At 40.2% G+C, this 460,204-nt stretch overlaps 15 protein-coding genes and 2 long non-coding RNA genes across 26 annotated transcripts; 10 read left to right on the top strand and 7 right to left on the bottom strand.

The window, feature by feature from the left end:
• Positions 1–286: 286 nt before the first annotated feature.
• On the top strand, positions 287–248,307 carry LOC131104687 (cadherin-4-like). 2 transcript variants are annotated; one of them, XM_058052160.1, is made up of 17 exons: positions 287–359; positions 28,525–28,636; positions 117,446–117,469; positions 174,972–175,204; positions 186,431–186,628; positions 212,052–212,207; positions 216,809–216,953; positions 219,018–219,190; positions 222,352–222,489; positions 227,102–227,287; positions 230,526–230,782; positions 234,562–234,704; positions 238,204–238,443; positions 238,728–238,964; positions 240,014–240,153; positions 240,246–240,410; positions 243,210–248,307. In XM_058052160.1, the coding sequence occupies exons 1-17, from the start codon at positions 294–296 to the stop codon at positions 243,414–243,416; spliced, it is 2,820 nt and encodes a 939-aa protein (XP_057908143.1). In that variant the 5' UTR covers positions 287–293; the 3' UTR covers positions 243,417–248,307. The 2 variants fall into 2 exon arrangements, with proteins under 2 accessions (XP_057908143.1, XP_057908144.1); XM_058052161.1 differs by lacking the exon at positions 287–359 and adding an exon at positions 27,224–27,546 and having other exon boundaries at positions 243,210–248,306.
• Positions 248,308–258,525: 10,218 nt separating this feature from the next.
• Positions 258,526–261,728, top strand: LOC131104719 (uncharacterized). The gene is made up of 3 exons (XR_009119820.1): positions 258,526–258,691; positions 261,068–261,173; positions 261,254–261,728. It is a non-coding gene; the product is annotated as an uncharacterized LOC131104719 (long non-coding RNA).
• On the bottom strand, positions 259,866–268,532 carry LOC131104717 (transcription initiation factor TFIID subunit 4-like). Of its 3 annotated transcripts, none has more exons than XM_058052208.1 (16): positions 268,267–268,532; positions 267,539–268,126; positions 266,662–266,810; positions 265,686–265,802; positions 265,321–265,479; positions 265,112–265,234; positions 264,326–264,415; positions 263,421–263,654; positions 263,189–263,324; positions 262,852–262,963; positions 262,245–262,414; positions 262,007–262,137; positions 261,814–261,939; positions 261,662–261,718; positions 261,438–261,567; positions 259,866–261,361 (listed from the first exon to the last, which is right to left on the bottom strand). In XM_058052208.1, exons 1-16 carry the CDS (start codon positions 268,490–268,492, stop codon positions 261,282–261,284), a joined length of 2,628 nt encoding a protein of 875 aa, XP_057908191.1. In that variant the 5' UTR covers positions 268,493–268,532; the 3' UTR covers positions 259,866–261,281. The 3 variants fall into 3 exon arrangements, with proteins under 3 accessions (XP_057908191.1, XP_057908192.1, XP_057908190.1); XM_058052207.1 differs by having other exon boundaries at positions 259,869–261,361; positions 261,448–261,567; positions 268,267–268,531; XM_058052209.1 differs by lacking the exon at positions 263,421–263,654 and having other exon boundaries at positions 261,448–261,567.
• Positions 268,533–268,925: 393 nt separating this feature from the next.
• lsm14b (LSM family member 14B) lies at positions 268,926–271,141 on the top strand. The gene is made up of 8 exons (XM_058052210.1): positions 268,926–269,103; positions 269,181–269,341; positions 269,408–269,543; positions 269,612–269,806; positions 269,933–270,016; positions 270,087–270,248; positions 270,312–270,441; positions 270,527–271,141. The coding sequence occupies exons 1-8, from the start codon at positions 268,983–268,985 to the stop codon at positions 270,684–270,686; spliced, it is 1,149 nt and encodes a 382-aa protein (XP_057908193.1). The 5' UTR covers positions 268,926–268,982; the 3' UTR covers positions 270,687–271,141.
• Positions 271,142–272,923: 1,782 nt separating this feature from the next.
• LOC131104847 (calcium-responsive transactivator-like) lies at positions 272,924–283,289 on the top strand. Of its 2 annotated transcripts, XM_058052420.1 has the most exons (11): positions 272,924–273,068; positions 273,550–273,626; positions 273,710–273,794; positions 273,970–274,096; positions 275,300–275,554; positions 277,259–277,423; positions 278,119–278,220; positions 279,809–279,901; positions 279,972–280,088; positions 280,171–280,289; positions 280,986–283,289. In XM_058052420.1, exons 1-11 carry the CDS (start codon positions 273,000–273,002, stop codon positions 281,010–281,012), a joined length of 1,236 nt encoding a protein of 411 aa, XP_057908403.1. In that variant the 5' UTR covers positions 272,924–272,999; the 3' UTR covers positions 281,013–283,289. The 2 variants fall into 2 exon arrangements, with proteins under 2 accessions (XP_057908403.1, XP_057908402.1); XM_058052419.1 differs by lacking the exon at positions 275,300–275,554.
• Positions 283,290–283,786: 497 nt separating this feature from the next.
• On the top strand, positions 283,787–287,064 carry mtg2 (mitochondrial ribosome-associated GTPase 2). The gene is made up of 6 exons (XM_058051463.1): positions 283,787–284,169; positions 284,408–284,555; positions 284,630–284,745; positions 284,813–285,031; positions 285,099–285,237; positions 285,544–287,064. Exons 1-6 carry the CDS (start codon positions 283,966–283,968, stop codon positions 285,939–285,941), a joined length of 1,224 nt encoding a protein of 407 aa, XP_057907446.1. The 5' UTR covers positions 283,787–283,965; the 3' UTR covers positions 285,942–287,064.
• A 209-nt stretch (positions 287,065–287,273) lies between these two features.
• On the bottom strand, positions 287,274–296,477 carry LOC131104368 (cadherin-2-like). The gene is made up of 15 exons (XM_058051462.1): positions 296,423–296,477; positions 296,198–296,317; positions 295,177–295,323; positions 294,943–295,087; positions 294,067–294,236; positions 293,089–293,220; positions 292,830–293,012; positions 291,060–291,367; positions 290,843–290,985; positions 289,570–289,794; positions 289,238–289,453; positions 289,034–289,167; positions 288,723–288,794; positions 287,732–287,785; positions 287,274–287,616 (listed from the first exon to the last, which is right to left on the bottom strand). The coding sequence occupies exons 1-15, from the start codon at positions 296,456–296,458 to the stop codon at positions 287,296–287,298; spliced, it is 2,406 nt and encodes an 801-aa protein (XP_057907445.1). The 5' UTR covers positions 296,459–296,477; the 3' UTR covers positions 287,274–287,295.
• A 1,375-nt stretch (positions 296,478–297,852) lies between these two features.
• On the bottom strand, positions 297,853–306,769 carry LOC131104382 (cadherin-like protein 26). Its single transcript, XM_058051488.1, has 19 exons — positions 306,662–306,769; positions 305,144–305,203; positions 304,986–305,078; positions 304,741–304,899; positions 304,516–304,663; positions 303,207–303,376; positions 302,974–303,102; positions 302,701–302,886; positions 302,343–302,614; positions 301,779–301,921; positions 301,466–301,696; positions 301,175–301,393; positions 300,242–300,366; positions 300,054–300,134; positions 299,845–299,907; positions 299,666–299,740; positions 299,023–299,061; positions 298,504–298,575; positions 297,853–298,435 (listed from the first exon to the last, which is right to left on the bottom strand). The coding sequence occupies exons 1-19, from the start codon at positions 306,686–306,688 to the stop codon at positions 298,217–298,219; spliced, it is 2,511 nt and encodes an 836-aa protein (XP_057907471.1). The 5' UTR covers positions 306,689–306,769; the 3' UTR covers positions 297,853–298,216.
• Positions 306,770–309,311: 2,542 nt separating this feature from the next.
• LOC131104733 (dysbindin-like) lies at positions 309,312–323,540 on the bottom strand. The gene is made up of 5 exons (XM_058052231.1): positions 323,438–323,540; positions 317,992–318,021; positions 314,278–314,427; positions 314,002–314,151; positions 309,312–312,680 (listed from the first exon to the last, which is right to left on the bottom strand). The coding sequence occupies exons 1-5, from the start codon at positions 323,538–323,540 to the stop codon at positions 312,376–312,378; spliced, it is 738 nt and encodes a 245-aa protein (XP_057908214.1). The 3' UTR covers positions 309,312–312,375.
• Positions 323,541–341,476: 17,936 nt separating this feature from the next.
• zmp:0000000926 (ataxin-1-like) lies at positions 341,477–361,669 on the top strand. 2 transcript variants are annotated; one of them, XM_058051929.1, is made up of 3 exons: positions 341,477–341,663; positions 357,325–358,947; positions 359,966–361,669. In XM_058051929.1, the coding sequence occupies exons 2-3, from the start codon at positions 357,472–357,474 to the stop codon at positions 360,425–360,427; spliced, it is 1,938 nt and encodes a 645-aa protein (XP_057907912.1). In that variant the 5' UTR covers positions 341,477–341,663; positions 357,325–357,471; the 3' UTR covers positions 360,428–361,669. The 2 variants fall into 2 exon arrangements, with proteins under 2 accessions (XP_057907912.1, XP_057907913.1); XM_058051930.1 differs by lacking the exon at positions 341,477–341,663 and adding an exon at positions 352,198–352,630.
• Positions 361,505–366,694, bottom strand: irf10 (interferon regulatory factor 10). Its single transcript, XM_058051931.1, has 8 exons — positions 366,162–366,694; positions 365,109–365,304; positions 364,953–365,029; positions 364,739–364,787; positions 363,830–363,934; positions 363,372–363,758; positions 362,719–362,837; positions 361,505–362,592 (listed from the first exon to the last, which is right to left on the bottom strand). The coding sequence occupies exons 1-8, from the start codon at positions 366,330–366,332 to the stop codon at positions 362,464–362,466; spliced, it is 1,233 nt and encodes a 410-aa protein (XP_057907914.1). The 5' UTR covers positions 366,333–366,694; the 3' UTR covers positions 361,505–362,463.
• A 707-nt stretch (positions 366,695–367,401) lies between these two features.
• bmp7b (bone morphogenetic protein 7b) lies at positions 367,402–389,417 on the bottom strand. The gene is made up of 7 exons (XM_058052106.1): positions 388,783–389,417; positions 376,094–376,286; positions 374,392–374,540; positions 372,215–372,418; positions 369,374–369,450; positions 369,188–369,298; positions 367,402–368,012 (listed from the first exon to the last, which is right to left on the bottom strand). The coding sequence occupies exons 1-7, from the start codon at positions 389,180–389,182 to the stop codon at positions 367,863–367,865; spliced, it is 1,284 nt and encodes a 427-aa protein (XP_057908089.1). The 5' UTR covers positions 389,183–389,417; the 3' UTR covers positions 367,402–367,862.
• LOC131104666 (uncharacterized) lies at positions 374,026–376,571 on the top strand. The gene is made up of 3 exons (XR_009119816.1): positions 374,026–374,090; positions 374,370–374,530; positions 376,434–376,571. It is a non-coding gene; the product is annotated as an uncharacterized LOC131104666 (long non-coding RNA).
• A 6,176-nt stretch (positions 389,418–395,593) lies between the features above and the next one.
• On the top strand, positions 395,594–400,467 carry spo11 (SPO11 initiator of meiotic double stranded breaks). Of its 2 annotated transcripts, none has more exons than XM_058052223.1 (13): positions 395,594–395,718; positions 396,091–396,204; positions 397,016–397,104; positions 397,214–397,280; positions 397,370–397,478; positions 397,830–397,916; positions 398,269–398,305; positions 398,405–398,514; positions 398,637–398,736; positions 398,994–399,031; positions 399,292–399,368; positions 400,063–400,174; positions 400,320–400,467. In XM_058052223.1, exons 1-13 carry the CDS (start codon positions 395,609–395,611, stop codon positions 400,437–400,439), a joined length of 1,170 nt encoding a protein of 389 aa, XP_057908206.1. In that variant the 5' UTR covers positions 395,594–395,608; the 3' UTR covers positions 400,440–400,467. The 2 variants fall into 2 exon arrangements, with proteins under 2 accessions (XP_057908206.1, XP_057908205.1); XM_058052222.1 differs by having other exon boundaries at positions 395,603–395,718; positions 396,079–396,204.
• Positions 400,468–400,729: 262 nt separating this feature from the next.
• On the top strand, positions 400,730–406,085 carry LOC131104724 (5-aminolevulinate synthase, non-specific, mitochondrial-like). 4 transcript variants are annotated; one of them, XM_058052221.1, is made up of 11 exons: positions 400,730–400,846; positions 401,355–401,448; positions 401,626–401,790; positions 402,374–402,475; positions 402,560–402,779; positions 402,874–403,058; positions 403,394–403,573; positions 403,756–403,920; positions 404,007–404,275; positions 404,536–404,698; positions 404,981–406,085. In XM_058052221.1, the coding sequence occupies exons 1-11, from the start codon at positions 400,835–400,837 to the stop codon at positions 405,139–405,141; spliced, it is 1,716 nt and encodes a 571-aa protein (XP_057908204.1). In that variant the 5' UTR covers positions 400,730–400,834; the 3' UTR covers positions 405,142–406,085. The 4 variants fall into 4 exon arrangements, with proteins under 4 accessions (XP_057908204.1, XP_057908202.1, XP_057908201.1 ...); XM_058052219.1 differs by having other exon boundaries at positions 401,355–401,551; XM_058052218.1 differs by lacking the exon at positions 400,730–400,846 and adding an exon at positions 400,997–401,173 and having other exon boundaries at positions 401,355–401,551.
• Positions 406,086–409,868: 3,783 nt separating this feature from the next.
• On the top strand, positions 409,869–415,459 carry LOC131104230 (dual specificity protein phosphatase 7-like). The gene is made up of 3 exons (XM_058051202.1): positions 409,869–410,651; positions 411,295–411,723; positions 413,974–415,459. Exons 1-3 carry the CDS (start codon positions 410,279–410,281, stop codon positions 414,282–414,284), a joined length of 1,113 nt encoding a protein of 370 aa, XP_057907185.1. The 5' UTR covers positions 409,869–410,278; the 3' UTR covers positions 414,285–415,459.
• An 18,056-nt stretch (positions 415,460–433,515) lies between these two features.
• On the bottom strand, positions 433,516–439,802 carry tnnc1a (troponin C type 1a (slow)). The gene is made up of 6 exons (XM_058051287.1): positions 439,557–439,802; positions 438,483–438,513; positions 438,203–438,349; positions 435,325–435,439; positions 434,851–434,987; positions 433,516–434,115 (listed from the first exon to the last, which is right to left on the bottom strand). The coding sequence occupies exons 1-6, from the start codon at positions 439,578–439,580 to the stop codon at positions 434,084–434,086; spliced, it is 486 nt and encodes a 161-aa protein (XP_057907270.1). The 5' UTR covers positions 439,581–439,802; the 3' UTR covers positions 433,516–434,083.
• Positions 439,803–460,204: the final 20,402 nt, after the last annotated feature.

Genomic DNA, 460,204 nt, shown 5'->3' with positions numbered 1-460,204 from the left:
TAAATAACATGCCTTTAGTCACCTTTTAGTCCTGTTATACATTGTTTACATACACAAATGCAAGATGCTGCAGGGACTCGAGATGCTAACTTGCCAGCTAGCAATCCAACCAGTTAGCCTCAAACTTAATTCTTCTAAATATAAGAAGCCCAAAACTTACTGTTTATAGATTTTTAAAGTTTTTACTTGTTGCGTCTGTTGCCACGGTGATTAACGGTGACGGAGTGCAGGTGGGTAAAAGGGAGGTTCACTTGCGTGACTGAAAGTTCATTGGTCCGCGCGACGGGGTGGGAATGAATGAGCACCGGCGGGAACGAGCACCAGTTGGCAGGTCGACTTGTCGGGAGGGGACGCCACTGGTAAGCTGAAATTTATATCCATTTCTGATGCCGCTGTGCCGCTGCTGTGTATGTGCGTTATTTGCGTGTAGTCTTGTGTATTTGATGAAGGGTTAATGGAATCCATGTGGCGTTTGAATTGTCGCGCTTTCACCGTTCCGAAGATACTTCCTGTTTGTGGTGCTGGTTAGGTGTGTACCTACTGATTGGTTGCGCTTTCTGATCGCATTGCATGCTGGGTAATGTGGTCGCTTGTCTGTCATCATTAGTGGATTTCTATGTGCGGTGTTACTATATAAACTACAATACACGACAATACTTTACACTGACTGTGAAATTTGATGGGTTTACCTGGACTATCGAGATTAACTCTCACTTATATCTCACTTATAACTAGTAACATTTATAATAGACTGTGTGGTTTATGGATGTATATTTGTATAAAGCTAGTTTTGGGAGTTTGGTTTTTTTCATGTGGTTTTCGTCTTGTTGGAGACGTTTGCATTAGAAAGTATTGACTTTGCTGTACATTTTGTGCACAGGTATGTGAGTCCCTATATTATTTACTTTGTATAGAGTCTCTTCAGTCGCCTTTGAGGAGGAGGAGACGTGTGAATGAGAAAGTATTGACGTTGCTGTACATTTTTATATGTTGTGCACAGAAAATAAACGCCCCCTCTGGTTGGCGAGAGAATTGCAGCCTTCCATTCTCTTCATTCACAACCAAAGAACACAACGCAGAGCCAGCACAGACCTGCTACATATTTGTATACCATATACAATTTGATATTGTGCAATGTTATTAGTTTTGTTGTTACATCATGGTCTTTCTATTAAGTCATCATAAAACAGGCGTGCTACCTGCAATATAAGAATGTTGTTAAATTTCAGTTAGCAGGTAACAGTAACCTGCATTGACTGGCCACATTGACTATGCAAGGTACACTTTGCACAGGAGCACAAGAGCGACATCTAGCATTCTGCATGTATATGGCTGACATAAATATTACACCCCTCTCAATACATTGCAGTATGCGCTTTGCAATTTTAAACATGTTTCATAACTACAGGGTGCCTTTCTTTTTCCAAGACAGCCGTGCATCAGTCACTGACGGTACTTGCTTCAGGGGGTTTGGCTAGTGATATAAAGTCAGTTGGAAAACAGCTTGTAGTACTGAACGCGGTGCTTTTGAGAAAAAATACAGTCAACAAGGCTGACAGGTTATTGTTGTGTTTATTGCCATCATTCACCAACTTCACACAGCTCATATATGAAATAATTATTATATAATTAAAGAATAAAGTGCCAAGGATCACTGACACATATACACAGTACACATATAGCTGAATAAGTTCCCATCAATCGCAGACTCAAAATAATGTACAGCCTCAAGCCCCGCCCATTCTGGTTAAACCACACCCACTTCCGGTTAATGCCCTAACCACTCTGAGTATGGACACAGATACAAATAATTTAGAGAGATGAACATCTACAGATAGTGGTGTACTTGCTCATCCCTACTATTAATCATAAATTCCGGTGCGGTGTTATATAAGAAAAAAGGCAATAAGTTGTATGAGAAGTGAAAGGAAGTTCATGGGATTTGCAGAAAGTGTGCAATTATTTACAAACGTTTTCATACCACTGTAAAAGTATGTTACAGCCAATCTGCAGACAAAAGGAAGCGCTATGAGGATCGTGAGAGAGACTGCCTGGATTTATTTTGAGGCGCTGACATTTGCTTTTGTGTTTGGCATTTTTTTTTTACTGGTTATTTTATTGTTATATCTCTTTTTTTTAAATAATATACTTTTAATTGATATTTTATATCTTCTAAATAAAAGGTAAACTCACACTCAGGTGAGGTACAGTTTGCCATGCCAGTAAATGGAGACGAGGGTTGTGGCCGTCTTTACCCTCTGATAAAAGGACCAGTCTGAGAACTGATCGCTGTTATTATTTCAGACAAATCACACACCCATGGCAGAATATCACCAAAAGCTCATCTGTGTCATTTTAAACTATTCATGTTTTTTTTTTTTTTAAATCCATTCAATTTGACCAAGTAGATTTAGTGCCTAGTGCTTGTGTAAGCCTCTCATACACAGCAGGAGATCAGCAGAGGACAATTCGTGGGATGCATTGTTTTTAAATGAGAATGTTACCGACTGTGTTTTTTTTTAAAGTCGAGAGAAATGGTAATTAAAAATGTCTAAGAATGGAATGCACCATGCAGAGCATATAATATACTTTCTGACAAATGGAGAGTATATGCTACACTATCATACTCGATAGTAATAGACATCAATATGTCGTTGCTGAGAATTATTACTGTACTTACGGTCGAGTCATATCCTTAAATGGCTGGCTAAAAGCCTAACCACAGAGCCGTAAGGTTGTGTGCTAACTTTCAACAGGTTGGTAGCTTGCCTTTTTTTATGTAGATGTGTGCCCTATCGTCAACGTGGCATCTGCTGCAACAGTCAGCTGCCGTTGCAGTAATAAGTGAGCTTCCTCTTCCACGTCTCTCTGGCCATCCTTGATAAGGAATAAGGAGAAGGAAAAATGCGGTGTCATATTTATTCATCACCAGCTTCTCGATTCAACACTTCGCAGAGGAGATGCATGTACAGCCCACTGCACAGAAACCATGAAACGTGCATAATGCAGAATAGCTTTCTGGCTACTACCACAAAAAAAAAAGAGGGGAAAAAATAGAATAATTACTTTTACTCTGGCTTGTGTTATAGGCTTGGGCGGGAGAACAGTGATGGTGGAACTGCTGTTTTTCCACCTGTGTAATAAAGCAGATGAGAACCCCCCCTCTGTGTCGAGTTAATCATTTTCTCATCATAGCAGGAGAGCTGGAAGGGGCGAATAGAGAAATAGGAAATTGAGTAATGCTCAAAAGTAGAGAGAATATGAACAACACAAAAATGCTATAATAGAATTATAAGATGCAAGTAAAAGTACAGAAAAGGAAGAATACAGCCAATGAAACTGAAATGAGCAAAATGAAGTGTTGAATTATTCAATGTTTTTTTTATGTATTGGGCTATTTAGAGTATAGCACTACTTCATGGTCCTCACAAGGGTATAGTATGAGTCACATATTTCAGAGCCGTTTGGTGCCTTCGAGGTTCTTGGTACTCATTTCACTAAATTGTGTGGCTCTGGAGGGAGTGATTTGAAACCCGATCTGCATGTGGCAAAAAACTCACAACCAAGTAAGATCATTCATTCATTCATTTTCTACCGCTTTTTCCTCACGAGGGTCGCGGGGGGTGCTGGAGCCTATCCCAGCTGTCTTCGGGCGAGAGGCGGGGTACACCCTGGACTGGTCGCCAGCCAATCACAGGGCACATATAGACAAACAACCATTCACACTCACATTCATACCTATGGACAATTTGGAGTCGCCAATTAACCTAGCATGTTTTTGGAATGTGGGAGGAAACCGGAGTGCCAGGAGAAAACCCACGCATGCACGGGGAGAACATGCAAACTCCACACAGAGATGGCCGAGGTTGGAATTGAACCCTGGTCTCCTAGCTGTGAGGTCTGCGCGCTAACCACAAAACCCCTGTTTTCATGCCAATATTTTTTTTTTCTAACAACCGATTTTTTCTGTTAGAAATGAATAATCAATAAATCTGTGATATATTACTTAAAATACTCATATGTATTCAGTAAGCAGGATTTTTACATGATTATCATTACAGTTAAGATGTTATTATTTCCAACAACTGTACTTTTAAACATTCTTTCTATGTACTACACACTATAAGCATTCTGCGTTTTCTCTCGATGTATAACCACAGATTTGATTGTACTTTAGAAGTGGTGGTTTGGGTGCAGTAAAATACCAATTACCATCCAAATAATCAGCATTGTTTGCTCCTATTATCATGTCTCACAGCAGCAATGATTCAAACCCATCATTGAGAGTCTCAGGTGTCTTTAGTCCACTCTTCAGTTAGGATTTCTGATAAATGTCAAGATGGAGAACAATATGTGACGTTAATGGAACAAAAAAGACATCCTCGTGACCTGTGGAAATGTTGAGTGACGTTATTGTTTTTTGTTTTTTTAAAGCACTTCCTTTAATTAGGAGTTCAAATACAATGTGCAACATTTCCTGGCCCACGGTTTAATGTCCTCTAAAGTAATAAACCGGCAATTTATTAGAGCCGGCACAGCAGGGCTTCCTCAGAGAGAACTCCTCACCCAGTCGCTTGCAGTCTCTTTGTTTCTGTTAATTTCCCAACAGCCTCTATGGAAGATCCTTGCCCCAGTTTTTACTCTAATACGCATAGGATTATGTCAAGTTATTTTTATTTATACAGTGCCAGTTCACAACAGATGTTATCTCAATGCACATCACACATGGAGCAGGTCTAGAACGATGCTTCTCGTGAAGGTTGTGGGTTCGATCCTCTGCCGTGATCATGTCGAAGTATCCTTGGGTAAGATACCGAACCCCCAGTTGCTCCTGATGCTGCGTCGTCAGTAGGTAAATGTGCTAACAATGTCAAAGCGCATTGAGCGCCTTTTGGAGGTGGAAAAGCGCCATGCAAGTGAAAAACCATTTACCATATATGACCGTTTGTTTCTGGTGATCAAAGGCAGAGTTTGACTCTCAAATATTCACAAGCCAAGCTGTACATTATATCCTTTGCACCGACCCCCCCGACGGCCGCAAACTTTGATGTTTGTATATATTTTTTTGTATAAAGGTTAAATAAAATTGACTGTATTAGACAAAGATTTGTGTTATTATTTAAGTGTCGACTTTACCTCTATTATCAGCATTCTTATTACCTTCTGCTCGGCTAAAAAGTACTCTTAGCTACCCCTTTTTTTTCTTTTTTCCTTGTGGAATCTCTAACTTGTTGTTCAAGATGGTAGCGCCACCTAGAGTTTAAACTAAGAAGTACAAAACAGTTAAGTAAGTTAAGTCAAACCATCATCAATTATATTTTCATACTTAATTACGGGATAGGGCGGTGCGGCGGTCGAGTGGTTAGCGCACAGAACTCACAGCTAGGAGACCAGGGTTCAATTCCACCCTCGGCCATCTCTGTGTGGAGTTTGCATGTTCTCCCCGTGCATGCGTGGGTTTTCTCCGGGTACACCGGTTTCCTCCCACATTTCAAAAACATGCTAGGTTAATTGGCGACTCCAAATCGTCCATAGGTATGAATGTGAGTGTGAATGGTTGTTTGTCTATATGTGACTTGTGATTGGCTGGCCACCAGTCCAGGGTGTACCCCGCCTCTTGCCCAAAGACAGCTGGGATAGGCTCCAGCACCCCCGCGACCCTCATGAGGAAAAGCGGTAGAAAATGAATTACGGGATAGTTAAAAATTTATGATGGGCCGCATTTGGTCCGCAGGCCTTACGTTGGACACCCCTGCTGTCAAAAGTGTGTAAATTTAATGATTAAATATTTTTGCCAACTTTCTCCATAACATGTAATTTGCTGCCACAGAAACATGATCCATGTTTTTTTTTTTTTTTTTTCGTCTTTGTGGACCTATTTATTGATCAATACTTCCATTAATAATTTAAGTGGATCACGTCATACCTCAGATTTAATCTCTAGTAAATGCACCGGTGTTACAGATTATGTTTTGCTTTAGAAAAGAAGCGTTTTGACCTCACTCCCAGATGCCCCCAGGGTTACATCATTTGTATATGAACTCATTAAAACACACACATGCACACACATAGGCAATAAAGCTGAGTATATTGAACTAACCCATCTCTCATATTAAGCACACTCCCCCATATTGCTTTGGTAGCAGTACTTTAGTAATGTCCAGCCTTAATCCTGTGGGATAGAAGAGATTTTTCCCTACATTTTTGGGGTGTGATTCGTAATGCTTTACTGAGTTTACACCTTATCGCTTCTTTCTTTATGGCTGCAACATCACACTGACATGTTCTTAGTTCTTCCACCAATGGCATTTGAGTCATATGAATTATTACTTGTTAATGTGTTAATATCACTAAAACCACAAAGACATCAGTTATCACTTTTGTATAAGAAAGTGAAAGTTAAAGTAAAAACTTTTAAGTGAATAAGAGAAAGGAGGATAAGAAAGCCATCAGTATGTGAATAGTGGTGCCACTTGAGTAGCACAATGGGATCAGCTCTCATATGAATTTTTAATGCTCCCAACCAAGATGCAGTAATTACAAGTTGAACAGACTGGAGCACTCTTGCCGTTACCGTTTAGTGTCCTTTCTGTTCCCTATGCCTAGGTGTACTTGACTGAGGCCATATGAAGGCGGCGGATGGGTTGTGGAGGAAGCGAGCATGTTGTGCTGTGAAGCTGCACATTTGCCAGGAACGGAGCATTTGGACTCTTGCTTGTCAGTGTGTGCTGATTCTTCAGAAAGATAAGACAGTAAAAAGGCCAGTGTGTCAATTTATTGGGAAGATGCACTTTTGCAAATGTGTTGTCTGTCACTATATAAAGTTTGGAGGCAGATGGAATGTGTCCACAAAGGTACTTGGGGAAAACCAACAAGTTCAGTATTCTGCTTAGCAACAAAGCACATTATGGAGCTTCAAAGACGTATTGCTGACATCAAAGCTACTTCGCAGTTGCGTTGACCTCATCAGATCGGTTAAAAATACAATGGAACGTTATTATACAGTATCGTACATACATAGTCAAATTTAAATTTATGGTTTTCATTGTTACATTGTTGAGGTATAAAATAAATATTGGATACCATTTTGTATTAAATGTATTTATTTTCTTTTTACACTTTTATATTATATTATTCATTCATTCATTCATTTTCTACCGCTTTTCCTCACGAGGGTTGCGGGGGGTGCTGGCCTGGTGGCCAGCCAATCACAGGGCACATATAGGCAAACAACCATTCACACTCACATTCATACCTATGGACAATTTGGAGTCACCAATTAACCTAGCATGTTTTTGGAATGTGGGAGGAAACCGGAGTACCCGGAGAAAACCCACGCATGCACGGGGAGAACATGCAAACTCCACACAGAGATGGCCGAGGGTGGAATTGAACCATGGTCTCCTAGCTGTGAGGTCTGCGCGCTAACCACTCGACCTATATTATATTATATTATATTATATTATATTATATATTGGTATATTTTATCACCATAGATTGTGTGTTTACTTGGGCCAGGGAATAAAATAAATGTGAAATAAGTACAAACATCCTTTCCTTTCCTTTTATTGATGCAACACATCATTGGACAATTTTGCTTCAACTTCAAATTAAATTTTGACTCCCTTGCCAGGCTACCCATCTTACTTATGTGTATCTGTATCCATACTCGATGAGCGATATAAGAAATATAATTTTAAATCTTGGCAAATGGCAAATTATTTGTATTAGGGATGAGGTGGATACTTATATAATGCATTTTTTTCTGGATAGGAGTATAAAACCAATACATCTCACCATTATCCTTATTCGTGTTTATAGAAAATGCTCATTATGTATTCACTCTTCACACTCTGTGATTGGCCAGCTTTTGAGAAAAATACAGTCAGCAAGGCTGACACATTCTTGTGTACACGGTAGTACACATTCTCTTCACACATTTCATTCATATGTGAAATAATTATTCATTCATTCTACCGCTTATCCTCACGAGGGTCATGGGGGGTGCTGGAGCTTATCCCAGCTGTTTTCGGGCGAGAGGCGGGGTACACCCTGAACTGGTCGCCATATAGACAAACAACCATTCACACTCACATTCATACCTATGGACAATTTGGAGTCGCCAATTAACCTAGCATGTTTTTGGAATATGAGAGGAAACCGGAGTACCCGGAGAAAACCCACGCATGCACGGGGAGAACATGCAAACTCCACACAGAGATGGCCGAGGGTGGGACTGAATTCTGTGTGAGGCCTGCATGCTAACCACTCGTCCGACTAAGTGGGCCAATCATATGATATATATATATATTATTATTATTTTGGGAGTCCATCAGTGTATTACAAAAGTGCTTATCTATATGATCTGTAAGGTCTCCATCCATAAAAGCCTTCTTTCATCGGATTGGTCTGTTTTGTGAGAGCTTGCTGAGAAGTAGCATCCCAGCACTTTGAGTGCTTGAAACAGATGAGAGCAAAAGCTGTCATGAGCTTGACAGGTTGGAATCAGCCTGTTCAGTGCAGCCTGAAGCATTACTTTTACATATGTGTCAAGCTGATAATAGATCTCACTTAAGACCTCAATTTTCTTTCGCACAAACACATGCACAACCGCTTTCTTAAGAAATAATGAAATCAATAGAAACAGGTGTGTGAATAAAATACAAATTGTTCTTAGTGGGTGCACATGCTTTACCACGGCGATCCAATAGCCTACAGTCTCCAGCTTTCAAAAGTGATTTGTGCATCAACCATAAAATAACTGACCTGGTTGTCCACACATTCAACCTGATATACGGGGTTAAACTAGCTGTCAGGGTCACATGACAACACGGAGTCGAAGATTGTCCTCATCTGCTATTAACTGTCTGACCTCAGTACAGCTTGCCAGGTAGGCTGTCTTGCATCAATAAGTCTTCCTGATGCAGGTTCAGACATTTAAGTAGCAGAAGTCACAGACACCCAGCTGCGTTAACAATCCCTCCCAACAGGCTCACTGACCCGGGGGTCAGACAAAGTTTCAGGTTCCAGACAGGTTCATGGAACCACAAGCGCAACAAATGACCATTTTTCCTTTTTTGGAACTAGTTCTATAGTGCTTTGCTTTTCCATTGTCATGGTTCCATAATTGGTTCGAATTTCGGGGTCTTTTTTTTTTTTTGGTTCAACTCCAAAAGCTTGCTGGGCTGAGTGGACGAACCGTGCATAATAAGGTGGACAGGTTTACCTAAAAAAAAAGTGAGTGAATTATTCATTCATTCATTTTCTCCCGCTTTTCCTCAAGAGGGTTGCGGGGGTGCTGGAGCCTATCCCAGCTGTCCTCAGGCGAGAGGCGGGGGCCAATCACAGGGCACATATAGACAAACAACCATTCACACTCACATTCATACCTATGGACAATTTGGAGTCACCAATTAACGTAGCATGTTTTTGGAATGTGGGAGGAAACCGGAGTACCTGGAGAAAACCCACGCATGCATGGGGAGAACATGCAAACTCCACACAGAGATGGCCGAGGGTGGAATTGAACCCTGGTCTCCTAGCTGTGAGGTCTGCGCGCTAACCACTCGACCGCCATGCCGCCCCTGTGAGTGAATTATCTCTAATCTTATTACTTTGCATTGCAACTAGAACAGTGGAAAACACTATGAAAACATAGATACCAGAGGAAACCTGCTGTTTCTTGTCCATTTGGACATTTGAAGAAAGAGACGAAGATATTTGTAATGGCAAAGGACACTGCCGATGATGTAATGCATCAAGAGGCGAGATGGCTGCAACTGTATTTTTTTGCAGGCTTTTGAACAAATAAATAACAAACCTCAGCAATTAAAGAAATACTGCATAGACCAAAAAGACCCAGGTAGGACTGGCAGTGCCTTGTTTTGACGATCTTGACAAACTTTTCCTGTTATTTGCTGATCAGAGGCTAATCCCTGTGACGTAATGACACATCTCCTCAGGACTGTCCGAGTCAGTTCAGGTTGCACCTTTTCCAGATTATCATAGACAGACTTGACACTTTCTTGTTAAAGACACTTGCCTTAGCAAGTCTAGTTGCCTCTGGGTTTCAAGAGAGAGAGAGTGTAGGGTGCCGTTTTTAAGAAGCGTGTAAACCAATCGCTGCCGGCCTTTTTCTTTTTCAGCTCAAAACTGGTGGAAACTCCAGCAAATTAATACGCTTGCTTTCTCACTTCAGTTGGTAACAAACCAAAATAGATGTCAGCGAACCTCATAAGGTAGGCTTGCTTCTCAAGCTGCAGCTCCAAACTCTGTGCTAAAAAACCTGCCGTGGAGATTTATACCCAACCACAGTATTTGGGAGGGCTGACTGATGTTCAATTTCAGATGCAGTGAATGTCTTACAGCATCGAGCCAGTGTACGGTAGTTGATGTTATAATCCTTAGCTGTACTCCTGATTGATTTTTTTTTTTGCCATCTTCACTTGCTTGACTTCCCTCAGCATCACATCAGCTGCATTTTCCGTTTTTCTTTTATAATTCCCAAACATCTTTCCCTTGCTTGCTTCCTTCTCTCCTCTCCTTCTTTAAAAACACTGTTGAAAAATGCTACTTTACTATCACAACCACTACTAAGCGGACTTTCTGGCACCCTAGGGCCTAGTGTGAGTATGCCCTCTGTGACTGCTGTTAGTTATAGAACAGTGGGAACTTTTTGAGATTGTGAATATTTTGTTCGAAATAAGTGATTTCTAAATCACGACAACAGCGTAGTTTAAATGTTTTGTTTCTTCACATCCAGACGCTGTCAGAGAAAGTGTGAAAATACAGTCTGCATTTAACTTCCTTTAGCTGCCCAACAAAGTGGTTGCCTATATGGTACAACTATATGTATTATTCATAGAAATACAATATGTCTCAACACTTTTTTTTTTATATATTTACTGTTATTACTAAGCTGAGCAGGAACCAAGGGTGCAGGCAGAAACTCTACTCAATTCCAGATGATTGCATTTTCATCCAAAGAGAAGAAAAGAGGAAACATTCATTCATTTTCCACCACGTATCCTCACGAGTGTCGCAGGGGTGCTGGAGCCTATCCCAGATGTCTTCAGGCGAGAGGCGGGGTACAATCCTGGACTGGTCGCCGGCCAAATCACAGGGCACATAAAGACAAACAACCATTCACACTCACATTCATACCTATGGACAATTTGACAATTTTATGGCATGTTGCAGCCTCTTAATCCTCTTTCTCCACTATGATTACCCCATGTTTTATTTAATCCAGCACATTTACTGTAATGTAAGTAATTTACCATAATGCAAAATTGATAAATTGAACATCAAGCCAACTCTAATTTTTTCCCACCCATCCATGCTCAAGACTATATCAACAACCAAAAAAACCCAATAAAACAACAAAACGGAGCAGATACACTGCCTGGAACAAAAAATTCTGTCCTTGTGAATAAGTTCAATTTCAAGGACAGTACCTATTTAATTGACATACAATGATTAATATTATACATTTAGTTTCATACAGACATTGGGAGAACATGATGTATTACATTAATACTATGAAAAACATTCTGTTTTCTATGTGACTTTGTAAAAAGGTCACCTTTGCAAACAAATGCAAATTGACTCGACTCAATGCTTCTCTGCTGCTACAGAAATACCACAAAAACAAAATACAAATAGAGTAATGCTACAGCTGTCATCATTATACAGTACATGTAAGAAACAAAGCTGTCTCCTTTTGAATGCAGGCTTTGTGTTTTTTACGTTACCATGGGCCAAGTAGAGCTACCAACAATATGTAAATGACACATTCTCTAATCCTTGCAGAGACCCTTACGTCTTCTACATATAAACTTGACTTTTTTTTTTGACTGGCTTTGATATTAGCTATAATTGCATCCGAGAAAGTGATTTCCAGTGGAAGTCATGAATGATTTGCTGTTTGCAAAATACCCACAGTTTCTGCTACACAGATAATATTAACGTACCAAAGCAAGAAGCCAGGTTATAGTTATAAGCCAAATTACTCAACATGAATAAATTGTTATGTATTGAAAGGATATATTGGTCATATATAAGCATGCAAATGGTAAAAAATTATGGATGAGCCGGATACTCGTTATCAACTAGTATCTGTTACAGATAATGCAATAAACTTTATATTCTGTATCCTCTAGACTTCTTCTTCTCCTCCATTATCTTTCGGCTTTTCCTTTCAGGGGTCACCACAGCAAATAAATCTCCTCCATCCAACCCTGTCTTCTCACACTAACTACCCTCATGTCTCCCTTCATTACATCCTCTGGCCTCTCTGACTTTATCTCCAAGGCCTCTAACATTTAATGGCCCTTCTGATGTATGTGTTCCTGATCCTATCCATCCTGGTCACTCCCAATGAGAACCTCAACATCCTCATCTCTGCTACCTCCAGTTCTGCTTCCTGTCTTTTCCTCAGTGGCACTCTCTCTAGACCAAACAACATGGCTGGTCTCACCACAGTTTTGTATACCTTTCCTTTCATTTTAACTGAAACTCTTCTATCACAAATCACGCCTGACATTTTTCTCCACCCGTTCCATCCTGCCTGCACACGCTGTGTATCCTTTAGACTGTTATTTGAATATAGTTATACAAAGCCCAAATGGTAAGGAATGCAAGTCTCCCTTACTTAAGCCATTCATAATACTAGAGTGCTAATTAAAAGAGAAGGGCGAGAAGGGCCTTGCGAGTGGAATACATCACACTCAGTGGATGGGACAAGTATGCAATACACTTTCCCATGAGAAAGCAGACCAAATGGAGACTCCCAAGAGAAATCTGATCAAATCACCAATCAAGTCAGGATGTGCTTATCATGAGCAGCATGCCAGTCATAGAAGTTGAAAGAGGACCCCTGGAGATATCAAAGACTCCCCTTCCCTTGACCCGAGGGGCACTATAAGGACGGTTCTAGGTTGCACCTGAAAGCGGACAGGAATGGGACCGCTGCTACATTGACTGGCTCCGTGCTTGGCTCTGGGTTTTTGAGTTTTTTCTTGTCAGAATGGGGGTTCAGATCAGGGGATGTCGTCTATTGTTGCCCTTTGAGGCTTTTTTGAGATTGAGGGCTTTATAAATAAACTTGACTTGACTGTTTTTTCTACATAACTGGCCAGATAACTTATGTTGTAGATATAGGCAGTTAGGGTTTCCATACTCAAAATACTAAAGATGGAATTTTCATTTTCGATATCGGTCGATATTGGTATCGGATTTAATTAACTAAGGCACAACAGTCAACACTCAACTGTACGTAAGTAGCTGAGTGTTTTTACAAGTTGTTCTTACCTAAGAAGAAACATAGTCATGGTCATATTTAATGAAATTGTTTTTGCAAAATCATAAAACAGTAAGTTCCATGCTCCTGTGATGCACTCTGCTTAAATTTCTGAACCACCCATGGAGACCAGAAGACTAATCACACACCATGTAGTGCAGCCAATGTTCTAAATTTTGTTTGTGCTCTCGGAGGGTTTCTACTCCATAAACGAAGACCAACTTTGCTGTAGGTCTGTTCTTCTAATCCGAGGCAGGAAAAGCCAATGATTAAGGTCATGTGGGATCTGAATTCATGTGAGGGAGAACACCGTTAGCCTAATACATTATGGACTGCCACTACTGTTTCATCTCCAAGCCCAGTTACATGCAAGTTCAAGCAGGCACTTTGTCTTCATGCCCACTTGGCCAGATCTAGACTGGGAAATGGGTTAACTGCTTGCGCTGTAGAAAGAAGCGTGGGTCAAGTGGTGAATCCCCACATTGAAACTCCCGGCGGAATTCAGTTGCAACCTTCCAAGCAAATGCAATTTAACTGCGGAAGATGGCTAAGTATGAACCCCATAAGTGTACCTCTTTAAAGGGGAACGGGGACTTGTTCACTGGGAATAATTTAATAGTTTAGTGTGGCCTTAAACTAATCTATTTCCAACACCCAGATGGCATTTATATTGAGCTAATGCTCAATATAAATGCTGGAATAATTTACTCACTACTGTTAATCAATTCCCAGAACTGCACTGACTCTGGAAAAGACATAAAGAGAACCCCAAGCCAAATTACTACCTTGTCTTACCAAATAGTTTCTTTTGTTTAGAAATGAAAGCAAATCAAGTATCCTACCATCAGCTCAGAAACATAACGGTTATTATTTTATTTTATAGCAATGGCGGTGTATGTTTTTCATTAGGTTTGTCAAGATTAGATTTGTTTGTGAAGGGATACTCCTTGGGATTTGTTGTCTGTCTTAACGGCGTTATGGGCATCAGGGCGTGCTTTGGGCCATCTGCCCAAAGCTGTTGGCTCTTATGGGCGTGACTGAGCGACTACCCGGGGAGCAGGAAGTAGCTGCCTAAGTTGGAAACAAAATCTATCCTCTGACCTTTTTGGGTAGGCTTGCACGCAGGAGGGAGATGGGGGGAGATAAAGATGGGAGTTGAAAAGACAGAAGTCAGAGGGAAAGTAGAAAAAAAGAGGAACATAAAGTAGATGGAAAGGGGATGTGCGGCTGCGGATTTTTAACAGCCGTGTCCCTCCATCTCTGATCAAAGCATCCTATCAGCCTTCAGGGCATCTCTGCTGAGTGCCTCCCGTAGCTGCTAAAAATTCATCCTGCCGAGGAATAATTTTAACACCTCTCCTCTTGTAGTCCTCACATACAGTACTTGTCCAACCATCGCCAGCAGCACATGCATCATGCATATTGCTTCCGGAAGTACCTGCGCATTCACGACAGCTGGCAATGTCCAATATTATAGACACTAAAGTGGGTGATCTGAGGTCACCGTGGCAATGGTTGGGATACTTTTATGCTCACAAACATAATGTATGTACTACAGCTGCAGTCATTTTCTTATTCGATTCATCTGAAGCTTGTTTGATTCATTGAGGAATCATTTCGGACCAAAACCAGGGGTCGCGAGTACCCCAGGGATGAGCGAGTACCCTTCTATCTGTATCTGTTCACCCATCTAAATTATCTGTATGTGTACCCCTAAACCAGTAATGGTTGTGGTTTAACCAAAAACGGGTGGGGCTTAAATAGGTACATTATTTTAAGTCTGAAATTTACATGGATTGATCAAAAGTTGCTATATTTTTTGCTTATTTAGATATGCAGTATGTGTACTGTGTATACATTATACAGTATTATTATATACAGTATCAAGTCTTTAAACAACGTTTAGTTTTTTCCGAGTTAGTTCATGTTTTTTTGTTTTATTTTTCTAGTTTTATTTCATATTTTGTTTCGACATGGAATGGAAAAGTCTACTTTTATGCAGGGCTCCACAATAACGATGTACCGATGGCCCGGGGCAAGTCAAAACAAAATTCGGGCAAGTAAATCCAATCATTAATATTCCCGTCGGGCAAGTGCACTTTAGCATGCCGTACTGCCAAGAGTTTTTTTTTTTAAAGCGGTTCTTGTTGGGTGTTGGTAAAACACGGACTGCGTAATTCCGGTGGTAATTTGCAAACCAAACCTTGCAAATCTTGAAATGGACCAATCAGAATCGTTTATTTAGACCGCGGTCCGTAATCCACAATCCGCGTTTTACCCACACCCGTTCTTGTTTGCGATCAACCAAATAGCGATCGTTTAACGAACTACGAAAACATCTATCATGGCGTCCCTGCCAACATCGTCTAATTCTTCAACAACTTCTGAAGGAAAACACCAAAAAGTGATGAACCAGTGCCTCCTAAACAAGTATTTTATTAGCGGCAGCAAATCAAATGATGGCACAGGTGAGTGAATCATATTCCTGTGATTCCTGTGAAGTGGTCACAATGAAACACCACCCATTAGATCCAATACCAAGTGCTGATTTTGCACAAGCTGCAAAATCTAGCGGTTCAATTTCTCTGTGTATTTTTCTCACCTTTGCTTCACAAATTATTTTTTGACCATTGAGCATTTTTTTCTGGATAAAAACACTTTACTAGTACAAAAATGTGTCTATTCAATAATGTTTAATTGTGGTGCACAACTTATAAATATCACTGCTTACTATGACTACGATGTGTAAGGTAGCATGTCTGAAAATTTGTGGAGATGTATGTTAAATACATCTCCACAAATTTTTAGACATTCCTCCAAATACAATGCATCAGTACTATTATCTGATGAATTATCAGCATATATCGATATATGATATCATTATGGCACTTTTCATTTTACATGGGGCAAGTTCGGGCAAGTAGTTCTCACCTTAAGGATTCCCCACGGGCAAGTAATTTTTGTTTTTAACGTAGAGCCCTGTTATGGATAACTAATTCAAGAATATTTCCAATTTTTATAAGAAAAAATACAATACTATAAGAGCTGTCGATTAATTTGATAATATATTAATCATAGCTTCATTGAGTGAATGCTGCAACTGTGCCAATAAACAACACTTATACCAACACCTATTGTGCTTTTTTCCCACTTTTCTGACCTATAGCTGTCGTTAGAATGCTCTATTCTTGTTAAGCGATGCCAAAGTTTCAGATAAAGAGGTTTGTGAATTTGGAAGTGGGCCCTGAAAGAAGTTTGGCATGGCTCGGTTTCAGAGTTTTTTTCTAACTTTGCTCAGAGAGAGACAGATTTCCTTATGATTTTCTTATAGTAGTAAGTAAGCGGTTGTCTGTGTAGCATTATAGAGTGTGCATACAGGGAGCGTCTTACCTGCATTCATGCAAATTACAAGCGAACCGATGTATGGAGTTGCTAATAGCCTTTTTTTGCCACAATCGGTGAAAAATGTCTTATGTTAGCTCCACCGCACTAACGGTGCCTATGTTACCACTCTTTTCAAGTAGCTCTCTAAGGGTTTCATTCATTTATTATCAACTCCTATTCCAACAAAATTAGAAAGTGGGGTTCAGCAATAGTCAGTAGCGCTTGGGAGTCTTACCAATCATAGCAGAATGGGCATGCCCGGAGGCGGGCCGAAGGTGGAATGAGTAAAAACAGACGTTTTGCAATACACTACGCAGTAATAGGTGCAGATTTTGGAAGATCTAGAAAGCTTTGTGCGGGTTATCATGTGTAGCTGCTCTATAGGAGTCGACAACTCAATACAAAGGGCGGAAAATAAGCATAATAGGTCCCCTTTAATAACACGTAACAATAATTCTAACATGTAATTCTAACAATATGTACAAAAATGTGCCACAAAGCCTGCTAGAAAGCCAACATTAATTCCTGCAATGCTAGAATATGCGTCACTTTATCCAAAAACGATGGACTTATTAGGTGAAAAAAAACAGCAAAGGATCTTTATAACTCATAACAGAGGTGAATTTATGAGAGTCACACAATGCTACCTTCCCCTGCCCATTAAAAAAAAAAAAATTCAAAGAGTCACATTTACGGCTCAGTATTTTTCCGCTGTCTATGGGGTGTGTGAATATCCTCATATACTAAACTGTAGCTATCCAGCTGCATATCTCTCAATGGTGTGTCCTTCCAAAGTTGGGAACAATGATATTCTGCATTGCCGCAAGGTCTGAAATTTCCTGAGTTTTGCCTTGGCCATTGTTCCACAACTGTCAGCAAGTATTTTTCCATCATCAACCAATGAGCAAAAATGAGCAATACCACAGAATGTTTGGCACCAAGACAAGCAAAATCTAGTGACTGCATAATCTTGCAGGATGGGATATTCACTCACTGTGGGAATAGACATTGCAAAAAACATTCATTTTACATAAGTACATCAAGTAACAGAGTGTATAATTTAATGGCAGGGCTCCTGGCACATCAACACAAACCCATGTTAGAGTTTTTATTAAGAATGGCAACACTTTTACTCACTTTCATTTCTCCGAAAAAAAAAAAATGCCTTAATGGACTCGGAGTGAAGTGGAAAGAGGAATGCAAATAGCGAAACCCCAAACTGCGATCAAATCGCAGCAGAGAGCGAGACAAGCCTACCGATTTTAGTGTATGGGACATGCCTGGCATCTAGATGGCTAATGGAAGCATCATTATCCAGAGAGCAAGATGACAAGGCCCCTCAGAATATGCTTACAGATGACTTAGAGCGACACCGCCTGTCTCCCTGACTCTCGTTTACTGCCATTAGACCGAGGCAGCCTGCCTGTTTACGACTCCCTGGGCTGGAGTTTATTTGGCAATTTTGAATAGAGTAATATAAGATGACATAATGATCAACTCTGCACACAGCACAGTGGCAAGTCTGGATGGGAGTTTGGCAGATAGATGCCGTTTTGGAGATGGCCGGCACTCTGATTGCTTGCTGCTCTGACAAGCTCTGCTGACTGAACTTTATAACTAAACTCCTTCCTAGTTTTGTGTTGGGAGCATTGACTTTCAAATAGGCTACTCAGGAGATGTATGTTGTTCTCTCTTACACAGGTGACGACATATTGTTTGTGTCACGATGCAACTGAGAAGTGTGTATTTTTTTAAATATTCTTCAAAAAAGTTCAAAAGTCAGGGTCTACATTGACTTGAATAAATATAGGAATCTTCCCAAGTGCATTTTTGGAGAAATAGTCTTGAAATCATGAAACTTTACACTGTAAAAAATTGTAGTTAAGTTTTTGGTTGGGCTGCATGGTGGTGAGTGGTTAGTGTGCAGGGCACACAGAGAGGAAATCTGAGTTCAACTCCACCCTCGGCCATCTCTGTGTGGAGTTTGCATGTTCTCTCCACGCATGCGTGGGTTTTCTCCGGGCTTTCTCAAACATTCCAAAAACATGCTAGGTTAATTGGCAACTCCAAATTGTCCATAGGTATGAATTTGAGTGTGAATGGTTGTTTGTCTGTATGTGCCCTGTGATTGGCTGGCGACCAGTACCCCGCCTCTCGCTCGAAGACAGCTGGGAGAAAATGAATGAATGAGTTTTTGGTTGCAGCTGCAGTACTTCCTTCTGTACTGTACTTCCTGCCGTGGCTATTGTCTCCCTATCAATCCATTGTAATGACCCTTTAGGGTGTTATTATGCGTTTGTTATTGTGCTGTGTGTGTTGCTGTAAATGCCAGTGTTTAAATCCGGTGTCTGCTGCCAACTCGTCCGCATTTGTGCGCTGCATGACTTCATCGTGCCGCGCTTAAACGTTTTAGAACAAACACAGCTTGCTCATGAGCTTTTCAAACTTCATTTGTTGTTAGCTAGTGCTTCAGAGACAGAAAAAAAACGTCAAAGATTGTTTAATCATGAGAGGAGCACTCACTCTTGCTGTCACTGAAATGATCTTTTTAAAAATAGCTTTTTAACCAGTTGTACTATACATTTTAACATATTACCAATAACATTTACAACATCAACATCACACAAGTAAAATGTTTCGTCTAAACATTGTAAACATTAATATACATATGATTTTTAGGCTGGCCACTTGAAGATCTGACGTTGGGGAGACACTTTCAGGATTTACCAACTATCTGACCATCTTTTGTGGGACTCGGTTCAGGGTTGCCATGGCAATGACAGATTCCCAACATCCATTCGACCAAAGTCACCATTCTAAAGATACCCCTCCCCAATATGTAACACAATTTATGCTGACATGATAACAAACATCAAACATTTTAAAATCAATATTGGTTTAAGGGCAACTTGAGAGAACCTCTTGTTGCATTCTGGCACTATTTGAATGAAATTGGAAAACTTTTAAATGACTTGGTTGTTTATATATATAATAATATTTAATATCGAACCACTGCAATCATGCACATAAACACAGGGTTAGTCTGGGTTACTTGAGATTGGGTATCGTATTCAGCAGACAGTGGGCAAACTGCTCACCCACCTTTCTGCACAGGTTGTAATAATTGGTATTAGAATTTCAGATACATGGAGTGATCGATAAGTTGTGCAAATATTACAAACTATAAAAGGCTTCTGTCCTATAATAAACACTGAGCATTCCTTCATCCCTAACTCTCACACACCATCAGGGGTCTAAAATATGAAAACACACATTGATTAGTAGCAATGTTATTCAAATTATACAAACAACTATAATAGTAGTATACCTGTACTTACAAAGCTAGATTAAAAGAACTCAGTGGGATTGTCTCCAAGTAAGAAAACCCTCTTTCCATTAACTGCATGACAGAAAATGTGTAGATGATACATTAAAAGAAAAGCTGTCTCATACACCGATGCAGTCACTCGCAGACAAAGGTGTGTGCAAGCCATTCATTAACATGGACATGTACCCCCCAAGTGTATCAGTCCCCATCCCCCATACTAGCTACCAGCACAAAAAACACAACGTATGCTGGTCTATGCTGGTCTTTCCAGCAGGGAAGGAACCTAATTTATGCACTTATCATACATTGCTAAACTAAATAGCGAGTGTTTGGAATTATTGCGCACACCTATTGTAAGCATATGGAATACTACATATCATCACAATGGGCTCTATTTTCGTGCCGCAGGGTGGCGGAGCCTGGCGCACCCCGTGCAGTGGTAATTTTGCACAACCTATTTGTAATCTGAGATGGGCGTGGCGGAACACTAGGGCGAGGTGCCCACATTTTCAGTTTGGCGCAGTGAAAATTTCGTGACAAAACAGAACGCCAAAGGTGCGCCGAAAGCTCGCCAGCTCTGACCCGGTTTATTCTCGTACTATTTTTCTGGAGCAGCGTCTTTGAAAACCATGACAAAGTGAAGCCGCCGAATTTTAAGTGGGATGTGGCAAGGAATAAGTAATAAGTAATTAAAATAAAGTAAAGCACCCAACATTTTACAGATCAATGACACATAGTGTATATTATCTGTTATACCACAGAGCCATTTTTGCTACTTATAGAAGAAATCATACATTGCACATGCTGTAAATGTGACTACATTGCATTCATCATCATGTTAATATAACCCAACTACTTACCTAGACATACTTGGATGTCCCCACTCATAACCTAAATCAATCCACCCCAATGTCTACCATAAATGTGAGGAACTGAACCTCTTGACAGCCCCACCCAGTAGGGTCTCCAGAAAGGAGACAAGAAGGAACTGCAAAAAGAAAAAAAAATGTTGGGAAAAAAAACTGCATTTAAAGTATTGAATTTTCATGACATCTGATCCCTGCAACAGTCATGAGGTTGTCAGAACACCGTCCTTCCTCAGTGACAGCCAAACTGTCTTTGATAAGCACATCAAACTGCCAACCAGCTTCAAGATACTGCCTATTAAAAAAGAGGTTTGGCAGTGGGAGCACTTAACTCTACTGACTCACCTATGTGACCAAAGCAATGCAGACCTTTCTCACCATATGTGTTTAATATCGATTATATGAATACATACTATATATAGTATTATTTTGTTATTAGTTGCATGGTGCATTTTAGTGACCTAACAATCATTTTAAACTTTTTAAAAGATCAGGAGGTTTATGGAACAAAAAGTTAAGTGGTAAACCCAAAGAAATATCACCAGCCCAGAGCCTGAGGACATGATTGGCTGCCTGTCAAGACATGGAATGATCCTCGGCCCAAATCAAAGTTGTTACTGGTGCCGAGTTCAGTCCAATAATCTTCAGACAGCATCTGTGAAAGAGAATTAACCTGGCATGCATGTTTCTTTGGAATGTGGGAGGAATCCGGAGTACCCGGAGAAAACCCACGCATATGGAGAACATGCTAATTCCACACAGAGATGCCCCAAGCAGAGATTCGAACCCAAGATGTGGGGGTCCACTTTGATGTGCACATTAGAGAAAACTAAATCCAATCCAATGACCCATCACTTTGAGGGGCATGACGCAAAGACTACAGTGTTTTGAAGTTATGACAATATGAAAATAAACTGTAAACACACAAAATAAACAGTGGAAGCTGTGTTGAATGCTTTCTTTGTTTTGTATAAACATGATCTGATGTTAGTCAGTTCATATGCACCTCATTAGTGTAAACAGCATTGTCCTCACATAGTATAACTGAAATCAAATCAATATTATATTGATATGTACAATGAGCTGACGTCTGCATTGACACTCATGTGAACTTTAGAGTGTTATCTTTTTTTCCATCCAAAACTGAAGAATTAAGTTTCTCAACATGCTGCTTTCGGCGGCACGGCGGTTGAGTGGTTAGCGCGCAGACCTCACAGCTAGGAGACCCAAGTTCAATTCCACCCTCGGCCATCTCTGTGTGGAGTTTGCATGTTCTCGGTTAGGTTAATTGGCGACTCCAAATTGTCCATAGGTATGAATGTGAGTGTCAATGGTTGTTTGTCTATATGTGCCCTGTGATTGGCTGGCGACCAGTCCAGGGTGTACACCGCCTCTCTTGCCCCAAGACAGCTGGGATAGACTCCAGCACCCTCGCGACCCTCGTGAGGAGAAGCGGTAGAAAATGAATGAATGAAATAACAAAGTGGGCTGCACGGTGCAAAGTGGTTAGCGTGCAGGCCACACAGCTAGGAGACCCGAGTTTGATTCCACGCTTGGGCATCTCTGTGTGGAGTTTGCATGTTCTCCAGTTTCCTCCCACATTCCAAAAACATGCTAGGTTAATTGGCGACTCCAAATTGTCCATAGGTATGAATGTGAGTGTGAATGGTTGTTTGTCTATATGTGCCCTGTGATTGGCTGGCGACCAGTCCAGTGACTACCCCGCGTCTCGCCTGAAGACAGCTGGCATAGGCTCCAGCACCCCCGCGACCCTCGTGAGGAGAAGCGGTAGAAAATGAATGAATGAACATGCTGCTTTCATCATTTCCACTCATCTTTGTAAACGCTGCAACGCACCTCGACGGCAGGGCCAGGAGGTGGGTGGGGGCCTGGCGCAAGATCGATCGGGACCAAGTCGCCTCCGTTCATCGCCGACAGACGGGCGAAGCTGCACGGCTGTTACCTATACTTTCCATGATATACTCTGTTGCTGAATACCTCGCATTTTCATCCTCACCTCACCTGTGTGGGACATTGGACATTATGTTACATTTTCTGTAGCCTGGATGGTCACATGCGTACATGCACACAGTGGAAAATGTATTCAAAAATTGCTGGTTGGGGGTGGATGGAACTGTACATGGTTTTACTGTTTGTACTGCAGTCCAGTAACAAAAACAACATTGCAATTTTTGTGTATCCAATCACTCAGGCTGGTAAACCTATATTGTCCCTGTAAAATTAAGAAACCGTTGAAGTAAGAGAAGTAAATCATAGTAACAAAATTGTTCATCACTCTGTTATATTTAATTTACACCTTACCCAAATACTATGAATGTATTTCCTCTAAAGGACGACATTATATTCTAATCAGGTGGTGGTGAGGGCTCATGTTGTGGTCTAAAGGATGACATCTATTCATCACATATGTTTAGTTGGGAATACATCATGTTTGTTGACAAGTCCACCAGCCCCTTTAGGCATACTTAAAATATATTGATATCCACATGGACATTCATTAAATACATCTCATACGTCATTTTATTAGCACTAAAGTGCAAAGATCCGTAGAGCAGTGTCATTAACCAATTAATATATCCAGATTGAGAGCACATGTTAATACCAGTTATAAATGGGGCTATAAATTTTGATTTTTTGTTGACCCATCCATCCATCTCTTCCTCCTCCTTTCGGGAACATCGTCGCTCTATACAGCAAGTGCACCTAATTTCCTCCATTTGCTCCCATCATAATTAATGGTTCCAGGATGGTTTTATCAATGCCGCACTTACTGATTCGCTCATTTTTCTTGCATGGACAGATTTTTCAAAGGCCAGACAGACTGAGGGAGGTTTTATGAAGTGTTGAATCATTGTTCAGGACAACGAACAACCTGCCAAGTGTAAGATTAACTGCTGGCGTGCAGGTGGAAAGACACGTTTTGGGCGTAAGATTACAGTAGTACAGCGACATGGAAGAAGGGATGCAGGAATGTGATTGCAGGGTTGTCAGTTGAATTGCCTCTCACAGCAGAACTGGAGGTAGCAGAGATGCGGATGCTGAGGTTCTTGTTGGGAGTGACCAGGATGGATAGGATCAGGAACGAGTACATCAGAAGGACATTACATGTTAGAGGCCTTGGAGATAAAGTCAGAGAACCCAGATTAAGATGATTCGGACATGTCCAGAGGAGAGATACTGAATATATTGGTAGAAAATGCTGCATTTAGTAGTATATAGTATATAGTAGAGTAGTTGGATGGAGGAGATTGATTTGCTGTGGGGTCCCCTGAAGGAAAAAGTCCAAAGAGAAAGAAGAAGAAGCTGTGATTGATAAGAAAAGTAGTCAACCAGTTTTGACCAGCAAGTCATGGTTTGTACAGATAAACAAAACAGAAAGCAGAACTGGAGGTAGCAGAAATGAGGATGCTGAGGTTCTCATTGGGAGTGACCAGGATGGATAGGATCAGGAACGAGTACATCAGAGGGATATTACATGTTAGAAGCCTTGGAGCTAAAGTCAGAGAGGCCAGACTGAGGTGGTTGGGACATGTCCAAAGGCAAGATACTGAATATATTGGTAGAAAATGCTGCATTTAGTAGTATATAGTATATAGTAGAGTAGCTGGATGGAGGAGATTGATTTGCTGTGGGGACACCTGAAGGAAAAAGCCCAAAGAAAAAGAAGAAGAAGAAGCCGTGATTAATAAGAAAAGTAGTCAACCAGTTTCTCGTTGAGGTTCTCATTGGGAGTGACCAGGATGGATAGGATCAGGAACGAGTACATCACAGGGACATTACATGTTAGAAGCCTTGGAGATAAAGTCAGAGAGGCCAGATTGAGATGATTCAGACATGTCCAGAGTAGAGATGGTGAATATAAGAAGAAGAGGCATAGCAATATTGTGGTCTGACTGTACAGGTTCAACTTAAGTTTGCCACTAATCACCAGAATGACAAGGCTTGGGAGGGTATGATGCGGTCAGATGGAGCTCTGTGGCATCGACTTGATGTGTTTGGAAGCAGAGAAATGCGGAATATGACACCGAGAACACCATCCCTTCTGCCAAACATGTCAACAGAACCATTTTGCTTTAGGGCTGTTTCTCTCCCGAGTGTACAGGAAGACTTGGTTTAGAACCTTGTGGCCTCAGCCAGAAAACACTTGGAATGAGTCTTCTGTTTGGGAATGGAAATGACCAAAACAAACAGCCAAGGAAACAAGAGTGGTTCAAGTAAAAGTGCATTAAGATTCCAAGGGGGGGCCAGGCCAGTCTCTGAACTGCCTCAAACAAACCCGGGAAGGAGCTGAAACTTCTCGTTGACAAGCAACAGTTTTGAAACCTCTCCAGGATTCGAATAGTATTGGGAAGGTGAGCATTGAAATTCCTCTGGAAATGTGCACAAACCCTGGTGACCTCTGTGCTACCATCAATGGTTTCTCAAGCAAATTACTCTAAAGTCACATATGCATTAAAAAATATGGATTATTGATGTCTCTTAAGGGTGTAAACTTACAAAATCAGCAGGGTGTCAAGTAATTCTTTCCCCCAGTGCATTACAGATTGAGGGCCAAGCAGGCACATACAATATTTTGTCAACTTCAGCTAAAAAAAAAAAATCACTGAACAGTTTAAAATCATCCAATTATTAGCAAAATGACACTCTACTGCCTCTGACGTAATCTCTGAGAAGCTGCCGTTGGGGAGCGTTTTCCGTTAGTGTTGCCATAAAGTCAAATAAAAAATGAAACATGCACAGTTAATGTTGTTAATGTTCTGAAGTTGATCTTCTAAAATTGACGGCGGACGAGTGGTTAGCACGCAGTCCCCACAGCTAGGAGAACAGAGTTCAATTCCACCCTCGGCAATCTCTTTGTGGAGTTTGCATGTTCTCCCCGTGCATGTGTGGGTTTTCTCATATCATGATTTTTGGAGGCTGCACACAGGAGGAGTGGTTAGCACGCAGACCTCACAGCTACGAGAACAGAGTTCAATTCCACCCTCGGCCATCTCTGTGTGGAGTTTGCATGTTCTCCCCGTGCATGCGTGGGTTTTCACCGGTTTCCTCCCACATTCCAAAAACATGCTAGGTTAATTGGCGACTCCAAATCGTCCATAGGTATGAATGTGAGTGTGAATGGTTGTTTGTCTATATGTGCCCTGTGATTGGCTGGCGACCAGTCCAGACAGCTGGGATAGGCTCCAGCACATCCTGCGACCCTCGTGAGGATAAGCGGTAGAAAATGAATGAATGAATGTACAATGACGGTGAAAATTTCCAAGTTGTTGCGACTTCAGAAGGCGTATTTCCCCCCCCAAGATATTGGTTGCATTTTAAAACTGAACAAGAATCTAACATAAAGTTCCTCTGTCATGCATGTTTTGGAATCATTTTAGTTTTTGAATGTTCTCCTTTTTAAAATTTGTCTATCAATAGTTTTTTTCTAGTATAATAACTGTCCATCTAGACAGAAGAGGCAAAAATTCAATTGCAATTATAAGACATCTTCGACTATCATGTGAGTATAACATGGCCAGGTTTTCTGTAATCAAAATAGGGTCACTCTAATCATGGGTACATCGCCTTGAAGAAAGGATTACACACTCAGCTTGGGGTCCAACAGGTGCTATCCTAGATCAATTCGGATGCCAACAAACATAATGTACTGACTATTTCTGTGTATACCTATAACTCATATGGGTGTAGGTCATGGAAATGCCCCAATTGACTTTCACTTCACAGCATCTATTTAATATACACCATTTTAACTCACCATTCGATTGTTAAAATGCATTGTAGCATCCCTGACTATGCTCAATTTGTTTTAAAGCATTCATTCATTCATATTCTACCGCTTTTCCTCACGAGGGTCGCGGGGGTGCTGGAGCCTATCCCAGCTGTCTTCGGGCCAGAGGGCACGCAGGGCACATATAGACAAACAACCATTCACACTCACATTCATACCTATGGACAATTTGGAGTCGCCAATTAACCTAGCATGTTTTTGGAATGTGGGAGGAAACCGGAGTACCCGGAGAACATGCAAACTCCACACAGAGATGGCCGAGGGTGGGATTGAACCCTGGTCTCCTAGCTGTGAGGTCTGCGCGCTAACCACTCGCCCACTGTGCCGTCCTGTCTTAAAGCAGTGGTTCTCAATTATTATCTAAAATGCACATTCGGTTCTTCATTCATTTGTAAACCAAAAGGCTGTAAAAGTTTTGATGGAAAATGGATGAAAAAAAAAAAAAGGCTGTGCAAGGCTGGTGGAGTTCCGCTAAGTGCATGAGCGCATAAAGAGGGGTGGTGTGTGGGTGGGTGGGAGTGGGGGTTGTGAGTAGGCAGACGCTGACTGAGCCTCGGTGTGCGGAGTGGAGCACTCACCTGCACACCAGAGAGTCGCCTAAACTAGGAAGCAGCCGCTTCTCTCTCTCTCTCTGAGCGTCAAAATACGGAACATTGCAAGCACAGTCCAAGCCAGCAGAAGAGAGGAGAAGGTTGCACATTTCTCGGGAGAAGATTTTTTTTAGGGGGGTTGGCTCTGTCTTTTTCCTCTTTGTGGTTCCTCGACCAGACTGCTGTGGCTGTCGCTTCTATAGTCCGCCGCGATGAGGACCGACCTGGCTTTGGTCCTGACAACAGCTCTACTTCTTGACACATTCCGGGTGAGATTTGACAATCATTAGCTAAGCGTTTAATTCACGGAGTAGCGATTATAATTGCATTTGGTGCTGTTTGTAATGGTTAGAATCCAGGTTGTGATAAAGTCATGCGTTCTGGTGGAGTCAGTCAGTCGGTCCGGAGCGCGTATAATTGGCACTGATTTCGCATTTTTCATAAAAAATACAGTCTCCAGTCAGATTTGTTATGCATTTTACGCTGTAAAATAAGACACAAGATATGAGATGATGTTCTTTGAAACGACCCGCCCTTGGGGTTCTCATGTATGGGTTGCAACAATACAAGTAAAACGCGACACTACATGGAGAACCTTTCATTTGAGTTCAACTATTTTTGCAGAACTCCTGCAGAACACTTCAGCATATCATTTTAATTAATCGTGTTAACGCAGTGTTATCCAAACTGCGTAGCAAGTTGTTTTAAATTTTAAATCTTCCCCACCTTTTCATTTCCAATGCAGACTTTATGCATGTCAACTTCAAATGATGTCTTCCTACAGCTTTATTCTTTATACAGCTTTATACAGCTCTCAATCCAAACCAATGCCTAATTCATTCATGCAACATGCAAGCCACCAGTCAGCCTCGACGCTGAAATGTGACTGCGTACATTCAGTGGCCTGGGTCAGGTGGTTTCATTTGCAAACATTGAGTATTAAACGCTGGATATGTGTACTTCAAAACACATATACATATACAGTAGATTACAGTGTTGTCATTCTTTGAGTCACTTGAGATTATTTTCATGCATGAATGTATATTTGTGCATTAAAAAAATACACATTTCATCTTTGGATCACTTTGTTTTGCCTCTTTATCAAATGTGATTATTATAGAAAATGTGTATTTGCAGGATAAATTAGGTAACCATCACTGTGTATCGATTGTCGCTATTAAATATGTGGCTGCTTAAGTGGACCAGAAACCAAAAAAAAAACTAAATGATTTCTCTTCCTTCTACAGGGGAATAATGGTGACGATGTTTCTAAAGGTCCTTGCCAAGCCGGCTTCTCCCAAAGCTTCTACTCCGTCTTGATTCCAAGGGATGTACTGCAAGGCCAGGGCATACTTAAAGGTAAGGGGCGCTTCTAATTGGCGGTTAACTATTTTTGGAGTCAGGTCAAAAAGCTCCATCTCTTGCACTTGCATGAGCTCGAACAATTGCCTTTTAAAACCTGAGCTGTTCTTTTTTTCTGATTATTGAGATGGATGTGGAAAACGTGTAACGATGTATATCTTGGGTGGGATCAGATTCACTCACACAGTTAAAGTGGAGATCATGCTGTAAAACAAAACAGTGATACGTTTTCTCCACATTGATTAGTTAAACACTATACGTTGTCGCCATCACACCGCGACATCTTAACCGACTCTGTGTTTTTGCTCCAATTACACACCCAGTCCAGCAAGTTTTCGGGCCCGATAGTGCAGGAAATGGAATCGACATCCTGTGTCTAATCTGGCAGTGCTCCTGCCAATGTGGGCTAATTGCAATTCTCCATTGATCTCTTTGCTTTTTTTTTTTTTCTCCTCATTGCTCAGCTAAGCTGTATTGTTTAGCTGTGGGCGCACAATAGCTCTTTTGTGACTTGCTTGTGTCGTCGGCAGCTGCATAGTATATATTTCTCACTCCTTAGCTCTTTAGCTGGAAGAATTCTGGCTGGCATACAAGTTGTCTAGACTCTCGTGTGTGTGTGTGTGTGTGTGTGTGTGCAGAATGAGACTTATGTGCTACATTTCATGGTGGCAATGTTTGTGTGGAACGCAACATCATTGTGTCTTTAACTTCATTGTATTGTGGCCTGGCTGCAAATTAAATTGGATGACAGAAATACATAACTAGCACTCCTTGTGGCAGTGAAGTCTTTAGTCCAGCAGGGGGTGTCACAACAGTCACAAACTGTCACATATGAGTGGTGGCCGCTCCCTGTGCAGTTTGGTTTGAAGGAGATGAAATTGTCATTGCTAAGGAGGAGGAGTAGTAGTAGTGTCAGGAACTTCATTTAGCTCGTTAAGTAAGGGGTGCTCCTTTTTTAAAATCATGTAAAGATCTTTTTCCCCCCCTGAGCTCCACTTTTCAATAATGCAAGTTTATTGAATGTACATTGCAGACATTAACAAACGTCAAATAAGATGGATATTTTAATGTGCAAGTCTGAAATTTCCCCTTGTTGGACAAACAGGAGTCGCCAATCTGTCAATTGCAATGGACCAGTTGATATTTGGGATTTAACCGGTTGATCACAGTTGTAAATTCCCTAATTATATGTTTGGATTTAGTGCAGGCACTGTTCACTGCTGTTTTTTTTTATTTTTTAAGTCAGGCAACTTACAGGGCAGCTAACGGTCTTTCTTGGGTAGATTTTGTGAAGTTCCCGGATGAGACAAGGGTTTTTGGGCTCAAAAAAGTTGGTGCCATATGTGTTTTAATTCAGTGTTGTAAAAAAGAGCTCCATATAGGCAAAAATAGGCATTGTTGTTCTTTGGCGCTGCCTGTTCAGCTGTGGATTTGTGCATTTTTGTACAAATAAACTTATTATTAGCCTTGACATCACCCAAATTGATTGCACCATTAAAATAGTTTGAAGGTGGAATTACTATACATATATTTACAGTTTTTGTGACTAAATTTCAGTTGTGTGGAAGATGATAGCATTGGTCTCTCTCTGTCACTCTCTCTCAGGCACACACACACACACACACAGTCTGAGAACAGAGCTTCAGGGGCCAGATGTACAAACGTGCAAATGTACCATATGTGATATACATAGGCACACACTACAGACAGTTGATTTATAGTCCGTAATGGTGACACTGGAGGGCGGCGCAGAGATTCTCTGGGACGGCTTTAATAATAACATTGTTTAACCCAAAACCGTCAGATAAGTGCAGGAATGATGACATGCAACACACGCAAACACACACACACACACACATTTCCCATACATGGATGTACATGTGAGCCACTAAGGGAATAATGGGAAGGACAGAACTAGGACCTTGGCCAGGACGAGGAGGGTCCAGACACGCAGTCAATAACATTATTTATCATATAGTGTCACTCTGATGCTCCAAACTGGCTAAAATACAACAGTATGTATAATTAGAAGGGGTACCAAAGTGACAAGAAATCCTCAATGCAGACATTTTATATTCACATGACATTTTCAGTTGTATTTTTCATGCAAAAAGATCACTTTTATGCACAAATCACTTTCTAAACATTCTGTTGTTGTTTTTTTAAAGCATGAAGTCTACACACTGTATTGATGGGACTGATTGATTTAGCTCTCTTTTGTCTGGCAAAACTTCTAGACATAATGAATGCATAAACACGTACAAATGGCACTGCCTAATTTGTGTGCAAGGATTTTATCGTGTTTTTATGCGGGGTTGTATTCACATCCAACCCGGTAAAACCTGCACGGAATATTAATGGTTTTGTAAATTGTAAAGCAATCAAGTCTTTTTTACAAAAATGTCTCTGGAAAAGCTTTTGTATAAACAGCAGATTTAAAATGGTGAGATAATGGGTTTTTCAGGTGACAGTTGTAATCCACGTATATGCAGGACTGACAGTGCCTTTTGTACTCGGATTTCTTTATTTAAATTATGACTACTTCTTTGTTCAGGTCCGCACATACACTCCTTCGGTCTGACTTAAAATAGCTTTTCCACATTTTCCTACACATCTGCAATTTAATCTTACAGTACCCGTATGGTAAAGTCATCACTGTTAACAAAAAGCTCATATTGCAGTCTGCTTTTAACACTGACTTTTTGAAGACTTTCCTGCTTTCATAGTGTCATTTTCGGCAAGCCAGGTCTGCCCATAAATTATAGGGACTCTGTCCTTCTTCAGGTTTTCGAAATTTGACCAGGCATGAAAGAAGAGGGATAGATGGAAACTAAAGTGGCTTATTGTATATTTATATTAACCTGCACTGCTGCAAAAATGTTTAGTTATGAAACAAATTACGTGAAATGGGGCCAATTTTGAATAATTGGAGAATAAAATATATGATGTCATGATTTTTGGAGGCTGCACGCGGGGCTAGTGGTTAGCGCGCAGGCCTCACAGCTAAGAGACCCGAGTTCGATTCCACTCTCGGGCGTCTCTGTGTGGAGTTTGCATGTTCTCCCCGTGCATGCGTGGGTTTTCTCCGGGTACTCCAATTTCCTCCCACATTCCAAAAACATGCTAGGTTAATTGGCGACTCCAAATTGTCCATAGGTATGAATGTGAGTGTGAATGGTTGTTTGTCTATATGTGCCCTGTGATTGGCTGGAGACCAGTCCAGGGTGTACCCCGCCTCTCGCCCGAAGAAAGCTGGGATAGGCTCCAGTGAGGATAAGCGGTAGAAAATGAATGAATGAATCATTTTTGCAGGGTTGCAGCTATCGAATATTTTAGTAGTCAAGTATTCTACTGAACGTTTTGTGAGTGATCGTGGAATTATTTGAATAATCGTTGCAACTCTAGCTCAGACCAAGTGTCATATATGACAGCCAGCAAACAAATCTTTATCTTTCATGTCCCACTTTGTTGAACTTGGATTGTGTTTGTGTCTTTTGGAGGTTGTGTGTACAACACTCAGTGGGTGACATTTCGGTTCAGTATACCGGCCATCAGCTCTAAGGAATTGTGTACAGATCCTCTGAACATGAGACCATTCGTTATCATGCTGGGACATGAAGTGATGGTCTTAGATGAATGCCACAACAGCGGACCTCGGGATTTCATCACAGTATCTCTGTCCATTCAAAATGTCATCAATAAAATGGCTAACATATGCTGGCCTATACCATAACCCCACTCCCACCATGTGCTACTCGATTCACAACCATGAAACCCCCCCCCCCCCCCCCCCCCACGCTGTCTGCCATCTGCCCAGAACAGTGAAAACTGGTTATGGCGACGACGAACATGCAAATTAGCTTCCCTGAGATAATTTCTGACAGTTTGGGCAGAAATTTTTTGGATGCAAAGCGATTGTTGAAGGAGCTGTCGAGGTGGCTGAGCTCACATGATCATGGACATAAACCTGCTGGTTGTGGAGCTCCTCTGGTTACACATGGTCTGTGGTTGTGAGGCCGATTGTCTGTATTGGTAAATTCTCTGAAAAACTGCAACAGGTCTGGCGGACATTTTTGCAGTCAGCACACCAATTGTATACTCCCTCAAAACTTGCGACATGTGTGGTTTTGTGCTGTGTGATAAAACTGCCCATTTCGGTGTGGCCATGTGGTCACCCCTGTTGGATAATCATGCTATTTAATTGGCAGGTGTGAAATTTGATGGATTAAATTTATATACTTGAGAGGAATAAGTGTTTTGCGTATATAGTATATGTTTTAGATCTTGAAAAATGAAAGCAAAAGTGTTGTTTATATTTTTGTTCAATACATGCACACACTTTCACCTGAGAACAGGTTTAACGTAGATTAGTTTATTTTGCCTGTAGCAGAGCTCAAAATCAAACTCTAATTTGTTGATAGGAGCACTTTTTGAAGGAGTTTGAATAACGGAAGCCATTGTGCTGCAGGGATGGACAATGTATCAGCGTTCTCTTAGGCATCACCCTGAAAGAGAATTGCATTGTTTTGATTTCCTGCTTACCTTTTTGCCCTGAATCTCATGACACAAACTGCAGCTTTATTTCGGTCGATAGTAGCCCGGCGTGGAGATTAGATATTGTTGAAATACAGCCTTCTTTTTGCTACTTTCAGCTTCTGCTTAAATGTCGAACTTTGTCTTAAGTTGCAGATTTTGCCATCGTATTTTACAAATTCCTAAAAAGTCTTAGAGTGAGTGTTGTGTTTTTTGATAATCACTCCTATACAAACATTCATTCATTTTCTACCGCTTTTTCCTCACGAGGGTCGCGGGGGTGCTGGAGCCTATCCCAGCTGTCTTTGGGCGAGAGGCGGGGTACACCCTGGACTGGTCGCCAGCCAATCACAGGGCACATATAGACAAACAACCATTCACACTCACATTCATACCTATGGACAATTTGGAGTCACCAATTAACCTAGCATGTTTTTGGAATGTGGGAGGAAACCGGAGTACCCGGAGAAAACCCACGCATGCACGGGGAGAACATGCAAACTCCACACAGAGAAGGCCGACGGTGGAATTGAACCCTGGTCTCCTACCTGTGAGGTCCACCCTATACAAACAAACAAACAAAAATAACTCAAATTGTTCTTCGGCTGCCACCATGTGTTTAAATTACATGCTTTATGATAAATGTGTAAAAGTCACAGATGAATACCATCTAACTTTCATGAATATTAATTGTAGAAATGCACAAGGCTTTTGTTGGCTGTCTTTTGGAGCTGTGAAGTCACTAAATTGCTGCCTTATGCTCTTCGGCTAATCTGACCACAGGGAGTTGTTACAAATGAGCAGTTGACATATACCGTAAGATCAGTCACAATGTATAGTACTTGTGTAATAGTTTTAAAGAATGGTCCATGGGATTTCCAGACAGGCTCATTTAGATGATTTAGACACATGGTTTGCCATTTTATTTCCCTGTTAAGGTCTAGACATGAGTGATTTATGAGACTACCAGGGGCGTGTGGGTGGTTGGGTGAAAAAGGGTGGGTGATATGGGAGGTAGGTCTTGAGAGTTACACATGTAAGGAGATGATGGATGTGCATTTTCCTGCCAACATTTTTGAGAGGCAAAGCTCTAAGACAAATAGGAGCTAGATTGCATTGGCATCAGAGGATGTTTACCTCATACTGTATTTTTTTTTTTAAATAAAAAGTAAACCTGTGTTGGTTTGGCTGCTTGTTTACACAACAGCATTCTTGTGCATTAAAATACACACTTAAAAATCCAAGCTCTGAAAGACGAAGCTTTTGTAAAAAAAAAAACAACAAATAAAATGCATGTTTTTATTATTGATCTTCTACAGCAGGAGGCTGCTGTTTGACTCCTGTTTTCATGAAGTCAAGTTTTATTTGTGTGCATCTGCAAAAAACGTTGACCAGGAGCTGTGGATTGCTAAAATGAACCACAGACAGCTGGACGTCATCACGGCAATCTTTGTGCTGAATAGGGCAATGTTTAAATACATTCAGTTTCTGACCTTTAATAAAATATAAATAAAACATGAATGAGATTTAGCAAAATGTTAATTCTTGATACACATGGGTGTGAGGGATAAAATGATATCAACCTATAATACAATGTAAAATAAGAATAATTTAACAAGCCATTTCAGCAAATATGGTGCAGAGAGGAGTTAATACTCTACACCAGGAGATGGTGGACATCTCTAACTTTAATTTAAACTACATTTGCGGGTGTGGTGTTATTTTCCTTATTTAGGGGAATAGCGGGAATGTAAAAAAATAAACAGGGAGATGCAGCATAGCCAGTAATATCGATGGGCGTCCTCGACCGAAAAAAATAAAAAAATGCACTGCTAATTGATAGATTAGACCTGAGAATAATACAGTGACCGGGATGAATAATATACTTAGGCTGTTTCCCTTGCGACCCAACCTCGGATAAGTGGTAGAAGAATAATGGATGGATGGATGGACACCAAACATAGGACATTGAAAGGTTGAAGAAAGTCTTATTCTCTGATGATGAAAAAAAAAATGTAACCTTGACGGTCCTGATAGCGTCCAACGTTACTAGCATGACAAGGAGATGCCACCTGAGATGTTTTCTACACAGCACAGTGGAGGGGGACTGCTTTTTCCTTCAATGGCCTTCAGTGGAACAATGGAGTTTCAGATTGTGCAAGGGCGTCAAATGGCGGCTGGCCATTTTGCAGGGGGCATCCCTCATAATTGAAAGCTTCTTCCAAACGAATAACCTCACTCTTTTTGACCATTCTGCATATTCCCTTGATTTAAATCCAATCCAAATTTTCCGATTTGAATTTTGAAACTTAGAATTAGTTTCTCCATGGTGTGTTTGAACTCTGCATCCTCGTCATCTGGTCAGTACATTAAGAGACCCTCCTGCCTTTAGTGTGACAGGCCTTTGGGGGGGGGGGGTCCTACAAATGTGAAGGTTATGGCTCTCCTAAAGACATTAAACCTGCTTAAATGCTCTGCATGAACTTGCACCTAATGCACAGATGGTCCGTATGGACTGTGAAGGCTGTAAAATGACAAATGAACCCTAACAGCTTTCACTGTCCTTCATCCGAGTACTTACACACATGCACACACGATATATCAAGGTGGGATATTTTTGCTGGTGTTGTACTTTGTTGCTGCTCTTTCTATTGTTGTTAAAATGGTTGATGTTGACCATCCCCTCAGAAGGTTGGTTAGAAATGAAGGTAGAGTGAGGCGTTTTGGAAATGTCATTTTTTTCAGTCACAAGCCAAATTGAAAGCATACACTAATTGAACATACTATGTTTTAATTGCCATGTTGTTGGGTTAGTTTGTTCTATACTGTTCTGCAAAACCTGTTACCTTTCTATTACTTATTCTGGGAATCTTAATTTTAATGTAATTGTGAACCCATAAAGCAAACTTTACTGATGTATACCTCTACCTGGTCGAGAAACTGACCAGTAAATCTCAGACTCTGCAAGCATCTTTGCAAAGTACATGAAATCTTTGTGGTGCTCCAAAACCAATGTGCATTTCTCCCTTTGGGTTTTCTACTGCTCGTTTTGTCTTTGGCCTGAGCCCAAACAAATGCTGGCTTCGTCTTACTGCCCACTCGCCTCTTACATCTCCACTACCTTTGTTTAGCTATAGTAGCATTTTAATTACAGTCTAATTGATTCCACTGTGAAGAAATTTAATGCAATGATGAGTCAACCATTGCAGCTGCTGTCAGAAAACGCAGCAAAATTAGCAATTAATTGACGGATAAATATATCATTTGTGTTTTTATTTTCTTCTTAAGTTACTTTGCTTAATTAAGCCACTAACCTGTAAGGTTTTTTTTTAGGTGAAGAACTTAGGTCACATGATCAGTGCTGTCTCTGGTTGGAAGCTTTGTTTGGGTCCGCTCTGGTTAGCGTGTTTTTTTGGTTGACGTGTAGATTTTACGCCACAATTTGTCCCTCAGTTTGCGGGCATTCTTGGTTTGGTGCCCATCTTGTCATATTAATATAGTGGGTGTGTCCGCTTGACTGGCGAATGATCACATCGCCAGCCTTAAGTCCCACACACGGCAGACATGTTTGTTCTGAATGCTGCAGTGGGGGCGGAGCTGATCGGTGTTTAAAAGTAACTATCGCCAATGTCGGTTTTGGCCTTTTTTAACGATATCAGCCGATGCTGATCGATCGGAGCACCCATAGTACTAACCTTTACATACACTTTCAGAGCCAGATGACTTGACAGTTGACTTTTGATTGGAGGCACTGTTATTTGACTTTTGGTCAAATTCCATCTCTGGTCGTGCAGTACTTGTTTGCTTTGGATGCCTTTTAAAAACCACACAGGCCAGAATGCCTTTCTTATAGCTTGCTCGTCAGTCTATTGTTTTTTTTTTTTTTTTTTTAGCACATCAGACGGAGAGGCAAAGCGTGAGGGTAATAAAATGCCCTACTTTCTTCCTTTGGGCCTGGAAGACTATTGAGAAGCAGACGCAGAGAAGTTGTCTTGCTTCGAAGACTGAGAATGATCAAAAACCGAGTGAATCCGGTGGCCGCCGAGGGAACAGAATCCTATAAAGGAGCTGGAGAAAGGAGGGAAGGGGGTAAGAGGAGGAGAAGTGCCAGAGGGGTAGTCGAACTTAGAAGAGTCTCATGTCGAGGGTGGACCAGAATGAGCAGCTAAGCATGCTCTAATTTAAGATTTGGATGATAAGATGGGTTAATTCTGCACCATTCAGTGGTAATCAACAATTTAGTAAGCGTGCAAGTGTTTTTTCATGACTGGTCTTTTTTCGGTTTAAGCTCACAGTCGATCTAATTGCTCTTATTGCTCTGCTACAAACTGGACTTCCAGAAAGGCTATTCATTTAGCAATGTGCATCCAGTGGTTTACATACATGGATTTATGCATTCATATTTACCTGTCTGGAGGCTGATTATACTACACAGTGAAAGGAAATGATTACAAAGCGATGACATAATCCTGCTGTCAATCCCGTACCTCATTACCAAACAAACGAGGTGGTTCAAACTAGTGAATTGTAGATTGTGAATGCAGGAGAATTGAATGGGGACCAGCCAAGGGGTCGTTGGTGTAGAACAGGGGTCTCAAACTCAATTTACCTGGGGGCCACTGGAGCTAGGGTCTGGGCAAGGCTGGGCCGCATCAGATTTTCCAAAAAAAAAAAAAAAAAAACGCATTCATTAAAAACAGAAAAATATACAAACTTTTTCAGTGCTTTGGTTCCGATTTTCTACAATAAAAGCTCTGATAAAACATTCCACTGTTCTCAAATATCTTAATTTTTATTTTTCTGCACAAATTAAGATGAAAATAAAAAAATCAACAATAAAGAAAATCAATCAATCCATAATAAATAAATATAATAATAATAATAAAACGGCAAATAATAAAAACTTAAGAAACCACATACTAGTTGGTGGGTAGACAAATTATTTTTTTCAGATTAAAATTCACAAAGCATTATTAGAGCCCTGTAGACATGACAAAACACGACTATAGTCACATTTATACTTTTTTATTTACAACATATTGCGCAACTGCAGGGTCTTGAGACACATGCTAACTTGCAAACTAGAGAGCTAGCGACCTAAACGGTAGCCTTCAAGTTATTTCCTTTAAACTTAAATAGCCAAAAACTTACCACTTCCACATGGATAGGGAGGATAACTATTAACAGTTATTTAACCTTTAACATGAACATTAATCAAACGTAATAATTTTTTCTGGGTACATGATACCATACAGCATCCATATCAAATCCACATTAAACTTTCATATCAAGGCGGGGGCCTCAAACTAGTGTCCTGCGGGCCACATTCGGCCCACGGGCCGCATGTTTGAGACCCCTGGTGTAGAAGAAGAAAGAATCATAGCTGTATAAAATTGTGGAAAGAAGACCCAAAACAAAGAAATGCAGTGGAAGTGAAAAGTTTACCTAACCAGTTTTCTGCCTTGGGGGCTCTGTGGATAGTTTCCACCAAGCTTTCATATACAGCAGCCAAACGAGTGCATGCAAGGAGCACTTGCCATGTCAGTCACATCTCAAACCGTTGAACCTACTTGTAATTCCCTGATTAATTAAGAACAGAGATTTGTTAATTTAATTGTAGGTGTAGGGAGCTTTTTTTTCTTTTTGCTTTCTTCTGCCGCTCGCTCGCTCTCATCCTCTTGGCAGGCTAATATGCCCTGCGGCTTTGAGGAGTGGAAATGAAAGGTATAGCAGAAGAAGCCCTCAGATGGTTTATTAAGAATTGATTCAGCACATGGGCAAAAGAGAGATTCATGCTGAAGTGCCTCCCAGGCAGGCACCCTGGGTGAGAGGAAAAATTAAGAGATGAAGAGGGCGTTTGAGCGAAAGAGATTGTTGCGATACTGTCTGTCTTCGCTCAATGCATTTCAGGATCATTGGAACAATGATCATAGAAATAACGATAAAAAGCCACAGTATTTCAGTATGTGGAATCGAATTGAGCAAGTACTTAATGCACAAGGATGAGCGAATTTAATAAACAATACTAGCAGTTAATACAAAATGCAAAATACAATAATTTTTATCTCCATTATTATGTTTTATTTTTACGTGTTATAATACACTAACTAGAACCGTAACCATTTAACCATTGTTCTTAGATGTTTGTCACGCTCTGTGAGTTTCTTTCCATGCCCTCATTTTGTATTCACTTCCTGTGTTGTTCCAGGCTATAAATTCTTAGTTACACGCATCTAATTTGCTGTTGTGTATTTAATTCAGGTGCCCACTTCTCCCTGTGTTGGAGTTTTTGCTCTATGTTGTGGATTCATGTCGCTGCACAGCAGAAATGAATGAATATACAATTTTACCTGCATCGGGTCTCATCTCTTGCATCCTGGGGTCACACCTCAATGCCGCGATGCCAAGATGTGACGATGTTTGAACAAACGTAACTCGGAAAGTGATAGCAATGTAGAAAAGGGGATACCAATGTCTTTATTGCAAAAAACAAAACAGGCTACTGTCGGTTGATTCACAACAAAACAACATCAGCACATTTAACTCTTGACACCAGGGGTGGGCAAATGTTTTGACTTGTGGGCTGCATTGCTTTAACAAAATTTATGGGGGGTCAGACTATATATTGTACACGTAACAGTCCACCTGTAAGTATTGTATCTTTAAATATGTTGCGTCCCTTTTTTTCAGGAGCACTTTGTAAACAGCAGACCACTTCTACTTAAACCATCAAAAGGTTGACTCAAGCCATGATGCCGAGTTGTATGTTAAGTTTAAATTGAATACTTTGGAAAAGAACGGGTGAGCTGTATTCAAACACTTGGCGGACCGGATGTGGCCCCCGGGCCGTAGTTTGCGCACCCCTGCTCTACACTGAAGCAGTGTAGAGCAGTGCGAGTACACACACACACACACACACACTTCAAGGACGGTCAGAAATCACACAACTCATTCATTCATTCATTTTCTAATGTGAGTGTGAATGGTTGTTTGTCTATGTGTGCCCTGTGATTGGCTGGCGACCAGTCCAGGGTGTACCCCGCCTCTCGCCCGAAGACAGCTGGGATCACACAACTCTTTCCCACTAAATATACCGTAACTTCCAGGTCGGTACAGGTCAGTAGCATCTTAAAGGGTCTGCTCCTGACTTTGGAGTTAATTTAGTTATTGCTATATTGGATAATTGCATGACATACATACGCCCCAAGAACCACTTATATGTACAAAGTTGAAGAATGAGTAGTAATGGGTAATAGACAGGGGTGCTCCATAAAGGCACTCATTGAGAGGGTTGATAAACGACTTGGGCTCATCATGCTACAGCTCCTTACCTCAACAACCCCAGTTGTGTTTAATTCATGTTCAAGTACCGGTAAACTAGCTGACTATCCACCTGTGAGTGTAAATCTGATCCTGGCCACTTCTATCACCTCAAAGGATGTTCATTGGACAGCCCATTTTTGACTACACACAACATTTGAAATACAGTAAACCTCGGATATATCGGACTCGGATATATCGGAAATTCGCTCACAACGGACAGATAAAAAAGAACCAATTTTTCTGTAATGCATTTCCAATGAAAATTCATTGCATATATCGGATTTTTTATAACGGATTTCGCCCATTTCGGACAAAATCTCCAGTCCCGTTCCAATGCATTTCCGTTAAATTTCCCTCGCATATATCGGATGGCCGCATCGTGGCGCTCCGATTCGCCGAATCGTGACAGGCCGCTATACGACGTCATTTGCAGCGTTTGCAGCGTTGCCTGCGCGTCCAGGTACATTGGAAACATAGTCAAGGAAGTGCCTTTTTATAACGGATAAAATCCGATTTACGCATATACCGGATATAAATCCGATATATGCGTAAAACGGACATTTTCCGGTATACGCATATAACGGATTTCGCTTATATCGGACAAAACCAGTGGGAACAATTGAATCCGATATATCCGAGGTTTACTGTATCTGCATAAAAAGTTGAGTGCACCCGTTCAGATGGAATCAGCTTGTATGTGCAGTTTTCTAAGTCTGCAACTAAGTCATTTGCTCTGCAGATGCTGACAAATGAATGATGTGTCTGATTTGTTGGTGCGTATTAATTTCGGTAGTCGTTCCTTTCATTTGATTAGCTATTTGCTCTGTCTTGACAAATTGTGCTGTCCTTCTCTCACAGCCAGAGCACTAATCTATGACAAAAAGAAACAAACTAAATCCTTGCATGTGACTAACTGGCAGCTCTGCATGTGTGCATTTTGCACTCCGTGTGTGTGTGTTTGTATATTAAGTGCACATTGGAAGAAAAATAGCTGGAGTATTGCGGTGTGGGGAAAAAAAAAACAAGCAATGAAAGCTTACTTAACAGCCTTCCAGCTTTTCAGTGATAAACCACATTACTGATGATTAGCATTATTGATTGATTGAATGGTAGTATCACTGCTCTATCGATTTTTGCCAGCATCCACAGACTTTACCTTCATGTCCAGAGGCTAAAAATTTGGAACCACAATCAGTGCTCACTTCTTTCACTACATTTTTTTATAAAACCTTGCCCTTTGTGCTTGTGTGCTGTATTTAACCACCAAAAAATGCTCCGGCACATTAAACAAATTTCAAAACAGACTCTTGTGTTTGCATTCAAATGTCTTTGGAATTAATAAAAAAAAACAAAACAAAACACGCAGCTCCATTGCTCTCAGTACTTAAGAAAAAGTTTCAAATAGTTTAACTTTATCATAGATACTAGTTCTGCAATTCAATTCCTTAAGATTTGCTTGGAATAAATGAATAAATTAAATGAACCATTTTAACCTATTATGCTTTTTCCACTTTTATGATCTATAAATGTAGTTAGAATTTTGTATTCTTGTGTTAAATGATACCAAAGTTTCAGATAATGATGTCTGCGCATTTAGAAGTGACCCCTGAAAGAAGACTCAAAACGCTCAGGTTCAAAAGGCGTGGTAATACTGCCCCATTTGTGATGTCACAAAAGGGTGGACTTAGGAAGCACTTTGGGCATGTGACCAATCACAGCGAAGTGGGGGCGGACAATTTTGTGAGTAAGCACAAATCCAAGGAAATACATCTGGAATAGGTGCAGATTCTGCAAGATCTAAAACGTTTTTTTTGTGTAGCTACTCTATAGGAGACATGAGGTCATTTTGTTGCCTTTTTTTTGGCATCAAATAGGAAATAATACACCTACCATCAGACTAGCAAATCATTCTGTAGCTCTCATCGTTTCTTTTTGTTTTTTTTCTCCTTTCTCTCTTGTACTCATTCCACTTTCACCATTTCCAATTTATTGGACCTTTTCAGAGTAAAACTGCCATACAAGGCCAATCAAGGAGAGATTATACAATTTTATCATTTATATCTTGCATACTTATACTGATGCCTCATGCTGCAGTACCCTTGATGTGGTTTAATTGAAGTTTCAACCAGTTGTCTTTATTTTGCTACTATATAGAACAGGGGTGGGCAAACTTTTTGACTCGCGGGCCGCATTGATATGACAAAATTTACGGGGGGGGGGGCAGACTATATATTTTACACGTAACAGTCCACCTGGTATTATTGTATCTGTAAAATTGTCATGCAATCTGCTATTATTATTTATTATTTTATATTTATATTTAAATATTTAAAAAATAATAAAATATTATAATAATTACAATAAAATTAAAATAATAATTATTATATTATTATTATGTAAATATGCAAATATAACAATAATATTATATATAATTAATATAATAATTAGCATTAATAATTATAATGATCATAATAGTTCTAATAATAATTATAATAATCTAATAATAATAATAATAATAATAATAATAATAATAATAATAATAATAATAATAATAATAATAATAATAATAATAATAATAATAATAATAATAATTATTATTATTATTATTATTATTATTATGTGCTTGTGTCCCTTTTTTCAGGAGCACTTTGTAAACAACAGACCATGTCAAAAAACGAAATTGATAAAACCATCAAAAGGTTGGCTCAGGCCATGATGCCAGCTTGTATGTTGAGTTTAAATGAAATACTTTGGAAAGATTGGGCGGGCCGTATTCAAACACTTGGCGGGCCGGATGTGGCCCCCGGGCCGTAGTTTGCCCACCCCTGATATAGACAATTTTCTCCGTTAGTGCCAGGAATCACATATTTATGTAAATTGTTAATAAAATGTAAAAGTGCTTCACTTTATCAGACTCATTGAAGCAACGCTCAATGTAAAATAGTTTACACCTAGAAAGGATGTAAGGTTACAAACAAAATGTCCTCCATTTGTTATAGATGAACTTTTTGTTGTGTTGAAAAATCTGCATGACTGCAATTTATGTATTTCATGTATTGTTGGATGGTTTTTGGGGTTCTTGTACTAACAATAAAAAGGTTAATGGTCCTCTTCGAGACTGTCTTGGGACTGTCTCGCTTTCTCTCTGGTGGCTGCTTCTCAAAACTAAACTCCTGTCATTGAAAGGGGTTGTGAGGAGGCCACTAAAAGAGAATCACATTGTCATCCCATAATGAAGGGTAGACACTCATGACGTTCTGCCATCACTATGTTGAAGCACGACCTCCTCCTTCAGACCAACCATTTATTCTGTGTCCAGACTCATTTATTCCATCCCAAGGCTATATTGTGGAGGAAAAAAAAAACATTTCTAATGATGGCAAGACCCAGTGGGTTACGATGTATTCGATCTTTTATCTCCCGTGAGATGTCTACGCGTGACCTGGTCTTTGGCCCTTAGGGCTACCGCTGCCTATTGGAGCTGCAAGACTCATTTGACATCTCTCAGAGGTGTTCCTAAGCCCGATGGTAAAGCCAGGTATCAACATGTCCCACACTCATAACACTTTGGTCTCTGATAGCAGTGGAATACTTTTTAATGACCGCTCTCGCCATACTCCCGGTACATTGCAAGGTTTACACCAAGTGAACAGTGTTTAGTGCATTAGCTGCATCATATTCTTTAAGTGCTTAACTGATTTATTCTTGCTTTATAGATGTTTACCTTAGCGTCTGAGGTACAAGTACCTTGATGTCTTGAATAAGTATTGTATCCTAATGGTGTAAAAAAAAGGTGATAATTAATTAACATAATTAAATAGAATTTTTTTTTTACTTCGCTTAGGAGCGAGATATGTTATTTTGCTCTTGGAAATATCATTTTAATTAGTAGATGCGAATCAATTAAAAATCAAACCTGACATTTAGGATCTTGGAGGTGTTAAACACGGATTGCATTAATTCCCTGTGATGAGAGATGATTGGAGAGGGGTAACATTTGCGGCGGGAATCCGAAAACTACAAAGAGAACATCAGCTGGGTTCTGTTACCTGGGCTTCTTTTAGTTTAGTGGAAATTGGTTTATGTCATTCTGAGGCGTGATCACCGAGACCAGTGAATTGAGGTAGATGAGATTGAGATTGCTTTTAGTGTTAAATTGGATTTTGTGGATACATAAAGTGTGTTGTATTAAACTTAAATAAATTGTACGGCACCCTTCCATTCCATTTTACTCCACTTATTCGGGTGCGGGTCGCGGGAGAAGCAGTCTCAGTAGGGAAGCCGAGACTTTTCAGTGCCCGTGTACCTCCAGCTCCATGGGGATGACGCCGGCAGGGTGTCCTTGGTCTGCTCCAGGGACCTTCTCCAGGCTGGGTATGCCCTGAACACATACATGCTGTGACTTACAATAACATGTAACAATTACTGTCATGATGCTTTGGTGTGTCCGTGTGGAAGAGAATGAGATACAGTTTTTGATGTTGGTATTATACTGCTGATTGAACTGCTGTTGACGCTGATCATGTATGCTAAATAGTATGCTAATATGCTAAATAGAAATGTTTCTTGTCAGAGCATAAAGCCTGTTGACTGATGCCTTTAACCATATGAATACATCATCACTGAAATATAGAGTTTAAAATGACACCGCTACCATATTTCTTGTATCCTGAGTGGTAACAAGTGAACCTAGGACCATCTGTTCCGATCAGAGCACCTAATCTGTGATCCAGTTTGACTGTGGCATGTTGAGATGCGTCCCAGATACAGCATAAAACATCAGTGTAACCCAAGACATGCAGCACATCTCCCAGGCATGTACTCGGAAAAGTGTGAAGGCATTTTCTTCTTTTCTTTAATACTTTGTCTGCTGAAGGATCACACTGAATAAGATGCATTGAGAGCTCATGTCAGTTACAAATACGCACAAGTACTTCTCCGCCTTCATTTCAGAATCGAGAATAATAATGATAATAATAATAGCATATGTGGAGAACATAACACATTCCTCTTGCCTGGCCCAACATTGGTATTTGTTTCAGATCAGTGACATTGACAAATTTAGAATACCTTGGGCAGCAAAGGCAAATCCATCGCCAAGATGTAATAGGTCATTTCCCAAGAAAGCTGCCTTATCTGTCTGCCCTCCACCTTGGTCAGAGGTGAGAAGAAAAGGTGACAAGTTGAGCGGACCAGAGGAAGGAGGCGGTCTGACTGTTGGTTGCTGTCAAGGTCTGTCAAAGTATGCTATGGAATTGGGGATATATATATATATATGTATATATTTTTTTTAATAAAGTAAGGGCACATTTTTGAAGGACATACAGTATCTATTTTTATTGGACAGTAACATATTTTGATAAAGCACACGTTTTTTGCGACTCCAAATTGTCCATTGGTATGAATGTGAGTGTGAATGGTTGTTTGTCTATATGTGCCCTGTGATTGGCTGGCGACCAGTCCAGGGTGTAAGATAGCTGGGATAGGCTCCAGCGACCCTCGTGACGAAAAGCGGTAGAAAATGAATGAATGACTAACATATTTGGCATAATTGGAGAATAAAATATGATGTCATGATTTTTGGAGGCTGCACGCAGGACGAGTGGTTAGCGCGCAGGCCTCACAGCTAGGAGACCAGACTTCGATTCCACCCTCTGGTACCTCTGTGTGGAGTTTGCATGTTCTCCTCGTGCATGCGTGGGTTTTCTCCGGGTACTCCGGTTTCCTCCCACATTCCAAAAACATGCTAGGTTAATTGGAGACTCCAAATTGTCCATAGGTATGAATGTGAGTGTGAATGGTTGTTTGTCTATATGTGCCCTATGATTGGATGGCAACCAGTCCAGGGTGTACCCCGCCTCTCGACAGCTGGGATAGGCTCCAGCATACCCACGAGCCTTGGAAAATGAATGAATCCAGTTCTATCAAAATATGTTGCTGATTGATTAGATTAGCATTGCACAAGTGTACAAATTATGTCTGTTGAGTATGTAGCGTTTTCCAGAAAATACATATTTATAAGCTATCTTTCAAATTGGTGCAAACAAAAACCGACAAGAGCAAACAGATTATGCTAACTGTTCCCTGTTGAATTAAGTTTTTCCAGTTGAAAGCAGAGGATCAAATAGAAGAACAATCCAGACCATGTAAAACTATCTTTGCAAATATAAATAAATCACTCTATTTTTGCATGCCCCACACATCAAACGGGTCATACCTTCTGGCCATATTCAGATGTCCTCTGTTGTGATAATTTCCATATGCCTTCATCTCTCCATCTTGCTTATTATTTTTCTGTTTTCAAACGCTAGGCCTCTTTCACCGCCTGATCTCACCGGTCACGCCGACATGCCCATTGTAACTTTGTGCTGTGGAGGTGAAGTGTGTTTATACAGTACTTCTTGACATCAGAATCACTCTGACACGGTGACTTCCCCGCTATCCCTGGAAGCACTAGTTCCAGAAAGACAAATGTCTTCCTGCCAATCCAGTTGTATAGTGTGATCCCGCGAGAGAAGTGCGATGCCACTAGAAAATAACGTGTGACACAAGAGGATCCAAAGTGACGCCTTCATGAGAAGAATATTTGATGTTTTGAAAGGGTTTTCCTATTGATATGTTTTGTTGGTCCTCACTCATCCTCTGCGTGCTGTGACAGAACCACATCACAATGGGACACACAAAGAAGACAGCGGTCCATTAATACGAACGGAATTGATCTGCTCAGGCCTCTGTGGGGTTGCCTGTTTGCCAGTGATTGTAGTGTGCTCATTATCCATCTCTGCTCCAGGTAATTACTGGGTTGTTTTGATCGAAAAGCTTTTAATTAGTTGCTCATTAGCATTGTTTAATTAAACTCACCCCATGCCTTTTATAATGTGGTAGCGCTTCATCGGATGAAGTTGTTCGAAGTAAAACTCAAATTGAGCCATTACGGCTGGATCGGTGCAGCATGTGATTAGCTTAGGTAGACTACATAGATGGTGATCTTGTGAAGGTCTGTGTGGGTCCGTGATTCTCCTGAAAGGGGTACCAGAGGGGGTGCTGTCACATCGAGGGGAATGAGGCACAGACAGTGATTTGAAGCTATAACCATTCATTCATTTATTTTCTACCACTTATCTTCACGAGGGTCGTAGGGGTGCTGGAGCTGTCTTCGGGCGAGAGGCGGGGTACACCAATCACAGGGCACATATAGACAAACAACCATTCACACTCACATTCATACCTATGGACAATTTGGAGTCGCTAATTAACCTAGTATGTTTTTGGAATGTGGGAGGAAACCGGAGTACCCGGAGAAAACCCACGTATGCATGGAGTGGAATCGAACTGGGGTCTCATGTGTGGCCTGCATGCTAACCACTTGACCCCCGGGCAGCGGAAATAGTGTTTCATTCATTCATTTTCTACCACTTTTCCTCACGAGGGTCGCGGGGGTGCTGGAGCCTATCCCAACTGTCTTCGGGCGAGAGGCGGGGTACACCCTGGACTGGTCGCCAGCCAATCACAGGGCACATATAGACAAACAACCATTCACACTCACATTCATACCTGTGGACAATTTGGAGTCGCTAATTAACCTAGCATGTTTTTGGAATGTGGGAGGAAACCGGAGTACCCGGAAAAAACCCACATACGCGCGAGTGGAATCAAACTGGGGTCTCTTATATGTGTGGCCTGCACGCTAACCACTCGAACCCCGCGCAGAGGAAATAGTGTTTCATTCATTCATTCAATCATTTTCTACTGCTTTTCCTCATGAGGGTCGCGGGGGTGCTGGAGCCTATGCCAGCTGTCTTCGGGCGAGAGGCGGGGTACACCCTGGACTGGTCGCCAGCCAATCACAGGGCACATATAGACAAACAACCATTCACACTCACATTCATACCTATAGACAATTTGGAGTCGCTAATTAACCTAGCATGTTTTTGGAATGTGGGAGGAAACCGGAGTACCTGGAGAAAACCCACGTATGCATGGAGTGGAATCGAACCTGGGTCTCTTATATGTGTGGCCTGCACGCTAACCACTCGACCACCTCTAGTGTTTGTGGATTGCAATTTTGTGACATGCAAAATTGTGCTTGCTTTTGGTACCGCATTCAGGGGATTGACCCATATACAGGTACATCACATGATCTCCGGACTTTTAGAGGAGTAAACTCCCTCATGGAGGGAACTGGTGGCACAAAGGTTGGAAAAGAGTTCATGCAGAACTCTTTGTGCTTTGAGCCACAAGTGTTGTTGGACAGTTGCAGTCCGAGGAACTGAAGAGGGATTCGGGGGGTTATGAGACAGGCAGTGAAAGAGTAACATGAAGGGGGAAGAAAATGTTAAAGCCCAAAACGAAAGCCTATGTGACGGCTTTAGAAAAGCCAAGCTTCACAGTTGAGAAGCTGGACAATACACAGACAGGACAGCGAGAAGAATTCTAAATGGTCTGGCGAAGACTGATGCTTTGCTTTTTAAGTCTTTTTTTTTCTCGCTTTCTCTCCCCCCCCCTTGCACTCTGTTTCAGTCTATGGCTTATCTCCTCTGTCTTCTACTATGTTCTTGTCCTTTGTATTCCTCAGTGTCGCCTTGCATCTTTCATGCTGCCTTCCTCGCAGAGTCTCTCCTACATATTCAGTTTTTTTAGCTGAGCTTTCTTCTCAATATACTATTTTGTTCTGTGTCTTTCACATGTGTATTTTGTATGTGTTTGCGTGAGACGCCGCACACAGCTAGCCTTGATTACATATGCCTTTGTTTGTATACTGACTGCAACTAAGCACTCACCCTAGTTTTGTGTTCATGGCACGTTCTGATGGAGTGTGACTGTGAACAAAGTGCCAGTGTGTGAGGGTGGAATGAAAGCCCCCCCCCCCCCCCCAAGTGTCACAGCATACACCAGATCTGACACTCGGGGAGCCGGGAATCAGGACTTGACTCATGATTCGCGAAGGGCAGTGTCCAGATGCCCGAGTGGGGAGAAAAGTAACAGGGTTGCCATGACGCTGGGTGATGGCTTTTATCATTTTTTTTTTTTTGCATCACAATAGATCATCTTAATGGTGTCATTAGATCACTTGCTCACTGTGTCTTTCAAAGATCATTCTTACTTGCAGCCCCTATTTGCTATATGCGATACACATACACTATGCCCTTTTAATAAATAGCTTGATCTACTGTATTTATGTCATTCATTCATTCATTCATTCATTTTCTACCGCTTTTCCTCACGAGGGTCGCGGGGGTGCTGGAGCCTATCCCAGCTATCTTGGGGCGAGAGGCGGGGTACACCCTGGACTGGTCGCCAGCCAATCACAGGGCACATATAGACAAACAACCATTCACACTCACATTCATACCTATGGACAATTTGGAGTCGTCAATTAACCTAGCATGTTTTTGGAATGTGGGAGGAAACCGGAGTACCCGGAGAAAACCCACGCATGCACGGGTAGAACATGCAAACTCCACACAGAGATGCCCGAGGGTGGGATTGAACTCGGGTCTCCGAGCTGTGAGGTCTGCGTGCTAAACACTTGTACGCCGTGCAGACTACTAGTCATTTTTTACGCTTTTTCCTCACGAGGGTTGTGGGGGGTGCTGGAGCCTATCCCAGCTGTCTTGGGGCGAGAGGCGAGGTCCAGCCAATCACAGGGCACATTTTGACAAACAACCATTCACACTCACATTCATACCTATGGAGAATTTTTGAACCTAGCATGTTTTTGGAATGTGGGAGAAAACCCATGCATGGGGAGAACATGCAAACTCCACACAGAGATGCCCGAGGGTGGAATTGAACCCTGGTCTCCTAGCTGTGAGGTCTGCGCGCTAACCACTAGACCGCCGTGCCGCCCGTATTTATGTCATGTCATCTGGATTTCTGGATTTTTATGCATTTATGATTATCTGCGTGAGGAAGTTGCAAATTGTTGCGTCACCTGAAAAGCTGGCAAAAAAACACATGTGGTTTTGTTTGGCTACTTCAGTGTCCGTTTAAATAAAGAACAGATCAATTGTAGTCTCATCTGACCGCATTGTCTTAGTCATTCAGTGATTCATTGTCAAATGTCAGACAGGCCTGTACATTTGCCTTCTTGAGCAAGGAGATCTCCTGCAGGACCTCATTTCATTACAGCAAAGTGTCTTTACAAATGGCTTTCTCTGTGACTGTGGTACCAACCCCTTTGAGATCATTAATCTTCTCCTCTCTTGTAGTTGTGGAATGATCCCTCACCTTCCTCAAAATCATCCTTTTCCCCAAGAGGTGAAATCTCGCATGGAGCACCAGATTGAAGCAGACTGACTGTTTTTGTGATACTGCACCAATAGTGTTCTCTTTCTCACCAAGCTGATGGTGTTGTTGTCCATTCCAGTTTTGTGCAGAAGGTCAGAAGGTTGACAGCTCTTTGGTCTTGCCCATGGTAGTGCAGATGTTTTCCATGGATGATACATTGACAGGTGTCTTTTATCCACTTGACACATTTCTTGGGAGTACTTTTTTACATAGACTCATAATTGGTTCCAGACCGGACTGTTTTCTATACCACTTATCCTCACCAGTGTTGCAGGGGTATGCTGGAGCCTACCCCAGCTGACTTTGGGCAAGAGGCAGGGTACACCCTGGACTGTTCGCTAGCCAATGGTAGAGCACATATAGACAAGCAACCATTCAAACTCGCAATGCACAAAATATCGCCAATTAACCTAACATGTTGTAGGAAACCGGAGAACCCGAAGAAAACCCACACATGCCCAAGCAGCCACGTCTTCCCGATCTCCTGACCATGATGAGTTAATCCATGTGAAGTAGTTAGAACATTAAAAGAACCTTCTAGTCCCCTTAGCTTGGCGTGGGTTACGGCCACAACAGTAGCTCGTGTTAGGATTACTGTGTCAGTTATGAGATCATAAAACCTGCAATAAAAGCATGATGTTCTGATCATCAAATCTGGTGCTTGTGTGTCACATTACAACATTAGTAATGTCACTAACACCTTGTGACTATATTAGAATACTACATCAGTATTACAATGAGTTTTCTGAATGCCTTAAATTTTTATTTTTGTGCATTTTGCTAATTTTATGCTTGGAAATGCCTAAAATGATCATTTAGATTTGCTTGAATATGCTTCTAGAGACAGTAGCCACGTTTACATGAGATTTTCCTCTTTCCGAATAATGTACCAGAAAACGGTGTATACATGGAAAGGAATATTCCAATCTCCTGTCTACATGCACCGCTATAATCAAATATAGTCAATGGGGCATGCGCAGTAAAACGTAAACAACATCACGTGATTCATCGAAGATGGCGGACGAGAGTGTGATTATGCGCTGAAAGAACGCACCTTGACAACTTTCCGATTGAGTGATACCTCAATCGGATTGGGTAAAGGAATATTCCACCCCTGAGAATCCGATTATATATTCATTCAGATTGGCACTTTTCTTTCGGAATGAGGTGTATACAAAGGTTAGATTCATTCTGTTTGAGCAAATAACCCGAATGGAATTGGAATATTTGGGTGCATGTAAACGTGTCTAGTGTCACTGAGAAATTCAAAGCACAAAGTGGTAAAGAACGACTTTATAGGCTTTGTTTTGGCTTCCATATTCTTATGTGGAGTAGCTAAAGTTTTCATTACTTTGTGTTTATTATCTGTTTATTTCTGACTTTCAGAATACATCAACTCCGAGCAGCAACCACAAACAAATAGCATCAGTGTGGTATCTTTAGCTCTGGGCAAATAGATTTACACACTATGGTAATATATTGAATTATCTTGTATTATGCCTCGACTCCTCAGCTGAAAGATACACATGAACCCCCACATAGCAGCTGCCTGTCTCTTTCATACTTCTCCATACAATGCATTTATATGCATTAAGCTTCCATCCTCTCTCAGGTGAATTCAATCTCTGCACAATTAAATCGCTCACCAATCTCCTGCGGTGGCGTTTCCACTTCCACAGCAGAGTTTGACTTCACGTGGGAAAAGGGGCAAAGAGCATTGAACTCTGTGAATGCTCCCGCAGCACAAAACAAGGAATCTGATTTGGTGATTTCAAACTGGAAGTCTCATTGAGCCTCTGGGGAGTGTGGGAAAGCTGCAGACCCAAGCCACAAAAGGCATTTGTAAGTAAACCAAAAAAAAAAAAATAATAATAAAGGGAATCAATTCCAAAAAAAATTTTTTTTTTTTTAAACATTTGCAGTTTCACGTCTTCAAACATACCGTATGTGCTCATAGCCACAAAAAGCTGAGGGCATGCCAACGTGCTCCCACACAGACATCCAGTGAGGATACCCTGCACATCTGCTGCCTCTAATAGAGAGCCAAACACTCACTCTGGCACTCGTTTGCCAACACAGAGCGACACTGAGAGAATTACATCAAGAGAATAGAGGAAGAAACGCTACATATTGTAACGACGATACACCTTGGGAAGAAAAGCCAACACTTTACCAATCCTCATGTTGCTTGGCTTTTTGCTCTTCATGAAAGAACAGATCACAAATTGATTTTTCAGTGAGTAAAATCAACTTACCGGTATATTGTACTAATTGAATTTAAAGAAATGAGCTACCTGGTCTCTGTGAGTCGCTGCAGGCAACGCAAGGGGACTTGGAGTGGGAGAGGGGGGGCCTACATGGTTCAGTCAGCAGTTTCTTCTGAAAGGAGAATGAAAGATAAGCCAATTCAATACACCCCATATAGTTTTTCCCCATCTCAACGATTCCCTTCACATCTGTATGACTCCATCACTTCTTCCTTCCACTTGAATGCAGTCGGAATCGGGAGGACTTTGGGAACTGCGGCCGCATATCTGGATGTATGTATGTGTACTTGCTGGGTTAGATGATGGAGCAGGTTGCGCATCTTTCTTACACCATCAGCAGAGCTTTATTGGCTGTGGCAGAGACGCTTCTCAGCGATTTCTGTAGCATAAAGAGTTAAGATGGCCATGCTCTTGACTTCTGCTAACCCTATTACACCAGAGTGCAGCTTTTAGTGGGCTCCAACTTCACTTTTATTGGAAATCCTTTGCCGTTATAAAGCCTTTTAGCCTTTGGCTGGACTATTGCACTCATAAATCTAGTTCCTGGCCTTTGGGCAATTCCCGCATGTTTGGGTTATTGCAACATTACTTATCGACATTTGTATACGGACAGAATCTTATAATTGTGATAATGGTTGTTTCAATAACCTATAAGTTTCCTATAAGCTGAGGTAAAAAAAAAAAATGTGTACAGTACAGTGGCTTTATAGCACTATATTTTTATTTTATGCTGTATATATTGCCGGTCAGCCTAAAACAACTGAAAGCCAGACAGAAAAAAGTGAGGAAACAACCAGTGCCGGCTGTAATGCTTGTAATTTCCTCTTGAGCTGATCTCTAAATGCTTGTGCTTTGTCACTGCCACTACACCACCGAATAAATTCACTCTTTCACCTCGTCGTTCCTCCTCCCTCTTGCTCTCTAATTCATCTCATTTCCGCTTCGTGGTTGGTTCAATCCCCACCTCCTTTCAGTGAAGACTGCTCCGTATTCCAGGGCCGTTGTGTCGCCAGTGGAGAGTGATTGTGCCAGTGGCAGTGAGGTCAATTGGAAGAAATTGTGCTGCAGCCACCGTAGAGCCGAGGCGAGAAGGAACAAACTGGATATTAGGCCAATCCTTGTAGGCTAGTGTTTACACCAACGGCAACCCCCCCACACCCCCTTAACCCCGCCACCTCCACCCTGCACTGACATAGCCCTCAACACACATATACAGTCATGGGAGAAAAAAAAATTCTATAACGCTTATCCTCACCAGTGGTTGCCAGCCAATAACAAGGCACATATAGACAAACAACCATTCACACTCACATTCATACCTATGGACAATTTGGAGTCCTAATTAACCTAGCATGTTTTTGGAATGTGGGAGGAAACCGGAGTACCCGGACCCTCCTTGTATGGGCCAGTATATGTTGCGGGTACATGAAGTTCAGGATTAAACAGTGTCAATTTTAGCTCCTAGGGTTTTTTTTTGGAGAAACTCCTCTTGCAAGTCTTGCAAAAAAAAAAAAAAAGATAAGTTAATACAGGAGTAAAAGTCAGACCCAAACATTCTGTAATTTTTATTTTTATGTTATTTATTGTATGTTGTCTTTTATCTTGTATTTTATATAGTTTTTTTGTTGTTTTTTTTCGTTTTTCTTTAATCTTCTGTACAGCGACCTTGGGTGTCCTGAAAGGCGCTTTTAAATCAAATGTATTATTATTATTATTATTATTATTATTATTATTATTATTATTATTATTATTATTATTATTATTATTATTATTATTATTATTATTATTATTATTATTATTATTATTATTATTATTATTATTATTATTATTATTATTATTATGCTGAATATAGACTAATTATTAACTTGCTTAATAATTAAAAAAATTGCATATAGTACATGCTTTTGATAATGAAATACTATACACATATCGAGTCACATTCATGGATTGTAGAAAGTTGGCCATCTGTTCATCTGTTAAGGCAGCATCCTTTTTTTGAGCTGCCTTGCCATAAGACCTGGGTATAATGTGTAGCCCATTCACAATCCCATTGTTCACGAGTGTACTGGTCGTCCTTGTGTTATGGCGTTCCGTGTTACAATATTTTGTAGTTACGGACATGTTCTCATAAATTAATTAAAAGCGCACTTTTTGTCCGTAAACACTAGACTTGCTTGAGAACTTCTTACAACATACACAGACGATGCGTCCTTGCGCACGGCAAGGATGCAGTGTAAGCCTTATCTTGCGTGCTGTGAATTAACGCAGTATTTGCAGATCGTGGATAACATCACTTATTAATTATTATCACTTATTAATTAGCTTTTTGCACTTCATTATGCCTCCCAAGTATAAGGCAGGATCTTCTGGTGGAAATGTGCTCAGGAAAAGAAAAGCCATCACATTGGAAGTGAAAATGAACATCATAAAAAGCTTGTGACACAACAATATCGGCCGCACTTTTGGTCTTAATCATTCGACTGTTGTGACCATTATTAAGGATAAAGATGAAGACCTCCTACTTGGCAGCTCTTGTCCAAGGACTCTAACATGTAATGTCCCTCTGATGTACTCGTTCATGATCCTATCCGTCCTGGTCACTCCCAATATGAACCTCAGCATGCTCATCTCTGCAACCTCCAGTTCTGCTTCCTGTCTTTTCCTCAGTGGCACTGTCTCTAGACTAGGGGTCTCAAACTCAATTTAGCTGGGGGCCACTGGAGCTAGGGTCTGGGCAAGGCTGGGCCGCATCAGATTTTCCAAAAAAAAACAAAAAAAAAAACACATTTATTAAAAACAGAAAAATATACAAACTTTTTCAGTGCTTTGGTTCCGATTTTAAAGCTAAAAGCTCTGATAAAACATTCCACTGTTCTCAAATATCTTAATTTTTATATTTCTGCACAAAATAAGATGAAAAATAAATAAACAAATCAAGAATAAAGAAAATCAATCAATCCGTAATAATTAAATATAATAATAATAATAAAACAACAAATAATAAAAACTTAAGAAACCACATATAGTTGGTGGGTAGACAAATAATTTTTTTCTGATTAAAATGAACAAAGCATTATTAGAGCCCTGTAGACATGACAAAACACGACTATAGTCACATTTATACTCTTTATTTACAACAGATTGCGCAACTGCAGGGTCTTGAGACACATGCTAGCTCGCAAACTAGAGAGCTAATGACCTAAACCAGGGGTGTCAAACTCCCTTTGGTCTGCGGGCCGAATACAGCTTAATTTGAGATCAAGCGGGCCGGACCAGTAAACTCATTGCAAAATTACATAGAACTAACAATAAGCCCACTTTTTTCCTTTGTATTAGTCACTAATACTAATAATTTGTGCAAAGAATGAGTAAATTATCAAAATGTTTATTAACAGAATTTTCCTTTTACATTATGAACAATATATTATGAACAAGAGAATAACATAAGAACATAAATAAAGTATGTGCAATTTTATCAACACTTACACAGTTAAACATATATTTAAGTGTGTTGTACATAAAACTGATCACAGAATTAGTAACAATGTTTCAAAAACATTTATAGCAGCCTTGTGGAACTTAAAAACACTGTTTTTCAACATCTGGAAAGCAATTTGAACAAATGAATAACTTTCACTGGTGAGCGAAAAACTGCAAAATCTGTTTCGAGTTCGCTAAAAACCTGAAATCTTTTCTCAAACTCCATCAACAGCCCTGAAATCTTCTCTTTGTACCGTTTCACGTCAGAATTAACGCTTGCTGCGCACATATCTTTTAAACAGGGAAAATGCGCCCCCTCGCGGATAATACAAGATCTACAATCTTTAAATTAAATTCATATTTTTTTATACAATGCAGCTTTCTTCCCCGGGCCGTACCAAACCACCAGACGGGCCGGATCCGGCCCGCGGGCCGTATGTTTGACACCCCTGACCTAAACAGTAGTCTTCAAGTTATTTCTTTTAAATTTAAATAGCCAAAAACTTACCACTTCCACACGGACAGGGAGGATAACTATTAACAGTTATTTAACCTTTAACATGAACATTAATCAAACGTAATAATTTTTTCTGGGTACATGATACCATACAGCATCCATATCAAACTTGAGCGGGGCGCACTAACATTAAACTTTCATATCAAGGCGGCGGCCTCAAACTAGTGTCCTGCAGGCCACATTTGGCCCGCGGGCCGCCTGTTTGAGACCTCTGCTCTAAACCAAACAACACGGCTAGTCTCACCACAGTTTTGTATACCTTTCCTTTCATTTTAGCTGAAACTCTTCTATCACACATCACGCCTGATACCTTTCTCCACCCGTTCCAACCTGCCTTCACACGCTTCTTCACCTCCTTTTCACAATCTCCATTGTTCTGAACTGTTGACCCCACGTACTTAAAATTCTCCACCTTCTGTATCTCTTCACCCTGTAACCTCACTCTTCCACTTGGGTCCCTCTCATACACACACACATATACTCCGTCTTGCTGCGGCTAATCTTCATTCCTCTCCTTTCCAGCGCAAACCTCCACTCTTCTAGCATCTCCTCCACCTGTCCACATAAAATACAGTCAACAAATGACCCGTGGGGCTGTACTCATGTAAAGTGCTTTGGATCTCAGTGCTTCTTCAATTTATGTGCTTTCTTGCCAATTCCAGCATTACGTTTTTTTAGGTGCTCATCCATGTGGACCTTTGTTACTATCAGCGTATATCTATACGTCAGTGGTGTGGTTTGAAGTTTCCTGTTGATGAACTTGATGATGATGATGATGAGTTTGGTGTTGTTTCTGCTGTACAGTGAGCTGCAAGAATCAATGGTGTGGATGTCTATATCCATCTTCGTTGAATGTCGAAAAGTTAGAACATGTTGTTGACCTGGGTTTAATCTGAAGCCTCGTCACCATTCATTCCTTCATTCATTTTCCAGACAAACAACCATTCACACTCACATTCATACCTATGGACAATTTGGAGTGGCCAATTAACCTAGCATGTTTTTTTGAATGTGGGAGGAAACCGGAGTACCCGGAGAAAACCCACGCATGCACGGGGAGAACATGCAAACTCCACACAGAGATGGCCGAGGGTGGAATTGAACCCTGGTCCACTAACCAATCGACCGCCGTGCCGCCCGCCTCGTCACCATCACATCGTTCATTCTTGCATTTTGGTCAATGTCATCAATTGTGTTCCACAATTGCTTGTTGTATTTTTTCCTTTGCTTCATTATCTTTAAGCACAAAGCTCAAGGCGTAATTGTTTTTCTGTAGTACCTTGATTTGTTTGTGCCGCTCAGCATTTTCCTCCCTCAGGTGTTGAATGCCCTGCATTCTTCCTCCAATCTTTCTGCATTTCCTCTCTCGTTTACTCTAAGCATTTTGTTCTAGGTTTTTTACCCATATTCGACATTTTCTGTAGTTGTCGCCTTGTCCTGCGTCATGGGTGGGTCCACAGTTGAAAAGTAGCAAGCAACATTCCCACTAGCCTCCTGGAATGACTGGCATCAAGCATGCTTAAAGTAATTAACAAGAATGGACTCATTACTGAGTTTTTTTTTTAGGTATTTTTGATCATATATATATATTTTGATCAACTGATGGACAGCCTATTTCAGTTTTATGGATGTTTGCCATAAATTGCATACTACATTTTTTTTAATTTCTCTCTTCTTCTCTTTGTTTCTCATGTCTACTTAGGAGCCAACAGTGCAAAATGTAAATTCTTACAATTTTTTGTGTTAAAATTGTGATTCTGATATTGATAAAAAGAAATTGTGGCATCATCTATTGTAGCTTAAGTTGTGATCTGTACATAGTAATGGAGGTCGACACTGGCAAATTGTAGAAGAGACCTTTTTGCTGTTGTGATGTGTAATTAACAATGGCCTACAAAGATGTTGGTGTGAATTTTTAATATCGACAAAGTGGCTGAGCAAGCAGGCAGTGGTAAAACTACAGCTCATGTGTAATTCATTGTCCTTGACAGTGATTGGACTATCACGCTTCTATTCTCTTGCTTTTTTCTGCAACACCACTTTCAGCCCTTGAATCTATATTCACCATCCTGGTTAGGGATGATACGATCAGGGTTTTTATGCTGCTGATACACATCCCGATAATCCATGAGTGAAATCGGTGACCAATCACACACATGCAGTGTAAATGTTTAAATACACTACTGGCTACATTCGAGCTACTTTTGCAAAATGAAATGGCTAAGAGCTACTCATTTTGGTAACATTCATTTTTATAGCTTATTGTAAGCCAAACAAAGCCAATATGCTTGTTTTACCAGAACATGAACAATTAGTTTTGTATCTCACAATGCATTTATTTCTAGTCTTCTAACAATGTTAACCGATAAAGTGAATGAAAAGCAGGTTTTCCTGCCTCTGCTGGGTCCCTTCAGCCGCATCCTGCTGCCTTCTGAAGCACAGATGGAGCCCAACCCCCTCTTCTGTGCCCTCGGCCTCCCCGAGAGGAGACAAAATGCCGGCACTCGTCCGTAAATGAAAGTTCCTCCCGCACTAAAAGCGTTACATAGTTTCCACATGCTCCCAAATCCCAAATTTTGCCCACATTTGCAAGTAGAGTGGGTTGGGAGCGGGGCTTTATCCGCTGCCTGATGGATGATCACATCGCGGGCCTCAAACTCACCACAGTCTGCCAAGTGCTCACACCCAAAATGCTGCACAAGTGCCGATACCGATCGGATCAGAGCATCCCTAATCCTGGTATAGAGGAGAAACTAAGGTGGGCTGGTACGATTTATTTGTGGTAATTAAGGGTTTTAATGTACAGGGCGATGGAGTGCAGTGATGGTTATGGTCGGAACATACACAGGTTATTTGAATTATGGCCTTCATCTTCAGTCACTGCATCGGTGTGCTGATTGGTGTCCTTGATTTAACCTTAGCTGTTTGGAATCACGAAGCAACTGAAAGAAAGAATATCAGTCAGTTGTTGATCTAGGATCACATCGTCGTGCAGTGCTCCCCACTTCCTGTCCAACATCTTCCTAACTTCATCAGCATGCTGACAAATGTAATTTACACACATATTCAGATGATTTATCCTATTTCTTACTTATTTTCCCACTTACTTGCTGGAAAAAAAGGGGCACTGGTACTTCCTCTACAAAGTAAAATGCGACTGAGCAACATCACAACATCAGAGCCCGGGTATTACATGATTAGTTTCCACAAAGCTGCACACACATTGGGCACATGTAGCACGTGGAGAAAAAAGATTGATGGAGTGATTATAAAGGAACACTTGTGTTGACATTTATTAGTTGTTTTTTAGCTCAGATATTTTCTCATTTCCTTGCAGCATTGGGCTAAGGTGTTTTTTTTTCCGCGGCTGAAATTGATTGCCCTGTTACTCAGCATCTTTCTTTGACTCACACATACTGCCCCTCTCTCGCTCCTTCTCCTTTTTCTTTGTCTCTGGCCAGTTGGAAAGAGTAAATAACTATTGATCTTGGCCAAGTGTGGCTTGCTGAGCTGAGATGCTTTCGTGCTAATTGCCCCTTTTGTCTGCTGTCCCAAGTGTGTAGCCTTGGTTTTATTGGTGCAAAGTAGTGCTAAAACTTCAATTTTTCCCTTTTCACATACTGAATGTACGTAAATGTTGACAGCCTGTCATAGTGTTAGAATTCCCCCTTCTTGCTTTTGCATGTTGTAACGCTACTTAAAACCTCATTGAGATCTAAATACACAGTATATGTGTGTATATATTTAGAAAACACAGATGGTGGGTTGTAACCAAGGCTTTATTTAATGTTGTTGCATACTCTATAACCTGAATTTATCAATACACTATACAATTTGTACATTTTGGCAATCTAAGGCGATTTACAAAATATTTATTATGCATGAAAACCAAGTCTTGAGTTGAGGTTGTGCACTGAACAAATATAAACATTGCAAATTCGACTCATAGGCAGTTTGAAGACTGGGATTTTTAGCTTTAATTTCAAATGGAGTGCCAGTGTGACTGCATCATCATGGATCAATAACCCAAAATAAGCTAAAAGTACCAGAATTTAATGAAGAAGATGAGAAACACTCCTGAATTTAATTATGGTGTCCATATTGATCGCAGTGGAAAAGTCATGTCTTTGATGAAGGTAAAAGTAACCTTAAATATTCATTTATCCCTTTCATTTGTCAAAACATGTATGCACACAATTGCTAACCGCAGAATGCACAAGGAAAAAAAAAATTGCATTAATTTTCAATGTTCATCAAACAGCACCTTAACCGCGGTTCACACTAACCAAGGCTCTTCTATACTTGTTAAAAAATTATGAAATTAAAGATGGATTTCAAAGTCATACAATATAACAATATGCAACATAACATGGATACGTATGTTCAAAATAAAATTAAACAAAATATCTGTTCAAAATGGGATTCTAGTTTCCACATCCTTTAATAGATGAATTCACATCCAATTATAGTCGTTAGTATCCCAACAACATACAGATATCTTTGCAGACATTTCATGGGAATTACTAATGAGCTCATTTCTTTCATTAAATCAACGACAGGGACACATGTGTGCACTCTCATTGTGCCCACATGAAGCAATGTCATGTTTCAATATGCACCCTCCCTGCTTAACCATATGTGCTGAAGTCTGAACCAGCACTTAATGTAGTTTGACAGTGCGGCATGAAAGGTAGGCTTATTATGGAAGTGGTGGTTGCCAGCATAACTTTGGCAAGACAGTGACGTATTGGACCGTTTGGCACAGCCATTTTTCTCTCTGTGTGTGTGTGTGTGTGTGTGTGCCCTCCCAAACCCACGAGGGAAATTTGGGGTGACTAGAGAGATATCTTCCTAATTAGAATCCTCATTTCATTTTTAATCAGATGGTCCGGTGAGGTAACGTAGCTAAAATAACAGTTATTAGGAATGACATCCACTGTCCACAAGTATGATATGGATGACCTACAATAGGATACAATGGTTTTATTGCTTTACTCAAACTGTCCAAGTGACCAATACTCAATACTTTGGTCCTCATGTTTAAGAATGCTGCATTATTACTACACACATCCACTTATGTGCTGTAGATCAAATCCGTTTTCAAATGTTATTTTCCCGCCACCCACTTCACTCAGCGTATTACAGTAATATTATGAAGCAGTATGTGGGAGCCTGGAGTGAATGGAAGTGACACCCCACGCCCTCTTCTGGATTCCCTCCAGTGACCTCAGGCCACTTCCCAAGCGGAGTGGCAGCTCATCTGCAACTGTGCTGTCTGTGACTAGAGGGAAACTGTTTTTATATCCCAATCATAGAAAACCATGTAAATCTAAAATGATGGCAATGACAACTATAAAGAACAGGTGTTGGTGAGATGTATTTATGCATGTATGAAAACATCATGTATATCAGTACTGTAGGCAACTTCATAACAAACTGATCACTGATATGTTGCGCTAGTACTGCAAGTAACATTATGTGAAACATGCATAAATAATGGTTGTCAAACTGATACAGTCATAATAAATGCAGCCAACGTACATTCAGATATTTCTTTGTACGTGTTCCGTGCATGTTGAGTAAGTTGATTGTGTGTTGCCCGTATACGCCCAGACTGCATCAATTGCATGAAAACCGGGTATATAAAGCTGCAGGGGCGACTACAGCTTTGGTTATGTATCTGTATCTGGATTGTTTTTATCCGTGTATATATATATTTTTTTTACTCTGTTTGTCTGTATTATATTCCAATTACGTGACTAGATATGATGTACAGTATACGCCTGTGGCGCATCTGTGCATGTGCTGTGTGAGGTCACAGTTAGTGAATAAAGACGATCTGCTATGCTGGCGAAGACTATTCGTAAGCATCATTCAGGAAAAGAAACCCAATACATTACAAATATGAACTCATTGACTGCCAGGCATTCTTCTTTTAGACAAGAGAGCTCCATACTGTCAAGGGTTTTTGGCCATTTTTGATAAGTGTAAGAAACTTTAGATTCTCTTTTTTTCGTGTAGCCTTTTTGGGTCTTTAGACGTTGGCAGTAGAACATAGTGTGGTCTCTGGGAAAACACCTGATTTTGACAAAAAAAACCTAAGAAAATTTGTTTTTTCAGCATAGAAGACTGACGTCCATATTTGTTGTTGTCGTGATACCTCGAACGGGTTCTTTACTTCTATGAAACAACAAAAATAACACAGGAAAAAATGTATTTATAACAAAATCACTATATTTATTCACAAATTCTGACACAAAACATAACACATAACATAATTTATTTACAGATGTGTGCATGTGTAAACTTAAGGACACTCTCTGGACAACAGTCAATTCTAAACTTACAAATACAAGAACATATTGGTGTACTTAACATTAGTGCACACGTCAGATCATATATATTAATAGACTGCAAATATTGTCTCCCTCATCATTGCTCTCTGCTTGAACTTGTTGTCGACTTCAAAAATAGATACCATGTGAAGTGTAGCTGTTGGCATCGAGCCAATTGCATCATGATTCCTTACAAAGCTGGGAATATCTGGGTGCCGTAAGATTCGATTCGCTATGCATGGTTCATGGTATTGATAATATCTCCATGCGGCTACAGGGTGGAATATAAAAACACACAAAAAACAAAGGCGATACTTTTATAACTATTATTTTTACATTGACATTTAAATGTAGTTTGTGCACACCTTGCAGGTAAGAACAACTCAAAGTTGGATTCTAATGACATCGCCTGGCTATAGCGAAGCTTTTTTGGCAGGGCGGGCGTCTCTGTGGGCTTTCGGGGCACCGTCATGGTGATGCTGGCGTGGAGTTGATTTTTTCATTGCAGTGGACAGACCCCACATGATTGACGGCGTGCTAGTTTACAACACGTTTGCATCATGTCACACCTAGTATGGTTATCCTTTCATTCATTTTCTACCGCTTTTCCTCATGAGGGTCGCGGGGGGTGCTGGAGCCTATCCCGGCTGTCGGGCGAGAGGCGGGCGAGAGGCGGGGTACACCCTGGACTGGTCGCCAGCCAATCACACTGCACATACAGACAAACAACCATTCACACTCACATTCATGGACAATTTGGAGTCGCCAATTAACCTAGCATGTTTTTGGAATGTGGGAGGAAACCGGAGTACCCGGAGAAAACCCACGCATGCACGGGGAGAACATGCAAACTCCACACAGAGATGGCCAAGGGTGGAATTGAACCCTGTTCTCCTAGCTGTGAGGTCTGCGCGCTAACCACTAGACCACCATGCCGCCCCCCTAGTATGGTTAATTGTTTTTTTTTTTACAATTATTAATTATCGAATTTATTGGTATGACATCATAATTTCTCATATAGGCTTAATTTTTATCATGCACCCGTAGCAACTATACTTCTCATTGTTACAAGTAACCTTACTGCACCACACTTGTTTGTGCAAGTGGATATGAATGCACTTAGACAAGTGTCATGGCGGTCTTAAAGAGTCGCCTCTTGCTAAGTGGCAAAGTAGTAAATAAAGAGAGCTGCATCATGAAATCCCATCTGCTGTAAAGTGGAGCGCTGACTCTCACTTGTCAATCTGTTTGTACCTAGCTCTCAGCATTGGCACGTCTCCTCACATTATTGCTCACATCCTTGATCTTCACGCTGTGTCTGCTGTATTTAGCTTTTTGTTGGCATACACCCTGCCCTCATTGATTTAGCATAAAGGCTGATCTGTGTGACAAGTGGCTCTGTTGACACGGACGGCCATAATCGGACTACTTCCCTTGTACATTTCCATAATGGTGTTTGTTTATATTCCTTTCAGTAGCCACGTTTACATGAGGAGTTTTTCTCTTTCCGAATGGAATCTTTCCGAATGACCTTTCCGAAAGCAATAGTATCCATGGAAAGGAATATTCCAATCGCGTGTTTACATGCGCCGCTATAATCAATCAGAATAGTCAATGGGGCATGTGCAGTAAAACGTAAACACCAACATCACGTGATACCGACTTCCTTGAGTTTTTCTTTTACTTGTTAGAATAACTCCGTATTGCCAGTTTTTCGTTCATCCAGTCTTGAAATTTAGTTAGAATCAAAAACAAACTTTCCGCAGCAGTCCAGTGCCGATTGCTCGCCTCCATTTTTTTTTAAATCGAAGAACGTCTCCAGCTGCGTGTTATGTCATATCTCAGCATTCGCTGAAAGAACGCACCCGGGAACAGGAAAAGATAAAGTTCAATCTTGCTAATATTTTATAATTAAGCTCGGCACATGTTTTATATAGATATGTATTTTCTTTTTTTAATAAAACTGGACTTGTGAATGGCGTATAGAAGGGTTTAGATTCTGTTCCACAGATGGCGGTCATGCACACGAAAGCTGCTTGCCAACCGTAAATAAACAACAGAAGAAGAAAAACACCACGAAGAAGAACGCAGTCTGACAACTTTCCGATTGAGCGGGTACAAGATACTTCAATCGTATTGGGGAAAGGAATATTCCACCCCTGTATTTGCTCCGTTTGAGCAAATAACCCGAATGGAATTGGAATATTTGGGTCCATGTATACGTGGCTAATGTTTTTTTTTACATGTTACATGGGAGAGTATGATCATGCCGGCATCATATGTTTATGCACAACTTCTCCGAGAGATAGCCTAGCCAGCATCATTCCCATCACAAATATTAAATACACTATTGAATACTAAAGCAGAACAAATACAATAGATGGATAAGATGTCTCTGTGATTTGAACGATTTATTAGGGATGAGTGAGTAAACCTCTGTCTGTGTATGTTCACCCATCCAGCGTTGCACACGTTCATGCTTACATAAACAGTCTCGTGTCAAATGGCGTTGACAGATGAGTTATATTTTTCTCTTGCTCCAATAGCGTCTGCCTGAGCGTGCCTCGTAAACAGAGTAGGAGAGCTTAGGAAGCCTGCTCCTCTGTGACATCACAAAGGAACAGTTTTGCAACGCCGTCTGAAACCGAGTGTTTCATTCATTCATTATTTTTCTACCACTTTTTCCTCATGAGGGTCGCGGGGGTGCTGGAGCCTATCCCGGCTGTCTTCGAGCGAGAGGCGGGGTACACCCTGGACTGGTCGCCAGCCAATCACAGGGCACATATAGACAAACAACCATTCACACTCACATTCATACCTATGGACAATTTGGAGTCGCCAATTAACCTACCGGAGGAAACCGGAGTACCTGGAGAAAACCCACGCATGCACGGGGAGAACATGCAAACTCCACACAGAGATGGCCGAGGGTGGAATCGAACCCTGGTCCTCCTAGCTGTGAGGTCTGCGCGCTAACCACTCTAACGCCATGCCGCCCAAACCTAATATTTATAATGCTCAATTTTTGCCCATTTGTATTGAGTTATGGACTCCTATAGAGCAGCTACCCACAATAACCCGCACAGACAACTTTCTGGATATTTCAGAATCTGTCCCTTTTTACAGCTGTGGATTTCCAAAATGGTCTATATGTGTCCTGTGATTGGGTGGCGACCAGTCCAGGGTGTACCCCGCCTTTTGCCCGAAGACAGCTGGGATAGGCTCCTGCATGCCTGCGACCCTCGTGAGGAAAAGCAGTACAGAAAATAGATGGACATTCTGTTTTTAGTCTATTCCATCCACCACCTGCCTCCAGCCCCGCCCACTCCACTGTGATTGGTCACACTCCCAAGCCTCGCCGAAGACTTACAGAGTACTTCAGAACTCCATCTAGCTTATCCTCACTAGTTTTGTGGGTATGTTGGAGCCTATCCCAGCTGTCTTTAGGCGAGAGGCGGGGTACACCCTGGACTGGTTCGCCAGCCAATCACAAGGCACATATAGACAAAAAGTGTCAGGAGGATGTAGAATCTATGCCAAGACGGTGCATACTGCAACATATCTGCTATTTACCACAAATACCACTGGGGAAAATGAGAGAAGAGAAAAAGCAATGTGCAAATTCATTCAATTATGAGCCTTTTTAAGATCACTAGGGTAAAGATCACTGTTACATCAGATCCAATCTGCGCCATTGCAGGTTGAAGTCTTCCCAATTTTCTGCCGTTAATGTTATTTCCACGCCGATACAGACACATGATAGCCTCTTTGAGATGCTGCCTTTATAGATTTAAGCAAAAGTGCTTGTTTATCCAGGTGGTTAAATTCAAGATAGGATGAAATAATAAAAAAAATGTATTTTCTTTTCACGCTATGTGTTGGATAGCTACATAGATAGACCAACCTTTTCTTCTCTCCCACACAATCCTTTCTTTTGTCTTTGTTGGACATCCCTGAGGGAGTCAGTTGTCAGAGCGGGAGCAAACAGGAAGCGCTAATGAAGTATGCAGGGATGAGCACGGCCGCATGGTTCCTGCCAAGCACCTCCCGCTGTTTGACTCCATGAGGGAGGCGGGCCACTCGAGAGGACTAAAATAAGTGTGTTGAAAGAATAAAAAAAAAGTACAATTTTAAGCACCTTTTACAGTCATTTCTCGAAAATGTACTTACTGTGCAGTTGATCTTTAGTGTTAGCACCTCTTTTACAGTACTCTTAGTGGAGCGTTATAAAAACAGCTTTGAAAAATGTTTCTTATTAGTGTATCACTCACACAGTCGGCTCTCAGCTGTGGCCTTTTCTTGTTAAAATTGCCGGTCTTTTAGTGCTTACATATTTTGAACGCCAATTCAGAGAAGTGTGTTGTGGAGTCCAGACGTCACAGACTTCCTTGTTTCTGCCCAGTCCTCTCCATCTTGTATTAGAGTGCATTCATTTATCATTTTTGGTCTGGTAAAAACAAACTCTAGTCTGCAAATCAATCTCCTCCATCCAACCCTGTCTTCTGCATCTGTCTCTCTCACACCAATACTAATATATTCACTATCTCTCCTCTGGACAAACATCTCAGTCTGGCCTCAATGACTTTATCTCCAAGGCTTCTAACATGTAATGTCCCTCTACTCGTTCCTGATCCTATCCATCCTGGTCACTCCCAATGAAAACCTCAGCATCCTCATCTCTGCTACCTCCAATTCTGCTTCCTGTCTTTTCCTCAGTGGCACTGTCTTTAGAGCAGGGGTCTCAAACTCAGTTTCCCTGGCGGCCACTGGAGCTAGGGTCTGGGCAAGGTTGGGCCGCATCAGGTTTTCCAAAAAACAAACAAAAAAACGCATTTATTGAAAACTAGAAACTTTTTCAGTGCTTTGGTTCCGATTTTCTACAATAAAAACTCTGATAAAACATTCCACTGTTCTCAAATATCTTAATTTTAATTTTTTCTGCACAAAATAAGATGAAAAATAAATAAAAAAATCAAGAATAAAGAAAATCAATCAATCTGTAATAAATGAATATAATAATAATAATAATAATAATAAAACAGCAAATAATAAAAACTTAAGAAACCACATATAGTTGGTGGGTAGACAAATAATTTTTTTCAGATTAAAATGAACAAAGCATTATTAGAGCCCTGTAGACATGACAAAACACGACTATAGTCACATTTATACTTTTTTTTTTTTTTTACAACATATTGCACAACTGCAGGGTCTTGACACATGCTAACTCGCAAACTAGAGAGCTAGCGACCTAAACGGTAGCCTTCAAGTTATTTCCTTTAAACTTAAATAGCCAAAAACTTACCACTTCCACACGGATAGGGAGGATAACTATTAACAGTTATTTAACCTTTAACATGAACATTAATCAAACGTAATAATTGTTTCTGGGTACATGATACCATACAGCATCCATATCAAACTTTACACTTTCATATCAAGGCGGGGGCCTCAAACTAGTGTCCTGCGGGCCACATTTGGCCCGCGGGCCGCGTGTTTGAGACCCCTGCTCTAGACCACAGCATGGCTGGTCTCACCACAGTTTTGTATACCTTTCCTTTCATTTTAGCTGAAACTCTTCTACCACACATCACTCAAACGGAGGACAATAGTCAGCAATAGTATGAGGAAATCATGCTTTGCAGACGGTGTTGGTTGTTGGGGGGCTGAAATGCTATTTTTGTGGTGCTGCTTCCACGGCAGGGATGGTTGTATTGAACTCCCACGGTTTTGTGACACCATGGGGGCCTTGTGCACGGCAGGTTTTGCACCCCTGCTCCTTTGTTAGCAAACAACTGTTGTTGTGAAATCACCGAGAAGCAGATACCTGTCCAACTGTTGACCTCACTTAGCTCAGTCATCTTGTGATGTACAGAACGTAGTAGGTGAAAAACCACTACAGAAGTGTGGACTACACTACCAAGGTACATCCCATCTCTTCCAAACTGTAATATTATCTCACATATTGAGGCTTCCTCTGTCTTGGTTTGTTTTGTTTGTCACATAGGAGGACATGACTGAAAATTTAATATCAATATCAGTGTCGGGCTAGTAAATATAATCATGTGCACAGACACAAACTCAACAACGTAGATATAACAAGAGCATGAGTGGAAGTTCTGTCTCATTTCAGCAATGTGGGTCCTTCATTTCTTTTTCTTGACACGCCCATAGTGCATTCCCTCTCAAATGTTTCCTGTCAGCGTACAAAGGCTTCCCTGCAGTACAATGTGTGTATGTGTACTCTTATATGCATCAATGCATCCCTGTTTGTCGCCATGTCTTTGTCATGTGCCCAAACACTAAGAGCACAGACTGAGAACTTAATATATCCTTTTTTTTTTAACCCTTGTATTATGTTACTGGTTACTGGTTATCCTTTCTTTTTCTTCATGAAATTTTGTGACTTTTCCTCATCTAGGGTCATGAACACAAAAACCGAAACCGGTCAAATTGACCCGTAACATAATACAAGGTTAACTTGTTAGGTTATGCTAGCATGATAACAAATCATGCTAGTTATGCTAGCATGATTTGTTATGCTAGCATTAGCATTTGTTATGCTAGTTATGCTAGCATGATAACAAATCATGCTAGGTATGCTAGCATGATTTGTTATGCTAGCATTAGCATTTGTTATGCTAGTTATGCTAGCATGATAACAAATCATGCGAGTTATACTAGCATGATTTGTTAACAAATCATGCTAGTTAACCTTGTATTACGTTACGGGTCAATTTGATCTGTTTCAGTTTTTGTGTTCATGACCCTAGATGAGGAAAAGTCACAAAATTTCATGAAGAAAAAGAAAGGATAACCAGTACTTTGGTCAACACAAAAACTGAAACAGGTCAAATTGACCCGTAACATAATACAAGGGTTAAATGTGCAGTTTGGTTGCTGCACCATTCTCTGAAAAAAATGCATATTAGCAACATACAGTACATATGTATGCATATTATTTACAGTATATGTCTTCTCATGCCACTCACTCTTCTTCCTTCCGCCTCTCTTTTCCACATCCTAAATCTTTTTCCTCCGATTCTGCTCTCGATTCTGTGACAGATTCTTCCTGCACCCGATGACAGCACCCAACTATTTTTGTGTGATCGTGTTTGCGAACGCTTGCTGATGTAGCTCAAATTCCGTCAAGATGGGGGCAGGCTTAAGCAAAAAGCAAGCGCAACTTTTGGCGGGGTCAGTGGTTTTTCTGCTCACATACACATCATTTAGGTACTTTTATTTGAGAGATTAGTGACAGTAGAAGTGTTCAGAATGGGCAAGATGAAAGTCTTTCAAACTGTAGCTCGCGCTTCATTATGGACCCAGAACCGCTCCTCATCTTTGAGATAAATTATTCACAACATGGCCCAAATGAATATTATTCATAATCCCCTGTGCTTCCCTTTATCTCCCAACCCCTCTAACCTCTCGAACTCGCCATGATGAAGGATGCAGGGAAGGACTGCAGCAAGTATCCAGTGTCAGAACATTGAATAAAAGACAGTTTGGTATCAGCTCACTAATGAACAGTAAGTCTTTTAATATTGTAGCTTTAATGGATATCCTTTGGTGGCTTCACATAACATGTGTGCTTTAAAACTGATTTGCCTATGTCCTTGCTCTCAAAGCTCTCTGAGTCCCAAAGGCGTCCATATCAAAATAGCTGGTTTTAACTTTCTACTTCTGTGAAGTGACAGGACTACATACAGTTTTTGCCCCTGGTCCTTTGTCTGTATTTTTTTCTCTCTTTTTAATTTTCAGTGTTTGAACTGATGGGACGTTCGCAAACGAAACAGCTTTTAGAGCCAACTCTTTTAAGTGAACGACAGGAGCCGTCTCTTTGAAATAACATGCCGTCGTATTTTTCACATCCTTTTTTTTTTCTGTTGAAGCTACACGTGATTCGGGAAAATGAGCGGTGCCATATGTCGACACTAAACAGAAGGATGAGGGAGGGGTTAGATAAACAACGAGCTGGAAAAGGTGAGGAAAATGAGCAGCAGGAAACAAAACTGAGACACTTTGTGTTTTTGAATACCGATCCTCACTAAAGACCAGCAAAAACTCCAAACTCGGTGCTGCTTTTTTTTTTTTAGTTTTGCACATTTTAAAAGTTTTATTTTATTTTGTAACATTTTGTCGATGTGTCGTTTCACTGTAAATAGTTGGAAGTTTACAAATGATACTGTTTAAAATTATTACTCATTTGGATTCAGCCTATAAACTCAATTTTTAGTCTAATAGCTTCTCAAATAAGGCCTTCTGGATACACACTCACGTAGCACAATCAGAGTACTTTTTGTGTTTTATCTTTATTTTTTTTGGTTCAATTTATTCCACATTGAGCATGTAAGTATAGCGATATATACAATAAAAAAACTTCCCATCACTAGTTAGGAAAATAATCCTTTGTATTTAGATGACATGATGCAACACAAGTGAGCCGCAGTCACATCAATAAATGCCGATGAGACAGTCTTTGAAATTTGTTTTTATTTTTGCTTGAGTCTTGAGAAGTAGCGAGGAAATTGCGACACTTGGATCCAGAATCCTTGACAAACATTTGCTCAACTGGTTTCCTTGTTAGCCAATGTGTGCCTCCAAATATGATGGCTTTAACACTATGTGAAGATTATTTAGCAGTTACACTTGCTATTGTAATATTTCCAAGATGTTATTGGCAAATTGCTTCCAATGCCAGATGGACCACTTGAAGAGGCGTCATCCATTAGCTGACAGCTTTATATCAAAGCCAGAAGAATGCAATGTAGGTGTCTTGATGCATTTTTTTTCACAACCTTTTGTCTTCTTTTTTTTACTCTCTTTACTTTCATGTTGGCGAAGCCCAACAGCTTACTCAGCTTTTGGATGCACAGCTCAGCTTGTCACCTTGACAATTAAAATAGACATGACCTTTTTTGAACACATTATAGAGTCACTGGGAGCACTCCCTGCTTCCCAGCATGCTTTGCTGGACTGCTTTGTGGATAGTTGTAAATATTACATATTTAATGTTATCCTTGTATCAATAAAATGTAAAAAAAAAAACATTGAAATATTGAAAGGTTTTCCCATAATTGCAGGCACCATTGAATGTGTTGCACAGATGCAATGCATTACTTAGGGTGTTGTCATGTAATTCACTTTCACATGTAATTGATACATGTTTGTATATTGTTCAGCTACGCCTTTTGAGTGCTAAGTCGCTGTGTGATGAGTTTAATATTCTTTGTCATTGGACGGTCTACATAGTTCAGTGTTTAAAATATTTTTCAGTACGCCTCCATATAGTGCACTCTGCCCTTATGTTTGTTGAAAAAAAAAACATTAAAACCTTGAAAGGTTTATTAGCTGTATAATGCTAGCAGCTCCAGATTACCTTTTTTACTGGAAGAGGAGGCAAAATGGCTATTTGGTTGCCTGTTATACAGTTATATTGTACTTTTTTAATGTTAAAATTGAAAACTGATGGACATTAGTTTGTTCACAGCAAATGGCACTGTTGAAATCAATGAGCAATTTTGACCACTCATATGAGCTCATTTGCTCTGGAGACCCATAAGAGTGAGCCCTCAAGGACTATCAGTGCAAATGTATTCGCTGCACAGTCCATATTTACAGGCCAAGGTCTGACCGTTTAAAAGGGACCTGTTGTGCTTATTTTTGATGTTACTGCGATTGGCTTGTGGCCAGTTCAGGGTGTACCCCGCCTCTCACCCGAAGTCAGCATGGCCCCAGCATACACCCTAATTCAGATAAGGGGTATAGAAAATGGGTTTAATGGATGGATTGAGTTGTGGACTTCCATAAAGCAGCTACACATGATAACCCAAACAGAATGCTTTCTTGATCTTCCAGAATCTGCACCTATTCGAGCTGTATTTCCTTGGATTTCCAAAACAGTCTGTTTTAATTTATTCCACCCACCAATGATTGGTCGCACTCAGTTTGTACAGCTTAGAGGTAGTGCAGCTTGTACCCGGGAACGCCCATACAAGGAAGTCTGACTCCTTGTGACATCACAATGAGCCAGTGTAAAAAAAAAAAAAACTCTTTGAAACTGAGCGTTCAGAGTATCCCAAACTTCCTTCAGGGCTCACTTCCAAATGTGCAAACCCAATTATCTTGTTTAAAACGATAATACTAAATTTTTAGGTCATAAAAGTGGAAATAGCATAATAGATCTTTTAAAGGCTCATGAACGAGATTGTGGGGGTGATAAGGTAGAAGGTAGAAATAAAGACATAAAGACATAAAGGTATATGGAAGAGGGCAACAAAAGACGAGTCTAAATGATATTGACATACATTAGCTTCAGACCTGTGAAATTGCACTATCTGTAATTGAAATGGTGGCACATCAGCAGCGGCGATATTCAGTGTGCAATAACCTCTCCCATCACTCGCAAGCTCAACATTCTTATGTCTTTTCCCCTTTCCTTTAGCACAGTTCTCACCAACACATCTTTTTATTGTCTTTCTGTCTTTATCTCCCTCCCATGCTTTCTTTCCTTTCCTGTCCATTTGCCATCTCCAAATATCTTTACACTGCTGGTATCCCTCAGGCTCAGTGTTGAGCATCGCGTCTCAGCCTGACAGTTGTCGCCTGACTCGTAGGCTTTTCCCCTTTACGTTGCCTCTCTCTCTCCCATCCTCATTTCTTGCTGCATGCTAAGCCATAGCGACAGATAGCAGGGCTGTCAGCGAGGGAAAGAGCAGAATTAATTTGTTTAATTTCATATCGTTTCATTTAGCAACTAAACCAGCCGTGGCACAGGGTGTCAAAGCAGCCAATGAATTTTAAATGCTTCCTTTTTTTCCCCCCTCGATGAGGCAGTGGTCTGGCGGAGGTGACGATATGTCTGCATATTACCACCTTTCATGCAGCAGTCTTTTCTTTAGCTTTTTTCCCCATTCTTGGCAGCATTTTGGTCGTGAAGTAGTCATTGATCACACAATTTGGTAATACTTTACAATAACATACACAGAATTTCAGTAGTTAATGAGGAACAAACCTACCTAAACACACAAACACTTTAATTAGTTCCTCAGTAAATAATGTAAATTGATATGCCTTAGTTCCTCAGCAACTATCTTAAATTTATGCGCCCGAGTCGCTAGTTCATCATCCATCCATCCATCCATTTTCTGTACCGCATATCCTCACAAGGGTAGCTCCCGTCCTTTTATCAGTTGGCACCCTGGAACCTTTGGTTACATTCGCTTGATGTAGTCGTCATTCATTGGTCGACTTCCCTGATTATGACTGATTCGAGGTAGTCCGAGACCGGAGGTCTTTAATCATGTTGACCCTCCTTTGCATTATATTGTGTTGCAAATGTCTTTTTTTCTGATGGTAAGCCAAACTACTACTCTACATTGGTTGCTTGCCTGCTTCTTCTTCATTAGTATTTACAGCTATTTGTGAAGCGAGCATCTAAACTAGGAATCAAAATTGAAAATGTGAACAAATCCCAGGAGAATCGCAATGTCAGTTCCAGTTCCCACTGATGCTGGAGACTCTTAAAGTTAAATATGCGTGTTGGGCAACTCTTGATTGTGCTATGTGAGTGTATGTTTGTCCTACAGGTTGTGTATGTGTGTCCTTAAGGCCTCTATGAGTAGTTATTAGACTGAATCTAAAAGTGTAATAATCAAAACAATGTCTAACAAATGAATCAATTTGTCTAAATTTTATAGTTTAAGATTAATTTTTGTCAGCTCAATACACAATGTGTATTATGTAAAATATTTCACAAATGTGCTGAAATTATTACAGTGCATTCCACTGCAAAATTACATACAGCGCATATTCACATGTAATAGCCATAGAAATGAAAATCAGTTCACTGAATGTTCTGCACCAGGAAGTTCCTCACCATCCCTCCAGAGAGCTATTCCAAAAGCAATATCCAGTCTTTTTTCTCTGAATTTATACACAGCTTTCGACTGAGGCGCTCCATTTGCCCAATGGTCATAATAGCACTTTGGAATATGAAACAATAAAGGAGATCTACAGTATATACATGTATACATTTGGGATACACACTCTCTCTCTCTCTGGCTATGGCAATAGCATGATGTCCACAACTGACAGTTCCCTGATCAGGTCCATCTCTAGTGGAACGCTGTTGAGGAAATATGCACTCAATGCACTTGTTGTTCGGGGAAAGCGTGAAGATGGTGAGAGCGCTCAAGGACACTTCATGCAACCAAATAAGAGAAGCCTGGGGCTGCAGCCATTGTTTTGGAAAGCAAAGCTAGAGGACATTGATCTCCAAGGCCTTCTTCCAGATCGGCATGGCTGGAACACCTCACCAAGAAGGTGTCTCGGAGGCATCCAGATTAGATTTACCCGAGCCACCTTAACTGGCTCCTCTCGATATGACGGAGCAGTGGCTCTACTCTGATGACTGAGCTCCTCTCTTAGGAGGAGTCCGGTTTGAAATTCTATATGTTATAATCATATGGCAAGCATCCACGTGATTAATCTCACATCCTAGTAACTACAGGGCATAGTGTGTGTCTTGGTGGAGATGTTGACATTCAATATGAAATCACATCATTTTCATAATGAAAGCGGCGGACCAAATCAGCAGCATCAGCAACCATGTAAGTTGTTTAATCTGCTCTCCTGTCTTTGTAGTAATATTGATTTGTCCATAACAAGCTGAGCTTTGATTATAAGACCTCCATGCCTTTGATAGAGGGCTGTGGGGATTTCTGAAAATGCATGAAACATAAAAGCAATTTATGAAAGTTTATTAACTATAAATATTCCAGTACCAAGCACACGTGTGCTACTTTAATTAAAATCATACATCCCGGTGGAGTTGGGTTAGGTAAGCTCTTTTTTTAGTGTTTTCTTTAAAGCAGTTTACACAGTGTAATGCATGCAAAGGTTCCTACATGTCGTGTATTTAGCTCATTTGTAAAATTGATCACAAGATGGCTGATATAGCTGATGAGATCAACTTTCAACGATTATTTTTCAATATCAAGGCCATTGATTTTTTTTAAATATATCTAGCATTACCCCACTTGGGCATCTTGCCATGTTATTTGGTCTAGAGACAGTGTCACTGAGGAAAAAAACTTGAAGCAGAACTGGAGGTGGCAGAAATGAGGATGTTGAGGTTCTCATTGGGAGTGACCAGGATGGATAGGATCAGGAACAAGTACATCAGAGGGACATTATACATGTTAGAGGCCTTGAAGATAAAGTCAGAGAGGCCAGACTGAGATGGTTCGGACATGTCCAGAGGAGAGATAGTGAATATATTAGTAGAAGGATGCTGCGCTTAGAGCTGCCAGGTAGGAGGCGTAGAGGAAGCCCAAAGAGGAGGTTTATGGATGCATTGAAGGAGGACATGAGGGTAGTTGGTGTGAGAGAGACAGATGTAGAGGACGGGGTTGGATGGAGGAGATTAGGTTTGTGGGTTTCCTCCCACATTCCAAAAACATACTAGGTTAATTGGCGACTCCAAATTGTCCATAGGTATGAATGTGAGTGTGAATGGTTGTTTGTCTATATAATAATAATAATAATAATAATAATAATAATAAATTTTATTTGTATAGCGCTTTTCAAAATACTCAGACACTTAACAGAAGAAAGCAAGTAAACAGAATAGAAGACACACAAAAATACAACATTCATTGGTTAATACACAGTTAAAACATGAGTAAAAACGGGGCGGGGCACAGCATATGTGCCCTGTGATTGATAGCAAATTCTAGCAGTTCAATGCCAGGGTTTTTTTTTGTATTTCCAGAGAAAGTGGAGTTGAATGTATGTTTTCCTCTTTTGGGTTTGTGTACGTGTGTGAAGCACGCTGCTGGCGCTGTGCATATCAGTTGGCTCAATAGCTGAGGTTGGTGTCGGTTCTAATCTGGGACAAGGCAGGGATTCAAAGGTCAGCTTCTGCAGCGCTATTGCAAGAGATGGATATGTGCACAGTAGTGCACATGTTGACGTTGGAGACACAGATAAGCTCACATAGAGACACACTGAAAAGCCAGCACCAAAAAAAAAAAAAAAAAGATATTTATGAGGAACATGGCTTCTGCAAAAAGGTCACCTCATTGGGGATTTGCAGGTGTATGCAGCCTTAGCTATATGCTTTTGCGTGTGTATGTGTGTTAGAAGCACAAGACGGAAAGTGATGAAAGTTACTGTGTGTGCCTTTTGGAAACCGAGTGATATTCCTCATGGGAGCCAAGCAGACAATGTAGCAGTGAATTGAGGAGCGAAGCCAAGATGAGAACGAATAGCAAAGTAAGTGAGCCGAGAGAGTTGAGTGTGAATACCCTTAAAGTGCTCCATTTGGTGAGTCATTATTTTCACTAAAGCCGCTAAGAGCATTTTGCTCCCTAAAGGAGTCACTCCTCTTTCTTCCCATCCCTTTCTTCCAGAATGCTGATGTGTATCATTTAAATGTTTTCAGATGCTGCATATTCTGCTCAGGGGATGATATTTTCCAATCCACCTGAAATCTTTCCTCATAAATAATACAAAATGAAGAAATTAACATTCTACATCCAGTAATCCAGTACATGGCGTGCTGCCCCTCATATTTTTTGCTCATATTATTTGTGTTTTTTTGTGGAGCGGGCGGCTGATCTGATAGATTATGTCGTGGATTCAAATCACTGTATCGCTTACTTATGCATATCTGTCATGGCGATCATCGCGTTCTCTCTGCGCCACAGCCATACAATCAACTTTAGCAATGGGATAAAAGGAGAAGTAGAGACAATACACTTCAGTCAGTGCAGTCCTGAAAACCAACAAAGTCTTTCTCTTGCACATGAAAACAATATAGGTAACACACGTATGTTGAGGACACACACACACACACACACAATCCGCCTCCACCCACTCATTCATTCGTGGTTTAGAAGGTTACTATCCTCTCCTGCGCATTATTTCGATCTGTGGAAACAAACGCCTTCACTTCCCACTGGATTTTGAGATAAGCAGATTGGTTTGTCTTTTGGAGGAGACAAAAGGAGCTCAATCCACACAAAGGTTTATAAAATGGCAACGTCGCGGTGGGAGAGAAGCCTAACTGAGCTCGTCAGAGTGCCAAAGCCTACCTTTAATGCCGGGGAAATGTCACTTCCCGTATCAGCAATAAATTCTTACCAAGGTGCTTTCGTTATGGTTTTGTCCATGGAACTTTTATTTTATTTATTTTTTTACTAGAGGAATACTTTTTTTTTATCATTCCCAACACTTTAACCTCCATTCTTTCATTTGTGAACACAGTGCCAGCTTGTTTCTGCTTTGGTTCTTTTTCTGCTTTAACTTGGTATCATGTGTTTTGTTCCTCCGCCTCCCCATCTTTTTCTGCCTTCATCTCCGGGAAGTTCAGCCAAGACTTTGCGGGCTCCGGCAAGCGCTTGAAATGCTAATCAACATTGATCTGGATAGGGATATTAAAAAAAAAAAAAAAGTGGGCTGATTGCTGTCATGATGCTCAGTGTGGGGCTGATTCTGAGCGCCATAAATATTAATGGTGCTTTGCCCCGTTAAAAGATGGCATGTTACTGACAGTCCCATGATTACACGGCAGATCCAGTACACAGCAACACATATTAATGATTGGTTCAGAGGCACAAATACACACACACAAAAAAAATGAGAAGCTTAATTGGACGCAATTATGGTGCTAGTATTGTCACCAAGGTGACAGCATGGATTAGGCAGGGCATTGTTACCTTGAGCATTTTATTATACTGAAACACACTCACTAGTAAGAAAACCTAATATACAGTCATGTAAAAAAAAAAAAAAACTGCCTTAACCACCACCACTGCGTTTAGAAGGATCTCATTGGCTAAGGTGGACTGATGTGTATTGACACACATAGCGCCATGCAGATAATCGATGTTTCCCAACTGTTAGGCCGAATCCCGATTCTAAACCCTAATGACTTCCCCTTCATATTACCAATTCTGCTACCTTTTAAAACCTAGAGCGAAGGGGAAGAAGCTGCTAAGAAATGGGACACCAGTTGATTCTCATTATATCATAACCCTTCATGACTTGCTGGCTGTGACATAGGCAGATGAGGTAATAATGTTGGTAATAGGTAATAATGAGGTAATAATTATGTTCATAATAAATGTTTCCACCCCTCATCACATTGCTAAGTACTGTATATATGTCTCTGTTGCCACAGTGGAAGTATAAAAGTATAAAAAAAAACTGCCAAAAATGATGGACAAGGAAGTTAGAGTGACAGCTGCTAAGCCTGATGCAGTTGCCACATTGGTATCCATGGCACGAAATAAGGACGTGTGTCTTTTAAAAATGTTTACGTAAAAATACTACTTGTATATTTGAGCCGGAATTACTATAAAATGAATGAACTATTGAATTATGTTCAATATTTCAAGTTCCATGTATTTATTTTCTATGCCGCTTAACCTCACTAGGGTCGCCGGGGTATGCTGGAGCCTATCCCGGCTGTCTTCGGACGATAGGCGGGGTACACTGGTCGCCAGCCAATCACAGGGCACAAACAGAGTAACCATTCATACTCACATTCATACCTATGGGCAATTTGGAGTCGCCAATTGACATGCATGTTTTTGGAATGTGGGAGGAAATCGGAATAAACACATGTAAATTCCACACAGAGGTGTCCAATATTTCATGTTAATTAATATAATAAGGTTCATGTTTTTTATGCTCCCCTTCATTTTATGTCTGTGGACCGACCACACTTTGGCTTTACACCCCTTAGCACATACCATTTGATTCAGGGGCAAGGGGTGAGTTTCAGCCTTAGTGTTCTGAGTCAGTGAAACACTCTTCTTTGGAATTACCCGGTAGTTATGAGTTTGCAAAGTTGTTTTTATTTTTCCTTACTCATACATCTCACTGTTCTCTCTGTCTCCACCTCTCTTTTATCACTTTTATCGATACTAACTCTGGCCCAAGGCCTAATTGCTACAATCCAATTACTGTTTTTATGGTCTGTTAGCATGGAATTAGCTTGATGAAAATGTTTTGAGACGCTGTCCAAAGGCAACGATGTGATAAACAGATGTCGGCGATACTTCCACACTTTCTTTTGTACTATTTTTACAAAAAAAAACAACAAAAAAACGTGCTTTCAGCAGTTTGCTCCACAGCTGCGGGGTTACGATCTCAATCTTGGCTCAGGTTCTTCCAGTTTCCTGGGTCTAAAGGCCAAACCACTGAGTGAAGGAAACACATTTAAGAGGGGCACCCAAACACATTGTTTGACATCTCTTTGTTAGATAACACACAAGTCTACACGTAAGAAGGGGGTACACACACTCTTGTTAAGAGCTTGCTGTGTGTCATTGAGAGCTAAGATAACTAAGATACACAAAAACCAGCATCATTTCCATGCTGGTCGATGCTGTTTTGTTTTTTCACCACATCCTGTTTACTTGTAACAAAATAAGGGCGTCAAACAGTAACTTTGACGAACATTTAGGCAGTAAACAAAGTATACTAGTGTGAATGCAGTAGCTCAACTTGAATATCCAGCTAACATTAGCATGTGTGCAGTGCATGTAGCATCACACACACACACACATAAACAACAGAATACGTAATGGTAATGGTTGTATTTCATTTGAACATGCATCAGATTACAATTGAATGCATCACATAATCAGTTCACAGTTCCACATGTCCAAAAGGAGTAGGAAGAAGCAAAGCTTATTAAATCCTACCCCTCCATCTGGTACTTTTACAATCAGTAACTGTTACATTTGTTCACTTCCTGCTTTCCAATTTTTTTTTGTAATTTTTGTCACGTACTGAAGTACGAGGTGATATGAGCATCCAATGACATAATGTGTACCATAGTAAGTGTCAATATAGTGATATATATAGCACATCATGACTGGTTCAAGACTCTTCATCCTTGTATTTAGCAAACATCAACTGCTTGTATTGTTTCTTGAATTGGCTCATCGTTGTGCATTGTTTGAGGGTCTTCCTCAATCCATTCCATAGTTTGATTCCACATACTGAAATGCTATGGCTTTTTAACGTAGTCTTAGCATATAAGTGTTTCAAATTTAGTTCTTCCCTTAAATGTCTTTTCACAAGCTTTCCAAAAGTAAACATCGTGAGTACATGAAATGCACTCCCGTGGAAATAAACTTCATAACTTGGCAGGAATAACAACAGTACACCTGCCATCATCATGAAGTTCAACAGATCATTACTGAAGCAGAAGATTGCAGCAGCAAAAAATAAAAAAATAAAAATTTCCTGAAAGTATCCTCACTAAATGGGGATGATGTAAAGTATGGCTGCACAAAATATGAACATATTTCAAAAAATGTCTTTCAAGCATGACATGAAAAATACACTTAATATTGAGATAGACTGGATTAGTGCTGTTCTGTTCTATCTTGACGACAGAGGTCTGTCGCCCCGCTCATCAGATTAGCGGGGCTGCTGTCCGGCCCCCCTCTGTGCTACGTTCTAGATCTGGTGACATTTCAAACTCGCTTGGCGGCCTATTTTCTCAAAAGCGACTAGCGACTAATCTAGCTACTTTTTCCTGGCGTCATCGGATAGTTTACTGGTATTTGGGAACCTGAAAGTGAAAGTGAAATTATTGCATGTTGGTGGTTCATTAACTTGTAGTAAGAAGAATAGTATCCTTGTCATCGCCATGGCGGGTCAACTGTTAAATAATGACAGATGAGACGAGGCTCCTCACTGTCCACTTTGAGCTCTCTCATGTTAATGTCCTCTGATGCTCTGCTGGAAGAAGCATGTCCATGGATAAATCATTCTTGCAGTCATCGGTGAAGCTGTCAATCATACGGTGGAACAAATGTCTGTCTGCATCTTCTGCAATTCCATCTCATTCTCTGGCTGTCTGTCCCTTTTCCTTCACTCAGCATGTCGTCTTCTTCTTTGTCTGTCCGCTCTCTGTCTCTCAATCTCTGGTCATCTCTTGCCGTCAGTCTTTTAAGCTATGCTGTATAATCAGGATTTTACAGCTAATTGACACATTTCATTTAATGAAAGTCGGCATTTTTACCTGTGAGAATTGAGAGTCAAAATCACGTTGGCTTCTGAGAAGATTAGCCTTCTTCATTGGTGCCAGCATACAGTCTAGCCTGCATATATATATATATATATATATATATATATATATATATATATATATATATATATATATATATATACATATATACTACTCTGACCCCACACACCCCCAGCATGGACTGTTTTCTCGCCTGGCATTGGGGAGAAGGATCTGCAGCATCCGCTGTAGAACAACCAGGTTTAGAGACAGCTACTTCCCCCTGGCCATCAGACTGCTCAATGCCAAATAAGCCCCTCTACCTGCCCACACGCACAACCAAAACTTTAAATTATTGTCATTTATTCTAAATTATTTATATTATATGTACAAATTACTGTTTACGCTGTACATTGTTCATATTTTTTTTTCCTTTATTTGGGCAAATATATGAATCATTACAGTGCATTTCTTACATCAATCAAAATATAACTTTCCATTATTTACATTTGTATTCAACTATCTGATCCCAAGCCCAAAAGGAGTAGGCTGAAACAAAAGCTTATAAATGCCTACCCCTTTTTGCAAGATATAATCATGTTCATGCCACAGTCTTGTTTCCCCTGTTATTATTATCATTGTAATATTCATTCATTCATTCATTTTCTACCGCTTTTTCCTCACGAGGGTCGCGGGGGGTGCTGGAGCCTATCCCAGCTGTCTTCGGGCGTAAGGCGGGGTACACCCCGGACTGGTCGCCAGCCAATCACAGGGCACATATAGACAAACAACCATTCACACTCACATTCATACCTATGGACAATTTGGAGTGGCCAATTAACCTAGCATGTTTTTGGAATGTGGGAGGAAACCGGAGTACCCGGAGAAAACCCACGCATGCACGGGGAGAACATGCAAACTCCACACAGAGATGCCCGAGGGTGGAATTGAACCCTGGTCTCCTAGCTGTGAGGTCTGTGCGCTAACCCCTAGACCACCGTGCCGCCAGATTATTATTATTATCATTATCATTATTGTTATAATCTTTATCATTATTACCATCATTATAATCATCATTAATATTACCATTTCCATCATTATAGTTAAAAATTTTGTGATTTTTTATTTTTAATTATTTAATTTTACAGACTTCATTGCTTCTTGTAGAGTGCTGTATCATTTCATCTGTTATTTTCTGAAATCCGCAGTCTTTGTGTGTCAATTTATTATTTGATGTCATCTATTTATTCTCCGCATTATTATTTATTATTACAAGGGAGCCAGGCAACGACATTTCGTTGGCAATTTCACTGCTGTGATATTGTGCAATGACAATAAAGAAAGTCTATGTCTATGCTGTAATTTCTAACATTTTAGTATACAGTAGTAGTAAAGTACGCACCAGTGGAAGGCATTTCTTTTCTCACTCAAACCCCTGTACAATGTTGGGGAAATCAGGCTGCATTCAACCTGATTAGTGGACCAGCCGCCACACCTCATGTTCAGATTGCACCTTTAAATGACTAAAGGGGACTTATTATGTTTTTTCACGTTTCTGACATATACATGTTGTTAGAATATTGTGGTATTGGGTTAAGCAATGCCAAGTTTCAGATTCATTTGGAAGTGAGCCCTGAAAGACGTTTGGGATGGTTGCAAAACTGTTCCTTTGTGAGGAACGGGCTTTCTTATGGGCATGGCTGTCGGTGCTATACGCTCTCTGCTTCCCGCACCCTGAACATGAACATTAATGTGAAATAGCCGCCAAACTTTTGCTGAAGCCAGAAGCAGCGCACTCTGGCTGGGAAAGGTGCATTAATGTCGGGCATGCTGTGCGGAAAGAACCACAGCACTCATTGTCTAGAACACGGTAGCCCTGCAAAAAAATATGTAATGACCACATTTCCATTACCGATATTATGCCAAGATTGTCTACAGTTAGTAAATGCAGCACCCTAACATCCGGCTTCTGAGCTCACAACACCGGCGGTATCTCTGACAAAGTGTGTCCGACAATGAATGCTCCTACTCGGGCAGGCGAGGTGGACACAGAGTCGTTGCAACCTGGTTTTGCTGAGCTCCACGGCACCAGTTGTGCTTCTGACAAAGTGTGTCCGACAATGAGTGCTCAACCTCAGACAGGCGAGATTGGTAGATCACCAGCAGTGCCTACTCTTTGAGTTTATACACTACACCAGGGGTGGGCAAACTTTTTGACTCGCGGGCCGCATTGATATAACAAAATTTCCGGGGGGGGGGGGGGGGGGCAGACTATATATTTTACACGTAACAGTCCACCTGGTATTATTGTATCTGTAAAATTGTCATGCAATCTGCTATTATTATTTATTATTTTATATTTATATTTAAATATTTATTTATTATTTATTTATTATTATATTTAAATATTTATAATAATAAAATATTATAATAATTAAAATAAAATTAAAATAATAATTATTATATTATTATTATGTAAAATATGCAAATATAACAACATTATTATATATAATTAATATAATAATTAGCATTAATATAATAAATATAATAATCATAATAGTTATAATAATAATATAATAATTATTATTTTAATTTTTATTATTATGTGCTTGTGTCTCTTTTTTCAGGAGCACTTTGTAAACAACAGACCATGTCAAACAACGAAATTGATACAACCATCAAAAGGTTGGCTCAGGCCATGATGCCAGGTTGTATGTTGAGTTTAAATGAAATACTTTGGAAAGATTGGGCGGGCCGTATTCAAACCCTTGGCGGGCCGGATGTGGCCCCCGGGCCGTAGTTTGCCCACCCCTGCACTACACTACAGTCACAGCTGAGTGGGTGTACCAGGAGGTGGGCCTTGGGTGGAATCAATTAAAACAAACCATTTTGATGGGAAGCAAAAATCCAAGGAAATACAGCTGGAATTGGTGCAGCTTGTGGAAGGCGTTGAACGTTTTCTTGTGTGAACAGGCTTGGTTTTACTTAAATATCGGAAGTTTGTTTGCGAATTGGTAAAAATCAATGGTTCTCTATTGTTACTTTTAAAAGCGCTGTGAGAAAACTAATTAATGTCTTAATGTTGAAAGAGGAACTATTACCACTGTGCCTGTTGTTGACTGGCATTCCGGTACTCACACAAACATGTACACGTGTCAAGCAAAGCACAATTTCCTCACGACATCTTCTGAAATAGATTCCCAATAATTACTGCTGTCATCTTACATTGCTTTCCTCTTTATTTTCTCCGGGCTGTTGTAGGTTTAAGTGGCTGTTCTGTGGAACAAGACAAGCAGTGCTTCATAATGAAGTGTTTAATATTTGATGCCATTGGATTTCACAGCTAATAAAAGCTGTGTGTGCCTCCATTAGGCCTCCATCCTTACAGGAGAACAGTGCTGCACAGCTACGCAATGTAAATCAGTATTTGTCCGGTGCTACCTAACTGGGGCAAACCAAAAATATGTCATTATAAAATGACATACACATACACTATGCTGGAGTTTACAATTACAGATTCTAAATTATTCACACCAGAACGCTATACTGTTTTTGTGTCGGGCTGTTTGCGCCGACGGTTGGGGGCACCGTGTTATTTAGTCGGAGGCATGTCTTAGTGGATCGTGCTTAAGAAATGTTTGAGAATATTTCAGAGTACTGCGGCTTTTCCAGTGACATCTGTTTAAAAAGTAACAGACCTTCAAGTCGGGGAAAATAACAAAATTGATATTTAATACTGTATACAATAAATGTAATATATAATTCACACACACAACTGAACTAGAAACTGTTGTCACCTGATTTTGGTATTGCATTTTGTTCTTACTAATAAAACTGAATCAAACCAGGTATACTGGTACATACAACCGTTTTCTGAATGCATGTTATTCGCATTATATTACTTCATCCATTCCCAATAATGAAAAGGAGGCCAAATAATCCCATATCCATCATCACAATAATATCTAGGATTGCCTCACAATAAAGGCTCATTTGGGAGTCATCAATCAATCTTGCAGTTGAATCATATGGAAATGCCATGTGATGAAGATTGTACCATTATGACAATACTGGGGTGCCACGGATACAAAATTATTCTAAATTGTTTTAAACTTTAAACAGACCACCAATACTGTGCTAAATACACATTAATAAAATCCCCAAAGTGTGGCAACCTCTGCCAGCAGCTTCTTACATATTAACCAACATGCCGTATAATTTAAAATAGTATGGCTTTTGCGGCAACATAATTTTATAGCACCAATAAATTAGGCTAAAAAGTCATAGTTGTTTTTAAGCCATGTTGTTACTATATTGTGTCCTTTTTGATGTGTGATATGGCCACTTGCTGAAAAAGACAATTTTTTTTTCTGTGTCTCACAATGAATAAAGGTACTGTTGTTTACACTGCATGTTTATTTGAGGGTTTTTATCATTTTTCTTTGAAGTGGAAAAAAATTAGCAAATGTGATCTGTTCCCCATTATTTGTGCTCTCAAAAAATGATTGTTTGAATGGACAAAATGTAACAAATCAGCTGGCACTGTGGAAATCTTTAGTCGAAGACAGGCCTAAATCAGTAATAAAATAATCACCTATTCCTCCTATGAAGCCCTCTAAACAAACATCTACAAAATCTATAACATTGTATATACATGCTGTAAATACGTAATAACAGATAATAAGGAAAAAAGACACAGCTAATAATGCTTATAATGAGAATCACCTATTCCGCCTATATATGTAGCCATCTGAAAAAATCTCTAAAAATTAAATTTACCACCTCTAATGTAAGTGTGAGTACCGTAATAAATGTTGGTGGTTGTTGGCTTCTATTCATAGTTATGTACTTTTTAATAATATGCCATATCTTCACTGTGGTTTTGTAATATTGAAAATGAACAACATATGTTGGATTCATGTGAGATTGATGTACGATGTATTCACAAATACTGTTTTCTTCTTTTGCATGTCTTCACTCCCTTGTGTTGGTGTCCTCCAAACCAGGTAAGGCTCGCTTGTCTCTTATACCAGTAAGCTGCAAACTGGCAACCATTAAAAAAAAATAAATGCATGTCAATGCTTACAGTGTAAATTCTTGGTTTAATTTGGGCAGTATTAAATTCACTTTATGAATATATATATTTTATCTTGTTCTTCAACATCAAGAATCTGTCATTTTGCAAGTGGATGGACTATTCTAATAAGGCATTTACAGTATTTGTGCAGCGATCAGCTTGCAAGGACACACCTAAGATACACTTTAGTGACGACTGAAAGTCAAGTGTTTGTCCCTACATGTGCCTGCAATATCCACGGCCTAAAGCGGTCCCGCCAATCTTATTAAAGACATCAGATATGCAGCATAGAGGGCCTAATTTGAAGCTGGCCCTGAAGGCTAATATTCCCTGCATAGCAAGTAGGTCTTCCCCACCAATTATATTTATATTACAGAGCTGGAACAAGCTGCTGTTTGAGCTATTATTTTGAGAGGTGTTAAGGTTAAAAAAATATGCCTTGCAGTTACCGTACTCAGGGGCGACTAGTGAGGGAATAAGTCTTTTTCATGTTCACTCGCTTTTAAATTCTTCCCATCTTTTGGTGTTAAACATGAACTGCGACCCTAACCAGAAGTTAGATGATGCCTGTTTATTTCATCATAAAAGTGAAGGTTTTGGAACTTTATGTAATTACTTGTTACAATGCTGACCTTGCATAACCATGACCGTAACATTTAACTAGAATGAAGATGCGGGTTTCCAACCATTCCTTGATAGCCGGAATTGCACCATATTTAGAAAGAAAAGCACACATCCTGTATTGAGCTGACAAGGGACATACTTGGGAATCAAATATAGACAAAGACTACTGTTATCCTTTGTGGTTAATTAGTTCCAGATCCGACCATGATAAGTGAATTTTTGTGTACTAGGATTCATTCATTCATTTATTTTCTACCGTTTATCCTCACGAGGGTCGCGGGCGTGCTGGAGCCTATCCCAGCTGTTTTCGGGCGAGAGGCGGGGTACACCCTGGACTGGTCACCAGCCGATCACAGGGCACATATAGACAAACAACCATTCACACTCACATTCATACCTATGGACAATATGGAGTCATGAATTAAACTAGCATGTTTTTGGAATGTGGGAGGAAACCGGAGTACCCGGAGAACATGCAAATTCCATACAGAGATGCCCGAGGGTGGAATCGAACCATGATCTCCTAGCTGTGTGGCCGGCACGCTAACCATTCCTTTTTAACAAATCAAATATTTTTTGTAGTTTGATAGGAAACCTGTTTACAATCTTCTCAATGGGGTTTTTAACATCATTAGAGCCCTGTAGATATGAAATAACACCCCTATAGTACTATTTACAATCATATTACCAGTTTAGAATACTAGATATATACTAAATAGAGTATTTCAGTATATTTTCTGAATGTCTTATGTTTGTATTTTCGCTTAATTGCATTTTGGCCCGGGCTGCACGGTGGAAGAGTGGTTAGCGCATAGACCTGAGTTCAATTCCACCCTCGGCCATCTTTGTGTGGAGTTTGCATGTTCTCCCGGGGCATGCGTGGGTTTTATTCGGGGACTCAGTTTTCCTCCCACATTCCAAAATGTTCCATGCTAGGTTAATTGGCGACACCAAATTGTCCATAGGTATGAATGTGAGTGTGAATGGTTGTTTGTCTATATGTGCCCTGTGATTGGCACAAGCTCGCTTGAATACAGCTGGGATAGGCTCCAGCACCCCTCGCGACCCTTGTGAGGATAAGCGGTAAAAAATGATGAATGGATGAATGTGCTTGTACGCTTTTCTGCTAACAGGTATGCATTTCACCAGTTTCACTTTCTCTGCACCTAACGTGACATGCACCTCCTAGAAATCATTGAGCTGAACTGAACTGAGCTCAAATGTTTGAACACATAATACTTCCCTGTTGCGGTCATCTGTCATAACATATTATCCTGTTTTATGGGCATCCCATTTGTGGTCATGTTATCGGGCAGCCATGCAAATGGAGCCTGTTTTGACATTCACTATCAAACAATGATACCACAGAAGTGCTACTGCTCTTCTTTTCCTGAAAATGAACAGATTACAAAGCTGTCGTCTGTTGGCAAATATGCCTTTTTTTTTTTTTTTTCACAAGGTGCTCTTTTGACCAGAAATAAATTCAGACCTGATATACAAAAAGGAAACAGCCTGATGACACATTTCAGTCAAGAGAATCAATGAGACCTTCGCAGGCCAAAAGTGAAGAAGAATGAAAAGTATGTTCCACTACCTCAAACCACTCAAGCTTTGTCAAACAAGGTTGCCGCTTTATCATCACACCCACACGCATCATCAAGCACATGCTCAGCCTGATGAAAGAGGCAAGTCATCAAGGGGTAAACAGCTTGGTTTATGAATCGTGATGTACGTTTGTTCAATCGCACTTCCTCTACACTTGCTCTTTATCCTCCGCTAATATTTATATAGATTGGAGAGGCATAAAATATATTCATGTAAATTTATTTCATACGTATATACAATTAGAGAGGTGACACATCGTCTTTCCTTGGCACTTGAGTTTAATATTTAATACCGGTGCTTGGCTCCTGCATAACAAAGTATTTAAGCGAGCAATAGAATATGTTAATATGGAAATAGTTATTCAACAAAACGACTCCCTGGATAACAATGACGAAAGGGGGAGTTCAGTATGCTTTACTTTCTCTTTTTTTAACCCATGACTTATATTCTTATTCATGGTCATGCTACCTTTACTCACATTTTTTTTTTTTTACTTTTAACATAGCAAGCCAATCAGAGTTCTTTACATGCATATCAGTGCTGTCTGCTCAATATCATTTCCATCACTTGACTCAATTATATATGCTTCCACTGAATTAATGCAATCAATTTGCTTACTGTGTATGTTTGTTGCTATTCCGTCCTTTAACTGTCTTTTCAGAAAGAGACATAATTATTTCCTAACTTGGAGAATAGATGCTGTGATATTTTTTTGAATGCTTCTTTCATGTATTCTCCATCTGTGAACGGTTTCGTTCTTACAATCTCATGCGCAGCCACAACACGAGCAGCTGTAGTTGAGTTTGGAGTGTTCATCCACTTCCTGAAAGCATGTTTGCTCTTCTCAACCTTCCATAATAGTTTCAAAATTGCTGTCTTACATCCATCTGTTGTTTGGTGCTTTACTTGTTTTGTCTTTCAACGTTACACTTTGTGTTCAGTGTAGATGCAGTCATGGATTGTCGGATATTTCAAACTTTTTTTTCCCCGAAAAAGTATATTTCCTTCACTATGGGGCGTGGCTTGCCAATCACTGGCCTATATGATGACATAAAAGGTAGATCCAATGGACAATGCTGCCATTATGGTTTAATGTGCCTGGGTCAGTCACACATGTCAAATTGTGAATATCATTCAGTTGTGAGGAAATACAGTAAACCTCGGATATATCGGACTCGGATATATCGGAAATTCGCTCACAACGGACAGATAAAAAAGAACCAATTTTTCTGTAATGCATTTCCAATAAAAATTCATTGCATATATCGGATTTTTTATAACGGATTTCGCCTATTTCGGACAAAATCTCCAGTCCCGTTCCAATGCATTTCCATTAAATTTCCCTCGCATATATCGGATGGCCGCATCGTTATGCTAATCTTGTTGATGTCACTGGCTATTGTCTTTCTCCTGGCTCCAGATTTAGGACAAATATAAAAGTGAGTGACGTCAATAATACTAGCACAGCAGTGAATGAGATCTTAACCTCACTATTGGAAATAACGTAGGCCTGACCTGAATTAAAAATTTGTTACGCTCCGAGTCCAATAAAGTTAAATTCTCATTACCTTACGTCTCTTTTCATTGCCCAGTCCAGGTGCATTGGAAACATAGTCAAGGAAGTGCCTTTTTATAACGGATAAAATCCGATTTACGCATATACCGAATATAAATCCGATATATGCGTAAAACGGACATTTTCCGGTATACGCATATAACGGATTTCGCTTATATCGGACAAAACCAGTGGGAACAATTGAATCCGATATATCCGAGGTTTACTATATGTTGTGATTTATAAAAACAAACAAAAAAAAAATTAAAAACAAAACTGCCACCAATGTTTACTAATGCAGACACTATTTCAATTAATCATCAGAGCTTATCCCGGATTATTGAGGGCTTTCCGGTGGTGTGTAACAAATGCACACATGTAACCGTGTTTTCAGCATGGTGTGAGACAACAGTGTGATGATCTGCAGGGTTGTGTTTTTTTTTGACTTCCTGGGAAATGAATAATGAGATAATAAAGTTTCTTAAAGATAATGTTGCTGCTGACACATCACTATGTGTGCAATACACTGTAGAATTAAAATGCACCGTGCATGTCCGGGTACTTCATTATAGGCACACAAGGGACACGGTCTCACACACACAGGAAGGAAGGGCCAGCTACTTAATGCTTTCTAATGAAAGTATACATTAGTATTTGCTGAAAGGCATAAGGAGGTAATTAACCAAGCGTTCATGACAAATGGTAATAAAGCAGAAATTGGTTAGGGAGGAGGAAACACCGAGTTACCACCTATTGTTGCAATCTTTTATTATGTGTTATTACGTGTTTATTTTTAAGTACATATTATGTAGTGGGATTATATGTGTATACACTTAAACTGTGTTTTTGTCCACTATTAACACCATTACAATTAGGCAATGTCTGAACACTTTTAAATGAATATTTGTAATATTTACAGACTCAAAACAGCAGAGTGAAAGCAGTTTGAAATATGATGAGTCAGAAAAGCTAAGACCGCAGCTGTGAGTAGTTAAAACTAGCAGTTTATTCAAATATTCCAAATATGGGACATGGCGAAGAATGTGTTTACAACTTATTGCTTACTGGGTAAAATCGTGCTAAATGGTGTTTAGGATGCATAGTCCATATGTGACCGAAACACTTCCTCAGCACAATTACTAGTATACTGGAACCTCAGTTCGAGTACACTAAGTTCGAGTACCTTCTCCATGAATCTTATAATAGACTGCCTAATTTTAACTGTGTTTGTGATGTATTTTTATCACAAAATGTCCTTTTTAGCAGCCTATTATTATGCTAAACAAATGGAAAATGAAAACCAGTGGTGGGAGTGATTGGTCCCCGGCTTGGTCGCCCTTCTATGGCAACAGGTTTTTTTTGTTTTTTTTTTGGATGGCTGCAAAATAACTCAAAAATACAGCCGAAATAAGTTGCAATTGTCAGAGTTGTGATAAATGAGGTGAGAGACTGAATTTAGGAAGTAACTCATACCAAAACATGAAGGTTTCGACCATCTTCTCATCCTTCCTTGCTGCTCGTCAACATTATCTTTGAAGAATCAAGTCTTCAAACAAGGTCAAATTGTATTAGCATGCAAAACTATACAATTAAACAAAATAGAATGAAATTGAATAAACCCCCAAAAATATACTAGAAGGCATAATTTTACAAAAAAAAGCTGAAACCTTGTAAACATGTACTAATTAACAAAAACACATGCCGTTGCATTCCTAGCATTTTACTTCAGTCTCCGTCAGCATTTTCAAATGGCTTGATGCGAGTTTTCTCTCTTTGACATCCATGAAATATACAAATATGTTTGCATCACCTCTTTGCCAGGAGACCATGACTGCTGTTTAGCATTTGAACATGTCAGCAGGATGAAAACATCAATAAGTATAAAGCTCCAATATTTAAATATAGATAAAAAAAAAGACTGATGATATGAATAAACATAAAGCAAACATTTTCAGCAGAAAACTCCTTAACCTAACATTATACAGATATGTGTTGAATTGGATTCCAAAGCATTCATTCATTCATTTTCTACGGCTTATCCTCACAAGGGTCGCCAGCCAATCACAGTGCACATATAGACAAACAACCATTCACACTCACATTCATACCTATGGACAATTTGGAGTCGCTAATTAACCTAGCATGTTTTTGGAATGTGGGAGGAAACCGGAGTACCCGGAGAAAACCCACGCATGCACGGGGAGAACATGCAAAATCCACACAGAGATGGCCGAGGGTGGAATTGAACTTGGGTCTCCTAGCTGTGAGACCTGACACTGACATTATCAGCTTCTCCTCCATTTTGCATGCTCATCCAATCACCGGTCAAAACTCAGCCAGGATGCATTCACGTTCTCACAGAAAGTCTGAATTATAATCATCAGTAACTTGTCATGAATCCAACTAATCACCCACCGAAACAAATTAGCTTTAAGCTATATTGCATGGGACTTTGTAAGTCTTTATTTATTTACAACAGCCAGTGTTATAAATCTGCAACATTTCTCTCTCATATACCCGTCTTTCTTTTTGGCGAACAAAAATGAAAACGAAAATGGCAAAAAAAAAAAAAAATTAATAACAATTAATGGCAGAGCAGTGTGCCGAAGACATGTTTACAATGCCGTGTTTCTGGATTCTGCTCACCATCACGGCGGAATCAAAATAATCTATTCACCTCCTAAATTATATCAGACAGATACAAAACTGTCAATAACTCAAATATGTGAATTTTGTAGTGAATTGGCTCTATATAAATATAATAACTGTACCTGGACATATCATCCTCGTCTTAAGTTGACACTGATACTCAGATCATCCCACTCTGGGGGAGGGAGGGGTATGACGGACACCTAAGCGTAGTGTGATACCCCAGAGGAACAAGAGTTGAGATGAACCACTGAGGTGTAACTTGCAGGCCATAATTGTATTTTCGCACTAAATTGCCCACAGGAGTCGAATAGTGGCTGGCTGGGGATTAATTCAGTTTAACCTGATTTAAACCAAGTACATTTCAGCAGTTGATTAATCCTCACCCATGAGCTCTTGATTGTATATATCGAATTAGCTTTTAATATGATTGTCCCGTTTTTGGGGATGTAACCTTTTCACAGATTACATTGCTTATCTGAGGGAACAATTTAGAGGAAATGCGGGCAGGGAGGGAGACTGCAGGTTAAAATGCTTTAAAGAAAAATGTTTTAACCTATGTTTGTGTATGTTTGCTCATTTGCATACAGTCTGCTCAATTCAGTGTTGGTAATGGTAATGGTTTTATTTCATTTGAACATGCATCAGATTACAATTGAATGCATCACATAATCAGTTCACAGTTCCACATGTCCAAAAGGAGTAGGAAGAAGCAAAGCTTATTAAATCCTACCCCTCTATCTGGTACTTTTACAATCAGTAACTGTTACATTTGTTCACTTCCTGCTTTCTTAATATAAAGTTTTTTTATTTAATAAAAAAAATTGCTAATTTTAATTTTTAATTTTTAGTCACGTACCAAAGTACAAGGTGATATGACCATACAATTTATAACCATGCCAGACATAATCAGTACCATAGTAAGTATCAATATAGTGATATACGTATATAGCACATCATGACTGGTTCAAGACTCTTCATCCTTGTATTTAGCAAACATCAACTGCTTGTATTGTTTCTTGAATTGGCTCATCGTTGTGCATTGTTTGAGGTCCTTACTCAATCCATTCCATAGTTTGATTCCACATACTGAAATGCTATGGCTTTTTAACGTAGTCCTAGCATTGAAGTGTTTCAAATGTAGTTCTTCCCTGAGATCATATTTCTCCTCTCTTGTAGAGAAGTATTGGATGACATTTTTGAGGTAATTGGTTATTTTTAGCCTTATGCATTATTTTAGCTGTTTGAAGATTAACTGCATCAGCAAGTTTAAGTATTTGTGATTTTAGAAATAAGGAGTTAGTATGTTCTCTGTAGGCGGCATGATGAATTATCCTTACTGACCTTTTTTGCTGTACATTTAGCGAGTGAAGATTGCTTTTATAGTTATTACCCCATATTTCCACACAATAAGTAGGATATGGTAGAACCAGAGAGCAATAAAGAGTGTGGATTGAGAACAAAGTTTGCTTTGTTCAATATTGAAATATTTCTGGCCACCTTATATTGTATATTTGTAATATTGTTAGTAACATTGTGTGCAGACAACGCTTGTAAATGTAAAAAAAATGTCATTATCCCTCAAAATGGAAAAATCCATACTATGCACAGGCAGCACATCTCCACCATGTCATTTACTGTAGATACTTAGGTTTTTTATAATCATGCTAACTCGCCAACAACAAACACAATCCACTTGTATCGGGAAAATGACACACTGGTAACTTTTCTTACCAAGATGACAAAGCACACTACAGAGATACTTTAGTGCTCAGAAGTGTTCGATGAAGCACTGAAGAGGCGTCACTTGACAGGTGTGTCAGAGAGTGTAGATAGGTCTCGTCCCGGAGACGTCGGCTCTCATCTCTCACTCTTCTGAAGCATGATAAAGGGCCAATCTCCTCTACGCTCCTTATCTCCATACTCCTATCTCCACTATACAGACTTTGTATTTTTGCATCTTCACAGGCACCTCTCACCATGCGAGAGTATATCTCCTAGGCCAACGTTATCATGTAATACTTCATTCTAACAGCTTCTGGGACCCAGTGATGAGTTGAGGGTATAAGGGGTTGTCTGAAAACCACCAATTGGAAAGGCTTTTTTGTATGCCAGAGTCCCGTAAAAAAAAAAAAAAAAACACAAGGATGTTTGTTGTACTGCTTTGTTTTTCCATTACTTTAATGATACTCTCTGGCCTCTTTTCAAATTTATTTAGTACAATTTTGCACATCAAGTAATGCAAAATATTTTGGTTACATGGCAACGACAAAGCACTCACTCATTCACTGACTTTGCACATGCACAGTGATAATTGTGAAAGAAAGAAAATAGTCCAATTCGAATATTCGACAGGGGCTTGACTCTGAAGTTTTCTCTGAACACACTGCATAACAAAGCAATTATAATATTTGGTCTTTTCCACTATTCTGACCTATAAATGTTACATTTTCGTGTTAAATGATGCCAAAGTTTCAGATAATGAGGTTTGTGCATTTGTAAGTGAGCCTTCAAAGAAAGTTTGGGATGGCTCAAAACGTTCGGTTTCAGAAGGCGTGGTAAAACTGGCCCTCTGTGATGTCACAGAGGAGTGGACCTCCGTACATGGGGGGTGGCAGTAAACCAGATAAGTGCTCTGCCCTTTCACAAGCTCTGCTTTCCCCGCCCTTCCCCAAGCTCTACTCTGTTTACATTGCTAGCAATGGCTCGTAAGGGAAAGACATATTTGTGTACAATTCCTAAGGACGCCACCATCAGGCACAAGTGGTTCGAGTTCCTGACTTGTTACTTGGTCGTATCAAGTGTCCTAACTGTGTTTATTTAGTGTAAGTCATGGAGAAAAGTGCTTGGCTGTGTAGCATTATAGAATGTGCAAAGCAGACATTTTATTATAAACTCCTATACCGTTTTTCAACTCTTATAAAGTTAGCAGCACAAACCAGAAGTCCTATGCACTCAGGAATGTGACCAACCACAGCTGAGTGGGCGTGCCTGGAGGCAGGTTGTTGGTGGAATACATTAAAATAGACCACTTTTTTGGGAAGCACAAAATCCAAATAAATATAGCTGAATAGGTGCAGATTCTGGAAGAACTAGAAAGCTTGCTGTGCTGGTTGTTGTGTCGCTGCTCTCTAGGGGTCCACAATTTAATAAAATGGGCCAAAAATTTGCATAATAGGTCCCCTTTACTTTTTGGAATGGTGTCATGCTCATAATCCCCACACTGTATGAACCTACCCTCCAAGCCCCCCTCCTGCCAAAACCAAAAGTAGTGCTGCTGGGAAACAGGATGATGGAAGCAGGTGGAATTATCACAGCTCATTTGGCACTAATGTTTTGCTCCTTTTAATTAAACCGGGATTTACACTGTACATAAATGACACCAAATGTGTAACTAAGTAAATGTGTACCCCGCCTCTCGCCCCAAAGACAGCTGGGATAGGTTCCATCATACTCCCTAGTGAGGATAATGGATGGATGGTGTAACCTTTACGTCACCTCCAATCATGTACCCCATCAGACAACCTCTGCAAATGGATGTGCACCAAAATAACAACATGCTCCAGTGCTTGACATCTATCATTGTTGATCCTTTTTAGCCACACGTTTGTTTGCGTTGTGTCATTAAATATCCCTATTTGTCAATCTCACTTTGTATATTTGTAACTCACGATAAGCAGACTACACCTCACTCCACTTGTTTGCAGGTCAGGTCGTCCCCCACTCAGTATCAGGACACAGACTCGGCTCAAGGTGACTGTATGTGGAACACCTCTCAGGAGATCAGGAACACCTGCTTAGGCAGAAGGATGCACACATATATTCATGTCAACACAATGCCTCCCTCTCTAAAATGTCTGCCAACTCCACTCTACTAAAATGAGTGGACTCATTTGAGGAGATGAGAGTGGGCAGCGATAGGTGTGGTTAGATGAAATGGCTGCAGCTCGTGGACATTTTAAGCCAATCCCGGTGTGCTCCCTTTTCTACTTGAGGAACAACAGAACCAAAAAGATGTATGGTGTGTTCCCAATGTCTTATTAAAATTGTGAATCAATGATGCAAACATGCAAAACAATATTATATAAGATGTTTATCTATTAGATCAGGGGTCCTCCATGCTTTTGTCATTAAAATACTAATATTACGTATACTACAGCACCGCATGTTAATAATGGCGGGATAGGGTCATAGACTGCACCCGAGTTGTGATATTTCGTCTAAAAGTGCCTCCACAGGTTGTTTTCCTTTGGTGTTTACTTTGAGGCGTTGACTTTCGCACTATATTTTTTGAGTGAGGGATGTCAAAGGGGTTGCTAAAAGTCCAATTTCCGATGTCTTAAGTGTTTTTAAGAGTTGATAACACCATATTTGTTTAAATGCAAGCCATGTTCTACTGTTTGCTGCTTTATTGTGACTTGTTATTGCCCCCTGCAGAGCAGAGGTTAGATTGGATGGTTTACCTTATATGGGATGGGATGTGGCCCGCAAGCCACCCATTGATGATCACTAATCTAGACTCATACACAAGGGAGGGCAGACTTTAGTAAGCTTTTTTTTTTTTTTTTTTTTGGTTTGAGCAAGTTTGGTCCGTGATCTATATTTCCATATACCTTGATAAGGTCACGCTGAGTAATGATAACTAATTTATGTGATATTGATTTACTATTGGGTTTCCAGACGGTGCCCAGCAGGTGGCCTTGAGACATAATCAATTTATCAGCGACTTTAATCGACGAGGACCTCTGCAATAAAGACAGACATTGTGTCCTCAGGTAATGCAATTGGGTTGGCTCTGATGTACGTCTTAAACATTTGTGTGCGTCTCCGCCGTATGTCTTCATGTGGAGAAGAAATCGACACGTCTATTTAATAAAACCCAACATTTATAGTGTTGAATCAAGGGCACCGGTGATCCTCTCCTCCATTATCTTTATCTTTATTTATTTTTTTTTGTCCCTTTCTGTCCTCGCTCCCCATCTCCGCATTCACCCTCCATATCTTGTGTAGGTGATGAGTTATAGTGGTCACGGCGATGCAGCTGATAGACCAAGGTTAACTCAGCCGTGACCTACAAGATACTTTAGAGGACACAGAGGCTGTCATCCATCCTAACCACCTACATAAGCAAACCTTAATCTTATTGCACAATATCTATATTGTCCATGTTGTGATCATATTTAATTGTGATGTATAAGCATAATAGTAGATAAAAGAGGGGACTGACATCCTAAGACATAATCTAACTGTCTTTTAACTGTCAATTTCTTTTATGGTAGCATCATATATGTACAATAACGACTGATAATCACCAAATATTGAGTATTCGGTCACTTTAAAGCAGGGGTCTCAAACTCAATTTACCTGGGTTTTCCAATCAAACCCAGGTTTTCAGGTTTTCCAAAAAAAAACCCAAACATTTATTAAAAACAGAAAAACATATAAACTTTTTCAGTGCTTTGATTCTGATTTTCTACAATAAAAGCTCTGATAAAACATTCCACTGTTCTCAAATATCTTAATTTTTATTTTTATGCACAAAATAAGATGAAAAAGAAATAAACAAATCAAGAATAAAGAAAATCAATCAATCAGTAATAAATAAATATAATAATAATAATAATAAAACGGCAAATAATAAAAACTTAAGAAACCACATATAGTTGGTGGGTAGACAAATTATTTTTTTCAGATTAAAATTACCAAAGCGTTATTAGAGCCCTGTAGACATGACAAAACACGACTATAGTCACATTTATACTCTTTTTATTTACAACGTATTGCGCAACTGCAGGGTCTTGAGACACATGCTAACTCGCAAACTAGAGAGCTAGCGACCTAAACGGTAGCCTCCAAGTTATTTCCTTTAAACTTAAATAGCCAAAAACTTACCACTTCCACACTGATAGGGAGGATAACTATTAACAGTTATTTAACCTTTAACATGAACATTAATCAAACGTAATAATTTTCTCTGGGTAAATGATACCATACAGCATCCATATCAAACTTGCGCGGGCCGCACTGACATTAAACTTTCATATCAAGGCGGGGGCCTCAAAGTAGTGTCCTGCGGGCCACATTTGGCCCGCGGGCCGCGTGTTTGAGACCCGTGCTTTTAAAGGATCTGCCTTCCACTGTTAATATCAGCATCTTACTTCTGTCACACGTGCTTCTTTATCAGCCACAAGATAGCACGGCTGGTGAGCAGTGCCACTGGAAAAAGAACTATGTTCCACTTCCTTATCCGAGGCACCCAGGTGCGGCACTCTTCCACATCCGCTATCGGCAGGAAATTACACGCACCTTAAGCCCATTACCACATCAAAATGAACAGGCACAGAGGAGTGCAGTCTCCCCATTAGTGTCTTGCGGCAGGCAGTTGTGCTGCACCTGTTCCTACCCTAATTATTAATGGCAACTTCATTAGAATAGCATGTAATACTGCAGCATGTAGGTCAACTAGCAGTGTTGGTGTCGGTGAAAGTTACTGCATGCGCCATCAGTGCAATATTTTTTCATGAGCGAAGCTCTAAAAGGCCTATATCTCTACTATATTGATCACAAATCTGTCTGTTAGTGACCATTTGTGATTCATAATCTGTCCACTTCACAGATGTGGCATATCAAGATGGTGATGACACAACATGATTATTGCACAGGTGTGCTTTAGGTTGGCCACAATAAAAGGCTACTCCAAAATATGCAGTTTAACTGTATTGCAGGTGAATGAAAGGGGGGTCCGAAAACCAGTCAGTATCTTTTGTGACCATTATACACCAATCCAGAGCATCCCAAAATTCATTCATTCATTCATTCATTCATTCATTTTCTACCGCTTTTTCCTCACAAGGGTCGCGGGGGTGCTGGAGCCTATCCCAGCTGTCTTTGGGCGAGAGGCGAGGTACACCCTGGACTGGTCGCCAGCCAATCACAGGGCACATATAGACAAACAACCACTCACACTCACATTCATACCTATGGACAATTTGGAGTCACCAATTAACCTAGCATGTTTTTGGAATGTGGGAGGAAACCGGAGTACCCGGAGAAAACCCACGCATGCACGGGGAGAACATGCAAACTCCACACAGAGATGGCCGAGGGTGGAATCGAACCCTGGTCCTCCTAGCTGTGAGGTCTGCGCGCTAACCACTCGACCGCCGTGCCGCCCATCCCAAAATTCAGTATCTTGGAAAATTCAAATTCTACATAAAACCAATAAACATAAATGCCAAGCTTCTGAAATATATGTTCATTTCTATGCATTCAATACTTGGTTGGGCCTCCTTTAAATTATAAATGACTGTGTCAGTGTAGTGTGGCATGGAGGCAGTCAGCCTGTGGCAGTCCTGAGGTGTAATGGAAGCCCAGGTTACTTTGATGGCAGCCTCCATCTGCATTGTTAGGTCAGGGCCTTTGGTACCTTTTTGGCCGAAGAGCCAGCTGTCATGTTCTGCTGGGAAATGGAATCAGGTTCACCATAAACCTTGTCAGCAGGAAGTGTTTTTCAGGTTTTTCTGTTACCGCTAAAGAGAGTGAGATGTTTGTTCACAAAAAAACAAAAGTAATCGTCAATGGTAGAATAAGGTAAATTGCAACAAATGGGAGCTACTATTTACGAGTGGAACACGACTGATACAACCAAATGTGTCCCCGTCATTGTTAGAAAATAGAGATAAACACATGTCATTGTGTATTTTTCTTCAGATTCAGTAATGACACAATTCTTGTTTTTGTTTTTGACAGTGGTGCAGCTTTCAATGTGAAAGTAAACAGTTTATCTTCTTTAAACTGAAAAGAGTATTTTTTTAAGAACTAAAGAACATGTGGTAGTTTAATTTAAAGAGTGAAACTGTGGGAATTTTTTATTCTCAAAGAAGGAATCCTACTTGGTGGAAATTAACTTATCATGGTCGGGGGTGGAACCAATTAACCACGATAAGGGAGGGAACAGGAGGGAATTTTTATTAAGTTACACAAAATTACATATTGCTTTTTTTTACACCATGCAAAGCAGCTTTTGAGAATATGGGGCTTTTACTGCAATAAACCAAATACATCATACCATGCTGATTGTGGCATCATTTAAGGAAACACAGACATCACGTATGGGCTTTGGATGTGGTGAAAGTGGCTACAAACAACAATGACATTTGTGTGGCCGTTTCCACAGCAACAGTGTCACCACAACTTGACAACATGTCTCATTCTCCTGACTAACTTTTCGCTTTTCCCAGGCATATTTTTTCATCCTGGCATGACTTAGAATCCATCAATATATCGTAACATGTTCCTGTGTTACATGTTACTATGGAAATCGAATCAGGAAGTGCAGATAGTTCTTCATTGTAGACCGAGAGGCGGTTAACGCACATACACACATCTACACACAAGTGACATTCCTTGCTTTTGCAGGAAATAAATGGAAAATGTGATGGAGTGATATGCTTTATTGAACAAGCATTGCAATGCTTGACTGAAATGATTCAATTGGAACTAGCTTTTCAAGTGTGTGTGGATGTGGGCTGGTGTGTATTGGGGTGTATGAGTTTACCTTGTAGAGTCGGTCTGGTGAGGGGGGCGGTTGCTGCGTGTGACTGGCCAATCACAGATCATGAAGTGAATACATGATTATGGATAATAAGAGATATACACATTTCATGTTTGTACACTGAAAAGTATGCATTATTATAATGCATACTTGTTTATGATGCTCATCCCTAAATAAGCAAAGAACTGTTTGCGACTGACACATGACTAGTACACATATCTAGTACACACTGCTCGGCATGTATTTTTAACATCAGTCCATTTTAATTGGACACCAATCTGTATTTTTTTCTGCTCCTTTTTGCAGCAGAGTGGACGGTGACTGGAGTGTCATAGTACAGAAGTAGTCGGGCAATTTTTCTAATGACATTCGGAAATATTGGAAATGCTATTCAACATCAATAATAATGTCCATCACCAGCATGGTATACTCCGATCTCTGGATATGTACATTACATACAAACTACTACTTTTATGTATAAAAAACAACACATACAGCAGGGGTCTCAAACTCAATTTACTTCGGGGCCACTGGAGCTAGGGTCTGGGTGAGACTGGGCCGCATCAGGTTTTCCAAAAAAAAAAACAAAAAAAAAAAAAATGCATTTATTAAAAACAGAAAAATGAATAAACTTTGCTTTGGTTCCGATTTTCTACAATAAAAGCTCTGATAAAACATTCCACTGTTCTCAAATATCTTAATTTTTATTTTTCTACACAAAATAAGATGAAAAATAAACAAATCAAGAATAAAGAAAATCAATCAATCAGTAATAAATAAATATAATGATAATAACAACAAAACAGCAAATAATAAAAACTTAAGAAACCACATATAGTTGGTGGGTAGACAAATTTTTTTCAGATTAAAATGAACAAAGCATTATTAGAGCCCTGTAGACATGACAAAACACGACTATAGTCACATTTATACTCTTTTTATTTACAACATATTGCGCAACTGCAGGGTCTTGAGACACATGCTAACTCGCAAACTAGAGAGCTAGCGACCTAAACGGTAGCCTTCAAGTTATTTCCTTTAAACTTAAATAGCCAAAAACTTACCACTTCCACATGGATAGGGAGGATAACTACTAACAGTTATTTAACCTGTAACATGAACATTAATCAAATGTAATAATTTTTTCTGGGTACATGATACCATACAGCATCCATATCAAACTTGCGCGGGCCGCACTAACATTAAACTTTCATATCAAGGCAGGGGCCTCAAACTAGTGTCCTGCGGGCCACATTTGGCCCGTGGGCCGCATGTTTGAGACCCCTGACATACAGTATCAATAACTTTACTCTTTACATGCTTCTCATTTATTTTTTTTATGCTAATTCAAACAGCATTGAGTGGCACGCTGAAATTGTGCAAACCTTTAGTCCTCGTTCATTTAATGGAACTGTCTTTGTTTTCTCTATAGAGATGCATCAGCATCTTCCAGCAGGTCCGCAGGGCTCATTTAAGCAGCCTAGGGCCCATAATGCCTTGTTGCATCCACAAGCAATGTTTTCTGCTCATTATGATCTTAAAAGCTTTACACCATCCAGTATGCTCAGCTACAGCCACCTATGAATTCATTCTAGTCTAATCCATAATTATTGAGTCCTGAGGGGTGTAGGTGGAGGTTCTCCACTGTCTTATTACAAAAGAGTTCCAGTATGGAGGGTGGACAACATTTGAATAAAACAAACTTGCTGCAGCAACACTACACTCCATGTATTTCCGCTCGCAGAAGCTTCACAAAGTAATGCACAATTGAGAGGTTGCAGCATGTACTAGCAACATAATAACAGATTATTGTTGGTCAAGTTAGGTTGAGAGTTAGACATTCTGAGAAAAGACCACGATAAGAACAGTGACCTTGGCAACCGCATGCTCAGGTTAGACAGCTTGTTCTTATCTACAAGGAGACCTGCTGGAAGCCTGCCGTGTGACAGCAATGACGATCATTCTTTTCAGCCATGACCTCTCCCTTCACAATAATGCATCCCTACATCGCCTAGGTAGCATATGTACCGTACCCCCTCAATTAAAACAGCTTTGTGCTTGTTGTCATTGGCATAATCGTCTGTGATGCAACACTGTTAATGACAACGTTGTAATGGCTTTCAGCTATTATTGAACCGCCTCTTACCATTGCGGTTTTAATTCATGCAACTGCCATTTGCGTTAAAGCACAGTCTAAAATGTGCACGCAATAATTTAATTTTGTGAATAACATTAAATCTGTCTGATCGTTGAAGTGGTATCATATTTTATTTTGTGGCAACTAATTAGAAGTGCAATATATTTGTATATACTTCAGCATCTTGGCCAGTTGACTAGCGTCATTTTTCACTACACACAAATTTAAAGTTTTGGAATGTAAGAATGTATGAGTTTTGTTTTCTCTGGTTGTATTCTCTTGCACCTGTGTAACAAGGAGCACAAGGTCCTGCAAGATGTCCCAGATGACTAAATGTGTTCTCTGAGCTTTAACAGCTACTGTTTGTAGGCTGAGAGTTTGATAGAAAAAAAGGGGGGTATGATGGTTATAAAACAGCAGTGTCCAAAGTGTGTCCTGGGGACCATTTGCAGATTTTTTTTTTTTAAATTTAACCCGTTGCACGTTCCGACATTTTTAATGAGAAAAAAAAAGACAAAATCAGCCAAAATTTAAAAAAAAAAAACAGCAACAGTAATATTGGAAGAATAAAGTCAATATATAAAGAAAAAAAGTTGTCATTGAATTTTACCAGAATGACATTAAAATAATGTCATTTTATTTGCATAGTTAATGTGTTTTTAATCTTTAAAAAAAATTAAAGTTAGGGTTAGGGTTATAAAATAAGTAATAAAGTTGTAATTCTAAAGTACTAATAAAGTCATCATGACAACAAAACAATTACAAAGTTTAAATAGTTGATTTTTGTCAGCAGAAATTGAAATTAAAGCTACAATTTACAGAATAAAATAAAAATATTCAGACAAAAAAAGTTGCATTTTAACAAGAAATAAAAAGTCACAATTTTCAGAGAATGAACTTGTAATATGAGTACATTTTATTTTAATAGCATGGAGCTGAAAAACGATATAATCATTGTATAATATTTTATAATATTAATATTAATATTTTTATATTTTTTACAAGGTGTAATATGACAAACAAACAAAATAAAGTTGTAATAAATAAAATGTGTTAGGTTGGACAAAATGTTATGATGGGAAGAAAGTCAAAATAGTATGTTACAAAATTAACATTTATAAAGCTTATGTAAGAAGACAGTTGAATTATTTGGAAATTTCAGGGAAAAATGGGACGAAAAAAAGCAAAAATTTATCCAAAGACATCTGGGATAGGCTCCAGCATGCCCGCGACCGTCGTGAGGACAAGCGGTGCAGGAAATGGATGGATGCAATATGTTTTTTTCTCCTATATTACAAAGCTGAGTATAATTTTTTAACATATAACATCTCAGCACATCTTTGTTGCTTTACCAAATATCAAAGTGGCTTTTTCATCCTTTAATTTTTTTCAGTGTGTGGTCCTCCGTGGAAAATGTTTGGACACCGGTGCTCTAAACCGCCAACAAACTCTCACCCCATGGCAGCTGATAGTCGTCCTGCAAAAGTCCATGCAATGGTCACATGATCAACGCTCACAAGGAAATGATTACCTGCCATTGGCACAATGTTTTGATTAGCAACACGGGTGAAAATGTACTGCTGGATTTCTTACTGATTGAAGATGATTTTAGGGAGCAGATGTGTAATCTGCTGCTGTCGTCTGACTATAATTGTGAATATAAAACATTTTTACTGGGCTCACATAAAAAAAAAAAAAATCATTGATTGTGATTAGGATGTGTGATGTTGGCACAGACAATCACATATATTGTATGTCAGTCTCTTGGTAATCAATAATCAGTGTGGGAATTTAGCCGGTGTCCTTGTTGCACCACATAAAAGTTGATTTGACTTTGCCACCATGCTGACTTTAGAACTTTGCATGTGATTTGCACCCAATAACTTGGGAATTACATTTTTTGTGGGTTTGCTTTGTGGTGGCTCCGACTTGTCACCCTTCAATTTTAGCCATAGACACCCTACTAGGATGTGGGTGGGTGCTGGTCAGACATGGGGCCCACCAATTTTAATTGCCTTGATAGCTGTCACACATATTTTACGAATTTTGCAATCCACCAGATGGGGCAATGAGGCATGACATTGAAACTTTGCAATCAAAACACACAAACTACAAATCAAAGCCCATGGCCCTAAATTCATATAATTATTTAGAAATAATAACCAACTTAGTATGTCGCTCACAGTATGGCTTCTGGAGAGAAAAGCTTCAAAATCAGATCATAATGCTCTAAGAATGATTTTGTAGCATGTGACTAAATGGAAAAAGTTAGAAAATGTGCAATATAGCCTCTGGCCTTTTTCTGCCAAATGTTATTCATATTGTTGTTGAGTTTTTACCCAAACCCACTGCAGGTGAAAATGACAAGTCGTGTGTTGAATATTTTTTGTGGTTTGATATAATGTTAACAAATGCAGTAAATATTTAGTGCAGAATGCAACTTTTCACCCGAACACACTGTGGCACTTACAGCGTATAATACATGCCCTTTGGAAAAACATTATTGCTTAGATATTCATTTTTTATTGTTGCACACTGTTACAAAATGTACTTTTTACGAGGCGCTTCAGTTCATTGAGACTCTGACTTTTTCTCTAGCAACAGATGGCTGATGATTGTAAAGTCATTTATTTTGTTTCTCTCCACAAATTGTGCTATTGTTTCCAGCAAACCAAACATGAAAGTGAAAAATGTTAAGAATAACAATATGTTATGAAACCATTGTGATGATAAATATGATTTAAACAAGACCAGCACAACCACAATTGATTCCAGTGTGAATAAGATTCTTGCCAGCTTTTCTTTAAAAGGCTATTTGTTGATGACAAAGCAATAAAACTATTTAGACCAGGTCATGCCAAGTCCTAGACTCCAGTCCAGTTGACTACCGGGAGGCAGTTTGTTACCACTTCGGATATCTATCAATTACCACCAATTCTATGTACTACTACTATTACTTTACACTCCCCTGCACTCTGTGTGTATGCTTCCAAGCCCGCCTCCACCCACCAAGACAAAGAGAGCGTATAACTGACGAAAGGGCTTACTCCGTTCATGCCATTGTTCCATGGACCAAATGAGCCAAAGTACAGAAACCAAAACACAAATGAAAGCGAGAGACGGGGACACATACGTATGCACATGGCAATTATATTGAGATCGGAATTCTCAAGTTAATTTTCATTTTATTGTGTGATAATGGTGATTAATCATGATTAATTAACTTGAAGACTGTGACTAATCTGATTTTAAAATTGCAATCAATTTAATTACTGACTGGCTTTGAAGACATATTTACTGCTTCCTATAGTGGTAGCTCCACTATATTTGCCAGGCTCAAACATATCATAATAAATATCAAGGCAGGTTAATGATATCATCAGGTATGAAAAGAATAGAAACATAAATATACTTTATGTATTTTATATTTTAAAACTTCCCATGGACAACTGCTGTTTGGAGGTTCAAACGACAGTGTCTGATCTGTGGGTGCCCACTAAATTAAAACAGACCTTTTTGGCAGAAAACACAAATCAAAAGCAAATACAGCTGGAATAGGTGCAGATTCTGGAAGATCTATAATCTTCTGCACAGGTTATTGTGTGTAGCTGCTCTATAGAAGACCACAACAGGTCGTATAATTAGCATAATAGGTCCCCTTTAAGTAACGTTGATCACATATAGAATTACACCAGGCTTCTACTTGTGACTAATCTGATTTTAAAATTGCAATCAATTTAATTACTGACTGGCTTTAAAGACATACTTCCTATAGTGGTAGCTCCACAAACGTATCATAATAATAAATATCATGTGTTGCTTACAGTATGTGTCAACCACACGCCTGCCAAGAATGTCCCTACAATTGACGAGGTGATGAAGGGAGAAACAAATATGTAACATAAAGGCAGCTTAATGATGTTCAGGTATGAAAAGAATAGAGACACAAATATATTTTTATATGTTTTATATTTTAAAACTTCCCATGGACAACTGCTGTTTGGAGGTTCAAAAGACAGAGTGTCTGATCTGTGGGTGGCAGACAGAACTGATGGAAGACCACTCTAAAGTGAAGGTCATATCCAAAGCCCTGCCATTTTCCACTGGTAGAGGGAAGGATAAATAAAGCTTGTGTTGTTTTTGCTCTCCTTTCACTGTGGCTTTATTGATGGAGGGAAGGTGCAGATGGAAAGATGAATAGAGATGTGTAAGCAGGATTTAGCTTACTTTGCTCCCAAAATACATTTTACAATTTCAGATATAGTACCTATATGTTCCATTTTGTTGAATGTTTTTGCTTGATTCGTACTTTTTCTTAAGGATATGTGCCCTTGTAAACTATGAGCGACAACCTACAGTAAACCTCGGATATATCGGATTCAATTGTTCCCACTGGTTTTGTCCGATATAAGCGAAATCCGTTATATGCGTATACCGGAAAATGTCCGTTTTATGCATATATCGGATTTTTATCCGGTATATGCGTAAATCGGATTTTATCCATTATAAAAAGGCACTTCCTTGACTATGTTTCCAATGTACCTGGACGCGCAGGCAACGCTGCAAACGCTGCAAATGACGTCGTATAGCGGCCTGTCACGATTCGGCGAATCGGAGCGCCACGATGCGGCCATCCGATATATGCGAGGGAAATTTAATGGAAATGCATTGAAACAGGACTGGAGATTTTGTCCGAAATAGGTGAAATCCGTTATAAAAAATCAGATATATGCAATGAATTTTTATTGGAAATGCATTACAGAAAAATCGGTTCTTTTTTTATCTGTCCGTTGTGAGCGAATTTCCGATATATCCGAGTCTGATATATCCGAGGTTTACTGTATTTTCAAATCCATTTGAAGGAGATTTCAGAATATCATCGTGATTTTATTTTTTTGAAACAGATCGTTTCTGGGAGAGCACATTACAGGTGGGAAATAACAGTCCTGTTCTACTGAGCTTAAGAACTGCAGTCTGTTGCTGTCCCAGTGTCCAAGTAGTCTGGCTTGGACTCTGAGCCAATCTCCTGGCACCGGAAGGCGAGCGATAGCCAGGAGGTTCTAATGGGGTTGTTCCCTTGGGTAAGGCTGAACGCTCACAGTTAGACGACCTTGAGGACCAGGCTCTAATATCTGATCAAGAACCATCTGTTGAGGCGACCAGAGCCTAGGCAGGCTCCCAGTACTCCATCCTGCTGACTGACTTCTCCAAGGAGAGCCCAATGGAATATCAAGCTGTTAGTACTAGTCTTGATTCTGATCCCATTTTAAAATGCAACACAACCAAATTATCCTTACAAAGATGGGCACTACAGGCTGCAATTCCTCTTTAAAATTCCAGGAATGATTGAAGTGCTCTACCAAAACAAGACCCCCTTCTTTTTTATACATACTGTATATTTGGAGATGGTTGACAATGATGGTTGACAAGTTTGTGATGGCTCAAAACGCTCTGTTTCAAAAGGCGTGGTAAACCCGTTCCTTTTGTGATGTCACAGAGAGGCAGGCTTTCTTATATGGTTTATACAGTAAACCTCGGACATATCGGACTCGGATATATCGGAAATTTGCTCACAACGGACAGATAAAAAAGAACCGATTTTTCTGTAATGCATTTCCAATAAAAATTTATTGCATATATCAGATTTTTTATAACGGATTTCGCCTATTTCGGACAAAATCTCCAGTCCCGTTCCAATGCATTTCCATTAAATTTCCCACGCATATATCGGATGGCCGCATCGTGGCGCTCCGATTCGCCGAATCGTGACAGGCCGCTGTACGACGTCGTTTGCAGCGTTGCCTGCGCGTCCAGGTACATTGGAAACATAGTCAAGGAAGTGCCTTTTTATAACGGATAAAATCCGATTTACGCATATACCGGATATAAATCCGATATATGCGTAAAACGGACATTTTCCGGTATACGCATATAACGGATTTCGCTTATATCGGACAAAACCAGTGGGAACAATTGAATCCGATACATCCGAGGTTTACTGTAGTTAGGAAGCACTTTGGGTGTGTAACCAATCACAGCGGAGTGGGCATGCCCACTAAATTAAAACAGACCGTTTTGGCAGGAAACACAAATCAAAAGCAAATACAGCTGGAATAGGTGCAGATTCTGGAAGATCTATAATCTTCTGCACAGGTTATTGTGTGTCGCTGCTCTATAGAAGACCACAACAGGTCAGATAATTAGCATAATAAGTACCCTTTAAGTAACATTGATCACGTATAGAATTACACCAGTCTTCTACTTGGACGTTAACGCCACCGCAGATGTTCAACTCCGATGGAAATAAACAGACAAACGTCACAAACAAGTGATGCCGGGAAAGCAATTACAAAATGTTACATGTGTTTATTCCATGGCCTTTGACCTGTGCTTTGCATGTTGCACTTCGGGCAAGTACACCCTGGACTGGTCGCCAGCCAATCACAGGGCACATATAGACAAACAACCATTCACACTCACATTCATATCTATGGACAATTTGGAGTCGCCAATTAACCTAGCATGTTTTTGGAATATGGGAGGAAACCGGAGTACCCGGAGAAAACCCACGCATGCACGGGGAGAACATGCAAACTCCACACAGAGATGGCCGAGGGTGGAGTTGAACCCTGGTTCTCCTAGCTGTAAAGTCTGCACGCTAACCACTCGACCGCCGTGCCACTAAGACAATTTGATTTAGTTTTTTTTGTAAACAAAAATGCTCAAATGCATAGCAGAGTTAAAAGTATTCCAAAAGTGCACTTCACATGAAGTTTGACTCCCTCATACAGTTTCTCCTCCACATCGTGTCACACAGGGCCATCCGCCAGCCGTTGATAACAGTTGGCTAATGGGTAATGTGCCACACAAGACTGATGCTGCACTTGCTGTTTTCATTTTGCTGCTGTAATTAATCCAGCTGAACCCTCTGTGCTCACAAAATAAATGCTTTCCATTTTCATTAATAGACAACTCATTAGTACATAATGAGCAAGAAGGCAGCACTCCCTTTGCATAAGGTAGCATGTGAGCATACGCTGGTCTCCTCTGATAATTAAAACATACACCTTGTTTTCCTCCACGGAAAAAAAAAACAACGCAATGTACGTGTAGATGTGTACATAATAACTGCCTCAGAGTTGAAGAACATTTTTGAATTGTTGCTAACTTTTTGACAGGCCTAACTTTGGCACGCTGGGAACCTAAAGTCAATCTCATAATTTATTAAACACCGACAAGTCAAATGGTATTGACTTATTGCAGTGACAACCACCCTCTCTCTGTGTGCATGATGGTCTTCGCAGTTTGCATCACTACTGAAAGCTTCCCACTAGCAATGGCATCATCTTGTTGCTTTTGTTTCTGATTGATGGTTGTAGAGTTTTTATTCTCAAGAGTATTTAGTTTCAAAATAGTTTTAGTTCAGATTATGACTTTTAGCACCGCCAACTCTGAAAATGTATAAAGATCTATCTTCTGTAGTTTATGTGGGTAAAAGATAAACATTGACATTTAGAAAACCCAGTCTGAACAGTTTTCCCTTTTCTTGTTTAGTAATGCACTGATTGATCGGCCATCGATTAATATTGGCTGTTTTGATAATATTGGTGTACATGCAAAGTGTCTATTAGTGTCATTGTTTTTGTGTTGTTGTTTAATTCCTATTGGCCAGGACCATTTACAATTAACATACATAAACAAACAAATTACAAAAACTATACAATTCATTTATTTTCTACTGCTTATCCTCAGCTGGAGCTGGAGCCTATCCCAGCTGTCTTCGGACGAGGGGCGATGGACTGGTCGCCAGCCAATTACAGGGCACATATAGACAAACAACCATTCACTCTCACATTCATACCTATGGACAATTTGGAGTCGCCAATTAACCTAGCATGTTTTTGGAATGTGGGAGGAAACCGGAGTACCCGGAGAAAACCCACACATGCACAGGGAGAACATGCAAACTCTACACAGAGATGGAATTGAACTTGGGTCTCCTAGCTGTGCTAACCACTCCAACACCGTGCAGCCAAGTATACAGTTAATCCATGTAATCGTTATTGGTATTGTCCGATCTTACTTATAGATGATCAATATCGAAATGTGCGCCATAAAACCCTAATCGGATCATTCCTATTTTTTTACATTACATGCCTTTTCTGCAGAGTGCACTTAAGCAGAGCATGGACAGACCCATAAACATCAACTTCAATAAGCAGTAAGCAATCAAAAGTTAACATAATTCCACTCTATTTTCATGCAGAGAATTTGCAGCAAAGAGCGAGTAAATATGTATAAATGTAAATGTAATTCTGAGCACAACACATTTACAACACTCCAATCTCTCCTTACAGACAGGTCAAATAAACTTCCATTTCAAGCAGCGTTTTCCAGGGATGTGAAAAATAGAAGAAAAAAAAAAAAGGAACATATGCTACAGTATATCTAAGAAATACGCTTCCTCTCATCATTACCAGTGATAGTTCTTAATTATAACCATGATGAAATACAAGCCCTTCTTTTACAGGTTCCAGTTCTTCATTTAGATATGAAGTAGAGTAGAAAGAAAATGCATCGTTAGTGTTTGGTCTTTGCTGTTTTGATGTACTTATATGACAGATGGCGATCGTTAAAGTGCTGACACAAACTAATTCTGACCGATACGTTGTGTAGTCACTTAGTTTTGCAGAAAGTATTCTACACTTTGTTGTTTACAGGTGGCACTGGTGTCATGAAGAAGTTCCATCCATTACTAGACTGTGATGTTAGTCAACTTTTGAGCTAAGGAGTGACAGACAGACATAGTAATGAGACCACTATACTGCGTATTATTACTGTTCATTTTATAGTAGAAGAACCTTTCATATATTTAAGAATACCATATTTAACCTTCATGGGGCCGTGCATGCAGACAATGTTGATTTCCACTGAGCATGTTCTTCGGCTTTTTACTTCAGGGGTCGTCACAGCAAATCAATGTCCTCCATCCACCCCTGTCTTCTCACACCAACTACCCTCATGTCCTCTTTCACTACATCCATAAAGCTACTGTTTGGTCCTGCTCTACGCCTCCTACTTGGAAGCTCTAAACACAGCATCAGTCTACAGTAAACCTCGGATATATCGGACTCGGATATATCGGAAATTCGCTCACAACGGACAGATAAAAAAGAACCGATTTTTCTGTAATAAATTTCCAATAAAAATTCATTGCATATATCGGATTTTTTATAACGGATTTCGCCTATTTCGGACAAAATCTCCAGTCCCGTTCCAATGCATTTTCCATTAAATTTCCCTTGCATATATCGGATGGCCGCATCGTGGCGCTCCGATTCGCCGAATCGTGACAGGCTGCTATACGACGTCGTTTGCAGCGTTGCCTGCGCGTCCAGGTACATTGGAAACATAGTCAAGGAAGTGCCTTTTTATAACGGATAAAATCCGATTTACACATATACCGGATATAAATCCGATATATGCGCAAAATGGACATTTTCCGGTATACGCATATAACAGATTCCGCTTATATCGGACAAAACCAGTGGGAACAATTGAATCCGATATATCCGAGGTTTACTGTACCAATATATTCACGATCTCTCCTCTGGACATGTCCGAACCATCTCAGTCTGGCCTCTCTGACTTTATCTCCAAGGCCTATAACATATAATGTTCCCTCTGATCCTATCCATCCTGGTCACTCCCAATGAGAACCTCAGCATCCTCATCTCTGCTACCTCCAGTTCTGCTTTCTGTCTATTCCACAGTGTCACTGTCTGAGTGTAGTGACTCCAATGTCACTATGTGTTTTTCCTCCCTGTCAGCCATTAATTAATGATCCACCAACGTATTACTCCATTGCACAGTTGGGTACAGTGTTAATGATTTATGGCCTTGTGTACATAACCACGGAACAGCATATCATAACACCGTAAACTAACGACCGCCTGCTTTGTTTTCTTTTCATAATATATGCGACATCTCTACACACAGTGTGAGGCGGCCAGATTACGATGTAACACACAATGTATCTGTTGGCTGTTGTTCATGTATCGCAAGTGTCGTGGCTCACCTGCCGCAGTTGGCTTCCATACTGGTAGTAAAGGATCAATTTAGCAAATTCCCAATTCCCTCAATTGTCTGTAATCTCGTTCCATAAAGCGTAATGGTTTTCTGCCAACCATCAATAATGGTTTGCTTTACTTTTCATTTGGATCTTATTCATTCATCGCAAACTGTTTCTCTGTGGCTGCCTGTCAGTCAGCACCATTCTGACTTTGACTTTGATTAACCAAGCACTAAAACACACATTCTACTGCCGTGGGAATGAGTGCAATTACTGCAATTGTACGTTAACAATTTTTCATGTTCAGATGTGATACTTCCTTGTCTTTTGGCTTTCTGTGTGTCGGATCAGGATGGTTGTCATTGGGTAAAGTGATGTCATTTTAATGAGTAAAATGTCTGCATGAATATGCTTTAACAACATCTGATGAGCTCTCTGAACTAGCAAAATATCATTTGAGCTATGTTTGCTGCTTGACTTAATTACAGAAATCATATTAGGTCTGATTCATCTTTGACAAAATATCTGTGAGCTGAAGCAGAAAACACTCAGGAGATGTTTATGCGTCTTATTTTGTAAATTATGTAAAAACAAAGCACAAAAACACTTTTTTTTTTGTCCTTGGGCATGCTGAAACATTATTCAGCTTGCATGCATCCACGGGGATAGGGAAACCTGCGCTGGCATATGGCCTACTTTACATACTACTCCAAGCCACAGGAGTACTGCTGTGGCTGCACGGGCAAAATCAAAACGTCACTCACACATTCACTTGGAATTAGACTTTAACTCCATATATGCTGCTGATATTGCTGGGAATTGTGAATTATAACGACAATATGGCAAAGTCCTGTTGGCTAAGACTGCATAAGAAGACATTTTTCTAAGCAAACAGATAAGATATGCAACTTTGACTTTATGAGTTTTTTTAAGTCAGTGAGAGACTGAAAGCCTTCTGGTTTTAAGGGAACTGAACCAATATAGTATATATATATTTAATGCTAAGGTTGGCTGTGCTCTAATTATTTGCAGCCTGCTCTTAAGATTAGCTTAGGCATGCATAGCGTATGGAGAGTTACACAGCAGACAATCAAACTATGTACGAATCCACTGTAACACCTCATAAACCCACTGTGTCAAAAGCCCAAAACGTTGGGGCCCAATCCCACACCACAGTGCCTCGATAAACACAGACGTCTTGCTCACAATGGACGCCGTAGCTACTCTGACAATTAGGCAAAGCTCTGGATTATCACATGCTTAGGCTGGTACACCACAAATGTATTCCGATGTTCCTCTTCTGCTTTCATGTCTGTGGTCGTTTGGGCTTAGAGACAAACTGAGATATGTGTATATATATATATATTTTTTTTCTTTTTTTTTCTTTCAGACTGTTCAAGTTTTTTAACATACTTTTCCCCCAAGAACAATCTTGTTAGCTTCCAGCGCATGTTTACTTTAATATGCTGTTTGGAAAATGTTAAAAAACTTGAACAGTCTGGGAAAAAAAAATTATATGTATATATATATATATATATATATATATGTGTGTGTGTGTATATATATATATTATTTTTTGTTAAAAGTATGTTAAAAAACTTGAACAGTCTGGAAAAAAATAATATATATATATATAACATACTTTCCCCCCAAGAACAATCTTGTTAGACTTGAACAGTCTGGAAAAAAATAATATATATATATATATATTATTTTTTTCCAGACTGTTCAAGTTTTTTAACATACTTTAAAAATAATAAATAAAATAAAATAAAAAATAAATAAATAAATAAATAAATAATATATATATATATATATATATATATATATATATATATATATATATATATATATATATATATATATATATATATATATATATATATATATATATATATATATATATATATATATATATATATATATATATATATATATATATATATAATAATTTTTTCCAGCATGAATAAAACTTGAACAGTCTGGGAAAAAAATAAATATATATATAAAAATTATATATATATATATATATATATATATATATATATATATATATATATATATATATATATATATATATATATATATATATATATATATATATATATATATATATATATATATATATATATATATATATATATATATATATTTATTTATTTATTTATTTTTTCCAGACTGTTCAAGTTTTTTAACATACTTTTCCCCCAAGAACAATCTTGTTAGCTTCCAAACAGCATATTAAAGTAAACACATCTGCCTTTGTTGTACAAAATAAGTGTTCTTTTGTAGAAACGAAGCGGGGGCGCATTATTGCCCAACCCAAGTGCACATCCTGTGGGCCGAGAATGGATTTTAGGCTCTAAATAACAGCCTAAAATGTTTTATGAAAGTGTTTGATTTGCTCTGTCTCGGTGCTCCTCAGCAGTGTCCAAAGGTCCTCGGGGTGAATTGTTTAAGAGATTGAGGGGTTCCAGGGTCTGCCATCTTTTTTCACTTAAGGCAAATATTCCTTGTGTTTGCTCAAGTCTCCCCCTTGGTTGCTCCCTTTTGAACATAGAAAGGCTGTTAGGTGTTTTTGAATGTAGAGATCTCACCTTCTGGGGGATAATATTTATTATATGTATTCAGCTTTAATGAGAAATTTGTGTATAAAACCCTTTTTTTTTCGAAATCATGAATTACTAACTGTATTTTTATATGTGTGCAACTGTATGCGTCATTCATCTATGTCACTCTGTTCTATTTGCAGGCGCCAGTGTGTCAGCACAAAAAGGTAAGAGGGCCCTTACCTTTTAGTTTCCACTCCTTGCATTGTGTGTCTGTGTGAGATGAGATGTTGTAATGGTGACGTGATGATGTTTACAATGGTTAAACGGTAAAGCGAGAGTGCACTGTGATTTTGAAGAACACAATGATAATCATGAATCAAGAGTCAAGAATGAAAGGACCTAAATAGGGAAATATTGGACCAAGTGAGTCCTCTCACAGTTGCTATTTGACAAGAGAGCTAAGCAATATGAAGGTAAAAGTTAAATCCATGTGTTACATTTAGGGATGCTCCGATTTTATGCTTCCAATCCCGATCATCCATGAGTGAAATCGGTACCGACAAATCCAACCACTTCCCGGGCTATCCGCCCGCTTAATGGGTGCCACACACAGGTGGCAACAGGCAACTGTGGTTGGCGGGGCTCGTCGCGCCGCTTGGCGGCCCTGGCCGTGCACGTGGGAGGTGACGACTTTGATATCCCCAAATTCCCTCCACATCTGACTGCCAATCTAAACTGTAGACTGAGACTTGTACAATTGGGTCTGGATGTAGGTGAGTCGCTTGCGGGTGTGGCTGGTCGCAGTTGTTTGTTGCCTCCCACACAGACACACCTGTTGTGCAGGGTGCAAAACTGATACACAACAACAGGTAAGTCCCATATGGCAGACATCCTTGTTTTGGTTTTGTAAAGGGAAAATGAGCGGGAGACGGTCACCATAGGATGGATGCTGCAATGAGGGCGGAGCTAATTTGTGAAGGGAATCAGTGTTTAAAAACTCTAATAGGATACACCGATACCATGCTTTTTCACTGATATTGTCCAATACCAATTGATACCATGCTTTTTCACTGATATTGTCCATTACCAATCGATACCATGCTTTTCATTGATATTGTCCGATACCAATCAATACCATGCTTTTTCACGATATTGTCCGATACCAATCGATACAATTTGTCCGATACCAATCGATACCATGCTTTTTCACTGATATTGTCCATTACCAATTGATACCATGCTTTTCATTGATATTGTCCGATACCAATCAATACCATGCTTTTTCACGATATTGTCCGATACCAATCGATACAATGCTTTTTCACGGATATTGTCCGATACCAATCGATACCATGCTTTTTCACTGATATTGTCCAATACCTATCGATACCATGCTTTTTCACCGATATTGTTCGATACCATGCTTTTTCCAGTGATATTGTCTGATACCAATCGATACCATGCTTTTTCATTGATATTGTCCAAAACCAATCGATACCATGCTTTTTCATTGATATTGTCCAAAACCAATCGATACCATGCTTTTTCACTGATATTGTTCGATACCATGTTTTTTCCAGTGATATTGTCTGATACCAATCGATACCATGCTTTTTCACTGATATTGTCTGATACCAATCGATACCATGCTTTTTACACTGATATTGTCCGATACCAATCGATACCAAGCTTTTTCACTGATATTGTCCAATACCAATCGATACCAAGCTTTTTCACTGATATTGTCCGATACCAATCGATACCATGCTTTTTCACGGATATTGTCCAATACCAATCGATACCATGCTTTTTCACGGATATTGTCCAATACCAATCGATACCATGCTTTTTCACAGATATTGTCCGATACCAATCGATACCATGCTTTTTCAATGATATTGTCCGATACTAATCAGTGGCCGATTGAGCAGAGCACCACTATTTTCATATGTATGTATGTATGTATTTATTTATGTATGTATGTGTCTGTATATATTTTTTTAATTTTTTTTAATGGCCAAAAGTCATATTAATGAAGGTTGTTTCTTCAGAAACAGGGCAATGTACAGGCCCAATGCAATACTCACTGTATCACCTCAACACATATACCCACAATTCACTTCATATGCAGTATATACGATGACTAGGCGGTATACGACACTGTCACGAGGGTCCATAAACTTAAGTGATGTGTGCTGGCCGAGCCTCGCTCTCTGATGAATGTTGAAGGGCTGGCATAGCGTACATCATTCCGCCACTGCCACACTCACATATGTTTCTGAATGAGAGGAAGATAAATAAGGTCACAGAACCCTGACAGTGAAAGAGTGCTCACTTTAGTTGGCTTCTGTCGGCTATCAGGACCTGACATCACTTGCCCATTCAATATGTTCAAATTGCCCGCGGTTTGAGTCAGAAATATTTATAAGCACTCTCAGTGTGTCTCACATTGCTACTGCCGTGGAGAAAAAAAAATATCCTTGTGTTTGTGTCTATACATGACTGACAGATATGACTCTGATGGGGCTGTCTGGGCTTGAAGAGGCATGGGACCTTGGGGCAAAAAGTTTGGCCATAAACAAAGAGCTTTGACCATAGTCTGTATGCATTTGAATTTTATGTCTGCCAGAACATAACGAATGGAAAAAGTACAACTTTAGTGTCCACTGACATTTCTCAATCTAATATATATTCCATGTTACTGCAGTCTGAACATCCGGGTCATGTCGGGGAAAGGTACTCCTTGATGTACACAAAAGTTCTTCTTGTCATCTGAAAATTATTTAAAAAATATTTTGCCACACCAATCCCTGGTTCTCGGAACAGACATTTTCCCAACAAACTGTCATAGTCAAAATGATTGCCTTCTTCCTTCTTAATCTCCTACTGGAAATAATTTGCTTGAGAATATGTTGACACAGAGTGCTTCAAATTGCTACAAATTCTCCCGAATAGACCACAAATTGGGGACATGAAAGTTTTGTGTGCATGCACATCAATTCCCTGATGGGGAGGGAAACATTTTACACATGCTTAGTTTTTCAAGATATGATTTAAGTTATGCATGGCATAGGACAGAAAGTAGCTAATATTTATTCAATACGCTTTCATTATGTTCTTACCCATAAGGTGATAAAGCTCATTATAACATGGCTTTATTCATTCACTTTTCCAGCATCCCTGCTAGCCGCCCCCTTACACCCCCCCTCCTCCGTCCCCCCACATGAAGTATATTTATGGCACCTGTGCTGCAAAAACATTCTCTCTGAGACATCCCTCTAATTTCATTTTCAAAATGCCAGCAATAAATTTATCAAATGGACTGAATCGAATCGGAGTCACACGCGCAACCATCCGTCACGGGCTGTCCCCTCTGGGGGGGGGGATGTGGGCGTAGTTAAGCCAGCCAAAAAGCTCTGCTGGCAGCAGGAGAAGACAGAGTGTTGAGAGGGTTCCTGGTGAGAAGCAACGCAGATGAATGCACCGGAGGACAAGGATGCATGTGCATGTGCTTGAATGCATATGCATTTGTTAGCTGGAGCGGGCGTGCGGCTTCTAATGTGTTCAGGGAGGTCAGTGTTAATTCTCCAGCACGCTCTCGCTGGAATCTCAGTTAACCACTTTGAATGTTAGCGTGCCAGAAACGTAGAGAAGAATAATTGATTAGCCAGCAGCGCAAGTTAATTGATTGTTTTGCTCATTTTTTTTTTGCATTGGTAAATCCCTCTGAATTCAACCGACGCTTTGACGCTTTGAGCTTCAATCCTCTCCTGCCTCGGAAAAAAGTCTAGGTTCACACGCTCTATGCCCTCCCGTTGTCCTCCTGCTTCTCACTTTCTCATCCTCTATACTCCACTTTGACACTTTTGACGCTCTAAATGCTTTTGTCCCCCATGCTACTTTAGTTTCAGCCCCTCTTTGACTCCACCTTTTGCTTGGTTCCTCTTAGCATTCATCTCTGTGCAGGTTAAGCCAGGCATGAGTGAGGGTAAAGCAGCTTTGTGCTAACAGGGCTAATGAAGTCAGGCCCTGTAATTCTACTGATGGGAATCGGCGCCACTTGCTCTGTGAAGCCTGTCAGCTTTTAATAATCAGATAAACCGTGGCACGATGTTAAAATACAAAGGATGTTAAATGATTCTACATTTTTAATCAGATAATCACAGTTTTCAAATGAATTAATAATTAATTCAGCATCATCGTATGTACATTGTATTTTATTCACAGAAAGATACAGACGCTGTTAAACTTCTACTCCGCTATGTACATCTGTGTAATACTTGCTTTTATAGTCAGTATAGTTACTCCAGACCCCATTCACTGTGCAATATCTCATCAACCTCCATGTGCAATATTAAGGGCTCTAAATGCAATATACTAAGTTCTATGTGAAGTATTTCCATAATGCCTCATATTAACTCACTAGCAAGATCTCAGTGTATAGAATAGAATGTCAGAAAATTTAAAAGAGATACATTCACCATATTATGTATGGTTCTTCCGATGCAACTAGACAGCGAGATCTGTTTTCATTTATATAATCAGTAGTTCAAATGGAATGGCGATGTGTGATGTAACATAATGTTCCGACTTTCCGTTAGATGTGTTGTACAGTGTGACTAGAGACTATATCATTTTGGGCTCGTCTTAGGCAAACTTAGTCCAAGTTTGACCAACAGTGGTTATTCCTCAATTGGAATGGAATAGAATGAGATCTGACACAAGAAAACTATGGTAGCTCAGACCAAAAACAATGTTTCTTTTATTTTAATGTCCAACGATTCCAGAGGAATTTGAGGTTGGATTAATATTCAACAATTACGAGGGACTCTCCATTTCACGTGAAGTATATTATACATTTTATTGGAATCAGTATGGCATGTTCTTCGGCAGCTTTTTGGACTATTTTGATTACAATGGAACCTCAAATCTTAAATACCAAACTGTACGTCGTTTCAGCCAGCCTTAAAAAATAAAATTTAAAAGTATTATGCATGTGCAATATTAAGGGCTCTAAATGCAATATACTAAGTTCTATGTGAAGTATTTCCATAATGCCTCATATTAACTCTCTAACAAGATCTCAGTGTATAGACTGGTCATATATCTCATCTTGTTTCATATTATCTACATACTGTATTGTATATAACTCTGGGAAAAACTGTTGATTTTGTTAATACTTGGGTTGTTTATATTGTTTATTTTTCTATATTGTGTATTTTGTACTGCTTAAACTGATTCTGTACTCTTGCTGCTGTGCAATGCAAATTTCCCCACTGAGGGACGAATAAAGGCAAATCTTATCTTATCTTATCTTATCTTATCTTATGTTCCAATCAGGAAGTTCCATTTTGCCTTCTCTTCCAGTAAAAACAAATGTCAAAAGCGGAAAATTTACATTTTTTTTCAAACACTACCTTTTAGAAGTGCACTCCGTGTGTACGTCTTACTCAGTAGATCTCATATTTGTGTCAAATGAAAAGAAAATGTAGCCAACTTTAAGATAAAAAGTCCATCTGCGTTCACATATCAACACATCAGTATTGGCGTTTGTTTATGCCTGTGCTGAATTCTCATCAATAATCATTCTATTGATCCCAAAGAGAGGTATTTTTGGAATAATTCTGATAAAATGAACGTTTCCTTCATGTACTCTCCATCCGTGTTGCCGGCTTGACCATTTTGTCGCTAAAGCAGATTTTTCTGGTATTTCTAAATGTGAAAGCGAAAGCACATATTGTTCTGAGTGGTGAGCGGAGAGCCATCTGCAGCACACTATCGTGTGCTAGCGTGTCACAGGCTCGGAGCACATGGCTACAGCGCTCCTCTCATTAAAAACCATACCGCTATGCTCCTGTTAATTACATGCTTTGATTTTACTGTGCAGTGACTTGCTTTACACTCGACTCAAAACTCTCTCACCTTTTATCCACTTCAGCATGGTGAGATTCACTAGTCTGCATACAATAGCGGACTGCCCCTTCCCCTTGCTCATCTAATCAGCTGTCAGAATGCAGACTATATGCAGTCACGGATGTTTCACATTTCACATTAATTTCGAAAATGCACTTTTCCCCTACTAAAAAAAAAAAAAACACCTTGCTCAGCGAAGGGAGCCGCAACAAGGAGGCTGAAAAGCTGCATGCTGTTCCGAAGCCGTGGGTTGCCGACCTTTGGTTTAAGTTTTTTTCCAGGGGCTACGGATTCCTCCCACATTTCATTCATTCATTCATTTTCTACCGCTTTTTCCTCACGAGGGTAGTGGGGGGTGCTGGAGACTATCCCAGCTGTCTTCGGGTGAGAGGCGGGGTACACCCTGGACTGGTCGCCAGCCAATCACAGGGCACATATAGACAAACAACCATCCACACTCACATTCATACCTATGGATAATTTGGAGTCGCCAATTAACCTAGCATGTTTTTGGAATTTGGGAGCTATCCGGAGTACCTGTAAAAAACCACACAGAGATGGTGGAATTGAACTCGTGTCTCCTAGCCGTGAGGCCTGCATGCTAACCACTCGTCCGCCGTGCAGCCAACAAAAAAAACATTCATTCATTTTCTACTGCTTTTCCTCGCGAGGGTTGCTGAAGCCTATCCCAGCTGTCTTTGGGCAAGAGGCAGGGTACACACCGGACTGGTCACCAGCCAATCACAGGGCACATATAGACAAACAACCATTCACACTCACATTCATACCTATGGACAATTTGGAGTCGTCAATTAAACTAGCATGTTTTTGTAATGTGGGAGGTATTCGGAATACCTGGGGAAAACCACACAGAGATGATGGAATCGAACTTGTGTCTCCTAGCCGTGGGGCCTGCATGCTAACCACTCGACCGCCATGCAGCCAACAAAAAACATTAATTCATTTTCTACCGCTTTTCCTCACAAGGGTTGCTGGAGCCTATCCCAGCTGTCTTCGGCGAGAGGCGGGGTACACACCAGCCAATCACATGGCACATATAGACAAACAACCATTCACATTCACATTCATACCTATGGACAATTCGGAGTTGCTAATTAACCTAGCATGTTTTTGGAATGTGGGAGAAAACCCGCGCATGCACGGGGAGAACATGCAAATTCCGCACAGAGGGTGGAATTCAACCCTGGTCTCCTAGCTGTGAGGTCTGCACGCTAACCACTCGACCGCTGTACCGCCCCTCTCACATTTAAAAAAATAAAATAAAAATATTGGAGACTCTAAGTTGCCCACAGGTATGAATGTGAAGATCACGCAGCAATGCACCATCCTAAAATGTCTCTTTGGGAATGCCACTATGTCCCTAATGAAGCTTTGATTGAATGAGTATCCATCCATTCGTAACAGATAACAACTATTATCTTATTTTAAATCACAGATCAGGGGAACATTTAACAAACTCGCATGATGTATTCCATTGCAAATGGATGCATGTTCAAATAAAATGAAAACCATTACCACATCTTATCATTATGGCTCGAGTGAGAAGGATAAAGACTCTCATGAGAAACCTGGATAACAAATTACTTGCAAAGTTATACAACTTTCCAGTCAGCCTGTTTACTCTAGAGAGGCACATCGCACCCAGGATGCGAAGTAGGTCCAGATGGAATATCCTCTGCTAATTCTTCGTGCACAAACCACCAGCAGCCATTAATAATTCATGTGGAAATATTTGAAGAGTAAACACTGCACAGACCATTAAAATCTAAACTGGCACAATAGCACAAGGGCATGAATACAATATGCAGCTTAACTCCACATGCAGAAGGTCTGTAGCCACTACAGAAAGACGTTTGTGTCTCTATGGAAATGCGATGCTCATTAGGAGAAAGTAGAATTTACGCTGAGCCATTGCCACTATCACCTGGTGAATTACCATAGAATTGATGCTAAAGATAACAGTGGTGGGAGGTAATTAGTGTGACAGCTGGTGCAGAGATGTGTTGCATTTATTTGATTGATCTTCTCTGTCAGTGTTGTAGCTGATGCACTTCAGACAAATAGGGAACTTGCCTTATCCTTCAGCCAGTAAATGCTCGTAGCTTAAATGCTAAAGAGGATCACGCTCCGCAAGTCGGCACCTCCCCGGTCGTACCAGTCTTCCGAACATTCTCTTTTATTTACTCGGGCTTTCTTTCTTTGTTGTTTACTTTATACCGGGGCTTTCCTTTCTCATTTTTTTCATGTCCCGTTTCAAAGACTGTCTGTGATATTGAGGCTTGGTAGAGTTACTAGTTAAATGGTATGTTTGCATAGCTTTTAAGGAGTGTTATAACTTTTAACGTTTGTAATTTTCAATTATTTGCTCTCATCTGTGTTGATAATATGATGTTGCCGTTTTGAATCAACAATGGACGACTTCAGTTTTGTATTTAATTAAGAGGCTATCCATACGGAAACGTTTTACGAGAATGATGATGTCCCCGACGACATCACATGATGTGACCGGAAGTGAATATTATATCAGAATATTTGGTAATGGTAATAGTTTTATTTCATTTGAACATGCATCAGATTACAATTGAATGCATCACATAATCAGTTCACAGTTCCACATGTCCAAAAGGAGTAGGAAGAAGCAAAGCTTATTAAATCCTACCCCTCCATCTGGTACTTTTACAAACAGTAACTGTTACATTTGTTCACTTCCTGCTTTCCATAATACAGTTTAAGTTTGTTTTTTTTTTTTTTTTAATAATGCACCCCGTACCGAAGTACGCGGTGATATGACCATACAATGACATAATGGGTACCATAGTAAGTGTCAATATAGTGATATATATTACAATCAGTAACTGTTACATTTGTTCACTTCCTGCTTTCTTAATATAATTAACATATTTTTTTAAACTTTATTTTATTAATTTTAATTTTTTATATATTTTTATTTAGAGAGATGACTCACCTCAGTCGACATATCTTTGATATTTTCTTGTCTAATACTCCATAATAACTTAAGTAACTAAGCAATTCCACCTCTCATAAGTCATAAGATGGCTGACTTAGTTGCATATATTCATTCTTCTTCTATGGTTTTGGAGTGTCACGTGGTGTTGTCTGCATGCTTGTTCTGGCGCCACACATAGATGTGCATTGTGTATTACATCGTTTTCACTTAGTGATTCATTCCCGTCTGGATGTAACATTTTTACGGACAACAGTGTAAACGGGTTGCTTGTTGGGAAAAAAAAAAAAAAAAAAAGCCAGGACCTAAAACAACACGGAATCGGACCGACACAGATGTACCATAAGCTTCATGCCGTGATACACACAAATCAACCTCATCCATATGCAACACATGCAAGCTGCAATAGGATTAGATTGCTGTTTTTCTCACCATATGGATTTTTGTATGTCTTAAGACAGGAAGAAGTGAGACAAAAAAAGTGTTGGGGGGGGGGCATCTTAAGTGTCTTCCAGATGTTTACATTAGCGCACCCGCGTAAGTACAGACGTGTGACAGGGAAGGCGCATGTGATTGCACCTTCTACAGATTTAATGCTGTTTAATGCATTTCTACTCCGTGCTCCCAACCAGAGGAGGGCAATTAGAGCCATCAGGTGCCGTCTGGGGAGTTGAGCTGCTCTGAGAAACTGCACAAAGGTGACACAGAGGGATTAGACTGGCTCCATCCTCATCTAGATTTGCACTGCCTGCAGGTAGCCAGGATAAGGAGATTCTGGGAATGGGGCTGGATGTTTTTATCCCATTAAAAGGCTGTTATCAGTTTTCCTTGGGCGCTTTGATTTGAGGTAGAATCACTCCATTGTGTCTCCAAAGACGATGTCTGGTAACACACAAAAACTATTGGTCATATTTAGTGTACTGTAAGTACAGACGATTATTCTGGCAAGGTATTTAGTTTAGTATATCAGCAGTAAAATAATGTCTTTAAGTCGAACTAAGCCTTGTTACCACAGCAAGAATGACACAAGATTTTGTAAAAAAATAATTGAAAAGGTTAATATTATTCATTCATTCATTTTCTACCGCTTTTTCCTCACGAGGGTCGCGGGGTTGCTGGAGCCTATCCCAGCTGTCTTCGGGCGAGAGGCGGGGTACACACTGGACTGGTCGCCAGCCAATCACAGGGCACATATAGACAAACAACCATTCACACTCACATTCATACCTATGGACAATTTGGAGTGATCAATTAACCTAGCATGTTTTTGGAATGTGGGAGGGAAACCGGAGTACCCGGAGAAAACCCACGCATGCACGGGGAGAACATGCAGACTCCACACAGAGATGCCCGAGGGTGGAATTGAACCCTGGTCTCCTAGCTGTGAGGTCTGCGTGCTAACCACTAGTCCGCCGTGCCGCCCGGGTTAATATTAATATATTAATATTAATTAATATGAGTTAATAACAGTTTAATAGGGTGACACCATATTTTGATAAAGCTGTATAATCCTTTATGTTAAAGGGCACCTATTATGCTAATTTTTCTACACTTTGAATGGAGTTGTGGACTCCTACAGAGCAGCTACCACAATAACCACTTTCTAGATCTTCCAGAATCTGCACCTATTCATTTCCTTGGATTTGTGCAATAGGTGAAATAAATGTTTTAGTGAATTACATCCGTAATTACAGTTAATTGTATCAATACAAATTACAAGTCATCAACACTTATATGGAGTAACCGTATACTTATGAAAATGTAAAAAATAAACAAATGTAGGAAATAGTGGAGAGTCTAAACAGTTTCAGGCCATCCCACAGGGTGTTGTTATTGTGCGGTGTTCCTGCAGCCTTCCAGACTAATACTACACTTGTCAGTGATGTGTGACCATGCTTCAAGGTTTTTCTATAGCATGGAGGCCACAGATGTCACACCGTATTACAAAATAAGGCACCAAATACTGTATATGAACTTTCTCTTTCCCCTCGCCGTCAGATCCTTTCCGACCCCCGCCCCCCGACGCCCTGGGAAACAGATTCACAGAATCTGCTCCGTAGTGCAGGCACTCAGTAACTAATAACTTGGTGCTCAGGCACAGATAAAGAGCTCGATTCATTAAAGGGTTTGCTTTTTTTTCGCTACACGAGTGACACCTAGCCTCCTGGGAGCTGAGAGGTACGTGGTCGAGGCCGCAGCCTCGAGCCATGATGATTGTCTCCCTCTGTGCTGTTTGGAGAAGGAGCCTAAAATCGCATTTGTTCTAACAACCTGTACTCTTTCAGTAATTGGCGACTCCAAATTGTCCATAGGTATGAATGTGAGTGTGAATGGTTGTTTGTCTATATGTGCCCTGTGATTGGCTGGTGACCAGTCCAGGGTGTACCCCGCCTCTTACCCGAAGACAGATGGGATAGGCTCCAGCATATACCCGCAACCCTAGTGAGGATAAGCAGTAGAAAATTAATGGATGAATGGATGGATTTTACTCAATTCCCAAATCGAGTTATGGCGTGTTTTACAACCACATACAGCATCAATCTATTTTACAGAACTCGATTTTTAATGTTTGTTTTATAAGATTTCATCTGGTTATCGTCATTACCTCCTTACGCAAGTTAATTTATTTTATTCTTGTTTATGTTATTTTTTTAAAGAGTAAATCCACTTCTCAGTTCACCTGCATGATTTCCCTTTACCTTGGTTCCAAACCCCACTGTGATAAGTGAATAAATAAGAAATCCTTATTTATAAATTGAACATTTTTATAATTAGAGCATCAAAAACTTAGTTACTACCTTAATATGTTTTTTTTTAACACTTTTTGCACCTTCTAGATATGAACAACCACTCTATAGTTGTATATATTACGCAATATACTAGCCATAATAAGAGTAAATAAGCCATGTATTCCACGGGGAGCTGAGTGAGGGACACTGACATTGGGGGCTCAGACTTGAGGTGAATTACGGCCGCAACAGTGTTTTTATTAGGGATTTATATTAGGGATATTAGGCCTGTTGTGAGTTAATTCAAACCTGCAATAAAATCCTGTTGATCATGTCTGGCGCACATGTCTCACTGAACATTACTGACAACTGGTGACTAGCGTGGAATACTGCGTCTTCTGAATTACCATCACGGTGTGAAACCAATTAACCGTGATAAACGAGAAATGACTAAAATGTGAGGGATGAATTCACTTTGTGAGCTACTGTGTGTGGGAACAGAAAAGCGTAGCGCAGCTCCAGTATATTTCCTCGTCTTTCTCTTCCAGCCGTTTACTGTCATCTTGATTCATTCCTTGATTCCTTGTCCATCCTTCCTATGTCCATCTACCTTGTCCTGTTCTTCCAACTTCTCTACACTGGACCTATTACATCCCTGAGCACTAGGAGCCGCCGATGCGTGTAGCGATCAACAGTACTCATGGGTAATGTGTAGATCATTCCTCCTCTAGACAGGTATGTAATAGAGGCAGGAGGACCAGGGAGAAGAGGCACAGTGGGAGATCTCTTGAGGTATGAGAATCAATTTCATTGGGAATCACCGGAGCAAAGAAGCAGACTCACTTGCTGTGTCTCTGAGATGCTCTTCCCTCACATCCCCCCTTCCTTTTCTTACTGTCTTGTTCTCTCGCCTTGTCTTCATTCTACGTGTTTTACTATAACGCTCCGACTCTACTGCTTGTTCATTTTCATGAGACAAAGCTGCAGCTGCGAAGTCCATGCACAAATTACAACATAGAATCATTATTTCAAACAAATGCTTCACTTTTGCTTCACTTGCTAAATGTACTGCAAAAAAGGTCAGTAAGGATAATTCATAATGCCGCCTACAGAGAACATAACTCCTTATTTCTAAAATCACAAATACTTAAACTTACTGATATAGTTAATCTTCAAACAGCTAAAATAATGCATAAGGCTAAAAATAACCAATTACCTAAAAATGTCATGCAATACTTCTCTACAAGAGAGGAGAAATATGATCTCAGGGAAGAACTACATTTGAAACACTTATATGCTAGGACTACGTTAAAAAGCCATAGCATTTCAGTATGTGGAATCAAACTATGGAATGGATTGAGTAAGGACCTCAAACAATGCACAACGATGAGCCAATTCAAGAAACAATACAAGCAGTTGATGTTTGCTAAATACAAGGATGAAGAGTCTTGAACCAGTCATGATGTGCTATATATATCACTATATTGACACTTACTATGGTACCCATTATGTCATTGGATGGTCATATCACCTCGTACTTCGGTACGAGGTGCATTATTTAAAAAAAAAAAAAAACAAACCTTAAACTGTATTATGGAAAGCAGGAAGTGAACAAATCTAACAGTTACTTATTGTAAAAGTACCAGATGGAGGAGTAGGATTTAATAAGCTTTGCTTCTTCCTACTCCTTTTGGACATGTGGAACTGTGAACTGATTATGTGATGCATTCAATTGTAATCTGATGCATGTTCAAATGAAATCAAACCATTACCATTACTTTTAGTCCCTGTAGTAAAATTGCACTAGTGTGGTCAGAATATCCGTACATTTGTTTTTCCTAGTGCACACCGGGTCAACTGAGTAAAAAGAGAGGGAATCAGACAGATTATTCCCAATAGAACAAGAGCTACCAAAGCTTGGAGCTTTGCTTCATAAAACAACAGCAACATGCACACACGCTCTCCCAGTCACCTGTGAAATGAAGCTTTGGATAAAAGATTCTAACATGCATGCGATTGGTACCTGGAACAAAGATGTGCAGGTTAATGTCTTTAATGGGATGACCATTCAGCACAAGTTCTACTTCATAAAGCGGAATGAATGACTCTGGGCTAACACACAGCATTTTGACCTGGTACTCCAGAGGGAACTATGATGTTGGATTCAGTAAATATTACTCATCAATCGTGATCATGCACAGTCAGGCCCCAGTACTAATGTTCTGTGAATTGATTATGAAATGATGAGGTGGACTAAAATGTTGTTTTGGTTTTTTTTGATGAGTTTTATTATTGTTCTACACCAGTGGTTCCCAAACTTTACAGTCTCTTCAGAAATTTGACCTGAAGCCATGTACCCCCTGACTCCTCCACACATAAACCTTATTATATTAATCAACTTTAAATATTGAAGACAATTAATTGGTTCAATTATTTTATAGTCAGGGCGGCACGGTGGACGAGTAGTTAGCGCGCAGACCTCACAGCTAGGAGACCAGGGTTCAATTCCACCCTCTGTGTGGAGTTTGCATGTTCTCCCCGTGCATGTGTGGGTTTTCTCCAGGTACCCCGGTTTCCTCCCACATTCCAAAAACATGCTAGGTTAATTGGCGACTCCAAATTGTCCATACGTATGAATGTGAGTGTGAATGGTTGTTTGTCTATATGTGCCCTGTGATTGGCTGGCGACCATTCCAGGGTGTACCCTGCCTCTCACCCGAAGACAGCTGGGATAGGCTCCAGCACCCCCGGCGACCCTCGTGAGCAGTAGAAAATGAATGAATGAATGTTCAGTCTGAGTATGCAGGGCCGTTGACGGGGGGGGGGAATTGGTGTCTTGTCCCAGGCCTCGGGGGGGCAGAACTAGTCCCACATTAATCATTCTGTTAAGTTTCAAAATGTGTTGATTTTAAAGGAGAAAATTTGCCATATTTACAAAAAAAAAATGATTTCTGGTTCTTTTGCTTTTGTTGGTTGTGTGAATATCACCTACTTTGGGCTGCATATAGTGTGGGTTTGTTGGCTGTGATTTACAAGTGTCCCAAGTAGTTACGTGATGCACCCGAATGTACCATTTTAGAAAAAAACTGGAGCAGCATTGACAGCAGTTTGCTAATTTTGATCCTGCTCGTTGAGTATGAAGTATCCATTATCTGACTGGAATCTTTCCATGGTGCCCCAACCCTAAAATAACCACAGGTGACAGGTCTTCACCTGGGATTAACTGGAACACCAATATGAATGAAATCTTCAAGATGGAACACTCTTAATGCACAAAGTACTCATTCAAACATACTTTATTTGTTGATACGATGAACACAAAGCAAGGATCAACTTGCCGCTGCGTTTCCTTCCTTCTGCGGTTTCTTCACACTGTGAGGCGTTCAGGTGCACTCATTAGTTAGGTGCTAATTGTTTATTTTTATTCACATACCCCCTATGGCAAATGACGTACCACTTTGGTAACCACTGTTGCATTCAATGTCTGCTGCAGTTCGTTCGTCAGCCTGTATTATACCTTATTTAAAAAGGAACCAGAGAGATTATAATATTAAAGAAACTCGTGACTTTTGATGGGTGCAGCGATTGGAAATGATACATAACTCAGTAGCAAAGCCCTTAATTGGCACTATTAATATCAGCTAAAGTTTAACTATCTATTTATTAAAACTTAAACTTTTGTCTGAGACTTAATGCAAGAGACATTATGAATCTCAAGGGCAGAACGCTATAAAAAGCCCCAGATATAAATAGTTAATGATCTGCCCCTTCATCTACAAGATCTCGCCAAGAACTGCTAAAAAGGAAATGGCCCTAAGTCTAATATTAGGATGAAATTCAAACATTAAAGACAGGCGTGATCCATATTTCTGTAATGATCCACATCTCCTGCACTTTGCATCTACTCATCATAATTTGTGCAACTTGATTGGGATTACAAGATCTGTAATAAAAATTGATCGTCTGAAGTGTAAACATTCTCGACGAAGAAAGGGTGCAGTCATTCGTCATTTGCACAGCAGTCTGTTAATATTTTTAAAATGCAACCCTCTTGTCATATAATCAGTGAAAACCGTACCACAAAAATATTTTGGAGAGTCTCCATATACTGTAGTTTCCCCGGTTATTAGAATTAATCACGGTTCAAAAGCTCTGACACTTGCTTACTACACACTGGGTTACTTCGAGTTTATGTTTTTTTAGTTTTCCAAAACCTTTGAAGAAATATTCAGTGGCCACCATCAGCACGTACAATCTGAAATATCTTCAAACATACTGAGAAGGGATTAGAAGAGCAAATATTGAGTAGTAGATAGAACAAAGATTGGTGACTTCATTTGGGATCACACAGCATAATGTATTGCACTTGCACAGGAGTGAAAGTGAATGTAAGGAAAACTAAGTTAGTCCTGACCAAATAGGCTGCTGGTGGCTCGCAGGTTGCGTGATGTGCAGCGACCCTAAAAACTATCTTCTGACAGAAGAACTATTGGATTTGCTGATGTTATTTGATCTAATAGATGACTTCAATTGAATAGTTATAGCATCACAACAGAAATTGAACATTTATTTTTATATATTTATTTCTTGTCAAAAAAATATTTGGTACCCTGCCTCTTGCTCAAAGTCAGCTTGGATAGACTCCAGCATACACAGGCATATACCCTTGTGAGGATAAGTGGCATCGAAAGTAAATGAACTGATTTGGGAGAAATCACACATTACTGGCGACCAAAAAAAACCCCAACAAATTCTGCTTCTTTTTTCTTTTAATGTAAATGCTGTACTTTGTATGAATACAGATAATGTCCCGGTTTATTCATCACACAACCACTTACTTGAATTCAACTATTATTGTCCTTTGTTATCAATCATACTACTACTTATCTACCATTCAGAGACGCCTTAAAGTAACCTGTTTTCTTGTCAAACTTCGGACTTTTGGATCGGATTCGGGATCCAACACATATGGCTGTATGTTAAAAGCCGCCATTTAAAAAAAAAAAAAAAAAAGATCACCGTATAATAGCAACTCCTATAAAGTGGGATTCGGCAGCTATCCGGAAGTCCTCGTGAGCACTAGGGAGTGTGACCAACCACAGCAAAGTGTGCATGCCTGGAGGCGAGCCGCGGGAAGAATACATTAAAACAGATTGTTTTTCCAGGAAGCATGGAATCCAAAGAACTAGAGCTGAATAGGTGCAGATTCTGGAAGAATCATAAAGCTTTGTGTGCTGATTATTGTATGTAACTGCTCTATAGGAGTCCACAATTCAATACAAAGAGGCGAAAAATTAGCATAATAGGTCCCTTTTAAGCTTTGATTAAGGTCTTTTGGAAATGTGCCTGGTCGCAGCTTGTTATTGTTAGCATGGGAACCAGAACCGGAAGTTTTTGACCCCCCAGCTTTGTCGTTTTTCTATGTCATCATCATTGAAACATACACATATTACAATTTGCATCATACTCATCCACATCTTCCTGTTTGCCCCCCCACCACAGTGTAAAGTCATTTCCCACTACTCCCCACCCAGTGGTCCTCCATACCCATCTCAGGGCCTCAGCTGGAAAGTCTGAAATGAAGCTTGTATAATTAAATATTAACAGCCTGCTGATTAGGGAATCGAGAGCAAGGGTGGGAAGAGGGGCATGCCACTGAGTCGTGTGCCCTACTTCTTGCTGTTAATGTCCAGTGGGGAATTATTCATCAGCTAACCTGCACTGGCATCCAAGAAGGCACACGGGGTGGTAGAGAGCTGTGCCAGATTGTCACGGTGTGAGTGTGCTTGGGTCAATCAACAGTAAGAGCAGTTTTTTTTTTTTTTGTTTATATATTCTAAGGTGCAGGGAGGTTGTTTATTATTAATCAACCTGTCAAAGGCATGTCATTTTGGATCAGTGCTCCAAAGGTAGAGTGAGTAGTTTGTAAGTTTTGGCTACAGAAAAAATCCATCATTGCTGGGAGTGTTCCCACTCTTTGTAGCAGATGTCCCCCACCACCACCACTTAAATCCTGATCCTGAAAATACATAGTCTGCCCTGAATGGTGCCTGCACTAAATATAAATGTATAATTCTGAAATGTACAACTGCAATTTATTCCGATTCACGGGTTGGCAACCTCTGTTTTGTACGGGTGTCGCAAGATCTTGCAAGATTAAAAGCTGTCTTGCAAGAACAGGGCAGAAAGAAACCAATCAGACTGTGAACTATGGTATTGCTACTGTGAATATGGAAGTGGCAGTTATTGGAACCGCGCATTCAATACTTCACATACACCTTGCAAGCCAACCTACCTCAGTGTTGTTTTTTCGGCACACGGCCCGCAAGATCTTGCAAGATTATAAGCTGTCTTGCAAAACCAGAGCAGAAAGAAACCAATCAGACTGTGAACTATGGCATTGCTACTGTGAATATGGAAGTGGCAGTTATTGGAACCGCGCATTCAGTACTTCACATACACCTTGCAAGCCAACCTACCTCAGTGTTGTTTTTTTGGCGCGCGGCCCGCAAGATCTTGCAAGATTATAAGTTGTCTTGCAAGAACAGGGCAGAAAGAAACCAATCAGACTGTGAACTATGGTATTGCTACTGTGAATATGGAAGTGGCAGTTCAGAACCACGCATTCAGTACTTCACATACACCTTGCAAGCCAACCTACCTCAGTGTTGTTGTTTTGGCGCGCGGTCCGCATTTTCAACACCCCTTGCGTTATAGTTTTTAATCCATACTTGTAACCTCCAAAATCATGTCTGCCTCGATGACTCTTTTATAATTTACTCATGAATAACTCATTTTCACCAACACAGAAATTAGTGTTTGATGCCGGAGCATGATTAAAACAGGATTTCTTTTTTCCATTTTACAAGCGAGCGCTAATTTTAATCCTGCAGCTATTATCATATTTGTCTGCAGCTCTCTTGCAGCTTAACGTGCACTAATAGCAGAGGAAAATGTGTAAACTCTCCTAAGGGACAATACTTGTTCCAGTTCAGGTGTTTGTTGAGGCATTATCATGCACAAGTCCTCATAATCTCAATAATTAACCAGGAATTAAGCGATATCTGAGCAGCGCAGAATGTTCTTATTTTCTTCCATTTTTATCCCTGTATCATTGTAACAAAATATCATAATATTGGCAACTTTTTTGAAATATAAAACATTCTTAGACTGCAGTAATTGTGAGGTAGAGCCTGTGCGGGATTCGGCTTCCTCTGCCTGTGTGAGTGCACAAGCGCTCTCTGGTTTGGTCCACTCAGACTACTAGAGAGCGCTCCCCTGACACTTGATATAGTAAAGGCTTTGTGTGTGTGTGTTGGGGGGAGTGGGGGGGTGCATTTCTGAAAGAGGACACGACTACCAATCCCCCTCCCACAGCACCTTGTTTCCTATCTGTGAGATATCAATGTTCAGAATAAATGCATGGTGCAGATTTAGAAGGCTGTGAAGCAATTAGAGCGCTGGTGTGTCAGCTACAGTAAATAAGCTCCCTGCAGCCCCCAGGCGTGCTGCAATGGGAAGAGAAACTCAGAACAGACTTCAAAATTCAGCCGCTCGTGGAATTCAAATGGATGAACACCCACTAACCTTAACCCACCCTTCCTCTCCTTCTTGGATGAATCACAAGGCCCAGCAGAGGGAATGGGAAGTGGCCAGTGGCTATGTGTTGTTTTTTTTTGCATCGAGTGTGTGTGTGTGTGTGGATGTTTCCACCCAGCAAGGCTGATGGTCCCCTTGTTTCCTGCATTTTAGCTTTGTGAGCATGACTAACCAACTTGCATCCAACATACAGTATATGGTTTTGCTTCCAATATCTTCCTCAAAATCACTCTAAGTGTAGCTTGACATTGTGAAAATTATTATAACAACAAAATAATTCTTAAGTGAAAATTGATGAATTTGCACATCTGATCTAATACAGGGAAGAAACCTGGTGACCGTGAGTGTGGCTTTTCGGCTTGGTGCACAAGCCCCATTATCAATAATACACATTTATGCTTACAGTTCAGGCAAACATTCAGCTGTTTTATAGTCATAGCAGATGAAGCATCATGCAGAGATTAAGATTTGTTTCATTTTGTAACTTTCCAATTTACATCATTTCAGGGGACACACCGTGCACAGCAACTGAATATGCCTCACTGGATTTTTCCTGAGGGAACATACCCCCACCCCTCCACCCCCACCTCTTTTGCTCTTGTTTTGTTTTTTTATGTTTATATCACTTTCTTTTCATGTTATCATTTGTCACTGTAGGAGTTTGTTTTCTAAAAGTCTTCAGGGGAAATGTTGCCCTGGAGCAGTACTAATAGTGGCACGGTGAGGGGTCTGGGGGTACTGTGAGCAGCATTAGTGTCATTATTAGTAAATCATTTACACTTTTTTTCCTTTGTTTTGATACATACACACAGGGCCGTTGACAGCTTTGGCTGGGCCTGGGACAAAATAATCGGAGTGCATTAGGGGTGGTGGGGGTTCTTGACTCTATTTTCAAAGGCAAAAGAACCAGAGATCTTTTTTTTGTATGTAAATATGGCAAATTTTCTCTCTTAAATCAACACATTTTGAAATGAAACAGAATGATTAATAAGGGACTAGTTCTGCCCCCCCCCCCCCCCTCATTCCTGGGCCTGGGACAAGATAACAATTTGTCCCCCCCTGTCAACGGCCCTGCATACTCAGACTGAACATTCATTCATTCATTTTCTACTGCTTATCCTCATGAGGGTTGCGCGGGTGCTGGAGCCTATCCCAGCTATCTTCGGACAAGAAGTGGTGTACACCCTGGACTGGTCACCAGCCAATCACAGGGCACATATAGACAACCAACCATTCACACTCACATTCATACCTATGGACAATTTGGAGTCGCCAATTAACCTAGCATGTTTTTGGAATGTGGGAGGAACCCGAAGAAAACGCACGCAGGCAGAACATGCAAAATCCACACAGACATAGCCGATGGTGGAATCGAACTTGGGTCCCCTAGCTGTGAGGCCTTCATGCTAACCACCCGTCCACCGTGCTGGTCACAGACTGAACAGTCTCGTTTAAATGTTAAAGTGAGTTCATTAATTTAACCTGGGAATGTCTGCCGATGTTATCTCAACTCATATTATTTTAATAATCCTGTTATTGTATGCATGCAGTAACAACATGCTGGTACCATCAACTCTTGAAGTGGTGTGTACAGGTAAATAAATATATTATCGGGTTGTCAATAATATTTCAATTAAGGGAAGTGTGAAAACAATTTCTGTCCCTGAGGGGAGGCATGACAACAAAATAATTGCAAACCACTTGCCTTGAGAAAGAAAACACAAAGAGATAAAAACATTGGCAATGAAAGACAGGACTGAATGATCCCCCCCCCCCCCCCCCCCTCGCTACCACTGTGGCTTTAAAGAGTAAATGTAAAAAGACACCTTTATTCATGTCTAGGGCTTTGTGGAGATCCCAGTCACCCTTTGTTTTAGTGGTGCACAACGTCAGCCTTTAGTATGAACTAGATAGTAAAAGATAGTAAATTAGTATTAAACAGTATTGTACAGTGGTACTAACACAACACTAAGCGGGTCAAACTTTTGCATGTTTTTGCTGAAAATAAACTCTAATATCTACAGTACATCTTTTTCTCAATTGTTTATTTTAAATCATGTGGATTATCAGCAGCTCCTCTAATGATGCTGATTGGATGCTGGATGCTGATTGCAGAAAATGTGTTTGAATTTAGAAACAATATTATCAAGTCAAGTTTATGAATCACAAAAGAGCCTCAAAGGGCTTTATTGTATGTTTTGGTGTTAATGGCGTTGGCTCTGTAAATGACAGTGGTAATTGCAGTGGGAGAGCGAGGACTGGCCTGTTTGCTGCTGAGCTTGTAAAAGAATGGCTGAACATGCACCTGCCATCTCCAGAGGTGATCATTAAGGAGAAGTCTCAGTTCCCTCGTGGACACGCAATGAAAAGTGGCTAGTCTCATTTTGAACTGTTATTGCAAGCAGCAGCCAAAGTGTACTGACTTGCGAACGCTGTTAGCTATTGTCAGAATCTTAATAAAGTGTCACGTATGTTGATATTGGAAGGTTAAAAGTGTCATATCAGAAGTGAATGTTGCACATGCAATGAATGCACAGTACACACACATAATGGCCAAAGGTCATGATTTACATTTATTTACATTTGTTGTGTTTGATTTTGTCGTAATTTTATAAGGTCAGGCTGGCACAGAAATGATTTTCTTGGGTAATCTTGGTAGCAGTTATTATTGTTATTAAATTAACTGCCGGGCTGCACAGCAGTTGAGTGGTTAGCATGCAGACCTCACAGCTAGGAGACCAGGGTTCAATTCTCGGCCATCTCTGTGTGGAGTTTGCATGTTCTCCCCGTGCATGCGTGGGTTTTCTCCGGGTACTCGGGTTTCCTCCCACATTCCAAAAACATGCTAGGTTAATTGACAACTCCAAATTGTCCATAGGTATGAATGTGAGTGTGAATGGTTGTTTGTCTATATGTGCAATGTGATTGGCTGGCGACCAGTCCAGGGTGTACCCCGTCTCTCGCCAGAAGACAGCTGGGATAGGCTCCAGCACCCCCGCGACCCTTATGAGGAAAAGCGGTAGAAAATGAATGAATGAATGAATGAATGAAATTAACTGCCCCGAGAAAACAGGGGCATTGGAAAACTGAGGTTCCACTGTATTTAGAGGTAACCACCCCTGCCACTCCTGTTTTCTCAACCAGAGACCCTGCACATCGATGTAAATCCACTTATGTATATTTTTTTGTGATTCTATTTAATTGTAGAAAATCCTTTTCTTTGTCTTTTGGCTTTTCCCTTCAGGGGTCGTCACAGTAAATCAATCTCCTCCATCCAACTTCTTCTCTCACACCAACTACCCTCACGTCCTCCTACCTGGTAGCTCTAAACGCAGCATCCTTCTACCAATATATTCACTATCTCTCCTCTGGACATGTCCCCAACATCTCAGTCTGGCCTTCTTTGACTTTATCTCCAAGGCCTCTAACATGTAATGTCCCTCTGATGTACTCGTTCCTGATCCTATCCATCATGGTCACTCCCAATGAGAACCTCAGCATCCTCATCTGCTACCTGCTAGATGCAGAAAATAAGACTATCAAATCAAAACAGTAGTGGGTATGTGAACAGCTTGAAACCTTCCATTCATGGCCAGATAAATGAAATGCTCAAATTAGTCATCCAATCAGATTTGTGAACACCACCCGAACGTTCTCAGATCATAAAACGATCCATGTCCAATATGGGACATGAAACAGCCTAATAATATTGGCCTCGATTGGGGGTATATTTCCTTTTTCTGGGGAAAAGTTCCTATGGTAGAAAAGGCATTTTGATTGCTATTTAGAAAAAAAAATAACAAAGGTCAGATGAGTGGGCATCATTTCTTGACAGCTCTGTACCAGTCACAGTTTTACAATCTTCACACTTTTTGGATTATTTATCTTCTTTTGCTTTTGCTTTTCTGCAACAGTGTGCTATTTGTCCGATATTTCAGTGTTTGCTGTTGTCATAGGTCATATTGGTTCATTATTTTTGTTTCTCTCCACTGCAGTGGTCTACAACGTATTTTTTTGAGAGCTACTTTTACAAAATGAAAATGGCCAAGAATTACTCTTTTTTTTTTTAACATTTAATTTCTTAGCTTATTTCGACCAAAACAAAAATAACAAAATTTTATCAGAACATCAACATTCACAACTCGCATTTGGTGTTATTTAATGCATTTGCACTCTTGCGGGCGCCTCGTGTGGTCATGGAGGGGGCTACATTGTGCCCACCGGCACCTCATTGGTGACCCCTGCTCTACTGGTTGCTTTGCAGGGCCGACAGTGTCTCGGTTCTGCTTTCCCCGCCTCCATCTTGAATTGACTTTAGTCACATTCGATCGAATATGAACAGAAGTGGGACTTTTAACCTGTTCAACTAATTGGTCCACCAGTTCTTCTCATTTCAACTGACTTAAGTTTACTGTTCAGTGTGTTTGTAGTCTCTTACTGTCAATCATGCCCCCCGTCCCCCCCCCCGTCCCCGCCTCTCTCCTGAACTATTTTCTCCTCCTTAGTTGGTTCTGGTGTTACTAGCCTTTGGCCTGTGAAATGACCTCTTTGAAGGTTTGATAGAAAGACCCGTTAAAGGGGCTAAAAGGCCAAATGGTGGTATTTATCTCATCACATTTTATTTCTGTAACATGCTTGAATTTACTGTGATGTGCTTTTTTTCCCTACAAGAACATATTCCTATTGAATTATCTTCAAGACAATAAAATTACAAAGGCCTGTTTCACTGGGTGCACGGATCAAACACCTTCCATTGACTTCTTGTCTTTTCTCAAAGGAAATAAAATATCCAGAGATTTTTTTTTTTTATTTATTTTTTTTTTTTCAAGCGTGTTTGCTATTGATTTTCCTTCCCATTATGACTTCCTAAAGAACAACTGATCCAAGTCACTTTGTACCTCCTATGATCATTGTAAACACAACAAAAGAGAAGTAATGAGGCATACATATGGTACGTTAAATAACCATAACTGGTCATTCAGCCAACATGGAAACAAAAAGCAAACCATTGTGGTTCTATTTTTATATCTGCTAGAGATGGGTTAACCTGAAAATGTCATATCGACTAATGACTCGTTTTACTATGAAAGTTTAAAAGGAAGTCCATAAATTGTCCATAAAAGGCATATCTGATCTCAAGATATGGAATATTTTCCTGCTGAAATTAATCTGTTGGTAGAGTTACAGCTTCTTCGGGTTGTCTGCCACTCGTCCCTTCTTGCTTTGTTGTCAGCCCCTCACCCCCCCATCTGATTGAAGCCTTTGCCACTGTGCTTTGTGATTCATGACTGTGATTTCACTTTGTCTCAGGTGGGCCTGGCAGTAGGGAGTCTGTGAAGAACCGAATATGTGTCACTCGTTGCCCTCATGAGTAAAAAAACAACAACAAAACCCAAATAACATCAGAAATTGTGCATAAACCAGTATTGGAAATATTTGAATGACTTAAAACCCTGATACAGAGAATATATGAATGTTTTTTACCAACCTTTTTTAGCAACCAACTGTATTACCTCTGTCACCTTTTGCTGTGACAATGCGGTGTTCCCTAAGCCACTAAAAAAAAAAAAAACAGCTTTCACATGTTGCTGTTTGCTGTGGTTAAGTTAAATGTTGATTCTTTTCGACAGCATCATTATGGAAGAAGCCACATTGGCTGTATATTTGGCACCTGGCATGTGGCCCTGAGTAACGAAGGGAGTGTAACGTGCGAGGTTGCACATTGCTCAGTGCAGCGTGCCGATAAGCTGCCCAGCCTCATCATCTTTGGTGTAAAAGAAAAGATGTTCTGTCATTTCGGCATCACACAAACATACAGAAAGCGGTCTCTATCGGAAGGCACAAAATCTCTTCAAAAGTTCAAGTCTGCCATTTTAAATCAAGCAATGCTCAGAGCCCCTAACAGATTTTCTCTTCAAATCACATGAAGTCAAAACACATGATGATTTCACTTTGAGTAAAAACATCCATCCATTCATTCATTTTCTACTGTTTATCCTCACTCGGGTTTCAAGAGGCGGGGTACACCCTGGACTGGTCAGCAGCCAATCACAGGGCACATATAGACAAACAACCATTCACACTCACATTCATACCTATGGACAATTTGGAGTCGCTAATTAACCTAGCATGTTTTTATAATGTGGGTAGAAACCAGAGTCCCCGGAGAGAACCCACGCATGCACGGGGAGAACATGCAAACTCCACACAGACATGGCAGTGGGTGGAATTGAACTTGGGTCTCCTAGCTGTGAGGCCTGTGTGTAACCACTCGTCCACTGTGCAGCCCACAATCTGAACATTCATTCATTCATTTTCTACCGCTTTTTCCTCACAAGGGTCGAGGGGGTGCTGGAGCCTATCCCAGCTGTCTTTGGGCGAGAGGCGGGGTACACCCTGGACTGGTCGCCAGCCAATCACAGGGCACATATAGACAAACAACCATTCACACTCACATTCATACCTATGGACAATTTGGAGTCGCTAATTAACCTAGCATGTTTTTCTAATGTGGGAAGAAACCAGAGTCCCCGGAGAAAACCCACGCATGCACGGGGAGAACATGCAAACTCCACACAGACATGGCAGCGGGAGGAATCGAACTTGGGTCTCCTAGCTGTGAGGCCCGCGTGTAACCACTCACCACCGCGCAGCCCATAATCTGAACAGAGGTGAACATATAATTTGAAGAAAGGGGATATAGAACAACAAGAAAATAATTAAATTTAAGAGTTTACACAAAGAAAGTTGTGGAAACGATGCAAGAAAACAACTATAATTGAAGACAGAAGACTGGCACATGAGGAGGAGTAGAAAGTGATGGAATATGAGATGAAAATTGAAAATAGGGAGGAAAATGGGGCGGTGGTAGTCAGCATGATTAAAGGTAGAAGAAAAGGAGATAGCAGCTACTGTAGATACTGCAGATAGCAGCTGATATGAAGATAGGAGGAAAGTAAGTTAGAATGGGAAAGTAGAAAGATACAAATAAAGATAAGAAGGTGGTACATTGTAAGAGACGGCAATTAGAGGCTGAGGAATGAATAATGTTGAATGAAAGATGTGATGTTTGAAGACCGCAGAAAGCAAACATTCATAATTAAGAAATGGTAATTTCGTTTTTTTTTTGTTTTTTTTTTTTTTATGGAGGATTTTAGGTGTATGAGAACCACTCGGGAATTCAACCAAATCCCAAACTCACTCTTTGAAATCCCCTGTTCCCAAGACGATTGTTTCTGCTGAGGATAGCAGTCCGTATCAAACACTGGTGTTGACGTCCTGACACAGCTTGTATCTCAGGCCAATGTCTGTCAGTTCACTGAAAGGAAGCAGGAGACTTGGTGTCTCCTTTTAAGGCTTGTCTGTTTGACATTGGTTTCCTTCGCCGTCTGACTGGTTGGGGTTTTAGTGTGTGCTTCTGCCAAAATGTGTTCACAAGTGAACTGCAAAAAGTTAAAGGGTCTGTCTTGTGAACCCTGAAAGAGGTTTGGGACTGTTTGGGACTACTTATATGGGCATGCCCAGATAAGCTGTAAGCCGCAATTCTTATTGAATGTGTACACTGTTCTGTAGTTGTTAGGAATACAGTAATGTGAATAAAGTAATAAATGCTCTGTGATTGGCCAGCCACTTGTAGCCAGCCAGTTAGCTGTATTGTGTTTGTGTACTCGGTGGTCCCAAGACGCAGTACCTCCAACAGCGTGCTGTCTATCTTCAAAAACGTGTGATCCGTACTTGGTGAGTACAGCACCAGTGCGGATTTGGGAGCACTCACACATAACTTTGGGAAGATACTTCCATGAAGTATTTCCTTACTTATATGGGCATGCCCAGATAAGCGGTAAGCCTCAATTCTTATTGAATTTGTACACTGTTTTGTAGTTGTTAGGAATAAAGTAATAAATGCTCTGTGATTGGCCAGCCAGTTAGCTGTATTGTGTTTGTGTATACGCGGTGGTCCCAAAACGCAGTACCTCCAACAGCGTGCTGTCTATCTTCAAAAATGTGTACTCAATTTGGGGATCCGTACTTGGTGAGTACAGCACCAGTGCAGATTTGGGAGCAGTAACACATAATTTTGCACTTTTAGTGCCCAACTTCCGTGTTATATATTGAATATATCACAGTTGAAAGGTTATAAATTGATCCATCTTGAAAGATTACTACAGAGGAACCTTGATTAGATTAATTAATTAGTTGAAGAGTTAACCCAAACATATTTTATGACCTTAACCAAAAAAACACGCTAACCAAGGCAGTCACTAACCAAGGTTCCACTGTATTTATTTCAGCAATTTAAGTAGTTCTGTGTGGTTTTGTAACTAGTAGAATGAAAGTTCAATTAAATATCATAATATGTACATTTTTGAGTAGTCCTGTTTGAGTCGTGTTCTAATAGCAGACTAAAGCTCCTCCCAGCATCTGGCTTCAGTTCCTTAAAGACCCGACTAGTTTGCTAAGATGGGTTTCTTTTGACCCCTACTTTGAGCCAGCAATGTCTAATGGGAATGTTTAGCCTTGATATGGAACTGGCATCACTTCTTAGTTTTCATCTTCTTCAAAGGAAGAACTGGACCATTTTCAGAAATCTTTTGGATTAATATGACGTGGGAATTGGAATTAATTTTCTGGGTAATGTGAGACTTTTCACAGGGAGAGATGTCATTTCGATGGTCATTTATAAATACTGTATGTATCATAAATCGGACAATTTATATGAATTTGTTTCTGAAGAAACAGTTTAATTGTGTCAAGTGAGTTCAAGCCATGAATACAACAATAACTACAAATGAAGCTCTGTTTAAATAAGTATCAATTCTGGCTGCATTGTAGAGAAAAGGTGAGAAACTACCAGCATTGTCGGTCATGCCAACTATTGTTTACAATCAGTCAAGTTGGCATGAAGAGGTCCAACCCATGAATGCCCAGCCTCATTCTGGAAGCAAACGATTCCAAATTGAGCAACACAGATCTACATAATCACCGATGTGATACCTTTGCTGCACATGAAAAGGCTCTCTTGAATAAAGACCAAGAATGTCAGGAAATACTGGATTTATTGAAAGATTACTGGCTGGTGTGTTTGGTGTCTCTCCAAGTCTTGTTGGTGCAGAAATTTGCTCTTCCAATGCAGTACAGTAAATACAGAGAGTTGATAAAAGGTAATAATGAAAGAGCTAGAAGACCCAAGTTCAATTCCACCCTCGGCCATCAATGTGTGGAGTTTGCATGTTCGCCTCGTGCATGTGTGGGTTTTCTCCGGGTACTCCGGTTTCTTCCCACATTCCAAAAACATGCTAGGTTAATTGGCGACTCCAAATTGTCCATAGGTATGAATGTGAGTGTGAATGGTTGTTTGTCTATATGTGGCCTGAGATTGGCTGGCGACCAGTCCAGGGTGTACCCCGCCTCTCACCCGAAGACATCTGGGATAGGCTCCAGCATCAGCACCACGTGATGATAAGTGATAGAAAATGAATGTATCCGGCTCATCCCTAGTTCTCACCATGCATTACAATAGCATTACTGACACCTGGTGACCACTGCTGAATACTACATGTCATCAACGTTTTTGGGTGCGTCTTTTGAATGACGCATTATTAACGATTAACGTATTAGATTAACAATAACGTATTTAAATATGCGTATGACCGAACAATCAGCCTTATTCAATCATAAAGCAGCACAAGTTAGTAATGAATATAGTTTTGAAATATCATACAGTTTGAGGGACGACTGTAATTAAATTAATTAAGTTTGAGTCAAGGAGGCACGGCGGTCGAGTGGTCGAGCGCGCAGACCTCACAGCTAGGAGACCAGGGTTCAATTCTCGGCCATCTCTGTGTGGAGTTTGCATGTTCTCCCCGTGCATGTGTGGGTTTTTTCCGGGTACTCCGGTTTCCTCCCACATTCCAAAAACATGCTAGGTTAATTGGCGACTCCAAATTGTCCATAGGTATGAATGTGAGTGTGAATGGTTGTTTGTCTATATGTGCCCTGTGATTGGCTGGCGACCAGTCCAGGGTGTACCCCGCCTCTCGCCCAGCTGTGATAGGCTCCAGCACCCCTTGCGACCCTCGTGAGGAAAAAGCGGTAGAAAATGAATGAATGAAAGTTTAAGTCAAATTGTATTAAAATCTGTTTGTATGGATCCATGTCATAGTAATCTGCAAAGATGGAATCATTTAACTGGGTTCTTAGTATCAAATAATAAATGAAGACAATCCGGTCATCCGCCATATTTATTTTTCAGAGATTTGGCAACCCTAATTTTTTCCAAGATCTATTGAGTTTGTAAATGAGGTAGAACTGTGGTTATGGTTTTTGTGAAAGGTATTTAGAAATGGTCATAGAGAGAGGTGAAAGACACCAACAAAAAACAGGATAAAATCATTCACCTGCTCAAAGATTTCCGCAAAATATACACAATTTTTCTCAGATTAGGTTTAATCCTTGTGTTCATCTTGTGTATTTGTCACTTCTGGACGACACCTCATCTCCTCTAATCTCTCTGTAATTGCATTTTGAGGGACACAGACGTGTGCAAAACAGCGCACACACAAATATAAGTCGTTGCACCTGTCTGTGAAAATCCCTCTGCCAAAAGGGATATAGGAACAGAGCTGTTTTGTAAATCATATTGTGTGTGCTTTCTGTGGAGGGAATTCCAGCTGCAATGCACAGATGAATCCAGACAGGAAGAACTGTTATCCCCAACATCCAAGCCCCAAAGCCAGAATGGACTTAACCACTGCACACTGCACCCAAACAGAGAAATTCTTATAGATTTGAGCAGCCATTGAGATCTTTTTGTTCCTGCAGCCATATCCTTACACACACACACACACACACACACACAGACACACACACAGGCTTGTCCATCAAAGCGGTGTCATGTTTCTGGATGTCAGCATTCATCGGGCCAGGGCCAAGACAAAGACTCCTTGGAGGAATATGCCATGGCCTGTCAGCACACAGGGATCAGTCACTATTGATCTCAGCTCTACGTGACCCAAACCCACCTCCGCATCAGTACCGCCATGTCTTCTTCTATTAAAGCTGTCCTTGAAGAGAATAGAATGTCAGAAATTTTAAAAGAGATACATTCACCGTATTATGTATGGTTCTTCCGATGCAACTAGACAGTGAGATCTGTTTTCATTTATATAATCAGTACTTCAAATGGAATGGCGGTGTGTGATGTAACATAATTTTCCGACTTTCCGTTAGATGTGTTGTACAGTGTGAGTAGAGACTATATCATTTTGGGCTCCGTCTATGGCAAACTTAGTCCAGCTTTGACCAACAGTGGTTATTCCTCAATTGGAACGGAATATAATGAGATCTGACACAAGAAGACTATGGTAGCTCAGACCAAAAACAATGTTTCTTTTATTTTAATGTCCAACAATTCCAGAGGAATTTGAGGTTGGATTAATATTCAACAATTATAAGGGAATCTCCATTTCACGGGAAGTATATTATACATTTTATCGGAATCAGTATGCATGTTCCTCTGCAGCTTTTTGGACTATTTTGATTACAATGGAACCTCAAATCTTAAATACCAAACTGTACATTGTTTCAGCCAGGCTCAAAAAATAAAATTTTAGTATTATGCATGTGCAATATTAAGGGCTGTAAATGCAATATACTAAGTTCTATGTGAAGTATTTCCATAATGCCTCATATTAACTCAATAGCAAGATCTCAGTGTATAGACTGGTCATATAACTCTGGGAAAAAACTGTTGATTTTGTTAATACAGTAAACCTCGGATATATCGGATTCAATTGTTCCCACTGGTTTTGTCCGATATAAGCGAAATCCGTTATATGCGTTTTCCGGAAAATGTCTGTTTTACGCATATATCGGATTTATATCCGGTATATGCGTAAATCGGATTTTATCCGTTATAAAAAGGCACTTCCTTGACTATGTTTCCAATGTACCTGGACGCGCAGGCAACGCTGCAAACGCTGCAAATGACGTCGTATAGCGGCCTGTCACGATTCGGCGAATCAGAGCACCACGATGCGGCCATCCGATATATGCGAGGGAAATTTAATGGAAATGCATTGGAACGGGACTGGAGATTTTGTCCGAAATAGGCGAAATCCGTTATAAAAAATCCGATATATGCAATGAATTTTTATTGGAAATGCATTACAGAAAAATCGGTTCTTTTTTATCTGTCCGTTGTGAGCGAATTTCCAATATATCTGAGTCCGATATATCCGAGGTTTACTGTAATTGGGTTGTTTATATTGTTTATTTTTCTACATTGTGTATTTTGTACTGCTTAACTGATTCTGTACTCTTGCTGCTGTGCAATACAAATTTCCCCACTGAGGGACGAATAAAGACATATCTTATCTTATCTTATCTTTATATCTCCCAATACTACTGAATGTCGGTTTGTCGAGACAATCAAATAAAAACCCGAGTCATAAAACAACAGTCATCATTAAATATTTGTCACAGGCCATCAGCCTCCGGGACCAAATAGGTGGTAATAAATCAGTCGCAACATTTACAGCAACATTCACCTGCTTCCAGTTGAGTGAATTTACTCTGAAGTGGTCTGCGTGGAATTCCAGATGTGTCTGTTCATAAAACAGCCCATTTAAATTACATTTATGGCTGTGAGGGTTCATTTGGTGCCCAAATGAGTTTTGACTGTTCACTTTGGACCGACGTAAACTGTATTCGACCCCACCAGGTTGCCGTATTCTCCGCACCACAACACTAACATGAATATGACCCAGTTTGGATTTTAATAATTCCAACTGACTGCTGTGCTTGGTTTAGTCCGAACGATGTGATTTTCAATAACGATTCATCTTTTAAAGTCAATAAGTCTGTATATTCATTTATGTGTTAAATGAAGGGAAGCGCAAGAATCATACTTCATCGAAGCATGTTATATCTTTATACTTCATACATGACTTGATTGATTTTCTTGAAATTATCCGACACGTTTTTTTCTGCACAACATAACAATTTAGACCAGATTATAGCGATATTCACTGTGACTGTGAAAAAAAAAAAAAAAAAAAAGCTCATCTACTCGGTTTAATTAATTCTTGTTCATATATCGCAGTCAGACTGATCTAATCTCTATGTGGGGGGGGGGATTTGATGAGGGATCCTGCTGAGGTTGCTTTTGTCAGGTAGATGGTAATATACGGTGACAGCAAGAAAATTGTGATACAAATGGTCATGAGACAATAAACGTGCGTGGAGAAGCTCTCCCAGCAGACTTGGAGGGGCGGGGGGGTTGGGATGCCAGAAAGACTAACTGCTAGTGAATGGTTATGGCTGTCATTACAACGCCTCTGCATCTCCAACAAGGATTATTGTACAGAAAAGGATGACCCAGGAGACACTTCAATCTACCGTATGTGTGTGTGTGTGCATGCACATTAAGTATCTCCATCCAAGTGTGTTTTATGTGGCAGAATCAAAGCGTATGAGTGGCTGTGTGTTTTAATCTGTTTCTGAAGTGCTCTGTTTTCCAGCGAGCGCTCCCGGCGGTGTGTTTAAAAGCGACAGCGCAGGGAAGAAATCAAGCAAGAGTTGTGCGCTAAAAGTGCATGTCGTTTTCAATAAAGGATGACAGAGTTCACGGGTCTACAAGTGCATCGAGCTCCCTGTGCAGCCGTACACGGCACCATTATATGGCACACCGAGCACCTCTTCACAACAGTACGGGAACATTAGTACATTCAAGATGCTGATGTCGGAGAGGAGAGCAAACTGTGCACACTGCGGGTGTCATGGTTCACCTAATGCTTACCTGCATCGTAGAGGTTGTGTGCTTACTATGGTTGGTCTGTGAACAAAACATTTTAAAGACGGGAATTTACTGCCAAATATTGAGCAGAGGTGATCTTTGAGGTGAGGAGGTGATTTTGAGATGGAGAAAATCATTGCAATGTTTCTCTCTTTTTTCTCTTTCATTCATTTTCTACCGCTTTTTCCTCACGAGGGTCGCGGGAGGTGCTGGAGCCTATCCCAGCTGTCTTCGGGCGAGAGGCGGGGTACACCCTGGACTGGTCGCCAGCCAATCACAGGGCACATTTAGACAAACAACCATTCACACTCACATTCATACCTATGGACAATTTGGAGTCGCCAATTAACCTAGCATGTTTTTGGAATGTGGGAGGAAACTGGAGTACGGGGAGAACATGCAAACTCCACACAGAGATGGCCGAGGGTGGAATTGAACTCGGGTCTCCTAGCTGTGAGGCCTGCGCGCTAACCACTCAACCGTTGTGCAGCCCCAAATATCATATAGTATATCATAATATATTAATATTTATATTAAATAATGGCGTTAATTTTGCATCAACAGCAAAACTTAAAATCTTATTAGAGCTGCAGCAATTAATAGATTAATCAATGATGAATCATCCAATTAATTACAACTATTTTGGTAATTGATTTATTGTTTGACTTTGGAAAAAAGTGATGGACATTAATTAATACATTAATAGAAACAATTCAGGTTAAACAACCATAAAAATAATTGTTCTTATGTTTGTTCTTTGGTCTTTCTCTGTATATGTGAAGATATCATACAAATTCAGTACAATGCAGGCGTTTCTCAGTTTATGAATTTTGTGTTACAACTGCTCCTCTATTTACATGCTAGCGTGCTTGGAGGCGAGTTGTGTGTGGAAACACGAAATCCAAAGAAATACAGTTGAATAGGTGCAGATTCTGGAAGAACAAGAACACTTTATGTGCTGGTTATTGTGTGTAACTGCTCTATAGGAGTTCACAACTCAATACAAAGGGCCTAAAAATGAGCAGAAGTGAAACCAGACATTGCAAAACTGGTCAGAAAGGGAAGAAACACCGATCAACACAGGATGCATGCCCGGCGCAGTAATAATAATTGTATTACTGTATTTTACACGTCCGTCATATATTTAGTATAAGTCATAATAATGTATAATTTTCAAATTGCAGTAAAAAAAATGACTCGGAATGCGTTGGCCATAAAGCAAAGGATATCCTGTATATGCAAAAAAGAAGAAGAAGAATCGTGCATGTTTATTTACATTGTGCAGGTCCATAGTTAAAAACCAAACCAAATCCATATAAGTCATTCAAGCTGTCTTTTTCTTTTCCTAACCATATCACAACTGATTTTTATGCGTCACTCTTTGGTAGTTGTAAAAGTAAATGTGATGAACTGGAGGCAGGTGAAACAAGTTCTAAATGTTTCAACTGATGTATCAGCCCCAGATTTGATGGCCCATGAGAAATATTTAATGATGACTATTAATGTTTTATAACACACCCATTTATTTGATTGTCTTGATATAAACTATTAGGCATCCAGAAGCACTGCTGTGTTTTATTAGTATCTGGTATGCGAGTAAAACAACTCCATTATAAAAATGCAATGAAAAATGCTTACTTTATCCAAGATATCACACTCCGGTGAAGTATTGTAGTAGTAGTGGCAAGACACCGCATTGCATTTGCATCAAAGTAAATATTCAAATATTCATCCTGTAAAATAAGCCATGCATAGTGCCGTCACTATTTTTTCATATTTGTTTTTTTCTTCTCTCGGTCAATTATAATGGTCTGTGAGAAATGGTGATAATGGATTATTAAAATTCCCCAATGCTGAGAGACTTTTGTAGATGCACTGGCTTCTTTGCACCAATTATTGTTATTGTTGCTTATTTTTTTGCCCAGAAAAATGTCAGTCTAATCGTGTGTTAACTCGACAAGTAACATTCAAACTGTTTCTGATTAGTTTGATCCTGTTTTTTTTTTTTTTTTTCTGTCAGGTTGCTAGGCTAGATCATCTTCCACGATCCATCACTAGTGATAAATGCAAATTAAAGGGGACGGTTGTCGTTTCAAAAATGAGCTGAGCTTGTCAGATTGTTCATCTGATGGGATTAGCTCTGAAAGTTGTGATGCACTACGTGGTCACCTCTCGACTGACGTGAGTCAAACTCAGCTGTCTGTCAGCTGGAGTGTCAGTTACCTTTATTTGTAGTAACGTTTTGTAAAGATGCTCAAAAATAAAATAAAGGTGAAGAGTGAACACTTAAAGTAAACATCCTAGTTCCTAGCTCCTATCAACTCAGAGAAACCAAGCATGAGCATGCACGAGCTGTGCAGCTTTTTATCTGTTAAGGATAAGGAGACAGGAGTGTCTTTATCGGACCGAGACTGTGATCCATTTCACTTCCTGGAGCCCGTGCCTAATCTACTGTTGTTTACTGTGCAGCTCTGATAGCATCTGGAAGCAAACTTAATTGTTCTAGTGTTGCCCGTGATTCTTTTGGCCCCCGAGATGCGGTGCAAGGACAATTCAGGGATGAATGAGGGTACATCTCCTCATTTAATCTCTAGTCACAGTGTATAGATGAAGGCGAACAGACTGTCATTTAACGTCCATCTGCTTACCTGTCTTTGAAGATGAGCAGCAGATGGCTATATTATCTTTTTCAAACTAAAAAGGTGCAACTTCAGTGATATTATTATCCAAGATGTACAACATATAATGACCGGCTCATCAAAAATGGAAAGGACAGGAAAATATACCTGAAATAAGCAACAACTTTATAGGAATTGATGTCCAATTACCCAACAAAATGACAAGCAATTGCCATTAAAAAAAAAAAAAACTACAACTGTGCAGGTTATTGTGTGTAGCTGCTCTATCGGAGTCCACAACTCAACAACTGTAAGATTTCCCACACTAAGTATGAGTAGAGTTTGATTAAATTCTTCATAGGACCACTTTAATTTAGAGGTGGAATAGGTGCAAATTCTGGAAGATCTACAACATTTTCTGTGCAGGTTATTGTGTGTGGCTGCTCTATAGGAGTCCACAACTCAACAACAACTGTAAGATTCCCCACACTAAGTATGAGTAGAGTTTGATTAAATTCTTCATAGAACCACTTTAATTTAGAGGTGGAATAGGTGCAAATTCTGGAAGACCTAGAACATTTTCTGTGCAGGTTATTGTGTGTAGCTGCTCTATCGGAGTCCACAACTCAATACAAAGGGTGGAAAAATGAGCATAATACGTTCCCTTTAACATTCATATGGACATAAACAATGACAGCCTCCTCACTCACTTCACAATTAGATGCAACTGGGTTCTCTGAGGAAGTGTATAAAGCTACCAACCGTCATAATCGCATACTTGATCTCGTCCTGACATATGGCAGTACAGAAACAGCACTTGTTAAAATTACAAACGACTTCACCGCCTCAGACAAAGGGCTCGTTTCAATCTTACTTATTTTAGACCGCACAGCAGCATTTGACACAATTGATCGTCAAAATCTAATACAGAGATTAGACCATGCCCTTGAACTGCATTAAAATGGTTCCAGTCTTAGTTGTCTGATCGTCTGCAATTTGTATCCATTAGTAATAAAGAAACCAGACATGTGAAGGACTGGTGTTGTACAGCGTTTATACCAGGGGTCTCAAACTCAATTTACTTGGGGGCCACAGGAGCTAGGGTCTGGGTGAGACTGGCCGCATCAGGTTTTCCAAAAAAACAAAAACAAAACGCATTATTAAATGAATAAACTTTGCTTTGGTTTCGATTTTCTACAATAAAAGCTCTGATTCCACTGTTCTCAAATATCTTAATTTTTATTTTTCTGCACAAAATAAGATAAAAAAAATAAATAAACAAATCAAGAATAAAGAAAATCAATCAATCAATAATAAATAAATATAATAATAATAAAACGGCAAATAATAAAAACTTAAGAAACCACATATAGTTGGTGGGTAGACAAAATATTTTTTTCAGATTAAAATTAACAAAGCATTATTAGAGCCCTGTAGACATGACAAAACACGACTATAGTCACATTTATACTCTTTTTATTTACAACATATTGCGCAACTGCAGGGTCTTGAGACACATGCTAACTCGCAAACTAGAGAGCTAGCGACCTAAACGGTAGCCTCCAAGTTATTTCCTTTAAACTTAAATAGCCAAAAACTTACCACTTCCACACGGATAGGGAGGATAACTATTAACAGTTATTTAACCTTTAACATGAACATTAATCAAACGTAATAATTTTTTCTGGGTACATGATACCATACAGCATCCATATCAAACTTGCGCGGGCCGCACTAACATTAAACTTTCATATCAAGGCGGGGGCCTCAAACTAGTGTCCTGCGGGCCACATTTGGCCCGCGGGCCGCATGTTTGAGACCCCTGGTTTATACTGTATGTCCTGAGTTAATATCAATACAAAACACTCTGTTAACTTCCACTGCTAAGCAGGTGACATACAAAACTACGAAACTAACCATCGCTTCTCTTACTGGGCGTAGTTTTCTCCGTGAGCATGGTGATGAAGTCGTTCTGCCTGTGTGTTGTATTTTCACATTTTACATCCTGCAAAGTCATGGTTGTCTCATCCATGCTATAAAAGCTATTGTGATTCCACACTTGATGCTGCCGTATTTATCCTTTAATGTCAAGGCCGACATCGGGCGGCGTTGGTTTGTTATTTTTTATTCTTCTGACTTATTTTCTTCTTCTTTTCTGACTTTCTGCCTAATTTTCTTTCCTTGTCATGAGGACCTCCCCTGAGATGACATGTGAAATGGTAACTCACTGGGTTGTACGGTGGAAAACATTTGTAGGTAATTAAACTAATTAATGCACAAGACTAGACACACACTATAATAATAATGCTAATGATAATAACAATAATAATATTACAATGGGGCGGCACGGCGATCGAGTGGTTAGCGTGCAGACCTCACAGCTAGGAGACCAGGGTTCAATTCCACCCTCGGCCATCTCTGTGTGGAGTTTGCATGTTCTCCCCGTGCATGCGTGGGTTTTCTCCGGGTACTCCGGTTTCCTCCCACATTCCAAAAACATGCTAGGTTAATTAGCGACTCCAAATTGTCCATAGGTATGAATGTGAGTGTGAATGGTTGTTTGTCTATATGTGCCCTGTGATAGGGGGATAGGCTCCAGCAGCCCCGCGACCCTTGTGAGGAAAAGTGGTAGAAAATGAATGAATGAATATTACAATGATAATAATAACGGGAAAACAAGAATGTGGCATGAACTTGATTCTTGCAAAAAAGGGGTAGGCATTTATAAGCTTTTGCTTCAGCCTACTCCTTTTGGGCTTGTGATCAGATAGTTGAATACAAATGTAAATAATGTAAAGTTATATTTTGATTGATGTAAGAAATGCACTGTAATGTTTCATATATTTGCCCAAATAAAATAAAAAATAAAAAAAAATCCATCATCCGTAGTGTTAAATATCGCACTAGTTCGATACTGTATATTGATATTTCATCACACCCCTATTGCACACATCGATGCATTTTATCTGTAGATATACGTATACACACGTCGTACGTATACACATGCCATGTTGTAACCCCGTCACATCTCACCTCCATATTCAGGGTTGAACACGGTTACACTCGGGGGGGCATTGCTCGAGGGGTAGCAGGGGGAATTGTAAGTTGCTCCATCATCTCATTCACCTATCAGCATTTCTCTACCACTGTTTCACACTCTGAATAATGATGCAATGCACCCTCCATCTAATTACACCCCCTGCATACATACCCAAAGGCAGACTGTGTGTCTGCTCTTGTTCAGCACCACTTTGCATATTCTACTCTACATTCTCTCTACTGTTGCGTCTTGCTCCCATTGGCTGTTACGGCATGATTCTTAACATAAAGGGTTTATCATCATATATAACAGTTTTGTTTTAATAAATGGCACATGAAGTTAATGGACACAAGTGATGGGTCACATCTTTTTGACTTTACAGATCCAAACTTCCAAACCATCATATTCTTCCCCTCTTAAAAAAAAAAAAAAGGTGGGCCTTTTGTGGGCTCATTCTTAATTCATCATTCTCTCTTAGGTAAGTTTGAGTCAATCCCCTGGTGTGCTGCAGTGTCCTGAGGGTTCGTCAGTGACAGTTCTATTCTGACTCATCCCCAAATCGTCAGAGAGAACCCAGAAGATTTTATTTTGTCCTTACAGTAGCCGCAGCAGTCACAATTTGCTTGAGGACAATAAGAGAATTTATCTTCGTTTGGCTGCTTATTTTTTTCTGTGAGGTCACCATGGAAATGGGCATGACTAAAGTTATGATAAAGTTATTTTACGATTCAATTGATTCAAATGAAAAGGTTTGGGCATTTCTGGTAATTCTGAAGATTTTCCTTGGGATCATTACCATTATATCTTTCACACTTAACATATTCAGGAATTTCTGGTGATTTTCATCATAGAACGGACCTTTTCAATCTAGTCATGCAAACATCATAAAGAAGAATACATCAAACCCAGAGACCCGTGCATGACTTCACTCAGTCAGATATCCACAGTATTCACTTATCACCGTGTTAAATACAGTGAGATAAAAGTAATGCCTTGTTCTTCACCAGCCACAAAACAAATCATCCCTTCATGAGGATTATAATTTTGATGTATTATGCTTTCTGTCTGAGCCAAGATTGCTGTTATTAATCTCTTTGGGCCTTTATCAAATGTACTGCTCTCACTTGTGTCTCAGTCTCAGAATACATCCTGGCATGCAAACGGGGCCCAGGCAGAGAGCGATTCACTGTCAGGCTAAGTTAGCGTAATAGACGGAGAGAGAGAGAGGGAAGGGGGGGGAGGGGGGTGCACTGCAGGCCAGCTCATCAATTTAGCAGCGCTGTTAAGTAATGCAAAAGTTGCATGCGAGAACATCTTGCATCAGTGGTGTAAACATCGATATCCACACGATCTAAAAAGAGAGGACTTGTGTGTTGGGTGGCGAAGTTTGATACAGTCGATCTCCAACAATTTGTCTTTGCTTTTTTTTAAAGAAGTTAATATTGTAGCATTTATTTACAAGAGATGTAAATCTCTTTGTGGTAGGTGATTGGATACACAACTAGATACAGGAGTTAAGATGCGATTCAAAACCATTATATTTTAAAAAGAATGATTCAATACAGCTGCACGGTGAAGGAGTGGTTAGTGCGCAGGCCACACAGCTAGTACACCCGGGTTCAATTTCCCTCTCAGGTATCTCTGTGGGTTGTTTGGATGTTGCCTATGCATGAGTTTTCTCCGGGTACTCCGGTTTCCTCCCACATTCCAAAAACATGCTAGGTTAATTGGCGACTCCAAATTGTCCATAGGTATGAATGTGAGTGTGAATGGTTGTTTGTCTATATGTGCCCTGTGATTGGCTGGCGACCAGTCCAGAGTGTACCTCGCCTCTCACATGAAGACAACTGGGATAGGCTCCAGCACACCTGCGACCCTCGTGAGGATAAGCGGAAGAAAATGAATGACTGAATTAATGATTCAATACAGCTGCACGGTGGGGAGTGGTTAGTGCACAAGCCACACAGCTAGGACACCCCAGGTTTGATTCCCTCCTCTGGTATCTGTGGGTAGTTTGGATGTTGCCTATGCATGAGTTTTCTCCGGGTACTCCGGTTTCCTCCCACATTCCAAAAACATGCTACGTTAATTAGCGACTCCAAATTGTCCATAGGTATGAATGTGAGTGTGAATGGTTGTTTGTCTATATGTGCCCTGTGATTGGCTGGCGACCAGTCCAGGGTGTACCCCGCCTCTCACATGAAGACAGCTGGGATAGGCTCCAGCATGTCCGCGACCCTCGTGAGGATAAGCGGTCGAAAATGAATGAATGACTGCATGCGCCCAACTTTGACACTGATGATTTTTTAAATGAAATAATTCCCTCTATTTTCAAAGTTGATATGCATTTACATATAATTTCCTGAAGTTGTTTACAAATCGTTTAAGGTATAGAAAACTGTGTTGAGACCACGGACCGGTGTGATTTGGGTCTTTTTTTCACGAACCGGCAATGTGTGGCAGAAAAATACAACTATAAAATAACACGACGGGGCTAAAAGCAAATGTTAAGTGCAGCGAAAATATAACTCACCCGCTGAATCAGTGGGAGGCCTGAGCTTGAAACATTGAGACGAGATGGTCCCATCTTGGTGTGATGGGAGACTTAATCTTAGTCTTAATAAATTATTTATTATTTCTTGTTCTGTGGCACATTTGCTACAGGACAGGTACCGGTCCCCAGGCCAGGCGGTTGGGGACCTCTGGTCTAGAGACAGTGCCACTGAGGAAAAGACAGGAAGCAGAATTGGAGGTAGCAGAGATGAGGATGCTGAGGTTCTCATTGGGAGTGACCAGGATGGATAGGATCGGGAAGAAATACATCAGAAAGACATTACTTGTTGGAGGCCTATTGGTAGAAGGATGCTGCGTTTAGAGCTGATGGGTAGGAGACGTAGAGGAAGACCCAAGAGGAGATTATGGATGTAGTGAAGGAGGACATGAGAGTAGTTGGTGTGAGAGAGACAGATACAGGATTGGATGGATGACTACAGTGATTTGCATTAACAGGGAATACGTAATGTAATGTAAATATTACAGTTGAGTTTTCAGTCAACAGTGCCCTACTATCATGAAATATACCAAAATGTGATATGTTCTTGCAAGTTATTATTCATAAACTGAAACTTTTTTTTTTTTAAATATGCAAATTGGTTTGAAAATACCTTTATACATATACGTGACACTTTTTGGTACCCCTTTCAGGAGAATGACCCCATTCTAATTATCATGTCAGGGTTGCAGAGAAGAGTCGTGTGATCGAATGAAAAGCAGCAATTTACTGCATCAAGATGATGTAAATGTACAATGAATCTTAGGCCAAAGGAGGTCACGCATACAAGACGTGGCCGGAGGTTGTCTGACCCCCCCAACCGCCCAAAAAACGGGTCATTTGATCCACACCAGTCCAAGAAACTGTAACAGAACTAATGACGGACCCTCCTGACCCCTTAGCCTTCAGCGCTAAAAGTGAGAGCGAGTGACTCAAATAGTCAACAATGGTGAATTCTGCAAAACGTCTCCTTAATGAGCAAGTCTAATGAAGCAGCACCAGACTTTATTCTCTTATTGTGTTGTTTATCTGTTAGCGAAAGACTTGCTGAAACTCCCATTTTTTTTTTCTTTATTCCACCATCAGATATAAAGTGTCTATTATGCAAAAATATTACTCCATCATCTAATAAATGTTTGAATCTCACATTGTGCTCATCTGATCTAATGTCGGCATTTCCATTCCCGCTGTCACTGTTATTTTGCTCTGTTGTTACCGATCTAATTATCTGTTTTCAGAGCTTTTGAATGCATGATTTTCTCCCAGCTTTTTTGCGTTTATACCCCCCCCACTCCCCCCTCACCCCATCTCCTCTGTGCCTCCTGGTTGTCTGTACTATTAAGCATTGTCCTTGCCGCATGGTTGTAACAAAGCATCTGCCGTGTATCTACTGTGCAGCGTGAGCGTCAGCAACCGCAAATCACACTCCAGCAGGACCTAAAATAAATGAGGCTCAATCCAATCCATGCAGAACACTTTTCATATTTGAAATGTTTGTTTATCTCGTGTTAAACAGAAGTGATAATTAGTACTGATCATTTCTTTGATGGTTTCAATTGGTTAACAACGCACGCACTGTTTTTTTTTTTTTTTTCTCTTGACTCTTCTCTTTATTGTCTCTGATGCAGCGGAGGCCAGCTCACTAGAGTCTGCATATTAAAACAATATAACATAAATGTCTCCGACCTCAAATATATCTCATTAGCCGTTCCTGGAGGAAAAGTTTTTCACTTTGCTATAATTGCTTGCAGCTTCCTTTTACTCTATTATCTCTGTAGTATCTCTATACTGTAGATCTATAGATGAAAAGAGGTGGTTGAGGTCTGCTGCAGATGCCCACGGATGAGAGGAATGCATCCTACTAATATTAGCTTATATATGGCCTAGTGTACATTACTTTTGCTATTATCTTTCAGCAAAAACACACAGACAAAATTTTCCACCATAGAAGACAAAATGACATATTTATTTTATCCTCTTGCTCATTTCATTCATTTAATTTAATTAGTGTCATGTCTTGTTACTTTTTGTTATGCGTTTGTGGTCCTAACCTTGGAAGACAACAATCAATAGACATAAAACCATTCTTATCCAGGGTGCAGTGTTCTAACAGATGCACTACAAGTGTGCATCCCTTAAGTTGCTTCTGTAAGGTTGACCTGCTCAAGGTCCTTAAATGAATAGACCAGGGGTCTCAAACTCAATTTACCTGGGGGCCACTGGAGCTAGGGTCTGGGTAAGGCATCAGGTTTTCCCAAAAAAAAAAACGCATTTATTAAAAACGGAAAAATATACAAACTTTTTCAGTGCTTTGGTTCCGATTTTCTACAGGAAAAGCTCTGATAAAACATTCCACTGTTCTCAAATATCTTTTAATTTTCATTTTTCTGCACAAAATAAGATGAAAAATAAACAAATCAAGAATAAAGACAATCAATCAATCAGTAATAAATAAATATAATAATAATAATAAAACGGCAAATAGAAACCACATATACTTGGAGGGTAGACAAATTATTGTTTTCAGATTAAAATTAACAAAGCATTATTAGAGCCCTGTAGACATCACAAAACACGACTATAGTCACATTTTTTTATTTACAACATATTGCGCAAGAGCAGGGTCTTGAGACACATGCTAACTCGCAAACTGGAGAGCTAGCGACCTAAACGGTAGCCTTCAAGCTATTTCCTTTAAACTTAAATAGCCAAAAACTTACCACTTCCACACGGATAGGGAGGATAACTATTAACAGTTATTTAACCTTTAACATGAACATTAATCAAACGTAATAATTTTTTCTGGGTACATGATACCATACAGCATCCATATCAAAACTAACATTAAACTTTCATATCAAGGTCGGGGCCTCAAACTAGTGTCCTGCGGGCCACATTTGGCCCGCGGGCCGCATGTTTGAGACCCCTGGAATAGTCCTAATGTTTATATAGACCTATATAGACCTAACAATCGATAGATTAGGCAAACACGGTGGTTGTTACAATACCGTATATAGGAGGAACGGGCAGGAACAACGAGGCAAAGCACAGGGCAAGGCAGTCATCGTCCTTTTGGATCCAGCTGTGAAGTCTGAATCATTTCCTCTTTAATGGCAATCATAACTCATTGTGCAGTTGTAATGGGTTCTGCATTAACAGCGTGGGTGCTGACTGTGGCTCATCTGTGCCTAATGCACTATAGCTACAGGCTAAAAAGCTCTCATCAAACACTGTTCAACTACCACTTCCTCTCTCTAAACTGTACTGTGTACTTGATGCAATCCCACTTTTGCATACCAACTTTGAAAAGGTTCAGATACCTGCTTCACGGAGTATAACTGCGGCTCCTTTCTCTCTCTCCTGAGAGTGCAGTTACCTATATTTAGCCGTTAGAGGTTATATTTGCTCATTATTTTATGTGAGCAGTGCAGTCAAGTTTCACTTGTCAAGGAAGCACAGCATCTTCTGATGCTAATGAGGTGATCCTGTGGCCATGGCTATAGGCCACGTCCCGCTAAGGTGTCAGTCTGGCTGTAAAATGTTGTTCTTTCACTCTGCTTTGGGCATGCAAAGTCCAGGAATAGACTAAGCCTAGGTAAGGCTTTGCCACCAGGCAGTGCTGAGCGTGAGAGGCGGTGATCGTGTCAAAGATGTGACAGATAATGATGGACATGTTTGGATATAGATTCTGCTGTCGGGTACACAGATGGAGTTGAGACCATCACATTATTAAAACAAGCACAGAGGCGGCACTGAAGAAAAATATACTCATATTTTGGCCATTTTATGTATTGATTTAGTGAATGTAGGAGAAAACCTCTCTTTGTGGAGTTTGCATGTTCTCCCTGTGGATGCATGGGTTTTTCTCCGGGTACAAAAGGTCGTAATGAAGCCAGAAACCAACTGGAGTAGGCTCCAGCTTACCCATGACCCTAATGGGGACATGTGGTATAATAAATGAATGGATGGAAGTGTTTTGACCTTGCAATACTGCCTTTTATTTTAATTCAACACAATACAAATGTTATTGCAAGGGCTTATTTATGCACGCTTTTTACACGCAGACAGTCAATACCAACTCTGACCATGTTGCACCCACACTGGCACCGTCACCCACTTCATCCTCTCCCATGAATAAAGAACCACCTCTTCACTCTCGCCATGCTCGTTTGCCCGAAGCGTGGAAGGATTAGCTAAAGCGATTATCAGAAGCTTTTTGCAGTTTTGTTGAGATGAATCATGGTAATGCTCCTTCTGGAAAAGCTCTGTATGCGTTTCCGCACGCCTTTACTTGGTTTGCGGTTCTCAAAGTCATGTTTGTCAATGCTAACCGGAGATGTAGCAAAAATAGTAATCACCTAACATCACTGTTATGTACAAAGACACGCAGTATGCATCCACAGAGATGCAAGCTATTGTGATCATGCATATATGTTCTTTGAACCTGCCAAAGAAGTCAAAATTTAAAGTGACAGTGTGCATTAAAAATTTTATTTGCGCACTCATGCATCCAAAGACATTCATATGTCCTTCCCTCATCCAACACTTTCGCCGCTACGTCTCCCCAGTTTGCGTCAATAATGGCTGCATGTGACTGTGGCTGGCTGCTGGCAACACTGGGATCACCACCATTTTTCCTTGCCCCCCTTCATTGGTGCTCGTCTTGTTAGTGCTACTTCATGATGTGTAAAATGTGTTTACTTGTGCAAATGTATGTTTTTTTTTCCACTGTACTACTCTATGGGAGCTTAATCTGGAATTGTCTTTTTTTCCCTTCCTCTCTCCTCTTGTTGTCCCCCCCTCCTCCATTGCCCAATCATCCTGTCTTGTCTCCCCCTGTCTACTATATGTATGGACGGATGATTGCACAATTTTGCTTGTACCTCTGTATAAGTGACAAATAAAGGGCCTATTCATATTCCTTATTTTTTGCAGTGTTCAGTCACATCTAAAAACAAACAATGTCAGAATGTTTTTTGTTCTTTTTGTTTGCTACCACTGCAAAGAGTAGAATGCTGTCTGAGTATTGGGGATGTATAGTCTTGACATTGCAAATAATCTTTGTCCACTGCAAGAAAGTCCTTGATTATGATTGAGTACCGTTTTTTTTTTTAGCTATAAATATAAATAACTCATAATTTGGATGTGATGTAGTTTGCAACAAATAACTCCATCAGTTCTTTTTACTGCTATATGAACTTTTTCGGCTTGCTCTTTCCACTTCCAATTACACGTTGGTGCCGCTGCTGCAGATGGTGTGGTCTAATTGTGCAGTCGTTGTGCTGTTTTTCCAGCCTCCCACCCTCCACGCCATCTTCCAGGCTGAACAGATGATCACAGCCCCTGGTTTCTTTCCCTCGGTCCAAAAAGGCTCTGGAGGATGTTCTCATTAACAGGACTTGTCAGAGCAACCTGCTAGCTCTGCTAATTTATTTCCTTTGTAGACAGGGTGCAGCAAAACATGCATGCGAGTCATACCGGTGCACAGGTGCATACCGACTTGTACTCTTACTCAAATGCCGCTTGAGTCACATTTGGCCTCCACTCATACAAGGTAAACACCACATGTGGCTTCCACTCAAATAGCGCTCAAAGGCTTTTTTCCCTTACAAAGCACAAGAATGAGCAGCAATGAATGTTGTTAGCTCTACGTCACCAATGAATGATATATGTTAATTTGCTTACAAAACACATTTGCACATGTGCATTGGAGGATTTTACCTTGAAGAGAGTCTTTTCACTTCTGTTTGTGTTTTTTTCCACCCATGGGAGCCGCCTCCCTCCTTCGCTCCCTCCTTCCCTCACCAGCCAGCTTCTGTGATTCCCACTCCATGCTGGCTCTGTGAGTGTGTCACAGTGTGCTTTAGAAGGACTTAAAGGGTGTTGTTGAAATGTAGGTGTTACACTGACACTGCTGCCATATCAGTGTGCACCTTATCAGCTTCAAAGCATTCCTGTGCTACACTTTACACTGCCACTTTACTGCCACTGGAGACACAATTGGACCACACGTCCAGCAAGTGCATACAAACATCATGAAAACACTCTTTGGTCATTCTTTGAGCATTGCCCTGTTATTTTCCCCAAGCTTTCAAACGCACACTATAGTCTATAGTTTCAAAACTCATCATCCAATCGAAGACTTGGTGCTAACACATTTTAAAGAGACACCATGCACACATGACACACATGCCCTGAGGAAAATGTTAGTAATCATCTGTGACTAATGTTTCTCCTTCAGTTTGCTCGATGACACTATATTCTAGCTTAAAGGCTTAATAACACCTACGCAATCGTGTTTGAACTACATCTTGGAGGCACCCGTGCTCAGATGACCTCAAATCGTAGTATCGTACCACAGTTAGTAAGTTTGAAAATTTTAGAGTCTTACAGGAGCCATGAAATCTAAATGCCACAATATATAATTTTTACAAATATATAACTGTGCAGTAGGAAAAAAATATTTTAAAGCAGAAATTTGACATTTTCTAATTTATTTAATTTTCCTATTGACGGTTATGTGACAAAAAAAAGAAAAAAAAAAAGGTAAACCCGCAATCTCCTCCATCCAACTTCTTCTCTCACACCAACTACCCTCCTGTCCTCCTACCTGGTAGCTCTAAACCAGGGGCCTCAAACTCAATTTACCTGGGGGCCACTGGAGCTAGGGTCTGGGTGAGGCTGGGCCGCATCAGGTTAAAAATAAATATATATATATATATATATATAATATATATAGTATATTTATATATAAAATATATATATAATATATATATATAATGTAATAGTCTTCAATGCTTCTGCTATACCCTCCACTTTTTCAGTGCTTTGGTTCTTTGCAAAAGCTCTGATAAAACATTAAAATTATAATAAATTATTATAAATTAATTATAAATTAAATTATAAATTTTTTAAATAAATGTTTAATGTTAATTTTTATTTTTCAACACAAAATAAGATGGAAAAATAAATCAAAAAATAAATTAAACAAATTAAACTTTCATATCAAGGCGGGGGCCTCAAACTAGCATCCCCGTGAGTTTGAGACCCCTGCTCTAAACGCAGCATCCTTCTACCAATATATTCACTATCTCTCCTCTGGACATGTCCAAACCATCTCAGTCTGGCCTCTCTGACTTTATCTCCATGGCCTCTAACATGTAATGTCACTCTGATGTACTTGTTCCTGATCCTATCTATCCTGGTCACTCCCAATGACAACCTCCTAAATTCCAACACAGCAATATATCAGTTTGACTGGAAAAATAAAACAAAATTACAAAAACCCAAGAATCAAGAATCACCTGACATGTCAACTACAATATTCAAAACCCCTTCACATCATCCCATCATCACTCCCACTGGTTAAAAACTGATCAGGCACTATGCAGTAACATAAACCTTCCAGCACCATCCAATCCAAAAAGGACTTTCAGAACAGCTCACCACTGACAGCTTGGTGGAAAACATTCTTTGTCAAAGGCTGCACTTTTGTACTACCTACTCATTCACCACTCTGGGACAACCCAGACATCACAATAAATAGGAAACCGTTACATTTCATATGGCCATGAAAAGACTTGTACACAAGCAGAGCTGTTTTAAAGTCTATTCTCTGAGCAACAGGAAGCCGGTGCAGAGAGCTAAGTACCGGACTCGAGCAGCAGCATTCTGGATGCACTGAAGCTGTTGATGTTATTGATTTAATGTGACCGTTAAAGAGCATATAATTGCACATTTTTGACACCCCAGTGTGCCAACATCCCCCATCTTGGTTGGTCATGCTGCCTGATGGCCATCTTTCCAGGTAGAAAAGAATGTTGTACTACTAATCTATATCATCCATAGAGATTGTGTAATTACAGTACATGTGTTTTTCCGAGGTATAAAGGCTAGAGGGATTCCTCTGGCTTGTGCTCTGACCCCTATAATAGCAAAACCGGAACCTTTTCTAAAGTTTTGATAGAGAGATGTTGATTAGATTGGAGACCCATAGATTGTGTTTCCTCCAGCATTTGGGAAAAGCAATTTGGTGGTGTTTGCTTCCTTCCTTGGGGTAGCTCGGGGAAAAAAATAGATATGAAAATGATTTTATTTTCTTTTACAGCAAGCATATTTTGTGCTTGCAGGCAAACACTGGAAGAAAAGGCATACTTCACTTTTTTTTGTTTGTTTAGATGGCCTTTGCAAAGCTATGTTATTTTTTTTAATACATTATTGCTTCTCTTCTGTAAAATAATAGCTGTTGTCTAGCAATACAATGTTTGCTGTTGTGGTTGGCAGCTCATTTTTGAAGATGAAACACATTTTAATTATAGCTGTTTTAACCTTGGGGCTACACTGGAGGGTGGTCCGAACAAGGTTAGCAGAATTAGAATGCATGAAAGCCAAGCCAAAATTCGCCGAGCTTGACTCGGTGCAAACTGCTGACAACTACAGTCTTGCTCTGAGTGAACTGTATGCTCTCAAAACTAGCCACCGCAGTCTTTTTCTTGTCTCATTTAACTACGTATTAACATTGACTACACCATCAACAATGGGCCTGCAGACACCAAATCCACCCACGCACGCACGCACGCACGCAAACACACTGACTTCAGCATGGTGCTCCTTGCTGCATTACCCCCGCTTGGTCTGACTGTATCAGATCTCTGACTGCAGTATTGCAGTACATAGAGTTGTGAGTTGGATGAAAGAAACACAAGTTGAGGTTTTGTAGCGACACAACACAGTCGGGTAAGGCAAAAAGACCGGTGATTGTGGGTACAAGCGTGGGCTTCTTCAGACAAATACTATTTAACTATGTTAAATGTGTGTGTGTGTGTGTCTAAAGTACATAATCTTGCACTGCCCAGACAGTATTTGCAAAAAAAAAAGAGTTTGGGATATTAATTCTAGCTTTCATTCTGATGTTATGTCTTTCTCTTTTTTTCTACAAAGGCTTTTCTCTTAATGGAAGAGACTTAACACTACAATATGCAGTATTCTGTTCTGATATGTCTCTACTGTTCACCCCTAAAGCTAGTCCTAATTTCCAAAGAACTTGCTTTTGGCCGTTTTTTCTTATTCTACTATAGCTCTGTGTGTGGGTTTTTTTTCATTAGTATCTCAACAAAAGCACACAATGCAGATTTAAGGGAAGACAGATCACTCCCTGTGCCATGACATTGCATACGTATTTTCTAACATACTGTACATATAGTGTACCAATATATAATACAAAAAGTGTATTGTCATCTTACATTATTGTGTAATTTTCATACATGCGTTGCGCACACAGCAGTGTCATGCTACGGACCGCTGATGTGGCTGTGGCTTTTGTATTTGACAATTCAATTATTTCCTCTCTTCCCACATTATTAATTGAAAACCTGAATGAATCTCCGTTGCGGTCTGAAGGCCAGATGCAGGAGACTCCATCTTCTGTGCCCGGAGAGGAGATGCACAAAGGCGGTTTCGAGCGTGTCACACATCATACGGAGCCTGACGCAGCCCCGCACAAATGGAAAGTTCCTCCTGCACAAAAATTGCTACATAGTGTCTGCATGCTCCATCTGCCCATACTTGCAAGTATGGCGGGTTGGGACTGGGGCGTTGTAGCCGTTGGCTGACGGATGATCACATCGTGAACCTTAAAAACTCATCACACTCGGCCAAGTGTTCTGCCCCAAATGCCACACCAATCTAAAGATTTTCAAAGCGTCACCCCCGTTTAGACATTTTTGAGGCACTTTTTTGCAAGGTGCAAAACTTAGATCACTATCACAAAGACAGGAAGTCCCACACACGGCAGACATGCTTGTGGATGCTGCAGCTGGGGCGGAGCGTTTTAAAGAAAGTCGATTTAAAACTTGTTTTAAAACCTTGCCGATCGATTGTCTGTTAGTTCATGTGTTTATTAGTTGATGTGATGTAATAATAGTATTATTATTATTAATAGTATTATTATAGTATTACAGTAAACCTCGGATGTATCGGATTCGATTGTTCCCACTGGTTTTGTCCGATATAAGCGAAATCCGTTATATGCGTATACCGGAAAATGTCCGTTTTATCGGATTTATATCCGGTATATGCGTAAATCGGATTTTATCCGTTATAAAAAGGCACTTCCTTGACTATGTTTCCAATGTACCTGGACGCGCAGGCAACGCTGCAAACGCTGCAAATGATGTCGTATAGCGGCCTGTCACGATTCGGCGAAACGGAGCGCCACGATGCGGCCATCCGATATATGCGAGGGAAATTTAATGGAAATGCATTGGAACGGGACTGGAGATTTTGTCCGAAATAGGCGAAATCCGTTATAAAAAATCCGATATATGCAATGAATTTTTATTGGAAATGCATTACAGAAAAATTGGTTCTTTTTTATCTGTCCGTTGTGAGCGAATTTCCGATATATCCGAGTCCGATATATCCGAGGTTTACTGTATTATATATTATATATTATGATAGATAAGATAAGATAAGATATGCCTTTATTCGTCCCTCAGTGGGGAAATTTGCAAAATTAGCGAAATTAGTTTATTATTTATTATATATTATTATAGTAGTAATAGTAGTAATAATGTAACTAAATATCAAACCTGCCCATCTGGCAACAGCATAGTGACTGTATTGACTATTACTAAGGGCATATGCGCATAACATTCAGATAGACACAGATACGGAACTAATTTACAGTTGGAAGTTATTATTAGTATTTTTGTCTATTGTTGTATTTCCAGAAATATTAACTGAGAGAAAAAAAACTGCTCTACTTTGGTATACTCTCTAGATATTTGCACAAAGTTTGAATTTCTGACAGTATATGGTCCCTTTTGGGTTGTGTCACAAACTGGGAGCATGTTTGTGATGGGAGCAGGCCCATTATCTTTCAGTAGACTCCTCTCAGGGATGGAAGAATGAGCCACTCTCCATGATGGACTTCATCCAGCAACCCCTTTGATGAGCTACTAACATTGCTTTGAATGTCCTTCTATCACACATTTGTCCTCCCATCATAGTCACTGTAATGGATACTGGACCTGGCTATGTTTAGTCACCCACTGAGGGCCGAGCTTAATGTAGAACGCCGGTCTACTCTGATTAGACTTCCTGCTCCCTGTGGTGCCTCTAATCAGTAGCCATACCCATTTTTTTAAATTTTTTTTTGCGACCATCTCTTCAGCCTGCCCTCCGTTTCCATCACTTTGAGCATCATCGCTCCTTCATGTTACTTTTTGCTCTCTCCTCTCCCACCCCGTTCTATCCGTCCATCTGCCTCCATCTCTTGAGAGGTTGGCCCAATTAACCTGTTTTAACAGCATTCTGAGCACCCTATCCATTCTAGTGTAGCAGTGCTTGCATGAGCCAAAATCTAAATCCAATACCCATGCACTCATTTCCCACTCGGTTTCTCCCTCCCTTCTTCAACCGCATCCTTTGCTTTCACTAGCTATGGGTCTGATTGTGATAGTGATGATATGGTTTGCAAAGGGTTATATCTGATGCCTTAAATTGCATTTTGACAAGTAAAACAGCATCCATCCATCTGTGGGTGAACTGGAACCTCCCCTAGCTGACTTCGGGCGAGAGGCGGGGAATGTTTGTCAATCAATCAATCACACGTCATACAAAGACAAAAAACCTTTTACACTCACATAAACACCAACAGGCAGGGTTTCCAGTTAGCCTTTTCATGAATATTATACTGCCTCGGACAAGATGTATCTTAAGTTTTCGCACAAAAAACAAGCTACAGTAAACCTTGGATATATCGGACTCGGATATATTGGAAATTCGCTCACAACGGACAGATAAAAAAAAAAAAAAATTTATGTAATGCATTTCCAATAAAAATTCATTGCATATATCGGATTTTTTATAACGGATTTCGCCTATTTCGGACAAAATATCCAGTCCCGTTCCAATGCATTTCCATTAAATTTCCCTCGCATATATCGGATGGCCGCATCGTGGCGCTCCGATTCGCCGAATCGTGACAGGCCGCTATACGACGTCATTTGCAGCGTTTGCAGCGTTGCCTGCGCGTCCAGGTACATTGGAAACATAGTCAAGGAAGTGCCTTTTTATAACGGATAAAATCCGATTTACGCATATACCGGATATAAATCCGATATATGGATAAAACGGACATTTTCCGGTATACACATATAACGGATTTCGCTTATATCGGACAAAACCAGTGGGAACAATTGATATCCGAGGTTTACTGTACAATTAAAGACTGGAGCTTCATGAGCTATCCGTCAGTCAGATACAGCCATGGTTCTTTGAGTTGGGGTAGCCTTTAAGTGAGAAAAAAAAAAAAACACATCTCTGTCCATAACACTGCCTGTCGTAATGGGCTGTCCATTGCATTACTTTTTTTTTTGCAGTATTTTAGTGACTGAGCTTGAATACTGAGGCAGTAGATCAATGTACAACCTCGACCCTTTGCTTCCAAAGACGTTCAGGTGCAGCACAGTGCCTTTGGGCTTCCCTGTTCTGTTGTTTTCTCAGTCTTATCAAGTCTTTTTTTGCAGCATCGACCTGAGGTATGTTAGGGGGGCCTTTAGGTATCGGTGCAGAAGGCAACTTGGCATTGTCTATTTCGCTAATTGGTGGAAAAACGGTTTTGTTGTTGTCTGTTTTGTTGCTATTATTGGGGGTCTGGCCATACTTTATCATTAGAATCTTCAACCTGGTAATAATCCTGTAGATGTCAGTATCTTTACTTTAAAAAAACACATAGTTGCATTGCTCATGCATAGATTTTATTTTTTGTATTTTTTGGCTCATTGTGTTCAACTTTTAACAGATTTTAGAATATAAAAAAAATATATTGAAAATTTAAATGAGGATAAAAGCTTTGTACCTTCATGTCTGCGATATATTATACGTAGAATACAATGTGTCTCTTGGAATCAGGATACTGACTAACTCATGGAGTTATATTAACAACCATATAAAGCAAATAGACGGATGTATGTCCTTCAACTGAAGCCATTTTACGCTATCTGTGAGACATGTGAAAAGACTATGTGAAAAAGACAATGCAATATGTCTAGACATTAAAATCCCTGAGAGAGAATAGGGTGCCTTGAGGCAGATAAGGAGCAAGATTGGGAAGCCATTGTGGGCTCCAATCGTCTGTGACTCATCCCCCGCTTGAACTGAGTTAATTTCATTGCAGATCATAGAGATAATGCGCTGACATGAAGAGAATTTTGGTGTAATTGCAGTTCAATATATAGCAAAATAAGTGGGTGGTGATGTGGGTGGATGAAGATTTTTCTCATTTTATTTTGTATTTCACTGTTGCCACTGTTTTGAATCAATAGAGTGTGCATACAGGAAACATGCTTGAAAGAGTCAGGCACAATGTTAATTTACCTCCTACTAATTTACCCCAGAGGATGTTTATATTGTCTTATTTAAGGTTTCTACCTAATTGATGGATGGACCCAATTTGTTCAACAAGCCATTTTCTATGCTGCTTATCCTCATAAGGGTCACGGACATGCTGGAGTCTATCCCAGCTGTCTTCAGGCGAAAGGCGGGATACACCCTGGACTGGTTGCCAGCCAATCACAGGGCACATATAGACAAACAACCATTCACACTCACATTCATACCTATGGACAATTTGGAGTCGCTAATTAACCTAGCATGTTTTTGGAATGTGGGAGGAAACCGGAGTACCCGGAGAAAACCCACGCATGCAGATGCCAGGGTGGAATCGAACTCGGGTCTCCTAGCTGTGAGGCCTGCGTGCTAACCACTAGTCCGCCGTGCAATCACAGGGCTAAACGTTCAGAAAATAAGGAGCCAACACTTTTTAAGTCAGAAAGAAAGACACATCTGAATAGGTGTAGATTCTAGAAGATCTACAACAGTTTCTGTGTGGGTTATGGTGTGTGACTAGCGTCCACAAATCAATACAAAGGGCAGAAAAAATCCATACATTTTCTACCGCTTATCCTCATTAGGGTCAAGAGGCGGGGTACAACCTGGACTGGTTGCCAGCCAATCACAGGGCACATATAGACAAACAACCATTCACACTCACAATCATACCTATGGACAATTTGGAGTCGCTAATTAACCGGAAATTCCTCATTGTCCTGTGTCATGTCATAAATAAATTGTACTGTTTGACAGATGAATCATTTTTCATTTAATTGCTGTTGCTTCATCATGCATAGTAGAGTGTCAATCATACAGTAGAAAGTAGTATTAATTCCTCAGCAATGATGTGTACCTTGTTAAATTTAGCAACTCTATATGCTACGTTATACGATGCATTTGACAGCACAACGGCTGTGTTGGTAAAGGTGCCTTGCTGCGCACGACAGCTGAGAAGTTTATTTTTGAAGAACTCAACAGGCTTCCGTGTGTGTGCAATATGTGTTGTTTCTCTATAAGGCTTTTTAACTTAGTCGGCTTCATGCTGTCAGATGCTAATACGCTAAGGCGCAATTTTGATATGATGTCTGATGAAGATCATTCCCAATATTCGCCATGCGTTGTTTGCTGCACTAGTGCATCGTTTGCCACATTCGGGTGTTAGAATTCCAAGATGCAGAAGCCAACACAGAAGATGATGCGGCTCAGCGACTTTAACACAGAAAAGGCAAGAGACAAAAAAATCACCTGTCACTAAATAATATGGAGAAGAGCGGCACTATGATAAACATAGGTAAACAGGAAAGTACCAACAATAACATACAATATCCAAAGAGGCCAGAATCATCTGGTAGTTTTGGAAACAAGTGTCAACGCAACAAACCCGACTTGATAAGCTGCAGGCATGTATCAGAATGGTAGGGATGATGATGGAAAACAGGTGTGTTGCGTGGTGCTGCCTACAACCAGAACTCGAGTATCTAAAAGGAATATACACAGGCAGTATGCAGTAACACAATACAAGCTGTTGCACTTTCAAGTGTTTGTCCTCCTCGGCAGCCATGGTCCTCCATTGCTGAAGAGGTGAATATTGGCGACCACTGGAATCAATAAAAGAATGGTCTGCACAATAGGCTAACATTGATTCATTCATTTTCTAACACTTATCCTCACAAGGGTTGCGAGCGGTGCTGGAGTCTATCCCAGCTGTCTTTGGGCGGGAGGCGTGGTACACCCTGGACTGGTCGCCAGCCAATCACAGGGCACATATAGACAAACAACCATTCACACTCACATTCATACCTATGGACAATTTGGAGTCGCTAATAATGTGGGAGGAAAACGGAGTACCCGGAGAAAACCCACTCATGCACGGAGAGAACATGCAAACTCCACGCAGAGATGGCCGAGGGTGGAATTGAACTTGGGTCTCCTAGCTGTGAGGCCTGCACGCTAACCACTTGTCCGCCGTGCAGCCCAATAGACAAACATTCATTCATTCATTCATTCATTTTCGACTGCTTTTTCCTCACGAGGGTCACGGGGGTGCTGGAGCCTATCCCAGCTGTCTTCGGGCGAGAGGCGGGGTACACCCTGGACTGGTCGCCAGCCAATCACAGGGCACATATAGACAAACAACCATTCACACTCACATTCATATCTATGGACAATTTGGAGTTGCCAATTAACCTAGCATGTTTTTGGAATGTGGGAGGAAACCGGAGTACCCGGAGAAAACCCACGCATGCACAGAGAGAGAGAGAGAGAACATGCAAACTCCAAGCAGAGATGGCCGAGGGTGGAATTGAACTTGGGTCTCCTAGCTGTGAGGCCTGCACGCTAACCACTTGTCCGCCGTGCAGCCCAATAGACAAACAATTCCAATGAATTGAAACACTGGGAACCGGTTCTCAACAAGGACTATTTTTTGATTCATAGCCATAGTAACAGGACAACACTAAGCAGTAGTGGTTCTATCTATGGGCCATATGGGCAATTACTCTGGGCGGCAGATTCTCTAGGGGGTTCATGTGGATGAAACCAAGCAAGTTTTTGCAAGGGGGCGGGTGCCGCTGGACCTCAGCCTTCAGGTTAATCATAATTAAATCAAACTACTCTAATTATTGTTAACATTATGTCAAAAATGTGAAAAAAGGACGGAATTTTGAGTCAATATGGTTTAGGCTTGGCTGCTAGCTGAGTGACAATAGGAAATGATGATAATAGTGTTGTTAATTTGTGTCAACAAAACATTCAAGAAGTGACACTATGATCTGCATGAAGGCTGCACTGGCATCTTGAGCTTAAAATTAAAAGTCAAATGTTATCTATTTTAAGAATTGTGCTACACTGTATATATTAATTAAGACACAAACGTATGTTGGACATCCTCATGAATATTTTAATATTAGTGTGGGAAAAGAGCAAAACTGAATTTGTAAAATGCCAATTGGTGAAATAAAAATAGTGAAATAAAATCAAACATGGAATCGGTATATTTGTACAATAATTCTAACCTGTATGTGCATGTTTGTTATTATTCACCCCTTAAAAGAGCTGCTGAAAGAAAAAGTACCTTAAGTGTGTCTGTTCTCTTCTACAGTAAAGTTTGATGACTGCATGGGGAACAAAGCAGTGGTTTTTGAGAGCAGCGATCCCAACTTCAGCGTGCGGACAGATGGTTCCATCTTTGCCCAGGGAGAAGGAGCCTCCTTGGATGCGCCGGTCCAGTTTAAACTAACAGCAGTTGGTGCTCACTCTCATGTCTGGAAGACTGTGATCCAGCTGGCACTGATAGAACCCCCTATCAGCGAAAATCAACAAAATCAAAATGAGGTGAGCGGCAATTACCGAGCATGAGTATCCTTCCTTCAATTTTTAATTGTCAATCAACACATTCTTTCTCGTATAACATTTGTGCCAGCGGTGACGGTAACATGCAGGAATCAGGTCAAACCTCCTTGGGGTTTGAGGAAATGGGAGAGATTGAGAAGGAGGAAAGTGTGAGTAGCACACAGTTAAAAGTAATAGAATCATGCCGCCACAAGGGGAGAGTGCGATTGCCCCCAGCCATAAACTCTAACTGGAAATCATCCTGTGCTTTGGATACACCACAGGCACTTGACGTGTTCGTTTCTTCTCAAAAGCTGTCAGAGGTCAGGCAAAGGCTGGAGTCCAAGTTTGGAGTGCCCCGCATGCTCCGGCACCCAACAGCAGTAAAAGTGGCAGTTTAAGCCGTGGATAAAAGCTGTGTCGTGCCACCATTTAGTAACATCAGTGTTTCCCAAACATAAGGTCTTGTCCCAAGTCGGCTGTTTGTCCGAGGAAATATTGTAAGCTTTTCATTGATTACACACAAGGGTTGTCAGAGATTGAAATATGATTGTATATATTTTTTGTGTTGAGTAAAGCTGTCTCACGAGAAGAGAGCAGCCAGAAGTCCACCAGAATGTGAATTATGGCATCGGTACTTTGAATGATAATACAGTGGAACCTCGGTTTGCATGTTTTTTGGTTAATGTAAAAAATGTAAACAACAATTTAGTGTTCTTAATGTTTTTTTTTGGTTTTTTGTTAGGGCTGTCAAAGTAAAATTTCCCTTAATGGTGCTATTTTAATAATAATATGTAATAATATTGTAATAAGACATTTTATTTGTATAGCGCTTTTCAAAATACTCTTTCAAAAGACACTTTACAGAAAAATTGAGTTGAATAAAACAAGTAAACAGAGTAAAAGATACGTTAAAATACAACATTCATTCGTTTGTACACAGTTAAAACATGAGTAAAAGCGGGGTGGGGCACAGCAGTCAGGTATAAAAAGTTAGACATTAAAATGGAGAAGGCTCTCTTACCTTTTTATTTTATTTTTTATGCACATCCTGGTTTACCATCGGCTGACACCCTAGTTCAGTGTTCCTTACCTTTATTCATTCCCAAATAGTATCAGCATTTGGGACCAAATATGAGGTGAAAGAAAAATTGGGAAATTACAGTATAGTAGTCTATAGTAGTCTAGTGTAGGAGAAAGCTAGATGGTGCATTCAAAGACCGTAGAAAAGGTGCTAAGTCTCCTCTTGCATTACTGTGGGATTTCTAACTATATTATTTTTTCAATAGAAGAATGGCCCATACTTCAAAAAATTGATTTGATATCCCTTTACATAAAATTTGACGTAATTATTTACAAATTATTTAATTTACAAGATCTCGTGTCACAATATCTTACAAGATTAAAACACAAATGACCTTAAAAAGGTGGTTTGTGCTGTAAAACCGTCCAATGTAGCTGAATTACAACAGTTCTAGAAAGATGATATTGTTTGACGATTTGAAACATAAAAAAAAAAAGAAATCAGGAAGGTGGCAAACACGTTTTCACACCTCTGTAACACTGTTTTTGTTGCAGCTCTCAGATGATATTTCTCACTGCTCTGCACTAAAAGAAAACATGTACAAAATAAATAATAGAACCCTTGCAAACTGACAATTTCTGTAATTGTGGGAATATATTTGAATTCAGGCTCGGTAAGTGGATATTCAAAGAATGCTGTTCGGGATTTAACACTTATTGGCCTCAAAAAGGGGGGCATTAGGCAAATGAATTCCCAAATAGACAAAACGAGAAGCATGTTGGGACAACAGCCAGCACAGGGTCTACTAATGGGAGTGAGTGTTCCCACTGAGTCATCTAATGTAACAATCCTGAGGTAATGTGAACATTAGGTAAGTAAATTTAAGAGGGCCAGGTCAGATATGGGATTCTCATTGGGACCAATAGTCTACGTAACACGAGCGGTAGCAGACAGGAAGGCATAGCAACAATGGAAAAAAAACCTTACGTTTCGTTATGGAAATGGCACACTGTGTTGAATAATAACTTCCAGATGTCTGGGTAGCCAGGGGCTGGCTGATATCAAAGCGTGCAGGGTTTTGGGGGAGGCAGTGGCGTGGAGGGGAAGAGCTGGGACCACCGCCAGCTGGCTACGGCTGACGGCACCATGGCTGCGGGGGCCCCCATCAATTCCATACTCATGTCTCTTGTTCTTTTTAGCAATAGGCCACATAGTGTGTGTTCTACTTATTTTTGAAGTGCCGTTATTTAAAATCCTCGGTTGTTCCCTCGGATTCTAATTCTTGTACATACACTACAAATACATCTTAAATGTATCCTTGTGCCATGAAAAATAACTACACTTCTGATCAGTCGTGGCCATTTTAATTTATTTGATGCAATCTGATCGTAAAAATACAAAAAAAAACAATACTTCTTTCAGGAATGTCTGAGACTGTCATCAAAGAAAACCCTGATGCCAGTTTTGTTGCATAACAGTGCAGGCATCTTGTTACGGTGTGCGCGGTGGACCACAGAATGCAGAGACAGATGGCGCAACTTAAGAGTTATTTTAATTTCCTCCAGAGAAAAGTTAAAGCAGAGGTAAGAAACAAAAGGTCTAATACAAGGGTGCTGGTGGCAGCAGCTAGTTGTACACCAGGGAACAAACTAACAAATGTTCAAAAGGTCCTCTGACTAGGGAGGCAGGGACAGCTGGGATATACCTAAAGGGGGGGAGAGGCGGCTCAAGCAGTGCAGGAGGATACTAGAAACTGGCAGGTTAGCAGACGAATGGTCGCATGGGTCAGCTTCTGGTGCGAAAGGAGAAGAACCAGCGTCTCCCAGCTGCCTCCATTCAGCCTAAGTGGTTTGCAGGGTACTTAGGAGCGGGTGTTTCCAGCTGTCCCAGCTCCAGCCGAGTGCCCAACTGCAGGAGAAGAGAAAGCAGGAGAGCGAGCACCACAATGCACAACAGCAGGTGATCGTCACAGTACCCCCCCCCCCCCCTTAATGTACGGTAAAAGTAGTTGGTGAGTAGGCGTGGGTCAAGGATGAGAGATCACGAGAACCACAGACACTCCTCGGGGACCGTACCCCTCCCAGTCGAGCAGATACTGGAAACCACTGCCCCTTCTTCTCACATCCAAAACCGCCTTGACCGTGACTGCAGGGTGACCGTCGACAAGCTGAGGAGGAGGGGGAGGCACCTCAGGGCGGCTAAGAAGGCTGAGGGTGATGAGCTTGATGTAAATACAGGGTTCCACTTGAGGGAATCGGAATGCATAGCTTGATGGAAACACTGTTGGTGAGCCTTTTTTTGGGGGCCGACCAACCTCGGAGCCAGCTTTTTGGAAACCACGGCAAGGGGCAGCTCACTAGAGGACAGCCACAGCTTCAGTCCCACAGGTGGTATGCAACGAGTGTGCAACGGTGAATGGCCACATGTTGGTGGCCCACTCTCGTATTGCACTAGGCCAAGCATGCCCGGCAAAGGTGGGCTGACACCGATGGGACTGCGGGGTCGGACTCTTGGGACGGGAATATTAGTGGCTGAAAATTGTAAGCTTGTGGCAGAACTGATGAGGGAGTTGTGTGCGTACTCGATCCACAGGGGGTCTACTGCCCACGTAATGGGCTGTTGGCAGCACATGCACTGGATGGCTGCCTCCAGCTCCTAATTGGTCCATTCGGTATGTCCATTGCTCTGGGGGTGGTAGCCAAAGTTAAGCATGGGGGATGCGCCCAAGGGTCTTGCAAAAGCCCCCTACACACCTGAAGAAAACTGGGGGGCCCTGTCTGACGCCACTGATGTGGGGATGCCATGAAGGCATACCAGGCCATCAACTGAGGGCTGAGGGCATCTTAGGGAGTGTGACAGAGTGTGGAGAAGAAGATGTACCTTGATGGTGAGGATGGTGGTGTTGCAATTGGAGTTGCCAGTTACAAAGTCAAGGGCTATGCAGGACCATGGCCCGGACGGGATGGGCAGTGGGTAAAGGAGCCCAGCCGGAGCCTGGTTGGAAGCCCTGTCCGGGTGTAGCCCAAACAGGTGGCCACAAACTTATTGTCGTCTGCTGGGAGGGTGGGCCAGGAAAAGCGCTGGTTGAGGAGGAAGCTGGTGGAGTTCAGGCCAGGGTGCCACTCCAGCTTGGATCCATGAGTCCAGCGGAGCTTTGGGATAACGAACGAGAGTCAGGGTGGACACTCCAAGGGGGATGGGAATGGTGTAGGGGAGTATTATTGTCTTCCACTTGTCTCCCTCACGAGGCGCTATGGAGGTCGAGTTTGGTGAAGAATCTGGTGGAATGAAGTTGTGTGAAGCCGTGGTCCAAGAGGGGTAAGGGATATTTATCCTTTATAGAGATTTGATTGAGGACCCGATAATCAATACAGGGACGTAGTGATTTGTGTTTCTTCTCAACAAAGAAAAACCCTGCGGCAAGGTAGGAAGAGGGTCGGATGAAACCACCGAAGAAGAAATGTACTCCTCTAATGCCTTCATCTGCGGCTTAGATACATTGTATAGGCATGAGGAAGGTAAATCAGCCCCCATGAAGGAGGTCGATGTCCCAATCAAACGTTCGACAGGGCTCTATCCTTACTGAACACAGTCTTAAGGTCGTGATAGACAGGCGGTACACAATAAAGATCAATTATCTCTAGCTGGAGGCGGGGGGTGAGGAGGGTAGAGGAGGGCCAACTAAGAGCTGAACGTAGGCAATGAGTATGACAAACCACACTCCAGTTAAGGATAATGGAATGCGGCCAATCTCTGTGTGGGTTGTGCTAAAGAAGCCAGGTTAATCCGAGATCCACGGGTGCAAAGCGAGGGGGGATAATAACAAAACTCAGAAATTCAAATTATATTGCCAGATAGTCAGAGGCAGAGCAACCTTCTCTAGTAATTAATGCTAGCAAGGAGACAAATGTCTAGAGAGTTTTAGGTTTTTAGAGAGTCTGACCAGGACTTGATGAAAAAATGTATTTTGTGCCAAACGATGGTAATGACATGAGATGTGGACGTTGAGTGACGTGGGACTTTATCTTAGCCATGGAAAGGATGGGAAATTTTGTACACAATGTGTACAATAATCACTAACACACTAACACTTCCTGTCCGTCACCCATTCAGCTCCCCGAGCTCTGGAGCACAAGTCTTATTCATGTTCTCAGTGGCAAATTTTGTATGAGTTTGTGTACTATATTGGGTAATGCGAGTGTAAAAGTGACTATAGTGGTGTTACTTCAAGTCTAGAGGGCATGTTAAAAACTGTATTGGGAATTTTGTAAACTGTTTTTATATGCGCTTAACTATGAATATATTTCATTCATAAATAAGGACTCCTACTTCATGGAAATTCACTTATCACCAGTGGGTATGGGACCAAACAACAATAAACAAGGTATTACTGGTTTTAACTTATACATTGGGACTGTTAATCAATCAAAAATTTTATTATTATTATTATTTAATATCCATATACTTACTCAGGTTTCCTCCCACATTCCAAAAACATGCTAGGTTAATTGGCGACTCCAAATTGTCCATAGGTATGAATGTGAGTGTGAATGGTTGTTTGTCTATATGTGCCCTGTGATTGGCTGGTGACCAGTCCAGGGTGTACCCCGCCTCTCGCCCGAAGACAGCTAGGATAGGCTCCAGCACCCTTGCGACCCTCATGAGGAAAAGTGGTAGAAAATGAATTAATGAATGAATCTATATACTTTGTAACTTAAAATGATTTTTAGTAAGTGTGTGAGGTATATTGAAAAGACATGGGGAGTATTCTGGAGCTGAATCTCATAATTTCAACAGTCACTGTTGATGTATTTGAGCAACAGAAGGCTGATGGGGGGGTCATGACTGTTTCTGACAACCCTTCCCTCCACCCCTTGATTTCCATCCTCCAAAATGCAGCTTTCTACTCTGCCTGTTCTTAGTTCATAAAGTGAGGTGTCGACAACAATCCCCCAAGCCTTGCTTTTCCTGAACAAAAAGAATACATTTGTCCAGACCTGGCTTTCATCTGTCAGATCGTAGACTGCTGACAATGCCTGAATGCAAACAAGCATGTGCATGTTTTAGCAAACTTGTCAAAAAGTAGACCCGACTTGTAATATGTTTGTGCATGTTTGAATGACTAGGTTATCTTTTTTTATTAAAGCAGAGTGGTGTTTTTCTTTCTGAGCATGAAAAAAACTCCTTAAGTCATTTTGCATTCCCATAAATTAATTAGAAACAAAATTTTGGTCCTGAAAACACTCAAGAGGTAGTTACAGCACTTGCAGTGGATGAATACGCATCACAGACGCTGAAGATGCAGTGTAAATAGTAACGTCCCATGCTCTGCAGATGAATGCAGTGTTTGCCTCATTCGGCTATGCTGGAGCCTATCCCAGCTGTCTTAGGGCGAGAGGCGGTGTACACCCTGGACTGGTCAGCCAGTGTAGAGGGCTTATTATTCACTGAGAAAGGGGAACTGCCCTTTGGTCCATCATTCACAGTCCAAAGAAAGGAAAACTGACTTCACAAGTTTGCCCACAAACAACATACATACGTATGTGGTACACCAATGTGGTTTCACAATTATTAAAATCCTGCTATAAAAGTTGTTAGTTTTTTCTCCCATCAATTAATGATGCAGTAAATTTCCCCCAAAATAAAATGGGAAAAAATAATTGGAAGCAACAACTTGTAATAACTTGATAAAATGTTTTTTGGTTTTTTTTGTACGGATTCATTAAAGTCATTTCTATTGCATATCTGCAGTAATGAGAGATGTTCATTAAAAATTTCATCTGACCTACTTCCCATATTGATAGGAAAAAAATATTAGTTATTAGTCTACAGATAGACACACTTCTCCCAATACTGTATGCATTGTTATATATCACAAATGATAGAAAATAAAATACAAATTGATTGATATGCTTTAATAATACCTCTTATGCTAGAATACATTTGCCATGTGATATGATAAGGGATCTTTATGTCATGTTTTTTTAATGGTTGAAGACATATAACAGACAAATGGCATCCCTGCCCCTGGTCTGAATCCATGCCTCAACCTCAATAGTGTTTTTTTTGTTGTATTAATTTAAAATGATTGGTTGGGAAGATGAATAGTTTCATATTGATAGGACCTTGGTTTTGTCTGGCAACATCAAGTTGTGAACCAGTGGCTTGTCTTACAGTAAGTCAGCATTCATTCAAAATGCATTTGATTCCGTGTTTGCACCCGTAAAAGAAAAACAGCTTTGACTTCAGACCATCAAATTATGAATGAATCATGAAGTACAATTTTAATTAAGACTCATAATAAAGACATTTTCAGACATATGTATCTATTTGTTGATGAAGTAGTAGAAGTCATGGTTGTAAAGAGTAAATTAAATATATTATCAAACGATATTCAATATTCAGGTACATCCTGGACTGGTGTCCAGCCAATCACAGGGCACATATAGACAAACAACCATTCACACTCACATTCATACCTATGGACAATTTGAAGTCGCCAATTAACCTAGCATGTTTTTGGAATGTGGGAGGAAACCGGAGTACACAGGCATGCACGGGGAGAACATGCAAACTCCACACAGAGATGGCTGAGAGTGGAATTGAACCCTGGTCTCCTCGCTGTGAGGTCCGCTAACCACTCCACCGCCGTGCCGCATCAAACAATATAGCAGTATATAATATTTTATATGCATACAATAATAGCATTAGAGATGATTGGAGTCAATATTTTGACTCCATCCATCCATCCCATTCACACATATGGTCCATTTACCACCTCCAATTAACCAAACATGCATTTTTTTGGAGTGTGGGAGGAAACCAGAGTACCCATAGAAAAGCGATACACACACAAGGAGAACATTAAAATTTTGCATAGATACGGCCAAACAAAGATTCCAATCCTTGAGCTCCTGACTGTGATGCCAACACGCTAAGCATGAGACTGGAAATGGTTTAATGAAATTATCACTTTCCTATTCAAAGCTTCTCTCAAAGGGCACATTGAATGCTGATGAAACTAAACATGACGCAAAACACATCACAAACCACCCACTCGCACAAATACGTAACATATGGACGATTACTTGACACATCTTGAAGCAGCTTTAAAATCTTTTGTCTCCATCATCTTTGTAATGAAGCCAGCCTTGAAATTGTTATTTCTGCTGGCAAGATAGAAGACAATCCTCAGAGGGACCTTGACCAAACAAGAACAAACACAAAGCTAAAGAGAAAAAACACTTTTTGTAGATTTCATTGTACTGGACCCCTGACTTTTCAGTGTGTGCCAGAAGCCATTAACTTCTCTGAGCTTGTCTTTTCGTTTGTATTTTAGATTTATTCTCAAATGTCATGAATGTCTTGAATCGTACACAAAAGTACACAAGAATGGAGTACCCACGCTGTTCTCTACATATTTTGCATTCGGGTTCTCGACATATAATTGCATTGCAGAGCGTTCCTGATTATTCGCATTAATAGTGAGTATGTAATTTGTTAATTTTGGAGTCACTCCAAAACTCTTATCTTGCGTCTTGTGTGTTAAATTCAGACTTGTAGACAATGTATTTCTGTGCCAGTAGGGGGCATCAGTTCTATTTTCTTCCAATCGGCCCCAAAAAAAAAGAAAATACGAATTTGAAAGAATTTGCAGAAACAGCAAATTTTAGGTTGGGTTTTTTTTTTTTTGTTGAAACCACCCTATGTTCTACTTCCAGTTTATAAAGACACAAAAGGCTAGAAACAATAATGTCAAAAAATGTATTCACATAGTTTCACTGTTTATGTAGTCCTAAAAGTGAAATTTCCACAAAAATGCCCCAAAACTCTCGTCTATGCAGTAACGAGAGTTGTTTATTAAAAATTTCACCTGACCCACTTCCCATACTCATAGGAAAAAATATTAGTTATTAGTCTACACACTTGTATGCATTGTTATATATCACCCAGGTTAGAAAATAAAATACAAATTGATTGATATGCTTTAATAATACTGCTTATGCTCGAATACATTTGCTATGTGATATGATAAGGGATCTTGTTTTTTAATTGTATATTAATTTCAGACTTGTAGGCAATGTATTTCTGTGCCAGAAAACTCAATATTCTGTAGGTTTTGAAATTTCTGCAAAAATGCCCCAAAACTCTCGTCTATGAAAATGGCTTGCAGTCAATGAGTTGAAAGCCAACTAACAGGCATGTTATGTTATGAACACACATTACATTTACAGTTGTACTTAGTAATAGTGTAGTAGTAGTGTATCAATAACAACACAAGACTAAGTCACCAATGCATGGGATTCTTTGAGTACTTATTCAGTGGAATGCTACAGTACAGGGTAAACAGACAGGATACTGTAGTATTTTGTGAACTAAGATACCCAACATGAAGTCGCTCTAAACTTCCCTCCCTGTCAGCCGCCCTGCTGCAGCAGGCCTGGTACATAATGTCACTTGAAGGAGAGTCTGTCATCACCACGGTTACCACTCCACTGCTGTATATAAAATATAGAAATGCCTGGAGAAATGGAGCTTCTCTGTAGGCTATGGCGCTATTTGATCAGTAAAACACTGTGTATTGGAGCAAATCGGTCCTACACAGTACATTCCTGACACTCTCTGGCTTGACTTTACGGGACACTGACAATCCAGCAACCAACTCCAGGGTACAGTCTGGACTGGTCGCCAGCCAATCACAGGGCACATATAGACAAACAACCATTCACACTCACATTCATACCTATGGACAATTTGGAGTCGCCAATTAACCTAGCATGTTTTTGGAATGTGGGAGGAAACCGGAGTAAGTATATAGATATTAAATAATAATAATATAATAATAATACAATTTTTGTCCCAATGTAGAAGTTAAAACCAGTACCCGGAGAAAACCGGAGAACATGCAAACTCCACACAGAGATAGCCGAGGGTGGCATTGAACCCTGGTCTCTTAGCTGTGAGGTCTGCGCGCTAACCACTTGACCGCCATGCCGCCTCCCCTTTAATAATAATAATAATACATTTTATTTGTATAGCACTTTTCAGAGTACAAAGACGCTTTACAGTCGAAAAAAGAAATAAGTTGACTAAAAACAGAGTAAACGATGCATTAAAATACAATATCCAAACATTCATTCAAAGCTAAAACAAGGCTAAAAGCCTTTTGGTCAGGATTTGTATTTTTTAATTAGCTGTAGATGTCGACCAACAATGAAAAAAATTATCTGTCCGCCTTTTAGCGCCATCTCCATCCATGCCAAACATACAGCAAATAGTAAACATTAGGGCGGGAACGCAGGCGAACAAATGGAATATCAGAAACTGTTTGGTTGGAGTGTAGTCGTAGGTTTAGTAGGCAAACAAGGTTTTCTCATGTCTAACTAAGTTTGCCATTGTTCGGTATGAAGCGGTTATACAAATGTTTAATAGCTGGTGACATTAGATTTTATATAATGTAATAATGCAAACCATTGTCAAGCAACAGATTACAGTGAATCCATCTGGAGACAAAAAGACAAAGTGATTACTTGCAGCTCTTTCTCAACTCAACCGCTGCTGTTTTTTTTTTTTTTTTGCACTCATCAGTCCGCCGTCAGCTCAACACAGAGCAGTGCTTCAGGAATCCCTGTTATTGAGATCAGCTGTCAGGAACCACTGACTGGGAGAAAAACAATATCACTGCAAGCGAAGGGGCACTGGGGAGCATGTCAGCAAGGGATAGCTCGGGGAAGTCTGATTGAGACATAGAGCGCAGCACAAGTGATGCACCGCTTCAGCAGTGATGGTCAGGACTGGGATCCTTGACATATTTGTGCTGCCTTGTAATTCCTAAGATATGTTGATAAAATAGCTGCATACCTTGTCCCTGGCATTATCCATCTGATATAAACCTTTGGGCCATCATATATAATGCAGCCCCTGAGCGTGTACTCCGTCACTCAGAACACAGGCCAATGAAAATTTGACAGAGGCAATGCACGTATTTCACTGAATTTCTATCCATAGGTACACTAAGAAAGTTCTCCAATATCATGAACACTGATGCAATGTTTTCCAATCCTGGGATTTGTTGTGATTTTAATAGTTTTTCTTGTTTATTGGGGGATTTTATGGGGAAATAATTATTGTTAATGAGAAACAGCATTTTATTATAATAACCAGCAACAACTCTTAACAAATAATGTTTTGTTGTTGTCTTTAAGGTCACAAACAACAATGGCAAAGCCGCTGAGAGGACAAAGCAGAAGGAACCATTTCAAGCGCCGCCTCCCGTCATCATGTTTTCAGGCGGCAACCGGAATAACTCCAAGGGTCTACGAAGGCAAAAGCGGGATTGGGTGATCCCACCGATTAATGTTGCTGAAAATTCTCGCGGACCGTTCCCTCAGATGCTAGTCAGCGTAAGTCTTGCATTGCTGATTTGTTTTGATATTTTAGTTGGGGTTTCTGTAGTCCTGTACAAAATACCAATGGCTTGGAAAAACTGCTTTCCAGATGGTTATGTTGCACCGCTCTAATGCAGTGGTACCCAGGGGTACAATGAATGCACCATTGGATTATGTTCAATATCTCAAGTTAACTAACATAATCAGTTTTATGTTTTTTAATTGTGCAGGAGTAAGGGGTACACGAAGCGGGCATGTTTTATTTCATTTGAACATGCATCAGATTACAATTGAATGCATCCCATAATCAGTTCACAGTTCCACATGTCCAAAAGGAGTAGGAAGAAGCAAAGCTTATTAAATCCTACCCTTCCATCTGGTACTTTTACAATCAGTAACTGTTACATTTGTTCACTTCCTGCTTTCCACAATACAGTTTAAGGTTTTTTTTTTGTTTTTTTTTTGTACCGAAGTACGAGGTGATATGACCATCCAATGACATAATGGGTACCATAGTAAGTGTCAATATAGTGATATATATAGCACATCATGACTGGTTCAAGACTCTTCATCCTTGTATTTAGCAAACATCAACTGCTTGTATTGTTTCTTGAATTGGCTCATCGTTGTGCATTGTTTGAGGTCCTTACTCAATCCATTCCATAGTTTGATTCCACATACTGAAATGCTATGGCTTTTTAACGTAGTCCTAGCATATAAGTGTTTCAAATTTAGTTCTTCCCTGAGATCATATTTCTCTTCTCTTGTAGAGAAGTATTGGATGACATTTTTAGGTAATTGGTTATTTTTAGCCTTATGCATTATTTTCGCTGTTTGAAGATTAACTATATCAGCAAGTTTAAGTATTTGTGATTTTAGAAATAAGGAGTTAGTATGTTCTCTGTAGGCGGCATTATGAATTATCCTTACTGACCTTTTTTTCAAGTACATTTAGCAAGTGAAGATTGCTGTGTAAAAAGTTACAGAACCACTGCCCTAATGCATTATAGCTCCAAAAAGGTGTCAAAAATACTAATTATCACGTTTCTTTATTTTTTTCTAATTAATTCATTTCAAGACTCAAGATACTTTAGAAGAGTTTTTGAAATTCTCTTTCTAGTTTCTTTTCTACAGCATGAAGGATGGCTGACCCTGAACACAATCATAAATAAAAAGCCAAAGGACATTTATCTTGTAACGGCCCATTATTATTTTTTTGAAGAATTTGATCTTTTGGCATTCACAATGTAGCTCAGCATATTTCATTTTGATAAATAAATTGTGTAATGATTCGGAGGGCCCAGGCTAGGGAAAATGCATCAACCTGAATGCAAATGGATGCAAACACACTATGTACTGTATCTGTTTAAGAGAGAACGCTTCTGAGGATTCCAAGTTGTGTCTCTCTCTCTTGGCAAAGCTTGACGCTTGCGGTGTAATTCTTCAAAAAGACATCATTCCTTTTGACAGCTTCTTCATTCCTATCCTCGTATTTGCTTTACTATTTTGGAATCAACTTTTCCCTGTGTACAAAACACCCTCAGTTTGATCTCTTTTGTTTCATAAATCTTGCAAAAGACTGATTTGTTTATTGTTCATTAGAATTGGTTTGGAGCGAAAAAAGCAACAACTTCCACTCAAAAAGCGATGAGAATCAGAGCGTGTCTGCAGATGTTCAACGTTATGCAGCGTGGCGTTTAAGACATTAGGGCGAGACTGGCTAAGTCAGTTCTAAGAGGAAAGGATTGGGTGGAGTAGGGCATCAAAAGAATGTTTGGAGACGATAGCGTGCATTGATACACGGTCCGCTCTGTAAAGTAAATAGGTCCGTCAGGGGCTGGTGGACTGGTTGGTGAGAACAACGGGGAAGTGATGCGTGTTGATGCCTCTGTTGGGCCTGTGTCTCTCTTTAATGATGACTGGAGGGCAAGCAGGGCCATACTAAAAGATCTAGAGGTTTTAACAAGGAGACAGCTTTGGGAAGTGGATGGTGTACACATATTTTACTTCACATATTGTTTATTTGTTTGCGCCACTTTGGTGTTTCCCATTGAGAATTGGGGGCTGATTTTTTTCTTCTGGTTTTGTTTTCACTGTCAGACTACAAAGAAATCTTTACAAAGAAGGCAATCAGTTGTGTTTATGATGTGAAATATTGGTTAAAAAGAGTTTTTTTTTGTACTCCCCGTTTCTCTGGAACTCTGCCATCCCTTCCTGGTCTATGTGGTATGTGCTGCCTGCGCCCTAATGGCCTGTGAAGTCACTTTCTTCCCTAATGGGCCATTCTGTCATTGAGGGCTGCACTGAGTGACATGCAGACAGCCACCCTCCCACCATTTTCTCCTTGCCTCGACCCAGTTACAAAGGCAGGCATGGTGTCAGCAGCTCCTACTCGCACCTCTCTGCGGCACCAACACAGCGATGGATGAGCCAAGTGTCAGGACCCCCCCACTCACTGGCCTTTGAGCTTGCAACCTGATGCGACTCAGGGAAATTGGTAACTTCACTCATATTTTGAGCACAGGACCATTCAATCCACAAAGGTGGTGATGGGAGTCAAATTGTAGTTATTAATCTGTATGGATAGTTTTTTTTTTTTTTTATGGCCACTTATGAGTTTGTTTGCCTCCAGGCAGGCAAACAAACTAGTGTTGTGTAGGACAGTCATTCACCAATCACGACTAGGTCACAATAAAAACAACAACCCCATTATGACCACCCCCATGCACCTTTTTGCTATGGGTGGGGGTTGTCAAGGTTATTTTGTTTTTTAATTGCATAATATGTTTATGTCTTCATAGATTTACTCTACTTCATCATCACTATGGTCTTTACTTGGCATTCATTCATTTTCTACCGCTTATCCTCACGAGGGACTGGTCGCCAGCCAATCACAGTGCACATATAGACAAACAACCATTCACACTCACATTCATACCTATGGACAATTTGGAGTCGGTAATTAACCTAGCATGTTTTTGGAATGTGGGAGGAAACCGGAGTACCCGGAGAAAACCTACACATGCACACGGAGAACATGCATACTCCACACAGAGATGGGCGAGGGTGGAATCGAACCCGGGCCTCCTAGCTGCGAGGCCTGCGTGCTAACCACTTGTTGCCATGTAAAATTGTGCAATGTTGATGTTGCCGTTATTTTAGTCATTATAATTCTGTCTGATAGGTGCCAAAATTCAGTTACTGATTTAAATAATTGTCTTTCCATCATAATTGTGATGCTATTTATATGTCAATTGCCTCCTGAGACGTACGGCTTATATATTCATCAATTTGGTAGGCACCACTGTCTTTCCGTCTTTCATCACATATTCCCATAAAGTTAACATTGAGTCTCGCTATTTCCTTGGCTAGATTTTCACATTTTCCCGTGCATTCAAAGTTCCAATCTTTTAAGATTGTCCTCCTGGTACACAAATGAGTCACTTCGGTTACAGGCCTCCATTTCTGGTTTTAGGTGCTATTGACAGAGAGGGTCATGCTGCAGGGTTCTCAGCATGGTCCTTTTCATTCTGTGTTTTTTTTTTTTTTTTTTTTTTTTTTTTTTTTTCTGGTTGCTCTTATGACTAGCTGTGAGAAATTACACACTAGGGTCCAAACCTTTCTGGTAGTCGACTTATGTCCTTTTTCTTGCCAAGACAATGCTCAAGAGTGCTACACACTATGCCGCCGCTGCTATCCTGGCTATTGACCATGTTGGTTGCTCTGTCCCATTCACCTGGTCTGGTCCAGTCTTCATGCACTTGAAGAGGGCGGCATAGCTCGATCCAACTCCACTGAAGGAAGACTCCTCTCACTTACTTTAGCATGCCAGTCGAGGCAAGGCCAAAGGTGTGCACTACCTTCTGCTTGGAGCCACCAGTGAGAGATTTATGGGTGATTAGGAAATCCAAGCATTGCTTGCTTTGTACACGTACACAGTCAGATAATTTAGTTCATTCTAGGAGCTTTCCACTTGTCAGAGTAGTCAGCACAAGCGAGTTCAGATGGAAGGAGGAATGCCCTTTTAATTGATGGGCTATTTAAGAGATAAACCATGTGAAAATTGTAACTTACTTGTCTTCTCCTTACTTCTCCCCATTTTCTCTGTATTGGTTTCTAATTGTTCACAAGATTAATGAGTTTGTCCTCACACCAACTCCTCCTCCTTCGTTTCTTAGTCTATTGAAATGTTGTTGATACGCTCCTTGATAATAGCCTTTGGTTTTAGGAGAGACTATAATGAGAGCTCAAATTGGCTTTCAGTTTCAACTGAGTTGAAAATTCCAATAGATCATTTATCATGTTTTGTTTTGTTTTTCTGAAATAATTCAATACAAAACCAAATATTTTCTAGTTTGGAATAGTTGGATTAGTATTTGACAGGAGTAAGCTAGAAATAAATGAATGTTTTTCTAAAGAATAGTTTCAATTATGTGCTGCAAAGTGCACCCTGCAGTTTTCTTTTTAAGATATGTTAAATAAATGTCCATGTTTTGTACACTGTGCACAAAATAGAGACTTTCTATCAAATCATCTGCTATGGGTTGCAATGCGTCTGGTGATATTTACTGTGCTTGTGGCAAGCAAGCAATTTTCGGAGCAGAAATGAGACAACTTGTCCCTCTGTGAGGTGTTCTCCACTCACGTTTACTTGTGATTAATGACTCTTCTGCTTCACTGGCAGACACACACAGCAAAAGAACATAAAAAACAGACAGTGAATGTCTGAAACTAAAGAGGGAGAGGGAAAAAAATAATCCACATACTGTCACGCTTTGTGTGGCAGGTTGGACTTTCGGTTGGGTTGTCCCATGTTTCCATCACTTCCTGTTATTCTCTTATTTTGTAATTATTTCTGTTTTGTCTTGTTTTCTGCTGCCTTTGCTTCCCTTTTCTTATGCACCTGCTGCTAAGTTTAGTTCTATTTATTTTACTGGTGGCGTCTCCCTTTGTTGGAGCATCACTACTATCTGGTGCCTGTCATGCATGTTTTGTGCATATTGTGTGACACCCGCTTCTCCAAGGGGGTTATTTTCGTAGACCAGGCGCAGGCACAGCCCACGCCTCCATCCCTCCCATCGGCGCAAGTGGCAAAGAGGGAGGAGAGAAGGTGTGAGAGGGTTTAACACAACAGAGTGTAATCTTAACCAATCAAATGAACGCTGCCTTTAAATGTACAGTGCCCACTGGACTGTGCATCAAAAGCCACAGCGTCACCATGTAGACCACCTCTGTTCCTGACAGTCACATTTTATAAACACAGCAGCAGGCTAATCCAGGCATCATTTTTTTTAATTCACCTGCATTCATGCTCTCTCGTTGCCAAATAGGAGAACCTTATATTCTCGGAATCTCCTAATCTTCCTTGCATGTACTCCATCTTTTCAGATCACATTAAGAATAAAGATTGGGCCGGCTCTAATCTAGGGCAAAGGGGGCAACACCCCTCTAAATACATGGCTTGCGCAGCTCTCTCATCTCCATTGCCGGGCAGCAAATGTACATGCTGGTTTAGACGGTTACATTAAATAATGGTTGCTGTGATTGCTTATTCCATTTGAATGTGTCTAACACTCCTAACAACTAACAACCTGCCTGTGAGGTTTTGGTGGCGTGTGTGCCTGCCAGCCAATTTACCACTGCCCAGGGTGCACACCAAGAATAGACCAGAGGATCTGACGATCTTTCAGGGCGCCGCAATGTTTTGTCACGTAATTTTCACTGCACCGAGGTGACAATGTGGAAAATATTGAAATTATCACTGCATGGGGTCCTCCCTCCAGCCAGCCTGTGTAACTTTTGACTTGGTAACGTTTGGAATCTGTTCCTAGAGGTGGGGGTACTGTCATGCTCTGTGTAGCAGGTTGGACTTTCAATTGTTTGCTTGTGTTTCTGTCATTTCAGTTCCTGTTAGGTTCTTATTTTGTAATGCTTCCTGTTTTGTTCTTCCTTTTGTTCTGCGTTTTCTTCCTCCTTTAATTTCCTGTTCTACACACGTGCCGTTAATTTAATTCTCCTATTTAACTCTGGTGGTGGCTACCTTTGTTGGAGCATTACTAATGTACGGTGCCTTCCACACGTTTTGTGCATGTTGTGCTTCTGTGAGTTTCCTTCTTCTGCTCAGCTTTTTAAGGTTGTGACACATACAGTGCAAGTAAACCTGAGTTGTTTGGAGAATTTAAGAGGAGGATAAAGACGGAACCGAGAATTCAGTGAGAGCTAGGTTTGCCCCTGCTGAAATGTCGTAGAACACATACAGAATATTGAAACATTGAGCCTATCCCAGCTGTTTTCGGGCGAGAGGCGGGGTACACCCTGGACTGGTCGCCAGCCAATCACAGGGCACATATAGACAAACAACCATTCACACTCACATTCATACCTATGGATAATTTGGAGTCGCTAATTAACCTAGCATGTTTTTGGAATGTGGGAGGAAGCCGCAGTCTCCAAATGAAATGAAATACTGAAAGACATATTGATTATTTTTCAAGTGTTTGTTGTTCATATTCAATCAATCAAGTGACCTGAAACCGTATTCTGTTTGGTTATTGATGATGTTATTATGATATTATTCAAATAACAAGATAAACAAATCTGGCCACCATTTCAGTAGTGCTACTATTCAGTAGGTACCTTTTTTTTTTAGCTCTTGAAGATTATTATTTTTCTTAATGTCAAAGCCTGGCATATGTCATCAGTTATCAAAATACCAGTGAAAGAAAGGGTGCTATAGAGCAAATGTGCGCTCTCTGTGGGGGTAAGAGACAAGTCTGTATTAGAGTCTAATGAGTCCTCTTGGCATCTGCTGCTTGGACCCCCGACCAACACCAGGGCTATCACAGCCCCCTTCATTTTTCAACTTTCTGTTACTGAGACATAAGCACTCGCTCTCACACACAACACACACACACACACACACAAACACATGCTAAGTCACGTACAAAGAAAGCACAGGCATGAACAGACATAGTGAAATTACTTGTACTTGACAAGTAGCAAACAAAGGATCATATGCTGCATTGTTCCCTTTGTATATGTGGTTATTGGGGGTTTGGGGGGGGGGGGGGTGCTCACAGTTCTGCTTTATCTCGAAACAAAGAGAATACAAGGAAGAAAAACAGTAGGCTACTAACATTTTTCCCTCTTTGGGTCCATGGAAGACGCCACAGGCTGGTAAAGTATTTAAGAATCACAGTGTAGTAAAGTTCTCATTCACTGTAGTAAAGTGTTGCTGTTTGTTAGGCTTACTATTAACAATAAATCATTATTTATTCATTCATACATTCATTTTCAACCGCTTATCCTCGCGAGGGTCGCCTATCCCAGCTGTCTTCGGGCGAGAGGCGGGGTACACCCTGGACTGGTCGCCAGCCAATCACAGGACACATATAGACAAACAACCATTCACACTCACATTCATACCTATGGACAATTTGGAGTCCCGAATTAACCTAGCATGTTTTTGGAATGTGGGAGGAAACCGGAGTACCCGGAGAAAACCCACGCATGCACGGGGAGAACATGCAAACTCCACACAGAGATGGCCGAGGGTGGAATTGAACCCAGGTCTCCTCGCTGTGAGGTCTGCGCGCTAACCACACGACCGCCATGCAGCCCAGTAATCATTATTGTAAGAAAAAGAAATGGTTCACTTTCTAAGGGCATCCATGAGCGTGGGACAGATAAGACTCAAACAGTTGTGTCAGCATTTCTATTTCTTTTGCTTAGTAACACATGTTGGCAGGTTATAGTTCTTTGTTTGAGTTTGGCTCCTGGGGTATTTACTCCCTAGATTTCTTTTCCAAAACTCAGATGTGAGTTTTGTTCCAGCTCAAACAATCTTCGTTTGGAGACCATTTGGTTAAATATACAGTGTGATATTGATATGCTGATGGATTTAAGCAGCTTTGGATCCGAGGATCGTCTGTTCACTGCATTGGTCCAGACTGAAATAGCTTCACCTTTAACATCCCTATGATGATTTGCACAGGCCCAAACGGTTCCCAAGGAATTCATTTTCATGAGAAAAATGTTCGGTTAGGTTTTTGTTTCATATCCAAGTTTGGTTTATTGATATTCTTTTGATGATAACTTCAATGCCGACTGAACTTAGTTTTTCTCCGATGTTAAATTAAAGCCACACCAAAATGAATTGGGTTCTTGAAAACAATTGACAATTGAACAGTAATGCTGACAGTGGGTGTTAGAGAAAATAGACCACCACCAAAGCAAATATATATATCAATTTTCATTTAATTTAAGCAAATTATTCCCAACATTCCCATAGCAATATAAGAGTTTATATAAATCAACCAGTCCACTGTGGAAATATAAATAACCTCCAAAAAAACACTTACAGAAATACATAATAATGCCAATAAAAATAAAATGTCGTATTTTCCAGACTCAACATTACATTATTACATTACCGCGCAATAGAAGATAGCCAACCAGAATATGTGAGCATTAAACACCATCTGGTTCTCAGGTATGAAAACCACCTAAAAACGTCTCTTCCGAGATGAAAGCTGATAACCAGATGTGAACATGTGAGGGCACAAAGACAATCGTTCAGAAAGGTGAGAGTACTTTCCATGGTTAAACTTGCTAATGGAGTCTTTGTGATGGAAGAACATGTCCCATTCTGTCTTATTTGACGGGTCTTCTCATTAATGAAACATTTGACCATGAATGCCATTTGACCGTCTTTTGAATAGTGTGAGGCTTTTTAAGAGAAGAGGTGAGTGTAGTAGGACACATTAATATCTCAGACAAAGAGGTGTTTTAAGGACTGTTATGAAACATAAAGGGCCGTATGGGTTGTCTGACGGCACCATTGGAAATATTCTTCATATGTAAATCATGTATGAAATCATGACATTCCAAATCATTTGATCTACATATAGTGAAGTTCAGTGTGGCACTCTGGGTTGTAATTCCGTGGAGCGTGGTGCAGCCCACGCTATGGTAATTTTGTTCCGGTGCACCACCGTGCGCAGCCAATTTGGTAATTTGGTAGACTGGACTGCTCCGAGATGGGCGTGGTGCCGCACCAGGGGAGGAGTCCACATTTTCAGCTTACCGCAGTGACAATTTTGTGACAAAATAGCCATTCAAAGATGCAAAGAAAGCTTGCCAGATGCGACCTGGTCCATTTCGGAGCGCAGGCGAAGCGCAGCCTGTGTAATGTTAAACTGGCTGACAGGCGCACAGTGTAGACACGTCACCAAAATATGCCATGCACATTTCAGTGGAAAAAAACAAACAATGACAACGACCACTATTTAATGTACAGTAAACCTCGGATATATCGGACTCGGATATATCGGAAATTCGCTCACAACGGACAGATAAAAAAGAACCAATTTTTCTGTAATGCATTTCCAATAAAAATTCATTGCATATATCGGATTTTTTATAACGGATTTCGCCTATTTCGGACAAAATCTCCAGTCCCGTTCCAATGCATTTCCATTAAATTTCCCTCGCATATATCGGATGGCCACATCGTGGTGCTCTGATTCGCCGAATCGTGACAGGCCGCTATACGACATCATTTGCAGCGTTGCCTGCGCGTCCAGGTAACATAGTTAAGGAAGTGCCTTTTTATAACGGATAAAATCCGATTTACGCATATACTGGATATAAATCCGATATACAGTATACGAAAAACGGACATTTTCCAGTATACGCATATAACGGATTTCGCTTATATCGGACAAAACCAATGGTAACAATTGAATCCAATATATCCGAGGTTTACTGTACTACAAGCGTCTGTGTTAAACCCTCTCCTCCCTCTTTGCCACTTGGCGCCGGTGGGAGGAATGGAGGCGTGGGTGCGCGGAGCTGCGCTGCTCACAAAGTGCGTTGGCCACATCTCATTGGCGCTAATTCCGTAGTCAAAATTAGAGCCCTCTGTGTAACTGATTACATCATTAGTTCCTGTTTCACTTATTCACTTTTGTGTATTTCTGTTCTGGCACCATATGCTGCAACTTTGCTTTTCTCTTGAACGCTACCAGCGCACCTGTTTCTTGTTATTGTTATTAGCACAATATTGTAATTGAGTCATTTTTCCTTTTTGTTTTCCTTATTGTTGAGGCAAACTAACATTTTGTGAACACAAATCTGTACCTTTTGTTTTCCACATCACCTTTCAAGTTGTTGGGTCCTTTTTAGCATCCTTTAGTCAGTTATTAAGGCAGATTGTCATGGGCTCCTGAATGAGATGCCAACCCACTTCAAGAGGCAGTCCTCCAAGTGAATGGTCGGCTCTGCCCTGTTCCTGTGTATGTCTCTGTCAGGTTGTACCTCATCCTCCGATTCAGAATCTGAGCCTTCTGCAGAAGGTTGATATTCTTTTTGGTTGGCCCATCTTCAGATGTCTTCGGAGACCTCTTTGGGGAGCATTCCCTCAAGTGTGGTCTATGTTTCTTCTCTGTCTGACTTGGGCAGGAAATTACCACTGAGACCATGAACTGCGGTACCAATGAGGTTCTCATTGGGAGTGACCAGGATGGATAGGATCAGGATCGAGTACATCAGATGGACATTACATGTTAGAGGCCTTGGAGATAAAGTCAGAGAGGCCAGACTGAGATGGTTGGGACATGTCCAGAGTAGAGATAGTGAATATATTGGTAGAAGGATGCTGTGTTTAGAGCTGCTAGGTAGGAGGTGTAGAGGAAGACCAAAGAGGAGGTTTATGGATGTAGTGAAGGAGGACAGGAGGGTAGTTGGTGTGAGAAGACGTTGGGTTGGATGGAGGAGATAGAAGGGAAAAGCCAAAAGAAAAAGAAGATATGTAGCTGTTTTATGTGAATTTGTTGTTTTGGGAAAAAATATGAAGTCAGTGTGGTGTTTTATTTCTAGTCTACGTTTATTTGTATGCTTTTAAAGATAACTCCGAGGCTCATCAAGGTCGATGTTTTTATTTATTTTTTTATCCTACAAAAATGAATAGGCCCTGTAAAGCAATTGGCTATTGTGCACTAATGCTGACACTTCCAGACTCAGCAAACCAGGGCTAAATCCTCTGCAGCCTGTCTGCAATTAGTGAGATCAATATATTTACAGTATATTAATCAGCTTCAGTGAAGCGATTCTCTCGCAGGGTATTTAGGGGACTTGGATTATTAACTCAGTTGCAGATGTAATCATGGTGTTTTAATGTCTTGTTTAAAAAATGGGTGCAATGAAGTTAGCGGAAACATTTTTGTCAGGCGTAGTTACCTTTGGTTTATTACAGTATATTTCACATAGAGAACATTTTCCAGCCCTGGCTTTCTTTTGCATAAATCTAGCCCTTGAGTTGCTATCACAAATTTACTGAAACAAAATAAACAACAAAAAAAGACCTACATCAGCCACCCACTCATTCATATCTGCTCAGATGGTGCGCATGCATGCATATTTTGCCCAAATCCCCCTTCTAACACATTCACGTTCTCTGCTATGACATCAGGCAGCAGAAGGCAAGCTCCCTCCTGGGTTGAGTCGGTATGAAATTAAATAGTAAATCATCTCAGAAAAAGACATAAGAGTTATGTGTGAGTCAAGGGCAACAGTTCTGGGCTCTTTAATAGGAGATGAAGAGGACTTTATGAAGGAGATAAATAACAGCTTAACAAACAGCCTCTGTGTGGTTCCCCCGCTTGAGGTTGGCATCCAATGACCTCAAGGATCAGGCAAATGAAGGAGAGCCAGGAATCTCTATTTCTCTGAAGACATGAAAAAATAATGTGCAGAGAAATTGGAGGACAGATATTCAGAAGGGGACCTGCAGGGAGTGGGGACAAGTGATGAATTGTGGGGGTGGGGCGGCATGCAGAGCGGCAGTGAGGGTTGGTGATATGAGACAAGGCCGGTCAAATGTAGAGGACACGTTGACATACAGACAGATCTACAGAACAGTGGGAAACTGGAGGATATTAAAAAACAAACTAATAGAGTATGGAGGTGAAATTGTGTGGCTTATTCTCATTAGGGGTATGCTGGAGCCTATCCCAAAAGGCACGGTAGACCCTGGACTCACATTTATACCTATGGACAATTTAGCGTCTCCAATTAACATTCTGTTTTATTGGTTGAACTTGTTATGAGTACTCAGTAATGTGTTCTCAACTGTCATATTTAATATGGAGAATATGGAATATTGATTAACATAGGAGTCTTTTGGAATTATTTTAGACAATACAACTTATTAGATACATTCAGATTCAGATGACCCCCCCCCCACCCAAAAAAATATATATATATCCTAGATTCACTCCTGGCTAGTGCTAACTCAACAGTCCTGGCTTTTCATTATTAATTGTAATATTAATTATATTGCATTATATTAAAATGGTTATATTACAAGTAGCGTAGGAGACCCGAGTTCAATTCCACCCTCGGCCATCTCTGTGTGGAGTTTGCATGTTCTCCCCGTGCATACGTGGGTTTTCTCTGGGTACTCCGGTTTCCTCCCACATTCCAAAAAAACATGCTAGGTTAATTAGCGACTCCAAATTGTCCATAGGTATGAATGTGAGTGTGAATGGTTGTTTGTCTATATGTGCCCTGTGATTGGCTGGCGACCAGTCCACGGTGTACCCCGCCTCTCGCATGAAGACAGTTAGGATAGGCTCCAGCACCCCCGCGACCCTCGTGAGGAAAAGCGGTAGAAAATGAATGAATGAATTTACTACTACTATTACAACTGTAATTTATATAGTTATTTATTGTAACGATCATTGAGGACATATTGATATGGCATGTGACTTTAACACGCTGATGTTTTGGGGGTGTTCCCCTCAAAGTAGAAGATGAAAAACAGCATGTGCAATGAGGCATGGACTACAATAATCTAATTTGACCTCTTGCAAGTATAATGTTTACCGTCACTGACTATTTAGTCTTTACACACTGATAAAAAGCCTTTTAACTGCCTACATACAACCTTTTAGGTATCTCCCCTTGTACATCACCTGCAGCAAATAGAAAAAAAGACTTCCCTGTATGATTGAAAACGTCCCTTCCAAAAGAGAAACTTGTTAAAATGAACAATAAAGCAGCAAAATAAAAAGTTGTTGGTATTTTATTTATAACATGTCCTTTAACTTTAAGTATATCCGGCCAAGCCAGTACTCCCTGATGCTGTTTAACATTTTTATCTGCTCTTCATTTTCTGCGAAAAATAGCATTTCCCGTTAACACCCTATAAAAGTTTTCACATCCCACATTGTTCATAAAAACAGAATGACGCATGGCTCCTTGTGCTATGGCTGACATTGTGGCCCATGAGAAACAACGTTATGGTTCATCGGGGTTTCTTTATGAAGTCGGTATAGTTTATCTCCTCCTGTCTTTAAAAAAAAAAAAAAAAAAAGAAGTCACCTCTGCAAGGCTTCTGTGTATTATGATATGTGTCTATCAAAGTTTTTGGAAGAATTTACCTGTGATGCTTGTACGGCAGCCATACACACAATAGAGCGTCCTTTTTTTGGCAAAAAATTCACTGGCGTGACTCGGCAGGTACACAAGCATGGCTGAACGAACACACACACACACACTTCGTCACTCTTCCAAGGTTCATTTGTCAAGATGACAGCTGGACTCTCACTGAGATGGTTTGTGCCAAGCAGAATCCTATGCAAAAGCCTGCTTGAGTGGGGTCCAGAACATCCCTCAGAAACATATCCACACTCGCCAAAAGGTTGTGCTGCTTGGAGTGTGTACAGAGAGTATGTACAGTAAGTGTGTGTGTGTGTGTGTGTGTGTGTGCACAAGTGAGGAAGTTGATCTTTGGTTCCAGCATGTGTGGATGTGTTAACGGAGAAATAATACGTCCGGCCTCTTTACAGTTTGGCAAGGATCTGCCACATGTTGTCAGATTTTCAGACATTAAATGCACCTGCTGCATCATAACACCTTTACACCCTCCCTCTGCTACATTCATGTGCCCTTGGAAGTCTGTGTTATACCTATGAAGAGTGTTATTTGCTTGCCCTACTGCTTTTTTTATCAGCATATGATCTGCCTTGCTATGCATTTAAATAACCTTTTGCTTTCCTTCCTTTGTTGAGGTTTGCAAAAAAAAGGAGCTGATGGGCTGTAAATGCAAGAATATTTTTTTTTAAATAAAAGCACAAGAAAAACATTCTCATTTTGTTCACTTGGTTGCTAGACAACAGTGTTTTGGCTGCGTGCAATTGAATAGTTCTTGAATCTTTCTAAAACAGACACAAAACGCTGCAGCGTCGATTCTTGACACTCGACAACAGAGCCAAATCACTCTGGTTCTGTGTTTACCTTTCACTGGCTTGCAGATTGTTTTATAGTTGATTCTAAACTTGGGCAACTCATGGTACTACTATATATGATATATGATGATATATTTTTGTTTATAGAGCGCTTTTCAAAAACTCAAACACACCCAATCCAATACATATGTAGCAAAATAACAGTCGAAAGTCAGACCCAAAAAGCAGGTTAGTAGTTAAAAATAAGTTAAAAGACGAGAGAATTTCTAAATATGGACGTTTTAAAGACTAATACAGTAAACCTCGGATATATCGGACTCGGATATATCGGAAATTCGCTCAGAACGGACAGATAAAAAAGAACCGATTTTTCTGTAATGCATTTCCAATAAAATTCATTGCATATATCGGATTTTTTATAACGGATTTCGCCTATTTCGGACAAAATCTCCAGTCCCGTTCCAATGCATTTCCATTAAATTTCCCTCGCATATATCGGATGGCTGCATCGTGGCGCTCCGATTCGCCGAATCGTGACAGGCCGCTATACGACGTCATTTGCAGCGTTTGCAGCGTTTGCAGCGTTGCCTGCGCGTCCAGGTACATTGGAAACATAGTCAAGGAAGTGCCTTTTTATAATGGATAAAATCCGATTTACGCATATACCGGATATAAATCCGATATATGCGTAAAACGGACATTTTCCGGTATACGCATATAACGGATTTCGCTTATATCGGACAAAACCAGTGGGAACAATTGAATCCGATATATGCGAGGTTTAGTGTATGTTAAAAGCAATGGGGAATACGTGTGTTTTTAAGTTAGTCTTGAACGTGTCCCAAATGTGTGGCGACTGAGTTCCAAAAGGGAAGAGGCAGCAACAGAAAAGGATTGGTGGCTGGTTCTAGGAACAGTCAGGAGGTTTGTATCTGGGGAGCGGACGGGACGGGAACGGGTGTATCGATATCGATATCGGACGATACTTGTTTTAACACCCCGATCAGCTCTGCCCCAAATGCAGCATTCAGAACAACCATGTGTGACTTTTCTGTCTTGGTGAGAATGATATAAGTTTTGCACCCTGCAAAATGTGCCTCAAAAAAATGTCTCACCTGGGTGGCGCTTGGTTTTCAAGGCTCGTAATGATCATCAGTCACGCCCCCCATCCCAAACTGTTGTAGTTGAAAGTGTGGGCGAAATTGGTACGGATTTGGAAGCATAAAGGCACTATAGTATGTAGCACTTGTAGTGCAGGAGGAACTTTTGTTGTGTGCGGGTTTGCGTCAGGCTCCAGATGACGTGTGACGTGTGTACCCTCTGCAACCACTTCTGATTCCTTGAGCACGCATGTGGTAGGTGCACGTCATAACGAAATGTACTCGTTATGCTTGTTTGGGGTTTTTTTTCTTGGTTACGGAGTCGCCATAGCGGGTCTTTTTGACCCGCATACTGATTCGGCTTGAGCTCTTTATATTCCGGATGCCTTTCTTGATGAATACCGCTGATGCTAACTAGTGGAGATTCGAACCCGAGTCCAGAACGCTAACCACTACACCAAATGCATTGTCTGGCTTGTCCCTAATTCTAACTACATTTACAGGTCAGAAAAGTGGAAAAAAACATAATAGGTCCCCTTTAAAGTCCCTGGTGCTCTTTATTCTAATTACCTAGATTGGGTATGCTGGAAAGCAAGCTACAGTACCAGGGGGTCCTTGATTCTGTCCTTGTCCAAGCCTTTGGGAAGTCAGTCATACATCCATCACATCCCATATTTCACAATTTAATCAATGCACTAATGAAAAAGTGGCACAGAGCACAAACAAGGCGGATAAAAAAAAAAAACCCTCACACTCCCAGCCACAACTAAAGGGCGGGGTTGTTCTTTATCTGCCACTACAAATGCTGCCTTATTTTCATTTTCTGTGCCTGGGAGAAAGGAGATTCATTCCATTGTTACCTCCAGGGAGAATAGCACCTCTAATTTGCCATAAGCCTGCACTATTAAAGACCAGATGTCTTTCATGCAGCAATAACTGGAAAAGTCATTCACTGCTTAACTTCCATTTCTCCATGTTATTGTGAGTAATACGAAGGATGGTCTTTTAATACAGTCACATGCATCACCTCCGGCTATTATTAGGGTGGCACAAAGGCACAGTGAGCATACTCTCTCATGCACCAAGCTGCATGAATCTGAAAAATGTGTCTTTTTTTTTTTTTTGTTGCTTTTTTAAATGTCAAAATATTTCCTTCTGAATACGGCACAGCGCTGAGATAATTAAAGTCCTTGTTTGCGGTTGGCATTTCTTGATCTATATTCACGAATTAAATTGTATCAGACATTATCATATCAGATATTCCAATTGTGTGATGTATAAGATTTGTTTGCAATCATTGTTCAGCACAGTGAAAAAATACCAATTATACACACGCAATCTTCCCGTTAAATGTTTTTAAGTTTAATATATTGAAATTATTTATTATTGGTGAAAGGTAGAATTATGTAGTTCTTTGGATATTATTTATGTGATCGTCATAAAAGTTTGATGCACTCCTATAGCTATTTATTGTGATTTATTCTGATTGTGTTTGCTTGGGTTTGACACTTGGGTGGTGGCCCAAACATCCATTCACAAACAAAACATAGTTCTATTGAGAGTACACTGTACAGCAACAAAACAAGAGCCTGTCAGATGATGCACATATGCTGTATAAAAGGTCTCTCCTCCCATACAAGGGTGCTCTACAGAGCTTAGAAGCCTTTCTGTGACGCGTTGTCCCATATCTATATTTCATGCACCTGTCAGGCTTTACCGTCCTATTGGGGGAACATATTTGCCTGTTTGTTCCTGTCGGGATTCACATTCTTGGAGAAGGTTCCACAGTGTTAGGCTTTAGAGCTGTGAAAGGTCTGGCTTTTAAGCCCTTTATGGTTTTACTATCTGCAAGTGACAAATTGTCTCAGCTGTGCACTGGCGTCATTGGGTTCCAATTTCGGGGTGTAGCGCTGAGTGTTTTGTTGTTTTTCAGCGCCTCTGCCAGGCCCAATATTCAACATATCTTCTTCAACATGGTTTTCAGATTACATACTGTTCAGTTGTTCAGTATGCTGAGGTTCATATTGGGAGTGACCAGGATGGATAGGATCAGGGACGAGTACATCAGAGGGACATGTAAGGTCTGGCTTTTAGCCCTTTATGGTTTTACTATCTGCAAGTGACAAATTGTCTCAGCTGTGCACTGGCGTCATTGGGCTCCAATTTTGGGGCGTAGCGGTGAGTGTTTTGTTGTTTTTCAGCGCCTCTGCCAGGCCCAATATTCAACATATCTTCTTCAACATGGTTTGCAGGATACATAGTGTTCAGTTGTTCAGTATGCTGAGGTTCATATTGGGAGTGACCAGGATGGATAGGATCAGGAACGAGTACATCAGAGGGACATGTAAGGTCTGGCTTTTAGCCCTTTATGGTTTTACTATCTGCAAGTGACAAATTGTCTCAGCTGTGCACTGGCGTCATTGGGTTCCAATTTCGGGGTGTAGCGCTGAGTGTTTTGTTGTTTTTCAGCGCCTCTGCCAGGCCCAATATTCAACATATCTTCTTCAACATGGTTTTTAGGATACATAGTGTTCAGTTGTTCAGTATGCTGAGGTTCATATTGGGAGTGACCAGGATGGATAGGATCAGGGACGAGTACATCAGAGGGACATGTAAGGTCTGGCTTTTAGCCCTTTATGGTTTTACTATCTGCAAGTGACAAATTGTCTCAGCTGTGCACTGGTGTCATTGGGTTCCGATTTCGGGGTTTAGCGGTGAGTGTTTTGTTGTTTTTCAGCGCCTCTGCCAGGCCCAATATTCAACATATATTCTTCAACATGGTTTTCAGGATATATACTGTTCAGTTCTTCAGTATGCTGAGGTTCATATTGGGAGTGACCAGGATGGATAGGATCAGGAACGAGTACATCAGAGGGACATTACATGTTAGAGGCCAGACTGAGATGGTTGGGACATGTCTAGAGGAGAGATAGTGAATATATTGGTAGAAGGATGCTGCGTTTAGAGCCGCCAGGAGGTTTATGGATGTCGTGAAGGAGGACATGAGGGTAGTTGGTGTGAGAGAGAAGGAGATTGATTTGCTGTGGTGACCCTTGATGGGAAAATCCGAAAGAAAAAGAAGAAGATACTGTTAGTTGTTCATAAATGGGTGATATCTGATTTCAGATATTTGTTGTAGTTGAAGTAAACTGATGTTTAAACAATTCTGCTGTTTGCACATTTTATTCCATCCTTGGGTCCCTTCGACCCGGCCGGCTGGGGGTTCCTCCCTTTAATGTGGGGGTTCACCCGTCTGTCGGAGTGGGGGGGCCGGGTGCTGGTCCCCCGATGGCACGGCCTGCAGCTCTTCCCAGTGTGGACGGCCCCAAAGGTGGCGTTTCCTTGATCCTCAGTGCCATGCCATGTCTCCCTACTGTGTGTGATTGTGTGTGGGTGTGTGTGTGTGTCAAGTTGTGTTAATTGTGGTAATTGTTTTAATTCTGTAAAGCACTTTGTGTTGCATGTCTTTGCAGGAAAAGTGCTATACAAATAAAGTTGATTTGATTTGATTATTCGACGCACTTATAAACAAGATGCATGAGTACATACTGTATGATAGAATGGTCAGGTGTTCTTTGTTTCCACTTCCAGTGGGGTGATCATTTCTCCCTTGATTTAGTTAAGTGTAGCAGAGTGATAAAGATCAAGGCAGAGACAAGTTGTCAGTAATGAAGGCGACTGCTTTGATCAGCCAATAAATAGGTCATTTAAACAGGGTCTGCTATCTGATGCTGGTTGATTACAGTTATGACTCCGTCTCTTCCACTATTAAATCTTAGTTCATTATTGCTTGCTTGATTAATTAACCAAAACTGCTTTTGATTTGTTTTTATTTTGAGAATGATTTATCATGACATTTTATGAAAGTGTGTGACTGTCCTGAATGTGATATCTGAACTTTGACTACCCACTTTTTGGGGGGGGCAAATTGATGAAACACACACATATAATTGACTTTTTGAGGTTTCAGACTTTCCCACTGACAGGGTTCAACTAAGTATCTTGCACATATTTCCGTAGAATCTAAAAGGGCAGAATGACAGTGAGAACTGCTCATTATTGAAACGACATCCCGCTGCCACAATCTTCTGCGATAAAAGGAGGAGACCGATAAGGTGTTGAGACAGCCTGCTGATTCATTTTCTTTGACGTTAGTTATTTTAGCTGTGTCAAAAATAACGCCTTAATGGTGGTAACTGATTTTAAAAAAAAAATACATTAAGCTTTTTAGCAGTAATTAATGCATGCGCATCATGGCAAGCCACACTTCTCTGTTGACAGAGACAGAAGGCGAGTGCAGTGTCCCCAAAGTCTAGTACTCTTTTAGAACTTTATTCTAAACCGAAGCACGTCAACAACAGTGCAATACCAACACCATTTACATAGACGTTTAAGGACGTCTTTTGCTTACAGATCAAAGTCTTATGCATCTTGTGTGTGAAATTTAAACTTGTAGGCAATGTATCTCTGTCCCAGTAGGGGGCAATAGTTCTATTTTCCTCCAATCGGCAGCAAGAGCTTGGTTATGAAGAAGACAGAAGTCGGTGACCCGACAAAAATACAGTCAGCTTATACTGGCACAGCGTTTGTCTGGCTGTGGATCTGTCGTGATGGTGAAGAATAGGGGTGACGTTGGTGGCGCCGTTGTTTTTGTTAGTCTATAAATACTTTACACACACAGATACACACTGAATAAATGTAGATATTTAGTCATCAAAATATTTTGTTCCTGTGTTGTTTTTGTTGTTTGGTGGAAGTAAACAACTGTTCAGATGTTTGAGGTGTCACAAAACAAAAAATATGGACAGTCACCGTTTTGCTTGTTTGTCAAAATCAGGTGTTTTTTTTCCTGAAACTACCCTATGTTCTACTGCCGATTTATAAATACCCCAAAAGGCTAGAAACAAACTGTCTTGGCTGATGAAAGAAGAGAGTCTAGAGCAGGGGTCTCAAACTCTATTTACCTAGGGGCCACTGGAGCTCGGGTCTGGGCAAGGTTGGGTTTTCCAAAAAAAATTATTAAAAACAGAAAAATATACAAAGTTTTTCAGTGCTTTGGTTCCGATTTTCTACAATAAAAGCTCTGATAAAACATTCCACTGTTCTCAAATATCTTAATTATTATTTTTCTGCACAAAATAAGATGAAAAATAAATAAATCAAGAATAAAGAAAATCAATCAATCAGTAATAAATAAATGTAATAATAATAATAGAACGGCAAATAATAAAAACTTAAGAAACCACATATAGTTGGTGGGTAGACAAATTATTTTTTTCAGATTAAAATTCATTCATTCATTCATTTTCTACCGCTTTTCCTCACAAGGGTCGCGGGGGTGCTGGAGCCTATCCCAGCTGTCTTTGGGCGAGAGGCGGGGTCAGATTAAAATGAACAAAGCATTATTAGAGCCCTGTAGACATGACAAAACACGACTATAGTCACATTTATACTTTTTTTATTTACAACATATTGCGCAACTGCAGGGTCTTGAGACACATGCTAACTCGCAAACTAGAGAGCTAGCGACCTAAACGGTAGCCTTCAAGTTATTTCCTTTAAACTTAAATAGCCAAAAACTTACCACTTCCACACGGATAGGGAGGATAACTATTAACAGTTATTTAACCTTTAACATGAACATTAATCAAATGTAATAATTTTTTCTGGGTACATGATACCATACAGCATCCATATCAAACTTGCGCGGGCCACACTAACATTAAACTTTCATATCAAGGCGGGGGCCTCAAACTAGTGTCCTGTGGGCCACATTCGGCCCGCGGGCCGCGTGTTTGAAACCCCTGGTCTAGAGTTTCTTTACATACGTTCAATCCTTATGTAGTCCTAAAAGTAAATATTCTGTGGGTCTTGAAAGTTCAGCAAACATGCCACAAAACTGTCTTCTCTGAAAATGGCTGGCAATCATTGAGTTAATGTTATTTGCATTGCAGCCTCAGCAGCTCCACACAAAAGGGAAAGCTAATTGCCTTGAATGTCATTACAACCAACGTCCCAAACAGGGCGACTTAAGAGAACACCAAAATCAAAGGGGCAATACAATTTGTGGAAGCTATCGCTTCCTACTGGGGAGGATTTACTCCATGCCAAGGCCAACAGACTGAAGTCGTTTTATTTTCCATGCATGCTGTCTGTCCTCATGAAACCTGAAGCAAATCAAGGGAAAGTGAGCACAGCGTCGGGGAGAGACCAGTGGAAATAGACGGCGGGACGCTAAGGCTGAGTGAAAGAGTTGGAATGTACGAGAAAGAGACAAAGAAAAGGGGAGGAGAACGTAGGGAAGAAATATTTGGGCATGTAATAATGACTTCAAATGGGACACAATCCATAGCTGGAGTTCGCAGTCCGGCCTGTCCTTCATCCCCTGGTTGGTGGGGGTAATTTCCGTACATTTCAGGATCCGAGATTATAGAGTCTTTGAAGGAGTTGATGGTTGTTAATTATCAGTACTCGCAGGAGTCATTCTCATACATTTATGCACGAAAAGAAAAGTACCCTCATCACTTCCTTGAGGTTGGGAGTTGATGGTTCATGTTTGTTTGATCAGAGAGACACGCCTGCCTCATGTGTTCCTGTTGTAGGTTCCTGTTGGTGATGCTGACAGGTATTTTTACGACAGTACGGAAAGGTAGGATGACACCTGTCTAGTATGGTATGGCCTTCCCATGCCCTTATTAGTTGCTCTGGCTCTTTTTTTGCTCAGTAGACCAGCATTCCTGGCATGTCAGACAGGAGGCTAAATTGGTTCCTCAAGTGGTGAAAGATGGAGACAACTTTGGACAGACTCTTCTGACGCATTCAGACTCTTCACTGAAGTAGTCATTGAGCTGGAAAAAAAAATATCCAGTCGTTTTGTGTGTGTGTGTGTGTGTGTGTGTGTGTGTGTGTGTGTGTTGGCCTTCGCCATTTTGATATAATTGTAACTTTTTCTTTTTTGCCTTGTTTTAGCATGCTAAGGTCCTCCACATCCACTACCATATTTTACACCTGATGCATCCATCCATTTTCTGTACCGGGTCGCTGGAGCCTATCCCAGCTGTCTTCGGGCGAGAGACGGTGTGCACCATGGACTGGTAGCTAGCCAATCACAGGGCACATATAGACAAACAACCATTCACACTCACATTCATACCTATGGACAATTTGGAGTCGCCAATTAACCTATGTGGGAGGAAACCGGAATTCATTCACTTTCTGCCACTTATCCTCACGAGAGTCGCGGGGAGTGCTGGAGCCTATCCCAGCTGTCTTCGGGCAAGAGGCGGGGTACACCCTGCCAGCCAATCACAGGGCACATATAGACAAACAACCATTCGCCAACACACTCACATTCATACTTTTGGACAACTCAAAGTCACCTACTAACCTATGTAGGAGGAAACCGGAATACCCGCAAAAAACCCAGAGAACATGCAAACTCCACACAGAGCAGGGAATTGAATCCAGGTCTCCTAGCTGTGTGGCCTGCGTGCTAACCACTTGAAGGAACTTGCCTCACATTACCCACGAAGCATTGAGCTTTTTAAACGGGATCTATTATGCTCATATTCCGGCGGTATTGGAGTTATGGACTCCTATAGAGCTGCTACACAATATAATCCATACAGAAAGCTTTCTAGACCTTCCAGATCCTGCACCTCATTCTGTAGTATTACCATAGATTTCCTGCTTCCGACCAAAACGGTCTATTTAATTTATACACCCTAATCTCTCGATTGGCTACTATGAAATAAAGAGCTATTTGTTCGTCACGGATTCGTGCATGCTACAATATGCTATTTTATGACGTGGACATATGCGGGTTATCCGATATGGCTTATATATGTACAATTTTTTCCTCTAAATTTAGTGGTTGAGTGTGTTACCAATACATCGGAATTTCCAACACAACTATTTCATTCCCTCGTCTAATTTGTATTTCTGTTCACAACATGTTTGTATCCCCGGTCTGGCACCAGCCAGTCTTTGACAATCAACAATAAACGTGTCTTGATTTCTTCTCTTCCCCCTAAAGTGTTGACTTCTTTATTTAATTTTTTTTTTTGGAATCAGTGCAAACAGAATGGTCCCTGCGGCAACACTAATGGAGTCCTTGAGCATGCGGTAGCTTGGAATGTCATTTGGTGATGAATGTGTGTGTGTGTATGTCTGTGCAACAGTGTGTGTGCCCTTTTGGTGTGTCGTTTTACTGTGTGGGTCTTTTGTGAAGAGTATGCAGTGTCAGGTCTTGGAAACTGTAGTGTTGGAAGGACGCAATTATTAAGTCAGAAGCTCAGAACAACAATATTGTTTGTTGAACAATATAGATACTGTGCACATTGCATTAAATTTACTGTAATGCGATCTCTATGTGTTTTATTATAGTCTCTATAAATCAGAAAATCAAACCACATTCAAGCATGCTCAAGCGTACACTGTGAAATGTTTGAACAAATAGTAATAAAATCAAAGTACTTACTTCATAAAACAGTCTTGTCATACTGCTGTCATACGGCGGTAAACAATTGTAAAATATATGTGAAATAAAATTGGGATTATCAAACGTTTTATAAACTGCCGCCATCTTGGCGTGACGACATTTCGAGAACACATTCCGGCAACCGAATATAGTTAATCTTCAAACAGCTAAAATAATGCATAAGGCTAAAAACAACCAATTACCTAAAAATTTCATCCAGAAATAGGAAATATGAGAAACATGATCTCAGGGGAGAACTAAATTTGAAACATTTATATGCTAGGACTAAGTTAAAAAGCCATAGCATTTCAGTATGTGGAATCAAACTATGGAATGGATTGAGTAAGGACCTCAAACAATGCACAACGATGAGCCAATTCAAGAAACAATACAAGCAGTTGATGTTTGCTAAATACAAGGATGAAGAGTCTTGAACCAGTCATGATGTGCTATATATATCACTATATTGACACTTACTATGGTACACATTATGTCATTGTATGGTCATATCACCTCGTACTTAGGTACAAGGTACATTATTTAAAAAAAAAAATGGAAAGCAGGAAGTGAACAAATGTAACAGTTACTGATTGTAAAAGTACCAGATGGAGGGGTAGGATTTAATAAGCTTTGCTTCTTCCTACTCCTTTTGGACATGTGGAACTGTGAACTGATTATGTGATGCATTCAATTGTAATCTGATGCATGTTCAAATGAAATAAAACCATTACCATTACATGTCTCAAAAAGAAAGATCTGGCTCGTGACGAACACCAACAGGAGGGCCCACATTACACCTGTGTTCAAATCCCTTCACTGGCTCCCTGTTGTATACCGTGTCCAGTATAAAATGTTGGTGCTTACTTTCCGAGCCATCCATGATCAGGCCCCTGCATACCTTTGCCATCTTATAAAGCCCTACACTGGTTCCACGGACTTCCTTTAAAGCTTGAGGAGATAGATAATTCAAAGCAATGGAATGATTTTCCTCTCAACCTGCGTTCTTTCGACTCAGTGGATGCTTTTAAAAAAGGATCTAAAGACTTATTTGTTTAGACAAGCATTTTAACTTATACTGACTCATATTTGCTGATTGTATTTTATATATGTGCATGATGTTTTTATGTTGTTAAGTGCTTTGTGACTTTGTCTGTGGAAAGTGCTATAGAAATAAAGCTTACTTACTTTGTGCAGACTGTGAGCAATTGCTTATCTACCCCTGGCATGAAACTCCATACTATTATTCTAAGATTTGTGGAATAGAACGCGTAAAAAAATCTTTATTTACTCACTGAAAGTGACAGATGGACTGGAAGAGTAACAGCGATGGCTGTTTAGCTACCAACATTTTCCTGCAACCGGATTCAAACACAGATACAACAAAGGGAAAATTCACAAAAATAACACAATAATAACATTCACTCATATTGTGATGGGTACAATGTAACGGCACTATCTCCTTTCTCTCTAGTCTTCTTCCAGAGAGTCAAAAAGTGTCAATATTTCAACATTCGAGCAGACATTTAACACGTTTGATTTTTGATGGTGTCATGACCACTTTAAAGTCTTCCACTCAATAAATCTTGTTTGTTTTTTTCTTGCTGCAACAGATTCGTTCAGACCAGGATCAGGACATTTCCATCCGATACAGCATCACTGGGGTAGGAGCGGATCAACCACCTAACGAGGTCTTCAACATCGACCCCGTGCTTGGAAAGATGTTTGTCACCAAACCTTTGGATCGAGAACATCGGTCATCCTACCATGTGAGACTCTCTACATCTGTACACACACACCTTGAGCTTTAGATCTATGAAAATATTTAATTGCTCGTAAGAACTGCGATAGTAGATGGCTGAAACAAACGTTTTTTCATAGTTCGGCTGAATAATAAAGCCTTATTACTTTGCCCTGTGGTTGTCTTGTTCGGCTGTAAAGGGCAATCCAAGTATATGATAATACTTATTTTATATTTCTGATCCGATACTGAGTAAAAATCAGGCTGGTGTCGGTGATACCAATACAAATCTGTCTGGTAACTAAGATTAAGATTAAGATATGCCTTTATTCGTCCCTCAGTGGGGAAATTTGTATTGCACAGCAGCAAGAGTACAGAGTCAGTTAAGCAGTACAAAATACACAATATAGAAAAATAAACAAAAAACAAAAAAACTACTACTCTGGTCTGTAATTGCTCTAAATTGATGTGCCTTAGTTCATCACTATTATATCTAGTCTACTCATTAGTTCCTCACTACTGTATTTTTGTGTACCTTATTGTAAATTGAGACCTGAAAACAATCACATTCAAAATTCACACATCGATCGATATTTTGATTTGAGAAGTGATTTCAGAGCAGGAAGAGCTGGTATGTATGAGAAGTATCGCAATTTCATTATCGATCCGCACATCAATAGTTGTCAGGAGTGAGAGAAGCAAAATCAGATCCTGTCACATTTTCAAATATACCATTTTTTATCCTTCATGATGGTTGCCGATAATTTTTGATGCCACCGGTGTGATTCACTGTCTTGGAGTCCTGATGGAGATGAAACTGTAATAGTTAACTAAAAAAGAAGAAAAGGTGACCTTGTCCTTTCTCTCAGTGTTTCTTTACAGTCCGTCAATGCATTCATTCACCTACGTATTAACTCCGCTGTGCGCATGTAACTACTTGTTTTTTATTGAGCACGTTTGTTCTTAAGAGAAGCTCCAACCAATGAGTTGATTTGTTAAAACAGTTCATGTTTGTGTTTATTGTGTGTTAATCTCTGATAAAAGTTGCTGTTAGAACACCAGGGAGCATACATATTAAATATTATGAAACTTTAGTTTAATTAAATGTATTTGTTTAACAAATGCAACCATTTAACCGTGCAAAAAGATGCATTCCTCCAAGAATGCATGTTCCGTCACAACGTCGTCCCTTTGTCAAATAGAGAACACCACCCTCCATGCCCCCATGCATTTCAAGATAATAACTATAATGTGAACCCAGAATTACATTTCGCCTTCTTTAAACATAGCTGTAATCTCTAACTCCCGCTGCCATTGAATTAACAATGTGTGAGAGTACATGCGGAATGGTGGGAAGACAGTGGGGAGAGATAAAGGACCTGGCTCTCAGCAGGCGAGATGGGATGGCAGCGCACGGATATTGGGTGCAGGACAGATCAGACAATGCAGTGGAGAAAGTAAAGTCAAATTAACCTCCGGGAGACCTGGAGACGCAATTTCAGTGAAGGTGCAAAATGGAAGCAGATGGTGAGGAGGAGAGGATGGGCTCCAGTGGAGAGGATCTCCACCTCTCAGTCTAGTAGAAGGCATCGGAAGCTTCTGCTTATGTGCCGCATGCTGCAATGAGCCAGCAGGCGATTTCACTTATCTCATGTCTTGTCATCTCCAAAATGCTTATTCCCCCCCTCTCAGCCGAGCTGTGATGAAAGAGTACCTCAATCTTCCATACATGACCAAGGAATACAATGTTTTTATGTGTAAAGGTTTTCCAATTTATTCCCTCTCCCTCCAGGCTTTCTTTAACTGTAGTAGCTTTCATTCTCCTAGTTTGACATCCCTTTTGATAAATACCCCTTGCTTCAAATACAAAAATATACAACAGTGTGTAAAGTTCCCTTCAGGGACTATAAGCAGCACAGGAAAAAAAATATATATATAGTGGTTTCTCGTGTTCTGTATGGGCTGTTTTTTATACAGAAGAATATCAATAAAAAAATCTGCCCAATGATATCAACATTTCATTGCTTGCCGATCGGTATCGGCTGATCCCAATTAAAAAAGGACGGCATCGATATCGGCCACACTCGCCGCAGCATTCAAAACAAACATGTCAGCCGTGTGTGGGACTTCCTGTTTTTGTGAAATGTGCCTCAAAAATGTCTTTAGAATGTTTTAGAATGGTGTGGCATTTGGGGCCGGACACTTGGCAGGGTGTGATGATTATAGGTTATCACATGGTTTGTCTGATACTGGCACGCGGGGGCATGATACTGGGCCTGATACCAGACAAACCATGTGATGATCTTATTATCACATACTATTTAATATTTACTATTATACTAATATTTACTATACTATTTAGTATTTAACCGCTGACATGTTGACAGAGCACAGACGGCAGCAAAACAAACGCTGTGTGTTCACGCTCGTGCGCTGTTCTCTAATTGGTTGTTTCACGGGCACGATACCAGAGCAGCACGCTCTGAGTGGACAGCTACGGGGGGCTGATACTGGACATGGTTAAACTCTATATTTTATCAGTATCACTGCCCTGGACTTTGACACAGTATCATTTTGGCCTTTTCCCGTATCATTCATGGGCGGTTTCTAGGGTACAGGGCTAATTAATACTGTAGTATGTGATAACTGACCATACGTACGTCAAGGAGCAGAGCAGCAGCTATAAAACCACGGTCCCAAACCTCTGTACTTGCAAGGGTGGGCAAAATTTAGGCATGAGTACCACCTCAGTAAGAATTTGGGCGGGATGAGACAGATACTGTTACAGATAAATCCAGAAACAAGTACATTTCGTCATTATCCTTATTAATGTATAAAGAAAATACTCATTATGTATTCACTCTTCACGCTGAGGTGAGTTGTGATCCCAACATTTTGTTAAAATTCTGGTAAAACAACTGGCTTTGTTTGCCTTGAAATAAGCGATGAAAATAAAATGTTGCATAAATGAGTAGCTCTCTGCCATTTTCATTTAGTTTTCATTTCATTTCATTCAAGTAAAAAAAACCTTGGTGAGAACAGTGGCATGAATGAGTTTTACAGGAAACCAAAAAGGCACTTTCACTTGGGATGTAATAAAGTATCCGTATCCGGATTTTGGAAATAGTATGTATTACATAAGGCAGCCAGAAACAGGGAGAAGAGGTTGGGAGCAGATCCTGACATGAGTATTCAGTTCAGTTATAACATTATCACTGATCTTTAGGCGTCTACTTTCCAGAAAGTAAAATTTTGATACCATGTTTTGATTCTGGAAACAGCTTCATGTCCAAACTTTGTTGGAAATCCAAGTCAGTAATTCCATTGATCCAAGCACAGCTGAGGGGAATTTCTGATGAGCCGACTTTGTTTGTTATTCTGGGTTTCAAACAGGCAGAGCGCCGGTAGCCTTAAATGTGATCCTGAAAGACATGTTGCCCTGTAAAACAGACACAGCTTGCAGTAGAATAAAGTGTCTCCTGTTATACTTTACACTGAAATAACAACTACGGTAAGATATGAATTCAAAAGACATATTCCTGCAGGGGAATCACACATACTGTTTCCTATGATGCCATGTTTTCCATAAGTTTGTAATTTTGAAACTTTTAAAGGTAAGAATGTTAATATGCGAACTGTACTATAAGGAGCATTGCTATTAAAGGAAGTTAACAAGCTGAGTGTATAAAGTGTATATAAGTGTATATATAAGTGTATAAAAGTGCAATCCAAGCTTAAAGGTTCATTTTTTTATGATGCTCATGCCTTTGTATTGAGTTGTGGACTCCTATAGAGCAGCTGCACACAATAGCTTTCTACATCTTCCAGAATCTGTACCTATTCCAGCTGTATTTCTTTGGATTTCGTGCTTCTTGTGAAAACAGTCTGTTTTAATTTATTCCACCCACGGCCCCGCCTCCAGGCACGGCCACTCCCAAATGCTTAGGAGGACCTCCGTTGTTGTGGCGCTAGCGGCCGAACCCAACTTTATAGGAACCGATAAATAGTATCAGAGTTCTGAACTGATTTTTTTTTTTTAAACCTGAAGACAAAGTCTTGCAAGGGACTGGCTTGTGAATGTGCCCCCCCCCCCACCACCACCACCACCACCACCAACAGGAAGTGAAAATGAAAGCGATCAGGCATTCGAACTTCATACCATTCGCTATCTTCTTATTGAATGAGATGAGATGAGATGAAAAAAACAGGCTAATGGGTGGGTTTTCTCATATCTAAGAAAGTTATTAAAAAAAATATGGCAAATATGGGGGTGATCAACTGTATTCGCTGAGGCACTGGAGACAAGGGAGATGAAGTGTCTTGCCTGAGGACACACTGGAAGGGAGGAAGCAGGATTTGAACCACCAAAGCCACCAGTTTCTGGACGACCTGCTCGTGTCGTGCCTTTTTTTGTTAATAAAATACATTTCAAACAGACAGGCGATAATCGTGATTAAAACATTGCAATCACCTTTTGCAGTAACACAGTATGTCAGATAAATATTACAGTTACAATCGAAGTAATGTAATTCACTACTTTTCCTTTCCACAGGACAAATGCAACCAAACAATTTTTCAGCTCCTGCGTGAATAATAATGACTCATGATGATGTAACCTTTGTCTTCCAGCTCCGAGCACACGCTGTGGACATGAATGGGAACAAAGTGGAGAATCCCATTGATCTGTATATCTTTGTTATTGACATGAACGACAACAGGCCAGAGTTCAAGAACCAGGTCTACAATGGATCTGTGGATGAAGGCTCAAAACCAGGTACAGAGGCATTATGTATGATGTGAACAGTTTAAAGTGGACCTATTGTGCTCATTTCCGTGCCTTTGTATTGAGTTGTGTACTGAGAAGCAGCTACACACAATAACCCGCACAGAAAGCTTTCTAGATCTTCCAGAATCTGCACCTATTCCAGGTGTATTTTGTTGGATTTACAAAAGGATCTGTTTTAATTCATTCCACTCATGTTCTGTGGTTGGTCCCACACAGCTTGTATCTCTAACAGCTTTTACAGCTTGTACCCGGGCACACCCATATAAGGAAGTCGCCAGCTGGATGGAGCCTATGAAACCTTTATGAAACCAAACATTCAGAGCCATCTCAAACTTCTTTCAGTGCTCACTTCCAAATGCACAAACCTCATTATCTGCAACTTGGCATCGTTTAACACGATAATACGACATTCTTATTACATTTATAGGTCAGAAAAGTGTAAAAAGCTTCATAAGTTCACTTTAAATATCACATTTCATGAGCACATTTCATTACACTGATTAATCTTTGATGCAATAGACAATTTTACATGGAATTGATTATAGTCTGATTTGTTTCCCTCCCGTGCCTTTTATTTAGTTGACTGCAGCTAAACTATAAAAACCACTCCGAATGGAGACCGGAGTACCACAATTGGTTATTTTCTAACATGAACGTTTGTGTTTTATCCTTTTTGTTATTTTACACATATTAACTAGAAACTAGAATTTCACATATTAACTATAAGGTACTTATTTCAATTCTTATGTGAGTTATGTTTATCATAGAAGATGCAATTGTGGGTTTATGGAAGCCTACTTGTATTGTACAGGAGTTGGTCTTTTTCAAACATGAGTAAGCTCGTAAAAAAATGCGATCATTTAAGAAAGTTAGGAGCTGACTAACTTCAAAGTAGAGAAAAAAACACAGATTTAAGGCAATATATCATTAAACATTTGGCAACCCATAAGTAGGAAAATCCACCACTGCTACTGACGAATGTTTAGGGAAACTGTATGTCTGTGAAGTTTTTTAATTTATGATACTATGTCATGTACAGTCATTTCCGCAAAGTAGGATTCCTTATTTATGAATGCAATATTTTCCTATTTAGAGCATGATGGCTTTTTTGCGCAGATTTTTGTGATATGATACAAAAACTGAGCCGTTCGAAAACCGAGGTTTGACTTTATTTTGCTTCGTCACCAACCGCTATTGCTGTCTTTCAGTCTTGTCTCCCTACCCGATTTGCAGCAGACAATCCTCTATGGCATGTGTGACATTGAACAATGATGAACAATAATCATAAAACAGAGAGTTTCAGAATTTTTGCGCTCCAGTGGTTTCGGTGGAAGGCCAATTACAGACTTGAATTAGTTTGCAAATTAAAGAGTCATTATGGGGACCTAATCCTGTCAGGCGCAGTTTAGGACGCTCGTACAAAGGGCTTGCGTTAAACCCCTTAAGAGCGTGGATTAATGTAATTACCCTAGCCATGTGTGACACGTTCTTCATCTCCTTTTCCATCTATCGCTTTATCTCCGCAAGAACGGCATAAGGTGAAGGACTGATTGTCCCTCCACTTCAAACCACAGAGTTTGCAGTCCTATGCTGTTTTTTTCCCCTTCTTCTTTTCATCACTCACTCCATTCTTAATTCTTGCTGGGAGGCCCCACTGAGTGCTCCCTGTGGCCTCAGTGGGCCGTCATTTACAAATTGTTGCTTTGAAATGTAATGAAGTTTGAAATAGGAGCTGTGGTTACAATTATCCTCGGACAGGCGCCGTCACTACTGTGATATCACTATCACAACCAATTAGAAGTGACTTCGGGTGAGGGAGAGCAAGGAGGGAGAGATGGAGATTGGATGACGGGGGAGCAATTCTTCACAGTTGCGTGAGAGTTGTAGAGGAAGGAAAACAAACCTGCATAATTAAACGTTGCGCTGGTTTAGAGTTATTGTCTCTTATTCTACCGCCTGCCGGTTATTTATACTTTTGTCATACTGTGTTTATGTTTTATTTGGAATAGTTGTTCAACACAGATATGACAAAAAAATGTGTTTCTTCATCAGGAACGTATGTCATGCATCTTTCTGCTTTCGATGCTGATGACAACACAACGGCAAACGGAATGGTGCGCTATCGTATCCTGTCCCAGACGCCGCATAGCCCCATCCCAAATATGTTCACCATCAATAGTGAGACGGGGGATATTGTGACGGTGGCACCTGGTCTGGATCGAGAGGTAGGTCTACTAGAAGCATATACTTACCTATGTCGGTTGTTTTTTTTATTCACGTATCAACTAAGGCAGTTAGCGTAGCTTCAGAGGTATGCATAATCCACTTTGGTAACCTCCAATTTAAGATGAAGCTACTATGAATTTATTTTTTTATTTTTAATTTATATTTTTAGGATGCATTACAAAATGACTATAAAATTTTAATTCATCAGAATCTTGTATAAAAAGATACAAAACTTAACCAATATGATGAAATACCGACATTTATTTCTTGCTAAGCAAGTGGCTAACTTTTCTAATGGGATGCGCACATTGCTAGAAAAAATTCTACAAACTGTAATGTCTGTTATTGTGAAAGAAGTGAAATAAAAGATTTGAATATGTAGATAGTTTTATCACATTCTTGTTTACACAGTTAGACTGAAAACTCATTTAGCGCAAGTGACGTACGCAACAACACCAACATGCTAAACTAAGCTAACCCCGCTAGCTTCTATTCACTATTCACTCTGAATTGCCGCCAACCTTCGCTGGTGTTTATTGTCATTTTTTTGCTTTAATGTTTATAGTGAGAACGTTCTTTGTCCTCACCATGACAGGATTTTATTCATCTTATGTATCAAAGTTCGCCGCACAACTCAGCTTGTTGATGTTTATCATTTATACCGGTATTTTCCTATCAATGGAAGACTCTATAATGGGTATACCGGTATATAGAAAACATCGCCCAACCCTACAAATAATAAAAATAATAATAAATATTCGAAATATTTGATCAAACATAAAACATCAGTATGTATGAACATTAGGGACACAAACACAACATCTGTACTTTGACGACTAACCGGGCATGTGACAGGTAATGTCAGGACACTCACAAACACTTTTCACTTTTTTTTCTAAAATAAATGGCTTTCTTGAACGGTCATCTTGGTTTGTGGAGCCATAAACGTGACATGATCAAAAAATGTGTTTATTTTGGTGTCCTGGATGTGGCAGAGACATGGCTGCGAGACAGATCCTCCCCCCCTAACCTGTCAACACTGACAGACCTATTAACCACACATCATGCTGTGTCTCATGCACGTGCAGTCACGATAGAGTGGAAATATTGGAGAAAAAATGTCCTTGACACCTGTCTGCCAACCAAAAACATACATGTAATCACTACATCGGAGAAAGATGGAAAAGTAAGGAGTAACTAGAATAAATGACTTTAAAGATGGAAGGGTTTTCAAATAGCTGGAAAAGCAACACAAAGAAAAGAAATGTCCCCGCTGAACGTCTCAATCGTATTTTTACTCTGTTTATCTGTACACTGTTAATACGGCTAGTCATTGCTAATGTGGGATTAAACTTCTACCCCTAATACACAAGCGCTCTCTCGCTCACACACACAAACATTGAGAGTTATTTCTGCATGTCTGAGCATAGATGAAGGAGCTTATCTTTCTCAGATTACACTTTTCTCTAGTGTAATCGAGTCATCAACGATACAACATAAACAAATTGTTGGTTTATTCTTTTCCTTGAGTTCTATATTATTTCATATGCTATTATTATCATTATTATGGTATTATTATGGGCGGCACGGCGGTCGAGTGGTTAGCGCACAGACCTCACAGCGAGGAGACCAGGGTTCAATTCCACCCTCGGCTATCTCTGTGTGGAGTTTGCATGTTCTCCCCGTGCATGCGTGGGTTTTCTCCGGGTACTCCGGTTTCCTCCCACATTCCAAAAACATGCTAGGTTAATTGGCGACTCCAAATTGTCCATAGGTATGAATGTGAGTGTGAATGGTTGTTTGTCTATATGTGCCCTGTGATTGGATGGCGACCAGTCTAGGGTGTACCCCGCCTCTCGCCCGAAGACAGCTGGGATAGGCTCCAGCACCCCCCGCGACCCTCGTGAGGAAAAGCGGTAGAAAATGAATGAATGAATGAATGGTATTATTATATTCCAAATGACCGACATTAAACTTACTGCCGTGTTATCTTGATCCACTTAAGTCATTTGAAACTATGAAACTTTCTGTGCCTATTTTTTCCCCGATTTCTATGCATGTTGGGGTTGTTTGACAAAAAAAAAAACAAAAAACATAAAGCACAGGTTTCTATTTTTGATAATACCTTTCACCTGCAATGTATCCCCAACTATTTCTTACCCTCAACTTCCTTCGGAAATATCTTTATCTGTCTTCCAGACTCCCACACTGAATCTATTCTAAAGGTCTCCATGGGTCTGTTGTGGACCTTTAAAAGTATGTTGACAGTAATAGACCTCAGTCCTCTAGAGAAACTGGGTTTGCTGCAGCACTGTTGCAAATGCAGAGAGGTTCAGAGGAGCTCTACATAATAACTCCCTTGTCTAATTAGCGTGAGTGCTGTGTACATGTGTATACCGGCTGATGGGACAATCAAACACACACCACCTATTAATAAGAGAGATGTGTGTGTGTGTGTGTGTCTGCTCATGTACGTTTGCGAGTGCTGTTGTTTGTGCACGTGTGGTAATGAGAGCGTGCGCATGAAGTTGAGCATCACGTCGAGCATCAAGAGGAGAGGAACCAAGAGGCGCTGTCTAATCCTCCTGACGCGGTGTCATGGCCTAAATGGGATATTTACTCTGTAATTAGCAGGTTAGCAAGACACTGGGTATGTAATTGGGAATCTCAGTGACAAGACACATTATCCAGAGAGTCGGTGGTTGGGCCCCATCCTTCCCGTTGTCCATTATCCACACCATGGGACAACAGGAAAGGCAGATGAGGCGAAGAGAGGGGAGGGAAAAAAGTGGAAAAAAAAATGTTGGCAAGGAAGGGAGGGGGCTGCACAAATCACAAATATGCCCCAGTACAAAACTACAAGTGCCACATTTTTCATCTTCCAGGTAAGTGACATTGTGTCATTCAGGCGATGGAATAACATTTATCATTCCTAATTCTATCGCTTCTCAGATCGTCTATTAATCTCTGTCTGCTGTGTCATTGTCACCACATCTGTCCATCAGTGGCACAGAGTAGGTGAAGCTTGCGATAACAATGCTGCAGGAGCTCTCAGATAGCACAAAGACTTTCAAATATGTGCAATTTGCCATAACTAGTGGCAAATAGCTAAGATTTTTGGACATTAAAATAAAACCAAATACTTTTTTCCCTTTCACAGAAAGTGTCCCAGTATACTATAATCGTTCAAGCCACAGACATGGAGGGGAACCTGAATTTTGGCTTGTCCAACACAGCCACCGCCATCATCTCTGTCTCCGACATCAATGACAACCCCCCCATGCTGACCTCCAGAACAGTGAGTGGTTTCAATTTTTTTCAGATATGATGATGCCCAATTTGCATTTTCTGTGTAGTTGTTCACATTAGTCACATTACCAAAAAGACATGACATGAAAATGTGAACACAATGCATCCGGGAAGTGACATGCATCTCAGTCTTGGTATCTGCAGCAATGTCAAGGTGTCAGCATTTTCCTAACCAAATTTTGTATGGGCGATTAAGAACAAAGAGTTTCTTATATGCTACGTTACCACTCTGAGTTCATACACAGTAAGTCAGGGGTTTCCAGCCAGTAGCTCCTAAACACTTTTCAATTATCTCTCCAAAGACTTTATTCATTTATTATCAACTCCTATACTCTGTATATTAGAAATTAGGGTTCGTAGTTGGGTAGCACTTTGGGCGTGTGACCAATCACAGCGGAGGCAGGCCGTGGAAACACAAGAAAAAATACAGTTGAAATAGGTGCAGATTCTGGAAGATCTAGATTATTTTCTGTGCGGGTTATTGTGTGTAGCTGCTCTAAAGGAGTCCACAACTCAATACAAAGGGTCAAAAAATGAGCATTATAGATCCCCTTCAAGCTTCCAACATTGGTGTATGAGCATAGGTCATTAGGAATCTGACATAAACGTTCCTTAAGAACACACTTGAGTTGTACGTATTATGAACAAGAATATAGCAGAAGGACAATGGCAATGAATCAACAACAACTGGCTATCGCATGAATGTTTAAACTAAGACAACAGAGACTCTCAAGGAACAAACCTACTTTCTCTTGTAGAAAACACACCCACGCGCACCAGGAAATGACTAATCCATATCATTGATTTTCATCAGCAATAAACCCGGAGCTAGAAAAATGGTTAATGATTGTTGTCACGATAGTCATATTTAGAATAATGATTACATTAGAGAAGGTCGTTATAGGGTGTGAGGTAAAAATTAAAAGCCTAAACTAATGTACTGTAAGTAATGTATCATACCAGTGCAGGGGGTGGGTCAGTTCAGCAGTACCATAAATGAATTAATTAGCACAGCAGGAGATTTAGTGTTATTACAAAGTGTGCTGTACTTTATCATACTCCCTTAGTGGGCAGTAATCATTTATTTCTGCTAAATGTTCATGCCGGAGCAGGAGCTGGAAAGTGGAACCAATTGGATGTGTTGTTATTGATTGGATGTTACAAGTGTTGCCATCTCTAGCGTGAACTCTTTCTTGGCTCCTGGTGCGGGGAAGTGAGCAACAGGCCCGTGGGGCGCCGAGGCGCTGAGCTCGGCCGTATTAGGCGGCTCTTTGAGGTGGTAGCAGAGGTCTTAGCATTAGCATTTGGCATGCTGACAGACAGAAACTTGTATAAACGTCATGAACCGACTCGATGTGGACTCAGACGGTGGGTGGAGCTTGCACAATCATGTTTTCTCATAATGCCAAATAAGGTTCTGCCTTATGACTGGTTAGTATGCGTAAAGGATATGTTCCGAGCAAGTGTAGTATAAGATTAAAAGAATTTTAAAAAGCTGGCTGACTGGTGCAGACGCTTAAACAAAAGGTTGTAAGAAGAATGAAGCTACGAGCAAATGAACAATTATTCAATTTCAGGAGCAATTTTTTCAGCAAGTGTGATAAAGCACAGGCATTGTAAATCAGAGGCCCTTCATGTCTGGACACACTCCTTTCCCTGCATTAAGAGTCTCCTGTGACGGTGGTGTATTGATGTTGGTGGCCAGTAAAAGATTAGTGCTCTCCAACTTTCAGTTTAAGTGCATTTTCATCATTGCCAAACAGCAAAGTTATTGCTATCATGGTTATTGATGATAAAATTTAGTGGCGGTATCAGAGTCACCATGAGCAGAGCAATTCCACCCAATCACATCATAAATCACAGTGGTGGGTTGGCCAAAAAACATTTGGCTGAGAAGGCACGCCATTATGCAAATATTAAGTGTTTGCAATAAACCCCATAGGTGTTTTGGGTGTCCCAGAAATACACAGTTTGGGGATTTTTTTCACTTAATGTGTATGATTAATATTTAATCATGCTTATCAAAAGCTGACCTCTTTTTCATGGTGGAAAGGGTGGTGTTTGTGTATAAAGGCATGCACCACGGCATTTTTGTCTGTTGTTCAAACAAACGTGATCGAATATTTAAAATCTCTGACTATTTGTTCATGCAGTCTATCACAATCAGAGGTATGCCTCAGGATTTACCGCTAAAAATCAAATCGCAACACAACTGGTTATCAGCAGTAACCCAGATAAAGGTCCCGTTTGTTTCTTTAACAGCATTCTACAAAATTATGCATGTGCTGCAGGGTGGTATTATCCTGAAACAGCAAATCCCGGGAGCTGACGTGCCATTTGAGGTCTGTCGTCATACATATTGAATGATTTGAGGGTCTGTTTACAATTAGACAGATTCTGCAAAGATAGTGCTCATGATTATCTGTAGTTTAACTAATGATATGAATGGAATAATAAATGATAAAAGTCAAACACCAATAGGTTTGCCAAGTGGGGGATCAAACACACTGGTATTGAATGACGTAGTCTGTGTCAAGCTGTCAAACTGAAGCTTAGCTGAGAGGTTTTGCATTTTTTTTCCAATAATGACATGTTCAGCATCAATTTATTTATAATAATAAATAATAATTTTAATTTATAATAAAAAGCCAATCTGATATACCGATGTAGAACACGTAGAGATATCATTACATTTGTGAAGATTGCAGCAAAATGCAGTTAAAACTTTGTTGCTCTTAAGGACATTAAGCCCCACTAATACAAGGAGAGCAATGTTAATGATAATAATGAACTCACCATCTTCATTGAAATCGCAGGCGGGCTAATATTCCACTTACCATTCTAACTCGCGTTGTCTTAATGAAAGTGCTAAAACATCACACAGCAATGTAATATGAACAAGGAGAGCAATGTTAGAGGTCATAATGGACTCACCAACTTCATTGAAATCGCAGGCGGGCTAATATTCCACCTACCATTCTAACTCACGTTGTCTTAACAAAAGTGCTGAAACATCACCTAGCAATGTAATATGTAGATAAAAAACAGACAAGACTACTACCAAATAATGCAAAATAACCAACAACTACGTATGTGACCTTGAAACTATTAATAATCTATTCGCCATTTACAACAACAGTACAGCAAAGCACTCTGAGAAACAGGAAGAGATCCCGCGTTGAGCGCTGAGCGTACTACATCAACCTTGTATGTTCTCCATTTGTTTTGCATTTTCCTGGTTTCAGTTTCAAGTTGAGTCTGTACAGTACAGATAAATGAATACATATTATCACTTTCTCTAGTATTTCAAATCGGGGTGGCACTAAAAAATTCTGTCTTTTGGGGGGCATGACAGAAAATAATTGACAAACACTGCTATAAAAATATATGTGATGTTCCACATATCGGTATCGGTTGATATCGGAAAACAAGAAGAAAAAACTAGAAGGAAAACTAAGCTCAAGGTAGACAACAAACAGCCTAAGAAATAAGAAATAATCTGCAATTTATACACAGTGTGGATGACAGGGAAGACCAAAGAGCCCTGGTCATTGCTGTCTGCAAACAGACCTGATACTACTTGATTTTATTGAACTGGTTATCAGACGTCCGTGAAGAAAACATTGTTAAAAAAAACAACACGATTACACACATGTTCAGACTGCAGCCTACAACAGACTGCTACTGATCCCCATGTGGGCAGTGCTTTAGGACAACCGGAACCTGTGCATTGTCTTAAGAATGTCTCTGCACAGCTCTCCAGACGTAGGGCCCTAATCCACACTCAGCTGTTGGCTGTTTGCTGGTTGATGCGAAGGAATTATGACCCGTTCGAGTGTTTGGTCTGGGGCTTTGCTTTGATATCATACACTCATATAAGCGGGCTCAGTGTCTTCAACTATGTTTGTTAACCATGGTGACACGGTGACGCTGTGATGCTTCATGCCGGTTGACGCAAGAACATAAATCACAATCCGACCATGTGTGATCGCTTCTGAGTTGTAGGGTTGCTTCGTGGGGCCGCAGTTATAGCTGAGAGGCACACTCACCGCCGCCTCTGGTTCGTCTTTATCCCCTGAGCCTGTGTGACTTTGGTCAATCCCTACCATAACAGACATCTGACAGACAGCAGCTCACTCGTTGTCAGGCTTATCAGGACGTAGCACATGCGTTTGCACAGTGAGGGGACAGCTAAAAGCCACTCAAATACACTCAAACAGATGTTCGACCTCCTCCACTGGTGGTTTCGCTTTGTTTCCGCACTTTTTTTTTGTCTAAGGAACAGGACATTAGTGTGCATGAATGAGGGCTGGTGCAGAAAAAAAGCAGAAAACTTTCAGACAAGACTCCTGTGTGTGCATGTGCATTTCCCGTGTGCAATTGTGTTTACCGCTTGTTTGCAACTCAGCAGTACCGAAAGCAGGATCATTAAACTCACTATACCCGAAAAGCTACAAGGACGACTGCTTCACTTAAGATAAATGGAAGAGAAAAATAGGCTTTTTTGACGAAATTGCCACACTGCAACCGCTCAATACAAACCAAAAGAACATTTGTCAAAATAAATGATTTTGAAGTAACATTTGTCCCAATCTCTGCAGTTTTCCGGTGAGGTTCCTGAAAACCGTGTGGATGTAGTGGTGGCTAATCTGACGGTGATAGATGCCGACCAACCGCATTCCCCGAACTGGAACGCCATTTACAGGATCATCAGTGGAGATCCATCTGGCCACTTCACCATTCGCACTGACCCTGTAACCAATGATGGCATGGTGACGGTGGTAAAGGTAAGACAGTAGCCGCTTTCACTCTGCAGAGTCAGAGGTCATTATCACATCATTATTCTTTCTATTATTCCAAATGTCAAGCCACTTGTTAGCAAGGTATTCAATTGAATAGCAATTCAATGCAGAGTTGAGTAGACACAGACTGGAGTTTTTGCCTTTGGAATGACCCCTCTTGTCCAAAGTGAGGGAGTGGAAGTCTTTCTTAAAAACTCACACATTGACACCGGGGCTAGCAAGACCACTGTAGCAAATAAGGTATTGATTTCACAATTACAAAGGCAGCAGTTTTTATCCACTTATAATGAGCTACCTGCTGTAGAGAACAACAGCGACAGGAATGCTTTGTCATGTTGCTGTGTTCAGCCAACCGGCCGAAGGTTGTACTGGCTTGTTTACTGGCACATTTACCATAAAAGCAAACGGGCAGTGTAGTGTGTATTTGTGTGTTCTGTCTTATAGGCGTGTGTTCATCAAATATGAAGATTCTGCAGAAATAACTTCTTTACAAAGGACCGATCCCAGAAATCTCATCTCACATCAGCCAATAATGCTAAATAAATGATAGCATTTCCTGTGATTCCCCCATCACCTTGAGGAGTGCACGTTGGCATTTTGCTTCTCTTCATTATCTCTAGATGACTACCTTTTATAGTCCATCCCTCACCCTCCCTGATGTAAAATTCAACAGGCAGCCAAATAGCCGCCAGCTTCCATAGGGACCCGGGGGATGTTGTCAGGAAATCGTGAAATAAGAGATGGGACACCCCCTGGGAATGACAAGAACTAGACTGCCTCAACAAGTAAACAAAGAGTCTTAGATCAAGAAACGTAACGTGCAATGTTTCACATCAGACTGAATGCGATATCTAAAATCAAGATACTGGAAAAATCACTTATTTTTACCAGTGTGCTGCTTGCACATACATACACTTGAGATGCCACCGCAACCAGGTATCCACAATTCCCCATGGAGCACAAAGAGTTCTTCTGTAAACAAAGGCTAAGGTCTTAACCAAAACATGTCACATTTACACAGCTCTCAGTGGACACAATGAAAAGACATTCCCATTTCAGCATGCGGGTAATGGTTTTGCCAATAGAAGGACAAATGTGAAAATACTAATGCAACAGAAGCCTCTTGGTTTGGACTGAGTCATTAAGATATGTAAATAGTAGATGATGATCAACATGAAAAATGGGAACAAAAAGGAGGAATGAAGTGAGACAAAGATAAATTTTGGAGAGTGTCGTAATGAGCGGGTTAGAAGGTTGCCAACAATCAATTTTTGACAGAGGCAGAATGAATTACTGTGATTTCTGAGCCTTAGGGTATACTGGTATGTAAGAACGCACCCACTAAACTTGGGGAAAAAAAACATTTTAATATATATAGTATATAACCCGTAACTGTCTGCAAAGATAGTGCTCATGTTTATCTGTAGTGTCCACATGGTAATGGTAATGGTAATGGTAATTGGTTTTGTTTATTTGAACATGCATCAGATTACAATTGAGTGCATCACATAATCAGTTCACAGTTCCACATGTCCAAAAGGAGTAGGAAGAAGCAAAGCTTATTAAATCCTACCCCTCCATCTGGTACTTTTACAATCAGTAACTCTTACATTTGTTCACCTCCTGCTTTCCTAATAAGTTGTTGTTGTTTTTGTTTTTTTTGAACTTTTTGTAGTAACTGTCAATATAGTGACAGTGACATATATAATATATATGTATAGCACATCATGACTGGTTCAAGACTCTCCATCCTTGTATTTAGCAAACATCAACTGCTTGTATTGTTTCTTGACATGGGACATTTAGTACACAGAAAGATGTTACATTGAACGATTCTTTTAAACAGTGCAGAACAGTGCATCTAGCATGGCATACTGTACAAACATCGTACAAAAAGTAGCCTACCAGAAAAGTAATTAATCGCAGTCCTTCTACTGCAGCTAAAACCACTAAACTCATCTTCTGCACCACAACTGAACAGCTTCATAATTCCTTTGTCACACACTTTGTCAGTCTCCCTCTTTCGTCGTCGCTCTTGGAGTCACTTTTGTCTTGTGGCAAATTATTTATTGTCATTTACTCGAGATATCCTCTTCATCACGCAGTAGTCTTTCGAAACCCGCTGGTGATAGTGGACGGTTGGCAGTCCAAACAGAAGCTGTAGTAATTCTCCACTTGATCAAAACTACTTAAGATGTGACATGCTGCATAAGACTTCAAAATCTGATATTCGCGCCCACTTCACTCTTTCATGTAAATAGTTCCTGAAACTGCACTGCTGTTTTTTTTCCACTAATGCGGGTCCGAGTCGCAAGGGCAGCAGTCTCACTAGGTTTTCCCAGTCTTCCCAGTCTCCCAGGCCAGCTGTGAGACATAATCCCTCCAGCATGTCCGAGGTCTGCTGCAGTCTAAACATCATAGGAAATGTATTTTTTAGCCATAAAGCTCTAGCTGTATCACTGTACATGCCACAGGCTGGTGTGTAAAGTATAAGACGTCTTATACACCGGAAGAGGGGTGTTTTCTGACTCAATATATGCTTATGTTAATGTGGTTAAGCTATAAATGTACTTATGTGCACCATGGGGTCATACAATATGCGCTTCCATTTACTCGCTGCTAACATACACACAAACATTTAGATGTGTTGTCAACAAAGAGGTCTTATTAGTAATTTAAATATCACACACTCTACTGTATGTCCGCTGAAAGCACTCCATACAGATGCTGTATCTCATTAGCATCACCATCACACCCTGCAGAAAGAAGCCTTGGGGAAGTAATCATCACTCGCCTATTTAAAGATGCACCACTTTACTTACAATCTGCACATTGATCTTATTTTTATGTATTTGCTCACTGCTGGCTTTTCAACCTAAACATGTAGTCTTCATTAGGAACATACATAACTGTCACTCTTAGCTCATATAGAAGCTGTCTACCATAGCTCACACAAACACACACGCTCACAAAGGGTGTTGACAGGCTGTCTAGTTGATGTGACTACACGGGATGAGTCGGATACTCGTTATAAATGAGTATCCGTTACGGATAATGCATTTTTGCTAGATACAAGTATGAAACGAGTACATGATCATTTTCCGTATTCGTGTTTAAAGAAAATACTCATTATGTATTCACTCTTGACGCTCTGTGTTTGGGCAGTAAATTACGAACAGTATTTACTAAAAGTAATCCTCTACTCTCTCCACTCTTCTTCCAGCCGGTTGACTTTGAGATGAACAGAGCCTTCATGCTGACAGTGGTGGTGTCTAACCAGGCCCATTTGGCGAGTGGAATCCAGTCCTCCCTCCAGTCCACAGCAGGGGTAACCATATCTGTGCAGGACGTCAATGAATCCCCCTATTTTCCCACAAACCCGAAACACATCAGATTTGCCGAGGGTGTTCCTGCTGGCACAAGCCTGACGACCTTCTCAGCGTCAGATCCTGACCGACTACAAATGCAGCAGACAATCAGGTATGACATACGGTATATCCAATAGCTGGAATTATACAGATGTCATATTTGCTCTTTTCAAATGGATGACAATTACATTGAAAGACATTGCCAGACTGAGCCTTGACGTTTTGCTCGTATTACATCGTTATTAATAAAAATTTGCTAATGCTAGAAGTCCATTGGGCCGGTGCCAGTTCGCGACAAAGATTATGTGATTGGCACATAGTGGCACGCTGTGACGCAGAATTAATTTTCGCTCGGCATGTTGCCATGTTGCCGTTTTTCGGCGCCACGGCGAGCCACTACCCGCCAATCACATAATCTTTGGTGCGAACTGGCGCTGGCACAGTGGACTCCTAGCATCACATCTCCCTCATGCACTGACACCAGCCCAAAAAGCCTAGCTTTTGGTAATTTGGGGTCAGAATTCTACATGGGACTATATTTAAAGTAGCATCCATCACTCTAAAGCACTAAAGGAAGAAAAGTTTATGAGACAGTGGAGAACCCTAAGTAAGGAGGCTCTTAAGGTAAATAGTGAGTAATACCCTCTGGGCTAATTGGAGTTGCGTGTGTTCTGTAAGTTGCACAAAAAGTACATTGCAGGTACACACAAGTCATAGTTCAGCAAGTCCAGGAGCTGCCTTGCATTGATCTGCAGGGCTCACGTCTCTTTATAGAAACACCAAGGTTATGATCTACTGTATACCTTGCATAGTGCAGTGCAGCAAGTGTATTGGTTAGAACAATTCCATCTCTCAACTTAAACTCACATCCTTACTTTCATTTTGTCATTGTAATTAATTTCACGGCTATTGGAAGACGATGGGATGCTCAAGTCACCAGCTATGTGTGTTTACCCAAAGAAAGAGCAAAACACCGCAGTTAATATAACCTAAGTTAGCAAGATCACTTTGCCAGCAGAGAGCAATCAGTCACAGGGTTCCTAAAATGGAAGAATGTATAACATGTATAATATGACAAAAAGCTGTATGTGTTTGTTGGGATATACAAGGTGTCATGACACTTAAAGGTATAGTGTGAGAATGGTTGATGCAGTGAGACAGGAGGGATTCCAGCATGTCAGCTGACTCTGGGTCAAGGTTTGAACCTGACAGGTGCTTGTCAAAGGTGGGACAGGCTGTCAGCATCCTTTTGGGGATGGGAGGAAGGCAGTGTGGACAGGTCTAGGTGGGAGTGCACGTATGGGAGGAGGAAATGAAGGGGAAGCATCATGCATCACCTATCAGACACCCGACCTGTAAGGTCGAGACATGGGACCAGAGACACTGGCATAAATGATTACCCAAACCGCCTTGGCTAAGCTGGAGACATGCATTTTTCATCCTCAGGGTCGGGGGTTTGAAAAATAAATGTCATGCTTCTCCCCGCTGCTTGCTAAGATCACTAACCTGCCAGGCCTAATCATACATCCAGCTGCACACACACAACAGCCAAGTCCCGAATGAGGAAAACCTTCAGGTGGAGGGAAGCTCGGAAAAGCAATGACAATGAGACCAAATAAGGAAAATTAAGTGGATGGCAAATACATTTTTATACTTCCAAATAACACGGACAAGCTAAAGATTGTAGTGCAGGATTACTTCAAGACAATGACCTCCGGTTCCAGTTTTCAGTTGTGAACAGGCTGTTAACAGGCTGGTTTTTTAACCCGAGTTCAATTCCACCCTCGGCCATCTCTGTGTGGAGTTTGCATGTTCTCCCCGTGCATGCGTGCGTTTTCTCCGGGTACTCCGGTTTCTTCCCACATTCCAAAAACACGCTAGGTTAATTGACTCCAAATAGTCCATAGGTATGAATGTGAGTGTGAATGGTTGTTTGTCTATATGTGCCCTGTGATTGGCTGGGAACCAGTCCAGGGTGTATCCCGCCTCTAGCCCGAAGACAGCTGGGATAGGCTCCAGCGCGCCCGCGTCCCTCTTGGGGATAAACTGTAGAAAATGAATGAATGAATGTTACAAACACAGTTGGACTCACGCAGTTAATAAAACAAAAAGATGCGCACCATATTGTAAGATAACCAAATTATCGAGGCAAAAATTTCTGCATAAATTTTCTATGTAAACCAAAACATATTCTAACCAAGGTCCTGCTGTGTAATGTTGTATTTATGTGCTTTCCCGAGTTTTTACGTCATGTTTAATTTAAACTAGTTTATTCCCTTCAAGCATGTACTGTATACTTATTTTAATATATAATGACCACCACCTCCAGTGGCGATTGAATACCGAGACTACCCCCTTTGCGTATTTCAACAACAATACATTATATAAATACACAGCAGGGGCATAATGCAGCAAATAATTTATCAGTAAAAAAGTTCGACACTATGTCAAACCTCCGCTGGAAAGACAGACACCGGGCAAAATCCCGAAACATGCAGTTGGGGCTCAAATTGGTTTGTTCCTAATGAGGGTATTACAAGTACTGTAGATCATCCAACCGTGTTGGTACTTCCAGGTTACATCTCATTCAGGCCCTCTCTCGCCTCCCACCAACGGGCTCTTTCCCTTGTCTTACCCATTTATCCCCCCATCCTGCTGTGATGGATTCACAGTGTTCCTGCTGAGAATTTCACAGCCCGCCAGGTAGTGTCCGTGGGCTTTGCTGGCCTGTGTAAAAGCTTCCAGAGTGTGGGAATGTCATCGCTGTGATCCCTTTTGGAAACGTGCTGCTTCACCGAGGATCATTCCCACTGCCTGCTGGGACAATCCCATCTTCTTTGCTGCAGGATAGAGATTATGTTGTCCTGTCCACCCCCACTACTTCCCACCCCGCAATCATCCAAGCTTTCATTCTCTTCCATTTAAGAGGAAATACTTGCTTTATTTGATGTAGCATAAATACAGAAGTGGGGCACACAATGACACGGAGGACACCACAGTTCAATAAACACAACACAAGGTTGAGGTCAAATCCATTTCAATTTGAATGCATTTGAAAGCTGCAAGTGTGTGTCAAATTGAAGCATGGCATTTAGTAAATAAAATACAATTGATGCAGGAACCTTGTTGTGAAAGGCCAATATGCCCAATGTCCTCCACGACATGCCATAGTGAGATTGCAACCAAGAGAGGTGGAAGTTGATGAACTCCATCACTGAGGGAATGCAATGTGGATATGAAGGCACCAGCAGGTATAAAAAAAAAATGTATGAATACAGAAGTAGAGCAAGATGAGGTGAGGGGCGGCAGGTTGGGAGAGAGATCAGATAGAATTGGAAGTGTGGCATGTGCCAAAAGCAACAAATGAGAAACAGGAACAAGTGAGATCAGAGTAAGATAGGGTTGCAGTTGGGGGAGCGATCCTCTCTTCCTCCCCTTGTTCCTCATCCCAGGGGTCACTCTGTGAGCTCATATTCATGTTTGAAGATTGGTACCTGGATCTTAGCGTCCTGTCTTTGGGAATTTTTGCAAACACCCTAAAGAATGTACAGAGTGTGACTCTAGCAGACAGTTTAACCCTGTGATGATGTGAACCGCATGCAACAAAAGGATACACTGTCGGTTGCTGCAGTGCTTAACAAAAAAGGTAATTGACTTCAATGTCTAGTACATAGGAGTGAAAAATGGGGTGAAATTGACTGTAGACTGCAAGCTCTGAAGCAGAAGTCAATAAAGAATTAAACTCTGTGAAGGTTAGGGACTTGTGATTTAATATCGGTGTGTAAATGCAGACTATCTAGAAATGCACACACTCAAGAGAAAATGCATAATTGCTTTTAAAGCATGAAAAGTTACACTAATTTATCCATCAACTTGTGCCTGTGTCTTTAGGTACTCCAAGCTGAACGACCCGGCGGACTGGTTGTCAATCAACAGAACTAACGGTCAGATAGTGACCACGGCAATACTTGACAGGGAGTCTGTTTATGTCAAAAACAACATATATGAAGCCACGTTCCTGGCGACGGATAACGGTAAGAAGTTATCTTCAATAAATATACATTCCAATTTGTTACTTTAACTTGTATTATGAGTTTAAATGACCTAATACTGCACAATGAACACCCACCCTCGGGCATCACTGTGTGGAGTTTGCATGTTCTCCCCATGCATGCATGTTTTTTTTCTCCGGGTACTCCGGTTTCCTCCCACATTCCAAAAACATGCTAGGTTAATTGGCGACTCCAAATTGTCCATAGGTATGAATGTGAGTGTGAATGGTTGTTTGTCTATATGTGCCTTGTGATTGGCTGGCGACCAGTCCAGGGTGTACCCCGCCTCTCACCCGAAAACAGCTGGGATAGGCTCCAGCACCCCCGTGACCCTCGTGAGGAAAAAGCGGTACAAAATGAATGAATGAATGCACAATGAACACAATACATACACAAATTCACATGACCTCATTTCTGTTTTTGGCCATGACTGTATATTATATTTTCGGAAGCAACACCTTCATTTAGATGCTATACTGTTCCTCCTGGTGATCTCACACTCCTTCTCACCCTCACCCATGAACCAGATACACATTCAGTACAGGCACCAACTCACTTCTGACCCGAAGGAAACTATTCAGGGCATTCCTCAGCGGATAACCATGGCCTCAGACGCATATCATTTCTACACTGCAAACTGCCTCAGTGAATGCTTAACGTCTCAAGAATCCAAAGAGAACCACCAATCCTACACACAAATAGCAATGAGGGGGATCTTGAAGTGTAGTTGCACCCTTGGGAGTCTGTCTGTGTAGATCAACAACACAATTTATGATGAGGCCTAGCCCTGAAGGTGCCCCAGTGTTTACTGAGAGTGTTTTGAACATAGGAACGCCTCTCACATGGGTGATGTTATACTGCGATGGAAATGTATTTGGATTGAATTAAAACAATGTATGCATTTGGGTAGGCTTTGAGGAATTTGAGGACACTGGGTTATGTGCTGTGCAGACAGGGGAGGAGTTAGCGGAAATCTTGGATTCATGCAGCTGGTCGCACTGTTGATCCTCTCCTCTTCTCTCGCTTATCGTCCGTGCACGCCCGTCTTCTCTCTCCTTCCCTCTCGCGCAATCCATTTGGCATACATATCATTTGTTCTGCCTCAAAGTTCAACCGCAAGCTTAAACGAGCACAAACTCAATCACAGCAAACCAATATGTTTGCCCTTTTCTCAAATGGGAGTACAGTCGCCCCCCCACCCCCCTCCTCCTTTTTTTTTTTAATTGCTTTATCAGGGACAGGCAGCTGGCTGTTTACCTTAAGTTTTGCTCACTGTCAAACACTAGTTTATATTAAAGCTTATGCGTGTCTGAATGTGTCTCATTTGCAGCACTTATATAAAACATATCAGTCGGTGTGCTTGCAATGCCTGACAGTAGCAGATGTTATGAAGGGTAACCTGCTGCAAAGAGTCATGCACCTATTGTTTGGACTTCACAGGAAACTAATTTGCATATAGTTTCATCTTTCCTGATATTTTCCAACATTGTTTCTGGGTAAATACAACACAAAAAAACTCAGTCAGGGACCAGCCTGTCACAAGAGGTGCAGTCACATGATTATAGTGCAGAATTTGATTGATGTAAACTTTATTTTCTGTAACGTGACTAGTTTACTATGTGATAACAGACTGTGGCGAGCGTAAAAGATGAGCCGCCAGCACTTCAGGGTTATGTTCATGTTGACTTTGTGGGCGGCGCTGAAGTGCCAGCCGTCATAAGCAGGATTAGGGTAAGATGTGCTCAAATACTGAGTAGTAGTAGGAGGAGACATGGGGAGGTTGTGGCAGCCACATGCCAAATATCAAACAATCACGTAACCTCACACCTTTGACACACATTTCCTTCATTATGCTTTTGTTGATGTGCAAATATGTGACGTGCCAAACGTATTCTATATTCTATATTCACCGTGCCAATGCCGCTGTCACATAAAGCGCTGAATACAAATCCTTTTGAGGAACTTCCACAAACATAATTATTTATTTAGCTGGTTAAAACCCACATAATTCGCCTATCAACCGCAGCAAGCTGCTTCGCCTTGTCCCTCGTACATGGGATTAGCAAAGCAGCAGTATGGGAAATTGTGTGTGTGCATGCATGCGTGTGTGTGTTTGAAGGTAACAGTTTTGTTTTTTACTGCATTATACACTGCATATTAAGTATGTAGATGGCATATAATAAATGTGAAGGTAGCCACAGGTTGCTTACCATCTTAATATGCTAATTTAATTTAATTACTTGATGAATGTGACTTTTAAAGAAAAAGGTTACCAATTTGTAGGAGGTAGTGTCTTTGTCATTGGAGTGGTGAATATGGAACTTTACTTTTGTGGCCCATTCATCAGATGTTGGTTTTTCAGACATTTATTATAGAGGCAAACACTAACATACAATATAAAGTGTGTATCGCATGTGGGGGGGGGGTCTTTACACAGGCCATTATTGATTTATTATAAGCCAATAGGTATTGGAACATTGTTTTCTTGAGTAGTTTATCTTGCGTCCAATATGAAACTCTTTGTTGACAAATTCACATTCATTAAAGTAGTACCGTATTTTTCATTAAGAGGTAAAACACGTATAGAGTGTTCCTTTGCTTCTTGGTAGAATTATTTTCAGTGTACATATAGTAAATATAGATAGTGTAGATATAGTTTTTAGGTATAGTTTCCCAAACTACCCATCAATAAGTGAAATCCGCGATAGTAGCCATCTTTATAACACTCAAACAAGTTCAAACCTTCGTTAGCATTTTAACGAGGTTGGACACACAAAGTTAATAAGTGACTCACGCATATCTGGATCTGTTCCACTGTACTGTAGAGTTTTTGTATCCTCGTTAAAACAAGGCTCCTGTCGACACAGGACTTGTTGCTCAAATGACAATAGGGTGAAATAAGAATAAAAACTGATACATGTTCATTCCAGTTGTGTAAGATGTGAGATTAGAGTACTTTGTGCAATACAATCTAATACAAAAATGCATTCTTCAAAAGTGCATTGGCAGACAGGACGCCTTTATCATCGATATCGGCCATAGTCGGCATAAACACACACACACAGGCAAGGACTCATTTGATTGTGTTACAGTCATCGTTATTTTGCATCTTTATGTGAGTGGATGAGCTATGACCTGCGTCTGCATCGACAGTGATGCGTTTCATTTGCCTGCAAGGCTAAACGGGGACTTGGAGAGCACCACTGTCAAAAGTATTTCTGTCAAGGAGAAAAATTCTCCTCCCACTCTCCCAACATTATAATTGCTGGGGATTCTCAAGTCTTCTATTTTTTGTTATTTATTTATTTTTATTTTTTTTATGTGGCTATTTGGCTTCATTCCGTCAGCCTTCAACTGCTGAACCCAGTGAAACCACCCCCATCCCCCCTTTTCACAGCACACATCTTCTCTTGGCATCTTTTTCTCTTGACATGATATGGTTTTCTCTACACGCCCTCCCCCCCTTCTTTCTTGCTCCCAGGCTCTCCTGCAGCCAGCGGCACCGGCACACTGCAGATCTATCTGATAGATATTAACGACAACCCCCCAGCACTTACACCCAGGGAGTCTCAGATCTGTGAGCAGATGAACAAGAATGCCAACGGTGTCAATATCACTGCTGCTGACGCCGACATTGACTCCAACGCTGGGCCTTTTGTCTTCGAGCTGCCCACATATCCTTCAAGCATCAAACGCAACTGGACAATTACACGAATCAGCGGTGAGAGGAAATTACAAAAATATCTCCCATAATAGGCCAATATTCATACCTGTATTCTTATGAGCTCAATAAGATCATGAGCCTGAGTTTTGATTCACACTCTTAGAGGAATTTATTAAACATGAATAAGTATTGTTTGAGTATCAATGCAATTTTAGAAACAAAAGTCAATATAATGTAGTTTCACGCCACTGTATGCTACAACCAATCATAAACATATAGCATTCTTAAAAATGTCTTGTTTGGGATTTCATAATAATACTACTTCTCCTTTCTCTGCACAGGCAACTATGCCCGCCTGAGTCTGAGATACCAGGTCTATTTGGAGCCAGGCATGTATGAGGTCCCAATAACTGTGTCCGACTCGGGAAATCCGACCTTGTCCAACAGGTCGGTCATCAAAGTGAAAGTGTGTCCATGTGATCAAAATGGAGATTGTACTGCAGTGGGTGCTGTGGCAGCCACCGGCTTGGGAACCGGAGCCATCATCTCTATCCTGATCTGCATCATCATACTGCTCAGTGAGTATCATCTGTGCATAACACACAATACCTTGTGGTTCTTTACCATGTCATTAACACAACTATACACATTTAATATGAACAATTGATTGGTGAGGATTTGTGCTCCCTAGCTGCCTGGGGATGTCTAATCGTTAGGTGGCATTATTGACTTATGCAACCAATATATGTTTGCCTTACCTTACAATAATACATATACATTACTTTACTATATGTTATATGTTACAGTCACAGTTGTCAAAAGTAGTCTTAGAAAGTAGTCAATGGACATCAGAGATATGTGCATCATTTTGCACGTAGAAGTACCGAAGCTTATCTCTTGAGTGGTAACCTTTTCAGTACTGCTTGTATCTATACTGCAATACTGCAACATTCTTTGGAAGATAAAACTATATTGCAGAATAATAAGAAAACCCAACGTTTAGTACTTCCATACATTCATTCATTCATTTTCTTCCGCTTATCCTCGCGGGGGTGCTGGAGCCTATCCCAGCTGTCTTCAGGCAAGAGGCAGGGTACACCCTGGACTGGTCGTCAGCCAATCACAGGGCACATATAGACAAACAACCATTCACACTCACATTCATACCTATGGACAATTTGGAGTCGCCAATGAACCTAGCATGTTTTTGGAATGTGGGAGGAAACCATAGAAACCATAGAAAACCCACGCATGTACGGGGAGAACATGCAAAGTCCTCACAGAGATGGCAGAGGGTGGAATCGAACTCGGTCTCCTAGCTTTGTGGTCTACGCGCTAACCACTCTCCACCATGCAGCCTACTGCCATACAAGTTTGTCTAATTCCTAACCTTGTTGATGACTTTTTCTTCTATGTCAGAGCAAGAACGTTTTAGGTCTTATCGGCTAAAGCCAGTAAACTCGACAGTTTTCTAGTTGTAGTCATTAAAGTCATATGAGGCAGAGTCTAAATAACAAAAACTGAAGAGAAGAGCAAAGCGAGCACATGACCACAACAAAATAAGACATCTTATTGTGTTTCATACAGCTTTGGAATTCGTCCCATTTATGTTTGAGTGTCTTTGCAGGCATGGTACTGCTGTTTGTGGTGTGGATCAAGCGCAGAGAGAAGGAGAGGCACACCAAACAGCTGCTCATTGACCCGGAGGATGATGTCAGAGACAACATCCTGAAATACGACGAAGAAGGTGGGGGCGAAGAGGACCAGGTGAGATCCCAGGAGAAGAAACTCACACACATGATCTCTAATTTGACCTCTTGTACCCCTGATTACATCTGTGCCACCCTCTGGACTTGTAGGACTACGACCTGAGTCAGCTGCAGCAGCCTGACTCTTTGGAGCACATCATAAGCAAGCCTCCCGGTGTCCGCAGAGTGGATGAACGGCCCATCATCCCTGAATCCCAGTACCCGATCAGACCTGTGGTGCCCCACCCTGGAGACATCGGGGACTTTATCCATGAGGTGAACACACACTTGGACACGAGTGACATGTGTACATGATTATATTTCGATTGTTTCTCCTTCAGTAGGTTGGCTTTTCAATTGTCATTGGCCCCGACATTTAATACATGTGCCCACAGAAAGGACATTCATTTTATTTTACATCTGTATGTTGCTCTAATAGCACAGACTTTACATTTTCACGCGTGCAAACACAAACACACACACACACCTAAAATGTCGGCACTCTGATGTGAGAAAATGCTGATTGACAGACTTCTGACAGCATGTTCACACTTGAGAGGTGTTGGCAGCTGTTCAGCTTTGATCCATCCAACCTTGTCTCTCATTCACACACACACATACACACACCTGATCCCGTTCCAGCAGCCTAGTAAACACAAACACAACAAATACGCAGCATTCCTGCCACCCGCTTAGTCCCCAGGGATGGAGGCAGTTTCGATTTTTACATTTCTATCCGTTGCCTCTTCGTGTATTGAAGGGAAGTGGATGGAGACCCCGTCGTCTGGCCAACTTTTTTTTGTCAATGGTCCTCCTTTGTCATACATAATGTATGTCAATCCAATTAATCAGTTCGAGACACCTTCAGATATGAACAAAAAATACATAACATAGAGAATAATTGTAGATTTACATGCAAAATACATATAAATGACAAATCACTTTGAACTTTAGTGAGCATTTTTTGTGCACAACAACAAGGACGGTTGGAGTGTAGCTCTTTGTCTTCAACTGTCACCCTTGTGGCACAAAAAACTACCCATAGCGTCTGTTTCTAGTGTTTTACCTGGATGGATTGTGTCCATGCACAAAACAATGCAAAACAATGAATTACAAAGGAAATGGATAGTTGGGTGGCACCTCTCCAGCACTGTGTATGCCTGCCTTTTTTTTTTACATTTTCCAAACCAGACTCTGCTGGCCTTAATTCCGTCAACAGAATCACTTTTTTTTTTTTGCTAAATCCATACGTAGCAACTTGCCTTCCCACAAATGATGCTGTCCGAAACAATCACACCACAAGCAACACCAACTGTTTTGTTAACACCTTTACTGCTTTTGCAGTGTTTCTCACACTCACCACTCTAAACTTTAGAGAGACGGCACTGCTTTAACTTTATACTGTATTGCACGTAAAGGGTGTACTACAACAGTTGCACACAGTATTGTAAAGGTAACTGAGGTATTTTATGCTAGGAGCCCATTGGGCCGGCACCAGTTGGTGCCAGTTCGTGCCAAATATTATTTGATTTGCACGTAGTGGTTTGCTATGGCGGCAGAGCAAGCAATTCCAGTGGATTCCAATAGGTGGATTGTTTGCGCCATTTGGTTCCACTTGGTGGACACTTTGTGCCGATTGCTTGATGCAAGTGGGGTGATGAAAATTTTAAAAATTTAGAAATTTTCTTGCCACCAAACTTTTTGCCGCCGTTATGGGCCATCACAAGCCAGTTGGGAGGCAGTTTGAACCACTGCACGCCACTAGGCACCTTATTGGCGCCACAGCAAATTTGCATTGACGTGAACTGGCACCAACTGGCGCCGGCCCAGTGGACTCTTAGCATAACAAGAACTGAGAACTGAATTTTAACATAAATCAATCATACGAAAACTGGACTGTACTTATAAACAAGAGTTATGTTATGTTATGTGCTCTTGTACAAATCCTGAATACAAGGAACAAAACCACTATCAATTCAGTCAATGTAATTTGACATGGTTGCACGTGATGGAGCCGTCCATTTTTCTTTCTGTCAGCGATATCCTCAAACGTTTTTATCTTTTGTCAAGGTCAAAGATAGCAAAGATCCTTAAGATTAATGTAACAGCCCCTGTTTTCAACCTAAATTGGTAGGCAGGTTGGTGAATTGTAAGGTATTTTGTGACATTTAAAGTGAGCATTTAACCTATCCCTGAGTAATAGTGGGTTGGAAACATGTCACACGGACCAGATGCACAAGTTATAGCAGAATAAGTACTGACATAACAACACAAGATTGGTAATGGTAATGGTTTTATTTCATTTGAACATGCATCAGATTACAATTGAGTGCATCACATAATCAGTTCACAGTTCCATATGTCCAAAAGGAGTAGGAAGAAGCAAAGCTTATTAAATCCTAGGCTTCCATCTGGTACTTTTACAATCAGTAACTGTTACATTTGTTCACTTCCTGCTTTCCTAATACAGTTTTTATTTTTATTTTTTAACTGTTACATTTTTTATCTGTTACATTCACTTCCTGCTTTTACAATCAGTAACTGTTACATTTGTTCACTTCCTGCTTTCCTATTTTTATTTTTATTTTTATTTTTATTTTTATTTTTATTTTTATTTTTATTTTTATTTTTATTTTTATTTTTATTTTTATTTTTATTTTTATTTTTATTTTTATTTTTATTTTTAAACTGTTACATTTGTCCTGCTTTTACAATCAGTAACTGTTACATTTGTTCACTTCCTGCTTTCCTAATATGGTTTAAGGTTTTTTGTTGTTTTTTTAAATTGTATTTTTGTCACGTACCGAAGTACGAGGTGATATGACCATACAAATTGGTTATTTTTAGCCTTATGCATTATTTTAGCTGTTTGAAGATTAACTATATCAGCAAGTTTAACTATTTGTGATTTTAGAAATAAGGAATGGGGAGAACATGCAAACTGGAATCGAGGTTTCATTTACAGTGGAACATTTGTTTTTTTTTTCATAAAACATACTCAAACCGAGGGTGAACTGTTTATCAAATGATGTGGTTAAGCTGTAAACTGGCCGCTCATATTCTACCTGTGTATAGGGTCTCCGAGCAGCTGACAACGACCCCACAGCACCACCTTATGACTCTCTGCTGGTCTTTGACTATGAAGGCAGTGGCTCCACCGCTGGCTCGGTCAGTTCTCTCAACTCTTCCAGCACCGGAGAGCATGACTATGACTACCTCAACGACTGGGGACCCCGCTTCAAGAAGCTGGCAGACATGTACGGAGGTGGGGAGGAGGATTAAATCTCACATAAACACACACACTCACGCACTTGTCCTGTCAGCTGGCCTGCCATGCTAATGTCCAACCAACACCAGGGGTTGCAACAAGTTCACACTGACCAACCAACAATCCAACTACCTGCTCCAGAGGCCCGACGCCATCTGACTCAAGCGGAAGCTAAGAATTAGTATTTTCAAAATGTCATTGCATGTTTCAAGCCTGATGCTGGGTTCAGTTGCTTCTGTCCTTTTTCTTGTGACTTTGTTTTGTGTTTTTTTTTTTTCTTCACCCCACAACAAGTTTTTCCTTATTCCAGAAGGTTTTCACCTCCCTCTAGCTGTCAGCCCCTGTCTGCCTTTGCGCAGAAGCTTTAGATTTGAGCATCTTTATCTAGGGGGGTAACAAAAAGGAACAAGAACCCAGATATGACAGTCCCTCCTGTGCAGAGGGCCCTTGTTTATTCTCTCTTGAACTTGAATTACTTGGAATAGAAGCACTGTTGTTTAAAAAAAAAAAAAGTGCCTTCAGTGGTGCATATTTTAACAGACTCCCTCTAACTCAGGATTAGTTGCCATTTTCTGAGCGTATGCGCCTTCATTTGATCCCTGACCCTTTAACTCAGACCTTTTCCATCGTGCTGCAGGGCCGTGGTTTAGCTGCGGGAGGTTGCAGTGTTGCTTTCAGCTTTGACCATCTTAACGAGGGTGTGTTATGTAGACATGCTTTTCAATGGCCTACAGGGAAAAAATCAATAAATGTGCATTTTAGGATGGCAGCCGAGTTGAATGTGATTGCATAAATCACAAAAAAAAAAAAAAAAAAATTGAGATGGGACTGTCATGGAGAAGTGGCTTTGTTTTTTTTGTGTCTTCACTAGCAGCTGTGTTTGTTTTGAAGTCGAGTTTTTCGCACTTGTGGCAAGAGGCATGTTTGCCATCTCTTGCCTTTAAAGTCATTTAAGGTTTGCACGTTCATCCACATCCCCGAAGGGTGTGCCCATTTTACAAGTTTACTTCTTATAATATGATTTTTTTTGTAAATTCACCTGGAGCAGTGGTTTTTAACTGGTTCGGCTGCAGGACCCAACATCCCCCTTTAATGACATTTGTAATGGTTACGTAGCTGCCCAGAGGATGCTAACTTTTGAAAGTTTTGCAAGAATTATATCCCACCCTTTTTCAAAGCGCTGGCGGTGTCATTTTGACACTAACACCGTGTGCCAGCACAAAACAAGTTTCATGATCATTTCAGGAGCAATATGTTTTTTTTTTTATCCACAAATTCAAAATTTATTGGAACAAGAAGTTTTTGAGTACATAGGAGAATTGAATCAGAGCATTTGCACAGTAATAATAACAATTTCTGGGGCGGTACGGTGGTCCAGTGGTTAGCGCGCAGGGTTCAATTCCACCCTCGGCCATCTCCGTGTGGAGTTTGCATGTTCTCTCCGGGTACTCCGGGTTTCCTCCCACATTCCAAAAACATGCTAGGTTAATTAGCGACTCCAAATTGTCCATATATCCATATAAATGTGAGTGTGAATGGTTGTTTGTCTATATGTGCGCTGTGATTGGCTGGCGACCAGTCCAGGGTGTACCCCGCCTCTCGAAAGACAGCTGGGATAGGCTCCAGCACCCCCCGTGACCCCCGTGCTAAGAGACCAGGGTAGAAAATGAATGAATAAAATTTCTTTTGCAGACCACGCCTGTGCCTGAGCCAACAGGTCGAACCTGGTAGTCTGCACTGTGGGTGAAATTCCCCCTTTCTCCGTTGCATGTCCTTCCCCTTCCATTCAAGCTTAACCAAGTTCCCCATAATCATGGCAAGCGCCTCGTGGTAGCACCATTTTGAGGTGCATTCACGGACATTGGGTGATTACATAATTTTTTTTGACCCACTGAAAACTGCTCCGACCCACCAGTTAAGAATCACTGACCTAAAGTGATTTTTATACCAATAAATCCCTTGCTCTTTATGTTACTGAAAAATATATATACAAAAATATGAACGCAACACTTGTTTTGTTCTCTTATTCTCCATAATGATTCACAAAATGATTCCACTAATTGCAAGTCTAGACTCGGAAAGTCAGTTCACAGCGCCACACGTACTGTAGAGGTGCGCCTTGGTGCGCTTTGGTGCGCCTGACTGACTGGCAAACAAAATCCCAAAGACATTCCCGTGTGGACAGGGCCTTAGATCTTTGAGTTTGGCTCATGAAAAATTGGGAGTGTTGCACTTATATTTTTGTTGAGTGTATATTGTTCTTATTTTTTTTGCTTCTGGGTTTCTGTTTCTTGACAATATTTAAATATAAAAATGTTGGTGCTTACAGATATTGAGGGATTTGAGCCTCAGCCAGGGATTTCTCAGCCCTTCAATCTGTCTCTCGTCAGGCGCACTTGAACATTCATCTGAAAATGTTCCCCTGGATATTTTGGCTGCAAGTTCAAGAGTTTTTTACTCAAGAAGTTAGTGCAAGGAAAAGTTTGTTCTGAAGTTATGACACGTTATATATCAAAGTCGATTTGTCCAAGTGGCGCTTTAACAGATTATCTCAAAGACGAAGTTTTGTCGAGGCTTAATAAAAAGCAACTCTGCTTATGGACTCGTGTCATCATACTTCAGAGCGTACAGCCATCTTTAACTCGAATAAAGACTTCTAAATGTTTGTATAAATTATTCAAACTTATCTAGAAATAAGTGGAAAATATTTCCCTGTGGGTCGTCGGCTTAGAAAACTGTACTGATTATCTGTTTGTGATAAGAAACATAATAGAAGTTTTCCTCCCAATGCAAATGTCAAAGACTTTTAAAGACTAAATCTGTCCAAGATTGGAATACCATGTTCTAAGCAATGAGGTTAACAGGGTCAGAATCGAACGATTCAGAGACAAAACGGGTGCAAAATTGCACCTTTATAGTGCAGAAAAAAAGCGACAGCCGTGATTTTTCCCAACCGCTGTCAGCTTAAAGGGCAATCAGAGTCAAGGCAAGGAGGGACGTTTGCTATACCGGATTAGCTCTTATCTCTCCGGTTGCTCCTCCACCTCCTGAATATCCTCACAAAATAAACACAGCTGTTACGCTCGCTATCTGTGATTTGTGTCTGACACATAAATGTTGTATATACAGGAGCTTTTTTTTTTATATATATACGTTTGTCAACATGAATCACTTGGGACTGTGTGATTTTTTTTTTTTTTTTTTTCCTTCTCTCACTCACATCGACGGGGTCGATTTCACCACTAAAAAAAGCCATGGTGAAGAGAACTTTTGAGCACGCTCACACAGCCATAAGTTGTGTCGCCGTTCCACTTGGGTTTCTTCAGAGCAAAGAGTCAAGGCTCCGACCTTTGAAATTTGCTTGTACAGTCCAACAGACACACACATGCACACACACACACACACACTCCTCTTGGCCTTACTGTACATATATACCAGTTCTATTCCAGCGTTTCAAATTGACTGCAAAGGCCAAAGGGCCCCCTCGTAAGACGTAGTGTGACTTGCCAGAGGACAAAGTGTCTCCGAGCAGACAAACACGACAACATTTCGAATCTGACAGCGCTGTTATCATGTTGCTTGTTGACAAATTCTCTTAACCGTATTATTGGTGAAGTTATACAAGAGATAGCAAAACGACTGAAGAACGATTGCTCTCCTTAGTACTTCCTATTTCTGTGTGGACGATTTGCGACCATGGACAAACGTGACCCGTTTGCAGGAGTTATGGCTGCCACCACAATAAAGTTCTTCGGAGATCTCTTTGCTCAAGTACAAGTGTACATACTGTAGTATTTGCTCGCTAAACAGACCAAGTTTAATGTACGACTTGAGCTTTTTTTTGCATGTCTTTTTTTTTATAATTGCCAGATGAATTCTATTACAGTAACTATCCAAAATGTGACAACGTCTGGCAACCGGCATGATGAAATCCTGGCATTACCATATCCACGGTTTGAGATGAAAAAGTTATAATGTTGTAATAATAACATGCACAGGTATCTAAAGTCTAAGAAAAATAGCTTTTTGTAAATTGTCGACAGCACAAGCATTTTTGTATTGGTGTTTGTACCCATTTTGTAAAAAAAAAAAACAAAAAAAAAGAAGAAAAAAAATGGAAAAGAGAGATAATGTTGTTTCAAGCGTGTGTTTATAGTGCAACCTTGGGTTCCAAATACCGTACAGTACCTGCGTACCCGCGCAGTATGCAGATAAGCATTGTAAAATAGATACTGAAGTGGAGAATCATTTTCAGGACTGTGTGTTATAAATAAAGAATTCCCCTGCTTATAAGAAGTCTGCCTCGTCTTTGTATCTGTAGTTCCTCTCTCAAGTGTTGTTAAAATGTTAAAGGGGACATATTATGGAAAACAGACTTTTTTTAATTGCTTGTATAAACATAGTTGGGTCTCTGGAGTGTCTGCTCAACCGTCAAGTGTGTAATTACACAACCAAATTATTCAGTGACATGCAGCGAGGTTCATGGCATCTCTTTTTTTTTATACATTTCGTACATTTTGCTTTTTAAGAGGATGAGAAGAAATGTCAAATGAATCACTTCAGTTAAAAATGTTTTCAAATACTTTTTAATTCCATTTATTTATTTTTCAGGACCTGATGAATACTTGTGTGTTTACCTTTTACTTGTACGTATATGAAGTACTGATTTTTTTTTTTTTTAATAAAAGTCTGATCACATTTTGCTGAATTTAGGTATATAATCCTCCATCTTGGAGGTCATTAACGTTGACATGCGAAGTTTTCCTCTTTCTGAATGACTTTTCCGAAAACACGGTATACATGGTAAGGAATATTGCAATCTCTTGTCTACATGCGGCGCTATAATCAAACAGAATAGTTAATAGGGCATGCCCAGTAAAGCGTAAACATCAACATAACATGATAGTTTAGTTTGGATCAAAAACAAGCTTTCCGCAGCAGTCCAGTGCCGATTGCTGGCCTCTATTTTTAAAACTGAAGAACATCTCGAGCTCCGTGTTACGTCATATCTGAGCATGCACTGAGAGAACGCATCCGGGATAAATTTAAATAGGAAAAGAAAAAATTCAATCTTGCTAATATTTTATAATTAAACTCAGGACATGTTTTATATAGATATATATTTTATTTTTAAAGACAAACTGGACTTGTGAATAAAGTATAGAAGGGTTTAGATTCTGTTCCACAGATAATGGATAGTGTGCGGTAATGCACACAGAAAGCTGCTTGTCAACCGCCAATAAACAACAGAAGAAGAAGAACGTTGACAACTTTCCGTTTGAGCAGGTACAAGATACCTCAATATTCCACCCCTGTGAATCTGATTATACAGTAAACCTCGGATATATCGGATTCAATTGTTCCCACTGGTTTTGTCCGATATAAGCAAAATCCGTTATATGCGTATACCGGAAAATGTCCGTTTTACGCATATATCGGATTTATATCCGGTATATGCGTAAATCGGATTTTATCCGTTATAAAAAGGCACTTCCTTGACTATGTTTCCAATGTACCTGGACGCGCAGGCAACGCTGCAAACGCTGCAAATTACGTCGTATAGCGGCCTGTCACGGTTCGGTGAATCGGAGCGCCACGATGCGGCCATCCGATATATGCGAGGGAAATTTAATGGAAATGCATTGGAACGGGACTGGAGATTTTGTCCGAAATAGGCGAAATCCGTTATAAAAAATGCAATTAATTTTTATTGGAAATGCATTACAGAAAAATTGGTTCTTTTTTATCTGTCCATTGTGAGCGAATTTCCGATATATCCGAGTCCGATATATCCGAGGTTTACTGTATATTCATTCGGATTGGCACTTTTTTTTCTTAATGAGGTGTATACAAAGGTTAGATTCTTTCCATTTGAGCAAATAAACCGAATGCAATTGGAATATTTGGGTCCATGTAAACGTGGCTAGTCATTCATTTATGCAACAGCCTTAAAAAAAAATATCTTGCATTTGACTTGCTGTTCTCTAGCTGGTGTTGCTGCTGTTAAAATAACTGGCTTTTCCTCTCTATGGAAGAACGGCAGTGACAAGCACGTTCCAGTTCATGCACGCCTGTATCCCTTCAGGCGAGTATTGCAAGCGCCTTCCTATGAAGTTTCTATGTATTTTATTGTCTGTTTAGAGAATAATAATGGCGTCACGGTGTATAATAAATTGGCGACAGGGAGGACAGATGCCATGATCCAATTCTGATTTTCTGTATGTTTAAGTCTGTTTAATTTTAATTTAATTAAAGATCCACCATACCTTGTCCATTTTTACTACGTGGAACCATTATGATGTCCAAATGTCCGAACCAAATGCTATATTAAGCTGAGATGTTGTTGCACAGATTATCACACTTCCGATTCAGAGCAAAGTGGATTCATTTTGTTGACAAGTGATAGCCGTTGAAGGTGTGGCTCTAGATTTTCATCAAGAGGTCATAGGAATGGCATTTGTTTCTCCAAGGTTGAATTCTGTGATGTGTTGACTTCATGCTAATCCCCTTCCTCCCGTAGGACTACAAGTCATGTTGCGGTTTTCTAGGTGATACTTAGCACTTAGCTGATTTTTACACTCTATCACCCCTTTTAAAGTACACAGTCATGTTTTAGTCTCAATTTCCATTCATTCCATAATCTATCCTGATCATTTTGACCGTTCCCCTCCCTTCTTATGCAATGGAATATAATGGAATATAACATTTTAATGCGCTGTGCAAAAGGATTCCGGAAGACAGGCGTGAAACAAACATGTCAGCCCCCAGTAGAGCAAAGAAGAGGACAGTGTCAGCCAAGGATGAATTAAGTGGAGGGCCCCAGTGACTAGGTTTAAAAATGAAATTAAACAAGAATACCAAAAAAAAAAAACAGCAAAAAATGTGATTAAAAAAAATACATTGAAAAAAATTTAAAATATCCTATATCAGAGATGCAGGCTATTTTTTAAATTTAAATATAAATATAACATGAATATAACAAATGCTAGACACATTTGTGTCGGCTCGCCCATTTAAAAATATGACATATAATAATATGTCATGTAAAAAAGGCAATTGCTTTTTATTATGCATTAACTATGCAAGTCATGCTCACTGTGCCATTTCCTTGGCAACGTTGGGTGCCAACTCTGCAGGAAGAGAACAGGAAGAGTTGGCAGCATAGTTAGTCAGGAAAACACTCCAAAAAAACACCACAACAAGGATTATTAGGCAGGTGTATTTATAATGCAAATTTGCCGCTGGGTATTGCAGTGGATTGTGTGTATTATGATGACATCTTTAACTAAAAAAAATGTTTGTGTCATATTACAAAAATGAACTGGGAGTATTTTAAATGCGCTCGTGTATTTTTCTTGACATTTAATTCAACATATTTATTCAAGCTTGGCAACTTTGCCCTGAATGTAAAATCACAGTAAACATTTTAAATATAGATGAGGTGAAATGCATTATGCCAACAAGCTTCCTCACATGCAAATGTTCTTGCAACTACAAAAATTGCTTCGTTCCTGGAAAGTGGAAATGACTGCGATTTGGAGACATCCGAATTCTGTTATCACTGATTTAATGTGCAGATGCTTCAGTCACATGTTGCCAAATGTGTTTTTTTTTAACAGACATCAGACAGGATAATAATCAAAATCATGGCAGTTTATTTTTCAGTTGGGTCTGAAAGATTCTCTGCAAGATTCTCTGTGAGATAAATTAAAAATTGGTGTTACCTGATCCCCCTTGATCATTTTCTTAAAAGGGACCTATTATGCTCATTTTTCGGCGCTTTGTATTGATTTGTGGACTCCTATAGAGGAAATACACAAAGCTTTATAGATCTTCCAGAATCTGCACCTATTCAGCTGTATTTCTTTGGATTTGGTGGTTCCCGCAAAAGCACCCACAGCCTGCCTCCAGGCATGCCCACTCGGCCGTAGTTGGTCACACTAGCGAGTACTTAAAAGGGGGAAAAAAATGTAATTCCAAACTGAACTTCTAATGAAGGAACATAGTGTGGAACTGGTAAAAAAAAAAAAACACAAAAAAAAAACTTGGCATACATTTGCACAAGTAAACACATTTTTACACAACATGAACACAAGACTAGCGCTATAAAGTGTGGGGGTGGGGGGGCATTTGGGATATAACAGCGAAGGCATTGGATGAGGAGGTACGTGAGTCAGTTATTTCTGACTCATGAGTTATTTCTAGTCATTAATGAAATTAGCATGCATGATTTTTGGACTGGGGCTGCACGGCGGACGAGTGGTTAGCATGCAGGCCTCACAGCTCGGAGACCCGAGTTCAATTCCACCCTTGGCCATCTCTGTGTGGAGTTTGCATGTTCTCCCCGTGCATGCGTGGGTTTTCTCCGGGTACTCCGGTTTCCTCCCACATTCCAAAAACATGCTAGGTTAATTGGTGACTCCAAATTGTCCATAGGTATGAATGTGAGTGTGAATGGTTGTTTGTCTATATGTGCCCTGTGATTGGCTGGTGACCAGTCTGGTGTGTACCCCGCCTCTTGCCTGAAGACAGCTGGGATAGGCTCCAGCAACCCTTGTGAGGAAAAGCGGTAGAAAATGAATGAATGTTTTTTTTGTTACCTGCATGGCGTACGAGTGGTTAGCATGCAGGCCTCACGGCTAGGAGACACAAGTTTGATTCCACCATCACACTTCATTTAGCCAATATTCAGTTTTTATCATCCGAAGATGTTTATTTTAATAATGACATGAGCAAAATCAGTCTGTACAAACTTGTGATCTTGCTGCATAAACGAGGGGATGAATTTTATGGCAACATATTTGATGTTTGCATGAACAAGCTGTTGAAAGCGAAACGTGTGCAGTGAATCGTTGTTAAAATATTACAAAAGTATCGTGGCCGTGTTGACATTTCCTCTTCCCCCTGAGGATACCGCGAGGGAAATAACAGGGAATGGCCCAAGTCTGATTGGATCTTCATCTAATGGCGGCTTTGGTGGATGGCCGGATGTCCTCAGGACACAGACAACACCAACATTTGATATCATGGAAGGAAAATATGCCGAGTCCTCAAAATGTAATGCCTTTTACTCCACAGAACAACAACCAAATAGCTAGACATTGACTTTATTGTGTTACATCAATGTTGATTTTTTTTTTTCTCCACCTTAGGGGGGTGTTATGCAGATTGCCCGATGGCCTCACAGTGAACTCCTGGTTTAATCCTTCCAGGGAACAACAGCACCATCGAGGGGGAGCGAAGCTCTCAGGAGGACAAGTGGGTTCAAACGGTCAAAAGTAACACAAAACTACACAAGGAGACAAACTTGAAACTTTCGGACACCACAGCAACTGAATTTAAAAGGACCAGTAGAATGTGTGCTCTTGTGTTTCAAAAAGGCAAACAGAAGGTACGATTGGAAGCGATAATGTTCCCTTGCGGGTCAGTGAGACCACACCGCTGAGAAAACAGCTGCAGCCAACCGCATTATAGTAGGCGAGGGACAGAGATAAAGGAGTGAAGCTCTGGGCCCATAGAACGGTCGAAAATCAAATTTAGATTCCATTCTTACATCCAAATCATATTAGACTCTGCAGTTATTCACAGGGTAGCTATCTATCACTCACGTATACGCAACGTCAACATTGAGCCCGCCATCTGTCACGACTCGCCTCAGCAGGGCTGCTAGATGTGGTCCTGATGGAGCGGCTTTGACATCTTTTGAGTGCCCAAAAGACATTGTGTTCGGCAATGTTCAAATGTATACACGGTACTATTGGGGGAATTCAGTCTGCAGAATGAAATATAGTCAATAAATATTCTGTACAATGAAACGGGTAAATGCTCTTGAGGCCATGTATTTGTATAATGTTTAAAATATTCCTCTAATGCCACAAACAATCTCTGACCTACAGTACCGATTCTAGTATTTGTTGCACTAAATTGTATTAACTTATTCCCAATCCAATCCAATCCACTTTATTTATATAGCACATTTTATAAACAGAGTTTCCAAAGTGCTGCACAGACGAGTAAAAATAAAAAGTAATAATCCAAAACTAAAAGATCATTTAAGAAATAAAATAATAAAATAGATATTAAAATATTAAAAACAAGAAACAAAGCAATAAAAGTATAAAAAAATAAAACCAATTACAATAAAAACAAAGAACTAAAAGACACAGGACCATACGACTCACTCTGAGTTAAAAGCCAGAGAATAAAAGTGGGTTTTAAGACGAGACTTAAAGCTTTCGATATTGGGGGCCTTTTTTACTTGGGAGGGCAGAGAGTTCCATAGTTTGGGGCCGACCACAGAAAAGGCTCGGTCCCCCCTGGTCTTAAGTCTCGTCTTGGGCACCACAAGTTGGAGCTGGCCCTCGGACCTCAGTGATCGAGCTGTCAACAACAATACTGTATTGTATAAGGAAAAATACATATTCAATGCTAATCAGTGGTCTTCAAATGACTGAAGTACATTCAGTCTGCAGAATGAAATATAGTCAATAAATATTCTGTACAATGAAACGGGTAATGCTCTTGAGGCCATGTATTTGTATAATGTTTAAAATATTCCTCTAATGCCACAAACAATCTCTGACCTACAGTACCGATTCTAGTATTTGTTGCACTAAATTGTATTAACTTATTCCCAACCAGTCAATGACAATACTGTTTTGTATAAGGAAAAATACATATTCAATGCTAATCAGTGATGACTTTGCAGGTAGAGCGCACTGTCGTCTCCATCGCTATTTATATTTGATTCATGAGACCGCAATACAAGAGTTTTAGACTTAAATCAGGGCTCGACAATAACGATGTACCGATGGCCCGGGGCAAGTTAAAACAAAATTCGGGCAAGTAAATCTAATCAGTGATATTCCCGTCGGGCAAGTGCACTTTGGCATGCCATACTGCCAAGAGTTTTTTTTTTTAAGCGGTTCTTGTTGGGTGTTGGTAAAACACGGACTGCGTAATTCCGGTGGTAATTTGCAAACCAATCCTTGCAAATCTTGAAATGGAACAATCAGAATCGTTTATTTAGACCGCGGTCCGTAATCGACAGTCCGCGTTTTACCCACACCCTCTGTTCGCGATCAACCAATCAGCGATCGTTTGACTACGAAAACATCTGTCATGGCGGCGCTGCCAACATCGTCTAATACTGAAGGAAACAGCAAAAAGTGATGAAACTGTGCCTCCTAAAGAAGTATTTTATTAGCGGCAGCAAATCAAATGATGGCACAGGTGAGTGAATCACATTGCTGTGACAATTTGAAGTGGTCACAATGAAACACCACCCATTAGATCCAATACCAAGTGCTGATTTTGCACAAGCTACAAAATCTAGCGCTTCCATTTCTCTGTGTATTTTTCTCACCTTTGCTTCACAAATTATTGTTTGACCATTGAGCATTTTTTTCTGGATTAAAAACACTTTACTAGTACACAAATGTGTCTATTCAATAATGTTTCATTGTGGTGCACAACTTATAAATATCACTGCTTACTACGACTACGATATGTAAGGTAGTATGGTAGTACTCTCATTTCATCTTTATTTGAGATTCTCATGTAATTCTCAAAAATTACATGATATCATTATGGCAGTCTTTTCATTTTACATGGGGCAAGTTCGGGCAAGTAGTTCTCACCTTAAGGATTCCCTATGGGCAAGTCATATTGGTTTTTAATGTAGAGCCCTGCTTAAATGCTTTAAATATTAATCTGAACATGTAGGGCTGATTTTCAGGACAGTAGAAGAAGAATACTGAGTCAAGCGTTAAATAACTTTCATGGAAATCTATTGTAATTTTGTGTTCCGTTCCATTTTGTTTCATTCCCACTGAAGATGGAGCTTTGTGAGTCACAGAGACCCTTTGTTTCGTTTCCATGGGACTTATCTAATTTATTTCACTCTTCCTTTAGGTTGATTTAAGTTCCGTTTTTTTTTTTTTCAAACTCGGTTTTGCGAAACTGTTAGCAGCAACTCGTTGAACTGAGTTAATAAGTAAAAAAAACAAAGAATAAATATATGTTATACAGTAAACCTCGGATATATCGGACTCGGATATATCGGAAATTCGCTCACAACGGACAGATAAAAAAGAACTGATTTTTCTGTAATGCATTTCCAATAAAAATTCATTGCATATATCGGATTTTTTATAACGGATTTCGCCTATTTCGGACAAAATCTCCAGTCCCGTTCCAATGCATTTCCATTAAATTTCCCTCGCATATATCGGATGGCCGCATCGTGGCGCTCCGATTCGCCGAATCGTGACAGGCCGCTATACGACGTCATTTGCAGCATTTGCAGCGTTGCCTGCGCGTCCAGGTACATTGGAAACATAGTCAAGGAAGTGCCTTTTTATAACGGATAAAATCCGATTTACGCATATACCGGATATAAATCCGATATATGCGTAAAACGGACATTTTCCGGTATACGTATATAACGGATTTTGCTTATATCGGACAAAACCAGTGGGAACAATTGAATCCGATATATCCGAGGTTTCCTGTACATCCAAATTGGTTACTGCTACTGTATACTGATTGGAAGATTGACTACCAAAAACCAGGACACACCAGGAATTTCAACCATCATGCATGATGTCCCCAATTACACAGGACTTCAACTTGTCAAGTGTCAAAGCATTAACTCCATTCATTTGTTTTGCTTTTTCATTGGCTTTTTACTGCTATTAGGTAACACAAATTCAAAAAGCCGCCCACGCGGGAACCTGTCAGGACTCACAAAGTCACAAAGTGCCCTAATGCTGGTCAATTTCATGGCCCATCACTTTCTACGAAAAGGAATGGATGACCACGACAAGCAGATGAAACCAACGTCAACAAACCTGTAAAGTAAAACTTTGGGGATGATGCATTGACAGGAAGCGAAACAGCACCAAGGGTCAAACAAAAGTGAGTTGACACACTCTCACACTGTAATTGATTGAGGCTTAGAGAGTTGTGTATGCCTTCCAATTTGTAGACTCCATAAAAAGAGATGGGAGACAGTAATTATGTTTGTCATGATATACTGCGCACAGGAATTGGCGAGCTAATCAGAAAGGCAGACAGATGTAGCCTACAGATGCCATCAGACCTCTTGTCCGTTGTGATCAAATTAAAGCGGGTCATTGTAACAGGTAACAGCTGTTCATTGATAATTTGTTCAATTATGCACAGATAATATACGCGGAAGAGGATTCCCAGACCCCAAGGGCCTCGTCCCGCTTGTCCTTTTGTCTCCGGAATCAGCTACATAGTGAAATCGATATCTAACATATGGTCACGATGCAGAAAATATCAACATAGTTTTCGTGATTTTGTGGAGTGTTTGTCAAGACACGTTCATTTCACGATCGTTCGAATCTCAAATCAAAATATCAATACTTTTGATACTTCGGTCATTTGAAGTTATGTTTATGTTTTTATGTTTTAAGAGCTTGTCAACCAATTGGAAATTGCAGTCTGACTCAGTGTCATCTCGCAAAGAACACTTAACTCATCACACGGCAACACTCAAAAGGTGCAATAAGAAATATACAAACAAGTACCAATACAATTTTTTTATATTTTTATTATTTTAAATTTTTCCCATAATGCATTTAATCTGAGCAAAGCATTTATTTGGGGGGGCAAATTGGATGGATGGTGCTGCAACACTCCGGCAGGCATCAATGAGTGCTTCGCTCAGATGCAATGCATTATAGGAAAACTTTTAAAAATGTAATTTGTAACTCATATTAGCACTTGTTTGAATATTTATGAGGAACACGGCTGGAATAGGCTCCAGCATGCCCGCGACCCTAGTGAGGATAAGCGGTATAAAAAAATGGATGTATTGATGGACCTTTTGAGTGTTAGGTTGCTGTGTGATGACTTCAGTGTTCTTGGTTGTACATCAGAAATTATGTATGCACTGTGATTAACTGGTGACCAGTTCATGGTGTATACCGCCTGTCACTCAAGGTTAGCTAGGATAGGATAGGCTCCCGCTACTTGTGTCCCTGAACAGGATAATCTGCATAGAAAATGGATGGATAGATATGTGAAATTAGTACCAAGAGTATTTTGATATCTCTCTCCTGTGGGTGTAGACTGTGTAGCTGTACCTAATGATTTGTCCACCCACATATAGACTCCCACTATATTTTAACTTGGACTGTTAGTATCAGGCTATAAGCAAACATTCTCAGGTCTAATTCCTAATTCTAATTTCCTCAGGGTAGAAAAGTAGAAAATAGATGCCACTTGATTGGTGAACACAAATAATCGTTTGCTTTTTTAAGATAAATGAAACTGCAATAACGAATAACAAAATGCAAGACATTGCAAGACTTACCAGGGACTTAACGGGGTATGATTCATCATATTACAAAGCGACTAGACCACATTTGAAGCATATATCTCAATATATAAAATTTATTCATTCATCTTCATAGCTGTCACTCAGAGGCGTTATCCTGCAAGCAGCCAGCAGGCTCTCATTATGCAAACTCAAACAAGACTGCAGAATTGAGTTTGCTGTCCCAGAGTAGCATAAGCAAATATAGCCCGACAACTCATATCGGGGAGGGACTTAGAAGTTTGCTTCGGCCTGAACATTCACACAATGAAGACAACGGTTTGCACGCCCGAGAAATTTTGTCTGCAAAGAGAACAGAATAAACAAACTTCCTGATCCTCAAATCCAACAAATCTTAATCAATATGAATCTGAGATTTGGTCTGAGTTTGAAAGGAGGTGTCCATCTGTGTGCTTTGAATGAAAATGTAGTCCATGGAATCTAGTTTTTTTGTGCTTTTACAAGTAAAAAAAACCGGTTGAAGATATTTTCATTTGAAGATTTTGGACCTAGTGTTCATGTATAAGAGGATTAAAAAGATGCATCAAAGTGTTCCAGGTAACACAAGGGTCAATTCCAGTCTACAGTACACTGGACCGCAGTGTTTCAGTTGTGGAAAAAATGGTGCAACAGAGCCCTCCTGTGGAGATATTGTGTCCTGCACCTCGGCCCACTTTAAAATTTCCAAACCATCCATCCAGTTCCCCTTCTGGGCACTATCAGGTTTATCTCATTATTATGCAAAGCTTTTCATACAAGGTGTACTTTAGTATTATTATATTTATTACTATTATTATTAGACTGATTTTCTGTTGATTTAGACTTGAGTAGCATATATTTTCTTGCTAACTAGCTTCAATGTTGTTCGGTCCTGTTTAGCATTCGTCATAGCTTAGTTGTTAGCTTATTAGCCACGGTGGAGTCCGTGACAACAGTCAGTAGGTAAATCATAACAAAGCACTTACTACTGTCTTTCTTTTTTCCTCCCTCTGTTTTTTTTTCTTTTCTGCACCACTGGGATAACTCCCCTTCATCGTGTCTGTCATGTGTGGAACTAGGGGGCCGATAAAAAAAACAAACGTTGATTGACTCAGACAGTCGTGCTGGGGGGCCCCTCCCAAGGGGGTTTGCTACGTCGTTGTTTCATAATTGCATCGTAAATACCCATTGTTGTTGTTTCTGTGCAGTACATGTATTATCACTTGAGGTAAACGGTCTCTTAGGAGCCCCCTATTGGGGGGGCCCAGGTTTGCCTGTTGGCACGCCCCGTTTGAGGGTGCATACAGGTGCTCAGTTGGCTTCAGGTCTCTCTGTGTAAGCAGTTTTCCTTCGCCCGGATAATCCATCCACCTCACAGCTGTGGCATCTGAAGATGCTGATTAGACACCATGATTAATTCACACGTGTGCCGCTGCACACTCCAAAATTGTGCAGTTTTATCAAACACCACAATGCCACAGATGTTGTAAGTGTTGAGAGACCGTGCAATAGGCTTGCTGACTACAAGGAATGCTCACCACAGCTGTTGTCCTTGAAATTATAATCTTTGTAAAGAATTTAGCTGTACTATACATGCTAACGGCCTCACAATCACGTTTATCCAAGCATTTCCACGTAGAGTTTCCTCACCTACAAGATTGTCTGTGGCACTTTGGAGAGGTGTTCTCTTCCCGTTTTTCTTTGAACAGGGCATTCATGTCCTGTGGTTGAGCAGTTTTCTGATGTCAACATTGTAAATGTTTTTTCTACCGCTTATCCTCACGAGGGTCACAGAGGGTGCTGGAGCCTATCCCAACTGTCTTCGAGCGAGAGGCGGGGTACACCCTGGACTGGTCGCCAGCCAATCACAGGGCACATATAGACAAACAACCATTCACACTCACATTCATACCTATGGACAATTTGGAGTCGCCAATTAACCTAGCATGTTTTTGGAATGTGGGAGGAAACCGGAGTACCCGGAAAAAACTTGACTATCCAAACTGCTCATATAACCTAACACAACCCTACTATACTCCTGAGTGCTTTGAACACAATCAAATCGAGTTGGCAATATGTTTTTTGACACATTTAATTTCAATATCTTCTTTCAGTCCATTATAAAATTGCAATATATTTTTTAAATGTAGATATATACATATAAATGACTTTGTGCAAAATGTACACACATTAGTAAGGCACCATTGCAAATGTGACCTATGTGACTATAATTTAGTCATACAGTAAGAAAATATTTTTTAAAAATCCTTCATTCAAAATCAAAGATCAAGATTATTATGTGCAGTAAATATATATAAAAAATATTTATCAATTTAATAAAACATTCATCAAAGTGCATTTTTTGAATTTTAAAAATATTAAAATGCCAAAAACAGGAATTGATTTTATAAAACAAAAAATAATTGTAGGACAAAATCTTTTTCCTAATTTAAATTTGCATTTTGCCACAAATGTATTTACTAGCAACCATTTTGCATTAAAAATATCAGCATTATTTAAATGGACATTTAATGGACAACATTTGAGTGTTCTGCATCATGTAACAAAATAAAAAAAGAAAATATGGCAGTAGTTAGTACATTTGTATCTTTCAACAAGGCACCAAAGGTTTTGATATTAAGATAAGAGACCTGCTGGTATTGACACATTATAGAATCTTTAAGTTTGTATAGCCTCTTAAGTAACGCCACTTTTTTTGCCCATCATTCAAAATCATTATGTGAAACACATATTTCTTTCCCTTTTCCCTACAATGCTGTAATTGGGATATTAGCTTGTTTTCTTGTGTTATAATGCACAGAAAAGGGAAAGAAATATGTGAATGATGGGCAAAATAACATTAAAAAGTGCAATTACCCTTTAAGTAAATAAGTAAATTCATAAAAGCTAAAATGCATTTTTAATAATTATTCGATTAAGTTTTAAATCAAATGCAGCACGTGGCAATATAATAATAATTTTTTTTAAAAAGCACTGCTGACTTCTATTGACTATGGCTTAATGTGATTGAGGCAGCCCAGCAGACAACATCTCTGTAAAAAAAAGTTCAGACTCCAATTATGATGGCTGTTAAAAGCTTTAACATTTACAAAGTTCTGCCGCTCTGACACAGACTCAGTTAGAGTACCACTAAAAAGTACTCAGTTCTGCAAATAATTTTTTTTTCCCCATTTCTGTGCCACGTGGCTAAAGTGTGAGCGTGAGCTGAAGGGCATGCTAAAATCAGGGTGCTGCACTGATATTCAATCCATCTCTGAGAATTCAAAAGGCCAGCGCTGGAGGAGCTTTTTCAAATGTGCTGTCTCTTCAATGTTCCAGATAATTCTCCTCCCGCTGACAGACATCTCATTGTTCGGTAGCGGAGGATAAAAAGACAAGCAGCATAAAGGCGCCAGCGTCCAACTCACAGAGCTGACTAAGTAAGGTTAGTCATTTTGCTAAGTGTTATTTTAGGAAGCCTTTATAAAGCAGGCAGGAGTGGCCAGTGCCTCTTTCGTTCTCCAGGCAGAAGAGGAGGTCCCGAAGGTTAACTCTAGTAATGCGCTGCCGTGATAACTGTCTGGTTCCGACCCCGCTGGAACCTCCGTGTTGGCTGGAGACCGACCCTACGCCCTACGCAGCATGAAACAAACTTTTTTCAATCTTTAATTCCAAATGAGAAATATCAAGTCTATGACAAATTGTTTACCACAGAATACCTCTGCACTGGAACCCCTGAGAGGCGAGTCCATTTTTCGCTTTTTCCTGGGACCAATTGCTGCCAGGGCTGTTAGGTTGGCTTCTCGCTGCCTGATTTGCGCCAGCTCCTGCTGTTGCATCTGGATTACAAACAAGGAAGCATGTAGAGACAAATTCACCGTCATGCCACGGAAATAATGTTACATAGTTAAGATGTCAAATACTGTACAAAACCTCTTTGGCCTTCTGTTTCAGTCTGAGCTGCTCCGGGTCTTCTTGTCGTGACCGAGACTGCAGGAAGATGAAAGACATTTATTGTATTAGTTTTATCACTCGGTTAACACGGAGCTGGCCATTTTAACTAACAATCATTGTTTTTCAGTCACCTTGGCAGCCTTGAGGAGGATCTCCCTCTCCTGATCTTCTTTCTTCTGTTTCTCCATCTGATCCAGCTGCTCAAATAATTTGAGCTGGGCTCGCACATTGGTGACCTGCTCATGCCGCTGATCTTCCTGTGGGATGCATGCACAGTGAACGGTGGAAATCACACAGGTATGTTGTACACTCATTGATGATTACTTTGAAGGTTGAGTTCTTCTGCTGTGCCACTTGTGAGGCCTTTTCCACCAGCCTCTGTAGTCTGAACTGAGCAGCAAGGGAAATGTAGTTCACAACGTTCACACCCAATTCACTGACACCAAAATTCTTACCTGCCACAGAAGAAAGAATGAGCGATTTCCATAAAGGTGAGAATGAATCCACCTTTCAGAACCACAATGTGCCACAATTTATTTGTATGTGTGTGTGTGTGTCTCACTAATGTCCAGAGTTCTCTGAGTGAGCAAGGAGGTGGAGAGGAAGGCCTCGTCCTTACAAGATCGGGTCACAGCACCAACAAGCACTGAGTTAGTTGCTAGGATACGAGCACTCTCTTCTGACAGGTTTACTCCTGCCATGGATGCCACATCATTGATATCATCATCATCCCTGGAGGCAAAAAAAATGCATGATTAATATCCTATATTTTCCTCTATCCATCTTCTATGCTGTTTTTCCTCACTATGGCAGCGGTGATATGCTGGAGCCTACACCATTTGACTTAGGGCGCATATAGACAAACAACCATTCACATTCATACATATGGACAATTTGGAGTCGCCAATGAACCTAACATATATGTTAGAATGTGTAGAGAAATTAGAGTACCCGGAGAAAATGCACACATGGAGAGAACATGCCAACTCCACACAGCGACGCTTCCTATATTTCCCAGAAAAATAAATACTCTCGATATAAGTAGCACTGTGAAAAATCAGTGGAGGCGACCAAATTTAAGATAGTGGGCACAGTGCTCTGTGGAAATGGAGTGCAGCTTTCAGTTCAGTGTAGAGATGTCACAGCAAAATCGACCTGTTGTCACAGACCTGAAAGTTGCACCGCCTATTGTCTGCATCTTGTTCTTCTGAGCAGCTTGGAGAGGAGTTTGGCTGACAACTTGAACACAATTAGCTCCCTGAGTCTGCGTGACTGCAGAAACTAATAGAACAGAAATAGAGTGATACAGAGAATCCATAAGGTGGCACTAGCATTATCGGTAATGCTAGTGTCTCACTGTCAAATGTTATTTATTTTTAATGGTTGATTTGCAGTAGTTTGCATGAATATTAAAGTCATACATGGAATTAATTAACAGTGTGGTTAGAATAATTTCAAGCATAACTGTAGATATTAACTATAAGGTAAATTGCATTATTTGGACACCTGAATTGAGCTGCTTGACCACCGGTGGCTGTCCCAGAATGATGCGACTATGAGATGGTCCTCTGAGATTTATCACTGGTGACTGAGCCAACGTGACCTGAGACCTCCTCATTGTCCCTTGTTGCTGGGTTTCAATCTATGAACATTTAGAGAGATGTACATAAAATTAATATGTACCTTTTCCACATGAATGTGTGTGTGAATAGTTAATGAAAACAAACAGCAAAAATACCATTCGGGGTTTAATGTAAGGAGGTTGAGTGAGAGTGATAACAGTGGTTTTGTTTATAGGACTGCTGGTGACTGCTGTGACAGAGGCTGTGGAAGAGAGAGGGGGACGAAACACCACCGTCGCCAGGGCTGTAGAAGCCGCCGAGACAGGCTGAGTGCTTGGCCGAGGCTGGAGGCTCTGATGAATAAAAGCTTCTGAATTTGGGGTCATCTGGCGAAGAGCTGGGAGACTTCGCTAGAGTCAGTCACACAGCAGAAAAAGAGAGAGAAAATACTGTAAATTACAGCTTGCTATAGTTTTGATAATTCCTGACAAGAACAAACTGAAAAAAAAATTTTTTTTGAAAATGCATATCCTTTAATCAACTCAAAATTGTCCATAGGTATGAATGTGAGTGTGAATGGTTGTTTGTCTATATGTGCCCTGTGATTGGCTGGCGACCAGTCCAGGGTGTACCCCGCCTTTCGCCCGAAGACAGCTGGGATAGGCTCCAGCACCCCCGTGACCCTCGTCCGTTTCATATCTGTTGGAGTTGGGGATGGCCGATAATATCGGACACCGATAATCATCGGCCCGATGAAAAATCTGATATCGGTGCAATCGGTATCGGGATCTTCTCTATAGTGAAAACTAATATAGCGCATGCAGCACAAACATTGCATTTTCAGAGACTGTGCCGCTTAAATGTTCTGTGGTAAAGAAACAATACTCTACCTAAGCATCAGAGCCCTAGCTTTACATATTGCTTCCTGTTAGCTAGATAACTTTTCACCAAATTCTAAATTAATCCTCCCGTAACATTTCTAATTTTGTAAATTTGCAACATTAATCAAACAGCATAGCATCTTTTCATCAGGTTTGTCAAAAAGAGGTAGCATCCAAGTCAAACAAAAACAAATCCTCACCTTCAGGAATGGCACAAGGTATGGCTGCGGTGAAGAATTGAGCTCCTTGTACAATGTCGTGGTAAACTCTTCTGGCTCTATCTTTGCGTCCTGTTGTACAAAAGCAGAAAGGATCCATGTAAACTGAATTACCGTAAATTCCATTGTAAAAAACAGCTGGTCTGTGTATGTGCATAGAAATCAGACTCTGCGAATAGAAAAAAATCTAAACGGAGTGTAACACAGCGCCACACTTCCGGTTGCATGACCTAACTCCCTTTAAGTTTCGGGGTCATGCTGTCATTCCTCCTCCTGCTTCTTGTCACCATGGCTGGTGTGCTTAATTGTTTGCTCACGCTACATCAATCAAAACTACTACAACCAATTCCATTACTGGCTGTGCTAGAAACATCCACTCAGCAGTCCAATTTTTTTCCCCCACTGAACCTTTTTGTGGCATTCCAAACCTAATGACATTCCACATCTGATGACAACATGCATGATGGCGAGCTACCCACACACCGCATCGTGGTAAGAACAATCGAAGACTTCATGAACTGGATTATGGACATTAAGGACATTGTGCTTTTGACCCTGCACTGAGTTTAGTGGTACTTATAAGAAAAGGAGATGTTAGGAGCTTCAAAAAATATAATAAATTAGCCACACTACTATACAAGCCGCAGGATTCAAAGTTTTTTTTTTTTTTAAGTAGTGGCTCATAGACCGGAAATTACGGTAATAATAGACTGAAGAATCACTTGTGTTGTGTTGGACAGCGAAGTTAAGTATTCAAAGGGTTCATACCAGCAGATTCTTGATCAACTCTTGGACATTGGCAATCGTTTCAGAGGACTGTTTCTTACTGGATGCCAGTTTTATCAGCGTAGACAGAAAGTCTCTGCACTTTTTCACATTCTGCAGTGTCTCCTTGAAGGAAAAGAAATAATCAAATTATAGTCACTACAAGTCTGGATTAGCATAATTTATCATATTTCTTATTCAGACTCTCTTACAGCTGTTATTGCTGTTGGAGTGACAGAGTTCCCAGTGGCTCCCAAGGGCCCTGCAGGACTTTGTGCTAGTGCTGGAACTGCAGAAGCAGGCTGAACTGTTGTGGGGGTTCCTTGCAGTTGTTGCAAGGTGGTGGCATTTCCTCCTAGTGCGACTTTGTTCTGCACAAATTCATTGGCAGTAGATAGACAACAGTAGCTTAGTATTTTGTCTTTTTTTTACCAGAAACTGGAGACTTTTTTTGCAAGCTTGATGGTGAAAAAAGACCAGATGTCAGTACCATTCATGTCATTATTAGCAGAATGCATAACTGCACCTCGCTGCTTTGAGAATGTGCATGCTAACATTTGATGTGTGTCAAATATACCTGTAGCACCGGAGGTCTCTGCAGTGTTGAAGTCGACACAGCGGTTTTGGCAGCAGAGCCTTGTTTGATAATTGCAGTGGGCGTAACAGAACAGGCAAGCAGTGATGCACCTGGAGCCTGTACACCAGCAGGGAGGATATTTATTTAAAAATTCATTAATTAATAACAATTAATTGCATTATGGCGGCACGGCGGTCTGGTGGTTAGTGCGCAGACCTCACAGCTAGGAGACCAGGGTTCGGTCCCCGCCCTCGGCCATCTCTGTGTGGAGTTTGCATGTTCTCCCCGTGCATGCGTGGGTTTTCTCCGGGTACTCCGGTTTCCTCCCACATTCCAAAAACATGCTAGGTTAATTGGCCACTCCAAATTGTCCATAGGTATGAATGTGAGTGTGAATGGTTGTTTGTCTATATGTGCCCTGTGATTGGCTGGCGACCAGTCCAGGGTGTACCCCGCCTCTCGCCCGAAGACAGCTGGGATAGGCTCCAGCACCCCCCGCGACCCTCGTGAGGAAAAAGCAGTAGAAAATGAATGAATAATTGCATTATGTCCACAGTAACTCATAATTAATTGCACTTAATGACAGACTCTATAGTAAACCAGATCTATAATAAGTAGGGATGTAAATCTCTTTGTGGTAAACACTTACATAGGCAACTGCATCAAATCCTATGCAAGAGGATTTAAATTTTGGAAATATGAGCAATTATATTATTAAAAAACAAATATACATTTAAAAATCCCCCCGTTTTTGCATGTTTAATACAAGCAGCAATTTGTACCACTTTGTTTTACGGTCCTTGAACACACCTTCCAACTTGGCATATAGACTACTATACTGTATTATCCCTCTTTTTTGTTCAACTTATATTTGGTAATAAGTTATAGGTTTGAATTTTAGTTCAGGCTTTTCTATGTGGACTCTGCAGATACTCCCTGTGTTTGTGTAAGTTCTCTCTGCATGCAGCCCGAGTACCTGCTGAGATGTAGTCTGGCTGGAGCTACTGGGGACTGAGGGTCGTGGTGTGATGGCACTTAGGGACTGTGCCTGAGCTTGCATCTGAGCCAGGGTCTGTTGGTGAATCATCAGCAGTTGCCCACTTTCACTGCGAACCAAAACCATACCTGCAAGAGGTGAAAACAAGACAATTCATGATGCACATATGTATATCCTATTCAGCTCCATCATGACCAAATTTGGAGTTGCTTTAGTTTTGTATAAGATTTGACATAAGCTAAAGGTTAATAGACAAAAATTTGTCTCAAACTGATTTTATCAAAATGTACAAGTTATGATGAAATTGTTTTCCCTTACAGCCCTCGACATTAGCAATGCTTCTACACTATGCAGAGAAAACATGGTCTTATTCTCCCAATAGTCTAAGGCAGGGATATCCAGGGGGTCATTAGTGGCTTTTTTTTCTGGCTTGCAGCACAGTGGGCTCCAACACTATGGAATGCCGTACCCCCTCATATTACAGCGGCTACCTCAGTAGAAATGTTCCAAAAGCATGTGGCTGGATGTTGCCAGCAAGAGTGGTGAGCCACTCTTACGATTTACATATACGATTTATATCAACATACATGCAAACAAGACCTAAGTTGCATTTGAAAACAATCACTGACATGAAAAAATCAGATAGAGTTCACATATGAGCAAAAAAAAAATTTGAATTGACCTGCAATGTGAACATAGCCTATGCCAAAGTGCTCTCTAATCAGTATCTGGCAAACAATACAGAGTAAATACAGAAATTCATTACCTCTGGTCTCACTTTAATTTCAGTAATATAACTTAGTTATAAGTTATTTAACAATGCAGGCAAGTCAAAAATTAACTCACTGAAAGTTACCTGCAGGGATCTGGATGTTTTGGATATTTTGTTGTGACTGAGAGAGTCGAGGGTTCAACACCGGAGTGACTGCACTTGTAGTGGGTACAGTTTTCATCTGATTCTGTGTAACAATTGGGCTTCCGGTGAGGGCTGTTGACCCAACTGTGACACTTGAAACAGCTCCATGAGTGCCGCTCTGCAAGGCAGTTCTGTTTGTAAAGGAGGGAATTGCACATTGTGAGGTAGTGGGCGTTTCTGGTCTCACAAGCGTGACCGTGGCTGGACTGATCAAACTGGTAGAAGACGTTCTAATGATTGTAGTAGGTGTTGTGGATAAGGTTGTGGCGTTTCCCTTCGTAAGTCCATTGTTGACACATATGGATGTGGACTGTCGTTTCTGGACGCTGCTGTCAACCGGTGCGCCTCTGTCAGCATGACTGTTCACCAGAACGACACGCCCATTCATCGTCTGAGCAACTGTCATCCCGACTTTGCTTAAACTCGATGTAGAATCCAGTACAGCCAAGACAGACTTATTCTGTGTAGCTGTTGTCGTCTCGCTTGCTCTATCCACGCTGTTATTTGCACTTTCATGCACTTGTGTACCTACAACGGTCAAAACAAACAGACACAAGGAGTGTTTGAATGAGTTCCGAGACACACTCAAGTCTATTAAGTGTATTACATGGGCAAAACCGGAACAAAATTAACTAATGCTAGCTAAATGAACTACGGAAATAGCTTACCTGCTTTAGCAAGATCTGGTTGAGAAACTGTCATTTTGTTGCTTTCCACATTTGAAATACTACTCATAGTTGAGTTTCCTGTGTGATTAGGTGTTGAGACAACACCAGTCGTGGTGTTTACGTGACCTGCGTGAACTAGCGCTGACTCTGCTACATCGCTAATTACTTTTTTGTCCGCTTCTGTTTTGAAGAAAGCATCATCTTTCGATTCGGAACCCGCCGCCATCTTTGCCGAACTACACTAGTTCGTGGGACTCAAGTGCCGATTGGATACGGTCCTTGACGTAATCAGGGTACTAATTCTGATTGGTTACTTTCAGAAACGAAGGCGTGCCTGTGGTAACTGACAGCTCCAGAAGAAAACAAGTACAGACTAAGTATGTTGTCAGCGACCTCTAGTGGGGACGTACTTAATGTTTAGTAATTGAAACTCTGTTTCCGACACGACACAAGTGACTGTTTTGTTTGTGTTTTTGTAGCGCTCACTTTACATTAAAATCTGAAAAAGATCAACAACTGAAATTCGATTGCTTTTAGCCAATTTACAATTAGAATTCCAATTAATCATATGTTTCGTAGGCTAATTACGGGCGTGTCTGACAGGTGCGACGAAACAACGGTGGGCGTGGCATATCTTCACCGGTGGACACTTCAAAATGCAAGCGTCGAGCAAGGTAAGGATTATCTGTACACTGATGCATTTTACTTGATTAGACATGACTTCAACAAAGCCGTACATTGGCTGCAAAATTGGGTTGCTTTCTAAAGCACAAAATCGCTATGAGGGTATTTTGTATACAATTGACAAAGTGGACTCCACAGTTGTGCTGGCGAAAGGTGAGTTTTATAAAACTCAGCTCACATGGGAACTTTTAAGCTCAGTTTGGCTTACCGAGACGTTTTCTCCTGTTTAGTCAAATGTTATGGAACGGAAGGGCGACCTACTGACAGACCTACACCACCCAAAGATGATATCTACGAGTATATCACCTTCCGGGGAAGTGATATCAAAGATATCACATTGTGTGAGGCTCCAAGGCATCATGGCTTACCTGCAGATCCAGCAATAATTCAGGTAGTTTGATTAATGCAGTTAAATGACCAGATTATGTGGTATTATTTTTTTTCTTCTCATGTTAAGTCCCAGTCATCCAGCCCAGGACCATCAAGTGTCTATCCACCTTTTGGGCCATTTAGTCCAATACAACTACCTGCCATCAGCCAGCTTGCAGCCAGTTCCCTACTTAATCAACAGTATGCCGCAGCTCTTGGCCTAGGTACATAAGTGGCAAGTTTAACTTTTAACCAGTTGATATGTTTTAACAACCATTTATTCCTTATGTAGGTCATTTGCTTCCAGGCTTGCATGTTCATAGAGGCCCAATGGTGGAAAAGGCTGTTCAAACTCTCCGTGTGGAAGACTTCAGACAGAGAGGTTTGACTGCTCCACAGGAGCAGGACCAGCACTGGGAGAAGAGAAGGCCCTTCAGGACCAGAGGAGAAACAACTACTAATGCCAGAAGGGGCATTGTATCCAGCAGTAAGTGTGGAGATTAACAGCAATAAGGATTATTTCGTCCTAAATGTAGATGTATGAAGTGGCCCATTGTATAGTTCTTAAATGAATGCTGCCTTTTAAAGTGAGCATGCATATTTTATTTCAAAGTTAGGTCAGGCCCAGTGGTGCCAACTGCTCATCAGTCTTCTCAGCAGCAGAAAGATGAAAACAGGCCTCCTACCAGACGTCGAGGTAACAGTTCCTCAAATGGCAAAGAAATCCTACAACATGAATGAATGAATGAATGACCATTGAGTTGCAGGTCCCCGAAGACGCAGAAATCGTAGTAGGGGTCCACTGATGGTGGCGAAGTTTCCCTCAGCCACACTCAAGTTTGACACCGACTTTGATTTTGACTCCTCAAATGCACAGTTCAATAAGGAGGAGCTGGATCGGGAGGTGCAGGACAGGATGAATATGAAAGGTTGGTTTGTTCAGCACAAATGAATTGCAAGTAAAAACTTTAAATCTGCATGTTTGCCTACAGGTGCAAATAATACAGGAGAAAAAATAACAGATGGAGCACACCTGAATAAAGGCGATCATTTTGGACCAAAGTGTTACTACGACAAAGCAAAGTCCTTCTTTGATAATATCTCCTCTGATAAAAATCTTAGGTACTGTAAAGAGTACTATATCCATGACCCACTCACCACATGTATTATTTAATGCTTGTTTTGTTTTGTCTGCCACTCATTTTAGGCTAACATGGGCAGAGGAACGTAAACGTAATCTGGAGACCTTTGGGGTCCCTGGGCGGTTTCGCAGGGGCCAAGGCTTTCGAGGTGGATATCCTGGACAAAGAGGAGGAGGTGTAGCTCAGACTCGAATTCCATCCAGAAGCGGCAGTGGACAACTGTAAAGGTCAGGGTTACTGTATGAGGGTGCGCTCCCATACAGTACATACCTGAATAGTGATATTTTTGTAATAATTATGAAATGGGGCTTTCCCATTTAGTGTAAAAGTTACTTTATAATCATCTGTTTGAGGTGGTTATTTTACACCCACATTGCCATCTTTAATTTTCATTTGAAGTTAATGCCACTAATTTGCATAGGACTGTATAGTTGTCCAAGGTAGTTTTTTGTTTTCCTTTTTAAGAAAAGTGAATGTCTAAGTTTTCTGTGACTTGCAGATTATCCATTGTTAAAATGTTTGTATTGGCTCCGGTGCTAATGGTGAGTTGAACTGTTTTTTTCTGCATTAATTGTTTGGCAAAGCTGTAAATGGTGACCTAATTAACCTGCCCTTAGATGCTTGAGGCTATTTCACTTTATTTCAGTTATATTTCAGCCGTGAGTAAAAATGATGTAAATAAAGAGGAAACTGCTGATACAATTGTCGAATATCAATCAAAATCAAAAATGCAACCAAATGATAGCTCAACAAACCAGGCCGTAACTGCATACATGCGTATTTTAAGAAAATTAAAGAAGCAAATAACATGAACAACATACAACTCTAAATTGCTAACGTGAGTAGTGGTGTTGCTCATGGTCAACCAACATTGTGTGAATAGTGACACACACGAAATTGTTTCATCAACAGTGGTGTGCAAAAATGTTTCCCCCTAAACCAAATAACCTGGTTGGCCCACCCTTAGCAGCAACAACTGCAATCAAGAGTTTGTGATACCTTGCAGAATTCCTGTGATTCAACCACATTTTCCAGCATGAACTGCCTTTTTAAGGTCATGCCACAGCATCTCAATAGGATTCATGTCAGGAATTATTCAGGACTTTGACCAGTCCAAAAACTTGATTTAGTTTTTTTTTTTTTTTTTTTTTTTCAGCCATTCAGTGGTGGACTTGGTGGTGTGTTTTGGATCATTGTCCTGCTGCAGAAACTTGAAGTCACAAACAGTTGGCCGGACATTCTCCTTCAATATTTTGTGGTTGACAGCAGAATTCATGCTTCCATTAATCACACCAAGTCTTCCACGTCGTCCTCAGACCGTCATACTACTACCACCACATTTTACTGTTGGTATGATGTTCTTTTTATAGGGTTACTTTTACGCCAGATGTAATGGGACATGTATCTTCCCAAAGGTCTTGGGGATCATCAAGATATTTTCTGGCAAAATTCAGATAAGATTGTTCAGCAGTGGGTTATGTCTTGGAACTCTGGCATGCAGGCAGAGTCCTTTTATAGTAGAATCAAACCAGCAAACCTGGCCTGCAATTCTTTGGATGTTGTTGTGGGGTCTTTTGTGATCTCTTGGATTATTTGTTGCTCTGCTGGTTGGTCGGCCACTCCTGGGAAGGTTCACCACTGTTCTATGTTGTGGCCATTTGTGGAGAATGGCTCTCACTGTGGTTTGCTGGAGTCCCCAATAGTCTCGGTTATGTTTTAACAGGGGCCACACAGTCAGGAAATCGGGAAGACCTGGGTTTGATTCTCCGCTTGGCTTCTCTGTGTGGAGTTTGAATGTTCTCCTTGTGCGTGTTTGTGGATTTTCTCCCGGTACTCCGGTTTCCTCCCACATTCCAAAAAACGTGCATGCTAGGTTAATTGGCAACTCCAAATTGTCCATAGGTATGAATGTGAGTGTGAATGGTTGTTTGTCTATATGTGCCCTGTGATTGGCTGGTGACCAGTTCAGGGTGTACCCCGCCTCTCACCTGAAGTCAGCTGGGATGGGTTCCAGCATACCCCCTCCCTTAGTGAGGATAAGCAGCATAGAAAATGGATGGATGATTGGATGTTTTAACAGGGGGACGATTAGAATTCTATCTATATAATTCATCCATCCATCTATCTCACACGCACACACACACTTTTCTCAATACATCATCTCACATTTGAGATGCCGTCTAGTGAGAGACTGATTGGCTTCCTTCAATCATAGGATGGAGCGAAAGCGGTAGGCTGCATGCTGCCTGGACCATACCAAATGACGAGGTGGGTGTCTTATTTCGCATCAGCTTACATCTTAATATTTCTGTATTTATCTGTCATGTGCTTGCACACAATAGCCCCCAAAACACCTCTTCTTGTATTACATTGCAATAAATTAAATGTTTTGAAATTATATTTCCAAACGCGCGATCCCTGCAATGTAACATCCCCATTTCTCTACAGTGGTTAAACTAAAAGCCAAATACAGCGCTTCGTTGGGGATGATAAATTTTGTAATATAAAAGAGCGCGTTTTTGTTACCCATATGATAAAATGTCGATGTCGTTTTCTTCGGCGCGTCCCAGGAATAAAGGAGATGTGTCGCAGCAAGCGATCCAGAAGGTAACAAAATGATGCAACGTTTGTGTTCACTAGTCGGGACGTGATGGGAGTGTTCGCTCAGACACTGGAGAAAGTAGCCTGTGTTTATTATCAGGAGAAATGACAACTGCTATTTTATCGACATAATCCAGTGCCAATTAAATAGCTACCAATTTTTAAATTATTAACACATGCCAAACGCTTCATTCTTGCTTATTATTTGGCAGTTTTTACAAGTGCATGCAGGTGTTTTGTCATTTTTGAGCAGTTATTTTTCGAAAAATTTACAGACATTGCCTGTGCATTATGTGTTGTGGTTAAATACACATTTACCGTCAAAACCCTCACCTCCAATTACATTAATTTGATTATAATATCTGTCTTGGAGGCACACTTCCAATGATGTTCCAAATGACCAAAGTGCAGCTGTTAAAACAAGTTGAGGTCCTCATGTTTTATTTTACCCTGACATTTTTCCACAAAAGTTGTTTTCTCTCCAAAGATGCTGGATGAAAACCATCATTTAATACAATGTATCATGGACTACCAAAGTAAAGGCAAAGCGGCTGAATGCACACAGTAAGTGTTGCTTTTGTTCATGACTTATTTAAGTCATGTGAATGTCACACTGCAAATATTGGATTTGTTGTGCATTTTGGTAGATATCAGCAGATTCTGCACAGAAATCTTGTTTACCTGGCGACAATAGCGGATTCCAATCAGAATATGCAGTCCTTACTTCCTGCTGTGAGTATTTTTGAGTGTTTCAACAACCACATCCCTCACTTTTCATTTAGCTAAGAAAAACCTAATCGTAATCTAACTAATAAACATGGGACGTAAATGATATCCAATTGCATAGTTCTACTTTCAGAAGAAGAGAGTGAAAAATCATTGAATCATTTTGTCTTTCCATGTGCAGCCTCCCACTTCAAATATATCCATGGGTCCTGGAGGAATGAGTGGCGGACATACGCAAGGCAATCTCAATGACAACATGGGGCCAGGTTTGACGTCGACAGCGATGATGCAGGGTCAAATGAGCAATGGTGAGCTAGTAACGGCACGCTTTTCATGGACACTCACACAAGGCTTCATTCTGTTCAATGTGCTCGTCTGATCCTGACTTTGCTGCATGTCGGTTTATTGTAATGCTTTTATTCTTATATGTTGCATTCATATTTTTACACCAAATATTTTTTTTCAACCAACCATCACATACAGTACTTCAGAGGTTCTCAATTATTTTCTGTCACGCCCCCTCTGATTTGAAATACTTCTGAATAACAGAGAGAGCGATATGCCTTTATTAAGAGGAAATTTCAGATTTCCTTTTCATCTGTCCATAAATATGGACAGTATGATAAGCATACATTCGGCATACATTTGCACAAGTAAACACATTTCAAAAACATGAACACAAGCGGCCTGCACGGCGGTTAAGTGGTTAGCTCGCAGACCTCACAGCTAGGAGACCAGGGTTCAATTCCACCCTCAGCCATCTCCTGTGTGGAGTTTGCATGTCCTCCCCGTGCATGCGTGGGTTTTCTCCGGATACTCCGGTTTCCTCCCACATTCCAAAAACATGCTAGGTTAATTGGCGATTCCAAATTGTCCATTGGTATGAATGTGAGTGTGAATGGTTGTTTGTCTGTGATTGGCTGGCGACCAGTCCAGGGTGTACCCCGCCTGAAGACTGCTGGGATAGGCTCCAGCACCCCCCGCGACCCTTGTGAGGAAAAGTGGTAGAAAATGAATGAATGAAATTGTCCATAGGTATGAATGTTAGTGTGAATGGTTGTTTGTCTATATGTGCCTTGTGATTGGCTGGCGACCAGTCCAGGGTGTACCCCGCCTCTCGCCTGAAGACTGCTGGGATAGGCTCCAGCACCCCCGCGACCCTCGTGAGGAAACGCGTATATGTGTGTCTTTGGATGTGTGGTGCGTGGCAACAGGTCAGAGTGTCCTGCTACAGTAATCTTTGGGAGAAGTTGTTAGATCTGTGTTAGCCGTGGGGGGGTAGGCTGAACTACAGATTCTGTCATGCCCCCCCGGCAGTTAACTGCACCCACCAGAGGGGGCGCCCAACTATTTGATAAGCACTGAAGTACATCATTACCACAAAGATATTGCAACCTTACACGACCGTGCAAGCTTAAGATGAACTGAATGTGGTTCCCTGTTTAACCTGATGCCGTACCACAACGGTGTGTGTGTGCCGGGCACTTCTGACTATGAATATGTGTCATCAGGCCCGAGCCATGACCCCATGCAACACCAGTTTGCTCAGGTGCACCCGACTTTTCCCTCTGCGTCCCTCAACTTGCCTGCCAGCAGCTACAATAGCTTGGCCTCAGCCTCCGGCTACAACCCCACTGTGTCCTCTTCTCAGGGCAACATGAGCCAAGGCCCTGGGCCTGGCTATGGCTATGCCTCCTCTTCTTCCTCCACACCCTCCTCCTCTTCTTCTTCCTCTTGCAGCAATCTCAACATGCAGTCCAGCCAAGGTGAGCCGGGTATAGAGTTGCTGTATCACCAGGACACTCAGAAAAGAACAAAAATGTTAACATATAAGACTGAACTAAGAAGACACCCTTTTTGTTTTTTCAGTGGAAGTTGTTTTTTTCTGAGATTAATGAAATAGTAAAACATCCAGGTTTACTTCTTACTTCATTCTTTTGTGAGCAAGGGAATTCTTTAGTATGCTATAACCATTAATCAGGTTAATGAGGTTCATTGCTGGTAAGGCGCTTACTTCTTTGGAGTTGTTTTTTATGTTAATACAGATTGCTCATTAAGGTGATAAGGAAAAAAAAGAGAGTAATTCACTGATTTTCAAATACTTCATTCATTTTCTACTGCTTATCCTCACGAGGGTCACGGGGGTGCTGTCTTCGGGTGAGCGGTGGGGTACACCCTGGACTGGTCGCCAGCCAATCACAGGGCACATTTAGACAAACAACCATTCACACTCACATTCATACCTATGGACAATTTGGAGTCACCCGGAGAAACATGCAAATTTCACACAGAGATGGCCGAAGTTGGAATTGAACTTGGGTCTCCTAGCTGTGAGGCCTGCTTGCTAACCACTCGTCCGCCGTGCAGCCATTTTCAAATACTTCTTAATCTCTATTTATTTTATTACTGTAAGTGAAAAACATTTGTGTTCTTCCCTTTAATTTGTATATGTAAGTACATGCAGTACATGCAATATATCCTTTTCTAGGAAATCTCTGTTTCATTGTTGTAAAAGTCTGATCACCTCCTGGTGAGCCTGGGTATACAATCGAGAAGTCAAATGCATTCATTCATTTAGCAGAGCATTAATATATATTGCATTTGGCTTGGGACGCACGGTGGTTGAGTGGTTATCATGTTTGCCACATAGGAGATCGGATAGACTTGGGTTCAAATCTCTGCTTGAGTCTCTCTGTGTGGAGTTTGCATGTTCTGCTCGTGCGTTGGTTTTTAACATGCATGTTAGGTTAATTAGCGACTCCAAATTGTCCGTAGGTATGAATGTGAATGGTTGTTTGTCTATATGTGCCCTGCCATTGGCTGGCAACTAGTCCAAAGTCAGCTGTGATAGGCTCCAGCATACCCCGCAGTCCTAATGAGGATGATGGATGGATGCATTTGACTTGCCGAAAACAATCAAACAAACCGTTGACTTTTGACAAGCACCTTTCAGCTCACGCCCTTCAGGATGAAGCGAGTACTTCGAGCACCCACTGTATGACATTTCTCTGAGTTTTACTGTGCAATTAGCAAGAATAATGATGCCACACTGACAAGTATTAATATTTATTTTATGTTATAATTATTCTTTTCACTCTGCCTTCCTTGACTGCACGTCACTGCTGTTAATGGAGGCTCGCACGTTCAGTTCATCATCAAAATAACTTGCACTCGCCATTCATTCTCCAGGCTTTGCCTTTTCTTATTTCTGACCTTTGACCATGAGATGCAGCCTTCCTCTGCTTGTGATTATTTTTCAGATTGTTCATGCACCAACTTTTTGGGCTGTCACAATTTATTTTTTTTTTTGCTATGAGCACTTTTGGCTTTTTCCTCAGTTGTCCTGTTTTATATGTTGATTGATTCACTACTGCACTTCTTTTATGCTACCGAATGGTAATATATTGAATGCTTATGTACATATACTGATGTATGAGATTTCTCCACCAAAAATTCCACTTCCTTCCTAGTCTCCCTGCTACACCAACAAACTACAACGCCACTTTATTCCTCAACCGCCTCTGGAAGCCAACATTATCAGGGACAGCAGACTATGGGCATGATGGGTCAGGGCAGTCAAGGAAACAGTATGATGTCCCAGAGGCCCATGGGATCTTACCGCTCTGCACAGCCAGGTACTGTGATTCTCCTTATACTTTCATTTGTGAGTTGAGCTTGAGTTTGAGTACTCAAAAGACTCAAAGATAAATGGCTCATCAGTGTTTGCAACAGATGGATAGCTTTTCAAGTACTGTGTCTTAGAGAAATGAGGCCGCCCTGTAACTTTAAGAAGCAGACTGGCGACATATCACTTGTCACTTGAGGGTCATGTCTCTGTGCCTAATAATAGCGCCACGTTGTCCTATTACATCGTTTGATATGGGTAGAGGAGACTGAAGTCAGATATATTGAAAGGCTGGGATACTGTTTCCAAGGAAACAAGCGATGATTGCAAGACCTCATTCACATTGGTACTTTAATTTCCTTCGTGATACGGTGAAGGGTTTATGACTGTTTTCTCTCCGATGACTGGCTCTTCTGAAAGAGTTTGGTGAATAAACCTAAAGGAGAAAAAAGACGCAATGGAATCTGGAGTTTCCGCACACCACGACAGCAATGTTCAGATACTCCCTCATAAACTACTTTAATAAATCCTTATTTTTTTTAGGTTTGAAATTTGGATGATACAAATATTCAACAGCACAACCACATCATGTGAACACATCGTTATTACGCAGTATGACACACATACTTCAGTACTGTAGTCCTGGCACTACACCTTAAGTCTAAACATCTTTTTGACCAATCATGGTGTCACCTTTCTTTGCAGGATCTGCACAGCAGTACATGGGACAAGACGAGTTCTACGGAGAGCAGTATGGACACACTCAGAGCTCCAGCGAGCCCATAAACCAGCAGTATTACCCTGATGGTAATCTTGCACATTCATAAACTTCAAACACACAGCTCTCAAAAACACAAATCATAAATTTTCTACATGGTGCCATATTAAGCATCAGCACTTTATGACTCGTTGTCTTGTGGGAGAGAGGAAAACTGTGTCTGTGTCCATACTGTCCCCTTTGGTGTGCCGGAATTTCAGATTTCAGACAGCGTTGTAGAGGTGTTTTGGGTGTCCAAGCACACGTTTGGGTGTTTTGTATGTACAGTATAGTAATTTGTAAATTTCTCAGTAATTCAAGGTTGAAAGGAAAATATTTAAATGTGATGTGGTGGTGATTTTGCTTCTGTTTGTGAAAGTATGGTACTAGGCCTGTCACGATAATTGATAAATCGATTAATTGAAAAAAAAAATCATAATACAGTAAACCTCGGATATATCGGAAATTCGCTCACAACGGACAGATAAAAAAGAACCAATTTTTCTGTAATGCATTTCCAATAAAAATTCATTGCATATATCGGATTTTTTATAACGGATTTCGCCTATTTCGGACAAAATCTCCAGTCCCGTTCCAATGCATTTCCATGAAATTTCCCTCGCATATATCGGATGACCGCATCGTGGCGCTCCGATTCACCGAATCGTGACAGGCCGCTATACGACGTCATTTGCAGCGTTTGCAGCGTTGCCTGCGCGTCCAGGTACATTGGAAACATAGTCAAGGAAGTGCCTTTTTATAACGGATAAAATCCGATTTACGCATATACCGGATATAAATCCGATATATGCGTAAAACGGACATTTTCCGGTATACGCATATAACGGATTTCGCTTATATCGGACAAAACCAGTGGGAACAATTGAATCCGATATATCCGAGGTTTACTGTACTGCCGGCCTTGATAAATTGGCATATGCACGTATGCCTTTTTCGCGTCTTTTTTCCCAAACAGGACAAGAATTAACTGAGAGAATTAACCCTCCTGTTTGCTATTAAGCCTCTTTGTCCCAGTACGTAGACGCGGGGCTTCTAGTCATCCATACACAGACAAGAAGCAAATGAAGGCACAAAAGCGATGGTTGCTAAGTCGAATGGCACAGCCCCACGTGTGCAGTTTTCGTCTCGACAGTCAACATTTAAGGCGTTTGGTAGCGAATTAAATGTAAACGAAGCAGTGCAAAATGATGCGAGCTCACAGACACTGTCGTTCGCTGCATTGCAAAAGAAATACAACCTTTCAATACAGTTGAAAAGTTAATATTTCTGCAAATATTATAAATATTTGACAGACAGTACGACTTGCCTGAGAGAACCATACATGTGCATGTCACTGAACTGTACTGAATTGTACATTTACAATTATTGTAGCCTGTGTACCCTTGTGTACACATAGAGGTAATTGAAACAACAAACTTCATGGCTCCAAGCAATAATTCCATTCAATTGGAGGGATTTCAAAAACAGCTGACACAAACTGTCACAATTTTCCAAAAATCAAAATCAATTATTAACATTGCTCCAAAGCACAAACTAGTATTTTATTCTCTTAAACATATCAGGACAGGTTCTATCTATTAGCTGTTATTTGCATGTGTCCAACATTGTACCTGGCAGGTCACGGAGAGTATTCGTATCAGCAGTCGTCATATGGTGAGCAGGGTTATGAGAAGTCCTTTGATGAGTCTCCACAGCATTACTATGAAGGAGGTAAGAGTTATTATTATCCGTTCAACTGAGTGATTACCTAACGTGATTTTTTGTATATTGACATTTGCAGGAAACTCTCAGTACAGTCAGCAGCAGTCTCAATTTCAGCAAGGTTCTGGTCAGCAGCCTTTCAGCCAGCAGCAGTTCTCCTCTCAGCAAGGCTACAGTGGGCAGCCACAGGGATATGGTTTGGAGAAGCACATTTAGTATGCCTGCACAAGCCCAAATGCAAATTAATGAATACACTGATTTTGCCTTATACACTGTAGGATCTGGCCAGAGTGGATCCTCGCAGTATTCTCAGTATCAACAAGGTCAGTACGGGTCTTACCGCTCTTCCCAAGGAGGACCAGGAACACAGGCACAGAGGCCCTTTCACTATGAACAGGTATGGATTTTACAGAATTATTCATTCATAGTCATTTTTGTAGCACTGATTCTGTTCGTGGATCACATCTTTATCCTTTTTCTTTTTTATATACCGATATAGAGTCTTCCAATGATAAAAAAATGACTATGTAAATAAGCTGAGTTGCGTGTCTTTGCTAGATAAGATAAACCAAATGCTGCCATAGTGAGAAGGAACATTAATTTGGGGAAGTATTTACTTGGCGGACCACTCCCGTTATAAACAATAAACCGCCTCCTCCCGAACTAAACCGGTTGAAATGGCGATAGACCTCGGCGCTTGAATGGAAGCTAGCAGGGTTAGCTTAGTTTAGCATGTTAGTGTGGTTGCATGTGCGACTCGGGGTGGATGCGCATCTTCACTGCTTTTAATATAAGGAGTGTTTTTAATGCCTGATACACGTTTATAATTGTACTCAACTCTTTGTACAGTATACAATACTTGTTTGCCGTCTGAGTAAATAAAACTATCATAATATGCAGTAGTAATTGCATGGGTGACTACATCTTCGTTAATTACAAGCACAGGCATTACAGTTTGTTTAATATTTAGTAGAGGCTGACATCCCATTAGAAAGGTTTGCCAGATTGTTACCAATAAATTATGTGTATTCCGTTATATGGCTTAAAGTTTGTAATTGTCTCTCATCTTATATAAAATATTTTTACATTGCAGGGTCAGTATGGAAATTATCAGCAATAAGGTACCACATCGGTTTCCTGATCGATGGATTAAAGTATGAAAGCAGCTCCAGTAATGGGAATTTTCTTGGTAAAATTACATCAGATTAATTATTTTTTCATCAGTTTCACCAAAAACAGTAATGTTTTCCATGTTGCCTGGCTGCAGCAACTACATGGTGTGATTCTTCTTGTTGGATTAAAAAAAAAAAGTAAATTGAATGAAATTTAATCAGGCACTAAAAGCAACTACTAAGCCAGAGCAATTTGTTTTATTGTTGCCTTTGCTGCTATTTAATTGCCTTTTACTTGCCTTTACTCTTTCCACTGCTTTCATTGTATTTTTTTTAAGAAGATTATTTGTTTTGTTTGAAAAATAGACTTTTTCAATAATTAAAAAGCACACATCAGCCTTGAATTACTTTCAAGGCAGATGTGCCTTTTTTTGATTGATTTAAAATGCAAGCTTTGTGCTTTACTCTTTTGGAGACATTATTCACACAGTTGCCCATCACACATGATTAAAACATTTGATTGAAGACAAGGCACAGTCATCTAATGATATTTAATACAGTTACACATTTCAACATGTTTTGTCTGTAATTTTGTCTGTTTTTCAATGACAGTGGTTTATTTAATGTATTTTTTTTGGCGAATAGTAGCATGACTAAAGCAGTTCTTATAACACAATCCTCAGAAATCCAAAGCAACGCAGGAACTGAACTACACTCAACAAAAATATATATGTGGCACACCGGTGCAATAATCATACTGTTTAACCATCATTTTAATAGCCCACACCTATGATGTGGATGGATTCTGAATTCCCACTACCTCAGATTCAGACAGATTTATGAACAATATTTCAGAGAAATAGGCCTTGTGTTCATAGAAAAATGGTAGTAAAAACAAGTGTTGCGTTTCTATTTTTGTTGACTCAGTGATAGTGTAATACCCAAACACAATTCTGCCATGTGTTTATATTATTTTCCATAGAAAATGTTTTAAGTTATTAAGCATTAACCTTTTATTTAGATTACAAATTTTAGATCACAACTATCTTGAATAAGAATAGGTATTAACAGTTACACTGTACTGCTCCAGTAGGTTAAAATTACAAATCAGGAATAAGAATTGAAGTAAAGGTTTTATACTGTATTTGGTTATTTGTACACACTCGATTTGCTTGAAGTATTTATTCAAGCATGGCATTCGATCTACTGTATGTTTGTCTGTGAGCATATACGGCCATATACACAATGTATCCAGTGTATTCCTAACTATGAACCATATAAGGAAGTCCGCTCCTCTGTGATGTCACAAAGGAACGGTTTTAACCACGCCTTTTCAAACTGAGCGTTTTGAGCCATCCTAAACTTCTTTTAGGTTTCACTTCCAAATGCGCAAACCTCATTATCTGAAACTTTGGCATCATTTAACATGAGAATACAACATTCGAACTACATTTATAGGTCAGAAAAGTGGAAAAAGCGTAATAGGTCTTTCCTTTGTGTCGTATGGCCGCCGCATCGGAGCCGCGACTGATTCAGTGTGAGCCCAGGGTTATACAATATGTGTTTACAAGAGGCTTATTGACTAATTATTGTCGATAATTTCAGCTGGACCACATTCAGTATATGTGGTGATGGAGTAAACTTCAATGTTTCTGATGTACTTCAAATTGTCTTCTTCTTCACTCGGTTATATAGTTCAGGAATTACTGTTTGTGATATTTACATACATGTACGTTCTGAAATGTTGTTTTTTCAACCATATTAAAAGGTTGCATTTCTTTTACAATGTAGCGAGCGACACTGGCTATGAGCACGCACCATTTTGCGCTGTTTTGTTTATATTTACTTTACGGTACATATATCGGTGATACATCATAATCGGCCTGCCGATAAATGGGTCAGGCTCTAGTTTGCAGTATGTCCTTAAATGACGTTACCTCAGATGCATAATAGGACAGAGACATTGCTGTAATTTTGCATGCAGTATGATACATGTACTTACTGTACGTGTCATTTATACATACACAGCCATTAGACAGACGGACTGACTATGTTCCACAACAACAGTGACAATCACTTTGCAATACAATACATTTGTCTCAGTGTTTTACTGTTAATAGAACAACATCGTGTGTTGACAACACGTGTATGTGCGTTTGAATGAGAACGTTGGGAATGAAATGGAAAATTCTAATATGAATGTGACTTTGTTGTAAGCTTGCAATGCGTAGGATTTTTTGCTGTCTTTTATTACACTTGTTATATAAAATTATACTGATACCCGATGTGTCTGTTTGAATCCTGTTTTGACTGTCAGCAAGGTCAGTTCTTTGTATACAGTATGAAATCCTGTTAGTAATGTGTTCAGTGTAGGATGACCATATTTTGATTAAGGGAACTGAAAATTGGCTTATGATTTTAATAATTTTAGCGTATACCTCCTCTGTATGGATAGAAAATTATGTTACAAAATACAATCTATAACCAAAGATGTATTCTGATCGGCTTCAGGGAGATTATTCAACTAATTATTTCATCACTTTTCTAAAGAATGAACCAACACAGGACATGCTGGGAAAACAGAACATTTGGTCACCCTGGTTGAGTTCAATTGTTAGGTAGTGTACTTAAGACTATCAATGTCCACTACTGCTAAATTATCTCCCCAGAATTCTTCTTCTCGTTCTTTTCAGCGCCCATTTTAGATGTCATACCTCACACAATCCACAGGGTGGCAGTACACAATAAAAAAGACAGAATGGTGTAGGTCTCCTCTTGCTTTCCGTATGACGTCAATGCTCTTCCGGTGCGAGTACTGCTGTTAAAACATTTACTCTACAAGGCGAAACATTTAAATGTAATTTTCATTGTGAGAACTTAATACCACAGAGTTTTTTCTGTCATATGTGTGGTGATGCAAGCGATTGACACGTTGTTGCCGTTGTGTTGCTAAACGTCTCCATGCTAGCTACATTATCAAGAGTTCTGCTCCGGCTACCCGCTGACAGACCTTTAGGAGTCACGAGTCTTTTAGCAGGGAAGGAGCTCACCGTGGACGTTCGCTGTCAGCGTCCAGTGGCCTGGAAATATGTTAGCACCACCGCTCCACTGCAGGCTAAAGTACGAGCGAACCCAAAGAAAAAGGAATTTTCCGAAAAGAAACTGGTAAGTGTGACACGTTAATATACATATTTTCATGTATATGTCATGTTTTTTCAGATGTCTCGTGACCACAAATCCCTACACAACGACGTTAAACTTCATAAACTACAATAACTATCAATAATATTTGGCCTATATACAAAAATAATCATAACAATGTTTTTCTCAACCTCAAGTCGAACTGCTTTGTTTTGGTTTTGTGTTTGTGGTTTAAGTAACAGCACCATTTGTTTCTATCCAGACCCGCCACTTTGTAGACCACCGAAGTGTTCGGCTGGTGTCTGGTTCGGGCGGGAACGGGGCCTGCAGCTTTCACAGTGAGCCTAGGAAAGAGTGGGGTGGACCAGATGGAGGAAACGGTGGTGATGGAGGCTGCATCTTCATAAAGGGTGACAAGAGTAGTGTGTGTCAAAATGTGTATTAAACTATTTAAAAGCTAAATTCCTTATTTCTTTTCTCCCAGCTGATAGGTCTGTCAAGTCTCTGGTTCATGTTGGTCCTGTATACAGGGCGGAAGATGGGCAATCAGGAAGCAGCAAGAATTGTTATGGTCGCAATGGCCGCCCAACATTTATTTGTGTGAGTGCAGGCAATATTTCTTATAGTCCGACACTTGTTATTGTGAATAATTTGTATTCTGTGATAGGTTCCAACTGGCACTGTAGTGAAGGAGCAGGGCAGGATGCTGGTAGATCTTTCTGAGCATGGCCAAGAGTATTTGGCTGTGTTTGGAGGTTCTGGAGGGAAGGGGAACAGGTTCTTTCTATCTAATGAGAACCGAGCTCCAGTGACTGCAACCCAAGGAATTGAAGGTCAGGAGAGAGTTCTTCATCTAGAGTTGCGCACTATGGCCCACGCTGGACTGGTGAGTGGACGTTTCAGTTAGAAAGGCTTTGTGTAACAATTCATTGAAACATATTTAATCCATCTAGGTTGGGTTTCCAAATGCTGGAAAATCATCTCTACTGAGAGCCATCTCCAACGCCAGACCTGCTGTGGCCGCTTATCCTTTCACAACACTCAACCCCCATGTAGGAATTGTCAAGTACAGAGATCATGAGCAAGTTGCAGGTACAAGTGCAATGAGGAAAAAATATGACAATATATTGCAATCTATTTAATTTTGACTATGTTCTACCATGCATGTAGCCCTCACAGGGCTATATACTGATGTGGAACACAGACACGCATTCACATGGCAATATAATGAGCACGGCAAAACTATGCAGTTCATTTTCATTAATTGTGTGATTAATTCATATATTATCTTCCCAAGCCTAGTGCCTAGTTTATTCTGAACAAGCAAATTGAGATCTTGTGACACCCATATTAGTGGATCATGTTTTTATACATGTTTGTCTTATGGTTTTTATACAGTTGCTGACATCCCAGGCATCATTCAAGGAGCGCATCTAAACCGAGGCCTGGGCATCTCTTTCCTGCGGCACATTGAACGTTGCCGATTTCTCCTCTTTGTTGTGGACTTGTCCTCCCCAGAGCCCTGGACCCAGCTCCAGCACCTGCGGTATGAACTAGACCAATATGAACCCGGTCTCTCTCAACGACCTCATGCCATCGTTGCTAACAAAACAGACCTACCCGAAGCCCGGGAAAAGTTACAGACTTTGAAGAGCCGTGTGAGTCAGAGAATCATACCTGTGTCAGCTGTCACTGGGCATAACACAGAGGAGCTCATTCTACACCTTCGAGAGCTGTATGACAGCTATCTCCAAGGAGACGGTGACATGCAGGGAGGAAAGCCCACAAGATGGTAATGATAATGGTAAGAATAATATTTATACAACATGCTGAATGCTACATAAATGTATAAAACAGTTTTAAACATTTTTGCTGTGTGAATTAATGCCATTTAGAATCCATGGGTATTAGTGTAGTGACTCAGGGTCCCTGTGCAGTATGTTTACATGTAAACAATGGCAAAGTGCGCAACAAGCAAATTAAGAAGAATAGTGAACAAAACTACAAATAATGCAAATTACTGGTGTTAATTGGGGCCACAGTGGCTTAGGGGGTAGCGCAGGTTGTCCAGAAACTGAAAGCTTGGTGGTTCAATCTTCACTTTCTCCACCCGTTGTCGTTGTGTCCATGGGCAAGACACTCCACCCAAGCCCCCATGAATATTTGGTGGTGGTCAGATAAGGTCAGTTGATACAAAGAAAACCATGTTGACATACTGGCTCTTAATTAGAATTGTGTTAAGTGTGGCTAATGTTAGTATATTATAGTCATTATTATTGTTCTTCCTCACACTTGTGAGCAGTGCCTATAAAATGTTTTTGTGTTTTGTATGTATAAGTGTAGTAAATAGTTAAAATTCAAGATTGTAGTTACAATTTAAGCATATTTTCAGGAAAAGTCACATCAATATTTACTGTAGCCAAAGTACCCCTGGTTACCTAATTTTAAAAGTGAGTTTAATGATGCTTTAGGTTTATGTTATGTTTTGGCCTACATAATCGTCATTCCGTGCCACAAGAATTTGTAAAAGTCACACATATTATTGTTTGATATCAGTGAATTTTCCACTGATTCATTTTTTAAGGAATAGTGGAATAATACACCACCAAAACAGCAGGGTTCTCGAGCTTTATTTATACGATGTAATAACATCAATCACCACAAGGAGTCAGTGTTTCCTCAGGATTTAGATTAAGTCACTTGAACGTTTCTGTTAAGAAATAATGATTTAATTAAACGTGTTTAAGCTCCACAGTACCAACTATGTGAATAATACGTACGCCCTTGTACACGTTGTATATTTCAATCACACTATCCATGCTGCATTCATAACTTGTTAAAACCTGCAGTGACCTTATTAAAGAAACATTCAGGTTTTCTTTTTTACTACGGCGAAAAGTATAGGGCCATAAATAAAAGAGCAAACACTTAAATTGCCTTGACGAGCACACTAGTGTTGAAGAATTTTTCTGACAATAGATGACAATGTTGTTTATATACATATGTGTGTGCAGTAAATATGAAAATTAGATCTGTTCATTGATTAAACTAATTAATCATAATTAATTCAATTAATCTCACAAATATGCTTTTTATGTGTAAAAGTGGTAAACTATTCGATACCCAACTACAATGATCTTATATTGATATTTACAAATATAACGGAATGTTCTTATACTGCTCATTTTTGCCCTTTTGTGGAAATATGTTTCTTCCTGTTATGTTTATTGTTTTGGTTTGAAGGTTTTCCGTTGCACAAGATGTTGTGATGTTGGATATTGTGTTTCTATTGGGGATTTGGATTGAGTCTGGAGAGCTGAGTAGGAAATCCAGGTCCATGTCTGGGTCAAAGGGAATTTCAGGGATGGAAATGGCATCAAGCTCACTGCTCGTATCTAGGTCTCCTTCTTCAGCATAAACACGAGGAGCGCCATCATCCAGCTCTTCTCCTGTCTGTAAAGAGTACAGCATCTACAGTACGTAGGCAAAATATGTATATTTGTTATGGTTAGAACCTATTTTCAAAATGTGAAACACAATTACCTTCTTTGAAGAATTCTTAAAGAATTGATCAAACTGTTATTACCTCATTTATTGTTTTGCCCACATCTGGAGATGATACGCTTGGTCTCACCCAATTCTGTGAATAAGAAATTGTTCTAATTAATGACACAAGACCAAAAAGACACCTCATTTTCTGGGCTATATGGCTATAAGTCATTACGCCACACCTAACAAACTGTCACCTATGGTTATAAACTCCGTGTTGTGACCAAAAAAACGAGATTGTAGCTGGGTCTGCATTCTTTGAGCACTGAAATGAGGCACCGATAGCTACTTGGTTTTTCGGTCTGGTTACGACTATTCATGTCGGCACTGGTGCTTGTATGGAACAAGGATTTTTTTTTGGCAATTTTGCTTAGCACAGTACTGTCTAATGAGAACCGAGCTCCAGTGACTGCAACCCAAGGAAATGAAGGTCAGGAGAGAGTTCTTCATCTAGAGTTGCGCACTATGGCCCACGCTGGACTGGTGAGTGGACATTTCAGTTAGAAATGCTTTCTGTAACAATTTATTGAAACATATATTTAATCCATCTAGGTTGGGTTTCCAAATGCTGGAAAATCATCTCTACTGAGAGCCATCTCCAACGCCAGACCTGCTGTGCATGAGCAAGTTGCAGGTACAAGTACAATGAGGAAAAAAATATGACAGTATATCGCAATCTATTTAATTTTGACTATGTTCTACCATGCATGTAGCTCTCACATATATGGCTATAAGTCATTACGCCACACCTAACAAACCTATCAAACTGTCACCTATGGTTATAAACTCTGGGTTGTGACCAAAAAAACGAGATTGTAGCTGGGTCTGCATTCTTTGACCACTGAAATGAGGCACCGATAGCTACTTGGTTTTTCGGTCTGGTTATGACTATTCATGTCGGCACTGGTGCTTGTATGGAACAAGGATTTTTTGGCAATTTTGCTTAGCACAGTACTGTTTTATTTTGATGCTGCGCTGGAGTTTAAATGGGTTGTGCTGTGTATGTGTATCTCGAGCTTATTGCATACTTGTTCTGGTCCAGGTACAATTTCACTCATTAGTTCGCTTTTGTCTTCTTGGTGCAGCGGATCAAAGTGTACCTGTGAAAAAATTAAAACCAGTTTAGTTAACTTATATTTCAATTATTGTAATGAAGGATAACAATAATTAATCCCCCACTATTTAGAAATTCAATGTTAATAATAGAGCATAATAACTGGCAATAGTTCTGGGAATGTGACATTTCTACTTGATTATTTACCCTGATGTAGTTCCAAGAGTAAATATAGAAAATTATGTATAATAATTACACATATTTCACTGTCATAATTTTATTTACTTGGCAATCCCGGCCGAGGTTCTCTGTGTTACACTGCATTAGATGTCCCGAGCTGTCTGGTATGGCCAAACCTGCTGAGCTGCTGGTTTTGCCTTTTTTCTTTCTTGACCTCAGAAATGCTGTTAGTGGAATACCTATTTCATAAAAAGCACACAGAGTAAACCTAAGAAGAGAAGAAGACCATTAGATATTGTGTCACCTAACCTGTAAGAGGTACAAGGCATGACGATATGATTCCAGCATTTTTTCCTAGCGTGGGGCTTCCTGCACGACAATTTGGTCTGCTTTTGTCGAAGCAGTTACACACTGTAACTGACAGATTGTGGACAGCAGCTTTGCCCTGACGATCTGACACTTCCAGTAGCAACTCATGTCGTCCAGAAGCAACAATGCTATCTTTCAACAGGTAGACCGAGTAGCCTCGGGATGCAAACACACGAGATACAACGAAACTGCATCAGTTGTTCTCCTGGAGTTTCTCATGACAGAAATTCGACTTGGATGCTGACATCGCCTATGGTGGAATTAGTCCTCACCTTGCTTGGGGTCAATGTTCCACCTGCCTATAATATCTCCATTTAGTTTGAATTGGAAAGGCCCACCATATGGGCCTTCATCGGGGTCCAAAGCTGTAACATTGACCTTTGAGTGACCTTCAGATTGGCACATATCAATGTGATTTTCAGCCAGGGATGGAGCATTGTCATTCTCATCGCTAATGATTATGTTTAGCGTTGCAGTGCCTGTCATTGGAGGTACACCTGGAATGCAAAATAACATCACACATATGATGAATGAATATAAAAGCATCTACAGAATACAAAAACATTGCAGCCTTGAGTATTGTGCATTACCAATATTACCTATACACTAGTATACACTAGTATGAGAAAAACTGACCCATTTACTTCTTTATGAATCTTGGGTAGTTTTATCCACAACCTCGCTAAGCACATGTAGCAAGGCTTGATTGAGGGCGCTTTTCTGTTATATTCAATTACGTTTGGCCGTCCCGTGGGAGTTTTGGAGAGTGTTGTTTGAGGGAACCCTGGTCTTGGGGAAAATGCTTGTGCTGTTTTTTGTGATGCTGCAAAAGTATAAAATGTCCCTGGTTCTGCACCACTACAAGAAACTTGTACACTGCAATGGCTTTTTTTGGACTTGAACAAAAAAATACTGCCACACGGCCAACATCACACCTACTTCTTGCTATTGTTAGCATGTTAGCACACATCGTTGTTGACCTCAGATAATGATGTTTGCGCATTTGGAAGTGAGCCATGAAAGAAGTTTGGGATGGCTCTGAATGCTTGGTTTCAGAGAGTTTTTTTCTAACATCACAATTGTGACATCACAATGAGCAATGCTTCCTTATATGGGAATGTGCTGTTGACCAGACTCGAGGACTGCCCTCACCACAGCTCTGCTTCGCTCTGTTTGCAATTGTTAGCTTTGGTTTTAGATCTTTCTATGAGGCAAGATTAGGCAGAAGTGGTTGGAGTTTGTGATTCCTAGCAAGAGAAAAATATTTTAATATGTCTGTAAAACTGCATTTCACATTTGTGGAAATGAAGGGGCAATATCTGCCAAACTGTTGCTGAAACCAACAGTGAAGTGCGGAGTGGCCATGCAAATTTAAACAAACAAACAAACTGTTCGGGTTATTGTGTGTAGCTGCTCTATAGGAACACAATACAAAGGCCCAAACATTTTGCATAATAGGTTCCCTTTGAATTAGGGAACTAGGTTTGGCCCTACCCTCCCTGTAGATCAGATATGAATATCTAATGGGTGTTTTGAATGTCATACCATCATCAACAGCGCATACTGTGGCTTTGTAGACGTTGTCTTTCACATAGGGTGACTCTCTGTCAAGGATCTTGGATGTAGTTATTGCTCCTGTCAAGATGTCCACTGTCACCCAGTCAGCTGGATCCTCCCCTTTCATGTAGCTGAAGTACACGATATGTGTCTTAATTCAGACATCCTCACTTTCTTGTTGAACCTGAATATGCTCAAGACTTACAAAAATGTGTTGATCTTGCCGTAATCTGGATCTCTAGCTGTGAAGGTGTCCAGATACTGTCCTGCAGCAACATTCTCCCTCAGTGCAACCTGTTTGTTCGGCTCAACAAAAACGGGTGCCTCATTGACATCTTCCACCATCACATCCACGGCATATGTGGACTGACCAGTAGTCGTGGTGCCTCTATGAGTCTTCAATGTCCAAAGACTAGTGGTGCTTCGTCTCACCACTCTGCATGAAAAATATGGAATTTCATTCTCCACTGAGATGGTGATGCTCTTCAGGGAAACTTCTTCATAATCCAGAGGCTATAACAGAAGTAAAAACTAATTTTAAAGGATATTATAGACCACGGCACTTTTGGTGAGGGATACAGGAAGACAAAAAATTGTAATGGTGTTCCTCAGCAGTGTTTGATTGCTCCCAGGCTTACCGTAGAGTTGTAAAGTGTAATGGTAATGGTTTTATTTCATTTGAACATGCATCAGATTACAATTGAGTGCATCTCATAATCAGTTCACAGTTCCACATGTCCAAAAGGAGTAGGAAGAAGCAAAGCTTATTAAATCCTACCCCTCCATCTGGTACTTTTACAATTAGTAACTGTTACATTTGTTCACTTCCTGCTTTCCATAATACAGTTTAAGGGTTTTTTTTGTTTGTTTTAATAATGCACCTCGTATCGAAGTACAAGGTGATAATGTGTACCGTAGTAAGTGTCAATATAGTGATATATATAGCACATCATGACTGGTTCAAGACTCTTCATCCTTGTATTTAGCAAACATCAACTGCTTGTATTGTTTCTTGAATTGGCTCATCGTTGTGCATTGTTTGAGGTCCTTACTCAATCCATTCCATAGTTTGATTCCACATACTGAAATGCTATGGCTTTTTAACGTAGTCCTAGCATATAAGTGTTTCAAATGTAGTTCTTCCCTGAGATCATATTTCTCCTCTCTTGTAGAGAAGTATTGGATGATATTTTTAGGTAATTTGTTGTTTTTAGCCTTATGCATTATTTTAGCTGTTTGAAGATGAACTATATCAGCAAGTTTAAGTATTTGTGATTTTAGAAATAAGGAGTTAGTATGTTAGTAAGCTTAGTATGTTTACCTTACTGACCTTTTTTGCAGTACATTTAGCGAGTGAAGATTGCTTTTATAGTTATTAGCTCATATTTCCACACAATAAGTAAGATATGGTAGAACCAGAGAGCAATAAAGAGTGTGGAGTGATTTCTGCAAAGTTTGCAAATTTTGAACAAATTTTGTAGCGAGCTAATAAAATCAATTATTACAAAACTGAAAGATAGTCATAACTTTAAATAAATAACTACAAATAGTTAAATGACACATTATAAGTTGAACAACTGATAGAAAGCAGGACTGCTGCATTGGTAGTAGCATCATCAACGTTTAGTAGATGCAGGAATATTGTAAGCTCTGAAAAGGGGTGCATCTTGTTGAAATCTGACACCACAGCGCTGCTCCTGGCTCGTTTGCATACTAACAGTCATTGGATGATTTCTGAGGGGAGGGGAAAGGGGGTGGTGTGGGCTGTGAAGACATCCTCAGCACCGCCACGAAGATGAGAGATGAGGGGAGCTGTCTTGTGCGTTTTTGCCTCTAAAATATTGATTTGGGGGGGACGTTGCCCCCCCCCCCCCCCCCCCCCCCCGCTCAGTATAAAGACACAAACAGGAATACTATATGGAAGAAGTAATATTGCTGCACATTTTCATTTTGAGAGAGACAGGAAGTCAAATACCTTTTCCACATACAGTAACCCTTCATTTGTCTTCCAATCAGTAGTGATTCGAAAGTTCTTCTTTGTGTCTCGTTGGATGTGATATTTCGCCCTCCATGCCGCCGTACCTTTGCCGTCTTTGTCAGTAACTTGCAGACGTAAAATAAGAACATTTCTCAGCCCTTCTCTCACTTTTCCTGGACCCTGGAGTTCAGAACAAAGTTGATATTTGTTGTGTAGTGTTTACTGCAACTGAGTAATTCATATAGAAAGGGCTCACAGTTTGTCCTGTGATGACTGGAAGGTGATTGTTGTCATCTTCTATGTTGATTATGACAGTACTGGAACTGGAGAGCTGTTTTGGTTTGCCGTGATCTTTGGCCTCCACTATGATGGTGTATTTGTTTGCTTTCTGGAGGGATAAAATCACTTACTTTTCAAAGACAGCATGCCACCACAGCCAACATTCCTTCATTCATCCACTTTCTATAAGATGCATAGTATCTTGTTCTCAGTTAATTAAATGACTAATAGAAAGTGTTGTGCACACACTATAAATATGTATAGTTCACCTTCATGGTTCACCATTTCAATTTTTAATTAGTTCAAAGTTCATTCATTCATTTTCTTCCGCTTTTTCCTCACAAGGGTCGTGGGGGTGCTGGAGCCTATCCCAGCTGTCTTTGGGTGAGAGGCGCCAGCCAATCACAGGGCACATATAGACAAACAACCATTCACACTCACATTCATACCTATGGACAATTTGGAGTCGCCAATTAACCTAGCATGTTTTTGGAATGTGTGAGGAAACCGGAGTACCCGGAGAAAAAAAACCCACGCATGCATGTGGAGAACATGCAAACTCCACACAGAGATGGCTGAGGGTGGAATTGAACCCTGGTCTCCTAGCTGTGAGGTCTGCGCGCTAACCACTCGACCGCCGTGCCGCCCTAGTTCAAAATTCAGTTCATTAAAATTTTTTGGGTGAAAAGTGAGAATGAAAACCTGAACGCAATTTAATCTCCAAAAGAGGGGCACTGAAAAAACTGTTCTAGCGGAATTGTAGAACAATACTGAATATAAAGTGGTTTTCTTTATTCATGTTTTTCAATGAAAGTATTTTTTTTTAACTCACAACACTGCCAAAAGACATTAACACTTACAATCACACCTACAGCTTGATGTTAGCATGCATGTTATTGGAGATAATAGTCATAATATTAGTAACATTAATGATTGATACAATAACTCCACTTACATCATAGTCCAGACACCCTTTGAAGGAAAGGGTTGCAGTTTCATCATCAGATGTCTTAAAGTAGAACTCCACATCATGTGAGCTGGGAGTTACGGTGAGTATCCGTAAATCAAATTCTTTATTTTGATTGGTGTCCGCATCTACTGCCTTAATGGTAGTCAGTCCAGTGCCTGTGAACATGGGAAAATATCGATTTTTTTAATATATTAAAGTTTCCCTGTAAGCTAAATGTAAAGCAAAACAAAAGGAAGTGCACACAAGAACAGTGAAACCGTGTCATCAATCTTTTCCGGAAAGTCCGTCTCAAACCCAAACATTCTCAAACCAAATAATTTTTTCAAAATGAAATGAAAAATGAACAAAATGAATTTGTTGCAGACATCCAAAAATTAACACGTATAAATGAACTTTTAATCTAAACATAACACTAATACACACTTCATTTCTATACAATATTAGTGTTACATGCAGAAAACAAGTCAAATGTGTATATATATATATATATATGTATATAAAGTAGGTCTGTGAAAAATGCGTTAACGGTGGTAATTAATCAATTTAATTAATTATGTTAAATTTTTTTAGTGCAATTAATGCATCAGCACCAGAGCAAGCAGACAATTTTGACGGCAGGCGGAATTTGGAGCATCCCATGTTTAGCGATTACAGTTAGACTAAGACAATGTGTTGGTAACACAACAAAACTTGTGCCATATTGTACACGAATCGAAAAATGTACGTCAACAGAAGCAACAATTTTGCATACATTTTCCACATAAACTGAAAAACATGATATCAGGGGCCTTTAAGAACAGAGGTTCCACTGTATATCTGATTTTTTGAACAAAATGAACAAAGATAAGGTCATGAAATTACCTTGTGACGTTGACTCCTTTACAGTGATGGTATATATTTCACTGTCAAACACTGGTGAGTTGTCATTTGTATCCATAATCTGTATGTCAACACCAAGCTGTGTGTCCACTGCATTTGTGACCCTGTTTATTGCCTGAAATATTAGCTATAATGCAGAGACCAAATAATGAGAAACATTCACTTTGCACGCTCATTCAAATGCTTGCAGTGCAGCTTCTGTAAATCCATGCTAACCTTCAAGCTTTTGTGTTTTTCAAAGTCCACAGGACCATGAACTATAATTTCTCCAGTGTTTTCATCAATTTCTATTATGTCTCTCGGCTCCAAATCAACTCCTTGGCCATGTATCTTAAAACGGGCGTATTTTCTCCCCACTTGTACCTGTACAGAGCCAAACAACCATAGAAATTGTGATTACGTTCATACATATGTGCGTGCTTTTCATAAGCGAGCATTGTTGGATGGATATTTCAAATATACAACATAAGGTGGCCAGAAATATTTCAGTATTGAACAAAGCTAAACTTGTTCTCAATCAGATATCACTCCATACTCTTTATTGCTGGTTCTACCATATCTTACTTATTGTGTGGAAATATGGAGTAATAACTATAAAAACAATCTTAACTCGCTAAATGTACTGCAAAAAAGGTCAGTAAGGATAATTCAGAGAACATACTAACTCCTTATTTCTAAAATCACAAATACTTAAACTTGCTGATATAGTTAATTTCCAAACAGCTAAAATAATGCATAAGGCTAAAAATAACCAATTACCTAAAATGTCTTCCAGTACTTCTCTACAAGAGAGGAGAAATATGATCTCAGGGTAGAACTAAATTGGAAACACTTATATGCTAGGACTACGTTAAGAAGCCATAGCTTTTCAGTATGTGCAATCAAACTATGAAATGGATTGAGTAAGACCCTCAAACAATGCACAACGAGCCAATTCAAGAAACAATACAAGCAGTTAATGTTTGCTAAATACAAGTATGGATATATCACCTGGTACTTCGGTACAAGGTGCATTATTAAAAAAAAAAAAAAAACCTTAAACTGTATTGTGGAAAGCAGGAAGTGAACAAATGCAACAGTTACTGATTGTTAAAATTACCAGATGGAGGGGTAGGATTTAATAAGCTTTGCTTCTTCCTACTCCTTTTGGACATGTGGAACTGTGAACTGATTATGTGATGCACTCAATTGTAATCTGATGCATGTTCAAATTAAATAATACCATTACCATATTTACCTTGCCCAGGGTATATGGAAAAGGTCCATCATAGCCTTCATCAATCGTAAAGGACTCAATGATCCAGTTTCTTTTTTGTCGCTGCAAAATATCTGCACCATACACGTGCCTCCCCAAACACTGTAGAAACATATTTTACAGATATTTTTCTTGTCCAACATATTTTTGTGTTTCAGTTTCAGTATTTTTAGCTCTCCTGTCTTTAAGACTAAGAATCATTCTTACCAGCAGTGTAAAAATACTGAGGTGAACTTTATCCATAATAAATCCAGGTATGATGTTGTCATAAATGTTAATCCCTACACGAATAGAGTCTTAGTTCAACAAAGCTGCATGAGAGTGCAGCCGCATGCAAGGTAGGTTTAGGATGCCGAACACCTTGCGAGTGGGAGGATGGGCCTGGACAATGCAAACTCTGCATTCGTGAGACTACAGAGTAGACCATTTGTTTATTTTCCATATTCATAATTTCAAAGTTTTGAACACAGTTTTGAATACAGGGGTATTTTGTGGCAATAACGGATCTTTTTTTTAAAATGCATTTACTCTAAAGCAGCATAAATGAACTTAAATACAGTATTTTCGATGTTGCTTATCCTCACGAGGGTCATGGGTAGCGCTCAATTTTGCTACAAAGACTCAACAAGATTCTTGTTTGCATTTTACCTGAGAACTGGAGCACAAGTCGTGTGCTGGAAGACACAGCCATCCCAATGAGAGTGGACATTGTGTCGTTGTTGTTTCTATGCTGCTCTTGTACAGTCTTGATTTTCTTACTCAGCAGCGCTAATGCGTTTTCATACTTAAAAAAAAAAAAATACAAGTTCCTCTGTCTTTTCAGCTACATTACTCAATCCCAGTTTACATATGGATTAGTGAGAAAACAACTTTTACTGTTGTGTTGTCACAGCACGCAGTCGAAAAGCATGACACAGACTTCATTTTGACATGTAGCTTTTACACCTTGACAAAAGAAAGACAGCCGTTGATGTTATTTTTAAGTGATCGCGATTCGGGTCAGTTGCACTGAAATGATGTAGTTATTAAAAAAAAAAACATTGTGCCCTTCTCACATGGTGGTGTTCATCATGGCACCTCCAGGGCCTCACCCTCTTTTGAAATCCATAACATAATCCTTTGGTTGGGCTTGTTGCATGCCAGTGTCAAAGGGAATTACCTGCTCATGCTTTTTCTTTTGGCTTGCTGTGCTTAGTGTCACAGGTGAGCTGGAGCCTATCCCATCTGTCTTTGGGCAACAAGCGGGGTACACATCGGAATGGTGACCAGTTACTGGCAAGGCGCAAACAAACTCAAATTCCTGTTTAGCTAACATGCATGTTTTTGGGATGCAAGAGTACTCATTCAAAAATGCCCAAAAGGAGATTTGATTCCTCAATATCCTGACTTTAAGGCCAACATGTTAACCACTTGTCCACCCAAATAGTAGCCCAAATGAAGCACGATAAATTCAATCTACAAGCCAAAGCATAACTGATGGGAAGTTGTAGGGAATTCTTAATAATTACATAATTTTATAATTATAATAATTAATAATTATTCTTAATAATAATTAATAATCACCATCAAAAGGTCCCAACACTTGTTCATCAGTTTATTAAAAGGCGACTGAAATTCTTAATTACCATCATACTAATTTGATCTCTATCAGAATGTAAAACATGGTCAGAATACAAAAAAACAACCAAAAATACAAGAAATTTTAATTTCCTGAGAAATTCTCTGGCGCAAGACATTACAGTACAATTTAAACTGGTTTATTGTAGTATAAACATTTTAATTTGTAGAAGCAATACCCACTACTACTATTACTTAAACCTTTTGTCATGAACAAACAGGTTCATTTTAAAGTAATGGATACATTGTAACCAATTTAGTGTTTTCATTGCATAGTATACAATTAATAGAGGCATTCAATGCCAAAGGTCCAAAATTAAAAAAAAATTGTTTTAAATATGCTGTAACATGAGTCCATACTTCCGAGTCACTGTAATTTTCCATTTAAAGCTGGATGCCTTTTTCTTGTATTATCTGGTTGCAAATACAACCCAACTTCTTAAACTTTGGTCCCAAATCATCCAGAAAGTGGAAATCCTCTCCCAAATTGCTGAAAGACAGTTCATCCAGTGACTGACATTTACTCTCCTCTCCTTCGTAGGCATACTCATGGGGTTGGTATTGTGGGTGATCTGCATGGTTTCCGTCAATCATGTAGAGTCTCTGTGGGATTAAGGGGTCAAACTGCTGAGTGGTGTTTTGCATTTATGTGACACAAACATTCCTCTTACCCTGTTGAGGTGAGCTGAAATATTCTGACTGGACAGGAAGCTGTCTGATGTTTGAGACCTCGGTGAGCCTGCCTGCACAGAGAGATTGGACTGTGAGTTAGTAGTGTGTACAAATGTAGACAAATATAATGTTATTTGTAATTGCTGTAATTGGAATACTCCTGAATGAGTAAAACTAGATTTTCCAGTTGAGGTAGTTTTTTTTATAATTATAAATATAATTATAATAACAATATAAGAATAATACACTGCCTAGCCAAGTAGTACTTTTTTTAGAAAATTTGAGTGCTTGTTTTGAAAATGTCTTACAACATTTTTTGTTGTTTGTCGCCACATATCAAGCATATACTGTAGGTAAGCCTGCATTGGCATTGGTAGAGATGTTGCTGAGTACTCTGAACTATCTGCTTATAAGTTAAATCCTGGGAATAAACATTTTCTAGCCAGGTAGTGTATTTAGTTTTTTATATGCACTCTAGAAAACTACATTTTATTTTACGATATTTTCATTTTACATACCTGGTAGGTGTCAGTCTTGTTTGCAGCCCATGTAGAGTACTGAAATAAACGACATGAACATTGAGTCGTGTTGTGAATTGTGTCGCAATTCCAATGTTTTGTGTCACGTGTGGTACACACATGTTGGGTTTTTTCTATCTGTGATTTACTCATTTGACATCTAACCTCAATTATGATATTGTTCATACAATTATGGATGTGGTTCCCTAATTGGGGCTGCCTTTTTTTTCCAAAAATTAAGATTAAGATATGCCTTTATTCGTCCCTCAGTGGGGAAATTTGTATTGCACAGCAGCAAGAGTACAGAGTCAGTTAAGCAGTACAAAATACACAATATAGAAAAATAAACAATATAAACAACCCAAGTATTAACAAAATCAACAGTTTTTCCCAGAGTTATATACAATACAGTATGTAAATAATATGAAACGAGATGAGATATATGACCAGTCTATACACAGATCTTGTTAGAGAGTTAATATGAGGCATTATGGAAATACTTCACATAGAACTTAGTATATTGCATTTAAAGCCAGATATTACACAGTGAAAATGCTTACTTAATTGGGTAATAATGTTCATAGATACAGTCAGAAGTAATTCTCATTAAAGACTGCAATTGGAAACATGTAGTTATACTCACCATTGTATGTCCATTGTTGCTCTTAAAACTTTCTCGGTGGTATTGCTGACCCAAAGAGTCCATGACAGAGTTCATCTGTAAGTGACATATATGCATATATGTGTGGAAGAGGGATAGCATTGCAAATGAGTGCATTTAAAGCAAAAAAAAAATGACAGAAATATTATCTTGTTACTTACCAGAGTAAGCCCTGAATTGTAAGTATTAAAGTCTTCTGCCATTACTGGAGCCATCTTGGTTATCTAAAAATATAATTCAAGTAGAGACCAATGAAAATTATGACCATGTTTGGTGGTGTTGTACTATTTATTTTCTGTTTTTCTTAGTTTACCTTTTATCAGTCACCAAACTCACCACAAAATAACCGAGGTAGTATCAAGAGAAATACCTGCATGGCGCCCTGCTTTTGTCCATTTGCAAAAGTCATAGCCACATCCTTTGTTGGTGTCAGCAGCAAAGATGGCTCAGCCTAGTTATGAAAAAGTGCAATGCATGAGAAAATAAATTAAAATAGCTTTTTCCTTTACTAATTTTCATTCTTTGTAATTTGTGTAACCCCAACAAAGCCAAACACACCTTACATTCAGCACCACCTCCTTCTTGATTGTACTTAATTAACGTCTGGTGACCTTCATCGGGTTGGAGCTCGGACAAGTGCATGAACTTTTCCTTACACTCACACACCAAGAGGAATAACAGTACTGCAAACACACATATCAGACAGTATATATTTTAAGTATGCAGGTCAGCAGGGTACCTCTAAGTAATACTCATGACCCTCAACTCAACCGATGATACAGTATTTCCTGATTTCCTTAATGAGAGCGCTTTGCTGGGAGCAAGTGCAAACTATTACATTTTCATAATTTGTATTGCAAATATAGAGTGACAGAAGAGAACATAAAACATGCATGTCGGTCAAAAGAGGGACAACTTCTGTTGTCTTCTTCGATGAACTTCTTCGATGAATAGATACAAAAGATAATCCATGAAGCATATTTAGTATTCCCGATAGAGCAAAGATCAGTAACTCCCAGGCTACACGGTGGTCGAGTGGTTAGCGCGCAGACCTCACAGCTAGGAGACCCGAGTTCAATCCCACCCTCGGCTATCTCTATGTGGAGTTTGCATGTTCTCCCCGTGCATGGTTGGGTTTTTTCCGGTTTCCTCTCACATTCCAAAAACATGCTAGGTTAATTAGCGACTCCAAATTGTCCATAGGTATGAATGTGAGTGTGAATGGTTGTTTGTCTATATGTGCCCTGTGATTGGCTGGCCACCAGTCCAGGGTGTACCCCTGCCTCTCGCCCGAAGACAGCTGGGATAGGCTCCAGCACCCCCCCACCCCACCCTAACTCCCTTGCAACAGCAGCACAGTGAAACAACAATAAATATGTATAGTATTGATGCCGACTCACTTCCTGTAAGAACATAAAAAGTCAATACATAGATTTTTTTCTGCATTTTGTTCGTATTTGTCACAGAGTAGTTGAAGATGATGATCCTCACCTAAAAATAACAGCAATCCTGCTAAAATCAATCCAATGCCAGCCGGTCCCAGACTGGTTGAGAGTTCTTTACGGCGACACACATCTCCCTCTCCACAGTCACACACCATTACGACCACAGTGTCCTCTCCAGTTATGCCTTGCTGATCCTCAATCAGAAGGGGCACTGAGTAATTTCCATAAGGGAGGGTTTTCAGGCTAACTAGCCCAACTTCCTCACCTGAGAATAAACAGAAAAGCATGTGGGTTTTTGTTTTGGAGTAATTTCAATTTAAATGCAAGATATATTTACCGGCTGATGTATCCACTTTCCATCGCTGCAACTGGGTTGCATCATCGCTTTTCAGTGAGATGGTGAACGGCCCGCTGTACGGATGTCGATCCAGATCTTTTGGAGCAAGCATGACCTTGTTTAACTTGTTTCCGCACATGGTGACACTGTTGTTGACCAGCTTTGGATTGTTGTCGTTGATATCCTGGAGGTGAATAAGTATGGTGCCCGTGCTTGTGGCTGGAGGATCACCTTGTTATCCACAGCAAAGAAAAGACCACTATTTTTTATATATATATATTTTTATAATAAATAAATGGTAGTGGCGTCATACCATCATCAATTGCACCGATTAGTATTTTATAAATGTTGTCATGAACAAAGGGTGACTCTCTGTCCATCTTCTTCGTGGTTGTGACTTGCCCTGTTTTCTTGTCAATGGTCACCCAATCAGCTGCGTCTTCTAATATCGTAAACCTAGAAAACATGTAGTGCATTTCTACTTAATTGGAACAGTGTATTTACATTGTTATTGGTTTTAATAATTTTTTAAGTTATTACAATGAATTGTTAAAAGTTCCTTTTGTAAGCACTTTACTATGTCCAATTCATTTTGAATGATATTTAACACAGGATGTCCAAGTCCAATTAGCGGACACATATTGTTGTAATTCAGACATGCAGTATCGAAATAGGGCGGCACGGCGGTCTCGTGGTTTGCGCGCAGACCTCACAGCTAGGAGACCAGGGTTCAATTCCACCCTCGGCCATCTCTGTGTGGAGTTTGCATGCTAGGTTAATTGGCGACTCCAAATTGTCCATAGGTATGAATGTGAGTGTGAATGGTTGTTTGTCTATATGTGCCCTGTGATTGGCGTATGAGTATCGAAATACCCACCTAATTTTTGATACATCCGAGTCGACGTCATGAACCTTTGGCGTGTACAGCGGCCTTCCCGGTTCCTCCTCTTCTTTCTCAAAGATCTCAACTGGATCTTTTTCAAACTGAGGCGGGTCATTGACGTTTGTAACTTTCATTGTGACGTTAACTGAATGAGAACGATGTAAGCCTCTGCTCATAGTCGCTGCGTCTCCACAAACATATAAAGGTTCTTCATTCTCGACCCCAATTTGCAGGGTTGAAATAGTTGACCTCTCAAAATCATTCCCCTATGGGAACACAAACGCAAAGTCAGGTGTGGTGTAGTTGAGCTTTGTGATGAGTTCATGGCCCCCGACAAAATCAAAAAATTTACCTTGATGACGCTCACAATACCCTCGTTAGTCTCAGGGTCAGTTTCAATTTTGTAATTGTTTTCTTCATTTCCTTTAATGAAGAAGTACTTAGCTCGCCAGCCGGGGGTTTTAGGAGTGTCTTTGTCTTCGACTGCGAGCCTCAAAACATTTTCACGTGTGACCATTTCTTGAATTTCACCAATGTACTGCAACGGAAAAAAAAACATGGTCAATTCCTGGACTATTGTGCACACCAGAGACCAGAATGTGACCAAAAACTGTATAATGCTTGCCTTTTTTGCTATGAAAGTTGGTGGATGACTGTTGCTGTCAATAATGTTAAGCGTGATAACAGCGGTTGATGACAAGGATGGCTTTCCGTGATCTTTCGCTTCGAGTATTATCTCATATGTCTTTACTTTCTGAAACAGAAATAAAGGCAAACCATTATATATGGGATGTCATTTGGATAAATCCCCGAGCGCCTTGAAAATGCAGCTTTAAGTAGAAGATCAACGAGACTTACGTCATAGTCAAAACATCCTTTAAAAGTAAGCTGAGACATTTTGTCGTCAATCCGGTGCAAGTCAATTTTGGGCACTTGTGGGGATTGTGAAAAGATACTCAAGGTTACTGTGGAGTTTGGGGTGTCCGCTTCATCAGGGTCTGTAACCTCGATCTGAACTGGTAAGAAGCCTTGGTGGGATGTGACACACAGAGAAGTGGCAGTAAGGATTGGGAAAATGTTAAAATTAATAAAATAAATATTCAGTCAATTTAGTTTTTTTTTAAAAAGGAGATTCATTCATTAATTAATTCATTTTCAACCACTTATCCTCATGAGGGTCGTGGGGGTGCAGCCAATCACAGGGCACATATAGACAAACCACCATTCACACTCACATTCATACCTATGGACAATTTGGAGTCGCCAATTAACCCAGCATGTTTTTGGAATGTGGGAGGAAACCGGAGTACCCGGAAAAAAACCCACGCATGCACGGGGAGAACATGCAAAGATGACCGAGGCTGAAATCAAACTCGGGTCTCCCAGCTGTGTGCCCTGCGCACTAACCACTCACCCATCGTGCAGCCCAAAAGCATTAACAGCATTATATCATTCTTGTATTTAACCTTTTAAAAAATATATATATTCCCATATCTTCTAAGGCCTTAGTGCGTTTTGTATGCAGTGTAAGTGACTTAGTATTTAGTAAAAGGTCAATGATGTCCAAAGTGCAGCCCGGGGCCTTTTCCTGATCGGAACCCCTTTTTTTTTATTACCAGGCTGAACATTCTAAAAATATAATTTAAAAAGAAAAATAAATAAATACATTGAAAAATCTGCTATTATTTATTTAAAAAATATTTAATTAATTAATTAAGGTATTAAAGAAAAACATATTATTTTAGTCATAATAATGCGAAGCAAACAAATTTGTAAAAAAATATATATTTTTTTAAATTAGGTTAGGGAAAAAGTTCCAATATTATGTGAATATTGTCAAAGTATAACGTCCTAATACGGTATCTTAATATACTGTATTTCAGAGTTAAAAATAAATCAATCAATTACTATGATGTAATGTATTCTTTATGCTATGAGTTATGCTAAGTTTTGAAATCTACAGCTTTTTAAAATTTACCAGGTGAAATACCAGGTGTATTCGTCCAAAGTATCGGTATGGGTTTAATATCGCCGAAACCAGCCTGAATTTGACTCCATATCGAATCGGAAAGGAAATCGGTAGTATCACAAATTGTAGTTATGTTATGTTATGTTATCACAATCTTTATTGAGTGACTGCTGGTAAAAAAAAAAAAAAAAAACTCACCCTCCGGTGTGTTCTCCTTCACGTCCACACTCATTTGCGGATGAAGAAATTTTGGAGCATTGTCGTTAATGTCCTTTATTTTGACATTAAATGCCAATTCTCTGTCTATTGTTTTGCCTGTTTTTAAGTCCAAGATGTCAAACTCGATCTGTGGGGAGGAACATTTTATTGTTATCAAAGTGATAATTACAGATAAATCAAATATATGACGTAGTTTGGCCTCACATGAAATAAAGGATTCTTCTCTCTGTCAATGGTTTTATGGGCATAGACTTTTCCACTTTGTTGATCAACTGAGAACACACCCAGTGGCTCCTCAGTCACACCCATTCCACTTATAACATATTTATGATTATTGTGCTGATGCGTCTTATCATTGAACAGCTAAAAAAAAGAAATACAGTTGATTTGTTAGCTGCATGTTGTGACTAAGCCAACTGCTGATTTTGTCCAGAAGATGTTGATTTAACCTCAGATATTTCTTTGGGGAACGGCCCTTGGTCTTCCTCAACTACTTCAATAGTCGACAGAACCCACCTTCTTTTGGAACGCACCAAAAGCTCCTGTTGATGATAAATACCCCGTCGTTCTTCATTCAGGCTATTCATTCTGAAACTGAAAGAGTTACCCGCTTGGAGCGCTGGAGGTGGTTTCCTCGAGGAGAGGCTAATGTCGCTGTGACTAAAGCCTACGGAAAAAAACAGAAACAAGATCACTCGGATACCACTGAAACCCGTCAATGCTCAAACATCTGTCATCTGCAAAATCATTCATGCACATGATTTATGCAAAACAGGATATTTTACATGACATTTTTTCTCTCTTAATTCAGGAGAAATTGGGGTTCTAGATGAAGCTTAGAAATCCTACACAGTGGAACCTTGGTTAGCGTCATAAATCTGTCACAGAAGGTCTGGTTCTAACTGTATTCCAACCGAATACATTTTTCCATAATAAATGGTAATGGTTTTATTTCATTTGAACATGCATCAGATTACAATTGAGTGCATCCCATAATCAGTTCACAGTTCCACATGTCCAAAAGGAGTAGGAAGAAGCAAAGCTTATTAAATCCTACCCCTCCATCTGGTACTTTTACAATCAGTAACTGTTACATTTGTTCACTTCCTGCTTTCCATAATACAGTTTAAATTTTTTTTTTTGGATTTTTTTTATAGATGAACTATATCAGGAAGTTTAAGTATTTGTGATTTTAGAAATAAGGAGTTAGTATGTTCTCTGTAGTCGGCATTATGAATTATCCTTACTGACCTTTTTTGCAGTACAAATCATGTTAATCAAATTAACCCGTTTCAGAAGGCCAAAAATGTTAACACATTTTTATAGTTTTACAATTACATTTGTATTTGAAAAGCATATACAGTACAGTAAATACATATAAATGACAAATGAGAGTAATAAGTGAACATTTAACATCACTTTCACTTTCATTGAAGATCCACTCTGTATTTTGCCATGAGTTACATATTTCATGAATTTAACAGTGTTTCACCGTGGCTCCTGCGCCATTGTGCAGCAGTAACGAATAGGAAAAGCAGAGATTTGTGACATAATTGTGTTAGCAAAGAACGACAGAGTCCATCACTGAAGCCCTCTAGACATACAACAACAGTAAAATATACAAAACACCTCTTTACGTCCTTTTATGTTTACGCGACGGATAAGAATGTTACTTGTACTGCTCATAAATGTTTTATGATGGCGACAGCTTGCCACTGGAATGTATTATTTTTTTGGTGCAAAAATTTGGTTGTTGGTTGGTCGCTTATCTGCTGTCCTTAGAAAATGCTCTCAATTGTTATTATTTTATATTACTGAGTAAAACACATCCATTCATTAAGAAAGAACAGTGAAGTATTTTCTCCATAATCCACTGTGATTGTTTTTTTTAGGTTAATTGCAAAATTCACCTGTGCAGCCTTGGGTTAAATATTAACGTGCAAGTGTTGTGAAATTTGAATTCAACAATTACAGTCAATCAAAAGGCCATAGTCATGCAGCAGCTTAATAAGACCAACACTAAAAGTTCAGAATCGAATATCTTGACCATCATGTATAACACATGTGTTATATGCAGGATTGTACCCTATCATTAGAACTGGATGTATTTTAGAAAGAGACCCACCATCAGAAGAAGAGAAATGGTCCTCATCTTGTCTTCCCAGCTCTCAGCAGCTCTGTGCTTATACGAGTAGCTCCGATGCACAACACAGTCCACTCGGCCCTGAAGGCAGCAAGTTGCTTCACTTCATTGTATCAACAAAGGCGTGTTTGTTCGCATGCACAGTATTTGGAATACTATCTTTTTACCTATACTGAGATTTGAGGTTGTGATTTGGGCTTACGTATTTATATTTGCTACATGTGAGAGTGTTTAGTTCACGTGGTGTCGATTTTAATTAAGCTCTACTTATTGTATGTGATAAGAAAACACACTAGGCTTAGGTATCGGCCCTTTTTTTGACCCCGGTGCCATCTGCAACAAACAAAAATGATCATATTTACTAAGTCCAGACCTTCCGATATGTGGTAAGAAATTTTTAAAAAGTGAGTAGAATGACATCTTCATCATCTGGCAGGCAAATTTGGACAATAGTGAAACACGTGAAACTACTTCTGCTATACATCACAAATGGTTTGTCCCATTTGTCCCAGTTTTCCCATGGTCACATCCTCACGAGCGATAATGACGTTAATGCAGATTTACTCAATATATTAAGTTAATGGGAATGTCTGAATATTAGTAGTATTTTAATGACTCATAATTTTAGGGTTTGAAATTAATCTTCGCCATCACAAAATACACATATTTAGAGTGAGATTAAGTAAAACAATTTTTTTTAAATTTACTAGTTGATTTTAATTAACAGATTATTTTTTTAATTTAAATTTAAATTTTACAAAATTACATCAATTAAATTATTATTAGATTTATTGTTCTCAACTAAAAAAAACACTTTTGCAATATCCAGAGCTAACTTTTACATACCTGGGATATTTACTAAGAGGCTGAATTATTTTTTAGAGTGTACTGTCACAAATATTTCATCCCGACATTGGGGTTCGAACATCGCTCCATCACTCTCTCATGGTCTAAACTTGATTACAGTAGGAGAACGTGTTATTTAAGTTAACTATTGGCCAAGATTTTTTAAATTACTTTTGTTGAGACACAATGTATACAATAAATATGGCAGTTTTTGTGTAATGTACATTGCATATTACGTCGTTTATAATGATAATGTGTAATAATAATGTTAATGAGTATCAGTTGATATATCAACATCAGTATCAGTTGATATCGGAAGCATAAATGAAGTGCTGGACATTATCAATATATCAGATATTGGTAAGTGAGACAATATTGAGCATCTCTGGATCAATGCAATAATTGCAGTTGAATGATATTTGAGGCAAATGGCGGCCACACCAGATGTACCTCTGCATTGTTTATATCTTTCACCGTAATAATCAGTCAATTTATTTGTGTCCAGCTATAATATAACCTTCAAAGTAAAAATTGAAGTTTGTATTTTCTCTGTACTTTTACAAGTTCTGGGTACATTTATCTGGCAGACTTTAGAGTGCATGTAAGGACGCTGCTGTGCCAATACAAAGGCACAAGTAAACAGAAATGGATATGCAACTTTTCCCACTCCCACAGCCCAACCCATAACCTTACGTTTACTAACACTACTTTGGAATCAACTGTAAAGACAATGGCCCTCAGGCAATAAGATCAATAAGATCTACATTCCTGAATCTGAGTCTGAATAAACTACAAAACTGCAACTTCACGACTGGACCAAAATCTGTTGTCATTGAACACAATTAATACCCCCAGATGTTAAAAGTTACAGTATATATTCTGTACCCGAACTCATCCAAGATGGTCTGATGTCATATGAAAGTCTTAGCTGCAGGACTTTTGAAAAAAGTCTTGAATATCAGTGACAACATATCTTGATGATGATAAGATGGTCCTTTATATTTCAGGCTAAGGAAGGAAAAAAAAAGGTCTTAAGGCTAAAGCTCAGGTCTAAATTACCACGGGTTACCTCCATGGAGAGAACACAAACCACACACAAGCAACCCTGGCATACAATTAAATGCCGTGGGTGACAATTGATAGTAAAACTACACATTAGAAACTTGTTTAACCTGTACAACCAGAAATAGCAAGAAACAAAGTATACAAAAGCGAGGTAGACCATTACATTACAACATATCGCGTGATAGTCCATGATCCTTGAACATAAACATAACTACCTCTTGTAGCATGTGACTTGGAGAGTTAGCTTGGACATTGTAGCATACTCTGTCTACAGAGTACTCTGTCTGTACTCTAGTACTGTCTAGTACAGCAATGGTGGTCGGTGTATTTGGTACCTGGGCCTTCGGTGGGGAAGTGACCAGACAGAAATTTTCTTGGTAGGCAATGTGAGGGAATTTATGTTGTGTATTATATATATATATATATAATATACACACATACATTTTTTATATATGTATATATATATATATGCAAAAAATATGTATGTGTGTGTGTATATATATATAAAAATACATTAAAAAATAAATACAAAAAATACATACATAAAAAATATGTATGTGTGTATATTATATATATATATATAATATACACATACATATTTTTTATGTACATATATGTATAAAAATATATATACATAATAATATAAATATATATAATATATAAAATAAACTGTTGACCTTGTTAGCTTCCTTTGTTGCTAATGAACAATGAGCAACTAAAGTGACATGGAGAGCGGTCTGGAACCTGTAACGAATTGATGTGTTGAGACACTTTTATTGCAATTGTTGATCCGAAATTATTGAGAATCCTTCAGAAAAGGCTTAAGAAACATGACAAATTGCCAGGTGGCAACAGGTATGGCTCGTCACTTCCGTCAGGAACACAGAAAAGGAACGTGACAATACACTTAAAGACAATGTATATGAAGTGTTACCTACAATTTAGGTTTTGTGGCTTCAAGTGGGTTTAAATTTGGTGGAAACGGGCTCAAATGGCTTTTTTTTTTAATGCTGAAGATTGCCGACCCTGGAGTTAAGAGAATGACTACAGGAAAGAAGACAATATAATAATGCAAACTTAAATTGAGGTTTGGCCTTTTTAAAAATTCCATTCATTTTTTATTCATATTGATGTAACATGTTTATAGTACTATAAGAAACAACATACACATAACGTTTATGCTACCAAAAATTTGTGAAAAGGTTTCCAACTGTACTCGTCTTGAAATCCACAGGCGCACATATCGGCCTACTGTATAGTTCTTACACTCTTTATGACGTGACATCAAGTGTACCTTCAATAAATGCATGCAGTGCACCATTTGTGCCATATACAGTGGAACCTTGGTTAGCATCCGCCCCGGTTAGCATGCGTTCCGGTTAACATCCGATCGATAATCAATACTCCGATTAGGGTTTATGGTGCTCATTCTGATTCTGATACCGATATTCCATGAGTACACCGCGTATATCTCAGTGTTAGAAGAATCTATGTTCTTTTTAATTTAAGACAGCTGAAAAAAAATTGCCAAAATTTTGATAAGGAAGGTCAGAAACACTATTGAACAATCAAGAAAGAACATGTACCAAACTACAAGGGTTGCATATCCTATAATGTGATTGCATTAATTAGTTTGCATTAATACAGGTTTTAATAATGAGTGTGTCTATACTGCAGATGTTTACAATAAAATGAAAGTTAGCAAGTATACAGCTCTATTTACATGTATTTCATTCTGCATGTAAAATTAATAATTACTCTTAATAAAATGTGTTAGTTGGTGTCTGGAACAGACTAATTAGATTTACATGGTTTCTTAATGGAAAAATTGATACAGATTTTGTACGTTTCAGCTTTCGTTGGACCTTTTGAAAAAGGTTAATGTTCCACTATGGTATTACAATTGAAGACAAGAAACAGTTCAAGTTTTTTTTCCGATTTCTTTCCAACACGTCCGTCCATTATATTGATAAATGACAATGTATTATCAAGAAGTTTGCCAACTTCTCCAGTGCATTTCTATCCCACACCCACTCAAACTAACACACGCTTTGATTACACAGGCATATCTTTGTCTTTTAAAAATCCACTTCAAGTCATTTCACACAAGGAGGGAGAGGAACAACACATCCAGCTCAGTACTTAAAGTACATTAATAACAGGTGCCACTTTAGTTTGAGTCATGCAACACAAAGCTGTTGTGTAATTAAAGGAAATATTGTCACAGAAGGCATGCATTCACAGCTCCAGTTGTCGTTGCATTGCATTAATGTAAATAGCTTACACATGCACACAACAACAGGTTTTGTCAGCTACATGATTGTGTAAGGGGGTTTTAAACATGAAACAGATGCACAATATTTACTCAACATTAGTATACTCCTGGAAAGATGAGACATCTTTGAAATAATTCTAAGATTTTTGCAGTTTGATTTTACTCGGACTCTATATAACCACCATATATGTAATTTGGGTGACATTTAGAAAGTAATCCTAACTGTTTATTATAACAATATGTAAAACCGAAGCGGCAAAGTTTAATTTTTTCAGTGTTTTCGGTCTCACTTTACAATAAGGTACACAAAAATACAGTAGTTAGTGAGGAACTAATGAAGAACTAACGATGAACTAATGACTAAAGCAGTGTTTTTCAACCTTTTTTGAGCCACGGCACGTTTGTTACGTTGGAAAAATTTTGCGGCACACCAATAACCAACGTTATTTGCTTCTTTCAGCTTTTTCCCGATTACGGACTCGCCACAGCAGATCCTTTTGATCCGCATACTAATTTAACCAACAATGTTACAAAATGTCACCACTACCTCTCACGTGCATCACTAAGTCTATTAGAGGAACGAGGCAATATTACATTTCTCTGCCAGTCTTTACACCAATGACACGCGACAATGACATCATATTTGCAGAAAATTATTAATACGTGTTAATTAAAAAAGTAATATTGAATAATTCCTCACGGCACACCTGACGATTTCTCATGGCACACTTGTGTGCCGCGGCACAGTTGTTGAAAATCACTGGACTAAAGCATACAAATTTACAGTATTAATAAAGAACTAATGAAGAGCTAATGAATAGTGGTTAGGCTTAAGTAGGTTCGTTCCTCATTAACTACTGTCATTTTGTGTACCTTATTGTAAAGTGTTAGCGACTTTTCTAACACAGTATTTCTACTGCTGTTTAACGTTCAGCATGTAAAGGGATGTGCGTGAGAATAAAGTTGTTAACTTTTAGTACGTTGGAAATGTTTCAGCCAGAGCAACCCACAAAATGTTTGTCATGCTGGGCTTCAAACGACTTCAGACATTTGCATGAGGCACTTCCACATCGCTAAGGTACAACCCACTTATGAGTTTTTTTTTTTTTTTTTTTTGCATGAAATTTTATGGCTTTTCTGTTGTACTGAAAGAAAAATGTGCAAATTGATAATGCACTGCATTTTTTTTTTGTTTAACATGGCTGCTTTAGTACCTGCTCTGAAGACAAAGCAAGCAGGGGAGAGGTTTACCTCAGGCTCTAAGCAGCCGGAGCATTTAAGTGTGTGGGCGTTGGAGAAGTCCCAACGGTATAATTTGTGTTAAATGTCAGGAAACAAAGTGGAGCTTCACCTGACAGTTTTTTTTTCTAAAGAAAAGAACAAGTATATTTCTACATATAAATACACATACAAATATTCAAAGGACAAATAACAGCAGGTGAACCATGCTTGGGTTTCTCCACAAATGTGGAGAGACAGTAAGAGGAAGACGCCGCACTCTTTATTATCTTTATAATCTTTTTGAAGATTTAGTCAGAAGGCATCTTTGCTCCTCTTCCTCATCCTCTGTTTCTTCATCCCCGGTTTGGGGAACAGAGGTCAGCAGTTGGGTGTCGGCATGGACTTCCTCATCGTCTGACTGAATCACAGGCGTTTCGGCCCCAACCCCGCTAGTATCGCTTGAGCCTGATGATGTTGAGGACATGCGTGATTTCGACCCATTGTGGACTTCATTTTGCCGTTGCAAAGGTGGACACGCCCTGTAGACCACCTCGGCTTCTTCATCCACTTCATCTTCATCTTCGTCTTCCGCTTCTGTAAACAGAAGGCGCTCAAAATGCGTGTTCTTGTCTGGTTTTGTTTTTCTTTTGGTAACCTTCATTATTCAGTGGCCCCCGTGAACTGAGATGACAGCGAAAACACAAACGTATCTGCTCAACATCTTCTTTCCCTGCATGCAAAACTCATTTGTTTAAAAGGCTTGTTTTGAATAATTACAATTACAATAATTACATTAATATAACTATCATAAACCTGTGGTTTTGCCACAAAAATGTTCTGCGTCTTAAAACGATGGTTGTTAATTGGCTTGGCGACTTGTGGGACCCACCATTACTTTTTAAAGACAAGCGGACACACAAGCTGTAGACATTTTTTATCTAAAATATCTTATATTTAATGGAAAGACTTTAAATTGCACTTGTAATTTAAAGGGGGCCTAGTATGCTCATTTTCGGCCCTTTGTATTGAGTTATGGACCCCTATAGAGTAGCTACACACAATAACCCGCACAGAAAGCTTTCTAGATCTTCCAGGATCTGCACCTTACAGCCGTATTTTAATTCATTCGATCACTCAAGCCTGAAAATTGCACTCTTAAAAATGTATTTCCGTCTCAATGTAAGGAATTTATATTTATAAAAAAAAAATAAAATGAACCTGGTTGTGGGGATGGACCTACAGTAAACCTCGGATATATCGGAAATTCGCTCACAACGGACAGATAAAAAAGAACCGATTTTTCTGTAATGCATTTCCAATAAAAATTCATTGCATATATCAGATTTTTTATAACGGATTTCACCTATTTCGGACAAAATCTCCAGTCCCGTTCCAATGCATTTCCATTAAATTTCCCTCGCATATATCAGATGGCCGCATCATGGCGCTCCGATTCGCCGAATCGTGACAGGCCGCTATACGACGTCATTTGCAGCGTTTGCAGCGTTACCTGCGCGTCCAGGTACATTGGAAACATAGTCAAGGAAATGCCTTTTTATAACGGATAAAATCCAATTTACGCATACACCGGATATAAATCCGATATATTTTCCGGTATACGCATAGAACGGATTTCGCTTATATCGGACAAAACCAGTGGGAACAATTGAATCCGATATATCCGAGGTTTACTGTATTATGCTCATTTTCGGCCCTTTGTATTGAGTTGTGGACTCCTATAGAGTAGCTACACACAATAACCAGCACAGAAAGCTTTCTAGATCTTCCAGAATCTGCACCTATTACAGCCGTATTTTAATTTATTCGATCACTCAAGCCAGAAAATTGCACTCTTAAAAATTGATTTCCGTCTCAATGGAAGGAATTTATATTTATAAAAAAAAATAAAATGAACCTGGTTGTGGGGATGCAAGTACTCCCTCATCTGCTCCTGAACCTGAGTTGAGGAACACATCGAGGGCGTCTTGGTCAGAGATGTCCATCAGGTCCATCTGCTCCAGCACATCCACGTTCACTTCCATAGATGAGATACTTCCCATTGGGGCTGCATACACAAATTGGGCTATGAGTGATTGTGTACATTGTGATTTTTATCTACTGTATTTAAGCTGCAATATTGATCTGTAAATTATCCTATTAGGGCAGTGTCAGTGTCGCTACTGTCACTCACGTTTCCTGCTGTCTATCTGCAGGTGAGTTGAAGGCAGGTAGTTATCCACATCATGTTGGTAGACATCTTCAAAAAAGCGTTGTCTCTCCCTCAGCTTCAGATGCTGGGCAGAATTGTTGTCCAATACTCGCTGGGAATTGTCTGTCTCGGCTGAACAATAGGAACAAGTTTAGTTTCAGCTTATTTCCTAGAAGTTGCTAAAGTTGTATATAATTCTAATTACTGAGTGCTCAATGACAGTACTTCTAAAGAATGTAACAATCTTTAGAATCATCTATGTGTCAATCTTGTGAGTGACAGTTGCATCTCACCCCAGTGCACTTAAGTTTCCTTGGGACCTTGAAGAGTCTAAGTGGTATAGAAAAAGGATGGCTGGATAAACTCCTTGTATTACTGTGACCCCTAGTGGTAACTGTCAGATGTCAGTCATAATGAATGAGCAGATGAAAACAGCTCTTCTAATATGGCTCCATCATTTTGTAGGGCTATTTAATGGTAATGGTAATGGTAGTGGTTTTATTTCATTTGAACATGCATCAGATTACAATTGAGTGCATCCCATAATCAGTTCACAGTTCCACATGTCCAAAAGGAGTAGGAAGAAGCAAAGCTTATTAAATCCTACCCCTCCATCTGGTACTTTTACAATCCGTAACTGTTACATTTGTTCACTTCCTGCTTTCCATAATACAGTTTAAGGTTTTTTTGTTTTAATAATGCACCACGTATCGAAGTACAAGGTGATATGACCATACAATGACATAATGTGTACCGTAGTAAGTGTCAATATAGTGATATATATAGCACATCACGACTGGTTCAAGACTCTTCATCCTTGTATTTAGCAAACATCAACTGCTTGTATTGTTTCTTGAATTGGCTCATCGTTGTGCATTGTTTGAGGTCCTTACTCAATCCATTCCATAGTTTGATTCCACATACTGAAATGCTATGGCTTTTCAACGTAGTCCTAGCATATAAGTGTTTCAAATGTAGTTCTTCCCTGAGATCATATTTCTCCTCTCTTGTAGAGAAGTATTGGATGACATTTTTAGGTAATTGGTTATTTTTAGCCTTATGCATTATTTTAGCTGTTTGAAGATGAACTATATCAGCAAGTTTAAGTATTTGTGATTTTAGAAATAAGGAGTTAGTATGTTCTATGTAGGCGGCATTATGAATTATCCTTACTACCCAAAGAGATGTTAATGTAATAATTCAATTATTGTATACAACAGAAATATAGGTGGAGGTGGGTGTTTCCGTATAGTCTCGTATTTTCATGTAGCAGACATGTAATCTTGGTGGCATATGTGTTATGTTTATTGAATGATTGATGAGCAAATGACAAATCTTTAGTTTTTTGTTGTGAGGCAATTGTTTCACATTCAGTATTTTTGAGTTCCAACAATATTTTGACTTTAGTATAAATTGTACTTGATACTCAGTGCAAACAGGAGTATCCACTCCTGTTCGATGAGAAACAACCTTTCTCAAAGTTTATTTTTTTCCTTCATGAACGACTATCTTAGAAATAAGCTTACCGACATCCCTTTTTGAATGATTTCCATATGTGACGTCAGCGCATGATGCAGCATTTTCGCTTTGACTTTACATGACTTTTAACTTCAAATACGCTTTTTTGAGCCTGTGATGACAGCAACCTGACTTATTTATTATTATTTAAGATTTCTGATCATTACAAAAATCATCTTAATTAAGGAGTTTGATGTAAGGATGCATAACTTAATCAGGTGTTTGATTCCAGGTTCCTCAGTAGGTGCATTTTTTAACACTACCACAAAGATATTAGTATCAGTGTATCAACTGAGTGGAAGATCCCTTCTTAAATTCAATGACACTTGTGATCTGTGATAAAACCAATGGCTTCTATCCAGAAACTCCTTCTCTGTCCAAGCACACACTGACTCATAATAACCTAAGGCTTGCTCTTATGTAATGCTGCTACAGTCCTTCAACTGTGCATCCCTACAGTATATTGCAGTGCAAGACCTATTGCCTGGGCAGCCTCTACACGCATGCAGAAATACGACAAATACTTTTTTTTTTAACGTCAGTGCTGCACCACATTATGCAACCTGAGCGGTGCGTCGATGTCACAACAATGTAAATGTGGTGTCAGTGATTGGAAGTAAATGCTACAGTGGGTCTGCAGGACTCAGATAACCCTCATTCAGGGTAATACAACAATTTAATGCTAGATTAAAGACTCTCCTTTTTTTTCTCGTTTGCCAAATGTGCTCATTCATGCCTGTTTTATGATTATGTTGTCAGCGATTTCTAATGCAAAGGAATGTGGCTCAAGATGTAAACCTCTTGCACAAGGGATTATGTTTGATTCCAGGGGCTTACCTCTGTGCCTCATCCACTACTTTAATAAGTCACTCTGACATTATGTCTCTGCATTCCAGTTGTCCCCCCCCCCCCCCCCCCCCCTATTGGTTTCATCCTACTGTCTGTGGCTGTACTCTCTGTGATGACAACATTCAGCTACATGCGTCATTGGCTGCTGTGTGTCGTTTTAATGGCGCAGTCATAGATCAAGAGACCGGGAAGCCAAGAACAAATGTTGCTATTGAAGCAACCAGTCACATGGTATGGCTTTCAATCCCCTTGTGACAAGGGGAAAGAAATCCCATGATTGCCTGCTGAAGTGAGTATTGATGTAAGAGAGAGAAAGTACTTGCACTGCATGAGCAGTCACATCTGACAACCCATATATCTCCAACAACCTGCAGCTTGTATTTTTCCCTCGGGGGTTTTAGTGATGGTGTGACCCAGCTCTCAGCAGCATCTCATCATATTTAGGTATTACTGCTATTTAGCCAATCACTCACCTCTGTTGGTCGTGCAGCCACAGCAGTCCATCAAGCCTAAATCATTTATGTGTGAGATCACTGCACCGCAGCGAGCTCACCCGCCATGCTACCCCACACCACTTTTGCACCCCACGCTCCTAGCTGTAAACACACTGTTTGTTAATGATGCTGGTTGCTCCCGATACCCACGTCCTGCAGGAATTTCCACAACCACCAAGCACCATATTCACAGTCACATTGAACGTAAGTAACAGTAATCAATGTACCTCCCTATCGCTGTCTCTTTGTCTCAATGCCCAGGCCAGAACCCCACCAGCTCTGATTGAATCTTCAACCACGTGTGATCACATTGTGTATTCCCAGGCCACTTCCATCCATACACCCAAAGCCATTAGGGCTCTTTACTCGGGCATACATGCAATGATGACCTCCAGTATTCCCCCCACTGCTCCCTATTTGGATATGTCAAAAAAAAGGCCTCCACTGAAGTCACATGTAGTGCATAATTATCATGCACCAACTTACGAATCATATTTTGTTGACTTGACATTTTAACAGTGGTCATACCTTGCAGTCATATTCCAGGCCGTTGTTTGGACACCAAATTGGTATCAATGTTGCTCTATTTGAAAGATAAATTTGCTTGCTTGGTTTGTTTATTTGACATTCTTGTGACTGTTGAAATAAGAACACTTACATTTGGGACAGGAGGGAATATTATGTAAGAACCATGCAGTCCCTAATATACACAATGGAGCAAAGTGCAGAAGACATTCAAAGAGATTATTAGTGCTGGTATCAGGCACAAGAAAACCTTCATACCCTGATTAAATTTTGCATTAAAAAGTCTACGAAATATGAGTGTTTTACTTACATGCCAGGCGTTTGTTGTGGTTGGTTGACCCTGTAGATGACATGATCAAGTAATGGTGTGGGACAGATTGTCAAGGCTGCAGCACAGGATGCTGGTGCAAGTCAAGCATGTCATCTAGTCATTGCATCTCTTCAATTTGGCACCACTAGGATCCAGCATGTTGCTCTGCTCTGCCCTTTTTTGCTGCCCGTCCCTGACTCCCTCTCCCCCTTTGTGATCAACCCTGGTCGGTTCTTTCTAGGTTTCCCTGTCACTGCTTCACACTTGCATTCTCACTGCCTCTCTCGCTCACTCTCTGGAGCACACACACACAAACACATACTCGCCTTAGCTTGGTCTGTCAGATGAACTCAGCAGGGTTACTGGGAGCTGTGCAGCTTCGGGAAAGGCTGAGTGATAGTAGGAATTGTGGCCTGTACCAACTGGGAACAACAGGAGGGGTCGCAGGATCAGGAGCCTTTTTTAACATTTTTTAAAACATGACATTCCTACACTGCTAATCATATTTAGATTCTACTAAATCTTCATAAAATTATGTCTAAAATTATTTTTTCTGAATAGGGCTGAGCCCATCTTACTTTTATACATCTTATACAATACCAAAATTGCAGCCTTGCGTATCGTCCAACAAATCATACACACTTTTATTGTCTTAAATTCCGATCTTTAAGCTGCTCCGACTAAATTTAGAGGAAAAATTAGATTTGCACATATACGTATAAGCCGTACCGAACTACAAGCTGCCCACGTCCATGTCATAAAATTGCATATTGTGGCAGACACAAGTCTGTGAGGACCAGGCAGCTCTTTATTTGAAGGGAGCCAATCATGAGCTATGAAAAAAAACTCACAACAAGCTTGTTAATCACTTGTAAATTGCAGGAAGTCATTACCCACTATAGCAATCTTACCACTATCAACTTAACACTCAAAAGATAGCTAAGAAATATACAATACAAGAACCAAGTTTAAAATTAAGAAAAAAAAAACGGCTATTATAACATTTACGTAATATTGAGTACTAAGCTCCTGCTATTGTGGGTTGACAAGCTTTCATTGTTAGCTTGTGAAGAGCTACTGTTTCCTCACTGACTTGCAAACTGCACAGTTTTTTTAAAGGATTTGTCGTTGTTGTGAAGTGAAGGACATATCACAACAATTAAGCCATAAATTAGCTGCACTGCTATATAATCCATAATCCGCATCTCTTACTTATCAAACTGGATATCGGGTTGTATCTGTTTATGGTTCACAGCCCTATCAACAACGTTAGAGTATAAGATGTTGAATGAACCAGCCATGTATCTTGTTGCGCCCTAGACAGTGTTTGTCTGTAAGTATTTTATGCTTATTATTGCTATTAATCGTCTCAATATCAGCATAAAAATATGATATCAGTCGACATCAGTATCAGATTTTTGTTCCCCAAAAATGAAAACCGATAACCGAGGCTTGTGTTCCTGGACGCTGTGACTGTAGTGAGACATTTTAGTAAGTAAGACATAGCGACATAGATAGATACAAAAGCAAACTTTATACAGCAACAGTTGTTTGATTTAATATCGGATCAAAGAGGTACAGTAGCTGTGGTTATTTCACTTCTGTAATGGTGTTCTTGCATGGTGTGGGCAACCTTTTGATGATCTATTGCATTGCACTTTGTAGTCACAGCCAGGGCTTACACAAATTAAACTGTGTTAAATTGCAGCAGAAGCTCCATGGGTTGTAATTATTCAAAATTGTCCTTTTTTGTCGTTCTTTGCATGAGCTTATTAATTCAGTCATGGACGACAGTATACACATTGTAGTGTGTAATTAACATATGAATGGACATATTGGATGCACAGACAAAGTGTTTGAATCCCAACAAATACGCTCTTGCAAAGATCTGCAGCCACTGGTGCACATGGAGCGTTAATAAGCACTTACCATCATGCCCCCCCCTGCAGGCATCTTCCATGATAAGAGAGCTCTAACAGCCAATTATGTCACACTCCAACTGAAGGATGATCTGTTGTCCAACCACTAATGTCTAGAAATCTTTTTTTGCAGGCTAAGCCAATACCACATCATCAGTGGGTTGTTCTATTTCTATTCTGGCAGTGAGGTGAAGTCAATTTGAGGCTCTATGTCAGTTATAGGTTGGAAGAATTACCTTTTGTAATTCATGAGATTTAGATCAATATATACTTTAATAATTTCAGTTAGCAGCCAGAAATGTACAATGAACTATATCTGGTGACAAAATGTATCATCACCACTCCTGTCCAATAATAAGCATGATCATGTCCAATAAGAAAAGTACATGTAAAGCAACAGTGACACCTGCTGGTAAAAACTACGTGTCACAATATGAACTTTGCAAAAGTTGTGTACTGGATTGAACTTTTTTCAAGCACACAAAATACACTTTGAAAAATGTGTTCCACATTATTATGGAAGTGTGTTTCAACCATTGACTTGTCCGTAGTGTCTATTTTGGGAGCCGATACACACCACATTGAAATGTCACATTTCCAAAGTACATATACTTTGAGGTACTTTTAAGCAGAATAGACTCAGGTGAACAAAAGGGGATTTCCAAATGCTGTTTCACAGTGATGTTGTGTGTGTGCATGTGTGTGTGTGTGTGTGTGTGTGCATGCGCGCAAATGTTTATGCCGCTCTCTCAGCTTTGTCTCAACTGGCTTCCTCTTTGAAACTGTGTTATCTCAGTTTACTGCACTGTTGCGTGTGTGTTTTGAGTCATAAATACACACACAAGAGTGTGCCCGTATGCAAAGACGTGTACTGTTCACGGTCACTTTTTATACAGACGCCATGACCCCGATGACACGCGGTAAGCAGCTGCTTTAGTGACAATCAAGTCAAAGCACTCAAACTGTATTAAAAATATCATATTGTATTGCGTAGGGCCCGGCTGGGGGTCACCATGGCAACAGACATCAGAGTGCCACATGCACGAATATTGCACACCTGTCTGCCAGTGTTGCAGTTTGTGCATCTGCGTCTCTTTTCAACACAGTATCGTATCTTGGTTGTGTAGCGGAATGCAAGAGGCGACAGTGGCAATGCTTTTGTTCTCGGATAGAGGAGCACGTCAAGGTGTTAATTAGCCATTGTGAGATGGTAAAAAATTGCCAGGCATTTTGTCTTGTTAGCACCGGGACACACACTCAATCTTGTTCGTGCATCTCACAACCATTTATTTTGTACCAGTGTGATACTGACAGCTTCTTTAAAGGTCCTATTCAAATAACTTGTCTTGTGTATTAACCGAGCTACAGCTGTATTGTTATTGTAGCAATTATATTCATCTGGCGGGTGTAAAACAATGCTCGTCTAAGCATCGATCATTCGGAACAAACTGAATGGTGGTTGCTACTGGCTCTCAATTTTGCAAGGTGCTTGTTTGCTATCAGCATTTTTTACCTGAGGACCGGTGTACAAGTCTTGTGCTGGAAGATACAGCCATCTCGATGAGCGAGGTATCCACTCTTTTGTCTGTGAATGACGCTGAGACTAGCAGTTTGCGTCTGCCAGATAAAAATTGTTGTTCATGTTAGCTGCTATAATAATACAGTAAACCTCGGATATATCGGATTCAATTGTTCCCACTGGTTTTGTCCGATATAAGCGAAATCCGTTATATGCGTATACCGGAAAATGTCCATTTTACGCATATATCGGATTTATATCCGGTATATGCGTAAATCGGATTTTATCCGTTATAAAAAGGCACTTCCTTGACTATGTTTCCAATGTACCTGGACGCGCAGGCAACGCTGCAAACGCTGCAAATGACGTCGTATAGCGGCCTGTCACGATTCGGCGAATCGGAGCGCCATGATGCGGCCATCCGATATATGCGAGGGAAATTTAATGGAAATGCATTGGAACGGGACTGGAGATTTTGTCCGAAATAGGCGAAATCCGTTATAAAAAATCCGATATATGCAATGAATTTTTATTGGAAATGCATTACAGAAAAATCGGTTCTTTTTTATCTGTCCGTTGAGAGCGAATTTCCGATATATCCGAGTCCGATATATCCGAGGTTTACTGTAATATAACTTTTGTTTGATTAATACGCAAGTCAGGTATGTACTGTAAATGGAACATTGTTGACGTTTTTTAAGGTGTTTTGGGAGGGCTGTCGTGTCAAAATTTCCCTTTTCCCACTTTTTTTTCCCCAAATACTGATACTATGTGGGAATGCATGAAGGTAAGATTTGATGACCGTATTGAGTCCTAATGTTGCATATTTTTTGGGTACATAACATCTGGACCTGTGGATGGTGGCTCTGTAGAGATTTGACCTTCCCAGGCTGATTACAATAGCAGGATGTTATATCATCAATACCTTCTGGCTGACAACACTAAGCTCAATAACTGTAAAGAAGCATTGGGCATGCTGTGAGAGACAGTTGATATGATGTGTGTTTGCCATGTTATTATTTTCCTCTGTCTCCTTTGTAGAGAGTGACTGAGAGCGTCAGTTTCACTCATCACCGAACACCAAACTTGTGGAAAATTTAAAAGGAAAAAAAAAAAGTCAAGTAGGCGACTCCCTGCCTTGGGCTCGCAATGAGGCATGGCCGTCGTAGCCCCCGCCGGGTGGCTGCTCACAGCTAATACATTGCCAGGAGGCGTGTGCTCAGCCGGGGAGTAGGTGGCCCCAGGCCCACTCCAAACCCTAATTGAGAGTGCCAACACTGGCAGACATGTGGTTTCCCACTAGCTGTCCTTGGTGTGACAAGTGCTGACCGAAAGTGTTCGAGCTCCGCGGGTTTCTTGTTTGGCCAGATTGTTCCGTCACGAGGGGGTGGCGTGAGCCGGACTGGAACCCAAATGCAGAGACACTTTCAAAAGTAACAAAAAAATGTTTATTAACAAAGGGAATCCAAGAGAGAAAAAAATGGCGACACATGACAAAAACAGCGGGGCGGCACGGCGGTCTAGTGGTTAGCGCGCAGACTTCACAGCTAGGAGACCAGGGTTCAATTCCACCCTCGGCCATCTCTGTGTGGAGTTTGCATGCCTCCCACATTCCAAAAACATGCTAGGTTACTTGGCCACTCCAAATTGTCCATAGGTATAAATGTGAGTGTGAATGGTTGTTTGTCTATATGTGCCCTGTGATTGGCTGGCGACCAGTCCAGGGTGTACCCCGCCTCTTGCCCGAAGACAGCTGGGATAGGCTCCAGCACCCCCGTGACCCTCCTGAGGATAAGCGGTAGAAAATGAATGAATGAATGACAAAAATAGGAACCAAAAAATGGACTAAACAGAGTCCAAAAAGTACAACACAATACATTGCTAGCAAACGGCTAGCAGCTAACACGGCTAACACAGGGGGACAAAGCACTGTGGACAAAAGGTCACACAGACAAAAGGACAAGAAATAACAAAAACCGTAACACAAATCTAATGAGCTGGCACTTACAAGCCAGGAAGCTAGGACACGGAGGGCTAACATGTTGTCGAGAAAGCGGAGGGCATGTAGGACGAGGAAGTACAATCTGGCGACCAGGTACACCTGCTGCCATGCTTTTAGAAGGCCAGGCACGAGATTGGCAGCGAGAGTGAAGGCCCGCCTCCTGTCAGTCAGAGTTGCACTACCAAGAATAGACAGAAGGCGGCAGCAGAGCGCCAAAACAGCTAGCAACAAGCAGGGAGGCATTTTGCCTTTTTATTGTCCCACAATTTGCCATGGCAATATCTGTCTTTTATTTATTCATGCTATATGCCTGAAGAAGCTTGAAGACGAGTTTGCGCATTGTTTGTGCTCTGTTTACGCATAAGTTACGCACTTTTTACGCAATTCGTGACTGAAAACTCATTAAATGACCATGCTCTGTTTACATCACCACTACCTCCCGTGTCCTCAAAGCAGTCATGGCATTATTGGGGGGTCCTGCTGTGTCCCCTGTGATGCCATGCAACAGCAGGCATCAGTCCAAGCGTCATTAATTCCCCCATTTGCAAGGCACCTACAAGATGTTGAACTTGAGAGAAGATGGTCTCATTATATAAAAGAAGTTTTATATCTCTGCTGCAGAAAGAGAACGCCTAAAGAGCAAACTTTTCCACCAATTGGAAAAAAAAGAAAAAATGAAAGGATGAAAAATGAAAGGATGCGAGGGACATATTGATTTTTAATTGCAGTAACTAATTTATTTCATTAATTACATTAAATGTTTGTGTAATTAACCATGAGCAAGCACGCCTCTCTGTTTTGATAGCAGACAGCGTTCTCCACTGTGCTTTGAAGCATCCCCAAACAGTAAAACAGAGTCTTATGCTTGTTTTTTTGTTGTTTTTTTTAACTTAATTCTGACCGAACACGTCAACATCATATACTGTATGTATCTCGGATCACTTACACACATACACATATTATAAACACTTTATAACAACTGACTTTATATCACCAGCCATCACCTGAAACAAGGAGACAAAAACACACCATCAGTGACTGATGCACAATTGTGCCCGCTGTTAAAAACACATTTTATGAATAAAGTTTAAGATTTCAAAGTGCATACTGCAATGTATTGAGAGGGGAGTCAGATTTTATGACAGTCAAAAATGCAAAATGCTTGATGCCGCCTTCGTGCATATCTAATGTTGTGGTCAGTCAAAGCAGGTGCGATGCTTCTCTTCAACTTCTGGGTGGTTTGGGGGGGGTCCGGTAGTCTCTGGGTGGTGGGGCCCATGCTGCTGGTGGGTTGGGGTTGCTGCGCTGTGTTGGCTGCAATAATAAGTATAATCCTGCCGTGTCGTTTATCTTTGTGTTCATTAAATGCAGTCAAAATTGGCATATTTCAGACATAGTGATTTAATCATGATCAATTAATTCAAAAACTGATTAAGCTAGTTAGATTTTAAATTGTTTGACAACCATATATACAGTATATACCATATCTAACCATATGTATATAATTTTTTCAGCTTTTTGTCTTTACATTTTTACACTTTTACACTTTTTTGTATTTTCCCCTTTTTTTGTTTAATTTCAATTTCAGCTTTTTGTCTTTACATTTTTACACTTTTACACTTTTTTGTATTTTCCCCTTTTTTGTTTAATTTCAATTTCAGCTTTTTGTCTTTACATTTTTACACTTTTACACTTTTTTATATTTTCCACTTTTTTTTTGTTTAATTTCAATTTTACACTATGCGTGAGCTAATAAAAAAATAAGCTGCCGGTTCAAAAAGCTCCAAGGCCGTTTTATAGTAACATTTTGCCACCTAACTCTGGTGTCTTGCTGCTGTTGGTGTGGGCTCAATGTGAATAACAGAGTAAGGTACTTTGATCTTTTTTTTTTTTTAAGCAGAAAACACCTTGAAATGATTTGTTGGGTAGTACCGTCATTGGTTAAAATAAGATTTGTTGAAATGAATACAAAATTATCCAAGGGCATTGTGTGCGTGTGTGTTTGTCATGGTTCATGTTTTAAACACATTGGCGTTTGGATGGGGATGTTTCTTATGGCGGAGCATTTGTCGGCGTCCATATGTATGTGTGAATGTATGTATGAGTATGTGAGTCACGCACCACTATGCAGCCCCCCTGGGCTTCCACTTCTGATGCCCATCTCTCAGCTCCGGCATTGCACACTGAACCCAATGAACTCTCTTCTGTTTACACTCTCCCCCTCCTACCTCTCTTTCTCTCTCACACACACTCTCTCTCATGCTCGTCAGTTCTTTGCAGTGTTCTTCATCTCCCTCCATCTCCCTGCTGTACATTGCTCATTTCCATGCACTCACGCTCTTTTGTGTTCTTTTCTCTCACAATCTTCCTATTTTTGCTTTAAAAACCACGCCTGTGTTAATCTACCTCTGCAGTTCAAGACTTGTTCTGACTCAGACAGTCAATAACTCCACAATTTCAGACACTCAGGGACTCTTTCTGTGAAAAGGACTGTCTCATTTAGCTGTTAGATGAGGCTGGCGAATGAGGCAGACAAGAGAAGGAGGTGGCAGGAAGGAGGAGGAGAGAGAGAGAGAGAGAGACAGAAGAAAGCGGATGTTGGTGTGATCCAGTTGGAGACGCCATCCTCACTTTACATCCCTCAAATTCTCACTAGCGTGGCAGCCAATGCCACGATGGTCCTTCCAAAAAACACACACACACGTTCCATCAGGCAGCAAAAAGTTGAACAGCTTTTGTGTCATCAGCACACTGTTGCCCACACCAAGACCCGTCTGTTAGATGCATTTTCCAAAGGCAGAATGCTAACAATGTGGCTCTTTTATCTGTTTGTGTGCATGTCCGTGTCAACGAATCTCCCTGTTTTCATGAATGGAAACAAACCATGTGTGTGTGTGTGTGTGGAGATGGGATAGTGAGGGAAGGAAAAATCAGCTTCCGGGGAAAAGTGATAGATGTAACTTTACTCCGCTCTCCATCCAAAAACAGTAACGTCATCTTCAGAGTTCTGCTTGACTTGCACTTCTGTGTTGCATTGTGGGACAGAAACACGCTATTAATAATCCTGGCTTAGTGTGACCTGAGTGTGAGGGTGTGTGTGCGTGTTGGCTTGAAAGATCATCGAGCTGTGTAAAGACGGTAATGTGCATCACATGGCGTGCACCTCAAAAGTATTCCACCGATTCACCAGTACATTTTGTGTAGCTGTGTGTGTGTGTGTAAAGCTTGTGCACTCACTATAGAAGTCACAGGTTTCGTTTCCATGAAACAAACGTTAATCATGCATTAAAACAACATATTTATTGCTTTGACACGTTTCTGTAACTGGATCATAAATGATTCTTGTTGACTCAAGAATGCTAATGAGTCCATTTATCTCCATGCTGTTATGCCTTCTCTACCTCAGGCGGAACAGCTTCGATGGTTTCTTCTCTGGGTGGCACACATTGGAAGCACAGGGCCCTGCTCACGGATAGCAGCACAGATACACCGTGCGTGGGTAATCGGGGGATCAAACCAGCAGAGAGGAAAAAGCGCCTCCACTCCGTGTCTCATTCATAATTCACAGGCGCCAAATGAAGTTGGTACAGTGGGAGCAATCAATTATAGATGAGAGAAGGTAAGGGGGGGGGGGGGGGGGATCAAGGGGTATAAAGAGAGACCCACCTTGCATGCAGCAGAGCTTTAGCATGCCAATGAACTCAGGTGTTGGACGATCTCAGACCTTAAAGCAATGACACCAACAGCATGCATGCAACATGTAGCGTGGTAACTTTGCTGTCCCTTCATTACCTTGTATGCGTGTGTATGTATGCCCTTATGTTTTTTTTTTTTGTCTTTGGCTGACTGCACTGACTCACTCATAGCGAAAGTTGGTTTGGTCTTCTCACAAATGTCGAGAGACCTCCATCGCTTTCCCTCCGAAACCCGGATATAAAATTGTTTCAGATGCAGTGTTTCAGAATACTTTTTAATCTCTTCTCTGTTTGACTCACATAGGCCTTGTCTCTACGCTGCAGTACCTGGGACGCAAACCAGAGTAGATTCTAGGAATTAACGTTTAAAAAAGAAAAAAAAAAGTTTTTTCTTTTGATAATACTTGATAATAATTTATAGTCCCTGAAGAGACCAGAGGATTGTAGACGGAAGGTTTGGTATTAGTATTTTATTTAAGATTATATTTTATACACAAAGATTGAGTAATACAAGCAGTTGATGTTTGCTAAATACAGGGATGAAGAGTCATAATGTGCTATACATATCACTATATTGACACTTACTATGGTACCCATTATGTCATTGTATGGTCATATCACCTCGTACTTCAGTACGAGGTGCATTATTAAAAAAAAACAAAAAAAACTTAAACTGTATTATGGAAAGCAGGAAGTGAACAAATGTAACAGTTACTGATTGTAAAAGTACCAGATGGAGGGGTAGGATTTAATAAGCTTTGCTTCTTCCTACTCCTTTTGGACATGTGGAACTGTGAACTGATTATGTGATGCATTCAATTGTAATCTGATGCATGTTCAAATTAAATAAAACCATTACCATTACCTTTACAGATTCGAACCCAGACTGTGTGGCCTCCATGCTAACCACTCATCCACTCATCCATCATGAGCGGTACGTATTGTGATGCTAAAGTCCTCACAAAAAAAAGCTAATAACAATGTTCAATTTACATAACTGACTTGTATATTAATCAAGCTACAGTGATATTGTTATTGTAGTTGCTAACATGAAAAAAATTATACTATAATATATCTGGCGCACTAACATGACACCTCGCTCGCCGCTCCTCTCGGCGTCCCTCACAGATAGAACAGACAGAAAAGTGAATGTCTGGCACTCAAGGCTCAACAAGATGCTCGTTTTATGTCAACATTTATTACGTGAGGAATGGCTCACACGTCTCGTGCTGGAAGACACAGCCATCGTAATGAGAGCATATATTGTAAGTGTTGTTGATGGAAGTAGCGTTGAGCTCCTGGTCTCCTGGTCAATGCGCCGTGGAAAGAAGTTTCGGTAGTGTTTTAAATCATCAAAATACGCCAAGATTAAGTTTACGTATAACATGTTATCGTCAATGTACTTGTTAATGCATGATCGCGGCATTTATATCAAAGGATACAACATTGTTAGAGGTTGTTTTAGAGGTCTTCATAGTCCAAATAGGTAGAATAGAATAGAATTATTTGTCATTGTTATGTTACAATGAAATTCAAGTACCTCCTAATGATGTGCATTGTTAGCCAGCTCATACTAACTTGTTTCATTTACCTAGAATGCACAGAAAAGGGTAAAAAATTGTGGATGATGAGCAAATTTTCCCCCAAAAGAGCTTGTTTTATTTTAAATCAAAATGCTATATATTGTGTATATTTTTAGGGATACAGTTAAAATTCTAATGACAGTAATAATAAACATTATTATATTGTCAAGTGTCAATTAACAGATGTCAGTACTCGTTGTGTGAACTTCCCAGTGAATGAAATGTCATTCTCAATTTTTCAGACATCCCCAAACAAATAGCTCAGTGCAGCGGAGGGCATTGTGGGGTCTCGGTGGGTTCCACACAGGCTGTTTTTAATCAGCTCCCATCACTGTGATTGAAGAAAATGCTGTTGTGAATAATGCCTGTCAGAATCTTTGTCTCGATCTTGCTGTCGCCTGCTTATTTGTTAAATGTCAAATATTGGAAACAGCTCTTTTTGTGCCGTCTGTATTTAACGTTTATGCGTTACGTGTCTCTTTGTGTGTGTGTGTGTGTGTGTGTGTGTGTGGGCAGAGAGGCTGTTTGATGTGAGTCAGATCTAAACCCAGGCTGGTTTCGCTCACATGTGTGGGACGCATCCAGATGGCTCGGCAGGACTGCACAAATGTCACTCTGATAATGAGACGTCAGAGAACACAGGTAGTAGGTGTCCTGTGTGCTTGTACGACATAGAAACACACACACCCAAGAGTATACCAGGACACGCCAAAGGCTAACCAATATTCCCATGAAGACATTCCAGTAAATGAACCTGACTGAGTAAAATCAGGGAACGCTGTGGCTTGCTTGTCAAAGTTAAAATAACAACAAGAACCCGAGGCAAATAATATTCTTTTATTCTTAAAGCAACATAAAGGAACAGTTTCACCAGTAGGGAAAGCCCAAGAGCCAAAAAAACAAAACAAAACTGTAATTCATGGTTGTCAAACTTGTTTTCATTGACGGCCACATTGTAGTTATGCCTGCCACTTAGAACTATACAATATATAAGAATATGTATGAATATCAACCATACACAACCTATTACACAATTGCCCATGTATCTAATTATTATATTTTTACTAATAAAGTGAGGAATAAAATAATCACAGACATATTACAGTCATATTAAATTAAGAGAGTAATCCCAAATTTACCCGAATAAAAAATGAGTAGGTCGAAAAAATAAATAAAAATTATGGAATGGACATAAAATATATATTTTTAAATTCTGACAAATGTACAGTCCAAATAAAGAAATGAGGCTAGTGTAGATAATAATAATGAATTGCAGCATATCGTAGTAATCCCAAGCATGTACTATGATAATATGCTGCCTCTGGGCTATGAGCAGTAGAACGATGATTTCATAGGTGCCGTAATATGATACTAGTGTCTATAGTGATGCTACTACATTATTGCTCACACAATTACTTCTCATTCCCCCTTGAGTTTACCTTTGGTTCTTTTGTGGAAATGTACTGAGAAAACTAAAGGCTTGTCCGATAACGCCACACATATGGCACTCTTCATGAATTTATTAAGATGGGAATTTTAAAGGAGAAAGTGTACAAATTATGTATTCACTTAATATTTTTTTTCATACTACTGTCGTCTGCCAGTAAACAACTATAAGACACAAATTAAATTAAGTTGTGATTATGCTTCATGTGTTAAAGTGCCATGAGATAACCGCCGTTGTGATTTGGTGCTGTATAAATAAAGTTGAAAAAAAAGTTGAATATGAAGTACATGCAGCCTTTCCTTTTCCAGGACAAGTGCTGATACTTTGTTGTAAAAGTCTAATCACGCCTTGGTGAATTTGGACATAGAGGCCTCCATCTACCTTGGCAGTCAAATTCATTCACTTGAACATAAAAGAGCATAGAAATATATTGGATGTATTTTATCCTCTGTTAAAAAAAAATGCAGTCTTTTCTTCAATAGAAGGACATCAGTGGCAAGCGCCTTACAGCTCACATATGCCTGACCTCTTGAGGATGCGGTGGTACTGCAGTAATCTATGCAGAGACTGCAAGGTACGTAACAACATGTTAACATTGGTGCACATAAAATGTTTTTCAATGTTGTTTTGCGTGTCAAAAACAATTACGTTTTGTTGTCATGAGCACTTAATGAAAGCTGAATGGTGAATTCTAACCTCAGTATCATCATTCATTCATTCATTTTCTACCGATTTTCCTCACGAGGGTCGCGGGGCCTATCCCAGCTGTCTTCAGGTGAGAGGCGGGGTACACCCTGGACTGGTCGCCAGCCAATCACATATAGACAAACAACCATTCACACTCACATTCGTACCTATGGACAATTTGGAGTCACCAGTTAACCTAGCATGTTTTTGGAATGTGGGAGGAAACCGGAGTACCCGGAGAAAACCCACGCATGCACGGGGAGAACATGCAAACTCCACACAGAGATGGCCGAGGGTGGAATTGAACCCTAGTCTCCTAGCTGTGAGGTCTGCGCGCTAACCACTCGACCACCGTGCCGCCCTCAGTATCATCAATGAGATACAAATGTGAATGATTAACAGACTGACTAAAGTCAGTAATATTAATCCACTGACCTGTGCTAAATTACAACTTCACCTACAGTATTTCAGGGTCTTTCAGGTCACAGTTACCATGGGAACAGCAAAAGGGAAAAAAAAAAAAATCTCAGTTGCATCAAACAGTGACACCTTACGCTGTCACCGACAGACTTAGTTGAGTTGCACATCAAGTGTGAAAGCAGGAGTGAGAAGTTGTTGTTTATTTAATTTTCCCGACCAGTCACCAGAGTGGCCTGTCAACCCTTCTATTTATCTTCCTCCCACCTGCGTGCAAAAAACATTTCACACTTATGCTTGTAGAAATATTTCCTTTGTCTTCATCACACTATGGAGTTGGATCATGAACCGTAGCTGTTGTGTTGGAAAGAACGCGTGTGTGTAATACTTTGCCCTCATTTAGTTATTACACCGAGTCACCAACGTTCTCACCCTTCCAAATGACGTTGCTGCACCTGTTTGTCTATCATGCAAAAAAAAAAAAAAACACACTTAATAGGTCAGCTCACTCTCACTAATGCTCATCTACTGACAAAATTATGATCTAAAGCAAATGGCATGTTTATGTGTGTGTGTGTACATGTGCGTGCAGAGTGAGTGTTGCCGTTGCTGTATCAAACGTTGACCATTGCTGGCAGCAGATTTCCTCTGAGGTGATCTGTTACAGTGACAGGACAGCGAGTATTTTTAGCCAGACACAGTGCAGACAAGTAATGATGCAGGAAAGAAACGGTGACAACAAGGAAGCGAGAGGAAGAGATAGAAATGTAAACCAAAACGCTTTCAATCTTTATACTCTTCCCCGTAAGGAAAGTCTAAAAGCTACGCAACACAAGACGACACATTAAACGGCTCTCTTATGACGAGCCAAGGGTGCACAGTCAGCTGTGATAGGCTCCAGCACACCCATGCAACCCTATGGAAAATAAGCGGAATCTATCCACACTATAATGCAGAGTGACATTTTCGGCTTCCCTTTTGAAAAGTGAACTGTCTAATCCCATTCAGTGTAAGGCAATTACTAAAGATGTACAGTTTTATTTACATAGGGATTCATTATCTCAACACAGGTACCATATAAGTAATAATAAGGATACCCTTGGTGAGTATATGGAAGGTCATTCAACAGTCAATGACTTCATGGCCCTGTTGCTAACTGCAGAGTAAAAAAAAAAACAAAACATGATTCCATTGGTGAGCTGAGGCAGGTTGTGAGATTGTGCTCTGCGCTAAACTAATTAAGATGCAAAGATGGTGAGATAATAAGCTCGGTCGGGTCTTAGAATTAATGAACTTGCTTGGGTTGAAATACACTGGAGTGGCTATAGGAGTACTGTACATCTATATGAATCATCTTTTCTTCTTTGGTTCGTCAAGCTTTTATAATCACACATTGCACTCAAGGTTGTGATTTGCTGTGATTTACCCATTATGGACATTATAGTAAAGGTCGGTCTAGTGTTTACTGTTTACACAAGCCAGTGAGCGAATAGCTTTATAGGTTTGAAGATGTCAAGGCTGAGTGTCAATTCATTATAGGTTCTTAGAGGCTGGCAACTCCCTGAAAAATAAATAAGGTACACCTTGTCGGTGGGCCTTGTCTTTAATATTTGTGTAAAAGGATTTATTTAGATTTTTTTCAAGCCAATACCGATACAGATAACTTCCTGTTTTGCAAGACTGATATCAATAACCGTTAACTTTTCTTTGTTTTTTCAAATTTGAAATTTGTAAAAAAAAAAAAAAAACTGAAGTTTGTACACATCTGGTAATTATTTTTTTTTTTAACATAAGTCTGTCCTGCTTAACTTAGAATTGTTGAAAATCAATGCACACACTAGTCACATTTTCTCTTAAAAAAAATTCACTGTTGGTCGTTTTGACCAACAGTGAAGTTACATCACATTAATGGGGTACATGTTAACTTAGCAGTAGTAGTAAGACTAGCTCACTTTTTTAAAGATAAATAGGAGTCGAAATAGGTGTATCTCAATGACAGCATTGTAAGCTAGCTGAAATTAACTCATTTTCTCATGTTGTAATGCACAGAAAAGGGAAAGAAATATGTGTTTATGTTTCACATAAGAATTGTGAATGATGGGTATGGGTACAATATATTCCATATATTTGGTATATTCTAATCACTTACTTTGTCCACAGAAAAGCAGATAGTTCCTTTAGTGATGGGATGGTTTTTCATCATATGATTTCCCAAAGGATGTACTAGCATGATAGTATTTACAGTTCCTCTCACACATTTTTTTCTAGTATTTCTCAGCAACAACAAGCAGAAGGGGAATAAAATGCAAGCTTTTACTTCTCTATTCAATGAAGGGAATTATTTCTATTCGGACCTTTTGCTTCTCTTATTGAGTAACAATTTAAATTGCCAAAAGTGGGGGTCAGGACACCCTGGTTTGCTTACAAAAGTCATGTGGCTCTCTCTCTCTCCCTCTCTCTCTCTCTCTCCCTCTCTCTCTCTCTGTCACACACAAAGACACGCATGCACAGGTTTGTTCCCTGAGTCAGCATTCTGCCACAGCTCCAGTTTCTCTATCCTTGCCCCACACTATTAGGACATCACTGTGCATGTGTATGCGTGTGTGTGTGTGTGCGTGCCTTTGTGGGTGAGAGCTTCTGTTGCATTTACATGGTCAGGTCCTTTCACCGTCTTATGCAATATGATATTTTTCACTTTGCGAGTAACCCTGCATGCTCCCTCCAATCAGCCATTGTACCAGTGCAACATAAAAAATGCACGTCGCCCCAAGCACTGCCACGATGCTCCCGATGGACTTTGCATGTAGTGGTGAGTGACTGTGCATGTGCGTATGCATGTGTAATGTACTGGATACTACTAGTTCTGCAAACATGGACCCAAAATAGCAAACTAAGAGAGGTGTGAAGTAAAAAAAAAAAGAAAACTTTAGCAGGGGAGTACATGACATGGGTTAAGTCACACACACACATACACACACACACTCAAGTGCATGCACGTACTGTAAGTGTCAACACTCTCCAAATATTGCATTAGATACAATGCATGCACGATCTAATGAGATTCAAAGTATCTAATTTCAGTTTCCACATGGACTTAACTAAGGCAGGGGTCAACAACCTGCACCTCTTCAAACCTCCTTGTTCAACCTCCTTGCAGCTTCCTTCGCTGAGTGCGGTGATTTTTTTTAACACACGAGTTGAGCAAATTTGCATTTTTTAAAATAGCTTGAAATATTTGACACACCATGAGTCCATGGTATGTACTATATACCATGCTAAATACCATGATTTTAATAAAACTAATAAATAATATGAAATATTGATATTTTTAGGATGTATCACAATACGACAACATACAATTTAAATTCAGGAGAGTCTTGTATTAAAAAGCTACAAACCTTAAGCAATATAATGAAATACACTTTCAAATTGGAAAGCATGTTTATTTATTGGTAAAAAAAAAAACAAACAAACTAAAAAGCTAACTTTTCCAATGGGATGTCAACCTCTGCACACAATGCTACTAAATCTTCAACAAACTGTAATGCCTACGATTGCGGAGGATGTAGTCACCCATGCAATTCCAGCAATTAACATTTAATGTTACTTTTATCTTCTTTGGAGACATAATTCTTGACCTTCAACAACGTCCTCTTTAACATCACCTTCCTGTTTTGCCGTGACTTATTTCTTGAATTCAATCATGTTTCTTGCCTCAATAACACAAAATGGAGCCAAAGAAAATCGAACATGCCAGCATTTGATAAAGAAGTTGACAAACACGATTGAATTCAAAAAATACACGTAACTCATGGCAAAACAGAAGGTGGTGTTAAAGAGGAAGATATCACCTTGTACTTCGGTACAAGGTGCATTATTAAAAAACAAAAAACAAAAACAAAACCTTAAACTGTATTATGGAAAGCAGGAAGTGAACAAATGTAACAGTTACTGATTGTAAAAGTACCAGATGGAGGGGTAGGATTTAATAAGCTTTGCTTCTTCCTACTCCTTTTGGACATGTGGAACTGTGAACTGATTATGTGATGCACTCAATTGTAATCTGATGCATGTTCAAATGAAATAAAACCATTACCATTACCATGCGTCATAGTATCGTTAGGAACAATGGCATCTTCATTGACGGTAAAAGTAACCTTAAATGTTAATGTTTGCTTTTATTAGTCATTTATACAAATTTACACTTATTTTGTTCATGTAAAACTATAACTGCAAACATGTATTCTGTGTTTGAGTCAACCATAGATGACTGTAATATGACGCTGTACTTTTAGAAATGGCCAACCTGATAGGCCACTCGATGGACTCTGGAGGAAAGACTCTCAGGTGTGACAGAGCATAAATGCGGTCATTTTTGGTTGAAGGAGAATTATTTATCCACCTGAGCCTGTCGGGTCCACACAAAAACTTAATCTGACTATAAGAAACTATAGATATAAATACTGGATGTGGATGTGATTATCAAGCATGAGAAAACATCTAAGAGATTGCTGGAACTGAAAAGTCTAATCCATTCTTAAAAAGTGGAAGGACAGTGTGGGAATCTCCTGTCATCTTAGCAAAAACTAAATGCGCCTCAGGAGAGAACCAAAAGTTACGACATCACAGCTTGCGGAAAGCCAAAGGCGGTCAAATGAAATATCAGATTATGACCTTTTTTTTGGACAGACCATGTAGAGATTTTTTTTACAGTTATAGTACAATATGTTTTATTATTGTGGCTGTAGTTTTGAGTGGTGTAGAACCACACTGCATAATAGTGACAGGTGTGCTTTGTATGGACCACGCAGAGTTGTGAAATGATCTCTGTCAACTGCTGAGTGTGTGTTTTGGCTCTCTGTGCTTTCTCACTTTGCAAGAGATTCTGTTTGTACCAACAAACAATTCTCGTTCTTGGCTTAAAGAATGGCATCGTTCTCACTAGGCCTATCGACATACTCTTTGTTTTTTTTTTTTTTTTTTTTTTTTTTTTTTTTTTTGATGGCTAGCGGTTTTAAGCAGCAGCCAGCTCCGTGGGCCTCCATGGACTAAAAGTGAGTGTTGGTTTTTCCTGTGGTCTTTCTTACACCCCTGCTGTCACCATGAGCTTGTCAAGGCATTTTTGACTGCGCCTGATCTCTCTTCTTGTGTTTACTTTGCCAGAGTATCCCTGCCTTGCCATATAGTATCTGACACATATTACTGACTACTGGCACACCCAGTTAGTGGTGATTTTGTTACTGGGGCAAGTTAAGATTCAGCAGATGGTCGTATGATTTTAAAAATCATAGTATGTAATTCAGCTTGTCATAATTGTGCAGATTTTAGATTAATTCCGTGAACGCTGCAAGGTGAACGCTGACAGCTGAGTACCAACTGGCCATGCAAACGTATGAACAAAAAAATAAACACAAGCAATTATGATGATTTAAAGACGATATGCAAGGGTGGTAATATTCAGACTTACTGCTAGCATTAAATCCTGCCTTTTCCTACTTTGATTACACTAATGTAATGTAAATTGTTGTCAGCTAATAATAGCAATTTGGCATATTTTGCTTTATAATGTACAATAATGTACAAATGTCATGGCTTCACTCTGTTTCCATTAATAATAAAATAAAATATTAATTGATAGATCATAATGTTTTGTGCCGCGACCCTCGTGAGGAAAAGCGGTAGAAAATGAATGAATGAATGAAGAAAATTGTATGTATTTTTAATTAAAACACTACAGTGAGGGTGCACGGTGGTCGAGTGGTTAGCGCTCATACATGTTAGGTTAATTGGAGACTCCAAATTGTGAATGGTTGTTTGTCTATATGTGCCCTGTGATTGGCTGGCGACCAGTCCAGGGTGTACAGCTGGGATAGGCTCCAGCATGCCCGCGAGTCTAGTGAGGATAAGCGGTATAGAAAATGTATGGATGGACACTACAGTGAGGGTGCGATGTAGTGATGTAGTGAGTAATGACTGTAACCCCTTTAAAAGTACTTTGTTGTATTTTAGTATTCATAATTGATATATTAGCCAATGTAAGGTTAAGACAATGACAGAGAGTACTATAGCTGTCCTTTTTTTTCCCCCCTCCACTTCTATTTACATCTCAGTGAATTAAGGGAATTGTAGTGTGAATGGAGAAGTGAAAATGGGAGAGAAAGAAGGAGAGAGGAAATGATACCAAGTCCTATGTGACGCGTAATCATCACAAGCACATGCACGCATGTGAACTCTCTCTCTCTCTCTTACACACACACACACACACACACACTCATACAAAAACAACACACCATGTGATCTGTTGAGTGCTGTAGTCACACCCTCCCACTCTCTTGTTTGATCACAATCTCCTTCCTGCTTTCCATTCCAACTAACCCAAGTAGGAACTTTCACAAGATGAGGCTTGTGATCATGCAGATATTCATACTGGTGTGATTAGTGAACATAGGGATATATGATGACTCTTGTGTTGACCAAGTCTCATGTAATATAATAGCTTTATCAGAGAAGATGTGTTATTTTTGGAGATACTTGATATTGGCTTTTTAATGATATCCGATATAACCATATTGGCCAGCACTTCATTAACTATACTGATATTTACCAATATTGGCTGCACTGCTGATGAGTGGTTAGTGCGCAGGCCCCACAGCTAGGAGACACAAGTTCGATTCCACACTTGCATGTGTGGGTTTTCTCTGGGGACTTCGGTTTCCTCCCACATTCCAAAAACATGCTAGGTTAATTGGCGACTCCAAATTGTCCATAGGTATAATTATGAGTGTGAATGGTTGTTTGTCTATATGTGCCCTGTGATTGGCTGGCGACCAGTCCAGGGTGTATGCTGCCTCTCGCCTGAAGACAGCTGGGATAGGCTCCAGCACCCTCGTGAATATTTACCAATATTGTCAGAAGTTCTTCCTTCAAACTTGCCGCTGGATACATTTCACACATAAACACTTTGTATATTTTACTTTATATAATATATTATACTATATATATATATTATACTTTATGTATTTATTTTCAACAATTTAAGCCTAAAATTTAATATTCTCTAGTCAACAGGAATAACAGTTCAGCCTTGATACATTCACAAGTCAGAATGTAATTAAATATACTGGTAACGATACAATTTGGCAAAACTCCTTATGGTGGTTAATTGGTTCCAACTGTGATAAGTCAATTTCCTTGAAATTCACTCATTCATTCATTTTCTACCGTTTATCCTCACGATGGTGGCGGGGGGTGCTGGAGCCTATCCCAGCTGTCTTCAGGCGAAAGGCGGGGTACACCCTGGACTGGTGGCCAGCCAATCACAGGGCACATATAGACAAACAACCATTCACACTCACATTCATACCTATGGACAATTTGGAGTCGCCAATTAACGTACATGTTTTTGGAATGGGGGAGGAATGTAGCTGTGAGGCCTGCGCGCAAACCACTCATCCACTGTGCAGCCGTGACTAGTACAACCAGTGAAATTATAAACTCATTCTACACGTTATTATTTTGCAGCAGGTATTCGGTTTGCGTTCGGAACTACTTCTAGACCGCGGATATATTTAGCTACCAATGTTGTTGCGATATGTTGCACGATGTACTCACTGATGTCATTATACGATATCGAAAGGGAACATTTATTAACTTTTTGTACTTTTTTCATGTTCCCACAACAGTGAGTAATCATTGCAGTGTTATAGACCACCAAAATTCATTTTTAGGATATTATTATTTTGGGGGATAAATATATAGTTCATCAGCATTTGGGACCAAATTAAGTGTAGTGCATTGGCTTGGGAAGTGAACACACTCAATAATTAATACATTGAATAATTAAATAAGGCTTAGCATACAAGTGTGGAGCACTTCAAAAGCCTGACAGAATCTGTGGACTTCATGATCATGTTCTTCTTATACCGAGACGGAGGACATGACGTATGATGAAAACCAGTGAGAATGAGAATTCACCACTTTTCCACTTTGCCATAGGTCATCTCGGGCAAAGATATCTTCATGAATTGTCATCATGTCTGAACTACGCTCGATCTACAGATTTAGCAAAGCTTTTAGGAAGATTCCATCGCATGTAAAATTAAACTTGCGGTCTTACGAGATAACTGATTGATGCATCTATGCATTCCCACAGTATGTTACGCTACATTAGTCTGTCCAATGTCTCAAATACATCAAATTATTGGATTTTGATGTGTGAACTAGCAACCATTGCATCCACATTTAAATCCTTTCATTCTCCGAGATCTCTACACCGCTTAAAAGCAGCTTCAATATTTACTCTAGTTTTACTTTTTGTAGTCGTTTTTTTCTTAGCTGCTTTCTCTTGTATGATTTCCCTTCGCATCCCAGTGTGTACAGGAACAAATGGGTGAAAGTTCTCAGCCATCCCTACTAATGGTTGATAGTTGGAGATTGTTTGTGGTTGTACGTACTCTGAATCCACGATTGCCAACAAATACTATAATAGTGGTAATGGTTTTATTTCCTTTGAACATGCATTAGATTACAATTGAATGCATCACATAATCAGTTCACAGTTCCACATGTCCAAAAGGAGTAGGAAGAAGCAAAGCAAAGCATCTGGTGCTTTTACAATCAGTAACTGTTACATTTGTTCACTTCCTGCTTTCCATAATACAGTTTAGGGTTTTTTTTTGTTTTTTTTTAATAATGCACCTCGTACCGAAGTATGAGGTGATATGACCATCCAATTACATAATGGGTACCATAGTAAGTGTCAATATAGTGATATATATAGCACATCATGACTGGTTCAAGACTCTTCACCCTTGTATTTAGCAAACATCAACTGCTTGTATTGTTTCTTGAATTCCATAGTTTGATTCCACATACTGAAATGCTATGGTTTTTTAACGTAGTCCTAGCATATAAGTGTTTCAAATATGACATTTTTAGGTAATTGGTTGTTTTTAGCCTTATGCATTATTTAACTATTTGAAGATGAACTATATCAGCAAGTTTAAGTATTTGTGATTTTAGAAATAAGGAGTTAGTATGTTCTCTGTAAGCGGCATTATGAATTATCCTTACTGACCTTTTTTGCAGTACATTTAGCGAGTGAAGATTGCTTTTATAGTTATTACCCCATATTTCCACAATTAGTAAGGTATGGTAGTGGTCGTGTTCTTATATTTTTGGGTTAAAAAAAAGTGTAATTGGGAGCCACGGAGGGATAGCGCCTTTAAGAAGGCTTTTATCAATGTAATACAATACAGTCCGATTAAGGCAGTTCGTCATGTTTATATAGTTTATTGCTTTAGTAGACAATATGAATGTGTTAGCTGCCTGTTAAAAACACGCTTAAACAATATCAATTTGTCACAACTTTTGAATATTGTAGAATAGCCAGACCTATTAGCCTTATAGGACTGGAATGGGAATCATCCCTTGTAAGCTGCTCATGTGACCTGGACACTGTAACAGGAACAAAAGACGTGCATATGACTTATTGCTTCAATATTCAGGACATTCCAATACCTTGCACTGGTTTCACAATGATGATGTGAACATTAAGATTTTGTCTTTTCATGTTTGAAAGAGACGCACGTGATGCTACTGCATGGTGACTATGAGTCAGTGATTCACCCCCCCCCCCCAACCCCCTCCTCCCAAAAAAAAGAAGCTGCCTGTGTCATATGATGAATGTGATGAATCCCATCCAGCCAATACAGCTGGCAGCGCATACACCTGTTGCAACATGTTAGCGCTCTCTCACCTACAGTGTGTCCTGTCCTGTTCTCAGTAGGCACACACCTTTGCCTTCATTTGCCCCTCCCACCCCCCACCCTCCTAGTCTGTGATTGGCCAATGGAGCAGAGAGCCTGAGTTGTTGCAACAAATGACAAGAGCCACAGGGCAGGTCCATTCTGCAGCTTGAGGCAGGTTAAGGAGCCAAGCTGCTGGGCCGTCTGCCAATCATGAGCGTCAATGCCAAAAGCTTCCACAATGAGCCTGACTGTATTACCACTGAGCTCTGTCTAATTATACACTCCATTGCAGGTACGAGAACCAAAAAGTTAGCAAGTGTCGGGGAGAGCACTTGTAAATGAATAAGGGAAAGAATGAGGTGAGGGAGGGGTGGTGAAGATCAAGAGAGCTGGAGAGAGAGAGAGAGAGAGAGAGAATGCTCTCACAGGGAGATAGAAAGAGAGGGAGGGAAAGGGAGGGAGGAAGCAAAGAGGCGTTTAGAGAGTGAGAAGGAGGAGAGGCAGGGGCAGGATGAAGAGAGGAAAGGCTGAGAAATAGCGAGGAGAAAGACACAAAGTGGATATTTCTATGTGGCTTTCTGTGTGTCTGCTGCCGCCGCCAAAGGGATCCAATGAAACTCTCCGGTGAGGGCTACACTTAGACACCCCGGCGAGGTATGTCACCGCACTGCTTCCTCTTCTCAGTGTGTCTGTTTGCATATGCCTGTGTGTGTGTGTCTGTGTGTGTGTGTGTGTGTGTGTGTGTAACACTGAGGCAGTACAAGTGTGTTAAAAACTATTTCCAAGCATGTCACGAACATCTCCACATCTCATGTAGTGCGCATGAATGTTTGCTGTGCACTCATGAAAAGTGGCACCTGCGTAATGGGTGTGCGTCAGGATGAATGTGCGCTATTCACTCATGTAAGCCAGCACCTGCGTGCGTGTGTGTGTGTGTGTGTGTGTGTGTGTAGGCGCGTGGTGGGGAATAACCAAGAGAGTGTGAACAAGAGGGTGAGTGTGACTGATCCAGAGAGAGAGAGAGAGAGAGAGAGAGAGAAGTAAGTGGAGGTGCATCACTCAGCCTGATCAGGACTTTCAGAATTAGAGCAGTGGGCTTAAATAGCCTTGGTCCAGAGATAGCAAAAGGGGCCCTTGAGGAGGGCTGGGAGGGATTCAGAGAACATTGATGAGGGTGGTGCAATTAAGAAGAGAAGTTAGGGGGGAACAGTTGATGATGGGGAGGTCTTGTTCCAAAAGGTGCAGGTGCATCAGGCAACTTCTCTTTTATTTTATGGATGAAGTTTCCTAGAATACGTGATTTTTTTTTGCACTTAAATTGATAGTGCATGGAAAAAAAGGCTAATACTAAAATAAAAATAAATAAAACAATATAACATGTATGCACTGGAGAATGTGCATACAGGCCTATACCGAGGTGCAATGATTCTATTTTAGAGGTGAATGCAGCGAGAATAGAAACCCACGGCTGCTCTCTGTCAGACATTTCATTTGTCAGTTCCAGCATCACACTGTTGGGACTACTAAAAGTGTGTTTGGATCTACTCAACAACCATTTCAAATCCCAATCGGTACATGCTTATGACTTCTCCACGTCTATTTCTGCTCCATTGATATCCCATGTGCATCATTCGGAATCATCATTTCACTGGTTCAGACTTAAGATATCTATCATAAGTTCCGACAATCTAAGGGGATGTTCTCTAGGAGTACTTGATTGCCACCCCCGGGCTTAATTGTGCTGCTGTAGCCGTTTCGTTGAATAGTTTTAGGGAAAATCAAACACACAACTAATGTGAAGCTTGATTGAGAGTTTTCCTGAGTGGCTGCTGGCCCTTTAAGAAGGCTATTTTTGCAGAGGCACACATGGAGCAGGAGGCTGTGCATAAGAGGCAGCGGCACACGGATCAGAATGTATGGGGCTCTTCCTCACTACTGTGACTCCACACCACACATCCCACCGGACGGTAACCTTGTGACGAAAGTGACTGCAAGAGATCCAAATCTGAGCAGATGCACACTCAGCACAAGCTCATACGGGCACATCATCAAAAGTGGAAAAGGCTACAGGTTTAGCATCTGACAAGAAGAGTCATCCCCTTTTCAAGTGGATCTCTCTGAAGTCTAAAAGTGATAATGAGTGGGAGCCTGTGTTAAAAAGACATCCTTATGCACACTTTGCACGAGTGTGCCAACATTCCCACATACTTGTTTTGATATGCAGATAGCACCGAATGAATTCTGGAAACATTTGTGCCCCCTTCTTAAAAAACACATAATTCACCCACACACACTCCACAAAAGAAAGAGCACATCTCGGAATATTTTCTTACTCCTAGCGGCACATATAGCGCTATACGCCCACGTCCAAAAATTACTTATACATCGTCAATATCAGGACACAAAAATAATCATTTCTTTATGCAATCTGCATGTTATATAATGCATAGCCTGTCATTATCACAGGTCTCCTTCACGCCCTGCTGTGCCTCTCCACCTACCTAGCTCGCAGACACACACACACACACACACTCTACACCTTGTGTTGACAGCCATATACTCTACTCCAGCACTCTCACCCACATTGAGTGTGTGCTATCCTACAACCTGGCAGATGAGTGAGAACGGAAAAAAGGTGAAAAACACAGGGAACATTCATGAAACTGTGGAAATGCATGTACAGTAATCCTTATGGTGGTTAATTGGTTCCGACCGTGATAAGTCAATTTCCATGAAATTCATTCATTCATTCATTTTCTACCACTTATCCTCACGAGGGTCGCGGGGGTGCTGGAGCCTATCCCAGCTGTCTTCGGGCTGGAGGCGAGGTACACCCTGGACTGGTCGCCAGCCAATCACAGGGCACATATAGACAAACAACCATTCACACTCACATTCATACCTATGGACAATTTGGAGTCACCAATTAACCTAGCATGTTTTTGGAATGTGGGAGTACCCGGAAAAAACCCATGCATGCACGGGGAGAACATGCAAACTCCACACAGAGATGGCCGAGGGTGGGATCAAACTCTGGTCTCCAAGCTGTGAGGTCTGCGCGCTAACCACTCGACCGCCGTGCAGCCCAAAAATATATAAAGCTAATATAATAATAACACAAAGATAATAGGTCTTGCCCTGTGATTGGCTGGCGACCAGTCCAGGGTGTACCCCGCCTCACGCCCAAAGACAGCTGGGATAGGCTCCAGCACCCCCGCGACCCTCGTGAGGAAAAACGGTAGAAAATGAATGAATGAATGAATGAATGAATAATAGGTCTGCTTTCAGGGATGACAATGGAAATTAAAAAATTACATTTTAAGAGGCTGAAATCAAAAGGATATTTAAAATTTAAAATAAAAAACAAAATAATAGATTAATTAATTCATCTAATTAATTAATCTAATTATTAATTAATCTAGTTAATTAATACATAAGAAGCCACCTTTAAAGGGACAATACTGACACCAAGTGACCAGTGTAGAATATTACATTGCATGCCATTTTTGAAAGCATCATCTGAATGCCTTATATTCATATTTTAGCCATTTTTACGCTTGAAAAATGATTAATTTATGCCACAGCATTTAGAAGAAGTGTCTGGGGACTCCTTGTGTGGAGTCAGGAGTACGGCGAATATTCCTAAACAGATGTAGTAGGTGTTTGAAAGCAGCTTGCATCATGTTAGTCTCCTTAAAGGGGACAGACACAGCTGAGAAGATACCGCTATACTGTATTTTCTTCGGCTGTATTTACATTTTTATAGAAGATTTGTGTTGTATAATATAACCTGTAGGTCTTTCTTCTTTTTCTTCGTCCTTGACTCCCTCACCCATGTACACCACCAAGAATCATGTTCTCCTCCTCCGCACCGCACCTACAATAGGGGTCAGCGACCTTTCAACCGTGCCGCCCACACATTTACACCCACACATTTCAGCCAGGCCTGCCTCTGTGCATGCCCCCGTTGTCCTGGACGGACGTGCACATCACAGTATATTGCGCAGTATCGGTTTTGGTGTCACTGTACAGACAAAGTAACATCTGAGACATCCTGTAGCTTTCTAGCATCAATAAAAGATGCCGGTGCTATACCATTGAAATGTTTTTTCAAATCCTTTTATATCCTCTTTTATTCCATATAACTTTTAATCCACTGGGTCAAACTTCTTTATTAGACCTTTATTCAGTTCAGTGTTTCCTCTTTCAATCTTGTCACCATCAGCACAGGTGATCAAATGATTCAATAATAAGTCTCAGTAGGAAGTGATTTAAAACTCAGAGCCCTGTCTGATTTAATGTTAAGGGCCTTTTATCATCGCACAGGCAATGAATATGAACAGCGACAAAGACATCCCAGACACTCTATGTGCAGCCAGTCTAGACAGATTCTCTGTCAGTGAATGGCACTCCAGCTACCAACAGGAGACCTGGCCATGGTCTCTCCATGGAGATGCCATCACTGCCTTTGCTTACAGCGTGCTGACATTTTGCTGCTAAACCAGAAAAACCTACAGAAGCCCACTTTTGACTGGCAGTTTCCAGGGGACAGTGCCAAAAGCAACAAATCTTTTGGAATGAAATAAACACACACACATGATACACACATTCATCCAACACTTGTCCTCTTTCTTCCAGGCTGTTTTTTTACCCATCACGCCCGTGGATCTGATACACTTCACCCCCCTTCAACCTCCTACTTGTAAACAACTTATCTCATAGAGTGAGAGCGCTATTCATTCCTGGGGTTTGTGTTAGTAATGTCACAAAATAGTGATAGGCTCTGGTTGTTAAAGTGTGCTTTGTAAAAGTTTGAAACCACATAAAATCCCCACAAGTTAACCATCAATACTCTCCATTGTGGTGTTTTAGTAGTGATTCAATTCTTTGTGATTGGGCCTGTCAAACTGAGTTTTTCTTGGTTGAATGGTACTACTCGGTACTTCGGTACGAGGTGCATTATTAAAAAAAAACAAAAAAAATAATATGAAATGCGGATATTTTTAGGATGTATCACAATACGACAATATAAAATTTAAATTCAGTGTGTGAGTCTTGTACAAAAAGCTACAAACCTTAAGCAATATAATGAAATAACCTCAAATTGGAAAGCATGTTTATTTATTGGTAAAAAAAAAAAGTGGCTAACTTTTCCAATGGGATGTCAACCTCTGCACACAATGCTACTAAATCTTCAACAAACTGTAATGCCTACGATTACGGAAGATGTAGTCACCCGTGCAATTCCAGCAATTAACATTTAATGTTACTTTTATCTTTATTGGAGACATAATTCTTGACCCTCAACAACGTCCTCTTTAACATCACCTTCCTGTTTTGCCGTGACTTATTTCTTGAATTCAATCATGTTTCTTGCCTCAATAACACAAAATGGATCCAAAAAAATATCGAACATGCCAGCATTTGATAAAGAAGGTGACAAACACGATTGAATTCAAGAAACACATGTAACTCATGGCAAAACAGAAGGTGGTGTTAAAGAGGAGGATATCACCTTGTACTTCGGTACGAGGTGCATTATTAAAAAAAAACAAAAAAAAAATATGAAATACCGATATTTTTAGGATGTATCACAATACGACAATATAAAATTTAAATTCAGGAGAGTCTTGTACAAAAAGCTACAAACCTTAAGCAATATAATGAAATACACTTGTCTCAAATTGGAAAGCATGTTTATTTATATATTATAATATATTATAGAAATATTATATAGATTATATATATAATATTATATATAAATATAAATATTATATATACTATACTATATAAATATTATATATATTATATAAATTTATATTTATATATTATAAATATAATAAAAAAATAAATATATTATATATGATATATATATAATATATATTATAAATATATATTATATATATTATTATATTATTTATTTATAAAAAAAAACAAAAAAACAACCTGTATTACAAACAAACTGTATTATGGAAAGCAGGAAGTGAACAAATGTAACAGTTACTGATTATAAAAGTACCAGATGGAGGGGTAGGATTTAATAAGCTTTGCTTCTTCCTACTCCTTTTGGACATGTGGAACTGTGAACTGATTATGTGATGCATTCAATTGTAATCTGATGCATGTTCAAATGAAATAAAACCATTACCATTACCAACATATACGTATGTATCTGGTGCAAATGGTGCACAGGAGGCGGGCAATCACACTGTCGAGGTGGAAAAGTGCAAGAATGAAACTCCCCTCAGCAGACACTTAAATGTCAATGAAAGACAACAACCTAACACCCGCTTAAGAAAATGTCAACCACACAGATTTGGAGAATACCTGTTACCTTTCGTGTTGACCTCCGCAATCACACATTGTGCATGTACACTGCATATGTTTATTTGTAGCATCACAAACAAACGCCATAGTTGAAAACCGTGGCGTTATTTTCTATTTTGCCTATTTATGCTGACTGTCTGACCCCTGCGTAATTAGACAAGTCATATTTATAACTGATATTGTGTAAAAGCCAGCTTAAAGAGTCATAGCGGCCCTATTTATAACCTAGGGGCTTGAGGCCTGCACCACTACATGGGGGGATTTCCTCCCAGAACTATACTAAGCTCTACCTGGTAGGATTGGCCAGGATTAACCCAGCTATACATTACAAGCTTCACTCTCTCTTCTGCAGTACTCAAAAATGTCTCCATTTGTAACGTAACATACACTCGCTGACCATTTTAATATGGGGACACCTTTGCAGTTAATTTGCATTAACTCGGGTTGACAATTCTGAAACAAAGGAGGCAGGATGGACTTTCAATATTAATTAGTACAGATGAATTAATCATATTTAATGCATGCAATTTATGCAATTTGACTCTTGAATACTCCATTGTGTTACATTTTCCCGGTTTCAGTATTGAGTCCAGTCTGTACCATACAGATAAATAAATAGATATTTTAAGTTTCTCAATAGTATTTAAATTCCCGGGGGGGGGGCAAGCTTCAAATGACTTCGTCAACAGGGCGTTCAAAGTGAAGCGAACCATATGTGAATGGATTGTGGATATTTATCTTTATCTGCTTTAACTGTTGTTGTCCTAGACCAGGGGTGTGCAAACTCTGGCCCGGGGGCCACAGGCAGCCCACCAAATGTTTGAATCCAGCCCGCCTGTTGCTTTCTAAGTATTACAAGTTTTAAAATACAAACTGGCAAAGTAAAAAAAAAAAGTAAAGTAAAAAAAAAAAACAAAAAAAAACATAACTGTAAAATTAAATTACATAGTTTAAAGTGGGACATGAGAACATACAGCTGAGCATAAAATTAGACAAATAATTAAAAGAAAATTATAAGCATAAAATTGTGTTTGTGTTAAATATATGTATGTTCTCAACCCCCAGAGTTCAATTCCACCCTCGGCCATCTTTGTGTGGAGTTTGCATGTTCTTCCCGTGCATGCGTGGGTTTTCTCCGGCTACTCCGGTTTCCTCCCACATTCCAAAAACATGCCAGGTTAATTGTCGACTCCAAATTGTCCATAGGTATGAATGTGAGTGTGAATGGTTGTTTGTCTATATGTGCCCTGTGATTGGCTGGCGAACCAGTTCAGGGTGGACCCTGCCTCTCGCCCAAAGACAGCTGGGATAGGCTCCAGCACCCCCCGCGACCCTCGTGAGGATAAGCGGTAGGAAATGAATGAATGTCCTAGATGGACGTTCTTATTTTAACATTTTTTAGCATCTAGCTGGTAGTAATACCCACTGTATTGACATCATTTTATTCAGGCTCCACTTCAGACTCCTGAAAGTTGCATCAAGCTGTCTCGAATGAGTGTGAAGATTAGCACAAAGAAGAAGATATGACTCATTCACAATCATGCTTGTGTCCCTCTTCCCATGTAGATTAACGTGTGCGTGCGTGTGTTAATGTGTTAATAGTAACTCTTGAGCCATAAGCCTATCCTCGTGGTTGAACTGGCTACGGGCAGGGCTCCTGGCTAAAGTATCTACTGTATCTATCTATATGTCCGTCTAGCTTCCTGATACCTTCTATCTTCCCCCAATGACCTCTTTTCTTTTTTAGTGTGACTCATTTGACCGAGACTTGTCTGTGTGCACAGAATAATCAAGTCGAGTGCAGAAAGTGTCATGAAAGATATTATTTTAAAGGAAGTATGTATGCTAAATGCTTCTGTGCACTGTAACTGTAGTGCACTTGCAGAAGTGGAACACATCAGTCATTTCTATGTATCTATATAGTAGTACACTCTTTGATGAGCCCTTTCTTCCTCTTTCACGATGACTGCTGTGCTACATCAATTCTATACCAGTCAGTGGAAATTTGATTAGTGTTTTGATTAATGCACAGTTATATTTAGTTGGACTAAATAATCTAATTATGCCATGCATTGCTTCAAAATGCTGCTTACAAAGCAGAGGAGGGTTTCATCTTCACCATTAAACTATTTTTTTTTCTGTGCTTTTTACTGTATATGCTTATGCAAAACAAGTTGTTCTGTCAAAGGAAAAGGCCCAGTGTGAAAAAGTGATTGCGCCCTAAAATTAATACCTGTTAGGGCCACCCTGCAATCAACAGTTATTCATTTTCATTCATTTTCTACCGCTTTTCCTCACGAGGGTCGCGGGGGTGCTGGAGCCTATCCCAGCTGTCTTTGGGCGTAAGGCGGGGTACACCCTAGACTGGTCGCCAGCCAATCACAGGGCACATATAGACAAACAACCATTCACACTCACATTCATACCAATGGACAATTTGGAGTCGCCAATTAACCTAGCATGTTTTTGGAATGTGGGAGGAAACCGGAGTACCCGGAGAAAACCCACGCATGCACGGGGAGAACATGCAAACTCCACACAGAGATGCCCGAGGGTGGAATTGAACCCTGGTCTCCTAGCTGTGCGCTAACCCCTAGACCACCGTGCCGCATCAACAGTTAAATTACAATAAAATTACAATCTTTGCAGAATTGTAATTAAGTGTTTTTAAGGTCATTAATTCTAACATAGTTAATGAAATAAATGAGTTACCACTGTTGCATTATTTTTCACAGACCTACTTCGAATGTAAAAACAACAAAAGAATACGTCTTCACAATGGCAATAGTTATCACAAACCCATAAAATGAAACACAATAAATGGCAGCGCAGACACCAGCACTGGCCCACTCAGACTCAGTACATTCAAGCAGCAATCACTTTGAAAAATAACAGTAATGCTCTCCATAAATGTCACAGGAGACGCTTGGCTTCTTTCAGTGAAAATATGTCAGAATGGCCTTAAGAGCTGAGACGTCTACAGTCCTCCTCCACTCCACGAGTTTACTGCTGTTGAAATGCACTTAAACTTGTTTGCATTTTGTGCTGTCAAGGTTGCATGGATTGATATATAAACTTTGTTGTGTTAAACCTGCTAAGTACAACAGGTCATTCTGGAATATTTTTTTCATTGCGGTGTCCAGCAGCCTTTGTTCTGTCTTCATGTGCGGTACATTCAACGAACTCCCCCGCCGTCATCAATTTAGAGCTAATAATAAGCCATTGCAGCCATGCCAGTGCACTCGTCTCAATTTGACTCAATCATAGAGGAAAATCACTGAGCTCTCCAGCGGTGCGTATGTTGGCGTGCATGAGCCTTTGTATGTTGTGTCAAATAAATGGTATGCATGGTTCAGACATGCTTAATAAGCTACACAAAGAAACATCACAGGTTACATTTGCACAACTCAACGTTCCCGAAAAGGAGTAGGAAGAAGGTGATCTTATTTAATCCTACCCCTTTTTCATGTCTATTACTGGTAATTCATTCACTGGTAATTCATTCACAATGAATAGTAATAGTAGTAATAATACAGACACCACCTTACTGTTTTGCCATGACTTATTTCTTGAATTTCACAGTGTTTCTCACCTCAGTAACCCAAAGTGAAGCCGCAGAAAGTGCCAGCATTTTGATATAAGACAATGACAAAAACTATTTACTTGACTTGAATTATATAACTCATGACAAAACAGGAAGGTGGTGTCCATTTTGTGTCTCATTGTCACATTCAACACTCATTCATTAACACTGACAATATTTTGGTTTGAACAGTAATGATAGTAATAATAATAACAATCTGATGAATTTGATTGTATTGAAAAAGTGTATTAGTATATAATAGTGGAACCTTAATTCGTTCCAGAAGATCCAGCTATAACCAAATCCATTATACCAATAAGAAGCAAGACACCATACAGACACCACCTGACTGTTTTGCCATGACTTATTTCTTGAATTTCACAGTGTTTCTCACCTCAGTAACCCAAAGTGAAGCCGCAGAAAGTGCCAGCATTTTGATATAAGACGATGACAAAAACTATTTACTTGACTTGAATTATATAACTCATGACAAAACAGGAAGGTGGTGTCCGTTTTGTGTCTCATAGTCACATTCAACACTCGCATCATGTGTTCAGTCGTAGAAGTAGCCTTAATTGTTCATTTATCCCTTTCATTCGTAATTTATTTGCATTTAGAATTGTTTTTTGCATGTAAAAATATAAAAACATTGTTTTGTTTTTACTTTTGAGAGTCAACCACTGATTAATCCAAACTATAAGTCCAATTAATCCTTTCTAGAAAGCCAAGAAATAGTTAAATAAATGTTTTTATAATTGTAGTTTTACAAATAGAAAAATGCATATGAATTGCAGCTGTGGAATGATTTTAACCAGATGAAAATTTAATCAGATTAATCACAGCTTTGAACTAATTCATCATTATTAATCACCATTAGCAACTATGTCTGAACTATGCCCATTTTATGTTAATTATGTTAATTTTTCATCCCTTTGATTGTCACGTGGTGTGTTTAAAAATCGAACAGGTGTACCTAATCTAGTGGCCCATTTTTGAACATTTTCGTAAATTTTCGTCACCATGATTACATGAAACTTTCCCTAACTGGTCCCTAACGTCATGTTTCCGGCGGTGTAACATGTGTGGTGGGTCTTGTGGTTTTGGGACGCATTACATGCACAAAATCTGGAATATTAAGATATAATAATAGCTAAACGGGAGAAATATTAAAATTGACTGCTGCTTGGTAGTTGTCAATGACCGCACCCCACCTAAATCAGCTCACGTATGCACAAGTTCTCAGTGGATTATGCAAAGTGTACCTAATGTTATGTCCAGTGAGTTCACCATCCTTTATGTGTGTAAGGGTTTGTGTATGTGTTTGTATCCCTCACAGTGATTAAAGCGAGTGGGCGGCAGTAGCAACTGGTCTGCTTGTGTGGCTCTGCATAGCAGACATGTTTCTCACTGCTAGATATTACTCATTTCCTCAGCCGTTGCACACACACACACACACACACACACACAATCACTCACTCACATACACAACAGACGAATAGCAGGCTTTCAGTTCTTTCCCTCGGTTTTGCGGGCTCACCTGTATTATTTCACACATAGAATCTCGACTATGTGGAGCTGCTGAGATGTGCAGGCGTTTTTTACAGTGACAGTGTAGCGCAAGTAAGAAGCCGAAGAGTGGGTTGACCCTTTTGGAACGTTTGGGGATATGAATGGCACGCTACGATGGGACGTCTGCTTAGTCTGCACTAAGGTCAGTCTCTCATCACGGCTCCATGAAGCCCACATTATCCAGACGCTTGTATGGATAACAAACACACCACAATTAGAATAACCGGACTCTCAGGTCATGTTGCTTTAATTGGCAAAATGTGTAGTAGCTAAAGTAGTTCTAGTTCTATTCGTCTGATTCACAGCTCGTGCAGAAAAAGGCGGGATGAAGAAAACGCAAAGAAAAAAAAAATCTCTGATTGAAAGCAATTCTTTAGAATAAAATCGTAAGCTTTTCCATTTACAAAAGTGTGTTGAGAATAAATTGCATTGATGTTTACAGAGCAAAGTCAAAGCGGTATTATGTGAAAAAAGTATGGAACATCGCCGTGATCGGTGAAGTTTGATATATTGAAATGCTCCCACAGCAAAGCATCTAAAGAGCAGCTCTATATGCATGCGTGCACAGTGTAGGAGTCATCTTTCAGTAGACATTTTTTCTGCTAACTCCTCCACATGCACAATATCTTTCTTTGTTTTCTCGTACAGTTTGGCAGCATTCAAGCAGGTTTATTTGGGAACCATAACTTGTTTTTTTTGTTTTTTTACCCCCTCTTTGGGTTATCAAAAGGACAAGGATATTCATTTCTGGACAAAAACCAGGGCATATTAATAATGCATTCATTCTAAGGAATCTGAGTTCCAAAGTGTTCCAAGTTCACTAAAGAATAGTTTAAAAGTTAAATGACTAATGTTTATTACGTTAAAAAGAATTTTTTTTTGTTTGGGAAGGTTTTTGCAAATCATCATGTAATGTTATTTTATTGTACGTATTCATGTTCATTTATTGTGGTTCAGTTTGTTTCATATTTATTCAAAATAACATAATTTTTGTATGGGTGGCACGGCGGTCGAGTGGTTAGCGCGCAGACCTCACACCTGGGATAGGCTCCAGCACCCCCCCGTGACCCTCGTGAGGAAAAGCGGTTGAAAATGAATGAATGAATAATTTTTGTATGAAATGAATGGGCTATTTTATTCAGTAGGGGGCAGGGAACACAAGATCTCGTACATGACAAGATTTCTCATTCAGATAAATTTCTCCTTCGTGGGTACTAGATCTGGGATGATAATAAATAAATTCATTAATCACACAATTAATGAAAATAATCTTGAAAATGTTGCTGACCTGAACGAGTGGTTAGCGCGCAGGCCTCATAGCTAGGAGACCCGAGTTCAGTTCCACTCGCTGCCATCTCTGTGTGGAGTTTTGCGTGTTCTACTCGTGCATGCGTGGGTTTTTTCCGGGTACTCCGGTTTCCTCCCACATTCCAAAAACATGCTAGGTTAATTGGCGACTCCAAATTGTCCATAGGTATGAATGTGAGTGTGAATGGTTGTTTGTTTATATGTGCCCTGTGATTGGCTGGTGACCACACCTCTCGTCAGAAGACAGCTGGGATAGGCTCCAGCACCCCCGCGACCCTCGTGAGGAAAAGCGGTAGAAAATGAATGAATGAATGAATATAATGCCATATGCATGCATGTCTGGATTCACTTGGTGCATTGATGTCAGCACCTTGGTGGGTTTGTTCCATAGAACAACGGCCTGATCGGAGTGACCCTTTTGTCACGGCCAGTTGTAGGCATGGGCCAGTTAACAGGTTCTAGATATACCACGGTATGAAAAAGTCAAGACCGCTAAAAACGTCCTACGGTGTGAGAGAAAGTGGAGGTCACTATGTACTGTTAGAACTGGGCTTCGATGTGCTGAAACCACAGGCATGAGGCGTGTTGCCAAAAGTTGGCAACTAATAGCTAACAGTGACATTAACGGCCTCGTTAGCAAGTGGTGTCGGTGTGCCCTCGTAGAGTTTTGCATCCCATAGCATGTGGCAGGAGGCTATAAGTGTGAACATAAACAAACATTTAAGGTTTCTTAAGGTGATTTTTGACAGACGCGATGTGGCAGCAAGATCGATTTGGACTTTATCAAATTTCTTTAGCTCCATTTTGGGTTATTATATCAAGAAAAGCTGAGACTTGAGGTGAGAAACATTAATGAAATGAAAAAAAAATAACAAAACACAAAGCTGGTGTCCTTGTTGATCTTGCTGCCACATCACTGTCTTTGTCAGCAACATCTTCAATCAAGGTGACAGTGACATTAAATGTTCATTTATCCCTTTTATTCGTCATTTATATGCATTTCATTTTATTCATGTTAAACTACAGTACTAATAGTAAAATTAAAAAAAATTGCGTCTGTAAACTTTCTGTAAATCCTCTAAACTTCATCTTCACTTCTGAAGCAATAAATATTAAAAGAGGTGTGTGAAAGAGGGACGTATTCTATCCTCATCCCTGTTTAATACAGTAAACCTCGGATATATTGGACTCGGATATATCGGAAATTCGCTCACAACGAACAAATAAAAAAGAACCGATTTTTCTGTAATGCATTTCCAATAAAAATTCATTGCATATATCAGATTTTTTTATAACGGATTTCGCCTATTTCGAACAAAATCTCCAGTCCCGTTCCAATGCATTTCCATTAAATTTCCCTCGCATATATGGGATGGCCGCATCGTGGCGCTCCGATTCGCCGAATCGTGACAGGCCGCTATACGACGTCATTTGCAGCGTTTGCAGCGTTGCCTGCGCGTCCAGGTACATTGGAAACATAGTCAAGGAAGTGCCTTTTTATAACGGATAAAATCCGATTTACGCATATACCGGATATAAATCCGATATATGCGTAAAACGGACATTTTCCGGTATACGCATATAACGGATTTCGCTTATATCGGACAAAACCAGTGGGAACAATTGAATCCGATATATCCGAGGTTTACTGTATATACACAGAAATAATCTATAAAAGCATTGAAAAAAACAGAGAGGTGTTTCCATCCGTGGAAAAAAAATGTGAACACCTTGAGATATGCAGATTGCTGAAAATGAAAATAACTTACAAAACATAGTGAATACCATCAGCAATACGAGAAAAACATACGGAATGAAAATTAATGCGAAAAAAGGCCAAGGTCATGCATGCTACGAGGAAGAACATCATATATAAATATGGATGGTTCATTCATTTTCCACCGCTTATCTTTTGCAGGGGTCGCGGGTGTGCTGGAGCCTATCCCAGCTGTCTTCGGGCGAAAGGCGGGGTACACCCTGGACTGGTTCGCCAGCCAATCACAGGGCACATATAGACAAACAACCATTCACACTCACATATTTATTCATTCATTCATTCATTCATTCATTTTCTACCGTTTTTTCCTCACGAGGGTCGCGGGGGGTGCTGGAGCCTATCCCAGCTGTCTTCGGGCGAGAGGCGGGGTACACCCTGGACTGGTTCGCCAGCCAATCACAGGGCACATATAGACAAACCATTCATATTAACATATTTATGATAAACTATATAAATGGAGGGATCATGTGAGAAATAAATTAAAAGAAGTATATTGAAACATTGACCAGTCCAGGGTGTACCGCGCGTCTCGCCCGAAATCAGCTGGGATAGGCTCCAGCATGACGATGAACGGCATAGAAAATGGATGGATGGATATTTTATCAGGTTGTTTTAAATATTGCTTGTGTTCTTTTGGCACAAATAAATATCATCATACATCTGAGACATTGAATCCCCCACCAACAGCCAACTTTTCCGCTTTTCCACTCAGATGCACAAACAGCTTGCTTGCCTCTAACACTTATTCCGTTTTTGGACCTCGTAAACTTGATGAGCAACAGTTTGCCCGCCTCTCTGTGGAGTATCCCCATCTCACCTCTCTAACCGACAAGATGCATGTGCAGACGCAGTTGCCATAGTGACGCTGTGGCGGCTGCTGAGACGGTGGGGTGTAAGTAGGTTGTTGACGGGTGAGCGCACGGCCGAGAGGCAACACGACGGCGACACGGTCGCCGAAAAGGACTCATTTTGAAGCTTGTCATTTTTTTTTTTTTTTTTTGGAGGAGAATTAGTGTAGCTCCCCCGCACTTCTCATTGAATGAAAACAGGAATGCAAAATCTGTGACATATTCAAACACCCGCACTCAACGCACACAAAGCCTTAAACAAATAAACACATTCACACATTCTCCCATACACATCGAGCAATGGTGGCATGCATACACACACACAGCTGCGCAATTCTCGCCTCTTTTAGCAAATATTTAGTTGGCACAGACACACATTCAGTATCCACAACTGGTGCTGTCTCCGTCAGCTTTCGGGTGGGTGGTGACCAGCTTTGACTGTCACTGGGGGAGCAAAGCACAGCCGCCTGTGGGAGTATTTGTGTGTCTGTTGCTGTCTGAGTGTGTGAAAAAAGAAGAGGCCAGAGGGGGTTGCTGGTGGGGAGGTGCTTCGTAGTACACTTCTATAGAATACCCGTGGGTGTCAACGGGGGTGGTTCATGAAAGTGGTACAAAAAACATATCTCCATATTCCGATCGTCACCAGAGAGTCAGCGATGAAAACGATACAGCTGTGTGTGTATTTAACATATGCCTTTGCTTCATTAGCTGTGATGTGTATTTTTAGCCCACATGTGGGTGTAATGTGTTTGAATGAAATAAGTAAGTTGGGTAGTTTCAGTCCCACCGCAGCGCGCTCAGGTAATGACTAATTAGCCGCGGCGATCAGAAGCGCTAAGAGTTTTGACCTTTTTAAATACATTTGTTTTCTTGTCTCTTCCAATGATATCTTCTCTTTTCTAGGCCAGTGGCGCTTCAGTTCAGAGGAATCCACAGTGATGCTGTGTCGGAGCCTTCGCTTCTGTCCGTGCCCCTCGTTCTCCCGTAAGTCCCATGTGACCTAGGCTACACCCACACATAGGGGGCCACCACTGCCGCTGGAGCCCACCCATGAATCCCATCCCTGACCGCGGCAAAGAGTGCCTCCCTCCCAAGAAGAGGGAGTCTCGGCAAGGGTCGTCAGAACGTCAACTTCCTCCGCCCGATGAATTTAAGCCCCCTGTCCCGCTTCGGAGTCGGTCCAATGCAGGGCGAGGCGAGGGCAACAGGGAGGTCAGCGACAGGCAGCGAGCTCTGACTACTCCGAACACCCATCTCCTCCACACTCCTCCGCCATTGCCCTCTCCAGCGCCCCTGCCCTTGCCACTGCCATGGCCCCTGAGCTACACTTCCTCTGTGTCTCTTCCTCTCTTTCAAGGGCATGTAGTGGAGAGGAGAGGCTCCGGGTCTCCTGCCTGGAGAGACGATCCCCTGTCATCGCCGCTGCCACACCATTCGAGGTGGCTTCGAGCAGAACGGCCCCTCTCCTCCCTGTCCTCAACTTCCTCCTTTAAAACTCCCTTCCCGGCTGATTCTCGCGAGATGTGGTCCTACATTAACAGCAGCCGACGAGATTACAGCTCTTCTGTTTTCTCTCCATCGTACTTGTTTGGTCATACCTCTCTGTACCCTCAAGAGCCAAGTTTAACCGAAGCCAGACAGAGGTACTTAGGAAAGAGGCCCAATGGATTGGACGGGCCAGGCAGCAGGACTGCCTCTACCTCCAGGTCTTTGCTCACAGGAGATTACGGACATGATAGCAGCAGAACCAGATTAGACACAAGTCTACACAGCTCCCATATTAATGGTGGACGGAGACAGCAGGAAGATCTGACACCTGGGGCCCAGTCTAGGGGTTCATTTTCCTCAGACTCTAAAGCTCAGGAGGGGCATGAACCACATTCCTCAATACAGGACCGACATTGGCAAGAAATACCATTGAGCCCTCATCCCCTGGGACCGGACCCCAGGGCAGGTAAAGGGGGGTTACTGGATGCCGCGGGAGCCTCAGGCACTGAAGCACACATCTACTACTCCTTGGAATCCATTTGCCAGCCAAGCCCTCAGGCTTCCCAGTCCTACATACCCTACAGTCCCTCAGGAATACCACTGTACAACCTGCAAGGAGAGCCAGGCCCAAAGAAGCACAATCCGAGGACCTCCCCCCAATCGTCCCAGGGTCAGCTGAACAGCCATGACAGGTTGCAAAGAGACCATGACAGAGACCAAGACAGAGACAAGGACAGGGAGCGAGGTAAAGAAAAAGAGAAGCACCTGAAAAATAACAGGGATCATGTTCACACCTCACCCCCTGCCCTTCACTCGTCTCCCCCTCCGCTCCTACCTCACTTCACCAAGGGTTCGCTCATTGAGCTGGCCAGCGGGCAGTTGAAACAGGTGGAGGATCTGCGGACAGAGGACTTCCTGAGGAGCGCTGATACCTCTTCAGAGTTCCACCTGAGCACCTGCACAGTTCTGCTCATTTCTCCCAGCAGTGCACAGGGCATCTGCCACCTGCAGGTCCATCTCACAGACCGCAACACTCAGGTGAGCTGCTAAAAAATTGCCTTCAAGTGCTTTAATGCTTCCTCATGAATTAATCTTGGATCAGACTGCAGAGAACTGTTTTGATAATCTTTCAAAGTAACAACAGGCTCAGAAAGGGTGAAGGAAAATACATTTCTGGGGATCACAATAGATGAAAATATGAGCTGGAAACCTCATATTACAAATATTACAACATTTGTTCTCAATTTGTTCTTTCTCTGGTTCTACCATATCTTACTTATTGTGTGGAAATATGGGGTAATAACTATAAAAGCAATCTTCACTCGCTAAATGTACTGCAAAAAAAGTCAGTAAGGATAATTCATAATGCCGCCCACAGAGAACATACTAACTCCTTATTTCTAAAATCACAAATACTTAAACTTGCTGATATAGTTCATCTTCAAACAGCTAAAATAATGCATAAGGCTAAAAAAAAAAACAATTACCTAAAAATGTCATCCAATACTTCTCTACAAGAGAGGAGAAATATGATCTCAGGGTAGAACTAAATTTGAAACACTTATATGCTAGGACTACGTTAAAAAGCCATAGCATTTCAGTATGTGGAATCAAACTATGGAATGGATTGAGTAAGACCCTCAAACAATGCACAACGATGAGCCAATTCAAGAAACAATACAAGCAGTTGCTGTTTGTCATGATGTGCTATATATATATCACTATATTGACACTTACTATGGTACCCATTATGTCATTGGATGGTCATATCACCTCGTACTTCGGTACGGGACAAAAAATTTTAAAAAATATATATATATTGAAATATATTAGGAAAGCAGGAAGTGAACAAATTTAATTGATTGTAAAAGTACCAGATGGCGGGGTAGGATTTAATAAGCTTTGCTTCTTCCTACTCCTTTTGGACATGTGGAACTGTGAACTGATTATGGGATGCATTCAATTGTAATCTGATGCATGTTCAAATGAAATAAAACCATTACCATTACCATGGTATGTTTATTTGAATGTGTCACCCTGTTTTGCTTTAATCCAGGAGTTATTGAAGGTCTTGGTGGAGTATCCATTCTTCGTCCAGGACCAGGGTTGGTCTTCTTGTTGCCCCCGGAGAACCACAGAGCTCTACGGCCTTCCCTGCCGCCAGCTCTCAGAGGGGGATGTTTGCCTTGCTCTTACCCCAACACCCAAGAAACCCCACCGGACACTTGTGCGTTCCTCCTCTCGAGTCCAACGTACACACCACCAGTCCAGGGCTGCGGTGGAAGTGTCTAGCAACTCGCACAGGGAGAAAATGCCACCTCCTCCTCCTCCTCCCCCTCTTCCTCTACACCCGCCTACTACCGGGCCACAGCACGCTCTGACTGCAGAACCTCAGACTGAAGAGCCCGCACGCCCTCGTAAACGGCGCTGGTCAGCCCCTGATGCCCTTTCCTCAACAGGTACCGATGAAAGTCTCATGGATTTACCTCAAGGCTCCAAGCTGATGAAGTGGCAGTAGAAAACTTGCACATGCACACGTTGACCTACAGTAAGCACATGTATACGCTCCATGTCTCTGTTGCGCCCGCTTGGGTCGCGGGGATGGAATAAAGAACAATCCAAAATTACGGGTGTTCACACTGCTGCCCTAAGGCTTAAACTTCTCTACTTGTTGCACCCTTTCTATCATTTCCTTTCCTCTCTTTACCATCCCTTCAATTTCCTTTCCTTCCCCGAAGTTTCCTTTCCTTAACAGTGACAGGAGCATCGTCTGAAAGATGTCTGGTGGCTCCTTTTACAGACGCATTGAAGACAGTGAGACAATCAAGCACTCGTCTGTGTTCACTCTGTTTATGTAATGTCCCACACACATATTTACCGGCAGTGTGTCCTTCAGGGTATCGATTTCAATCAGTGTTATGAAAGTAAGCGCTACTGAAACATTGCAGATATACGTATATACAAAAAACAAAAATTGACTTAATATATTACATGTGTACAGTGAGTATGCTAAACAGATTTAAAGCATTTTTTTTTTTTTGGTCAATATCCATGATACATTGTGTTCGTCTTATTTGGTTCTTGCTTCTGATCCATTGTCAAACCGGGCAGGCAAGATGAATGTAAGCGTTCTTCGCCTTTTTTTTTTTTTTTAAATCTCATCACCTTCAACAAGTTATTTGTCAAGGCATTACTCTCCGATATGTTCTTAACATTATCTCTGAGAATGGGAGAACACTAAGAATAAAAAAAAAAAAAAAAACGCGTATGAGACAATCACGGCCACAAGGACAGATGTGTACCACATAGCCTCCACACTGTATTTTCCATTAAAAGCTGAATAGTGGAAGGACTGGAGGTAAGGCTGAAGAGTAATGGTGCTAATAACATGTTGGAACAGGATGCTTTGTGGATATACGTAACCCCCTGCTTACTGTACACTTGTGTTTCCATTTTCATTGTTGTGTACTGTATATGTCTGAAAGCAGGGAAAAAATGATGAAAGTATTTTCAACTCTGATACGGGTATCTCCTCTGATTCAGCACACTCTTTCACTTTAGTTTTTTTTGTGACAAAACCATACATGTTAATTATTCCTTCTAAATGTCATAGCTACAAAATGTATATTTTTTAAAAAATTGTGAAACTGTTATATGATGTTCGCTAGAAATAAACAGAAAGAAAAAAGCTTCATGAATTTAATTATCACTGCTGATTTATTCCCTGCTTTTGTTGAAAACACTCGATTTACAACTTTTATTAGGTTACAAAATATGTAATTATCTTGTTCTGGTTCAAGGGTAGAAAATGCAATATCATAGTCCTTGTTAAGATAAGATTTTTTTCTTCCAGACAAAACTTGCAAAAGAAGGATACTTCACACAAGGTGAGTCACACAATGATTTAGCCATCTCATTTCATTTTTTTAACATATAACCACAGTTCTTTTTTTTTTTTTTTTTTTAATTTGGGCAAATATATGAATCATTAGTGTGCATTTCTTACATCAATCAAAATATAACTTTCCATTATTTACATTTGTATTCAACTGGAGTAGGCTGAAGCAAAAGCTTATAAATGCCTACCCCTTTTTGCAAGATATAATCATGTTCATGCCACTGTCTTTTTTCCCCTGTTATTATTATCATTGTAATATTATTATTATTATCATTATTGTTATAATCTTTATCATTATTACCATCATTATAATCATCATTAATATTACCATTTCCATCATTATAGTTAAAAATTTCATAATTAACTTAAAAACAATATAAAATGTGTGGTGGATGCTTCCTTATATATACGTCTCAAATCTACATGCACATTTCATTATTATGCTTGACTTTTCATTATTGTACTCACAACTCGGCAGCCAATATAGAGTTGTGTATAGCATATCAACAAGAAAAAGCAACATAGTTTGAACCCAGTGAACCATTTCTCTTCAGAGGCTCTACTGTACAGAAACATAGACAAACATTTCCTTTAAAATTCTGCTCTTTGCTGTTTTTTCTGTAGAATTAAAATAAGGAAATAAACCTTTGGCTGGTTCACAACGGCTTCCCCGCAGGAAGGACTTTCTCAGTTTTCTCTGTATTTGTGTTGGGAAGGTCCGTAGTGTTCTTCATCTCATCCAAGCTCAACCTCTGCAGCAGATCCACAGCAAACATAGGCACCACCTGGGCAGAGCAGGAGGACAATATTGCAGCGACCTCTATTGGAATATTCAGGTACTGCAACTAATTCTAAATTCCTGCATTGCTGAAATACATTTGATGTAAATGATTCTTGGTCAATTTTCCCACCTGAACCATGACAAGCTTTGTGGTTTTAGGGGTTGTTGGGTCCGGGTACTCCTCTCCAAAGCAAAGTTCTATCCTATAAGGGGGTGGCGTTCCCTTTCCTTGCAAACAGTTCTGAAGATCTGTAAAACAGATGCTCAGATTAATCATATGATGTATCGAACTTCAGAAAGCACTGTAGCACAAAATAATACAGACACTAAAAAAATCGGGCCCTATTTTGGTAGGCAATGTGTGGCCAGCGCGCTTTGCAATTTTCATGAGCGGCGCAGTATGGCGCAAGCGCACCCGCGCCTCTTTCCATCCCACTAACACACGTGGCAAAAAGGGAGGAGAGAACGCATGAGAGAGTTTAACACAGCCGAGTGTAGTCTTAACCAATTAAATGAACGTCTCTTATTGCTTTTAACTGCACAGGGCCCACTGGACTGCACATCAGAGGCCATGTAGACCACCTCTGTTCCTTCACTTTTGACCCGCTGTTTTGTCACAAAATTTTCACTGTGCTATGCTGAGATGTGGACACCTCCTTTAGTGGGCTTCCACTTCCATCTCTACCAAATTAGCGAAATGACACGAAATTAGAGCCCATTGTGTTATCCTGGTTCATTTAAATAAATACTTTTAAGTTGAATTATATGAATCTGTTCAATTACCGTTGAGAAATTCTGAAGTATCAAGCAATTTGAAGGTCTTCTCTCGCTCCAACTTGTTGGGCCGATCAGCGTTTGGAGCCATGGGGCCGCTCCAGTACACCCTGCCCTGGCAGAACCGCTTGATGAACACCCCATCAGGGGCAACCCATAAGAGTACACCCCTTTCCAGATGGCAGAGAAGGCGATTTATTGCTTCCACCATGTATGACGATGTGTGGAAGGAGTTTGGCGAAGGAAAAAAAAGCTGTTGTGCGTTGCAAGGCCCGTATATACGCTCACTTCCTAAAGGACCTCGACCATGCAGGATAAAGCATCCTTCTGGACTCTTAGTGGTGCATCTCATCACACTGTGGCCGTGGTACAACAATGTCACTTGCATTCTAAAATCTGGGAACACAACATCATCATTAGTATGTTTTCCAGCGGTATGTTCATTTTTGTTGTTTGATGTGACTTACCTGAGATGGTATGAATAGAGCTGCAGAAGGTCAACCAAGCAGAGTGCTGAGTGGGACTTTTTTTTCCAGTCGGCTCACAATACATATGGTCCCTTATTAGCTCATCTAATGCACAGTAGAAATCATCAGTCAGCACGTTGTCAGTGTTCTTTTGAGAGAGTGATACAATTAGCTAAAGTGAATCAACTTGAACCGTATACTGTTGAAATCAAACGTTTGCATGCACTACACCTTTTTTCTCACTGTCTGAAATGAAACAGACTTTTTTAGGCCAATTAGGATGACCTAAATTAATTCTATTTGTATGATGGCTGTGCATTCCCATGTTGTTTATGATTGCGGATAATTGTTTGAACAGATGAGTAGGCACCTTAAAGATTCCGGAAACTTAACCAAAGGAGGATTCTGGACCCAACACACACGGCTGTATGTTAAAAGCAGACACTTTTAACATACCATAAAGAATCCAAATAAATACAGTTGAATAGGTGCAGATTCTGGAAGGACTAGAATGCTTTCTGTGCCGGTTATTGGTTTGGACTCGGTTTAGCTGCTCTATAGGACTCCACAACTTTAAAGACACAGTGCATGTGAACTTGTAGTTTCAACTGTATGTCCCTATGGTGTCATTACATCATTGCACTGACAGGTTGCCTACAGCCGCTAATCTGACGGATACCAAATAAAATAGACAAACTCACCTTCCTTCATAGCCGGTGGTTGCAAAGACTTGTTTGCAGTGCATCAATTACATAAAAAACAACTCATGATTTTTTTTTTTTTGCCAAAAATATTTTTCCATTTCGATATTCCCATTTTCAACCTGTATTTTACCCACAAAGCCACCCATTGACCCTCATTTGTGGCCACCTTTCCAAGTCTAAATGACAGCTTTTCTAGGTGGCTTACTAGGTTGTTCTTTTTGTTCTGGTTCTTCTTCACAGGCTTGAAATGATTCCTTTGAAAACAAACCAAAAAAAGGTTAAAACTGATCCTCAAACTCCCTTGGCCGAGTTGTTTTGCACATGAATGTTCTTTCATAGTACCGTAATCATTATTGCAGCTTTTCCTGACAAAAGCATAAAGATCACTTTCTTATTTTTTGGGTGCTGAACTTACGAACCTCTATTTCTTGGAAACCAGGACTCCATGACGATGTCTTAACTTGGATAGTCATGCTATCCTTTCTCAGTGGAGACTCTGTGAATAACCAAAAAGATGCAGATACTCGTTAATCCAGATAAAACGTACGTATATGAGATATTCTGGTCATATTTACCGGCCTGAGATGATGGCCCACCGTCTTGCTGGATGCGGTACACTTTATAAGGTTCTGAGATGTCCAGCTGGCTGAGTTCAGGGACCATTTGGAAGTCTGTGCTCTTATTAAGTGCACACCGCAGACGAGTCTTCCACACGGTGGGGTTGGCTCGGTCCTTTCCCTCCATGTGTTTGCCCTTGTGCAAGGCCCAGGCCTGAACACAGCGGTGGAAATATGTCAGTGTCAATTGTCTGCAAAAGTTTTTTATTTACTCTTAGAGTCAAATAATATATTATTTATAATTTATTATTAATATATATTATTATAAATATATTATTTATTATTTATAATATTATTTAATTTGACCTATTATGCTATTTTTCATCTCCTTTGTATTGAGTTGTGGACTCCTATAGAGTAGCTACACACAATAACCCGCACAGAAAGCTTTCTAGATCTTCCAGATTCTGCACCAAACCTCATTATCTGACGCTTTAGCATCATTTAACACAAAAATAAATAACATTTATAGTTCAGAAAAGTGGAAAAAAGCATCACAAACTTTGAATGGTATTGTTTCAAACTACTATTGCTGACATATTAAATGCTTTATCATTTTTAGGAGACTAAAGATGAGTGAGCGGCTGCATGGCAGGTGAGTGGTTAGCGTGCAGGCCACACAGCTAGGAGACCCGAGTTCAATTCCACCCTCGGTCATTTCTGTGTGGAGTTTGCATGTACTCCCCGTGCATGCGTGGGTTTCTCCGGGTACTCCAAAAACATGCTAGGTTAATTGGCGACTCCAAATTGTCCATAGGTATGAATGTGAGTGTGAATGGTTGTTTGTCTATATGTTATGAATATGAATATGAATGAAATGAAACTATCAGAATAAAAAGTCATTCATTACATTGATATTATATTCCCCAATGAAGGCAGCCATTTGTGTTACTGTCACTTTAAGCACCGTTGGACCAGAATGTGAATTTAATATTGAAGTATATGCAAAGTAGTTCTTTTTAAAGTTGTTGGCTGTCAATAGTTAGCATGTAAAAGAAGCTTAGAGGTGACCTTGAAGAGAGCAGCATCGTCCGTCTCCTTGTAGTCCTTTTTGGCAGCATGCTTCCAGGGGATCCTGAACATGGTTTTCGCCTGGTCTTCCCAACGCAGACCCTCAAACGCACCACTTTCCACCTGAGCTAAGAGCCACTCTTTCAGGTGCTTCTTGGGCCCTTCTTCCATCTTCCAAGTCCGATTTCAGTCTGAAGGGCATTCAGCTCCAGTGGCAGCCCCAAAAAAGCATTCAGGTTAACTTTAAAAAAACAAAACGCAAATGGACTTCAAGTTAGTTCACGTGGTATGTAACCGAAAGCGAAACTTTGAGCGGGTGAGACACTTTCGCTTTCCCATTCAAGGAGCGCACGTTTCTGTTGAATCGTTTCTAACCTGCTGAACACCAAAAGCAGCGTACAACTTTAACTTGTTGAATTAAGATTTCAACGTAATTATACCACTACTTGTGGAGCATAAAAAAGTTTTATTGTGTGAAGGAAATGAGTGGAAATGAGAGACAAGTCACCTTGAAACTTTGTTGGGTTTTTCCACTCAACAGCCGCAGTAAAAAATGTGCTTAAAACCAGAAAGAAAGGTGGCACTGTTTGTAGTAGTGATTTTTTTGGCCACTAGAGGGCGGTATAGACGTGCTTGCCGAGAAACAAAACTGAAAAAATAACATACAACACTGTTAAATAACATAATATTAACTCAGAATGATAACACAATTCTTTTCAACCAAAAATGCTTCTAGCTTGTTTGGGGGTGCTTGGCTTAAATACTTTACACTAAAATAGATTGACAGCAACGCCATCTTCTTGACACTTATGTTATTTTATGTGAAAGAAAATATATCCCTCTGATATATAGTATTTTTTATTTAATTAATACACATTAATGGCGAATTTAGTCAATTTTGATGTATAGTTTGGACTTAATTTTAGTTAAGGTTAATTTTATACTAAAATAATCATACCTTTTAATGGATACATATCTAAATATTTAGTGATTTGCCACTTCCTTTTCACTCAATGAGGCGGACTCATGTTTATCTAGTTTTAAATCAATAAACTGCCGTGCAATGTGGAGACACTCTTGTGCATTTTTACTCAAATGTACAAAGTAAGTGTAAAACAGGTTTATTCTTGGCTTTGTCAGCTTCATTCTGCTATTCATCGACATGAAACAACCTGCCCGAAGGAATATTTTGTAGCTGTTTGTAAGCACATCTTCATAGTCACTCAATAAATACACCAACTTAAATCTGACATATTTTTATTACAGCAGAAGAATAGAAACCTGAACATGTCAACAACACAAAAGCCCATTCCTCCGCCATCCCGACAATTAGTGGTAACGTCTTTCAGGTGTACGTTGTGACCACCATTAATGAAATACGTTTCACTTTGTGTCTGTGTGGGACAGCAAGCAGTCAGCAAATAAACTAAACACATAAAACCTGACTGACATTTCAGGAAATAAATATACATTTTGCTTTGTTTGACACATATTATTTACATATTATTGTACAGTTCATAAATTCCTAACTTGCATCCGGGTTCTCACGCAAGAAATAAACATCTACAGCAAAAGAAGGAACTAAAACAACTGAAAATACACAAGATTGTTGATTTTGGACGGCTTGTCCTGACACCAAAGGTTGTCAGGCTGGTGTCTGACTACTTGTGTGTCTGTGCTTGAAGGTGGCCATCGTCTTGTCTAGTGGCAGCCGCAAGCTCTGACCACCATGTTGCGGTACTTCTTAAGGATGACATTGGAGCTGTCGTCGTAGTAGAGCACTGAGATGGCGTGGAGCTGCGTGGGAGCACAACATGGCTTGGGAACCGTGTCCGGGTTGATAAAGTGAACCTGGGAGGAGAAGAAAGAAGGGATCATCCAGGTTAGAGCTGCAACAATTCATTGATGATTAATCGATTATTGAATTTATTAATTAATCTCCTACTATTTTGGTTTTGAAAGCAGACCTATTATCTTTGTGTTATTATTATATTAGCTTTAGTATACGTATATTAGTTATGGGCTGCACGGTGGACAAGTGGTTAGCGCGCAGACCTCACAGCTAGGAGACCAGGGTTCAATTCCACCCTCGGCTATCTATGTGTGGAGTTGGCGTGTTCTCCCCGTGCATGCGCGGGTTTTCTCTGGTTTCCTCCCACATTCCAAAAACATGCTAGGTTAATTGGCGACTCCAAATTGTCCATAGGTATGAATGTGAGTGTGAATGGTTGTTTGTCTATATGTGCCCTGTGATTGGCTGGCGACCAGTCCAGGGTGTACCCCGCCTCTCACCAGAAAGACAGCTGGGATAGGCTCCAGCACCCCCGCGACCCTCGTGAGGATAAGCGGTAGAAAATGAATGAATAATATATTAGTTATTGGGCGGCATGGCGGACCGAGTGGTTAGCACGCAGGTCTCACAGCTAGGAAAACCGAGTTCAATTCCACCCTCAGCCTATATGTGTGGAGTTTGCATGTTCTCCCCGTGCATGCATGGGTTTTCTCCGGGGACTCCGGCTTCCTTCCAAAAACATGCCAGGCAAATTGTCCATAGGTATGAATGTGAGTGTGAATGGTTGTTTGTCTATATGTGCCCTGTGATTGGCTGGCGACCAGTCCAGGGTGTACCCCGCCTCTCGCCTGGAAACTGCTGGGATAGGCTCCAGCAACCCCCCGCGACCCTCGTGAAGATAAGTGGTAGAAAATGAATGAATATATTAGTTATTGGGCTGCAAGGCGGACCGAGTGGTTAACACGCAGGTCTCACAGCTAGGAAACCCGAGTTCAATTCCACCCTCAGCCTACATGTGTGGAATTTGCATGTTCTCCTTGTGCATGCATGGGTTTTCTCCGGGGACTCCGGCTTCCTTCCAAAAACATGCCAGGCAAATTGTCCATAGGTATGAATGTGAGTGTGAATGGTTGTTTGTCTACATGTGCCCTGTGTGTGTGGTATAGAAAACAAATGAATGAATTCATAGATTAGGCTCAAAATTCTATACCACTATTATGATCATTTGACTCACAAGGGTTTGCACAATGGCGTGGTTTGTGGCGTTCATGTAGGAGTTGAGCGGGAAGGCGCACTCGCCCTCGCAGTAGTATGCTGCGTATCCTTCAGGGGCGATGATCCAGTCCTGGACACAGAGCAAGATTTTCAATTAGAAAGCAAACACAGAAGAATGTTGGGGCTCCGATTGAGGGTCTCGTACCTGCCACCCGAGGTCTCGGAAGCTGACGTAGAGCTCGTGCTTCTTGCACGCCTGCTTTTGATCAGTGCTGCTGTTCTCTGTGCAAGAAGAAGGAGAGACATTTGTCATCGTCCGACAACAATTAGGCTCATTTGACAAAGTGCAGATCCAAACACAGACATTTCAACAGTCACTGTCGGAAATCACCTCCAGATCCAGCGGCGCTTTGCTAAAGGGGGCCACCCAGCTCAGAGGTCACACACTGCGGCAGCTTTGAATTTCATCTGGCCCAAACATATGTGCACACTGTTTGTGTTTACCACACTCATGTTCGAGAACAATAGTTTACTTTCTAATCTTCTCTTATTCTGGTGGCCTCTGCAGCCCCGCTTGCGCATATCTGCCCCGAGAGGGGGTCCATATTGTCAGTGATCACGAGCGACTGGTTCTCATCATCCACTTCGGATGCCGCTGGTCTAAAAGTTCCAAACAGGCCCATGTGTTTGTGGCCCCGGTTGCCCTGCAGCACGCTGCAGATGTGCTCCGCCATAAAAGCCTTTTACCTCCTCACAGGGAACATGGGCCCAACTGCTCTTGTAATGCTTGTGTAAATAAACAAAGGCGGCCGAAGGATACTCTGGCATTACGCTCTAATGCTTCAACAGTTCGTATAAACAAAAAAATGCTCTCACGTCCAATGAAAGGTCATGAAATATGGCCTGAATGTTTGGTTGGGCTAAAAACTTACAATTATTTGTTATGCGTAACATGGCTGCTATGATGTCATTTTCTTAGAATGTGGGGAATAACGATGCAAGTTTAGATTCATAAATGGACAAACCGGCAGGTCCCTGGCAGGCTGCCTGGTGAGAATGCACCTTGCCAAGCTTTGGTGGTGGTGAGTCAAACAATTGAGTGAACCAATCAGCTTCCTTTTTCAGGAATGGGTGTGGTTTGGCACTCTCTGAAACTGCTGGCTAAAACCCTGATAAGGGAGGGAATTTGAGGTGTGCTGAAAACGTGGTTATTTTTTGCAGTGTTCACTGTTACGTCATAAAAAAACATGTAAAATGTTAATTTTATGAAAAAGACACAAAAACATTGTTTCATAACATGTTCATATCAGTGATAACAATCATGATGATCGGACACTACATGATTATTAGATATCAATACAAAATTTCTATTCACATTCACACACATTTTGGCCCCATAATTATGGCCTGTAACGTCTTGCTTAGCAGGTTTTGTGTGTTAGAAGCAAAATAGAAAGCATTTAAAGCATGATGGCAAATGACACAAAAAAGATTGAAGTTCCTGCACTCCGTTGTGTGCTTTATGTTTTTTCACAGTGTTTTACCCCAATACCAAGAATTAAATCAATCAAGGAACACCAAATATCCAAGATTAATTTTATCATCACTGTAGAGCAAACCCTTGTTTATTGGTTCCAGTTGATTGGTTCCAGATCCAACTGTAGTAAATGAATTACTCTGAAGTAGGATTCGTTATTTCTAAATCAAATACTTTCATCCCAAGAACATTGGAAACTTGTTTAAAACCTTCTAAACATTATTAGAGCCCTCTAGATATGGGCTGACACCCTATAGTGCCCTTTACACTCATATGACCCAATATATGGTAATGGTAATGGTAATGGTAATGGTAATGGTAATGGTAATGGTAATGGTAATGGTTTTATTTCATTTGAACATGCATCAGATTACAATTGAGTGCATCACATAATCAGTTCACAGTTCCACATGTCCAAAAGGAGTAGGAAGAAGCAAAGCTTATTAAATCCTACCCCTCCATCTGGTACTTTTACAATCAGTAACTGTTACATTTGTTCACTTCCTGCTTTCTTAATATCGTTTTTTTTTTTTTTTTTTTTTTTTAATTTTTGTCAGGTACCAAAGTACGAGGTGATATGACCATACAATGACATAATGGGTACCATAGTAAGTGTCAATATAGTGATATATATAGCACATCATGACTGGTTCAAGACTCTTCATCCTTGTATTTAGCAAACATTAACTGCTTGTATTGTTTCTTGAATTGGCTCATCGTTGTGCATTGTTTGAGGTCCTTACTCAATCCATTCCATAGTTTGATTCCACATACTGAAATGCTATGGCTTTTTAACGTAGTCCTAGCATATAAGTGTTTCAAATTTAGTTCTTCCCTGAGATCATATTTCTCCTCTCTTGTAGAGAAGTATTGGATGACATTTTTAGGTAATTGGTTATTTTTAGCCTTATGCATTATTGCATAATACTAGACATAATAAGAGTAAACAAGAAATTTGTGCTAGTGTGTTTTTATAAATGGTCTCGTGTTCAGTTTTATCTTGGCGGGGGTTACAGCCGGAACATTATTGTGCTTGTTGTGAGATAATTCAAACCTGCAATAAAAGCCTGTTGTTCCGGTGATCAAGTCTTACTTATAGCATATTAGAATGCATTTTTTTAATGTCTTATATTCAGATTTTAATTAATTAGCCATTTTCTATGCTTGAAAATGCTTAATTTTGGCAACATTTGAGTCTTTTTCTTGATGTTTTCACTCTACTCCTATTTACTTTACTCTTCTCAATGGTATTTCCTCTTAATGGATCTGACTGATGGCATTCAATCATGGGTCTGCTGACTCAGCAGTCATTCTCTACAGTATATTTGTATTTCAGTATGGATGTGCAGTAAATTTGCACACAAGTTGTTAAATAAATAAAGTATATTTTCATCTGGACCATCAAATGCCAGTCAACCATGCGACCTTACATCACACTCTGGCAAACAAAAGCAAATTCAACTGCATAAATGATCTTTGACTGCCTGTATAAACAGTTTCTTCCTTCACCTGCAATGTTGGCCACTCGCAGTGCTTCTTGGCTCTTGGCCCCTTTGGAGCGATTAGGGTTACGCTGCTTGGCGCCCCCCTGTGCTGAGCGAATGCTTCGCAGGTGTACCTCAGTGGCTTTGAAGAAGGCCACCATGAAGGGCTGTTTGTTCTGTGGCCCATTTCGACCAATCAATCCTGCCATGCGAGGATTAATGCTTTCTCCTGTAGAGGGAGACAAAAAGAGGGGTGAGGATGAAATACTTTCAGTTGCCATATGTACAGTTGAATAGAAGTGTTTTTGAACATATAGACTCCAGCATACCTGTGACCCTGGTGAGGATAAGCGGCATAGAAAAAGGACGAATGGATAAATATGAATATTGCCAAAGTTGAGGATTGTCACACATCTTCTGGAGGACTGTTTCCAGATTTTTCCAGACTAAAATGCAGCCCAACCATGTTTAGTCCTAAACCTAGGCACCTGCAGGAGACCACTCCTTGAGCTCCTCAGAGCCTGAACTGGTTTATGTGGTTTGTACATTGGCACAAGACCATGAAAAAACTTGTACACAAGCAGAACCGTCTTTTTTCTGAGCGACAGGAAGCGAATGCTTGGACTAATATGGTCATACTTTCTGGTTCTAGTCAGGACTCGAGCAGCAGCATTCAGTGTCATCTGCATAGTTGTGGTATAGGACACATTGCAACTACATATTAGCTGGCCGAAAGGCAGCGTGTACAGATTGAACAATAGCGGCCCCAGGACTGACCCCTGGGGAACACCACAGGTCATATCCATTTGGTCTGAGACACATTTATCGATTCCAACGTAGTACTTTCTGCCCTCCAGATAGGACTTGAACCATTTTAGAACCATTCTAACCTCTGTAATAAGATCACATGGTTTACTGTGTCAAAAGCAGCGCTGAGGACTAGCAGAACTAAAAGCAAGACTTTGCCTGCATGTGTGTTCAGACATATATCATTATTTATCACCTTGATCAGAGCAGTGTCGGTGCTGTGGTTTGGTCTAAAGCAGGGGTGGGCAAACTTTTTGACTCGCGGGCCGCATTGATTTAACAAAACGGGGGGGGGGGGGGGGGGCAGACTATATATTTTACACGTAACAGTCCACCTGGTATTATTGTAAAAGTGTCATGCAATCTGCTATTATTATTTATTATTTTATATTTATATTTAAATATTTTATATTTAAATATTTTAAAATTTATTATTATTATTATTATTATCATCATTATGCTTGTGTCCCTTTTTTCAGGAGCACTTTGTAAACAACAGACCACATCAAATAACAAAATTGATAAAACCATCAAAAGGTTGGCTCAAGCCATGATGCCAGTTCGTATGTTGAGTTTAAATGAAATACTTTGGAAAGAACGGACGGGCCGTATTCAAACACTTGGCGGGCCGGATGTGGTCCCCGGGCCGTAGTTTGCCCACCCCTGGTCTAGAGCCTGATTGGAAAGTATTAAACACATTGTTAGAGAGAAGAAAGTCAGTAAGCTGTTGGTATACAACCTGTTCTAAGACTTGGCAGGTTTTGATATGGGGCAATAGTTGCTCAGCACTGTGGCATCAAAATTGTTCTTCTTCAGAAGAGGCTTCTGGTCGCCGCAAGCGTCCTTTGTGCCTGTCTGCACATGCTCACCCCTAAAGTCTTCTAGGCACATCAACACACAGTTGTCGCAGCGTTCCCTCCCTCAACATGAATGCATTGCTTTTCCTTCCCTTGCGTGTTAGATCCTGCAAGCCTGCGAGAGATAATATTCCAAATCATGCTCTTGTGATCTAGGCTGTTTGTTGAGTTTTCACAGCCAAACAACTAAGCACGGCGATGACAACCTCCCGCTGAGATGCTCAACAAGATGTGATGGTATGACATATTTACTGCATGCGTGCCAACCATGCTGCTGGTGTGATGGACGATAATTTATGATGTGATTCACAATTGTTCAGCCTTCTGCAAACAAAATTTGTGACCCTCTTTTCTGCTGTCTGTGTACAATAAACATGCTGTGGTGTCTCAGCATGCTTTACTGTGATGTTTCTACCCCTCAAAGCAATGACACAATTGCCAATTTTTATTATCTAATTGAGTAATTTTTAAGTTGTTACCAGTTAATATATTTGCTGTCTATCTTTATCTCTAGAGCATGGATGTGTCTGACACTCACCGTTTGTGCCGTCCAGAGCCAACTGTAAACCCAGATTTCTCCCTGGGTTCAGGACCCAGTGGTTGCTGGTCGCCGTCACGTCAAAAACCAACCAGCCCTCCTCTGCGGCCCAGATGACCCGTGAGTCCAGGAGAAACAGGTCAGACTCTCTGGGCACAACACAGAGGATGAGGGTGTGAGACTACTGGGATTCAGAGGATTTTTGAAGCAAAGAGGGGGGTTAGCATGAAGGGGGGGGGGGGGGGGGGGCTCCAGATGGGGAGGCCCATGGGCGCATTTCATTTTCTTCACTGACAATAATAGCTTTATAAATGACTATAAATACAGTCCATCAATGGTAGGAGTTTTGTAGCAGTGAGAGCCATAAAGTCAAATGGAGACACTAGAGCAGGCAAAAAAGTTAAAAAAGAGCAATAAATTTGTGCAATAAGTTGCAAGTTAGTGCATGGTCAGATAAATTGTTCAACTCAGAACTTGAGTTGAACTGAATAGTAAAATCCCTTGTTCTTTACGCACCCATTCATGTCTCACGACCTATTTTTGAATATGTGTATGATATAATGTTGTTTTCTCATGTTTTTCAAGCATGCATCCAAGTTGAATCTGAGTGTATAGTAGTAGTATGGTATTTCAGACATGTTTATAAGTTTATATTAAGGAACATCACATGGTTAGAGCTGTACAATTCAACAGAAGGAAGAAAGAAGCAGAGCTAATACAGTAAACCTCGGATATATCGGACTCGGATATATCGGAAATTCGCTCACAACGGACAGATAAAAAAGAACCGATTTTTCTGTAATGTATTTCCAATAAAAATTCATTGCATATATCGGATTTTTTATAACGGATTTCAGACAAAATCTCCAGTCCCGTTCCAATGCATTTCCATTAAATTTCCCTCGCATATATCGGATGGCCGCATTGTGGCGCTCCGATTCGCCGAATCGTGACAGGCCGCTATACGACGTCATTTGCAGCGTTTGCAGCGTTGCATGCGCGTCCAGGTACATTGGAAACATAGTCAAGGAAGTGCCTTTTTATAACGGATAAAATCCGATTTACGCATATACTGGATATAAATCCGATATATGCGTAAAACGGACATTTTCCGGTATACGCATATAACGGATTTCGCTTATATCGGACAAAACCAGTGGGAACAATTGAATCCGATATATCCGAGGTTTACTGTATAATCATTCATTCACACCATATCTTTTACATGTCGACGCTTACAATAATTCATTTAGTTACATTTTAATTACTTCCTGTGTTTAACCAGTTTCTAATTAATGAGAGAAGAACAGAAAATGTGCAACCTGACCTCTTGGATCAGTGGAAAAAGATGGATGAGTGGACGGATGGATAGATCAATGGATGGAGTTCCTCCCGCCAAACATTATTCATGCGAGCGGTGTCAGCAAACATACTGTATCTGTAATTATGGTTAAGATCTGTGTGCAGGAAATGTGCAAAAATAGTCCAAAACGTAGGATCAGTGCAGAGTGCAGGTCAGTCCGTCCATGCTCACAGGAAGTGACAAAACGAGTGTGTTTATGTGAACTTTCAAGTAAACTCAGTAGTGGAAAGCAGGTGACTACAAATGTTACAGTAATGGGTTAGTAAGGAATTAGTATTGTATTTTCCATAAGGAATTTAAAGGCAACATTTTGCTAGTAATGAAGCTGCGGACCAGTACCTGTCAGAATGTTCCTCCAGCACCTGGTAGACGCTGATGCGGAAGGTCTCGTTATCAAAGCGTTCGTGAATGAAGTCTTTATAAATGCGAAACTCAGCAGCAGTGACCGCCTCGCCTTCGGGAATCTGGGATAGATCGAATCGGAATTCTCGATGATGCCGTCTCACTGGCAGGAATTCTGTGTCATGCTCTACTGCAGGAACATAAGAAAGGCGTCATGAGAAAATGTTAAACAGTGACCTATTTTGCATCACATGAAAATACAAAAATATGTGTTTACTTTCCGGAAGCTGGTTAGTAAACACACACACACACAAAGCATGTTGTCTTCTGATTACAGCCTTCATGAGGAACCAGAAGTAACACATCTGGCCAGCACCATGATAGAGATGCAGACGCACTGTGACAAGTTTACGAGCGCCACTCTTCTCTCCCCGCCCTCAGCCCCAGAGAGTCATCCAGTCCGCCCCTCATCTGGTTCTCATGAGTAGAGAAACCATGATTGGAGCATCTGAATCTTCTCCACAACACAACTTTCGAAAAAAAAAAACAAAAAAACAACTTATATCTGTCTGTTGGGACGTGACCACCGCCGCCACCTCACCATGTTCCTCTTATATCCCAGCAGGACGTCCAGTGGGTCAGTACCACCATCTCTCATTATGACCCTCATGCAGACCTCACACACACCATAAGTCAGCCTTTCCCAAACTTTGGGTCGGTGAGTTTTTATTATGTTGTCAATCGTAAAACGCTGTAATACAGTGGCTCACAGTGTAAGGCAAGCGTCCTTTGGGAGGTGCAAACCTGAAATACTAAAATTAATTCTGTTCCAGTTTGCTGCATTAAAATCAGCTAATCTCTGTCATAGCAAAACATGATACAGTCATGGACAATTTTATTCTATTTTGGGTATTGAGCAAACATGCATTGAAGTAAAATATAGTACAATATATTATATTGGCCTCACAGCTAGGAGACCAGGGTTCAATTCCACCCTCGGCCATCTCTGTGTGGAGTTTGTATGTTCTCCCCGTGCATGCGTGGGTTTTCTCCGGGTACTCCGGTTTCCTCCCACATTCCAAAAACATGCTAGGTTAATTGGCGACTCCAAATTGTCCATAGGTATGAAAGTGAGTGTGAATGGTTGTTTGTCTATATGTGCCCTGTGATTGGCTGGCGACCAAGTCCAGGATGTACCCCGCCTCTCGCCCGAAGACAACTAGAATAGGCTCCAGCACCCCCACGACTCTTGTGAGGAAAAAGTGGTAGAAAATGAATGAATGAATGATTATGTTGAACCAGGCTGGACATGTTATGTTTACAAGCTTGTTAATTTTTAACTTCTCACAAAAATGATCACACAGTGTTTACATGATTTGTTGTGTTTAACACTTCCATACATTTGCTTGGCTAAGGGCAGGGCTAGGAGCAAATAAATAAATAAATATTCCTGACTTATATTTTAACTTTTGATTACTGTTGATCTTAACTCCACCCATTAAAACCTTTGTTGCTACTCAACAACTTCCTAGTCAAAACATGGGCAAAAAAAAAAAAACACGGCAGGATTTATTTTTCAAACCGACACCACACCCTCAACTCAGGCACATAAACACGGCGGTTTAATGGGAATTTCTGATGACAGCGCACATGTTCTGAAGCAGCTGCGGTTGATATGAATGTGGCGTGATGTCAGCGTTACGCATGTTCCACTACACAAAGTACTGTGTGTGAGTTGTTTGACTCTCAGTGCACCTGCTGGTTCCTCCGCTCTGGTTCCTTTGATGCTTTTTCCCAGCACACTACATCCTGATTCTTTCATGTCTCTATTAAACCCAGTTGCTGAAGGGAATCAAACAGAGGACAGAGTGGGAGAAGGAGAATGGGTCTAATTACAGTTTAATACGGGACAGCTCAGCTCTTGCTTTAGGCTACACATGTCCCCATCTTCTATTGAGGCACATTGGACCAATTTATGAAAACAAAACCTAGACACTGTAGTTCAAGGTTGTGTAGTCATTATTTATCAATTCAATAATAATACAGGAATCATGTGTATGCATTGCAACCGCATAGACGCAACACATTAATATCGTACAAAGGAGGGTGAACCAGCAACATGATTAAACATCTCTAGATTCATCGTGTAGCAAAAACAGTGTTCCGTCTTTGAGACACTGTTACCAGTTGTGAGTCACATATTCTTTTTTGTTTGTTTGATATTCTGGTTAGTGGGAGCTCAATGACATGTTTAATGCGCCTGTTTGGATCATGGCTGCCGGGGAAAAAATTACCCATCTTCGTTAAACCCCCAGCTTCATTGAATTTCAAACACCCAATCTTATTTTGCTAGAGGAAACAGCTTGATATTTACCACAAATTGTACAAATACCCGACTTTTCCCTCTTCACCTGGAAGAAAGACTACATTTATTCAAGACACCGCTCATTGCTAAGACACTGTCAATTGCATTACTATTTCCTGTGTAGGTGGTAAGCAATATTTGTATAGTATTTCTGTAGATTAAGAAAGAATAGAAATGTGCTAATAGGAGTTTTGAATGCATTTTTATTTGGAGCCATACAGAGTCATGCTTGAAATGAGGATACTGAGGTTCACATTGGGAGTGACCAGGATGGATAGGATCAGGAACGAGTACATCAGAGGGACGTTACATGTTAGAGGCCTTGGAGATAAAGTCAGAGAGGTCAGACTGAGATGGTTCGGACATGTCCAGAGGAGAGATAGTGAATATATTGGTAGAAGGATGCGGTGAATTATGCAGGTGTGAATTGAATTATTTGCAAAAAATGGCTTCTGACCGGTTTAGACCAGCTCAAACCGATTCAAACATAAAATCTTCAATAATTGCACATCTTTTTGCATTGCATCTTAAAGTGGCACACAGTGGTCTCTGTGTAGTCCACATTCCAAAAACATGCATGTTAGGACTCTAAATTATATGTATGTATGACTCTAATTGTATGGTATGTATGTGAGTGTGAATGGTTGTTTGTCTATATGTGCCCTGCGATTGGCTAGCGACCAGTCCAGGGTGTACCTCACCTCTCAGCTGGGACCCTAATGAGGACAAGCGGCATAGAAAACAGATGGATATACTGTATACTAACATCCTTCATTGTTTATCAGCTGCCAATTGCTTTGTGATGCGCATCACTTCCTCTTAGAAGACTGGAATGGAGCACTGTCCACTACTTGTGATGTTCAAATTTACCAAAAGAATTAATGTTGTCTTAGTTTTGTCAGCACTCCACCAGTTGTAGTTCTATGCATTGTATCCGCATTGTCGTAGTATGTCTCTATTGACACGATGGAAAACTGAAAATCTCAAAGAGACAATGCAAAGAATTCCAACTGACAGCTCCGATTATCCATACACTTTGGACAAGTCTATTCCCTGGTCTGTCAGTACAGGTTTCTGAGGCAAACCACTTATCCCCTAACAATAACAGCTCTAGAACAGCTGGATGATCCTGTGAGATGCATTGTTTTTCTACCTCCACATATACAGTATGTCAAAGTATGAGTGTCGTTTCAGCCTAACCTCCCCTTTTGCATTTATCGCAACATCACCGTCATTAGATTTGGGAGAAAAAAGCACGCTTTTTATGACATCCTGTAGGAGGAAGTACAAATGCACACCACAGAAAAAGGCAAGCACACCCTCTCTTTACTATGTGCTCTTCAACATCATGCGCACACATGCACAAACTGACACAAAGTAGTGACTTCAGCAGACGGTCTTGTGCGTCACAGCACAGTAACACAATCATTATGGGTTCTTGTCATCCTCAATTATAGATGCAACACGTGCACAAGCACATACAAGTGTGGACTCTTTCAGGTGCGATACGTGCACAAGTACATGTGGAGTGTGGACAAACACACACGTGATGGGATGCTTTGGAAAACATGCATAGTTTAACAGCCGACTAAGTTGTCCACAGGTGTTTGTTCCTCTGCACTACCCTGGAACTGATTGGTGACCAGTCGAGAAACTCCAGTTCAGCATTATTGATTGGGATATAATTGTTTTTTTACCCCCGTCTCCCTCTACTCACTCCTAGCCTCCATTGTCTTGCAGACCCAATACACTTCCCAGACACCTCAGCCTCCGGAGCAGCAGCAGACAGATCTGACGGCTCACATTAGCCCAAGTGTCTGCTCAGCACCATCACACCCCTCAGTAGCACCTTGCACACTTCCGCTGCACAGCAGGGGGCAGGGTCTCACCCCTGGCACTGCTCGCACTTCGCCTTAATCTTCACCCCCTCACTTTCTTAATCCCTTCCAATTCTCTTGAAATGACTGCCCCATCATGTCCAGGTGGAGTTCATGAAGTCCAACAATGAAGATGATACCCATGAGATAAAATAGAGATCATTTTCTGATGGTAGGAACATTGTGAGGCATGTGTATTTGATTGACACAGTATAACGATCGGCCTCTTTCTTTCTTTTCTCAGTTGCCTTGACTCCAACAATGTTTTAATTAGAGTCCAGGGAACAAGCAAGTCATAGTTTCCAAGGCTTTGCAGACAAAATGGGGTTTACAAAGAGGGGGCAGGTTACTGAAGATGTTTATCCTAAAAAGCTTAAAGAGGGTTTGATCTGTCGGTTAACCACAGTCGGGTGATTACTATGTCAAGAAACTTCCTGCTGGGCTGCTGACTACTGATGACATCATGCATGTGTGATGAATGCTACAACTTAGTCACACTTAACGAACTTTAATTGACTCAAGTGCAGTATTTTTGTTTATCCAAACCAAACGAAACCTTCATGGGACCTCTAGCTTGGAGGCCATAACAGGTCTCGGCCTTTCTCATCTCTCAGTGTAGCCATCAAACATCCCTCTGCGACCATAAAGCATGAAGCGAGGTTCCATCTCATGCTTCACTGGGCATCACTGACCAGAGATTTACTGTATACTCCATATGTATACACAGATCATGTTAGGGTCATATTTAACCTTTTCACACTTTCATTGATTTTTAGTAGCCATTATGAGCCAATAACTCTGTCAATGCTGAAGGGCTCCCTGGATTTGTTGAAAATTTTGTGTTGAGTATTGAGATACTTCTCATATTCCTGATTCCCATTACAGAGATCATAGTCTACTTCTACTCTCTCTTCCCTTCACGCCTGTGCTTTATGTTCAATTTTGTGGCCACAGGAGCCACACCCACCACAACCTTCCTTCCCGCATCTTATTACAGACCTTTACATTCAGTTCGCAGAGTGGCCAAGATGTCTTCCTGCATCCCGAAACAGCATCTGACCATCATTTTCAAACAATTTTTTTGAAGCTATAAATGAGTACATAGTATATCATCAAAATGAGATGATATGAATAACATTTGAATGTATTTGAATTTGTAGTGCAGCCTTTAAATCGGTCTGAAATCAGCAAATTTTGATATATTTTCTGTTCAAAATGTATATAAATACACTTTAAGATGAATGAAAGGGATACATGAACATTTAAGCTTATGTTTATGTAATTCTTAATGAGTTCTTCATGAGTTTTTCTAAAATAAATGTTTCTATTGTCAGTATGTTACCCTTGCGGCTCATTAGTCTTGTGGACACACAATCTCGCTTCACTTCCCTCCTTTTCTAGTTTCTACACATCCTGTTTCTTTTTTATATCAACAACCATTAAAACGAGGGACAACAGCTAAATATTTGCTTAAAAAACAACAACTTGCCCATTCATAGTCGACGCACAACCGATGTAACATTTCATTGCTATACCATAAAACACTTGCTGTTGCTTTTACAAGCTTTGATCTGGGCCGCAAAGTCTGGTTGGTATTATACGACTTCCGCAAAGGCAGTGGTTCTCAATTATTTTCTGTCTTGCCTTCACTAGGAGACAGAATTTTTCTGTATAAACCACTGTATGAGTTGCTGGCATCAGTATGAATACGGACAGTAACAAACCTGCTACCCTTGAAGACACAATAGGTGGATAAAAACAGACAAAACACTACCAACGTATAATGCAGAATATTAAGCAATGAGCTTTTGTGCCTTCATTTATATTTGCTTCTGCTTGCTAACTGCTAGCACTTGTGTAGAAACCGCTACAAGCAAAAATAGGCTTAAAAGCAGAGAAAATGCTCTCTTCTGTGTTAATTTTATATAGCGGCAATGTACTCAGAGTGACGTTCAGAGTGAGCCCTCTTGTCATCCAGCCGATGGCACGGAGAGACTGACAGATGGCACTGACGCACATACACTTTCATGTGAATTTATCAAGGGTTCTCAATTACGGACCTGTTTTTTTTTATAAATAAATCTATATATATGTTATTGTGACAGGCCAACCTGGAGAGTAGCGAAGCTTATTCAAGGGTCACAATGCATGACGAGTGTGAAAAATGGTGGGTTACTCATATTGCACTCCTGACACCTTCCCATGCCCTCTCAAGGGGGATGCACCCCTCTATCGGAGAAGCATTCACACTGTGCACATAGTGACTGGGCAGGGAAAGTGACTCTGTCGAACCACATGGCGTTCCCAAAAGAAAAGGGGATACAGAGAGACTGATTTAAGAACACGGTTGCTATCGTGATATCACATTTCGCTTTTTCCACCCGACCTTTTCCCTGTTAGCACATCAGTCGAGCTACTCTGTCAGCTTTTGTTTTGCACTCATGGAAGTGGAGGGGAGTTTGACATGCCGGCGGTCACTGATAAGGCAAGGCCAGTGTAACCCAGATGAAAGAAAAGTGGTGAAACGAATGGAAATGAAGATTTACTCCATCTTCCTGTGCACATTTTTTTAAATCTAAGCTCACGTACGGCATTTTTGCAGTGGTCGTGTGTTCTACAAAAGAGCAGATTTTACTAGTTTACAGCAAAAAATGTGAGCTGCAGGACAGCAATATAATCCAAATGACTCCCAGCATTCCTGGAAATGAAGGCACTCTGTCCATCATCAAAGCACAGCAAGAACACCCACTGCCTCATGCATCATGTCTTTTGGACACCACACCGCATTGTCAAGTTCCACCCGCTCTAGTGTTTCATCACTCCTCACAGCGAGCGCCACAGTCTGGCCAAGAGTGCAGAGAAGCTGCTGCACACTACCAGATGTCATTTTTTGGGCTCCTGCGTTCAAACAGGTGAATCTCACAGATCCAGATGGCAGAAAAGCAGAATTTTTCTGGAAGCTGCACGTTAAATATGATCGTCAACATTCCTCATCTTTCTTTCTGGTATTTATTTACATTATAATAAACCCATCATTATAATACATCAATGGTGGGCATTAAAAGGAATGACCTGACAGGAATGCATGGCTATCTCTACCAACTGTAACATTCCTCTTCCTCTGCGCACTCCTTGTCCTTCCAAGGCAGTAAAACATACCCTCAATAACACTAATTAGCTCCAGGAACATTCCTTTTGGGCATCAGAAAAGTACAAGCATGTTTCTCTCCAAAGCCCACATTTAAACTTTTCATTCATGGGAGAAGTGCATTACATAAAGATGAAGAGCGGAACTAATACTGGGTGAGCTGCATCCATAGTGGAATGACCAGCTTTCAGCAGATGCTTGTGTATTCTGCCTCAATTTAGACAGCTAGAACTTAAATAGGATAAATAGACAGAATATGTGTGTGTGTGTGTTTATGAGGGTGGGAAAGAGTGTGTTTGGGGTTCAGCGAAAGTGTGTATTCGTGCGAGCAAGAGGTGGGGAGTGGAAAAACACACAAAAGAAATTGAGAAAGTGCTGAAATGTTTTATGTCTGAGCACATAGGGGGCTTAAACCTCTGGTGGTGAGGGCCAGTGCTGGTGCTTGGAGACTAAACAACATCAAATCCACCTGGGACTGTATGATAACTAACTGAGCTGGCGCTGATAATCAATACTGTTGCTTCGGGAAGGAAAGGAGGGACATATGCTGTCATATGCCCTTGCGTGCAGGAGACATGGCCAGACGTGATGGAAGAGGTCGCACTGAGGGACTGAGAAAAGATCAAGTTACGCTGCACAGCTGCTCTGGCCTGCAGACAGTGGGGAAACATCTATATTAACCTTTGCTCCACGTGCAGCCCACTGCGGAGGAATTCAAGGAGAAATAGACACAAAGGTAAGGAGTGTGGCGTGACTGGAGCGTGCAGGCTTGCAAAAACTCAATACATCCTTTAAATCTCAATTCATGTATTGATGTGAATGCTCCTCTGTGGTTTTCCAACAGTTTCACGCTGCAGGAGTAACAACCATGTTTATGCTCCTGGGGGAGTGGAGAGGCGGTGCACAGTGCAAGGCCAGGTGGTACCCTGTTAGGTTACCAAGGTAATGCAGTAGATAATTATCTGCTAGGTAGACGTTCCACACACTTCCTCTCTGTTGCAACACACTTGTAAAAGGTGCTCATGACCTTAGATTTCACTAACTATTTGCTCTTTATTTTATTGTGTTATTCATTCTGTTTTTGGTTCCACACTTTTCGCTCACTGACATCTCTTTGATGACGGTGCCACTTGTCATTAGTCGTATTGTCATTTGACATTAGTTACCCTTTAAATCAGATGTCCCACTGAGCCTATTATCAATCCATCCATCCATCCACCCATCCACCCACCAATCCAATCCACAAATCCACCCACACATCCGTCCACCCAACCCACACATCCGTCCACCCAACCCACCCACCAATCCGTCCACCCACCAATCGATCCATCATCCCACCCATCCATCATCCACCCATCAATCCACCCAACCCACCCACCCATCCATCCATCCACCAACCCACCCACCAATCTGTCCACCCACCCACCAATCCACCCACCAATCCGTCCGCCCACCAATCGATCCATCATCCCACCCATCCATCATCCACCCATCCATCCACCCAACCCACCCACCAATCCGTCCACCCACCCACCAATCCAGCCACCCATCCATCATTAACCCATCCATCCACCCAACTCACCCACCAATCCGTCCACCCACCAATCCACCCATCCATCCACCCACCCATCCATCATCCACCCATCCACCCACCCAACCACCAATCCATCCATCCATCCATTCATCCATCCACCCAACCCACCCACCCACCAACCCATCCATCCATCCATCCATCCATCCACCCACCCACCTGTCCATCCACCCACCCGTCTATCCCTCCATCCATCCATCCATCCATCCACATTGAAAGGGTTTCATTAATAACAATATATAACTATATAATAAAGACAAACATCAATTTACAAACCACAGACCAGGTTCCTTATTATTACTATTACTAAGGTTTTACTGTGTGCCATTCGGTGCATCCCTCCTCTCTACTCACTGTCATACAACTCCAAGGAATTGATTGTGGCTTCCTGTTTTTTTTCTTTGATACCTCATGGTGCTGTCCTGCCAGCATTGATGTTTTTTATCGAACAAATTGGTACGTGGCTGTACCGAACTGAAAGCTCTGTGCTGATACATGTTGCATGTAAGACACGGGATGTGTACATTGAAAGTTGCGATGCATCTCTGCATACCTGGTTAGCCTGACTAAAAGTGGACTTCATTTTGGACTATGTTTTTTTGTATTTAATATATTTATTGCCTTTCCAATTGCAATTGTATTTCTATGCTTCAGTTTATAAATCAGTCAACACAAAATCAAAGCAGTTGGACTGAACTGAGGTGCACATCCAACTGTGAAGATGCTGTACCATTATACCCCTACGAAGCACCATTTTCCTGAGATGAAAAGTTTTTTTTCATCTTGTTTTCAGTACATTAAATCACATCTGGGACGGATTATAGCAGCATAACAGAGAAATTTCTCTAACTCCTGCTATTTCACGATGACATGATCCACGATGATGACAAACTGTAACTTTTTGAAAGGCTTCAACCAAAAAACAAAACACCCACTGAGAGTGCAGCCACACATGCTGCATTCCTTGTCTAGATCCTGAACATACGATGACTGTCACACAAACGTAGACCGTTGCGAGCAATTACATACCAGAGCTGCGTGATAAAAGAAGATGAATTATAAATTTGACAGATTGATTGCTTATGTTACAAAATAGAACAAATGCTTATTTAATTCATAACACAAAACACATTTTTCTTCATAGAACTGATTTCTTTGAACTGCCTTTTTTAATACTACTGGGCGGCAGTGCATCGGGAGTGAGAGCAGGTTGTCCAGAAACCGGAAGGTTTCCTCCATCCCAGTCATTGTTCTTGTGTCCTTGGGCAAGACGCATAACCAAATTTGTGTATGAATGTGAATGAAAGTGTGGTGGTGGTCAGAGAGGCGTATGCACAAATTGGTAGCCATGTTTCTATCAGTGCCCCCCCAGGGTCAGCTATGGCTACAGATTTAGACAACCACCACCAGTATATGACTGAGGAGTGCATGAATAATGGGCCATCAAAGACACTCCATAAAATCTAATCCATTATTACTATTTCTGAATTATAGTGATGCATTCTGGGATACACAGAATACGCAATTTGACACTAATTAAGAATGCAAGTCAATGGGGACAAATGTCAAATGAATCACATTCACCTCAGGGTATGTTCTCTGGAATTCCGGGGAAGCTGTGACCTAATGTTAGCGTGTTACAGTAAAACGCTAGAACCCTCCACACTCACCTCCCACACAAACACCGGTGACGATGTTGGGTTCTGTGTCAGTCATCCGGGATGCAAATAGCAGACATTAAAGTCACGCTACTTAACTGCGACTACACACGTAAATCTACTGTAGGTGGCCATTGAAAGCTGAGCTGAGTATGAATGAGTTTAACATGAACCAAAGTGAACTACAGAGCACCGACGCGGCGGCACAGGCCAAAAGCAATGCAAGCTGTAATTTGTTGTAGAGGAAATACTTTAATCCATTGTGGTTGAGAAATGATGTTGCCAGAAACCTCTGGGATTATATTAATACAAGATAATTACGGCACACTATAAAATCCCAGAGAATGCACTAACCAGAAGAGTGGATGCTTTATTGCTGCTAAGTGGGATTGATTCCTCCTTCCTTTCCACTCATCTGCAGGTACAAAGAGATGTTATATGAATATTTATAGAAAGTTTGATAGTCATTGAATTATGATGGACGTCACCTCCTGCTAAAATGAGTCAATGAAATTTCTGACTTAGCTCACTATTGAGTGCTCTCCTTTAGTTTTACGGGCAGCATACACAAGGTGTTTGGGTGGCCCATGCTGCGTGTGTAGGACCGTGCATTCTAAACGAATGCTGTAAGCCATTTACACAGCTGGACTTCCATACTGAGGTGACTCAGAGAGAGGACGTCCCTGGATGGGGGGTCTGTCCCAAAGCCCGGCACCCACCCTCGCTGGCCTCTCACGCAAACTGACTACAAAGTATTTCAACTCTTCTGGGTGACGATGAAGAAGGATATGGAGGAACTATTTTTGTGGCTTGAAACAGGTGTGGTTTTGAGCTTTACACTAATAGCACAAAGTCTTAGAAGTAAAAGAGGCTTCTCAGGAAGTTGTCGGCTAATGCACCTTGGCACAGTAGCTGTGGGGACTGTGACTGTTTTTAAAATAAAAGCCACATTCATTCTACTCTCAGGCGACCTAAATAAAAATAAGAAGAAAACAAAACCACAATGAGCAAATGTGGAAAGAAAGGAATTTGTAAAGGAAATGTAGAATCCATCTGATTCTCCCTCACGCTTATGTGAGTGGCAAAGAAGACACGACGACACGGTGCTATCACGAGTCAATCCAACCCTTGCTAGCAGATGTAACATACAAAGGAGAAGTGAACCGCTGCCAAAATAATCACATCCTTGCCAGGTTCATAACTTCTGATTAACCTTTTAATACATCATATGCGATCTAATCTTACTTGCCACAAATAAGCATCACCCTAGAAGGCGAGCACCCTTAACTGTACACTTTGCAAGGCCTTTTGACTTTTAGAGTCTTTGTGGTTAAATCCATCTGTGTTGCAGCCTGTCAAAAATAGTCACAATGCAGCAGCTTCCACAGTAATTACACAGTGCAGCGGAGGAGCCAGTGTCACCTCCCTTTCTCCTGCCAAGACTCCTCCAACAATGATGTTTTCCAGGAGTGTAAACATTTCAACTGAAACCTGCATTTCAATGAGATTATGTCGATTTGAAAACATTTTACTTTACCCAGTACTATTCCACCGGAAACAAACGTTCTGAGCATACAGATCTCATTGTGTGACCAACTGCATCTGACTCAATTAAGCCCGGCTCAGAGCCCGGCTGAATGGCATTATTCTGCAGTCCCTCTGAATTGAAGGGAGAACCCGCTGCACCCCAATCCCTATTGTGCAGTTGACCGTCTAATTCTTTAGATTTCACACGGCTGACATATCAGCGGCAACTTGCTCCAACAACACCTGAATTTTAACTGCTGCACAGCTGTTTGTAGCAGAATGGTGGATGTTAAGTGCAGTCTATGTCAGTAATTCTGCTCTTTTCCAGGTGTACTCAGTACACTTTGACTGTGAAAGTGATCACTCAAGTTAGCAGTTGACATATGTAGAACTGTACGTTTGTAGAATTTGGTTACACAACAGTGAACTTAGTGATCATCTACTATATGCACATGTTATTCAACATGAATGACATTGTGTTACCTTGAAATTAAATCCAATGAGTGAAAAGACATCCTACCTAGATTGACAAAGCTCATGACCATGTCTGCATCATTCAGGAAATTGTTGTCTTGTAAACTGGCGATGGGGGGACCCTGCGTGGTGAAGACTGGCTTATAAGGATAAGAGTATCTATCTTCGTCCCCTTCCGTGGACATGGCGTTGTACAGGTCCAACATGAACATAGGAGCGGAGTTGTGCTTGCTGTGGAGGTGCGGTCGCGGCCGGTGCGGCAGCCCCAAGATGGAGAGGATCTCCCGCTGCATCTCCCTGCGCTCCTGGCTCCTCAACCGGCGGTAGATGAAGCTGGAGTGGAACTCGTTGTCAATGGAAACGTTAGTAAAAGACGTATCGGCTACGACGCAGTAACTCCAAATTAAAAGTAAAGCTGGAGCACTTCGGTCCAAAATTGGTGCCATAGCAGACAATGAATGGCCGTAAAAAGTACTTGACGCTGCTGGAAAAACTCTCCAAAAATGGATATTGAACTTTTATATTATGTTCAATATCCTGGATTTGCTGCCCTCATGTTGAGGGTAGGTCTCCCGAATGGAACATCAACTTCGTCTCAAAGTCCGATGTAATGATGTTTCTACCAGGCGTGTGTGGTCCTCTGTCCGTGTTCCTCTCCGCAACTTGTGGAAGTGGACACTAGTGTGTGTTGCTAGCTACAAGTGCATAGTGGAAGCTGACGCCTTTTTACCAAGTGAACAACTTCGGAGGAGAGCTGTGATGGGAGGAGCAGGAGAGAAAGAGTGGGGAGCTGAATGGAGGTCACTTTGTGAGCCTGCATCATTCCATGTAATGTATTGAGTGGGGAAAATATATAAACCATAATAAGATCATTTATTTTCCTTTTTGTCGAGTGGTCTGCACGCTCGAGTGGTTAGCGCGCGGACCTCACAGCTAGGAGACCAGGGTTCAATTCCAGTTTGCATGTTCTCCCCGTGCATGCGTGGGTTCCAAAAACATGCTAGGTTAATTGGTGACTCCAAATTGTCCATAGGTATGAATGTGAGTGTGAATGGTTGTTTGTCTATATGTGCCCTGTGATTGGCTGGCGACCAGTCCAGGGTGTACCCCGGCTCTCGCCCAAAGACAGCTGGGATAGGCTCCAGCACCCCCCGCGACCCTTGTGAGGAAAAAGCGGTAGAAAATGAATGAATGAATGAATAATAAGATAATTTATTTTCCTTTTGTCGAGTGGTCTGCGCGCTGGAGTGGTTAGCGTGCAGACCTCACAGCTAGGAGACCAGGGTTCAATTCCACCCTCGGCCAACTCTGTGTGAAGTTTGCATGTTCTCCCCGTGCTTGCGTGGGTTCCAAAAACATGCTAGGTTAATTGGTGACTCCAAATTGTCCATAGGTATGAATGTGAGTGTGAATGGTTGTTTGTCTATACGTATGTGCCCTGTGATTGGCTGGCGACCAGTCCAGGGTGCACCCCGCCTCTCGCCCAAAGACAGCTGGGATAGGCTCCAGCACCCCCGCGACCCTTGTGAGGAAAAAGCGGTAGAAAATGAATGAATGAATGAAAGAATAATAACATAATTTATTTTCCTTTTGTCGAGTGGTCTGCACGCTAACCACTCGAGTGTGCAGATAAAGTGAACCTGGGAGGAGAAGAAAGGAGGGATCATCCAGGTTAGAGCTGCAACAATTCATCGATGATTAATTGATTATGAAATTAATTAATTAATCTCCTACTATTTTGGTTTTGAAAGCAGATCTATTATCTTTGTGTTATTATTATATTAGCTTTAGTATATATTAGTTATGGGCTGCATGGTGGTTAAGTGGTTAGTGCGCAGACCTCACAGCTAGGAGACCAGGGTTCAATTCCACCCTCGGCCATCTCTGTGTGGAGTTTGTATGTTCTCCCCGTGCATGCGTGGGTTCCAAAAACATGCTTGGTTAATTGGTGACTCCAAATTGTCCATAGGTATGAATGTGAGTGTGAATGGTTGTTTGTCTATATGTGCCCTGTGATTGGCTGGCGACCAGTCCAGGGTGTACCCTGCCTCTCGCCCAAAGACAGCTGGGATAGGCTCCAGCTGTCCATGAATGAATGAATGAATGAATGAATTTTCCTTTTGTTGTCGATAGATATTCATGTAATTCTGTCTTGACTACTATGGTGGGTGTGCAGGTGCCTCATTTCACTGGCTCGCCTCATTTAGGGCTACGCCAGTTGTCTTTACGCCAAAGCAAATCTGTCCAAATGCCAGCTTTGAAACCATTTTGACCATATCCAAACTTTCTACTATGCTGCAGCATGCAGGACGTTTGTGACAAAGGCAGCAGTAGATTGCAAAGGAGGGATGCAGATGTTTGGCAGCTGCCTGCACACTCCATCTGCCCCCAGTGCCCCAGCACCTCTTAAACACCAAAGTTTTAAGGAGCGCCGCTGACCTTCGCATGAGCTCTGTTCTCACTGACACACTTGAAGGTATTTGAAATGGCTGTTGAAGCACTAAACTCTTAAAATATTAGAGAAAGATGTTTCAAAGGCTCCACTTGAGATTTTTTTTTTTTTTTAGTGCTGCAGCTTGCCAGTAGATTTTTATGACAATAAAATTAGAACTTCAATCGCACTGCGAGCGTGACTGCCAGGCAGCTTTAACTATGACTGCAAACAGAGGGGTCGGGTGAGACCACCTTCTTAACAACTCGATATGGTTCTTCTTCCTGTCCTTTAAAGGTCTGCTTTTTTTATCTCACATTTCAGCAGGACTGAAAGCGTATTTTGCTCATCACTCTTTTTGTATATGTAATCCTCAATTTGCTTTTAAATAGCTGTTCAATAGTAGCCTACTACATATAAACAGTCCTATCCGGTACCAGCGAATAGCTGCAAGTGTTTACATTGTACTTTAACGGTCTTTCATGTGTTGTACAGTACACCTCTTGCTCTGTTTCGTGCTCATTTATTCTCCTGTTCTGTCAGGTCAAACCCCTGCTTCCACCTCTAACAACCCCCAGTCTTTGGCTTAGTTTATGCACAGCCAGGAGATGACAATCGTGGAAGAGACAAAAAGAACAGAACCCTCTTTGTTTGTGCCTCTCCAAGCCTGGTGACATTCACAGTAAACAGCAGGCACAAGGATTAGGCTAGACTGGGTGAGCCTCACTGAAAGGTCTTTGACAAGAGGACAGAAAGCAGAAAAGCAGAGGAAAAAGTGTTTGAAACTTCTATCAACAAAACCCTCAAAACATTGAGTACAGCTGCATTACAGACCGGAGGTTCCTCGCACAGGTCACACATTATCTTTTCGTTTGTGGGCAGACGCTATCTTGCAAGACAGCACACAAATTGACAACAGACATGTTTATTTTCAGACAGTTATCATTTCACTCACATAACTGATGTTAATTAGTGACAGCTTACGTTGTCTGGTTATTTATCAGCGCACGGCTGCCTAGAAAAGAGAAGCTCCTGACTGGATGTTCTACTCAAAAAACACAATCATCTGTGTTTTTGTATTAGCCTTATATTTACTGCATCCAATCCACTTTATTTATACAGGACATTTTATAAACACAGTTTATAAGTGTAAAGTTCTAAATAAGCGTAAAAGTATAAATTTACTTCAGTTAGTACTTAAAAGATGAAATAAAAACAAAGACACTTTAGACACAAAAGCAATACATACAAGAAGTAGGTAAAAAATAAATAGATAGAATAAAAACTAAAATAACTTAAACCAATGAATGAAAATAATAGGTTTTAAGATGAGACTTAAAGCTTTCAATTGTGGGGGCCTTTTTTTACATGGGGGAGGGGGTCCCATATCAGAAAAGGCCCAGTCTCCCATGATTGTTGTTTAAAACATATGTATTTACATACTGAATCTGACATATCAGCTGCAATATAGGCAAGCATGTTAGATATAGAACACTTGCGGGCAACGGGTGTAAACAAGCACAGCCATGAATGCGAAAAAAGGGACAAATTCCCAATAATAATAATATTCACTAATACTGATTTGTGATGATATGATGATGGCAGTGATAATTCCATCCATCCATTTTCTAGCTGGGAGCCCATCCCAGCTAACCTAAGGCGAGAGGGAGGGCACACCCTGGACTGGTCGCCAACCAATCGTAGGGTAGGCTGTGATATTAGCAGAAAAAATGTGAATTTAGTAACTGCCACACTGGCATATATTGTAGTGTTTTTTACTTTTTATGACCATCTGCAGGACTTTGTCCAAAAAAAGTTGCCAATCTGAAGAAGCGAATGATGTCTTAGAAATGTGAACAAGTTCACTCCGTCTCATCGAGTGTTCCAGTGTACATGTTCTCAGGTCAAATGTCTAAAATGGATATGAGACTGTGACTCTGCAGTTTGCAAACCACCGATTTTCCGCTACTGGTCATAATTTTCTCCTGCATGCTCTCCTTGCATGTTGTTACTGATCGCAACTCACATGTGATGAAATTTGATTAAGCCACAAAAACAACTTTTAAAAAAAATTCTCTGTCCAGCAGAGTATAGCGTCCATTGAACGCCTCGGAGCACGCGATCAGAGGCAAGAGTAATATTTATTTTATGTGTTGCTTTAGAGAACAGCAGGCTCAAGTCCTTTGAAGACCTGTGGACCGAGGGAGGTGGATGAGGTGGGTGGAACAAGGGAAGTTCTAAGCGGATTCACACATGATACAGTAAAGATTTTTTCAGGGTAAACTAAACTCTTAATGGAGCATTGAGAGGTTCAAAGTGAAAGGACAGAACTGGATGGGAGAGCGTTTTTTTGTCCAACCATCTCCCTTGTCCTATTCCCCCTTGTCTAACTTTTTTGGTGTAACCCTGCTACATTGCACACACCAGCAGCAAATGTTTCCACTCCAGTGTGTCGCACTCCAGGGGCCTCATGAACATATGAAACACAGCTGTGAGAGGGGCTGAAAGAGAGGGGGCGGGTATATGAAACACTCCTAATATCCCATTTAGGGTTTGTGTTTGATCCCACTTAAGAAATTTGGTTCCAGTATCTAATATAGCTTTCAAAATCAGATCCTTTTTAATATTCTGTCTAAGACGCACAAACTCGGCTGAATGAAAACATATTGCTAATAGTTTTTGAATTTCCCAGTTCCAGTTTGGAACTCAAAGTGATCCCTTTACTTAGGGGATTTCCACAACGGCTAAATTTGCATCACTGTAACAAATGAATTCCATGACAACATGATTATCTTATTAGAAATGATGCACTTTTCCATCTTACTTTAACCCGTATGTGGTGTGCTCTTTTGCGTGTCCATCAGCCTGCAGCCTAATATGGCGTGAGGGATAAGTACAGTGATCTGAGTCACGGCTCTCACTATTCATCAGTGATACGGTTCTAGTTAGGCCTCTGCTTAATGCCAAACTTAGCTTTAGCCAGTGGGATGTTATCAAACATACACTTGTGTCATCAGTTTGTCATTGCACTGCTCTCCTCACCCAGCCGCATTCTTATCAGCAGGCAAAAGTGAGGTGTCAGGGGCCTTATAACGGCCATGAAGGTTTACATTCTTACCCCTTTTGCTCTTGCTCGCATCACTCTGTAAGTGTGTCCTGACCTGTCAATCACAGTCCCTTAAGTGACCAGCCAGACTCTCTTAAAGGGATACTGGACAGAGTCGTCGTTCGAGTAGAAGCGGCATCATCAGACTGGCCAAATGCTGATGAGAAACAGAGCATGCAGAGAGCCCGAAGTAGAAATTTAGAGGGGGGGTTGGATGGGGGATCGGGAGGTAGATCTGCTGAGCTATGGAGGTTGTGAATGGAGGGCAGCTCTGTTTTCTATTTGTGAGGATTAGGTTGACAGATTTGTATTTAGTTTCTCCGAGCCTCAAGCTGCAGTTAATCCCCCTCACCTGCAGCCGGTCCATACACCCCTCCTTCTCTTTTTGTCTGACCCTGCAGCCCCCTACTTCCTCTGTGCCCCCCCCCCACTCCTGCCCAGTACAAACACTCATCCTGAGACAAGCACATGACTCGTTGCACTCTGTCTCCTCAGGTTAGAGCCTCACACTCAACACAAATCTCTCCTGGGCCAGGAAAACAGCAGGGGTCTCGGCTTGTCTGCAGTATAAGAAAAAGAGCCTGCGCAATCTGAGCTGGTTCACATATAAAGATTTTTCCACTGGGGTGAGAGGTTGTCCGTCATCACTTAGAGATAGCAATTACTCAGAAATTAAGAACCATTACTACGGAAGCAGCTTGTCAAAGCCACTTAGAGACGATGGTTACTTTTGGTAAGGCTGCACATTAGGAGATATTCAGGGTCAGGTCAGGAGCACAGACCTCATCTCTTTGGATCTTGGCTCTCATATACTCTAACTAGGCCTTCACACGGTGAAACATGGGATGCAGTGCCTCCACAAACACACACCATGCCCGCCATTAAAGATAGTGACCTAATAATATTGTTTCACAAAAAAAGTGAAGTGACCTCGAAATGGTGATAAAAAGAGATCGTGAAGTGGTATTCAGATTCAATGCAAATCTTTTGGAGTCTTATGTAGTGCTATTTTCCACACATTTAGGACCAACATTGCAATTATGTATGATTCCAAATGACCTCTTCGTTGTGGATGACCATACAGTATACTGTACCTGGATTGTCTTCTTCATTACCACTCACCCATCCCTCTGAAATGGCAAAAATAGATGCATGCAAACTACTGCAAATTATTTTTTTATATTTGTTAAATTTATTAATTTGTTAAGCCGAAAACCTACAAACAAAAATAAAATTTTAAATGTGCAATTTTCTTTGCAGCATACCTGTCAGGCAACGCACTGGGAAAACTTATTTCCGTTTTCTCACTTGACTGCTGGGAAAGGAAACATCAAGATGGACTTGGGTGAAGCACAATCTTTCACGAAAGTCGATGAACTTCGTGCTAAACTGTTGAACAATGTCGCAGACGCCACAGACGAAGACAAAGATGAAGAAATTAAGTCGTAAGACTACAAGCTGCTACTGCTTTTCTAGCTAGCATTAGCTAGTTAGCTATATTTTCAACTATAGTTACTTCATATTAAGATAATTTTGGATTGATTTGCTTTTCATGGCACTGGTATTGGTTAGTTGCGGCAACAATTTAACGGCACCATGTGTTAAACCTAACATAACTGTATGTAGAGTTTTATTACGGACTCGAAGGTCTAAAATGCTCATTATAAGCTGTTTTGGTGGGACAATGATTGCTGCGCCCTCTGAGTTGACAGCACCTTTAACTCTCGTTTGTAGAAATGTCAATTTAATGATGTTTACTCAATCTTTGACAATGTTGGTTGTACCACCATCAACCTCATTTACAGTTTTTTATCTAGCAGGGAGATTTTGGACTGCATTGAAAATGTAATCCTGCAAATAGTGACCAGTCTGTCTAAAGATGAGACACCGGTATTGGTGCTGCCTAATAGATCCAGCTGGGACAATGTCAGGTGAGATTTACGTATAAATGATTTTACCATAAGAACAAACTGTGTATAATCCATGTAAATCAAAGGTGTCCAAACTGCAGACTGGGGGCCATTTGTTTCAGCACATTGTAAAAGTAAAATTAAACCAATGGCAATAATAGAGCAAAAAGGCAAAATGTTAATTCTGTTTACATTTTGTTATTAGTAGTTAGTAGTATACTAAGAACTAACAATAACACTAAGTTGTGCCACCCCATCTTTGGATTTAACTCTGCGGCCCTATGTGGAAGAAGTTTGGACACCCCTGATGCTAAACACATGATTCTGTGTAAATAAATTCACAAATAGCCTTACATGGGTTTTTACTGGTGGTCGGCCCACCCAAGATGACCAGCTTGCTGTTTAATTTCCTTTATGAGGGGAAAAAGAGCACACTTTTCTTCTTTCTAAATTTGTACATGAATGTTTCAATTGACCGCGGGGGGTTGCCAGGTGTTCACAGCAAAAAAAAAGAAAAACAGTACCTCAGGCCACAGAGATTGAAGCTGAAATAACTTCCTGCTGCTTAAAAGATGACAGAGTCATTTAATTAACATAGAGACTAATGTGGCTAAGATGTTCAGCAAAGAACACTGTCTGGAAGGAGGGGCTTCTTACAGGTAGCTCCTGGCTGTGGGGGAATTTTGGATTGCTAACATGTGGTGGAGCACATTTTCAAAGCTGTAAAAGTATGTAAATTACAATGTACCACACTCTGTTTGTACTATATATTTAATGGCTTATTCCATGCATTTCCACTTAAGGGCATTACTTGACATTTTTACCTCTTCAGGTTTGACAGTGCCATCGGGCTTCAGATGAGTTCATCTAGCGCCCTCATGATGATCAGGAGTAGCTGCCCAACATCTGCTACTACATTTTGTAAGATGGCTACTTTGTTGTTGTTTTTTTTTTTTGCAGCTGACAGTCATCATCTCACCAGTGTTGTTGTCACTTGTATTAATTGTGAGCATGTTTCCTCTACTTCAAGCCCAGATTCTCAATATTCTCTCCGTCATTTACACTCTAGTGCAGAGCAACTCGTATGCAACAAAAAGGTGGTCAAAACTTAAACATACAGTACTTCCATATCAAGTCAGAATTTTGAAAGGAATCTGTCCACTTTTGTTTACTTTTCCTCACACAGAGACATCTTTTACAACGACCCACAGCTGTTTGGCTCACAGAGAACAGTCGATAGAATAGTGGATGATGTGTGCTGCATGTTTAAGGTTCCTCGTAGAGCTCTGCGTGTGGTAATTGGGTCTATGTACATCCATGTTGCATTTACTCCCCTGTATATTTGCAGACTTTTTTCTCACCAAACATAGGATTGTTTTTGCACTATTTTAGTCATTTTTATATGTCACAAAATTTTGCAGTAATGCAGTGTACAGCATACAGTACATGTTTGTAATGGTAAGGATAAACAAATGTGTTACCAATCGGTGGCAATATAACTTGCAGGCATCTGTACAGTGGATGTCTTTCTTTGGGGGTCACAGAATGTCTGTATATTACATTATCATACTATAAAATGAAATGCATACGTGTGCTTGCTCAGTAGTCCGGAATTTACATTAATTGTGTAAATTTGGCCTCTACAGTTGGCAACATCCAAAGGTTTAATATCAGGTGATCTGTGTTACACGGAGGAGGACGGCACAAGAATCGACTGCCACTCAAAGTCTGCTGTAAGTTATTTGTAAGATGAGTTTATACTACGTTACTCGATTCAATTGACCCAGATTACTCTCTCCCGTGTGGTCCAGTTTGGATATGCTGCTTGAAAACATACAGTCATGGAAAAAAATATTAGACCACTTATTAGACCATCTAAATCTAAAAAGCCATCTAAAAAAAGGCTAAATTGGAATTGGAAACTAAGACATGCAGTGTAAATCCATCTTTTTTCCTCCTAAATTAAAAAAAAACAGTAGATGAGAAAATAAACCAGTTGTGAAGCTTTGCCCTATTTCAACTTTTTGATTGAGTCTAATTATTGAGCCTAAAGAATACTTCAATTTATCAGGATGTTTGTTTTAGGCTGTCGCTGTTTCATCAAACATAGCAGGAATCAGAAGTATCCTTTGGCACTTTTGTTGTTTATGTTTGTTTTGGAGGGCATGGGGACTGTGGTAATTGGCTGCAAAAGTCTGTGTTTTTCCTTAGACATGCACAGATGTTGTGTCATCTGCCAAGTTTGTCCTGATAGTTGAGAAGGATGCTACATTTCAGAGGCTTCTTCAAGATGATTTCTGCACAAAGAGTTCTCCCTGTATCATGATAACAGTACGTGAAGAAGTTTTCTATCATACCAAATCACTTGGGTAATAATTGCCTTCATGTGCCCTCCTCATGAAGCACAGCTTTCCATTTTTGGCATCGTGAGCATGTGTGTTTTTGTGCTTCAGGGAAAAGGCTTTCCAGATGTGAACAGCAGGTTGATGGTGAGAAAACTCTGGGATGTGCTGCATGTCCCAGTCTTCACTCTGGTGGATGCTGACCCGCACGGTACATCTGCCCAATTTTACATCTCATACTTAACATAGTTCCTGTCACCTCACTAAGCATTTCACATGTGTCCGCTACATCACCATGGCTTTTCAGGCTATTTTTCCATATGGACTAATTTTATCCAGACATTCAGATTCTTTTCTCGTTGCATGGCAGTACACATATGTAATGCCGTACACATATGTAATGCTGAACCCTGTTGATCTGGTATGTACTGTATGTAATATGGTGTAATATGTCTCTGATTTTCCCAGGCATTGAGATCATGTGCATCTACAAGTACGGATCAGTGGTGAGTCTCAAGTATTGCTACATTTTGGCTCTCCAATTTGACTGCTTCAGCATCATTGCACTGTATGTTTCCAATTTGTGGTGATCTCATTAAGAACAGAAAATTGAAAACTAACATTAAAAGATCATATCGCTAAGGTTCCCTTGTGTTCTTTAACAATGTTGTAAACACATGTTGCCCATAAACGCGGAATACAAGAACAAGGCTGAACTTATATGAACTGTTGTGTAAAAACATGTTTCTGCGCAATTGTCCCACAGGCCATGTCATTTGAGGCCCACAGCCTGACCATCCCCAGTGTCATGTGGTTAGGCATCCTCCCCTCTGACCTCCAGAGGTTTGGACTCAACACTTGCTACTTCCTTCCGCCAGCCTTTTTCCAGCTCTTAAAGGGGACCTATGATGCTCATTTTCAGCCCTTTTGTATTGAGTTGTGGACCCATATAGAGCAGCTACACACAATAACGTGCACATAAAGTTTTCTAGATCTTCCAGAATCTGCACCTATTCCAAGCTGTATTCCCCTGGATTTCCAAAATGGTCTGTTTAAATGTATTCCCCCCCAGGCCCTCCTCCAGGCATGCCCACTCAGCTGTGATTGGTCACAAAAATGGTTCGGAGCTACTGGTTGGAGACCAGGCCCATATAAGGACGTCTGGCTCACTGTAACAGAAAAAAAACTCTCTGCAAACCTCATTATCTGAAACGTTGACATCCTATAACACAAGAGTAAAACATTCTAACAATATTTATAGGTCAGACAAGTGGAAAATCATACAATAATAGGACCCCTTTCAGGGCAGTGTCCCCTGACAGCTGCATGAAAATCAGCTATGTGAACCACTGCACTATCAGTGTCAGTTTTTAAGTCAACTTATTGAAGTCCCCTGGAAATTCTATTGGTTTGCAATGTTTCTCATATAATCAACTGAAGCGAATTAACAAGTGTAGTTTATCTACCAACTGATAAGATACAGTTAAGTAAGCATGACAAAGCAAAACAATTCTGAGAAATGAATTTCATCCTTGAGGTTGCAGGTCCCCAGGGATACACTGATCCCCTTCACCAAGAGGGATGAAAATAAACTCAACAGCCTCCTCAAGAGGCCGTACATGGCGGAACAACCAGAGTGGCTTAAAGAGGTACGAGGAGATAGTGACTTTATAAAATTCATTTTGTGAGCACATGATTTATCTTTTCTGTTCTTCATTATCGGTGTTAATGTTTTTAGGTTACTTGTTTTTTGGAGAGCAAGTCTCCACATGTGTGTTTTTTATCCTGTTGTAGATGGAGTTGATGCAGAAGAACAAATACAAAGCTGAAATACAGTCACTGGCAGCCATAGGTCCAGATTTCCTCACCAGCATCTACCTGCCAAACAAGCTGCGCTATGGAGGCTGGCTATGAGCAAAATGCTGCCATCTAGCGGAATTAAAGACATTCACAAAACTGGTTTCACAACATAGACCCTAACCAATTTTTTCTGACCTTTACTGACAAAAATACATTGTTTACGTTTATTTCACTTGTAATTGTGTTAAAGTCGTGCAAGACTGATGGTTGTAATGTTTAATTATGTCCCTCTATATATTCTGAACATTAACAGAAAATAAATTCTTAATTTTGGCTGCCAGATTACATATTAATTTGTTTTATATCATCTTACAAGAAAATACAATTTAATATGAATTCTAACTTGTTTTGCTCAATTCCTAAAAATGTGAAATAAGCATCAGGTAGCATCAGTGCAACTCACCAATGTTCTTCCATGTCTCCAGCTGCTGCGTCACCACTTTCAAGTCATGATAAAACAGGTGAGTCAGCAGAATTGATCCAGAACAGTCCACATTTTTATTTCTAATTGATTCTTTAAAAAGCCACTTGGTTGCATACTTGTTCTGTAGCAATGCATGTATTTGTCTGCAGATGGCTCCTCTGTCTTGAGTAACGTTATACAGGCGTAACAGGGTAGGGAGTCCTTCAGAAGACTTCCCCCTCCACTTGTCAAGGCCAGCTGACTGCTACTGAGTAGATAGAAGTAGTGGTGTTCTTTTCACAGTATCATCCTCTCTGATCTCATGCGCCATGTTTCGCAAGGCTTTTTTCCTCTGCTACATGAAAATGGACTGGGATGTTGTCAGGTCAGATATGACAATGTGGTATTATCGGGACAAGTAAGTTAGTACATGTATACTGTAGTTATGTAGCTGTCAACTCATATAATGTCAGAGTTGAGGGAACATGCTGGGTTTGTGTACTGGTGGTAGACTTATTGTTTCAATGCCAGCACTAGTATGCACTCCTTCATGTTGTCCTATGTAGTTGGAGAGTATCTCATATGGAGGCAGTACTTCGCAGATGCCCTTTCCTGTCTTTGGGACCCAGTTCCCTGCATTTGGCAGGAAATCCATCACTGGTGAGCTACGCCCACAAGTGTCCTATGATTACAGACCTTGTCTCGGGATCGTTAGGCCGAGGTCTGTCCTCTTCCGCCTCTTTGGCCAACTGCTCACCAACGAGTGAGTTCCGGATACACATTTGAATGCATAATTAGTTTGACTTGATAGTATGTTGGAATGTGTGTTTTCTGCAGGTCCAACATGTGAAGTAAAGTCGCCTCAAGGCCACACTATGCCACTTGCTGGAGTATCCAAGTGCCCTTTCTTGGCTGCAGAGATGGTACAGACAAACAAAGTATTGACAGAAGCCAGCATGGAAATACAGGAGGACGTCGCAAAAATACACACTTTACAAACTGGTGAGTTGTGCAAATCTCACTTATCATAGGATAACTTTTTAAGCAGTAATGTAAAATGTGTTTGTTTCTTTTTCTTTCTGCTTTTTCCTTGATTACGGGGTCGCCACAGTGGATCTTTTTGATCCACATACTGATTTTTGGCTTGAGGCCTTCATATTCCGGATGCATGAGTGAAATGATAATTTTAAGAATGCAACAGCACCCTTTAGTGACACATCCTAATTCATACATAATGTTGCTTAAAGGGGATATATTATCCTTTCCAGTGGGTTTCCGATGAAGTCTGGAAGACCTCAGTAGTGCTTCGGAATGTGGCCAATCACGTCGGAGTCGGCCTGCCCGGAGGCGGGCCATGGGTGGAAGAAATTAAAACACCGTTTTGAAAAGCCAAGGAAATACAGCTGGAATAGGTGCAGATTCAGGAAGCTCCAGAAAGCTTTCTTTGCAGGTTATGTGTAGCTACTCGAAAAGAGTCCACAACTCAATACAAAGTGCTGGAAAATTGTGAATAATCGGTGCCCTATAAAGAGCTTTGTGCAATAAATGTGATGATCTCCAAGTGATATGAAATTATCAATTACAGACACCATGGAGGCTCAGAAGACCAGTACAGTGGCTTCAAAACATATTGTTAAACCAATGCCCTCCAAAGCATCTCACCTTCTGAAGGATAATCTTCCTCAGGGTAAGGCAGTTGCTTTTATTTTTATAAACAGAAAATGAATCCCTCCATAAGATTTTTCAGATAATAAAATTTCATCTCCATCAGTTGTGACCTTCAAGTATGACAGTTTTTTCGAGGACAAAATAATCAGCAAGAAAAGGGATCACACCTACAGAGTTTTTAAGACGGTGAACCGACGTGCGCCTTCTTTCCCCATGGCGGACAACTACTCAGATTGTTTTAATGTTAAGACAGATGTGTCAGTGTGGTGCACCAATGACTACCTCGGCATGAGTCGCCACCCCAAAGTCACCCAGGCTATAATGTAAGTTATCTGACCCGCTTTCAAAAATGTTCAATAGTTGATGATAAGAAAGAACTGTGCACTCAGAGTAATTCTATTCAATGTATTCTTCAAGGGAGACTTTGGAAAATCATGGTGCTGGCGCAGGAGGCACCAGGAACATTTCAGGAACAAGTAAATTCCATGTGGACCTGGAACATGAGATTGCTGACCTGCATGGCAAGGATTCCGCTCTGTTGTTCACTTCTTGTTATGTAGCCAATGACTCCACATTGTTCACTTTGGCTAAAATGTTACCAGGTACATTTGCAATGTTTTGTATTTTAACATGAAACCATGTTAATAGGCATGCGCGAGTACACCACTCTCTATCTGTGTCTGTATCTGTTCACCCATCTAAATGATCTGCATGCCTATCTCGGAAGTGGGTGTGGTTTAACTGGAAATTACTATTTTAAGTCTGAGATTGATGTGGATTGATCAGAAGTTGCTATATAATACATATTGAGCATCATCTTTAAACACAAATACGGATAATCACGAAATGATGATGATGATGAGTGTCCAGCTCATCCTTACTTTTTATCGATGTGGATTAATTGTTACAACTAACATATTTGATGTAATTTTTTCAGGTTGTGAAATTTACTCTGATGCTGGCAACCATGCCTCAATGATTCAAGGTATTCGAAACAGTGGCGCCAAGAAATTTGTCTTTCGGCACAATGATGTCGGCCATTTACAAGAGCTGCTGGAGAGGTCGGAACCCTCCATTCCAAAGATTGTTGCCTTTGAGACGGTGCATTCAATGGACGGTAAACTCTCAAGCCTCACTTATTTTAATCTGGGATTACAAAAATGATAGCAAATTGTAGTTGTTGGAGACCACTGCTAAGTAAGATAAAACATAATAATTAAAAATACATTGTTAGATAAATACATTTCTGACATTCTCACTCAAAATACTGTTTTCTTTAATAATATGTGCTTTCAATAGGGGCTGTGTGCCCACTGGAGCAAATATGCGATGTTGCCCACAAATTTGGTGCCATCACCTTTGTGGATGAGGTGCATGCTGTGGGCCTATATGGGTCTAGAGGAGGAGGGATTGGCGACAGAGACAGAGTCATGAGCAAGATTGACATCATCTCCGGTACCCTAGGTAAGTTTCCCTACAGCCAGTGAGGGGAAAGCGCTCAATGTCATTTTTCCAGTTGGATTTGTAACATGTTGCTGGTGTCTTTCCAGGAAAGGCATTTGGCTGTGTGGGTGGCTACATTGCCAGCACCAGCGCCCTGGTTGACACAGTGCGGTCCTTCGCTGCAGGCTTCATTTTCACCACTTCTCTTCCTCCCATGCTTCTGGCCGGGGCCAGGGAGTCCATCAAGATTCTCAAAAGTGAAGAAGGCCAGGTGCTCAGAAGGAAACACCAGATGAGTGTCAAGCTGCTTCGACAAATACTCATGGACTCGGGCCTTCCAGTCGTCCATTGCCCAAGTCACATCATTCCTGTCCGGGTACGATTTGAGAAATGTTTATCTCTGCAAAGTACTGACTTCTAACACATGGCAGATATTTATTTTCAGGACTTTTTATTTTTCAAATCACAGCTCTACCAGCCACACTTGAATGAACTATAAAGCAAAAACTAAGGCTAATATTTTTCACTCAGAATCATTTTGTTTTTGTTTTCTTGAACACTTTCTATAATTCAAATGAAACAACTTCAGGCCAAAATCAAAGGTTCAAAATCTAATTATGAATTGTGGATGCACAGGTAGCAGATGCACAGAAGAACACGAAGATCTGTGACATGATGATGTCCCGTTATAACATCTACGTCCAGGCTATCAACTACCCAACCGTCGCTAAAGGGGAAGAATTGCTTCGCATCGCCCCTACGCCACACCATACACCTAAGATGATGTACTACTTTGTTGGTATGTGTACAATACCTACCCATATGTGGTGACTAAACATCTACATCTTTATATATATATATATATATATATATATATATATATATATATATATATATATATATATATATATATATATATATATATATATATATATATACACGTATATATATATATATATATACACGTATATATATATATATATATATACACGTATATATATATATATATACGTATATATATATAATTTGTCTCCAACAGTAATGTGACTTTAGGATTTTATTCTCTGCTTCCTCTCCATAGACTGTCTGGTAAAAACGTGGAAAGAAGTGGGCTTGGAGTTGCGGCCGCACTCGTCAGCCAAGTGTAACTTTTGTCAACAACCTCTCCACTTCGATTTCATGAGTGAACGAGAAAAGTCCTACTTCACTGGACTCAGTCACATGATTTCCGCTGTAGGCTAGTATTCACACTCCACCTATTCTTACTTAGTTCATTATCCCAGCAATTTATTGTACTGTATTTAAATTGATCTTGTGATACCTTGGTGCTGTGCAGATGCTATACTTGGAAAGAGTGAAGACATAAAGTGAAAGTAGTTGAGTACAACAAGAAGGCCAGGGTAGAATTTGCCAAAAAGTAGAGGTGAACCTAAAAAAAAATTCAGAACAATATTGTATGGTCTACATACAAAGCTGCATTTTGTGCATTCAGTTCTGTCGTCATTGACTTATATTTACATTTGTTTGATGTTCTGAAACATTTAAGTGTGACAAAAAATAAGAAGTCAGGAAGGGGGCAAACCCTTAATATATAGATAGTTAGTTAATAGTGCTTACATGTTGTGTAAAATATGAAACAACATGGAAGGATTGTAAGAATATTTGTTTATTTTCCCTTTAATTTAGTGTTTTTGTTCAACAATCATATTTTCTGTGTTCAGGGTTATGAAAGTGTGGTATAGTAAGCCTCGCTTCAAAGAATATAAGACAGTTGGGGCCGAGGTACTCCACCCCCAAAAAATCTGGATCATACATGTATTGTGCCATTTTTTTAAATTCAGTCTAGACTGTCTCTCACAGTAGCAATTATTTCAATTATTCCAGATTCTGTTGCAATATGTTTTTTTTCTGTTACTTAAGTAACTTTCAGATGTATACAAAACTGGTGAGACCATGCTACTGTAAATGTCTGCTGGCAGGTTAATGATGATTTAACATCTTTATGCACCCCTACTCCGCTATTCCTCATATTGGTCTGAACTTGTCATTACTCCGCCTTAGACAATTAGTGTCCTGAGGATCAGAGACTGTTTAATATTTAATCTAGAAATCTATTAAAGAAATAAAGAGCACGGCGCTGCTATTTCAAGCATACTTTTGGATATATGAGTTAAAAAAAGGAACATTAAAAATCACCTTAAAAACTTGATTTACTTAATTTTTGAACAGGATAGGATCAATCTCAGGATGTCTTCTTGAAGGAGACTTGATATATAATGATCCAAGTGTCATCATCCACAATGTTCACATTTCTTTCCCTTCCAGTTATCCCTCACTTCACCAGCTGAGGGCGTAGTTGGTCTCCGTTTTTAGCCACATTGTCTTGCGCCTCCCCTTTCTGCCGATGACTCATACTGTGCAGGCAGTCCGAAGCTTTCACAATGAACCACTAGATGGTATCAACACAGAGCAGGATATTGTGTTTCCTCTCCAGATAACGTAGATATCACAGAGAGGAGTAAATATGCCTTCATTATGTTTTGCAGTACGTGCAGCACAGATATCAAATCAAATCTTGCGCACTACTTGAATTTATTGCAAGATTTTAACATGGAATGAGTAACGGGATCAAATAGATTACATTTAAATTCCTATTTTGTTTATGTACGTTTGTAAACCGCGGTTGGATCAAATGTATTTGGTAAAAGACCTTCAGATGCAGTCCCACTTCAAGGGAGCCGAAGCTCTCCTCCCATCTGTCTGATCCCTGCATGCCCCCCACTGTGCATTTGCACATGACAGGAGTGCTCGCAGTGGGGCTTGCACGAAAAGCCCTCAGATGCAGAACTTGACACGCAAAAACCTGGAATATTCCGTGAAAAAATGAAGACGCCTCCTCCCCTCACACTCCCAGAGAATTATCATGTGGTCACGTTTTGGAGATCATTATGTAACCAGTGTGCTGTTGGAAGTGGAGCAGTCAGGTGATCATAGCTATCATGCAAGCGCATCCATTAATCTTGAATCTTAAATGTTGCTGTAGTTACAGTTCTGAGACACATTAATTGCACACAGGGTCAAAAGGGGCAGATGTGATTATTTAAGAAGGTCATGCCTCACAGCCAATCCACCACATGCTATTGAGGAGAAGAGTTTGGTGCAGTTTTCCAACTCATCATGTTCTTCATAATGACAGTCTTTGTAAAGTCAGCCACTTCGCTTATTCCATTAAGTCTGGAAAGCACACTTAGTGTTCATCTGGAACAGCGATTATGTGGGTGTGCATACAGAGGCCACAGGCACAGTGTGTTTAGTAAATGGTGCTTAGGTGTTGGTGGCAGGTGCATAAATGCTGGTGAGGTCTGAGTATGTGCTTGTTGTTGGCTCACTGTGCAGTGATAATAATGTGTGTGTATGCAGGTTTAGCTAGATTCCTCATTCTGTGCTAATCCTGATGCTCTGCACATCTGCACACACACACACACACACACACACACACCCCCACCCCCGACTCACGTGTGCAAACAGATGAGCTGCATGCTTGCTTTCCCCTCTGCACGCATCTCGCCGCCCCCTCCTTCTGACTCTGATTCCTCCTCATTCACCAAGCTTTACATGATTGTCCACATCATCAGTTAATCACAGGAATGATGGGTTTGTCTCACATCAGCGGACATGCAGTACATCATGGCACTGAGGAGAAGAATCCTTCATATGCTCTTAAGGTCTGAACACATTCATTTCATCAATTAAAAAAAACATTTCGGGAAGATGTAGAATGCAAAAACTAAAATAAAGCCGTTATCTGTACTCTGAATGTTGTCTGTCACATCCATTAGAGGCCAATCAAATCAACAAATACAAACATTAACTACTTAGTGCTAACAAGACAAGATTATGAAGTCAGGAGAAGAAAATCCCTACACCAGGAAAGAGCTTCAATATCATTCTCATCTTTTTTTTTTATGTGCAAATGTCCAGTTCTGATTAAAAATCCCACTACTGCAACATCAGTGCTAATCTATGTGAGGTTCACCATTGTTTACAAGTCAATTTAAGGACATCAAAAGTCCCACAGGACTGATGTATTGGTTTGTGCAAGCTAACTCTATATAATCCACAACTGCTGCACACAAAAGAGTGAATATTTGGCGAAACAAGAACCCGTAGCGTTGCCTGTGCTGACAAATACAACACATATTTCATTAACTTGTAAATGACCCCGCGCTCAAACTACTCAATCAATTGTATTTATATAGTATTTATATAGTATTTATATAGTGCAAATTCACAATAGAAGTCATTTCAAGGCGCTTTACACATGAAGCAGGACGAGAACCACACTCCTGATACCCACTGAACACTACATGATCATGCACTTGGTGACGACAGCAATGGAAAAACTCCCTCTTCCTTCCGGAGAAGAAACCTTGAATGGAACAGGGTGGCTGTCTGGCTCTACCAAACACCCACAGTAACAACACCTTTATGGGAATGGCAAATATACAGTGATGTTTATCACATTTTAATGTTTCAGATCACCCCACTAATTTAAATATTAGTCAATGACAACACAACTGAACACAAAATACAGTTTTAAAATTAAACTTTTTATTATTAAGGGAGAAAAAAATGTGTGGAAAAAGTGATTGCCCCCTAAATTTAATAACTTAGCAGCAACAACTGCAATCAAGCGTTTGTGATAACTTGCAATGAGTCCCTTGCAGCACTGTGAAGGAACATTGGCTCACTAATCTTTGCAGAATTGTTGTAATTCAGCCACATTGGGGGGGGTTTCCAGCATGAACTACCTTTTTAAGGTCATGCCGCCCAGAAACCTACACTCACAACACGCTGGTCTTTTGACAATGTCTGTCCATAGTGTCTGTTCGGACACTATGGACCTACCTACGTACCTAATGATATCACAGCTACTACCTTAGTAGAAATGCCTGGACTCCTGACTTTTTTTTTTACACTTTCCAATTCTGAAGCAGTAAAACAGTCCCAGTCCACCACACTACCACCACAATGTTTTACTGTTGGTAAGATGTTCTTTTTCTGAAATGCAGTACCACTTTTACACCAGATGTAATGTTCTGCTGTTGTTCAACTGTGGTTTCCGTCTTAGAACTCTACCGTCGAGGCTGTTTTTGCCAAGTGTCTTTCTAAAGGTGGAGTCGTGATCACTGACCTTAACTGAGGCAAGTAAGGTAAGTCACTCAATACAAAAGGGACGGAAAATGAGCACAATAGGTCCCCTTTTGAACGTATTCACATTTCTCCGAGCTGTCCATAACAGCAACACAATACTTCCTGATTATACAGCATTCACGGTTATGAAGAGAAAGGTGCATTTGAGGTGGAAGTCTGAACATCAACACAAGCAGTTTTTTTCCCACATTTCATGTGTTCTGTATTGGTGCTGTTTTTTATGTGATAATTATGACAATTTTTTGTGAGTTTTATTTAAGATTGGTTCATTTGTACTGAGTTCCCATTTGATTTATATTGTTGAAATATGGAAATTACTACTCTGTTTAAACTGCTTGTCACAAAATTCCATTTACACCTTTCAAATTCAGATTGGTTAATTTGTACTTAGTTCCCATTTGATTTATATTGTTGAAATATTGAAATTACTACTCTGTTTAAACCTGTTTATACCTTTCAAAAGTACGGATTTGGCACTTGTAGTGGAATGGTATTGTAATCGGAATAATGTACCCAACCTTACATTTGATTGGATTTAGCATTTGAATGTATCAAATTGACCTACATACTAACATTTTCTGTGTGAAATGTGAACAGGAGTTGTAAATTTGTGAAAGAATCGATTGTTTATAACAGTTTCATGTTTGCTTACAAGTGTCTTCTAAAAGGCACGGTGACTAGGTCACGTGACAAGCCGGAAGAAGGACGGATACGATGAGCAGTAAAGATATAGTAATAGGTAGTGGTTGTTGCTCAATGGCGATTTGTTTAGAACGATTAAATACCAAACTTCCTGCTATGACTTTAAGCCATTGGCAGTAAACTCCTCCCTCTGGAGTTGCTCTGCTGTCATGCATCGGAATGACACAACCAGAGTGCGGTGTGATGCGGAGGAGCTGAAGTTGGTAAAGACATTTTCAAGGTGGATATTACACGTTAAGGCGGCTTAATTCGCCCATGGTTCGTTAGGAGAAGACTCACTCTTGATGGAAAGGGTAAAGCGGAAAAAAGGGAGACAAATCTCCGCTCAACCGCCAAACAGAGGGCTCGCGGGGCTCCTTGTTTGAGAGGAGGGGGGGAGAAATGTAGTTTACCGCCGAGGGAAAGTCGCAACATGTAGAAGGAAAAGCCGCCACTGCGACCCAATCCGGACACCCACCTCGATATGTCTAATGTTGTGACGCCGAGTAAGAGTGTGGAATGGCTGCAAATGGAGTTGGAGTGCGGCGCCACTTCTGTGCTCCTGCTCGACTGCCGAGCACACGAGCTCTTCGAGTCGTCTCACATCGAGGGCGCCATCAGCGTGGCCATCCCTGGCCTCATGCTCCGCAGGTTCAAGAAGGGCAACATCCCCATCCGGACCATCATCCCGAACCACGAGGACAAAGATAAGTTTACACGCCGGTGCCAAACAGACACGGTGGTCTTGTACGACGAGAGCACAGTCGGCTGGCCGGACAGCGGAACCCCGTCATCAGTTTTGGGTCTGCTTCTTCAAAAACTGTGGGAGGACGGTTGTACAGCTCACTACCTGGAAGGTAAATGTCTGGAGTTAAAGGGGATACTTTTACTTTTACCCAAAGAGTTGCTAACTCAAGCTGGTTATCTTATTAACTAGTTAACTAGTGTTTGTTGTAAAGGTTTAAATGTCATTCATTAAGTTTTTAATCAAGTTAATATCAAAAGTGTAGCGTTATATGCTTCGGTCAAAGGTGAAGGAAAGCCTAGCTAGTTCCAGGGTACGTCAGATTTTTATCATGGAGTGCAAAGCGTGACAGGAGAAAATGAGAAACTTTATGAAATTATGGTGTTTTTGTTATATGCTTCCGTTTTATGTGTGCTTGTTTGTAGGCTGTCCCAAAGTTGAGGTGCCATTGAGATTCTCAATTAAAATTCCAAAATGGCTGCGTTGTGTTTTGCTCTGCTAGAGCAGGCATGCATTTCATGAATGGTCTGCTAGGGGAGCCGGATCTACTTCTCTACTACGCCACTTCACTCTAATGCCACTGCAAACTGACCAGAATTAACAAAGGTTTTATAGTTCTATATGTATGCATTGTTCTTATTATAACTGTCATTAATAGTATAGTTACTACACTTGTTTTAATTATAGTGGTAGTTTCTTGTTGATTAGAATGATGTGTTTTTTTTCTTACGTATTTTGTTTTTTCACTCTTTCAGGGGGATTTGTAAAATTTCACACAGAGTACCCAGAACACTGTGAGACGCTCCTTGACAGCTCCTGTCCAAGCTCCTCTCCTCCGCTGGGTTTTTTGGGCTTTGGAAATCTACGGATAAGCTCAGACTGTTCAGACGGGGAATCTGATCGTGAACCCAGCAGTGCCACCGAATCAGAGGAGAGCCCCCTCCCCAGTAACCAGCCTGCCTTCCCGGTCCAGATCCTTCCTTACCTTTACCTGGGCTGTGCCAAAGACTCCACCAACTTAGACGTGCTGGGCAAATACAACATCAAGTACATCCTGAACGTTACACCCAATCTCCCCAACATGTTTGAACATGACGGACACTTCAGGTACAAACAGATCCCCATTTCGGACCACTGGAGTCAGAATCTGTCCCAGTTCTTCCCAGAGGCTATATCATTTATAGGTAAGTGGCATGCACATGCATTCTTCCAGAATGTGTTTTTGTTATTTATTACCATGAGGACTTGAGTATTTTTGGTGTCATTTATAATCAGCAGAACACAACTCTTAAACAAGTTTGCATTTCCCACGCTGCAGCTCCGAACTAACCGCATTGCTTGTTTTAAAAACAAAATGTCACTAGTAAAAAGTCACATTTGGACTCAGAAGACCAGAAGCTATGTGGATAATCTGCCAATGTGAAGAACAGCCAGTGACAGACATATCGTATAAACAACGATGCAAGAATAGTCAAACGGCAATAGATTTGGTAAGGGATCAAACACACTGGCAGCTTGTGTCAAGCTGTCAAACAATACAGAACAAAGTGTGTCCCTGGTCGGCCCAATACGAATCGCGTCATTTTGTTGGCACCCTATGTGACACAGTAGATATGTAAGATTTGCTGTTGATCGTTTTTTGTGACATATTAGACATAAATATGATATAACAGACAGAAAGAGCTCCCTTTTTTGCACAGTGTACTTCCTGCAGTAGCTATTGTCTCATTACTGCAATGTTGCTGACAACAGGTGACCAATGTAAACTAATTTAATGCTCTATTATGTAATGCACTTCAGTCGCTTTATGAACAAGTTGAGTGTATGTATGCTGCACTCAATGCTAGCTGACGTCAAGCATGTCACTTCCCAGGCTCCGCCCCAACAAGTCACAGATATTACACGACATTTTCTGAAAGCCTTATATACTTGCATTCATTTAGCCATTTGTATGCTCGACTATGCCTAATACTGTAACACTACTGTGCTGTTAATTTGATTTTTTTGTCTGTGTGCAAAACGCAGCACACAGTTTTATTCAGATGTTATTCAATTTTAATAAAACGGCACTTTTGGATCTCAGTTGGTTTTTAGCGATGCAATTTCCCACAAATGTAATATTCTGATGAAAATAACTTGTTGCAAAACAGTAGACCCTTTCCAATTCATGCTTCAGATTTTGAGACTTCACTATCATGTTTTTTTTATATATACATTAATAAATCATCATTGTTCCATGGTTGAATATGGACTATTATTGATTAAAATATTTATATATTTTACATGTTTTGCCTAAATTAAGCATAAAATTGACTAAATGAACTAAAATGAAAATGTGAGTCAGTCAGAAGAATGCGTTGTGATCATATGTAGTATTCTACACTGGTCACTAGGTGACAGTAATGTTGCATTGATGAGACAGTATTGACCTTGGGAAGTACTGAAAAGTAACAGAATAGTACAAAAGAACCACAAGGAACAGATGCATAGTGACCCCTCTTGTCATCCAGCCTGTTTGGTAGAGAAAGAGGAGGAAAACAAACATGCATGCATATGTCAATACCTGCTTATTAAGCCATATATATTGAGCTTGTTTTTATTTATTTAACAGTTAATTGATTTATTGGTTATCATGACAGGGCGAGATGAAAATGATTTAAAGTACAGTTTGTGCTTGTGGATAGCTTGTTCAGTGACATACTGTAGATGCAGAAATGAAAAGCAATTAGATGATAATAATATTAATTGTATAGTAGATAAATGAAAAATAAATGGTAATAAGGGAGTAAAAGCAGACAGAACATTTGGTACAATGAATGGAATGAATAGTGCATTTCATTCTTTCATTCTGGTATTGCTGTTTCCTGCTTGATTGGTGAACTACTGTATGACTTCTCTGAAACCACAACTCTTGGGGGGGTTGTTTGGGGTAGAAACAGGAAGGAAGTGTCACTTCCACTCTCAGTGCTCTGTCTGATTGCTGGGTCACAAGGTAACCAACAGGATATTTTTCACAGCAAATGAATTCCCAGGAAAAGTCTTAAGCTTTTTGTCCTCCGTGGAGGATTAAAATGTGATCATTGTGCCAGCAATCAGATTGTTTTTGTCTACTTGAGTCATATTGATGAATAGGAGTGTGACAATATCTCGATACGGTGATATATTGCTATATTACACCTGCCTGTGTAAAGTTTATTCTAACATTAGTGTTCAAGTTCTTAAAAAAAAAAACACTTTTTGAAGCATTTAATTTCTAAATGTTAATATTGGTATATAATTCATCGGTATATCACCAGTATATTGATAATCTCTGTATCGCCAAATTGTGAGATAATCGTTATCATATCGCATATTGAATGAAATTATTCTTCAGAAATCTCAAGATTGCACTTTTTGCTAAATTTGCTGACCGTTGTTTTCTTTTCATCCCACAGATGAGGCTCGTTCCAAGCAGTGCGGCATCCTGGTCCACTGTCTAGCCGGTATCAGCCGCTCGGTTACCGTCACTGTGGCCTACTTGATGCAGAGACTTAACCTGTCGCTCAACGATGCTTATGACTTTGTCAAGAGAAAGAAATCTAACATTTCCCCAAACTTTAACTTCATGGGTCAACTGTTGGACTTTGAGCGGACACTGGGCCTGCACAGTCCCTGTGACAACCGCTCCACGAGTGACGAGCAGCTCTTCTTTACCACGCCAACCAATCACAATGTCTTTCAGCTGGACACACTGGACTCAACATGAGGATGTCTCATGTGGACGTTTGGTGGTGGCGCTTTGAGTTTGTCAGCTTCCTGGCTGGCCGACAGACATCAGCAGTAACGTCTCTGCAGTACGTATGTCTCTACTTAACCTGACACAGCCTGTTTGAGTCAGTGTTTGATGCCTTATGATGTAACACAAGGATGATATTGTTAATCAATACATGACATTATTAGATAGTCATGTGCCGCCATAATAGCAGGACATGTTGAAATGTTTCTGTTGGAATTGCTGTTTGACTGTTAATTGTCCTTCACCAGCTAAAAATCTTTTCATATCAATAACTATTTCTGCTTCTGTGGTTTTAACAGGAGTTTTTGTCCAATCGGAATGTTTTGTAAGCTGAGAGAAATAAGCTACTTCAGCTATCCAGCCTTGAATTTCTATCCAGCGCGTTAATTCTGGGTGAGCAGCTCTTGTGCAATAGAAACCAGCACAGAGACTAGTGGGTGATGTTTTAAGTCAGGTTGTTCTGACTTATGTTGGCGAACAACAGGAAGTTACGTTTAACTGGCTGCATCCTGCAAAATTAAACCGATAGCAGATGTATTATTTTTCTGCTGCTTCCAGCTAAATTCTTTGCATGATTGTTGTCTTTTTAACTTTGACAACATAAAATGTACTTCTGTGTCAATTACTATACTAAGGTATTATGTAAGGATGGCCTTTAGGCACAATAGACAGCCAACAAACGTATGCAATCACACAGCCGATGGCGGTGAGTCTCGTTTTAAACTCCCGACAGTTTTCAGTCTGGAGCTCCTCCTTCTGTGGCATCAAGGGAAAGCGTGATGGCACGTAATTAGCTGTCTATTTGCCTCCTGGTCTCCCAGCTAACAAGCGTGTCTGACACATTAGAATGAGTGAAAGTTTGATTAATGTGTTCTTACCTCACTCGAAAGACTTTTTTCAGGGATTTTTTGTACAAGGCATCTGTAACATGTCATGGCATCTCAAAGTGCATCTAAGGGCTTTATCGCTTGCTATGTTTGTATAGAATTTGTTACGGGGGACCTTTTTTTTTCTGAAATAATGAAGGATCCAAAACTGACCTGATTCTGACCCTTATAAGGTATATATGGAGTATGTATAACTGAAATGTCCAAGGTATTCTGTACAAGTTTATATAACAAATACAGTATATTGTATATTTTTACTTGAATGTGTGTCCTTTATTGGGGTTTCCTTTTTGTAGTCAAAGCCACTACTTAGTAAATGAACAGTAGGCATAGAGATTTCTTGTCAGCACGTCAGTTGTCATTTGACCTTGAAGTTTTATGTATTTTTGTCAATGGGTTCTGATGCTTCCTTAGCTGAAAGAGTGAAAAAAATATTTAATTGTGTTTAGAAATCCTGCAATATTTTTGTGATCATTTTACAGGTCCAGCCAGTCAAGCCATGCCAAAGGTAAATTACATTTTAATAGACATGTGATTTTTTTTTTTCAGTCTGGGTCTTAGCTTCCTCAGGAACTAGGAATTTGTTTTTGTTGAAGGAAAAAAAAAAGAAATGAGTTTCTCAATATAACCCTTGTGCCATCGAGAGTCAACTGAGTGTAAAAGCAAATGTTTTAACATCTAGTCCAAACAGGGTTTTTGCAGGAGTTAGTTTATTCAAATATGTCTGCTTCTTCCTCATCTACTTTCATTTTCCCTGAGCGACTGATTGCTGTGATATTTTCTCTCCCTGCGTTGTCTGTGTGAGAGTTATTCATGTGTGTGAGAGAAACATAGTACAGTCGTGGGGGTATGTGTGAAAGGCAGGAGGAATGTACTGTGTGATCTATGAAGCAGAAAATTGTCCAATAACTGTCAATCAGTAGAATATAATGACTTAAATGCTGCCTTGATGTTGTGTTAGTCCCAGTTTAATGACTGATATGAATGAAAAAGTAATAGCGGGGTTCCATTCCAGCCTTTACATTTCACAGCAGCTGTACAGCACATGAAGAGACATGCCTGGCAACACATCACAGTCAGGATAATGAAAGCTGTTGAGTGATGGGGTTTTCCAACAAGACTGAACCTGGCGAGCAACATACCTGCAGGCCAGGCTTGTGATTAGGCCTAAAAAGACAGTAAGCAGAGCCCATGGAAAGGTACCTCACAATGGGACTGTGATACTATAGGATGGGGACACGCATAATTATCACAATTATCTCCAAATTATCACATCTGTGTCATCTGCGCTGATCTTTGACAAAAATAATAAGGGGTTAGCATGTCGTTTTTTTCTGTTTTTTTCAACTTGCTTCTAATGCACTTTTCTGGTCAAGAAAACATGGAAACCTCCCACACACTCAACAGGGGCCTAAGAAGCACCCAAAAATGGCATAAAATGCCAGTGTTTGAATTTGGTGTTTTTTGACAAAATACGTAAGGGGTTAGTATGTCGTTTTTTTCTGTTTTTTTTCAACTTGCTTCTAATGCACTTTTCTGGTAAAAAACAAAAAACGTGGAAACCTCCCACACACTCAGCAGGGGCCTGAGAAGCACCCAAAAATGGCAAAAAATGCCAGTGTTTGAATTTGGTGTTTTTTGACAAAAAACGGAAGGTTAGTATGTCGTTTTTTTCATTTTTTTCAACTTGCTTTTAAAGCACTTTTCTGGTCAAAAAAACAAGGGCAACCTCACACACACTCAACAGGGGACCCAGAAGCATCCAAAAATGGCATAAAATGCCAGACTTTGAATTTTGTGATTTTTGAAAAAAAACGTTTTTTTAATTTTTTCCAACTTGCTTTTCAAGCAATTTTCTGGCCAAAAAAACAGGGGAAACCTCACACACACTCAACAGGGGACCCAGAAGCATCCAAAAATGGCATAAAATGCCAGATTTTGAATTTGGTGATTTTTGAAAAAAACGTAAGGGGTTAGCATGTCATTTTTTTCCTTTTTTTCAACTTGCTTTTCAAGCACTTTTCTGTCAAAAATAAAAGTGGAAACCTCACACACACTCAACAGGGGACCCCGAAGCATCCAAAAATGGCATAAAATGCCAGATTTTGAATTTGGTGATTTTTTAAAAAAACGTAAGTATGTCGTTTTTTTCATTTTTTTCAACTTGCTTTTCAAGCACTTTTCTGTCAAAAATAAAAGTGGAAACCTCACACACACTCAACAGGGGACCCAGAAGCATCCAAAAATGGCATAAAATTCCAGATTTTGAATTTGCTGATTTTTGAAAAAAAACACAAGTATGTCGTTTTTTTCATTTTTTTTCAACGTGCTTTTCAAGCACTTTTCTGTCAAAAATAAAAGTGGAAAGCTCACACACACTAAACAGGGGACCCAGAAGCATCCAAAAATGGCATAAAATTCCAGATTTTGAATTTGGTGATTTTTGACAAAAAACGTAAGGGGTTAGTATGTCGTTTCTTTCATTTTTTTCAACTTGCTTTTCAAGCACTTTTCTGTCAAAAATAAAAGTGGAAACCTCACACACACTCAACAGGGGACCTAGAAGCATTCAAAAATGGCATAAAATGCCACTGTTTGAGTTGGTGATTTTTGAAAAATACGTAAGTATGTCGTTTTTTTCATTTTTTTCAACTTGCTTTTAAAGCACTTTTCTGTCAAAAATAAAAGTGGAAACCTCACACACACTCAACAGGGTACCTTGAAGCATCCAAAAATGGCATTAAATGCCAGATTTTGAATTTGGTGATTTTTGAAAAAAACGTAAGGGGTTAGTATGTCGTTTTTTTTCATTTTTTTCAACTTGCTTTTAAAGCACTTTTCTGGTCAAAAAAAGGGGAAACCTCACACACACTCAACAGGGGACCCAGAAGCATCCAAAAATGGCATAAAATGCCAGATTTTGAATTTTGTGATTTTTGAAAAAAAACGTCGTTTTTTTAATTTTTTCCAACTTGCTTTTCAAGCAATTTTCTGGTCAAAAAAACAGGGGAAACCTCACACACACTCAACAGGGGACCCAGAAGCATCCAAAAATGGCATAAAATGCCAGATTTTGAATTTGGTGATTTTTGAAAAAAACGTAAGGGGTTAGCATGTCATTTTTTTCATTTTTTTCAACTTGCTTTTCAAGCACTTTTCTGTCAAAAATAAAAGTGGAAACCTCACACACACTCAACAGGGGACCCCGAAGCATCCAAAAATGGCATAAAATGCCAGATTTTGAATTTGGTGATTTTTTAAAAAAACGTAAGGGGTTAGTATGTCGTTTTTTTCCATTTTTTTCAACTTGCTTTTAAAGCACTTTTCTGTCAAAAATAAAAGTGGAAACCTCACACACACTCAACAGGGGACCCAGAAGCATCCAAAAATGGCATAAAATTCCAGATTTTGAATTTGCTGATTTTTGAAAAAAAACATAAGTATGTCGTTTTTTTTCATTTTTTTTCAACGTGCTTTTCAAGCACTTTTCTGTCAAAAATAAAAGTGGAAAGCTCACACACACTCAACAGGGGACCCAGAAGCATCCAAAAATGGCATAAAATGCCAGATTTTGAATTTGGTGATTTTTGAAAAAAACGTAAGGGGTTAGCATGTCATTTTTTTCATTTTTTTTCAACTTGCTTTTCAAGCACTTTTCTGTCAAAAATAAAAGTGGAAACCTCACACACACTCATCAGGGGACCTAGAAGCATTCAAAAATGGCATAAAATGCCACTGTTTGAGTTGGTGATTTTTGACAAAAAACGTAAGGGGTTAGTATGTCGTTTTTTTCATTTTTTTCAACTTGCTTTTCAAGCACTTTTCTGTCAAAAATAAAAGTGGAAACCTCACACACACTCAACAGGGGACCTAGAAGCATTCAAAAATGGCATAAAATGCCACTGTTTGAGTTGGTGATTTTTGAAAAATACGTAAGTATGTCGTTTTTTTCATTTTTTTCAACTTGCTTTTAAAGCACTTTTCTGTCAAAAATAAAAGTGGAAACCTCACACACACTCAACAGGGTACCTTGAAGCATCCAAAAATGGCATTAAATGCCAGATTTTGAATTTGGTGATTTTTGAAAAAAACGTAAGGGGTTAGTATGTCGTTTTTTTCATTTTTTTCAACTTGCTTTTCAAGCACTTTTCTGTCAAAAATAAAAGTGGAAACCTCACACACACTCAACAGGGGACCCAGAAGCATCCAAAAATGGCATAAAATGCCAGATTTTGAATTTGGTGATTTTTGAAAAAAACGTAAGTATGTCGTTTTTTTCATTTTTTTCATCTTGCTTTTAAAGCACTTTTCTGGTCAAAAAAAGGGGAAACCTCACACACACTCAACAGGGGACCCAGAAGCATCCAAAAATGGCATAAAATGCCAGATTTTGAATTTGGTGATTTTTTAAAAAACGTAAGTATGTCGTTTTTTTCATTTTTTCCAACTTGCTTTTCAAGCAATTTTCTGGTCAAAAAAACAGGGGAAACCTCACACACACTCAACAGGGGACCCAGAAGCATCCAAAAATGGCATAAAATTCCAGATTTTGAATTTGCTGATTTTTGAAAAAAAACATAAGTATGTCGTTTTTTTCATTTTTTTTCAACGTGCTTTTCAAGCACTTTTCTGTCAAAAATAAAAGTGGAAAGCTCACACACACTCAACAGGGGATCCAGAAGCATCCAAAAATGGCATAAAATGCCAGATTTTGAATTTGGTGATTTTTGAAAAAAAAGTAAGGGGTTAGCATGTCATTTTTTTCATTTTTTTTCAACTTGCTTTTCAAGCACTTTTCTGTCAAAAATAAAAGTGGAAACCTCACACACACTCAACAGGGGACCCAGAAGCATCCAAAAATGGCATAAAATTCCAGATTTTGAATTTGGTGATTTTTGACAAAAAACGTAAGGGGTTAGTATGTCGTTTCTTTCATTTTTTTCAACTTGCTTTTCAAGCACTTTTCTGTCAAAAATAAAAGTGGAAACCTCACACACACTCAACAGGGGACCTAGAAGCATTCAAAAATGGCATAAAATGCCACTGTTTGAGTTGGTGATTTTTGAAAAATACGTAAGTATGTCGTTTTTTTCATTTTTTTCAACTTGCTTTTAAAGCACTTTTCTGTCAAAAATAAAAGTGGAAACCTCACACACACTCAACAGGGTACCTTGAAGCATCCAAAAATGGCATTAAATGCCAGATTTTGAATTTGGTGATTTTTGAAAAAAACGTAAGGGGTTAGTATGTCGTTTTTTTCATTTTTTTCAACTTGCTTTTCAAGCACTTTTCTGTCAAAAATAAAAGTGGAAACCTCACACACACTCAACAGGGGACCCAGAAGCATCCAAAAATGGCATAAAATGCCAGATTTTGAATTTGGTGATTTTTGAAAAAAACGTAAGTATGTCGTTTTTTTCATTTTTTTCAACTTCCTTTTAAAGCACTTTTCTGTCAAAAATAAAAGTGGAAACCTCACACACACTCAACAGGGGACCTAGAAGCATTCAAAAATGGCATAAAATGCCAGATTTTGAATTTGGTGATTTTTGAAAAAAACGTAAGGGGTTAGTATGTCGTTTTTTTCATTTTTTTCAACTTGCTTTTAAAGCACTTTTCTGGTCAAAAAAAGGGGAAACCTCACACACACTCAACAGGGGACCCAGAAGCATCCAAAAATGGCATAAAATGCCAGATTTTGAATTTTGTGATTTTTGAAAAAAAACGTCGTTTTTTTAATTTTTTCCAACTTGCTTTTCAAGCAATTTTCTGGTCAAAAAAACAGGGGAAACCTCACACACACTCAACAGGGGACCCAGAAGCATCCAAAAATGGCATAAAATGCCAGATTTTGAATTTGGTGATTTTTGAAAAAAACGTAAGGGGTTAGCATGTCATTTTTTTCATTTTTTTCAACTTGCTTTTCAAGCACTTTTCTGTCAAAAATAAAAGTGGAAACCTCACACACACTCAACAGGGGACCCCGAAGCATCCAAAAATGGCATAAAATGCCAGATTTTGAATTTGGTGATTTTTTAAAAAAACGTAAGGGGTTAGTATGTCGTTTTTTTCCATTTTTTTCAACTTGCTTTTAAAGCACTTTTCTGTCAAAAGTAAAAGTGGAAACCTCACACACACTCAACAGGGGACCCAGAAGCATCCAAAAATGGCATAAAATTCCAGATTTTGAATTTGCTGATTTTTGAAAAAAAACACAAGTATGTCGTTTTTTTTTCATTTTTTTTCAACGTGCTTTTCAAGCACTTTTCTGTCAAAAATAAAAGTGGAAAGCTCACACACACTCAACAGGGGACCCAGAAGCATCCAAAAATGGCATAAAATGCCAGATTTTGAATTTGGTGATTTTTGAAAAAAACGTAAGGGGTTAGCATGCCATTTTTTTCATTTTTTTTCAACTTGCTTTTCAAGCACTTTTCTGTCAAAAATAAAAGTGGAAACCTCACACACACTCATCAGGGGACCTAGAAGCATTCAAAAATGGCATAAAATGCCACTGTTTGAGTTGGTGATTTTTGACAAAAAACGTAAGGGGTTAGTATGTCGTTTTTTTTCATTTTTTTCAACTTGCTTTTCAAGCACTTTTCTGTCAAAAATAAAAGTGGAAACCTCACACACACTCAACAGGGGACCTAGAAGCATTCAAAAATGGCATAAAATGCCACTGTTTGAGTTGGTGATTTTTGAAAAATACGTAAGTATGTCGTTTTTTTCATTTTTTTCAACTTGCTTTTAAAGCACTTTTCTGTCAAAAATAAAAGTGGAAACCTCACACACACTCAACAGGGTACCTTGAAGCATCCAAAAATGGCATTAAATGCCAGATTTTGAATTTGGTGATTTTTGAAAAAAACGTAAATGGTTAGTATGTCGTTTTTTTCATTTTTTTCAACTTGCTTTTCAAGCACTTTTCTGTCAAAAATAAAAGTGGAAACCTCACACACACTCAACAGGGGACCCAGAAGCATCCAAAAATGGCATAAAATGCCAGATTTTGAATTTGGTGATTTTTGAAAAAAACGTAAGGGGTTAGTATGTCATTTTTTTCAACTTGCTTTTCAAGCACTTTTCTGTCAAAAATAAAAGTGAAAACCTCACACACACTCAACAGGGGACCCAGAAGCATCCAAAAATGGCATAAAATGCCAGATTTTGAATTTGGTGATTTTTGAAAAAAACGTAAGTATGTCGTTTTTTTCATTTTTTTCAACTTCCTTTTAAAGCACTTTTCTGTCAAAAATAAAAGTGGAAACCTCACACACACTCAACAGGGGACCTAGAAGCATCCAAAAATGGCATAAAATGCCAGATTTTGAATTTGGTGATTTTTGAAAAAACGTAAGTCGTTTTTTTCATTTTTTTCAACTTGCTTTTCAAGCACTTTTCTGTCAAAAATAAAAGTGGAAACCTCACACACACTCAACAGGGGACCTAGTAGCATTCAAAAATGGTATAAAAGGCCACTGTTTGAGTTGGTGATTTTTGACAAAAAACGTAAGGGGTTAGTATGTCGTTTTTTTCATATTTTTCAAATTGCTTTTCCAGCACTTTTCTGTCAAAAATAAAAGGGGAAACCTCACACACACTCAACAGGGGACCCAGAAGCATCCAACAATGGCATGAAATGCCAGATTTTGAATTTGTTGATTTTTTAAAAAAAACGTAAGGGGTTAGTATGTCATTTTTTTTCATTTTTTTCAACTTGCTTTTAAAGCACTTTTCTGGTCAAAAAAGGGGAAACCTCACACACACTCAACAGGGGACCCAGAAGCATCCAACAATGGCATAAAATGCCAGATTTTGAATTTGGTGATTTTTGAAAAAAACGTAAGGGGTTAGTATGTCGTTTTTTTCATTTTTTTCAACTTGCTTTTCAAGCACTTTTCTGTCAAAAATAAAAGTGGAAACCTCACACACACTCAACAGGGGACCTAGAAGCATTCAAAAATGGCATGAAATGCCACTGTTTGAGTTGGTGATTTTTGAAAAAAACGTAAGGGGTTAGTATGTCGTTTCTTTTTTTCATTTTTTTCAACTTGCTTTTCAAGCACTTTTCTGTCAAAAATAAAAGTGGAAACCTCACACACACTCAACAGGGGACCTAGAAGCATTCAAAAATGGCATAAAATGCCACTGTTTGAGTTGGTGATTTTTGACAAAAAACGTAAGGGGTTAGTATGTCGTTTTTTTCATTTTTTTCAACTTGCTTTTCCAGCAATTTTCTGTCAAAAATAAAAGTGGAAACCTCACACACACTCAACAGGGGACCTAGAAGCATCCAAAAATGGCATAAAATGCCAGATTTTGAATTTGGTGATTTTTGAAAAAAACGTAAGGGGTTAGTATGTCGTTTTTTTCATTTTTTTCAACTTGCTTTTAAAGCACTTTTCTGGTCAAAAAAAAGGGGAAACCTCACACACACTCAACAGGGGACCCAGAAGCATCCAAAAATGGCATAAAATGCCAGATTTTGAATTTGGTGATTTTTGAAAAAAACGTAAGGGGTTAGTATGTCGTTTTTTTCATTTTTTTCAACTTGCTTTTAAAGCACTTTTCTGGTCAAAAATAAAAGTGGAAACCTCACACACACTCAACAGGGGACCCAGAAGCATCCAAAAATGGCATAAAATGCCAGATTTTGAATTTGGTGATTTTTGAAAAAAACGTAAGGGGTTAGTATGTCGGTTTTTTTTTCATTTTTTTCAACTTGCTTTTCAAGCACTTTTCTGTCAAAAATAAAAGTGGAAACCTCACACACACTCAACAGGGGACCTAGAAGCATTCAAAAATGGCATAAAATGCCACTGTTTGAGTTGGTGATTTTTGAAAAATACGTAAGTATGTCGTTTTTTTCATTTTTTTCAACTTGCTTTTAAAGCACTTTTCTGGTCAAAAAAAGGGGAAACCTCACACACACTCAACAGGGGACCCAGAAGCATCCAACAATGGCATGAAATGCCAGATTTTGAATTTGTTGATTTTTAAAAAAAAACGTAAGGGGTTAGTATGTCATTTTTTTTCATTTTCTTCAACTTGCTTTTCAAGCACTTTTCTGTCAAAAATAAAAGTGGAAACCTCACACACACTCAACAGGGGACCCAGAAGCATCCAAAAATGGCATAAAATGCCAGATTTTGAATTTGGTGATTTTTGAAAAAAACGTAAGGGGTTAGTATGTCGTTTTTTTATTTTTTTCAACTTGCTTTTAAAGCACTTTTCTGGTCAAAAATAAAAGTGGAAACCTCACACACACTCAACAGGGGACCCAGAAGCATCCAAAAATGGCATAAAATGCCAGATTTTGAATTTGGTGATTTTTGAAAAAAACGTAAGGGGTTAGTATGTCGGTTTTTTTTTCATTTTTTTCAACTTGCTTTTCAAGCACTTTTCTGTCAAAAATAAAAGTGGAAACCTCACACACACTCAACAGGGGACCTAGAAGCATTCAAAAATGGCATAAAATGCCACTGTTTGAGTTGGTGATTTTTGACAAAAAACGTAAGTGGTTAGTATGTCGTTTTTTTCATTTTTTTCAACTTGCTTTTCCAGCAATTTTCTGTCAAAAATAAAAGTGGAAACCTCACACACACTCAACAGGGGACCTAGAAGCATCCAAAAATGGCATAAAATGCCAGATTTTGAATTTAGTGATTTTTGAAAAAAACGTAAGGGGTTAGTATGTCGTTTTTTTCATTTTTTTCAACTTGCTTTTAAAGCACTTTTCTGGTCAAAAAAAAGGGGAAAACTCACACACACTCAACAGGGGACCCAGAAGCATCCAACAATGGCATGAAATGCCAGATTTTGAATTTGTTGATTTTTGAAAAAAACGTAAGGGGTTAGTATGTCTTTTTTTTTCATTTTTTTCAACTTGCTTTTCAAGCACTTTTCTGTCAAAAATAAAAGTGGAAGCCTCACACACACTCAACAGGGGACCCAGAAGCATCCAAAAATGGCATAAAATGCCAGATTTTGAATTTGGTGATTTTTGAAAAAAACGTAAGTATGTCGTTTTTTTTCATTTTTTTCAACTTGCTTTTAAAGCACTTTTCTGTCAAAAATAAAAGTGGAAACCTCACACACACTCAACAGGGGACCTTGAAGCATCCAAAAATGGCATAAAATGCCAGATTTTGAATTTGGTGATTTTTGAAAAAAACGTAAGGGTTTAGTATGTCGTTTTTTTTTTTTTTTTCAACTTGCTTTTCTAGCACTTTTCTGTCAAAAATAAAAGTGGAAACCTCACACACACTCAACAGGGGACCTAGAAGCATTAAAAAATGGCATAAAATGCCACTGTTTGAGTTGGTGATTTTTGACAAAAAACGTAAGGGGTTAGTATGTCGTTTTTTTCATTTTTTTCAACTTGCTTTTCAAGCACTTTTCTGTCAAAAATAAAAGTGGAAACCTCACACACACTCAACCGGGGACCTAGAAGCATCTAAAAATTGCATAAAATGCTAGTGTTTGAATTTGGTGATTTTTGAAAAAAACGTATGTCGTTTTTTTCAGTTTTTTTCAACTCTCTTCTAATGCACTTTTCTGGTTAAAAAAAACAGGTGAAACCTCACACACACCCAACAGGGGCCTGAGAAGCACCCACAAAAGGCATAAAACGGCAGAGCAATGGGTTAGTATGTCGTTTCTGGTTAAAAAAACAGGGGAAACCTCCCACACACTCAACAGGGGTCTGAGAAGAACCCAAAAACTTTGGTGATTTTTGACAAAAAACGTATGTGGTTTTTTTCCGTTTTTCTCAACTTGCTTCTAATGCAATTTTCTGGTAAACAAAAAAACAAAAAAAAAAACGGGGGAAATATATATATATATATATACATATTAAGGCTGTCAAAAATATCGCGTTAACAGGATTTTTCCTTAATTACATTAAATGTTTTGGCGTAATTAATGCACGCGCACTGGGGTTGTCAATCTCAGCACTGAGGACTATTCTATACACATCTCGATGCACTGCCAGCGATACGATACTTTAATGATAAATGGAATTTTCTTGCGATATGATGCGATTCATCCTCTTCACGACGCGATAAGATACGATAATCATTTCATTCGAATCAATGCGATCCGATACGAAATGGTGCAATCGATGCATCGATTAAAAGCGATTATTTTCCTCGCCCTTAGTTCACATCTGCTGTGGTTAGAAGAGCATGCTTGGCATTCTGCATGAGTGACATTAAGTTCACAGCTGCTCCTTCCTGGGTTGCACAATACTTGGAATAGAAGTCTTGTTTATTCAACCTTGGGAATACACAAGGTCGTTTCTGGTGAAGGCCAAATCACTTTGTAGTCTTAGAGAAATAGTGCTTGGATAATTGGATATTTACACTGACTGGCTTCTGTCTTCCTTTTTAGCAGATGTACATACTAAGGGAGTATAATCCCAATCTCACTACTTGGCGAATGCTATCGCTGACATCATGTCACTGAGGAAGGAATGACATCATGCATCGCTGTGCTGTGTTTATTTTTGCAAGAAGGAACTTTATAGGTTCGGCTTTATGGCACAGTGGGATGGCCAGGATACCTTCCATGTGTTGCTGCAAGTGATGCTAGCCAGGAATGGAGTTCCTTGAATACTCTTAGTAGCTACACTGAATGACGCTAATAGCTTTCATTGAGTCATCTATGGTTGTATCCGAATAGCAGAGGGTTGATTCTCTGAAGCCATTTTAAGTGTTTCATTCTTGTCCTTATGTGTGATGGATTAAATTGAGCAGGAGTCAGATTCTTCCCGACACTGAAAGGTCACATTTATAAGCTGTACAAGACTACACTATGTGTGTGATTTTGTCACCATACTATAATATTTAATATGATTTCTGATGATTTTCACATATTCATCAAGTTGTGCGGTATTTTTGGGCCACTTTGCACTGTTTAAATGTTAAATGACAAACAACATTCCTAACTAACAATTCGGAAATATTACAGCGGGAAATGTATAACCTCAGAAGTGCAAGAAAAGTGTTGCTTTTGGCCAAGAGAATATGGGTCGCGTGTAAATTGAAGCCACATGGAATACTGGTGGCAGAATGATCCGGCCATCTGTTACTACCAGAAGTCTCCATTCGGGGGCCAATTCCACCAGCCGCCGCTTGACAGTAGACTGAGCTCACAAGAGCACAGCAACAAACTCGTGTGTTTTGCAATGGAGCCCCGGTGGCCAAGTGAATGAAAGATGGCTTGTAACATGTCTCACGAGATGCAACATAACACAAAGGTCATCTGTGTTCTTAGCTTGGGAACTGTGCAGGAGCCAGTGTTGGGAACTACCATGCAGTCTGCCTTCACTCAAGGCCGCATTCTACTTGTACAGAATGACTGAATAAGGCTAAAAAAAGCATGTCTGGGGATCAAATTTACTGTGATGAAGACCAAAATAGTAATTTAGTTCATTTAAAAAGCAATCATTAGGACATTTATATTGACGATGCTACTTTAAAGTGTTGATAATTGATATCCTCTAAGCATGATATACTTACAAAGCAATAATAGTCTATTTAAATAATCTGAATGGCATATTTATTGCAGCATTTTTACACACCATTTCTCTTTGGAAAATGTTAAAAATAAATAAACCCTCCAGTGGAATGACAAAGCTAAACAATCACCATTATTCATTTGAATCAATGAATAGTTATTGTGGAATTTGCAAATTCTGTGTCTTTGGGATTGGCTGTTGTGTGGGTTGTTATATCCAGGCTATGCAGACAGAGTACTTCACTGTTCTGAGCACCAGAAGTGGGACGGAGGATCACAATACAATATTTTGTCTGTTCGAGTTGAATTTGCTGGCCTTCCACTCTCTTTGTCATCTCCCACTTCCTTGTTTTGTTTATGCTTTCCGTAATTAGTTTTTTTGTGTGTATTTATATGTATTTGTATTTTAAATCAAACTGTGTATTGGTACCTTGACTGAAAGTATTGCACTGTGCTACATTTTAATTATGCTCTTTTGCTCAATACGCCTGGAAATACTATAGTGCATAATGGACAGGAAGATGATGTGTTTTAGAAGATAGTTTGTGTTTTGGTTTAAGTTGACATTAGGGCTAGCATTAGGGTTAAATGCACAACGATGAGCCAATTCAAGAAACAATACAAGCAGTTGATGTTTGCTAAATACAAGGATGAAGAGTCTTGAACCAGTCATGATGTGCTATATATATCACTATATTGACACTTACTATGGTACCCAATATGTCATTGTATGGTCATATCACATCGTACTTCGGTACGTGACAAAAAAAAAATAAAAAAAAACGAAAGCAGGAAGTGAACAAATGTAACATTTACTGATTGTAAAAGAACCAGATGGAGAGGTAGGATTATTATTACATTATCTCTCAACAAGCACAATAATGTTCCGGCTGTAACCCCCGCTAAGATAAAAACTGAACACTGAACCATTTATAGCAACACACGAGCACAAGTTTCTTGTTTACTCTTATTATGGCTAGTATTATGCAATAATGCATAAGGCTAAAAATAACCATAATTTACCTAAAAATGTCATCCAATACTTCTCTACAAGAGAGGAGAAATATGATCTCAGGGAAGAACTACATTTGAAACACTTATATGCTAGGACTACGTTAAAAAGCCATAGCATTTCAGTATGTGGAATCAAACTATGGAATGGATTGAGTAAGGACCTCAAACAATGCACAACGATGAGCCAATTCAAGAAACAATACAAGCAGTTGATGTTTGCTAAATACAAGGATGAAGAGTCTTGAACCAGTCATGATGTGCTATATATATCACTATATTGACACTTACTATGGTACACATTATGTCATTGGATGGTCATATCACCTTGTACTTCTGTACAAGGTACATTATTTAAAAAAAAACAAAAAAAACCAAAAAACCTTAAACTGTATTATGGAAAGCAGGAAGTGAACAAATGTAACAGTTACTGATTGTAAAAGTACCAGATGGAGGGGTAGGATTTACTAAGCTTTGCTTCTTCCTACTCCTTTTGGACATGTGGAACTGTGAACTGATTATGGGATGCATTCAATTGTAATCTGATGCATGTTCAAATTACCATTACCATAAAATTAGGGTTTGGGTAGGGGTGATGAAGATTAGGGGTAACTTTAGGGGTTTCTTGCCATTATTATGAGAGCCAACATGGCAGAGCTAACTTCCAGTAGAGAATTTAACCACTGGATGTCTACCAGGAAGGGCCATGTGATAAGGGAAGCCAGAAAAACAGGAACCTTGAAAGTAGGCCTTCCTGCGTGGGTGGCACAACGATTGTATGAATGGTTAACACCCATCCTGGGTATTCCTTTCTCGATCAGTGTTGTGCTTCTTTTATAATGCTATAAATCATACATCGCTGGGAAAAAGCATCACATTGTTGGCACAGCTCGGCGACACACTTGTAGCGCAATTTCGTGATGATGAATGAAGTGTTACAGGCATTGCCTTAGACAGCTTTGTCGCGTGAACTTGCATGACCTTTAAACCAGGAAAACGTTTAAATAGAGGTGTGTATATTAGTGACATCACACGCACTGGTTGAAGAAAGATGAATGAAATCACTTACATAATGGAGATATATTACTATTATCTATGCAGATCTCCAATGCGTCACCCCTCCCCTGTTCTCATTGTACCTTTTGTGTCTCTGGAATCCAGAGCAGCAAAGGTGCCTCTAAAACTGCAGTGCCTGAGAATAACAGCCAGCATGAGTCATCAGGCGATGATTGCATAAGAGCTTGCAGTGTGTATGTGCCACACCCCGGATTCATTCACACACTCCTCTCTGCTGCTGCCCGGCCTCCCATTGATGGCGGAGAGAGCACTACGACTACTCGACCTCTTCCTTGCCGTACACACCAGCGTTGCAACTTTTCAAATACTATTGTAGCCAATTGATACAATGTTGAGTATTTGCCAACATGTCATTATTGCAGTTGAATGGTAATCGAATGGCGGTTAAGTGGTGATGACAGGGGAGCAAGGTTGATGGACCACTAATGTCACAAAACACACATCGCATCCCGTTCATATCAGTCAGATTGTTGCCAATCATCACCAATCATCTGTGTCAACTAGTTAGTTTCCAGCTATCAGTTAGGAAGATACTTACTATGGGATTAGATATTACAGTTACACAAGCATTTCCCTTGTCCTGCATTAATGTGTTGATAAGCTGACTGCTGACATCAAGTGGCCAGCATACTGTAACTGCATATATTGCATCAGTCCTTCAGTGTACACTTGGTTTTATACCTCAAATTTCCGCATATCCATCACAAGGAGATTGGATATTCAAACCAGGAAGCAATGTGGTGTGATGTGTTTACATTGCTTTTGGCAAATCCAAAACCCATGATTAGTGAATGAACGAAACCATAAACATAACCAAAAAGTTATAATAATCTAGAAAAATATGTTATTTTTTCAAGTCACAATATTATTAAAAAACAAACAAATAAAGTTGTATTTTTTTTATTAAGTAGCTAAAAAGTATATTGAAGGAAGGACATTGAAATAGTTGGAAAATTAAATTAAAAAAACATTGTAGAAAACAGCTTTCATTTTTTGAGAATTAAGGAAAATATTACAAGAAAAAAAATGTTACAGTTTTACGAGAATACATTCACAATATTTGTAGAAAAATAATGCTATTTTAGTAGCATTGAGTTGAAATATTAAAGAAAAATATGCTATTGTTCAGAGTTATAATATAAAAAAAACAAAATAACAAATAAAGTTATAATTTTTGGAAAATTACATAGCTGAAAAAGGCAAAATATTATGGGAACAAAGTCATAATTACATAAAAAAAAAATAATCCAAGACGGAAATTGAAATAGTTGAAAAAAAAAACAGCAGAAATAGAGATAATGTAACACAAATTAAGTCAAAATATTAAGAAAAAATGCTGCAGTTTAATGAGAATAAATTAATAATATTTTGTAGAAAAATAATGATATTTTAGTAGCATGGAGTTGAAATATTAAAGAAAAATATGCTACAAAACATTTTACAAGCCACTATTGCGGTTTACTATGGTTTATATCGATATTGATGGTTTACAAAACATCAAAGTAACCCTTGGTGGAAAAAGTTTGGACAACCCCCGCGCCTCTGAAATTCCTAACAGCTAAAAAGGTAGCTGATCACATCAGATCATATCAAGCTCTCTATCAGCTACTTTTACATCGATCTCTCACAAAGCAGACTAATGTTCTAAGATATTTCACCATGTATGTTCAAAGAGGAGATCTACCGGTTCACAGACCCACTGTGGTCTCATATGCACCACTTTCATAGTTCTTTATAAGGACAAAGGCTTTGGATTGTCAACATGAAGTCAGTCAGTCCAGATCCCCTAACATGGGCACTAACATGATTAGACATAAATAGCCCCTGTCTCAGTAGACTGCATAACAAGAGAGTATCACATTGACCATGCGAATCACTCGCATGCCGCAGACAAGCGCTACCACAGGAAACAAGTGGCTTGGATGAATCACAATTCGGGTCGGACAGATCAGTGTTACAGAAAAGCCCAGGTGGAAACATCTTCTTGTCGTTATTATTTATTTGCATGTGTGACACCCAATTGGAAGATTTGGGCAACAATGTTGGAATTGATTGGGGAAGAAAACTTCTCAGAACCATTAAAGTAAATAAGAAATAAGAGTATTGGCTTTCTTACCAATACCCAATATACCAATAACACTGCAAACACTGTAATAGGCAATGTGAGTTTTTTTTCTCAACCAAAAAAATCATGACCAACAGTCAACAAAAATAACATGTCAACCTACTACCTACTACGACTGGTTAGTAGGATAAGAATCCAATAAAATTTTTAAATTTAAAAATCCAATTAAATTTAATTTAATTTGGAAGCTGCACATTTGTATATGGCACAAACATCCATATTTAAAAACTCATGATCAACAGTCAACAAAAATAACATGTCAACCTACTACCTACTACGACTGGTTAGCCTTAATTCATTCACAAATAAGAATCCAATTAAATTTAATTTAATTTGGAAACTGCACATTTGTATATGGCACAAACATCCATATTAAAAAAAATCATGATCAACAGTCAACAAAAATAACATGTCAACCTACTACCTACTACGACCGGTTAGTCTTAATTCATTCACAAATAAGAATCCAATTAAATTTAATTTAATTTGGAAGCTGCACATTTGTATATGGCACAAACATCCATATTAAAAAAATAATGATCAACAGTCAACAAAAATAACATGTCAACCTACTACCTACTACGACCGGTTAGTCTTAATTCATTCACAAATAAGAATCCAATTAAATTAAATTTAATTTGGAAGCTGCACATTTATATATGGCACAAACATCCATATTAAAAAAATCATGATCAACAGTCAACAAAAATAACATGTCAACCTACTACCTATTATGACCGGTTAGTCTTAATTCATTCACAAATAAGAATCCAATTAAATTTAATTTAATTTGGAAGCTGCACATTTGTATATGGCACAAACATCTATTTAAAAACAAAGTACAATACAAAGTACAAAGTATGAAACTGCTCCGGTTATTGCTCCATGTGTGGGAGCTGTGCGGGACTCTTCAGTGTTGTTTTTTGGTAGCCATTTTAAGTTTAGTTTTAGTCTGCAGCATTCAGAACAACAATGTCTGCTGTGGGTGGGACTTCCTGTCCTTTCTTTCCTTTCTAATGCTTCTCAAAGTCACTCGTCGACTTCATTCTGTATATTTTTTTAAACAAAATATTAGACATGCCAAAACCGTAACAGTAATTTGTTCACGTCCTGCTTTCCAATATAGTTTAAGTTTTTTTTTCTTTTTTCACATACTGAAGTATGAGGTGATATGACCATACAATGACATAATCGGTACCATAGTAAATGTCAATATAGTGATATATTGTTTGTTTACTTTCCAAAAGACGAAGACGACAATGGACAAAGCATGAACAGAGACTAAAGGATGCCCACCTCGAGTTCTGTTCATTGCAGTTAACATTTCACTGATAACTGCTATGAAGGAACATAGACAGACCCCTTTACTCTCATTAAGAAGCCAATTTAAAATAAATTTAAAAATAATTGAAGGATAAGCAACTCCAAGGTAATCAAACACACTAGTTTCAACATGGATGGTTTGAACAATTCACTCTTCTGCAAGATCTCTATTTAATCTCCAGATGTTTCTTCCTGCTCGAAAACTATTGACATATCACTCAAATCTTCCTCAAATCACTGGAACATAGGTTTTGCTGCCAGAAAAAAACCCAATGCAAATATGAATCCATATCTCAATTTCAGCTGATAGTATCAACAGTTTAAAGTAGTGAATCAAAAGGAATGAGGGCTCCAACAAATGCCTCTTGTTTATTTCTTGAGTACACATTCCAAGCACAAAATGCATGCTTTCCAGGGTGATCAAGGGGAATAAAAAGTCCTGAGGGTGTCTCAAACATACAAAAGTGTTTGCAATGTGCATCACAACATATACTGAACTTGGTAATTGGTCTTATACAGTCATTGGGTTGACTCATGGATGGATTCTGCTTTGTGTACATGTACAGTTATACACAACCCCATGGTGAAAATATACCTGTAAACTGAACTTCCAAGGGAAAACAAGACTGACAAATGGAATACATTTACACAAATTCAGTATACAATCAATAGAAATTGTATTTACAACAATGCAAGAGGAGGTGGTAGAAAAAAAAATCCAACAGAAACGGTCTTGCAAAGTCGATCGGAGCTCCATTCCAAGTCAGCTTCCAGTTTTCCAGATGTGATGGAGGAATACAAAAATAATGTTCTGGTGTGCAGGATTACTCCACTCCTTTCATGAACTCCAAGAACTCTGCAGAATCAATAGGTTGTCTTAGTAAAAAAGATGCTATAAATTACAATAATAACTTCATTAGGGGGGCGGCACGGCGGATGAGTGGTTAGCGCGCAGACCTCACAGCTAGGAGACCAGGGTTCAATTCCACCCTCGACCATCTCTGTGTGGAGTTTGCATGTTCTCCCCGTGCATGCGTGGGTTTTCTCCGGGTACTCTGGTTTCCTCCCACATTCCAAAAACATGCTAGGTTAATTGGCGACTCCAAATTGTCCATAGGTATGAATGTGAGTGTGAATGGTTGTTTGTCTATATGTGCCCTGTGATTGGCTGGCGACCCTCGTGAGGAAAAAGCGGTAGAAAATGAATGAATTCACAATGGATTTTGAATATAATTTTAATTTAAATGGGACCTATCATGCTCATTTTTCGACCCTTTGTATTGAGTTGTGGACTCCTATAGAGGAGCTACACACAATAACACGCAAATAATACTTTTTACACAGACAACTTAAAGTTGCCAACTAACCTAATTTTTGAGTACCCGGAAAAAAACCCATGCACGTGGAGAACATGCAAAATCTACACAGAGATGTTCAATGGAGATTTGAACTCAGATCTTCCAGATCTCCTGACTGTGCGACTAACATGCACACAGTAAAAATATGTAGTAATTTAGTACTATGAAAAGAACTGCTGCCCTGTTTCCTTTTCTGAAGGATGCTACCACAAAACAAAAAAAAAACTCCTCACCGTCGTAATCAATTTTGCCATCGTTGTTCTTGTCCCCGTCTTTCATTAGTTCCTCAATGTCGTCCTCAGTAATTTCTTCTCCTGTTGATTCTAGCATCATTTTCAGTTCGTCCAAATCGATGTAACCGTCTGCATTCCTGCACAGTCAAAACATATAAATGTGCATGTACACTACATGACCTCTAATTTGATCTCCACTGGTCTAAGTGTTTGTGATGCTTCACTGAAGGGACAAAAACACTCACTCGAGGTGTCTCTGTCACACTGTTGAAATATTATGGGCTGCCAAAAAAGGATTATGGAGATTTTCCTGGCACTTGTCAGTGCATGTGCATTGAAATTTGATTACTAGTCTGGTGGTGTTTCATTCCATCTTTCTGCCACACGGGGAAAGTGCACCTGTGCTTCTCATTGTATTCCATTCAAGATGAGGAAGAGTAAAGAAGAAGCCGCTTGCTACAATCAAGAACTCACTTGTCAAACATGCGAAACAACTCCGCCAGTTCCTCTTCAGACTTTCCTTTGCTGTCATCCTTCATGCACCTCACCATCATGACCAGGAACTCATCAAAGTCCACTGTGCCACTCCCTGCACAGACAAACAGTACACAGTTGTGTGATTTTCAGGAGTGATTTTGCATGAAGTGACAATCCAGCTGTGATTTACTGTTTGTGTGTATCTTATGGACTGGAGAGCTCCCTGTCCTTTCTCTGATATTGGTTATGAGTGCTTGCTAAGAAAACACCATAGTTAATGTGATATGTAATAATAATCCCTTGTTTATCTTGGGAATTTGCTTCCAGAACCCACTGTGATAAGCATCCACAAAACTCTTGTATTTTGTCGCTTTTTTTTTAACACGCAAAGTGATAGATCTTTTAAAGCAGTGGCACCGCGTCTTTGGAATGATCTCCTACTGTCCCTCTGGTCTTTGGACTCTGTAGAAACTCACCTCAAAACCCACTTGTTAGATTAAATAAGCCATTTAAAGGTAAAACTGCACATCAGGTCATCCAAAATCATTATATGAAACATGAACACATACTACATTTCTTTTCCTTTTCTGTGCATTATAACAAGAGAAAACAGGAAGTGAACAAATGTAACAGTTACTGATTGCACCAGTCATAATGTGCTATATATATCACTATATTGACACTTACTATGGTACCCATTATGTCATTGTATGGTCATATCACCTTGTACTTCGGTACGTGACAAAAAGAAAAAAAAACGAAAGCAGGAAGTGAACAAATTACAGTTACTGATTGTAAAAGTACCAGATGGAGGTGGAGGATTTAATAAGCTTTGCTTCTTCCTACTCCTTTTGGAAATGTGGAACTGTGAACTGATTATGTGATGCACTCAATTGTAATCTCATGCATGTTCAAATGAAATAAAACCATTACCAAAACAAGTTAATATGAGCTAGCTAACAAGGGAGGGTACCTATTTTGATGACAAAGCCTTCTAAAAAAAGCCTCTAACAATGTTGCATCATTTGATATACATGCCGTGATCATGCATTAACAAGTACACTGATGATAACATGAAATACTTATAGTATCTTGCCGTAGTATTTTGATGATTTAAAACACTACCTTTTCCCCTTTCCTAGTTGCATCGATTGGAAGGACGCTACTTCCGTTAAGAACAGCAACATCAAAACAGTGACAACACAATGTCCGCTTTCATTGGGATGGCTGTGTCTTCCTAGCACTTAACAAACACTGTAGGTGTTCATTTTTCATGGGCAAAAATTAACATAAATAATACACATGCTCTTTTATAGTGCTGTAAATGCGTTCCGGTGCCAGGGGGGAGGTGAGTGGGGGTGGACAGGAAGTGACATCAGGGGTTCAGAGCTGAGTTTTCGCTCGGCGTGGATTACGGCTGCAACTCGGGCCCATGTTTTAATTACGGATTTGTATTGGGGGTTATTGGACTTGTTGTGTGAGAATGCAATATAAGCCTGTTGTAAAATAATACATACTGTATCATTATCATTTACTTGCATGTATCCAGTGTTGGGCACGTTACTTTAAAAAAGTAATTAGTTATAGTTACTAGTTATTTCTCGAAAAAACTGAGTTACTAACTGAGTTACTCCACTACAAAAGTTACCAGTAAAAGTAACTATTGCCCCCCCAGCAAAGATGGGTACCATTACAGAGGTTTGCTTTTATTGCAGTTGACGTGTTTCTGTGGGTTTGGGTTGCTCACACAAGATGTGGACAAAGTTTTTTGGGGGGACATAATATACATTTTACCTTTGATATCAAAAAGGTTTAAGTAGTGTCTGTCTTCTCACTAGAGTCCTCCTCACTCGCCATGTTTCACTATGCTCTAAACACCCGCCCACCCAAGTTCTCTGATTGGCTGAAGATGCAATCTTACTAAACCTTAGCCAATCCTCATTGCTTATGTGGTTATCTCACCCTCTACCTTGTCGCTCTGCAACACTCTCACACTCTCACTGCGCTGCAGATTAGTTATGAAGTCGGTGATATATTTTTAGGCGGCATCAGTAACGTGCAGTAACGGGGTGTCGAAAATGATAATGCAGTTATGCTGACAGTAAAAGTAATTAGTTAGATTACCCGTTACTGAAAAGTAATGGCGTTATTCCCGTTACTGGTTTTATCAATGGCTTATATATGTATTTTTGTTCATGTAGACATTTTGTTTGCGTGAAAATGCTTATGATAAGCAACGAAATGTGTAAAACTTAAACGTGCATATTTTTTGACTAATAATTGGTGATAGAAGTCTTTTTTTAAAAGTGCAGTAGAAGTACAGGGTCAGGCAAAATGATGTGACACATTTGTAGGTTAAATAAAAGGCAAATAAAGTAAAGAAACACAAAAGTGTTTTTATTTTCGAAAGTACATATAATGCCATTTTGCTTTGTTTCTTTATAATGCTTTTGTTTTTGGGTTTTTTTTTCAGTTGCTGCCATGAATTGGACAGGTGAGCATCGTGCTTTAATTGTGGAAACGTTTATCAAAACAAACGAATCTGTAACTGCAACACAATGAGCATTCCGTTTGCACTTCAATCTTGCTAGACATGATCCCGTTCCAGCTAAAAAAAAAAAAGCGGTCTTGTTATGGGTTACCAACTTCAGAGCTACTGGATCTGTATTGAAACGAAAATCAATTTTTAAAACATAATGAAACAGTATGGCATTATATGTACTTTTACTTTATTTGCCTTTTATTTAACCTACAAATATGTCACATCATTTTTCCTGACCCTGTATAAAGAAATGTAGTTTTCTTGGCACGTGTCTACCTCACTATAGCAGCTACACCGTTTTTTTTTTTTGTATCCCGCGAGAGTAAACTTTACCATCTTCATCCACTTCATCGATCATCTCCTGCAGCTCCTCCGGTGTGGGGTTCTGGCCCAGCATCCTCATCACCTTCCCCAGCTCCTTGGTGCTGATACAGCCATCTTCCGCATCCTGAACGAAGATGTCAAAGGCGGCCTTGAACTCTGCCAACACATTTCAACACAAAGCGATATAGACATTCATATAATAATTCATAAACAACTCATTTGATTTCAGATATTTTTGTAATGAACTGAATTCACGTGCACTAATGTAAAAGGTTCACAATGCTCATACCATTTTTCTGCTCATCTGTCAGCTGCTCAACCTGCAAGTGACACAGAATAATGAATAATTTAGTTTGGTAAAATGCTACAAATGCAAATATACTCTTATTTACAGATTTGTGTGTCATTTTACAACACAAAAACCAGCAGAAAATCAGCAGAAAATAGCGCAATGTTTCAATGAATCCTGTGTTAATTCTAATTTGGCATTAATCACTTTTCTGCCGACAAAAGGTGATATTTTTAGCCGCATACGCGGGGCCATCCCTGACTAAACACAGAATCTACGTATCAAGAGCGAGCCAGTAAAAAGGCGGGGTTAAAAATAAACAGGAGGATCAGGAACTATAGATAAAGGACACAATACACAGTGTTTTAAATTAGCATAGCTTGTGGCTCTGGCGCAACAATAGAACAGTAATCCTGGCAAAGCTACCTCGATTGAGAGAAGGAGACAGCTGCTTATGTAAGAGTTACTGTCTCTCTGTCTGTCTGTTTTGTCTGTCCGCTATAAATTAAACGCACCTCTTCTGTCTCAAGGGGATGATATACGTTAAAGAATGCATCCACGCAAACATGCGTAATAAACATTCCTATGTGGTTCCACTATCTCAGCTGCACCTCCCCTCGGGGGACGGAAGAGGACGAGGTAGGCGGCTGTCGGTCCAGGCAGAGGTGGACAGACTTGCAAGCTCTCAGATAATGCTGGAATTCAGCCCTGTGGGTGGGGTGGGGTGGGGTGGGTTGGGTTATCTAAACCTGAAGCCCCCTCTCTGGCACCAGAGGACCACAAGCAACCAGCCCAAATTAGCACATATGAAGTTGGACTGTTCCATTTGCAGCCATGAATGAAGATGGCCTCCTGAGTGACCCCTATCGGTTCTGATAGCGCCGACATCTAGAAATGATTGACACCGGCTGCTGATGGAGGGCCCTTCAAGACTAACACTCATAAAAATATTCCATGCTGAAAGTAAATAGATGACAGTGTTAAGGCATAATCATAAAAAAGGTTCACAACATAAAGTTTTAGTGAGCTCAAAGCAAAAGAAAGCAAACTTGGTTGACTCGTGTGTGGACGTACCGCTGCCTTGTAGATGTCGTTCATTGTCGGAGGCTGCGGAGGTCGTTCAGGTCTGCTGCCGCTTTTACGGTGTCCTGCAGTCACAGAGGAAGTGGGTACTCTCCAGCTCAGGGCAGGACGCTGGCCTCATCGTGGCAAGGTTTTATACCCAGAGCCTGCTGCTGTCTGGTCCCTCCCCAGACACAGCAACCTCCCCTTGGTGTGCGTCCACAAATGTGTGTCTGTGTGTCATGCGGCCAATCCGTCACAATCACCGGGCTCAGATAAAAATGCAGCAGCTCTTAGGGGGCATACTTGGAAAAGGAATGAAGGGAGGAGGAGGGGGGGTGAGTGTGGTGGAGCTTAATCTTCTGGGAGGGGGCTATAGAGACACTCAAAATTCCTCCAGAACTGGACAGGAGGCATTGAAAACTCTGGAGAGTAGGGGGGGGGGGGGGGGGGGGGGGGGGGCAATGGCGGATATGAGAGGCCGGGAGGCGATACAAAGCAGACCACAGAGGTCCGAGGAGGAGAGGCAGCTTGATCAGAGGCATGTGTGAAGGATATTTGTACGTGATTGCGGACGATGAAAAGTCACGTGCGGCAGCAATAATACCATCAATGCCGAAAAGTGAAAACGACAGTGCTGCAAAAAACACAACATTTTTCTACTATTATAAACTAATACAGCTATTGCAAAATGACCTTTGACCTTAACTGCCTTTCTGTGCCGTTTTTCAAAAGGTTCTTGAGCCCACAAAGAGAATACTAATTATAACAAGAGTAGTAATCCAGATAATAACTACTTATTTCGTCATCTGAAATATGATAACCATTCAAAATGATTCATTCATTCATTCATTTTCTACTGCTTTTCCTCACGAGGGTCACGGGGGGTGTTGGAGCCTATCCCAGCTGTCTTTGGGCGAGAGGCGGGGTGAAAACGACAGGGGTACACCCTGGACTGGATTCGCCAGCCAATCACAGGGCACATATAGACAAACAACCATTCACACTCACATTCTTACCTATGGACAATTTAGAGTCGAGCCAATTAACCTAGCATGTTTTTGTTTTTGGAATGTGGGAGGAAACCGGAGTACCCGGAGAAAACCCACGCACGGGGAGAACATGCAAACTCCACACAGAGATGGCCGAGGGTGGAATTGAACCCTGGTCTCCGAGTTGTGAGGTCTGTGCGCTAACCACTAGACCGCCATGCTGCCCCATTCAAAATGATTATTTCCTGAAATTTTGAAGACAACTGCCCCCAAAAAATCACCCCCTGTTTTTAGAGCTGCTTACCCCCAAGTGACGACTTGACTTATTTTTACACTTTTGCATTTAGTTCATAGTATGAGGCAGCATTGGAACTCGCCCTGACAGAATCGAACACTTTGTATATACTTACAGCATATTGTGTCATATGTTGCCTATCTGCGGTCATGGTTTCTTTGTCCCCAAAATGGGTTTTGAGTTTTTCCTTGCCCGAATGGGGGTTCACATCAAGGGATGTCGTCTATTGTCATCTATTGTTGTCATTATTGTTGTTGTTTCCAGCTTGTAAATGCCCTTTGAGGCCTTTTAGTGATTAAGGGTTATATAAATTTGATTTGACTTGAGTTGATTTGACTTGACTTGACATAAAAATCTACGATGCACCTGGTAATCCGGTGCGCCTTATGTGAGTTCGAAAATCTGTAAAAATGTTGTTGTGCTACTTTGTTAAGAGCTCTGCTTGATTGACTGTTGGACCCTTTCCCACTGACAAAGGAACGTAATACATACATCAGAGAACATGACGCAATACGTACAGTACTTATGCTCAACTTCCACCACGCCTCCAAAGCAAATGAATTCAGAGCTCATGGGAGTTTCCCTTCATGAAGGAAAAAGTTAGATAGCATTGCATAGCATTATTGTACATAGCAGTACAGTACCACAATGTCATAATGTCATAATTATACAATGTATTTTTCACATTCCCTGAAGTCTGGTGACATCTCGCATCTCAGACTTTGAAAGGAAATTGCATTTCAACATTCATTCATTTTCTACCGCTTATCCTCACGAGGGTCACGAGGGTGCTGGAGCCTATCCCAGCTGTCTTCAGGCGAGAGGCGGGATACACCCTGGACTGGTCGCCAGCCAATCACAGGGCACATATAGACAAACAACCATTCACACTCACATTCATACCTAATTTGGACAGTTTGGAGTCGCCAATTAACCTAGCATGTTTTTGGAATGTGGGAGGAAACCGGAGTACCCGGAGAAAAAAAACACGCATGCACGGGGAGAACATGCAAACTCCACACAGAGAGTGAAATTGAACTTGGTCTGCGTGCTAACCACTCAACTACCGTGCAGCCGCTGGACTAATGAAAACATTACAAAAATTGTGAACTCCAGTCTTTGCAGATGCAGTAAACATATTAAGCCACTTGAAGTTTTGCATTGAACAAATACCTCCTGTACATGTACGTAATGCATGAAGTGTATTTTTTTCTGCAGTCCATCTTGCTAGGGATATTTCTCGGGATAATCCACAGGCAGCTTCTATGTGGAATCTGACACAGAACTTGACAGCAATGATGTGGATTATCCCGAAGGAATGGATACACTTTATCTGGAGAGAGGAGTTTTTATTTATTTGGTAATATTTGGTAATGGGGGCAGCACGGCGGTCTAGTGGTTAGTGCGCAGACCTCACAGCTAGGAGACCAGGGTTCAATTCCACCCTCGGCCATCTCTGTGTGGAGTTTGCATGTTCTCCCCGTGCATGCGTGTTTTTTTTCTCCGGGTACTCCGGATACCTCCCACATTCCAAAAACATGCTAGGTTAATTGGCGGATCCAAATTGTCCATAGGTATGAATGTAAGTGTGAATGGTTGTTTGTCTGTATGTGCCCTGTGATTGGCTGGCGACCAGTCCAGCGTGTACCCCGCCTCTCGCCCGAAGACAGTTGGGATAGGCTCCAGCACCCTCCGCGACCCTCGTGAGGAAAAAGCGGTAGAAAATGAATGAATGGTAATTTGGTAATCAGTTTTTAAAAAAAAAACAAACAATAATGCATACATGCTTTTAAATCACAATTGAATTGTACTAGAACTACTGTGCATCATGGAGCCAATCAGCAGATGGCACTGTTCACTTCACGTGCTCTGACTGTAATAGTTGCACAAGGCAGCCTCCGGATATCCAATTTACCAACAGTGGGGTAGGTGAGAAATCTGGGTCAAACAAACCAAACACTTGCAGACACATTGAAATTGAATAGTACACAGTGCAAAACATTGCTGTTTTTTCTATGCTCTTTTGAAACAAGGCCATCGCAATCATTTGACTGTGATTCCCCCCCTCCACACACACACACACACACATTCACACACACAGAGCACACTGCAGCAGGCATTCAAAGTGACGAGTGATCATGCTGGTTTATAATGGGATGCTAATGGGGACTGGCACAGCTTACAAGCATCGTGCTGCCACTCAGAGAGTTCACACTGAACACACAGACACATCCGTACGCATGTTGTGCGCCTTGACAAAGACCTCACAGGGATGACACACAGGTAGAGGCCAGAGAGGGAGGCAGAGCGTGATTTGTGCAGCATGTCCTTGTGTCTCTGTCGGCCATAATAACAACCAATAACACGCGGCTCATGGTTGTGGAACATAGAAATGAATTGTCATCAGCGGCTCATCAGCTGATATCGAAACATAAGGGTGAGTGTGCACGGTCAGACATATTTGGATATTTGGAGAGCCGAATTGCGGCCTGGAGGCTGCCAGGAGTGATGAGCATCTCCGCAGGGGGCCCTCTGTTCTGAATGTAAGGCTTCGGTTTGTTTTTATGTTTTTCGTGAGCATCTCACACAAGACTGGCGCCAACATGAAAGCAAGCATATGGAGTGTGCCGTTTCATTGGCCCTCTCCACCAATTTCCTCTTACAAGGGGGGGGAAAAGGCTGACGAAAGAGGCAGCCATCTCTTCCACACGCCGCAATCAGACCGAGCATCTCAAATCCACAATTCACTGCACACCGCTTTTTGAGGGGTTGCCATAGAAACTCTGCTGGGTAGTAGCGGGGAGAAAATGAGAGGAAGATGAGCGGGGCTATTTCCCCCCCCCATCCTCCCTCCCGCCACCCCACAACCCCCCACCACAATCCACTCAACTCCACCTCCCCGCCGCTACAATTCGGTCCTCGGAGTGACTGTATCATTTTCTATTCTTTGCCTCCTCAGCCAATCAGAACCACAGGATGGGTCACAATCAGGGTTAATACATGTACACATCTTCTCTACGCTACCACGTTGTACGCACACGTGCCGGTGCATCGGTAGTGACACAATACACCTGTCAGATACACAATTTGTCATGATCAAGCACAAAAACATCTCATCCAAGATCATGCAGTCAGCCCGGCCGCCATTTGTCAACATCTCCAGCTATAAACAGCATTCAAAACCAAGTCAAACGCTAATGTGACATAATGATCGTGTTTGACATACAGCTGAGCTCGAAGCATAGGTCTTATGCTTCCTCCTCCTCCTCTTCACCCCCTGCATCCTCACCTCCTTAATTACCAAAGAGGAGGAGGGGAGTTGAGCCTGTCAGCCTCCTCTATTCTTTCGCTCTGTCCATCTATTTCAGCAGGCTGCCAGCAGCTCCTAATCAGGTGGGCTGTGACTGAGTGGCAAAGCCAAGACATGTAAAGCCCTTCTCGAGCTAGAGACCCACCCAAATTGAGAGATTTGTCCTTAGAGATGAAGAAAAAAGGGTGGTCTTCACTTTGCTCTTTTTCCTTCTGGAAAAAACCCTTGGCCCCCAACATCAGAGCTCTAATGAACCAGAAGCACATGAGCGGCAAAAGGCCAAATAGGCTAAAGCGGCGCCTTCGGGAGGTCTTGTATGGTCTTGAATACCTTGAAAAATACACTGAATTGTGTTGTTTGTACTGTTGTCTTTAGTTTGTAGGATGACATGTCGCCCCAATTTGCATGATATAAAAAAATTAAAAATTTTGAACCATTCAAATGCTAAACATGTATTTTGGTATGTTTCTACTTAAAATATTTGGTCTACTTGACAAACATGTTAAATTGTTAAACTACACTGCCAAATATAAAATATAAATGTTGAGTGGTTAGCGCGCAGGCCTCACAGCTAGGAGACCGGAGTTCAATTCCACCCTCTGTGTGGAGTTTGCATGTTCTCTCCGTGCATGCGTGGCTTTTCTCCGGTTTCCTCCCACATTCCAAAAACATGCTAGGTTAATTGGTAACTCCAAATTGTCCATAGGTATGAATGTGAGTGTGAATGGTTGTTTGTCTATATGTGCCCTGTGATTAGCTGGCAACCAGTCCAGGGTGTACCCCGCCTCTCGCCCAAAAACAGCTGGGATAGGCTCCAGCACCCCAGCGAGCCTTCTTGTGACTTATGACTTAAATAATATTCAAAAAAAAATGCATTAATTAAAAACAAAAAAATGGAAAAAACTTCGCTTTGGTTCCGATTTTCTACAAGAAAAGCTCTGATAAAACATTCCACCGTTCTCAAATATCTTCCTTTTTTTTCTGCACAAAATTAGATGGAAAATAAACAAACAAATCAAGAATAAAGAAAATCAACCAGTAATAAATTAATAAATATAATAATAATAATAATAATAAAACAGCAAATAATGAAAAATTAAGAAACCACATATAGTTGGTGGGTAGACAAATTATTTTTTTCAGATTAAAATGAACAAAGCATTATTAGAGCCCTGTAGACATGACAAAACACGACTATAGTCACATTTATACTCTTTTTATTTACAACATATTGTGCAACTGCAGGGTCTTCAGACACATGCTAACTCACAAACTAGAGCTAGCTAGCGACCTAAACGGTAGCCTTCAAGTTATTTCCTTTAAACTTAAATAGCCAAGAACTTACCACTTCCACATGGATAGGGAGGATAACTATTAACAGTTATTTAACCTTTAACATGAACATTAATCAAACGTAATCATTTTTTCTGGGTACATGATACCATACAGCATCCATATCAAACTTGCGCGGGGCCGCACTAACATTAAACTTTCATATCAAGGCGGGGGCCACATTTGGCCCGCGGGCCGCGTGTTTGAGACCCCTGCTCTACAGGAAAACAAAACATTATTCGTCTAACTCTGTAAGGCCCCAACACCATCATGTACGTGACACATTATCTTTATCCACACAGTATGTTGTTGTGATAGCTGGTAGTCATGTGTGTTGTCGTCAGAAAACATAAGTCGGTCACTTCGCGTTGCGTAACAACTCCTCAAAGTGGTGCCAATTGAAGCTGACATTCAAGTTGCATGCAAACATGTACGCAGCAGCAGTACAAGAATAATAAACACACATTTGCACAAAGAAGAATGTTAAAATGGTAGCTGAGATAACAGAAATCCCGCCCTAATTTTTATTTTTTTTTGTGGAAAATTCTACTATATATGTAGAATATAAAAATCCATGCTTTCCTGAAGGAGTCACAACCAGCATGTCACAGCATGACTTGATAGCGCTTCTTTGAACAGGCGCTCCAAATCTGTCACTTTGAGAGGGCATTTAATGCACACAGCCCTCATCAGGTCAACCCACAGACTTTCAAGTGGATTTAGGTCTGGGCGAACAATTCCACCACCATTAACTTCTTCTGGTTTTGTACTAAAAGGTAGCCATTATGCTTAACCATTGTCCTCATCTTGTGTGACACAATGGTCTGGTATTTGTAATCCCTTCCATCTTGGCTGAAGTGGTCTTTCATCTTGGTCAAAGTGAAGAAAAAGTATGATGGTGCCCTCTCTCATGCTCTAAAATGGATGTCCATCCATTTTCAATACACCTGATACTGGTTTGGATCACAGGGAAGCCTGTGAAGGTTTCATTTGGGCCCAGGATCGGATAGCCAATCAGATATTCTGACATTTTTCGGGGGTCTACCACTTGCGTAACATATGGTAGCACCGCAATGCAGCATCAAACCCGATCGGATTGTTGAACTGCATAAGCAAAGCCTCTTGCAGTGCACCATTGCTGCTCAGGTTTAGACTTCTTAAAGGACTTGAGACGATCCTCAGTCCAAATGAGTCAAATAGACATCAGTCTGCATTTGCAAAGAGGGGCTTTAATAACCAAAACCATCTTCAAAGACAGGACGCCAACATCTTGTACTGATATCAGGTTGCTACATTGTACATGTAAGCTGAAAAATATATATTATTTGACCAGAAAATTCACTTTTTTTTGTTGAATACTTTGCCAATATACTCACAAACACACTCAAAGTGATATGTCAGTGTCTTCTCCTACATGTGCACTCAAACAGCAGCACTCTGAAATGAAATCCAGAATCCCTCAGGGGTTGTGGCAGTGTTTCAATGTCCCTAAATCCACTGCAAACTAAATGAAGTTGCTTCTTACTGAGTGCAGAGCGACAGAAACTCTCGCATTGTGGCTCATAGAGTTGGTATGACACTACATTTTGAATTTCGTTTTTTTTTTTTCCTTTCCCCAGGCCAGCTGAGGGCAGAAGTTGGCAAATCTCTCCATGGGGATCTCCAAGGCGATGGAAGTTGAATCGCAATGAATAATACAGAAAAACTGTAAACATCACTAGACTGCTGCAGCGGCTGAGTTTTAATCATAACATAAGAATATCACTAAAACAAGCCTGTGAGGTTACTAAAGGTTGTATTTACAGTATATATACTGTTCATGTACTTGCAAAAAAATGTTATATTGTGTAAAATTTTTAAACCTTTCGATATTCTAGGTTCATTGTGCATGACGTGAACTATTCAAAACCTTTTTTTGGTCTTAATTTAGATTTTTATTTTATGGCATACAGTGCAAGACAACCCACAAATCCATGTATCATAATAATACAATATGCACTTTAGACAGTACTCAGTTACTCACTCCCAAAGTACTCAGTTTGCTAATAAGAAAAGAGAAACCGGACTGTTGCACTGTTGGACTGTTGTCCAAGGTCCTGAACTATAACAAAGGCAAATCTCTCATTTGGAAAAATCAAGGCTCAAGGGCAGGGTGGGCAAATATTTTGACTCGTGGGCCGCATTGAGTTTACAAAATTGTCCAGGGGGGCCTGAACATTTATTTAACACCCACACACACTATTTTATGCTTATAATTTTCCTTGAATTATTTGTCTAATTTTATCTGTAAAAGTGTTATACTATCAGCTGTATGTTCTCATGTCCCTTTTTTCAGGAGCCATTTAAACATCAGACCATATCAAACTATCTCATTTAATTTTACAGTTTTGTTTTTTTTTTTTTAAATTAAATAATACATCCGACTTGCAAGTCATGTTACCAGTTTGTATGTTAAAAGTTGAAATACTTAAAAAGCAACTGGCGGGCCGGATTCAAACTTCAAGCCACATGTGGCCCCCGAGCTGAAGTTTGCCCACCGCTGCCCTAAGGTCTAGAGCAGGGGTCGGGAACCTTTTTGGCTAAGAGAGCCATGAAGGACAGATATTTTAAAATGTGTGTCTGTGAGAGCCATATACATTTTGTTAAACATTGAATGCAATAAAATGTGTGCATTTTTATGTAAGACCAACAGTTTTAGATATAATGGGCTCTAATTACGTAGACCAGGCACACTACCCCACGCCAATGGGGTGTGGCCAGCACACTTTCGTGAGCAGCGCAGTGTCCAATAATAAATCAAATACTTGCTGCCATTAATGCAACTTCTGCTGCTGCATGGTTTTGCACCATACTCCGTACATGTATTTCATTCTTTTGGCCATCTTCGTCAGAAGGCTTGGTTCTGCAGCTTTAGCTAGGTGACTATTTGACTAAAGGAGGAAAGTTTACATTTACATGTTGACATCTCAATGACCGAGGTAGACTACCGCATTATCCAGTAATAATCGAGTTTTGGTGTTTGACCTGGAAAATATCATCAGGAAAGATGGATATGGTTGGCCGTATTGCAGGAGAAAAGAGATGGACGGATTAAAATGCATAAGAAAGTTGTTGATTATTTTTAACAGTAATTTCTGTGATGTTTACTTTAAAATGTTAGCAAAAATACATTTTTATTGTGGTCAGAAACGCTTGAGAGCCAGATACAGTCATCAAAAGAGCCCTACCTGGCTCCCGAGCCATAGGTTCCCTACCTCTGGACTAGAGGAAGACTGGAGAGGCACAGGACAGAAACGGCCTAAGGTCCAGTTTGACGGTTCCTCAGTCTGTAATGATTTGGGGTGCCATGTCATCTGCTGATCCAGAACCAGTACAGCTGAAGATCAGGAGATCTTGCAGCACTTCATGCTTCCATCTGCTAAAAACCTTTTTGGAGATGCTGACCTCATATTCCAACACTGGCACCAAACCACTAGTAACTGGTTTACTGACAATGGTATTACTGCACGGGCCTGCAAATTCACCTGACCTGAACCCCATAGAGAATCTGAGTGGTATTGTGACGAGGAAGATGAGTAACATCAGACCCACCAACAGAGATGAGCTGAAGGCCGCTATCAAAGCATCGTGGGCCTCCGTGCCAGACGGAATTAAAGCAGTGATTTGTGAAAAATAAGCCGCAACCAAGTATTAAATACAGTAATTAAACATTATTGTTTTGATTTTTTTTACATGGTTTTCATGAGCTAAATGCTACAAACATGAAGATTAAATTAAAAAAAAGGCTTGAAGCAAAGTGTGCATATATGAAGGTTCATTCACATAATAAATTAGCCTGTAATTCATTGCTTGCTAAGACAGTGTGTGTCACTCTCCCGCTTTTATGTGCTAACACTCACATGTCACTGCTGCTGTCACTAACATACACGCATGTCCCCTCATGCCCTCATGTTGTTCCCTGCCATGCAGGGTTGCACAGAGTGCAGGCTAAAAGAGAAGAAAAAAAAAAAACACCTTTACATCAGTCGGTGCAGCTCAAGTCCAGCCTTGGGCCTGCTAGGCTCCGGTGAAGTGTGCTGTGATTTGACAGGGCCAGTGACGAGAGGCACTGTAAATATCCTCCTGTCATGTGACTCACTTCATGGCCTCAAGGAAGCAACTAAAGGTCAGTGTTTCCTGATGCCATTACCAACAACTAAATGAAGTCATTTCATCTCTTGCTCATGAGTCCGGCTCGTTCATTGTAAGCGAGGAACACATTGGAGGTGTTGCAGCAAACGGTCACATGCATGCACACATACATACGTACGTTATATATGGGTTTTGTTACCCAAGGTCATGTGGCGTCTCTTACTGTGCACAGATACATGTAGGCCGCCGAGGGCATTGTCGGGCACGAAATGCGTACTCACAACCTCTGGGTTTGTCTTCACGCATGTCGTGTCTGGCGGTGACAGCGTTCACTAACGCGCCAGCACAGCGTCACTCGGAACAAAATTTTACCCATGGCCTTCAACACAAAGCAGTGTTGTACACAATGTCAACAATTATAAAAAATGATGGAGTTAAACAGTCATCAGATAGATTAATTAGTTGCCAACTTACATCGCATTCTACTTTCTAGTGATTAACATTTTCAATTTAAAAAAAATTAATTTTTAATTTTTAATTTTTAATTTTTAATTTTTAATTTTTAATTTTTAATTTTTAATTTTTAATTTTTAATTTTTAATTTTTAATTTTTAATTTTTTAATTATTTTGCTTAACATTCACAATGGATTTTGAATATAATTTTAATTTAAATGGGACCTATCGTGCTCATTTTTTGACCCTTTGTATTGAGTTGTGGACTCCTATAGAGGAGCTACACACAATAACCCGCAAATAATACTTTTTTGATTTTCCAGAATCTGCACCTATTCCATCTGTATTTCCTTTGATTTGTGCTTCCTGACAAAATGATCTGTATTAGAAAAAGTGCTTCCTAACTATGAACCATATAAGGACGTCCGCCCCTCTGTGACATCACAAAGGGGCAGTTTTACCACGCCTTTTCAAACCGAGCGTTTTGAACCATCCCAAACTTTTTTCCGGACTCACTTCCAAATGCTCAAACCTCATTATCTGAAACTTTGGCATCGTTTAACACAAGACAACAACATTCTAACAACATTTATAGGTCAGAAAAGTGGAAAAAGCATAATAGATCCCTTTTAAAAGGTCTCATAAAAATATGGTATTTCCCCTAATTTAAGGCACACATTTATGATAATGATAGCATAAAATCAATATTAATGTTTGTCCATTGAACTGTGTTATAAATGTCTTTTCTGTATAACTATTTAAAAAATAAGAATAATTGACCCTCTCAATTTCACACTCAATGTAAGGGAATCAAACAATACATATTTCATGGCAAACTTCTGTGCTTAGAAAACCTTTGCTTGTGCCTTTGCCAAAAGGATGTCCTTGCAGATGTTCTTTCCTCCTCTGGGACAAACTGACACAGCATCTGTCCAAACAACATTAGTCCTCATAAATGTTAAAATAGTGTTGATCATGGTACTGTCGGATGTGAATTTGTAAAAAACAAATGACTTGTGAATCATTTATTAAGCACATCATTTATTCATTTCATAGTTCAAATTATATTCTGTGGGAAAATGAAAATATGGGGACTGAATAATGTCAACAAAGGCTGGAATGGTTCAATTTTTATGTTGAATTTAGTTCAAAAGCAACAACACATGGACCCTAACCGACAACTGGAGGCTCTGTGGGCTTTCTTTTGTTTTGATTAAAAAAAAAAACTGCTGTCCATTTTGTTGCATTAACATTTAAGTACACATAAAAAAATAAATATCATCAGTTTCTCAATCTTCTTCTTTCTTTTTGGGCTTTTCCCTTCAGGGGTCGCCACAGAAAATCAATCGCCTCCATCCTACCCTGTCTTCTCACACTAACTACCCTCATGTCCTCCTTCACTACATCCATAAACCTCCTTTTTGGTCTTCCTCTACGTCTCCTACCCAGCGGCTTTAAACGCAGCATCCTTCTACCAATATATTCACTATCTCTCCTCCGGACATGTCCAAACCATCTCAGTCTGGCCTCTCTGACTTTATCTCCAAGGCCTCTAACATGTAATGTCTCTCTGATGTACTCCTTCCTGATCCTATCCATCCTGGTCACTCCCAATGAGAACCTCAGCATCCTCATTTCTGCTACTTCCAGTTCTGCTTCCTGTCTTTTCCTCAGTGGCACTGTCTTTAGACCAGGGGTGCTCACACTTTTTCAGCATGCGAGCTACTTTTAAAATGACCGAGTCAAAATGATCTACCCACTACAAAAATGCAAAAACATCTATTTATTTTCAAATGTATTGAGGATTATTTGTACGTACAATGTATGTTGATGTACCTTACATAACCAAATGAGCCAATATTGCAAAACACACATAATTAACAATTAACATTTTTTGTAATTACCTCCACATTACTCCACATTTCCCTTCTTTGGTACTGCGATGGTAGAATGGCATATGAGGCAAACGCACTTCGAAAAAGACATTGTGAAAAAAAAGTCCACCTCCCATTCCGTATGGAAGTGATATGTTTTTGCCTTTTTACTTGGTCCAGCTCCTTCACTCATTTTAGTGGCCATAAACTTTAGCGAGGGCTTAAAATCTGACGCAATTCGCCGACTAGCTTAGCACTTTGCATCGTTGTTTACGCATGAGCGGTGACCTAAAGGTCAAAATTCAGTTGTCATCTGACTGGTTGTCCTGTATGTCAATCAAGTAACGGGGATGGATGATAGGCTGACATCGTAAGTTCTGCTGCACTTAGAGACGTTGTTTGATTTGATTGGTCACCCGAAGGGCAACATTCAGTTGTCATCTGAATGGCTGTCCTGTATATCAATCAAGTGACGGCATTGATGCTGGGATGATATTTTTTTAATGTCACGCCGCGATCGACCAGCGATCGACCAGTACCACCTCCGCGATCGACCGGTAGATCGCGATCGACTTAATGAGCACCCCTGCTCTAGACCAAACAACCTTTCCTTTCTTGGTTCAGTACACCCGAAAACTCACTCTCTAACATGGCAATAGCTGGCTGACATCTTTGTGATTCCATTTGTGATCCCGTATTTTTTTCATTGACTTTTGTATTGTATGCTTATATTGAAACAAGTGTCAGGGGACCATAGTATGTTGTTTCCTACTTAATGGAGAGTGGGGGCACTTCAGCTTTCTTAAAGGAAGCAGTTATAAAATTGGGCAAGCCCATTAACTACAATCAGGGTGCCAATACAAAAATGACAGCCCAAAACACAACATACATAACAACTCCGTTCACTCCAAAATACATAACTTTAGCAACTTCCGTGCCTCAAAGCATGCTGGGAAGCCATAATCTTATACCGCGTACCTCTTGGTCCATCTTATCTCAGCCTCCTTGCTAGTTCCAGCGATTGAACACACTTCTTGCTTGTCATTACCAATCAGTGGAGCTCAGTGCCACAAGATGTTGGAGTTGAAGAAGTGGTTCGGGGTGGATTAGAGCTGACGTCAGTGGCAAATGCAAATGTGCCTCTCCCAAGCTTTATGTAAAAGCTCTGGATTGGAAGCTTAGCTGGCGAATTTTGTCCACATGCTCTCGCCCATTCTTGTCAGTGCTAGAAGGATTGCGTGGTCTCATTGATGGGGTGGAGGACCAGCTCCCTCAGCTTTGAAGACGATAAACCTTTTAAAACCATGAAGCATTCTCCTGCAATTCTGCCCGAGGAGACACAACGACTAGAAGTAGTAGGTAAAAGGAGCAACATGAACATACAAGTTCTTCTGCGTTATGTAAACAACACAGTCGAGTTGGAACTTAAAAGAACAAATTACTTTCAATGCAACGTATTCCTTTTTGTGTCAATAAGGTGACAACACAGAGACGTGTTTGGCCTCGTATTTCGCAGTACAATGTCCATGTCAGTGGCAGACGGGGCTGCGTGGCAAGGGTGAGACATCCAGTCAGTTTCCATAGTGATGAGGTAGAATGGAGGGGATTAGCGGGGCCGGTGTGCTGAGAAAGGATCGCAGCTCCGTGTCTCGCTTCCCAACTATTTGGTAAGACTGATGATGGACACCTTGCCTCACTTCCTGCTCTCCAATGCATATGTGCTGTGTGCAATGGAAACGGGACATTTATATCACATATGATTATTATTGATAATATAGTTGGGCTCAATTATAAAAGATTATCAAGAAAAGATAAACACAACACTTTTAGTCTTCACACTTATTGTCAATTAAACAGCCATCATGATCTGGGGTGCTTTTTCTTTCAATGGAATGATGGAGATTCAAGTTGTGCAGGGGTGTCAAACGGTGGTTGGCTATGTAGAGATGTTGCATGGGTTCTTCAACAGGACAATGCCTCCCCGACAAAGGACATCTTCCAGAAGAATAATGTCACTCTTTTGGACCATTCTGTGTGTTTCTTTGATCTAAATCCAACATTTAGGAATAGATGGCAAAAATGGACATCAGTTCCACACCGTGGATGCCCTCCATGAAACCATCTTCACTATCTGGAGCAACATTCCCACTAGTCTCCTGGAAACACCGGTACCAGGCATGCCCAAAACAATTTATAGGTGATTAACAAGAATGGCGCATGTAGCTACTTATTATGGAGTCTTTTTTATTTGTATTGTATTTGTATTGTATGTATTGTACATATTTATTGTATTGATATTTGTAATTTTATATAACGTTGTTCTTATTTTCAGCACTCCCCTTCTCTCGTCTAAGTGCTTTTGCTCTTTGTTCAGGTTGCATTTGTAAATAAAAATTTGTTCTTAAATTGCTTGCCTGGGTAAATAAAGGTATAATAAAAAAGTATAATAATTATTATTTCTATTTTAGGAGTGTTTCAGGTCTTTTGGGTCACATTTCTTCTTTTTGCATTCTGTAGTTCTACTTAGAAGCTCAGAAAATGTTGAAAAAAGGTTGACATTTTTTAATTTGTTGTGAAATTACCCTCATCAGAACCTGTTGCTATGTTGCCATGGTAAACAATTACAGGAGCTAATCTACAACTCACAATTCGCAGTTTCATCCTTTACTTGAGAATTTATCTTTGACGGTTCATATTATATGAACCTCATCACAATCATTTCAAGGTTGGAAAAATACATAATTGCATTAAAAATATCCATTTATGTTGATAACTCTTCTTTTACTTAAATTACTTAGATCATATACGGTCCTATCATTGTGTCACTTTATTTTATAAAAAGGCATTATTCAGACATGGTGATTTAAATGGTGATTAATCATGATGAATTAATTTCATTGAACTATGACTAATCTGATGACAGCCCGCACTGCTTTTTCCAAAACGTATGTTTACATCTGAAGTGACGGTCAATCAAAACCGTGACCTAATTTCTGCTTGCAACAAAAATCTCAGGATCTCTCAGTGCACACACGATGTGCCCCTAATTAAATCATACAGCACATTAGAAGCTACAATACATAACAACACGCAAACTATTGCGGTGCATTTTGGGACTTGATACGACTAAAACCAACGTCAACATAAAGCATTTTTGTGTCTTAGGAGGGAAAATACATGCATTTAAGGGTGCGTGAGGTGTGCAAATAATGTGAATATTTGCATGTATTATCAGCTCCAGGTGTGAAAATCAGTGACATGCAGTCAAGGGAGGCAGGTGAGATACAAAATATTAATATTTGTCTATTGAACTGTATTCTAAATGTATGTGTCCTATCATTTTTAACACTGAAAATCACTGTATTTGCTGATTTAGTATATTGTCAAACAGCTAAAATAATGCATGAAGCTAACATTCTTTCATTCATTTTCTACTGCTTTTCCTCACAAGGGTCGTGGGGGTGCTGGAGCCTATCCCAGCCGTCTTCGGGCGAGAGGCGGGGTACACCCTGGACTGGTCGCCAGCCAATCACAGTGCACATATAGACAAACAACCATTCACACTCACATTCATACCTATGGACAATTTGGAGTCACCAATTAACCTAGCATGTTTTTGGAATGTGGGAGGAAACCGGAGTACCCGGAGAAAACCCACGCATGCACAGGGAGAACATGCAAACTCCACACAGAGATGGCCGAGGATGGAATTGAACCCTGGTCTCCTCGCTGTGAGGTCTGCGTGCTAACCACTCGACCGCCGTGCCGCCCTCATACAATACTTATTTTTTAAATTTTATTTCATCAGATCTCAGCACAGTTTTATTTTACAGTTTATGCTTGACAACCACCCTATGCTGGAGCCTATCCCAGCTGTCTTTGGGTGAGAGGTGAGCCAATGAACCTAACATGCATGTTTCTGGAATGTGAGAGGAAACCAGAATACCCGAAGAAAACCCATGCACACACATACGGATGACCGAGATGACCAAGTGGAGAATCAAACCCTGGTCTTCCCGATCTTCTCACTGTGTGGCCAATGTGCTAACCACTTGTGCACTGTGCGGCCGCTTTACAACCATACCCACAAGCATACCCACAGCTTATCCTAGTGAGGATAAGCGGCATAGTAAATAAATGGATGTATGGACATTAAATGTAAATGAAACACATAGTAACGTAAATTATACTTTTTGAAGCTGTTCCGAGTGCAAGCAAACAGTTTTCAAGATGACTGGAGGTCCTTCAAACATGCATTCAGTAGGTGACCGTGTAGTCTCTTAGTGTGCTTTTTAACCCTCAGAAGCCTAATCTGCATCATTATGGGACTTTTTGTAGAAGTTAATTAACCATTTTCAATGATAGCAGCAGCGCAATCCCAGAGGAGAGCCACATGAGAGGGGTGGGGGGGTGCGGGGTATAGCCGGAGACCAGTTAAGCTGTTGCCTAGCAACCCCATGTACAAAATTTGAAACGATTTAGTGCCCCCATACTGGTGTATTGTGGAGGTCATATGTTTTTTTTTAAACCTACGCCGTGTGATGGTTGTGTTCTCGCATGATGGCGTGCGTCCGTCCGAGCGTCCGTCCCCACGTGTGCACATGTTCATGCTAAGCTTGCTAACTCTAAAAATTGAAGCTGTTTAATTCTATGGATTTGTGAAAAGTACACTTCCTTGCAGGCGATAGCAAATGCTGCATCCCAGCAGAGGAAGAATCTTGTCTTTTTCAGCACCGGGATTTAGCTTCTTTGCATGTGATCCCTTCAGGGAGAGAAAATATGAGTTTTTTTTTAAAAAAAAAAAACAACAACAACAAGAGCAAGGAGGCAAACAGAGCATGCTCCACAAATTTGGCAGGTGATTCACTCAAGATTCCTAAAATATCAGCATCCGAGTCCTGCATCCTATGATACTTTGCCATGCATGTGAAGAATGTCTGGCGGAAGCTGTTTGTAATCAAAAAACTGTCCTCTCAGCTTGTTGTGAAAATTGTGTGTATGTGTGTGTCTGTGTGTGTGTGTGCATGAGAGAAAGCGAGAGGAGGCTTACAAAGAAAAAGGGAGGCGAGACAGAGCTGCTGGGACACTCACTTCAGAGCAATTTAGGTCATGCTAAACAAATGCTACACGAAAGGAGAGCGAGCGTGTAAGAGCAGGCTATACAATGTGCACATCACAATGTGAGCCACATCACAATCATGGACGCCGGGGCCCTCCCTGCTCGGTACATGCAGGTGTGACCTATGCATCATTTCTCTTATGAAAAATGTGTGTTGTGAAGACGCAAGTGGGCCAATTCAGCGTTATTATACGCTCGTGCAGTAAGAGGCTGGCAGGAGCGAAGAAAAAAAAAAGGGCCACACATCCTCTGACAGCATAATTCTATGTGGGATCACCTAATTAGACATATTTTTAGTCTAAACGCCCTGCTGGAGCCTACTGCGCGCCGTTGTAAATATTTTGTGTTTTCTTACATAATCAACAGGAATGCTCCACATTCACTTGAAGAACTAAGAAAATAAAGGGAGGTTTGCACATTTTCGACGGGGAAAAAACAACAACTTTGTGATAATATAAATAAAAAATGGGAACGTCTTTTGATGAGCACACGAATGGCACATCATCATGCTAATTAGCTCATCGGTGGCCTCAAAATTGCACAGTGGCGTTGAGAGATGCAATTCCATCATAAATCCATCACAACAGTGAGCGTTGATGCCATAATTGGTCATTTAGACTACAGTTTTTATTAATGTTATGTATTGTATTAACATAAAAGCATGTGTGTTCTTACCTATTATCTGTAAGTGAAAGAAGTACTGTACATGCACCGTATCGTTCGCCACGAAAAATTTTGATACTTAAGTAAGTCTGATCACCTTCTGGTGAGCATGGGTATATAATCTTAAATCTTGGCAGTCAAATTCACTCAACAAACACTCAGAAAAATCCCACTGACAAGCAGTAGAGTACAGATAAATTAATATTAATAAATAAATAAATTAATAGTTTGTCTCGTATTTCAAAATGGGGGGGGGGGTGAAAAAGAAATTCTGAGAAAAAAAATAAGAAGTACTAGTCAAGACTGACTTGTGCCCAAAGTTACCTGGGATAGGCTCCAACTCCCCGACACTAATCAGGTTAAGTGGAAAAAAACTGATGGAAATCTTGCATTGTCTGTAGTTACAATGACTAAACCAATACCTTATGAAGGTTAGTGATAAAAATTTATTGTGGTGAATTTGTTAAATAACACCCCTATAGTCACCTTTACACTCATATTACCCAATATAAAAGCCATTTCTAAGACATAAATAAGACGTGAATGCTCGGGGAGCCGAATGGGGCGGGAGCAGAAAGTGACGTCCGGGGTTCAGAGTCGAGTTTTAGATTGTCGTGGATTACGACCGCAACAGTTGCTGTACCTGAGATAATAAAACCTGCAATAAAAGCCGGTTGCCCAGGTCTGGTGCTTGTGTGTCTCACCAAACATTCAATAACATTACTGACACCTACTGGCAAGTATAGAGTACTACATCTCATCTCTGCATCTATAAACATATTTGTATTTTAATTAATTTAGCCATTTTTATGATTGAAATGCTTTATTTAGGGGGAAAAAACATGTTTAACTCTGCAAATATATTTTTGAAAAAAAGTCGCAAAATTTGAAGCACATAGTGATGACTCAGGGTCATCTGAGATGAGGGTCGCGGAGGTGCTGGAGCCTATCCCAGCTGTCTTTGAGCAAGAGGCGGGGTACACCCCGGACTGGTCACCAGCCAATCACAGGGCACATATAGACAAACAACCATTCACACTCACATTCATACCTATGGACAATTTGGAGTCGCCAACAATTAACCTAGCATGTTTTTGGAATGTGGGAAGAAACCGGAGTACCCGGAGAAAACCCACGCATGCACGGGGAGAACATGCAAACTCCACACAGAGATGGCCGAGGAATTGGAATTGAACCCTGGTCTCCTAGCTGTGAGGTCTGCGCGCTAACCACTTGATCGCCGTATAGTGATGACTCTGTTCCTTTATTTTTTTTTTTTGCCACAATGTTGGGCATGTTTATATACTGAAATTAGACCGATTATAAGCGCTGTATCAGAAATTATGACTTAAAAATTATGATATGAGCTCAGAATAAACAAAATGTATTATAATACTGTAGACATACATTTAATATGTATGTAAATGTGATAATTTAACAATAATGGCAAATGTAAACACCCTGCTATATAATTATTATGCTATGATGTAGGTATACCCTAATGAAAACAAAACAATGACACCAGTTTCAAATCCATAAGGGTTGGGGTGGGGGGGGGCTAGAAAAGCCTGCATCACATTAAAGTGATTTTATAGCCAGTGGGTCAGGAAATAGTCGACACTTCTTTAAAAGCCAACACATGACCGCACAAGTAATCTTGTCCTAATGAGGCTTATAAATTCAGCTTTCTTTTGGAAGCAAAAATGAACATTTCCAGCATACGTTGGTGCAACTGCTGGTGGGAAGGCGGCCGTAGCAGGCCGTGTGGGGTTAGGGGATCACATGTCACCAGACTATTGGACATGCCTGTGTGCTCCATCAGCAGGTGTGTAAAATATGTGTCATGTTTCTCACTGCATGCCCGCGGGGGACCCTTGGTCAGTCCAGATGGGATTTTAAATGCTGCGTTTCATGTGGTATCATTTAGTAGGTTAGTTCACCCCTCATTGCTTTTGCCATCTGCTGCTCCCCCTCAGCTTGTGATAGTGGAAACGCTCTGGCGGCTTCACCGCCGCCAAGACCTTTGCGGCTCAGTCACATGTGGAAACCTAAACGTAGACATTTTAAGAAGAAAGTAGCGTTTTAAATCTTGCGGGTATGGGATTAAACCACCCAACAGGTGGGGAGGAAAGTAAAACTACAAACATGGAGGCAAACTACAAGCTGTTGTTGATTATTTAAGTCAAAACAAAAATAGAGCTGTGAGCCACTGGAAAAATGACATAGGCTATTTTCTTAAATATCTTATCTAATTTTCTTCCTAATTATCCCCCATTTGGAGGGTTTGGGGGGGGGGGTTCATCCCCTCCTTTTATTGACCTGCAGCCTTTATCTCAATTTGCAGACTGCTGACTGGCCCCACCATCCAAATAATGAGCCTTGCGTTGCCCCCGTGCGCCTCCACTTTTCACCTCGACAAAATCCATCTTGCTGCTGGACAGGGGGGGTGTGAGGATGTGGGGGGGTGTGTGCATATTTTGTGACACAGCA

This window comes from Doryrhamphus excisus, chromosome 16, assembly GCF_030265055.1.
Source record: "Doryrhamphus excisus isolate RoL2022-K1 chromosome 16, RoL_Dexc_1.0, whole genome shotgun sequence".
NCBI classification, from domain to species: domain Eukaryota; kingdom Metazoa; phylum Chordata; class Actinopteri; order Syngnathiformes; family Syngnathidae; genus Doryrhamphus; species Doryrhamphus excisus.
This window is presented reverse-complemented; position numbering and strand designations above follow the sequence as displayed.

Bases quoted from the DNA above. Each gene is read 5' to 3' on its own strand.
- LOC131104687 (XM_058052160.1), top strand. From the start codon at position 294: ATGAATGAGCACCGGCGGGAACGAGCACCAGTTGGCAGGTCGACTTGT. The intron at 175,205-186,430 runs GTGAGCGGCAAT...GTTGTCTTTAAG, and splicing joins ATCAACAAAATCAAAATGAG to GTCACAAACAACAATGGCAA. The intron at 238,444-238,727 runs GTGAGAGGAAAT...TTCTCTGCACAG, and splicing joins GACAATTACACGAATCAGCG to GCAACTATGCCCGCCTGAGT.
- LOC131104717 (XM_058052207.1), bottom strand. From the start codon at position 268,492: ATGGCGGCGGGTTCCGAATCGAAAGATGATGCTTTCTTCAAAACAGAA. The intron at 261,719-261,813 runs GTGACTGAAAAA...ATCTTCCTGCAG, and splicing joins TCCTCCTCAAGGCTGCCAAG to TCTCGGTCACGACAAGAAGA. The intron at 261,568-261,661 runs GTTTTGTACAGT...TTTGTAATCCAG, and splicing joins TGAAACAGAAGGCCAAAGAG to ATGCAACAGCAGGAGCTGGC.
- lsm14b (XM_058052210.1), top strand. From the start codon at position 268,983: ATGACTTCAACAAAGCCGTACATTGGCTGCAAAATTGGGTTGCTTTCT. The intron at 269,544-269,611 runs GTACATAAGTGG...TTCCTTATGTAG, and splicing joins TGCCGCAGCTCTTGGCCTAG to GTCATTTGCTTCCAGGCTTG. The intron at 269,807-269,932 runs GTAAGTGTGGAG...TTTATTTCAAAG, and splicing joins AAGGGGCATTGTATCCAGCA to TTAGGTCAGGCCCAGTGGTG.
- LOC131104847 (XM_058052420.1), top strand. From the start codon at position 273,000: ATGTCGATGTCGTTTTCTTCGGCGCGTCCCAGGAATAAAGGAGATGTG. The intron at 277,424-278,118 runs GTACTGTGATTC...CTTTCTTTGCAG, and splicing joins TTACCGCTCTGCACAGCCAG to GATCTGCACAGCAGTACATG. The intron at 278,221-279,808 runs GTAATCTTGCAC...TGTACCTGGCAG, and splicing joins CCAGCAGTATTACCCTGATG to GTCACGGAGAGTATTCGTAT.
- mtg2 (XM_058051463.1), top strand. From the start codon at position 283,966: ATGCTAGCTACATTATCAAGAGTTCTGCTCCGGCTACCCGCTGACAGA. The intron at 284,556-284,629 runs GTGACAAGAGTA...CTTTTCTCCCAG, and splicing joins AGGCTGCATCTTCATAAAGG to CTGATAGGTCTGTCAAGTCT. The intron at 285,032-285,098 runs GTGAGTGGACGT...TAATCCATCTAG, and splicing joins CTATGGCCCACGCTGGACTG to GTTGGGTTTCCAAATGCTGG.
- LOC131104368 (XM_058051462.1), bottom strand. From the start codon at position 296,458: ATGGATAAAGTTCACCTCAGTATTTTTACACTGCTG. The intron at 289,454-289,569 runs GTGAGGACTAAT...TTGCATCCCGAG, and splicing joins GAACATTGACCCCAAGCAAG to GCTACTCGGTCTACCTGTTG. The intron at 289,168-289,237 runs GTTAGGTGACAC...TTTATGAAATAG, and splicing joins ATGCCTTGTACCTCTTACAG to GTATTCCACTAACAGCATTT.
- LOC131104382 (XM_058051488.1), bottom strand. From the start codon at position 306,688: ATGAGGACCATTTCTCTTCTTCTGATG. The intron at 301,394-301,465 runs GTAAATATATCT...GTTTATTCTCAG, and splicing joins GAAAGTGGATACATCAGCCG to GTGAGGAAGTTGGGCTAGTT. The intron at 300,367-301,174 runs GTGAGGATCATC...GTGTGTTTGCAG, and splicing joins AGGATTGCTGTTATTTTTAG to TACTGTTATTCCTCTTGGTG.
- LOC131104733 (XM_058052231.1), bottom strand. From the start codon at position 323,540: ATGGCAGCAGGTGTACCTGGTCGCCAGATTGTACTTCCTCGTCCTACA. The intron at 314,428-317,991 runs GTAAGTAAAACA...CCTATTGTTCAG, and splicing joins CCACAACAAACGCCTGGCAT to CCGAGACAGACAATTCCCAG. The intron at 314,152-314,277 runs GTGAGTGACAGT...TTGTGTATGCAG, and splicing joins GCAGATAGACAGCAGGAAAC to CCCCAATGGGAAGTATCTCA.
- zmp:0000000926 (XM_058051929.1), top strand. From the start codon at position 357,472: ATGAATCCCATCCCTGACCGCGGCAAAGAGTGCCTCCCTCCCAAGAAG. The intron at 358,948-359,965 runs GTGAGCTGCTAA...GCTTTAATCCAG, and splicing joins TCACAGACCGCAACACTCAG to GAGTTATTGAAGGTCTTGGT.
- irf10 (XM_058051931.1), bottom strand. From the start codon at position 366,332: ATGGAAGAAGGGCCCAAGAAGCACCTGAAAGAGTGGCTCTTAGCTCAG. The intron at 365,030-365,108 runs GTAAATATGACC...GGTTATTCACAG, and splicing joins TGGGCCATCATCTCAGGCCG to AGTCTCCACTGAGAAAGGAT. The intron at 363,759-363,829 runs GTAAGTCACATC...TTGTGTTCCCAG, and splicing joins CTCTATTCATACCATCTCAG to ATTTTAGAATGCAAGTGACA.
- bmp7b (XM_058052106.1), bottom strand. From the start codon at position 389,182: ATGGCACCAATTTTGGACCGAAGTGCTCCAGCTTTACTTTTAATTTGG. The intron at 376,287-388,782 runs GTAGGATGTCTT...ATGTTCCTGCAG, and splicing joins CATGAGCTTTGTCAATCTAG to TAGAGCATGACACAGAATTC. The intron at 368,013-369,187 runs GTGAGTCAAATG...TTCTCCTCCCAG, and splicing joins ACGCCATTGTGCAAACCCTT to GTTCACTTTATCAACCCGGA.
- spo11 (XM_058052222.1), top strand. From the start codon at position 395,609: ATGGACTTGGGTGAAGCACAATCTTTCACGAAAGTCGATGAACTTCGT. The intron at 399,369-400,062 runs GTTTGGACTCAA...TTCATCCTTGAG, and splicing joins CTCCCCTCTGACCTCCAGAG to GTTGCAGGTCCCCAGGGATA. The intron at 400,175-400,319 runs GTACGAGGAGAT...ATCCTGTTGTAG, and splicing joins AACCAGAGTGGCTTAAAGAG to ATGGAGTTGATGCAGAAGAA.
- LOC131104724 (XM_058052218.1), top strand. From the start codon at position 401,118: ATGTTTCGCAAGGCTTTTTTCCTCTGCTACATGAAAATGGACTGGGAT. The intron at 401,552-401,625 runs GTGAGTTCCGGA...TGTTTTCTGCAG, and splicing joins GGCCAACTGCTCACCAACGA to GTCCAACATGTGAAGTAAAG. The intron at 403,574-403,755 runs GTAAACTCTCAA...TGCTTTCAATAG, and splicing joins GACGGTGCATTCAATGGACG to GGGCTGTGTGCCCACTGGAG.
- LOC131104230 (XM_058051202.1), top strand. From the start codon at position 410,279: ATGTCTAATGTTGTGACGCCGAGTAAGAGTGTGGAATGGCTGCAAATG. The intron at 410,652-411,294 runs GTAAATGTCTGG...TCACTCTTTCAG, and splicing joins TACAGCTCACTACCTGGAAG to GGGGATTTGTAAAATTTCAC. The intron at 411,724-413,973 runs GTAAGTGGCATG...TTCATCCCACAG, and splicing joins AGAGGCTATATCATTTATAG to ATGAGGCTCGTTCCAAGCAG.
- tnnc1a (XM_058051287.1), bottom strand. From the start codon at position 439,580: ATGAACGACATCTACAAGGCAGCG. The intron at 438,514-439,556 runs GTACGTCCACAC...TGTCACTTGCAG, and splicing joins ACGACATCTACAAGGCAGCG to GTTGAGCAGCTGACAGATGA. The intron at 438,350-438,482 runs GTATGAGCATTG...ATGTGTTGGCAG, and splicing joins GACAGATGAGCAGAAAAATG to AGTTCAAGGCCGCCTTTGAC.